At 42.9% G+C, this 482,493-nt stretch overlaps 6 protein-coding genes and 2 non-coding genes across 12 annotated transcripts; 3 read left to right on the forward strand and 5 right to left on the reverse strand.

Annotated features, from left to right (window-relative positions):
• Positions 1 to 14,757: 14,757 nt before the first annotated feature.
• On the reverse strand, positions 14,758 to 18,611 carry LOC116982970 (RNA-binding protein 25-like). The gene is made up of 3 exons (XM_033036503.1): positions 18,529 to 18,611; positions 15,427 to 15,717; positions 14,758 to 15,226 (listed from the first exon to the last, which is right to left on the reverse strand). The coding sequence occupies exons 1-3, from the start codon at positions 18,609 to 18,611 to the stop codon at positions 14,758 to 14,760; spliced, it is 843 nt and encodes a 280-aa protein (XP_032892394.1).
• Positions 18,612 to 88,793: 70,182 nt separating this feature from the next.
• On the reverse strand, positions 88,794 to 96,554 carry rpl13 (ribosomal protein L13). The gene is made up of 6 exons (XM_033035667.1): positions 96,473 to 96,554; positions 94,867 to 94,996; positions 92,081 to 92,222; positions 91,552 to 91,725; positions 89,308 to 89,364; positions 88,794 to 89,038 (listed from the first exon to the last, which is right to left on the reverse strand). The coding sequence occupies exons 2-6, from the start codon at positions 94,968 to 94,970 to the stop codon at positions 88,880 to 88,882; spliced, it is 636 nt and encodes a 211-aa protein (XP_032891558.1). The 5' UTR covers positions 94,971 to 94,996; positions 96,473 to 96,554; the 3' UTR covers positions 88,794 to 88,879.
• Positions 89,424 to 89,497, reverse strand: LOC116983006. The gene has a single exon (XR_004414587.1). It is a non-coding gene; the product is annotated as a small nucleolar RNA MBII-202 (small nucleolar RNA).
• On the reverse strand, positions 92,841 to 92,915 carry LOC116983005. The gene has a single exon (XR_004414586.1). It is a non-coding gene; the product is annotated as a small nucleolar RNA MBII-202 (small nucleolar RNA).
• An 11,672-nt stretch (positions 96,555 to 108,226) lies between the features above and the next one.
• spg7 (SPG7 matrix AAA peptidase subunit, paraplegin) lies at positions 108,227 to 157,475 on the reverse strand. The gene is made up of 18 exons (XM_033035668.1): positions 157,213 to 157,475; positions 139,874 to 139,976; positions 139,700 to 139,789; positions 137,686 to 137,927; positions 133,492 to 133,631; positions 132,326 to 132,428; positions 131,108 to 131,233; positions 127,748 to 127,910; positions 125,189 to 125,362; positions 124,470 to 124,594; positions 123,452 to 123,554; positions 122,179 to 122,289; positions 116,996 to 117,111; positions 115,970 to 116,126; positions 114,267 to 114,430; positions 112,809 to 112,886; positions 110,238 to 110,545; positions 108,227 to 109,558 (listed from the first exon to the last, which is right to left on the reverse strand). The coding sequence occupies exons 1-17, from the start codon at positions 157,441 to 157,443 to the stop codon at positions 110,345 to 110,347; spliced, it is 2,427 nt and encodes an 808-aa protein (XP_032891559.1). The 5' UTR covers positions 157,444 to 157,475; the 3' UTR covers positions 108,227 to 109,558; positions 110,238 to 110,344.
• Positions 157,476 to 167,185: 9,710 nt separating this feature from the next.
• On the forward strand, positions 167,186 to 333,374 carry ankrd11 (ankyrin repeat domain 11). 5 transcript variants are annotated; one of them, XM_033035670.1, is made up of 14 exons: positions 167,186 to 167,587; positions 179,909 to 180,061; positions 207,709 to 207,780; positions 253,456 to 253,599; positions 268,011 to 268,152; positions 291,113 to 291,271; positions 295,670 to 295,870; positions 296,770 to 296,912; positions 305,893 to 306,040; positions 307,316 to 313,935; positions 323,185 to 323,283; positions 327,164 to 327,307; positions 327,737 to 327,832; positions 329,497 to 333,374. In XM_033035670.1, exons 4-14 carry the CDS (start codon positions 253,516 to 253,518, stop codon positions 329,680 to 329,682), a joined length of 8,022 nt encoding a protein of 2,673 aa, XP_032891561.1. In that variant the 5' UTR covers positions 167,186 to 167,587; positions 179,909 to 180,061; positions 207,709 to 207,780; positions 253,456 to 253,515; the 3' UTR covers positions 329,683 to 333,374. The 5 variants fall into 5 exon arrangements, with proteins under 5 accessions (XP_032891561.1, XP_032891560.1, XP_032891563.1 ...); XM_033035669.1 differs by lacking the exon at positions 179,909 to 180,061; XM_033035672.1 differs by lacking the exon at positions 179,909 to 180,061 and having other exon boundaries at positions 307,325 to 313,935.
• A 12,408-nt stretch (positions 333,375 to 345,782) lies between these two features.
• slc22a31 (solute carrier family 22 member 31) lies at positions 345,783 to 377,125 on the forward strand. Its single transcript, XM_033035674.1, has 9 exons — positions 345,783 to 346,204; positions 353,480 to 353,583; positions 355,064 to 355,218; positions 359,629 to 359,797; positions 362,937 to 363,082; positions 364,362 to 364,470; positions 365,890 to 366,104; positions 370,555 to 370,666; positions 376,319 to 377,125. The coding sequence occupies exons 1-9, from the start codon at positions 345,800 to 345,802 to the stop codon at positions 376,722 to 376,724; spliced, it is 1,821 nt and encodes a 606-aa protein (XP_032891565.1). The 5' UTR covers positions 345,783 to 345,799; the 3' UTR covers positions 376,725 to 377,125.
• Positions 377,126 to 428,930: 51,805 nt separating this feature from the next.
• mc1r (melanocortin 1 receptor) lies at positions 428,931 to 431,208 on the forward strand. Its single transcript, XM_033035676.1, has one exon. The coding sequence runs from the start codon at positions 429,420 to 429,422 to the stop codon at positions 430,371 to 430,373; it is 954 nt and encodes a 317-aa protein (XP_032891567.1). The 5' UTR covers positions 428,931 to 429,419; the 3' UTR covers positions 430,374 to 431,208.
• The last annotated feature ends 51,285 nt before the right edge of the window (positions 431,209 to 482,493 follow it).

Genomic DNA, 482,493 nt, shown 5'->3' on the forward strand with positions numbered 1-482,493 from the left:
TTCAGGAACGAGACCTGTTTTTAATGTAAGGAATATCTCAGAAGCACTCGCTCACTGTCTACAATCAGGACAGTTTCTATCTAAAACTAATAAAAATCTAATATTCACAAGCAACATTCTATTAAGGTATGTAAACATTTCACTGATTACTTTTTCCGTATGCCTCACGCTTAGCACAATGCAGACTTCCAATTATGTCTTTGATTTTATCTTATGGTTTTTTTTAATGCACTAATAGACCATTTTTATGACCTTGCCACCACCTAAAGTGTTTGAAAATGTTTTACAATCAATGAAATATTTGCTCAAGTAAATTCACTATTTCAATGCAGGAAATACTGCAGCAAATTGCAAGATAGAAAGCTCCTGTTAATAACGAAGAGATAATGATTGAGTAAGCTGATTTATTTCATTGGTTGAGGGACAATCATAACCCAAACATTGGAAATAAACCCTCTGCTTTTCTTCAGAATTGAGCTATGCGATGTTTTACTTTGTCACAATATGGAGTTATAAATTGAATAGTGAAACATTCCACCAAGGCATTCCGCCAAGATCATTTAGTGTCATAGAATGATGCAGTGTGGAAACAGGCCCTTCAGCCCAACTTGCCCACACCGATCAACATGTCCCAGCTACACTAGTTCCACCTGCCCATGTTTGGTCCATATCCCTCCAAACCTGTCCTATCCATGTACTTGTTGAACAGTTGAATATTGGGATAGTCCCAGCCTCAACTACCTCCTCTGGCATCTTGTTCCATACATCCACCACTCTTTGCGTGAAAAAGATATCCCTCAGATTCCTATTAAATCTTTTCCCCTTCACCTTAAACCTATGTCCTCTGGTTCCCGATTCCCCTACTCTGGGCAAGAGACTCTCTGCATCTATTCCTCTCACGTTATTTGAACTGGGACTTGAACGCACAACTATGACTCACAAATACGGATGCTGCCATTAGTCTACTGCTGACACATTAGCTCTTCAGCTTCACGCCAAAGCCTGAAGTTGTAGCAACATTTCCTCACAACCAAATGATACAGCCACATCCATTGCCACCTCCTCTGTCCCAAAGAGAACAACCTCAGCCTTTCCAACCCATTTCCCGGTGTACTAAGGCGTCAAATGCACGTAGTTCAGGTCTTGGAAAAATACGCAAAGGCAGACATTACAGTTGTATTTCGCTTGGGTAGCTTACAACACCGTGGTATGAACATTGATTTATCTAACTTCAAGTAAACCTGGCCTCCTCTCCATCTCTTCCCCACCCAAGTCCTACCAGCTTCAAAGTCATCTTGTTGAGTCTTATTGTCTATATTCATTTTCACCTCGCACGTAGCTACGTGTAATGTAATGTTGAGGCTCTATAAGGTGCTGGTCAGGCCGCATTTGGAATATTGTGTGACATTTTGGGCACCATATCTGAAGAAGGATGTGTTGGCTCTGGAGAAGGTTCAGAGGAGGTTTACAAAAATGATCCCAGCAATGAGAAGGTTAACCTATGATGAGCGTTTGTCAGCACGGCCGTTACTCGCTGGAGTTTAGAAGAATGAGGGGGGACCTCAGTGAAACATACATAATAGTGAAAGGCTTGGATAGAGTGGACGTGGAGAGGATGTTTCCACTAGTGGGACAGTCTAGGACTAGAGGTCGTAGCCTCAGAATTAAAGGACGATAGAAACATAGAAACATAGAAAATAGGTGCAGGAGGAGGCCATTCGGCCCTTTGAGACAGCACCGCCATTCATTGTGATCATGGCTGATCGTCCGCTATCAATAACCCGTTCTTATAGGAAGGAGGTAAGGAGAATTTTCTTTAGTCCGAGGGTGGTGAATCTGTGGGATTATTTGCGATAAAAGGCTGTGGAGGCCAAGTCAGTGAATATTTTTAAAGGAGAGATCGATAGATTCTTGAATAGTACAGGTCAGAGGTTATGGGGAGAAGACAGGAGAATGATGTTAGGAGGAAGAGATAGATCAGCCATATTTGAATGGTGGAATAAACTTGATGGGCCGAATGGCCTAATTCTAATCCTATTCCTTATGACCTTATGACGCGGAAGCAGTTATTGCATAGTAGTCAAATCGGTAGAAGATGTTTGACGTGAATATTGGAGTAAAGGGCCTGTCCAATTTACGCAACCTTTACAGGCGACTGCCGGCACCCGTGATAGATCGTGAGATGGTGAAAATTCAGCGGCGAGCAGAAAGACGCTATGACTCTTTGGAGACCTCTCACGACCATAGGAGACATCTCACGACCATACAGGCTGTTTGGTCATGAGAGGTCTCCTATGGTCATGAGAGGTCACCTGTGACATGTCGCCAGGGGTCGCCTGTATGGTCGTGAGAGGTCTCCAAAGCGTTGTAGCGTCTTTCTGGTCACCGCTGAATTTTCAACATGTTGAAAATTTCAGTGACCTATCACAGGTGCCGGCAATGGCCTGTAAAGGTCGCGTAAGTGGGTCAGGCCCTTAACATACCTTCTCTTTTGTTTCTTTTTTTTTTTTTAATAAATTTTTATTAGAGGAATTTGCATATCATAGTCCAAACCAATACAGGCTTTGTTTAACAGTCACATATTAAATATCCAGGTTTCCAGGGACCCAGTTACCAAAGTAGCTGGAATCCTCCTTTATCGGTTACATATTAACATTGCCTCTAATTATTTATTTATATTTATAGATAGGAAAAATATAGAAAGAAAGAAAGAAAGAAAGAAAGAAAGAAAGAAAGAAAGAAAGAAAGAAAGAAAGAAAGAAAGAAAGAAAGAAAGAAAGAAAGAAAGAAATTAGAAAAATAGGATAAACTATCAATAATACAACTTGGGAGATAGATCCGTAGGTCAGAGAACATAACTATTCATCTAGTCCTGGGTTCAGGCTTCAGTCCGGCCTCAGTGCAGGTCCGATCTACCCCTTCAAATAATCTATAAATGGAGACCATATTCTAATAAATAATTCTGGTTTGTCAATTAAGCCAAATCTAATTTTTTCCAAATGTAAGTTCTCCGACATCTCTTTAATCCACATTTGATTGTGGGGGTTGTTGGGTTTTTCCAAAAATTTAATATCATTTTTTTCCCAATTATTATACTGTAATCAAGGACATTTCTTTGGTTTATTGTGAGTTTTCAGTATTGTTCTGATATGCCCAATATTATTAATTTAGGGTCGGGATCCAGTTGGATATTAACGACTACAGAGATTATTTTTAAAATATCCATCCAGTAATTTTTAATTTTTATACAATTTACAAAAGTATGGGTTAAATTAGCCACGTGGTATTGACATTTATCACAGATAGGAGAGATATTAGGAAAATTTTTATTTAATTTTGTTTTAGACCTTCTCTTTTGTTTCCATGAACAAATTAACAATGATTACTATCTGAACGCATGCAAATAGTCTGTCACCATAGCTCAGCTACCAAAGTTGGGATGGTATTGCCTCTGGAATTATCAATCTGTGGACCTGTTACCCATTAATTCTACAGACTAGCTCACTCCAGGAGATAGCAGGTTGGAGGTAAAGTCCAATCTTGCTGAGGGAAACATTGACAATGTATCAGGGCAATGATGCTGCCTTGCTTGACCCCAGTCTTATCTGAGATTGTTTGTTGGTTCGGATCATGCCCTCATGAAGGAAATGCAAAATGGAAACAACTTTTTGTTAGTAGATAATATTGGACTGCTGAGACAATTCCGGCTTAAAGCTGTCATGTCATTGATCCATCACACAGAGAACTGCTCAATGCTAATGGATATCTTAATACAATTAAATAATAAAATCTGTATTCTGTGGAAATCAATGCTAATACTTTGGTCATTACCAATGCAAGTCAACATTTATTCTGGCAAAGTAAACTGCATTAAAATGGAAGAAAGGATTTAAATATCTTAACATTTTTAATCAGTTTTAAAATCAATTAACAGCGACCTTTTACATTGCACTTGCTGTTCATTGTACAGGATCATGATCCCTTTAATATCTTCATTATTAGTCCTTTTTCAACTGTTAGTCTTGACCACTATCTTTGGTGATATCATGGATCCCACTGAAAGTTCCCTTCACTTAAAAATTATAGATGCTGGAAATCCAAACTAGAAACCGAAAATGCAAGAAATGCAAGAATGGGCCAGGTAGTGTTTGCCATGGGCGGAAAAGCGCGGGGGGGGGGGGGGGGGGCGTTCCCTCCATGTTTTGAGAGGTGGGGTACAATCTCCCCCATGTTTTGTGAAACATGTGGCGGCAAAACCGAAGCCTCCGAAGTCGGGTTGCAGCCGCAACGCCACCACCGCCTCTGAAGTCAGCCCGTTCCGTGATGGTCAGTCCACAGGCTCTGCCATTGGAGCCCTCAAGGTCCATTCCAGTTGGAGGCCACCAGCTCCGAGAATCTAGCAGCCTGGGTATGGCTGCAGTTCCCAGATTAGCTCGCCTGCCCCAGGTCTGGCTGTAGCACCCAGGTCGCCTGTGTGCCCCGGGACTGGCTGCAGCTCCCAGGTCGCAAAAACTAATTGAAAAAAATATATATGCCTGTGGGCCGGATGATTTCAGGGTTATGGGCCCGATTCGGCCCGTGGGCCGTAGGTTGCCGACCCCTGTCCTAGATGTCAGGCCACATTGTGTGTCCCCCCGCCATGTTTTAAAAACGATTTCTGTCCTTAAATTAATTTAGCATTTCAAGTTGGAAACCATCCAACAGAACTAGGAAAGAAAACTGAAAAAATATCACTTTAAATTGCAGGGACGTCAGAGTGGGGAGGGAGGAGGGGTGGGGGGGGGGGGGTGTGTGTGTGTGTGTGTGTGTGGGGGGGGGGGGGGGGTGGATGCATCAAAATGGAATATTTAATGTGATGAGGTCAGGTTTGCCACGGAGATGAGTTTTCCGGAAAATATTGTAAATGGGGGAGGGGGGATCGGTAGCGGTTAACGACTGATGTACTTTGTGTTATGTGTTGCTAATAGCAGGCCTATGAAAAATGCTCAGTCTACACTAATGGAGAGAATAAAATGGAGCCAATAGTTAAGTGCATGAAGCCACAGACCACTGAGTCAGAGTGGGAGTCAACAGTGATTCTGCTGTGACTAGAGTTGGGGGTCATGTCTTAAAGTAAGTGGCTGGATGTTCAAGGCACAGATGAGAAGAAATATCTTCACCCAGAGAGTAATGAATCATTGGAATTCTCTGAATAGGAAGCCAGTGAACATTCAGTTTCTCTATATGTTCACGACAGAGATCAAGAGTCAAGAGGGTTTAGTGTCATATGTCGTGAAACGGGCAATAGATTTTTGTGTATCAAGGAAATGAAAGGATACTGCATGCAAATGGCCCAGAGGTAAAATATAGGCCATGATTGTATTGTATGATGGGCTGAATGGCCTACTGCCGCTTCTATTTCTTATGTTCTCAAATTTCTAAGAATTGCACAGCGATGATTATTGTTATTTTGTTTGTGATATTTCAGTTTCTACCTTAATCTCATGTGTTATATCCAATCTTTATTTCCTTGATCTCAGCTGTCTATACCTGTCCCATGCATCCTTCTATTTGCTGACCAGATTTCTCTCATCATCCAGGCTTCCTTACGCCCACCTGCCTTGCTCTTCACTCTAACAAGAATATACATGCCTTGAACTCTTGTCATCACACTTTTGAAAGCATCCCACACTACGGACGTTCCTGCCCGTGAACAACCCACACCAATCAACGAGCAAGTTCCTGTCTAAATACCATCAAAGTTAGCTTTGCTGCAGTTCAGAATTGTAACTTGTGGGCCAGCTCTGTCTTTATACATAACTATTTGAAATCTAATAGAACCATGGTCGCTGGTTCCTAAAGGCTCGCCCACAGGCACTTCAGTCACTAGCCCTTCCCGATTTCCTTAGAGTAAATCAAGCTTTGCCCTCTACTTTACAGCTCCCTCTGGAGAAGTTTTGGTAACTCAGGAGCAAGGAGAAATAAAGTAGGTGGGCAAAAAGAAAGCAAAATACAGCTCTGGTAGATAATATTTTTAAAAATCCAAAGAGATACATTAAGAGAAAGAGGGTAACGGGAGAAGGAATGGGGGCCCTTGGAGACCAAAGTGGTCATCTCCATGTGCTGCCATAGGAAATAGGCAAGATCCTCAATGAGTATTTCTCCTGTTTTTACCATGGAGAAAGACATGAAATTTAGTTTAGTTTAATTTAGAGATACAGCATGGAAACAGGCCCTTCGGCCCACTGAGTCCGCATCGACCAGCAATCCACTCACATTAACACTATCCTACACATACTCGGGACAATTTACACATACACCAAGCCAATTAACCTACATACCTGTACGTCTTTGGAGTGTGGGAGGAAACAGAGATCTTGGAGAAAACCCACGCGGTCACGGGGAGAACGTACAAACTCCGTACAGAGATAACCGTCTGTGCACTGCAAGCGCTGTAAGGCAGCAACACTACCGCTGTGCCACTGTGGCTGTGAAGACTGGGGAATTCGAGACAGTCAATGGAGAAGTCGAGAAAAAATCCATATTATGATCAGGGAGATTCTTGAGTCCTAAGGCATATTAAGGTAGATAAATCTCCTGGACCTGATCAGATATGCCCGAGGACACCATGTGGAGTAGAAATTGCTGGAACCCTGGCCTCAGTAGGCATGGGTGAGGTGCCAGAAGACTGGAGGGTAGCCAATATTGTGCTTCTCTTTAAGAAAGGCTGCAATGAAAAGCCTGGGAAGTATAGACCAATGAGCCTAACATCTGTTGTGGGCAAGTTAATGGAGAGGATTCTGATTTGTGAGATATTTGGATAGATAAGGGCTGATTAGGGATAGTCAGCATGGCTTGTACATGTTAGATCATGGCTGACAAATTTGATTGAGTTTTTGAAGTAATCAAAAACATTGTACATGTTAGATCATGGTTGACGAGGGCAAATCTATAAACATTGGCTGGATGGACTTCAGAAAGCTAGGTGATAAGCATCTGCATGATAGGCTGCTCTGGAAGGTTAGATTGCATGGGATCCAGGAAGAGCTAGCCAACTGGATAGAGAATTGGCTTCATGAAAGAAAGCAGAGGGTGATGGTGGAGGTTTGTTTATCAGACTGGAGGCCTGGGACTAGTGATGTGCCTCATGGACCAGTGCTGGGCCCATTGCTGTTTGTAGTTCATATCAATGATCTAGGTGAGAATGTACAAGACATGTTTAGTAAGTTTGCAGATTTCACTAAAGTGGGTGGTATCATTGATAATGAAGATGGTTATCAAAAATTACAGTGGGATCTTAATCAGCTGGCCAATGAGGGTTGAGGAATGGTTAATGGAGTTTAATGCAGATAAGTGCTAGGTGTTGCATTTTGGGAAGTCAAATCAGGGCAGGACTTTCACAGTATATGGCAAGGCCCTGATGAGTATTGTAGAGCAGAGGGATCGTGAGGGACCCGACAAGACTAAGGAGTTAGTGGTGGACTTTAGGAGGAGAGGAACAACCCTGTCCCCTGTCTTCATCGATGGTGTGGATGTGCAGTTTACCAGGGAGTACAAATACCTTGGAGTGTACCTGGAGTGTACCACGTTAAAATTAACGTAGATGGGGCATTTTGGTCGGCATTTTTGTTGGGCCGAAGAGTTTGTTTCTGTGCTGTATGACTCTATGACTATAACTACCAATTAAAGGCAAGCTCAGCTTTCACTGTTGTTGTTTGAGGGCTGAGATGCCTTATGAAAACACAGAAAATACATTTGAGACTTTCTGGGTGAGCTCTACCAGCACAGAATTACAGGATAGACACAGCAAGAAGGTAACGTTGGACCTGTTGAGTCCGTAACATCTCATTGTAAGTGATACCTTCGCCCTGCCTTGTCCCACAGCCCTACAACTTCATTCCTTACAGAAAGATAACTTTTATGCTTGAAAACCACAATTGAATATGCCTCCACTGCTGTGACCAGGGGTGCCTGTCATATCTCAACCTTTCACTTTCCAAAAATATCCTTCCTCATATTAGCTGGTTCTTTTGGTTCATTTACCAATAAACTCCCTTCTGACTGCGCTAGATTTTGACCGATCAATCAGTGAGATAATTCTCTCGTGTTCACTGTGTCTCTGTTCACAATGTTCAAGTTTTATGATTATCAATATCTCTATCAGATCTCCCAACTACCTCATCTACCCCAAAGAGAACAACTTCACCCAGTCATCCCTGGGTTCATTTTGGGAAATCTTTTTAGGCTGTGGGCCGATGAGCTTTTTCGTTCAGGTTCGTGACTCAATTCACAGAACTACCTAAACTTTTAACATATTGTGTAAAAATATTACATAAATCATACCTGAAACTCGTCAAGACCAAAACCTGCACATTTTTAAGAAATATGAGAAAAACTTCAAATTTTCTGAGTAGTAATTGCCCAATCAATGCTGTTTGACATTGAGGTCGGGCGCAAATTGACCAATTGCTTTGTTTTTTAATTTTTTTATTATTATTTATTTTTATTAGAAGCAATTGAACAAAGAGAAAATAATCGACATAACAGTTATACAATTTTCGTACTGCTTCAGTTTTAACATTTTATGAACTAATAACTAGATCGGAAAAAAAGAAAAAGGAAAAAAGGGAGAGAAAGAAGAAAAGAAAAAGAAAAGAAAAAATTTCAAGAAAAACACGAAAAAGAAAAAAGGAAAGCCCCAGAACTAACGAAGGAGTGAAAGAAGCGGAGATATATCCCACTACCCTTCACTACGCCCGCTCACCAGACCCTACCATAGGTTTTGAGTTTATGTTCAACCATTATGTTGTTGAAGAAATTCAATAAAAGGAGACCATACTTTTTAAAATTGATCTGGTTTGTCAATCAAGACAAGCCTTATTTTTTCTAGATGTAGTGTCTCGGTCATTTCTGTGATCCACATCTTCACTGTGGGGATTGTTATCTTTTTCCAGAATTTAAGTATAAGGCGCTTTGTTTTATGGTCACTAGGCAGCGAGGACCCTGGAATCATGGCTGCCTCCTCTGTACATCAATAGCAATAACAAGGTTTCCAGGGAATAATGGTAATGCTCACCTTGCTGTTCATTTTGTTTTTCAATTGATTTATCTTTATAAAGTTATAATGTGAACTGTTAAATAAAAATGATAAATAACAAATGTACAGCTAGGGTTAGGGTCAGTGTCAGTCAGTCGGCCGGTCAGTAAATCAGTCGGTCGAGCTTGTCGGTATGCCGATGAATGCTGTGGAGGATCGGTCGGGCTGTCGGGCTGTCGGGCCGCAGGTGGGTGGTGAGAGTCGGGCCGCCGGGTTGGTGAGCGTTAGGCCGCTGGGTTGGTGAGCGTCGGGCTGGGCCTCCAGCGGGTGGTAAGCATTGGGCCGGGCCTCCGGTGGGTGCGGCGAGGAGTCGGTCGGGCTGTCAGGCTGCCGGTGTTGCAGCAAGCGAGCGGGCGGTATGAGGAAGCCGGCGCTATGGGGGTGCTGAAGGCGGCCCGGGTGGCGTGCAGGGCAGTGCTGTTCCCCACCATCATCACCACCAGAAGGGCATGCTGGCCGAGGTGGACGCGCTGCTGGGCCTCAAGTACGGAGCCCGCAGCCGGTCCTCAAGTACTGAGACCATAGCCAGTCCCAAAGCGGCACAAGCCCAAGCTGTGGGCAGCTCTGGAAGGGGGGCGAGTTAGGGTTAGGCATTTTCCTGCCTTAGCCTTCCCCCAGCCTGGCACTGCCCCAGTCCCACTATGGCCATGACCCCCACTTTGCACACTGGCAGTCAGTGGGGTTCAGTAAACAGGGAACCCACAGGAACTGCCCTCACCCATTAATGAGGCTGGTTCAGGAAGACCTCTGCGGCACTCATTCAAAAAAAATCTCACAATTATATTAATTATATTATTGTATTTATTATATTTATATAACATAATTATACATCAATATATGTGATTACAGTCATAGTCACGTCATATATATATATATATATGGTATAATAATATATGGATTAAAGAGACTGCAACACGGAAATAGGCTTCCCATGGTGTAATATGGGCATTGGACATTAGATGGCGCTTACTTTTTCTATCTCATTTTCTAATTAGTTTAATTAATTAATGTGCAACTTTTGGAACTGACTAGTTATGACTTCCTTTTCAATTATATTTTATCTAAATCTGTGCAAAATTTCATGTAGTTCCGAGACAAGGGTCACGAAAATTGATTTCTAGACACATTTTTGATGCTCAGCCCACAGCCTATTTCTGCAATCTCTTCCTAATGGTCCCAGAACTGGACAAAACACTCCACTGGTGGCAGAAATAGTGCTTTATAAAGGTTCTTCACGGCATCCTTGTTCTTGTGGCAATTATAAAACCACAACCGGTCTGCCACAACAGTCTGTGAATTTGCTGAGCATTGCACCAGTGAAGAATGAGGACTAACCTGTGGACATCTTGTGTGAGTCACCTATAGAGGATGATTGCACAGTCTTGGACAACTTACTGGGAATGCTCTTTGGTGCACAGGTAGAATATAACATGAGTCTAAACAGAGGAAGATATCCTACTGCTTATAGACAGAAAAAGTTGGCGTAACTCAGCGGGACAGGCAGCATCTCTGGAGAGAAGGAATGGGTGTCATTTCGGGTCGAGACCCTTCTTCAGACTAGTCAGGGAAAAGGGAAATGAGAGATATAGACGATGATGTAGAGAGATATAGAACTATGAATGAAAGGAAACTGGTCATTGTTAGCTGTTTGTTGGGTGAAAATGAGAAACTGGTGCGACTTGGGTGGGGGAGGGATAGAGAGAGGGGGAATGCCGGGGTTACTTGAAGTTAGAGAACTAAAAAATCATATCACTGGGCTGTAAGCTGCCCAAGCGAAATATGAGATGCTGTTCCTCCAATTTGCGTTTAGCCTCACTCTGACAATGGAGGAGGCCTCGGACAGAGAGGTCAGTGTGGGAATGGAAAAGGGAATTCAAGTGTTTGGCAACCGGGAGATCAGGTAGGACCAGGTGGACTGAGTGTCCTACTGCTTGATGGAGAGAGAGAGAAAAAAAGAGAGGGAGAGGGAGAAAGGGAGAGGGATACAGGATCCCTCCTCCATATCAGGAACAATGTACCATTTCCTTTTGTTTCTGAAATATGCCACTGGGTATGAAACAGCAGTCTTCTTATCGTGTCCACTTCACAAGATTAGAAGTTGTTCAGCCAGAGCTGAACACGCGTCTCGGCATCTGCATACAATCGCGTCTTGCGCTTCTTATGCGTGATGGTGGAAAGAGTGGTGGGAACAGGTCCGCGAAGTGAACACTCTTTCCTTGACCCCATCAGTAGAAGTGGGCATGTGGATACCATATCACACAGTGAAAGTGATTTGAATCACCATGGGACAGTCAAAGATATCAAGTCTTTCTTTCCTTCTATTTAATGGTCAATGAAACTTCTTTCAATTAGCCGCAGTGTGATAAACCTGTTAAAACTGGTATCTATTTAAGTATCTCCAGCAAAATCAAGTTACGAAAATGAGCAATTAGGCCCAGAATTTCATGTTATGTCTGAACATTGCCGTATTAGCACAGCACCCTTTCAGCACTTCGTTTCACCAGTTCCTCAGCTGACTTTGCATTGAAGAACATGCGGGTCGAGACCCTTCTTCAGAGTTCTGTCCAGAGATGCTGCCTGTCACGCTGAGTTACTCCAGCATTTTGTGTCTATCTTCAGTGTAAACCAGCATCTGCAGTTCCTCCATCACATGAGCCAGGACATTCCAAAGAAAGTGCCTATTGTAGTGATGTTTAAGAAAGAACTGCAGATGCTGGAAAATTCGACGGTAGACAAAAATGCTGGAGAATCTCAGCGGGTGAGGCAGCATCTAAAGAGCGAAGGAATAGGTGACATTTTGGGTCGAGACCCTTCTTCAGACTGATGTGGGAGTGGGGGGTGGGCGGGAAGAAGAAAGGAAGAGGTGGAGACAGTAGACTGTGGGAGAGCTGAGAAGGGGAGGGGAAGCAGGGAGAATGCAAGGACTACCTGAAATTGGAGGTTAATGTTCATACCGCTGGGGTGTAAACTACCCAAGCGAAATATGAGGTGCTGCTCCTCCAATTTACGGTGGGACTCACTCTGGCCATGGAGGAGGCCCAGGACAGAAAGGTCGGATTCGGAATGGGAGGGGAAGTGCTAAAGTACTTTGAGGCATGTTTTAAGATGTAAATTAAAACTATGGAGATGTCTTTCTATCATCCTCTTTTTAGGCTTTTAAACCGCAAGTCTGACTCATCTAATCACTATATCCTGCTAACCCTGACTTTCCTACCTCCACCTTAGCCTCTCATATACAGAAGCAACATTGCATCATTCCATCACAGCGTTTGTGCAATGTGTCATGAGTAGATTTTGTCTTTCATCAATGAAAATAGGATGACTTATAATATCACTTCCGACCTTCTAATTCAGGAATACGATGATGTGTGTAATGTGACAATTTATCACTTTTGTGCCCACACTGTGCCTATTTATTCTGTTTTGCTGGGACTGAGATTGAGATTTATCTCTGTAGTCAGTCACTTCCCGGTACTGAATCATGAGAACATGCATCCTATTGTCTGTGCTACCCAGCCTAGTCTCACCCTGTACCACTTGGTTCAAAGCCCTGCAGGTCACAGCTCTTTAAGTATGAATCCAAGAACGTTTTATATGTGACATGAGTTTCTACCTCAATCATTCTTTCAGGCCCCTCTGGGTGAAAAATTCCCTTCTATTCACACTGATTATTTTAAAACTATGCCTCCAGGTTTTTGATGCTCTTGTAATTCATATTTACATTATCTAAGTCCCTCATAATATTATACATCTCAATCAGGTCTCTCCCAGCCTCATCTTTTCTAAAGAGCACAATTCTAACATAGAAGGAATGAGTGATGTTGCGAGTCGAGACCCTTCTTCAGAGTTCTGTCCAGAGATGCTGCCTGTCACGCTGAGTTACTCCAGCATTTTGTGTCTATCTTCAGTGTAAACCAGCATCTGCAGTTCCTTCCTTCACAATTCTAACGTATCTTTGTCATTGTCTGTATTGTTGTACTTACTGTTTTCCCTTTGGGAACTAGGAACTTAATTGTACCCTGGTGTACATGACAACAAACTCATCTGAATCTGAACCTACATCTAAAATAATAAGAGAAAATGTTGGAAATGCTCAGAAAGTCAGCTAGAATCTTGGACCTGAAATATTAACTCATTTTCACTTCCACAGACACTGACTGACCTGATGAGTTTTTCCACCATCTTCTGTTTTTATTTCAATTCACAATTGTAAGTAGTTTTTAGATTTTCAATTCTCAATGTTTCATCCTAGAACATAGAAGTACAACCCAGGAACAGGCCCTTCTGGCCACAATATCCATGTCAAACAAGATGCCAAGTTAAACTAATCTCCTCTACATGCATGTGATCCATATCCCCCTCCTTTCCTCCACATCCATGTGCCTATCCAAAAGCTTCTTAAATGCTACTATTGCATCTACCTCCACCACCACTTCTGACAGCACCTTGCAGGCACCCATCCTTCTCTGTGTAAAAAACGTGCCCCCACACTTCTTCTTTAAACTTTCCCCCTCTCACTTGAAAACAATGCCCTCTGGTCTTTAACATTTCCACCCAGTGGGAAAAAAGGTTCTGATTGTCTACCCCATCTATACCACTCATCATTTTATATATCAGATCTACAATCAGAACTACGATTTTCTTGTTTTAGCAATCCCTCTCAATCTCCTCCCCATCCAGTGCAATCAAGTCTTATGTGCGATGTGCTGAACAGTGAAGGGTGGCACGGTGGCGCAGCGGTAGAGTTGCTGCCTTACAGCGCTTGCAGCGCCAGAAACCCCGGTTCAACCCGAGTACGGGTGCTGTCTGTATGGAGTTTGTACGTTCTCCCTGTGACCGCATGGGTTTTCTCCGAGTTCTTCGGTTTCCTCCCATGCTCCAAAGACGTGCAGATTTGAAGGTTAATTGGCTTTGATTATAAATGTAAATTGTCTCTAGTGTGTGTAGGATAGTGTTAATGTGCAGGGATCGCTGGTTGGTGCAGACTCTGGGGGCTGTTTCCGTGCTGTATCTCTAAACTAAACTAAACTAAGATCTCTCCGTGGTGCTTGTGCTGTTGATAACTAATGCTGTGGGGCTCCAGCATAACCTTCTTATTCTTATAACCCGTGCCTCAGCTAATCAAGGAAACCTTTCTATATGCCTTTAAACCCTCTCATGATATATTTAAAGATCTGTGTACATTTCACCCTAGGCCCCTTTGTTCCCCCATACCACTCAATAGCCTACAGTTTATTGTACATTCTGTTCCCTTGTTGCAATAGGCATAATATCCCATTAGTGTCAATTTCCTGCTGTTACTCATTTGGAGTTGTTGATGCCATCCATCATCTCCAAGTGGAAAGAAAAGGATGTATTGAAAACTGTCATATGACCTATGAATCTCTGAAATCTCCTTCTGCTCCTCTTCCTCTTATTCTCATGAAAATATGGCGTGATGTTGCCGCAGGCTCATTATTGTTTGGTATTAGGATGGCAAATTCATTGGCAGTTTGCTTGTTAAACCTCCATTTATGTTCCAAAGGAGGCCGATAATTTGGATCAATAACGATTGATGCCTGTGGTAAATCTCTAATTCTCTCCATTGCCATCACGTGAATCAATGTAAGGGTTGTTTAGTCTTATCCTGTTTTCAAGCATTTCAACAATGTCCCTTTGAATACCAGCATCTTGCAGTATAGTCATTCAAACTCAATGCTATCTTGGGGGTCCATGAAATAGATTTGCAAGAATTTACTTTGTTGGTCTAGGTCAGGCATCAATGAACTAATGAAATGATGAATCTGGCTTTGAATGATCACTGAAGGATTCCATCCATGTGCCACCACTTCCTTGGCACCGAATGACGTCAGTTGAAAGAGGCAATTGTATTGTCTAATATCCTTTCTGAACTCATGTGCTTGTGGTGTGTCACCTGTATACAAATTAATGAGTGCATTAGGGAGTGTCTTCAGAGGAGCAATGATGACCTTACCCTTCATGCAGCAAAAGTTGGTCGTTTCTCTTGAGAAGTGGTACGCTCGACACTGAGGGTAAACACTGGTCATTTCACCAACATCAGCAGAAAGATTTCTCCTTGTGAGTCGTGCATTTCGTTGTCTTATATCTCTGTCTCGCTGTTCATCCAGCCTTTCAGTTCTTTCATCTCCCATCTCTTCATCCCTTCTCCTTTGTATTCTTTCTCGATGTTCCTCAAGACGTTGAGTTGTATATTGCTGTGTCTCTTGTGCCCTTCTCTCCCGCTGTCTCGTTGATCTCTGAGATGTTGAGTTGTTTCTTGCTGCGTCTCTTGAGCCCTTCTCTCCTGCTCTCTCTCTCGTTGATTTCTGAGATTGACTTCTTCCTGCTGCGTCTCTTGAGCCCTTCTCTCCCGCTGTCTCTCTCGTTGATCTCTGAGACGTTGAGTTCTTTCTTGCTGCTTCTCTTGAGCCCTTCTCCCGCAATCTCTCTCCTTGATCTCTGAGATGTTGAGTTGTTTCTTGCTGTGTCTCTTGAGCCCTTCTCTCCTGATCTCTATCTCTTGTTGATCTATGAGATGTTGAGTTGTTTCTTGCTGAGTCTCTTGTGCCCTTCTCTCCCGCTGTCTCTCTCTATTATCGCTGAGACATTTAGTTTTTTCTTGCTGCGTCTCTTGTTCCCTTCTGCTCAATACTGCTTCTCGCTATCTCTTTTTGTCATCTCTTGTCCATCCTGCACCTCTTTTCCTCCCTCATCTTGGCATGATTTTAAAAAGATAGCCTTAACACATTCTCAGTTGTCAATGAGCACAGATTAATTAGTTCAAAATGGAGTCTTCCTGTGGAATGAAATCAATCACAATGAAATTTATTCTTAATTGCAACTGTAAATGAAAAAGTGCATTTTGTTTAAAATATGTGTCTTTTTTAGTCTTTCCTGTGGAATGAAATAAATGTGAAGAAATGTTATTTAATAACGATTTGGCAGTTGATCCCCTCAATCAATCAGCAGCTTGGAACAGCGAGCAATCGGGTGTCGAGCTGTGCTCCCCCACGTGGGGACCCGCAGCAATCGGGTGTCAATCAATCAGCAGCCTGGAAAAATCGCAAAGTATTTTAAAATGTATAGAAAATAAGAGGGGGTAGGACCAGAAAAGTTTTCGAACATCTTCTTACCCCTTTTGAACATGAACGATATTATTTGTATTATTTGAGTTACTTATTTGTTTGTTTTCCTTTGTGTTTTATTTTCTTCTTTTTTTATTGCTTACAAGTTTATTTGTGTTTGTATTTTTTAACATGTTCAATAAATTAATAAAGTAAGTAAAGTAAAATAAATGTTATCTTTAAGAATTCGTGCAATTAAGTGCAAAAACGGTAAGTCTTTTAAGAACAATAAAAGCAATGATAATGTATTAAAATTTTCGAAGTATTAATGAAACAGTGAACACAAAAATAATTCAACAGCGAAAAGCTGGCAAAAATCATGAAGTAAAAAACTGCGAAGTTAAACTTTTAATATTGTAAAGAAATTAGTACAAGTGAATAACCGGGAAGTCTTTTAATAAATGTAATCTTGAAGTGAAAAATGGGGAATTCATGTAACAACAATAAAACTGACGTAAGGAAATAGCGAGGTATTTTAAAAATAAATAAATAACGCGAAAATCGCGAAGTAAAATACCGCTAAGTTTTTGAAAATATATGTTTTCTGTAAGAATGAGTACAATTAAGTGAATAACCGGGAAGTCTTTTAAGAACAATAAAAGCAATGTTAAAGTATTAAAATGTTCAAAGTTAAAAAAAAAGGTAAAAAAACTGCGAAGTCTCATCTTTAAAGAAGTGGAAGTCAGCATGAAACATCATTCATCAAAGTGAGAATGACCATTGGGGAGGTCGTGAAGCATTTGAAGAATGTTCTGGAAATGCTGCCCTCCCCCTGACCTCACTGGTAGCTCGTGGAATATTCTGTGTGTGGAACGTCACTTGAAGCGTGTGGAAGATTCTGTGTGTGAAACGTCACTTGAAGCGTGTGGAAGATTCTGTGTGTGAAACGTCACTTGAAGCGTGTGGAAGATTCTGTGAGACCTATTGTGACGTCATCAGCGAAAGCCAGTCTTTTAAATTCAAAGTCATTTGAGGATTTTCAACTTTAATCTGTAATAAGTCAAGAAATATAGGATGAAATGGTCAGATAATGTGATCCCGGCCTCGACGGGAAAAATATCAACCGGAATATGTAAAAATGTTATCGTTACCTCATATTTTTTTCACAAAGATTTAAAGACACACACATATACTCATATTCATAGACACATTTATATGTATGATGATCATCATATTGAATGACGGTGCTGGCTCGAAGGGCCATATGACCTACTCCTGGACCTATTTTTCTATGTTTCTATGTAGTTATATATGTAATTGGCATTTTATCAAGATACAATGATAATCCAGCTCTCTGCCCCTACTCCACAGCCAGAGCTTTGAACAATTGTGGCCTTCACAATTCCTTCACTTTGTTTTTATTGAACAACCTGGTCTGGCAACTTATCTATCCTCATAGTTGATAAACTCTCAGTACTTGCTCTTCCACTTTGTTCATCCCATCCAAAATTTGCCTAAACTAGAATGTCAGTATCATCACCCTCCTTTGTAAAGACAGCTGTCTACTACTCATTAAGAACCTTACCGGCATCCTCTGCCTCCACATTCAGTAACTTTTTGATCCCTAATAAGCCCTACTCTTTCCTATGTACTTCCAAAAGAACTTCGGATTTTCGTTGATTTTACAGGCCAATATTTTATTATTTCTGTTCTTTGCTGCCCTAATTGTGTTTTTAATTTCACTCATACTTTCTATACTCTTTCTGCTATTTTAAGCTCTTACTGACTAACTTTAATGTCCTTCTATGAATTATGTTATCCTTGCAGTTCCTTGTCATGCTGGGGGGCTTAGAATTTGTATGGGAAGATGTTGGCTTTGAACACCTTGGATTTCTTTAAATGTCTTACATTGCTATGAGAGTATTTATCTTAAAGTTGCTGTTCCCCACCTGCTTTTTACTAAATAATTTCTCAGTCTTGGTCAAAAATGAGCCTTACCACAATTTGGAACAATTACTCCAATTATATCTTAGCCCTTTCCCAATATTATGTGAAATCTATCCATATTATTTTCAGAACCAGAAAAATACACATACTCCTGTTCAGCTTTCCAGCAACTAACTAAAAACATTCTGGTATCTGTGCCCTTTGTAATTTATCAGTCAGGATGGATATTGAAATATCCAACTATTATTACTCTTATGTTGGTGTTATAAATGTGCATAACAACATCCAAACAAAGAATATTAAGCTTCCAGCCTTGGCCATGTTTCTGCTATAATTATAATTTCACAGTGTGTCTATTAGTGCTCTCAATTCTCTACACACTTCACATTTAGGTATATATATTTAACCACAGCCAGACTTTATTATTGTTTATTTTCCAACTTCTGTTTTATCTGCTTTTCAATCTCTCTCGTTAGTGCTCTGCCTCCAATGTCATACTTTGCTTCTCCTGCTTCCAGATCCATGCTAAACTGTCCATCCCCTGCCGAGCTCATTTAAACTCTGTCTCTTATGTACTGGTCCCAGCCCTAAAAAAAAGTATAACTCATCCGGTCAGTACGGGCTCTACCTAGACCAGGTAGGTATTAATATCCCTGGAATCTAAAGCTGTGCCTCCTACACCAATCCCCCCCACCCTGCATCTTGCCTCCCGTTCCAGCTCCTTCTCGCCACCCATGTATTCATCTGAGCTATCCATTTAATAACCACTGACACAGGGCACTGTGAGTTAGCTGAGGAGTACGAGCTTAGATGTGACCTGCTTCTTGCCTTTTTCTGAAAATGTCCTGTTTCATATCCTTCCTTCCTGTTCCTTCAAACCTCCCTGTAAGACAACTTTCCTTTTTCTCTCAATGTTATTGGCACGGCTATGGACCATGATCGCTAGCTGTTCATCCTCCCTCCCAGCCTTACAACCTGACTCCGGGTGGCAATAAACCACCGAGGCATTATATCTGTAACCACAGAAATGTCAGATCCCCCCCTTGCAGACTCTATGATGGCCATTGTTTTGTGACCTTTCCCTTTCCTCCCTGTTTCACTCCGGTACTGAGACACTGGCTCTGTTTTGTGCCTTCCACTACAGTGATTAATGCTGTGGTGGATGTTTATGTTAAATTTTTATTGTGTTCTTTTTCATTGTACCGCTGCTGGCAAATTCATTTCACTTGCACTTTATGTGCGTGACGAATAAAACTGATTGCGGTTGTGAAAATAATTCTGGACATACTTAGCAAATGTCATGTCACATATGAGCTCTTTTTTGTCTGGGCACCACTCTCTAACTCTGGTGAGGTGCAAGGTTACAATGGTTGCAGCCTCAATATTGTCCACTCTGCAAGTAGTGGGCACTGTATACCATACTGAAATATGCTCGAAGATCATAAGATATAGGATCAGAGTTAGGCCACTCAGCCCATCGAGTCTGCTCTGCTATTCAATTATGGCTGATCTATATTTCCCTCTCAACCCCGTTCTCGTGCCTTCTAACCATATCTTTTCTCGCGGTTCACAGACTCGCCAGCCGCCTGCCACTTTTGCGGGCTGGAAGTGTCTGTGTACCACGTGTACATGGAGTGCGTGAGGCTGCAGCCACTGTTTGAATATCTAAAGGGGCTGCTCCTTGCCTTCTGGCTGCATTTTTCACCCACCATCCTCATCTTTGGACACCCTGTGCGTAGGGGAGAGGGTAGGGCGGAAGATGTCCTGGTTGGGTTGCTCCTGGGCCTGGCCAAGCTGGCCATCCGCGAGTCACGGCGCCAGACGGTGGAGGGCTCTACCCGAGCCAGCTGCCTGCCCCTTTTCCGGGGTTACGTCCGTGCCCGGGTGGGATTAGAAAGGGAATACGCCCTGTCTGCGGGCACCCTGAAGGAGTTCCGGGACCGCTGGGCTCCGCAGGGTGTTGAATGTATCCTCAATAAGGATTGTATCATAGTTGTATAGTAGTTTATTACATGCTTGTATTGTATTATGGTGGTGGGTTCTGGCTTGTTTTATTGTAGTGTAATATTATTTTTTTAATAATTGAATAAATTAAAAAAAAAAAAAAAAAAAAAAACATATCTTTGGTGCGCTTATTAAAACTATCAATCTTCACTTTAAAAATACCCAATGTCTTGTCCTTCACAGCCATCTGTGGCAACGGATTTCATAGATTCACCATCCTCTGGCTAAAGAAATGTCTCCACATCTCCATTATAAAGGTACGTCCTTTTATTCTGAGCCTGTGCCCCTTAATATTCCCTTAATCCCTTATTCCCATCACATTATTCCCTTTATCATGTACCTGTTCACTGTGAATGGCTCGATTGTAATCATGTACTGTCTTTCCGCTGACTGGTTCGTGTTGAAGGTGGACCACACGACCTGCAACTCCATCTCTGCTCTCGCAGAACAAATAGATTTATAATCCCAACCACAAAGGTTCTGAAGCAGCTGATAATAACTTCAGACAACTAGTTCCCCTGCTGACCTCAGTGTGTGGGAGAACGGCAGGCTATCCACGTCCTTCCGCTTACTATGTGCTTACCAGTATGAATGAAAATGACAAGATTAAGAACGGTAAAAATAACTTCAACAAATAAATAACTAAAATGAAATCACTGCCTTACAAAAGTCTGACTGTAGACACTTCACTGCACTCAGCGGGAACTGTATTCTGTGTGAAGAAGGAATTGACAACTTACTTCGATTTTAAAAGTTCACACTTGATTTTTATGCTGTGCTGATGTCTAATTAATTTCCCTCATGGTCCATCAGCTTGTCTGACTGAGATTGGGAGACAGAAGAGAATAATCTGTCTGAACTGGTAAGTAAGTAAATTTAATTTATATAGCACGTTTAAATCAACTCGTGTTGAAACCAAACTGCTTTACATAAAATAAATAATTAAGTTTCCGTACATCCATAGAAAAAATTAAAAATAAGAAAAAATGACACGACACTTTATAGAATTCAACATGAACGTCCCCCCACAACAGAAACAAAAATTTCCACTGTGGAGAAAGGCATCAAAAAGTTAAGTCCTCTTCCCCTGTGAATCACCCGAGGTCGGGGCCTATTTGTGGCCTCCGCAGCCAGCGATGTTTTCAGGCCCTCTTGCCGGGAAGATGGAACTCCGGCGTCGGGTGAACACTCCTCAGCGGCTTGGAAGTGTCTGGTGCGGCTGCACCCTCCCCGGAGACTGCAGCATCCGAAGTCGACAGGCCGCGCTGGCCGGAGCTCCGACTCTGGACGCTCCGCAGGCACGGCTCCTCGGATGTTGGATTCGGCGGTCACAGCACTCCGAAGCTTACCGCCCGGCGACCCGGTAAGGCATCGCCCGCTCCATGATGGTATCCCAGCGCTGTGCCGCCACCGAAGCTGTAGTCCCGGCCGGTCTCGACAGGAAACGCCATTCCAGTCCGATGGTAGGCCGCGAGGAAGGCACGAAGAAGCAGCTCGGAGGGAAGCCGCCTCTCCGACCAGGTAGGGACTAGGAAATAAAGTTTCCCCCTTCCCCTCCCCCACCCCCTACATAAAAGAAGACCTCCAACTAACATTTTGTTTTTTAACAGGACAAAAAATAAAAATAAAAAAGGGTGAAAGGGCGGACTGCAGGGAGAACTGCCATACACAACAGCGCTCCACTCCTGCAGTCCGCCCTGGCAGTTTGTAAGACTGGCTCTCCCGATTTGTCTGATCTTCACCAGTCGGCAGTCTGGACCTGTCCACTGACTGTACTCTGAAGACACAGTTCAGTTCAGTTTAGTTTACTGTCACGTGTACCGAGAAACAGTGAAATGTGTGTACCGACATACAGTGTGATGATGGTCTGGGCTGCGTCCACAATTCGCTGCGATTTCTTGCGATCTTGTTTCCAAACCAAGCTGTGATGCATCCTGATAAAATGCTTTCTACGGTGCATCTGTAGAAGTTGGTGAGAGTTGTAGGGGACTCTTACATGTACATCCCTCCCCTGCAGCAAGTGTCCTCACAGACCTAATACACTACAGGTGTATTTTTGTGAACTGATATTCAATTCTAAATTATAATTTGAAGATGTTTAAAATGTTGTTTTGGGGGAAGTTACAGTACTTGCAGGGCTACATTGCACTGAGTTAGAAAAAGGATAGTTCAGATTGGTGAATATGGTAGGAGAAAACCCTGTAAATCTTTTGTAGCTGATCTGTGATAGTAAGGCTGCAGGTTGTCTTAATCATCAGTAGGACTCTAGATTCATTGTTGTGATGTTTCACATGGAGCCCTCTAGTGTAGCAGCTGAGTAGCAAGTGGGAGATTCCCTTTGTAAGGTTGACCAAGACTAGGCACAGATGCTACAATTATAAATTAATATATGGGAAGTTATACCCATGTTGAGAAGGCCGATTTCTTTAATATTCTAGAAATTGATTTAGAACGTTGAAACGGAATCATAATCAAACATAGGTAATTTTGACTGGAGAAATCAGAACTACTGCAAAAATAGTCAAGAGTGTTTTATTGCATATGGTCCCAGATAGAACAATGAAATTCTTACTTGCAGCAGCACGACAGAATATGTAAACAATATAATAAAGGAGAAAAAAAGTTCAGTGTGCGTATATACACACATACATATACACACATATTTATATATGTACATACATATATATATATATATATATATATATACACACACACACGTACATACACATAAAAAATAAACAAACAATAATAGTGCAAAAAGACAAACCCAATGCCCCCACGTCTATATAGTTCAGAACTTATTTTGAGGTTGTAGTGTTTAACATCTTGATGGTTGTAGGGAAGAAGCTGTTCCTGAACCTGGACATTACAGTTTTCAGGCTCCTGTACCTTCTTCCTGATGGCAGGAGTGAAATGAGAGAGTGGCCAGGGTGGTGTGGGTCTCTGATGATGCTGGCTGCCTTTTTGAGGAGTCAGAGCCGGTGACGGACTGAGCAGTGTTAACAACGTTTTGCAGTCTTCTTCACTCCTGGGCATCCAAGAATCTGTCTGTGATACATCCAGTCAATATGCTCTCTACTGTACACCTGTAGAAGAGAATCCTCTCTGAAATACCGAACCTCCACAATCTTCTCAAGAAGTTATAATTGCATCAGTGTACAGGGTCCAGGAAAGATCTTCAGAAATATGCACACCCAAGAATTTGAAGCTTTTGACTCTCTCCACCATCGTCCCGTCGATATAGACAGGTTTGTGGGTCCTCACCCTTCCTCTTCCAAAGTCCACAATCAGTTCCTGGGTCTTACTGACACCGAGAGCCCAGTTGTTGTGCTAGCACCATTTGGTCAGTTGATTCTTCTCTATTCTTTTCTAGAAATAGAAAAGAAACCATTGGAATATGAACGTGAGAAGTGCAGCAGGTAATTATGGAGAGCTGTGATCTAGAGATGACAATTTGGAGTGCACAAAATGAAATGACATTCTGCTCCTTAGGATATTGCTCGTGTGTTACACGTGATGACTAAAAACTGTTGCTGCCCCACCTGATCACGTTGGCCATCACTCATTACTTAACATGTAAGCACAAATACATTTATTTTATGCTTCACCTTATTTCTGCACTAAATTTAGATTTATCTTTGTCTTCCCTTATCAGTCTATTCCATTGTCATCTACTTCGAGAAAATAAAATGGGGAACCGCTTTCCCTTTAAATAAAACTCTGAAATCCTTGCTATGATCTCGTACGAGTTACTATGGCAATGTCTGTGAGCGTTTCTGCAAGACATTTTTTTTCACAGACATGCACGGAAATACACAAATGGTACACAGCCTAATCTTATCCCTAGACGGTTTCCCCTTAATGCCGCAAATTCATATTTTCCCAGTGTTTCTTGTCCCTGTGAATGAAGGGGTTGTGAGAATGGACGGGTGGATCTTCACCAATGCTCCAATCTTCTGTCATCTATCTGGGCTATTGCCTTTATGTGCAGCTAAAACAATATAGCATAGAAATGCAAATGCTTTTCCGTATGGTTTTAAACGTTACATAATTGATTGCCACAATGTTCATCCCAAATCACAACCAGGAAAAAAGGTGCTCTTTGGGAACAAGTGGGATGTCTGACATCCTCCTGAACACGCCGAACACAGAACTGAAATGAACACTCGCATGCTCTGTAACTGTACTATTTACAGGGGTTGCCAGCAACCTGGTCGGGGAGTCAGTTGGAGCGGAGGACCATTCATTCATCAGCCAGGAGAATGCAGATAAAAGTTGTTGATGGTCTGAGCTTATAGTGTCATAGAATCACAGAGTGATACAGTGTGGAAACAGGCCCTTCGGCCCAACCTTCCCACACCGACCAACACGTCCCAGCTACACTAGTCCCACCTGCTCGCGTTTGGTCCACATCCCTCCAAATCTGTCCTATCCATGGATCTGTCTAACTGTTACTTAAACTTTGGGATAGTCCCGGCCTCAACTCCCTCCTCTGGCAGCTTGTTCCATATACCCACCACCCTTTGTGTGAAAAAGTTACCCCTCAAATTCCTATTCAATCTTTTCCCTTTCACCTTAAACCTATGTCCTCTGGTCCTCGATTCACCTACTCTGGGCAAGAGACTCTGTGCATCTACCCGATCTATTCCTCTCATGATTTTATTGGTGGTTCTTTTATCCCGCTATTTTAAGTAGTGTTTCCACCAGCTGCCTGGCTCAGTCAAGACCAGGAGACGAGAACAATGGATAGGACCGGTTTCGAAGGATATGGACCAAGCGCAGGCAGGTGGGAATAGTGTAGCTGGGACGTGTTGACCGGTTTAGCAAGTTAGGCCGAAGGGCCTGTTTCCACACTGGACCACTCAATGACTCTATGACTCTATAACAAGAAGGCAAGCCAGCCTGGCCAGAGGAGCCTGAAGGAGGAAAGGAAAGGAATACTGGCTCGGGGAAGCTATTCCTCAGACGCTCAAAGAACCAGGCTTCAGTCTTTGACTGCGCAAGGAGTTCTGCCTCCCGAGAGTAAGGTTTACTGAGGCATTGGTGACTGAATTCTGTCAAATAGTTCAGTGTCAGTCCTGAGCTTGGATTGCAATGTAGGGGTGAAGATCATTGGCATCTTTATCTTCCAACAATTCCAGGCAGTGAAGTTGAATTCCAGGCTTTTATTCCCTATTCATGCATCTATACACTGTAATGGCTTGATTGTAATCATGTGTTGTCTTTCTGCTGACACACAACAAAAGCTTTTCACTGTACCTCGGTACACGTGACAACAAACTAGAACTAAACTGATGTATTCCAGTTTGTAGCTAACTGCTGAATACAGGACACTGCAGGCATTCTCCATTCAAGTGGAGGGGAGTTAATCTCTTGCCCTTGAGTAAAGGTCACCAAATATCACACATGTCCAGATCTGCAAGGATTGTTGATTTACTTCAGATTCAAGCAATGATGTAGTGCACTCATGTTTGAATTCGACCCCCTCATGAATCAGAAGGAGTTTCATGCTCTCTACACGCTGATGGGGTACGATCACCAGCAGATAGTACTGCTTTATCCAGGAACTGGGTTAGTCCGCCATCATTCTTAGTCATCCTGCAATGTCCAGTACACATCTGTCAACATGCAGACAGATGTATGGCTCCTGATGCCTATCCCTTCTCTCCTTGTCTCCTGGCTCCAGTGCAGAGTCCAGGTCACGCTACAAACATAGAAACATAGAAAATAGGTACAGGAGTAGGCCATTGGGCCCTTCGAGCCAGCACCACCATTCAATATGAATTCAGTCTGATGAAGGGTCCCGACCCGAAACGTCACCCATTCCTTCTCTCAATTCAATTCAATTCAATTCAATTCAATTCAATTTATTGTCATTTGGACCCCTTGAGGTCCAAACGAAATGCCGTTTCTCCAGAGACGCTGCCTGTCCCGCTGAGTTACTCCAGCATTTTGTGTCTACCTTCGATTCAAACCAGCATCTGCAGTTCTTTCCTACACATTGTGATATATAGAATGGATTTGGCACGGGAGAAGGCCATTTAGCCCATTGTGTCCATACTATCCCTTTTAAATAGCTATCAACAATTCCCAATATGCTTCTATTTTCCCTTGTTCTGCAGCTTTACTGTTTAATATCCTTTAAACAATGTCACTTATTCTGACCACATCTAAGGGAAAATTGCTTGTTAACTGTTGGAATGCATATTAACACAATGTTATTACTAGCTCTCAGATTCCAAAGATCTTAAAACTTGGATTTTCTTTTGATTTTAAAGTCAGATTACATTGATTTTTGTCGAAAACATATGGGAAGAATCTTTACTGTGATTGGTAAAAGCAGATATAAATGTATCAGCAAGTTGATTACACTTCATCTAACCTTCACACATTCTTTACCCTTCTGTCTACCTTCTGTAGACTAACTCCCCTCCCCAATCTTTGCACATTCCCAATCCTTTCCACTCGTCAGTTTAATTTCATGTTTTGTGTATTTTGTTGTGTTTTTCAACTGTTGGAAGACCAATTTCCCTCCTGGGATAAATAAAGTTCTATTGCATTGTATCATATCACGCGACCATGTGATGGCACTGACCTGATTTATCCTATCATTCAGCACATGCACCATTGTGGGACGAAGCCACCAAGGTGGGTGGACATTCCACATTGACCATTTTGACCTCTTACGTTGATCATTAAAACACAATGGCTTTGCTCATTGTCCCAAGAGAGAAAGGGATGAATAGGTGCCTCCAAAATTGTCAGGAATGATCAGTTGCTTGGAGAGCATTAGGGAAAATGAGGATTCTCTTGCGAAGAAAATACTAGGGATCACAGTTTCAAGTAAGCGGTTAGCTGTAAGTCCCAAATTAAAAGAGATATCTTCAGCCACGGAGAAGTGAATAGAGTCGGAGTCATACAGGACAGAAACAGGCCCTCAGCCCAACTCGTGCATACTGAGCAAGATGTCACATCTAAGATAATCCCATTTGCCTGTGCTTGGCCCATATCCTTCCAAACCTTTCCTATCCATGTCCCTGCTCAAGTACCTGTTATAATAATTGCCTCAACCACCTCCTCTGGCAGCTCATTCCGTATACCCACAACCCTCTGAGTGAAAAGGTAGCTCCTCAGATTCCTACTAATTCCACCCCTTTCACATTAAACCCATGTCATTTGGTTCTTGATTCTCCTAGCCTGGATAAAATACTCTGTGCATTCATCCTATCTATTCCCCTCATGATTTTATACACCTCTATAAGATCACCCCTCTGCCTCCTGTGCTCCATCATAGTCTGTCCAACCTTTCCCTATACTTCAGGCTCTCAAGGACTGGCAACAATCTCAGAAATTTTCTCCACACCTTTTCCAGCCTAATGCCATTTTTCCGATAGCATAGTGACCAAAACTGAAAATAATACTCCAAATGCGGCCTCACCAACATCTTGTACAATTGTACAATCTCGACACAACGGTGATTGGGCTGATCACCAACGGTGATGAAACAAACTACAGAGGTGCAGAACCTAGCGGACTGGTGCTCACGTAACAACTTGTCACTAAACACCTCCAAGACCAAGGAGCTGATTATTGACTTCAGGAGGTCACATAATGGAGAATACGCCCCAATCTCCATCTACAGGGACAGTGTGGAGAGAGTGTCCAGTTTTAAGTTTCTGGGCACTCACATTTCAGAGGACCTCACATGGTCCACCAACACTGCTGCGCTGTTCAAGAAGGCACAGCAACAACTGTTCCTTCCGTCAGCATCCATAAAGACTCCTCACACCCTTATAATGGACTGTTCGAACTACTTCCCTCCGGCAGACGTTACAAGGCCTTCTACACCCGCACCTCCAGACTTAGTTAGTGGCGGCGCCTAACGGCAGTGGCTCGACTACAGTCGTCTGTCTTTTATTATTTTTGTCTTGTTAAATGTATGTCTTGAGTTAGTTTTTATTTATTTTTTTAGCTGTGTATATGTGGGGGGGGGCTGTTGGGGAAACCGTTTTAAATCTCTTCCCTGTGCGGGGACCCGACTATTCCCTGTCGGGTCTCGGATGTCGTTGGGCTTAACATCGTGGAGCCGGCGGCGACCTCCGGCCGGGACTAACCTGGGGGCTCCAGTTGCAGAGCCTGCGGAACTGACATTGTGGAGCTGGCCAACTTCGGAGCGGGAAGAGCTGTGGTGGCGTGCGGCTGCGACCCGACTTTGGGAGTTCGGATGCACCGGCCGCAGACCCGGTGGACGGGAACATCGGGAGCTCCAAGTCCCTGGTGGGAGACCGCTTTTCCGAGCTCCGCAACGGCGACTTCTCCCGCTGGAATCGCGGGTTTAAGGACATGGAGCCGGGGCCTAACATCGCCCGGCGTGGCTTAAACGGCCTCAGGACTTACCATCGCCCGCCGGGGGCTTTAACATCGGAGCCCCATTTCGCCTTGACACTGCAGTTGGACTGCTGGACCACGGGAGAAGGAACAAAGGGAAGAGATAAAGACTTTGCCTTCCATCACAGTGAGGAGATGTTGGAGACTCACTGTGATGGATGTTTATGTAAACTGTGTTAAGTGTGGGTCTTGGATTGTTTTGTGATGTAAAATAAAAAACTGTAGAAATGATATTTCGTTCAAACCTAGGTTTGAATGACAATAAATTGCATTCTATTCTATTAGGAACAGCTTCATTCCCAGAGCTATAGCGGCTCTGAACCGGCCCTGCTGAGTGTCCCCCAACCCCCATGGACTGTCTCCCTCGGATGGTCACGTCGCACAGACACATCTGCACTTTAGTCGGTTTGAACTGTTTTGACTATTTTACTGTTGTAATGTTCTTTTTACAAACCATGTTCTCGGGGTATCTAAATCTAAATTTTATTAGTTATTTAAGTTATGACATCGGATGGAAGCTGCATACCAAATCTTGTTGCGCTTATGTGCAATGAGGATTTGAGTTTAGGAGCAAGGAGATCCTACCGCAGTACAGGGCCCTGGTGAGACCGCACCTGGAGTACCTTGTGCAATTTTGGTCTCCTAATTTGAGGAAGGACATTTTTGCTATTGAGGGATTGCAGCATCGGTTCACCAGGTTAATTCCCAGGATGGCGAAATTGACATATGATGGAAGAATGGGTCGACTGGGGTTGTATTCACTGGAATTTAGAAGGATGAGAGAGGATCTTATAGAAACATATAAAATTCTTAAAGGATTGGACAGACTAGATACAGGAAAAATGCTTCCGATGTTGGTGGAATCCAGAACCAGGTGTCACAGTTTAAGAATGAGGGGTAGGCCATTTAGGACTGAGATGAGGAAAAACTTTTTCACCCAGAGAGTTGTGAATCTGTGGAATTTTCTGCCACATAAGGCAGTGGAAGCCAATTCACTGGATGTTTTCAAGAGAGAGTTAGATTTAGCTCTTAGGGCTAAAGGAATCAAGGCAAAAAAGCAGGAATGGGGTACTGATTTTCGATGAACAGCCATGATCATATTGAATGGCGCTTTTGGCTCGAAGGGCCGAATGGCCTTCTCATGCACCTATTTTTCTATGTTTCTATGTTTCTATAATGTAACAAAAGCCTTCTTTACCACCGTATCTACCTATGACATCACTTTCAGCAAAGTTTGGCAGGTAATAAGGTGAACACAGGCAAGGAAGATTATTACGTTTTGTCATCAGATTGTTATTAGTCTCCTAATATCAAAATATGAATGAGTCAGACCCAAAATTTCTGGCAATTGAAGGGCCCCAACAAGCATTGATTTAGTTTTGTGTAGGAAGGATGCTGGTTTAAACCGAAGATTGCCACCCGAGTCGTTGTACTAATTTGAAAGACGTCTTGTTGAGTCTCATTGTCTGCAACTCACTTTCTCCTAGCACACAGCTAACAATGGCTAGTTCCCTTTATCATCGTTACTTATTTGCATATTTTGAGTGCCGTCAAACGCTCATCATATATTAGTTGACTCATTCCTGGGATAATCTTGCAAACCTCCTCTGGAACCTCTCCAGAGCCAGCACATCCTTCCTCAAATATGGTGCCCAAAATTGTTCACAATACTCTAAATGCAGCCTGACCAGCGCCTTATAGAGCCTCAGCATTACATCCCTGTTTTTGTATTCTAGCCCTCTTGAAATAAATGCTAGTAATGGCTAATATCATCAAACAGATTTGTAGACAGGATAATTCAACATCTAATGTTTAATCTATTATGAATTTGATCATATTCAATAGTTTTAAGCTAGTTTGGTCCTTGACAAATATGGTTAAGGATTAGCCGGATATAAATGGCATAAAGATTAACGAGTAACCATGGAAACTATTTTGCTACAGTGCCAGCTACTGTTGGCTATTATCTGCTTTGGTCTTATGAAGTAAAGCAGGTGTTTTTTAATGATCACAAACGAGCAACGTTTAATACATTATGTGGTCAATAATAGCAGGCTGGGAGTTAATACAAGTCACAGAGAATTCCACAGACCCACAACTCTCTGTGAGAAAAAGTGTTTCCTCGTCTCCGTTCTGCCTGTCCCACTGACCTACTCCAGCATTTTGTGTCTAACTTTAGTTTGCTGCTCTTTTTCCTATCAAAAGGGTTATTCTGATGGCATCAAGAGATCTAACTTGTCACCTCCAGAAGTGACAGAAACCTGCTGAGACAGATTCCGAAATCTACACAGAGTGCTAAAATAACCAGTGACTTAGCCCAGCAGTTAGCCACAGCAATATTCATTCATTGGGTACCTCTGAAAAAGGGTGTCAACCCAAAACGTCACCTATTCCTTCTCTCCAGAGATGCTGCTTGACCCGCTGAATTACTCCAGCTTTTTGTGTCTATCGTTAGTGGTGACACTTCCGCTGGTCATCCATTACCCACAGAATGTCAGAATGGCCATGTATGGGGCAGGGACCTTGACCATAACCTAAGAACATGGAAAAATCAGGAGTTGAGTTACCCACTCAGTCCCTCAAGCCTGCCCTGCCATTCATGGCTTATCTGGTCCAGACAACACAGACAGGGAGAATTGCATTGAGACCTTTGGTTGCTCCTCAGCTCCCAGGGAAGCAATCTATTAAGCCCACTTTCCCTCTCCTTATTTCCTTGGACTCCTGTAACTTATTTTCTCTTGCACAAGAACATCAAGGGGCGGCACTGTGGCGTAACGGTAGAGCTATTGCCTTACAGCGCCAGAGGCCTGGGCTTGATCCTGACTATGGGTGCTATCTGGACAGAGTTTGTATGTTCTCCCCGTGACCTGCGTGGGTTTTCTCCAGGATCTTCGGTTTCCTCCCACACTCCAAAGGCGTACAGGTTTGTAGGTTAATTGGCATGGTATAATTGTAAAGTAGTGTGTGCAGGATAGTGTTAGTGTGCAGGGATTGCTGTTCCGGGGCCTGTCTCTGTGTTGTATCTCTAAACTAAACTAAATTAAACTGAACCCCTTTTCATTTATTTTTTTCATTAACCTAAACTGTGGCGTAGTTTATATCAGCCAATTAACCTCCAAGCATGTCTTTAGGATGTGGGGAAAAGCATTGTGCAGTCACAGCGAGAACTTGCAAACACTGCAGTCAGCACCCAAGGCCAGGATTGAACCTGTGGGGCCACTGCACAAAATGCTCTGCCATTGTGCTGATGTGTAAAGTATACTCCACACAGACAAGAGGAAAGGGCAAAATCATGGGGTTCCCATGACTTTGGGAGTGGTAACTGAATACTATGAAAAGTTACTATCCAGCTATTAAAGTTATTTTTTGTTTTTCCCACTGGCTTATAATAATTTAACTCATTGAACACTAAAAGCAATAATGCAATTGAGCCAGTTGCCGTTTCCTTCTGAACTGTGAATTTGGTTCAGCACATGGCATATGTAAGATCATTGCAAAGCCTCTATACTTTGTGTCATAATTCAATAAATACGGGCAAAAAACAGCCAGCAGGTCGAGCGGCATCTGAGGGAAAGGAATTGTTGGTATTTTATGTTGAAACGTCAACAATTCCTTTGACCCACAGATGTTGCTCAACCTGTTTTCTCACAATTTTAGTAGGAAGGAACTACAGATGCCGGTTTAAATCAAAGATAGACACAAAAAGCTGGAGTAACTCAGCGGGTCAGACAGCATCTCTGGAGAAAAGGAATAGGTGATGTTTTGGGCCGGATCCTTTGTTCTAAATCTTTCTCTATCACCGTCTGTAACTCTCGTTTCCCTTTCTACTGACTCTCAGTCTCACCCCAAAAGGCCTCGACCTGAAACGTCACCTATTCCTTTTCTCCAGGGATGCTGTCTGAGCCGCTGAGTTACTGCAGCTTTTTGTGCCTGTCTCATCATTGTTATTACTTCGATCATGTCACAGCTCAGCCTCCTTAAACTGAGCATTTCCAGCATCTTCTGGTTTTAAACTTAGATTTCTCCCATGTGCTGTTGTTTGCCTTTCAATTTATAATGAATATCCCGCTCTATATCGCTCAGAAATATGGCTGAACATTTATCTCACCTCATGTAAAATATCAAAGGTGAGACTGAACAGTCAGTTGTACGAGTCTGAACTAATTGTTATGTCAACTTTTGGAATAACCTATGTGAAAATTCACAATTGCCAATCTGTATTCTATTGAATGATACACCAAAAGTAACTGCACTAACAAGTTAACATTGAATTCCCTTGTAATATTGTACATTATTCATCCTCGTAATTCAGGAATGATGTGCAATCACATTTTCACAAGGGTGAAATAAAGAATGGCTTATCAAAATAGGGTTTTACCAACATTCATTGCAAAGGCCAGGAAGGTTGTTATCATACTGCAATGGAATACTTTTAAAATGAAATTCACATCTGTGTTCATTAAATCTGACCCGTTTTAATCATCTTAGTCTGCATGAATGATCAGGCAATCCTGTATGTTATGGGGCCTGGAATCATTGTGAAACTGGATCCTATGAAGATGAGGACCAAAACTAAGAGTACTCTCACGTTGGATACATATAATAGATGTCAGTTGATAGTCTATCTTCTGTGACGGAGATGGTGAGATCTAGAAACGGTAGTGAGATGTCAGAGATAGTCCAAGTAAATTTGAGGGATGGAAATTAGTAGCGATGGGCTTTTTGTGTCTATCTAAGAGTTCTTCCTTTGCCCACTTAATTATTCATTCACTTACTCTCTCACTCACTATGTTAAAGTCTTCGGAACTTGTATTTTAATTCTGTCCATCATAAAGCAATAAATGGGAAGTGACATTCATGGAGTTTTATATAAGAATACTCTGGTATTCCTCAGGGATACAATCTGGATGGAGCACTTTGAATATGTAAAGCACTCCCTGCAGTGGCTACAGCACTCAGTGAGGCAACCGATTGCAATGCCATTTACACAGAGCTGGTGGAGCGATATGTGGATGGAATAACTAACATACAGTCAGCATCAACAGAAGTACACAACCTGATGTACAGTGGAATCACATTGTTGCTTTCATTTACTTGCATGTTATCTGTGAGAAGGCACGCATTTTGTCAAGCAATGTTGGACCACACTTCACAGAGGTCATGTTCCAAAATAGATTCAGATAGGATCCAAATCAGATTGAAAATTTATAAGTCAGCGTCTCGACTTGATACGGAATGACAGCCACAAGCCAAAATATTATTAATGGCTGTACATAGAACTTTTATTATTAAACACTGTAAACAGAGTGAATGTGCTTTAGCGAGTAACTATTAAAAATTTAATGCAGATCCTTAAGCACCCCCATTGAGGCATAATATAACTGCAAATAAATGTAAGCAATATTTTTCTAATCACTTAAGAACATTTTTTTCAATTGATGCTTATTTTAAAATTCATCAAACTAATGACTATAAGTAATTATCCTTTTTGAACAAATCCGGTTGGCATTAAGAATATTTGATTTCAAACAATATACATAGATAAAAGAATGACTGGCTTGGGGTGTAACTGAGTCCCAGTCTGTGAGATGAACGGAGCAATATACAGCGTGAACATGTTTCCTGAAAACCCATTGGATTTATGCCATTGTGTGTACTTAATAAAAAATCTAGCAGCCTCCGCCAGGTTGTTCAATAAAACTGTCAGCACTCAGTGAAGAGTATTCAAAGATAAGCAGAGCAGAACAAAAGGAATATTACATTCATAATTGTTGCCTTTAATTTAAAGTTATTTTTAACACCATGAGATTGTCAGTGCTAATGGGAGGCAGTCAATTGTTCTGGAAGCAAACTGCAAGGAGGTAATGTAGAGTCATTCTCCTAGTTATTGATATTTGTCCGGCAACTAGTGCCAGCACCCACAGGATGATTTGAAGATGTAACTAGAAAAATGGACAAGGGAGAGCCAGTGGATGTAGTGTACCTGGACTTTCAGAAAGCATTTGATAAGGTCCCACATAGGAGATTAATGGGCAAAATTAGGCCACATGGTATTGGGGGTAGAGTGCTGACATTGATAGAGAAGTGGTTGGCAGACAGGAAACAAAGAGTAGGGATTAACGGGTCCCTTTCAGAATGGCAGGCAGTGACTAGTGGGATACCGCAAGGCTCCGTGCTGGGACTGCAGCTATTTACAATATATATCAATGATTTGGATGAAGGGATTCAAAGTAACATTAGCAAATTTGCAGATGACACAAAGTTGTGTGGCAGTGTGAACTGTGAGGAGGATGCTATGAGAATGCAGGGTGACTTGGACAGGTTGGGGGAGTGAGCAGATGCAAGTTTAATGCGGATAAATGTGAGGTTATCCACTTTGGTAGCAAAAACAGGAAGGCAGATTACTATCTAAATTGTGTCAAGTCGTGAAAAGGGGAATCTGGGGGTCCTTGTACATCAGTCTATGAAAGTAAGCATGCAGGTACAGCAGGCAGTGAAGAAAGCGAATGGCATGTTGGCCTTTATAACAAGAGGAATCGAATATAGGAGCAAAGAGGTCCTTCTGCAGTTGTACAGAGCCCTAGTGAGACCACACCTAGAGTATTGTGTGCAGTTTTGGTCCCCTAATTTGAGGAAGGACATTCTTGCTATGAAGGGAGTGCAGCATAGGTTTAGAAGGTTAATTCCCGGGATGGCGGGACTGTCATGTGCTGAGAGAATGGAGCAGCTGGGCTTGTACACTCTGGAGTTTAGAAGGATGAGAGGCGATCTCATTGAAACATATAAGAATGTTAAGGGTTTGGACACGTTAGAGGCAGGAAACATGTTCCCGATGTTGGGAGAGTCCAGAACCAGGGGGCACAGTTTAAGGGGGGTGGGGTGTCAAATGGGATAGTCGAGGATGGAGTTAAAGGGAAAGGGTTCCTTAAATGTGTGAGCGGAGCGACAGAAGGGTGTAAAATGAGGGTAGAAGCAATAGGTAGCAAGGTGAAAAGTAAAAGTGGCAGGCAGACAAAACCAGGGCAAAAATCAAAAAGGGCCACTTTTCAACATAATTGTATAAGGGGTAAGGGTGTTGTAAAAACAAGCCTGAAGGCTTTGTGTCTCAATGCAAGGAGCATTCGTAATAAGGTGGATGAGTTGAATGTGCAGATAGCTGTTAATGACTATGTTGGGATCACGGAGACATGGCTCCAGGGTGACCAAGGCTTGGAGCTGAACATCCAGGGATATTCAATATTCAGGAGGGATAGACAGAAAGTAAAAGGAGGTGCGGTAGCGTTGCTGGTTAGAGAGGAGATTAACGCAATAGAAAGGAAGGACATTAGCTTGGAGGATGTGGAATCGATATGGGTAGAGCTGCGAAACATTAAGGGGCAGAAAACGCTAGTGGGAGTTGTGTACAGGCCACCTAGCAGTAGTAGTGGAGTTGGGGATGGCATCAAACAGGAAATTAGAAATGCGTGCAACAAAAGTAACACAGTTATAATGGGTGACTTCAATCTACATATAGATTGGGTGAATCAAATTGGCAGGGGTGCTGAGGAAGAGGATTTCTTGGAATGTATGCGGGATAGTTTTCTAAATCAACATGTAGAGGAACCAACGAGAGAGCAGGCTATGCCAGACTGGGTATTAAGTAATGAGGAAGGGTTAGTAAGCAGTCTTGTTGTGCGTGGCCCCTTGGGCAAGAGTGACCATATGGTTGAGTTCTTCATTAGGATGGAGAGTGACATTGTTAATTCAGAAACAAGGGTCCTGAACTTAAAGAAAGGTAACTTTGAGGGTATGAGACGTGAATTGCCCAAGATAGACTGGCAATTGATCCTTAAAGGGTTGACGGTGGATATGCAATGGAAGGCATTTAAAGACTGCATGGATGAACTACAACAATTGTTCATCCCAGTTTGGCAAAAGAATAAATCAGGGAAGGTAGTGCATCCGTGGATAACAAGGGAAATCAGGGATAGTATCAAAACAAAAGATGAAGCATACAAATTAGCCAGAAAAAGCAGCCTACCAGAGGACTGGGAGAAATTCAGTCCAGCAGAGGAGGACAAAGGGCTTAATTCGGAAAAGGAAAATAGATTATGAAAGAAAACTGGCAGGGAACATAAAAACTGACTGCAAAAGTTTTTATAGATATGTGAAGAGAAAAAGATTAGTTAAAACAAATGTATTTTTGCAGTCAGAAACAGGTGAATTGATCATGGGGAACAAGGACATGGCAGACCAATTGAATAACTACTTTGGTTCTGTCTTCACTAAGGAAGACATAAATAATCTGCTGGAAATAGCAGGGGTCAGGGGGTCAAATGAGATGGAGGAACTGAGTGAAATCCAGGTTAGCCGGGAAGTGGTGTTAGGTAAATTGAATGGATTAAAGGCCGATAAATCCCCAGGGCCAGATAGGCTGCATCCCAGAGTACTTAAGGAAGTAGCCCCAGAAATTGTGGATGCATTAGTGATAATTTTTCAAAACTCTTTAGATTCTGGAGTAGTTCCTGAGGATTGGAGGGTAGCTAATGTAACCCCACTTTTTAAAAAGGGAGGGAGAGAGAAAATGGAGAATTACAGACCACTTAGTCTAACATCGGTAGTGGGGAAACTGCTAGAATCATTTATTAAAGATGGGATAGCAGCACATTTGGAAAGTGGTGAAATCATTGGACAGTCAGCATGGATTTATGAAAGATAAATCATGTCTGACGAATCTTATAGAATTTTTCGAGGATGTAACTAGCAGAGTGGATAAGGGAGAACCAGTGGATGTGTTATATCTGGACTTTCAGAAGGCTTTCGACAAGGTCCCACATAAGAGATTAGTATACAAACTTAAAGCACACGGTATTGGGAGTTCAGTATTGATGTGGATAGAGAACTGGCTGGCAGACAGGAAGCAAAGAGTAGGAGTAAACGGGTCCTTTTCATAATGGCAGGCAGTGACTAGTGGGGTACCACAAGGCTCAGTGCTGGGACCCCAGCTATTTACAATATATAATAATGATTTGGACGAGGGAATTGAATGCAACATCTCGAACTTTGTGGATGACAAAAAGCAGGGGGGCAGTGTTAGCTGTGAGGAGGATGCTAGGAGGCTGCAAGGTGACTTGGATAGGCTGGGTGAGTGGGCAAATGCATGGCAGATGCAGTATAATGTGGATGCTCCGGGGGCTGGGACGGCAGTTCTGGTGGCGGTGGCCTGAGACCGGGGGTTCGGCCGCGGGCCAGCGGCTGCGTCAGCAGGTCTGGTGAGCGGCAGCTTCGACCACCCCGGGCAGCAGTGTTTGAGCCGCAAGGACAGGTTTTAACATCGCCCGGGGGGTATCGCCTCAGCGCAGAAGGAGAAGAGGAGGGAAGAGACTGCAGCCCTAAGACTTTTGCCTCCATCACAGTGAGGAGATGTTGGGTGGACTCACTGTGGTGGATGTTAATATGTGTTTATTGTTGTTTTTTATTGTATTGTATTATATTATATGTATGACTGCTTAAATTTCGTTCAGACTTCGGTCTGGATGACAATAAAAGGCTATTCTATTCTATTCTATTCTATTCTATAAATGTGAGGCTATCCACTTTGGTGGCAAAAACAGGAAAGTAGACTATTATCTGAATGGTAGCCGATTAGGAAAAGGGGAGATGCAACGAGACCTGGGTGTCATGGTACACCAGTCATTGAAAGTAGGCATGCAGGTGCAGCAGGCAGTGAAGAAAGCGAATGGTATGTTAGCATTCATAGCAAAAGGATTTGAGTATAGGAGCAGGGAGGTTCTACTGCAGTTGTACAGGGTCTTGGTGAGACCACACCTGGAGTATTGTGTACAGTTTTGGTCTCCTAATCTGAGGAAATACATTCTTGCCATACAGGGAGTACAGAAAAGGTTCACCAGACTGATTCCTGGGATGTCAGGACTTTCATATGAAGAAAGACTAGATAGACTCGGCTTGTACTCGCTAGAATTTAGAAGATTGAGGGGGGATCTTATAGAAACTTACAAAATTCTTAAGGGGTTGGACAGGCTAGATGCAGGAAGATTGTTCCCGATGTTGGGGAAGTCCAGAACATGGGGTCACAGTTTAAGGATAAGGGGGAAATCTTTTAGGACCGAGATGAGGAAAACATTTTTCACACAGAGAGTGGTGAATCTCTGGAATTCTCTGCCACAGAAGGTAGTTGAGGCCAGTTCATTGGCTATATTTAAGAGGGAGTTAGATGTGGCCCTTGTGGCTAAAGGGATCAGGGGGTATGGAGAGAAGGCAGGTACAGGATACTGAGTTGGATGATCAGCCATGATCATATTGAATGGCGGTGCAAGCTCGAAGGGCCGAATGGCCTACTCCTTTTCTATGTTTCTATGTCTCTAAGAATAAGGAGTAAGCCATTTAGAACGGAGATGAGGAAACATTTTTTCTCACAGAGAGTGGTGAGTGTGGAATTCTCTGCCTCAGAGGGCGGTGGAGGCATGTTCTCTGGATGCTTTCAAGAGAGAGCAAGATAGGGCTCTTAAAAATAGCGGAGTCAGGGGATATGGGGAGAAGGCAGGTACGGGGTACAGATTGGGGATGATCAGCCATGATCACATTGAATGGTAGTGCTGGCTCGAAGGGCCGAATGGCCTACTCCTGCACCTATTGTCTATTGTCTATTGACATTTCTGCCCCAGTCCTTAAATAGGAGAGAAGAATTCAGCAGGGTTTGCATTCGGTTCAGTTCAATGTAGTTTATTGTCACATGTACCGAGGTGCAGTGAAAAGCTTTTGTTGTGTGCTATCTTGTCAGCGGAAAGGAAATACATGATTCCAATTGTGCCATTTACAGTGTATAGATACTTGATAAGGGAATAAAGTTTAGTGCAAGGTAAGTATGTGGGTCACCAATGAGGTAGATAGTAGTTCAGCACTGCTCTATGGTTGTGGTAAGATGATTCAGTTGCCTGATAACAGCTGAAAAGCAACTGTTCCTGAATCTGGAGGTGTGCGTTTTCACAACATACATGTTGCCTGATGGGTGAGGGCAGAAGAGGGAGTGGCCAGGTGCAACTCGTCCTTGATTATGCTGCTGGCCTTGCCGAGGCAGCAATATTGCACAGCTCTAGCCTTGTTAGATTTCCCAGATACAATTCTACTTGAATTCCTGGAAGAAAATGGGGCAAGAGACAGTTAATATAGTCCAAGGCAAAGGTGGTAGATAGGTTATGTGCAACGTCAGAACGTTTGAAGAGCTCATTGCAAGTGCAGGGTAAGAAGAACAACAAAGGAAAAGGATATGACATCAATGTTTACTATAGATGGAGAGCCCCAATGACCCCTCAAGAGAATAATGAACAACCGATACACCTACACAAAATGCACAGCTATTAGTGTTTTCCCCAGGATCTCCCAAAGACGCAAAGGTTTGTAGATTAATTGGCTTGGTATAATCGTAAACTGTCCCTAGTGTGTGCAGGATAGTGTTAGTGTGCGGGGATCGCTGGTCGGCACGGACTCGGTGGGCCGAAGGGCCTGTTTCTGCGCTGTATCTCTAAACTAAACTCAACAGTAATTGTCCATTACGGACAGCAGGCAGGAAATATTTACCTCATCAATCCTGTAGCATTTTGTTTCCAGTCCTATAACAAAATCAACAAGACAGGTTTTTTTGAAGCTGTCCTTTGCTTCACTACTCGTTCCACATCCTTTCACCTTACATTGTTTGGTCGTTTAATCAGCCCAGGTCAGCTCACTATTGGCAGAATTTCCATTTTGTTCTTTTCTCCCTGCTCCATCCCCCATCTGCACTTGCTTATCTCTGTGTCCATCCTTTCCTAGCTCTGAGGAACTTAAAACGTTAAATGTTTCCCTCTGACCTGACAACCTGCCTTGCTGAGAATTTTCTTTTCTTTTTAACTGAATTTTAACATCAAAATGGATATTATTTGTAATATGATAGTAAATGCATGTTTTGCAAACAGGCCAGTTTGTAAATTTGAAGCTTTAGTCAACACAGTTCAGGTGCAGAAAAAATCAAAAATAAATCTGATTAGTCAAAAATAATTGCTTTCCTGCACTTTAATTATGGGTCCACTTGGAAATGACAGCTAATGCCATTTGAGGCTTGAATTGTTAATGACAATATATTGGTTTGTTTTCCATATCAGCTACTTAACTTCAAGCGAAAGCTTGATGCAGAAATTTTTCAGAATTAGTCACAAAGTGTAATTGCTTGACATTTGTTGACAGGTTCATTATAGTGTCCAAAATTCTACTTGTTATATTTGTCAATTAAAGTGACAAGACAACATGAAGTGTATCTGGTAGAACTACTTCACTTGACAAATTCAGAATCATTAATGTATAGAGCCCTACCAGAATGGTTGAATCAATGAGAGCAGTCCCTAAGGCTTGGCTGAGAGTAGCATCAAGGCTATTAGACATAGACAAGGGATTTTGTCTTCCGTTATCCTTTATAAATTGTGTAGCACAAATTCTATTATTTTAGATTTTTTTTTTCTGCATTGCCAATCTTGAAATAGTTTTCACGATTCATTTAATGATATAAGTGTGGTATAGAGAAGGAAAATACAATATAACATTAAGCACAAATGCAGTGTAAATTGAGCTTATGAATTAAATTTTGAGAGCTGTTTCCAAATTGCTTTAATACATTCTAAAATTATAATCTCCCACTCAGAAAGATGTAAATGTGAAGGGTAGCTATATGCCTGAGTGAATTTTGTTTGGCTATTAATATTACAATTATTTTCAGTAGAAGTGAAAAAAATTTAGTTTAGTTTAGTTTCGAGATACAGTGCGGAAATAGGCCCTTCGGCCCACCGAGTCCGCACAACCAGCGATCCCCGCACGTTAACACTATCCGACACACATTAGGGACAATTTACACATACACAAAGCCAAATAACTTACAAATCTGTATATCTTTGGAGTGTGGAAACCGAAGATCACGGAGAAAACCCACACGGTCACAGGGAGAACGTACAAACTCAGTAAGACAGCAACTGTAGTCGGGATTGAACCCATCTCCGGTGCTGCAAGGCAGCAACTCTTACCGCTGTGCCACATCTTTGTGAGCCATCATGAAAATAGGATGAAAGAGTCATTACTGAAAATATTTGAAAATTACATTTGAGACTCAAAACTCTCCATGAGAGTAATTCTTTGAGAAAAAGTTAGCCAATGTTCTGATATTGAATATATATCTGAGTTGGGATGGGGTCTGTCGGAATCCATCAGCTTACCTCCACTCGACGAGAACAAAGCATTTAATTCAATCCCTAAATGGATCACGATTTCACCAAAAAATGAGCCATCTACCTCATTGAGAAATGTAAGTTTTTATGGATCAGATATAAAAGATGTCTGATAGATCAGAATTATTTCCAAAATTCAACATTATCTTTCCAATAGATATTTCTCACGTATAAATGCATCTTTGGCAAGTCAGTATATTTTATATATTGTATTCTGAAATATCACAACATAAGCATCTCAGTGTTTTATCCAGGAATGGAATTGGTACAATATATAGAGATGAGAAATGGCCATGATAATGAGATTTTTCTTCTTCATGGAGATGCAACCAAAATTGCATTTTACAACTTGCTGTAACTTGAATCTAGTTTTCCCAGGATTGCAGGTCAATGGTGACTCAAGGTGGGATCTCCACCATTGGTTTGGAACTTGCTACTGCAGACCACTTCACAACTGCGATACTCTGGTGATGCACTGAAATGAAGAGCTGTCCTGATATGATTGATCAACTGAGTGGAACCTCACGATATCCGTGCTTACTTCCACACAGTTATATGGAAAAAGGCAGGAAGAGGTCCATGGAGCTTTAGACTTTTATATATATATTACGTCCAGGCTATTGTCAGCATTTGTGATAAGATGCTGCATCGATCCTATATGGCTCTGTCTTCATCACTTTGTTCAGAGTATATTGCAGTTCAGTGTCCCTATGACAACTAATCAGATGCATAATGGGTCTCGGAATCTGCATCTGTTCAGTGGCCTGCAAGGTTTGAAGTGTTATAACGCATTTATGAATCAGAAATGCAAATCCCACAGCAAGCTATTAGCCACTGCATTCAAGCTCTATAATTAGCTCAACATGATAATTACATTCTATTCCATTTAACAGAAGATCTGATAAAAACCTATTCATTCATGTGGATTTTTTCTTGATTTGTATCTTGGTTTCACGATCTCCCTGCAAAGTCGATTGTTTCCCTTGCCTGAGTGCGCTAACGACAGTGATGTTTTGATCATAACATGTACTGCTCAAACTGGATTTCTTAATTTATGACTTCTTCAGAATTCAGTCGGCAGCAGAATTGTGGGCTCAGCTGGAGTCAGGGTCAGCAAGTATTTCTGGCCCTGAAGTGGACCTCTGATTAATGGGTCTCCATGTTGGAGCTTGACGTTTGCTTTGCAATTTGAAAGACAAAATTAGATCCAAAAAAGAATGCCCTTTCCACATCACCTTTCACATTCATTTCAGGATGTGGCTTACAGCAAAATAAACACCATGAAAGTGCACCCACCGGTGTAATGTAGGAGATGCAGTAGATGATTTTACACAGCGAGCTCCCACAAACTGTAATAATGACCAACTAATAGGTTTCTAGAAATGCCAATTGAGGGATAACACTGGTTAAGGAGTGAGAATAATACCCACCACTGCTGGAGATAAGCATCATCATATATCTCAAATCCATTTGAGAATGCAACACTGGTTCAATGGTACTTTATTGTCACAAGTACCTAAATACAGTCACATTCTTTGATTTGCATACAATTCAGTAAAATCATATTATACTTAAGCACAATCACTAATAAGTACAAAAGTTGCAGCAATTGTAATATGAGAATAGTCGGCTTATCCGAGGCAATACACAAAGAGTTGTCACGTTTCCAGCACCATCTTATGCCTTCAAGTTTCAAGGTCTTATCTTGGCCTTCAAGGCCTGTTGTCCTGTCCTTGATCTAACATTTATCCAAAAAGGTACTTCTGATTGACAGTAGCGTTCTCCCAGTCAAGGTGTATTTGTCCAGATTATCTCCCTTTTCACTGAAAATTGTGTTTGTTTATTTACTTATACGACACGATAGAACTTTATTTTTCCCAGGATGGAAATTGGTCTGCCAACAGTGATAAAACATAACAAGATGCATGAAACATGAAAAGGGAGGGGGGGAGAGGGGAGTCAGTCTAACCCACGACAATTTGGTAGCCAAAGGGAAGAAGGATCTCCTGTGGCGTTCTGTACTGCATCTTGGTGGAACCAGTCTGTTGCTGAAGGTACTCCTCAGGTTGACCAGTGTGTCATGGAGGGGGTGAGCTGTATTGTCCAGGATACTCCGCCGTTTGAGGAGCATCCTCCCCTTCAAGACCACCTCCCATAAAACACTTTTAGCTATTTACAAAACCATGAAGATTAGTTCAGGATTGAAAACATTTCTGTAATTTATTGTAGAAAAGGCTGGGAGGAAATATTTTTTCTTACGCTCTTTCCGTTCAGTGCAGGAACAGATGCCGCACAGGGCCTGAACAAAGTCTGAGTTTCCAGAAATGGAAACAAAGCTGAAGACGGATCTGAATATAGACTTGGAACTATAGATGAATAGGGATGCCTGTTCCCTTGTGTCAAAAGCAGCCTGTCATACATCAGATGGTGATCTTGAAACATTGTCCCCAGATATACATTCTGTTGCACATCTGTGGTACTATCTTTGCAATGACAGCTCTACAACATCACCGCCTTCTTTGGACGTCTACAATTATGTTTGTAATTAAGTTTCCACACAATCCTTTTACCTTAATGATATCAGTAAGGGCCCCAGAGGTAGAGTGTGTTGTTTAAGGTGTGATACAATTTCTACAGGATTTCACCTCATCTTCTTACGCCTGGCTTATCATCAACACAACATCAAAGGTTCAAAGGTTCATTAATTGTCACATACACCAATTGGTGCAGTGAAATTTGAGTTGCCATTGCAGCACATTAATAAGAATACAACATAACATTATAAAGGAATTTAACATTAAACATAAAAACATCCCCCCACAATGGTTCCCACTGTGAGGAGAGGCACAAAGTCCAGTCCCCATCCCTTGTCCACCCATAGTCGGGCCTATTGAGGCCTCCGCAGTCACCGCTACAACGGCCTGATGTTTTAGGCCCTCTCGCCGGGTGATGGTGCTCCAGCGTCGGGAGAACCCTCTCAGCGGCTTGGGATACCTGGAACGGTCGCTTCCTTACCGGAGATCACGACTTTTCCTGAGGTCCCCTCAGGAAAAGCCGCTCCAGACCCGATGGTTGGCTGCGAGGACGGGTCGAAGATGCTGCTCGGAGGAAAGCCGCCTCTCCAACGAGGTAAGGACTAGGAAACGCATTCCAACTCCCCCCCCCCACCCCCACCATAAAAAGAATAGACCTCCAAAACAAAACACAATTTTAACGTACTAAAAAAAAAAAAATAAGTGAAAAGACGGACAGCTGCAGGCGGGGCAGCAATACCCAACTGGACGGCGCCCCCTTTCAACCCATTCATGAGAGATTCATCCTCAAAATTAGCTTATTCTTCACCTGGTAAATCAGATCTTAATCAAAGCAGCAATGAAATGCAATGGGGAGCAACTCAAATTCAACCATGGTTGATCTATCTCTTCCTCCTAACCCCATTCTCCTGCCTTGTCCCCATAATCCCTGACACCTGTACTAATCAAAAATCTATCCATCTCTGCCTTAAAAATATCCACTGACTTGGCCTCTACAGCCTTCTGTGGCAAAGAATTCCACAGATTCACCACCCTCCGACTAAAGAAATTTATCCTCATCTCCTTCCTAAAGGAACGTCCTTTAATACTGAGGCTGCGACTTCTAGCCCTGGACTCTCCCACGAGTGGAAACATCCTCTCCACATCCACTCTATCCAAGCCTTTCACTATTCTGTATGTTTCAATGAGGTCTCCTCTCATTTTACTAAACTCCAGCGACCACAGGCCCAGTCCGGTCAAACGCTCATCATAGGTTAACCTACTCATTCCTAGGATCATTCTTGCAAACCTCCTCTGGATCCTCTCCAGAGCCAGCACATCCTTCATCAGATATGGTACCCTTTCTACATTTCAAGTTGATCTAACTATGTCTATATTTTTCTGTTTTCTTTCTCCTTACTTTCTGAAATGGGGTTACATGATATGGGGAGGCACAGGGGTGCAGTTGGTAGAGCTACTGCCTCACGGTGCCAGAGTCCCAGGTTCAATCTTGATTTTGGGTGTTGCCCATGTGAAGTTGGCATGTTTTCCCTCTGAGTTTAGTTTAGTTTAATTTAAATAAATCAATCAATCAATCAGATTTATGCATCACATACACAATAATGTGCAGTGAAATGAACTTATACCAAGGTACAGTGTTTCAGACCCATCGGCCCACTGAGTCCACACCGACCAGCGATCCCTGCACATTAACACTATCCTACACACACTAAGGACAATTTACATTTATACCAAGCCAATTAACCTACAAACCTGTACCTCTTTGGAGTGTGGGATGAAACCGAAGAACCCGGAGAAAACCCACGCAGGTCACAGGGAGAATATACAAACTCCGTATAGACAAGCACCCGTAGTCAGGATTGAACCCGGGTCTCTGGTGCTGTAAGATAGTAGCTCCGCTGTGCCACCGTGCCGCCCACTTTAAGAAGCTTTAAGACTGGAGAAACTCAGCCATATTAAAGGTAGACAAAAATGCTGGGGAAACTCAGCGGGTGAGGCAGCATCTATGGACGTAGGAATAGGTGACGTTTCGGGTTGAGACCCTTCTTCAGTCAAATTAAACATCTGTGCAACAAGATTTTCTCAATCTATCCAGATGTTTCTATAATCTAGGTATAACGACTGGTTGGTATTCGACTTAATTCTTGTTATAGAAAACTGCACCAATGGCACAATTTCCATTCCTTTCCTTGAGCAGAGAAGGAAAGATACAGATAATTTAAAAAACAAGTTAATAAAATGTGTGAATCTCACATTTGAAGATACTATTTTTGTATAGTTTTCATACACAGGTCTTTTAGGCTCTCTGCATATAGGTAGTTGCATTTATTCTAGCAACTACAAAAGTATCTGCTGCCTGAAATGGCCGCTACATTTTGGATACCTTCAGAAAGACTGATGTTACGGGGTGACTACTGTGATGTCTATTCTGATTTTCAGGTGGTGAAATGTAACTAAATAAATAACTGATGAAGGCCCAGGGAATTAAAGTTGTCTAAAATATACACTTCACCAACTGAGAAAGAGGGCTATTAAGAAAAGTAATTTGCTGGCATAAACAAAGCCAGGATAGATGAAATATAGAGATCAGAAAATACAGTCTATAAAGAATCTGCTGAATGACATCAGAAAGGTGTGAAGAACAAAGCAGACAAAAGGACAATAACATAACACTAGGATAGGAGGAAGTTACTGTCGCTGTGCCACGAGACTGAGAGCTGGATGAAAGAACAAAAACAAAAACAACAAGGTGTTTGAGAAAGAACTGCAGATGCTGGAAAATCGAAGGTAGACAAAAATGCTGGAGAAACTCAGCGGGTGCAGCAGCATCTATGGAGCGATGGAAATAGGCAACGTTTCGGGCCGAAACCCTTCTTCAGACTGATGTGAGGGTGAGGGGGGGGGGGGGTGTGTGTGAAGAAGAAAGGAAGAGGGGGAGCCAGAGGGCTGATTGAGAGCTGAGAAGGGGAGGAGAAAGTAAGGACTATCCGAAATTAGAGAAGTCAATGTTCATACCGCTGGGGTGCAAACTGCCCAAGCAAAATATGAGGTGCTGCTCCTCCAATTTATGGTGGGCTTCACTCTGGCCATGGAGGAGGCCGAGGACAGAAAGGTCGGATTCGGAATGGGAAGGGGAGTTGAAGTGCTGAACCACCGGGAGATCAGGTTGGTTAATGCGAACCGAGCGGAGGTGTCCGGCGAAGCGATCGCCAAGCCTACGCTTGGTCTCACCGATGTAGAGCAGCTGACATCTAGAGCAGTGGATGCAATAGATGAGGTTGGAGGAGGTGCAGGTGAACCTCTGCCACACCTGGAACGATTGCTTGGGTCCTTGAATGGAGTCAAGGGGGGAGGTAAAGCGACAAGTGTAGCATTTCTTGCAAGGGAACGTGCCCGGAGAGGGGGTGGGATGAATTGACCAGGGAGTTACGGAGGGAGCGGTCTCTGCGGAAAGCAGACAGAGGGAGGAGATGTGAAGATGTGGCGAGTGGTGGGGTCACGTTGGAGGTGACGAAAATGACGGAGGATTATCTGTTGTATGTGACGGCTGGTGGGGTGGAAGGTGAGGACAAGGGGGGCTCTGCCCTTGTTACGATGGGGGGAATGGGGAGTGTGAGTAGTCATGGGGTATAGAAGAGGCCCTGGTGAGAGCCTCATCTATGGTAGAAGAGGGGAACCCTTCACCAAAACATTCAAGGGAGAAGTTCATTCAGTAATTGTGGAAACATAGAAACATAGAAAATAGGTGCAGGTGTAGGCCATTCGGCCCTTTGAGCCAGCACCGTCATTCAATATGACCATGGCTGACAGTAGCGGCCTGGGTCTAAAAATATTGGTTGCCAGGAGACAAAGGGGGCCCACTTCATCAGGGGCCCACTTGATATAAGGGGCCCACTTCATCAGGGGCCCACTTGCCATCGGGCAAGCTGACACCCTGGCCAGTCCGCCACTGATGGCTGATCATCCAAGATCTTTCCTCAAGAAGCAAGAATCTTTCCTGCTCAAATGTTCCCGAAAATAATTTTACAGCACTTACATTAACTTAAATGGATGTTTTGTCATCTAGGAAACTGACTCATAAACACGACCATAACATATGTCATGTACGGCAGCCAGTAACGTTGTCGCTGACTAATTCAAAATAGTGTTTTTCCCATTAACATCAGTCATGCTCTCAGAAATGCTCTCGGGGGTGAAGAGATGCCATTTCACCAAGCTATAACTTTAGTTTACAGATACAGCGTGGAAACAGGCCCTTCGGCCCACCGAGTCCGCACCGACCAGTGATCCCCGCACATTAACACTACCCTACACACACTAGGGAAATTTTTACATTTACACCAAGCCATTTAATCTACAAACCTGTACGTCTTTGGAGTGTGGGAGGAAACCGAAGATCTTGGAGAAAACCCACGCAGGTCACGGGGAGAACGTACAAACTTTGCCGTAAGGCAGTAACTCTACTGCTACGCCACCATGCTGCCTGCTTTAAGAAGCTTTAAGAATTGAGAACCTTAGTCAAATGAGACATCTGAGCAACAAGATGTAAAAGTCTATTTAAGTACTATTTAAGTAAAAGCCCTTGACCTGAATTTAAAATGAATGTTCTTTGCGGAAAACTTGGGCAAAAAGAAATTCAGGTTTCAACTAAGAAAATATTGTGGTTAGAATAAGAAATTAAGATTAATTTATCATGGAAATACTTAACATAAAGATCCATAGGATGAGCTGGCTAAAGCGTTTGTGCTATAGGTTATAGAAATTATGCAATTTACTTTGATCAGATTGATATTGCTTGTACAACATGGAACGGAACATTCACAGTGATTTAATCCTCATCAATAGTTACAAATACATTTGTAAATTTATTATTTTTCCTTGTATTAGAAAATATGGAAGAAATTCCCCCAAGACTAAGTTACAAAGGATCCAGAGTGAAAGCTTGTACCTAAGTGGTCCACTTAAGTTTTAAATAATAAATCTCTCATATTTTAGTCTTTTTACAACCCTGCTTGCAAGACTGGAAGCGGTGGACATGTGTGAAATAGAATTGTCAATGGGCATGGTGCTAGTAGTACATTAGCAGCATGTCATCACACAAACGGCAGCCTCCCGTCACAACTCAACAGAGGCATGCATATAAAAAGCCGAGTTTAAAGACTCGAATATACCATTAAACTCATTTTATTATAGACGTGGGAAATTAGTGCCCTGGTGTCTTACAGGCTAGCAGTGAATTTCCTCTTCATCATCTGATTGGAAGTGAAAGTAGTAAATCCATTACCCTGCAGAAACAGTGCTTCCACCACATTGTGGTGCCTGTGGAAAAGGCTACACATCCCACATGAGCCTCATCAGCCGTCTCAGAACCCACAACGCAAGTCATCTCGACTGGGACTTCCTAAAAAGAAGGTGATAAAATATTAATGGCTTTAGGAGAAGCGGTGTGAGAAAGCACACGTGGTCTAGTACTGGGTAAAAGAGTGTGTGGCACGGTGGCACAGGGGTAGAGTTGCTGCCTTATAGCACTTGCAGCGCCAGAGACCCGGGTTCCATCCCGTCTATGGGCGCTGTCTGTACATAGTTTGTACATTCTCCCGTGACCTACATGGATTTTTAAATTTTTAAAAAATTTTATTTTATTAGAAGTAAGTACAATCATATGGCACCAAAGTGCCTAATATATATTTTCATAATACATTTTATGTACAGCTTCTTATTTTTTTTTAATTATAATAAAGAAGAATAAGAATAAGAAAAAGAAATTAGATAGTAAAGGATAGAAAAACGTGAGATATATAGTGTGTGAAAAAGAAGAAAAAAGAAGAATGAATGAAGAAAGTTGAAGAAAAGAAAATAGGAAAAAGAGAGTAAGAAATAAAAAAAGAAGTAAGGAGATCATTGTTTATAATCTTGACCATCCCTCGTCCAGTCCTGAAACAGTTAGCTTTTACAATTGTGTTGCACCATATGATTCCAAAAAGACGACAAATGGAGACCAACTCGTTATGAATTGGTCTGATTTATCTATTAGGAGGAATCGCATTTCCTCAAGATGTGCGGTGTCCAACATGCTTGCGATCCACATTTTAAGCTTTGGTATTGATGTATGACCTACATGGATTTTCTCAGGGATCTTCGGTTTCCTCCTGCACTCCAAAGACGTACATCCATAATGTATACTGCAAAAAGAGGGCCATAAGGATAGTTAATAATATAGGATTTCGTGAACACCAACTCTCTGTTTTTAAAGTCAAATGCCTTGAAGTTTATGGATCTTGTAAAATGTAATACAGCACAAATAATGTATAAAGCAAGAAATAATTTACTACCAGGTAATATACAAAAAATGTTCTTTAACAGGTGTAGATTAACCCTTATTAATTCATGCCATTTATAATCTCCACTACACATATGTGCATGCCACCCGTTACATGGTATTACGGTATTACACAGCTTTACACTGGCAAGGTCAGCCAGCTCGCCCTCTCTCTCTCACAAGCCAGCGGAGCTAGATGAGAATGGCTGAATGTTCCTGTTTGCCTGTGGAATACAGATTGATCTTGACTATGTGTGTGTTACTGTGGATCATTCATAAACATGGTGTCAGAGTCTTGAGCCACCTCTCCAACTCTTTTGCCTGAATTTATTTTAGTTTCTTTTTTTAACATCGAACCATGGCAGGTTCTTTCCGTCCTTTGGTGTTCGACAGTGAACTTGCCGAACGTTGGCGCATCTTCAAAGTGGAATTCGGAATTTTCATAGATGCTGCCCACCCTGGGGCTGCCCCCCACACCGTTGCATAAATTCTCCTCAATGTAACGGGCACAGAGGCTGCCCTGCGGACACAGGATTTCTACTACGCCCCAGAACATACCGATGCGGTAACACATGTTGTGACCCCGGAGGAGTCCATCAGAGATCCCGCCTGCCTTCTCCGAAAGTTCAGAGACCTGTGCCAACTTCGCACTAACGTTATCAAGTTTTTTTCCTGTAGCCAACAAGAGGGCGAGACGGTCGAATCCTACATTGGCGCCCTCAAGAGCATTGCGGCCAGATGCCACTTCCAAGACCGCGACGTACTCATCCGCGGCAGACTCGTACATGGCATCCTGAATGACAAGGTGAGAAATGAATTACTCTGGGATGAGGAGTTTACACCAGATCAGGTTGAACGCGCCTGTCGGGTTGCAGAGTACACTGACACCCATACCAAAGCCCTGGGACCGGGACCACACTCTGCCTACAATATCTATAGTTCCCCATAACAAACATTAACAACCCCTCGACAACCGCCTACAGCCCCAGGGAGGGTAACCGATCCTCTAGTCCATGACTGTGGTAATTGCGGTGGCTCACACCCGAAATTTCGTGAGCAATGCCTCACTTATGGCAAAACATGTCATTATTGTAAAAAGAAAGGCCACTTTATCCGGTGCTGCCGTGCCTGTGCCAACAGGGCCCAGTCACAACAATCTCTCTATGTGCTTGAGCCCTCACTTTTCCATGAGGCACTGCCTGAAACAGCAGTACCAGCAGAACCATGACTGCAGCACCTGCATGAAGACTGCCAAAACATACATTCTTGTATACCCGATTCACCGTCTACAAACAGTGATCCCATGACAATGCTCAGTATCAACCCCTCGACAACCGACAACCAGAGTTGCTGCAGAGATAGATACCGGAGCGAGATGTAATGTCGTCCCTCTATCAGTCTTCCAAAGAATTCACAACAACAAAACTGTCATGAAAACAAACTCAAAGTTGCATCCATTTGGTGGGGGGAGTTGCAACCAGTTAGTATGGTCACCTTACAATGCCATCTAGCGTCTCAGGTTTACAATCTGGATTTTTTTCATTGATGCATGCCATGATATGAACCTAGTCTTCTTCGGCAAAACTGTGTACCAGCTGTCAGCCTCTCAAAGTCCTACCCAACAACTACTCGAACAATACAAAGACCTTTTTGATAACCAGCTGGGCAAGCTTCCCACACAATACAGCATTGTAACCGACAAGGACATCATACCTGTCGTTCGTTCTCCTCACCGAATCCCGCACGCAATGAAGGACCACGTCAAAGCTTAACTTGACAGAATGGAAACACTGGGCATGATAGCCCCTGTCAACGACCCGTCTTCCTGGGTCTCCACTATGGCCGCAGCAGTCAAGAAGAACAAAGACGAAATAAGGATCTGCATCAACCCCAAAGATATAAACACTGCCATCAAACGGCCACACCACCCGATGCGGACGGTGGAAGAAGTCGCAGCCAACCTGGGTAAAGCAACAATCTTCTCTGTCCTAGATGCAAGGAACTCATTTTGGCACGTACCGCTAGACCATGCATCCTCCATGTTAACCACATTCGCGATGCCCTTTGAACGCTACCGATTCTTACGAATGCCATTTGGCATCAATTCAGCCAGCAAAGTTTTCCAGTGTACTATGGAACATCTCTTTGCTGGCTACCCATGCGACATAATCATGGACGACATCCTGATCGCCAGGCGCAACGCCAAAGAACATGACTCAAACCTGAAGCAGGTCCTGGATCGTGCCAGGGAGGTAAATCTCAAACTCAACCCCCTCAAGTGCTGGTTTCGTGTCGACAAAATGACTTATGTGGGCCACGTGTTCACCAACAACGGACTCAGGCCAGACCAGTCTAAAACCATTGCCATCAACAAAATGCCAGCTCCTATGGACGTGACTGCTCTACAACGATTTCTAGGCACGGTAAACTACCTGGGAAAATTCATCCCAAACATCAGCGAGCTGTCAGCCCTGCTGCGACAACTGACCCACGAGGATACACACAGGTCCTGGCACCAACACCAGCAGAGGGCATTTGAAACCCTCAAACAACGAATGTCTTGCGCTCCAACCCTCGCATACTTTGATGCCAAATTACCCGTCACCCTCACCTGTGATGCCTCCCAGTATGGACTGGGCGCTGCTTGCCTACAAGATGACGGGAAGGGTCCCAGACCAGTTGCTTATGCCTCCCACACCATTACCGACACTGAACAGCGCTACACACAAATCCAAGTAGAAGTGAAAATAGGGGTGTAGGAAAGAACTGCAGTTGCTGGTTTACACCGAAGATAGACACAAAATGCTGGAGTAACTCAGCGGGACAGGCAGCATCCCTGGAGAGAAGGAATGGGTGACGTTTTGGGTCGAGAAGGGTCCTGAGATGCTGCCTGCCCCTCTGAGTTACTACAGCATTTTGTGAAAATATGGTTGTTGACCCATGAATATGCTACAAGGATTCAGTCATGCACTTTCCACAAAGCAGAATACAACAGCTACTGGAAAATGGGAGGGGGGGGGGGACAGAATGCCCTGGAAATATGTAGCAATTTGTTTAGTGTCTCTGCATAGAAACATCTGTTAATGGGCCAGATCTGGCCCCTTGCCCCACAATCACTGCCCATGGTTATTTACATCTAAATTAACTTGTTCAGAAGTAATGGGCCATCTGGCTGTGCTGAAATGATATGCTTCTTCCAGTAGCTTTGTTTCAATGCTTCACTACAATTCAATGATACATTATTTCCAGGGGTTACTATTTAAGGAAGGCACAAAATGCTGGACTAACTCAGCGGGACAGGCAGCATCTCTGACGAGAAGGACCAGGTGGCTTGTCGGGTCAGGACCCTTGGGTCAGGTCAGACTGAAGAAGGTTCTCGACCCGAAACGTCGCCCAGTCCTTCTCTCCATAGACGCTGCCTGTCCCGCTGAGTTACTCCAGCATTTTGTGTCTATCTTCGGTGTAAACTTGCACCTGCAGTTCCTTCCCACACACCTTAGCATATGAGGTATCTGGGTCTAGACCCTTGTTGCGACACGTCACAATATAACTATTTTGAGTTTTTCCTTATAATAGTGCAATTCAAAACCCTTCCCAATCAATTGCATTAAGGCAAATTGAGGTTTCAAAATTCTGAAATAATATAATCTACACCTCTTTATAATGTAAATTCTCTGTGTATGGAACTGCCCTGATTGTAATTACCAACGATTCTATTCAAAAGCAAATGTCCCCTCTTTCTAATCTAAAATCTGATAAAAATCATACTTTTCAGCATGAAAACTGGTAGTCTGAACTACCAACTAAACTTTCAAAGAGTAGTTATACAGTCATAGAGTGATACAGTGTGGAAACAGGCAATTTTGCCCAATTTGCCCACACCGCCAACATGTCCCAGCTAAACTTGTCCCACCTCTCAGCGCTTGGTCCATATCCTTCCAAACTTGTCCTATCCATGTATCCATCTTACTGTTTCTTCAATGTTGGGATAGTCCCTGCCTGAACTACCTCCTCTGGCAGCTTGTTCCATACACCCACCACCCTCTGTGTGGAAAGGTTACCCCTCAGACTCCTATTAAAGTAGATTAGTTTAGTTTAGTTGAATTTAGAGCTACAACGTGGAAACAGGCCCTTCGGCCCGCTGGGTCCGCGCCGACCAGCGATCCCCGCACATTAACACTATCCTACACCCACTGGGGATAATTTTTACCAAGCCAATTAACCTACAAACCTGTACGTCTTTGGAGTGTGGGAGGAAACCGAAGATCTCGGAGAAAATCCAAGCAGGTCACGGGTAGAACGTACAAACTCCGTGCAGACAGCACCCGTTGTTGGGATCGAACCCGGTTCTCCGGCGCTTCATTCGCTGTAAGGCAGCAACTCTACCGCTGCGCCACTGTGACCGTTGATGTAATTGAGGCCTTTTTCATCAGTCAGTCAGCTTATTACTATAACATTTAGGAAGGGCTGAATTAGTTTTTTCAGAACGCCTGAGGACATCTGCCTTTTACAATTTCCACCTGACCCCCGTTATTGTTGCATGATTGTATCTCTATTTTTGGCCACAGCTCCACCTAGAATCCAGCCCCAAGGTTCAGGAGGGTGAAGCTGACAATGTTGCCATGCATGGTCTACTCTCTCTGATTGTTTAATCACTGGAATAACAGCTGCCCAAAACAAAGCAGGCTCTTGTACTTCATTGTTTGTTTGCTGGGAAGTGTTGCAGGGTCATGACAAATATTTACCATATACCTGGAGCATTCCTTTTTGAAAAGGTTATGAAATAAAAACCTTAGAGGAAAGGCAGCAGGAAATGTTATGCTGCCGAACTGATGTCCTACCTACCACTGCCTGAGGCTCAGTCACCGCCCACAGTGAGCAGGTACAGGATCCACTAAAGTAAACTTAAAATTGGGAATGGTTTCTCCTCACTGTTCCTTGCATTACTCAATGTTTTCTTTGGGATTTAAGGAATAATAGACCAAGTGCAGACCTGTTCCCGCAACGCACGGTTGCAAGGGGAGGGGGCGGCCTGACGTCATCGCGCAACGCCACGCGCTAGGCGTACGCCGTCAAGACGCTGCGTACGACGTCAAGACGCTGCATACGACGTCAAGACGCTGTGTACGCTCGTCGAGATGCTGCGTCAATGCGCCTGCGGGCCGACAGGCCGTTGACGCGCGGGATTTTCGGAGAGTGCAAGCCAGCGAGGACGGCGAAAAGCAGCTGGGGAGCAGGCGATGTTTGGCTTCGGCCAGCGTGACAAAGCCGGGCTGGGGGTGGGGGGAAGTGGAGGAAGTCAAATCGTTAGCGAAATGGGAAAAATGTTGGTCGCTAGCGAAATGGGAAAAATTTCGGCGTTTTTGGAGGAGAGCCGGGTGGCAGCAGCCGTTATGGTCGCTGGCCAGCAGGAGGCGACAAAATGTGTGAGTGGGGAAGGATTGAATGACTAAATTTAAAAATGACTAAATTTAATGAAGAGTGGATGAGCGAATGTAAAAGTGAAATCGCTAGCGAAATGGTAAAAATCTCGGCATGTTAGCGTCTGGTTTTGGCGGAGTAACGAATCAAAGGTTAAAAAAAAAGACATACACACACACAGAGAGTTTTAAAAGTATATAGATGCATAAAAATAAGGAAGGACAGAACAAATTTAACAATGGAACTTAATAAAATTAGTAGTCAACCATTCTTAAGTCACTATTAGAAAATAAGTTTTCTTAGGAATTAAAGTTCCCTGAATGCGGAAGGTTTAGTGAAAGGTGCGTTGGCAGATAGACCACAACCAACATTTAAGGAGTAAAAGCAGGAACTACCACAGATACACATTCCTTTCTTGCATAAAGGGAAAATAATGCATTTGTTAATAGGAGAGTCATATAAGAACCAAAACATTGGACTAAATGCTTGAGGAACTCAATGGGTCAGGCAGCATCTGTGGAGGGAATGAACAGCTGTTTTCGGGTCGGGACCCTTCTTCAGAACGAGTCATTTAGAGTTGCCAGAAAAGGAGTAGCAGTCCAAAGGAACAGTTTGGAGCAGTTTAGAATTGGGCAAAAATGCATTGTGGTTCTGCTGTACCACTCCACTGCCTGGGGAGAGCAGGCCCAGGATCCACTGTCCACAGTGAGTAGGCCCTGGGATCCACTGACCCGGTCCAGGATCTGTTGCCTTTGGTGAGCAAGCCCCAGGATCCACTGCCTGAGATGAGCAGGCCCAGGATCCACTGCCTGAGGTGAGCAGGCCCAGAATCCACTGCCAGAGCAAGCCCGGGATCTCTGCCAGAGCAGGCCCAGGATCTACTGCCTGAGATGAGCAGGCCCAGAATCCACTGCCAGAGCAAGCCCGGGATCTCTGCCAGAGCAGGCCCAGAATCCACTGCCTGAGATGAGCAGGCCCAGGATCCACTGCCTGAGATGAGCAGGCCCGGAATCCACTGTAACCAAGACCTGAGATCCACTGCCTAAGGTCCAGTCATTGCTGCCCTCGCCTCACCTTACTTCTCAGGGTGCCTTTGACAGCCAGGGCTCCATGTCAGTGGTACAGCAGAATCATAAAAGGTGGAAAAATACTCAGAGGGGATGAGTGTGAGAAACTAATCAAGCACGGACAGGGGTGTTAAAGCTTGATAATATCCAGGTCCACTTCTTCCCATGCTCGTAGTCTCTAGAGAAATGAAGGGAGAGTGGAAATTTAATTGCAAGATTACGACCAGCTTAAATGTTGTTAATAGAGAAATGTTGTCTCATTAGTGGATGGTTCAACAAAGCAGGAGAAACAGATTTTAACATTTTAGGCAGAAATTTCAGGGAGAATCATTTTTACTCAGACAGCAGTTATGATCTAGACCTCGCTCTTTGTAAAGGTGGTAAAAACAGACTTAATTAGTGGCTTCCAAAGGGTGAAGAAAATCTGTAGGGCTTTTGGAAAGGAGCAGGGAACAGGACTAATAGGATTGTTTTATGAGGAACCTGATGAGCCAAATGAACTCCATGCCATAACAATGCTATGGTTCTTTGATTCCCAATAAAATCCGTATATATATTCCAACAAGATCCTATTTGTCATCTGTTATTAGCTGGGTTTATAGCAGTAAGAGGGCACGGTGGTGCAGCGGTAGAGTTGCTGCTTACAGCGCTTGTAGCGCCGGAGACCCGGGTTCAATTCTGACTACGGGTGCTGTCTGTACAGAGTTTGTACGTTTTCCCTGTGACCGCATGGGTTTTCTCAGAGATCTTCTGTTTCCTCCCACACTCCAAAGACGTACAGGTTTGTAGATTAATTAGCTTTGTATATTTGTCCCTAATGTGTGTAGGATAATGTTAGTTTGCGGGGATTACTGGTCAATGTGGACTCGGTGGGCCGAAGGGCCTGTTTCCACGCTGTATTTCTAAACTAAGCTAAACTCAAGCACTGTGAATGGTTTCTCTTCACTGTTTCTTGCATTACTCAATGTTTTCTTTGGGATTTAAGGAATATGCATAAAAATATGAAGGACTGAACAATTTTAACAACGGAACTTAACAAAATTAGTAGTCAATGTTTCTTAAGTCATTATTCGAAAACAAATGTTCTTTGGAATTAAAGTTCCCTGGATGTAGAAGGTTTATTGAAAGGTGTGATGGCAGATAGACCACGACTAACATTTAAGGAGTGAAAACAGGAACTACCCTTTCTGGCACAAAGGGAAAATAAAGCAGTCGTTAAAAATGGTATTAGATACAAATGGGAGTCATATAAGAACCAAAACGCTGGACTAAATTCTGGTGGAACTCAGTGGGTCAAACAGCTGATTTTTGGTGAATGAAGAGCTGAGTTTTCAGGTTGGGACCCTTCTTCAAAGGTCAAAGGTCTTTTATTGTCACGTGTTCGATAAAAAAATTAAGGTACAGTGATATTCGATTTACCATATAGCCATACTAAAAAAAAAGCAATAAGACACACAACTACATAAAAGTTAACATAAACATCCACCACAGTGGATTCCCCACATTCCTCACTCTGATGGAAGGCAATAAAGTCTAATCTTCAGCCTCTTTGAGTCATTTAGAGTTGCCAGAAAATATAGTAACAATTCTCCCAATTTGGCTAGCCCTTGCTGTCTCCTCCCCTTCCTTAACCCTCTAGCTGTCTCCTCCCACCCTCCCATCCGCCCGCCCTCGGGCTCCTCCTCCTCCTCCCCTTTTCCTTCTTTCTTTCCCCCCCCCACCCCCCATCAGTCTGAAGAACGGTTTCGGCCCGAAACGTCGCCTATTTCCTTCGCTCCATAGATGCTGCTGCACCCGCTGAGTTTCCCCAGCAATTTTGTGTACCGTCCAAATGAACAGTTTGGAGCAGTTTAGAATTTAGCAAAAATGCACCGAGGTTTAATGAGAGAAAAATAGAGTACGAGCCCTTGCAAGGATCATAATAAAAGACTGTGAAACTTTCTGCAATACTTAACAAGGAGAAAGACGAGTGAAGGCAAATGACATTTCCTTTCAGCCAGAAGTGGGGAAATGTACAGTGGGAAACAAAGGAATAACGGAACAGCTAAACAGATATGTTGGTCCTTTCTCCACCGAAAAGAGCACGTGCCGGAAATACCAGGAAACCAAGCATTGAATGAGAAAAGGAGTTTGAGGAACCTAGTCTTAGTAAAACAAAATGCTGCAAAGGTTGATGGAACTGCAAACCCAGGGCCAGATAATCTATATCCCAGGCTAATGAAAAGATAGCTATGGAGATAATAAATGTACTGGCTGTCAGCTTCCAAAATTCTATATGTTATGGAGCGGTTCCTGCAGATTAGACGGCGGCAGGATGGCAGGTTGCTGAATATATTTAAGGACATGGACACATTTCCTGATACAAAGGTTATCATGGGTTATTGGAGGAGAGTTGGAATATGGTATTGAGGCAGAGGATTCAGCACAATTCCACTCAATGCGTTGGTATCTTCAAAGAACTGAATGGTCTACCTCTGCCCCAATTTCTCTGAGGTTCTGTTTCTGGAGGTTTACGATTATCTGTCCAATTTTAGCATCTGGGGAATTTATTAATCATGCCTTAATAACACACCCCTGCTTTGTCAGAAGTGTAATCATCAAAGAAGAAGTCCATCAGCTGTTTCATCTGCATGAAACAGAGTCTGCACCCAAGTTGAAGGATGAGGACATTATTTTGATATACAGGCCAACATTTGTTCCTGAATTAACAACTTAAATCGCAAAGCTATTGGGCGATCAGTCTTGCTTACTCCTTACAGGTACAGGTTTGTACAAATCAGCTGCAGCATTTTCCGACAATATCATAGTGGCTGTACCGAAATACAATTAATTGGCTGTACAATAGAAACATAGAAAAAATAGGTGCAGGAGTAGGCCATTCAGCCCTTCGAGCCAGCACTGCCATTCAATATGATCATGGCTGATCATCTAAAATCAGTACCCCATTCCTGCTCTTTCCCCATATCCCCTGATTCCTTTAGCTGTAAGAGCTAAATCTACCTCCCACTTGAAAACATCCAGTGAATTGGCCTCCACTGCCTTTTGTGGCAGATAACAGATCCACAGATTCACAACTCTCTGGGTAAAAAAAGATTTTCCTTATCTCAGTCCTAAATGGTCTTATTCTTATTCTTATTCTTTATTCTTATTCTTAAACTGTGACCCCTGGTTCTGGACTCCCCCAACATGGGGAACATTTTTCCTGCATCTAGCCTATCCAATCCTTTAAAAATTGTATATGTTTCTATAAGATCCTCTCTCATCCTTCCAAACTCCAGTGACTACAAGCCCAGTCGATCCATTATTTGGGAAATTAGATAATTTCAAATTCTTTAAAATACTTCTTTCTGATTCCATTTTGTGTTTTTAATTGTTCGGTTTTACTCTGTCATTGTATTGAAGATATTTGGGTTTTTTTAAATAAAATGCTGACAACCTAATACAAAATATGAATCTGTAGGGAGGAACTGCAGATGCTGGTTTACATCGAAGTTAGACACAAAGTGCTGGAGTAAGTCAGCGGGACTGGCAGCATCTCTGGAGTGAAGGAATGGGTGACATTTTGGGTTGAGTCTGATGGGCCTTAACCCGAAACATCACCCATTCCTTCTCTCCAGAGATGTTGCCTGTCCTGCTGAGTTACTCCAGCATTTTGTGTCTATCTACAAAATATGAATCTAATAGATTTGGACCATTTAATAAAAATATCTAACATTTTCAAGACACTAGCAAACCATTCATCTCAAAAATAACAGATTAGCAGAGTTCTTGAGTCATTTTATAATAAGTAATTGCTATAGAGAAGCCTGAATAGAAACAAGGAGGAGTGCAGTGGTTGGAGAACGTTACTACAGACTCTGAAGGGGCTATGGAGCTGGCATGAAAATTCCTGATGGTAACAAACTGAAATATAATCAAAAGCCTCGAGAGAATTTGATGAATTACATGGGTTAGTATTGATAAATGACCAATATGTTTTGGGACCCAGAACTAACTGTAGGCCTAACTCAATGAAACACCTGTGAAGGGAGGTACCCACTTGATCAACAACTCATCAGGAAGGCTGGCTCTGTCCTGGGGGTGGAGTTAGATTCATGGGAGGTGGTCTTGGAGGGGAGGATCCTCCTCAAACTGCAGGACATCCTGGATAATACAGCTCACCTCCTCCATGATACACTGGTCAACCCGAGGAGCACCTTCAACACCAGACTGCTTCCACCAAGATGCAGGACAGAACTCCACAGGAGGTCCTTCCTCCCTGTGGCTATCAAACAGTACAACTCCTCCCCCTTCTGTCATGGGGTAGACTGAGACCGACTCTCCTCTCCCCTCTCCTCCCCCCCCCCCCCCCCCCCCCCCCCTCCAATCTTTGCACATCCCCAATCCTTTCCACTCGTCACTTTAATTTCATGTATTTTGTGTTTTATGACTGTTGGCAGATCAATTTCCCTCCTGAGATAAATAAAGTTCTATCGTATTGTATTGTTTCGTATAACCCCAATGATATAATGGCATCTACACGATGATTTTTATGTGCTTGTTAACATGTAGATAGCTTATTATTGCATATGGAGTTAGTTATTGTCCTTAGCATACGTGCGTATAAGTTGTTTAGATACTACTTTGGCAATGGGCTTGGGTTTCTTGGTGTAGCGCTTATGCTGATGTTATGCCACAAGTACTTTATGTTTTAATAGTAATAGGTATATTCAATTTAGATGTGTCAATCTGTAATATTTCTCCAGTTCAACAAAACATAATTTGTCTTAATGATGTCAGAGTCCATATCTTTGGTGTGACATTATTGTTATTTTTCCATTTTCATAGTACAATTCAAACCATTATTGTTTACAATAGCATGTGGCAGAATTATGGTATTAAACTCTGAAGTAATAAGTAAACATAGTTAGTAAAAAGTCAATATGCTTATTTTTCTTTCAATTACTTAATTGCTCTGACTCATCAGCTAATGACAAACTGACAAAAGAACAAAGGAAATAGAAGTCCCCTCTTGCCCCTTTCCAAACTAAAACCAGATCATCTTTTTTCCTGCCAGCATGAATTAACTTATGATGCATAAAATAAAGTTTTGGTGTTTACTGAACTTTATGTAATATATAATGTGGCAATCTAACTAATCTAAGTCTTTTCTGCATTCAGTCAATGTGTTACTGTAATGTGACAAGCACGAGTTACCTTTAGGAACAGTTGAATTATCTTCCTCATGATGCCAGAGGATATCCTACTTTTCATAGATCCCACCTGACCCTTATTAGCATTGCATGAAAGAGCCTCCTCTATTTTTGGCCACAATTTTACACTCACCTGAGAGAGCAGATGGGGATTTGGTTCAAAGTCTCCAAGGACAAGACAAGACACGGCAGAACTACACTTCCAAAGTTAGGCACAAAATGCTGGAGTAACTCAGCGGGGCAGGGTCGAGACCCTGAAGTGTGAAGAAGGGTCTCGACCCGAAACATCACCCACTCCTTCTCCCCAGAGATGCTGCCTGTCCCGCTGAGTTACTCCAGCATATTGTGTCTATCTTCAGTTTAAACCAGCATCTGCAGTTCCTTCCTGCACTTGCAAAGTTACAAACAGAAGTGTCAATATTTTTTGGGCCATTATTCTCCAGCGTAGGTCTTGTACTCACATCATTCTGATTCAGTAATGAGAGTGATACCATTTAATAGTGGGTTGGTTATTTGAAATGTCTGAGGCTGGAAAGCGTATGGTATTTCTTGATTGGTAAACATATTCTCCATAGTGTGGAGAAACAAACTCTATCAGTGAACAAGGACAGAATTTATTTTTAGTCAAGAAACAAAAAAGAGTGAGGCCACACTGCTGGAGAAATCCAATATGCCAAATGATGAGAGACAGAGAAGAGCTAAGAACAAAGCTACAGGAGATTAGAGAGCTGCACAAGAACAATCTTAGGAAGAGATCTAACTTCCAGAGGGTGAGCAGGGATCTAACCATGGTGAAAATGAATACAAGATTGACAGGAACATGTTAACCAATGTTATAAATACAGACGATGGGCATTCACACAAAAATGAAAGTCTGGGTGTCCTTAGTTGGTGAAGAAGATAGGGAATATGATGAAACAAACATACCAGCTGTGTGATACATGCAAGTGAATTATTCAAGAAAGAAACAAGCTGAATCCAGCAAGCTGTGAGGAGAACTGACAAGAAAAATAAAATTGGCAAAGAGAGAGGATGAGAATAGAACAGAACATAACTGAAAACATTGTCTACCAGCATGTAAATAAGGAGTGGTCAGTAAGAGGCAGAATGGGATCTATTAGGGACAAAAGTGTAACATGTTCCAAGGTGCAGGGCAAGGTTAGGACAGTTAACATGTTCTTTCTATTGGGGCTAACTGAGGAGGAAGATGCTCACCAAATATTGGTAGAAGTGGATGAAATTGCTTGATGTTTGAAGTCAATTGAATTTAAAACTTTGCTTTTCAAATATTACTTTATCATTCCAATGCCAAGATTTAAAATTAATGATCCCTCCGGACATCTGTAATTTAATTAAATCCACCGAAGCAAGAGAAATAAAGTGATTGCAGATCATGCAACTTTGGCCCTGTGGCAATAACAGCATTATCTAGTAGGACAGATCAACCACATGACATGGTGCCTTCCAAGTAACACCAGGGCACGTCTTCTCTTTTATATGTATGCAAAGGGATTGAGAGAAAGTCTGCCCAGCTTCACAAGAATCTGAGATCAACACAGTTATTTACACACCACAAATGCTATTCCCTCATCTGAGTTTATTCACCTTTAAACTTTTCCATACATTGGAATATTTGATTGTTGCTTAAATGATTCCAGACTTGTGTTTCCAATTACCTGTCTGCAAATTTGTTCCACATAATGATGCTCCTTTATATGAGGAAATGTTCCTGATATCAGTCCTAGAGTTAACATTTACAGGTCGGATTATCCAGTATCACTAATGTTGTATACATGGATTTCACAAGGCATGTTAGGCTGCTCTGGAAGGTTAGATCGAATGGGATCCAAGGAGAAATGCTGAATAGCAAATTGTCCTCATGAAAGGATGCAGAGGATGATGGTGGGAGGTTGCTTCTCAGGCCGGTGACTAGTGATGTGCCTCAGGGGTTGTGCTGGGACCTTTACTGTTTGTCATCTATATCAATGATTTGGATGAGAATGGACATGGTAAGATTAGCAAGTTTGCAGATGATACAGAAGTGTGTGACATTGCAGATAATGAAGATGGTTGTCAACAATTGCAGCAGGATCTTGATTGATTTGCCAGGTGGGCTGAGGAATAGTTGATGGAATTTAATACAGAGAAATGTGAGGTGTTGCATTTTGGGACGTCTAACATGGGCAGAACCTACACAGTGAATGGTGGGTGACTGGGGAGTGTTGAATAGCAGGGGGATCTAGGAATATAGGTGCATAGTTCCTTGAAGGTGGCCTCACAGGTAGATAAGGTGGTCAAAAAGGCTTTTGGCACATTGGCCTTCATCGGTCACAGTATTGAGTATAGAAGTTGGGAGGTCATGTTGCAGTTACATAAGATATTGGTGAGGCCGCATTTAGAATGTTGTGTTCAGTTTTGGGCACCATGTTAGAGGAAAGATATTGTCCAGTTGGAATGGGTACACAGAAGATTTACAAGGATGTTGCCAGGTCTGAGTTATAGGGAGAGATTGAGCAGGCTGGGACTCTATTCCCTAGAGCGCAGGAAGAGGAGGAGTGTTCTATAAGATCTTTTACACTTCTATGTGTAAAAATCAAGAGAGGAATAGATCGGGTAGATGCACAGAGTAGGGGAACCAAGAACCAGAGGGCATAGGTTTAAGGTGGAGGCGGAAAGATTTTATAGGAATTTGTGGGGTAACATTTTCACGTATGCAATGAGCTATCGGAGGTGGTTGAGGCAGGGACAATCGCAATTTTTAAGAAGGTATTGGATAGGATAGGTTTGAAGGAATATGGGCCAATCACTGGCAGGTGTGACTAGTGTAGGTGGGACGTGTTGGCTGGTGTGGGCAAGTTGGGCAGAAAGGCTTGATTCCACGCTGTATCACTCTATGAATCCAATACTGCAGCCAATGTGTGATTGTAAGTAAACATTCTCTACAATACTGTAGGTAAAGAGATTCACTCAGCACGGAACTCCCCGAGCTTATCCATTTATTCTTTAGAACTGTGACACCTAACATTCAGAAAAATCCTTTACATTCTTCTCTGCATTCCTTTGAGCCCTTGAATGTGAATCTCATTTCTCAGCAACTAGAACTGGAAATGGAATAATTGATTAGAAGACTAAAGGCAAATCGCTGCCTCCTCTATTTTTTCTTCCACTGTTTTGTCCATATCGATCAACGTCTTTGGTTGGTCACTGGTTTACACTGGTTAAACATCTTTAGTGCTGACTTCAGTAACTCCATTACCTCTCCTGTTGGCTGTTGGCTTCGGAAGCCGCGGTCTCCGGTAAGGAAGTGGCCGTTCCAGGTATTCCAAGCCACTGAGAGGGTTCTCCCGACACTGGAGCACCATCACCCGGCAAGAAGGGCCTGAAACATCGGGCCGCCATAGCGGCGACTGCGGAGGCCTCAATAGGCCCGACTATGGGTGGACAAGGGGATGGGGACTGGACTTTGTGTCTTCCCTCACAGTGGGAACCATTGTGGGGGGATGTTTTTTATGTTTAATGTTAAATTCCTTTATAATGTTATGTTGTATTCTTATTAATGTGCTGCAATGGCAACTCAAATTTCACTACACCAATTGGTGTATGTGACAATAAATGAACCTTTGTACCTTTGAACCTTTGACATTCTTCCAAACCATTTCTTTCCATGAACCTGTATAAGTGGCTTTTAAAGGTTGTATATGCACCTGCATCCAACATTTCCTTTGGCAGCTCATTCCATGGATCAGCCTCTGCACGAGAAAGTTGCCACTCAGGTCCCTTTTAAATATGTTTCCTACTCACCTTAATGTCAGAGCTGAATGTCTGGCCTCTTAGTTGAATTGATTGACAATATGGCATCATAAATCATCAGAAGCATCGGCAAGTGAAGGTTGTTCTGGCCATTTAATGACCAATAGAAATAAATTAATATATCCCCCTATATATTTATCTTCAAAAATGTTAAGGGCTTTAGAAATGTAATTCAATCGGAACAATTTCTGTGAATGCTGCATTTTAATTACTAAGTAAAATTACATCGGCAGTGATGATAATCATCCATTACAATTATTCCTCCTCTCCTTTCATTTTAGACCACTGTGTCAGCCAACACAAAGGGAAGCAAACTCATTCATTTCCAAAGACAGAAATAAAAATATTTAAAAGCAGGACATGGATAAGCTGCAGAATTTGCCAGACAATGTTTAATCTGAACAAGTGTGAGGCGTTGTCACTTTGGGAGGTCAAATGTAAGGGGAAAGGATACAGTTAATGGCAAGACCCCTAACTGCACAATGTACAGAGGGATCTTGATGTCCAGGTCCATAGCTCCAAAAGGATAAAACAAGATGGAGTGTTAAAGAATGGTCTGTTTCCCTTCATAGGGCCGGGCATTGAGTGTAAGAGTCAGGAAGGCAATGATGTAGCTTTATAGGACTGTGGATAGGCCACATTTGGAGTATTGCACAGGCTCGGCGATCGTATCACTGTACACCTTCGCTCAGTCCACCTAGTCCTTTGCGATCTCCCGGTTGCTAAACACTTTAACTCATCCTCCCATTCCCATATTGACCTTTCTGTCCTGGGCCTCCTCCACTGCCAGAGTGAGGCCCAATGCATATTGGAGGAACAGCACCTCATATTTCGCTTGGGCAGCCCAGTGGCATGATGATTGATTTCTCGAACTTCAAGCACCCTTGCTTTCCCTCTCTCTCTCTGTCCCTACCGCACCCTAGTTTTCTGACTAATTTCACTGCCCCCATGATTAATTGTTCTGACTGTGTACTTTGTTATCACCTTCCTCAGCTAACATTGAACCATTCTCTACATTTCCTTTATCATCAGAATTCAGCTCTTTGTTTCAAACAAGAAGAAAAAAATAGAATTACCTTCTAAAGAAATACAAAATTACACCACTTAGTTAATTTTTAAATCGCTATATTCAACACACAATGAACTGTTTTAAGAAGTGCAAACTTAGTGCCTCCAAACAGGAAAAAAAATAATAGATTCTTGACTCAGAGACAGGTTTCGATAGAGATATCGCAAACACCTTGGATAAAACGAACATGCACATGTAAGAAAACATTGATATTCTGAGAGTCTGGGGACGTTAATGCAATGGGAGCAATCCCGTGTGGAAGGTGACCGGTAGCACCGAAACGCTGAGCTGTACCATCTGTGTCTGCCTGCCCATTCCATGTAACTCCATGTTATTGATCAGGCAGCATTTGCCTCACTGTGTGGACTCTAGAACTCAGAGACTGGTTCAGCGATATGAATATTGATTTCTCTAACTTCAAGTAACCCTTGCCTCCCCTCTCTGCATGTCCCTCCCCACCCTAGTCGTACTAGTTTCAATGTCGTCCTGGTGAGTTTCATTGTCTGTAACTAGCTTTCACCTAGCTCACAGCTAACAATGGCCTGTTTTCTTTATCATCGTAATTTCTTTGCATATCTTTCATTCATTTCTTCTATACCTCTCTACATCAGTCTGTGTCTCTCATTTCCCTTTCTCCTGACTCAGTCTGAAGAAGGGTCTCGACCTGAAACATCACCTATTCCTTCTCTCCAGCTTTTTGTGACTATGACTCAGCTATTTGTTTCACATTGTTTTGACAAATTAGTAGATATCTTTATTGAAAACATTTTTCTTTTTAAATCGAAGAAAATTCTCTACGATTTGCAACTGATGTTTTACATGTTTCTGCCTAAATATATCTCTTTCTCCTAGGTGTTTGCTTGGTTGCGTTTTGTGCACCTCAAGTGTTAGCAGTGAGAGTGCAGCTTGTGAAGGAAGTAAATACATCCACTCCCACAGTGAGAAACTGTGAACCAGGGTGCATAGATAATAGATTACCACCGACTGATGCAATGCTTTGAAAGCCTTGCACCTTCTGTCAGCTTTGTGCAGACATATTGGATTCTGTTACGGTTTTGTGAATGTGGGTTTTCAATTGTCACCACCACAAATGTGTCATCGATAGGAGTCTTTTTCCCCAAATATATAATTGAGCATTCTATATGGTAGATCAGGGGTCTCCAGGCTATGTATAGAAAGTGTAGGAAAGAACTGCAGATGCTGGTTTAAACCGAAGGTAGACACAAAATGCTGGAGTAACTCAGCGGGACAGACAGCATCTCTGGAGAGAAGGAATGGGCGACATTTCTGAAGAAGGGTCTCGACCCGAAACGTCACCCATTCCTTCTCCCCAGGCTATGCATACTGTAGATATCATTCTGATCTGGATTTTCGAAATGTTTAATCATGCCACATGCAGTATGGTCTCTGGCCATGAATAATGCCACCAATGCCAAGATATAGCAGCTGCAACTAGTTAAACTAAATGCAGACTGCATATGTATTCCCATCCAAGCAATGGATTCAACAACCTTTTCTGACAAATTTAAGTTTATCTTATTTAAGTTCCAATGGCCTGCACACAACTGTTTATATTCAATTCCACTGTGGCCTATATCAGGGGTTCCCAACCATTTTCACCTCGTTTACCCCCGGCTACTTTAATAGCACATAACAATGTTATTTCACTTATTTATGAACAATTAATGAACAGATACCAAACAGTCAGTCAATGAGAAAAAATATGTACAAATCCAGAATCAAATTTACCCCCTGGCTGGGCAAAATCTACCCCTGGGGGTAAATTTACCCCAGGTTGGGAACCCTTGGCCTAGAAGGATATCAAGGCAGAATAATAGAGAACCAAGGAACTGCAGATGCAGGTTTACAAAGAAGAACACATTCTAAACGTTATTCCCTTTTCATGTATTCCCTTATCACTGTATTGATTGTAATCATGTATTGTCTTTCTGCTGACTGGTTAGCACACAACAAAAAAAGAGTTTCACTGTACCTACCAAGGTACACGAGACCATGAACTGAATTGAAACAAAGTGCTGGAGTAACTTAGCGGGTCAGGCAGCATCCCTGGAGAACATGGGACATGGGAGAGGTTTTGGGTTGGGACCCTCCATCAGACTAATTGTAAAGGGGTAGTAAAATAAGCTGGAAGAGAGGAGGGGCAACACAGAGCATGGTAAACAGGGGGGTTGGTTAATAGACAGATGGTTGGACAAAGGCCAGAGATGCAAAAACAGATGGTGTGAGACAAAAGGATGGACGCCTATGTATCTCTTGCCTAGAATCATCACTCATTCTCCGCACTTACCTTGTCTGGTCTCACTGGGTTTACATAAGCAAGCGTCCCACAACAAACAGAGCCAAAGGTGGTGCATTGACAAGGTCTACCCTGGAGATGACTCTGATGGCCTTTGTTAGTTGGGGGCGGGACGTTAGTGCCTGCAAAAGCTGCATTTGAATTTTGAACATTTTTGAAGAATCCTAAAATTCAGAAACTATTAAAAACTATTAACATTAAACTAAATAATTTAAATGATAGTAAAATTAAGAAGTACAAAATGAATAAAGATAAGCAAAAGTGCTGGAAAATAATTGTTTTAATTAAATAAAACAAAATAATGTTGAAATGTAATATAATACTTGAATCGGGCACGGGGCTTGTTCTCACAGAGACCCAGGACCGTTGGAGACAGTGGAGGAGGGTCAGGGCGGTGAGTACTTGAATCGGGCACGGGGCTTGTTCTCACAGAGACCCAGGACCGTTGGAGACAGTGGAGGAGGGTCAGGGCGGTGAGTACTTGAATCGGGCACGGGGCTTGTTCTCACAGAGACCCAGGACCGTTGGAGACAGTGGAGGAGGGTCAGGGCGGTGAGTACTTGAATCGGGCACGGGGCTTGTTCTCACAGAGACCCAGGACCGTTGGAGACAGTGGTGGAGGGTCAGGGCGGTGAGTACTTGAATCGGGCACGGGGCTTGTTCTCACAGAGACCCAGGACCGTTGGAGACAGTGGTGGAGGGTCAGGGCGGTGAGTACTTGAATCGGGCACGGGGCTTGTTCTCACAGAGACCCAGGACCGTTGGAGACAGTGGAGGAGGGTCAGGGCGGTGAGTACTTGAATCGGGCACGGGGCTTGTTCTCACAGAGACCCAGGACCGTTGGAGACAGTGGTGGAGGGTCAGGGCTTACCAAATCCCGTAACGTTCCACACTCCATAGGGAGGGTTTCTGGGGAAGCCGCTGATTGGTGGGAGCAGACTAGAGGAAGCAGCTGATTGGGTGCAACCTCAGGTTAGCATTTCTGCTTTCTGGTTAAAGGTACAGTGCTTTAGTAAAGGTACAGTGAGCTAAGGGTACAGTGGGCTGAAGGTACAGTGGGCTGAAGGTACAGTGGGCTGAAGGTACAGTGGGCTGAAGGTACAGTGGGCTGAAGGTACAGTGGGCTGAAGGTACAGTGGGCTGAAGGTACAGTGGGCTGAAGGTACAGTGGGCTGAAGGTACAGTGGGCTGAAAGTACTGTGGGCTGAAGGTACAGTGCTTTTTGTTTATATAATAAAGGTACAGTTTAAAGGGCAAGAGGGAGCAGTTGTTGTGAGTCAGATACCTGCTGATTTCTCCCAGCAGTTTCTATTGTATTGTACTGGTATCGGATCCAGGGTAAGGCGAGAGAATGACAGTCAGAGCAGTGTACTGTTCTGGATGTCAGATGTGGGAGGTCATGGTGTCGGATGTCCCTCCAGACGTCCACATCTGCACCAGGTGCAGAGAGATGGGGCTCCTAAGGGACCGTATTAGGTTCCTGGAGCAGCAGCTCGATGACCTCTGTCTTGTCAGGGGGAGTGACGAGGTCATAGAGGGGAGTTATAGGGAGGTGGTCACTCCAAAACCACGGGAGGGAGACATGTGGGTCACGCTAAGGAAGGGCAAGGGGCAGAGGCAGGAACGAGGGAGTACTCCAATGTCGGTACACCTTGCAAATAAGTACTCCTGTTTGAGTACGGATGAGGATGACAGCCTGCCCGGGAGTAGCAACAGCGGACGGGCCTCCAGCACAGAGACCGGCCCTGTTGCTCCGAAAGGTAGGGAAAAAAAGAAGAGGGCAATAGTAATTGGGGACTCTATTGTTAGGGGGTCGGATAGGCGTTTCTGTGGCCGCAGTCGGGAGACCAGGATGGTGGTCTGCCTCCCTGGTGCCAAGGTCTCGGACGTGTCTCAACGCATCCAAGATATCCTGAAATCAGAGAGAGAGGAGCCTGAGGTCGTGGTACATATTGGTACAAATGACATAGGTAAAAAGAGTGAAGGGGTCTTGAAGGGAGGATTTAGGGTGTTGGGAGGAGAGTTAAGGAAAAGGACCAAAAAGGTAACAATCTCAGGATTACTGCCTGTACCACGCGACAGTGAGAGTAAGAATAGAGCGAGGTGGAGGATAAATGAGTGGCTGAAAGACTGGTGCAGAGGGCAGGGATTCAAGTTTCTGGATCATTGGGACTTCTTTTGGGGAAGGTGGGACCTGTACAGAGAGGATGGGTTGCACTTGAACCCGAGGGGGACCAACATCCTGGCGGGGAAATTTGCAAAGGTCACTGGGGGGACTTTAAACTAGAATGGTTGGGGCGAGGGACTCAAATAGAGAAAGCTAGTAGACCAAATGGGAGGCAGGAAGCAGAAAAGGGAAGCACTCGGACACAAGAGGAGAAAGAAAAAAAAAGGAAATAAACAGAGAAGAAGAGACGGGGGGTTTCTCAGAATGTGTGAAGATAAAGCTCTAGATGTAAAAGGGGCAAAAACGGAAAGGAAGGGTAGTAAAAATCATCTGAAAGTGCTTTATCTAAATGCGCGGAGTATTCGAAATAAGATAAATGAATTAACGGTGCAATTAAGTATATATAGTTATGATATCGTGGCCATTACGGAGACATGGCTGCAAGGGGATCAGGACTGGGAGTTAAATATAGAGGGGTACTCGGCAATTAGAAAAGATAGACAGGAAAGAAAGGGAGGAGGGGTGGCCCTTTTAATAAGGGAGGGAATAACGGCAATGGAGAGGAAGGATATTGCGTTGAAGGATCAGGATAGTGAAACAGCTTGGGTACAGATAGAGAATAACAAGGGGAAAAAAACACTAGTGGGTGTAATTTATAGACCTCCAAATAGCTGTGACGCTGTTAGTCAGAACATAAATCTGCAAATAGTTGACGCATGTAAAAAGGGAACTGCTGTAATCATGGGGGACTTCAATTTTCATATTAATTGGGCAAGCCAAACTGGGCAGGGTAGACTAGAGGAAGAGTTTATAGAATGTATTAGAGACGGGTTCCTAGAACAGTATGTCACGGAACCGACAAGGGGGGAGGCAATCTTAGATCTGGTCCTGTGTAATGAAGCAGGATTAATTAAAAATGTCATAGTTAGGGACTCGTTGGGAACAAGTGACCACAATATGGTCGAATTCCATATTCAAATAGAAGGGGAGCAGGTTGAAACTCAGGCTAAGGTGCTTAGTCTAAATAAGGGGGATTATGAAGGTATGAGGACTGAGCTGATCAAAGTTGACTGGGATAGCAGACTCAAGAATAAGACGGTACATGAGCAGTGGTGTACGTTTAAGGATCTACTGTATAACCTTCAAGAAAAATTTATTCCTATGAAGAAAAAAAGGGGTAAGGGTAAGAACAGTCAGCCATGGCTCAGTAAAACTATAAAGGATAGTATTCGGCTGAAGGCAAGGGCATATAAGGTAGCCCGAGATAGTGGGAGGGCAGAGGATTGGGAAGCATTTAAAGGTCAGCAAAAAATAACTAAGAGATTAATTAAGACGGGGAAAATAGGCTATGAGAGGAATTTAGCGAACAACATAAGAACTAATAGTAAGAGTTTTTATAGCTATATAAGAAGAAAAAGGGTGGCTAAGGTGAACGTTGGTCCATTGGAGGGTGAGACTGGAGAGTTGTTGGTGGGGAACATGGAAATGGCAAAGGCATTAAACGAGTATTTTGTATCAGTCTTCACCATAGAAGACACAAAAAATATTCCAACGCTGGATAAACAGGAGGCGGTAGGAATGGAGGAGCTAAATACTATTAAGATCACCAAGGAGGTGGTATTAGGGAAATTAATGAGACTGAAGGAGGATAAATCCCCTGGGCCTGATGGATTACATCCAAGGGTCTTGAGGGAGATAGCAGTGGGGATTGTGGATGCATTGGTGATAATTTTCCAAAACTCCCTGGAGGCAGGAACGGTCCCAGTGGATTGGAAAATGGCCAATGTAACACCTATATTTAAAAAAGGAAGTAAACAGAAGGCGGGTAACTATAGACCGGTTAGTCTAACATCGGTGGTGGGTAAAATGTTGGAGACAATTATTAAAGAAACACTAACGGGCCACTTGGATAAACATGACTTCATCAGACAGAACCAGCATGGTTTTGTGAAGGGGAAATCGTGTTTAACGAATCTGCTCGAATTCTTTGAGGAAGTAACAACTCGGGTGGATAAAGGGGAACCGGTGGATGTGGTATACTTGGACTTCCAAAAGGCTTTTGACAAGGTGCCACATAAGAGACTCGTGCTAAAAATAAAAAATTATGGGATTGGGGGTAATATATTAGCATGGGTAGAGGATTGGCTAACGAATAGGAAGCAGAGAGTGGGGATAAATGGTTCATACTCGGGATGGCAACCGGTAACTAGCGGGGTTCCGCAAGGGTCGGTGCTGGGACCCCAGTTGTTCACAATTTATATAAATGATTTGGAGGAGGGAACCAAGTGTAATATATCAATATTTGCGGACGATACGAAAATGGGAGGGAAAGTAGGGGATGAGGAGGATAGGAAGAGTCTGCAAAAGGATATAGATAAGCTAGGTGAGTGGGCAACAACTTGGCAGATGAAATTTAATACTAATAAATGTGAAGTCATTCACTTTGGGGAAAAAAATGATAGGGCAAGTTATTTTCTAAATGAGGAGGAGCTGCGTTGTAATGCAACGCAAAGGGATCTAGGGGTATTAGTACATGAATCACTAAAAGTCAGTATGCAGGTGCAGCAAGCAATCAGGAAGGCCAATGGAGTTTTGGCCTTTATTGCTAGGGGGATTGAGTATAAGAACACGGAGGTCTTGCTGCAGCTGTACACGGTATTAGTGAGACCACATTTGGAATACTGTGTACAGTTCTGGGGTCCATACTTAAGAAAGGATGTACTAGCCCTGGAGGCAGTGCAGCGAAGGTTTACAAGATTGATTCCTGCAATGAGGGGATTGACATATGAGGAAAGGTTAAGTAAGCTGGGACTCTACTCTTTGGAGTTTAGAAGAATGAGAGGCGATCTCATTGAAACGTATAAGATCGTGAGGGGCCTTGATCGGGTGGATGCACCGAGGATGTTCCCAATGATCGGGGAGGCTAGAACTACGGGACATAGTTGCAGAGTGAGGGGGGGCTCTTTTAAAACTGAGATGAGGAAGAACTTCTTCACCCAGAGGGTGGTTAGTTTGTGGAATTCACTGCCCCAGGGAGCAGTGGAAGCAGAAACGTTAAATATATTTAAGTCAAGAATAGATGGTTTTTTAGCTGCCAAGGGGATAAGGGGCTACGGGGAGAGGGCAGGGATATGGACCTAGGTATGGTTAGTATAGTAGACCTGAGTGATCTCCTGGACAAGTGTCGATCGCCTGGATTGGGGTCGGAGAGGAATTTCCCGGATTTTTTTCCCGAATTGGACCTGGGTTTTTATCCGGTTTTTTGCCTCCCCCAGGAGATCACGCGGTTCTTGGGGTGGAGAGGGGTGATAGCGGTATAAAGGGGAGGGTAGTGTCTTGTGTTCTGTGTCTTGTGTCTACTGTTTGTGGGTAAGTGTGTCTGTTTGGTGTTCAGCCATGAGTGAATGGCGGTGCGGGCTCGACGGACCTGGTGGTCTACTCTCGCACCTACTTTCTATGATTCTATGATTCTATGAACCACTTTTATCCTCTAAATGTTTCTCCTGTAATCTCTATTTCGATATTATCCATAAATAATCAGAAACATCTAACCTGGTAAAAGATCCAAAAGACACCCCACATAATGCGACGGATTTCATAAGGTCATAAGTGATAGGAGCAGAATTAGGCCATTCGGCCCATCAACCGCCATTCAACCATGACTGATCTTGACTGAATGTGAATGCAGTCTGAAGGCTGAATCACAGCCTGGCTGGGCTCTGCTGCTCAATATAGTGTGGAACTTAGCAGCAGACCGAGCGAGATTCAGCCTCCTGAACTTGTTGCCAAATCCTAACTTCTGTGCTTGATGATGTGTGGACATCCATAACTCCCTGCAGTCCTGTAGCCGAACACAAGCAATTTCCATCAGGATTCGTGGCAATAGCTCATGAATCAATCCTGCTATTCTGTCTTCTATAATCTTCTTTGTCTTTACTGAAGACCTTGAATGTAGGAACATTTAGTGTTGGGTATTGGCCTTGTACAGAGAAAATTTACATGTATGCTGCCAGGACTCAAGATGAAGTGTTTCAACCCAAAACATTCACCTATTCCTTTTCTCCAGAGATGCTGCCTGACCTGCTCAGTTACTCCAGCTTTTTGTGTCTATCTTCAGACTCATTTTGGGGGAAGTCAGAACCCGTGATGGACTAAGCAGTGTTCACCACTTTTTGCAGTCTTTTTCGCTCCTGAGTATTCAAGTTGCCAAACCAGGCTGTGATACAACCAGTCCCGTTGCTCTGAGTGAGACCCACAGATCTGGAGAAGGGCAACTGAAGGAAGAACAAGGTCAATACACCTTTTTGTGGAAAGGACTTAATCCTAAACAACTGAGGATCCACCGAGTAGGTTTTGCCATCCGAAACAGCCTACTTCAGAAGCTTGGTGAACTTGGTGAAACAACCCTGGAAAATATGGATCACTTTCTGTAACTTCGTCTTAAGTGTGCTGGAACAGCTTTTGGATGTCTTTGAACGAGACTCTTTCAAAATCGTGACATCCGAACAGACACCAAAATGTTAGTGTAATGATTCCAACGCTCCTGTATGCATCAGAAACCTGGACAACATACCAACGCCATCTGAAAACACTTGAAAAGTTCCATCAATGATGTCTTCAAAGCAGCTTAAATATCAGTTGGGATGACAGAAGAACCAACGTCAGCGTGCTGAATGAAGCGAAAACATCTAGCATCGAAGCCTTCGTCATCAAGAACAAACTAAGATGGGTCGGTCATGTTGTTTGAATGGAAGACGGGCTTCTACCAAAGCAAACCTTCTACTCCCAGCTTATAGAAGGCAAACGTAAATGAGGCGGACAAAAGAAGGGATTCAAAAACGCCTTAAAAGCCAGCATGAAGAAATGTGAAATCGACATCGACAATTGGGAAACCAATGCCAAGGACAGGAAACTCTGGTGAACCATCCTCCAAGAAGGAACAGCGACCTTCGAAGCCAAGAGATGCGCAGAATTGGAAGAAAATATAAGAAAATGGAAAGAGAGGCAGCAACAACCAAAGCACGATCTGCCATCTGGAATTACCTGTCCTGAATGTTGAAGAACTTTCAAAGCCAGGATTGGACTCAGAAGCCACCTGAGAGTCCATAAAAACAACAGAACATAGACCATCATCCTCGACTCCGAGGGATAGCCACAATGATGACAACCAGTCAATATACTCTCTGCTGTACATTACTGTATTGTAGGTTTTCAGCAAAGGAGAATTCTTAATGCAAAACAGATGTATAAGCAGCAAGAGGTCTCATAATATCCGCACATCTCCTGTTAATCATGTAACTCAGCAGCATCTCTCACTTGTTGTGCCACAGACATTTCAAAGCACCAACTGGACTGATCAGCCACTGACGTCCTCCCGTCAACAGTCTGCTAAGTACGAACTGGAAGGACATCAAACAAATAAGGAGGTATGTGTGGTAAGGAACTGCAGATGCTGGTGATGGGGGCTTAATTTAGAGATACAGATGCAGGCGCCGTAGACACAAAATGCTGAGTATCTCAGTGTGACAGGCAACATCTCTGGATAGAATGAATAGGTCAAAGTTATAGGAATAGGGGTAGTAGAATTAGGCCATTCAGCCCATCGTCTACACCGCCATTCAATCATGGCTGATCTATCTCTCCCTCCTAACCCCATTCTCCTGCCTTCTCCTCATAACCCCTGACACCAGTAATCAAGAATCTATGCATCTCTACCTTAAAAATATCCAGACTTAAGGGCCTGTCCCACTGTACGAGGTAATTCAAGAGCTCCCCGAGTTTAAAAAAAAATCAAACTCATGGTAAGCACGTAGAATGTATGTAGCAGGTACGTCGGAGCTCAGGATATCTCATAGCGGCTCGTAACGCTAACGGCAGGTACTCGGAAAACGCGGTAAGCTCGTGAAGATTTTTCAACATGTTGAAAAATGTCCACGAGAGCCCCGGAGCGGCTATTACCGTAATTCTCCGAGTTCGAATCAGGGGAAACGCGGGAGAACTCTTGAATTAGCCCAAACAGTGGGACAGCCCCATATGCCTCTACAGCCTTCTATGGCAAAGAATTCCACAGATTCAGCACCCTCTGACGAAACTCTGACTAATATGTGATGTTTCCGGTCGAGACCCTTCTTCGGTATAATTGGAGGGACCCAAATCTTCATCTATGGGAGCTCCAGAAATGATCTTGCAGTCTGAGGAAGAGAAACCATTCCAAGTATTACTTAGCTGAAATTACATACTTAAGATTAGAACCAGATAAGAGAGAACTATAGGGGTAGAGGAGACCTGTTAGAGGTTTATAAAGTTATGAGATGGATAGGTAGCATGGATAGTAACAATGATTATCCCATGATGGGGTTTAATTTAGAGATACAACGTGGAAACAGGCCCTTTGGCCCATCGGGTCAGCACCGACCAATGACCACCCGTACACTTGTCCTATCCCACACACCAGGGGGAATTTTACAGAAGCCAATTAACGTACAAACCAATGCACGTCTTTGGGATGTGGGAAGAACTCCTATTCCTTATGACCTATTCCTTCTATCCAGTGATGCTGCCTGTCCCACTGAGATACTTCAGCATTTTGAGTCTATCTTCGGTGTAAACCAGCATCTGCAGTTCCTTCCTACGCAATGAAGGAAAGAATGTGGGCTTTGATAAGGAAAGCGAACATTAACAGTGGGATAAAGGCCTGTTTGAGGGTTAATTAAAGGGACTGTAATGACTGGGGGTACATTTGGGAATTCCACTGCTAACCATGGTTGTCCTTTGGATCTAATGCATCGTCACATTGCAACAAGCCTTTCATCAGGTAGTGCTCCTGTCCTCACCCTCATTGGCCTCATTTACTGCCATGAAGTTCAGTCATGCATGTGAAGATAAGCCACCTGTTCCCATATCCATCTCAACTCTGTGGTCAACTCAAATATCTTTCCCTCTCCGTGACAGGCCAGCTACGTCAGGTAGATTGATAGTACTGGCAGTCATGTTGTAAAGTGCTATTTTAATATCTCTCACCACAGAAGGGGATTACACAAGTAACTTGGCACTTCTTCTGCGTCTCTTTAAATTACACGTGGTTCTGTGCATAATTGCACTTAAAGTCTGGGGTCACGCTGGGGTCATGCTGAGTACATGGATCATTATTTACATCTTCTTTCCTGTTGTCCAGGATGCAGCTGATATAGATTCTCCACACTGCACTAGCTCAGTACCTTCTATGCACGTTGCAATACTTTGTACCATTAATCAAAGACAATTGAAATGGCCAGCTTTAAAAACTGCCCTTGTAAGGATGGAGTTTCCTAAGCAATATTTATGACTTAGTATGCCTGTTAAAAGTAATTTAAAGCTCATACATTGTAGACAACAATTCCAGTAGACAGTAACCTATTTTGGGAACTGGCATTGGTATAACCTCAGCATTCAGGCCATATATATCATTTATTCTTCACATAATGGAATGATATTTCTGGCATTATGCATCATAATTCAGTGTTGACAAGTAAAGCTTCTAATGCCAAAATGTTAGGCTGCATATACAAGTCATCCCAGGTTCGATCCCGAGTACAGGTGCCTTTGTACTGAGTTTGGATGTTCTCCCTGTGACTGCTTGGCCCAGGGGCTCCGGTTTCCTTCCACACTCCAAAGACGTGCAGGTTAGTAGGTTAATTGGCTTCTGTAAATTGTCCCTAGTGTGTAGGAAATACAATGCAATACAATAATACTTTATTAGCCAAGTATGTTTTGCAACATATGAGGAATTTCATTTGCCAAGTTAGTCATACAAATAAAAAGCAACACACAAAATAAATTTTAACATAAACATCCACCACAGTGACTCCTCCACATTCCTCACTGTGATGGAAGGTGAAAAAAAAAGTTCAATCTCTTCCCTTCTTTGTCCTCCAGCAGTCGGGGGCCTCGAGCCTTCCGTTGACGGGACGATCTTACTCCCGTGGCCAGCAGCAGCAGAGCTCTCCGCGCCGGGCAATCTGACCTCGGGTCGGGGCTTGTCGTACGTCGTGCGGTTTCCGCAGCTTCCAGACTGTCTCTCCTGAGACTGCGACCCCTTGATGTTAAAGTCCGCAAGCCGCGGTTGGAGCGTCGATCCCAGGCAAGAAATCGGCTTCGATAATAAGTCCACGCCCCGCGGTGGGGCTCAAAGTCAGTCCCGAGGCCTCCAGGTCCGTGATGTTAGGCTGCAGAGCGACCAGGGATAAGATCCGGAAAACAATCGTGTCTCCGGCAAGTAAGAGATTGAAAAAAAAAAGTATAAGGTGGTTTTATACCTAGCGTACAGGGATCATTGGTCAGCATAGACTCAGTGGGCCGAAGGGTCTGTTTCAACGCTGTATGTCTAAACTATACTAATCGCTGGAGAATATGGATAGGTAACATTTCAGGATCGAAACCATAGTTTAGTTTAGTTTAGTTTAAAAGCCCAAAGGCTCAACAGTGGCCAGATGAGGAGAGGGACAGTTCGCTGGCCAATCCGGACCGAGGCGATGGCTGGAGGCCCTACAGCAGCCTGGGGCTTGACTGGATCAGGTGCTGCTCCAAGAGACCGAGCGTGCGGCCTGCAACGGCACGGAGTGGTGGAGGAAGCCTACAGATTTGCTTGGCCAAACTGAACCTGCAACGCCATCTGTACAAAGGGCCTTTACGGCCCGCTGCACTTAAAGCAAGTTGGACTTTACATATGGCAAAAAAAAACTGGCAACTCTTGTATATGGTCTCATCTACGATTGTGCTTATGTATAGTAATACTTTAGTGAACTGTATGCAAAAAAATAAATGTCACTGTACCTCTATACATGTGATAATAAAGAACCATTGAACTTCATATGACCAAGCATAAAGCAAGAAAATACATTATTTTGTGAGGATATAAAGTATATATAAAGTCTGGTGGTTTTAAAAAAAAATTATTTTATTAGAAGCAATTGTACAAGGAGAAAGTAATCGACATAACAATTATACAATTTTCGTACAGCTTCAATTTTAACATTTTATAAACTAATAACTAAATCGGAAAAAAAGAAAAAGGAAAACAGGGAAAGAAAAAAGAAAAGAACGAATTTAGAAAAAGACACGAAAGAGAAAAAAGAAAAACCCCTGAACTAACGAAGAAGTGAAAGAAGCGGAGATGTATCCCGCTACCCTTCCCTACGCCCGCTCACCTGACCCTAGCGTCGGGTTTTGAATTTGTGTTCAACCATTATATTGTTGAAGAAATTCAATGAAAGGAGACCATATTTTGGAAAATTGATCTGGTTTGTCAAATAAGACAAGCCTTATTTTTTCTAGATGTAGTGTCTCGGTCATTTCTGTGATCCACATCTTCACTGTTATCTTTTTCCAGAATTTAAGTATACGTTTTTTCGCTGTGATTAAACCACAGTCAAGGAAGCATCTTTGGGATATCGTTAAATTAGGGGCAGCCATCTGACATTCCTAATATTATTAATTTTGAATCTGACTCCAATTGAATTTAAATGTTTTAGAAATGATATTGAATATTCCCGTCCAGAAGTTTTGTAATTTTAACTGGTGTTATTATACTAAAGTGGAATATATCTTCGCTTCTTTCACTTCTTCGTTAGTTCAGGGGTTTTTCTTTTTTCTCTTTCGTGTCTTTTTCAAAATTCTTTATTTTCTTTTTTCTTTCCCTTCTTTCCTTTTTCTGATTTAGTTATTAGTTTATAAAATGTTAAAATTGAAGCTGTACGAAAATTGTATAATTGCTATGTTGATTACTTTCAGGTTCCTGGGGGTCAACATCTCCGATGACCTCTCTTGGACCCACAATACCTCAACTCTGGTCAAGAAGGCTCACCAGCGTCTCTTCTTCCTGAGGAGACTGAAGAAGGTCCATCTGTCTCCTCAGATTCTGGTGAACTTCTACCGCTGCACCATCGAGAGCATCCTTACCAACTGTATCACAGTATGGTATGGCAACTGCTCTGTCTCCGACCGGAAAGCATTGCAGAGGGTGGTGAAAATTGCCCAACGCATCACCGGTTCCTCGCTCCCCTCCATTGAGTCTGTTCAAAGCAAGCGTTGTCTGCGGAGGGCGCTCAGCATCGCCAAGGACTGCTCTCACCCCAACCATGGACTGTTTACCCTCCTACCATCCGGGTGGCGCTACAGGTCTCTCCGTTGCCGGACCAGCAGGTCCAGGAACAGCTTCTTCCCTGCGGCTGTCACACTACTCAACAATGTACCTTAATGACTGCCAATCACCCCCCCCCACCCCCGGACACTCCTCCCACAGGAAAAACACTATGACTGTATGCATGTAAATAGATTTATTTATTGAAATCATATTCTATGTCGCTCTTCCAGGGAGATGCTAACTGCATTTCGTTGTCTCTGTACTGTACACTGACAATGACAATTAAAGTTGAATCTGAATCGGAATCTAAAGACCAATAATAAACTAGATGCTCACATGCAATAAAGCTTGTGACTTTACATTGTCACAATAATAGATAGTCAGATACACAAAGAGTCGGCACATTTATCACTCACTTTTTGTTCAATTTAAATCTCAATTAATTATTTTGAATTTTTATTTTGTAAATTATTTGTCGCTTAAATTTAAATGCAAATGCTATATGACAATTCTTCATTTTAACTAATGTCATATTTAATTTTAAATTTAATTCGTTATTCACAGCTATTAGGATTTGTATTCATACAGAACTTAATACATCCTCACTGACATTAATGTGACAACTAAATTGTGCAGTGGAAGGCTCCACAGGGGGCAGAGAGAGGCAGAGGAAATGTATTTACAAACCCAATAGTCCAACACATCGTACAGAGATGGTAGACTAGATTTCGTAGAAAAGCTTTGATCTCTAATCTCTGGTTACAAGTGACAAGTTACAAGAAGTTGAGAGAGGATTATTTTCAAAATAAGTGGAGAAAGATATGAAGGACAAAAATTAAATGAAAATATGTTCTCCCATATATCCCGTTACTAGAGCAGCGTCTAGTACGGGAAATTCTAAAAATTCTATATCAATGATTTAGATGAGAACATAGACGGTAAGATTAGCAAGTTTGCAAATGATACAAAAGTGGGTGGTTTTGTCGTAGTGAAGATAGTTGTTAAAAATTGCAGCAGGATCTTGATCAATTGGCCAAGTGGGCTGAGGAATAGTTGATGGAATTTAATGCAGAAAAATGTGAGGTGTTGCATTTTGGGAAGTCTAACATGGGCAGGACCTACACAGTGAATCAAATGGCTCTGGGGAGTGTTGTAGAGCAGAGGGATCTAGGAATGCAGATGCATAGCTCCCTGAAGGTGGAGTCGTAGGTAGATTGGGTGGTCAAAAAGGCTTTGGCACATTTGCCTTCATCAGCCAGAGTATTAGGAGGTCATGTTGCAGTTGTATAAGATGTTGGTGAGGCCACATTTAGAGCATTGTGTTCAGTTCTCGACACCGTTATATAGGAAAAATATTGTCAAGCTGGAATGGGTCCAGAGATAATCTACAAGGATGTTGCCAGGGCTAGAGGGTCTGAGCTATAGGCAGAGGTTGAGTAAGCTGGGACTATTCCTTGGAGCTCAGGAGGATGCGGGGGTGACCTTATAGAGGTCCACATACAATGTGGAAACAAGCCCTTAGACCTAACATGCCCACACCGTCCAACATGTCCCAGTTACACTAGCCCCACCTCCTAGTATTTGGTCCATATCCCTCCAAACCTATCCTATCCATGTACCTGTTATCAGTTTCTTAAATGTTGGGATAGTCCCTGCCTCAACTACCTCCTCTGGCAGCTTCAAGTCAAGTATCATTTATTGTCATTCAGACTTTTCCGTCTGAACGAAATTTCGTGCCTTGCAGTCATAACATAAAATAAAATAACAAAACACACAATAAACACAGATTTAACATCCACCACAGTGAGTCCACCAGGCCCTCCTCACTGTGATGGAAGGCAAGTCTTAAAGTCCTTGTCTCTTCCCTCCTTGTTCTCCCTCTGCGTTGAGGCAATCCAGGCTTCCGATGTTGTGACCCCGCCGGGTGATGGTAAGACCCACGGCTGAATCCGAGCTACACAAACGGGCCGGTTCAAACTCCGCGGCCCGGGGCGGTCGAAGCTGCCACCCTCCAGTCCAGCGGACGAAGGTGTTGTTGTGGGAACTCCGGAGAACAGGTCAACAACCTGTGACCTGCGAGCTCCAGACGTTGTCATCCACTGGACCCGCGGCCGAGCCTCCGAAGTCGGGTCGCTGCCGCTGCAACAGCCCCGAAGTCGGCCAACCCCGGGACTTGGTAAGTCCTGGCTGGCTCGGTCTCCGGAGCCACGAGGTCGGTCCCAGTTGGAGGCCGCCAGCCTCAGCGCAGACGGAGACGGGGGATACGACAAGAAAAGTTTGCATCCCCCCCCCGAAGGAAGAGACTAAAACAGTTTCTCGCCCCCACACATACACAACTAAAATAAAACTGAAACAAACTGACAACGGGACGAGAAAACAAAAAAAAGAAAAAAAGAAACGGACTGCAGGCGAGCCGTAGCTGCTAGGGCAGCGCCGCCACTTCTGGAATTCTTGTTCCATACATCCATCATCCTTTGTGTGAATAGGTTACCCCTCAGATTCCTATTAAATATTTTCCCCTTCACCTGAAACGTATGTCCTCTGGTCCTCGATTCACCTACTCTGGGCAAGAGACTCTGTGCATCCACCTAATCTATTCCTCTCATGATCTTATACACCTCTATAAGATCACCCCTCATCCTCCTGCACTCCAACGAATAGAGTCCTAACCGACTCAACCTTTGCCAATAGCTCAGACCAGCTAGTCCTGGCAACATCCTCGTAAATCATCTCTGTACCCTTCCCAGCTTGACATCTTTCCTATAAAGATACACAATATTCTAAATGTGGCCTCACCAACATCTTATATAACTGCAACATATATACTCAAAACTCTGGATGATGAAGTCCAATGTGCCAAAAGCCTTTTTGACCACCCAATCTACATGCGACTACACCTTCAGGGAACTATGCACCTGCACTCTTAGATCCTTCTGCTCTATAACACTACCGGAGCACTACCAATCACTGTATAGGTCCTGTCGATATATAAGATCATGCAAGGAATAGATCGGGTAGATGCAGTCTCTTGCCCAGAGTAGGTGAATCGAAGACCAGAGGCCATAGGTTTAAGGTGAAGGGGAAAAGATTTGATAGGAATCTGAGGGGTAACTTTTTCACAGTGGTGGATGTATGGAACAAGCTGCCAGAGGAGGTAGTTGAGGCGGGGACTATCCCAACAATTAAGAAACAGTTAGACAGGTACATGGATGGGACAGGCTTGTAGGAATATGGACCAAATGGGGGCAGGTGGGACTAGTGTAGCTGGGACATATGGCCAATGTGGTCAAGTTGGGCAAAACGGCCTGTTTCCACACTATCACCCTAAATGAGCAAGTTTTACTTATCAATTTATATGGGATGCAAATTTAGTTTAGGCCAAAATATAGAATAAGGTATGGTACAACTCATGGGAAATCAATCAGCACAATTTCAAAGGAGTTAAGGTTTAGGGGATTAATCTCTTCCTCAGAAAAGTAGAATGCTATATTTTTAATCAAAACTTTTCCTTGATTTCCAATAGTTGGACTGCCATCTAGTGGTGCCAAAGATTATGTTTGAAATAAGTTTACACCATGTTTCTGTGAATGTCCGGCAACCCTGTCATTAAGCCTCTGAGAATGTCTTGTATTGGGCAGCAATCTGCAAAGGAATTATACTTTTAACAAATTCCTAGTCAGTATATTGGCGCCATGTTATGTAAAAAACACAAATATCCCAAATTTAAACCTTATGTTAATGGATGGGTTTATATTTATCTCCCCAGCCTAGAAACAGAGACCATGCAGCCCTCCATGCCTTTTAAAGTGCTATCCAAATATACATGCTCTTTTGCTTCGCGAAGGTTGTATTTATTTCAATAATTCATCTGATAAGAATTAGCAAAGAATCTACTTCCATCATGTACTCACCCAGTTAGTTGCACACAACCGGCAGTGGCTTGTGCTGTCTCACATCATTGGGCCAGGTTCAGTGCTGACCTCTCTACTTGCAGTTTGTAGTCAACATATTGGTGCTCTGCCTCTCACACATTGTTTGTTTACAAGTTTAACTGACTTCTTTAAAATTGCTCTAACTTTATAGATGAGTAGCAGAATCTAGATTTGATAGGAATGTGGGGAGAAGTGTAGGGCGCTTAAAGGGTTGGACAATGGTTAGAGTGGACATTGGGAATTGAATGAGCGTGTAACTGTGCAACCCATTGCATTAGCTTTAAAGCAAACTTTTACTGTTACCCAACAGGCAGAATTTGAAAATGCAGCTGCACCAGTAGCAGAAATTTAAGATGCAAGTGTGTAAATAAAACATTCTCTAGACACAAGGTAAAGATGCTGGTTTACAAAACATTCTCTACTTGCATTATTTTGCAACTGAAAGCAGGAAAGCTTTTCAGTACATGTTAGGCCCCCCTATTCCCTATCACATCTTCTGCTAGAATGGTGTCAAAAGAGGTTCATCTTAGCCAACTCAAGTCTGGAAAGTCACGACAGAAAGAGGTAGACCTTAGGCTTTTTGGATTACATCTATTTTACATCTGAAAAAGGCTAAAAAGACATTTACTAAACAGATGGCGATCATATAATCTGCAGGCATAAGTAAAATTTCCCTTTCCTCAGTGTCATTTCTCAAGCAATTAAATATTATTTGCCTTAATATCCAATACTTTAAAAACAATAAAAGGTATTATTAATAAATAGAAACTAGTTTTAAAGTACATCTTTGCAAGGTAGGGCAGGATTCCGTTCCTATGAACTGTTTATAACCTGGCTGTTTCATAATGCAGCCACAAACTAAGTTTCCAGGAGGCAGATGACGACAAATCCAGCAGCAGCCAGCAATTACATATCGTTGGTCTCTAAAAACTTGTATGTTTGTATGGGTTGTATAAAAATTGCATTCGTAACAGGAGTCTAAGCTATATTTTATTTTCGTTAACATTATGGGTCGACTTGGTAATTTATCCCATGTACTGCTTTTATCAGAATAGCCATTTGGCTTCTTTTTTTTAAGCCTTTGAATCCCATGTAGTTACAACTTACTCATATTGGAACTCATTGCCCGAACTTGTGGCATTACATTTATTTATCAATTACCAGCTAATGGCTGAAGGTTTTTTAGATCTTCCAAATGGCCTACTTCATTTACTGAGTTTCCATTCTGACCTTATAATGGAAAGGACACTGACATAGCAGTTGAAGGCAGTCATCAGTAACAGTGCTAGTTTGATAAAAGTGAGTAAAAATGGGGAAGGACAGCATGGGAAAACATACCATCTTTACAGAACAGGTAGATCAGCATTGTCCTCGAATAACAAGTAGATTAAAATTTTTTTTAAAAAGGAACCTTGTGGGCAAGGCACATAAATTACTGAAAACTAATCACAAATATAAAAATTAATTGAAAAAAATCTTCACGGTCAGATTAATGAATATAATGGAAAACAGGACACTCAGCCCCTTCAGCTTCTCCACGATGCAAAATCAGTAGTATTCCAGGTATAACCCCTAATTACACAACTCTTCAAATCGTCTAAACTTTCACCCACTTGCTTATCAAGGACATATCTACCTGTGCCTAAAGATTTTTCAAAGATTCTGCAACCACTGCCCTTTCGAGAGTTCCAGTCAAAACCCTTTAACCAAAAAAAAAAACACAATTCACCATAAATGTTGACCCCTTTACTCAGTGATGTGCTATTTCTAGATTGTCCTACAAACGGTTAGAACGTCTTCACATCCATAGCTTCCCCAAGATAGGAACATTTAAAACTAGATGGCATAAATCTAGATGAGATATTTAAAGGTCCCAAGGGGCAACTTCTCAGAGGGTGATGTTTTTATTAAAAATGTTGCCAAAGTAGTTGAGGCAGGTACAATGACATTTAAGACATTTGGACAGAATAAGAAAGGTTTAGAGATATGGGCGAAGCATACTATCTTAAATGGGTATTTTGATCACTTGGATATGTTGGGGAAAAGGACCCGAAAAATAGTGGGATTAAATGTAGGATCAATGAAAATGGGTGGTTGATGGTCAGTGTGGACTCCCTGGGCCTAAGGGCCCATTCCAATGCTTTATCTCAATGTTCCCTCTCATTTTACTTGGTCATCAAGAATTCTGCTGCCAATATCACACCAAGTTTTGTTCATATATCACACCTGTGCTCACCGATCTAAACTGCATTGCTTAACTTGAATTAAAATCTCGCAATTACCATCTTTAATTTCAAATTAAAACTAAGATTGTGTATTGCTCCAATCCTTATCTTTTGTAACATGAAGGCATATCAACAGTTAACGAACTAAGAGCTTGGACACTTGTAACCCAATGTCTAATTTGACTAGCAGCCCACACTCCAGGAGCCGAATAGCCTCCCCCTGCTGAAAATTAACATGTAGGATTCAATAGAAGATTTGGCACACAGCAAGAAACTACTCACACTTTTCCATAGCTTTACAACATGACAAAAGATTGCCTCCAGGCTTGCTGATTCCCCTTGTTTAAATCCAGGAACATTTTTCATCGGTTTCACAAACTACACATGAAGCACTTCATCTCAGAACTAGATTCAAATTAAATCCAGACTTTAAATTCCCTGCCACAAACATGGTGAGAATTAACTTTCAGCATTCTTAAATCAATCTGACTTTTTGGAGTGTTGCTGAGTGCACGAGAATTTGATTAGAACAGCAATATAACAACACCACTGACCCTTTTATGCCCATTCTTTTCAACTTCTCATTTAAAATAAAAATCAGTACAAGTATCAATTAAAGGTTTGTGCTCAAAGTTTCAGACTGGGCCAAAGACGACAAGTGCTAACACCAAGCGTGGTGCCAATGATTAATGATAATCCTATTTGGTCGAAAGAATTAAAGTGCTTGCCATTTTTTTGGTTTCATAGACATTTCCCACTACTCCAGTAAACATCTGTTAAGAGCACCAGCAGTCATTATTTTAAATATTAAATCAACGTTAAACACTGAATTACTAATGATGAGTGAGCCACAAGTTGAGACAGGTCCATCAAACATAAATCAAATATCCTTCAACAGAAATTGAATGTCATTTTACAAAGAATGACAATTTATTTTCATTTAGAAATGTTTATATTTAATAGTTCAATTTCTTGCATTTTTATTTCTTTTTCTCAATATCTTGATCAGCTGCCTCCTTTGCTCGTTTGGCACGAATTCCAAATAAACGTGCATTTGCTCGGGCCATACGAAGACTTGCAAAGGCCTTGAAATTCTTCTCGTCCTCCGAGATTACCCGGGCTCTCTCCTTTTTATATACCTGAAACAAAAACAGTTGAAGTTGTAAATACAAGCTTGCAATTAAACAAGCAGCAAATAGATAAATCAACAATGTGCCCAAGTCCACAGCCAAGTAGAGTAATGACACTACTATAATAGATCTAAATTCCTACACAAAAAAAGATGAGCTGCCTCCTCTACATTTTTTCTTCATCCATTCAAACAATACAGCATGCACCCTGACAGCACTACCTCTGTCTGTTTAACCGCTTATCTAAACCAAACAATTTTTCAAAAAAAGATACTCACATTCTTGATTGGCATGACTGCTCCTGTCAACTGAGTTGCCACTTTAATTTCTTCAGCCTGTGGAAAATAAATCTGCGTTAATAAATGCCAATAAACATACCCAAGAACTGAAATCACATGACACCTCACAGTCATCAGGGTTCAAATGTAATCCATCAAAGATATTCAGAGATTCCGGAGAAAATAACATCATTTGACTGTGACAAAGCAAAACAAGGTCAAGCACTTATAGAGGCATAAAGATTTTTTTTTAATAATTGCCTTTTTTTAAATCACATCAGTATATTCAATTTCTTATCTTCCAAATTAATTTCAGATCCAAAGACAAGTTTCAAAAAGGAATAGACATCAGCTCATTTTTTTCCCCGTTTCATTGCGTAAAAAAAATTGGAACTTATTCCACATTCCCTGTAATAGATTTTCTCAAGGAAAACTGTTTCAATACTGGAATCATTTTAACCTTTAAATGGATAGAAAATTGGTTGGCAGACAGGAAGCAAAGAGTAGGAGTGAACTTTTCAGAATGGCAGGCAGTGGCGAGTGGAGTGCCGCAAGGCTCGGTGTTGGGGCCGCAACTCTTTACCACATATATTAATGATTTGGAAGAGGGAATTAGGAGCAACACTAGCAGGTTTGCGAATGACAAAGCTAGGTGGCAGTGTGGACTGTGAAGAGGATGTTAGGAGGATGCAGGGTGACCTGGACAGGTTGAACAAGTGGGCAGATGCAGTATAATATAGATAAATGTGAGGTTATCCACTTTCGCGGCAAATACAAGGGGGCAGATTATTATCTCAATGGGGTTAGGTTAGGCAAGGGGGAGGTGCAGCGAGACCTGGCCGTCCTTGCACTGAAAGTTGACTTACAGGTATAGCAGGCAATGAAGAAAGCTAATGGAATGTTGGCCTTCATAATTAGAGGATTACAGTATAACAGTAAAGAGGTTCTTCTGCAGTTGTATAGGACTCTGGGGAGACCACATCTGGAATATTGTGTACAGTTTTGGTCTCCTAATTTGAGGAAGGTAATCCTTGTGATTGAGGCAGTGCAGCATAGGTTCACGAGATTGATCCCTGGGATGGCGGGACTGTCATATGAGGAAAGATTGAAAAGACTAGGCTTGTATTCACTGGAGTTTAGAAGGATGAGAGGGAATCTTATAGAAACATATAAAATTATTAAAGGACTGGACAAGCTAGATGTAGGAAAAATGTTCCCAATGTTGGGCGAGTCCAGAACCAGGGGCCAGTCTTAGAATAAAGGGGAGGTCATTTAAGACTGAGGTGAGGAAAAACGGTTTTCACCCACAGTTGTGAATTTATGGAATTCCCTGCCACAGAGGGTAGTGGATGGATTTAAGAGTTAGATAGAGCTCTAGGGGCTAGTGGAGTCACGGGATATGGGGAGAAGGCAGGCACGGGTTATTGATAGGGGACGATCAGCCATGATCACAATGAATGGCAGTGCTGGCTCCTGCACCTATTTTCCTATGTTTCTAACCTTGATGACACTCACTCTCTATGACCCTCAGTGTATAGGTAAATTTGCACTCCAGTTCTGACTGTTGTGAAAATTATTTTCTATCCTTGTCTATTTATTCTGCCAATAAACAACCCAGAGTTAGGACTGCCTCATTTCTTCCGATTACAGCTCAGCAAACTATTTCATAATATAGTACTCTAAATCTATCATTAATCACCTTCAAGCAAGGGATTAACTACTGTGCACAGAGCTCAATTAATTACATTAACATTTGTGATTAACAAAGCATATTGTTGTAGTACATCTAGAAACACACATTTTTGCTTTCAACACAAGGTCAGGATGCCATAGTAATAATGCATTTACAATACCCCTAAAATATGCATGTGAATATTGTATACTAATAAGCAAATTTATACATGACACTGTCGGAATCAGAAAGTTTACATTTTTGCAGCACTAGAAATATCCAGAACATGGTCATATTTGCTAGACAGCCTACCTTGCTGAATGTGCCCAAGCATACACCCAACCACATGAGCAGATCAACATTTCAAAAGTAAAACTCAATGTTTTAAGAATAATCTAAATTAGATGCCTTCTATTCCACTTGAAATGGATTAGAATTAGTATAAATTGAACAGTCTGTATTTGACAAATACTTATTTCAGAAATACAAATCAGTAACGTCGTAATCCGTTCCAGTAAAACTTTAATAACATCAGAGCTACAAGTCAAATATGTTTTAATATGCACACTTACTGTGGAATCTCCCTTCTTGGGTGCAGAAGCCTTTCTTGGGAAGATGATCAGCTTAGAACGATATTCTTTCAGACGCTGAACATTACACTGAATGGATTCAGTGGACTTGTTGCGACGTCGGTTATCAACTGCAATGCCAATAGTACGTGCCACCCTCTTGTTCATGCCTGCTGTCTATTATGGCCAAAAATTGGGGAGCAAAGCTGATATGAATGAGTAAAGGTAGACAGAAAAGTTAAAAAGAACCCCATCATATGACTACATAAACTATTTTAAACACTATTAACCTAATTTTCTGAGATGTCCAGCCACATGAACCACCAACAGTATTTCCCATTACTCCTCTATAATCCATCCTAATTTGCATAAACAATGCATTTACTGCACCTCTACCCCTTCAAGCACTCTCAATCAATACCCACAAACAAAAAAACTGATGGTGGAAATTCTCCCCCCTTTTATTAGGAGTTATTTCACATTCAAATCAGCTTTAATCATCTATAACAATACTGGTTTTGAAAAAAGCTACCTTTAACTCTTCCAGGCTGAAGCCCCGACCAGCACGTACTTTAGTGTGATATCTGACAGTGGGACACCTAACAACTGGTCGAAGTGGCCCAGCAACGGGGCGTGGAGCAATGCGGCGTGCTTTAGCTTGCCGTGTCTTCCGCCTGATAACAGATAACGTTAGAACATTAACTAAAATTCAATAAAGTTAATGCATACTCAGTCATTTTAAATAAGTGGTGAATTCATATACCAATGCTTATGTGATGTGATTTTCCTTCCTCCCACAATATGTAATATGTAAAAGAATATGTGATTCTGTTCCATTCTGTTTGTAGTTTGTTTGTTTTTTGCACAACGTCCGCGAGCATTGCCACTTTTCATTTCACTGCACATCTCGTATGTGTATGTGACAAATAAACTTGACTTGACTTAGTGAATTAAATGAAAAAGTGTAACAGAAAATAATCAACAGCATCATTACCTTTATCTGTCATGACTCTGGTTTAAAGATAGAATCTTCTAACCTGCTGATAACAATGTTTACATCTCCGTATTACGGTGAAGCAGAAATAACATATCTGAAGAATTCCAATTCTTTGTAGCAAACATAATTTAATTAAAACCAGTTGGGGACAAGGGCACTGGACAGCTGTACATCAGCTACTTTTATAACCAAATCTTTTGTGGTATGTAGAACTTTTTTTCTGAATTGTAAGCTTAGTAAGTTTTCTTTACAAAGAAAGATTTTAATCATTTTTAAAGATTTTTTTTTAAATCTGGGCAAACACAGTCATCAGCATAAAGGGTTCAACTGTATTCATCAATGAGGTACAGAGATTCCGGAGAAATTGTCATCATCTGACTGGAAATATCACCCAGTGGCACAAAATAAGTGAATTTACTGCTTTTGTTCCAATCCTTTCAGCTGCCTTCAATATCACTACCTTCTTTCCAACTGTCCTGGTATGGCCCATCTGGGCATGACCACATTCAAATGGGTTCCATTTTTATGCACGGACTCAAAATTTCCTGGCTATCAATTCACTCGCCAGTCCTGCACAGAAATCCAAAGGCTCCTATTTCAGACTTATATGTTGCCTTACACCTCAAAGTTTGAGTAATATTAGTCGATTCAACATCCCAGGATATCTTTGAAACAAATTACTTTTAATACTGGCACAGATTTGAAGCCTATCTTCTAAATTAGTATCTGGGCAGCATGGACTTAAGACACCATTAACTTCAGGGCCAGCATACTGTAAAAGGCAGTATGACCACTGGAATAGTCGAGTCCAGCGTTATTTCTACAAATGGCACAGCGATAAGTCAATGCGTTGGAGGAGTCAGGCAAAGATGATGTGGAGGAAACAGGTATTCTAGAGATAAGGTGGGTATGAGAACTTAAGGGAAACCACACCTTGTAGCCCAAATATGCCATTGGAGGAAAAGGGATGAAGACCATGGCCCCTCACTTGTGGGCTCCCTCCCTAAGTCACCATCCACAGCATCATCTACCCCACTTCCACAAGTCCCACCATATCACCCAGTTTTTCAAGCTTGCTTGCTTCCATACTACATCTCAACTCCACAGGATTCACACTGGCAGCTAGTCAGCACAAATGGGATCTTTACAATCTGTATGAACTGGAGCAGAATTCAAGCCAAAGATTGGATCAATGATGTAGCACACAAAGAATACGAGCATTAAAAAAATGAGTTCCAATCATCACCTTAATCACTACAGCTTGATAGAAACTGCCTTGCAGCACTCAAAACCTCAAAAAGAAACTGTTAATCTGCTCCACAGCAATCCCAGGGGGAGGGGGAATTCCACAAGACCCCAGAGTGTGGATGTGGAGAGTAAAATTAGCCACTGCTTTCAATGTGCCTTTTAGGACAAAGATAAGAAGAAACAATTTCTTATCAAGGCAGGTACGGGATACTGAGTTGGATGATCAGCCATGATCATATTGAATGGTGGTGCAGGCTCGAAGGGCTGAATGGCTTACTCCTGCACCTATTTTCTATGTTTCTAATTTCATCCATTTGGAATTCACTGCAAGGAATACTGTAGAGGTTCAGTTACTGAGTAGATGGTCGACAAATTTCATTTTAAAGAAATCAAGGAAGATGTGACATTGCAGTATCAACATTAGCTATCAAATTGAATGGAGCCAGTAAAATGGGCTGAATGGCTTACTCCTGCTTCCATTATGTGCACTGATATCCTTGCAAATCAATGCCTTATATCAGCCAACCAAGCAGCAGTGATCCCCGCACCTGGTATGTCAAGTTTTGGATTATCAATAACAAGCATCTCAAAGGACTAAAGAGGTAGCACCAGAAGCACGTCTAGCATTAAGACCCATCTACTCACCCACCCAACATACTGCCCATTGTGTCTCATACCAGCTCCATCAGGCACCAGTTCTCAACCTCCAACTGCCTGGAAAGTTGTATACCCTACAGGTATGTCATAGTCAATCACTCTTGAAAGAAACCTTTGATTTAGATTCTGCCTTCTGCAAATCCCATCTGGGACCTCTCAAAATTCAAAAGTAACCAAGGGCAGTCTGCACAAGTTCCAAGAAATATGGGCATGAACCTCCTACATTCAATTGCCATCAACACAACAGAACATTTCTGCACTCCTCCATTTCTAATCTCAAGTTCAAATGTGTTCCAACATTTGATGGACAGGCCTATAGCCCCCAAATCATCAAGCTCTGAATGCCCTTGTTGTCTGTGCTACTTCACTCTTCCTTTTTAAAAACTTTGCCTTTTATGGATTGGTGTTAAAAATACCTGCGGTTTTTTCTGGCTGGCTGATTGAACCAAGTCCGGACTCTCCTCTGCCAATCCTTATGGAAGTGAGGGTTCAGAATCATCCCATTCCGACTTGGCGCCATGGTTGCTTACTGAGTGGTGAAAACACCTAAAATAAGATAAGCAAAACGCAAATAAAAACTATGTAATAGATCAAATATGACAAAAGCCTGTACAATATTGATTTAACTTAAAGGGCCGGTAGAAAAACAGTAAAACACCTTTCATCAGGTGATTGGATATCCAAATAGTGAAAGATGTGCTGAAACATTTAATGTTCACCCTTTCAGTAATCACATTGTGCCACCTGAAAGAGCATCAATGAATCTCTATTTTAAAGGTATTTTGCTCAACACAGAAACAAACCCCCAAATACAAGACAATGAAAAATAACTTAAGCACTTCAATTGCACCAAAGTTTTCCCCCAAAAGTAAAATAAAAACCTTAAACTTTTTTCTCTGGACTGTTTTCTGTGGAGCATGAGGTGAGACTGGATAGAAGAATACAAAATTGAGAAGGTAGACACAAAATGCTGGAGTAACAGTGGGGCAGGCAGCATCTCTGGAGAGAAGGAACGGGTGACATTTCGGGTCGAGACCCTTCTTCATGAAGACTTTCAATAAAATTGAGACATATAGATGGGACCTTTTACCCACAGGTGGAAATGTCAAAGACCAGAGGGCAAAGTTTAACGGTGTGCAGGGCAAGTCATTGTTTTAGAATTTGGGCATGTTTTCGATGCAAATGGAACAAACGCAGGCAGGTGGGACCAGTGTAGCTCGGACATATTGGCCGGTGTGGGCAAGTCAGGCCGAAGGTACACAAAAAATGCTGGAGAAACTCAGCGGGTGCAGCAGCATCTATGGAGCGAAGGAAATAGGCAACGTTTCGGGCCGAAACCCTTCTTCAGACCCGAAGGGCCTGTTTCCACACTGGCCGGTCAGGCCGAAGGGCACACTGTATCACTCCATGACTAGTAGTGGGCACCTGGAACATCATCACCAGGGATGGTGGTGGAAGCAGGTATGAGATTGGCATCGAGTTTTTTTTTTTAAAGATATGCACACAAATATGCAGAGAATAGATAGGAATCAATGCGCCAGCAGAGATTAGTTTCTCGGCACAAAGAGGTTTCGGTGCTGCACCGGTTCTGTTGACCCGTTGCTGTGCTGAGCTGTTACAATGCTCCAGATTGCTGCCCGACTTACTGACCATTCCCAGCGTGTATGAGGGAACACGCACTCATCTGCAACTCCCCGCCACGACAACGCAGCCGCCAACCTGCCGCCCACCAACCCGCACTCCGCGGCCACGCAAGTGGGAGGAACGAGCGCGGCTCGGCTCACTTTGAGGTCCCCGGGGCGAAGCAGCGATCGCTCCGCACAAGCCGCCCCGCCGCCCTGCCTTAGGCCTCCGTGCACAGAAAGCCCCGACATCCAGCTTTAGCTACAGTTTTCGCCCGGAATAGTCACGGGTATTGAGATTCCGCCCTTCCCCGCTTCACTGCGTGTCGACACATCGCGGGTTTACTCGGCTAAACACGAGGATGGGCTCGGATTCTCTTTGCGCTCTCACCAAACGTACCGTCAGCAGCAAAATGGCGGCGGGAAAAGAAGGAGGTGGTGCCGGGGATGCTGGGATATGTTGGCCGCACCAGGAGTGGGCATGCGCACAGAGAAGCTGCATCCAGCTTCATTGCCATGTGTACCTTGTACCATCCGAAGAGTCCACCAGGGACTGACTATACTGGAAGTTGGACACTTTTTATACTGGACAATTTTTACATTCAACAAGACAATTACAAACTACAAACCTGTACGTCTTTGGAATGTGGGGGGAAACCGAAGATCTCGGAGAAAACCCACGCAGGTCACGGGGAGAACGTACAAACTCCGTACAGACAGCGCCCATAGTCGGGATCGAACCCGGGTCCTCTGGCGCTGCATTTTGCTGTAAGGCAGCAACTCTACCGCTGCGCTACTGTGACACAGCAAACATAGAAAATAGGTGGTGGGAGGAGGCCATTTGGCCCTTCGAACCTGCACCATCATTCATTGATATCATGGTTGATCATCCAGAATCAGTAACCCGTGCCTGCCTTCTCCCCATATTCATTGATTCCGCTGCCCGCAGAGCTCTATCTAACTCCCTTTTAATTTCATCCAGTGAATTGTTCTCTACTGCCTTCTGTGGCAGAGAATTCCTCAAATGCACAACTCTCTGGGTGAAAAAGTTTTTTTTCATCTCAGTGTTAAATAGCTCTCCCTTTATTCTTAGACTGTGGCCCATGGTTCTGGACTCCCCCAACATTGGGAACATTTTTCCTGCTTCTAGCTGGTCCAGTCCTTTTATAATTTTATACGTTTCTATAAGATCCCCTCTCATCCATCTAAATTCCAGTGAATACAAGCCCAGTCTTTCCAATCTTTACTCATATGACAGTCCCACCATCCCGGGGATTAACCTCGTGAACCTACGCTGCACCTCCTCAATAGCAAGGATGTCCTTCCGCAAATTAGGAGACCAAAACTGCACACAATACTTCAGATGTGGTCTCACCAGGTCCCTGTACAACTGCAGAAGGATCTCTTTACTCCTATACTCAAATCCTATTGTTATGACGGCCAACATGCCATTAGCTTTCTTCACTACCTGCTGTACCTGCATGTTTACTTCCAGTGACTGGTGTACAAGAACACCCAGCTCTCGCTGCACTTCCCTTTTTCCTAATCTGCCACCATTGAGATAATAATCTGCCTCCTTGTTCTTGCCACCAAAGTGGATAACCTCACATTTATCTACATTATACTGCATCTGGCATGTATCTTCCAACTCACTCAACCTATCCAAGTCACCCTGCAACTTCCTAGCATCCTTTTCGCAATTCACACTGCCACCCAGCTTTGTATCATCTGAAAATTTGCTGGTGTTACTTTTAATTCCATCATCTAAATCATTAATATATATTGTAAATAGTTGCGGCCCCAGCACCATACATTGCAGCACTCCACTTGCCACTGCCTGCCATTCTGGCTTTCTGAAAGTACAGATACACTACATCCACGGGATCATGTTTCCTGCCTCTACCATGTCCAAACCCTTAACAATCTTATATGTTTCAATGAGATTGCCTCTCATCCTTCTAAACTCCAGAGTGTACAAGCCCAGCCGTTCCATTCTCTCAGCATATGACAGTCCCGCCATCCCGGGAATTAACCTTGTAAACCTACGCTGCTGTCACTCAATAGCAAAAAACATACGCTGCACTCCCTCAAAATCACGCCCTGGACCCTGAGACCAGGGAATTAACACATCATCCTTGGATCCCGCCTGTTGCCGCAGAAACCTGTCTGTACCTCTCACTATGGGGTCCCCTACTACCACGGCTGTGCCTGACTTGTCCGTCACTTCGCCTTTGCCTCAGCACCACGTTTTGACTCGCAGCCCTGTCCGCTGCTCAGACTGGCAGTGTCTTCTGCCCCAACGCCTTCCAAGAGGGTGTACCTGTTTTCTAGAGGTACATCCCCCGGGGTCTCCTGTGCTCCAAGCTTTCTTCCCTACACCATCGTCTCCCACCTTCTCTCTACTGAGGTACAGTGAAGATCTTTGTTTCCAAGCTCTTCAATCAAAGCTGATAATCCTACACTTAAATAAAGCCAAATTCAAAGTACAATTAAAAAAAGACAACGTGTGTAGGAAGGAACTGCAGATTCTGGTTTAAACCAAAGATAGACATAAAAAATCTGGAGTAACTCATTCAGCGGGTCAGGCAGCATCTCTGGAGAAAAGGAATTGGTGACGTTTCGGGTCGAGACCCTTCTCCAGGCTCAAAGTACAATAAAAAAAACCGGCATGTACAGGAAGGAACTGCAGCTGTTGGTTTAAACCGAAGGTGGACACAAAACACTGGAGTAACTCAGCATCACTGGAGAATATGGATGTGACATTTTGGGTCAGGATCCATAGGCTTATCCCAGTCCGAAACATCACCTATCCATGCTCTCCAGAGATACTGCCTGACTCGCTGAATTACTCCAGCACTTTGTGTCTGTTTTGTAAACCGTCTGCACCAGTGTGCCTTGCTTTTGTTGGCTGCTAGCCGAAGGCAGCATGAAGTGTGGAGTAATTGGTGGGGAGTCTGTGTGGTGGATTGAACTATATCCACAACTCTCTTGTGGTCTTTGACAGAGCTGTTCCCAAACTGAGTTGTCAGGCATCCCAACAGTTTGCTTTCTATGGTGTATCTGGAGAAGATTGTAACAATGATAAGAGACATAAGGTCATAAGTGATAGAATTAGGGCATTCAGCCCATCAAGTCCACCATTCATTCATGGCTGATCTATCTCTCCCATTCTCCTGTCTTCTCCCCACAACCTCTGACACCCGTACTAATCAAGAAACATGCCAGATTTCCTCAGTCTCCTACAGAAGTAGAGGCAATGATGTGCGCCTTGGCTGTTGCCTCAATGTGGTTGGTCCATGAAAGATCGCTGGTAATATTAATGCCAAGCAACTTGAACCTTTCACCCATTTCCAGTTTGGCATCATTAATTCTAATTGGGGCATTACTCCATTAGGCTACCTGAAGTTGATAACTAGCTCTTTTGTCTTGATGACATTGAGGGAAAGATTGTTGTCCTGACACCATGATACTGAGACACAATTTACTGGATTAACTCAGTGAGTCAGGCAGCATCACTGAAGAACATGGATAGGTAATGTTTTGGGTTGGGACCCTTCTTCAGACTGATTATAGCAGGGGGTGGGGATAAAGCTGGAAGAGAGGAGCGGAAGGACAAAGCCTGGCACGTAACAGATTGATACAGGTGAGGAGGGTTCCCGATAGGCAGATGGCAAGACAAGTGTCAGAGATGAAATGACAGAAGGTGTGAGACAGAAGGATTGCAGAGATGAGAATTGTGAAGCTAGAGGAAGGAATGTCAGAGGAATGGAAGAAAAAGGTGCAAATCCAGGTGGGGCACAAGGGGGGGGGGGGGGGGTAGAAGGAAGGGAGGGGATTATGTGGGGGAAGAAGGGAAAATGGGAGGGTTATGTAGTTCACTAAAATTGGAAAACTCAATATTCATACTACTCGATTTTAGGCTATCCAAGCGTCACGTGGGGTGTTGTTGCCGACTGTGCAGCCTAATTCTGCTCTATCTCAATGCACATGTTTGCAGATGACATGCTAGTGGGCCAGATCTTGAACAATGACAATCCATTACACAGAACAGCCTCCCCACCATTGACCATCTGCACTCCACATCGCATTTTTTTCCTCCTCTCCCATCTGGCAGTAGATACAAAACTTTGAAAGCACATACCACCAGATTCAGGAATTGCTTCTTCCCCACTGTTACACCATTAAATGTCCCTCTTATAAGCTAAGGGCGTAGTTCCAAACTACCAACCTACCTCATTGTGGCCCTTACACTTGTTTTTAATCTGCGCTTTCTCTGTAATTGTAACACTATAATGCTGTAAGCCGATATTCAGCACTCTGGTATTTATCTCTTTGCACCTGCTGTCCTTGTGTCTGGCCTGATTGTACTCATGCATTGTATGATTTAACTGAATAGCATGCAAGCAACGTTTTTAATTGTATAGTTGACAACAACAAACCAATACCAATACCTAATGCCAGCTCCTTAAGTTCCTGGTAGAATAAATGAACCAACACTAGCATCCTTTCACAGGCCAACAACTTCAGCAGTGAAGCACTACAATCCCATTCCTATATATTTTTTTTTTCCATGCTCGCTCTCATCACCAGATAACCAGAAGAATCGTTTCAAGGATGTTTTCAAAATCTCCTTGAAAAAGTGCAGCATCCTCAGTGATTCATGGAAATCTCTGGTCCAGGACTAATTAAAGTCATGTTTGAGATACAAGGAACTATAGATGTTGGAATCTTAAGTAAAACACAAAGTGCTGGAGTAATTCAGTAGGTCAGGCAGCAGGGCCGGCCTTAAGCCAATTGGACCAATTGCTTCCAATTAGGCCCCGAGCCTGAGGGGGCTCCGCGCTAGAGTAATCTACTCCCGGCTCGCATTGTTAAAAAACGTTTTCTTTGGCATGGTGACTGACGAAAGTTTCTAGAGGCCGTCTGATTTACATTTGTTTCCATCTCCGGGTGTGAAACTCCCTTCCGTCGAGTGTGAACACAGCTGACTGGACATTACTACTAGCTGATTAATTTTGTGTCACAGACCCATAAATTAGGTAAGTTTTAGTGACCAGGATATAAACCATATATCTGAAATATGAAGTCACTAATTTTCAGAAGATTACTGTAAAGAGCAGTACAAAATGTTCCTAAAACATCAAGTAAAAGATAAGGATAAGGATAAAATAAGGATAAGCATAAGGATAAAATTAGCTATAATACGTGGGATGGGATACGACTTTTCAAACTCTGTGTGGAGGAACGGAGGGAGGTTAGATGCAGAGAAAAGTAAGCCATAATGAAAGAGAACCTAAGGATCAAAATAGCTGTAAATCACAGGAGGGAATACGTCTTTTCTACGTGTGTGCGTCCATACTGACCGTCAGTCTCTGTCTCTTTCTCTCACGCGTGTCGGGGCAGGTCAGGTGTGTCAGATCGGGTTGGTTGGAGTTTTTTTGAGATCCCCACATGACACTTGCTATCCATGCCAAGTTTGGTCCAGATCGGTAAAGTAGTTTCCGAGATTCTCGTGCGGACACACAGACATATTATAGATATAGATGTAGCTTAGATCTGTTTGGTCCATTAACTCACATGCAGTCTTAAAGCGCACATTTTGATTACTTTCCATTCTACCATAGAGATATAAAGTCTATAATAGACTTTATTTGTATTTCTATGATTCTACAGACCTTGGCTGGGAACCTGGGGCTCACCAAAATTGTTCCCAATTGGGCCCGGCACCTCCTAAGACCGGCACTGTCAGGCAGTATTTGGGGATGAGACTGAGATCCTCAAGTTGCTTCGCATGACTACACGCAGAAGTCCATCTGAAACCGCAGTGGAGCACAATATCCAATATTGGCCACCCATTCAGTCACCCGCCTGTGGCAAAGTCTGCAGATCCCACGTTAGCTTCAAAGAAATTAGAGAGGAAGTGGGGAAGTAAATTATCCTTGATCCAGAGGGATTGATAATGACTGAATAGTTATCAGATGGCTGACATCCAAGTCACAAAAAATATTTTTGTCCTAATGAGCCTTCAGAATGTCAGAACTTTACTTTGTAAAGCAAAGTTAAACACACCCTTCTGTACTCTTAGATGAACATAAAAGCTCTTGTGTCCTGAAAACTATTTATCTCAGTCAGCATCACAGTGGCAACACTTCAATAAAATGTATTTAATTGACCGTTATGCATTTTACGGTATCCTGAGGTTCCAAAGGTGTTGTTGACATTTAATTTCCGACTGCAGAAAAGTAAGTGAAGCCCTTATTCCTCCTAATATTGTATATTTGATGTATTTGAACTTTGTATAATAATCTACTGACTTTAAATTTGCCAGATGAACAGAATATTTTTTTTTTGAAGTTTGTGGGATGAAGCAATTTATTTGGGAAAAACTCAAATTTCAATACAATTATCATTGTAATATTTGTATTTACACAAAATGTTAATTTTCAGGTAAATGAAAAACAAATGTCTCCCCCTTCCAAAGTTGGCTCATTAAACTGCACTGTCCAACAGATCCAGTCTTATTTACAAAAATTGTAATGAAAATGAAAAATGCATATGTTACATCTGTTGACTGGATTAGTTGTATCATACAATTATGCTATTTCATATTTATTCAGTTGATAATTCATGCAATTTCATATTTGTTCAATTTTGTTGTTCATCACTCATTCTCAAGTAAGGCCATGACATCTAGCCTAGTTTTACACAGAGATGGCTGTTTAAAATAATCTGGATTTGACATAGTCTGAAGAGGAGTCTCGACCTGAAATGTCACCTAACCATCTTCTCCAGAGATGCTGCCTGACCTGCTGAGTTACTCCAGCACTTTGTGTCGTTTTGTAGACTCGAAAGTTCCTTCCACACAGATGACAGAGACGTAGGGATGCTGTAGTGGTTCTCGATTTTCAAACTTTTCTTTTCCTCCATGCTTCCTCCATTCCACCTTCCTCCTCTAAACCAACACCGCTTTTTAAGCGGGTTCTGCAAACAGGCGATCCAATGCTTGTTGTTCCCAGAGGTGTGTGTCACTGTGGAAACTCTTCACGGATGTTCCAGGAGAATTTTAAAATCTCTTTTACTGACCACCACAAGATTGCTTGTCCTCGGTCAGGAGTCCATAAAGTAACTGCATTGTACTGGTATTGGCATTCTGGCAATGTACTGAGGTGCAGTTGAGAAGCTTTTGTTTGCACGCTGTCCAAACAAATCAGATGAAGCTGTACGTGAAGGGTGATGGGTATGTGGAATGAGCTGCCAGAGGAGGTAGGTGAGGCAAGTATTATAACAACATTCAAAAGTACATGGAGGAGAAAGGTTTTGAGGGGTATGGGCCTAACATGAGTAGACTACCTAGATGGGGCATTTGGTTGGCATAGCAAAGCTGAGCCAAAGGGCCTATTCCTGCCTCTATGACAATAATCCTATCATGCCAAACACAAGTACAAAAGGTAGAGCTAAAATAACATTACCATGGTGCAGAACATTGTTTCCCAGCATCGCATAAACTTCAGTTAAAAAGAACACCATCAGTCCTACATCTATGGTTGATTCCTTCTTCTTGATCAAGGTAAGCTCAACAGTATTGTAGAGAACATCATACGAGACAGTGTGTGGGCAAGCACATAGCCTTTATACCATTGGCAAACCGGAATGGGTCTGAAGACTGTCTTCCATCCATTACTCTGACCATAGTACTTTCATGGAGTTGTTGGAGAATTGTGATTATCTTTTTGGTTTTGCCATTATCTTCCTTATAAGGGCTATTCATGATGTGCTGCCATCACCGCAGAACCTCAAACAATGAGTAGGTGGGGAACCGGCATGTCGCGTGTTCAGAGGTGGCAACGTTGAGCATATTTTGTCAGGATGTAGGACTAGCCTTTCTCAGGGTCGGTATACTTGGCAGCTTAACCGGGTCTTGAAGTGTATAGCTGCAGCAATTGAGAGGAGGAGAGCACAAGTGAATTCAGGTATCAGGACAGAGAGTGTGGCTAATCAATTTATCCATGAGGGAGAAAAAGGTAGAGGAGGGACGTTTTCAGACAGGTACGAGTTCGGCCGGTTACGGGAAGCCAATGATTGGGAGATGCGAGTAGATAAAGGAGTCAGGGGCGTTTCCTTGCAATTTAATTCAATGTTCATGCTAAAGATATGTACAAGGTGCTGGAGTAACTCAGCGGGTCAGGCAGCATCCCTGGAGAAAAAGGATGGATGACATTTCGGGTCGGGATCCTTCTTCAAATTGAAAGTAGGACATGGAGGAGCTGGAGATGAGAAAGTACCAGGGCCCATCAGGGCTGGCCACAAACAACCTCAGGTACAGTAATGTTCAAAAGGGAACTGCAGATGCTGGAATATCGAAGGTACACAAAATTGCTGGGGAAACTCAGCGGGTGCAGCAGCATCTATGGAGCGAAGGAAATAGGCGACGTTTCGGGCCGAAACCCTTCTTCAGACGGGTACAGTAATGCCTGGTAAGCCCGTCGTTGGTTCGGGAAGGTGTGATCTCACAAGGGCAACAATGTGGATAATGGTGGAACTGGTAAAACGGCAGGGGTGGAGGAGGGGTAGGGGGGAAGGGGAGGGAAGAGTAAGTAGTAGATACTTAAAATTAGAGAATTCAATGTTCATACTGCTGGCTTGTAAGCCACCGAAGCGAAATATGAAGTGATGTTCCTCCAATTTGTGTGTGGCCTCACTGGCAATGGAGGAGGCCCAAGTGTGGGAGTGGGAAGTGGAGTTGAAATGGTTGGTAACCAAGAGATCCCGTAGGCCTTCGGAGAAAGAGTCAAAGAGTCTACGTTTGGTCACGCCCGGCGTACAGAAGCCCACATCGGGAACAGTAGATGAGGTTAGAGGAGGTACATGTGAGACTCTATCTAAACTGAAAGGGGTCCCTGGATGGAGTCAAGGGAGGAGGTATAAGGACAATGGGATCTCCCAGTTGCTAAATACCTCCCCTCCCCTCCTCCAGTTGTTTTACCAGTTCCACAGTTCTCCATTGTTTTCCTCTTGAGATCACACCTTCCCCGGCCAACAATGTGCTTACCAGGCACTGCCCCGCCTGAGGTCATTTGTGGCCAGCCCTGATTGTTCCTGGTATATTCTTGCCTCCAGCTCTCAATCCCCCCCCCCCCCTTCCCCCGCCTCTACTTTCACTCTGATGAAGGGTCCCAACCCATCCTTCTTTCTCCAGAGATGCTACCTAACCCACGGAGTTACTGCAGCACATTGCATCTATCTTTGGTATATACAAACACCTGCAGTTCCTTGTTTCTTCTCAATGTTCATGCTGCTGAACGGAAGGGTCCCCAAACAGAATATGAGATGTTGTTCTCCCAATTTGCGTGTAGCCTCACTCTGGCAGTGGAAGAGGTTGAGGACAGAAAGGTCGTGGAAGGCTGTACACTCACAGGAAGAACACGTAACCTCCATCTGGATGGGGGGGGGGGAGGTTAAAAAGACGAGAATCTCCAGCAGACGTTGGCAGACAGAGTGCGAATGTTAACAATCTCTTGTGGTTGCAGTGGGAAGTGCATGGGAATGGGTTTGGGTGGGGAGGGAAAAGCGAAGCAAAGAGTTCCAGAGTGGTCTCTGTCGAAAGGCAAGATGTGACTAGTGGTGGGATCATATTGAAAGTGGTGGAAATGGCAGAGAATGACGTGTTTGATGGAGAGGTTAGCGAGGAGATTGGGGAATGAGAGCAGGACTGCAGGAGCCGCGGGTGAGGGCAGGGATGAAGCCACATTTCCTGATGAAAGAGGGCATCTCAGATGGAAATCCTGAAATGGAAAGCCTTAAGGGCCTGTCCCACTGTACGAGGTAATTCAAGAGCTCTCCCGAGTTTAAAACGTGGTAAGCACGTAGAATGTACGTAGCGGGTACATCGGAGCTCGGGATGTCTCTTAGCGGCTCGTAACGCTAACGGCAGGTACTCAGGAAAGGCGGTAAGCTCGTTAAGATTTTTCAACATGTTGAAAAATGTCCACGAGAGCCCCGAGAACCCACGAGCGGCTATTACCGTAATTCTCCGAGTTCGAATCTGGGGAAACTCGGGAGAACTCTTGAATTAGCTCGTACAGTGGGACGGGCCCTTTATCTTGGGAGCTGACGTGGCGGAGATTGATAAATTGAGAGTAAGGGGTGGTTTTCTTGCAAGAGGGTGGGAGGAAGGAAGTCAAGGTAGATGTGGGAGGCAGTTGGTTTGTAGATGTCAGTAGATAGTTTGTCCCCTATTTTGAAGACAGGGAGGTTGAAAAAGGGGAGACGTGTTTGCGATAACCCAAATTAATTTGAGAGCAGGGTGGAAGTTAGTGGTGAAGTTGGTGAAATTCTGCATAGTTGCGGAATTAAAATGGCAAACTGTCATCTACTTTAGATGGGATTTCCACTCGGGGCCTTCAATCTACTGAGGGCTGTAACGTAAGTTTCCTTATTCCTTCGTCGTGAAAAACAAGACCCTGTTTTTCCTCATCACCAAGTATTTGTGCTGTATGATTCTATGTTTTCAAAGTGCCTGCATTTATAAAATGTCTTCCATAAATGATCAGGAGTCTGAGTCTTCTACAGCCAATGAGGTGTATTCGCTGTGGTAATCTACAGAATGGTCAACTATTATGGGTGTACTACTTCTGTCTTTTGAAAAAGTGCACTCAAGAGTTCTACTCTGGAAGTGGCATAATGGAATATTTGGCATGAAACTGATAATTTAAAAAAAGCTCCCACTGCAATGCCACATTGTAAATAGCAGACCCAATGTGATGTTCAATTGTAGTTCAGTCTGCCTATTAGTGGTACTGTTGTTATGGTACCAGGCACAAGGGGGACAGGTTTTAACGGTCTGTATAAATTGTTATCACCAATCCCACAGCCAACAATGAACCATTGTGGGCTCCACATTTCCTTATCATCATTACAGTTTGCATATCTTTCATTCATTTGTTCTATGTGCCGTCTAGATCTTGCATTCCCCATTCCCCTGGCTCTTCAGTCTGAAGAAGGGTCTCGACCCGGAACGTCACCTATTCCTTTTCTCCACAGATGCTGCCTGACCTGCTGAGTTACTCCATTTTTTGTGTGTATATCTTTGATTTATACAAGCATCTGCAGTTCTTTCCTACAGGTTTTCATAATAGCCTGGTAAGCATCCCTCTTTCAATCACAATAATAATTTGTGGGACCTGGCAGAGCGATACAGTTCCTATAGTAGCTGATGAAGAGTTCCAGCAGTCTGGGCTTAGCCCTGACCTGTGGTGTGGTCTATATGGTGGTTTTATGTTCTTACTGTAACAATGCGTTTTCCTCAGATGCACTTGTTCTCCCGCCATCCCAAAGGTGCACAACTTGGTAGGTTGATTGGCTATTATATTAGCCAAATTATTTGTAAGTTAGTATTAGAATCTGGGGTAAATTAATGATAATGTAGGGGGAAATGAGTGGAGAATTGGATAACCCTGTGAGCCACCATAGACTCAATGACCAAAATCACCTTAGACATCATAAGAAAATAGAGAAAGTGTTGGTCTATTCGACTGCATAAGAAGTAACTAAGTGTATAGGATAGCTTTTGTCGATGTACAATGAGCACGCACACACACTAAAATATTTAAGATGCTACTCTTATGAAAAACAGCTGGAAACAGGCACGATTTTGGATTCATCCATGTTAACAGATTGCTGGTTGCAATGCATGAATACATACAGTGCTATATATTGCTTTGTTGTTCTAAAGAAAATCCAAGAGTGATCTTAGTTCAGATGAGTAACCAAGTTTAGGATCTTTCATAAGTGGATGAACTTATAGGACAAGATATTTTATCGTTGTAATGCATGCTTCAAGAGGTTGGTTATACAGTAAGTAACGATAATCAACCCCTCCTTCTGAAATGACTTGGATCTGCTTCAATTTACCATAACCCATAACAGATCAACAGCAGATCTTGCACTTTAACTAAAACGAACGTAGCCTGCATTTATACCTGTGTTTTCAAAGAACCAAAACAGCCCCGAGTAATTAGTAGCGAATAGAATATTCTGAAATGTAGTAATTGTTGCATTTGTGGGAAATCCCTGTTGCTAATTTGTCCTGAACAAGGTTGAACGAGGATTGATTAACATTAGCATAACTTGGTTGTATTTATGGAGAAGCATTGAACAGGGTACCGGATTTACCTTTATTCTTGAAATTGGGCAATGGAATCTTTTTACATCTGTTTAGGACACAGCTTGATATTTCTTTTGAAGGTACAACCCACCATTTTTTGATAAATATATACCTATGTTACTAATCTAACAGTTATACAAAATATATTTATACATAAATTTAAAGTATCAGAAATTATCTTAATTGGGTTGTTGAAATGCCCCATCAACAATATGTTCAAAATCGGTTTAATAAACTTGGACAAGGTTTTAGATCAATTAACAATTTTCAATGAAATTGGAAGAATTGGTGCAATAGCACATTTTGCATAACAAATATTAAATGTATTATTTTACTGTACAAATACTATGACCCATTTGGGTATAATGTACCCATTACAACCCTTTTTTTTGTTAAGACTACAAGAAGTAATTTCCAAAAGCAATTTTAATCATCATCCATTTACTGGTGGAGTAATTAATAAACAAGTCCATGTCCTAGTGCAAAGAAAATATGAAAACTTGTTCCTGAATGAGAGGTAACAAACATATTAATGGAATATTACTGAAAGTATTTCTGTTATAAATGACCTTCCAATAAAAAGCCAATGGTCGGCAAATCTGACAATGGAAAACTCACTGAAGTGCATGCATCATTTTCCCTTAGAGGAAACAAAATTCCCTTGTGGGGTCAATGCAAAGTGCCAGTGAAACATAAAGCAAGGCTTTACATATTTCATGTGTTGATATAACCAAAGATACTGGACAGAAGAGGGGATGATTTTGGTCTATGTGACAATTAATCATTGTGCCTATCCACTCTGGCACATGACCATATTTAGGTTCTGAAGTTAAAAAGTATAGATAAAGGATCTTTGACGTAAAACATTAAACCACTTCTCTTTCTACAGATGATGCCTGGCCCACTGAGTATTTCCAGCATTTTCTGTTTTTATTTCAACATTCCAGCATCGGTATGTTTTTTGTTTTTGTTTCCCATTTTTGTTCCATTTACTTAAATCAATGTTTAAAGTTGTCGTATTTATTGATTGTACTTCATGGCTCAAGTCATCCTAGAGACTCTTGTGGGAAACGCCGCAGCCAATATTTGTACAAATATCCCACAATAGCAAGATAATCTGCTTTTGTAGAATAAATACCAGGTTGTAAACGGGGATAATTAATTACCTCATCCCCATTAAATGAGTACAATGAGATCTTATGTCCAGCTAAGAGAGAAAATAGTATCTTGGTTTATTTCCACATCTGAAAGATGGCATCTGATGGTGTATTGAGCTGTCAGCTGAGGTTTTCTATGCCCCAGTCATTAGAAATGCCCAGTACTGGGCAGTGGTTTTTAAAACCATCAGTGAAGTCCTTGGGATGACAGTGAGACCTTGCCCGCTTGTAGCTGTATTTGGTGTAACAGATAAAACCTTGGGTTTAAATACAACCCAGTCTGATATCATTACATTTACATCACTTTTGGCCCGTAGGAGAATCATGCTGGTCTGGAAATCTACTACTCCTCCATCTGCCGCTGCTTGGCTGGAAGACGTCATGTTTTTTTTAAGGTTAGAAAAGATTAAATTCACATTGAGGGGGTCTGTGAAAAAGTTTTATTTGAAATGGGAACCCTTTTTATCATACTTTGAGGATAGGGTCTTTCTCAGCTCCTATCCATACTTTGAGGGTCTAAAGGAACTACCTATTGACTGAGGACACTTGACAGTAAGTGGGGATCCGCCTTTATTCTGTTTTGTTACTTTATTATTGTTAAAAAGTGCATTTGATTTTGTGATATATTTGGATTGTGAAAAAATAAGCTGCCAAGGGGTGTTTAGGGAGGGTGGGTTAGGGTTATTTTGTTTATATTATTATTATTATTATTTATAAAAAACAAAATGGAGGAAAATGTAATGCCATACATCAGATGTACTGTGAATTTTTTAATTTATTTTTTCCCTCCAATAAAAAACTATTAATTAAAAAAAAAATAAATAAATAAAAAAATGCCCAGTACTTAATTCCAATCAAATCATAACTCCATCCTTTTGCTTCCTTCAATCTTAGTTCTGCCGACATTCTTGTCATCCTTCAAAATGCAAGATAGCAGCAATCACCAGACAAGTTAAATGGGATGTATGTTTATTTCACGGTCTGGTAGATGTTTTGCAGGAGGCTCATTCTCTCCCGTATCTTGTTTCTCTTTCTCAGCTCCTATCCAACTCAGGGGTGATATTCTCTTCTTTGGGCCAAGGGGTGGAGGCCCAATAAGTGTCTCAATGTCATCGTAATTTAGAACTTCCCTCTCCACAAGGGCATTTGCAAGCTGAAAATGAATTAATAAGCTGTAATCATTATTTAAGTCATGACACAAACCAAATTACCACCCCAACATCAGAAATTAGATTGAAACGATGCTCTCATTGTATTTTCAGCTTTGGCAGAATTTGAACAGATAAACTAAAGAGAAAAAGTTTAAATTTGGAGATAAATGAGAAGCAACTTATCTAGACTTGAGAGAATGCAGATCTGTGTATGATCTGCAGGAGCATGTAATTAGGAGAGCTACAGAATGTTATCATTTATTGCTAATAAAATTGAATACAAAAATAGACAGGTCTTGCTTCAGTTATGCGAGACAATGGTGAGATCTCATCCAGAATCATCTCATCTGTTTCTACCCACTTTCTGCAAGATCACTCACTGGAATAATAGTCTCCACTATTCTCCCAATCTTGTTTGTAATTTGTAATATGAAGACAAATTCCAACCTGCAATATTGTTATCATCTCTTAATTCCATTTATCAAGTATATTCCTGGATACAAACATATTATGGAAATGGAAAGCTTTTTGCACAATTTACCCATGGAATATCACCCATGACATTCAGCCAAATTCATAATCATAAAATTATATTGTAAATGCAGCTCTAGTTTCAGCAAGTTCTGTACTTGGGGCTGACAGAATGGACAATGACTAGAGATTAAAGTTTAGGTGCAAACCAGCTTTCTGAAACCCTGAGGACATTTAATGCTTTTTAGCCAGCACCCTAGTAAACACCTGTGGCTGCCCTGGATAAACAGGGAGAGTGTAAATGGGAGCACATAGCAATGAGGGTCAAACCTTCTAAGGAGGTAACTCAGGGAGAAAAAAAAAAGACTAACATGCACATTCCTACTTTTGGTATCTAAAATGGGCAAATGTTACTTCCTGCAGGTGTAGCTTTTGAAGTTGAATACAATAGCCAGGTGATTTCTCTTCTCAGAAATCAGAGGACTTCAAAAGCTGCACCTGGTTAAATAAAATTAACTAAGGAAATGATTTGCAGAAACGAACCGCTTCATTTCTCAACTCCAAAAAATATTTTTTAAGATATCACTTTCATCCAAACCGATCTTACTAGGTAAACACAGATGACATTAGCATTTTCTCTATATAATTGTTATGAAACTGATACAAATATAATTTTTTTTTAATGTGTTTAAGTTTTCTCTGTGTTGGAATAGCAATACGTAAGTGAAATAACTAAGATTCAGATTCCCTGCAGGAAAAGGGAGTTAAATTAGAATATTTAAACTAATGCATAATACAAAATACATAAACTGATTCTGTCCCTGCAAAAACTAAAGTTGGAAATCTGCACGTTTTCTACTAGGAAGAGATACAAAAAATATTTTCAGATTGTTCTTGAGCTAGACAGTACAAAGTACCTAGATCCCCATATTTCATGGGCATTGGATGCCAAATATGGCAGAAAGAACATTGGTTAGACATTAGAGATACATCGTGGAAACAGGCCCTTAGGCCCACCGAGTCCATGCCAACCGGCGATCACCCCGTACACTAGCACGATCCTACATATCAAGGACAAATTACAATTTTACAAAAGCCAATTAACATACAAACCTGTACATCTTTGGAGTGTGGTAGGAAACCGGAGCACCCAGTCATAGGAAGAACGTACAAACTCTGTACAGACAGCATCCATAGTCAGATCAAACCCGGGTTTCTGGCGCTGTAAGGCAGCAACTTTATCGCTGTGCCGCTGTGCCGCTTTTGATTCAGTATGGATCAAAAAGAGCTTAAAGTCTATATTTTCTTATAATGTAGATGGGGGACATTCGGACCATCTATTCTTTATTGGCTCACAGAGCTAACCGAATAGGCCACTAATTTTCTCTACAAACTCTTCTTACTATATTTTTTATCAATTTCCACATATTCTACTACTTACCTATACACACGGGGCAATTTAGAGTGGCCAGTTAACGCACATCTCTGGAATGTTGCAGGAAACCAGAGAACCCTCACAGTCACAGGGAGAATGTGCAAACTCCACACAGACAGAGATAAGGACTGAACCTGGCTCTTTGGTGCTGCAAAACAGCAGCACTACTAGTTACGCAACTGGATCTGTACCCTGGATGTCAATTATCACCATTACTCAAGATAAACTACAGCATTTAAAGGAATCCTATCAGGTATTGTGACTGAATATTTTGTCTTTAGTAGTACCTTACTAAAGACAAAATATTCATTCAATTCTCTTTATTTTTCGGTTCAATTGCACAATAAGCAGTAACTTACTTTATTAAGTTTGTCCCTGTTATCCATGATCAGTTTCTCTGTGTGTCTGTATGCACGAGCCACCAACAAATTGACTTCCTATAGAATTAAGAAAAAAATAAATCATGGAGCATAATTGAAGTTATGACAAAGGTGTAAACTAACAATTATGAAACACCTACTCAACTTTTTTTGTTTTGTTTGTTTGTAATAATAGCACTATGATGGAAAACTAAGTTCATAGTACTTGCAAAAGATTCAACCAAATAGTCAACCTAAAGGATAATAAAGTGAAAAATTTCCATAATCCGGTCCATAATACAGCATTAGTAAAAATACACGTTACATCTCTAGATCTACAAATATAGAAACATATCTGCTACCATACCAGACTAAGAACACTCATGAGAGAAGCAGGTGTGGACTCCTTGTGCATACTCCGCTAATCAACACAAATTATGGCTGATCTTTCATATCAACGCTCTCATTTCTAATGCCCTTTCCCTGGATTTCCTAGAGCTAGATCTAATAATCTATATATTGAATATATTCAGCAACTGAAGTTCCACAACCCTCAAGTCCCCGAGTAGCTGATCCCTTGCTTTGTGATCTAGATTTCATAATCAGAGGAAACATTGACTCCATATCTACCCTGTCTTGCCCCTTAATAATTCTGTACATTTCTATGACATCACCTCATTTTTTAAACTCTTTGGAGACCTCTCACGACCATACAGGCGACCCCTGGCGACATGTCGCAGGTGACCTCTCACGACCATAGGAGACCTCTCACGACCATACAGCCTGTATGGTCGTGAGAGGTCTCCAAAGAGTCGTAGCGTCTTTCTGGTTGCCGCTGAATTTTCAACATGTTGAAAATTTTGGAGACCTATCACGAGTGCTGGCAGTCGCCTGTAAAGGTCGCGTAAGTGGGACAGGCCCTTTATTCTTTTGATGAAGTGCTATTTGTGCTATTATTTCACCTACCTTCTTACAATTACACCATTTCATCCAGGTCAAGCACCTAAAACTTTGTCTTTGTATCATTTTTCTCCATTAGGACGCTTGTGTTTATTTGCACAGTCGCTTCTTGACAGATTCTGGTTATTTTGCCAACCTGCATTACTATTACTGTCTTTTAACTTTAAAAAATAAATTCTCTCAATAGAACTGATAGTCCCATTAGTTAACTTAAAGCCATATCTACTGCAGCCATAGTTATCTAATTCACGAGGACATTTGTCCCAGTCCAATTCAAGTGAAGCCTGGTCACAAAAACTTACAACACAAAGGTCAAGTGGCTTTCAAAAGTGAAACTGTATGAAAAAGAATACATATCCATTATTCAGATTTATTCTTAGTTAACTTTAATACCTCATTCCTGATTTCCTCAATTTCACTTCTCATTACAACCAAACATCCTCTATACAAGATGGCAAAAAAGGAAACTTTGGGAGTGCTCAATTATTTTATACTTACATGATCCATGTGCGCCTGAAGTCCTTGGCTGAAAGGCCGTCGACCCATTACGCCCTTCTCCTCTGTATCGGGGAATGAAACATGACCAATTGCTTCAACCATTCCATAGCATTTTACCATGGAATAAGCCACTTTCGTAACCTTTTGTAAATCATCCTGAGCACCTGCAGAATAAACATTATTGCATTTGTTCAGTAGGTCACTGTCTGTATTCTTTTTCTGGCTTCTAAGCATATCAGATTAATTTTATGGACATAAAATATAATCAAAATATGGGGGGGGGTAGAATAACTTGCAGCATGAAAGCAGTTATACTTTAGTTCAGTATGTGAAGTTAACTGGGGTTAGCTTCCCAGATACTAAAGTAAACAAGCAATATTGTAGCCTATTCGCACACCCATTCAGCTTGCACCTGTTGTCTCTAAATGTTATAATAACTTTATAATAACTTTATTTATAAAGCACTTTAAACAACTGCAGTTGCCACAAAGTGCTGTACATGAGAACTCATGAACAAAAAGCTATTACAAACAATTAAAAACCATTAAAAACCGTAAAACGAAGGACTATAAAAAACACACTAAAAATTAAAAGACATTAAAAGCACTAAAAACAGGAGCAATGCCTCAGCCAGTGTCGAAAGCCAAAGAATAAAAATGTGTTTTTAGGGAGGATTTGAAGATGGACAGTGAGGGGGCCTGTCTGATGTGCAGCGGCAAGGTGTTCCAGAGTGCCGGAGCAGCAACAGAAAAGGCTCTATCCCCTCTGAGCTTCCGCTTAGACCTCGGTACCTCAAGGAGCAGCTGATCAGCTGACCGGAGGCACCGGGCAGGAGCATATAGGTGGAGCAGCTCAGAGACTAAAGTAGCTTATAGAGTTTTAAAAGGGGCAGTATAGTGGCACATGGCTATTGCTGCTGCCTCTCAGCTTCAGGGGTCTGGGCTCAGTTTTGACTGTATCTGCAATGTATGGTCTGCACATTCTCCCTGAGACTGCACGAGATGCCCACGGCCTCTCTGTCCTGGGTCTCCTCCATGGCCAGAGCGAGCAACACCGGAAATTGGAGGAACAGCACCTCATATTCCGCTTGGGGAATCTGCATCCTGCGGGCATGAACATTGAATTCTCTCAATTTTGTTAGCCCTTGCTGTCTCCTCCCCTTCCTCAGCCCTCGGGCTGTCTCCTCCCATCCCTCAGCCCTCGGGCTCCTCCTCCTCCTTTTTCCTTTCCCCCCCCCCCCCCCCCCATGTATAAACACAGCTGTAATTTCTACCTGGTGAAACTAAGATGTATAAAAATGGCCTTTATTAAAATCTGACAATGTGCACTTTAACCATATGTGATTTTTTTTTTTCTAGTACAAATCTCAAATTGTGGAGTACAGAGGCAAATAAATATATGACAGGTCTTTGTCCCAAACATTATGGAGGGTGCTGTAAGACAAGAGGAAACATTGTCCTGATTTATGCCCTTCCACACGCCAGTTTCAGTGCCTTAAGTACCAAGGTGGTGGTCTCCAATACTCTCAGCCAGAGGGGATGAAAAATTACCGAAGACACAAAGAGATAGCCAATAAAAGTAATTGGCCAGAGAACTTGGATAACCAGAATGGTGAATATGCAGAACGTTAGTCTGTCAGAACACAGTACAGATGGGAAAGAACCATGAAAATATGAACAAATCTGGGATTATTCAAATTATACCTGTTGTGACTTTATTGAAGGTAATAGCTTCTGCAACACGTCCTCCTAAAGCCATACACATGCGTTCAAATAGCTGCTCTTTGGTAAAAAGGAACTGCTCTTGTGGCAGGATCTGTGTAAATCCAAGTGCAGCATTTGTTCTTGGTGTTATAGAAACCTACAGAAAAACATTCTCAGATCAGGATTTACTTCCACTGCACCTTTGTCATTTAAAACATTAATTGAATTGTTCAAAACAAGTTTAAAAAATCTATACTTCATCATGTTTTATAAAGTTAAACATAATAAAGGAGGTTCATATTTATTTTCCCACGGGCTAATTGGTCTGTTATATGTCAAGGATCAGCTCCACTTTATTAGCCCCAACTGGGATGGAGGAGATGGGGGGGAGGGGGGTTAACAGATAACATTACTTCTGCTCTCAAGTTCTATGCTATGGTTTCTACTCATTGCCATTGGGCGTAAAAAGGAATGGACTTGACTAAATGGCCTACCACAAGTAGATAGTTTGCTTCCTTGAGCCGAATATGTTAACAATTTTTAATTTAAACCTCAGCACTTTCTTCACCATTGTAATATCTAGTGTTGTTATCTCCACCAGCCTGCCTGTATTTGCACATTAACACTTCACTAAATACTAATCTTTTCATCCTACTTTTCACTCTTGCTTTGAAATAGTAATTTTCTTCATCCATCCCATTGTTAATTGATATCAACAAATTAAATGGTAAAGATTCAACTTCACTAGGACACGATGCCAACCTCATATACATAAAACCACTACGCATTCGTGCCAGTTAAATACTTTTTAGTAATCGGCTTACAAGCAAGTACAATGTGACAGTGTCATTATTCCCAGGAGACAGACCAGTTTACTACAAGATAGTAATTCAACTAAGCCATTCAGGAAGACGCTTATGGTGTTTGTGATATTCATTAGCTATTTCAAATAGCAACATTATTTATACGTCTATAAAAACCTGTATTAATGTGAATCATATTTATGTTTTAAAAAAATGGCAAAACCTTCAAAACAGCGTCTGTATGCTCAAGAAGCCAGCCCACAAGGACATGTCCAGACTCATGGAAAGCTACTATTCTCCTTTCTTCTTTGGAGAGTATTTTGCTCTTCTTGGCAGTGCCTCAGACAAAAATGAAATAAAAATGTGAACAAAAGGAAGCAAAGGTTCCCAAACAATCAAGTACTGTTACGAACTGGATCAATACTTGACATTCACTAATCACTGGACAATGATTTTGGTACATTAGAATAGGAGCTATTGTACATTTCTCAGAAAATGGTAAATCGAGGTATATTAATGTTGTATTATAAAAAATATTACACCAGAAGTAGCCAATTCTACATTAGGTCACTTTGTAAAAGTGCTATGTTATAATAATAATAATAATAATGGATGGGATTTATATAGCGCCTTTCTAATACTCAAGGCGCTTTACATCGCATTATTCATTCACTCCTCAGTCACACTCGGTGGTGGTAAGCTACCTCTGTAGCCACAGCTGCCCTGGGGCAGACTGACGGAAGCGTGGCTGCCAATCTGCACCTACGGCCCCTCCGACCACCACCAATCACTCACACACATTCACACACAGGCAAAGGTGGGTGAAGTGTCTTGCCCAAGGACACAACGACAGTATGCACTCCAAGCGGGATTCGAACCGGCTACCTGACGGTTGCCAGCCGAACACTTAGCCCATTGTGCCATCTGTCGTCCGCATAGCATTGCAAATTTATCTTTTGGCCAGTTGTACTGTATCTTTCGACAAAAGATGCGCGATCATGAGATTACATTGATTATAGAGTCTGAAGAAGTGTCTCGACACGAAACGTCGCCTATTTCCTTCGCTACATAGATGCTGCCTCACCTGCTGAGTTTCTCCAGCATTTTTGCCTACAATGAGATTACATTGAAGGTACACAAAAATGCTGGAGAAACTCAGCGGGTGCAACAGCATCTATGGAGCGAAGGAAATAGGTAACGTTTCGGGCCGAAACCTTTCTTCAGACTGATAGGGGGCGGTGGGGAGAAGGAAGGAAAAAGGAGGAGGAGGAGCCCGAGGGCTGGAGGATGGGAGGAGACAGCTCGAGGGCTAAGGAAGGGGAGGAGACAGCAAGGGCTAACAAAATTGGGAGAATTCAATGTTCATGCCCTCCGGATGCAGCCTCCCCAAGCGGAATATGAGGTGCTGTTCCTCCAATTTCCGATGTTGCTCACTCTGGCAATGGAGGAGACCCAGGACAGAGAGGTCGGATTGGGAATGGGAGGGGGAGTTGAAGTGCTGAGCCACCGGGAGGTCAGGTAGGTTCTTGCGGTCCGAGCGGAGGTGATCGGCGAAACGATCGCCCAACCTCCACTTAGCCTCACCGATGTAGATCAGCTGACATCTAGAGCAGCGGATGCAGTAGATGAGGTTGGAGGAGATACAGGTGAACCTCTGTCGCACCTGGAACGACTGCTTGGGTCCTTGAATGGAGTCGAGGAGGGAGGTAAAGGGACAGGTGTTGCATTTCTTGCGGTTGCAACGGAAAGTGCCCGGGGAGGGGGTGGTACGGGAGGGAAGGGAAGAATTGACAAAGGAGTTGCGGAGGGAGCGGTCTTTGCGGAAGGCAGACATAGGGGGAGATGGGAAGATGTGGCGAGTGGTGGGGTCACGTTGGAGGTGGCGAAAATGACGTAGGATTATTTGTTGTATTTGCCGGCTGGTGGGGTGAAAGGAGAGGACTAGGGGGACTCTGCCCTTGTTGCGAGTGCGGGGATGGGGAGAGAGAGCAGTGTTGCAGGGTATGGAAGAGACCCTGGTGCGAGCCTCATCTATGGTGGAGAAGGGGAATCCCCGTTCCCTGAAGAATGAGGACATTTCAGATGCCCTGGTGTGGATGTTTCTGGAAGGTCTAAGGTGCGCCTTTGAATGAAGAGGATAATCAGTGAGCTACCTCTTTAATATTCGTCAGTGCCACTTAATTATCTTTCAATAGTTGACATAGTTTAGCTTTGAAAAAGCTGCAATTGTAAGGCATAGGTTTAAGGAAAGGGGAAAAAGATTTATTAGGAACTTGAGGGGCAATTTTTTCAGAGGGCGGTGTGTCTATGGAACGAGCTGCTCGGGGAAGTAGTTGAGGCAGGTACAATAATACTAGTAGTTATTTGATCATAAATGTTGTTATAATTGTTACATAATACTAACTGAATTAGAAGGGTTCCGACAGGATCATTAAATTTAAATAAATGATTTGAATCTCAGTTTAGGTTTTGATCCTGACGTGACAAATACTACGAATGTTTCAATTTTAGAAAGATTAAGCATTTCATTCAGCTTTAAAGATGTCAACTGCATGGAGGTAACACAAATCACCACCACAAATCCATGGAGGCACAAGAAACTGCAGATGTTGGTTTACAAACAAAATAACTCAGCAGGTCAGCATCTCTGGAGAACATCGATAGGCGACATTTCAGGTTAGGACACTTCTTTAGACTGCTTGCAGTAGGGGGGAGAAAACTGAAACAGAGTTGATGGCGGGATAAAGCCTTCTAGGTGAATACAGGTGAGGGGGGGGGGAATGATTGGCAGATGGTTGGACAAACAGCAGAGATGAAAATATATAAAGTGTCAGACAAGGATATAAGATGCATGACTTGTGAAGCCAGAGGAAAGAATAGGTGGAAGGGGACAGGAAGAAGGGGAAGGGGGAAAGGAAGAAATGGATATTCATCCAGGAGGGGCACAGGGAAGAGAGATGGAATAAAGTGGGAACCGGGGGGGGGGGGGGGAAGGAAAAAGTGGGGTGTTTGCAGATTAGTTATGTAAAATTGGAACATTCAAATATATATATATAACCGTTGGGGTGTAGTCCACCGAAGCTTAATACGAGATGCTTTTCCTCTAGTTTGCATATGGCCTCAAATAGGGACAGCCCAGGACAGGGAGGTTAGTATTGGAATGGGAAGGGGAGTTAAAATGGTTAGCAACCAGGAGATCCAAAAGGCCTTGGCGAACTGAGTAGTGTTTGGAAAAATGGTCGCCTAGTCTATGTTTGGTCTCACCCATGTAAAGAAGACTGCATTGGGAGCACTGAAGGCAGTAGATGAGGTTAAAAGAGGTATACGTGAACCTCTGTCTAACTGGAAGGACTAGAGGACGTCTAGGACTGGTATTACATCTCCTGTGACTGAAGCAAGGAGTCGTGGAGGGAACAGCCTCTGTGGAAAGTGAAAAGGGGTCGGGATGGGAAGATGTGGAAGGTCGTGGGATCGAGTGGAAGGTGGCAGAATTACGTGGCTGGAATATAAATGGCTGTGATATCCAGCAGGTCTTCAGTATGACAGATGGATGATGTCTCATTCCAAGGACTTTGTTGTAATCAGCTCTCAATCATAGTGAATGCCGGGTATATGCTAATGAGTGATATTCATGCCACCAAAAAGCCAGGCGATCCACTTCGACCCCATTGAGGACATTGGACTTTGTATATGGAACTGATATGCTACAATGCTGAAACTATATTCTGCACTCTATATCCTACCCTTTGCTCTATCTATTGTACTTGATTTTGACTCGATTGGATGTATGGATTGTATGTATGATACATCTGATCAGTTTGGATAGCATGCAAGACAAAGCTTTTCACTGTACCTTGGTATACATGACAATAATAAATCTAAACCTACATGGATGAGTGCAACTCTACCAATTCTCAAGAAGCTTAACACCATCCAGGACAAAGAGGCCCAATTGATTGGCACCACAGGATATTAATTTCTTCCACCACTGGTACATTGTAGTACATTGTATATAGAAAAGGACATCAGTTGGTCAGCCGGGCTTCTCCAACTCCCAACCCGCCAACCTCTACACCAAACAGGACAAGGGCAGCAGGGATATGGCAGCATCACTAGACTGCAGGTTCTGGTGCAAGTTGAGCATTCACCCAATTTGGTAATATACCCCTGGTCCATCATAATTACTGGGTTTAACTTCTGAAAACTCTTCCCAACAACACTCTGGGAGTATCTTCACCAGAAGGATTGCCTTGGTTCAAGTAGGTGGCTCACTATCATCTCCAAGGGGGAATTGGGGGAGGGAATAAAACTGGTCACCACCGACACTAAATCCCTGAAAATGACTAAATCCAAAAAAAGGGAAATTTGAGAGTAACTCTTCGAGTACTCATGTGGAAATTCAGAAAGTGTTATCTAAAAATTCCCTCGTCCTTTCCTACGTGCTTGTTGCCTTTGTTGTTGTACCCAGCAGAAATCAGCGAGAAGCAAATTTCACAGAAACAATGCAGCATATTAAGAGTCCCGATCAGCCTATACAAGTGCAATACAACTAGCCCTGTAATTCTTACAGCACTTCATAACTCCACTATGGAGAAGATAAGAACATTGTACCACTCACACTTAAAACAACAAGGTCTTGTTGAATGAAGTGAATCTGGAGATTTAGTGTTTTTCAGCATTTTCAGTGTGACAGAGTTTTTGTTTTACGATGTACTACCGTTTAACAACTTCCTTGATAATATAGAGAAGTTAATTCTTGTCAAGGGAATTTAAAATTCTATTGTTTTGTCAGATTAAAATCAACTTTTTGTTGTATACTTATGGTTGATTATAAGATTTAAGCTTAACATTGTCTATTGGTCACGATCCTTTTTTAATCCTCTCTAAATGTTTAAATAATTATATTCAAAAAAAGTTCCTAATTTGTTGTGCAAAGAAATTTTCAATGTCAATATCCAGTGAACACGCAAGATTACATCATCTGCTGGATAACATATTTGACAAAGTTGACAAAATGAAGTTAACATAGGGAAAGGATAAAACCACACCAGGGATTGTTGGATCTCTGAATGGAGCTTTCTTCAAGATTACCGCTAGCAACATCATTTTATTATGCATTGGAAAATCTATGCATTTTAATCCATTGTACTCAAAGTATAATTAACTATATTATTCCTGTATTATTGAGAGGTAACTATCAGCCTCAGAGTGGACTAATTGCATAAGGATTCACAATCAATCAACCCGTAACACCCTATTCATCCTCATATATCCCATGCTGTACTCATTGCACACAGAATGAAAATCACTACCAGGCACTTTTTGATATTATGCTTCCCCAAATTGCAAAACATTCTGTTCACCACAAGGAAACGTTATCGATATATTCTCAGTGAATGGACATACCTGCTATGACCTTCTCTACTGCATATTCAAAATTGAAGGTGTCAACAGATTTCTCTCCTTCCCTGGCTGCATGTAATGCTGCTTCATTGCAAATGTTAGCTATGTCAGCACCTAAAATAAAGTCAGAGAAGTACACAATTAAACCCAGACTCAAGTGTAACAATTATTGTGTTGCACATTTCTAATGCAATTTTAGATACGACACATACAACATACACTATATACAGACAAACAGAATGATAAAGATTACAACACTGAAGGCAGCAGAGATGTCCTTTGAATCTGTGCCAGTTCCACACTGCAGCCAGCTGGTCTCATTCCTCCATACTGGAAGAGATTGGCATGTTATTTTTGTCTCTTTCTATCCTCTCCCTGCAAACAATCCCTTTTCTCACAAATTCTGTTGCCAATCACCTATATTCCAAGTTCTCTGCTTTTTCTGTCAATAGGAAGTATCTTACATCTATTGTGTCCAGACCACCCAAATTTAAGTAATGTGATCAGATCACTTTGTAATCTCCTCTGTTCCAAGGAGAACGCATGAACAGAAATTTGCTCCTGTATTCAACGAGATTATGAATGTTTTGTATCTCATACACCATTTTACTTTCATTGTTCTCACATCTTGAAGAGTTTTTTTTTACCATCCTGGAACTTATGGAATAAGTCTCCACAGCTCTTTGGGATAGAGAAGTTGAAAGATTCACCATACTCATTAGAAATTCTTCCTCATCTCCATCCTAAACAGCCTACTTATCTTGATAACGTGACTCCGAGCTGTGGACTTTTCAGCCAGGGAACAATTCTTTCTGCACCTATACTGTCAACAGAGTACAAATCAAACTTGTCCAGTGTATCCATGTAACTGAAGTGCCTTGTTCCTGGAATCACGTAAAGAAATATTTTCTGCACCCACTTCCAGGCCATAATATTTTTACTGGACAGACCACTTCAGATGATGTTTAAGTAGTTTTATGGTCATTCCTCACAGCTTCCTTGCCCTTGTACTCTCTTCCTCCATTTATAAAGCCCTGGAATCACATTTGGTTTTTTTATCTGCCACTAGTAACTATTTACTCACACATACTCACAAATTCCTATCGTCTTGCAATTCTCTAAGAATCCTGCCTTCGAATTTATATTGCCTCATTTCATTCTTCCCAACTGAATTGTAACACTTTCCATCTTTCCGCAATAAATATCATCTGCCAGATGTCTGCTCAAACGAAACCAACATGTCAAATCTTGACAATTGTAAATGTTGAAGCCTTACCACTGAACCCTGGAGTGAGTTCAGCCAGTCGTTGCGAATAAAAGCTAGCTTGGCTTGATAACTTCAGACCTTTCAAATGCTGCTCAAAAATCTCCTTCCTCTCCTAAAAATATGAATGGAATAAACAAGTTAGAATTCCAGGTAGACACAAAAGACTGAACAACTCCCAAACCAATGATTTCTCTTGTCAATAAAGTAGAAAATGGAGAAGGCACAAAGAAACAATATCAAGTCACACAAACAGTCCTGAGCTGAAAATACAAATCGCCTTGTCTTCGTTACTGCAAGGTCGAAATTCTGGAAATTACAACCTTACCACACAGACAAAATACCTTCAATATATTAACCCTAGTGATTTAAGGAGGAAGACGACAAACCTATCCTTCATAATCAGGCAAAAACAATAAATGTTGACCTTGGCAGCAACCTGCAAATAATAAAGACAAATGCAAGTACTCCTGATGTTTATGATTTCGTCTTTTTTTTTTAAATAGGTTGAGCTGAAATGCAGTCAAAGTTCTTCAATAAATATTTTTAACCATTAGCCCACCAACCATAGCTTTAATTTTAAGAGTTTTAAATGTGAGAAACACCTCTTTATGATGTGCATCGATTTATTTTAAAACCAACACATCCTCAGCTGTGCTGCAACATATTTCCCCTCATTTCCATTCACTTGGTTTAAAGTAGAAACCAATTAAATGACAGCATTTTACAAAATTATTCCCACTTCAATCAAAATAAAAAATTATTGCTTGGGTAAATTAAATTGGAAATAACAGATTACAGACCACCTTTCTAATCAAAAGTATTGAGTGAGAAAGAGTAAATGTAGGTAAGATGGAGTAGCTTTGCACACGTATAATATTTCCCAATATTAGCTAAGGTCTGGATGAACTTATGCTTTAGTTGAATTATTAAAATGCAGCTTCAAAAGGATAGCAAAAATAGTTTAAGAGTAAGTTGGTGAGATAGTAAACTAATAATAATAATATTTTCTGCTCATATACATCTGTACCTGCAATGTAGGAAAGTCAATAAATATGTGTCTGTCCAACCGACCAGGTCGCATCAAGGCATTGTCTAAAATGTCAGCACGGTTGGTTGAAGCCAGAACTATTACATGATCTGTTGTGCCAATTCCTGTTCAAAATAAGACAGTGTGCAATGTTTCAATTAGGCCAGATGGTTCTACTACAGGAAAGTGGCAGTGTTTCAAATATTTAAATATATACTGCATTAGATGTACATAAGCCATGCGTTTAACGTTCTGTGATATACAGTGTATCAAATATTTCAATCAACAAACTTTTGGAATTCATGCTTTATATGCCATGTGTGGAAATAATCCCAGACAGCATTAGTATTTAAACAGTTAAAATCTATCAAGGTTGTCAAATCCTTCGAAGTTCTCACAAATATGTGATTGAGGCTACATTGGTTCTCTTAGTTTCGGATGTACTTTCAATAAGAATAAGCTCAATAACTCATGCTCTTCACCCTCAGAACAGAAGCACCATTATTCCAGAATCTTAAGGACTACCAAGAAGGACACAAACATAACCATACAAACCAATCACTATTTGATTTAATTTGCATTCAACACCAATTATTTATCATGCAATAGACTGCACATTTCTAACAATTCTCAGCAACAGAACATAATATTTAAAATAAAATAATGAATATATTACCACACAAGTTTGCAGCTCAATTGTACCAATTTGTAATACGAACCATCCATTTCGACCAATAGTTGATTCAATGTTTGTTCTTCTTCAGTATTAGCAAAACCAGACATGTTATTTGATCGTCTTTTGCCCACTGCATCAATTTCATCAATGTACACAATGCATGGGGCACGAGCTCGAGCTTCCTTAAACAAACTTCGTACTCTTGCTGCACCCAGACCTGCGATGAAACATTTTGAAATAATATTTTCCAGAGAGATAGTTAGAAACCTGTGTTTAAAAGGATAGTGATTCATGATATAACCATAAGTGCTTTCATTGGTGAGAAATAAGGTCCCAAATTATCATTTTTCATATAAGCAGAGCTGTCAGCACCAAAAAATATTGAGTAACCAATCACAAAATTTGAGTCTGAAGAAGGGTTTCGGCCCGAAACGTTGCCCATTTCCTTCGCTCCATAGATGCTGCTGCACCCGCTGAGTTTCTCCAGCACTTTTGTCTACCCACAAAATTGAAATCCCATATTCATAATATTATTTCTGCAGGAAAACATAGAGCATACTGGGAAACCAGCATGAGATAGTACTAATACATTTACTTTAGTTTATTATTGTCATGTGTACAGTAAAAAGCTTTTACTTTCTTTCAAAAAGACTAGACATGATTACAATCAAGCCATCCACAGTGTACAGATAAAGGGTAAAACATATAGTGCAAGAAGAAGTCCGATAAAATGTGTAGGAAGGAACTGCAGATGTTGTTTTAAAAATTGAAGATAGCTGAAAGGTTTCCAATGAGGTAGATGGTATTTGTTCATGTTCTTGCATTTATACTCAATGGGTCACTTTAGTTACGAAAACTTCAAAATTAAAGTTGTTGGCTCAAATATTAATCATCTTCCTTCTGATTGCAAGGATGTGTATTAAAATCTATATTTACCCACCGCAACGCATACTCCAGGAAGATACGGCAAAATGGGGTGGAGGGAATGTTACATTATTGCAAATGCCACTGTTTAAATGAGGCATTAATCAAAGATCACCAACTGCCTGTAGATTTTTAGATTGAATGGACATTGTTATCGCATTGCCATTGGTAGAATCTCAGTGAATTTGCAAAATAAAGGCCTCAGAAAAAAATAATTGGTGCTGAAACAATTTGAGACTTGCAAAGCATGTAAAATGCCCTATTCAAATGCAAATTATTTCTAACATCTGGTAGCACTTTTGTAAAGAAAACGTTTCTGAACATTATCTCCATTTTGTAATTATGGTCCGTTATGGTCTGACTTTTTGAAGTCTGTACAGCAAATATACTTGCTTTAAAATATTGCAATGGAACCCACCTTCAAGCCATTATTATCCCAGCCTTTTTAAACGCTAGTTACAACGCTTAAAGACTATCTGAAGATTATTGTAGCATTCCATTTATGTTTGGAATTTATTTTCAGTACTCTTTCGGCTAAACATTAGCCAACTATAATCACTGCCACACATTCTGAGAGCACTTATTCATGCAAGCAGCTGCAAGTTTTGGGAGTTCCAAGCAAATCCAAAAATCCCAATCCTAATGGTCAAACTGCACTGGTACTTTCCCAGCTGTGCTCTGGTGCTGGACTCTGCATGGAGTACAACAATGAATCAATTATGTGATTTCTCAGGATTTACAATAGGGAACATGTTCTTGGATCTTCACTAGAGTTATAGAGTGATAGTGTGGAAACAGGCCTTTCAGCCCAACTTGCCCACACTGGTCAACATGTCCCAGCTACACTAGTCCCAGCTGCCTGCGCTTGGTCCATATCCCGCCAAACCTGTCACATACCTGTCTAACCGTTTCCTAAACGTTGGGATAGTCCCAGCCTTAACTACCTTATCTGGCAGCTTGTTCCATACATGTGAAAAAGTTACCCCCCAGATTCCTATTAAATCTTTTCCCCTTCACCATGAACCTACTGTATGTCCTCTGGTCCTACTCTGGGCAAGAGACTCTCTGCATCTACCCAATCTATTCTTCTCATGATTTTATACATCTCCATAAGATCACCCCTCATCCTCCTGCGCTCCAAGGAATAAAGACGCAGCCTACTCAACCTCTCCCTATAGCTCACACCCTCTAGTCCTAGCAACATGCTCGTAAATCTTCTCTGAACCCTTTCAAGCTTGACAATATATTTCCAATAAAATGGTACCCAGAACTGAACATAATATTCTAAATGCAGTCTCACCAACTGCAACATGGCCTCCCAACTAGATTGAACCCATAACAGGAATGCAAGTCTGTTCATCAGAATGTGAATTTTATAGCTCAGAGTAATAATAAAGGATATAAAAAGGCAAGCAACACTTCTAAAAATGTGATAATTTAAAAAGTAAAAAAATCTTTACTCTTTTTATTTTTTAAATTGAATTGTTTATTTTTAAATGATTAGGAATGCCCAGCAGATTTACAGCCATTGAAAAGACAGTTTAGAAAGAAGGCAAAGCTAGTGCATGTTGAGCTGTCCATTGAACATTTTCCATTAAATTTTATGGACAAGGCATAAGCAATAAATATCTTTAATTTAATAACTCTGCATCTTTCTTTGGAACTAATTTCTCCTCACCTCCAATCACTTCCACAAACTCTGACCCAGCCATAGCTAAGAAAGGAGCCTGGGCTTCAGTTGCCACAGCTTTTGCCAGAAGTGTTTTTCCACATCCAGGTGGTCCCAGCAATAAAGCTCCCTTTGGAACCTTGGCACCCAGTTGCAAGTAACGGTCCGGGCTCTGAAACAAAGCAATATACAACTTCACTTTCTTTCCTTTCCAAGTGATACATCACCAGTTTTTTCTTCTGCTTATGCCTCCAAAAGTGCTATTCCAACAGTGAAATGTAATAAGAAACCAATGAACTGTTGGTAGAATGAACTCATATTTGAGCTGATAGAAATACTACAGGAACTTCTATATTTAAGGAATGCCCTGGTTTAATTTGTCCAATATTTGTTTTCTGTTAATCATCATGATTTGGCATGTCTACCAGGACCGTAAACCTAAGCCAACATAAAAGGAAGAACAGAAGGAGACTGCATATGCTGGAATCTGGAGCAAAAGACAAACTGTTGGAGGAACTTGGCAGTCAAGCAGCATCAGTGAAGACAAAGGGGTAATTGACATTTCAGGTCATGACACTCGTAATTGTTATTTTCTAAAAAGAAAAGGCTGAAAGGCAGTCTGAAGTAGGAAGAGATCAGTATTTTAAAGATATTTTGACTGCACAAACCAAAACATCAGAAGGTATAGTTTACTTAAAAATAAACCTTTATGCAGAAAATGGCAAGTTGATTCACATTAACCTGATTTTTCAATGAAGGCACATTTTTGTTACGATGAAATGCCATAGAACTTTTCTCCCCGTCACCTGCCACCTCCATCTGGTTTCACATTTCACTCCTCGTCTCTCCTTATCTGACATTCTTTTGTCTCCTTTTCATCTCTTGCTTTTCAACATCCATCTTACAATTAAATCCCCCTTACCTCCACTCATCTATCACTTGCCAGGCTTTGTCCTGCTCCCACCTCTTTTCCAGCTTTCTTCCCCCTATTACAAGCAGTCTGAAGAAGGATCCTGACCCAAAATGTTGCTGGTTCATGTCCTTCAGATGTGCTGCCCGACCCACTGAGTTATTCCAGCACTTTGTGGTTTTACACAAGATTTCAGCAGCTAACGTTCCTTGTGTTGCATTAGGATTTATTCTTAATATCACATAAACATATTTTCATTGGGAAAGAACCAGATTTTTGAAAATAAACTTCAGTCCAAAAAAAGAGAACGTTATATTTTCCTTAAATATCTTTTCACAAGGTGGAAAATTCAAAATGTCTAAGAGATATTTAAATACTCCCAGTATCAAAAGTTTTTTGAATCAGAACATTTGTTCAGTTTACTTTACAGATACAGCATGGAAACAGGCCCTTAGGCCCACTGTGTCCCATCGATCACCTGTTCACACATGTTCCATGTTATCCCACTGTCTGATCCTCTCCTTACTTGATCGGGGCAATTTACAGAGGCTAATTTTCCTACAAACGCTCAGGTCTTTGGGATACTGCAGGAAACTGGAGCACCCAGAGCAACCCACATGTTCACAGGAAAAAAGTGCAAACTCCACACAAAAGCACCCGAGGTCAGGATCAAACCCAGGTCTCTGGCACAGTTTGGCAGCAGCTCAACCTAGATGAACGTTTTTATACTGATAAGATATCCAAGCATTTTTTTTTTACAATAGTGTTTTTGCCAAAGATTATCAGAAAAAAAGACGCACTTGCTCATGACCACAAATTCCACCACCATGAATGACATCCTTCCTATAGCAGGGTGACCAAAGCTGAACACACTACTCCAAATATGGCCTTACTAACGCTTTGTGCAACTGTAACATGCCATTTTAACTTTTATACTCAACAAGCTGACTGAAAGCGGCCAATGTACCAAAAGCCTTCTTCACTACCTCATCTACCAATTATGCCGCTTCCAGGGAACTGTACACCTATACTTCTAGATCCCTCCGTTCTACAACACTCACACAAACACAATAAGCCACAAACAGCAATGGACCCAGCAACGATCCCTAAAGCATACCATTTGTCACTGGGGTCCATTCCTCTAGTCCAAAATAAACTTTCACAAAAACCTTTATGCTTCCTTCCATGAAGCTAATCCCGTATCCATTCAGCCAGCTCTCCCTGAATAATATAATAATAATATAATAATATATAATAATATATCTTTTATTGTCATTGCACGTCAGTGCAACGAGATTTAGTGTACAGCTCCACTGATGTACAAGAAAGGTAAATAAATACAATACATAAATAAACAAGCTGAATTGAATGCCATGTGATCCAACCTTCCAGAGCAGCCTATGGCCTTGACCTATGGCCTTGCCTTCATCAACTGTCTTGGTTACTTCAAGATACTAAATCCAATTTGTGGAACGCAATATCCCACATAGGAAACCATGGAAATAGCTGAGGCAGATACAATAAAAACATTTAAAAGTTATTTGGACAGGTACATGGAAAGGAAAGGTTTAGAGGGATATGGGCCAAACACAGGCAAATGGAATTACTTGGATGGGACATCTTGGTTGGCATGGACAAGTTGGACTGAAGGGACTGTTTCCATACTGTTAGACATTATAACTGTGGACCACCTCTTGCACCATCATGTACTGTTGTTTTCTAGGTGTGTTTTTACATTAATGTATTTTTATTTTGGCTGTCTTGGATAATTTATGTATAATTCATGTTATTGTGTATTGTATGTCTCTATGTCACCCATTCTGTAATGGTCTGCATGAAGGAATCTATTTTTCGTTTTTTCTTTTGCATTATTCCCTCACGGCAGAATTAGCAGAGCAGCATATGAAATATATATTGAGCTAGACCTCTAAATCTTCCACCAGTTAGTCAAAGACAAGGCACATCTGCACAATGCATTTACCATGCTGCAATAAGTTGTATCTTAACAGTTGGTTATTTCTAGAATCACATTGAAATTTAATCTGACACGAAGTTAAGTTATCACTGATCAATAAAAGGGCAACACAGTCCAGTTTGTTGTGTTATCCACTGAAAACTATGCATTTGTACCATCTTCTCGCTTTTGTTATCTTCAATTCTTCTTAATTTGCTGATTTTCAAGCAGAGGAGGAAAACATTATTTCCAATCTGCAAATTATGTTATTATGTAAATACAGCATCATGAAAAATTGTTGTATACTTAAATGATATTTCAAAATATAACTCCCAACTCATTCATGCAGCTGGCAATGAACAATTGTTTCATAGGGAACGGCAGGTGAAATTGGAACTTTACTGGAAATTGGAACTAAACATGGAAAAGGATTGTCATTTCAGATCTAAGTCAAAAGCAAGCTGCTTTTCAAATCGAATTTAATTTTAAAAATGAGTTTCCAAACCTTCAGGTAATCGACAAACTCGTTAACCTCCAGCTTGGCCTCATGCATTCCTGCCACATCCTTAAATGAAACTCCTTTCCCAGACTTTCCATCCACAATTGTGAAACGAGCCATTTTTAGCTGATTCTATGCATTTGTTGAAAAACATAACATTGATCAAAGGACATAAGCACCGTATAGTTCTACATAATAATCTTTATCAACAACAGGTACATTTTCTCCACAAGTGTTTTTGCAAATTGATTGGAAAATGTAGCTTTTATTAAAAACATATTTGAGTAAATCCACAGGTATGGTGAAAACTGGATATTTTATAATAACAATAATACACATCTACTCCATAAAGTCAGAATTTAGATAACATTAATGTCAGAGTTACATCAGAATTACATCTTCAATATTTCAAGAAACAATGATTTAAATGAGTTTAAATGATTTGAATAACGAGGTAGAGCTCTACTGGCTAGCAGAATAAAGGGATATGGGGTGAAGGCAGGCACGGGTTACCGATTGTGGATGATCAGCCATGATCACAATGAATGGCGGCGCAGGCTCGACGGGCCAAATGGCCTCCTCCTGCACTTATTTTCTATGTTTCTAAATCCCAACATTATAAAATGAAGCAAAAAATGAAAGTAGCTTCTAGATTGCTGGGGCAGTGGGGTGAGGAAAGAGATGGAGATCAGCTCTTGATAAAAGAAATAAACAAGTCACATCCAACTCATCCAGCAGCAACATGTGTCCTGCAGATGAAGAAACAGGATTATGAATTTCAGGATAATTTTCATAGCACATTTAAAAAATCCTCACAGCTAGAAGATTAAAATCAAAGATGTTTAAATCCTTGAGGCAATCTGTAGAACTGATGTTTGTATAGCAAACAGGTAACTCTCAGGTATGTATCAAGAAATATTGCACCGTTCAAGGGTCAAAATTCCAAAATGTTTTTCTACGGGGATTATGGCCACTCGTCCAAAACGTCCAAAACATAATTCAGAACACATAAATGACATTTAACAAAACAAAATGCATGGTTGCAAACATTACGGCATCTCAATAATGAAAAAGATTCATATTCCACATTAAATGGTAGTTGCAAAAACCAAATAACACTAAAATACAAACTTTGACTGGACACCCTAAATTAATGTATGTTATATAAGCATATGGATGATTCAAAGAAACTAAAGTTAACTTTATATTATTAAGCATACTTACAAATGCGCTAAATCCACCATCTCTTCCAGCCATTCCTGCAAGCCGAAATATGTACCACAGAATTGCCACTCCCACCGCAGCCATCCCCAGGGCATACAGTGCACTTTGGAGGAAAAAAGCTAATTATGAGTCCATTAATTACAATTTGACTAAAATCAGCCTTGCAGCAATTTCAATTACAAGCATGATAGCTACATCTTATTGAAGTTCATTAGAAACATAGAAAAGCAACAGAGTGCAGTCATCTGGCTCTAGGAGCCTACTTTGCAATTCAATACTGTCATGGCTGTTCCTCTTTGGCAATATTATTGTTGTGTGCTCTCTTCTTACCCTTGATATTCTTTATCTTGAGCAAACTACCCTCCTTAAATATATTCAGTAACTTGGCCACCCCCACTTTCAGAGGTTCAAACATCTGTGGAGCCCCAATTATCTTCCCACATTCTCCAAACCAATAGTTTTGTCTATTTTTGCTGAATCCTCCAGCCTGCTACTTTTTCTGTCAATTTGATGCAACTTCCTTTTGGATCTAACTTAACTTTTTATCCTTGACTTTCTGTAAATAAAAGAAGTAATTTACACTAAAAATGTGTTAAACTGTTCTGTATTACAATTCTAAAATCTGATCCAATGTTTCCACATCTCATTTTGTCCTCTACTTTGACTCTCTATACCTATCACCCTTACCCATTTGTATCCATGACCTAACATGCACAATAGACAAAGGGTAATGAAATCAAGGGCATAATTGTTAATATACATCTCCTGTGAAATACTCAAAAATATTTTCACTCCTTTGCCAACAGATGTCAAATGCAGAATCATTACATTTCCTATTTAATCAATCTGAACCCGACTCGCAATGCAAAAAACATTTGATTTTGATGGACAAAATTGAAGAAACAATAGTAACATTTAGTTCAATCTTCCAAGATGCAGAACGTCAAGCTCAGAATGCTACTCTCAAAGCAGCAACATCTAATTCCATGAATGAGTTAAAAGTTTATCTTTCCTTACTTTAGAAATACATGTCCTCTTTCTTCAGCATGGGTATATCACTAATATGTGACCTATTGTGCCAATGTTTCTGTAAATTTCTACTTAGACCATGGAAATTATTCTGTTTCATTCCCCCCAGAACCTTTAATAATAAAAGATAAACTCACTTTCCAAAGAAACCTGTGCGTTTGTATGATACTGGGATCCTGTCCTTTCCGTCAATCCCAAGCTCATTTTCAACAGACCGTAACTTCTCTTCAAACTTATCGATGTTTGCTACCTGCATTCGATACATCAAGGCTAATCGCTACAAAATAAGTTACAAAAGTTAAATGTCATCAACAAATATAAATAAACCATTGGTGATGCAACTTAATCTCTTTCCATCATTATTTTGTAGCTGTATTTTCTGAGATAACTTCAGTCTAATTGCAATCAAATAAGTTACAGATTTCAAAAGAAGAACAAACAAGTGGAAAAGCAAGCAGAGCAAAACATATGGATCAAGGCACTTAGTCATAATTATTCAACATCAACCCTCAACTAAAAATAAAGATGAGAGCAGAATCAGATCACACTGTTTTCTACATTGGAACAAATGTGAGGCATTTCACGTTGGGAGGTCTAATGCAAGGGGAAAATGTACGTTTAATGGCATAACTGCATTGACGCAGAGGGTTCTTGGGTTCCCTTAAAGTGGCAATACAAGTAGATAGAGTGGTAAAGAAAGCAAATGGCATTCTTGCCTTCATTGGTTGGAGCATTGATTATTAGAATCATGAAACATGGTGCTGCTTTATAAGATTTGGTTAGGCCACATCTGGAGTATTGTATGCAGTTGTAGTCGCCCCAGTATATGAAGGATGTGGAGGTTTTAGAAAGGGTGAAGAAGTGGTTTACCAGAATAATGTCTGGCTTAGAGGGTACAGGAAGAGGGAAAAGATTTGGATTATTTTCTTTGGAACATCGTTGTTTGAGTGGAGATTTGATAGAAGTATGTAAAATTATTAGAGGCATAGATAGGGTAGACAGTCGGAATCTTTCCCAGGACAGAAATATCAAATATTACATCATTTTAAGGTGAGAAGGACAAAGTTTAAATGTGTGGAGGCAAGTTTTTTTGTTTTTTTCTACATAGAAGCGGTGAGTGCCAAGAACGTGCTGCTAGGGGGGCTGATGGAGGTAGATATGATAGAAAGAGACTTTTGGATAGGCACATGGATATGCAGTGAATGGAGGGATATGTATTATGTGCAGGCAGATTGGCATTAGTCTTTCCATCATGTTCAGCACAGACATTGTGGGCCAAATGGCTTGTGAACTATATCCTATGAACAATCTGCCAGCATGTTTCATCAATTCTTTCATGTTAACATCTTGGCAGCGTACAAAAGATATCTTCTGATTGTTCTGATATTGCTGAAGAAGGGTCTTGACCCGAAACGTTGCCTATTCCTTCTCTTCATAGATGCTGCCTCACCCGCTGAGTTTTTCCAGCACTTTTGTCTATCTTCTGATTATGAGATCATATGCATGACAAAAGTTAGTTATTTTGTAGTTGGGGAAAATATTGATTATCTTTGAATAGACTTCAGTAGCATCGTTTTAGTTTAGAGATACAGCATGGATTTGGCCCACCAAATGCAAGCAGACCATCAATCACCAATTCACATTAGTTCCATGTTAGCCCCTTTCTCATCCACTCCGTACACCTTAGGAGCAATTTAGAGAGGTCAATTAACCTACTAACCTGCATGTCTTTGAGATGTGGGAGGAAACCAGAGTACCCATAGGAAACCTACACTGTCAAAGGGAGAACATGCAATTTCCACACGGACAGCTCCCAAGGTCAGGGTCAAACCCCTGTCTCTGGTGCTGTGATGCTGTGAAGCAGCAGCTCTACCAGTTGCATTGTGTATTTCAAATCTCTCCAAAAACTAATTTGCATTTTACAGACTATGAGAGTTTTGGTGTAGAAACAAGGAACTGCAGATGCTGGTTTACAAAAGAGACACAAAGTGCTGCAGTAACACAGTACTGTCAGACAGCATCTCCGGAGAACATGGATAGGTGACATTTCAGGTTGGGACTCTTCTTCAGACTGATTATGGTCGGGGGGGGGGGTTAAGAAAGCTGGAAGAGAGGAGTTTTGCTGTTGCCTGGTGATTCTGTGAGTTACTTGAACTGGAAATAGTTTAAACCTTACAAGGAACAGGCCATTTAAAGTACTTTTCTAAAATCACTAGATTATTACAAAGTAGATATTTTCCTTCCAATTAAAAATAAAATGCACATAATTTCACAAATGTACAAGTTTTAACATTTAAATTTAATTTCAATAAAGCTCTAACGAAACAACGAAAGACAAAAATTATTTAGCTCTGCCACTTGTGTAAGCAAATAATAGGTACAGTTATTCAGCATTGGGATACAGAGATTGAATGCAACACTCAAGTTGTGAACGCACTGCTTCCCATTTATGTCAACGATAGTGTGAGGCTCTTTGCCATTACAGGGGCTCCTCGACCTAAGATGCGGTTACATTCAGATAAACCATCGTAAACCGAAAATATCGCGTCGAAACGCATTTAATACATTTCGATCATGTGACCGGAAGTGACGTGTGGCTCGCTGCCGTCGCCGAGCGTTTGCCAATCGTAAAATTGAAATATTGCAAGTCGAAGCATCGTAAATCGGGGAGCACCTGTACACATCCTAGAGTGCACAGAACATGACAATAACTGTAAACAGAAAATGCCTGAAGCAATGGATTTGGAATTTGGAAATAATGCCAATAAGCAACTATTAATATAGCACTAAAAAATTGATGAGTGAAGCTTGCAAAAATAATATATTTTGTCATTATTATGAATAATTCTCATAAATGTACCAGAACTGCACAAATAGTTTCAGTGAGCAATTTAATTCTTCCAAATGCTTTTGAACGGACTTAAAAACCAAAATTGAGTGGAAATAACCTTTTTTAATGTCCATTTCATCTTGCCTTACTGCCAAGAAATATTCAAGTACTTTATAGTTCATTTCCAATATCCTGACATTATTTGTTGCCCATCCCGAACTGGTGGACTCACATTCTTGAACTGCTGCATCTGATGACAGTATTGGGAAGGTCCAGGATTCAAACATGAAGACAAATGAATGGTCTGTCATCGGGTCAGGGTGTGTTTGATATTTGGGAGGTGCTGCTGACCGCGTATTGCTCGATAGAAATAGTCGTGAGTTGCAAATGTGCTGTTGTAGCTGTAGGTGAATATGGTACACACAGCTGCTGTTATGCATTTGGAGGGAGTACATACTTTGGATAGTGGGTAAGGTTCACTTAAGCAAATTATTTTGTCCTAAACAGCATCAAGTTTTTTTTGAGTGCTGCTATATCTGTGCTCATCTAAGCAAACTGAGACTCTGCACTTTCCTGATTTGTGCTTTGTAAATAATGGAAATACTGGTCCGTATTTGCTGGGGAGGGGGGGCCTGAACTCACTTACATGATACCCGGTCTAATTTCCATTTTATCCAGAATAGACCCAAAATATTGGAGTAACAAGCACAATCTCTGGATACAAGGAATGGGCCGAGACTCTTCTTCCAGCACCTGCAGTTCCTTCCTGCACACTTTCCATTTTATCCATGCTATTTACAGTGAAATTCTGATAATCTGCTATTTAATTTTTCAGAAATCACAGTGATTTGTCATCTGGCTCACTGGGTTTGTTTCCAATGTACCCTTTAAACTTGGTTCATGAGAAATGTATTACATTTTACTATAATACTGCGTAACATCTAAACCCATTCCTTCTCTTCAGAGTCGCTGCCTGTCCTGCTGAGTGACTCCAGCATTATGTATCTACCTTCGATTTAAACCAGCATCTGCAGTTCTTTCTTACACAAATTAATAAGTGTGTTGGGCGACACACTTATTATTTAACACGACAAACAATTTTCTGGTAGCACCCAGCGGGCCAAGTAGCATCTGTGGGGGGGAATTAAATTGTTGAAATTTCAGCATGAAAGCCAGATTTATGACATGTTGTTTAAGACTAGCACAATAAACTTCCTGTGCATGTCTCACTTAGGCAGCAAAAAACAAAATCTTGTTCAGTGAATTCACAAAATAAGAAAATCTTGTTTTTAAAAATCATTCTTACTCTTGTCCAACCTAATTCTATCTTGAAAGTTATTCCCAATCCTCCCTGTCACTACATGAGACTTTGGAACATGAAACCAGCTCCAATAAGTATGGTAAAGTGACAATTTAAGCATACATTCTTCAAACCATTTTGAAGAGTGATAGTACACAACAAACATTGCAATATATCCAAAGAAAATGTTTAACAGCTTACCGGTCTACCAAATACTACAGCTCCTGGGTGAAGGTAGATTTCTACAATATCACTCTCTGGAACAACCTGGACCCTGGCCACTTCACCCTTTGCCAACATCTCCTGAACAAAATCATTCCAGGAGATATTTCCTCCACTGCTGTTAATGGAGTTCAACAAGCTCATTATAACAGCTATTATAAATAAGGTCCTCAGTCGTTCTCTGTACATTTGATCCTCCCTCTCCCGTCTCCTTTTCTCTTCTGTTTGGAAAAGAAAAAGAATCATACCATGAAACCGGAAAGATGCAAGAAGGAGAAAATGTGTTACCAGTTCACTGGGTTCAATATCATTCACAGAATTTGTCTATCATCAGAACAAATGCTTTGATGGATTTAGAATGAAAATAAAATTATGATGTTTCATAAGAACATTAAAGATATATCCGGAAGTGGCGGCGCTGTGATACAGCTGCGGCTCGCCTGCAGTCTGTCTGTTTTTACTTTTTGTGTTGTTTTTTTTGTCTAGTTTAGTAATTTTTTTGGTTATTAGGTGGTGTTATGTGTGTGGGGGGAGGGTGAAACAGAGCTTTCTGTCTCTCCCTTCGGGGGAATGCGACGTTTTTGTCGTATCCCCCTTCTCTTCCCCCGTCTCTTCCCCCGTCTGCGCTGAGGCCTAATGGCGGAGCTGGCGGCCTCCAACCTGCGACCGACCTCGAGGCTCCGGAGGTAGAGCCAGCCAGGACTCACCAACGCGAGGCTGGCCGTCTTCGAGCTGTGGCGACGTCCGGGTAGCGGCACGACTCGGCGCTCCGGGGAGGGCGGCCCGGCTACCGGCTGGAAGGTGCTCCCGTGGGGGCAGCCCGGTGCGGGGCTGAGCCGCTGCCGTGTGGGTGGCCTGGCTATCGGCTGGAAGGCGCTCCGGTGAGGGCGGACCGGCTCCCGGCTGGAAGGTGCTCCGGTGGGGGCAGCCCGGTGCGGGGCTGAGACGCTGCCTTGTGGGCGGCCCGGTGCGGGGCGGAGACGGTGCTCCGGCGGCTGAGGCGGCGGCGACCTGGATCCGGGGCTCGGCCGCGGGCCAGTGGAGGACAATGTCGGGAGCTCGCAGGTCACAGGCTGGTGCCTGTTTTCCGGAGCTCCTGTTGCAACAGCTGCGTCCGCTGGACTGGAGGGCGGCAGCTTCGTCTACCCCCGGGCCGCGGAGCTTGAACCGCGGGACTGATACCATCGCCCAGTGGGGTATTACCTCGGCGCAGAGGGAGAAGAGGAGGGAAGAGACAGTAACTCTAAGACTTTTGCCTCCATCACAGTGAGGAGGTGTTTGGTGAACTCACTGTGGTGGATGTTAATTTGTGTTTATTGTGTTTTGTTATTATTACATGTATGGCTGCAGGCAACAGCATTTCGTTCAGACCGAAAGGTCTGAATGACAAATAAAGGATTCAATTCAATTCAATTCAATATTTACTAATACAGAAGTAAAAGCTACATTGTGAAAATGTTCATCCTTAATCATTTTTATTACACTATATTGTATATATGGATCTCAGCTATTCTTGCTATGCTACTTTGGTTTAGAGTTCTGTTGCTCTAAATTAGAAAGGTGAAGACATGAGTTTCATTTCTTCGCAGTCTACAATTCTCCACTTGTGCCACTGGATATTCATTTTCTCGAAGCCGTATTATCCGATTTGCCTTCAATCCTATCAATGGCTGCATTTTAAGCCCAGATTCTACTCAATGGAACCCCTACACACCTGGAATCCTACATTACAACAGTGACTACTCTTCAGATCTATTTTGCTAATGACAAAGTACTTTGAAATGTCGGATTGTGAAATGTGATCAAGACTTTTGCCCTCCATAGCCGACTCATTCTACCAATTTACAAAATACATCTATCTCATTATCCTTTCTCCCATTCCCAGTCCTAAAACAGTTTTCTTTTTACTTTTCAATGGAACATGTTAGGAATTTATTTTTGTCACCTTTAAATAAAACATTTATTTTCAAAAATAAACGGAATATTTAACTACCTTCATCTTCTTCTGGACTTCTCCCTTTGGATTTCTCATTCGGTTTCTGATCTCGAGATGATTTTGATGTGCTGAAGTGGTATATGCCACCTATGAAATCGAATATTTTAATCTTATAATGATGACAATCTCTCCAAACTCTCCAATTAATACCAAAAAATCTTTCTCACTCACCTAAAAACTGCCAAATCTTTGTTGGATCTTGGGTCAACAGCTTTAAAATCTGTATTCTATTAAATCCTTCGAAATGGTGAGTTAGTGGGCGAGACAAGAAGCTCTGTGAAAATAAGCAATAAAGCATAAAATAAATGCATTTTCTAGTACAACAAGATCTTCACAGTGATGTCGGGAGGAAATTACAGGTTCGTCAATGAAAAAATGGCTTCAACATTGTAGAAATACCTTGCCAATATCTGGACATGTTCCTGAATTCCTCCTTAAAATAAATACTTTTATGAGGTCCCACAGTAGACTAAGATAAAATTAATTTATAAAATCTAGTGGATTTTTTTATTTATAATAACATTTCTTAAAATAACAAAAAGTTATAATGATAAAATCTAGTGCATTTGAATAACTGCATTACAACTGGTCTGCGGAATTATTGTAGTGATTATGGTACTGGACAAGTAAAGCAGAGATACAAGTTTAAGTCTCAATACAGTTAGTCATGAAGGCAATATTAATAAAACTAATCGTGTTTTAGTATCAGAAAATTATTACTTCTTCAAAATTATTGGAAAATCCCTCACACTTGGAGGGAATCATCACTGCTACCCGAAGTAACAGTCTCACAGTTAATACCTTTAGGAGGATTAGGCGAACAGTGGGCTGACTATGCTGGACATGGCCTTCTGTCCACAATCACGAACTACAGTCCTGGTCTACCTGTTCCAAATGCAAAAAGTGAACAACAGAACTTACTACATCCAAGAGATTGTCCTGCAAAGCAAAGTGCGTTTGGAGTGGCAGGTAATCTTCAGGTAGTATACTGTTGATATTCCACTGTTGATAATCACCAAAAGCCTTTCGGAGTTTAGTGTCTGCAATCTAGCTTACCCTACTGTCAATACTACCTGCCCCTCCACCTATTTTTGTATCGTCCGCAGACTTGGCCACAAAGCCTTCAATCCCCTCGTCCTAATCATTAATATACAACGTGAAGAGTAGCGGTCCCGGCACCGACCCCTGCGGAACTCCGCTAGTCACTGGCAGCCAACCAGAAATAACAACTTTTATTGCCACTCTTTGTCTTCTGCCATCCAGCCAACCTGCTTGGCACAATTCTTTGCACAAAGTATGATTATACCCTGCAGCAATTAAAGTAAAGTAAAAAACATTAACATTCACCTCATGAAGGCAGAAATCAAGAATCATTAAAAAAAATTCACATAGCATCTGGCATTTCAACAATTTCTCATACGAACGCGAGAATTAGCAGGAGTACCCATACAACACTGCTGAACTGCTTCTTCATTCAAGCTGGAAAGGGTACAGAGAAGATTTATGAGGGTGTTGCCAGAACTAGAGGGTCTGAGCTGTAGGGAGAGGTTGAGTAGGCTGGGACTCAGGAGCTCAGGAGGATGAGGGATAATCTTATAGAGGTGTATAAAATCATGAGAGGAATAGATCGGGTTGATGCCCAGAATAGGTGAATTGAGAACCAGAGGATATAGGTTTAAGGTGAAGGGGATAAGATTTAATAGGAATCTGATGGGTAACTTTTTCCCACAATGGTGGTGGGCATATGGAACAAGCTGCCAGAGGTGGTAGTTGAGGCTGGGACTATCCCAACGTTGAAGAAACAGTTAGACAGGTACACAAATAGGACAGGTTTGGAGGGATATGGACCAAACGCAAGCAAGTGGTACTAGTGCAGCTGGGACATTGTTGGCCAGTGTGGGCAAGTTGGGCCAAAGGGCCTGTTTCCACTGTATCATTCTATGACTCTATTCAATATCATGGCTGATTTTTTTTCCATCAATCCCACAGACTCACTACAAGCCTTGATTCCATTATTACCAAAAACTCCATTAATCCATGTATGTTCAACAGTATGTTCAACAACCAAGCAAGCATAACCTTTTGGAGTGGAGATTAGCAAGCCTTGATGAAAATGTTCTAAATGGTCAAATCTCAAAGTACATTTTCTAAATGGGCAATCTGCATATCCAATCCTATCAAAAATACAGGCAGGTGGGCAGAGGGGATGGGGTGGCTCTGTTGGTAAGGAATCCAATCTTTAGCACAAAAAAGAGATATTATCAAAAGATGTAGAATCCTTGAAGGTAGAGTTAAGAAACTGCAAGGGTAAAAAGATTCTGATCGGAGTTATATACAGGTCTCCGAATTGTAGTCAGGATGTTTGGCACAAATTGCATCAGGAAATAGAAATGGAATGCAAGAAAGACAATATTACAGTGGTCAATGGGGATTTCAATATGCAAGTAGACTGGGAAAATCAGGTTGGTACTGGATCGGAAGAGACATATGCAAGTAGACATTCGTAGAATGTCTATGAGATGGCTTTTTAGAGCAGCTTGTGGTTGAGCCCATGAGAGAATAGGCAATTCTGGATTTGGTATTGTGCAAGGAACAATTGATTAGGGAGCTTAAGGTGAAGAAACTCCTAGGGGGCAGTGATCATAATATGAATGAATTCAACCTGCAGTTTGAGAGGAAGAAGCTGAAATTGGATATATCAGTATTATTGTTGAGTAAAGGTAACTGCACAGGCATGAGGGAGATGCTGACTACAGTTGATTGGAATGGAATCCTAGCAGGAATGACAGTGGAGTTTCTGAGGGTAATTCGAAAGAGGCAGGATCTTTTCATCCCAAGAGGAAGAACATACCAAGGGAACAATGAGGCCAGCGTGGCTGACAAAGGAAGTCAAAGAGCATAAAAGCAAAAGAGAAGGCATATAACATAGCAAAGATTAGTGGGAAGCTAGAGGATTGGAAAGATTTTAAAAACCAACAGAAGGCAACTAAAAAAGCAGCAAGGGTAGAAAAGAAATATGACGGATAATTAGCCAATAATATAAGAGTGGATACCAAACGTTTTTACAGGTATATAAACAGTAAAAGAGAGGCAAGTGTGGACATTGGTCTGCTGGAAAATGATACTGGAGAAACAGTAATAGGGAAGAAAGAAAACACAGATGAACTGAATAAGTTTTTGCGTCATTCTTCACAGTGGATTACATCAGCAATGTGCCAGAAATTTAAGAGAGTCAGGGGCAGATGTGAGTGCAGTCACTATTACTAAGATGAAGGTGCCGGGGAAGCTGTATGGTCTGAAGTCACCTGGACCAGATGGACCACACCCCAGGGTTCCGAAAGAAGTTGGTGTCGAGATTGAGGAGGCATTAGTAATGATCTTTCTAGAATTTTTGAATCTTTAGTCAGGAATTTGCCCAAGTTAATTGCTGGCAAAGGAACGTGGGATGCTTTTAAAAGTATGGTGACAAGAGTTCAGGGCTGGTGATAGAGAGAGAGAAGAGCAAGGCAGGTAGGAGTAAGGAAGCTTGGATGACAACAGGAATTGAGGCTCTTGTCAGGAAAAAGGAGGCATGGGACATGTCTAGGAAGAGTGCGTCTAGATCAAGTGCATCCAGGGAGGAGTTTCAGGAACTGAGGAGCATACATAAGAAGGAAAATAGGAGGGCAAAAAGGGGCAGGAGGTGACTGGCAGATAATATTAAGGGAAATAAAGAGAGATTTTACATACATTAAGGGAAAGAGAGTGACTAGAGAGAGAACAGATCCTCTTAGAAACCAAAGCGGTCATCTCAGTGTGGAGCTGAAGGAGATAGGCAAGGTCCTTAATGTATATTTTGCTTCCGAGTTTACTGTGGCGATTGATGTAAAGGCTGGGAAACATGGGACAGTGAATGTGTCTCGTGGACAGTCAGTATTACAGTCGAGGAGGTGCTGAATGTCTGAAGGTGGATAAATCTCCTGGGGCAGATCAGATATATCCTAGGACATTGTAGGAAGCTCGAGAAGAAATTGAATGTGCCCTGGCTGTGATATGCGAATCATTAGATACGCGTGAGATGCCAGAAGACTGGAGGGTGGCTAATGTTGTTCCTTTATTTAAGAAGACTTGCAAGGAAAAGACTGGGACCAGTGAGCCTAATGTTTGTGGTTAGCGAGTTGATAAGAATATTCTAAGGGAAAAGATATATGTGCATTTGGATAAAGGGGCTGATTAGGGATAGTCAGCATGGTTTTACTATGTGGGTGATTGTGTCTCACAAATATGATTTGAGTCTTTTGAGGAAGTAACTAAAAAGGTTGATGAAACGCACACCTCCAGATTCAGGGACAGTTTCTTCCCAGCTGTTATCAGGCAACTGAATCATTCTACCACAACCAGAGAGCAGTGCCGATATATTATCCACCTCTTTAGTGACCCTTGGACTATCCTTGATCGGACTTTGCTGGCTTTACCTTGCACTGAATGTTATTCCCTTATTATGTATCTACCACTGTAAATGGATCGATTGTCATGTATTGACTTTCTGCTGACTGGTTAGCACACAAAAACTTATCACTGTACCTCGGTACACGTGATAATAAACTAAACTGAACTGAGGGCAAAGCCATAGTCGTTGTCCATATCGACTTCAGCACGGCATTTGATAAGGTTTCGCATGGTGGGCTGCTCTGGAAAGTTAGATCGCATGGGATCTAGGGGGAGCTAATCGACTAGATCGAGAATCATGGTAGGAAGCAGAGGGCGACGGTGGAAGGTTGTTTTTCAATTGGAGGCCTGTGACTAGTGGTGTGCTTCAGGGATCGATGCTGAGCCCTTTGCTGTTTGTGGTTTATATCAGTGAATTGGATGAGAATGTTCATGGCATGATTAGCAAGTTTGCATATCACACGAAAGTGGGTGGCATCCTAGATAGCAGGATTGTAGCAGGATCTTAAAATCGGTTGGGCAGGTGGGCTGAGGGATGGATAATGGAATTTAATACAGACAAGCACGAGGTGTTGCATTTTGTTAAGTCAAACCAGGGCAGAACTACAGTGAATGGCAGGGCTCTGGGGAGTATGGAGAATAGAGGAGTCCAGGTACATAGTTCCTTGAAAGTGACATCACAGGTATAAGGGTGGTCAAGAGGCTTTTGGTACATTGGCCTTCATCAGTCAGGCCAATAAAAAAGGTTGTGAGGTTATGTTACAGTTGTACAAGACATTGATGAGGCCACATTTGGAGTAATCAGTTCTGGTCACCATGTTATAGGAAAGATGTCTGAAGAGGGGTCTCGACCCGAAACATCGCCTATTCTTTTTCTCCAGAGATGCTGTCTGACCCGCTGAGTTATTCCAACTTTTTGTATCTATCATAGAAAAGATGTTGTTAAGCTGGCAAGGGTGCAGGAAACGATTAGGAAGATGTTGCCAGGACTTGAGGGCCTGAGCTATAGCGAGAGGTTGATTAAGCTAGGATTTTATTCCTTGGACTGCAGGAGGATGAGGGGTGAGAGGAATAGATAGGGTAAATGCACAGAGTCTTTTATCTAGAGTAGGAGAATCAAGAACCAGAGGACATAGGTTTAAGGTGAGGGAGGAAAGATTTAATAGGAACCCGAGGGACAACCTTTACACCAAGGGTAGTGGGTATATGGACCGAGCTGATAGAGGAGGTAATTAAGGCAGGTACTATCACAATGTTTAAAAAACATTTGGACATGGATAGGATAGGATTAGAAGGATATGGGCTAAACACAGACATGTGGGACGAGTGAAGATGGGGCATATTGGTTATGTGGGCAAGTTTGGCTGAAGGGCCTGTTTCCACTCTGGATGACTCTAATAACTAGAGTTAGGAATGGTTCCAAAGGACAGGAAAATCACAAATGTAACTCCACTGTTTAAGTAGGGAGCGAGGCTCGTACAGCAGAATCTCCCGGAAATGCAAAAAACTAATTTCAGTGTACTTTGGTACAACTGATAATAAGAGAACCATTGAGGCAAAAGAAAATAAGTTATAGGCCAGTTAGTCTGATTTCTGTGGTTACAGGTGCACAACCTTTTATCCGAAAGCCTTGGGACCAGACACTTTTCGTAATTCAGAATTTGTCGGTCTTCGGAATGGAATTTGTTTAGCGTAGATTTTAATGGCTGGCTCAGTGGTAGAGTGCTCGGCTCATATCCGCAAGGTCGCGAGTTTGCGCCTTGATCCCGGCAGTAAACTCGGTCGCGTGTTTGAGTCTTCAATGTAGTTTTTTCTTGCAGAATAAATGTCTGTATGAAATGCAGTGTAGGAGAGGTGTACTGACTGTGTGGGCAGAACTTTGGAAGTGATTGCCCACCAGTCTAAAAAGCCGCTGTGTCTCCCTGTCCCTGGGATAGCAGGGGGCGATCAAACAGCACAATACCCCCCTCCCCCTCCAACTCCAGAGGAATCCGCTCCCCGATGGGCCGCTACGGCGACAAGTGGCAGTTTGCCCACAGCCTGAGCTGCGCCCCCTCATCCGCCACCCCAAGAACAAGACGTACCTTGCACACCATCAGCTTCTGCCCCTACGTGTTCCTCTGGAGTTGGAGCGGGGCTGGGCTGGAGTTGCTGCTGGCTGTGGGTCTCTGGGATCTCCGTGCTTGCAGTGGGCCTGGGGGTCGGTGTCCCGTTGGTCCTGACGTCTCCGGCCACCCCCACGCCCTTGCCCCCTCCCTCTGCAACTGCAAACAACCCCACTCTCCTGCAAGGGCGGTACAGTTCCCGGAGGATGGCAGGTGGCCGGAGACGTCAGGACCAACAGGAACCCGCTCCCCGATGGGCCCCTACGACGCCCCGAGCTGTGCCCCGTCATCCGCAACCCAGGTTCCTCTGTAGTTGGAACCAAAGATCTTTGGTTGGAACGGGGCTGGGCTGGGCTGCTGTTGGCTGTGGGTCTCTGGGATCTCAGTGCTTGCAGTGGGCCTGGGGGTCGGTGTCCCGTTGGTCCTGACGTCTCCGGTGACTGCCACGGTCCTGCTGCAATCACCGACGTGAAGACAGTGCAAAGCCCCCGCGCCGGTGCAATGGGCGGGGAGCTGGAGAGGGGAGGGAAGGGGTCACACACATGGCCGGGAAGCAGAGGGGTGTAGGTGGGGTGAAACTGAAGCGAGCGACAATCTGCTGCTGCCTGCCCCGCTGAGTTAAAAAGTTCCCACGCAAGACTCACGAAACACTGTGTATCGTGAGTCTACCGTGGGAACTTTTTAACTCAGTGGGCAGGCAGCAGCATATTGTCAATTATTAACCCTCCCGCGCAATATACCCTCACCTTCTCTTTTATGAATGGGGATTTAGTTCCCCTTTCTTCGAGGACCGACCGGAGGTTCCGCTGTCACCTCTGCGGGCCGCCCTCGGTGAACGTTTTCAAGGACCTTTCTTCAAGGACCGAAAAAATGGCCGCTATTCGGAGGTTTTCGTTATTTGGAGCTTCGGATAAAAGGTTGTGCACCTGTAGTAAAGTTTTAAAGTCCATTATTAAGGATGGGGTTTCGGGGTACTTGGAAGCACATGATGAAATAGGACAAAGTCAGCATGGTTTTGTTTCTCAGGGTAGATCTTGCCTAACAAAACTGTTGGGAGTTCTTTGAGGTGTTTACAATCAGGACAGACAAAAGAGAATCAGTGAATGACGTTTACATGGATTTTCAGAAAGCCTTTGATAAGGTGCCGCATGTGAGGCTGCAAAACAAGGTCGGAGCTAATAGTATTAGAATCAAAGTAATAGTATGGACAGAAGATTGGCTGATTGGCAGAATGCAGAGTGGGAATAAAGAGGGCCTTGTCTGGATGGCTGTCGGTGACTAGTGGTGTTCTATAGGGGTCGGTGTTGGGTCTGCTACTTCTTGCATTATATGTTAATGATCTGGTTGATGGAATGATGGTTTTATAGCCAGGTTTGCGGATGATACAAAGAAAGGTTGATGGGCAATTCGTGCTGAGGAAGGAGGGAGTCTGCAGAAGGATTTGGACAGGTTGGGAGAGTGGGCAAAGAAGTGGTAAATGAAACACAGTGTAGCAAAGTCTATGGTCATGCACTTTGCAGCAGAAGTAAAGGCATAGATTACTTTCTAAATGAGGAGAAGATTCAGAAAGTGGAGGTGCAATGGAACTTCAGGGCGCTGGTGCAGGATTCCCAAAACGTTAACTTGCAGGTTGAGTCGGCGGCAAGAAAGGAAATGTAAAAAAGGCACTGGCGAGGCCACATTTGGAATATTGTGTGCAATTGTGGGCCCCATATCACAGGCTGGTTTTGGAAAGGATCCAAGGGAGGTTTCTCATTGCCACAAATGGCTGTGGACGGCAAGACGTTGGGTATTTTTCAAGCAGAAATTCTTAGGTTCTTGATTAGGAAGGGCGTCAAAGGCTATGGAGAGAAAGCAGGAGAATGGGAATAAGGGGAAAAAATAGAACAGTCACAATTGAATGGCAGAGTAGACTCGATGGGCTGAATGGCTTAATTGTACTCCTATGTCTTATGGTCAAGTTGGCTGTTCACATTTATTATTCTATCATGAATTCTATACATTTCAGCAACATCAACTTTTATAAATTTAAGTGCCATTGAGCATCAACCTGAATAAATCGCTCCTCAGAAACCAACACTTTTCAATCCAGAGATTAATCTGGAGATACATCTTTGCACCTTCTCTTCTACACATCACACTCAAACATAGCACTATATGTCATAGTGAATATATTCTTGGAACTCTCCAAAACTCTTCTTCCAATTGATTTTTGTCAAGCCTATAATTGAAATGTAGAACAGTTTTGGACCGCAAATCAACTTTATGTTTAAAATGTTTAGTACCAGCTCTATTGCTTTGATCAACGTTGCCTCTGTTCATCTTTGGAGAATAAATTACTGTAATACAGATCACTGGCTGATTAACTGGGCACTGTTAATCATGTACAAAAATCAAATGGATGGCCAAGTCAGGTCACAGCTGTGGAGGCAGTGGGAGAGTTGACATTCACGTTGTGACCAGGAACCATCGGTTGTTAATTTTGTAACTGTTTCCACATAATTCATGCAATATGGGGTTTTTTTACAATTCATAAAGGACAAAGTAATCCTTTGTGATCTGCAAAATCTTAAAATGTTGTACTCTCAAGCACAAAAAACATAATCGATCAGAAAAAGAATGGAAGTGTGTGGCGTTGTTTCAACCAGATGATAAATGGAATGAAGAGTAACATTATGAAAGGATTTGAAAACTTTTGGCCATTTTACATGAGCACTGAATTTTGAGGAGTAACCTCAGGAGGTCTTCAGGATCGGTGAAACTGATGTTCCAATAACTTTAAGAACGACAGATTGTCTCCATGAATTAAAACAAACATTTAAGCTAATTGTTAAAATCAAAAGAATGTATTCAGACAATTACATGTAATTTGTTACGTCTTTGATTTCTTTCCACAAAAAAAAATCAAAACATAAAATACTATCACTCGTCTGGCAGCATCCGTGAAAGAATCATTTTTTCAGGTTGGTGACATTTCACCTGAAAGAGCCAAATTGAGAAAACAGACATGTTTTCAGTTACAGAGAAGGGAAAGGAGGAGGGGAACAAAGGGAATGTCTGTGATAGGATGGAGACCAAGAGATAGATAATATCAGAAAGTGAAGGCAGCAGATTTGCTTGAAGGTATAAATAGTGGAAGAATAAAAGGGGAAAGAAACTTGTAAGAGACGAATGGTGAATTTATATTGCATTTTACTCATTATTTTTCAAGTTCAATACTTTTCCTCAATACTTTTTTTTTGTGTTTGAACATATAACATTTTTTCCTCTAATTCCACTACTTGGGATGCTACGATCAAAGGCATATTCCCATTCCATCAGTCCTCAGGAATAGTTCCCTCTGTAACACCCTGGTGTACACATCCAACTTCACACCACACACTGCCTTTCTCACAGCACTTGCCCTTGCATGTGGAGATGCACCACCTCGCAGGGAGCCAAACTCCCCTTCCAGATTAACCTGTGATTCACATGCTTTTCTTCACAATTTAGTGTTGGGTCCCAGCTGGTCCTCCAACGCAATATTCTACCTCTCCACCAATTCCAATATTGCTGGCCAGTGGGGGGGGGGGGCTTTCTGGAGTGCTAGCTTATGTTGTGGGCCGAAGGAACTGGTTTCCAGAGGGCTGGTATGGACATTGTGAGCCGAATGGATTCTTGGGCTGGCAGCTCAGTCACTGAAACCACATACACTCACACACGAACGCGCACGCACACATTCACAAACACATACACACATACTCACTGACTCACACACCATATATATGGCAGTAAACTTTCTTGAATACTCACACGGCTGAGTGCGGCCTCTCCACTTCGGGGCTTCCGCAGTCAGTGGCACTTCCGCAATCAGCGTGACCTCTGCACTTACCGTAAATTACGCAATCAGCGCAACACCTGCACTCACCGGAAATTACGCAATCAGCGCGACACCTGTCCACTAAGCGGAAGTCACGAAATGAGCGGGACTTTTGAACCAAACACAGTCAGACCTAATAAAGCATTTATTCCTTCCAAACACAGTCCAACCTAATAAAGCTTTGCAGTTTCAAGCACAGGCAGGGCAGCAGGCCAAACAACTCATGGCATTGTCATTAAGGGCTAACAAATCTTTTATTGCAAGCACATTGCAGACTCACAGTTCAGTTGATTCACAGCTTAGAATGAGAGTCGTGGCCTCTCCCTCGCGATCTTGCAGAGTGACTGAGTCACGTCCAGGCATCCGGGGTTTTATAGTCCTGCCCCCCCCCCCCCCAGAAGGGGCGTTACCTTAATCGCGGTGATTGACAGGCGAGATGATCTCAAGGTTTTTTTTAAACACTCATAACTTTTTTTTTTCCATCGATGGGAAAAATCCTCTGGGCCTACTCAGCGGAGGAGGACTGTGAGTAAGATGGCCAAAGATCATAGCAATATATGGTAGCATTTTTTTCAAAAATCAATATACAGCGCAGCCAGGAAGTGATCAAGATGAGACTTTTAATTATATAGATATTCAATGCTCATATGAGATATTTGTAACGCTAGAAAATTCAACAACTGTTTTTGCAGAATTCCTCCATATAATCCACATGGGTGACACTGAACTTTCAGATGCCCCATCAGTCTTCTCCATTCCACTCACCCTCTTACATTATTTCAATGAAAGCTTGAGGTCCATCTCAATGCCTGTTTAACCTTTGGAACACAACACCCAATGTAACAATTTCAAATAACAAGCCTTCCAGTTTGCATTGAAACTGGTGAGTTCTAATTTAGGAGCAGGCAGCAAATTACAGACCCAACATTTTTGGGGGGCGGTGGGGGAGAGGAGGGGGAGAGAGGGTATGTCCACGTTTCTAAGCTTTTTACCATAAATCTACAAGATTTAGTTATTGAATTCTCTGATAAAGTTTCATTCCCTCTTCTTTCATTTATCTGTAGTCCTGCAATTGATTCTCTTTCACATATTGATCCAGTCCCCTTCAATTTTAGTATAACTTACTACACAACAGAATAATAAAGAGCCAATTAATCAGGATTTCGAATAAACCAGCGCAGTGGGCAAAAACCAACCCAGTCACTGGGAGTTCCACCCGAGGTCAGGATTGAACTTGTGCCTCTGGAGCTATATGGCAACAGTACGGCTTCATCACCATGCTACCTCAATCACATGTACCCCTAAACACTTCAATCCTCAATTTTTGACTATTTATCCATTTACCGTTGCATTTTTTCACCAATAATACAAAGCCTTCATCTGCCTCTTCAGTCCCATTTCATCCAAGCTTTTAGTCATCTGTTAGATGAGCATCTGCTTATTTTGATCACTGTGTGACAACAGCAATCCATTTGGACATGTCAAAGTCCCTTATCAATGTGACAATGAATAGTGCACTTGGCTCAAAGGTGAACATTGACCATGGATCCTAATCTATACTGTATGTTGCAACAAAAACAGAAAACACTGGAACGTCTCAACAGGTCAGCCTCAACTATGGGAAGAGAAACAAAGTCAACGGTTCAGATCAGAGACTCTTTGTGAGTTCAGTCGAAAGGTCTCTGAACTTTCAACTGTTTGTCTTCCCATGGATATGGCCTGACATGCTGGGTAGATCCAGCATTTTCTGCTTTATTTTAGATTTCCAGCATCTGTAGTTTATTTTGAATTTTACTGCACTGTGTGTGTGCCCATGCAACCATTTTAACACTCACAAAAGAGAACGTACTGTGCTGGATCTCAGTAAGAAAATTAAATGCAGAACCAGAACTGATTACATTTCATTTATTTAATTCCAGTATATTTTCAAACAGAGGCTTGCAGTTAAGTACAGTGACAGAATCATGCACAAGGTACAATGTACTTTGTTGTCAAATTTAGTGACCTGTTAAGAAAAAACTATACTGATTGGACCAATTTGCAATTGCTGCATGGGTGAAAAAAAATAAAACTGGGAAGGCGGCTCAACCGTGGCTGACGAGGGAAGTCAAGGATAGTGTTAAAGCTAAGGAAGAGGCATATAAATTGGCCAGAGGAAGCGGCTAACCAGAGGACTGGGAGAAATTTAGAACTGAACAGAGGAGGACAAAGGGGTTAATTAAGAGGGGTAAAAAGAGCATGAAAGAAAGATTGTGAGGTATATAAAAAGTGATTGTAAAATTTTCTACAGGTATGTAAAACAGAAAAGATTAGTGAAGGCGAATGTAGGTTCCCTTACAGTCAGACAGGTGAATTTATAATGGGAAACAGGAAATGACAGAACAATTAAATGAGTACTTTGGTTCCGTCTTTACTAAGGAAGACACAAACAATCTTCCGGAAATACTCGGGGATCGAGGATCTAGTATTGAACTCCTGTTCTCCACACCTTGAACATCTGGTGGTGAAGTGCCATCCCTTCTACCTACCGAGGGAATTCGCCTCCATCATCCTGACCGCGGTCTACATCCCACCCCAGGCAGACGTCCGTCTGGCACTGGAGGAGACGGCTTACCCCGAGGCATTTACCACTGTAGCCGGGGACTTCAACAAAGCCAACCTGAAGAAATCGCTCCCTAACTTCCACCAACATGTCTCCTGCAGCACCAGAGGATCAAACACCCTTGACCACTGCTACACAACCATCAAAGCCACCTATCGCTCTATCCCTCGCCTTCACTTCGAAAATCCGACCATTCAGCAGTGCTGCTTCTTCCTGCATACAGGCAACAACTGAAGAAAGCACCCCAGAGATGAGGACTGTACAGAATGTACAGAGATGGTCGGGGGGGGGGGGGGGGGGGGGGGGTGTGGGTGCAGAGGAACAACTCCAGGACTGCTAGGAGCCTGTGGACTGGGCAATGTTCAAGGACTCAGCAACGGACCTGAATGAATATGCCGCAGTCCTTACAGACTTCATAAGGAAATGTGTGGAGGACTGCGTTCCAATAAAAAAAACTTCAGAGTGTTTCCTAACCAGAAGCCTTGAATGAACTATGAGATCCGCATTCTTCAAAAGGCAAGATGCCGGGCATTCAGGTCTGGCGATGCTAAGGTCTATAAGAAGTGCAGATATGACCTTGGTAAAGCCATCAAAAAGGCCAAAAGGGACCTGCTCTAAGCTGGAGGATGAGACGGATGTACGGCAACTGTGGCTTGAATGCCATCACCTCCTACAAGGTGAAATCAGGAGGCGGCTCAAACGACAGTGAAGTATCACTCCCTGACGAGCTCAATACGTTCTACGCACGGTTCGATAGGGAGAACATTGATGTGCCTTCCCGAGCCCCTATTCGCCCTGACGGTGTTACAGTCATAGTCACAGAGGCGGATGTCAGAAGATCCTTCAGGGGGTGAACCCTCGGAAAGCGCCTGGACCTGATGGTATACCCGGCCGTGTTCTAAAAACCTGTGCGGACCAACTGGCTGGAGTTTTTACGGACATTTTCAACCTCTCACTTCTGAGGTCTGAGGTTCCCACCTGCTTTAAGAGGGCATCAATAATACTGGTGCCCAAGAAGAGTAAGGTGACGTGCCTCAATGACTATCGGCCAGTGACACTAACGTCTGTGGTGATGAAGTGCTTTGAGAGGTTGGTTATGGTGCCCATCAACTCCTACCTCGATAAGAACCTCGACCGACTACAGTTCGCATACCGCCACAACAGGTCAACGGTAGATGCAATTTCACTGGCTCTCCACTCTGCACTGGACCACTTGGACAATAAAAACACCTACGTCAGGCTGTTGTTTATAGACTACAGATTGGCGTTTAATACCATCATCACTTCCAAGCTGGTTACCATGCTCACGGAACTGAGCCTCTGCGCATCCCCCTGCAATTGGATCCCCGACTTCCTCATCAACAGTCTGTTCAAATCGGAAGAACCACTTCATCCTCAGTAACAATTAGTGCGGGAGCACCTCAAGGCTGCGTGCTCAGCCCCCTGCTTTACTCTTTACCCATGACTGCGTAGCCGGTCACAGTGCGAACTCCATTATTAAGTTCACCGATGACACCACTGTGGTTGGACGAATCACAGATGGGGACGAGTCAGAGTATAGAGAGAAGTGAGATCGACTGACTGACCAAATGGTGCCAGCACAACAACCTGGCTCTCAACATCAGTAAGACCAAGGAACTGATTGTGAACTTTAGTAGGGGAAGGATGAGGACCCACAATCCTGTTTATATCAATGGGACGATGGTGGAGAGGTTCAATAACTTCAAATTCCTGGGCGTGCATATATCAGAAGATCTTTCCTGGACCCAGCACACCGACGCAATTGTAAAGAATGCACATTAGCTACTCTACTTCCTGAGATGATTACGGAGATTCGGCATGTCGAAGAGGATTCTCCTAAACTTCTACAGGTGCATGGTAGAGAGCATTCTGACTGGTTGCATCGTGGCCTGGTTCGGTAACTTGATCGTCCAGGAGTGAAAAAGACTACAAAAAGTTGTGACCACTGCCCAGTCCATCCACTGGCTTTGACCTCCCCACCGTCGAAGGAATCTATCGTAGTCGCTGCCTCAAAAGGGCAGCCAAAATCATTAAGGACCCACACCATCCTGGCCGCACACTTATCTCACCACTGCCATCAGGAAGAAGGTACTGGAGCCTGAAGACTGTAACGTCCAGGTTCAGAAACAGCTTCTTCCCCACAGCCATCAGGCTGTTAAACACAACAAATAAGCTGAGGGTAGACAAAAGTGCTGAAGAAACTCAGTGGGTGCACCAGCATCCAAGGAGCGAAGGAAATAAACGTTGCCTATTTCCTTCGCTCCTTAGATGCTGCTGCACTCGCTGAGTTTCTCCAGCACTTTTGTCTACCTTCGATTTTCCAGCATCTGCAGTTCCTTCTTAAACAAATTAGCTATGAGCTAAGAACAGCAAAAGACTATATTATTATTTGTTATTTGCACTATATTTGTTATTTATTAAACTTTTTTTCTTTTTTTCCCCCCGTTATATACAATGTTTACATATTCACATATTCTGTTGTGCTGCAGCAAGTAAGAATGTCATATGTCCCGTCCGGGACATATGATAATTAAACACTCTTGACTTGACTCCAGTGGGAGGGAGGAACTGAAGGGAATCCACATTAGTCAGAAAATGGTGTTAGGTAAACTTTTGGGACTGAAGGCAGATAAATCCCCAGGGCCTGATGGTCTGCATCCCAGAGTACTCAAGGAGATGGCACTAGAAATCGTGGATGCATTCATGATCATTTTCCTGGACTGGAGGGTAGCCAATGTAACCCCACTTTTTAAGAAAGGAGGGAAAGAAAACAGGGAATTATAGAACAGTTGCATCGGTAGTGGGGAAGATGCTGGAGTCGATTATTAAAGATGTTATAGCAGCCAGTGATGTGGTGTATCTGGAATTTCAAAAAGCCTTTGACAAGGTCCCACACAAGAGATTAGTGTGCAAAATTAGAGCACATGGTATTGGGGGTAGGGTACTGACATGGATAGAGAACTGGTTTGCAGACAGGAAGCAAAGAATAGGTATTAATAGGTCCTTTTCAAAATGGCTGGCAGTGACTAGTGGGGTCCTGCAAGGCTCGGTGCTGGGATCCCAGTTGTTTACAACATATATTAACGATTTAGATGAGGATGCTATGAGGCTGCAGGGTGATTTGGATAGGTTGGGTGAGTGGGCAGAAGCATAGCAGATGCAGTATAATGTGGATAAATGTGTGGTTATCCACTTTGGTGGTAAGAACAGGAAGGCAAATTATTATCTGAATGGTGTCAGATTAGGAGAAGGGGAGGTGCAACAGGACCTGGATGTGCTTGTACATTAGTCACTGAAAGTAAGCATGCAGGTACACCAGGCAGTGAAGAAAGCTAATGGCATGATGGCCTTCATTGCGAGAGGATTTGAGGTCCTACTGCAGTTGTACAGGGCCCTGGTGAGACCGCACCTGGAGTATTGTGTGTAATTTTGGTCTCCTAATTTGAGGAAGGACATTATTGCTATTGAGGGAGTGCAGCGTAGGTTCACAGGTTATTTCCTGGGGTCGCGGAACTGTCATATGATGACAGAATGGGTCGACTGAGCTTGTATTCGCTGGAATTTAGAAGGGTGAGAGGGGATCTTTCGAAACATATAGAATTCTTAGAAGATTAGACAGGGTAGATGCAGGAAAAATGTTCCTGATGTTGGAGTCCAGAACCAGGGGTCGCAGTTTAAGAATAAGGGGTAGGCCATTTAAGACAGAGATGAGGAAAAACTTTTGCATGGCCGAGTCGTGGGTTTGTGGAAGGCAGTGGAGGCCAATTCACTGGATGTTTTCAAGAGAGTTAGATTTAGCTCCTAGGCCTAACGGAATCAAGGGATATGGGGAAAACGCCAGAACGGAGTACTGATTTTAGATGATCAGCCATGATCATATTGAATGGCGGTGCAGGCTCGAAGGGCAGAATGGCCTACTCCTGCACCTATTTTCTATGCCTATGTTTCTATGGTAGACACAAAATGCTGGAGTAACTCAGCGGGACAGGCAGCATCTCTGGAGAGAAGGAATGGGTGACGTTTCGGGTCGAGACCCTTCTTCACCCATTCCTTCTCTCCATGCCTCTCCTGCTGTTACTCCAGCATTTTGTGTCTATCTTCGATTTAAACCAACATCTGCAGTTCTTTCCTACACATTTTGTCCTATGCAATTGCTCCATTATTGAATTTTGCTCTTTAAATATCTAAACATTTGTGTTGGGCTTAAACCTACCGTGAATCCCGCTTTACTATTGAGTACATGAAATTTGTAGGAAGTAACTGGAGATGCTGGTTTCCACCGAAGATAGACGCAAAATGCTGGAGTAACTCAGTGCACCACTGAGGGCGTTACATTAATGGCTATCAGTGAGTATTGACCTTGAAATACTGCGCAGCCAATAACAAAGAAATATTAAGAGAGTCGCCATTTCAGACTTTCATCGATAAAACGATATTCTAAAACATATAGATTTGCCAATTTCGCTAATAACAAACCCGGATCGCGACCACTCACCTTGAAAATGGGATCTTTGCTTTGGTGACGGGCGCTGCTGGAAACATAACGCAGTCTTTTCAATTCACAACCACGGCAGACAAAACCCAGCTTCAGGGACCCTCCCCCCGGAGAAACAGTTTTCAAACAGAAGGGCCGATGGTGAAAAAGCTCACGACGACAAGACGGCCACACCGATGGAAGGTTCTTGACGCAGCCCAGCTGCCGTTGCAACGCCAACCAGGCCGCCATCTTTCCCCAATCCACGCCCCTACTCTCACACACAACAAACAGCACGGCGCAGGTGCAGCACTCCACCAGCAATGAGCCTTTGGCCACCACACTCAGCTCCCATCAAGGGGACGTGTAGGAAGGAACTGCAGATGCAGCACTACACCAGCAAGGAGCCACCACACTCAGCTCCCATCAACGGGACGTGTAGGAAGGAACTGCAGATGCTGGTTTACACCGAAGATAGACTCTAAATGCTGGAGTAACTCCTGGAGTAAATGCTGGAGTGATTGGAATAAAATTAAGTTTACTCCACCATTAAATCATGGCTGATCTATCTCTCCCTCCTAACCCCATTCTCCTGCCTTCTCCCCATAACCCCTGAAACCTGTACTAATCAAGAATCTATCTATCTCTGCTTTAAAAATATCCATTGACTTGGCCTCCATGGCTTTCTGTGGCAAAGGATTCCACAGATTCAAGAACCTCAGACTAAAAAAAAAAAAAATCCTCCTCCTAGAGGCTATGACCTCTAGTCCTAGACTCTCCCGCTAGTGAAAACATCCTCTCCACATCTACGCCTTTCATTATACGGTAAGTTCAATGAGATCCTCCCTCTAAACTCTAGCCGGTATAAGGCCAGTGCCGTCAAATGCTCAGTGGGACATGCAGCATCTCTGGAGAGAATGAATGGGTGATGTTTCAGGTAAAGAGTCGGGAGAGGGAGTATAGAGATATGTAAGGGTAAGGTGTGAAAACAACAGATCAAAGCAGATGTTGATCAAGGAAATGTAGAATAGTTCATTGTTATCTGAAGGGAAGATGGCATACAATCAGTAAAATTAATCAGGTGGACAGTGAAACTAGTCGGAGAACAAGGGTGGGGGAGGGACCGCGGGAGAAGGAAAGCAAGGGTTATTCCCATTAAGGGAATGTCTGCTTTGTAATTTATTTGCGATTGCTAAAATCAATTTGCTTTTCAGCTGAAACTTTACTTCAGGCTCATAGTTATGCCAGACTCGGTAAAACTATGTTCATCACTAAAAGTAATTCCAAATGTACAGTAAGCTTCAGTACACAAATTGGTTCATTATTGAGAACGAAACTGCTTTAAGTGCTGAAGAACAGAATGTATGTCAGCACCAAGGTAAAAAGAGTAGAAGGAGAGCTTTTTTTCATTTGAAAAATGTAATCTATTTTACCTAATTTTGCACCTCTCCCTTCTGATGCAGAAACCAAGGGAAAGCAGAAAAATATAAACCTTGCCTTGTTTAAGGGAGTATTGGCATTATTTATTTAAAGGACAATATCTTCCTGGGAAGTTGGTTTGACAAATTATGTGGCAAATCTCAATGAACTTTCCCTAATTAACCTCTGAATGCAATCATGGATATGGTTGGATAAAAGCACCATACCATGGAAGCTAAGACCCACAAAATGTATGCATGCCCTACAAAAGGATATAGCTGAAACAATGGGTGCTGCTCATCAACTACTGGAACTCATTTGTAGTACTGAGGATGTTCAACTTCCATACTAATAATAATATATATTTTATTGTCATTGCACGTCAGTGCAACGAGATTTAGTGTGCAGCTCCACTGATGTACAAGAAAGGTAAATAAATACAATACATAAATAAGCAAGCTGAATTGATTGACGTGACCATCTGAGGGAGACTGTCCAAAGGGAGTGGGTGGGGGGGCACTCATTAGGGCCGGTTCAGAGCCGCTATAGCTCTTGGGATAAAACTGTTCCTGAGTCTAGAGGTTCGGGCGTAGAAGGCCTTGTAACGTCTGCCGGAGGGAAGTAGTTGAAACAGACCGTGGCAGGGGTGTGATGAGTCCTTATGGATGCTGAGGGCCTTCCTGAGGCACCGCGTGTGGTAGATGCCCTCCAAGGCTGGTAGCTCTGTCCCCAGCTTTGTCCCCAACTTTTGTAGCTTTGTCTGCTACAAAAGCTAAGTAGCATTTCTCCCAAACAAACTCACTTGCAGAACCTTTAAGGTAGAAAAAAGTGCTGGAGAAACTCAGCGGGCGAGGCAACATCTATGGAGCGAAGGAAATAAGCAACGTTTCGGGCCGAAACCCTTCTTCAGACTGATGTAGGGTGGGGGGAAGAAGAAAGGAAGAGGAGGTTCCAGAGGGCTGAGGGAGAGCTGAGAAGGGGAAGAGACAGTGAGGACTACATTGGAGGTCAATGTTCATGCCGCTGGGGTATAAACTGCCCAAGCGAAATATGAGGTGCTGCTCCTCCAATTTCCGGTGGTCCTCACTCTGGCCATGGAGGAGGCCCAGGACAGAAAGGTCGGATTCGGAATGGGAGGGGGAGTTCAAGTGCAGAGCCACCAGGAGATCAGTTTGGTTATTGCGGACCGAGCGGAGGTGTTTGGCGAAGCGATCGCCAAGCCTACGCTTGGTCTCACTGATGTAGATCAGCTGACATCTAGAGCAGCTGATGCAATAAATGAGGTTGGAGGAGGTGCAGGTGAACCTCTGTCGCACCTGGAACGATTGCTTGGGTCCTTGAATGGAGTCAAGGGGGGAGGTAAAGCGACAAGTGTAGCATTTCTTGCGGTTGCAAGGAAAAGTGCCCTGGGAGGGGGTGGTACGGGTGGGAAGGGACAAATTGACCAGAGGGTTACGGAGGGAGCGGTCTTTGCGGAAAGCAGACAGAGGGGGAGATGGGAAGATGTGGCTAGTGGTGGGGTCACGTTGGAATTAATCTCACTTTTCCAGGTTCTGCCTGACCAGCTGAGATACTCCAGCACTTTATATTTTCCCTCTAGTTTTACACTCCCCTGCCCTGGGGAAATGACTAAGGCTATTAATGTTATTTATGTCCCTCTTAATTTTATAAACCTCCATAAGGCCACCTCCATGGAAAAAAAGTCCTAGACTATTGAGCAAATAGTCTCCTTATTACTCAAGCTCTCTAGACCCGGGAAAATCCTTATAAATCGTTTTTGTACCTTTTCCAGTTTATTGGTATTGATATATAATTGTCACATATAATGAGATACAATTGTTTACGTGCTATCCAATCAAATCATGTTATATATAAATACAATCAAGCTATACATAAGTGCAACAGGTAGTGCAAAGAGATAAATACCAGAGTGCATTGTTATACTATTACAGCACTACAGATGGCACAATGGGCTAAGTGTTCGGCTGGCAACCGGAAGGTAGCCGGTTTGAATCCCGCTTGGAGTGCATACTGTCGTTGTGTCCTTGGGCAAGACACTTCACCCACCTTTGCCTGTGTGTGAATGTGTGTGAGTGATTGGTGGTGGTCGGAGGGGCCGTAGGCGCAGATTGGCAGCCACGCTTCCGTCAGTCTGCCCCAGGGCAGCTGTGGCTACAGAAGTAGCTTACCACCACCGAGTGTGACTGAGGAGTGAATGAATAATGCGATGTAAAGTGCCTTGAGTATTAGAAAGGCGCTATATAAATCCCATCCATTATTATTATTATTACAGCATTATAGCTGTAGAGAAAGTACAGATTAAATAAAAAAGGCTAAGCCACAATGAGGTAGTGGGGAGATCGGGAGTACACCCTTAACTTATGAGGGGACTGGTAGGTGCTTTCAAGCTTTTGTATCTTCTACCCTATGGGAGGGGAGAAAAGTCAATGACTGGGGTGTAAATGGTCTTAGATAAGGCAGCGTGAAGTGTAGATGGAGTCCATCGTGGTGGGCGTGGGGGAGAAGGCTGGTTTGTGTGATGGACTTAATTACATCCTTCCTATGGCTAAGCGATCAGAGCTAAACATAGTACTCCAAATATGTCCTTACCATAGCCTATTTCAGCTGTTATACGACATCCCAATTCCTGTATTCAATACACTGAGTGACGAAGGCCTTCTTCATTATTCTGTTCACCCGTGTCGCCACTTTCATAGACCAATGTACATGCACCTCTCAATCTCTCTGTTCCACAACACCCTCCAGGGCCTTATCGTTTATTGTGCCTGCCTTGGTTTGTATTTCCCAAAATGCAACACCTCGTAATATGTATTTGTGAATTCAGTTTAATCTGTCATTCACAGGCCATTGGGGCAGTTGATCAAGATTCCATTGTAACTGTTTTCACTGTCCACGATACCACCAATTGTAGTGTGACCTGCAAATTTACTAACTATGCCACCTACATTCTCATCCAAATCATTAATATAAATAATGAACGGCAGTGATCCCAACACCAATTTCATTACCAATGCAATGAGTGGCCCAGCACTCATTACAGGCCTCCAGCCTGAAAAACAACCCTCTTCCATCACAAACTACAGTCAATTTTGTATCCAATTGGCAGGCTTGCCCTGGAGGTCATTTGAACAAGCCTTTCAGACCAGCCTATCATGCAATATCTTGTCAAAGACCTTACTAAAGTCCATGTAAACAATGTATAATTATAACAATGCCCTCATTAATCTTCTTGGTCCAAAAATGCAATTACATTTCCTATGCCTAATCAGTCCTTGGCTTTCCAAATTCACCTAGATCCTGTCTCAGAACCTCCTCCAATAATGTAGCCACCACTGACAATCTGCTCTGTGGTTCTCAGTCTTTTTTTAAATAAAGGCACAGCAATAGACAAGTTCCAGTCTTCTGGCATTGATGACACAAATATCTCTGCCAGAATCCCTGTAATTTCTTCCCTCTTCTCCCACAATGTCCTAGGATACACTTGATCAGGTATTAGCGATTTGTCCACCATTGTGATTTAGTACTCAAACTATTGAGCTGACAAAAGTTGTTTCGAAATCTGTTATATTTACTGAGGATGGAAGGAAAGACATATGGGATTATTAAACGTCATCGGGTGGCAGCCTCGCCAGCAGTTTGTCCGTCCTTTCACCCTTTTTGTTATTTTTAGTCTGTCTAAAAGTGTGTTTTTGGAGGTTTCTTAATCATTTTTATGTGGGGGGTCGATTCATGTGGCTGATTCGGAAACTCCAAGTCGCTGAGTATGTTCTTCCTTTCCGACGCCGGAGCTCTGATCATCCCAGCGAGAGGGCCTGTACATCGGGCTGCTGTAGCGGCGACTGCGGAGGGCTCAAAGGCCCCGACCACGGGTGAACAATGATGAAGATGACTGAACAATTATTGCCTTCCCTCACCGTGGGAACGTTGATTCCGCTATGTGGGGATGTTTATGTTAAACTATCGTGTATTGTGTTCTTTTTTATTCGTTTGGCTGTATGGTAATTAAATCTCACTGTACTAATTGGTGCGTGTGACAATAAATGTAACTTGAACTTGAAACAACCGATTAGACTACAGTAAATCCTTGTTATAACAGACAATGGGGGGGGGGGGGGGAATGGTGTCCATTATTGCTGATTATCCGCTGTAACCAAGTAAGGGATGGCCGAGTAATAGAGTATCATTGCACAAGTGATAGACACAAAATGCTGGAGTAATTTTGCGGGACAGGCAGTATCTCTGGAGAGAAGGAATGGGTGATGATTCCGATTGAGACCCTTCTTCAGACTCATTGCACAAGTAGTGGAAACAATGAACTGTACATGCTTGTTAACACACAAAAGGATACAAAGTGCTGAAACAACTCGGCAGGTCAGACAGCATCTTTGGATAGGTGACATTTTGAGTGGAGACACTTCTTCCCTCTCTAGGTCTGGAACTGGGCCTGAAATCCAGGTGAGTTGATGACCCTAACCTGCCAGTGGTCGGAGGAGAGGCGAGGATAATTCAGAATTTAAAAGCTTTTCGAAATTTGGAGTTTAATCCATCATACTGAATCATTCAGTAGCTAATTTTCTTAGGCTATTGATTAAATTTCTTAAGGTGTAAAGCCTTTGCAGCAGTCCAAACAACTACTCAAAGAGAGATTATCAGAACATAAAAATTACGTATCATGCATTGAGACTGAGACCTCTTGTTCATCACCATTTGCTCATTGTCTTTGCTGCAACTTCCTGCTGAATCCAAAATTAACAAGGATAAGTGAGTTTTGGTGCTGCCAAAACTAATTGACACACAAATCCGGAAGAATGCTGTTGGCATTACATACCATTGCACATTCATCGAGTACAAGTGTTTTCTGTTCATGTAGACTTACATATTCTTGGCAGGTGCACAGATGTGTGTATAAAGAGGAACTGAACACAACGAGACTTCAGCAATGGTAAAGAATGATAATTCTGTTGTTAATAGGATGCATGATCACTGATACAGAGATGCATCCTCCCGTGTAAATCAACAGACGAAAAAAATAAATTTGTGCATTGATTACTGATCAGTTCCTGTTGTTTCACATTGTAGCAATTACATGGTGTGCAAAAGCCATGTTACAAAAGCAATACACTGCAGTTCTTAGATATCTGAAATGAAAAGAGAAATTGCTGCAGCAGATAACCCATCACTGAGAAGTCTTAAATTGTAACAGCAGAGCAAAATTTGCTGCATCGACTCAAAATTCAATTATTACGTGAGACAAAACAGTCACCCTTAAAATTCCTCCATCCCCTCTCCACCTGGCTCGATCTGCCCCTTGGCCCCACCTGATTTCACCTCTCATCTGCTTGCCCCTGACTCACCTCTTTATTGTGCCTATCTTTCATCTACATTCCCAGTCCTGATGCAGGGTCTTTACAAAATGTCGACAACCGCTTTGCCCCACAGATACTGCGAGACCTGTTGTGCTCCTCCAGTAATTTGTTTCTTGCTTAATAATATTTTTGTCCTGTTTATTGAAGAGGCATACTGTATAACTTAAATTCACAAAAAGCCACATATAGAACAAGATTACACGCATGTCTTTGTTACAAGTCAAATGAATGTTAAAAGAAATGACACCATGAATCATCTTCACATAATTTACCTGTAAACAGTATATCATCACAACACTGAATTCCAGTTTACGGCTCAATAGTAATATGTGATTCATTGGTTGATCACCAATTTGTTTAGTGTTTTATATACGTATGGTAATTGAAAGAGGTATTCAGTCTCCAGGGATTTTATCTTCTGTTGCTTTTTAGATATCTGCAGAGTATATGACAGTTAATTTCTCCTGTTAGAGTAATTAATAAACTGGATATTCTCCACATGTATGTTTTAAATTTAATTAAATGTAGCCAAGTTAAATGTTTTGTCACTGAGAATCACCATAACATACTTTTTCTACTTTGGGTCTATCCACTTATTGTTAAGTGCCAGATGTCAGTCAGATGATATTGAATGTGTAAGGGCATTGAAAGCAAAAATGACTATTTCCATGATTCATCTCTAACGCAAAAACATTTTGCATGCAAACTAGATTTAACATCTCAAGTACAAGTAACCATATTATTACTTTTAATGAAGAAAAGTGACAAGAAGAGTGAATGTGGAGCAGATATTTACACGTGAGCAAATCTAGGGCCAGAATAATAGGGTGTACCTATAGAAAGGAGATGAGGAGGAATTTCTTTGGTCAGAGGGTGGTGAATCTGTGGAATTCATTGCCACATATGGCTGTGGAGGTTGTGTCAATGGATATTTTAAGGCTTGACAGATTCTTAATTAGTACGAGTGTCAGGAGTTATGGGGGGAAGGTAGGAGGTTGAGAAGGAAAGATTGATCAACCATGATTGAATGGCGGAGTATTCTTGATGTGCCGAATGGCCTATTTCTGCTCTTTGAGTTTCGGAAATATAGAGAGATGTTTCAGCATCTTTGTATTTTATTTTCTGTAGCATTATTCGTCTTTCCAAAATAAATGCATTGCATCGGTGGGATTAAACCGTTTTCACTGTTAGTTTTGCCTTTCCCTTTACATCACTCTTCTCACAAGTGAAAGAGCAGGCAACTTCAATTATAAATATTGCTTAAGAGATTGCAATATTTATTATAGGTAATAGCCAATTGGATAGACAATCCACAAACACAAAATACATTGATTGAGCTATCATTATATAGTGTTGCCAAATTGAATTCAATTAACTATTTGAACTCATCAATTTAACAATTTTATTTTATTGTCATTAGCTTCGCCAACAGTCCGTCTGTCCCTTTGTTTTTAATATGTGTTAAATGTACGTTTTTAGTGTTCTTGAGCTTGTTTTTAAGTGGGGGGAGGGGGTTGTGGGAAATGTTTTCTAATCTCTTAACTCGATGGAGATGCAATTTTTTCCCATATCATATCTCTCCGCACTGCGGCCTAACATTGAGGAGTTAGCGGCCTTTGCTGGTGACCGACTTTGAGAGCTCTGCGGGCTTTAATATTGTGGAGCTCGCGGTCTCTGGTTGGAGAATGACCTCGGGAACTCCAAGCCGCAAGAGCTTCGACCACCGGAGCTTCAATCGCCCCGACAGATGGTTCGACTGCCCTGACCGCGGGAGAAAAATGAGGGAAGAAGATTAGACTTTATTGCCTTCCATCACAGTGAGGAATGTGGGGAATCCGCTGAGGTGGATGTTTATGTTAACTTTTATGTAGTTGTGTGTCTTGTTGCTTTTTTAGTATGGCTGAATGGTAATTCGCATATCACTTAATTGGTACACGTGACAATAAAAGACCTTTGAAACGTTTCACTAATATCCTGAAAGGAAAACTTGCCTTTATTGGCCGATCTGACTCCAGTGAGTCATGAATGACTCTGATAGCTTTGAAGCTAATTAGGGAAAGTAATACATACAATTATAATCTGTTATTGCCACGTGTGCATATCACAAAAATGGTAAGAGCATTTTAAATTGAAGCAATATTTCTCTACTTTATCACTTTCTAGAAATTAATAATAATTTCCTTTGAAAATATAATTGTGAGCAAGAGATCATCACTGAAAAGTCTTAAAATGTTAGTAATGCTACTGGTTACTTGATGAAAATTAACGACGGAACTGCTGTAGTTGATTTTGAACTAATTCCCATTGTACTGTTTCCATTATTTCCCGTCTGCAACACATTTTTACTTTTTCTTTTCACTTCCCGACGGAAGCTTTCACATTATTATTTGTCTAAAGGCAAAACCGCAGTTGTTGAAACTATTTCCGTATAGTGGCATTATAATTAACATGTTCTGCAGTTTTTCGAGCAGTTTTGAAAAAGGACATCGTGAAATCTACCAAAAGGAGTCAAATAAATGCCGTTACGCTCGGGAGCATTTCGATGCATAACTAACAGAAAATATGCATTTAATCCGATGGATACGAACTTTCAATGAAACTAAATCAAAAGAGTTCGAAAAATAGCAAAGCGACAGCATAAAATCTACCAACAGAAGTCGAATACATTATAAGATACTGCCACGGGGAACATTTTAATCATGCATACCTAACCGAAAATGTGCATCTAATCAGATGGACACGAAATTTCACATCAAAAGAGTTGGAAAAAAAGTGCATAGTATTCGGTGCAAAGCCCTTTGCAAATGTTGGAAAACATTGTGGGAGAACAAAAAGGAAACATAATCCGAGCAAGCAGGGGGGGATGAGGCATCAACAGAGGGCTCGGCACTTCCTTCCTTCCTTCCCTCACGTGATTCCATGCCCGGGGGGGGGGTCAAAGTGCGGAAAATAAGTTGTTGCCATTAAAAGATAAATCAGTGCACAAGCACTGGGAGCTTCAGCGATATCTAATCTTTGAATCAAAGATCTTCAAGCTCTGCTATTGCTCTGCTCTAAGATCTTTGCTTTGAATTGCTTTAAATGTTGGCCTTAAAAAAAAAGGCAAACACTTCCGGTAGGCCGCGCAACCAACCGGGCGCCCCGTTACAGGCGACCTTGGCCGCGTCGCCACGTGACGGCGCGCCGGCCAATGGGATGCGCGCTTTCATCCGTGCCCGCGGAAAGTCAAAGGCCGTTTGGAAACGTTTTTTTTCCCCTTCCTAATGTTTCGAAATCATTCCCCTCAGATTAAAGTGGCGGTTTTCCTTCGTGTCGTGGTGCTAGAGTGGAGTTGGTGGCATTTAGAACTCTAACGCCGAGAGAGAGAGAGTTGTGCGTGTTCTTATGACCGGTTTTATTTATTCCGAAGGAGGTTGAAAAGGGGGAGGGAGGGAGGGAAGGGAGGGAGAAAATTTCCGGCCAGGATCGGAGTGGTGCGGATTGAGTCTGAAAACATTCGGCTGGGCCCCGGAGTGGGACAGTGAATGGGAGCACGCAATCCTGGGCTCGCCTGAGGAGAGAGGGGTCGGGATCCCGGCCACACTGGAGCTGTAAGTACAACGCGACTGCGGCAAAAGGCAAGACTCAAATAAACTGCACGCACTGGACTGTGTTGTGTGTAGCACAGTGATTGTGTTGGGAACGTGTGTTTGCATTCCTGTGCTCATGGTCCTGAGCCATGCGCCATGTAATTAACAAAGTCTTTGGTTCATGTGCTCAAATTAAACATGGAATCATTTTTTTCCCCAAACACGTAATCAAATGTGCATCAAGATTTGCTAAAACTTGGAAGGTTTGCAGTTATGTGAAGTATGCGATTGATTAAATTATTCGATTATTTCTGGTACTTTGTTCTTGTTCGGGTATAATTTGGGGGTTTATTGTTCTGCAGTGATGTGATCAGACCAATTAAAGATTTTGATAAACTAAGGAAACACCTAAACAATGAATAATTTGGGAGGAAATTGCGTGCAATTAATTATTACCCAGTGTTTGTAAATAACCCTTTGTTATAACGTACAACCAAAATGTAAGTGATTAGCTTTCATATCAGTACCTGTTTTTGTCAAGAATGTAAAGAGAATATGAGTGGAAGCAAAGATTTCTAATATTTATCAAAGTATTACTTTTTATGAGAAAAGTTTGCAGGAAATAAAAACAAATACTGTAAATGATCAGTCAAGAAGCAGTTAACATTTGGGGTCAATTACCTTTTCAATAGATTAAACTGAATATTATATTATGTTGAGTTGTTCACAGATTTTAACAAAGTGGGTGATATTTGTAACACAATGAAGATCATCACATTAAGGAAGAGAGTACCTGCAAGTAGAGTGGAAGAGTTTTTTGATATTTGGAAGTTTTTGGTATATTGTAATGTGTAACAAAATTCAGTGAAAACATTTAGTATGCTATTCGGCCAAATCGTACCATACATGCGCACATCAACTAGGGTAAAATAATAAATAAATGCAGTGCAAAATGTGGTGTTACATCTACAGACAAAATGCAAGGGCTGCGCAAGGTCGATTGGACAATCAGGTATTCATCCTTGGCTTAAGAGAGGTTGATTCAAGAGTCTTTTTACAGTGGGAAGAAGCTGTTCTTGAATCTCGTGGTACGTGCTTTCAAGCTTTTGTATCATCTGCCTGATGGGAGAGGGAAGAATGAATGACTGACATGAGAATTGTCCTTAATTATGTTGGCTGCTTTCCTGAGGCAGCAGGAAGTGTTGATGGAGTCAGCTGGGGAGGGGAGGTTGATTTGCACGATCAACTGGGAATCATTCACAACTCTGCATTTTGGGGCAGAGCAGGTACCATACCAAGTTGTAATGCATCTGAAAACAATGTTTTCTGTGGTACATAAAGAGAAATTGGTAAGAGGCAGTGGGGACACGCTGAATTATGGCACACGATTAGGCCATTTGACCTATTGAGTCTATGCTGCCTCTGTGCATGCCAATCCCTTCAGTCTAACTTTACTAGCCTATTGTAGTGATGGCGTATTTATTACATTACAGTGCCTATCCTATTTTTCCTTTGATGTGATATTCAGTGCTGCCATCAGTATTTTAGACAGCATGTTCCAAGTCATTAACATGTACTGTTTAATGTGTTTTTTAAATTTTTCTTTTTGAATTTGTGGTTTTTCTAGACTGATTTTGTTTTTGTCCTTTCCTTCCTCAGTCCTCCTCCTGTTTTATTACGTTCTGTGAATAATGCAGTTCAGTGTTACAGGTGGTAGCGGTTGTAAAAGTTCAAGTAAAAACTAATTATTTAAGGGGCCAGGATGGTTTGTGCATATTAACATTATTAAAGGATTGAAGATGAGTTTTATTTTCCTCACTCCATTGACTTTTTAGCAGAGTGGTCTGAGATGACGAGCGTTATTGTTCCAGCAAATCGCTAATTGCAATTGAATATCTTTCTACATTTGGGGCCTCATGATGTTTGTCTTCATATGCTGAGACCCATTGCTTCTATCAGTCTGAAGTGTCTCAACCCGAAACGTCACCCATTCCTTCTATCCAGAAATGCTGCCTGTCCCGCTGAGTTACGCCAGCATTTTGTGTCTAGCTTTTATCCACAGTTGACACCAGGCAAGGCTTGCGTATTACCCCTTTCTTACCCGTCCAAATACCTCCACCTTTTTATCATGCTATTGTGTATCTCTCCATATTAAAAAATCAATTATTGCTATTTTTTCACAGTTTAAATAAATAATCCTTGATATGAAACTAACTCATTTTCTTTTTGTACAGATACTGCCCAGCCTGCTGAGTGTTCCACCATTTTCTGTTTGTTTTTAATATTTCTAGATCAGCAGTTTATTTTAGACAAACAGTTCTATCTTGAGACAAACCCCTCCATTTCAGGACAAACATTTTGTTTTGCAATCTATGGAACTGCTTTCCTGAAGTAGTGTTGGGATTGCATTTCTTGGCAGTATGTTTAGATTTATCTGTCTTGTTAATAACCGAGATAATCTTTGATACTATTGATGCTATTACTATATTTGTAATCATCTCACCAAGTGGCATATGAAATCTAGTTGGCCTCTATGATTTAGATTCCTGCATTTACACCCTGTATCACTGGGGAAAATGTGAATATGATTTGTTTCCTTTCCTGATGCCTTGGCCAGTTAATAATAAAACGAGTCTTTCCTGGTCATCTTAACAGTTGTTTACTTATTTATCTAATCTCAGTTGGAGTAGCAGTAGGGATATTACAGTTTATATTAAAGTACATGGATTAGAGACTCTTGCCAGAATTGAGGTGTTGGCTGAAGGTTGGATTGTGCTTGACTCAAGTTAAATTTCCTACTGATGTGCAGAGATGAAAGTTTACGATTTTGATCAGGTTCTGAAGAGCAACTAATGTTGTATTACACCCTAGCAAAGACTTCAAAATGAGGGAGAGACCTGGCGTGCTTAAAGCAAAAGGAATTAATCTGTTTGTTATCGGACAGTGTCGTCTTTCTTCCATCTGTCTCAGGGTCAGCTGATATGGCAGATATGATGGAGAACTGGTTGTATCTGTCACAATATCACCTTCTGTCTGGGAAACTGGATCAAGTTTCAGCCGTGCAGTAATCCACAATAAGAGTCTGTTTAGTTCATCTAAATGCAGAACTGACTGGAATTATAGCTTTAAAATGAAACATTGTTTTCATGTTGTTGGCAGTAGACCTCAAGTTTGAAATACAACAAATACAATTTCAGGTGAAAACGTAACTATGTAATGCAGGAAATGGGGGAGGAATTTGCTGTTGCATTATTTTAAATTGTCAAATGTTGTCTGCCTATTTTAAACTTTCATTAATATTGGAAATATTGTCAACATAGCATTTGAGAACCAGAAAGAAAATTGAAGTAATTATAAATGTTTTCTATTTTGCTCCATGAAGGAGTAACTCATCTGTGTGGCCGTGATTTTGTTTGATAGTGGTGGGTTACCTTCCAGTAGTGGTGATGCTCCTCAAACAGATTGCCCAAATAGGCTTGATTGACTTAAAAATCTCATTATACTCCAAAAATGAAAACCCTACATCATTCCATTAAGTTATGTGACATAGAGCCCTGTAAATTGATAACTGACTGCATATTTGGAAAAAAATCTTTTAGTTCATTGTTTCTTTGTACATTTTCCTGGCCTGGGTAATGTTTTTTATTTCAAAGAAAACACACACTGGTGCAGTAGTCACTACTGCCTCCTGTTTCCTTGTGTTTGTTCGAGTGATGCTTATGTGCAGTTCGCACATTTTCTCTGTCTGGGTGTCATCTGGATGCTGCTGTTTCCTCTCTCAACGAAAGAAGCGGCCATTGGTTAATTGGCTATCAGAATTTACCCTGAGAGTTGGTATGTGGCAGGAGAATCTGGTTGGAGTTGATAGGCATGAGGGGGATAAACAAATTTTTGGAAAATAAATAGGATATTGGAATTAATGAAGAATGTTCTAAGAGGCATTGCAGACTCAATGGGTGAATGCTCTCCACTTATGTCCAATGAAAATAGGGAATTGATTGCCAATTTGGAAAGTGGTACTGCCTTAATCACTCCAGGTGAGACAGACTCGCATACACCTCCTCTAACCACGACTATTGCATCCAGTGTCCCTGATGTGGACAACTGTGCATCGGCAAAACAAAGGATGGACTCGCGATCGTTCCGCTGAACACTTACGCTGGGTCTGCCAAGGCTCACTGGATCTCCCAGTTGCTAACCACTTTAACTCCCCTTCCCATTTCCATACTAACCTTTCTGTCCTGGTCTGCCTCCATTGCCAGAGTGAGGCCACACACAAATTGGAGGAACAGTGGCGTGTATTTTACTTGGGTAGTTCCAATCCAGCGATGTGAATATTGAATTCTCTAATTTTAAGTAACTTCTACAAACACTCCCTTGCCTCCTCCCCTCCCTCCTCGTGACACTTCATCATAATAATCATAATCATACTTTAATAGCCAAGTATGTTTTGCAACATATATGAGGAATTTCATTTGCCGTGGAATCGTACCAATAAAAAGCAACAGAACACACAAAATACATTTTAACATAAACTTCCACTACAGTGACTCCTCCTCATTCCTCACTGTGATGGAAGGCAAAAAAAAGTTAAATCTCTTCCCTTCTTTGTCCTTCTGCTGTTGGCGGCCTCGAACCTTCTGTTGACTGGACGATCTTGGCTCCCGTAGCGGGCGGTCGAGCCCTCCGCATCGGGGCGATCAAGCTCCTGCATGGGGGGGGGGGGGGGGGGGATCTCAGCACCCCCGCGCCAGGCGATCTGACCCTGGGTCGGGGCTGGTCGAAACTTTCTGAGTCGTTTGGAGCTCCCGACATCGGTCTCTACCCGAGACTGCGAGCTCCTTGATGGTGAAATCCGCAGGCCGTAGTTGGAGTGTCAATCCCAGGCAAGGGATCGCAGGCTCCAATGGTAAGTCCACAGCCCCACGGAGGGGTTCAAAGTCAGTCCCAAGCAAGGCCGCCAGCTCCATGATGTTAGGCCGCAGAACGACCGGAGATACGATCCGGAAAACAATCGCATCTCCGGCAAGGTAAGAGATTGAAATAACGTTTTCCCCTTCCCCCCACCCCCCACATAAAACAAACTAGAGAACATTAACACATACTTTTAAAACACACTAAAAATAATAGACGAAAGCACAGACAGAATGTTGGCGAGGCTGCCATTGTGCGACGCCCCCTTTCCCCATGCCTCCTTTCCACCACTAATAGCCTGTTAACCAGTTCCACGGTTCGCAACAATATTGCTTTTTTGGCACACACCATTTGTAGCCAACAATTTGCCCTTCTCCCTTCTTCTCCCCCCCTACACACATACACAATCAGTCCGAAGAAGGGTCCTGACCCAAAACATCACTCGTCCATGTTCTCCAGAGATGCTGCCTGCCCCGCTGAGTTACTCCCGCACTTTGTATTCACCTTTGGTATAAACTGGCATCTGCGGCTGAACTTGGCTTCTGCTTTGTGAAGGCTGTGCAGTTCCATCCTTAATATTGCCTGAACCTTTTTTAGTCTGTCCCTTTAAACCTTTCTTGGTTTCAGAGCTTGTGGTCATTTGCCCTAATATTTTCATTTTCCGTGTTAATTCTTTTACAGATATTGCTGCAAGAGTCTTGGAATGTTTTGGCAGTTTTACAAATTGTTTTGTAAATACAAGTCACTTTTTCAGCAAGAGTTCTTGTGACCTGTGATGCATGTGAAGTGTGTGTGGTTTTGTGTGTGTGCTTGCGCGCTATCTTTTACCTCCTAAGGTATTTCTAGGATGTTAAAATCAGGCTGATCTAATAACTTCTCATTGTGGTTATTAGTGCAAAATTCCAATTGCTTTTTGGAAATCATCTTATGAATACTTTCAGGCCTCAATCACAACCCTTTTGTTGTGGCAAACTGAACTGCTCCAGATATAGTTGTCCTGCCTAACCTTTCTTAAAGCCTGGTATGTAGTGAAATTATAAAGTAGATATTTAAAAAAATAAAGACAAACTTGGAGTATCTCAGTGGGTCAGGCAGAATCTCTGGAGAACATAGATAGGTGATGTTTTGAGTCTGGACCTTTCTTCAGACTGATCTTTAAATGTCTACTTTGAAATAGATCTCCTCTGTTCCACTGCAAAATCTCATCAAGGTTTTCGTAGTTTGAAAAAGTTCTCATCAGTCTTAAGATGTATGCCGACCTGAAACGTTACTTATCCATGTTCTCCAGCCATTGTGCCTGACCTGCTGAGTTCCTCCAGCACTTGGTGTCTTTTATTTTGTAAACCAGCCTCTGCAGTTTCTTGTAGCTGACAAACCTGTATCTTGTCTTGCAAGGTATTGCAGTAACTTATGCTGAGGCAGAATAACTGAAGAAGAGGCATGGTATATGGATATGTATTTCCTCTTTGGTTATAGAGCAAGGAAGAAAATACATTAAAGAATCTGGTTGATATTTATCCTCTGAAATGGCAGACCAAGCCACTCTGGTCAAGGGCAATTAAAGATGGGCAAGTAATGCTGGCGTCAGCAATGGCCAGATCCTGAGAAATGAATAAGTAATAACAAAAGCATAGCAGGAGACTGTTCTCTCCAACATCCATGTGCAAATTGTTCAATAGTGCTATTAATTCCACTTTCCTTTTTCTGTCATAGAAACAGACACCTTGGCAAGAGTCCATGCCGACCATCAAGCACTCATCTACACTAATTCCATTTAACTTTTGGCATCCCAATCAGTTCTGGCCCCACCTGCCATCCAACTAAACTAAAATCTGTTTATTGTACCTAATTGACCTGTCAGTCAGCATATCTTTGGCATGTGGGATGAAACCTGAGCAACCAGGGGAAACTCCAGTAATCACAATGAGAAGGTGCAAACTTCACACTGACAGCGCCCAAGGTCAGAATCAAATCCTGGTCTCCAGATCTGCAAAGCAGCAGCACTCACTGCTACAGTACTGCACCACACATTGTTTTTCTTTAAGTATTTCCTGATTTCCATTTAGAAAATTAATCCCCTTCCTTTAATACAAATTGGGCAGTGCTTTACAGAGCAGTTGAAAATAATTGTTGCATTTTTTTTTACAATCTAAGAAACTGCAATTAGAATAGAAAATCCTTCCAACTACATTAATCAGACAGCATGTTTTCCACAGAAGTAACCTTATTTCCAGTATTCTATTTTTTTTCCTTTCAGATTTCCAATATCTGCAGTATTTTGATTTTGTATAAAATTATGTTACTTTCTGTGAATGGAAATAAATTGCTCTTTGAATGCTTTATCAAAGCTAATGATAGTAAACATCCGTTAAGTCTTTTATCTCCTGATTTATGGGAGAAAAACCCAGCTTTCGCCTATTATCCTAGGTACCTTTCTAATGTGTTTTGTGCTGCTTCTTCAAGGTTTTTGCGTGCTGCTTCTTCAAGGTTTTTGCGTGCTGCATAGAGTATGCTGATCAGAATTGTACACATCTCAGTTGCAACATGATTGTTGTTGCATAAAGGGTTGGCATGATTTATGTGTTTTTCTATTGGAAAAGCTAAAGATCTTGATTTTTAAAATAACCTTCTTTACTTACCTTGCCACTCCCAAAGATTTGTGGGCAAATCACCCTCTGGTCTTTGTGCCTGCATTATTTTTTTAAAGCCTTCATTTAGTTCATATTGCTTCTGTTTCTTTCTATCTCAATGTGTGCCTCAGTCATCTGTTGTTTTTCCATTCAGATTAAGGTCCTACAGGGAAGATATTTGATTCCAAGCAAGCTATTAAATCAGTTTTCTGTGGGAAGTTGACTACGACATTACTGGGGATTGAGAAAGGAAAGGACATGTTCTGAAAGAATTAACTGGAGCTCACCATGATTTCTCCCAGTGAATGAAGAAATGATGGAAATGGCATTCAACAGCCTAATGTATTAGTAAATAAAAGGGCAAAGGTTCTATTGGTGACTAACATTTTTATGTTCAAATACACATTTTTCAGTATTTTCTTCTGAATTATGTTATGGGGATGATTTGTTTCAACTTTGGTTCTGTTAGTTCTGACATGTCTGAGGTCGGCATGGGAAACGCAGATTCTCTTATAGATGTGGCAAGACGTACCTGAATGGGGCAGGTGGATGGGTCGTTTATGATATAGCACACTCCTTATGCAGTTTATGCTTGGCCTCTATATGCTTCCATCACATCAACCGCAGGTTGTCAGAACTACCTGGAATGCCTTTTTTCTTCTTTGGTCATGGTCCAGGGATTTATAGGATATTTATGGCATTCCATGTGCCTGAAGGAAGGACTTGCAACCTCTGAGCATGGACAAATACCAGCATCACCCGCATACTGCAGTTTGACAATGAAGTGTACGTGACCTTTGTTTTTGGGTATGGTTATGATGGGTTGAACAGTTTCCTCAACAGAAGGAGCAACAAAGGATGATAAGTGAATTGAACTAGGTGTGATTAGGATGTGAAAAATTGTTTAGATTTTCCTCAGATTTGGAGGAAGGTCCACCAGGAGTGTGCTAGAATAATCAAGTCAAGGGATTGATGTTGAGATGTTGTCGAGACTTTTGATGTGTGTTCTGCAGAATATGAGTGAAGTATTGAGTGGCGTATTATGATGACAGTAATAGGTGGTTTTTGTGTTAGAATCTAAGAATTATTACATCACTGGCGGGGAAAAAAAATATCTGGCTCTTTACACCGAACAGCAAATTATTTTCACTTGAGTGCTAATCTAATTTTCTCCTGCAAATGCCAATTAATTCTGTTTTACCATGCTTGTGGGTTGCAGGTTCCAGATCGTGACTACCCTCTGAACAATCTTTTCATTACTTTTTGTATCTTTTGCCCAATAATTTAAATCTGTGCCCTGTTCCTTGAACCCTCCACTAATGGGATCAACCTGTATTTACATCATCAAAATTGGTTGTCATTTTGTATGCTTCTTTCAAATTTATTTTGCTCCAAAGAAAATAACTCTGCCTGTCCTGTCTAATGTCATACAGTGCCCTCCATAATGTTTGGGACAAAGACCCATCATTTATTTATTTGCCTCTGTACTCCAAAATTTGAGATTTACAATTGGGAAAAAAAACATGTGGTTAAAGTGCACATTGTCAGATTTTATTAAAGGGTATTTTTATACATTTTGGTTTCACCATGTAGAAATTATAGCTATGTTTATACATAGACCCCCCCATTTCAGGGCACCATAATGTTTGGGACACATGGCTTCACAGGTGTGTTTAAATGCCTCCTTAATGCAGGTATAAGAGAGCTCTCAGCACCTAGTCTTTCCTCCAGTCTTTCCATCACCTTTGGAAACTTATTACTGTTTATCAACATGAGGACCAAAGTTGTGCCAATGGAAGTCAAATAAGCCATTATGAGACTAAGAAACAAGAAGAAAACTGTTAGAGACATCAGCCAAACCTTAGGCTTACCAAAATCAACTGTTTGGAACATTATTAAGAAGAAAGAGACCACTGGTGAGCAAAATAATTGCAGAGGGACTGGCAGGCCAAGGAAGACCTCCACAGCTAATGGCAGAAGAATTCTCTCTTTAATAAAGAAAAAAATCCCCAAACACCTGTCCGACAGATCAGAAACACTCTTCAGGAGTCGGGTGTGGATTTGTCATTGACCACTGTCCGCAGAAGACTTCATGAACACTGCAAGATGCAAACCACTGGTTAGCTGCAAAAATAGGATGGCCAGGTTACAGTTTGCCAAGAAGTACTTAAAAGAGCACCCACAGTTCTGGAAAAAAAGTTTTGTATGCGGATGAGACGAAGATGAACTTATATCAGAGATATGGCAAGAGCAAAGTTTGGACGAGAGAAGGAACTGCCCAAGATCCAAAGCATACCACCTCATCTGTGAAACACGGGTGTTATGGCCTGGGCATGTATGGCTGCTGAAGGTACTGGCTCACTTCTCTTTATTGACGATACAACTGTGGATGGTAGTAGCATAATGAATTCCGAAGTGTATAGACATAGAAACATAAAAACATAGAAAATAGGTGCAGGAGTAGGCCATTCGAGCCTGCACCGCCATTCAATATGATGATGGCTGATTATCCAACTCGGTATCCTGTACCTGCCTTCTCTCCATACCCCCTGATCCTTTTAGCCACAAGGGCCACATCTAACTCCCTTAAATATAGCCAATGAACTGGCCTCAACTACCTTCTGTGGCAGAGAATTCCACAGATTCACCACTCTCTGTGAAAAATGTTTTTCTCATCTCGGTCCTAAAAGACTTCCCCCTATCCTTAAACTGTGGCCCCTTGTTCTGGACTTCCCCAACATCGGGAACAATCTTCCTGCATCTAGCATTTCCAGCCCCTTAAGAATTTTGTAAGTTTCTATAAGACCCCCCCTCAATCTTCTAAATTCTAGCGAGTACAAGCCGAGTCTATCCAGTCTTTCTTCATATGAAAGTCCTGCCATCCCAGGAATCAGTCTGGTGAACATTCTCTGTACTCCCTCTATGGCAAGAATGTCTTTCCTCAGATTAGGAGATCAAAACTGTACACAATACTCCAGGTGTGGTCTCACCAAGGCCCTGTACAACTGCAGTAGAACTTCCCTGCTCCTATACTCAAATCCTTTTGCTATGAATGCTAACGAACCACTTGCTTTCTTCACTGCCTGCTGCACCTGCATGCCTACTTTCAATGACTGGTGTACCATGACACCCAGGTCTCGTTGCATCTCCCCTTTTCCTAATCGGCCACCATTCAGATAATAGATATAGGATAATAGACACATCCTATCTGCTCAAGTTCAAACAAATGCCTCAAAACTCATTGGCCGGCGATTCATTCTACAGCAAGACAATGATCCCAAACATATTGCTAAAGCAACAAAGGTGTTTTTCAAAGCTACAAAATGGTAAATTCTTGAGTAGCCGTGTCGTCAATCACCCGATCTGAACCCAATTGAGCAGGCCATTTATATGCTGAAGTGAAAACTGAAGGGGACTTGCCCCCAAAACAAGCATAAGCTAAAGATGACTGCAATACAGGCCTGGCAGAGCATCACCAGAGAAGACACCCAGCAACTGGTGATGTCCATGAATCGCAGACTTCAAGCAGTCATTGCATGCAAAGGATATGCAACGAAATACTAAACATGACTACTTTCATTTCCATGACATTGCTGTCCCAAAGATAATGGTGTCCTGAAATGGGGGGGGGGACTATGTATCAACACTGCTGTAATTTCTACATGGTGAAACCAAAATGTATAAAAATACTCTATTAAAATCTGACTGTGCACTTTAACCACATGTGATTTTTTTTCTCTATTACAAATCTCATTTGTGGAGTACAGAGGCAAATAAATAAATGAAGGGTCTTTGTCCCAAACATTATGGAGGGCGCTAACTGAAACTTCCATTTTTTCCATTGTTTCTAGTATGATTAGAATTATATACATTGTTAAATAGCTATATGTTTTAGAAGGATTAACATAATTTTGCTGCTATTGTACTGTATCATATGTTCATTTACCCATGCACGACATGTCCGATTGGATAAATATTGGGCAGTTTGCTTGGGCTGACTCGCCTATGTTGCTTTCAAATATTATGTGGCAAACAAGTCTGCTCTTTTCATTTTGGGATTTGGATGTTACTGGAAAGGCTGGCATTGATAAAGTCATGAAGTCATTCAACGTGAAAACAGGTCCTTCAGCCCAATTTACCCACGCCGACCACATTCCTCATCTACAGTAGTCCCACCTGCCTGTGTATGGCCCATGTGCTTCTGAACCTATTCTAACAATGTACTTGTCTAAATGTTTCTTAAACATTGTGATAGTACCTGCTTCAACATGTACCACCCTATGTGTGTAAAAATGAAAACAGATTGTACAACATTGTGTGCTGGTGTTGGGGGAAATGTACATTTAGGTTGATGGATTGGTGCTAATTGAGTGGGCTGCTTTGTCCTGGGTGGTATTGACTTGTTTGATTGACTTTGGAACGGCATCCACCAAATCAAGGGGAAAGGCCTTGGGGATCAAGTTGAATCACTTGCTGATATTTATCTGGCTTCTGTCTGCTCATGTAGCCATGGTGATTTTGCTGCTTGTCTTGTTGAGGTTTTGGTCAGATTTGACCCCAGATATTGATGGTGAGGGAGGGATCTGTTGGTGACAATCGGTGAATATCACATATAGATAATTTTGATCCCCTTGTTGGATATGACCATTGCAACACTTTTGCGGTATGAACGTTACCGCCATTCTTCTGCCCATGTCTGAAAATTATATTGGTCTTGCTGCATGCAGGTGAAGATTTCTTCATTTGCTTAAAATTCAATGTATCACAGTGTAATCAGTAACCTTCCTTCCATTATAAGGTCAAATGTGAACATTCCCACTCTGACTTTGGAAGAAAGGTTATTGATGAGGAAGATGAAGACCGTTGCACGTAGGACACTGACTTGAGAATCTACTGCAGTGATGTCCTGGGATGAGGAAAAAGACCTTCAACCAAATTTCTTATTTGCAAGGTATGACAGCAACTTTACCCAGTGTGTTTTCCCTTTGTGCATTGATTAAAGTTTTACTCGGGTACCTTGATTCTACATCTGGTTAAATGCTAACTTGACTGGTAGAGTAACGCAGCTGCTTTGCAGCTCTAACTATCTGGGTTCAATATTAATGTTTGGTACTGTATTTGCTTGTTCTGAAAATTTTAGGTACTGAGTTTTTGAATGTTCTTCCTATTAATACGTGGCTTTCTCTCAGATACTCGGGCTTGTTTCCAGATACCAAAAGATGTGTTGGTTGATAGGTGGATTGACTACAATAAATTACCAGACAATTGTGTAGGAAGGTTACATACAAACATAGACAATAGGTGCAGGAGGAGGCCATTCGGCCCTTTGGCTGCCTTCTCCCCATATCCCTTGATTCCACTAGCCACTGGAGCTCTACCTAACTCTCTCTTAAATCCATCCAGTGATTTAACCTCCACTGCCCTCTGTGGCAGGGAATTCCACAAATTCACAACTCTCGGGGTGAAAAAGTTTTTTTCTCACCTCAGTCTTAAATGGCCTCCCCTTTATTCTAAGACTGTGGCCCCTGGTTCTGGACTCGCCCAACATTGAGAACATTTTCCTGCATCTAATTTGTCCAGTCTTTTTATAATTTTATATGTTTCTATAAGATTCCCCCTCATCCTTCTAAACTCAGTGAATACAAGCCTACTCTCTTCAATGATGGTTTAAACTGGTTAGACACAAAATGCTGGAGTAACTCAGCAGGACAGGCAGCGTCTCTGGAGAAAAGGAATGGGTGACGTTTCGGCATAAGACCCTTCCTTGACCCAAAATGTCACCTATTCTTTCTCTCCAGAGGTGTTGCCTGTCCCGCTGAGTTACTCCAGCATTTTGTTTCTATCTTTACTATAAATGATCTACAATGTAGGTGATTGGTAGGGAGGTCAGAGAGGAGTTAATCGGTACTTGAGAGCGAATGGGTTACAGATAAATGGGGAATTAGATTGCTTAGTGGGCTGAATAAGGGAATATTTCAACAAATGCAGTCACTTTCACTTTAAATGTGGAATTCAGCTCTTTTATCCATTTTGGACCAAGGTTGTGATGAGGTCTGGAGTCGAGTCGCCCTGGCAATTCCCAAACTGGTTGTCGGCAAGCAAGTTGTTGGTGAATAAATGCTGAGTGGCAATATGGTCAATAACACTTCCACAGCTTTCATAGTTTTTCTAATGATCGAGAGTTGACTAATTGAAAAGCCACTAGCCAAGTTGGATGTGTCCAGATGTTACATGCTGAATCAGTTGTAAATATTGTCGAGTAGGTGCCATTGATATGACTATTGAAATAGCTTGGCTAGAGTCACTGCTAGTTCTGCTTCTAAAATCTTTGCGGTATGCTGTGCTCTCAGGAATTTGATATTGTATTTTAGAAGCGTATAGTATAGAAACTTCATTTTGGCCCAGCTGTTCCATGGTGGCGAACTATATTCCTTTACGTCTTTCCTATCCAAGTACTTAACTTAATGCGTTTTAATCATTTTAATTGCATCTGCCTCCACCTCTGGCAAAGCATTACTGCCCTCTTTGTGAAAAATGTCCATCCCAGATCTCTTGTCTTGCCTTGATTCATGTTATGTGGTTCTAGAAACCTCACCCTGGCAGGGATAACAACTTCAGTATGCTATCCATGCACCTCATAATTTTATAAACCTCCTCGGGTCATCACTCAGTCTCGCATTCCAGTGTGAATAAACCTAGCCCATCCAATCTTCTCTTATAACTACAATCCTCTATTCCAGGCACCGCCCTGGTGAATCTTTTCGCACGCTCTATTGCGATCAGATCTTTCCTGTTCAGGACAGGACAACAAGGAAATGCCATGTTGCCATTTCTTATTATCTATTTTCATTCTCTTCACCATTCACATTTTCAAACTTTTGAATGATATTGCTATGCTTTGAAATGCTTGCAGGAGCTAAGTGTAGGTTGTATACAATCTAACTGAGATTAAAACGGATGTCCAAGAGAAGAATGGAATTGCTGCCTTGCTGTAAAGGCAGTCACTCCTACCTTGCCTGCAGCTCAATTTACTGCTGCTTGTTTGACCCAGGCTGTGATGACGTCAGGAACTGAGTGGTCCTGGAAAATCCATACCATATAATTGAACAGATTATTGCTGAGTAAGTGTGTGGGAAGGAACTGCAGATGCTGGTTTACACTGAAGAAAGATACAAAATGCTGGCGTAACTCAGCGGGACATGCAGCATCTCTGGATAGAAGGAATTGATGGTGTTTCAGGTCGAGACCCTGCCGATTGATAGTCGGGAGAGGGAGATACAGAGATAAGGAAGTGTAAAGTGTGAAAATGAGATATCAAAGGGGATGACAATGAAGCATACAGAGATAAAATCGGGGGACAGTCAGAATGGTCGGAGAGCGAGGAAGGTGGAGGGATGGAGAGAGGGAAAGCAAGGATTATGTGAAATTAGAGAAGTCAATATTTATACCGCTGGAGTGTAAGATGCCCAAGTGAAATATGCAGTGCTGGGCTTCACTGACAGTGGACGAGGCCCAGGACAGAAAGGTCAGTATGGGAGGGGTAGTTAACGCGTTTGGCAACTGGGAGATCAAGTAGGTTTAGGCGGGCTGAGCGGAGGTGTTCAGCGAAATGATCGCCGAGCCTGTGCTTTGACTCGCCAATATATATATGTATATGTGTATGTGTGTGTATATATATATATATATGTGTATGTGTATATATATATATATATACTAGACCAAGTGCAGACCCGTTGGGTCTGTTCCCTCAACGTGCGGTTGTGGGGGGGGGGGAGGCGGCATGCAGCGTCACACACACTAACTATCTCCCCCGCACTCACGCTAATTACCCCCCTTGATATTATATTAATATTATTAATTTGCTCCTTTTACCCCATAACCACCCTATCTACTGACGCATAGCCCCCAACTTGCAGTCACATCTAGAGAGGGAGGGGGGGGGGGTGCGGGGCGGGGGTAGAGAGTGTGGGCAGAGAGAGAAGGGGCAGAGACACAGAGAGTGGCAAGAGGGAGAGGGGGGTGGAGAGGAGGAGAAGAGGGAGGGTGGGTGATGGGGAAAGGTGGGGTAGGAGAGAGGGGGGAGAGAGGAGAGGGGGGGAGACGAGGAGAAGAGGGGGGGGAAGGAGGGGAGGAGAGAGAGAGAGGGTGGGAGTGAGGGGGTGCAGAGAGGGGGGTTAGGGGGAGAGGTGGGGGCAGGGAGGGGAGGAAGAGGGTAGGGGGTGTGGAGGGGAGGGGATGGAGGAGAGAGAGAGGGGGGGAGGGTGTGCTGAGGGGGGGGTGAGGGGAGGTGGGGAGCAGGGAGGGTGGAGGGAAGGGGGTAGGGGTGTGGGGAGGGGGGTTTAGGGGAGGGACGGTGGGGGAGGGGAAGAGGGGAGAGAGAGAGGGGGGGGAGGAGAGGAGGGAGGAGAGTAGGGGGAAAGGAGAGGGGAGAGGAGAGTAGGGGGAAAGGAGAGGGGAGAGGGGGGGAAGAGAGAGAGAGGAAGGGGGGAGAGAGAGAGAGTGCCTTTTTACTTCAACCCAAACCCCCCAAACAACCATTTGCAGGCAGTGCTTTTTTACTTCAAACTAACCATATTTTCATTTTCAAACCACATTAAGGGTACTCACATTTGTGTAGACATTTGTTCAGTGTCATTCAGAGCTCAGAGTGACCTCCATCATGCAGAGACTGATTGAGGCACACCACTTCTTGGTTTTATAGTCCCTCCCCCTCCCTCCAGCAGGGGCAGCAGAGAGAATGGTGAACTTTTTAAAAACATTAATTTCTCTCTGATTTTTCATCGATGGGAAAAATACTCTGGTCCAGGGCGGCAGACGTGGGCTCTGATTCAGGTGGCCAAAAATGACGGCCGTAGGTGGCGGCGTTCTCTCGTAAATCGCAGCACAGTGGGCCAAAAGCGGTCAGGATCAGACTTTTAGTAATATAGATAGATAGAGATAGAGATAGAGATAGAGATAGAGATAGAGATAGAGATAGAGATAGAGATATATAGATATAGATATATATTTTTTTAAAGAGTCCACACCTGGAACAGCCGATACAGTAGTTGAGGTTGGAGGAAGTGCAAGTGAACCTCTGCCACACCTGAAAAGACTGAGGTCCTTGGACAGAGTTGAGGGAGGAGGTATAGGGACAGGTGTTGCATCTCCTGTGGTTGCAGAGGAATGTACCTGGAGAGGGGGTGGTTTGGGTGGGAAGGGATGTTAACCGGGGAGCTGAGGAGGGATTGGTCTCTGCGCAATGGGATGGAGATGGGAAGATGTGGGTAGTGGTGTGACGTGGCGAGAATGTTGGCCATATGCGACGGCTGATGGGGTGAAAGGTGAGGACGAGCGGGAATCTGTCTCTACTGTGACGGAGGGGAAGGGGAGCAAGAGCAGAGCTGTGGGATATTGAGGAGACCCATGTGAGGACCTCATCTATGATGGAAAAGGGAAACCCATGTTCCTTGAAGAATAGGACATCTTGGATGTCCTGGAATTGGAACACATCATCTTGGGCTCAGATGCAGAATAGACTAATTAAGTCCAGTTTGATAGCATGGTCAAATATTTTATTAATTTGGTAATTGAAAGCAGGTTGATTTAGGTCAGGTTGGTCAGATTAGATTTGTTGTGCTATTTGCAAATAGGACATACCTGGAGAATTTTTTACACAATCAAGTTGATGTTAGTATTGGAACTGTAGAAAAATAACTTGTCAAGAGGCACGGTTTGTTTTGGAGGACAGGTCTTCACCTGTACAGCTCAGATTTTGTCTGGTCACGTTGTTGTATCCGATGTCCTTCACTTTTTTGATTCCAAGTGGAATGAATCAAATTTGCTGGACAAGTCCTCTGATGCTGAATATCACGGATGGAAGCTGAACAACCTGTCCTGGGTATAAATAATTCAGTCTTGACTTTGCATACATGCTGAGCACCTTAATTATTGGAGATAGACACAAAGCTGGGGTGCTCAGCGGGATAATTATTGGAGAAGTGGTTCTTCTTGAAGCTGTCTCCTCCCATAGCCATTTAATTGTTCTTCACTATTCACAACCAAGTTACAGTAGGAATTTTGAAGTTTTGATCTGATAAGTTGATTGTGCGATCATGTAACTCTGATTATTCTGTTTTCTTTTGCTGCTTTTCATGTCTGTAATCCAGTTTTGCAGCTTCAGTAGATGGGCACCTCATTAAGTGTACCAGCTGCTGTTTCCAGCATGCCCTTGCTACACATTAAAATGAAGATTATACCTGAGCTTGATAGTCATGGTAGAGTGAAGGATTCATCAGAGTTTGAGGTGACTATTTGTGGAGAGACAAGAAGCTGCAGATGCTGGAGTTTTGAGCAGAAAGCAAAATGGTGGAGGAACTATTTTGGAGGATGTCTGAAGAAGGGTTTCGGCCCGAAATGTTGCCTATTTCCTTCGCTCCATAGATGCTGCTGCACCCGCTGAGTTTCTCCAGCGTTTTTGTGTACCTGGTGGAGGAACTAAGTGGGTCAGGCAGTGACTGGGCAGACAATGTTTCAGGAGGGGTCCCTTTTCAGATGTCAAAGTGGGGAGGGTGGGGGGTGAGAGAGATAAAGCTGGGAAACAGAAGTGGGGGTTGGGCACAGACTGGTAGGTGATAGATGGTCAGAGGTGGAGGTGGATGGAGTAGCTGGTAATCTGGAGGTGAAAATGAGACGGATGTGAAATATAAAGCTGGAGGGAGGGATATGGGTGGCAGTGGAGAAGGGATAGAAGGGAAATGAGAGTATGGAAGAGGAAAAAGGAGCATGAGAAAAGATCCTCTAACCCCCCTGCTCGCTCCCTCTCCCTACTGTTGGCATCTGCCCAGCATCTCTCCCTCCCCCATATCCAGTTTCACTCACCACCTTCCTTTCTTATCAGACTGCATAATCTGCAGCCCTTTGTTTTCTTACTAAGCACTTCCTGGCCTCTGTTGCTATTTACACATCTCTTCCCCTCCCCCCACCTCTCACCTCAAAACCTGCCCCCATTTGCCCTTCAACCCGTTGTCGCTTGAAATATATTTCCACCTTGCACTCAATTCAGATGTAGGTCTCAACCTGAAAATGCCCAGATGCAGGATCTTGACTCCCCATATCTCCACATTGTTGCTGACTTGCTGAGTTCCTCCATCAGTTTGGTTTTGTTCTCTAGTGCAAGCACTGGTTTCAGTTCTGATGATATTGAGATTTGGGGAAATCACAGCTGAAGACTGAGATTGTTTCAATCATTTCCCTCTTGGTTGTGTTACTGCTAGGCTCTGTGCAGTATAATTGTTCTAAATTTTCATAATAAAGTTACTTGGTAATTTCTAGCCTACACTGGAATCTGCTAACAATTTGTTTGAACCTGTAAGGCAGCATTTCCTGCAAGGTTTGAATATCATTTCTCCCTACCGTTTTAAACGTAAAGATTTTGCTCAGTCTTTAGGTTGTCACTGAAAAACTCTTGCCAGTGCCTATGGCCTGCAAAAAAATTGCCGTGGAATTCTCCATTCTTTGCTTTGAACAGGCATTTACTGCAAGTAAAATTATTTAAGAATATTCTGAAATTCCTTGCTGTTTATTTCTCAGATATAATTCATCCTGCACCACTTTATTTTTGTAGTTCTCCGCTACCACTCTTTCCCACCCCTGCCCCCCACCCCTCGCCCACTTTCGGTGATTTGTATTTCCTCTCTTTAATGATCACCTTCTCTGATTTAAGAGCTTTGATGCCTTTTTTTGCCAGACACTGGTGAGCATTGATTGGCAATTCTATGATTGAGTGTTTATGTACACAGTGTAGTTTCTGTTCAATGCATGCCACAAGATCATGCTACAGTTTATCAAGATATTAAGATCCTTTCCATACAGATACATTTTCCTTTCTTCCTCCCGCCCCCACCCTCCCCCCAACCTGCATCAGTCTGAAGAAGGGTTTCAGCTCGAAACGTTGCCTATTTTCTTCGCTCCATTGATGCTGCCACACCCGCTGAGTTTCTCTAGCATTTTTGTCTACCTTCGATTTTCCAGCATTTGCAGTTCCTTCTTGAACAAGGTACAGTTTAGTTTGGACATACAGCATGGAAACGGGTCCTTCTGTGCTGACCAAGAATTACCCATTCACTGATTCTATCTTAAACACCAGGGACAATTTACAGAAGCCAAACAACCTACAAACCTGCTCGTCTTTGGAATGTGGGAGGAATCCAGAGCACCCGGAGAAAACCCACGCAGTCACAGGGAGAATGTGCAAACACCGTACAGACAAGACCTGTAGTTAGGATTGAACTCACGTCGCTGGTGTTGCAAGGCACTAACTCTACCACTGAGCCACTGTGTCTCCCCTTTTGGAATAACAGTGCTGTTTAGTAATGTTAAGCGTAGATCAACCGTAACTTAAACCAGAGCAGGAAGAAGATTAAAAGCACCTTTGAATATTCGATAATTTGCTTTTGTAACCGAAACTGTTTGCAAGTTGGCAATGACACCTAGCAATATATTTAAATAAAAACACAAGGCAACCAAGAGCCACACACATTTAAAGCAGGGCGCTTAACTAAACCATTCAGAAATTGTGAGCAACTGTGTTCCCATGCGACAGTAAATGCCTACAGCCAGCAAATCTATCCCGCCAGCCTCTCAAACATTCATATTTACAGGTTATACATGTCCGATGTTCATGACCTAGGAAGCACCTATATGTATATTTGGATCATTAGCTATTTAATTTACCCTTTGGTGTATTATGTTAATTTATTGTGTAAACATGGGTTAAAAATATGCTCTTTAAATGTGTTAGTCATAAACCAAAATCTTTCTTGGAAAGCAGTTGAGAGTTATTTTCTATTCAAAGAGGAATCTTGACATTTGTTTGCCTATCCCTCCCCTCCTAACCATAGCATTGAACAGGCATAGGTCCCTTGAATTAAATTTGGTTTAATAAGGGAATGCTACATTGTTTCTGGTTCAAATAAACATAGCACCAGTAGATGGTTTGTGGGGGGGGGGGGGGGGACGAGACAACTGGGATTTCATATTGGATAGCGCAAGAAGAAATCAGTGCCCAAGTTGCTAAGAAGATGAGTAAGCCAGGGTTATCAAACTGCATGTTCAATGCCAGTCAGAATAAGTTGGGGGGGGGGGGGGGGAGGGTGGAGGAGTTACTTTGGGCCTTCTGCCATCTGCAGTTATGTAGCATCATTAGTAGTCTTTCAGAATTTTGCCATCTTGTACTATCCCCATATTCCTTGAAATGGCAAGAACTTATGAATCTCTCAAAATATTCATCTGCACCCCAATGGGATAGAAAAATTATCAAAAATCAACAACCCTTGTCAAGAAGAACTAACTGTTTCTTAAATATGATTGGTTAACCCGTGGCGTGATTTACACTTTGTCTCATCTGCCATGGTCTTCAAGTCCCTTCAAATTAATCAATTTCAACAAAACTTCATCTCCATTTGTGCTTGCTCCATGTCTATCATACAAGCTGTGATATTAACCAACGTGTTTACAACAAACCTGTCGGTGAAGATTGATACCAAACAAAGATGCTTTGTTTTCCCCAACACTTCTCTCAATTTTTCTTGCTGCAATGTCACCTCCAGGAAATTTCCCACAGGAATGAAACTAATCTTCAGAACCAAAAGTAAATCTGGGAAGAGGTACAGGAGCATTAGCTGCAAAACCAGCAGGATGCTCCTCAGCTTCTTCCCGCAGGCTATAAGACTGATAAACGGACTTTGCCCCCTGCCAAAGTATCGCGCACCAACCACCAACCTGGACACACTGCAGCAGAGCCACTGTCGTGCCGCTGCAGTTCGGAACGCCTGTTGATGTTTCGTAGAGAGTAGAGTGTTTAATTTGTTCATGATATATGTATTTTTATTTCTATTTATTTTTTACTGCACACTGAATGGACACTGGTTGAGCAATGTTTTTTTGTTTCCTCTGGGAATGTGAGTACTCAGGAAAATGACAATAAAGATATACTATACTATACTATACTAAATCCAAATTACAGCATCTGTACTCCTGAACCATGGTTAACAAATCTTCAGTCACAAAGCTGCATTAGGCAGTTGATGCTAGCATTTGTCCACCCACAGAAGGTGAGCTCCAACATAATTTTCACTGAGATATGCAAGAGGATCTGGATTAATGCCAGTGCGAAATTGGTCCTACACTAAACTACCCCTGCTGCATCATGCCGATCTCTGCAATACCCTGGAAAACATCGACCACTTCCCATATCTCAGGTGCCATTTCTTGGCAAATGTAGCCATGGCCAGTGAAATTCACCACTGTCTTCCACTTGCTGGAACAAACTTGGGTCAATTGAGGAAGAGGCTATTTTAATATTAAGACTTCGGAACTGGCGTTAACCTCATTGCCAGGCAGTGGTGATCTTGTCCTGCTAAATGCTTCCAAGACCCAAACCTGATACAGTGCACATATCAAGGCATTGCAAAATCCTTCACATTTACTGAAGACAAGTAAAATAACATTTGTGTCCTCTCCTGAGCTAATATCCTAAGAATTATGTCCCTAGTTGCATTCAGTTGGCAAGCCAGATTGTTCATGTGCCCAGTTTTAGATTACCATAATGTTCAATCTATTGAATTATATCATGGGAAGGATGCACTCAAAGCATTCGCGAAGAAATAAAATGTCACAATTTGTTTCTTGAATCTTTGTTGCATAATTATTCAAAGTAGAAATGAAGCTTTGGGGATTGCATAGAAAATATTGCCCATGCATCAGGAACACAGATTCCATGCAGAAGCCAAAAAAGAGTGCATCAAATTGTCCACCTGCTAGACCATGAGGTACCACTAGCACCAGTTGTCTTCTCTTCTCCAACTATTTACCTCATTAAATACCTCAGAACCCAACAAAAAGCCAACATTAAATCATCCTTAATCTTGAGGAGCTGCCGAAGAAATAGAGGATTGATTTCCAGAATGTTTTTGCCTCAAAACTGGATGAAGGCTAAATCTGAAAAATATCAAACATTGTTGCAGATACATGCAAATCAACATGGTAGTGCAAAAGTATTTAGTAGATCTTTCCCAGCATCCTCTCCAACTGTAGCAGGTAGAGATGGTGAATTGGTTGGCACATTGCATTCAACTCAAATCCTGATGCTTGGGTAGGGTAAGTTTTTGTACAAGCCAACCCAAGCACAGCTGACATCCAGCCCAATATCAAATGAAATATTAACATCGACAAGAATAATCAATGATGCTGCACACGGAATGAACTAAGATGTTGGTTTTCCAGCTTTGCTGATGACTAATGCCATTAGAAGATTAATTTTAGGGCTTGTTGTCTTGGCTCATAATAGAACACAGAACATCATGACAAACTAAGTGCACAATTTCATCTCTTTGTGTAATTGATTTGCTTCATGATACTATTCCTGATCTGGTTTTGTTGTTTTCGATTAATATGGTACGGTTGAATTCACTTTGAATGTAACTTTTCTTACATTTCTAACAAATGTTTCTGTCATGGTTATCTTGCCTCTTATTTCTGCTGTGATTTCTGTGAGGATATCCATATCTCCCTGTTAACTTCAGTGGTTTCTGCCTTGGCGTAACTGAATCAACTGTTACCTCTTAATTATAGTAGGAAGGAACTGCAGATGCTGGTTTAAACTGAAGATGGACACAAAAATCCCTCTGATGGGGATTAGTCTGTGCATCCCACTGCAATTGGATCCTCGACTTCCTCATTCACAGACCACAGTCTGTTCGTATTGGTGGAAATGTGTCAGCCTCGATAACAATCAGCACGGGAGCACCTCAAGGCTGTGTGCTCAGCCCCCTGCTGTACTCACTCTATACTCATGACTGCGTAGCCAGTCATAGTGCGAACTCCATCATCAAGTTCCCTAACAACACCACTATTGTGGGACGTATCACTGATGGGGATGAGTTGGAGTATAGAAGAGAGATCGAGCGACTGTCCATATGGTGCCAGCACAATAACCTGGCCCTCAACACCAGTAAAACCAAGGAACTGATTGTGGACTTTTGAAGGAGGTGGATGGGGACCCACAGTCCCGTTTATATCAATGGGTCGATGGTTGAAAGGGTCAAGAGCTTCATATTTCTGGGTGTGCATATCTCTGAAGATCTTTCCTGGTCCGAGAACACTGATGCAATTATTAAGAAAGCACATCAGCGCCTCTACTTCCTGAAAAGATTACGGAGAGTCGTTATGTCAAGGCGGACTCTCTCTAACTTCTACAGGTGCACAGTAGAGAGCATGCTGACCGGTTGCATTGTGGCTTGGTTCGGCAACTTGAGCACACTGGAGAGGAAGAGATTACAAAAGGTAGTAAACACTGCCCAGTCCATCATCGGCACTGACCTCCCATCCATCGAGGGGATCTATCGCAGTCGCTGCCTCAAAAAGGCTGGCACTATCATCACCTTCAGGTAGAAAGTACAGGAGTCTGAAAACTGCAACGACCAGGTTCAGGAATATCTAATTCCCCACAGCCATCTGGCTATTAAACGTGGCTTGGACAAAACTCTGACCATTAATAGCCCATTATCTGTTTATTTGCACTTTGTCAGTTTATTTATTCATGTGTGTATATATTTATATAATGGTATATTGACACACTGATCTGTTCTGTAGTCATGCCTGCTATGTTCTGTTGTGCTGAAGCAAGGCAAGAATTTCATTGTCCTATCAGGGCCACATGACAATAAACTCTTGAATTTTGAAATCTTGAATCTTGAAAAGGCTGGAGTAACTCAGCGGGACAGGCAGCATCTCTGGAGAGAAGGAATGGGTGACGTTTCAGGTCGAGACCCTTCTTCAGACTGGTTATGGATAAGAGAAACGAGAGATATGGACGTTGATGTAGCGAGATAAAGAACAATGATTGAACGATGTGCAAAAAAGTAACTGATAAAGGAAACGGGCCATTGTTAGCTGTTTGTAGGGTGGAGACGAGAAACTAGTGTGATTTGGGTGGGGGAGTGATAGAGAGAGAGCGAATACCAGTTTGCGTTTAGCCTCACTCTGACAATGGAGGAGACCTAGGACAGAAAGGTCTGTGTGGGAATGGGAAGGAGAATTAAAGTGTTTAGTAACTGGGAGATCAGGTAGGTTCAGGCAGACTGGACGAAGGTGTTCAGCGAAACGATCGCCCAGTCACTTATACATTGGCGAGACCAAACAGACAGGTCGATCATTTCGCTGAGTTACTCAAGCCTTTTGTATCTAACCTCTTAATTATAGTACTGTTACCAGCTATTAACCAACAGGTGTGATTAATTAGACAAATTTTATTTTTGCTAATTTTAAACTAATTTTTAATCTTCATATTTTACTGAAAGTTCTTGTAGTTTTTCAGCAATGCTATCTGAGGCATTATGAATTGGCCATTATGCAGTCATGGGTGCATATCCTTTGATATTTATTAATTATCAACTGTTCTTGGGTTTTCGATTGATGTGTAGTGTATTGAGACAGTGAATATTAGTATCTGATGGGAAGTCTCTAGGAAGAGATGAGATGATTCATTTATTTGACATTTCTGGTTGATAGCTATAAACAATGCAAGTTTTTTTAAAGCATCTGATTGTCCGCCAAGGGTAAAGTGTTTGCCTTTTGTTCACATGCGCTTTGCATTAATTTTAGACATTTAATATTGGATGTAACCTTTTCAGTGTATGATTAACAGAAATCCATTATTTTGCCATTAAGATTAGCTGTGGTACCATTTGATGTTAAGGTGCCTTTTGACACGAGTCATATTTCTGCTTTTTTTCCCCCATTCTCTACAAAAAAAGCAGTATATTTGTTAATTGATGCCTATAACAGTGTTAGTGAAAGTGACTCATTACCAGTTTATTGCACACGAGAGTTGAGTTGTTTGCCATCGGGCCTCCCACCTGGCTCAGACATGATTGCCTGTTGGATCTAAAGCCCCAAGAGTGGGACTGATGAGAGATCAACCACCGTGGTTTTGGTATTGGAATACAGAGTTCATAAGAGTCTGAACAATAAACATTCACTGTTATAACCTGCAGCAATATCACAATTGTTAATCCTCATAGTAAAATGTCGAACAGCTTTGGTGCATATTGAGACGTTAATCAACCATTCATTTTAATTGTGAAGGAATTCTGGGCAATCAAGCTATATCAAAGATTGTTTAACTATACTCATCAGGCAAATGCAAAGGTTCCTGATCAATGCCAAGTATATGGACTGGGGGGATCAGAATTGCAGCTCTTTGTAACAAATGCACTCTTTGATGGTAATTCCCATGAGTATCAAGGCTAGGTTTAGACTCTTGATGGCGATGGGTGTTGCCTGGCTCTCTTATGGCACAAATGTAACTTGCCACTTAACAGCTCATGTGAATAAGTCTGAGGAATTGTGAATGACATTGGGCGTCATCTAATCTTTAGCAAAGATTCACTTTTTGTCCTTTGATGGAGGGGACAATGAATGAAGCAGCTGGTAGACACAATGCTGGAGTAACTCAGTGGGGCAGGCAGCATCTCTGGAGAGAAGGAATGAAACAGCTGATTATGTCTGGGCCTGGAACACAACCCTGAGCTCGAACTGAGTTCCTTGGTTAATGTTTAGATCAAGACTCTGGTAGTCTGGAGCCAAGTGAACCTGAAGAATGCCATACTCTGCTTTGTGGTTGTGGCTGAATAAATGCAGCCTGATGGCACTGTTGATTTCAACTTCTATCACTTTGCGGATGACTGGTGGTAATTAGCCAGATTGATTTTGTCCAAGCTGATAGACATAAGCATTTTCTCAAATTATTGGCTGGATGACTGTAGCTAAGCCATGACCGCGTGGCTAGAGGCACAATTAGATATGAAGTTCAGACCTTGAATACAGTGTTAATTGTCTGGTCCTATTGTGTTTACTCCACTGTTCTCAGCTGTATCCTGATACCACTTGGTGTGAATCAAATTGGCTAAAGATTGGCATCACTGGTGGTGGGAATTTCAAGAAGAAGCTGAAATCACCTATTTGATTCTACTGGCTGAAAATAGTTGTCAATGCTTCAGTTTGGCATTCACATGATAGATTCCATTATCACTGACGATGGAGATGATCTTGAAACTGGATACGATACTGCAGATATTGGTTTACAAAAAAAAGTGCTTGAGTAACTCAGCAGGTCAGGCAGCATCTCTGGAAGAGCTGACGGGTGACGTTTTGGGTCGGACCATTCTTCAGACTGAATGTATTGGTGGGGAAACTGGAAAAGAGGTGGGGGTGGGACGGGAACAAAGCTTGGCAAGTGAGAGATGGAAACAGGCCTGATGGTTGGACAACATATCATAATAGATGGATCCCTGTCCTGTGTCTCCTTTGTCCCATAGTCCGCTTTTGCTCCTGTCCCCCTGGATAAAACAAGGATAGAATAACACGTCAATCTCCAATATTCCCTCTTCAGCGTGATCTTGCATCTTTCCAACCCTACCCCTTTCCACTGTCCTCAGAGACTGCTCCCTCTGCAACTCTTTGGTTCATTCGTCCCTTCGCACCCAAACCACCTCCTCCCCGGGTACTTTCTACTGCAACCGCAGGAGATTTAACACTTGTTCCTATATCTATTCCCTCGCATCATTCCAGGGACCGGAGCAGTCTTTGCATATGAGAGAGATTCACATGTGTCTTCTCCAACCTCATCTACTGCATTTGTTTCTCCTGATGTGGCCTCTTATGTTGGCGAGACCAAGTGTACATGGGTGACTGTTTCGCCGAACACCTGTGCTCAGTCCACCAAGGCCTGCTGGATCTCCCAGTTGCTTACCATTTTAATGCCCCTTGCCATACCCCTAGTAATCTTTTTGTCCTGGGTTGCCTCGATTGCCGAAGTGAAGCCATAGAACAATTGGAGGAACACCACCTGATATTCTATTTGGGTAGCCCCCTCCCCTTCCATCCCTGCGCATCACATGGATATGTACCCATTTCTCCCTTTAACCCCGTCCACTATAGTCCTTCCCCTGGCTTCACAATTCATGCCTCTTCGATCCTTATCTCATCTCGCTTTTTAAAATATCTTTTCATCTCTGTCCTCTGTCCAACCATCTGCCAATAAAATAATCGCACCTCACCTGTATCCACTTAACACGTGCCTGGTTTTGCTCTGCCCTTAACTCTCTTGCAGCTTGCTTAATTCTCACTACGAAAGGGTCCCGACCCGCAACGTTGCCTATCCATGTTCTTCAAAAATGCTGCCTGACCCGCTGAATTGCTCCAGCACTTTTCTTTTTGTAAACTAGCATCTGTAGTTCCTTTGTCCTTATGAATAGTTTCTGCATGCTCTAGTTTAATCATTTTGTACACAGAGTAGCGATCAGATATTCCAGGTGCAGCATAGATTATCCCTTTGTACAATAATATAACATCACAACTCTCCATAATTAAACCGATCAAGGCCATAGGCCTTCCTCGCTATGCTGACTCGCTGTACTGTCATTTTAAAGGGAACTAAATTTGTGTCCCATGGCCTCTCTGTTACTCCCCAGGGCGCTGCCATTAACAGTGTATGTATTAACCTTGCTTAACTTCCCAAAATGCATCACTTTCCACTTCTGAATGAAATTCCTTCATTCACCCCCTTGTCTACTTTTATATCTTTTTGTAATCTTAAAACAATCTTTTTCATGGGCTGGAATGTATGGGAAGGAACTGTAGATGCTGGTTTAAACCGAAGTTAGAAAGAAAATGCTGGTGTAACTCAGCGGGACAGGTCGCTTCTCTGGAATGGGTGACTTTCTGAGTCGAGACCCTTCTTCAGACTGACGTCAAGATAGAGATAGAACGACATTTCGTTCAGACCGAAAGGTCTGAATGACAAATAAAGGATCTAAGTCTAAGTCTAGATAAGGATGTGTGAAGGTGTGAAAAAACAGAATGGAGATCAAGGAAATGTAGAATAGATCATTGTTAGCTGGGAGAAAGGACCAACAAAGCAAACCGATAAAATGTAGCTGGAGACAGTAAGACTGGACGGAGACCTGGGAAGGGGAGGGGATGGAGAGAGAGGAAAAGTAAGGGTTACTTAAGTTAGAGAAGTCAACGTTCATACTGCTGGGGTGTAAGTTGCCCAAGTGAAATATAAGGTGATGGTCCTCCAATTTGCGCTGGGCCTCACACTGACTGGAGGAGGCCCATGACAGAAAGGTCAGTGTGGGAATGGGAGGGGGAGTTGAATTGTCCAGTAGAAGGGAGATCAGGTGGGTTTAGGCAGACTGAGTGGAGGTATTCAGCAAAACGATCGCCGAGCCTGTGCTTGGTGTTACCGATATACAGGAGTCCACACCTGGAACAGCGGCTACAGTAGATGAGGTTGGAGGAGATGCAGGTGAACCTCTGCTTCACCTGAAAAGACTGTTGAGGTCCTTGGATGGAGTTGAGGGGGGAAGTATAGGGACAGGCGTTGCATCTCCTGCAGTTTCAGAGTACAGTGCCTGGGGAGCGGGTGGTTTGGGTGGGAAGGGATGTGTTGACCAGGGAGTTAGTTGCGGGGAGGGATCCTTCAGCAGTTTGTTCCATATGCCCACCACCCTCTGTCCTTGGGGCATTGTCATGGGCCTGCACAGCATAGGAACAGGCCCTTTGATTCACCATGTCAATGCCGTCCCTGATGCCTATCTGTATTAAACTTATTTGTGTGCAGTTTCACATTTCTCTATGCCTTACTTGTTCAGGTGCATATTAAAGGTCCTCTTAAACATTGGTATTGTTCCTGCCTGTATCTGTTCCACACACAGCTCATTCAGGTACCAACTATGGGAGAAAAGAAATATCACTCAAAATCTGTGACCATTCAACATATCTATGCCCCTCATGGTTTTAAATACAGGCGTAGGGCCGCCCCTCGCTCTCCTACTTTTCGAGGAAATAAGCCGCAGCGTATACAGTCTTTCCCGAAAAAGTGACCCTCCTGGAGCCGGTAACATACTTGTGAATCTTTTCGTCACCCTTTCTAGCCCAATGACATCCCTCCTATAGCTAGGCAACCGGATCCTATGAAATGCTTAAGTCGTAGAGTCAAAGTCATACAACATGGAAAGAGGACCTTCGGCCAAACTTGTCCATGCCAACCAAGAACCCCCGTCTCCACTCATTCTGTTTGCCACTTACTGGCCCAGTGAACCTTTCCAACCTGTGTACCTGTCCAAATATATTTTAAATGTTATATCTGGCTCAACAATTTAATCTGGCAGCTTGTTCCCAATGCCCACCACTAGGGATGCAGTGCTGCCGGAGCTCACAGGAGCACCTCTGGCACCTCTGTAAAAAATACCTGGAGTATTGCGTACAGTTTTGGTCTCCAAATCTGAGGAAGGACATTATTGCCATAGAGGGAGTGCAGAGAAGGTTCACCAGACTGATTCCTGGGATTTCAGGACTGTCTTATGAAGAAAGACTGGATAGACTTGGTTTATACTCTCTAGAATTTAGGAGATTGAGAGGGGATCTTATAGAAACTTACAAAATTCTTAAGGGGTTGGACAGGCTAGATGCAGGAAGATTGCTCCCGATGTTGGGGAAGTCCAGGACAAGGGGTCACAGCTTAAGGATAAGGGGGAAATCCTTTAAAATCCTGCTGCTCACCTATAAATCACTACATGGTTTAGGGCCAAAGTATATCACTGACATGCTTCCACTATATAAGCCTTCTAGACCGCTAAGATCTTCTGAAACCAATCTGCTAGTGATTCCCAGAGTAAATACAAAACATGGGAAAGCAGGATTTAGTTACTATGCAACAAATAGCTGGAATAAACTTCCTGAAGATTTAAGACTTGCCTCAACTTTGACCACTTTTAAAACAAGACTGAAAACTTTTATGTTTACTTTAGCTTTCAGCTAAATCTTAACTACATTGCACTTTTAACTTTTGCACTTTTTATAATGCATTTTTAATTTTGTTTTTCTTTTCTTTTAGTTCTTCTATTTTATTTCATTTTATTATTTCATTTATTGTATGACATGTTTTTATGTGAAGCACTTTGAGTCTGCCTCGTGTATGAAATGTGCTATATAAATAAAGTTGCCTTGCCTTGCCTTGCCTTTAAAACCGAGATGAGAAGAACTTTTTTCACACAGAGAGTGGTGAATCTCTGGAACTCCCTGCCACAGAGGGTAGTCGAGGCCAGTTCATTGGCTATATTTAAGAGGGAGTTAGATGTGGCCCTTGCGGCTAAGGGGATCAGAGGGTATGGAGAGAAGGCAGGTACGGGATACTGAGTTGGATGATCAGCCATGATCATATTGAATGGCGGTGCAGGCTCGAAGGGCCGAATGGCCTACTCCTGCACCTAATTTCTATGTTTCTATGTTTCTAATACACAGCGGGGAATTTTAACTAGCGGGTGTGTGGTTGGGGGTGGGGGAAGCAGTAGGACCCAGCAGAGTCAGGCCACATGCTGTCTGCATCTTGGCGGTTGTGGGCCTGGTGTTCTGATGAGGTGATGCCTCCGGCCTGCTAGTGGCCGGTGGAGAGGCGAGGTTCGGCGGAGTCGCTGGCGGAGGCCCATGGGGGAGACAGTGAAGGTCGGCTACAGCAGCCGTGGCCCCAGGGAGGCGGTGAGAGTCGGCAGCCGCGGCAGTTTCGGTGGTCTGGGCCTGGGTTTAGTTGGGAAGGCAGTGAAGGTCAGAGAGGCGGTGGATGTTGTTGCTGCTCCTTGTGGTGGTCGGGCATGCTGCGCCGCGGTCCAGCGGTGGAGCTCTGGGCCTGCGGGCGGGCAGTGGAGTCAAGGAGTGGCGCTGGAGGGACCTGTCTGGAGCGGGCCTGGTTGTGTCCAGGTAGGCGAGGAAGCGTTTGTTGAAGGTGTTGATCTGGCGTCCAATGAAGTAGAGTTGTGGTCCATTTCGCGCGTGCATGTGTCCCGTTCGTTAGCCTCCTGTGCTCTAAGGAATAAAGCTCTAGCCTAATGAGACTCTTTCTGCAGCTGGAGTGCAAGAGTTCAGGCAACATTTTCTCAGCACACTTTCCAACCTAATGACATCTTTCCTCTCGGAGGATGACCAAAACTGAATTCCATCGACCAATCATTTGCCCACTTTCCCAGTTGATCTTGATTCTTTTTAATTTTGAATATGCTTCACAGTTTACTGTACAGCCCATTTTTGTGACGTCTGAAAACGTTCTAACCATGGCCGACTGCATTCTCGTCCAAATCGTTAATATGGATGACTAACAAGAGTGGATCCTGCACCGATGTGGAAAAACAACCTGTTGTTCCATCCTCTTATTTCTAACTCCATGCCAATTTTGTACCCGATCCCAAGTCATCTAACCTTCTGGACCAACCTATGCAGGACAAAGGCTGTACGAAAGTGCATACGGACAACATCTGTCACCCTGCTCTCATCTGTCCAGCAGTGAATAGTATTAATGTGGGAGAAATTCAAGCTGTTCCCACATTAAAACATTTTATCTATAACCAGGGTAGGCTTTATTCTAGGTATAACTTGTGCTGTTTTGTTTCAGACCTTGGGACATTGTGTTTCGTTCAAGAAGATATGGAGGAGCAAATGCTACTAGTGTTCCAGTATTTTACAATTCTCACTGCACATTTCGATCTGCAACCATAATTATTAGATTGAAATAATCAGTGCATCTGAGACATTGGGGTTGCATTAGGGAAATGTCATTCAAGGGATGAAGCAAAAATCTCTTTCTTTCTCCATGCCGCTTGACCTGTTGAGTATTTACAGCATTTTCTCTTGCACTAGATTGACTAAATTATAGTTGGAAGGGTCTATAGAAACAATGATACAATAATCACTAAAATTATGTAGATTCTACATCTTAATCATAGAATCATACAGCAGGAAGCAAGCTCATTTGGCCTAACATGTCCATGCCAACCAATGATGCTCCTCAAAGCTAATCCTATATGATCGTATTTGACCCATATATCTATCTAAAACGTTCATATCCATGTACCTGTCCAACCTATTAAATGTTATTGTATCTGACTCGAGCACTTATTATGGCAGTTTGTTTCATATTCATACCACTCTGTGTGGAAAAAGTTGCCCCTCAGGTTTGTATTTACATATTTTCCCTCTCGCATTAACCCGATTCCTCAACGCTAAGACTGCATTCTTCTTAACTATAATCCTCATGATTTTATACAGCATAAGAACACCCTGGGGTCTCCTACACTTGAAAGAAAAGAGTCTTCGCCTGACCCACCAGTCACTTTAACTTTGTCTCCAGAGTCCTTTTATTGGTGTAAATCTATTCTGCACTCTTTACAGCTAAATGACATCTTTGATTTATCAGGGTGGTCAAAACTGAACACCATATTCCCAAATGTGGCCTAACCAATTTCGTGCACCACAACAGCATAACGTCCCAACTTCTATACTCAATTCCCTATCACGCTGTCTACCTATCATGCCACTTTCAGGGAACTATGCTTGTACTCATAGATCCTCTGTGCTCCAACACTCTCCAGGGCCCTACTTTTCGTTGTGAAATCCCAGAATGGAACACCTTGCATTTATCTAAATTAATTCGATTTGCAATTCCTCTGCCCACTTTCCCAGCAGATCTAGATCCTGCAGATTCTGGATACCCATCTTCACTTTCCACGATACCACCTACTTTAACGTCATCTACAAACTTACTAACCACGTCTTGTACATTGTCATGGACCCTGCACCAACTCCTCACAGGCACACCACTCCTCACAGGTTTCCAGTCTGAAAACAATATTCCACATTGCCTTCTGCTTTTTCTACCATCATGCCATTTAGTTAGCTTTCCCTGCATCCCATGCAATCTAGCCTTCCAGAATTATGTACCATGTGGAAACTTATCTAAGCCTTGCTGATATCCACATAGACTACGTCTACCACCTTGTCCTCGGCGATCATCTTAAGTTACTTCAAAAAAACTCAATCATAGTTGTGAGCTACTATCTCCCATATCCAAAACCATGTTGATGATCCTTAATAAACTTTTGTTTTTTTTAAATGCATGTCTATCTTATCCCTCAAAACCTCCTCTGGTTATTTGCCTATTGCTTACTGAATAGTTCCCAGGATTTTCTTAGCAGATAATGGCACAGATTAGCCATTCTCCAGTCCTCTGGCACCTCGGCTGTGGCTAACGATGATGCAGTTACCTCTTCTCCCAGTTTTCTTCGATGTACCTGATCAAGCCGCAGAGATTTAGATACCATCATGTGATTTAAGATGTCCAACACGTGCTCTATTGTAAATCGGGCTACCCCAATACATTTTCAATAACTTCCCCAAGTTCCCTAGTCGTCTTGTCTTTCTCCATGGCAAAAAAACCCCGCAAAGTATCTATTGAGCGCTTTGCCAATCTCTTGTAGCTACAAACCTAAATGTTCACTTTGAGAGCACCATTCTTTCCCGAGTTACTCTTTTTCCTTTGTTTATAATATCTCTTTGGATTCAGCTTTGGTAGAGATTAAGATGTCTCATGCACCCTTTCTGCCCTACTGATTTTCTCAAGTATACTGCTGCGTCCTCTGTACGCCTGGGATTCATTTGATCTTCACTTCCTGTACCTGACCCATGAACAAAATAATTTGAATTAAGTTCTGTAAATGAGCCATTTGGAAAAAAATGGCCTCATTAGCAATAATTGGTGCTGACTTGCATAATTTCTATACATCAAATTCACCAGAGAGGTAGATGCTTTGATTTCAGTGGAGCATCCTGTGGTTGGTCTGGACAGTAACCCTATGAAATAAACCTGTCTTTCATAGACGTTGCAAGACGAAATTCCAGAAACAAAAATATATTATCCTTCTAATATTCTATCTATGTTTGCTTTGTGAATATTTGTGCATACTCAGCAATTTACAGAAACAAGATTCTATGTTTCAAGTCCAATTTCTCCAAGGAAAGTTATTGATCAGATGCAGTTTTTTCACCACAAATGCTGGTTAATGTACATATCTAGGTACATTTGTGTCTTTTGGGGTGAGGTTATTTGTTCCTTTTTCCATTTAAACTATATAATTTAAACCAACTGGCTGGAACTTTTGTGGATATCTTCAACCTCTCACTATGATGGTGTGCGTTGCCCTCCTGCTTTAAAAGGACATACATAATTCTGGCACTTAAGAAGAGCAAGGTTATATGCCTCAATGACTTCTGGCCCAGTGGCAACTCTCGTCCATTGCTTTGACAGGTTGACTATGAAGCACATATGCCGCCTTTCAAATAAGACAGTGTGTTGTGACATTATAATATTGGCTGAGGCCTCAAAATATACCTCTCATTAGTTGTTTCAAGATACTCTTTTATAGGATTGGGAGTTTTTAGTGAGAAGGTAAATAACAATAATGCCCAATTCCATTTTAAGTTAATTGCAGTAAAAAAAAAACAAAGGGCCATTCTTAGGTGACCAACATCTCAGACGGAGTCACTAAGATTTTCAGTATTTGTAGATGTTCCTGGCTGAATTTGTAGGTGTTCCGAGATGATTCTGCAAAGTGCCTTTGGGATAGCAGCTCCTGTCAGCATGATGTGTTTCTGGATGTTAACTGAAATACCCATTGTATTCAGTGTATAGGGAAAATATTAGGGAAAACATTACAGGTCCTTCAGAGCTTACGAATGCCTGACTTATGTACAGCCTATGTATGAATGAGAGGTTGGGAGGCCGATAGAGTGAATTTGCTGTCCTTTGTGGGGCTGCAGACATCTGCCTTACGGAATCTTTCATTCTGAGAGGTTGCGTTAAAATGCCCTGGTCTAACTACTTGTTGCCCTTGGTCGGCCTATGTTTTTATTTAAGTATATTGGTGAATGTCTGCGTTTCCAATGTTAATGGTTTGGGATATGAACAGACGTCAGAAACAGAACCTTGTCATATTTGGGGAGGATTTATGTTAGCATTATTTCTTGACTTTGGTGCAATTTTGCAATGTTCATTTGTCTGCCTGTTATACAGGGTTACAGGGTTTCCTTTATTGTCATTCAGACCGAAGTCTGAACGAAATTTTCAATATAATTTTCAATGGGGAATTTAACCATTTCTGTTTGCTATCTAATTACCTTTGCTGGTAAGAATTGAGAGCAACTGTGCTGATATCAGTATTTGCCCACATGTCCAGTTTTTGCAAGGAACTGTTGAAGTGAAGTGCTGTGTGAAGGTGGAGTGTGAGTCTTGGCTCAAGAGTTTTTGGTGATGAGGTTGAGGCTAAGTGAGGCAGATGGCTAGTGGTCAGAGGTGACAGTACTGATGGTTTGTCCAGTGAGGCTAAACGATGGGGCTGAGAGACAAGAAAGGGATGGTCACTCTGTTGGGAGTGTACTAAGGGCCCCCAAATAGTCAACAGGAATTAGAAGGGCAAACATGCCAGGAGATTGCATGCAGATGCAGGACTAATACATTTGTCGAAGTAGGGGATTTTAACTTTAAATTCTAAATTGGGGCAAGGCGGACTTTGAAGGTATTAGACAGGAACTTACTCACGTTGATTGAAGCAGATCGTTTGAAGGAAAAGGAACATCAGGAAAGTGGGATGTTTATAAGTACATAAGGGGGAAAAAAGGGTAACCAGCAAGAGAATGGTACTGCTCAGGAATCAGTTCTGTGGAGTCGCAGGAGATGGGCAAGGTTCTCGGTGAGTATTTTTCCTCTGATTTTACTGTGGAGAAAGATCTGAAGACTGGGGAACTTGGGGCAGTCAATGGAAGTGCCTTGAAGGCAGTCAGTATTACAGTCGAGGAGGTGCTGAGGGTCCTGACGTGCGTGAAGATAGACAAATCTCCCGGGCTTGATCAGATATATCCGAGGACATTGTGGAAAGCAAGAGAGGAAATTGCAAGTGCCTTCTGAGATTTATGAGTAGTCGTTAAATACCGGTGAGGTGCCAGGATATTGTTGGGTGTGCCCCTATTTATAGCAATGTCACAACATTTTGAGATTTTAAAAATCAAGTCTGCAATTTATTCCTTCAGATAAAGCATAAAAAGACACCTGATTCACTTTCATATCTTCAGTATTAAAAAGGTTATGGCCATTTTCATACTCTGAAATTAGCATCTTGTTCCCTATTGCTTTTCCATTGACTTAACACAAAAGCTGTGATCGAGGACAGTCAAAAGCCCATAACTTTCTTAAAAATTAAGAGAACTGAATACAATTTTCAGTTATTAGAGATTGAAGCATTCTGAAACAAATATAAAACATCTTACTTGGATGACCTGAAATTAAAGCATATAATTACCTAATTGTAGCTAATTACAAAATTGACCGTTGTGAAGGAAATAGTAAGAAACACCCAGACTGCCTTGAAAATTCAAAAATGTGGTATTCTCAAGATCAGAACTTTAATATTATTGTATTATATGCTGTAAGTCCGTAACAGATAGGTAAATAAATTACAATTTCTAGCAATAGACCAAGTCTTTATGGAGAAGATCAGTTGCTAGCATTGGCATATCATAATCAGTAGCATCATCATACTCCTCAGATTGTAACCAATAAGCAACTCTGTACACCTTGTTTTTCCTCGACTTTTCAATTTTAGCATTGTAACCTACGTTTTTGCTCTTCAAACCACGCATGACATGCCTTTCTGCCCACTACTTTCCCATTAACAATGTCCTGTAGATTCAATTTCTTAAGAAAAGGATATATTTTTAAAATAGCCTAAGTATCCAAATAACAAACTAATCCCATTCACACAAGAATTCACAATATAATATGATTTTTAAATCTCACTGTCATTAATGTATATGCCAGATGGAAGGAATTTAATGTTTAATTCCCATAAATTAATCCAGAAACATCCTCCCAAAATATAATCAAAATTATTGATTTTTGCACAATACATGTGACTCAAACTGGTGTGAATATTTAGTTTAAAAATAATGATCATGGAGAGAGAATAACACAATTTAGATGACTTATGACATTGTCCAAAAAAAATGGGCATTTTAATCACCTGGCTTCTGGAACGCAATCGATTGGAATGTTTGCATTTGCAGTGAATTTGAACTCCATATCGGCAGGAAAAACACTGCCGGTTCTTATGGAGCCCAAACAACATTTTCGCGACATAAAATTAGATTAAAGCCATCCCATGAAGCAAGATTATATGTTTTGTCCCGTTCTTGCGATCTATCACGTTGAGGGCGTTAGAAGTTGCCTTTTATTTTAATCTAATTATTAAATTGTCTAGCGATTATTTAAAACGAAACAAACGGGAACGGAAGTCCTATCGATTTTTCTTCAGCAGCTAGCAGCCCGAGGAAATCCCTCTCCGACAGGCAGTACAAAACTGGATTTTAATTCCCCCCCCCCCCCCCCCAAAGGGGCCAAAGTTGCGCACACAGCCAGTGGCAGAATGACAGCGCAGCTGACGGTAAGTTTTGCAACGTCGCTACTATTTAAGAAGTGCTGCAGGGAAAGCCTGATGGGCCTGTCCCACTTACGCGACTTCTTCGGCGACTGCGGCACCTGTTATAGGCAATTGAAAATCTTGCAAATCCAGCGGCGACCAGAACATGGTACGACTATGGTGCCTGTATGGTAGTCTCCTCAGTCGCCCAAAAAGTCGTGGCGTCTTTCTCGTCGCTGCTGGATTTTCAAAGCTGAAAATTTTCAGTGACCTGCAACGACCTATAATGGGTACCGGCTGAAAAAGTCGTTTAAGTGGGACATGCCCATGAGAACTACAGGCCAATGAGCCTAACATCTGTGGTTGGAAAGTTACTAGAGAGTAGTCTCAGGGATAAGCTATACATGCATTTAGATGGACAAGGGCTGATTAAGGACACTCAGCAGTTTTGTATGTGGAACATTGCCTCATGAATCTGAATTTTTTTGAAGATGTAACCAAAAAGGTTGATGAGGGCAGAGCTGTAAATGTTGTTTATATTAATTTCAGCAAGGCATTTGAAACGGTTCTGCATGGTAGACTGCTCTGAAAATTTAGATTGCACAGGATCCAAGGAGAGATAGCTGACTGGATGGAAAGCTGGCGCATGGAAAGAAGCAAAGGGTGATGGTAAAAGGTTGCTTTTCAGACTGATAGCCTATGACTAGTGGTGTACCTCGGTGTTCAACACTGGACCCATTGGTGCTTGTCTTCTGTACTATAATTTGGATGAGAACCTACAAGGCAAATGACACAAACATGAGTGGTACTGTGGTTAGTGCAGATGGTTATCAAAAATTGCAGCAGGATCTTCATCCGTTGGGCTGAACAATGTTTAATGGAATTTAATACCGAGAAATGCGAGGTGTTGCATTTTGGAAAGTCCAACAAAGGCAGGACCTACATAATAAAGGGCATGGTTCATGAGAGCGTTGTAGAGCAATCAGATCTAGGAGTGCAGGTACATAATTCCTTGAAAGTAGCATCACAAAAGACTTTTGGCACATTGGCCTTCATCAGTCAGTATTAAGTGTAGAACTTGAGAGGTAATAGGACAGTTGTATAAAGACATTGATGAGACTACATTTAGAGTATTGTGTGCAGTTTTGGTCGCCATGTTATTGGAAAGATGTTGTGTAGCTGGAAAGGTCACAGAGAAGATTTACGAGGATGTTGCCAGGACTTGAGAGCCTGAGGTATAGGAAGAGGTAGAGCAGACTTGAACTTTATAGAACCCGAAGGGTAACCTTCTTTACACACTTGGTGGTAGGTGCATGGAATTACCTGCCAGAGGAGGTAGTTGAGGCAGGTATTATCATATGTTTAAGAGGCATTTTAGGTACCTGGATAGGATAGGTTTAGAGGGTTATGGGCTAAGCGTAGGCAGGTGGGCCCAGTGTAGATTGGACATGTTGGTCAATGCGTGCAAGTTGTGCCGAACGGCTTGTTTCCACGTTGTAAGACTAATCGTACGTATTAGAAGCTGATTTTATTGTTGAGGAATCCAATTTAGCAAAGAAAACCATTTGAAAAGTAAAAGGGTTTCAAGGTCAGTTTATTGTCACATGTACCGATTAAGGTACAGTGAAATTCGAATTCCCATTCGAACTTGACATCGAGAAGAAATGTTAAGGGCCTGTCCCACTTTCACGACCTAATTCACAATCATTTTTACTTGTGGACAATTTTCATAATGTTGAAAAAAACGCCCCGACCTACTTGATGCCACGAGTACCTACGACTAACATCGCGACCTACCTATGACCTCCTACGACCTCGTGACGACCATGCTGCGAGTATGAGTCAAGGGCAAACTCGGCAGAGGTCGTGAATTAGGTTGTGAACGTGGGACAGTCCCTTAAGTGTTCAGCCTGTTTGGAAGCTTGTAGAACAAAAGTGTCCACTAAACAGCATCGGTTGTAGAGATTCTTGTAATCCTGAGAGATGGCACACTTTCGACTGTTTTGTAGTTTATTAGATCAAGCTATAACAGTCCATGCTCTCTGAAGATAGTTGAGATAAATTTCTAAAATTCCTTGCTCTGCATGCAATTTTAAGCTTGAACTTGGGTGTACAGATTCTGATTCGCACAAATGGCAATAGTGAATAATGTTTATGTTTTTGAAACTTGCGCTGAGGTGCACACACCATTTCATTTGGTTGGATTTAATAATTTTGCCTTTGCTTCTAATTAATTACGTCCCAAATATCATTTCAGAGCACTGACATCAAAGCTGGTGCATTCCTTTATTGGAACAAATACATGCCTCGGTGGAGAACTATGGATTCAGTAAGTACTATATTTTATTTTTAATATTATGCTAAGCTGTGACCTTCCATAGTTTTCAAGCATATGATTGTACATTCCATGATGTTGATTAGAAACTTGGATGGAAAATCTCCTGGGTTTATTAAAGAAAGATTGGTGCTCCAACTATCTATCTATACATAACTAAAACTCTGATCTTGTTATCTTCCGGTTTGTGCAGTTTTTCTAATTGAGCAAAAATGGTATGTGATAGCGCTACGATATTTCACCAGCTCACTCACCGTTCTCCTGTGCTGCGAGTGCAACAAATCGGTGGCATATTGTAAAAGTTAGTGAAGTTTAAAAAATCCTAAAAAGCATGTGCACAGATCCATCTCCTCTCCTGCCAGTCAGCGGCGTGCGGATTAGTCTCTTCTCCTGTCCCTCCCCGGGACGGTCCGCCCTTCCTTTACTGGAGCTGAGGGACGCTCTGGATGGCTGGTGGAAGTCTCCAACTGGACACAATTTTCGGACGGGCCAGAAGAAGCCCGGCGCAGAGTAGGAGATGTCGTCAATGTCACCAAACGGAAAAAGTCCGATGTGAGTCCCCATCACACCGCCAGCTCCAGCCCTTCCGCTCTGGTCCCCCTGGCTGGCTTCTGCCCCCCTCCCCCACAACCCCCATCCCCCCCCCACTCATTACAAGGACAGGGTCCCCCTTGTCCTCACCTTCCACCCTACCAGCCGTCACATACAACAGATAATCCTCTGACATTTTCGCCACCTCCAACGGGATCCCACCACTGGCCACATCTTCCCATCTCCTCCCCTTTCGGCTTTCCGCAGAGACCGTTCCCTCTGTAACTCCCTGGTCAATTTGTCCCCTCCCACCCAAACCGCCCCCTCATCTGGTACTTTCCCTTGCAACCGCAGGAAATGCTACACTTGTCGCTTTACCTCCCTCCTCGACTCCAACCAAGGACCCAAGCAGTCTTTCCAGGTGAGGCAGAGGTTCACCTGCACCTCCTCCAACCTCATCTATTGCATCCGCTGCTCTAGGTGTCAACTGCTCTACATCAGTGAGACCAAGCGCAGGCTTGGCGATAGCTTTGCCCAACACCTCCGCACAGTCCGCATTAACCAACCCGATCTCCCGGTGGCTTAGCAATTCAACTCCCACTCCCATTCCGAATCCGACCTTTCTGTCCTGGGCCTCCTCCATGGCCAGAGTGAGTCCCACCGCAAATTGGACGAGCAGCACTTCATATTTCGCTTGGGCAGTTTACACCCCAGTGGTATGACATTGACCTACAATTTCTGGGAGCCCTTGTTTTCTCCCGCCTTCCCCTTCCCAGCTCTCCCACAGCTTATTGTCTCCGCCTCTTCCTTTCTTCTTCCCACCCACATCAGTCTGAAAAAGGGTCTCGACCCGAAAGGTCGCCTATTCCTTCGCTCCATAGATGCTGCCTCACCCGCTGAGTTTCTCCAGCATTTTTGTCTACCTTTAATTTTTCTAGCATCTGCACTTCTTTCTAAAAAATTCGTCTCGAGGTAACTTTATCAGAATTCTGTTTCTTTTACATGTCCCGGACACCATTACTGATATCTTCTTATGCTAGATTCCTTTTTCTTCCCTGAATAACAGATTATTTCATTGCAATACTATGGTTCACTCCTCTATGTTTCTGCACCTGGTGATGACTCTCACCTTCATAGAGGCCCCGTTTTGAGCTGCTGGGTCTGTTCCATCTCTCAAATTTAGCATGATTGTAGTGCCATACAATTGGGAAAAAAAAGTTAGTGTTCTCTATTTGAAGGCAGAATTTTGTCTTCACAATGATGAAGTAGTGGTCACTTCTACCAATGCTGTCCTGAACCTTTGTACCTGTGCCAGGTTGATTGGTGAGGGCAAGATCTTAATGGTGAACTTAATGGATGGTGATTTTTTTTTTTTTTAATGTCATTCATAAAATACATGGCAGAACATTAGAATTAATCTTCATTCTTCACTATTGAATTATTCCTGATCATTAACAAGAGTAGGAATTATTTGTTTCGTATTCTGGGGATAAGATTTACATGCATTTGGAGAAACGGGTTGATTAGGGATAGTCGGCATAATTTTGTGTGTGGGAGATCGTGTGACGAATTTGATTCCATTTATTGAAGAAGTAACCAAGAAGATGCTTGAGAGCAGGGCCGTAGATATAGTTTATTTGGATTATCAGTAAAGCCTTTAAGGTTCTGCATGGACTCATGCTCTGGGAGTTTAGATTGCATGGGATCGAGGGAGAGATAAATGGATACTGAATTGGCTTGATGGTAAGAAGCAGAGGGTGATGGTGGAAGCTTATTTATCGGACTGGAGGCCTGTGACTAATGGTGTCAGTGGATCGGTGCTGGGACCATTGCTGTTTGTCTTCTATATCTACAATTTGGATGGGAATATACAAGGCCCAATTGGTAAGTGTGCAGATTACACTCAAATAGGGAGTATCAGAGACAGTGAAGATGGTTATCAAGAATTACTGGGATATTTTTTGATCAGCTGGGCAGGTGGGTCGAGGAATTGTGACTGGAGTTTAACAAATTCAGTCAAGTATGAGGTGTTATATTTTGGGAAATCGAACCGGGGCAGACCATTCGTGGTGAACAGTGGAGCCCTGTTGACCTTTGTCAAGCAGAGGAATCTAGGAGTACAAGTACATATTTCCTTGAAAGTGGTGTCATAGGTAAATAGGTTGGTGAAAAGGGCTTTTGGTTTGTTTTTTCATGTTGGAAAAAAAGGATGGTGCTGGACTATGGCAGCATATTGCAAGTGTTTTGAGCTTAAGTGAAAAGAAAAAGTAGTCCATTTTAATGAATTAGCACTGTTGTGATCTACCGATGGCAAGGGAATCCCCTGCAGCAATGGAAATCCTTACTGCCTGCACAAACGCTGAGTTCAGTTTCTGGAACAGCCACGGAGAGCTCCATTGCGCCAGGAAATGTGGTCATTGGGGTGGCCTCCAAGTAAGAAGGAAACGCAGGAGATTACGAGCTCCCCTCCCCAGAATCTTATGTATAGTCCTAGGGAAATAAGATTGAGGACAAGGGCAAGATTGCATTACCAGAGGGACATGAGAGAATGCTTTTACATTTAATTATTATTGCATGTATCACAATTTAAGGGTGTGCTAGCCGCCACAAGTAAGAATTTAATTGTTATGTCAGTATATATGACAATTAAACACTTGAATTGAGCATAGAAGTTGGGACGTTACATTAGTGGTACAAGACATTGGTGAGGCTGCACTTGGAGTATTGTGTTCGCTATAGGAAAGAGGCCATTAAGCTGGAAAGGGTGCATAGAAGATTATTGAGAATCTTGCCAGAGCTTGAGGACCTGAACTATAGGGAGAGGTTGGGCAGGCTGGGACTTCATTCCTTGGAGCGTAAGAGGTTGAGGGGTAATCTTATAGATGTGTATAAAATCTTAAGGAGAATAGATAGGGTACAGAGGATGTGTAGAATGTTTTCCCTGGGAAGGGGAATCGAGATTTATGGAGAATAGGGCAAAAATGTAATAGGAACATGAGGGGCAACTTTTTCACACACAAGCTGGTGGACATATGGAACAAGCTACCAGAGGAGGTGGTTGAACTGGGCACTATCATGTCATTTAAAATACATTTGGATAGGAAAGGATTGAGGCCAAATGTGAGAAAATTGAATTAGCTTAGATGGGGCATCTTGGTCAGCATGGATGAATTGGGCCATAGAGCCTGTTTCTGCATTGTATGATTCTAAGCATTAATTTAAATTATACTTTGCGTAGAACTTAAAACAGTGGCACAGCTCAAAGCCATTGACCTTGGGTCTGTCTGTGTGGACTGTGCACGTTTCCCTGTATCCTGCGTTTTCACGAGGTTCTTTCACAAGCAGCAAGTGTTGGCTGCTCCGTCTGTACACGGCACCATCGACGTTGACACGGTAGGAGCGGGTTCCTTAGACGGGCCGACAACGAAACCTAGACGGAATGTCCCACAGCAGTCTGCAAACGGACGACGTGGCCCTGCAATAGCGGTTTCAGCGGTTTGCTGGACTTGTCATAGGATCGTTTCTGGATGTTGTGTTTCTCCTGGATGCGCTTCTGGACCGCGGCTGGCTTAAACACCTGTGGCACCAGCTTCCGCTGGGCAAATTGGTATCATAGGTTGTGTTGTCCTCGACATCAGACATTAGGCTGATGAGCCTAGGACCCCGTCTCTGGAGATGTTTCTGAGGTTTAAAAGGTCCAGATACACATCTGACTTGGCAAGGTGGGAGCGTTCCATTAGTTGTTTTGCGCTCCTTACGGCCCGTTCAGCGAGCCCGTTACTTTGAGGGTATTCAGGGCTGCTTGTGACATGGTGGAAGTTCCATTGGTTGGCAAAGTGTTTGAATGCGTGACTGGTAAATTGTCTTCCGTTGTCAGTTTGCAGGCGGACTGGTGCGCCGAATGTGGAAAAGTGTCTCTGTAGCTTTTGAATGACCATTTCAGATGTGATGGTGGGCAGTAAATCGAGTTTGAACCAGTTAGAGTAGGAGTCAACTAGGACTAGGTAGTGTTTACCGTGCCATTCGAAAATGTCTGCTGCCAGCGACGTCCAAGTGGGGGTTGTTGTAGCAGAGGCTGCTTCTGTTGCTGTGGTGCCAAACTGTTGCAGATGGGACAGGAAGCTGTTCTGTCCCGTATGTAGTTGGCCATAGCGGGCCAGTAGAACGTGCTCTGTGTGTGGGCCAATGTGGCATCGGTCCCTGGGTGACCGTTGTGTGCCTCTTTGTAGTATTCATCTTGTAAGGATGAAGGAATCACGACTTTGTGACCTTTAACTATGACACCGTCCTGTATTACCAACTCATCGCGGACTAGGAAGAACGGCTGCACCTCCAGTGGTGGTGCTGAATTGTCTGTCTGCGATAAAAAGCCGGCGCAGCTCATCGTCGATTCTGACATCGGGGAACGATGAAGGCGTTAGTTCGAATCCCACTTCTGACACCATGTAAATTATTATGTTACACAGGTCTGGAGTTTAAAGTCATCTTTAATTGTAACACATAGTATAGCGGTACAGCAGGTTGTTAGTTGTAATTCATCACTACCGCTTCCAAGACTACTTAATGTAGGAAGTGGGTGTTAATATAAAGCATACAGTAAGGTGGGGTTAGTGATGCTACTCTACTATCAGACTGGGGTTAGTGATGCTACTCTACTACCAGAGTGGTGAATCTGTGGAATTCTCTGCCACAGAAGGTAGTTGAGGCCAGTTCATTGGCTATATTTAAGAGTGAGTTAGATGTGGCCCTTGTGGCTAAAGGGATCAGGGGGTATGGAGAGAAGGCAGGGATTGGATACTGAGTTGGATGATCAGCCATGATCATATTGAATGGCGGTGCCGGCTCGAAGGGCCGAATGGCCTACTCCTGCATCTATTGTCTATGTTTCTATGTTTACTATGATTGGTTCACATGCAATAACCAATCTACAATTGCTACAACATTAATAACAGAAAAAAAAAAAGACAGTTCACCTGTCTTTGATCTTAGCATGACATTTTGATTAGAGTCATTCACACGCAGAAACAGGCCTTTCAGCCGTCCATGGCCGTCCATGCCAACCCAAACCGTCACCTATTCCTTTTCTCCGGAGATGCTGCCTGACTTGCTGATTTACTTCAGTATTTTGTCTACCTTCAGTGTAAACCAGCATATGGAGTTCCTTCATACAAAATATCAAAATGATAATGGGTCAAAAGAAAATATTATTAGAGGCCTCTGTGGGCCTCTGTGGTGCACAAGAAAGATCTCTATTCCTCTTGATTAATTATCAATAAATAAGGAACAGCAATAATTATTAATTAAGGAACTGAACTATATGGAATTTGAGGGAGAACCCGGTCAGGAGCTTATCCACTTTTAAATTGCATGAAAGATATGGTATAAAGCGGTGGATGTGGATCTCAAATGGTGTAAAGTTAAGTAGTTCGGAGGCACATGGTCAGATTCGTTCCAAGGTTAAAGAATTTACACCAAGTCACATTGCTATTTTCCTTGATGTTGCAATTGAAGCTCAATTTTTGCTACCTGACATCTTGCTGATATTTTTTGTACAATAATGTGTGTTAGAGGCAAAATGGATGCAGACTTAATTGTTAAGCAGTTGGTGTCAACAATTCTGACATGGTGACAACATAAACATGAAAGACACCTGAAAGCCCAACCTATTCATGATGTCATTTGACAGAATTCAGGACAAGAGAGTATGGTTCTAAGCTTGTTCTTGAAAGTTGAAGATAAGGAGGTGATAACATTTTCTAGTAAGTCAGTAGCTTTAACAGTCTACAATGTTTGTGAATATATGATTCTGACATTTACTTGAAATATTTTTGGTACTGTCTTATAGAACATACAACAGTACAGCAGAGGGGACCCTTGAAAACACAATCCCTGTGATAAACGATGATAGTTTACACTAATCTCAAATGTTTGCACAAGGTCTTTATCCCTCCATCCCGTACCAGTGTGTGTGCTTGCCAGGGTCCCTTTCTGAAGCCCCTGTCCCACTTACGCTCGCGTCTTCATGCGACCGCACAGCCGTCTGGAGCGCGTGACGTCATTTGAAGATGGACACAAAATGCTGGAGTAACTCAGTGGGACCGGCAGCATCTCTGGAGTGAAGGAATGGGTGATGTTTCGGGTCAAGACTCTTCTTCAGTCTGAAAGACTGAATTAAGGTTAGGTCGGTGGATATTAGGGCAGGTGGATTGTGGCTTTTAAGAGGCTTTTGGGTAGGCACATGCATATGCATGGAATAGAGGGACAGATCGTGCGGACAGATGCGACTGGTTTATCATGTTTGGCAATGACATCATGAGCCGAAAGCTCCTGCACTGTACTAACCCTCTATGAGGTAATTATTGACTACCACTGAGGCATGAATGCCACTTGTCTGAATGTTAAGTAGGTTTTGCTGCATGCAGGCATGGTTGCTTCTTATGACGAGTTAGAAATTGAATTAAACATAACGTAATCTTCAGCAAACGTCCTTACTTCTGATCTTGTGGCTGTTTCTTCCCACATCCAAAAGACATCCAGTTGGCTACTGTTCATAGCCCCTCTGTGTGGCAGAAGAAAGTGGACTTGATGGGCATGCAAGGATGAATGTTGCAAAGTTACTGGGGAAAGGGAAGGGCAAAGATGAATGGGACTGGTGTGATTAAGTGAGCTGGCAAAATGTAGGAAAAAGGAATTGCAGATGTTGGTTTATACCAGAGATAGACACACAATGCGCTGGAGTAACATAGCATCATCTTGGGAGAAAATGGAAGATGATGTTTTGGGTCGAGACCCTCCTTCAGACTGATTGTAGGGGAGAGAACCTCCTCCATTAAATGTTGATTAACCAGTTCCACAGTTTGTAATGATCACACCATCCCCAGCCAATAATCGGCCTATCGGAACCACCCTGCCAGAGGTCATTTGTTGCCGGCCCTAATTGATCCTGGTCTTTTCTTGCTTTCAGTCTCTTGCTTTCAGTCTCTGCATTTCTCCAGAGAGGCTGCCCAATCCGCTGAGTAACTCTAGCATTTTGTGCCTATCTTGAGTGAGCTGATATGGGCCCATTGAGCAAAAAAGTCTCCTTCGATACTGTAATGTCAGAATCAGTCTTAAAAGCCTTTGTTAGATTCAAAATGTTGGCCCGCCTAGACCCTTGTAATTAGATCTGAACATCTGAAGATGAGTCCTGAAACAAAACGATACGTATGTCCTCCAGCGTTGTCTGACCCACTGAGTTACACCAACATTTTGTGTTTTGTGAAGATTCCAGCATATACAGTTCCTTGTATCTGCTTCAATTAATTACTGGTTACTTTTGTCACGTACTGAGATACCGTGGAAAACTAATTGTTTTAATTGATCAAAATCTCATTCATAGAAGGCCAACATATCATTGCCTTTTTAGCTGCTTGTTACACATACATATTTGCTTTCATTGAAAAACAGACCCGATATTTTTAATTGTCAAAAAGCCTTGATCTGTCGCCATTTAAATAATATACCATTTTTTCACCATGGTGGTTGACTTTATACTTATCCATATGTATTTTCCTATTCATTCAACTGACAAAAAAATACTTAAATCAATTGGATGTCCACCACAACTCTCAATCCCATTTGAGTTTTGTGTCATTCACATATTTTCAGTTCCCTCATCCAAATTGGTTGGATTATTCAGTGTATGATCAACCTGTGTCAATAAATCTTGGACCATGGTAACATATATGCGTACGTATAGTTGTGAATGTTGTTCATTAAATAACTACAGTATTGATACTCCATATTAAGAGCATTGATTTGCCGTTAAAATGAATTCTGTAATAACGTGTCAACGGCAGCAGTGACAATCGAACACTGCAGTTTTAATGTTTCACGTGTTCACAATTTAATTAATCCATCTTTATGGATTAAAACAAATAATGGGAATTAAAACACATTTGATTGCATTCCGTTATCAAACATAGTCAATGTTCGCTCTGAAGACATTTCCAGGACAATAGGGTCAGGGAGGGGGTTGTGTGTTTATCAGTGCGGGGTGGATAGATGGCGGGTGAGGGTGGGGGGGGGGGGGGGGGGGTGTTAGAAGGCAGTCGGTGCAGAATGGATGGATTGAGGCAGGTGAATTAGTACGTGTTGAGTGGAGTAGGTAAAATTGTGAGGGGAGAGCACGGGGGATGTCAGTGGTGATGAATGGTGGGGGTTCAGTACGGGATGGATGGGGGTAGACAAAAGTGCTGGAGAAACTCAGCGGGTGAGACAGCATCTATGGAGCGAAGGAAATAGGCAATGTTTCGGGTCGAGACTTTTCTTCAGACTGTTCCCCCCCATTCTTCTTGAATGGGAGGATCAGTACAGGATGGATGGGGGGGGGGGGGGGAGGTCAGCGCAGGATGAATTGGGGGAGGGGGGGGGGTCAGTTCAGTGTGGATCGGAGAGTCTGTGCAGGATGAATGGGGGATCACTACTGGATGAATGAGGGGAAGGTGCAGGGTAAATGGAGGATGGGTCAGTACGGGATGAATGCGTGGATCAGTACAGGATGGATGGCGGATCAGTGCAGGATGGATGGAGGAGAAGTGCAGGATGGATGGGAAAGGGGTAAGTACAGGATGATTTGGGGGACCAGTGTAGGAAGGATGGGGGGGGTGGCAGGAGAATCAATGCGAAGTGGATAGGGTGATCAGCGCAGGATGAATAGATTGGGGGGGGGGGGTGATGGGGAGGGGAGCACAGGGGATGTCTGTGAGGACTGAATAGAGGCGGGAATGGGGATCAGTGCGGGATGGAGAGGAGGAGTCCCAGGATAAGGGCGGGCGGGGTGGAGGGGGCGTACGAGAGAGGGAGAGAGAGAGAGAGAAGGGGGGCGAGGTGGGGAGGAAGGAGGGTCAGCGCTCCTCGTACAACATCGCCCCGCTGCCTTGGCCGTTGGGATTTCCGCGCCACCGCCTCCCTCCTCCTCCAGTCAACAGCAAGGTGCGGGGCCGAGCGGTGCAGCTCAAAGATCCTATAGCTATAGTATCTTTGGTGCAGCTGTTTCGGAAGGGTCGGAGCGAATGACGGGTCCTGCACAGTGGCAGCAGCGGCCGCGATAGCGGCTCCATCACCTCCTCCTCCCGCACCTCGCCCGCCCTGATAAGGACCGCCGCTTTCAATACAAACCCTCCCGCAAGCCGAGGCCTCCCCCTCCCTCCCTCCTCTCGGCGTGCGGGAGGGTTTGTATTGAAAGCGCCGTTAACGGATTTGCAAGTGGCGGCCGCTATCAGGGCGGGCGGGGGGGCAGGAGGAGGAGGGGATGGAGCCTGTCATTTGCTCCGACCCTTCCTCACCCCGCACCTAGTATCTTTCCCACGCAACACAGCCGTCAATGCCGACACAAAACGTCGCGTTCCTTTTCTCCAGAGATGCTGCCTGGCCCGCAGAGTTACTCCAGTTTTTTGTGTCTTTCTTCGGTACAAACCAGTATCTGGTTGCTAAGCCGGGCAAAATGACTCGGTGTTTAGGTTGCCCGGCGGCGCTTTGAGTGGTCAGTGGCACCCGGGTAACCGTTAATTTCGAGCCCTGATTTAGTCCTTTGGTCACGAATTGAAGACGGGATCAGAAGATAATAGAGGTATGTTACAATACTTACCTTCAGCGACGCTGCAATTCTGCCACTAGCCGTGTGCGCGATTTTGGCGCCTTTGAGGGGGGGGGGGGGCTAAAATGCGTTTTTTTCCTACCTTGTCCTGGATTATATTTGGTTGGAGTGCAAGCTTTTGCTGAAGAATCGTTCCGACGGGCGTTCTGTGTATTTATTTTAAAAGTTCAGCGCTGGAGTAATTTAAAAATCAGCTTCTAAAGCTGTCAACGCCGACAACAGGGATGGATTTCACGTACGGGACAGGTAAACGAAAGCCGTTTATTTTATGTATAAAAATGCTCCTTAAGATGCCTTTAATTCACATTTTAAGTTGCGAAACGGTGATTTTTTTCCCCCATACGAACCGGCAGTATTTTTCATGCCGATACGGGTTTAAATTCACCGCAACTGCAGCGTTCCAAATGATCGCGTTCCAGAAAAACCCACTCGCGATGATTTAAATGGCCATTAATTTACAGGTATTAAACATTAAATTCCTTCCATTTGGCCTATAAATCCATGACAATGAGATTTTAAAAATATGTTATTGTGAATTCTTGTGTGAATGTTATTTGGACACTTAGGCTATTTAAAAATGTTAATCTATTCTTAAGAAATTGATAGATGTTTAGATCTAGTAATTGAATTTTGTATTAGCTACAATTAGGTAACTAACTAATTATATGCTTTAATTTCAAGTCATCTAAGTAAGATTGTTTCATATTTGTTTCAGAATGCTTCAATCTATAATAACTGAAAATTTCTTTCAGTTCTCTTAATTTTTAAGAAAGTTATGGGCTTTTGACTGTCCTCGATCACAACTTTTTTAATACTGAAGATATGAAAGTGAATTGGGTGTCAAATTAAACTTATTTTTATGCTTTATCTGATGGGATAAATTACAGACTTGATTTTTTAAATCTTAAAATGTTGTAACATCGCTAGATAATCGATACACACCCATGAATCACCACGAGACATTCAATGCCGTCGAAAGATAAATCTTCCAAACACAGTCTCTTGATTAACAGCTTTTTTATTGTAGTAGTAAAAACAGTAAGATATTCATCCAAACTTCTTGTATACAGTGGCTTGCAAAAGTATTCATACCCCTTGAACTTTTCCACATTTTGTCACGTTACAACCACAAACGTAAATGTATTTTATTGGGATTTTATGTGATAGACCAACACAAAGTGGCGCATAATTGTGAAGTGGAAGGAAAATGATACATGGTTTTCAATTTTTTTTACAAATAAAAAACTGAAGCCACTGTAAGTACATTTTAATTCAATTGTGGTCATGTTCGTGCAAGGTTGAAATCTGTGACCTCTCCCCCATGCTTCTTCAAGCTAGACTAACTACTAGGGAGTCTGCGCGAGTATCCCAACCGCAAACACACTACGTAAAAATCCCACCCACAGGCAGATAAAATTTAAAGGTAACGAGTTATAGTTAAAACATACTGAGTTAAGCTATATGGCTACTACTACAACTGGCTCTCTCATCTATTCTGCTACTTTCACCCTCAGTAATTTCATAGATCCAAGTTGTGGTTGTCTAATCGCATCGATATTTTCTTGTATCCTGTTATCACATCCTATATAAGGGAGTCAGAGTCATATGGCAAGGAAAAACACCTTTCGCCCCAACCAGTTTGTGCCGATCAAGATGCCTATCTAAGCTAGTCTCATTTGCTTGCATTTGACCCATATCCCTCTAAACCTTTCCTATCCATGTACTTGCCCAAATGTCTTTTAAATGCGGTAATTGCACCTGCCTCGACTATTTCCATTGACAGCTTGTTCCATATGCCACCACCGTGTGTTCGTGTGTTAAATGGAGACACTTTTTTGAGGGTAATGGAATTTGATAAGAAAGGAAAATAAAGAGAAACCAATTGGTTGACAGATTGCAACGTTTTGTGAGATGGGGAAGAGGACTCGGTGGGAGGAGTTTACCTACCGGAGTTTACTTACCAAGCAGCTGCGGCTCGCCTGCAGTCCGTCTGTCTTTTTTTGTTTTCATTTGTCTTGTTGGACGTATGTTTTAGTTTATTTTTAGTTGTGTATGTGTGGGGGGCGGGGGAAACTTGTTTTAGTCTCTTCCTTTCGGGTGGGGGGGGATGCGACCTTTTCTTTGTCGTGTCTCCGTCTGCGTTGAGGCCTAATCGCGGAGTTGGCGGCCTCCAACTTGAACCGACCTCGAGGCTCCGAAGGCAGAGCCAGGACTCACCATCGCGAGGCTGGCCGACTTCGGGGCTGCGGTGGCGGTCCGACCGGAGCCTCTGAAGCTTCGGCCGCGGGCCCAGTGGACGACAACATCGGGAGCTCGCAGGTCCCAGGTTGGTGACCGATTCTCCGGAGCCGCCGCAACAACAGCTTAGTCCGCTGGACTGAAGGGTGGCAGCTTCGTCCACCCCGGACAGCGGAGTTTGAACCGGCCCGTTCGCGGAGCTCGGATTCGGCCGCGGGACTTGCCATCACCCGGCGGGGTCCCAGCGTCGAAAGCCTGGATCGCCTCAACGCAGAGGGAGAACAAGGAAGGAAGAGACAAGGACTTTAAGACTTTTGCCTTCCATCACAGTGAGGAGGTTCCTGATAGACTCACTGTGGTGGATGTTAAACTGTGTTCAATGTGTGTTCTGTTATTCTCTGTCATGACTGCAAGGTATGTAATTTCGTTCAAACTAACAAGTTTGAATGACAATATAGGATACTTTATACTTTATACTTTTTTTGGTGTTGAGCACATGGAGAGGGAATAAAATTGGGTAATGGAGAGCTGGAGGCGAGGTCTAGGAAGGAAATATGTGTGCTAGAAGTCTTAGGTAGATCAGAAGGGGAGAGAGGGAGAGAGAGAGGGGGGGGGGGGGGGGGGGGGGAGTAGTTGACCTGACAAACGAAGCAACATGTGAGGCTGGGAAAACAGATCTTGGACCCGCAGACTCTCAGCATAGGAGCACCGCAAGGCTGCGTACTTTCCCCTCTCCTTTGCTCTCTCTACACCAACAACTGCACCTCTGTCAAGCCTCTCAATTTTGCGGACGACACAACCCTGATTGGACTGATCCAGGAAGGAGAGGAATCCACCAACACAAAGGAAGTGGCACAGCTAGCGTTCTGGTGCTTTCGTAACAACCTGGAGCTCAATGCTCTTAAGACAGTGGAATTGATAGTAGACTTTAGGAGAGCTCCCTCCCCCCACACCATCAACACCAGTCACATCTATGGAGCCCTTTAAGTTCCTTGGAACCATCATCTCCAAGGACCTTAAATGGGGTGCCACCATTGACTCCACAGTCAAAAAGGCTCTTCAGAGGATGTACCTCCTGCGGCAGCTGAGGAAGCACAATCTGCCACAGGCAATGATGGTCCAATTCCATATGGCCATCGTAGAGTCTGTCCTCGCCTTCTCCATCATGGTCTGGTTTGGCTCAGCCACCAAGCACGACATCCAGAGGTTGCAGCGAATCATTCGATCGACTGAGAAGGTTGTCGGCTGCAACCTTATTTCCCCCCCCCCCCCCCCCCCCCATTGACAAACTCTACACGGCAAGGGCCAGGAAACGAGCGAGTAAGAGTCACTTCCCTCTGGAAGGCAACTCCGGACCGTCAAAGCCGCCACAGCCAGACATAAAAACAGCTTTTTTCCCCGAGCAGTCGCTCTACTCAATAACCAAAAGTCTGTAGCCTCCTTTTGCTCTGGTATTTTATTTAATTCATATGTTTAAATTATAATATTTTATTCTTAATGTTTTATGTTTTATTCTTAATGGTTTACTATATGTCGTGTTGTTACTTGCGAGCGGAGCACCAAGGCAAATTCCTTGTATGGATACATACTTGGCCAATAAACTTATTCATTCGTTCATTCATTCATTCAGCAAATTGGAGAACTGAATGTTCATGTCGAAGATGGACACAAAGTGCTGGAGTAACTCAGTGGGTCAGGCCGCATCTCTGGAGAAAAAGATGTATTGGGTCGAAACCCTTCTACAGACTGCTTTCTGACTATCGCAGCACTTTGTGTCTATCTTCGGTATAAATCAGCATTTGCAGTTCCTTCCTACATGGAATGCTCATGTTGATGATATTAGACTACTGAGGCAAAGGCCAAATGAAGGGACCTGTTCATTTTGGGTGTCAGAGTTTAAATGGAGAAGGGGATTAGGAGGGAGGGATAGATCAGCCATGATTGAATGGCGGAATAGACCTGATGAGCCACAAGGCCATATTCTGCTCCTATCTCTTATGATGATTTCCTCTGCAGCTGCTGCTAAACTTGCTGTTTCTCCAGCAGATTCTTTGTTCCTCCAGTTTCCAGCATCTAGTATTTTATGTCTGCATGAACCAAAGTATTTGTTTAATTGCACTGACATTTCCTTGTTCTGCTTGATAATTCTCCTGTTTCTGACAGTAAGGGACACGCATTCTTTCAGTTTTCTTTTTACATGAAGTTTTTATAGTCCTGTTTTTATGTTCTGCGAAAGTTTACTCTTGTATTCTATTTTCGCTCTGAATTAATTTCTGTCTTTTTTTGTCTATTTTTGACTGAATTCTAAACAACGCCCAGTTATCAGACTTGCTACTTTTACTGGAATCTTTGAGTCTTTTTGAAATCAAATACTCTCCTTTACTCTGCTAGCCATAGTTGTCTTTATTTCCTCTGTGTTGTGCCAGGAAGGTTTGTGAAACTATGACAGTTCCTGAATTAATTCCTTAAACTTTGGACCCATGGTATTGACTTTATAAAGCTGCAAACTTAATTTAGTGATGAAAACATTGCAATAGATCTTGGAGATTGAATTGATAAAATTTTACATATTGGTTCACATTTATGTCTGTGTTAGGTAATTTGCATTGTATGGGACTTTAAAAAAAAAATAATATTCAGACGTATGTCATTCTGATTAAATATTTACTCACTGTTGTGGCTAATTGATTCATCCCTTTTTGCTTCTGTTCAGTTTTTTCAAATGAAAGGAACTTCTCTATTGCCTTTGACTTTTTTGTTACTTGCACTTTTTAATAATTTGTACATTCTATTTTGAACTTTCTAATCCCATGATCACTTCTTTTTCTTTTTTATTAAAGGAGGGGCACCATATTATTATTTATCATTCCATTAAATGAAATTCCACTTCATTGGACTTTTGTTAGGTTAAATTTGGAATATTGTATGCAGTTCTGCTCGCCCTATTATAAAAAGGATGTTGAGGCTTTGGAAAGGGTGCATGGGAGGTTTACCAGAGGTTGGGGATATTAGTTACAGGGAGAGTTTGGACAGACTTGACTTGTTTTCTCAGGAAATCCAATCCAATCCAATCCAACTTTATTTGTTAAGCACTTTAAAACAACCAATGTTGACCAAAGTGCTGTACAGAAGAATAAACAAGACATCATAAACAGACAACATAACAGCAAAGTGCTTTACATAAATTAAATAATAAGTTCCATTACAAACGATAGAAAAAGGTTAACATTTTTTTTTTTAAATGCCCTATGTTACGAGGGACCTAATAGGGATAGTATCAAAGCGAAGGATGATGCGTACAAATTAGTCAGAAAAAGCAGCATACCGGAGGACTGGGAGAAATTCAGAGACCAGCAGAGGAGGACAAAGGGCTTAATTAGGAAAGGAAAAATAGATTATGAAAGAAAACTGGCAGGGAACATAAAAACTGACTGCAAAAGTTTTTATAGATATGTGAAAAGAAAGAGATTAGTTAAAACAAATGTAGGTCCCTTGCAGTCAGAAACAGGTGAGTTGATCATGGGGAACAAGGATATGGCGGACCAATTGAATAACTACTTTGGTTCCGTCTTCACTAAGGAAGACATAAATAATCTGCCGGAAACAGCAGGGGACCGCGGGTCAAAGGAGTTGGAGGAATTGAGTGAAATCCAGGTTAGCCGGGAAGTGGTGTTGGGTAAATTAAATGGATTAAAGGCCGATATATCCCCAGGGCCAGATGGGCTACATCCCAGAGTACTTAAGGAAGTAGCTCCAGAAATAGTGGATGCATTAGTAATAATCTTTCAAAACTCTTTAGATTCTGGAGTAGTTCCTGAGGATTGGCGGGTAGCAAACGTAACCCCACTTTTTAAGAAGGGAGGGAGAGAGAAAACGGGGAATTACAGACCAGTTAGTCTAACATCGGTAGTGGGGAAACTGCTAGAGTCAGTTATTAAAGATGGGATAGCAGTACATTTGGAAAGTGGTGAAATCATTGGACAAAGTCAGCATGGATTTACAAAAGGTAAATCATGTCTGACGAATCTTATAGAATTTTTCGAGGATGTAACTAGTAGCGTGGATAGGGGAGAACCAGTGGATGTGGTGTATCTGGACTTCCAGAAGGCTTTCGACAAGGTCCCACATAAGAGATTAGTTTACAAACTTAAAGCACACGGCATTGGGGGTTCAGTATTGATGTGGATAGAGAACTGGCTGGCAAACAGGAAGCAAAGAGTAGGAGTAAACGGGTCCTTTTCACAATGGCAGGCAGTGACTAGTGGGGTACCGCAAGGCTCAGTGCTGGGACCCCAGCTATTTACAATATATATTAATGATCTGGATGAGGGAATTGAAGGCAACATCTCCAAGTTTGCGGATGACACTAAGCTGGGGGGCAGTGTTAGCTGTGAGGAGGATGCTAGGAGACTGCAAGGTGACTTGGATAGGCTGGGTGAGTGGGCAAATGTTTGGCAGATGCAGTATAATGTGGATAAATGTGAGGTTATCCATTTTGGTGGCAAAAACAGGAAAGCAGACTATTATCTAAATGGTGGCCGACTAGGAAAAGGGGAGATGCAGCGAGACCTGGGAGTCATGGTACACCAGTCATTGAAAGTGGGCATGCAGGTGCAGCAGGCAGTGAAGAAAGCGAATGGTATGTTAGCTTTCATAGCAAAAGGATTTGAGTATAGGAGCAGGGAGGTTCTACTGCAGTTGTACAGGGTCTTGGTGAGACCACACCTGGAGTATTGCGTACAGTTTTGGTCTCCAAATCTGAGGAAGGACATTATTGCCATAGAGGGAGTGCAGAGAAGGTTCACCAGACTGATTCCTGGGATGTCAGGACTGTCTTATGAAGAAAGACTGGATAGACTTGGTTTATACTCTCTAGAATTTAGGAGATTGAGAGGGGATCTTATAGAAACTTACAAAATTCTTAAGGGGTTGGACAGGCTAGATGCAGGAAGATTGCTCCCGATGTTGGGGAAGTCCAGGACAAGGGGTCACAGCTTAAGGATAAGGGGGAAATCCTTTAAAACCGAGATGAGAAGAACTTTTTTCACACAGAGAGTGGTGAATCTCTGGAACTCCCTGCCACAAAGGGTAGTCGAGGCCAGTTCATTGGCTATATTTAAGAGGGAGTTAGATGTGGCCCTTGTGGCTAAGGGGATCAGAGGGTATGGAGAGAAGGCAGGTACGGGATACTGAGTTGGATGATCAGCCATGATCATATTGAATGGCGGTGCAGGCTCGAAGGGCCGAATGGCCTACTCCTGCACCTAATTTCTATGTTTCTATGTTTCTATAGAAGTATATAAAATTATGAGAGGCAAAAGTCAAGTCAAGAGTTTTATTGTCATGTGTCCCAGATAGGACAATGAAATTCTTACTTGCTGCAGCACAACAGAATATGTAAACATAATACAAAACAGAAGATAAAAGGTCAGTGTGTCTGTAGAACATATATACACAATAAATAAACAGATATAGTGCAATAGTAATAATAGACTGTTATTATTCAGAGCTTATTTGATGTTGTGTGTAATAGCCTGATGGCTGTTGGGAAGAAGCTGTTCCTGAACCTGGATGTTACAGATTTCAGGCTCCTGTACCTTCTTCCTGATTGCAACGGTGAGATGAGTGTGTGACCAGGATGGTGTGGGTCTTTGATGATGTTGGCTGCCTTTTTGTGGCAGCGACTGCGATAGATCCCTTCGATGGTGGGGAGGTCAGAGCCGGTGATGGACTGGCCAGTGGTCACAACTTTCCGCGGCCTTTTCGGCTCCTGGATGTTCAAGTTCCGTACCAGGCCACGATGTAGCCAGTCAGTATGCTCTCTACTGTGCACCTGTAGAAGTTCGACAGAGCCCACCTTGACAAACCGACTCTCTGTAATCTTCTCGGGAAGTAGAGGCGCTGATGTGCCTTCTTTATAATTGCATCAGTGTGCTGGGACCAGGAAAAATCTTCGGAAATATGCACGCCCAGGAATTTGAAGTTTTTGACCCTTTCCACCATTGTCCTGTTGATATCAACGGGATTGTGGGTCCCTATCCTACCCCTTCCAAAGTCCACAATTAGTTCCTTGGTTTTGCTGATGTTGAGAGCCAGGTTATGCTGGCACCATTTGGTCAATCGGTCGATCTCACTTCTGTACTGTGACTTATCACCATCTGTGATTCGTCCCACAACAGTGGTGTCGTCAGCGAACACAGGAAGAAGCAGCACCACAGTATGGTCGGATTTACCGAAGTGAGGGCGAGGGATAGAGCGAAAGGCATCCTTGATGGCCGTGTAGCAGTGGTCGAAGGTGTTTGGTCCTCTGGTGCTGCAGGAGACATGTTAGTGGAAGTTAGGGAGAGATTTCTTCAGGTCTGCTTTGTTGAAGTCCCCGGCAATGGTGGTAAATGCTTCAGGGTAGGCCGTCTGGTGTTTGTTGACCATGGCGTACAGCTCCCCCAGTGCCAGACGGATGTCAGCCTGGGGTGGGATGTAGACTGCGGTCAGGATGATGGTGGTAAATTCCCCCGGTAGGTAGAAGGGGCGGCACTTCACTGCCAGATGTTCGAGGTGTGGAGAGCAGGTGTTAGATAGGACTGCCATGTCTGAGCACCACGCAGAGATGACCATGAGGCATACGCCCCCTCCTCTCCCTTTCCCAGATGCCAGTGTACGGTCCATGCGATGGATGGAGAAACCTCCAGGCTGGACTGTTGAGTCTGGGGAGCTGGAGGTGAGCCATGTCTCTGTGAAACAGAACACAGAGCATTCCCTCAGCTCCCTTTGGTAAAGCAGCCTTGCCCTTAAGTCCTCCATTTTATTTTCAAGGGACTGTACATTGGGCAGTAGGATGGTAGGGAGAGGGGGTCGAAGTCCCTTGCTCTTCAGTCTGACCTGAAGTCCTGCCTGTCGGCCATGTTTCCGGACACAATGGAGATCTCCCCGTTGTTTCCAGGTACTGTACTTACTGTACCTGCTGTTTCTGCGAAACTGCGCTGGAACGGGGATTCCCTTGCAGACGGCAGCTCCAGCTCTTTTGCGATCAGGGATTCCTTCACAATCAGCAGCTCCAGCTCCGTTGCTCCTGGAAGATCCTGCCCGTCGGCTCCGGAGGTCTCCCCGGTGATTGCAGGTACAGTACCTGTGATCCTCAGCCGGGTCGCGTGTTCTCCAGTGATCGAGGGATCGCTTACAGTAGGGGGCTCCCGCAGCTGCGGGAGATCGCGATATCGCTAGTGCCTTCAAGTGCACTAGCAGTTTGTCAGTTACAACGCTGATTTCTGCTGTTTCTCTGATCCAGGTAAGTTGTATGAAACTATAATTGATTCTCTGCTGTTGAGCTGCTGGCAAAATGTCACCACAGGCAGGCCCCATCTTCATTCTCCACATAGGGTAGAAGGATGGAATTCCCAGGATAGAAACACTGAACACTAAAGGGCGTTGCCTTCAGTTTAATGGTGATGTGTGGGGCAAGTGTTGTTTATACGCAGAGGGTGGTAAGTGCCTGGAATGTGCTGAGCGGGGTGATAGAAACATAGAAACATAGAAATTAGGTGCAGGAGTAGGCCATTCGGCCCTTCGAGCCTGCACCGCCATTCAATATGATCATGGCTGATCATCCAACTCAGTATCCCGTACCTGCCTTCTCTCCATACCCTCTGATCCCCTTAGCCACAAGGGCCACATCTAACTCCCTCTTAAATATAGCCAATGAACTGGCCTCGACTACCCTCTGTGGCAGAGAGTTCCAGAGATTCACCACTCTCTGTGTGAAAAAAGTTCTTCTCATCTCGGTTTTAAAGGATTTCCCCCTTATCCTTAAGCTGTGACCCCTTGTCCTGGACTTCCCCAACATCGGGAGCAATCTTCCTGCATCTAGCCTGTCCAACCCCTTAAGAATTTTGTAAGTTTCTATAAGATCCCCTCTCAATCTCCTAAATTCTAGAGAGTATAAACCAAGTCTATCCAGTCTTTCTTCATAAGACAGTCCTGACATCCCAGGAATCAGTCTGGTGAACCTTCTCTGCACTCCCTCTATGGCAATAATGTCCTTCCTCAGATTTGGAGACCAAAACTGTACGCAATACTCCAGGTGTGGTCTCACCAAGACCCTGTACAACTGCAGTAGAACCTCCCTGCTCCTATACTCAAATCCTTTTGCTATGAAAGCTAACATACCATTCGCTTTCTTCACTGCCTGCTGCACCTGCATGCCCACTTTCAATGACTGGTGTACCATGACACCCAGGTCTCGCTGCATCTCCCCTTTTCCTAGTCGGCCACCATTTAGATAATAGTCTGCTTTCCTGTTTTTGCCACCAAAATGGATAACCTCACATATAGTGATAGTGGAGACAGATACTAATGTGGGATTTAAAAGATTTTTGGATAGGCAAATGGATTTGCAGGGAATGGGGTGGATATGGATTATGTGGATAGGAGTTTGTCTTGACATCATGTACTGTACTGTACTATGATCTGTGGAATAATGGATGGCACAAGAATCGGAGGCATGCATATCAGGATAGAGGAGTCTCTTTTTATTTTGAAAAAAACAAAAGAACAGAAGCAAAATCCCAAAAGTGGTCCAAAAATTACATTTGGACCACTGCAAAAGGCTCATGGATAGTTGGGCTCTGGAGAACTGAAAAAGTTGTAAGCAGGAGCAGAAAATTTCCTGGCTGTCTTGATTCCGATATCAAAAAGTAATGACTGCATTGTTTTATTAGCTTGTTACTTGTTTGGATCTATGATCAATTATCAGATTGTTAACTCCGTTTTGAAAGTTAACTGGTTTCAATTTTGTTTTTCCAAATAATTCCTCTAGTTTTTGACATATTTGTATTCACATATTGTGCTCAATTCTTGTATTGGAGATATTATTTGAAACAAAAGAATTGTGTGGCAGAAAGAAGCTGCAAACGGTTGATGGTTAAGAGTGCTATTTATGGTACAATCTGTAACAAAACTGGATTTTGTGAACAGGTTGTAGATGAGGATCGGCTGCAGGCATGAATTACTTATTTGCGCTGGCATAGAATTTAGTCCATTGGCGGTGTTAGATGAGCATATCACCATTGTTCTTGGCCATCTGTCAGGCAGTCGTTGAAGGTGACAATTTAATGGTCATTTATTACAAAATGTGAAATTGGCTTTTTGTAAAATGAAATTGCTAATTCAATCTTTCTGTTGACAAGTTGGAGCAAAATTTGAAAACTATTCTTTAAAAGTTAGTTTTTAATACGTTAGCAATTGGTGGTTTCCTTTGAGTGCAATTGTAAAGGAAGTTGGAAATTATAGTTCATTAACATGCACAAATAGAATAACATCTGCCTGAAAGGACCAGGTGCCCACATTTAATTGCTTTTGCCATATTGTTAATGATTTTATCATTTGTGCTCATCCAATTTGTATTGCATTGATCCAAAAAGTACTTTGTCTTTGAGAAGAAAAAAAATGATGGACAGAGGTAAGTGCATATACTTCATTTTAATGAAAACAATTCTATATTTGCGAAGGTTTCACTGGATTTAGACTCTCCACGACATTTCATCGTTGGCATGCCCTTTTATATACATGTACAATTTCATGACATGCATTGTAGAGATCTTACAAAATTTGATAATTATTGTACTAATCGAGTTATACTATCTGCACCTCATGCTGCCTTACGAAAGCAGCCAAATGTAATCAAGGAACATTTACACCCCAATCACCTATATCCCCTCTCTCATCATGCAGAAGACTCAAAAGCTTATAAGCATGTACCTTCTGATTTAGGAACAGCTTCTACCCTGATGTGATCAGATTGCTGAACGGTCTTCTCATAGAGGATGTAGTTCTGACCTCCCAACCATCCTCATTGCAGACGTTGCCCTTTTAAAGTCTCTACTTCCTCTGTCGCTGCATTGCTGCAAACTTATATTCTATGCTATGATATTTTTCTCTTTTGCTACCTGTTGTACTTGTATATGGCGTGATTGTAATCATGAATAGCATGATTTGATTAAATAACATACAATGTTTTTCAGTATCTTGGTACATGTGACAATAAACAAATGCCAATACGAGAAACAGATTTTTGCAGCACCATTACAACTTGATAGAATGTAATACAATAGAATATTTATGGGTTAGGAGGTTTATTAATTGAACAACTAGAACAAGTGTGGAACCGTTGGGCCCGGTCCTCCAAGGCAATATTCCACCACTCACCCATCGCCCCCAACTGCACAAGTGCGGCTGACAGGTTCCCGTTGTGATGGGAGTCACGGCAACCCTCCCCCAACTGCGTAGGCGTGGCCAGCAAGTGGGAGCATAACTGCGACTTTTTTAATGTTTAAAATGGCAATAACTTGTAAAATATAAGATCAATGTGAACGCATCTCACTCTCCCTCTTCAGTCCCCTATTCCCCATCTCCATTATCCTCCCTCTCCCCACCCTCCTCCAACCATCCTCCCCTCACCCCCTTCTCTTTCTTCCCCCTCCCCATCTTCATTACCTTGCCATCCCTCTTCCTACCCCAATCCTCCTCCATCCCCCTCATCCTCCAGCACTCCCTCCCCCTCTTCACCATCACTCTTCTTTCCCCTCTCCTACCCTCCCCGACTCCCTCCATCACCTCTCCCTCCCTCTCCTTTCCCCTACCCTGAGTCACTCCCTCCCTCCCTCCATAACCACTCCCCCACTCCTCACCTCCCCAACTGCCCTCCTCTACCTTAATTCCCCACCTTCCCCACTCCCTCCCTCCTCTCCCTCTATTCCCCCCCTCCCCTTCATCTCCCTCTATCCTCCCCCTCCCCACGCTCCCTCCTCACCTCTCCCACTTTCCCTTTCCTTCCCTCTCCCTCCCTACCCCCCTCCTCTCCCTTCCCCTCCCTCTATTTCCCCCTCCTCCCACTATCCCACCCCCTCCGCTCCCTCTATTTCCCCCCACCCCTCCTCTCCCCTCTATTTCCCCCCCCTCTATTTCCCTCCCCTCTATTCCCCCCCCCCCCCCCCCCAATAAAAGAAATTCTCAATGAAAATCGAGTTTTTTCTTTAAAATAACCCAAAAAATGTTAGCTAATGAAAACGGACAAATTTTGATTAAGAAGGGTTCTTCTTTGGAATAAAATCAATGTCAATGAAAATGGCGATTTGAAAAATACTAACATTTGGGATCCCATTGTGACGTTGAATGCGGCTGACTGGCAGGATAGTGGAAAAGTGTTTTGAAAAGTGATTTTTTTAAAGTTTAACGTATAAACGTTTAAAGTTTAACAATAACTTGTAAAATATAACATCAATCCGAACGGAACTTGTTTCATTTACATCAAAGGACAATGGTGAGTAAGGTGGGCCAAACATTGTAGTGCTCTTGTGTACCGTTTTGGTGAGGTTTCAGAATCCCACTCGTGCGTGCAGGCATACAAACAATTTTCGATATATATCCCCCGCACTCTACCCCCTCCCCCGCACTCTACCCCCTCCCCCGCACTCTAGCCCTCCCCCGCACTCTAGCCCCCCCCCGCACTCTAGCCCCCCCCGCACTCTAGCCCCCCCCGCACTCTACCCCCCCCCCGCACTCTAGCCCTCCCCCGCACTCTAGCCCCCCCCGCACTCTAGCCCCCCCCCGCACTCTACCCCCCCCCCGCACTCTAGCCCCCCCCGCACTCTACCCCCTCCCCCGCACTCTACTACCCCCTCCCCCGCACTCTAGCCCTCCCCCGCACTCTAGCCCCCCCCGCACTCTAGCCCCCCCCCGCACTCTAGCCCCCCCCCGCACTCTAGCCCCCCCCGCACTCTAGCCCCCCCCGCACTGTAGCCCCCCCCGCACTGTAGCCCCCCCCGCACTGTAGCCCCCCCCCGCACTGTAGCCCCCCCCCACTCTAGCCCCCCCCCCGCACTCTAGCCCCCCCCCGCACTCTAGCCCCTCCCCGCACTCTAGCCCCTCCCCGCACTCTAGCCCCCCCCCCCTCTCTCCTCCCCCCCCTCCCTCTCTCTCCCCCCCTCCCTCCCTCTCTCTCCCCCCCTCCCTCCCTCTCTCTCCCCCCCTCCCTCCCTCTCTCTCCCCCCCCTCCCTCCCTCTCTCTCCCCCCCCCTCCCTCTCTACCTGTTAAACTGAGTTATTTTGTCAATCTACAGTCAACTTGACTCAAACACTTGTAGCTGTTGAAATCGATTCTTCATTCAGCTGAGACTAGTCTCTGAACCTTCCAACACAGAGCTGATGCTCTGGGGCGGGTCCAGAAAGAAGTAACTTTGATAGAACTCATGGCATTTATATAGGTATTAGATATTTCAGATACAGAGGGTATGACAAGCTAGTAACCAATCATCTGAGTCCTTCTGGTGATTTACAACATCAGTCACATGATGTACCCCTTCCCTGGCCACACAACCTTCGTTTGCCTGTGGTATAACTGCTTATTTTATTTCAACACATCAAAACCCTAGTAGGCTCAATTATCAAAGACCACTCCTCAAAATATAAGATACATATGTAATACAATGATCACACAAGTCATACACACTTTCCATACCAAGAAGAAAGATATTTCTATAAATCTAAACAAAGTCTAATGTTTACAGTCCTACCAAGCCAATACATTTCATAATTTGTTTCACTACAATTTTACACAGTTTACAATACTATTATCTCAATCTCATTATAATTTAACTTGGCCAAAGCTAAATTAGAGACTATTATCTCTAAGCCTTGAATTCTATCTCAAACTCAGCATAAACCTCACAGCTCAAGAATGCCATAGAGAAAGAACAGTTGACCTCTGGCCTAAGAAGAGGCCCCTATTCAGCTATCCATTCTTCAACACAAAGTCATATCAAATACAATTTCCTCCAGTGTTATAATTGCCTCAAAGCAATAAACTAAGCTAAGCAGGTTCAGATTCAGGCCTCCATTTTTTGATTCATCGTTCCCTGTGTGTATGTTTCATTGTACTTTATTTCGTTAGGAGACATATTTCTGAAAACCTTAAGCTTTTCTTTTGGAAATTACCTAGCTTATATAAAAGTCAATATCCGAGCGGTTCTATTATATAATATTTCCTCATACCCCCCCTCCCTCTCTACCCCTCTCACTCTCTCTCTCCCCCCCCCTCCCTCTCTACCCCCCTCCCTCTCTACCCCCCTCCCTCTCTACCCCCCTCCCTCTCTACCCCCCCTCCCTCTCTACCCCCCTCCCTCTCTACCCCCCCTCCCTCTCTACCCCCCTCCCTCTCTACCCCCCTCCCTCTCTACCCCCCTCCCTCTCTACCCCCCTCCCTCTCTACCCCCCTCCCTCTCTACCCCCCCTCCCTCTCTACCCCCCCTCCCTCTCTACCCCCCCCTCCCTCTCTACCCCCCTCTCTACCCCCCCTCCTTCTACCCCCCCCTCCCTTCTACCCCCCTCCCTCTCTACCCCCCTCCCTCTCTACCCCCCTCCCTCTCTACCCCCCTCCCTCTCTCCCCCCCTCCCTCTCTACCCCCCCTCTCTCTCTACCCCCCTCTCTCTCTACCCCCCTCCCTCTCTACCCCCCTCCCTCTCTACCCCCCTCCCTCTCTACCCCCCTCCCTCTCTACCCCCCTCCCTCTCTACCCCCCTCCCTCTCTACCCCCCTCCCTCTCTACCCCCCTCCCTCTCTACCCCCCTCCCTCTCTACCCCCCTCTCTCTCTACCCCCTCCCTCTCCCCCCCTCCCTCTCTACCCCCCTCCCTCTCTACCCCCCTCCCTCTCTACCCCCCTCCCTCTCTACCCCCCTCCCTCTCTACCCCCCTCTCTCTCTACCCCCTCCCTCTCCCCCCCTCCCTCTCTAACCCCCCTCCCTCTCTGCCCCCTCCCTCTCTAACCCCCCTCCCTCTCTACCCCCTCCCCCTCTCCCCCCCTCTCTCTCTACCCCCCTCCCTCTCTACCCCCTCCCTCTCCCCCCTCCCTCTCTACCCCCTCCCTCTCTACCCCCTCCCTCTCTACCCCCTCTCTCTCTACCCCCTCCCTCTCCCCCCCTCCCTCTCTACCCCCCTCCCTCTCTACCCCCCTCCCTCTCTACCCCCCCTCCCTCTCTACCCCCCTCCCTCTCTACCCCCTCCCTCTCTACCCCCCTCTCTCTCTACCCCCTCCCTCTCTACCCCCTCCCTCTCTACCCCCCTCCCTCTCTACCCCCCTCCCTCTCTACCCCCCTCTCTCTCTAACCCCCTCCCTCGCCCCCCTCCCTCTCTACCACTCACCCCCCCTCCCTCTCTACCCCCCTCTCTCTCTACCCCCTCCCTCTCTACCACTCCCTCTCTACCACTCCCCCCCCTCCCTCTCTACCACTCCCTCTCTAACCACTCCCCCCCCTCCCTCTCTACCACTCCCTCTCTACCACTCCCCCCCCCCTCTCTACCACTCCCCCCCCCTCTCTACCACTCCCCCCCTCTCTACCTCTCCCCCCTCCCTCTCTACCTCCCCCCACCCCTCCCTCTCTACCCCCCTCCCTCTCTACCCCCCCTTCCTCTCTACCCCCCTCCCTCTCTACCACTCCCCCCCTCCCTCTCTACCACTCCCCCCCTCTCTACCTCTCCCCCTCTACCTCCCCCCCACCCCTCCCTCTCTACCCCCCCTCCCTCTCTACCCGGATCTACCCCCCTCCATCTTCCCTCTCTACCACTCCCCCCCCCTCCCTCTCTCCCCTCCCCCCCCCTCTCTACCACTCTCTACCTCTCCCCCCTCCCTCTCTACCTACCCCCCCACCCCTCCCTCTCTACACCCCCCACCCCTCCCTCTCTACCCCCCCACCCCACCCCTCCCTCTCTACCCCCCTCCCTCTCTACCCCCCCCTCCCTCTCTACCCCCATCCCTCTCTCTCTCTCTCTCTCTCTCTACCCCCTCCTCTCTCTCTCTACCCCCCTCTCTACCCCCCTCTCTCTCTCTCTACCCCCCTCCCTCTCTGCCCCCTCTCTCCCTCTCTACCTACCCCCTCCCTCTACAAGCACACACACGCAGACACACGCACACACAGCAACCTGTTTCCCCCAACGCAGTATTCCACCACTCACGCATAGCCCCCACGGCAGGCGTGGTCCCCCAACTCAACGGATTCCCCAATGTAAGATTCTACCACTCCCCTGCCTCCCCCAGCACTGGACCAATAAAAAATCCAATTGGACTTCCCCTGCCTGCCGCAGCACTTCCAATTGCAATACCAATTCACCCTCCCCCTCCCCCTCCTGTTGAGCTGGAGTAAGTGTAAATGATGGCAACGTTGTTACAAATGTCGGGTGGAGGACTGTGATGGTGAAAGTACAGTGTGTTCCTGTATTGCAACTTTGTGTAGAAGTTTGTTGGAAGCTACCAGCAAGGTAACAGGAAAAATCTTGAAAGTTGGCTTTTTTATACCTCTAACAGAGCCTCCAAGTAGTACGGGTTTTCCGTATTTTGTACGTAAATGCGATTCTGATGTACGATACTGATGTACGATTTTGCGTTGTTAAGTACGGATTTAAAAAAAAATCCAACCATAGATAATCGTAACAATGAGTCACCACTGTACTCGGCCGAGGTGCAGCGGGCAGGTGGGAACAATCGAGATCGGCCCGATATCGTTTCATTAACATACCACTCGCTAATGGAAAAGTAATAACCTGGTGAAATTGACAAGATCTTGCTGCTTAAAAAATGCAAAATCATACTGTACCTCTAAAAATTATAGCTGATTTAATATATTAGTATTTTAAATTTCAAGATCTGGATGATTATTTTTGTAAGCGTTGATCTACCACGGTGCTTGGGGGTTAAGAGGCTGGAATCTCTATCTCTCGTCCTTCCCCTCCCCCTCCCTTTAGCAATATGCCCATTTTCTAAGTAATTGTCTTTAATTTAATGTGTATAATGTTGTTTTTTTTTTTCATGAATGTTATAGGAACTAAATCCTTGGACTAAGTTGAGAAAGTTGGCAAGCCACCAATGTTTGTCGTGAATGTGCAAGCCTTTGACACTTGGGCATTTGACCTCATTGGCAAGGACATGCATTGTGATGGCATCATTATGTGCATGTGATGTCTTCCTGATGAAATTTTATCAAACTGACCGACAGAACCTCGACATCTGGCTAAGCTCTAAGCTGTGCTGTGAAATACTTTAAGGATTTTTGTTCATAATATTTGAAATGTTTATCACCAGTTTGATTTTTTTTAATGTAACATTGAAAGTAATAATATAAAAACATTTTTTAACTACATTCTCCGCCTTGATACTTGGTGGGTAAATTTAAAAGACCGACTGATGACTTTTGTCAATGACAATTGGCTGTTCTATGATAGTTGGCCTGTGCACACACTATGCCATCACCAAGCATTAGACTAGCATATGAGGGTGATCCAAAAGAGGGTTCCTGGCCAGATAATATAAAGTTTGTAAGAGATCTGATCCATCGTTTTCCTTGCTGCAGAAAAGCTAAGAATAGCCCAAGGTCTCGTCAAGATCAGTATGCAATCAAATTAATGTTTCCATAAACTGCTGGTACGATGCCATCCATCCATGATCTCCACTTTCTCTTGGCATGATGTCCATGACAAGAGGAAAAGAGAACTCTGCAATTTATAGGAAGCAATGAAGAATGCAGCTGTAGAGAAAGATAAATCTGCGTGAAGTTGTCCAATAAAATACATTTTCAAAATTTAAAAAACATGTATGCGATTAATGGAAAATATTTATGGAGTTTAATGGAAAATAAGTAGTATGTTATACAGTTTGAAAATCAATGGTGAAGCTTGGCTAGCAAGATTAGAACTTCCGTATCCCTTAGCACTTATGAGGCAGGGGGAAGATATTTAATATTAAGTAAGCGCTTGCCTCGTGTGCCTTTTGCCCTTGTGCATTTTGGTGGCAATGGTTTGGGAGATGCTGTCGATAAACCTTTGTAAATGGCAGTATAATTTGTGGATAGTACCTACTGCAATTGGACACATTAACTATTTAGGCATGAGTTGCAAATTACATTAGCTGGTTTGTTTTGGAATGCTGCCAAGTTTCTTGTGTTGTTAGAGCTGCACTCATCCAGAGGACATAGAGTATCACGCTTCTGTCTTATACACAGCCTTGACATGCTCTTGCAAATCTATATTTAGAGGGCAGGTCAAGTTAAGTTTCTGGTTACCATTCCAGGGCATAGATTGGTGTCTGTATGCTCAAAATTCTATTTATTGTCAAGATAAAAGCAACTCTTTGTGGAGTTGCTCAGTCACTTGCACTTGGGCAGAACAAATGTGTTGACGTATGAACGAGTCTGGGTCTGAGTATTGCAAGACCTGCTCTGTTTTCTGAGGAGATGCAGATGAAGATGAGCATATCACGTATGAACAAACATACCCACTTTTGACCTTTCTTTGTAGTTCATAAGTCAAAGGAACAGAATTAGGCCATACGGCCCATTTGAGTCTACTGCGCCATTCAATTGTGGCTGATCTATCTTTCCCTCTCAATACCATTCTCCCGCTTTCTCCCCTTGACACCCTTACTGATCAATCATCTGTCAATGTCAGTCTGAAGAAGGGTTTCGGCCCGAAACGTTGCCTATTTCCTTCGCTCCATAGATGCTGCTGCACCCGCTGAGTTTCTCCAACTTTTTTGTGTACCTTCAATCATCTGTCAATGTCAACCTTAAAATACCCTATAACTGCCTCCACGGCTCTCTGTGGCAATGAATTCCACAAATTCACCGCCCTCTGTCTAAAGAAATTCCTCCATCTCCATTCTAAATGTATGTCTTTTTATTCTGAGGCTATGCCCTCAGGTTCTGGACTCTCTCTCTAATGCAAGCATACTTTTTATCCAGGCCTTTCACTGAGGTGTCCCCTCATCCATCTAGACTCCAGCGAGTGCAGGGCTAGTGCCATCAAATGTTCATTGTATGTTGACCCAATCATCCCTGGGATCATTACCTTAAACCACCTCTGGACACTCTCTGACATCAGCACATCCGTCCTCAGATATGAGGCCAAAGGCGGCTCTCATTACTCCAAAGGTGGTCTGACCAGTTCCTTTATAAAGCCGGAGAGCATTAAATCCCTGTTTTCATATTCTAGTTCACTTGCAATAAATGCTACTATGGCATTTGCCTTCCTTATTACCAAATCCACTTGCAAATTAACTCATTGGGAATCCTGCACCAGCACTCCCAAGTCCATTTGCACCTCGAAATAGTCTATGGATTTATTTCTACTACCAAAATGCAAGACTCCATACTTTTTGACAATGTATTCCACCTGCCACTTAGCCCACTCTCCCAATCTGTCCAAGTCCTTCTGCAGGGATTCTACTTTCTCTAGACTACCTGCCCCTCCACCTATCATCCACAAACTTGGCTTTGGAGCCTTCTAGTCCCTCATCCAAATGAGTGGCAGCCCTAGCACTGACCCTTGCAGAACACTGCTGGTCACTGGCAGCCAACCAGAAAAAGCCCCCTTTATTGCCACACTTTGCCTTCTGCCGTTCAGCCATCCCTCTATCCATACTAATACCATGGACTCTCATCCTCTTTAGCAGCCTCACAAAGGCCTTCTGAAAATCCTGCTATTTACTTCCTCGAAGAATTCCAACGGATACGTCAGGTAATATCACCCCTTAACGAAAATATGTTGACTTGAGCCTATTTTAACATGTGTTTCTAAGTACCTGTACTCTAAAATATTACCAACAGTAGAGGAAACGGGGCAGCTGGACTTGGATCTGGGACATTGACCTGCTGAATTCTTGAGGTAGTATAATACTGACACGACCAACAACCTTGGTGTAGGGAGTTCTGCAATAACTCATGTTTTTAGGGAATAATAGTTGTGTTACGTGGGTCTAATTGGTTTTAAGCAATTTTGATTGGCAACTAAAGAACCACTAAAAATGTACTTGGAAATCTGTCAGTGCCAGGGTAGTGTTAATGTGTGGGGATTGCTGGTCAGTGTCGACTTGGTGGGCCGAAGAGCCTTTTCATCGTGCTCTAAACTAAATTTAAAAGCCGTTCGATGCTGCACTCAGTTAAGCGCTACTTTGTCTGAGACAGTCACTTTCATTGCCACTTAATGTGGACAACATGAAATGTTTAAACCACGATGTCCTGTTTTGTGTGCTTTCTTCAACTAGTCTTTGGAATACTTTCTAACAACTAAATGCATCTGTCTGATCATTTAGAATGGAAAATTTTTGCTATAACATTTTATACCAAGAATTATTACTTATAACTGCAGATGGTTAAAGAGTACATAGAAAAATGTGCTCAACCCAAATGATTCATTCTCTTTAATTTGTCTGAAGAAGGGTTTCGACCCGAAACAGTGCCTATATCCTTTGCTCCATAGATGCTGCCTCACCTGCTGAGTTTCTCCAGCATTTTTGGAAAATACACCAGTTATAGTTTATTCAAATCAGAATAAAATGGCAATTGTATTTTTTTAATTAACAACACAAGGTCTATTTTCAGAATGCACAGCAAATGCTGAAATCTGGAGAGACACGTGGACAAAATCTGATAGTAAAGCTGCAGACAATAAAATTATGCTTCACCATACAGCATTTTAGGTAAAGAGCAAATGAGTTGCCTTGCATTATGAATGATGCATTCCATTTATTTATATAACTGAAAATGTGTTGTTAAGCAAATTGCTGGCAGAGCGAGAGCGCAATAAATTATTTTGCATTCATCTCATTTCTTGAGAATGTTAATTGGGGAAATTTTGAGAAAATGCTAAATTGCAGAAGTACAGAAAATAAAGTGAGGAGGACTGGACAGCAGGGATTGTTGTGCGAGGTTCATTGTGCAAAATAGCCCACTGGTGGTACTTCCTAGTTTATTGAATCAACAGAGTAGAGCATTTTTAGCAGACTATGACTAGTCCTGGTTTTAGAGAATGTGCTAGAAAATGAATTAAAATTGAATAGCAAAATATAGAAGATAAGTCATAACTTTGACACCCGTAAATTGTAACCATGACAACAATTGGCAAAGGCACATGTTAAAGCAGGTGGGGAAAATACAAAAAGATCTGGATTGTGAGATCAATTTAGATTTGAAAATGAGAATTCTTATAAGAAATTAATACACTGAGAATGTAATATACATCATTCACCCTGTTATGACCTGCAATTGTAGCAAGGTAATTTATACATACAAATTGTGCTAATGTAATCCAGATCTGAAAATCACTGAAAGCAGCAAACTATTTTCAAAAAATATGAATAATAGAGAGCAAATGTCCAACCTATGTTGCAAGCAAAACTTCAATCACCAGAATGGTGATTTATTGTCCTTTCAAATTTGGGTTGTGTTTGAAGAGAATTAATATTGTGCATGTAAGGGTAGGTAGGGGTAGGACAGTCAGGGTGAATGCATTTTGGGGGGGGGGGGGGGAACCAGAGCAAAAGTCAGTAAATTGGAGGACTGATGGGAAGGTAGATGTTATGACCAGTAAGTCTTAAAAGAAGGAAAGGCAGGGAGAGATTAAGGAATATGCTGAAACTGATGTGCTGAGTGTTTATTTCAATCTGATTAATTTAGAGCTTTGGTCAATGCTTGGAATTACAGCGCCCTCCATAATGTTTGGGACAAAGATCCATCATTCATTTATTTGCCTCTGTACTCCACAATTTGAGATTTGTAATAGAAAAAAACATATGTGGTTAAAGTGCACATTGTCAGATTTCAATAAAGGCCATTTTTATACATTTTGGTTTCACCATGTCGAAATTACAGCAGTATATAGTCCCCCCATTTCAGGGCACCATAATGTTTGGTACAGAGCAATGTCATGTAAATGGAAGTAGTCATGTTTAGTATTTTGTTGCATATCCTTTGCATGCAATGACTGTTTGAAGTCTGTGATTGATGGACATCACCAGTTGCTGGGTGTCTTCTCTGGTGATGCTCTGCCAGGCCTGTACGACAGTCATCTTCAGCTTATGCTTGTTTTGGGTGTAGTTCCCTTCAGTTTTCTCTTCCGCATATTAAAAGGTTGGGTCAATTGGGTTCAGATCGGGTGATTGACTTGGCCACTCAAGAATTGACCATTTGTTAGCTTTGAAAAACACCGTTATTTCTTTAGCAGTATGTTTAGGATCATTGTCTTGCTGTAGAATGAACATGCCAGCCAATGAGTTTTAAGGTATTTGTTTGAACTTGAGCAGATAGGATGTGTCTATACACTTCAGAATTCATTATGCTGCTACCATCAGCCGGATCAGGCCCATAACCCAAAATCATTGGCCATGCAGGCGTTTTTCTTTTCAATTAGTTATCGCGACCTGGGAAATGCAGCCAGTGCCGGGGCACGCCATCCGCTCACAAATAGTTGTGGATCTATCTATGCGGTGGCGCCATCTATCTGTGAGCGGATGGAACGTCCCGCCATCCACTCTCAGACATGGGTCCTGGCCCCTATTCAGAACAAGGTTGCCGACCCCTGGAGTAACAGATACAGTGCCTTCCATAATGTTTGGGACAAAGACCCATCGTTTATTTGCATCTTTACTCCGCAATTTGATATTTGTATTAGAAAAAATCATATAGCTGAAGTGCACTTTGTCAGATTTTTATAGACCATTTTTATGCATTTTGGTTTCACCATGTAGAAGTTACAGCTGTATTGATACATAGTCCCTCCATTTCAGGGCACCATAATGTTTGGGACACAGCAATGTCATGTGAATGAAAGTAGTCGTGTTTAGTATTTTGTTGCAAATCCTTTGCATGCAATGACTGCTTGAAGTCTGTGATTCATGATCATCACCAGTTGCTGGGTGTCTTCTCTGGTGATGCTCTGCCAGGCCTGTATTGCAGCCATCTTTAGCTTATGCTTGTTTTGGGAGCTAGTCCCCTTCAGTTTTCTCTTCAGCATATAAAAGGCATGCTTATTTGGGTTTAGATTTGGTGATTGACTTGGCTCGGGGACTAACTGCAAAGCTACTTCGGGTGCTGCTAGACAGGCGCATGGTACGCTACATCATCGAGCTGATATGAAACCGCAGCTTTGTGCTTTGGACCAGTGATGGACAGCAGCGTAGGCTACGTAGACTGAAGAATGGCGTCCCACAGGGATCCGTCTTGGCTCTGCTACTTTTCAACGTGTACATCCATGACCTCCCAGAGACCATCGCTAGAAAATATGGGTATGCTGATGATCTAGCCATCCTGATGAGACACAAAGAGTGGAAGACAATCGAAAGCTCCTTGAGTCAAGACATGGGCACTTTGGCAGTATACCTACGACAGTGGCGTCTAAAACTGAGCGAAGGCAAAACGGTGTCAACAGCATTCCATCTAAACAACAAGGAAGCTAAGCGAGAGCTTGCTGTCTTTGTTAACAACAGGCACTCTACCCGCTCTACCACACACCAAATGGAGCTCGGGGCCTGGCAGACATTGACACAGAGACAACAACCTGACTGCTCAACTCCCGGCTTGAGATCTAACTATTCCTTTGGTTTATTAACACCACCACCACCGTGTTTCACAGATGAGGTGGTATGCTTTGGATCTTAGGCAGCTCCTTCTCTCGTCCATGCTTTGCTCTTGCCATCATTCTGATATGTTAATCTTCATCTCATCTTTCCACAAGACCTATTTCCAGAACTGTGGTTGCTCTTTTAAGTACTTCTTGACAATGTAACCTGGCCATCCTATTTTTGCGGTTAACAAGTGGTACGTATCTTGCAGTGTAGCCTCTGTATTTCTGTTCATAAAGTCTTCTGCGGACAGTGGTCATTGTCAAATCCACACCTGATTCCTGAAGAGTGTTTCTGATCTGTCGGACAGGTGTTTGGGGATTTTTTCTTTAATATAGTGGTATATTAATATACTAGGATAATTGGAGATCGGAAGGAGAGTGTTGGGGCTTTTGACTGGCATTAAGGTGGATACATTTCCAGGGCCTGATGGGATCTATCCCAGGTTATTGTGAGATGCAAGAAAGGAGATTGAATAAAGGTCTTTGCAACTTCTCTAACTGCAGATGAGTTCCTGGAGGACTGGAGAGTTGCCAACGTTGTATGGAGATAGACACAAAATGCTGGAGTAACTCAGCGGGACAGGCAGCATCTCTAGAGAAGGAATAGGTGCTGTTTCGGGTCGAGTCCCTTCTTCCCTTGTTGTACATTTGCTTTAGAAGGAAATTAGAGACCGAGATAATCCAGAAGACCCAAAATGTTCCAGTTTATCTTTGTCCATTTCCTCAAAAACTAAATCAATCTGAAATATTTTCATTCCCTTCACTTTATTCTTCCACTGACCCCCTTTTCATTTGTACAGGTTTATTTCCAAATATCGTCTGGCTTTTAGAAAGGGAAATCGGCTTTGACTAATCCATTGAGGTTCTTTGATATATCTGAGTGGTTGAGGGGGAACCATTGGATTTTTGATGTTGAGGTGGTTTTCACTGAAGAACCATGTAGGAAATTGATCAACAATATTATAGCACATGGAACGGGGATGAGATATTAGCATGGATTGAGGCTTGATTAACAAATGGATACAGATTTGGAATAAAACAAATCCTTTTTGGGGTGGAAGGCTGAGTCAAGTGGGAAACTGCAGGAGTTGATACTTTGGGCCCTAACTGTTCATAATCGATATCAGCAATTAGCAGAGGGGGTCGAATATAATTTTTCCAGGTTTGCTGATGACACAGGGTATGTTAGAAGCGTTGAATAGACATGGATATAGACATGCTGAGTGAGTAGGAAACAGCTTGTCAGATCACATGCAGTGTGGAAGAAAGTGGGCGACACATTGGCTCAGCGGTAGAGTTGCTGCCTTGTAGCACTTGCAGCGCTGGAGACCCGAGTCCGCCCCCGACTACGGTTGCTAACTGTACGGAGTTTGTATGTTCTCCCCGTGACCGTGTGGGTCTTCTCCAAGATCTTCTGTTTCCTCCCATACTCCAAAGATGTACAAGTTTGTAGGTTAATTGGCTTGGTGTGTGTGTAAATTGTCCCCAGTGTGTGTAGGATAGTGTTAATGTGCAGGGATCGCTGGTCAGCGCGGACTCAGTGGGCCGAAGGGCCTGTCTCCGTGCTGTAACACTATTATTTAAAAAAAAAAAAAATCCAAATTGCTTGAAAAATCAGGAACTCTGTATATTTTTTTTTTTTAAAGCGAGATTGCGAAGTGTTCATGTTTAAAGAAGCCCGGGAATCCTTTCACATTTCCTGAAAGCAGGTGCAGCGGTCAATTAGGAAGGCAAGTGGTAATTTGGACTTTGGTGCAAGAGGAGTCTCATACAAGAATAAAGTTGTTTTCATACAATTTTTTTTTTTGAATCTGTATCTTGAATATTTTGTAAAATTTTATCCTACCAGTATAGAAGAATTCTGCTATAAGAGCAAGGGCCGTGGAGATTTGCCAGTCTTGATAGAGATGGGGTCTTGCTGTCTCGTTCTTCTCAATTCAAGAAAATAGAGGTATTTACCCTGGAGAAGGAGACTGGATCTTGACGTTAGTCTCAAAAAAGCCCCTCGTCATTTAATACTGATCCAGTAGTTTTTCACTGTGGATGATGAATCTTCTGAATTTGCTGCCCAGAAGTACCGGTCATCAATTGCATTCAAAACAGAGATTGATAAAACTCTGGATGTTTGAGGAATTTGTATATTTTCCTTTATTACAGAGAAGACTATCATCTACAGTGCCCTCCATAATGTTTGGGGGCAAAGACCCATTTATTTATTTGCCCCTGTACTCCACAATTTGAGATTTATTATATGTTAAAAAAAAATTACATGTGGTTAAAGTGCATATTGTCAGATTTTATTAAATGGTATTTTTATACATTTTGGTTTCACCATGTGAAAATTACAGCTGTGTTTATACATAGTCCCCCCCATTTCAGGGCACCATATTGTTTGGGCGACATGGCTTCACAGGCGTTTGTAACTGCTCAGGTGTGTTCATCGCCTCCTTAATGTAGGTATAAGAGAGCTCTCAGAACCTAGTCTTTCCTCCAGTCTTTCCATTGCCTTTGGAAACTTTTATTGCTGTTTATCAACATGGGGACCAAAGTTGTGCCTATGGAAGTCATAGAACCATTATGAGACTTAGAAACAAGAATAAAACTGTTAGAGACATCACCCAAATCTTAGGCTTACCAAAATCAACTGTTTGGAACATTATTAAGAAGAAAGAGAGCACTGATCGCAAAGGGACTGGCAGGCCAAATAAGACCTCCACAGCTGATGACAGAAGAATTCTCTCTATAATTTAAAAAAAACCCTGTCACCTGTCAATTACCACTGTTTGCAGAAGACTTCATGAACAGAAATACAGAGGCTACACTGCAAAATGCAAACAGCTGTTTAGTCCCAAAAATAGGATGGCTGGGTTACAGTTTGCCAAGAAGTAATTAAAAGAGCAACCACAGTTCTGGAAAAAGGTCGTGTGGACAGATGAGACAAAGATTAACTTGTATCAGAGTGATGGCAAGAGCAAAGTATGGAGGAGAGAAGGAACTGCCCAAGGTCCAAAGCATACCACCTCATCTGTGAAACACAGTGGTGGGGATGTTATGGCCTGGGCATGTATGGCTGCTGATGGAACTGGCTCACTTATCTTCATTAATAATACAACTGCTGATGGTAATACAGGGCTCTCGCTTAACTTTTTTTCCCTGTTGCCAGCCGGGCAAGCTTGGCAGCTTTTTAGGTTGCCAAATGACAGCTTAGGTGGTCATTTAAGACGGTTTGCATGACTCGTGCGATAATGTGCTCGGACGAAGTGAGTAGTTACCAGTCGGAATTATACTCAATGAAGCATTCACATATTATTTCTGCTTCAAATAAAGTCACAAACTAAACATATTCACCAATCAAGACATGATATATCCCACAATGACATGCAGCAAAATTATAATACAGTATCACAACTCTTTATACACATTGCAATTAATGCAATTTCTATTAGTTCTTTCCACTTCCAAACTAAAATGTGGTTGGATTATTCAGCGTATGATGAACCTGTGTCAATAAATCCTGGACCATGGTAACATATATGCTTGACCATGCACACTACAGATTGATGCAAGCATGTTTTCTGTGAAGGACCGAAAATTACCATAACATGGCCATAGCATGGGTCAAGACGCCACATTACCAGACATTCAGATTAGATGTACGTGTTGTGAACAGCAATGAAGCTACCCAGTTTGTAAGCACCAGATTTAAATAAAATTATTGATAAACGCTTTTTCCATCATTCCCACTTCAGAATTAACGTTAAAATTTCAACTGAAATATCTCCTGACCAAATTTGTGATGTATATGATCGTCTGTGGAAGTAAAACCTGGATGAATCCAACGTATGGTTGTGAATGTTGCTCATTAAATAACTACATTACTGATACTCCATATTAAGAGCATTGATTTTCCGTTAAAATGAATTCTGTAATAATGTGTCAACGGCAACAGTGACAATCGAACACTGCGGTTTTAATGTTTCACGTGTTCACAATATAATTAATCCATCTTTATGGACTAAAACAAAATTTCCAGCACAATAGGGTCAGGGAGGTGTGTGTGTGTGAATCAGTGCGGGGTGGATAGATGGCGGGGGTGGGGGGTTACAAGGCAGTCGGTGAGAATGGATGGATTGAGGCAGGTGAATTAGTACGAGTTGGTTGGAGTAGGTAAAATTATGAGGGGAGAGCACGGGGGATGTCAGTGGTGTTGAATGGGGGGTTCAGTACGGGATGGATGGGGGTAGACAAAAGTGCTGGAGTAACTCAGCGGGTGAGGCAGCATCTATGAAGCGAAGGAAATAGGCAACTTTTCGGCTTGAGACCCTTCTTCAGACTGTTCCCCCTCATTCTTTTTGAATGGGAGGATCAGTACAGGATGCATGGGGGGAGGTGGGTCTGCGCAGGATGAATGGGGGATCACTACAGGATGAATGAGGGGAAGGTGCATAAATGGAGGGTGGGTCAGTACGGGATGAATGCGTGGATTAGTACAGGATGGATGTGGGATCAGTACAGGATGGATGGGAAGGGGGATAAGTACAGGATGAATTGGGGGAGCAGTGTAGGATGGATGGGGGGGTGGCAGGAGAATCAATGCGAGGTGGATAGGGTGATCAGCGCAGGATGAATAGAGGGGGGGGGGGAGCACAGGGGATGTCAGTGAGGACGGAATAGAGGCGGGAATGGGGATCAGTGCAGGACGGAGAGGAGGGGTCTCAGGATAAGGGGGGGGTGGAGTGGGCGTACGAGAGAGAGGGGGGCAAGGTGGGGAGGAAGGAAGGTCAGCGCTCCTCGGACAACATCGCCCACTGCCTTGGCCGTTGGGATTTCCTCGCCACCGCCTCCCTCCTCTGCCAGCCAACAGCAAGGTGCGGGGCCGAACGGTGCAGCTCAAAGATCCTATAGCTATAAGATCTATGGTGCAGCTGCTTCAGAAGGGTCGGAGCGAATGAAGGGACCCGCACAGCGGCAGCAGGGGCCGCGATAGCGGCTTCATCTCCTCCTCACTGATAGCGGCCGCTGCTTGCAAACCCGCTAACGGCCCTTTCAAAACAAACCCTCCCGCACGCCGAGGCAGGGAGGAGGGAGGGAGGGGAGGCCTCGGCGCGCGGGAGGGTTTGTTTTGAAAACGCCGTTAGCGGGTTTGCAAGCAGCGGCCCTTATCAGGGTGAGCGGGGTGCGGGAGGAGGAGGAGATGGAGCCACTGTCGCGGCCGCTGCTGCCGCTGTTCGGGGCCCGTCAGTTGCTCCGACCCTTCGTCACCCCGACACGAAACGTCGCGTTCCTTTTCTCCAAAGATGCTGCCTGACCCGCGGAGTTACTCCAATTTTTTGTGTCTATCTTCGGTATAAACCAAGTTGCCAAGCCGGGCAAAATGACTCGCCGTTTAGGTTGCCCGGCGGCACTTTGGGTGGTCAGTGGCACCCGGGCAACCGCTAATTTCGAGCCCTGTAGTAGCATAATTAATTCTGAAGTGTATAGACACATCCTATCTGCTCAAGTTCAAACAAATGCCTCAAAACTCATTGTCAGTGGTTTATTCTACAGCAAGACAATGATCCAAACATACTGCTAAAGCAACAAAGGAGTTTTTCAGCTAAAAAATGGTGAATTCTTGAGTGGCCACATCAATCACCTGATCTGAACCCATTTGACCATGCTGAAGAGAAAACTGAAGAGGACTAGCTCCCCAAAAAAGCATAAGCTAAAGATGGCTGCAATACAGGTCTGGCAGAGCATCACCAGATTTGACACCCAGGAACTGGTGATGTCCATGAATTGCAAACTTCAAGCAGTCATTGCATGCAAAGGACATGCAACAAAATACTAAACATTTACATGAAATTACTGACCCAAACATTATGGTGCCCTGAAATGGGGGGGGACTATGTATAAACACTACTGTAATTTCTCAATGGTGAAACAAAATGTATAAAAAAGGCCTTTATTAAAAAATCTGACAATGTGCACTTCAACCACATGTGATTTTTTTCTATTACAAATCTCAAATTGTGGAGTACAGAGGCAAATAAATAAATGATGCGTCTTTGTCCCAAACATTATGGATGGCACTGTATTTGGCATCAATATCATCAAGTCGCACCAACTCTCATGAACATGGCCACATTGCCATTAATTCTATAATCCAAATCATTAATATTCAACGTTAAAAAGTAGAAGACCTAACACTGACCCCTGAAGAACACTACTAGTCACCGGTAGCTGACCAGAAATATCCCCATTTATTCTCACTCTTTGCATTCTGCCCCTCAGCCAATCTTCTGTCCATGCTAGTATCTGACATCTACACCATGGGCTCTCATCTTCTTTAGCACCCTTACGTGCAGCACCTTATCAAAGGCCTGTAAATGCAAGTAAACATAATCACTGACTCCTTTGTCTATCCTGCTGTTTACTTCCTCAAAGAATTACAACAGATTTGTGCAGGAATCAAAGATAGACACAGAATACTGGAGTAACTCAGCGGGACAGGCAGCATCTCTGGAGAGAAGGAATGGATGACGGGAAAGGGAAACGAGGGATATAGGCGATGATGTGGAGAAATATAGAACAAATGAATGAAAGATATGCAAAAATATAACAATGATAATGGAAACGGGCCGTTGTTAGCTGTGGCTAGGTGAGAACAAAAGCTGGCGTGACGGGTGGAGGAGGGATGGAGAGAGGGAATGCAGAGGTTACTTGAATTAGGAGAAATTAATATTCATACCCCTGGTTTGTAAGCTGCTCAAGCGAAATGAGATGCTGTTCCTCCAACTTGCATTATGTTTTGAATGCGATGGGGTGAAAGGGAAGGATTGGGGGACTCTCTCCCAGTTGCGACTAGGGGGAGGGGGAGCAAGGTCGGAGCTACGGGGTATCGAGGAGACCCGTGTGAGGGCCTATGATGAAAGAGGGGATTTGCCAACAGATTTGTCAGGCAATATCTCCCCTTCACAAAACCATGCTGACTTCAGCCTATTTTATCATGTGCTTGCAAGTACAGGTGCACAACCTTTTATCCGAAAGCCTTGGGACCAGACACTTGTCGGATTTCGGAATTTTTCGGATTTCCGAATGGAAGATTTTTAGCGTAGATTAGGTAGGCAGCTTGAAAAGTCTGGAGTGGCTGCCTCCTCCCCGGAGACCGGGGAATCATTGTAAATCATTGCTTAAATGTTAGTCAGTTAGTTTGGAGGGATTTTATGTGGGGGGGGTGGGGGTGAAGGGGGAAACTTTAATTCTTAGTCCCCTACCTGGTCGGAGAGGCGGGGAGCGGGCAATGCCTTACTGGGTCGCCGTGCAGTAAGCTCCGGAGCGCTGTGGCCGCCGACTCCCAACATCGCGGAGCTGGGGGCTCCGTCCGGTCGCGGGCGGCGCCGGTTGGAGCTCCGACCCCGGCAACTATACTCCTGGCTGCGCGGCACTCCAAATTCATCGCGGCCCGCGACTGGATGCCCGCAGCCCCAGCTCCGCGATGTTGGGAGTCGGCGGCGTCGCAGCGCTGGGATACCAGCGGGGAGCGGGCAATGCCTTACCGGGTGGCCGTGCGGTAAGCTCCGGAGCGCTGTGGCCGCCGACACACAACATGTTGGCGGCCACAGCGTGCTGGGTCTGCGGGCGTCCGGCCTCGGGTCGCGGGCCGCGATGGATTTGGAGCGCCGCGCAGTCTGTACTACTGTAGCGGCTGCCTCCTCCCTGGAGACCGGATAGACACTTAAACATCTGTAAATCTGTAGTGGGTCGTTTCGGGTCAAGTTTGGCGCCAAACGCGAGCTTTGGCGTGCAGACGACATCCTGGAAAAAATGGCCGGTTTTCGGAGTTTTTCGGTTTCCGGAACTCCGGATAAAAGGTTGTGCACCTGTACTCCGAAATCTCATACTTAATAATGGACTCCAGAAGAAAAATGTGCCTTTCAGTCCATAGAACCCATTCTTGAGGTTTAGTGCAAGCCTCTTTTTGCTTTTCTTCATCAAACTGTGACTCTTTTTCTCCCCCATATATTTAGCTCCTCCTTAAATACATCTACACTGTTTGTATCAGTTACTTGTGCTGCTTGTGAATTCCACACTTCTTTCGTGTGGCGTGCACAGCCTAAAGATGTTGGACAACCTGTTCTATTAGATCTTCCATTTGTGCACGTCGAGTTGATTGCATTAGTCGAAACAGGGCGGACCACGTGAAGGTTGCAATCTTCCACCCCAGCTCCACACTTCACTGCAAGAGATTACTTATTGGATTTAATTTGATAGTGCTAATTTATAATATGATTGACGACTTTTAGAAAACAGGTGAAATCATTTGACTGAAATGTGGACATACTTTTGAGATAAAAATAAATGGTTTACAAGATAGTGGCTCTTAATTTTAAGTTGTTTATAAAATAAAATACTAGTTCCCTCCATATTTGTTCCCACCAAGTCCACTTTAAATTTCACACCCATTTCTTGTTTAAAAAAAAATACTAGACTAAGTGGGACCCGTCGGGTTCCAGCATCACACGGGAGGGCTGGTCCCCGACGCAATATTCCACCTCTTCACCAATTCCAATATTGGTGGCTAGTGCGGGGGGGGGGGGCTTTCTGGAGCGCTAGTATGGGTGTTGTGCACTGAAGGGACTGGTTTCCAGAGGGCTAGTATGGATATTGTGGGCTGAATGGATTCTTGGGCTGGGGGCTCAGTTACTCAAGCCTGTTGTGCTGTCAGCTCACTCACTCATGGCTGGTGGGCTCGCAGTTGACTCACGGCTATTCCTTGAAATTCCATTTCAAGCAGGGTTCAAGGCCACCAAATTCAAGTGCAGTTTCATACCATTTCAAGCAGGGTGCAAGGCCACTAAAGACAGCAAGTCGTGACCTCTCCCGCCCCCATCTTGCAGAGACTGAGCCACGCCCACACTTCCGGGTTTTATAGTCCCTCCCACCAGAAGAGGCGTGGCCTTCATGGCTTGATTGACAGGAGAAAGAATCTCATCAGTTTTTAAACACTAATAACTCTTATTCTTCATTGATGGGAAAAATCCTCGGCACCTGATGGGTGGAGGGGGACTCTGAGTAAGATTGCCAAAAATCACAGCTGTACGTGGTAGCGTATTTACTAAAATCAATATAAAGCGCAAAGAGGAAGTGGTCAAGATTAGACTTTTAATTATATAGAAGGCAAGGCAGCTTTAATTAGGCAAAGCAGCTTTAATTAGGCAAGGCAGCTTTAATTAGACAAGGCAGCTTTAATTAGGCAAGGCAGCTTTAATTAGGCAAGGCAGCTTTAATTAGGCACGGCAGCTTTAGCACTTTCAAACCAAAGGCAAGGCAGCTTGAGCACTTTCAAACCAAAGGCAAGGCAACTTTAGCACTTTCAAACTACATTTTCAAACCACATTAAGGGCACTGACAGGTCAGGAAAACTGTTAGTAGACATGTGTTCAGTGTTATTCACAGCTCAGAGTGAGAATTGTGACCTCGCTCCCCCATCTTGCAGAGAACTGAGGCACCTCCACACTTCCGGGTTTTATAGTCCCTCCGGAAGGGGCATGGCCTTCAGGAGAGAGAATCAACATTTTTTAAACACTAATAACTCTTTTAATTTTAATCGATGGGAAAAATCCACTTGTCCTGCACAGCGGAGGGGGACTCTGAGTAATGGCTCTGCCCCACGGTACGAGTTCATTCCAAGAGCTCTCCCGAGTTTGCCCTGATTCGAACTCTGAGATTTACGGTAATGGCCGCTCATCGGTACTTGGGGCTCTCGTGGAAGATTTTTCAACATGTTGAAAAATCTTTACGAGGCTTCCCGAGCGTACCTGCCGTTAGCGAGTCTTCCCGAGTACCTGCCGTTAGCGTTACGAGCCGCTAAGAGATGTCCCCGAGCTCCGACGTACCCGCTACGTTCGTTCTCCTTGCTTACCACGAGTTTAATTTTTTTTAAACTCTGGAGAGCTCTTGGAATGAACTCGTACCATAGGACAGAGCCATTAGATGGACAAAAATCACAGCCGTAAGTGGCAGAGCTTTTTCTAAAATCAATATACAGAGCAACAGGAAGTGGTCAAGATGAGACTTTTAGTAATATAGATATTTATTTGTGGCACAGTTTGGTGTCTGCTGCAGCCTTTGGTCAATGCTGTTTGGAAAAATGATCAGGTAGATTTTGAGCCATTTATTCACGTTCACATGTTGACTGAAGTTAAAAGATTTGGAACATTTATATGATATTAATTGGAAGGATTAATTTAGTGATGACATTAATGTTTTCACATGTATTTGGTATGTTTCAGCAATTGTAATACTTTTACGGATTTCAATCCTCATGAAAAGTGTTAAACATTTTGAAACCAGTAAGATAAGCTTAACATTGACTGCTCCCATTAGTCTAATCTCTAGAATTATTAAAATATACGTGATCAAGTAGACCTGTATTTGAAATCAGAGCAGATTTTCTGATGGGCTCTACTATTGTAGGCTTATCTCTAAACAAAAGCTATTATTTCACCTCCAAACCACTTTGTGCACCCCTCTTTTCCTAAAGTAAGGAGGGAAAAGATCAGTGAATTCACATTTTAATTTCCAGAGTAAAGAGTTTTTTCAGACAAGAATAGTTTTTCCCCCCATAAGAGTAAACAGTTTTAAAGGTGAAAGTTTAATACAGTAATGAACACCTTAAATGTTGCAATTAGAAGTATTTTAATTACTTGTGCAGAGATAAAATAAAAAGTAGGTAAGCCACCTTTCCCCATTTCAATTTATCTGCACCCTTGCCAGAATTGATGAAATTTTTGATGTTACTTAAATTGAAATTATATGCTCTAATTTGTATTTTATTTGCAATAGACTGTCGATGATGATGCAATAGATGCTTGAATGAGGTGACAGCCGAAGGAAGAAGGAACGATGCCCAAGGGTGGGTGTTCTAAAACACCACAATCGGAAGACTCGCTCAACATCGATATGGTGGAGAAACAATCGGGGAAGAAGGTTAGAGCACACAATCTTTGAGTTTGAGATTATTATTTTTCCTTTGCTTTTCATTAATATCTAGGAGTGTGTATCTTAGTGCCATTATCTAACTGTCTTATTGAAAGTGGTTATGGTACCGAATATTATAAAGATGAGAGCATAGAACCTATCGAGAAGAAAGGGAGCTAATGTTTTTTTAGCATCTTTTACAAAGTTCATTTTTTTAGGCTATGATGGGAATATTAACATTTGTATTTAGTGTGTACAATTTTTGATGAGGTAACTCCCACTGTTAAAAGAAACAAGAGAAGTAATTGAGCAAATTTTGACTGATTTTGCCATGATATTTGGCTGCAGAAGTGACAAAGGATGGAGAATTGCTAATAGAGTCATGCAGCGCCAAAACATGCCAGTCAGATAATCATGCAGCATACGTAGGCCATTTGATCTACCATGACCATGCCGACCAGTGGGAATCCATCCACACTAATCCAATATTTCAGCATTTTACTCATAACCATGCTTAGGTGGTACAAATGCTCATCTGGACATCTAAATGCTGTCAGCGATTCTGCTTCCACCACTCTCTCAAGTAGTGTATTCCAAGTTCTTGGCACTCTGGGTGGAAAAAGTCCCTGTCAGATCCTCACTGTCTAAATCTATGGTCTCTAGCTTTATCTAATTCCAATATGGATATAAGATAGTTGTAGTCTACCCTATCTGCACCTCATAATTTTGCTTCAGGGCAAAAAGAATTAGCCTCTCCCATCTCTAATAAGTGGAACTCTCCATCCCAGGCAACGTTTTGGCAAATTTCTTCCTCTTACTCTAGCTCCACTATCACTTTCCTATAGTGTGGTGATCAGATCTATAAGTAGTACAGGGCCGCCCGCATTTGGTTATGAGTGATCTCACTTATGGACCCGCACTTATCAGACCACGCACATTCTGCTGTAAATTTAAAATATATATTTGTAAGATAAGAAAGTTAGATACAGAAATGCAAACGTCTTCAGGAATTATGAAATAGCTGTAGCAGCTAATTAATTCGAAATACAACCATCCTTCAAAAAGATTTATGTATCACCTCCCGGCACTAATTAGATGCTAATGTCTTTAAGAACACAGCCTCTGGTTCACAGTGAGGGGCCACTTAAAAGATTTGCTCTGGAAACTGACAAGGCAATCTCTTCTACTGATGCTTGTGAAATACCTATCAAATAATGTAAAGTGCATTGAAGCCATTGAAACTATCCATTGGATTTTGATTCTGTACCATTGTAACTACACAGAAAATGATAAATAAATGTTCATGATAACTGTCGTTGTTGAAATTGATTATTTCTGACATGAGGAACTCTGATGGTCAATTCTCAGGAATGGACATCCTGTGTAATCCAGGGGCCTCCTGCACCACCTAATGTCTGACCAATGTTTTATAAGGTTGGAGCATAACCCCTCTGGTCTTGTATTGAACCCCTGAGTATTGGAGGCCAGTATTCCATATGCTTTCTTAATTATGCTCTCCACCTGTGTTGCTGCCTTCAATGATCTTTGGATTTGTACATTAAGATCCCTTTGTTCCTCGATACTCCTACGGACATAGTGGGTTAACATATGATGGGCATTTGACAGCACTGGGCCTCCACTCGCTGAAGTTTAGAAGGTTGAGGGGGGACTTCATTGAAACTTACAGAATATGGAAAGGCAAAGATAAAGTAGATGTGGAAAGGATGTTTCCACTGGTCGGAGAGTCTTGGACCAGAGGTTATAGCCTCAGAATTAAAGGGCGCTCTTTTAGAAAGGAAGTGAGGAACAACTTCATTTGTCAGAGGGTAGTTAATCTGTGGAATTTATTGCCACAAAGGCCTGTGGAGGCGTCTGTGGATATTTTAAAGGTAGAGATGGACACATTATTGATTAGAACGAGTGTCAAGGGTTATGGAAAGTTGACTGGAATGGGACCCTAGCAGGAATGATGATGGAACAGCAATGGCAGGAATTTCTGAGAATAATTTGGAAAACACAGGATCTTTTCATTCCGAAGAGGAATGAAGTGACCGTGGCTGACAAGGAAAGTCAAAGACTTAATACGAAAAGAGAAGGCATGTTACAATGCAAAGATTAGCGGGAAGTTATTTATAAAATAAATAAATAAATAAACAATCAGAGGTTAACTAAATAGGCAATACAAGGGAAAAAGATGAAATATGATAGTATACCTGCTAATAATATGAGGATAGCAAGTTTCTTAAGAGTAAGAAAGAGGCAAGAGTGGATGTTGGACAGCTGGAAAATGATGCTGGAGAAGTGATGATGGGGAATTTAAAAAAATGGTAGAGGAATTAAATAACTTTTTTGAATCCGTCTTCATCGTGGAAGACACCAGCAACGTGCCTGAAATTCAGAGGGTGGAAGTCAGTGGCTATTACTAGGTGCTTGAGTAGCTGAAAGGTCTGAAGTTGGATATGTTGCTTGGACTGGATGGACTGCACCCCAAGGTTATGAAAAAGGTGGCGAGAGATTGTGGAGGAATTGGTTGTGATCTTTCAAGAATCACTAGAGTCAGGAGGGGTTTCTAGATGATTGGAATATTGCCAATATTACTCCGCAAAGCAGAATGGTGGAAACTATAGACCGGTTAGCTTGACTTCAGTGGTCGGTCAGATTTTAGAGTCCATTATAAAGACGAGGTTTCTAAGTACTGAGAAGCTTATGATTAAATAGGCCAGTCAGCATGGTTTTGTGAAAGGGAGATCCAGCCTGATGAACCTTGTAGTTCTTGGAAGAAGGAAATAGCAGGATAGACAAAAGAGAGTCGGTGGATGAGGTTTACGTGGATTTTCAGAAGTCCTTTGATAAGGTGCCACACATGAGGCTGTTAAAGAAGATGAGAGCCGATGGTATCAGAAGGAAAATACTAGCATGGATAGCAGGATAGCATGGATAGCAGGTTGGCTGGATCGCAGAAGGCGTCGGGTGGCAATAAAGGGGGCTTTTTCTGGTTGGCTGCCAGTGACTAGCGGAGTTCTGCAGGGGTCGGCTACTCTTCACGTTGTATATCAATGAGGGATTTGAAGGTTTGTGGCCAGGTACGATACCAGGAGGGAGATTGATCTGCCAACAGTCATAAAACACAAAATACACCAGTCTGTTGCTGAAGGTACTCCTCAGGTTGACCACTGTGTCATGGAGGGGGTGAGCTGTATTGTCCAGGATGCTCTGCAGTTTGAGCTCTCCAAGACCACCTCCCATGAATCAACTCCGCCCTCAGGATGGAGCCAGCCTTCCTGGTAAGTTTGTTGATCCTATTGGCATCCGCAGCCTTCGCCCTGCTGCCCCAGCACACGGCAGCGAAGAAGATGGCACTGGCTACCACCGATTGGTAGAACATCTGCAGCATCTCACTGCAGACGTTGAAGGAGCGGAGCCTTCTCAAAAAGTACAGCCGGCTCGGTCACTTCTTGTACAGGGGCTTAACATTCCTGGACCAGTCCAGTTTACTGTCCAGGTACACTCCCAGGTATTTATACTCCCTGGTAAAAACTGCACATCCACACCATTGGCAAGGGACATGGGTGTTCCTCTCCTCCCAAAGTCCACCACTGTAGTGACAGATTTTTATATCTTTCAAGGAATCTTTCCTCTAGCCACTATGATTGAAGACAGGGGTTCAGGAGATTAATCGATACGCATTTACGAGCTCTCCACGAGACATTCAATGCTATCCAAAGATAAATCTTCAAAACACAGTCTCTTAATTAATAGATTATTTATTGTTGTAGTAAAAACAGTAAGATATTCATCCAAACTTCTTCTTGTTTAAGTACATTTTGATCTTACTTGTAGTCATACTCGTGCATGTTCGAAAGCTATGACCTCTCCCCCGTGCTTCTTCAAACTAAACTAAACTAAGGCGTCTGCATGAGAATCCCAGCCGCAAACATGCCTCCGACTACGTATAAATTCCACCCACATAATTACAGGCAGATACAATTTAACGGTAACTGGTTATAGTTATAACATACTGAGTTAATCTAAATGGCTACTACTCTAACTCCTTAGTCTTGTCTGACTGAGCTGCGGGTGATTCAGCCCACACCACTCAACAAAGTCGCTGACTACACCTCTGTATTCAGCTTCCCTCCCCTCACTGATGCAGCCCACAATTGCAGAGTCATCTGAAAACTTCTGCTGGTAGCAGGAGTCCGAGTTATATCTGAAGGTGTAGATGGTGAAACAGGAAGGGAGAGAGGACCGCCCCCTGTGGGGCCCTTGTGTTGCTCACCACCACGTTCCAGACACAGTTCTGTAGCCTGACATATTGTGTCAAAGGTATTGATTTTGGAATATTGAAGGTAGGTGGAGGGGCAGGTAGTGTAGAGAAAGCAGGGACTCTGAAGAAGGACTTGGACTGGTTGGGAGAGTGGGCTGAGAAGTGGCAGATGGAACGCAGCGTAGCAAAGTGGAGCCATTCATTTTGATTTAGTACCTCATATCTCGCTTAGGCAGCTTACACCTCAGGTGTATGAATATTGACTTCGCTAACTTCAAGTAACCCTTGCTTTCCCTCTCTCCATCCTTCCCAGTTCTCTGACCAGTCTTACTGTCTGAAACTACATTTTATCTCTGTTTGTTTTGTTGTTACCTTCTCCCAGCTAACAATGCTTCTATGTTTTCTTTGATCCTCATCCCCTTTGTCTCGTTTTTACTTCTTGTACTTCATTATCTCTGTATCTCCCTCTCCCCAGACCTCAATCTGAAGAAGGGTCTCGACCCGAAACGTCTTCCATTCTTTCTATCCAGAGATGCTGCCTGCATTTTGTGTCTTTTTTTAGGAATAAAGGCTTGGTCTATTTTCTAAATGGGGAGAGAAATTAGAGGTGCAAAGGGACTTGGGAGTGCTGGTACAGGATTCACAAAAAATTAACTTGCAAGTCGAATCGGCAGTAAGGAAGGCAAATGCCTTTTGAGGACGAGAATATAAAAACAGGGATGTAATGAATGAATAAATTTATTGGCCAAGTATGTACACATTACAAAAAGTTTTGTCTTGGTGCTCCTCTTGCAAGTAACAACACAATATACAGTAAACAATTCACAATAAAACTTAAAACATTAAGAATTAAACATTATAGTTTAAACATGTGAATGAAATCAAATACCAGAGCAAAAGGAGGCTACAGACTTTTGATTATTGAGTAGAGCTACTGCTCGTGGGGAAAAAAAGCTGTTTTTATGTCTGGCTGTGGCGGCTTTGACGTTACAGCTGTGTTTATACATAGTCCCCCCTTATTTCAAGGCACCATAATGTTTGGGACACATGACTTCACAGTTTTTAATTGCTCAGGTGTGTTTAATTGTCTCCTTAATGCAGCTATACGAGTGTGCTCAGCACCTAGTCTTTCCTCCAGTTTTTCCATCATCTTTGGAAACATATTTATCAACATGAGGACCAAAGTTATGCCAATGAAAATCAAAGAAGCCATTATGAGAAACAAGAATAAAACTGTTAGAGACATCAGCCAAACCTCAGGCTTACCAAAATCAACTGTTTGGACATCATTAAGAACAAAGAGAGGACTGGTGAGCTTATTAATCGCAGATCAGAAACACTCTTCAGGAATTAGGTGTGAATTTGTCAATGACCGCTGTCCGCAGAAAACTTCATGAACAGAAATACAGAGGCTACACTGCAAGATGCAAACCACTGGTTAGCCGCAAAAAAATGGGATGGCCGGGTTACAGTTTGCACTTAAAAGAGCAACCACAGTTCTGGAAAAAGGTCTTGTGGACAGATGAGGTGATGAGGTGAAGATTAACTTATATCAAAGTGATGGCAAGAGCAAAGTATGGAAGGGAGAAGGAACTGCCCAAGATCCAAAGCATACCACCTCATCTGTGAAACACAGTGGTGGGAGTGTAATGGCCTGGGCATATATGGCTGCTGAAGATACTAGCTTACTTATCTTCATTGATGATACAATTACTGATGGTTGTAACATAATGAATTCTGAAGTGTATAGACACATCTATCTGGTCAGGTTCAAACAAATGCCTCCAAACTCATTGGCTAGCGGTTCATTCTACTGCAAGGCAATGATCTCAAACATACTGCTAAAGCAATAAAAGAGTTTTTCAAAGCTAAAGAATGGTCAATTCTTGAGTGGCTAAGTCAATCACCCAATCTGAACCCAATTGAGAATGCCTTTTATATGCTGAAGGGTAAACTGAAGGGGACTAGCCCTCAAAACAAGCATAAGCTGAAGATGGCTGTAATACCACGCCTGGCAGAGCATCACCAGAGAAGACACCCAGCAACTGGTGATGTCCATGAATCACAGACTTTAAGCAGTCATTGCGTGCAAAGGATATGCAACAAAATACTAAACATTACATGACATTGCTGTGTCCCAAACATTATGGTGCCCTGAAATGGTGGATTTAGGTACCGTAGTGGGGAGTTTGTCCCTCATCACTATCTGTTGCACCTGTAATTGTTTCTTTCATTTCAGATTTTTCTGCTAATTTTTCCGATTTCTGCTTTGCAGTTGTTTATGCATTGTTCTATTGTTCCTTAGCACTTTTAAATCTTCCAAAGACCGTTGTCCTTTGGAAGCACCATATCTTTGTTCGATCTTTCTACAGGTTTTTTCCCCCAGTTCAAATTGTTGCTCTACTTTTCATTTGTCAAGGATTTTATCTTCTGCAATATCAGATGGGGACCACCTACCCTTCACTGTTGATGGTAATTCTTTGGGGGCCATTGTTATCCAAGAATAAAGGGGTGTCTCGAGTCGGGTTTTGGGGGAGCTGGGATATTCAGCAGGGGCGGTTGATTGTTATAGTTAATGCTGATTACTGACAGTCAAAATGAGGGGTTCTTGAGCCAATTATCAAACCAGAGAGAGAGGTCTCGAGCCGTGGAGCTTTCAGCCGAGTCGGTTAATTATTACAATCACTACTTAAGCCAACAAGCAACCTATTGTACAGGATTGTGTGAAGAAAATATGCACATTGGACATCAACCAAGGCATTCTAATAAAGAGGTGTCCCCACCCCCTGGGGCATGATGTGGGTTCGATGTACGGGTTTTCCTTCCAGCGATCATACCGATTACGTCAACTGTTAGAACATACTTTTTAATTGCACTCGGAGTCTGGTGGTTTCCAAGGTTTCTTTATTCACTGCTTGTTCTTGTTGTTACATATCCAAGGAGAAGACAAATCCTCCAAGGCAAACTATAAAAGATCTGCAGAACACAGCTAAAAATCTACAGAATAAAGCTGAACAGGCTTTATTATCTATAGAATATAATTATACTATCAATCACTGCAGTGCTTCTTACTGCTTTAAAACTAATCACCTGGATTGTGTTCCCTTGTTATTAGTCCTGATCCCAAGGGGTTGGTTGGCATTATCTCACTTCTTCTCGATTCTGCCTTGGTTTTATCAAGTTTACCAGTTCAGAGTGATTGCTGGACCTGGGTTACCCGAGGTCACGGCCCCTTCTTTGTCCCTGGGCTCAAATTCACAGACTGTCCTTTTCAATATGTCACCAGTTTAGAACAAACTCACTCCAGCAATTCTCTGCAACCCCCTACACTCCTTAAGGAAATACAATATCCCACATTTTTGGAAATCCATATCCTGTGAAGACTATTTGCATGTTATTGAGCCCAGGAATCAGGACCACACAGAAACCTTTCATTAACTACAGAATGAGTGTATCTCCTCTGAACATTTGAACTGCCTGCTCATTCATCCACCTATCTTTTGAAGAGTCTGCAGTTCCCACACTGCCCAACCTTATCAGTCACCTCAGAACCGATAAAACAAGTGAAATATATTACATATGTATCGTGATTACAATCAAGAAATAGAATATAAGAGTAGGATAATAATGCTTGAACTATTTGCAGCAGTAGATTGGCCACAAGTTGAGTATCGAGTATACTTCGTCACCACAGAAAAGATATGATTGCACGTGCAGGAGAGATTTACGAGGATGTGGTATATTTCCAAGACTAGAATATTGTAATAACGAAGAACCTCCAAGGAGTTACCAATTTGAAGTGTAAAAATTGAGGGGCAAGATACAGTAAACAAATGGCTTTAGTAAATGGGAATGGCATTTTTCACCTCAGGAATGGTTCAAAAACTATAGAATTTTATTTAAATTAAGTGGTAGTAAGTAAGTAAGTAAGTAAACTTTATTTATATAGCGCATTTTAAGCCAATTTGCATTGACCCCAAAGCGCTTTACATAATTTAAATAATAATAAGTTCCATTACAAACCATAGAAAAAGGTTTTTAAAAAAAATGAATAAAAATGGACACAACATATTACAGGGTTCAACACAAACATCCCCCCACAGCAGAATCAAAACATTTCCACTGCGGGGGAAAGGCACCAGAAAGTTAAGTACTAGGTAGAAGGACTAGAGGAGAGATGAGAGGCTATCTTTTCTCCATGTGCATTGTGGAGGCCTCAAATTCACTGCTTAATAGTATGGAAATGGAAGAAACCTTTATTCCACATAGAAAGTATTTGTGTAGGAAGAAACTGCGGATACTGGTTTAGACAAAAAGTTGGAGTAACTCCGTGGGACAGGCAGCATTTCTGGAGAGAAGGAATTGGCGACGTTTCTGGTCGAGACCCTTCAGACTACTTAGGGATAAGGGAAACGGAAGATATAGATGATAATGTAGAGCAATAAAGAACAATGAATGAAAGATATAGGACAGGTATAGGAAGCTGGGATCAAGTGCATCCTCAGAGGAGTTTCGGAAACTAAAGAGTTAACTGAAAAAGGAGATCAGAAGGGCAAAGGGGCCAGGAGATAGCTCTGGCGGGTAGTATTAAGGACAATCCCAAAAGATTTTATAAATACACTAGACCAAGTGGGACCCGTTGGGCCCCGTCCCCAACACAATAATCCACCACTCACCTGTTCCCTCAACGCAACCCGTTTTCATCACTCACCCGTTCCCCCAATGTAACCTGTTCCCCCAACACAACATTCCACCACTCACCCATAGCCCCCAACTGTGATGTAGGTTCCACCGACAAGGCTATCTTTTGTTATCCAAATCTAATCATTAAACTTTGCTATGCTGTGTTAGACTGGCAGATTCTTTCCCTGGAGGACATTTGCAGTGAAGGACTCCAGTGTTCTGGGATAGAAACATTGTAGCCGGTAGGGCATTGTGATGTCATAACTACCTAACTGCCAGTGCAGATTTGAAGAAATCCAACTTTTAAATGTCACTTTAAAACTTTTAAATCTCCCACACTACGTCCCTCTCCTTACAACAGAGGGCAGCAGCAGAGATCACATTGTGATGTGATTTTTGGTTTTCATAATCTTCACGGCAGCTTGTGTAAATCAGATCCCATTGTGATTGGACGACTGTGAGATGGCATTGTGACATAATCACTGGAAGCTGCTGGAAGAGTCTCCCTGTCAGATGTCGTTTTTTTTTCAAAGTTGGCTTTTTTTAAACTTTAAATATCAATGATTTGAAATATAACATCGAATCTGAAGGAAACTTGATCAGATCGACACATCTGATCTTGCACGAGAAAAATCTGAGTAAGATTCTGCAAAAATTTCAGCGCTATCGCGTACCATTTTGTCAAAGATACAATAACACATAAACACACAATCATACAAGACAAGACTTTTAATAATATATAGAGATAAGCGGGAAAAGGGTAACTAGAGAGAGAGTGGGACCTCTCAGGGATCAAAGCGGTCACCTCTGTGTGGAGCCACAGTAAATGGGCAAGGTCCTCAATGAGTATTTCTCCTCTGTATTTGCTCTGAAAGGTTAGATCACGTGGGATCCAAGGAGAGATGGCTGAATGGATAGCAAATTGGCTCCATGGAAGGAAGCAGAGAGTGATGGTGGAAGGTTGCTTCTTGGACTAGAGACCTGTGACTAGTGGTGTGCCTCAGGGTTCGGTGCTGGGCCCGTTACTGTTTGTCATCTACATCAATGATTTGGATGAGAACATACAGGCAAGATTAGAAATTTGCTGATGATACAAAAGTTAGTGGTTTTGCAAATAGTGAAGATGGTTGTGAATGACTGCAGCAGGATCTGAATCGATTGGCCAAGTGGGCGGAGGAACGGTTGATGGAATTTAATACAGAGGAGTGTGAGGTGTTGCATTTTGGGACGTCAAACAAGGGCAGGACCTACATAGTAAATAGTAGGCCTCTGGGTAGTGTTGTAGAGCAGAAGGTTCTAAGAGTACAGGTGCATGGTGCCTTGAAGGTCGAGTTGCAGGTAGATAAGGTGGTCAAAAAGGCTTTTGGCATTTTGGCCTTCATCAGTCAGAGAATTAAATACACAGGACAAGATGTTAAGAAGTCCTATTGAGTATAGAAGTTGGGAGGTCATGTTGCAGTTGTATTAGACGTTGGTGAGAGCGCATTTAGAATATTGTGTTCAGTTCTGGGCACCATGATATAGGAAAGATAGTTTCAAGGTTGAAAGGGTTCAGAAAAGATTTACGAGGACTAGAGAGCGAGCTATAGGGAGAGGTTGAGTAGGCTGGGACTATTCCATGGAGCACCGGAGGATGAGGGGAGATCTTTATAGAGGTGTACAAAATCATGAGAGGAATAGATTGGGTAGATGCACAGAGTCCCTTGCCCAGAGTAGGGGAATCGAGGACCAGAGGACATAGGTTCAAGGTGGAGGGGAAAATATTTAATAGGAATCCAAGAGGTACCTTTTTCACACAAAAGGTGGTGAGTGTATGGAACACGCTGCCAGAGGAGGTAGTTGAGGCTGGGACTATCCCATCGTTTAAGAGACAGTTAGACTGGTACATGGATAGGACAGGTTTGGAGGGATATGGACCAAGCGCAGGCAAGTGGGACTAGTGTAGCTGGGACATTGTTGGCCGGTGTGGGCAAGTTGGGCCGAAAGTCCTGTTTCCACACTATAACTCTATGACTCAATATGCACAAAAAAACGATGATAAAGGAAACAGGCCATGGTTAACTGTTTGTTGGGTGAAAACGAGAAGCTGGTGTGACTTGGGTGGGGGAGGGATAGAGAGAGAGAGTGAATGCTGGGGTTACTTGTAGTTAGAGAAATCAAAATTCATGCCTCTGGGCCGTAAGGTGCCCAATCAAAATATGAGATGCTGCTCCTCCAATTTGCGTTTAGCTTTACTCGGGCAATGGAGGAGACCTAGGACAGAAAGGTCTGTGTGGGAAGGAGGAGGAAAATTAAAGTGTTTAGCAACCGGGAGATCAGGTAGGTTCTGGCGGACTGAGCGAAGGTGTTCAGTGAAACGATCGCCCAGTCTACGTTTGGTCTCGCCGATGTCCACATCTTGAACAATAGATACAGTCAACGAGGTTGGAGGAGGTGAAAATGAACCTCTGCCTAACCTGAAAGGACTATCGGGGTCCCTGGACAGTCGAGGGAGGAGGGTATCGGGACAGGTGTTGCATCTTCTGCGGTTGCAGGGGAAGGTACCTGGGTTTAGGTGGGAATGGTTGAGTTAACCAGGGAGTTACGATGGGAACGGTCAGGGGTGGAGATGGGAAGATGTGACTATTGTTGGGATCCCGTTAGTGGTGGCAACATTTTTTGGAGGATAGTGTGTTGTGTGCGACGGCTGATGGCTGATGAAGGTAAGAACTAGGGAGACTTCGCCTCTGTTGCGACTAGGGGGAGGGGGAGCAAGGACAGAGCTGTGGGGTACCGTGGAGACACGAGTTAGGGCCTCATCTATGATGGGAGATGGGAACCCCCGTTTCCTAAAGAATGAGGACATCTCGGATGTCTTGGTATGGAACAGCTCATCTTGGGAGTAGAAGGAAGAATTGGGAGTAGGGGATAGGGTCTTTGCAGGAAGCATGGTGGGAAGAAATGTAGTCGAGATAGTTGTGGGTGTCAGTGGGTTTGTAATAGATGTCAGTCGATAGTCTATTTCTTGTGATGGGGACTGGGAGATCAATGAAGGGGAGAGAGATGTCGGAGATGGACCAAGTAAATTTAAGTACAGGTTGTTGATGAAGTCCATGAGTTCTGCATGGGTGCAGGAGGTAGCACCGATGCAGTCATCAATGTAACGGAGATAGAGTTCGGGGATAGGGCCGGTGTATGCCTGGAACAGGGATCGTTCAACGTACCCTACAAAGAGGCAGGCATAGCAGGGGCCCATGCAGGTGTAGGTGTAGAAGGACTGAAGGTCCATAGTAAAGATGAGGGAGTGGGGACCCGGAAAGTGGAAGTCATTAAAGAGACGAAGGGCATGTGAGGTATCTTGGACATAGATTGGAGCAGATTCACATTTATTGTCACATGCAACAATTAAGGTACAGTGATATTTGAGTTACCATGCAGCCATACAATTAAAGGAACACAACAAAATTAAAAGAACAATAGAACTTAACATAAACATCCACCACAGTGATCGTTGTATTGGAAGGCAATAAAGTTCAGTCAGTCTTTCTCCTTTTGTTCACCCGTGTTTGGGGCCTTGACCCTCCGCAGTTGCCGCTACGGACGGCCCGATGTGCAAGCCCTTTCGACGGGGTGATCGAAGCTCCGACGTCCGGACGGATGAAACACACTTGGAGTGTCCGAATTGTCTCTTTCTTACCGGAGACTGCGGTTTCTCGATGTTATATGCCGCAGGCAGGCCAGCGGTCGGAGCCCTTCTCCGGCGATCCCCGGCAAGGGATCCCTGGCTCCAGGATGGTAAAGTCCGCTCCACGCCTGCTGCTAGAAGCTCCGCAGACCGGCGCTTCATGATGTTAAAGTCAGCAGGCCGGCGGTCGGAGCCTTTCTTCTGGCTCCGTGCTGGAAGTCCGCACTGCACCCGCTGCTGAAACTCTGGACCGTCTCCGGGAAAGGCAGCACCAATCCAAGTTGTTAGGCCGCGGGAGGAGGCGATAAATGCGACTAGGAGAAAAGTTGCATCTCCACCGAGGTAAGTGACTGGAAACGGTTTCCCCTATTCCCCCCCCCCCCCCCCCACCACCCCCACATAAAAACATACCGAGAGATATTAATACATACATTTAGTCATACTAAAAAAAACAAAAAAAGTCGAAATGACAGACCCACTGCTGGCGAGGCTGCCGCGCGCAGTGCCACACGATGACGGGGGGGATAAAATAGAGTCGAGGTAAGTGGAAATCATTTCAGTGGTACCGGAGCAGGCAGAAACAATGGGTCTGCCAAGGCTGTTGTATTTATGGATTATGGGGAGACGGTAAACCGGGCTTGTATTTGTATTTAAACTATTTGTATGCATACTTACATGATGGGCTTCTGGGCCTGGCATTGTAAGACTCACAGCTGACGCCATTGGAAAATAAAACGATGAGGGGAAATTTGATAGAAGTACATAAAATGATGAGAATGACAATAGACAATAGGTGCAGGAGTAGGCCATTCGGCCCTTCTTGCCAGTACCGCCATTCAATGTGATCATGGCTGATTATCCCCAATCAGTACCCCGTTCCTTCCTGCCTTCTCCCCATATCCCCTGACTCCGCTATTTTTAAGTCCCATCTAGCTCTCTCTTGAAAGTATCCAGAGAACCTGCCTCCACAGCCCTCTGAGGCAGAGAATTCCACAGACTCACCACTCTCTGAGAAAATGTGAGAGAATGAGTAGTGTTGCTGGAGGTGATCGAGGACTAGAGATCATTTATTAAATAAAGAGGGATAGAATTAGAAATTACATGAGGCAACATTTCTTTATGCATTTTGTGTTTGGATTCTGGGGTGGATTGCCCACAAACGTGGTGTTGGTTGGTTCAGCTATAGCCTTCATGAACATCCGATGATGCAAAATAACTGAACGATTAAGGAAAAAGTTTGGTGGCGTAGAACTCGTTGCTCTGCTAGATACCTAGCATGGAAATGACAGGCCAAATGGCATCTTGCTGTGCTGTAACAATGTATGTTCTGTTCTGTAAAGTTAGGATTAAGCAATGTAACTTTTTTCAACCTGCAGGGACATGATAGGCTGTATCATCAATACCCATCCTATGTCATAATATTTTAACCGTCTCTTTAGTAAAGCAATCATTTCCTCTCTACCACCCAATAGACATACCTGCAATTGTTCAGAACTAACTGTCTTTTATGTAGATACATTGCATCTGCTTTGTTTTTATACTTGGCACTATCATTTATTCAATAAGTTTGTTAATTTATTTGAACTTTTTTTTCATTACCATACTTTTATTAGGTGGCATTTGGATTGATTGGTTGATTCATGGTAGACATAAGGGAAAATAAATAACGAATAAAAGTCTTGAAATGCGATTTATGTAAACTTTATAGTTGTGATTTAAAAAAAACTTCAGTGTTGTATATTTTGCAATAACAGATAAATAAAGCTTCCTTCAAATGACTTTTGAGTGCGCCTCTTTCTAATCCAGGATAAGGAAAAAATCTCATGTAACAAGACTCCAAAGCTGGACAGATGTGAAGGAGGGAAGGAGGTGAAAGAGAAGGCATCGAAGCGGAAACTGCCTTTTACTATTGGGGTTAACAGCGGTGATCAGAAAGACTCAGACACTGGTAAGACGGAAGTTTTGCCAAAGCTTTATATAATTGTATTAATATTAAATGCTCCATATCCTGCAACAGAATGTTTAGTAATTAGGAGATAATGGCGAGAAAGATTACAAGACATTACCGAAAAAATGTTTTTGGTAATTGCGCTGTAAGGTTCTGGAACGTTCTACCTCAAATAAATATCAAAAAAAAAATTGGTGTTGAGAGTTGAACAAGGGTTGCTAAACAGAATTACAGCGTGGTCCCAATAGGTGAAAGTGCTTTCTAAAGTGTTGTGAATTTTAATTTTGTTATAAACTTCATGAACAGATTCAACAGCCATGAACTATTCAAATGAGATTTGTATTTAATTTTCATTTTGTTTTATATCAATTCTTATCAAGGAGTCTCCTCATTTGTGGCCCTGCCTTGAAGCAAATTGCTTGTAACGGAGTTTAATATTTTACCAGTGGAAACCTGCTAATGTCCTTTTCAAATAGTCTCGTGTCAAATTATTTCATTTTCTATTTATAAATATACTAGACCAAGGGGGACCCTGTTGGGTCCCGTCCCCTCAACGTGCGGTTGCGGGGAGGGGGGGGGGGGGGCCTTCGGCGTCATCCCCCGCCCTATCCACTCACGCATAACCCCCAACTGCTCAGGCACGGCTAGAGAGGGGGATGGGTGGAGAGGGAGGGGGAGGGGGTTGGAGAGAGAGAGTGAGGGGGGTAGAGATTGAGGGGTGGGGAGGGCGAGGTGTCACAGGGGAGGGCTGGTTCCCGAACGCAATACTCCACCACTCACCCATAGGTCGCAATATTCACCACTCCCTAGAGAGGGAGGGGGGGGGGGGCAGAGAGGGAGGAAGGGAAGAGAGGAAGGGGGGATAGAGAAGAAGGAGGGGATAGAGAGGAAGGGGGGGATAGAGAGGAAGGGGGGGATAGAGAGGGAGGGGGGGCAGAGAGGGGGGGGGCAGAGAGTGAGGGCTCCCTCCCTCTCCTCACCCCCCTTTCCCTCCATCTCCCCCCCACTTTGCTGCCCCCCTCTTCTCGCTCCCCTCTCCTCCAACCCTCCTCCCCCCCTCTCCTCCCCCTTTCCACCCCCCTCCTACTACACCCCCCCTCTCTCCCTCCACGCCCCTTCCCTCCATCCCATCTTCCTCCTCCATCCCCCTCTCTCCCTCTCGTTCTCCCACCCTCTGCCCCCCCCCTCTCTCTCCCCCCCCCCACTCTCTCCTCTCCCCCCTCTTGCTCTCTTCTCCCCCCTCTCTCTTCTCCCCCCTCTCTCCCCCCCCTCTCTCTCCCCACTCTCTTCGCCCCCCTCTCTCTTCTCCCCCCTCTCTCCCCCCCTCTCTCTCTGCCCCGGGGAGGGGTAGAGGCAGCACCTACCCAGGTCGTAGAACAGAAGCCTCCCCACCAGACGCTGGGCCCCAGCTAGGCTGCGGTCGGCGTGGACCAGAGCGAGGTCCGGAGCGATCTGAGGATGGTCAAAAGCAGCGGAGGGCCGGACGATCGTGGCTTCTGCGAGGGGAAGCACACCCACCAGCATGGCAGACGATCGGGTGGGGGAGACGGAGAGGCGTTTGTCCCCTGTGACGGCCGCTACGGCCACTTTTCCACTGCGCTTGTCCAAGCCCGCGTTGCGATAATGACCGCCGCCGCCATGTTGTAGAACTTGAAGGAGCCCAGCGGAGCTCGCAGCACGATTTGAGCACGTGTTCAACAGCTTTAATCCAGAGCCCGGGAGGGGGATGGGAGAGGGCGGCTAGGCCACGTAACTCCCAGCTCGTGGATGCGCGTTGATAATTCTGCGCTGCTTGCCGCGAGGAGCAGAGGCATTGTGACGTCATCCAACTCACTTCAGCTCGTTAACTTCAAAAATGATCTCAGATTGGTGAACAATTTTAGTAAAAAACTCTGGAAATAATGAATTAAATTTACAGATATGGGGATTTCTGAAATCATGAGGTAAATCTCTACCGGAATATGTAAACATTTCACCGTTACCGCGTCGGGTTTTCGAGGAGATGTGAATCAAAGAAAAAATTCAAGCAAGCAAACCCACAAGTAAACATCCAAGATCAGAATTTTCTATTCTAATAGATTTATAAACATCATTTGAATATAATGCTCATTATATTCCTTCACTTTTCTACTTGGTGCCTATTTATCTGTAAATTAGGAAAATATTTTGATATATAGTATAATAACATATATAACTTACAGAATATATAGTGTAGTATTTCACTATTGTAAAATATTAAATTATTTGTGAAATTGAACAACAAAATATGCAATTTTGGGGTGCTGTTCATGCTGAGAGGGAAGTACTATCATCTAAAGTAAAGGAACAGTAGCAACTAACCTTTTACTTAAAATATCTCGCAAGATATGTGTAATGATGTTTAAGCATTTATTTCTGATTACCAATCAGATTACCACTTCTACAGAGTGGTAGGTCACTTTTTTACAATAGGGTATCTTGCAGTGTAAAAATTGAAAATCATGCTGAGGAGCAAACAATTCTCTTAGAAGGATATTAATAAATCAAATTGACTTTTGTCACGATTTCCCAGAGGTAGTTTACTAACTGCCAGATTTTCTGAATCTTCTTTCAGACATCAAATATTTAACCTCTGATCTTTTGCCTTATTGTGACAATTGTCTTTGAATCTCTGCACATATTATCTACCAAAATGAATTGTTACAGTCAATGTGTGTTAAACATGGAGATAGATAGAGATTGAAACTAAATTTGTGTGGAAAGTTAGCGGAGGCATTTTTACATTAACAGTTACACCAATTTTATTTGTGAGTGATATTGATTATTAAGAGTATAAGAATTTTCAAATCAGAGAATCATTTATTAGAATCGGTTCTTCTATTTCATCTTGACCATCATGATTTGCATTTCATCTTTTATTAACGGTCAATTGCTTAAATACAATGGGTATTTATTGCATTTAGATGACCAATGTATTAAACATTATAAATACAGTCCATGCTAGGTAAATGTGAGTTTGAGTAACATAAAAATTGACCATCTTAAGAGAAATGTGAAGCAATCAATACCATGTGAGGTGTATGTACTGAGCTCATATCACTAGGCGGAATGTTTAAGAAAGAACTGCAGATGCTGGAAAAATCGAAGATAGACAAAAATGTTCGAGAAACTCAGCGGGTGTTTCACCTATTCCTTCGCTCCATAGATGCTGCCTCACCAGCATTTTTATCTACCTTCACTAGTTTCTCCAGCATTTTTGTCTACCTTCACTAGGTGGAATGCAGGCTTTAGTATCTTAAAATCAGTGTCAAAAAATTGTTTAATGTAGCTTTTTATATTTACTTCATGAGAATTCCTGAAATTTGGGTTACCTATGGATTGTCAAATAATGTTTACCTAATACAGTAAAACTCTAATAATCCAGCACTCTTGTGAGTTTGGGGTTAAACAGGCAATTTTTCTGCATTATTAGACAATACAATTAATATCTCCATATGTCTAATTCATTCTTTGTATCGATGTAACAAAGTGGTGGAATTGTCCACGGTGAGTTTAAAGGAAGAGCGGGAAACAGGTTTAAACGGAGCACTGCAAATGGCACCTGGTAAGCCAGGCACTTGCCATCTAATTGCCATCTAATTTTCAAATTATCGGACAGTGAATTATATTATTCATTGGTGATACCTTTTGGGTGAATTCCATTAATATTCAAACCATTGACACTTCAAATCTCTATTATGTATATACAATGTATTAGTAAGTAATAACAGCACGACTGATGCTTCCAATTTTGTCTCGGGAATGTTGATTTGGAAAGCCCTTTTTGCACTTGTGAAATTAGGATAAAATATTTCATTTGGAACGGCATGTGGTGAATTGACTATCCAGGGAATTCTTGCATTGAATGTCTGGATCACATTTCTTTATAAATTTATAATTTCTTTATAAATTTTTGATGCACAACTGTAAATTTGTAGAAACTATTCAACTTTAAGAGGCTCGAAAATGAATGGGGCATTGCTGAATGTTATTGTCCGGAAAAAGAGTTATCTGTGTTTAATGTTGAAATATAAATTGCTATTTGTAAAAATGAGTGCTAAATGTTTTGTCTAAGTTATATTGCACCTTTTGTTAACTGTATCATAATCTCCAAACAGATGTTGAAATTCTGACGGTAACAGCCATAAGTCTGCTTAATGTCAAAGATCAAAGCTATTTGGAATGATCCAGAGAGGCTTTAATATTCAATTTTTTAGTCATTTTATAGAAGTGCGCAAGATTATCACATTTTTATATACATTGGGCCCAGATACGAGTTGCTTGATCAGGACTTTGCCAGATCTAGGCAGATTTATTAATTGCAAGACTGTGAATGGATTTTAAAAGTGATGTTTTAAAATAAAAGATTAAAAACTTTGCCCGTTAGTTAGTCATGCAATTATGAAGATCTTTAGTTCCACATTGACTAACAAACCTCATTGATCTTATTAACTGCTAAGAGAATATTAACTATCAAAACAGAACCCAGGTTTCAGCCATTCTCACAATGTCTGCAGAAAAATGGAAGATTGCAACCAAAGACAAGATGGCAGAAGGGAGGCAAGGGAGAAATAATCTGAGTGCCCTTTACAAAATGATTAATGATGAAGTCTGGCTTTCAGCCTTCAAGAAGAATTATGTAGAAATATCAACATTTCTTGATTTCTCAATGCTCATCAGTTTTCCATCTCCCATCCTTCATAAAATTTGAGTTTATCCAAACTGCTTCTGGTGTTCAAACTTGCCGTAAGTTCTGTTCACACACCATTAAGCCGACATGGCGCTTGCTTCAGTCAAAGCAACGAGTGTCTTAAATTTCACAAATGTTTTTGAAAACTCCTCTGGCTTTGCTCTCACGTTCTCTTTAATGTCCTCTAAAATTGTATCCCTTAGATTGCAGAACTGGATCTCTTGTGGAGCCTGATTTCATTGATCACTATTGGCAGCTGTATCGTTAGCCAGCTAGGTCTTCAACTCTGGAATGACCTATCTGAAACTCTCCACATCTTAATCTTTTCCTTCAAAATGCTCCTGAAAATGTATCTTTGTTACTAAGCTTTTAATAATCCCCTTTAATGTCTCAGAATGCTAACTGATGGTAAGTGTCCCAGAAAAGCAGACTTTGAAAGTTCAAAATATTAATTGAAACATTTCAAACAATTCTAGGCCTAATATTCTCTGCGGCAATTGGTAGATTTAGTTTGAATTGCAAAAAATGATTTATGTAGCTCTCATCAAATTAGTTATTTCCTTTTACATCTGTATTGTATGGCATAGCTACAGTTGTACCCTGAACTTTGCTATATTTACTCTGTAGCCAGCAACACGTGACATTGTTCACAGTTATGGTTATACAAAAGTTACCCGTGGTTATTCCACTAATTTATGATCCTGGTGACTCTGATAGCGGTGGTTACAGGGCCTAATCTTTATCACCTCTGTAAACAGCTCAATCACCAGTGTATTGCTTCAACTGTTAAGCTTGTAGAACTTGTACTGGGGCAAGCTTGGGCAGCTGACAACCCAGTGGTATGAACGTTGATTTCTCTCATTTTAAAGTGCCCCCTGCATTCCCTCTCTACTCCCCCCCCTCCACCCTAGACATCCTACTAGTTCCACTGTTCACGTCCTTGTATCCCTTTGTTATCACAGAGCTGCCAAGTAGTACGGATTTTCCGTATTTTGTACGGAAATGCGATCAGAATACGGATGTACGGATTTGCTTTGTAAAATACGTATTTTTTATAAATCAGCCTGACCCTGTTTCATCTTGCTGCTTAAAAAATGCTAGGATATAAAAAGTCATACTGTACCTCTAAAAATTATAGCAGATTAAATCAATTTGTATTTTAAATTTCAAGATCTGGACGGTTATTTTTGTAAGCTTTGATCTCCCTGTCCCGCTCCAGGTATGGGCTTTACACATAGCGCTATGGCCACAGACTGTTAGGGGAGGGAGGAGGGAGAGAAGGAGAGAGGGAGTGGGAGGGAGGGAGGGAATAAGAGAGCGAGGGAGGAAAAAAGGAAGGAGAGAGGGAGGGTGGGAGGGAAAGGGGGAGGATGAGAGAGAGGGGGGGGAGAGAGAGAGGGAGGATGGGAGGGAGAAGGAGGGAAAGGGAGGGAGGGAGAGAGAGGCTTCCAAAATGGCTTCTACATCATCATCTGGTGCTAAAAGCAGGAAGCAGCCGTTCAAACAGCAGTGTACAAGGAGATGGCAACGAATGCACTGTCACGTAAGGTGCGTAGAAGACATGCCAATTGGTAGCAATGTTATGCATTCTTGTACTCTTACTATGTACTCTTACTTGTTCTATGACCGCACATAGAAAATAACACTTTTTTCAGCGAAATGGCACCGCATAAAAATACTGATTTCCTCAGCAAAATACTGATTTTTTAGGTACAAGAATACTGAAATGCTCTGACAAAACTCGGCAACTGTGTAATCACCTCTTCCGCAGCCAACAATGGGGCGTTATAAACTCCACGTTTCCTTGATACTGTTACTGGCCCTGATTTGTTCTGTCCTTTTCCTACCTCCAATTTTTTTCCCTCTACTTTCAGACACAAAACGTCACCCATCCTTTTTCTCGGGAGATGCTGCCTGACCAGTTGACTTGCTCCAGCACTTTGTGTCTATCTTCTTGTACTGGGGCAAGCTGAATCTAAGAAAATGTTACATTTTCAGTGTAATTTCATGTTCTTGAAGTAAAATATGAAACAAGAAAGATGAAGAGAAAGAAAGACAGTATAATTTTTTCAATCACTAGCAAAAATCAAGTAATGAGACCAACAATAACTAATCAGTCTGAAGGAGGGTCCCAATCTGAACTGTCATCTAACCATGTTCTCCATGGATGTACCTGCTGAGTTACTCCAGTGTTTTGGGTCTTTCTTTGGTAAAACAGCATCTGCAGTTCATTGTTTCTACAACAATAATTTCTATTTATTTATACCCTTGACGATAATATAACATAAAACACCATTTAACAGCAAGTAGAACATCAAAGGGCAGGTGTAATAGCTTGGTCAAAGTCATCAATAGTGAATGCCTTAAAGGAGAAAAAAATGAGTAGGAGGAGATGTTGCCATCTGAAGACAAAGCCATGATCATTGAAACAATCAAATTCAGGAACAGTCTGGAAGCCAGAACTGGAGAAAGACAAATGTCTTCATGGTGTACAATTGGATGAAATTAGAGTGAAGACTATGTTTTGTTTCAAGAAAAACCTAAGCAATTTAAATTGAGGCAATGCTTAATGTGCCACAAATGTGGATCATGGAGTGGGGTGTGATGGGTAAACTGGGCAAATTAGTTGGGGAAGAGTGGCAGAGTTCTGGAGAAGTTTATGGAGGGCAGAAAAAGAGAGATCAGCCTATAATGTGTTGGAATAGTCACATTTAGAGTAATGCAAGCATAGCTGAGGATCATCCGCAGCCACCAAGCTGCATTGGGTTGATTTTGGCATTGTTAATGAGGTGAAAATGGGCAATTGTGCCGTTTGCAGGGCTGCTTAAAATTTACTTGCAGATGGACAATTCTAGGAACCGGCCTTTTTTTTGCCCAGGATGTCAAGTTAGTATCAAGTAAAACATGCCATAATCTCATGAGCTTTCATATGTTTAAATTGCACATATTTTAGTGGTTTTCTGATGCAGCTTAGATTGTGGAAAAGCTGATGTAATTGGGCAACAACATTGATTTCCACATTTAGTTGTTCACGTGCAGGCATTGGATAAACTTGCCTTTCATTGGTTAGTGGCGGCACCTAACGGCAGCGGCTCGACTACAGTCGTCTGTCTTTTTTTTAATTTTTGTCTTGTTAAATGTATGTCTTGAGTTAGTTTTTATTATTTTTTAGCTGTGTATATGTGGGGGGCTGTGGGGGAAACCGTTTAAATCTCTTCCCTGTGCGGGGACCCGACTATTCCCTGTCGGGTCTCGGATGTCGTTGGGCCTAACATCGTGGAGCCGGCGGCGACCTCCGGCCGGGACTAACTTGGGGACTCCAGTTGCAGAGCCTGCGGAACTGACATCGTGGAGCTGGCCAACTTTGGAGCGGGAAGAGCTGTGGTGGCGTGCGGCTGCGACCCGACTTTTGGAGTTCGGAGGCACCGGCCGCAGACCCGGTGGACGGGAACATCGGGAGCTCCAAGTCCCTGGTGGGAGACTGCTTTTCCGAGCTCCGCAACGGCGACTTCTCCCGCTGGAATCGCGGGTTTAAGGACATGGAGCCGGGGTCTAACATCGCCCGGCGTGGCTTAAACAGCCTCAGGACTTACCATCGCCCGCCGGGGGCTTTAACATCGGAGCCCCAGTTCGCCTCGACACTGCAGTTGGACTGCTGGACCACGGGAGAAGGAACAAAGGGAAGAGATAAAGACTTTGCCTTCCATCACAGTGAGGAGATGTTGGAGACTCACTGTGATGGATGTTTATGTGAACTGTGTTAAGTGTGGGTCTTGGATTGTTTTGTAATGTGAAAAACTGTAGAAATGATATTTCGTTCAAACCTAGGTTTGAATGACAATAAATTGCATTCTATTCTATTCATTCTATTCTGAGTACCACATTAGGACTACAAGCATTTGTGTGCTTGTTGTAACAGATCAAGAATCTATGCAGATATTGGAATTGTTCTCTGTTGGTGAAGTAATAATATTATTTGTGTCTGGCATATAGTTCAAAAGATTGTTACCACTTGTAAATAAACCAATAAATCTAAGAATAGTACTAAATGTTGTTACTTGGCATTGCATCATAAAGAACATGGTCAATCTGAACTGTTTAGTATATTTTGCTGTTTTTTTGTCAACCCTATATCTTCTATATCATGCCCGTGTCTGTGTTTGAGGGATTGGGTGGGTTTAAGTAAAGATCGAGAAAGCTATTTATGCAAGGTACAAAGTTACACAGCCTTATTTCCACAAAACCAATAATGGAATCTTCTCTTTTACTTCTCTATAGTTGATCTTCACCAGAAAGAGTTGAAACACAGGAGAAAAATGGTTTTAGTGGGTTTGTTCTCGTGCCCCCATTAACTAATATCTTGAAGGCAGAAATGTGTAGTGTGAAACAGTCAACAACTTTCTGGGTAGAACATTTTTAAAAATCGTAATTTTATTTTGCAGTTTTGAAATCAAAAACTTAATTGAAAATTAAAGTGTATCAGAATGAGCTATATATCCATTTATCCGAGACAAAAGCACCATAAAAAGATGATAAGAATTACAGTTGCAGCTACCATAATAACTCATTCAGCTGAACTAGCTGCAAACTTGGATTAAAAATACATTTCGAAGATGGATCATAGTAAATTTGAATCTTAATTCGTAAAGATACTGGTGACACTCACTTGCATGTATAAATTCTTACTGGCTGGATAATACCATAAATTTGTCAACAAGACAGTTGCTGCTTTTGAGATGGGATCAAGCTTTCTGCTTGATTTACAGTGCAGTTCTCGCCCTGTTGTGAATGGAATGTCTACTCTGTTCCTCAGTGTATACTTTCTCCAACAGGTTTTTGCAGGCTGCATTGGGAAGCAAATCATCAGGTAAGAAAAAGGCAATTAAAGTTCATTGTGTTCATTTTTAACATAAGACCTGCTAAACATAGCCTCGAAATATGTTGATGGCATCTCCATGTTCCGAATGATTACTTTCAGTATATGAAATTTTGGTAGCTGCCCTAATGGGCATAGTTTGGGGAGATCAAATGCATCTAAAAAGTGAAATTTAATAGTAAAGTTTTATTTTGTACAATAAGTATGATAAATGAAGTTTAAAATGTATCCTTTCAGTACTTGAAGCAATTTAAAACTGTGGTTGGGTACAGTTTAGGATATTGAACGTGAGAGCCTTTGGAGACCAGAATAGGTCCATCAGATCCATCAGTCGTGTAATTCTGAATCAAACTTCAAATTTATTTGGGCATTATCCCAACAGATTCTCATAATGCTCCTCATAATGCACAAACTGGGAATTATGATTGTGAGAGATTTTCACCAGATGAAAATATTTTTATTGCATTTTTGTCTCCCGAAATGTGCATTGAAATATAGTCTGTCCATAGTTTATAGCTATTTATATAGTTCTGAAATTTGCTTATGTTTTTGAAACGTTCATTGACTCAGCAGTTAACCATTCATTACTAGGTTTAGTGATGCTGAGCGGTACGCAATGAATAACTGGTACATGAGTAATTTTTGCAGCACAACTGAATCAAGATATCTTCTATGCAATTGTGTAACTGTAAATATGAAGCATAGAAGAATTCAGCAAGTTTGTAGAGCAGTAAAATAGTTAATTGATGCAGAAAGATCGCCATGGGCTAATTATACATATGATCTTGTGCTCTTCTAGTTTGCGTGGTTTTTCTATTTGCGCAAAAACGGTATGCGATTTTTCCGCCAGCTCACTCACTGTTCTGTGCTGTGCTGCGAGTGCAACAAGTTTCCCTGTGCTGCGATTGCAAGTTTCGTTTTGATCGGTGGTATATTGTAGAAGTTAGCGAGGTTAAAAAATCTTAAAAAACGCACGTGCGCAGATTGGTCTCCTCTCCTGTCAGGAGATTGGTCTCCTCTCCTGTCAGGAGATTGGTCTCCTCTCCTGTCAGTCACCCAGGATGGCGACGCCCAGGCTGGGACAGCGACGCCCCTTCCAGCGCACTATCGCCGCACTGATTGGCTGGCTCCTCTGTTTGGGGATTTTTCTTTAATATAGAGAGAATTCTTCTGTCATCAGCTGTGGAGATCTTCCTTGGCCTGCCAGTCCCTTTGCGATTAGTAAGCTCAACATTGCGCTCTTATTAATTATGTTCCAAACAGTTGATTTTGGTAAGCCTAAGGTTTGGCTGAAGTCTCTAACAGGCCTGAGCAACTACAAACACCTGTGAAGCCATGTGCCCCAAACATTATGGTGCCCTGAAATAGGGGGACTATGTATAAACACTGCTGTAATTTCTATATGGTGAAACCAAAATGTGTAAAAATACCCAATAAAATCTGACAATGTGCACTTTAACCACATGTGATTTTTTTCTATTACAAATCTCAAATTGTGAAGTACAGAGGCAAATAAATAAATGATGGGTCTTTGTCCCAAACATTATGGATGGCACTGTAAGTTAGATGTTTTACCACCAAAGTGGGAGGAAGTGGAAGTCGTAATAAGGCTTCTTCGGCCTCAGGGCCGAATGGAGTTCCTTACCGGGTATGCTGTATAAAAATGCACCTGATGTGCTTTGATTCTTGTGGAGGCTCTTGCATATAGTTTGGGAGAAGCAGGGCATACCAAGGGTTTGGCGTAGAGCAGGGGGAATTTTCATTCCCAAGGAGAAAGAGTCTTCAGAGTTAAGTCAGATTAGGCCTATATGTCTCCGAAATGTAGAAGGCAAGATTTTCTTTAGCATCGTAGCACCCAGGCTGGCAAGTTATTTAGAAAGGAATAGGTTAATAGATACCACAGTGCAGAAAGCAGGAATCCTAGGTTTCCCAGGTTGCTTAGAACACATTAGTGTACTATGGCACCAGACTGTGGAGTATTTTAAGTTCCTGGGAACCATCATCTCCAAGGACCTTAAATGGGTGGCCACCATGGACACCGCAGTCAGAAAGGCACAACAGAGGATGTACTTCCTGCGGCAGCTGAGGAAGCACAATCTGCCACAGGCAATGATGGTCAAATTCTAAACGGCCATCGTAGAGTCTGTTCTTATCTTCTCCATCATGATCTGGCTTGGCTCAGCCACCAAGCATGACATCCAGAGGCTGCAGCGAATCGTTCGATCAGCTGAGAAGGTTATTGGCTGCAACCTTCCCTCCATTGACGAACTGTACACTGCAAGAGCTAGGAAGCGAGCGGGTAAGATCATCTCTGACCCCTCTCACCCTAGCCACAAACTCTTTGAATCACTTCCCTCTGGAAGGCGACTCCGGACTGTCAAAGCTCCCGCAGCCAGACATAAAAACTGCTTTTTTTCATGAGTAGTAGCTCCACTCAATAACCAAAAATATGTAGCCTCCTTTTGTTCTGGTATTTTATTTAATTCACATGTTTAATCAATAATGTTTTATTATTAATGTTTTATGTGTCATTCCTGACTGTCACTATATTTCATGTCACTTGTGGGCGGAGCAACGAGGCAAATTCCTTGTATGTGAATACTTGGCCAACGAACTAACTGATCAATTAATTAATTAATTCAGGCAGCCAAGCTCGAGAGTATGTAGTGTTTTTGGACCTGGCAAATGCATTTGGATCTGTGCCACATAGTCTTATTTGGAATGTTTTTTGATTTATTTCGAGTTCCAGGATCAATAGTAAATTTAGTGAAAGCATATTCCCAAGATGTCCGAATGTATTTTAGTGCAGCAGACTTTATGACAGCATGGCAGAGACTAGAGATGGGCATTATGTACGGTGTTTACAATGGCGATGATGGAGCAGGTGATTAGAGCATCACGGTGGGTTGCGGCGGGGAGAGACGGCAGGACGGACTGCGCCTCCCTCCAATCAGGGCCTATATGGATGATATGACCTTGGTGACCCCAACAGTAGCTTGTACAAGAAGGATATTAGAGAAGTTAAATTATAATCTTAAATGGTCTAGATTGAAGATTAAGCCTAGTAAAGGGCCTGTCCCACATGGACGACCTAATCTACGAGTTTAGAAGACCCTAGACGAGTTGAAAAAAATGTCAAGGTCGTGTCGACTCGCCGAAGTAAAAGACCTCCTACGACTATGTCTACAACCCCCTTCGACCTCAGTCTTCCACACCTAAGACCAACTACGGCTAGCTACGAGTGGAAAATTATCACATGATAAAATTATGTCATGTTTGCATTTTTTTTCTCGGGCCAGTTACCGACCTACAGTCGACTACCTACGACTATCTACGACTACCATCACGACCTACTACGACCTTTCTCTACTACAAAGTCGCAGGATTTTGTGATGTACAAAATCTTTGCGCGCCATCTGCGTGACGCACAAATGATGGCCATGTGGGACAGGCCCTTTAGAAAGGATAGGGTAGTCAGGCACGTTGAAGTTGTGGTGTTTGCAGTTTGGGTTATTCCCAAGGTTGATGTGGACAGTATGTGAGGTGCCAATTTCTATGGTGGAAAGGTTAGAGAGATTAGTTAGTCATATATTAGGAAATGGTTAGTAGTCTTAGTTTTGTGGCTTTATATGGGAAAAGTATTCTCCAATAACCATTATCTAGCCTAACAGAGGAGTTTAAGTGTGCTAAGGTGAGGTGCAATTATCAGGGAGTAAGGATACCTTACTTAGTAATCTGCTGCCAAGTGTAACTAGAGGGAGGAAGTGGAACTTAAAGCAGGCAGTAGAAGAAGCACAAGCAGCTCTGAGGCAGACACATTGTTGGTAGGGTGCAGCAAGGGAAAGGAGGCTTAGGGCTCAGCACAGGGAAACCAGTGTGGAGTAAGGCAGGTTCCACAGAGAGGAGGAAATTTGTTGTAGAGCAGGTACGTTGTCAAGAGGAAGCCGTGAGGTGTGTATGGGCAGTAGCTCAAGTTAAGCAGGGACAGTGGATAAACTGGGGAAGTAGAAAAGAGGAGGTTTAGCTGGAGGGAGCTGAGGTGCATGGAGGTGGGTCATGTAAGTTTCCTTATAAAGGCTATTTATGATGTGCTGCCATCACCGCAGAACCTCAAACAATGGACAATTCAGTGGGCATCAGGGCTAGGAGTAGCGATTCATTTTGTCAGTGAGGGAGAGAAAGGTGGAGGAGGGAAGTTTGCAGATAGGTACGAGTCAAGCTAGTTACGGGGAGCCAATGATTGGGAGATGCGAGTAGATTTAGGAGGAAAGCGTGTAGTTCCGCAGGAAATATACTAGTTTGAGGCCTGATATAGTGTTCTGGTCAGTTAGTCAGCGGATAGTGTATTTTATAGAACTGACGGTGCCTTGGGGGAACTAAGTGGATGAGGCTTATGAAAGGAAAAGGCTGAGATATGTAGAGTTGGCAGCAGAAGTTGAGCAGCGAGGATGGAGAGCAAGAGTATGTCCAGTAGAGGTGGGTTGTAGAGGTTTCATAGCGAGATCCACCACCTCGCTATTTGGAGAGCTAGGAATTCGCAGACAGAGTTTGCGTTGTGCTGTAAAGCAAATGTCAGAGGCAGCAGAGCAAGGCAGTAGGTGGATTTGGTGGAGAAGAAATAGTGTCAGTTGGGGGCATGCAGTATGTGTGTTTCTTTGTAATTGTAGTCTGTGCAAGTGTATCCCGGTGTTGTGCAAGGGTAATATTTGTGATGTTACAAGCTTAATTATGGGCTAGGATTAGTGGAAGATAGGATGCTGGTTAGCATTTATTAGACGGAGCTAAATGGCTGCAGCTTCCTTTATTTAGTAGATACGGGTAGCATAGGTGGTGAGAGCAGGTATTGAGGGGGGGGGGGGGGTGGTTCTGGGACGCCAGCACCAACTGCTGAGCCTTCCCGAGATGTCGTTGGCGTAACTCAACGAAACACCAATGAAGGGAGGTGTCCACTTGATATACTTGAACCTACAGGATCAGTTTGATTTAAAGAGCTAATTAATATGTGGGTAGCTGTTTTTTATTGCATATGCTCATTTATTGTAAGTTGGTGTATTTAGTTAGATAATACTTTTATCATGGGCTTGGTTTTCTTAGTTGAGTGTTTATCTTGCAGTTATAGCATAAGTAGTTTGTGTTTTAATTGTAAGGCTGCTACAATAAAACTGCTGATGGAGGCGATGAATGATAGATCTATTGTCTAAATAATCGAGTAAACCTCTTGGTCTTTAATTTGGTTTGAAGCTACATGCATCCAGGCAAGTGGTGAGTATTCAATTGCACTTGTATCTTGAGCTTGTATCAGCTGAAGAAACGGCAGAATATTCGGGTGCTCTGCAGAACTTGCAGCATCATTTACAGAAGAATTATCCCCACATAAGATTTTTTTTTAATTTTACCTCAAGTTTGTTGCTGTAAATATCCATCTGCTTTTGAAAAGATCTGTTTGGGTGGTAAATCTTTGGAACTTTCTGCCTTCGAGGGTGATGGAGGCCAGATCATTTGATATATATCAGATGGCAATGAATAAATATTTTAAAGATTGAGTAATTAAATGCTATGGAGAACTGGCACAGAGGAGTTGACGCCAATATGAACAAGACGTGATCATATGAAATGATGTGGAGACTTGTGGGTCCTGGTTGCCTGCTACACGTCCTACATATACAATTATAAAAGGACTGGACAAACTCGATGCAGGAAAAAAAATCCCAATGTTGGGGGAGTCCAGAACCAGGGGCCACAGTCTAAGAATAAAGGGGAGGCCATTTAAAACTGAGATGAGAAAAAACGTTTTCACCCAGAGAATTGTGGATTTGTGGAATTCTCTGCCACAGAAGGCAGTAGAAGCCAATTCACCGGATTAATTTAAAAGTTAGATCGAGCTCTAGGGGCTAGCGGAATCAAAGGATATGGGAGAATGCAGGCACGGGTTACCGATTGTGGATGATTAGCCATGATCACAATGAATGGTGGTGCTGGCTCGAAGGGCCAAATGGCTTCCTCCTACACCCATTTTGTATGTTTCTATATACTTGTGTTCTGCTGAGCATTACATGGCTGGCGTTCTGATTTGGTGTACGCTTAAGAAATTACAACGTCAGCACTGCTGTCTAATCACCTAATAACAATGCAAAATTGAAAAATAACAGGCAAGGGTCTGAGGAAAAAAAACATGAATTTTGTGGCACTTTCTAATCAAAGATGATTGGATGCCAAGCATGACTTTGCAGCATTGATATCAAATAAAAAATCTATTGTATGCAGTTGGTTAGTCAAGTCAAGTCAAGTTTATTCGTCACATACACATACGAGATGTGCAGTGAAATGAAAAGTGGCAATGCTCGTAGACTTTGTGCAAAAAGACAAACAACAAACAACCAAACAAACTACAAACAGAATGGAACAGAATCACATATTCTTTTACATATTAAATATTGTGGGCGGAAGGAAAAAGGGAAAAAAACAGCAATTAAAAAAAAAGCAGTAGAGTGGTACAGTAAAGTTAGTCCCTGGTGAGATAGGAGTTTACAGTCCTAATGGCCTCTGGGAAGAAACTCCTTCTCAACCTCTCCGTTCTCACAGCATGGCAACGGAGGCGTTTGCCTGAACGTAGTAGCTGGAACAGTCCGTTGCAGGGGTGGAAGGGGTCTCCCATGATCTTATTGGCTCTGGAGTTGCACCTCCTGATGTATAGTTCCTGCAGAAGGCGAGTGAAGTTCCCATAGTGCGTTCGGCCGAACGCACCACTCTCTGCAGAGCCTTCTTGTCCTGGGCAGAGCAATTCCCAAACCAGATTGTAATATTTCCGGACAAGATGCTTTCCACAGCCGCTGAGTAGAAGCACTGGAGGATCCTCGGAGACACTCTGAATTTCCTCAATTGCCTAAGGTTGTAAAGGCGCTGCCTTGCCTTACTCACGAGTGCTGCGGCGTGTGATGTCCATGTCATATCCTCAGAGATGTGGACTCCCAGGTATTTAAAACAGCTCACCCTCTCCACAGTATCCCCATTTATCCTCAATGGTGTGTACGTCCTCGGATGATATGCCCTCCTAAAGTCCACGATCAGCTCCTTAGTTTTTTTGATGTTCAAGAGGAGGCTGTTGTCCTGACACCAGAGTGCCAGATTAGCCACCTCCTCCCGGTAGGCCTTCTCATCGTTGTCTGAGATCAGGCCCACCACTACAGTGTCATCAGCAAACTTGATGCATTAGGTTAGGTGCATAATATGCAAATAATTGTAGTGGGGCAATCTGATTTTGGTATGAGAACAATTTATAGTTATTGCATTCTTATATTCAAAATAAATTAGTTAAAAAAATTATAATTGGGTGATGGTAAGAAATTTTAGGGAAGTAAAAGTAAATAAGAAATCTTTGAACAATTTCACAAAGTTATTTAATACAGATGACAGACAAATAAGACTAATTTTCATTGTTTAATTGTGTAACAGTTTTAGTTTAGTCATAATGAACAATGTTTTAGGGAGATTGTATTTAAAATATGACCTTTTGTTAAAACTTGAAACTGTATTGTAAACTACAGTATGCACAAAGCAAAATAATGACAGTTTGATTCATGTATTGCCTTATTCTAAATAAAATTATATTTAAATTGTAGTTGACCAGTTGCATTTGTTTTTTTGTGTGTTTTGCTTTGTAATATGCATTAATGCACACCATTCACTGTACCTAATTAGTGTTGGTGTCATGTCCACTTAATTGTATTGGATTTTTCCATTAATCAATGGTTTTCACCTCACAGTGACATTAAAGGTTTTACCACTATCCCCAAGTTAATCATTCCATTTTGGGTTGTCCATATAATAACCTGTCTTCATAATAATCTATGTTTCCATATAATATGTCCATATAATAATCTATGTTTCCAGCATCCAGCCTATTTTGCTCTTGCACCCAAGATGTTTTTTGCAATGACTTAGAGGTAACCTCAATACCATTCTGCTGTCGTAGCTACTTATCTTGGTTATTACCCTCTGCTGTGCTTCAATATTTGATTTCATAATGGACACATTTAACTGGCAGATGAGGAAGGGTTTAGTGGTGATGGTGCATTTATCATGGAGGATAATGTTTATTTGTAAATGACATCTTTGTTTTCCCCCAATGTCTTGTGCTAAAAATCAAGCATCCTAACATTCTTATTTATAATGTGACAAGTGAAATGTAATCATCTTGACACATTTATTTGAAGTATTTTTTGAGGTAACATGCTAGTCTACTCTAGTAGTTCAATATTTAGACTGAACTTGTACATTATGAAAGATTTATTTTTTTATACCTGGAAACCAGGCGCCCAGAAAAACTCCTAAAACACTACTCACTTCATTGAACTGTGGTGGCGGGGAATGTGGAAAGAGTATGTATCACAATGGCGCAGAAGTTTGTACCTTTGTACCTAAGCTTCACGGATTCAGCGATCCAGGTTTGGTATGGATTCTCTCCATGTAGAGTTTTTGCAAGTGATAGAAAAATCAAAGTGAAGCTGTTCTCACTCTACGTATGAGAAAGAATGTTATAGAGCCAGTGACTGAAATTATGGGACTGATAAGTATGTTCTGTTGGGTCTGGCATGGTTCCGAAGAGCCCAATGTGTAAATATAACAGCATCTCAAGCAGAACAATTGTTTATACGTGCAATATAATCCCTAAAAAGTCTTTTGCGGTTGCTTTAGTTTAACAACAATCTCATCCGTCTTGGCTGGGTGCACAAGATCCTGTGGATCTAACTTGGTTCCTGGCACATTGCAGTAAGTGCAGGAAACTTGTGAACTATTTAGTCTAGATCTTGAATAACTCCATGGAAACAACTTAAATAGCAGTTTCTCTCAACTTTGGGCTATCGCAGTTCTCTAAAATTGTTGTCGTAATTGCATACAAATTCTTCATTGTGCTTTGAAGTATCCAGAAGCTCTTTGCCCCAGTTAGTTCTCACAAGGGTCCTCACACTCCTTCATTTATAAATACGATACTAATTCTATGAATATTCTATTATGATTGGTGTGATTAAAAAAAAAATTCTCATGTTGAGGTTTTAACTTTTCCTTTACTGATGTGTGGCTTGTTCATTCCACTGTACATTCAGGTGACTGCAGTTTAGCATCTGCTGGAATTGCAGGAGGCGTAATATTAATGCCCATTTTACTAAACTTGGTTAATGCAGTGAGGTGTAAGATGCCTTGGAGATTGGAAATGGGTAGTTGGGCCAAGATGATCCTTGATGACAAACAGTTGTGCATCTGGTGCACTATCGATACCAGTTTATTTTTGGTATGGACTTGTTTGTAACAAACTCTTTGTCATGACATAATGAATAACCAAGAGAAGCCTGGAAGACTAAATATATGGGAAGATCTTAAGCTTTCATGAGCAATTTATAGAGAATGATGAATGAAAGCATTGTTGAAGAATTCATCTCAGTACAATTGTAATACAGTTTCATTCAACTTGGAATTTGTGCATTTATTTCTCAAAATGTTGGAGGCATTCAGAAACAACTGGAATTTTTACAAATTTGATTGGTGGCTAAATATGACCAAGTACGTAATTTTTTTTCTCTTCAGCTTAATCTACTCAGTCTTCGTACATAACACCCTCTCAAAAATCAAATTTTCACTCTCCAATGCAACTATATCCTTCCTTGCTTAATGAGCACAAAATTCTGTACATTGCTCTATCTAACGTCCTGTATAAATAAAGCAAATGTTCCTTAATCTTGTGGCCCAATCTCCTTGCATTAACTGCCAAAATAATTGTATACTGTATCTAAATTCTAACCATGTACTTCATATATGATGTCTCTTTAAACACCATTTAATACTTGCTCACTGTTTTAAGAAATAAAATATTTATTCTTTGTGCCAAGTAATATAACTTAATTTTATTTCCCAATATACTTCATCTGTTGTCCCAAAAAAATCTCCTACTTAGCATATTATTGCCCTAATTATTGTTGATAATAATAATGGTATAGGAAAAATCCACAGAGGAGGTTGGTCAATAAATTGTGCGTAACATAGTAATGCAGATTGAGAATTGGTTATCAGACTGAAAGTAAAGGAGTGGGAATAAACTGAGCCTTAAGGTTGGCATGCTGTGACAACAGGGTGGCTGCAGATCACAGCCATTGCTGCAGATCACAGGGATCTGCAGCCATTCACAATCAGTAGCAACCATTTGTTCAAGGATACCAAATGGGTAAGTTTGCTGACTAAATTAAACTAGGTTATTATTGCTATACAGAGAAGATGTAAACAGGCTTCCAGGGAAATCGACAGGCTGAGTGAGTGGGGCATAGCAGATAGAATATATTGTGAAAAATCTGAGGTCATCCACTTTGGTGCATATAACGGCAAAGTAGAATACTTATTAAATGGCGAGAAATTGGTCTTTTATTTTCAAAGAGACCCAGGTGTGCTACTACGCAGGTCACTGAAGACCAACTTGCAGGGTGCAGCAAGTGATTCGGAAGGTAAATGATACATCAGCTTGCCTTTTGAGAGAATTTGAATACAAGACGTCCTTGGTTTTATTGCCTTATATAGGGCCTTGGTGAAACAATATCTGGATTACACTATGCTGTTCTGATTTTCCAATCAAAGAGATGATGCATTTGTTATGGAGTAAAGATTTGCCAGCCTGGTTCCAGGGATGGTCGGTTTGTTGTGTGTGAGTGGGATAAGAGGTAATCTCCTTAAAGCTAGGAAGGATGTTTCCCCAGATGGAGGAGTCAAGGATGAGGAAGCACAGACACAGAATAAATCCTACACCATTTAGGACTGAGACGAGAAGAAATTTCTTCAGAAAATAGAAATCTTTACCCTGGAGTCGCTGTGTTCATTCAAAACAGACATTGATAAATTTCTGGACATAATGGGGTTGAGGAATAATGGGATAATGTAATAAAATAATGCTGGTGAATGATGGAAGGGGGTCAAATGGCTTACTCTTACTCGTTATTCCTTTTGGTAAATAAATGTTACAATTTCAAAAATTGCTTCAAAATATTGAATTAAAAAACTGGTTTTAGATTATTATAAATGTTCTATATTACTTTTAATGGAAAATGATTATGTCAGATCATTACTAACATTAGGATTTCAGGTTATGTTCTTCTATTGCCATAGCTGGCAAGTAGTACGGATTTTCCGTATTTCGTATGGAAATGCTATACGAATATGGAAATTCGAATTTGCGTTGTTAAATACGGATTTATTTTTAAATGACGACCGCTGCACCGGCCATGTTGCAACAAAATCGCCTTGGAATTTTACATTTTTAAAAAGCTAGAGTATAATGAGTACTGCAGAAAGATTGGAGTAGTTTATCACTTGATTCAACTGAAACGAAAACGATTTGTTGACTGCCATGTTAGCATTTGTTAACAGCCAGTAGTTATACAATGTGTCACCAATACATCTATCTGCATTCCTCAGTAAATATAATTGTGTTTTGACCAAGTATTAATGACGCTGCGTTCCTTTGAATAAAATTCATGGGAGAATTTCTTAAAACTCACTGTCATTAAGGGATCCGGACCGCGAGCACGGGCTTCTTCCTGGTGTGCAGGTACAGTCATTCACCCACGTTATTTTTAAGAAGGAACTGCAGATGCTGGAACAATCGAAGGTAGACAAAAATGCTGGAGAAACTCAGCAGGTGAGGCAGCATCGACAAAAATGCTGCAGAAACTCAGCGGGTGAGACACAAATGCTGGAGAAACTCAGCGGGTGAGGCAGCATCTCACCCGCTGAGTTTCTCCAGCATTTTTGTGTCACCCGCTGAGCTTCTCCTGCATTTTCGTCTTACCCACTGAGTTTCTCCAGCATTTTTTTCTCACCCACTGAGTTTCTCCAGCATTTTTTTCTCACCCACTGAGTTTCTCCAGCATTTTTTTCTCACCCACTGAGTTTCTCCAGCATTTTTGTCCACCCACGTTATTTAGTAATTTGTACCCGTCATTTAGGGATGTTATATGAATTTTTTTTAATTACGTTTATGTGTATTGTTTTCTCTCTCTCCTTCAAGGTTAGTTCTTCTGTTTGCCTTTATTTGCTTCAGTTTTATTTAGTGTTATTTATCACGTTGTGGTTGTAGCTTTTGTACGATTTATATATATCCGGCCGGCTATCTTTCACTACTTGACTCGTGCTCATGAGATATGATTTCAGGATGCTGATATGATCTACTAATGCGGTCATTGTACCGAGCGCTAAATCCCTTCAGCTGTACCTGCAACTGAATTCCGATTTTTTTGTTTTCCTATTTGTCAAATTTTTTATTGCCCGATTATTTGGTGGCCAATCAACCGCTGTCTCTAAGGGGGTTGTGTCCAATCACCGACCAGCTTCCCTTAAAATTCCCGTCCAATCAACAAATCGGTCTCCTCCCATCCAATCAGCTGCTGTCTCCAAGGGCATTGTGTCCAATCACATAATGCGCTGGTCACTCGGTGGCCAATCAAACGGAGTCTCCGAGGGGCGTTGCGACCAATCACCGACCAGCTTCCCTTACTGAAACAGACGATGGCTGCAGCCAACAAAGAGAAAGAGAGAGAGATGCAAGAAAGCAGCTATGACATATAATACACAATCTCTGTATTACAAATATAAATTAAACAAGTTATGCATTCTTGTACTCTTACATGGGTATGACCGTACATGAAAAAAAAAAAAAAATTCAGCCCATAGCGTAAAAATACTGATTTCCTCAGCAAAATACTGATTTTCAGGTACTAGAATACTGAAATGCTCTGAGAAAACTTGGCAGCTCTGTATTGCAATAGGACTTTAATACTTGAAGTTAATTTTGCAATCTATTTTATTTTATTAGTATAGGTGGCATGTTGGCGACTTTGCTTGTTGTGATTATTTCATTTTTGGATAAATGCGATGAAAAAAATCATATTTTTTTCTTGTATTATGGGATTCTTAGACCACTTTACATTTAAAGTTGTTTTTGAAAGCAAAAAAAAGAAGTGATTATGCCGAGTGACCATCGATTCTGGCAAAATTCCAAATTTATTCTCTAGCCTAGCAAGTGCAAATTAGAATCGTACAGAATCCTGATGTCATACTGTTAGCGATTCTGAAAGAAATGGGCAAATGCGCGACTATTACACAAGGGTTAATTTTGTTCCACAATGTCAGATTGTTTTTCAGATGCTTGGCTTCCCCAGGCTCATAGATGAAGAACATTGTTGTTGTGAGATACCAGTCTGTTCACACCGTTAGAAGGTGCATAAAGGGGATAAAACCAAAGAAGGTGGAAAAATATGCCAAGACTTTAAAATAGTACGTGCAACACAAAATGTCTTGCTCCTCACAAAACAAAAATTCTTTGTCATCTTTGCTTACAGAAAAGCAAGGTCCAGAACGGAAAAGAGTGAAGAAAGAGGCTGGAACCAGAAGGTCTGGATTGTTTGGGGCAGGAATAAGGGCAGGCTGTCCACTCTCAGAACGACAACAAGTTGCTTTGCTGATGCAAATGACGGCAGAAGAATCAGCAAATAGTCCAGGTCAGCTGTAAGAATAATTGAAAATCTGGAACGTATGCATGCGGTGGTGATGAAAGTGAAATATTTTAAGTTTTTACAATTGTTTTGATTTACTTGCGGTACTTTTTTTCATGCAATGTCACAATCAAGGTAATGGTTATGTAATAATTGAATTCTTATAAATTGACAAAATGCACTTACCTTGTAAAAAACAAAATGCTGAAAATCTACCAGAGAAAATACTGCAAATATCCAGCAAATTGTGCCAGTGTTGATAAAGAGATGTTAAATTTGGTTTTCACCATAATCATTCTTCATTATTCACATACAAACACAGCTACTGCCAAGTGACCTGTTAAATTCTTCCTATGCTGTTTTCAGAAACACAAACATGTCTTCCAAGTGACACAGTGATCTGCTTGTGCTATTTCCAATGCAGTATATTGTACTTGTTGAGCATTGTAATGCCTCATTTACATCTCGAGACCAGTTTGAGATTTGCTGAGTCATTTGTTGACACCTTCATTACATCAACCCTGAGCTTCTTGTTAATTGTCACCTTATTTGTCGCCTTCATACTCCATCCTTAGTTTGGTCTGGACAAAGTTTCAGTGAACCACAAAGCAATCTCATGTGATGCTGCATTTCATCTTAAGTGCATAAGCTGCCATCCAACCTAAACTCTCCTGAGATGGTAAATAGATTAGGCGCATTAGCGCCTAATTTGTGGGGGGTTCAGGCCAGAGCAGAGGGAAGTTATTGCCCAGTATGGTGAGTTCCAGTTGATACTTCACCCGATTACTAGTTCTAGTTGGCAAGGTTTTAGCATCTTAGATTTTGTGGGCGCTCCCCTGTCAAATTTCCTTTGTGTTTCCTGACGGCTGTGTTAATGCCGTCAGCTCACCACCTCGATTTCTTTGCCTAATTGCTTTACAGTTCATAGATTCATCCTTGCATAAATATTCTTCACAGTTTTTTTTTCGAATGTCTCGGGATACTTTGTAGTAATCTTGGGTAGAAACAAAATGCTGGAGTAACTCAGCGGGTGAGGCAGCATCTCTGGAGAGAAGGAATGGGCGACGTTTCGGGTCGAGACCCTTCTCTTGATTCTGGACATGCAATGCCTTCAGGTTGAACCTCCGAATTCCTTGTAGCCCAGACCGTCCAATGTCTTTACAAAGTTTAACCAACCTCAAGAAACCCATTGCATCTCTGTCCGTATCTTTGTAAGGATCTGTCTCAAATGTAAAGGTTCACATTTGAGCATTGCCAATTTGTAATTTTGCAGTTAATTTTAAATTGCTTAAATCTTTAAATTCTTAACCCCTGCCTGAAATCGGCGTTCCTCACTCACATGTTCCCTCAGCAAATGGGATTAGCATTTCTTCACAATCTAACTAAACTGCGGTATTCGTGTAGCTATTAATCAACTTGCACACATACTATTTTGCTTCAAGGAGAATGACACTAGTTTCACCGGTTCTCTCTAAGATCCTTCATGCCTTAAACCTTTCTGATAAATATTTTCTATACCTCTTGAAGACCTTCATGACCTTTTTTTTGCTCTAATGAAAAGGTTCTGTGTTCTTTTGTCTACTAAACTGTGAGATCTGCTCACCTTTGCCCTTGAAATATAGAGTCGAAGCACATCTGATTATGGTCCATTATTTATATTTTATTATTGGCACGCTGCGATTTCCTCCCATATAGACTGAAGGACAAAAGGGACAGCGGCGTTTATGTTGTGAATTTGTTTGGCATAAATAGACCAAGAAAAAAAGTAACGTGCTGTATAGAGAACTCCTCTATAACAAATAGACATGGAGTATAGTAACTGACTTAAGTCAGTGACACCAAAGTGAATCTATATCAAGGTTAATATTATTGCAACTATTCAACTATCAGAAAAGCAGTCCTGCAAATGATGTGATTCTGAAATCAAAAACTAAAAATGCTGGAAGTAATCAGGACAGTTGGTATTTGTGAAAGGTCGTACATTGACCTGGAAGATTAACTTAGGCCCTCTCTAGAGATAAGGTTTTGCCTGAATATTTCCATTTTCTGCATTAATTTCAACTATATTTAATCAAGCTGGCAATGGCAGCATTATGGTACCACAAAGAAAGACAACATAACCGTGTATAATTAAAAATACCATCACCATCAATAATTAATTGGTTGTAGCTACATGTCCAAAGTAATGTATTAATTGTGTCGCACTTGGGATTGTGAACAGACTTACTAAAGTTCTTCAAATATTGGCTGAAATTCTTACAAATGAGAAGCTCAACGATTCCATTGTTCCTTAAAAGAGCAGCTTGCATTGATTTCTTGCTGTTGAAATATTTGTGGCGACCATAATGAGGCCACGACTAGTTCCCAGAATGCGGGAACTCCTCACGACCATGAAGACGACTCCCCAGCAAACACCCGCGAACATGTGCCGACCATGTGGCGACTGCATAGTCCCCTGCCGTCGCCTAAAAAGTCACCAAAGTGGAACAGGCCCATTAATCTTTGTTTTAACAAGGCCATGTGGCCATTGCCTTTTAGGGAAATATTTCATATTTTCTTTATATTTGGTTTGATCTCAATATACGAATAAAAATACATAGAATTTGACAAAGAACGTTTCAATTATTACTATTTGATTATGCTCTTTCTCAATAAGAGAGTTTGGTATTCGGAAAAACGCAAGGAATCATGGGATTTGTCAAAGGTCACTCGCTATAACAAAGTGCTGACTGTATAAACTGTATAAATTCTTATCATTATTCATGATTTATGTGTAGAAACATTTTAAATCTGAGGAACGGGGATGCCAGGTAGCGGGAGAGCGGGGTGTAACAGCAAGATATGGGGGGCAGATTGGGAGTGGGGGGGGTGTGGGGGAGGGAGGAGGGGGACTGGACTGGCGGAGAGACAGTCTCGGCTGTTGCATGCACACAGAACCGCACCTCATCCGCAGCCAGGATCGAACCCGGGTCCCCGGCGCCGCAACGCTGCCGGCTGCAAGTCCGTGGCCACCACCGCTCCAGGCCTGCTCCCCGGCTGCCGGCCAACCCGGCTGGACAGGCAAAGCCGAGCTGGAGCCAGGGCCCCCACGCCGGCTGCAAATCTGGGGCCACCACTGCTCCAGGCCTGTGTCCCGGCTGCCGGCCAACCCGGCTGGACAGGCAGAGCTGAGCTGGAGCCAGTGCCCCCCTCCGTGCCGGCTGCAAGCCCAGGGCCACCCCCGGACAGGGACGGGACACCCAGGAGGAGACGGGGACGGCCCAGCAGCAACTCAACAGCGCCTGGAGACCTGGGCCCGACCCCGACCACGGACAAGATGCAGGCCTGCACACAACGCAGCACCACAGCTGCCGAGAATGTTTATAGCGAGTGACTTATGGCCTGGGCATGCGCAGTCGGAATACTGAACTCGCTTATTGTAGGAGGGAAGCAGCACCTCATATTTTGCCTGTGCAGTTTACAGCTCGATGACATAAGCATTGAATTTTCCAACTTATGATATGATCTACATCCCCTCTGTCCCTTTCTCTCTTTCTAAAACATTTGGATTATTTCCTCAGATTGCTACGATTTATTTTCACTCAAAAAGCTAGTTTTAGAATGTTTATATATAGAGGGAGAGATTCGTACATTAGAATTGTGGCAAAAAGTTTGGAGAAATGTACAATTGTTCGTGTGTGATAACAAAACAGAAATATTGGCAAATATGCATTATCCCACAAGAGGGCCTCGGATCTCAACATTTGGACTGTTGCACTTCCATTTGAAATCACAAGACGACTCGCTTCCTCTCTGCTATGCTCCTTAACCAGGATTGCCTGTGAACGTATGCATGTCCAATTATCTGCCACAATGAACCTTAATCTATTACTTTCATCTCTGTTATGTTCTCAATGCTTTCTCTCTCCTTTCTTTGCCTCTTTCCACTTATTTTCTCCCAATACATTATCCCCGTTGCGAAGCCATCTTGTGTACACATTTCCAGTTCTCAGTCTCTCATCCACTGGATGTTTTGTTTATGTGTAATGCTGTTCTGTAACTCAATTGGGTACCATCCACCCAGCTTTATTTCTTGTTCTGATAGCAGTTAATCTGGAAATTATTCCTTCTCCAGTTATTTTTATCCCACTTTTTTTTCAAGGTTTCTGCATCATTCAAACTTAGTTTTGTTCTTGTAAGTAAATTCAGCCAAAAATTAACTTGGTCAAGCTGCCAAATGTTGTTGAAAGATGACTAAGTGCATCTAAACAAAGTATACACAAGGTGCTTTAAACTGAAGAGATCGCAAAAATTTCAGATGAACGAATTAAAGAACTATATTTTTTGTTGTTATATAAGAAATCAAATGTGTCTAACTTTAAGGCAACCAATGTGCAGTTAAACACAAAGTTATGTTGTGTACAGATCGTACCCCAAATCACCCCTCACAGTCGATTTTTGGACAAAAGAGAACACCGAGTTCTGCTTCCAAAACCAAAGACAAAGTAAATAAGAGGAATGAACGTGGAGAGACTCGACTTCACCGTGCTGCCATTCGAGGAGAAGCACGTCGCATAAAAGAACTCATCAGTGAAGGTGCAGATGTGAATGTGAAAGATTTTGCAGGTAATATAATCATCAACAAGCAGGTTTTTGTTTGGAAAATTAGTATGAGAGATGCAGCAATTTGCTTGTCTGTTACCCATCTGTACAAGCAGGAGGAGAAAATTGAGCAAGGGAGAAAAATGTGCTATTGAATCACATACTTCTCAGAAAAAAAGAAATCTGGTTTATTTGTACTATTACAATTTCAGCTACATAAATGTTTGCCCTGTACTTAGCTGGTTTTGATTTGTACACTGGATAAACTTAAGGCGATCTATGCTAAAGACATCTTTGAGGGCATAAAAATCTGTTTCGATCATGAAAATGCAAATGCATTCATTCAGGCTAGGAATTTGACAGCTGTGGTACAAAGAAGTTGCCTTTCGTTATTGTTTAAACTTTCATATTAACCCCAGAACCCTGAGGTGCTAAATTCAATACCTAACTAGTAATCTGTAATAAGCCATAAACTCCCCCTCACACCAACTGGCACTTCAAAAGAAACTGTACCATTATGGTCCTTGATAATTCTGGGCACTTATGTTCTTTCATCCTTTTGGGAAACTAAATCCTGCCATAGAACATCACTGGATAGATGATGGAAAGTAACATGAGATAATTAGTGATAAAGAATGTATGGCAAATAAAAGTAACAAATAACTGTGAAAATGAGAATGTCAGGAGATGTTAAAAACAGACCCTGCTAATTCTGCTGCCCACAAACGTGACCCCTAATTCTAATCTGTTGAGTATTGTACGTCTGCTGAAATTAGACTGATTGTGTAAGGAACCTTTTTTGTTTTGAAAAATCTGCATACTAAAACTACTGTGCATACTTGTTAAAATAAAATATACTGAGTCACAAAATAAACAAGTAATGTTTATCAGGATATTTAAGCATTGTATTGATTTATTTTCAGGTTGGACTGCTCTGCATGAAGCTTGCAATAGGGGTTACTATGACGTGGCTAAGCAACTCCTTGCAGCAGGCGCTGAGGTCAATACAAAAGGCTTGGATGATGATGCACCTCTCCATGATGCAGCTAACAATGGTCACCGCAAGGTCTGTTCAGTTCGATAGTCTGTATGTTGAAGGTTTTATTATTTGAGTTAGATAAATTTAATATCTGAAGATTTAAATAACAAAGGAAAGTGTAGGAAGGAACTGCAGGTGCTGGTTTAAACCAAAGGTAGACACAAAAAGCTGGAGTAGCTCAGCGGGGCTGGCAGCATCTCTGGAGAGAAGGAATGGGCGACGTTTCGGGTCGAGACCCTTCCTCTGACGAAACTGAAGGTGTCAGATAGAATATCTTCATTTCTGAACTGATCGGAATTTTATTTAATTCGCATTTTTTCCACCTTGTCCAAATCTTCCATTAAAATGTCCTCTGCAATTAACACCTTAGTTTTAAAACTTTTTGTTTTGTGATTTGCCAATCACATATCTCAAAAACTCGTCCATTCATAATTTCGCATTGTTTTCAACAAAAACGCTATTGCAAATAAGACATTGTTAGAATTTGAGTTATACTATTAGCCAAGATTCAGTTTCTCTCCCATGTCTCAAATTTGCAGATGCAAGTTTCTCTCTGGAAGCACAAGCACAAAATCCTTTGTGATGCCAGAGTGACTCGTTAGTAATAAATCTAACATCATATGATAAATCTTAGATATTGTGTTAAAAGGAAAAAGGGGGATTGTAGTGGCCAGATCATTGGGAGTAGTTAAAGACGAGGTAGCTATACTTTTGAAAGATTGGTAAATTATGCACCATGTTGCTATGTTTGAGGATTTAAGACCTGGTGTAGATCAATAATGATCGTATAGAATGGCCAGGCTTGAGGAGGGTGGGGGTCCTCCTCCTGTTTCCTTGTGCAATAGCAGTGAATAATCTGATATGATTTTGAAAGGCTCTGAGAATGCTTATGGTAGGGTTAACTATATTTTATGCGCATTATTGGTGTGTAAAATTACTTGACCAACTTTAAAAACTGCTAGTGATGAGAAAATTCTGCTGCAGGGTGAGATGCAGCTATAGATAACCATTTTTTGCCTAGAGCTTGAATGTACAGTCGGTAGAATATTGATTTGATTTATTCTACATAGAATGACATCCTTTTGTTCCAGTAAAGATTCTGAAAATTAACCTTTTTGATGCACTGATGTTTAACAGTTCCGAATAAAGTATTTAATATTGATCCAGTCGATTGAATATTGATGCATGTGTAAACAAAGACATGAGAAACTGCAGTTGCTGGTTTACAAAATGGGCATAAAGTGATGGAGTAACTCAGTGGGTCAGGCAGCATCTCTGAAGAACATGAATAGGTGACATTTTGGGTCAGGATCCTTCTTCAAACTGATTTTGATGTGAGGGGGAGGGGTGGAGAAAGCTGGCAGCAATGATGGACAGAACAAAGCCTAGCAGGTAATGTGGACATAGGTGAGGGGCAGGGCCGGATTTACGTGTAAGCTTCACAAGTTTAAGCTTAGGGCCTCGAGATCTAGGGGGGCCTTGCAGAGCCGGATTTACCACTAGGCCCATAGCTAAGGCCTCAAAATCTACGGGACCTCCGGCCAAGGCAGGACACCTGCCGTTCAACTCTGGCCGGGCCCCCCTCTTTATCTCTTTCTCTGTCACTCTCCGTCTCCGCCCGCCATCCGTATCCACGTCCGGGCCGCCGGGTCTCCGCTCTCCGCTTGCTCCTCATCCGCCGGCATGGCAGGCCACCTTGCACATGCGCACTGCTACGGCCAGCACATCCTCCCACTGCACTTGCGCACAACCACGGCCAGCACATCATCGGCCGCCCTGCACATGCGCACTGCCACGGCAACTGGTCGGCGCAGGGCACTTTCTCCCTCGCTTTGAATTGTGGGAGATCTGGCCGCCATTGCTGTCTGGTCGCCGCCTCACTGCAACCGCTGAAAACCAACACAGAATCACTCCCTGACCCTGGATCTGGAGGAACTCCCTGGAGTAACTCTTGCTTCTGGTTTCCAGGTCCTCCATAAATATTCTAAATGGAATTTAAACTGGAGGTGGAGGAGGGCTGAACAATAACAGCCTATTGCATTTTATCTTATTTATTGTGTATATATATGGTCTATGGTATATAAACACACTGAACTTTTATCTCCTGTTCTGTATTATGTTTACATATTCTGTTGTGCTGCAGCAAGCAAGAATTTCATTGGCCTATCTGGGACACATGACAATAAAACTCTCTTGACTCTTGACTTGGACTTAAGCAAAAAAGGGTACTTGGGGGAAAAAAGAGGTACCTTAAATTTAGTTGCGTCTGGTTGGGTATCTATGGTAGGTGAAGATTTTTCCATGCTTTAATTGTGCGGGGGAACTCCACGAAGCAGCCAACAACTCTGGATAGAAGAAATTGGGTGACGTTTCGGGTAGAGACCCTTCTTCTTTAGACTCCCTCTGGTTTTAGTGATTTTAGTTTAATTTAATGATACAGCATGGAAACAGGCCCTTCGGCCCATCGAGTGCACACCAACCACCGATCACCCGTACACTAGTTCTATCCCACACATTAGTGACATGAGTCAAGAGTGTTTTATTCTCTCACGTCCCAGTTAGAACAATGAAATCCTTACTTGCAGCAGCACAACAGAATATGTAAGCATTGTTATATAGATAGATAGATAGCCTTTTATTGTCATTCAGACCGAAGTCTGAACGAAATTGAAGCAGTCATACATACAATACAATACAATACAATAAAAAACAACAATAAACACATATTAACATCCACCACAGTGAGTCCACCCAACATCTCCTCACTGTGATGGAGGCAAAAGTCTTAGGTCTCCAGTCTCTTCCCTCCTCTTCTCCTTCTGCGCTGAGGCGATACCCCCCGGGCGATGTTACGACTGTCCCGCGGCTCAAACACCGCGGCCCGGGGGGTCGAAGCTGCCGCTCACAGCAGTCTGCTGACCAGCCGGCTGGCCCGCGGCCGAAACCCCGGACTCAGGTCACCACCGCCAGACCACCGTGCAAGCCCACCGGAGCATTCGTTCCAGCCCCGAGCCCGGATCGCCCTCGACGTGAGTGCCGTTACCAGTCTCAGCCTCGGCTGGGCCGCCCGACCGGGCGCCGCTCCTCTCCTCGGGCTGGGCCTGGCCCCGACCGGCACCGCTCCTCCTCGTGCTGGGCGCCCGGACCGGTCGCCGCTCCTCCCTCTTGCTGGGCCGCCCCGACCGGGCACCCTCCTCCCTCGGCGGTGGCCACCCCCGCCGGGCACCGCTCCTCCCTCGGGCGGGCCGCCCCAACTGGGCGCCGCTCGGCCCTCGGGCTGGGCCGCCCAGACAGGCGCCGCCCTCCTCTGGCGGGGCAACAGCCCCGACCGAGCGCCGCGCCTCCCTCGGTCTGTGCCGCCCGACCGGGCGCCGCTTCTCCCTCGGGCTGGGAACGCCGTACCTCCCCGAGCTCGGCCACTCCGACGGGAGCACCGTTCCTTCCTCGGGCCGGCTGTCCTCACGGTAGCGTCACAGCCCCTCACGGAAGCCCTGTTCCAGCCCCGAGCCGGGCCGCCCTCACGGGAGCGAGCTCAGTGCGAGTCCTGGCGGGCTCTGCCTCCTGAGCCTCGAGGTCGCCAGCTCCGCCATTAGGCCTCAGCGCAGACGGAGGCAGAGAAGGGGAATACGACATAAAAGTCGCATTCCCCCGCAGTGTACTCTGTAAACAATGTTACAAACGAGAAAACAAAACAGTGTATATTTATATATGAATATATAACTATATAAATATATATATGTGTGTGTGTATATAATATATATACCCACACACACACAGACACAATTTCCCTCCTGGTATTAATAACGTTCTATCGTATAGTATCGTGTGTGTAGGAAGGAACTGCAGATGCTGGTTTAAACTGACGATAGAAACAAAAAGCTGGAGTAACTCAACAGGTCAGACAGAATCTCTGGACAAAATAAAAATATTACGTTTTTGGTTGGGTCTGAAATAGGTTCCTGCACACCTTTGGAATGTGGAAGGAAACAAGAGCACCCGGAGAAAACCCATCCGATCAAAGGGAAAAGGAGCAAACTCCATACAGACAGCACCCATATTCAGGATCAATTCCGGGTCTCTGGCACTTTTAGGCAGCAACTTTATGGCCAATGTACTGCCCCATAGTCTTGAACTTAATTAAAACATACAGTAGCTGTAATGGGGAACATAGCGTCACTTGGAGATTTAAAACTGAAAATTGATATTTTCATTTTATTTAGTAACCAAAATTATCAACGTATCATTTTTTGTGTGTAGGAAAACAAAATATAGTGGCACAGCTGGTAGACTTGCTGCCTCACACGCCTATGTTCGATCCCGTCCTCGGGCATTGTCTGTGTTGAATTTGCATGCGTGTGGGTTTCCTCCCACATCCCAAAGACGCATTGGCTTTGTAGGTTAACTTGTCTCTGTAAAATTGCCGCTAATGTGTAGGAAGTGGGTGAGGAAAGTGGGATAACAGAACTTGTGTGAATGGGTAGACAAAAATGCTGGAGAAACTCAGCGGGTGAGGCAGCATCTACGGAGCGAAGGAAATAAGCGTCGTTTCGGGTTGAGACCCTTCTTCAGACTGATGTGAGGGTGGGGGGGACAGGAAGAAGAAAGGAAGAGGCGGAGACAGTGGGCTGAGGGAGAGCTGGGAAGGGGAGGAGAAACAGGGATTACCTGAAATTGAAGAAGTCAATGTTCATACCGTTGGGGTGTAAACTGCCCAGGCGAATTATGAGGTGCTGCTCCTCCAATTTACGGTGGGCCTCACTCTGGCCATGGAAGAGGCCCAGGACAGAAAGGTCGGATTCGGAATGGGAAAGGGAGTTGAAGTGCTGAGCCACCGGGAGATCATGTTGGTTATTGCAGACCGAGTGGAGGTGTTGGGCGAAGCGATCGCCAAGCCTACGCTTGGTCTCACCGATGTAGAGCAGCTGACACCTAGAGCAGTGGATGCAATAGATGAGGTTGGAGGAGGTGCAGGTGAACCTCTGCCGTACCTGGAAAGACTGCTTGGGTCCTTGAATGGAGTCAAGGTGGGAGGTAAAGCGACAAGTTTAGCATTTCCTGCGGTTGCAAGGGAAAGTGCCAGGAGAGGGGGTGCTTTGGGTGGGAAGAGATGAATTGACCAGGGAGTTACGGAGGGAGCAGTCTCTGCGGAAAGCCAACAGGGGAGGAGATGGGAAGATGTGGCCAGTAGTGGGATCCCATTGGTAGACAAAAAAGCTGGAGAAAATCAGCGGGTAAGGCAGCATCTATGGTCGAGACCCAACTTCAGATTCATGTCGGGGGGGGGGGGGGGGACACGAAAAGGAAAGGAAGAGGCGGAGATAGTAGGCTATGGGAGAGCTGGGAATGGGAGGGGAAGTAGGGAGAAAGCAAGGACTACCTGACATTAGAGAAGCCAATGTTCATACCACTGGGGTGTAAACTACCCAAGCAAATATGTGGTGCTGCTCCTCCAATATGCGGTGGGCCTCACTCTGGCCATGGAGGAGGCCCAGGACAGAAAGGTCGGATTCGGAATGGGAAGGGGAGTTGAAGTGTTGAGCCACCGGGAGATCAGGTTGGTTATTGCGAATTGAGTGGAGGTGTTGTGCGAAGCAATCGCCAAGCCTGCGTTTGGTCTCACCAAGGTTGACCATACGCTGAATAATTCAACCACATTTTTGTTTGGAAGTGGAAAGAAATAATAGAAATTGGATTCATTGCAATGTGTAACAAGAGTTGAGATACTGTATTATAATTTTGCTGCATGTCATTGTGGCATATATCATGTCTTGATTGGTGAATATGTTTAGTTTGTGACTTTATTTGAAGCAGAAATAATATGTGAATGCTTCATTGAGCATAATTCCGACTGGTAACTACGCACTTCGTCCGAGCACATTATCGCACGTGTCATGCAAGCCGTCTTAAATGACCACCTAAACTGTCATTTGGCAACTTAAAAAGCTGCCAAGGTTGCCTGGCTGACAACAGAGAAATAAAAATAATTGAGAGCCCTGCAAGGTGTATAATATTTTTGACACTGTCATAGGCCTTTCTTACATATGCTGTCTCAACGCACTGTAGTCTCTAAACAACCCTTCAGTAATTTTCCTTGCCCTCCATTTCAGAATAATAGTGTTTTAAGCCAATAACTCGACACTAGCACTGGCAATAAATAAAAAGCGCAGCTTTCCAGCCCCTTATCTCATTGGCCAAGCTCGGCTGCAAATCGGTGTCAATCTGGTGGACCATCTTCCTCTAGTCGTAGGGGTGGGGGATTGGGAGGGGCCTCACAAGTGGAACAGTTTAGGGCCTCTCTTCATCTAAATCCGGCCCTGGCAAGGGGGAGATTTCGACAGGCAGATGTTTGGATGAAAAGGCAGAAGGTGTAAGATAAGGATAGAAGAGGTGCAAATTGTCAAGTCAGAGAAAGGAAAATAGGTAGAAGGGGTGAAATGGTTATGTCCAGGTGGGGCTTTGTCCTTCCCCGCTTCACTTTTGGCCTTCTCTTTCCTCACTCCCCCACACAATCAGTCCGAAGAAGGATCCGGCCAAGACATCACCTGCCCATGTTTTCCAGAGATGCTGCCTGATCCGCTGAGTTACTACAGATCTTTCCTCTTTCGATGCCTAACTGAACATACTTTAAAAAATCAAACTGCTGAAGGGACTCAGTGGGTCAGGCAGTATCTGTGGAGGGAAATGGCTAGTCAGGACTCTTCACACTGAAGAAGCTTTTCGAACTGAGACATCATCTATCTATTTCCCTTCACAGATGCTGTCCAATGGGTTCCTCCAGCAGTTTTTTTTTTCTGCTCCATCAACAGCAACCCCTTGTGTCTCCATACTTAAAATGTTTTTGTCTGTGTAATACTTTTGCTTATTCATTCACGGTGCAGTGAATTCAGAAAGTATTCAGACTCCTTCACGTTTTCCACATTTTGTTACGTTACAGCCTTATTTTAAAATGGATTAAAAAATTTTTTTATCATCAATCTACACACAATACCCCAGAATGAAGAAGCGAAAACAGGTGTTTAGAAATTTTTGCAAAGTAATTAAAAATAAATAACTGAAATATCACATTTACATACGTATTCAGACCCTTTGCTATGACACTCAAAATTAAGCTTAGGTTCATCCTGTTTCCATTGATTATCCTTGAGATGTTTCAACAACTTGATTGGAGTCCATCAGTGGTAAATTTAATTGATTGGACATGATTTGGAAAGGCACACACCTGTCTATACAAGGTCCCACAGTTGACAGTGCATGTCAGAGCAAAAACCAAGTCATGAAGATGAAGGAATTGTCCGTAGACCTCCAAGACAGGATTGTGTCAAGACACAGATCTGGGGATGGGTATAAAACAATTTCTGCAGCATTGCAGGTCCCGAAGAGCACAGTGGCCTCTGTCATTCTTAAATGGAAGAACTTTGGAACCTTCAGAGCTGGCCGCCCAGCCAAACTGAGCAATCGGGGGAGAAGGGCCTTGGTCAGGGAGGTGACCGAGAACCAGATGGTCACTCTGACGGAGCTCCAGAGTTCCTCTGTGGAGATGGGAGAACCTTCCAGAAGGACAACAATAGCTGCAGCACTCCATCAATCAGGCCTTTATGGTAGAGTGGCCAGACGGAAGCCACTCCTCAGTAAAACGCACATGACAGCCCGCTTGGAGTTTGCCAAAAGGCACCTTGCCAAACAAGATTCTCTGGTCTGATGAAACCAAGATTGAACTCTGGCCTGAATGCCGAGCGTCACGCCTGGAGGAAACCAGGCACCGCTCATCACCTGGCCAATACCATACCTACGGTGAAGCATGGTGGTGGCAGCATCATGCTGTGGGGATTTTTCAGCGGCAGGAATTGGGAGACTAGTCAGGATCGAGGGAAAGATGAATGGAGAAAAGTGCAGAGAGATCCTTGATGAAAATCTGCCTCGGAGCGTTCTGGACCTCAAACAGGGGCGGAGGTTCACCTTCCAACAGGACAACAACCCTAATCACACAGCCAAGACAACACAGGAGTGGCTTCGTGACAAGTCTGTGAATATCCTTGAATGGCCTGGACATGAACCCGATCGAACATCTCTGGAGGGACCTGAAAATAGCTGTGCATCGATGCTCCCCATCCAACCTGACAGAGATTGAGAGGATATGCAGAGAAGAATGGGAGATATTACCCAAATACAGGTGTGCCAAGATTGTAGCGTCATACCCAAGGAGACGTGAGGCTGTAATCGCTGCCAAAGGTGCCTCAACTGAGTAAAGGGTCTGAATACTTATGCAGATGTGATATTTCAGTAATTTCCTTTTAATTACTTTGCAAAAATTTCTTTTTTTATTATGGAGTATTGTGTGTAGATTGATGCTAAAAAAAAGAATTTAATCCATTTTAGAATAAGGCTGTAACGTAACAAAATGTGGTCTGAATACTTTCTGAATGCACTGTATATGGAAGGTAGACAAAAATGCTGGAGAAACTCAGTGGGTGAGGTAGCATCTATGGAGCAAAGGAATAGGTGATGTTTCGGGTCGAGACCCTTCTTCACTGTATATGGATGTCACTGGCAAAACATATTGGCCATTCATTCACTGCGCCCTGAACTCTGTAGTCTCAAGCACTTCAGAGGACTGATGTACACCAACCACACTTGTGGATCTGGAGCAAACTATATATAATGTTGCCTTGAATATAGTTGCCATTAATAAATCAGATCTGTTTGAAGACTCTCTAATAATTTCATGGTTAATGTTACAAAGATTTGCTTCTCTCTTCAGATTTCATAAAATTAAATCTGCAAGCTGCTGTGTTGAAGTTCAAACTCATGATTCTGGTTCAACAGTTTAGACTTCTGAATGCTGGTTCATAAAATTTATCGCCATGCTCTCAAATGAAGCACAAAGATTTGTTTAACTTAAGTAGTTGCAACTCATCAATGCCGTTACAAGATTATCGACTGATTTGCAGTCAAGTTATATTTTTGTTATCTGAACTCAATTTTCTTTTTGGGGGGAACACTTTTTCAGGTTGTAAAGTTGCTGTTGAAATACGGAGGGAATCCCCATCAGAGTAACAGAAAAGGAGAGACGCCGCTCAAAGTTGCCAATTCCCCCACCATGGTGAACCTGTTACTGCGAAAGGGTTCTTGCAGCTCCAGTGATGAGAGTTCAACAGGTGAAAATAGCAAGAGTTTATTAATGGATATAAGTGTAAACTATTTACTTGATTGTAACTTAGAATATTAGTACCCATGATTGTGCCAAATGTATTGTCATGAGCAAGTCTTAATACTGAAATCCTAAATGTTATAAGTATTAGATGTGTGTTCATTTTGTAAATGCAGAAATGAACTGATTACAATTTAATGCATTAGGTCCTTTGATCTGGAAAAATCTAATTTTCTAATCTTTGATTCTGCACAAAGTTACATCGGGTGCAAATTTGCGACGGCTGAGAATCTGAATTGTATGGCTTTAATTCAGAGAAGAGATACATTTTAATAATATAAGTACGAAGATTATTGGGGTTGTGGGGTAACACCAGCAGAGCGGTACAAATTAGATAAATTCTGCAAACAGCTGGTGCAAACATTGCAAGCACATTGAGTTCCTTCTGGTTCCAATGATCTCAAAAATACATTCTTTATACAGTTAATTGTATTTCGATCCACAATGTTTAAACCTGGGGTTCATTAGCCATTATCTCATTTGCCAGTCCTTGAGGTTCGGGTTTCCAAAATATTTGATTGCACATTGTCCATCAAATGACTAATGCACCTCGGATCCCGTTAGAAATTTAGAATTCTCAAATTAGAATACTGAAACTAAATTGCTGGTTTATTTTCTGACCATTTGCTTTCCAGTCACAGATATGTTTGCTGTTATTATGTAGAAAATTACAGCATAAAACAGACCATTTGATGCTAATGAACTGTGTGATCTGCATAACTCTCCCCTCTATTTCAGTAAATCTTAAAGACATCTTTCTCTCTTGTAAACTATTTTGTTTTCTTGTAAATAAATGTATACTATTTGCTTTAAATGTTCTGACTGAGTAAAGATGTTGGCTATCTGGCATTCATGACTCATGGTTTTCTGTAGATCATAATGTGTTTCTGCATCTATATCTAAAATGTCAATGTTTTGGTAAAGAGATAAAAAGAACAGGATTATGGCATGCATTCATTCCTGATGCAAACTATGTTGTCTAATTATTCTAACAATAGGCTTAATTTTGCAATGATTCTTTAATTCCTTTTTGATTTGAACAGTATGCATACAATTGGAATACTTTACATGAGAAAACCACTGCATGAAAGCAATTTACGCTGTACTCTGGCAGTATACTGATATATAGAACTTAGAGGCTGATGTCATTTTAAACTGGTACTTAAAAATGATTTGCTTGCACATTCTCATTAATTATTTTCTCCGCTTTATTGTCACATAGAAAGTTCAGAAGATGAAGATGCCCCCTCAGTTGCTCCCTCCAGTTCAATTGATGGTAATAACACAGACTCTGAATGTGAGAAAGGCCTGAGACACAAAATCAAGCGACAACAGTTATCTAAAACAGTTACATCAATGAAAGATGAGTATGAATTTGATGAGGATGATGAGGAAGATAGAGTACCACCCGCTGACGATAAGCATTTGCTGAAAAAAGATCATAAAAAAGACTTAAAAACGAACAGTTGTATTTATATTCCTAAATTAGAGACAAAATCTTCTAAAAATTCCCTTCTAACACCAAAGAAAACCCCACGACGTATTTTATCTGACACCAACAGTTCCGATGAAGAGGATAGCTTAATACGCTTCTCTCCTCCTCTAACCAGGCCTTCGGTGCTCTCCAGTCTGCCTGCTGCAAACTCGAAACAAAGACAGTCACCAGTAAAAATACAGCACAAAGAGAAAGCTAAAGTGAACAGAAAATGGAAAAAAGATGTGAAAAACAAGGAAGGCAGATTGAGTAAGGATGAAGACCATTTCCATTCATCTGCAACAGAAAGTAACGATTCAGAAAGTGAGGAGGAGGAGGAGGATAAGGGTTCAATACAGAGTGGACTTAGCATGAAGGACTCTTATGTGAGCTTGAAAGAATCAACAATGTTCTCTTCACTGTCTGCATCCTGTTCTTCCTCCCAAGGAAGCTATGCATCGTCAAAGCATATTCCCAGTCTTGCACGTCAACATTCTAAACCCTGGCGAGCTGATGGTTGGAAATCAAATATGTCACCGGTGTGGTCTGATGTGAGTTCTTTGTCGGATTCAGTAAGAACACGACTGACAAGTGAATCAGACTATTCTTCTGAGGACTCCAATTTAGAAACTGTTAAACAAGTGAAAGAAAAAAGAGATAATAAAAAGAAAAGTCTTGTTGATGGAGATGAAACTGCAAAGAAAATGGCTGAAGATATCTTCCAGCTTTTGAATGCTGATGAAATAGTTCAGAAATGTGATAAGCAGGGCAAAGTTGTTAAAAAGCATAAAATGAAACACAAGCACAAAATAAAAAACAAAGAAAAGGGGAGGTCTCAGAATACCTTGACAGGCAGTGATAAGTTTTCAAGAAGTTTGAGTAGAGAAACGGACAAACTTAAGCAAAGAGTAGAAAGATCTTTAAGTGCAGCAACTGAAAGTTTTTCAATTGATCGAATAAAAATATTAAAACACAATAAAGACCAGTTGAAGAAGGAAGATAAAGAAAAACTGAAAGACAAATCTGAAGAAAAAGACTGGGTGCCAAAAGATGAAATAGGGAAAACCTGTAAACAAGAAAAGTTAAAGAAAATCAAAGATCTCTCCAAAGATAATCACAAGTCTTTAAAGGAGGAGAAAGACAAAATGTTCAAAGTAGATAAAGAAAAACTCTTTAAAGAGAAATCTTCTAAAGAAGAAAAGTTTAAAACCCACAAAGATGATAAGAAAGAGGCAAAAGACAAATCTTCAAAGGGAGAGAAACATTTGAAACAAGACAAAGAAAAATCTGTAAAGGATGACAAAAAACTTAAAAAAGATAAAGTTCGCAAAGAGGAATCTGATTATGATGATCCAAAGACTAAAAGTCATTTTCTAGACAGTGACGATAGGTTTAGTATGTCTGACCATGAAGAAAATTGGTTTTCAGATTTGTCCTCCAATTCTTCTTCGTATGATGTAAAAGGGGTAGCTAATTGGGTTATTCCAATGAAAGACTTCAAGGAATTAAAAGATGGCACAACAGGGAAACTAACTGCTGAAACAATGAAAGAAGAATGCAAGGAGAAGAAGAAAGAATCCAAGGTAAAAGATAAGCGAGAACTAAATGAAAAACGCTCTGACAAAGACTGCATAAGAAAGAAAGATCGTGAGTATGTGGAGAAAAGTGCAGAGAAGAAAAAAGAACAACTTGATAAATATAAATTGGGGCAGAGCTGTTTTCTGGAAAAAGAGAAAAGAAGTAAAGACCTTATTGAAAGTATTAAAGACAGAAAAGATAAAGAAGCTATTGAAAGCATTAAAGAGCGAAAAACCCCGATTGCTGAATTCTGCAAGGAAAGAAAAGACTTTAAGGGAAAGACTGACGATGCAACTAAAACAGATTCAAAAGAATGTGGAAATGAAACTTTCTTCAAGGACAAGTATGAAAGTGACTTCAGCGGAAGGACAATGGAAGCAAGGGAGAGGCATTATTCAGGAAAAGAGGAAAGAAAGGATGGAACTGAAAAGAGGGAAAAGATAAAAACTGAAAAATACAAGGAAAAGTCTAAGGATAGAACTTCAATTGAAATTGAAAAGGAAAAAGAGAAGAGCTTGACTGATAAAGTCTTAAAGGACAAAGATGTGGATAAAGAAAAGCTATTCAAAGAATTGAGCGGTTTCAAAGAAAAAAAGGAACAAAAGGAAAAGAACAAAGATATCTTTAGCCGAGACAAGGACAGAAAAACATTGTCAGATCTCGGTAAAGAAAAGCGGGACAAAAATATAGTGGAAAAACATGCAGAAAAAGATAAAGACTTTATCGAAAGAAAGGAGAAAGAAAAAACAGATAAGCATAAAGGAATTGATACAGAACTTGGAAAGGAAAAGATTTGGCATAGCATAGCAAATGACATCTTCACAGATGAAAGTGGGGATGAGTTAGAGTATTGTGACACGGAACTTGGGATTAATGAAATGTGCAGAAGTGACTTACTGCCTGATAAAGAGGAGGCAAAAACAGAGAAGGAACTATTTCCTCATGAGAAACACCGAAAATACTCGACTGATAAACAACATTTAGCAGAGAAACCAAGAGTAAAAGAACTTAAAGATAAGAAAAAGGATAAAATATTAATAGATTGTGGGAAAGATAAGAGAGAAAAGTGTTTGCCTGAAAAACATAAAGAAAAGAAAGATAAGGAATCAGTTGATAAATTTAAAGAGAAAAAGGACAGAGTATCAGCAGATTCAATTCTAGAAAAGAAACTCAAGCCAAAACTTCCAGAAAAGTTAGAAAAGCAGCACTCCATTGATGAAAAGTCAAAAGGTAAGCTAAAAGAAAAATCTGACAAAGAACTTTTGATAAAGGAAAGGAGGCTTTCAAAGGGAATTCCAATAGAAGAAAATAAATGCTCAGAAAAGCTGCAGAGTTCAAGCTTTAATGAATTTAAAGAAGATTCCAATGACAAGATCAGTGAAGTTTCATCTGACAGCTTAATAGAACGACTACATGATTCCACAATGTGTACCTTAAGTGATGTTCTGAATGTTGGTCAAGACAATGTGGAGGAAAAGTTAAAGGATTCACTTAATGTTTTGTTTTCACAAGAAAAATGCAAAGAAAAGGAAAGAAACAGACATCTGTCGTCATCATCAAGAAAAAATGAACGAGACAAGGTGAAGAAAGAAAAGCGGGATAAATCTGAGGAATTCAAAGAAGTTGTTGGTAAACGAGAAGGCCCAGTGCTTGAACAAGAGCTCTTGATGGGAGATTGTGATTGCATGAGCCATTTTTTAAAAGCTGAAAAGGATGATGAATTAGACAAAAGTGGAGATGTTGTTTACAGTGAGAAGAAAGATAAAAATGAATCTGAAAAGGAATTGTCTAAAAAAGTAGAGAAGGTGCCAAGTGTTTTCATTGGTGTCAAGGAGAGGGAAAAAGACAAAAAAAAGAAAGACAAACATAAGGATAAATCAAAAGATGATAAAGAAAAGCACAAGGAAAAACACGGAGAATCGGTCATAGTATTCAAGCAGTCTAAAGAAGAACATAAGTTGAGCCTTAAAGAGTCTTTTTCTATAGTTAGAGAGTCAGGTGGAAACAAAGAAAGAGCAAAAGATGACGGTTCAAAAAATATTGAAATCAAACAAAAGGAAAAAATCAAAGAGAGTTCAGAAAAGGACAAAAATGAATCCTTTAAGTTTAGAATCACTGAAAATGAAAAACTAAATCAAGCTAAAGAAGTCTTGCGCAAAGACAGCAGACCTAAGGAAAAACTTTTAGGTGATGGAGACCTGATGATGACCAGTTTCGAACGAATGCTGAGCCAGAGAGATCTAGAAATTGAAGAACGTCATAAAAGGCATAAAGAGCGGATGAAACTGAAGGAGAAAATGAGGCATAGGTCAGGAGATCCCAAGTTGAGAGAGAAAACCCGAAGTACTGAAGAAATACGCAGGAAAACGGTTGATATGTTAACAAAACAAAGTTCACTCGATTCTCAACAAAAGGACAAAAAGCTTAAAGATCAAGGACCAGGGCAGATTATGCCTTTGGATGCAAATGTTCAGCTTGTTGCTTGCCCTGATGTGAAAGACTGGCTTTCAACTCCTGGACTAAAGGCAAATTTACCTGCTTCACCAAGATCTGAGCAGGATCGGCCAACAGGTGTTCCAAAGATGACTGCAATGGTTTCTTGTCCAAGTTATGAAGATTTACTGCCCACAGCCCATATGCCTAACTGTGTGAATGAAGATTTTACCGATCTGTTTGAAGGAATAGAGTCCCAGAATTCCATGACCATGTCAGCAATATCCATGAATGCCTATTCTCCTACTTTTTTCGATAGATACATTAGCATCCCCACTGGCAATCAAGGCAATCCAAATCAGACACCAACCAGCACTGTTCACATATCCAGCCTCTTTCGATCTGTGTCAATGGATACCAGAAGGCCACAAGAAGTATTTGATAATTCTGAAAAGTTCTTTAGACAGCAAAGTGTGCCTACTTCATCAGATTATGAAATTTCTATTGCACAGCCAATGGAGGAAAAATCATTTGTTCATCCTGAGAGATTCTCTGGTTTATCGCCGTGCGTTTCACCTGAGCATAGCATTTCCTCACCGCAGGTAGAACAGTCGCATTCTAGAGCTGCAAAGTCGTTCACTGAAAATCTTGCCCCTCCCCCTGAAAGTGTTCTTAATCATTTGCATGCAAAATCATTGCCATCGCAAAATCCAGAACCACTGGAGCCATCTCTAGATAGCTTAGTCACTGATTTGGCCTTGCCATTAGATTCTTCAGAGCTGCAACCAAATACTCCTTTGATTTCTCCTAATTCAGCTTTAAATGCCAGTCTTGTGCCTATACCTGGAGCGCCATTTACTTCCAATGATTCAGCCCAGAATAAATTAAGCTATCCATCTTCTCCACACAGCCAAAATGAGCAGTTACCCCTCAGCCCAATGAGTAATTCAATGAATTGGTCAATGGGTTCTGAATTGCACCTAAAGTCACCTCATCAATCTTTTGGTGAAATTACCAGGCTACAGTGTCCTCCAGACACTATACATAATACAGAATTGCCATTTGATTCATCTATTTTATCTCACTTTCCTGAATCCCCTGTCCAGTGCCCAATATCAGGATCTGACACGGAGCAAGATGGAAACAGAGATGAAATGTCAGGACTGGACCAAGTGGAACAGTCAGTAGCATTGGATAATGCTTTACCATACATGTCTCCGATTAAAGCAAATTCACCATTTGATACCTGTAAGTCACTTCCTGATGAGTGCTGTACTGCAGCTTCAGAAATGCACAACATAGTCGTGGAAAACCAGCAGGAACAAATTAAAGTTTCAGAAAAATGTGATGAGCCACAGCAGAATGTTACTGCTGGACAACAAGAAGAACACTTGCCATGGGGTGATTCTTTTGCAGATTCAATTGATGATCTTGATCTGGGACCATTTTCACTTCCAATCCTACCATTACCTGACAGAGAAGACCCAGACATAGAAATGACAGAACCAGAATCTGAAGAGAGTGCTCAGATAACTGAAGCTAATGATCCTGTAGTTAGTAGTACACATACTGAAGGTACAGATCATACTGCTATATCATTAGGGGAAGAGCATGGAGCTATCAATGAGATTCTAAAAACAGTTACTCTGCCAGTGGAGGATAAAATTGAGGATACTATGGAAAAAAACTCATTATGTGCTGAAGAGATTGGAGAAAAGGATAGTCAGCCGATTACACCGCAGCATACTGAAATAAATACAGAATTCGAAGATGAAGCTATGACAGTTACTTCTAATGCATTGGTTGATGATGCCATCGTCAAAGTGCTTGAAACTACTGAAGCAATATCTAAACCAGTGACTGAGGCAACAAAGCCAACGAAAGGAGAAGAGATTCCTCAACGAATCACAAGGAACCGAGCACAAATGTTGGCTAATCTGAACAAGCAAAATAATACTGTCCCCTTGGAGAAGGAAACTGCTTCAGTTCAATTAGGAAAACCAAAAGGGCGTATCGTGGAGGAGGACGATTTGCAGCATCCGCGCAAAAGAAAAATCCCCCGTGGTAATCATCAACCAATAATTCTCAACCCGTCAACACAGCAGACTCGAGAAATGATCCAGCAAACATTGGCAGCTATTGTTGATGCGATTAAATTAGATGTCATTGAACCATATCATAGTGACAGATCAAACCCATACTTTGAGTATCTTCAAATTCGTAAAAAGATTGAGGAAAAACGTAAAATATTGTGCTGTATAATTCCACAAGCACCTCAGTGCTATGCTGAATATGTCACCTACACTGGTTCCTATTTATTGGATGGAAAACCACTCAGCAAACTCCACATCCCCGTGGTAAGTGGAAATCTCTTCATACATTTCCCAATTTCCTTCTCATGCTGCGATGCAATCTTTTGGATGCAATCTTGTCCATTCAGTTAATTATCAGTGGCTAGTCCAAATTATGATCATGCATGAGCATATAGTTTTGATTTTCATATTCTTGCCCAATGTCCAAAGACTTGCATATCAGACTCGGTCACTGAATTGCAGATAACAGAATTTCTGCAAAAGCTTAAAAAATATATTTTAATATAAAAGTTGTATGATTGCTTTGGCAAACTAGTTAACCTGTTGAAAATGAAGGGGTATCTGCAAAATGATGTGCATGCAATTAACCCTGTGTTCTCTGCACCTTTAGGGTACTCAGGCATGAGATTTCTCCGCGGACCTGCGGATTTTTAAATTCGTTAAAAAATAAATTATGTCTAAATCTCTATAAACCTAGAAAATGACTTTCAGCGAGATAGTGGGGCGATGATTGGACGAGAGAAACGTCGGTCAGCAAGCAGTGGGGGGGCGGGACATGATGATTCAGCACGATGATTGGAGGAGGGAGGCGTCGGTCAGAGGAGGAAGTGGGTGGGGGGGGCGGGACTGAGGATAGAGCATGGTGATTGGAGGAGGGAGCCGTCCGGGGGCAGGACAAGGCGAGGCCTGGTGGAGCGGTTGCAGCGGGAGAGTGCGCACTGGGCTGAGAAAGGCCGGGGCATGGCTGCAGGGCCGGGGCCTTGTCTGTGTCATTAAGCGTTTTAAAACAAGTAGAGGGAGTGTGTGTGAGCTCTGGTGAGCAGAGGTGGGAGGCCTGTGTGTGAGTAAAGGTGAGGGGATGTCCCTGTGAGTGTGAGCAAAGGCTAGGGAGTTCCCTGTGAGTGTAAGTAGTGAGGGGGTCCCTGTGAGTGGGCAATGGTGAGGGGTTTCCTGTGAGTGTGAGCAGTGAGGAGTCCCTGTGAGTGAGCAAAGGTGCAGGGTTTCCTGTAAGTGTGAGCAGTGAGGGGGTCCGTGTGAGCAGTGAGGGGTTGCGTGTGAGTGGGGAAGACTCTGAGAGAAAATAAGGGTAAACAGGCAAGAAAACTAATTTCAAGGTACAATTATCAAAAAAAATTGGTATAAAGGGGGAGCTCCCCCTTTTACCCCCACCGGGACGTTGCCTCTTGGACCCCTACCAGAGGGCAATACCCCTGGACCCCATCTCACTTCCTCTTTTTTCAGTTTTTTCCTGTCTTATGCCTGGGTGCTGTATTTGCGTGAGCTTTGGCCATCTGCAATACTGATTCGACTATTTAAAATAGGTGGTATCGTAGACAATGAAGGCAGTTATTAACAATTACAGCAGGATCTTGATCAGCAAGACAAATAGGCCGATGAATTGCAAATGCATTTGAATTCAGATAAGTGTGATATGTTGTATTTTGGGAAGCTTCAATCCTGAATATCCTAGGTGCCCAGATGCATTAGAAATGTATCTACGGCATTATAAAAGTTCATGTACTACTAATGTGGTTCATGGCTTCTGTGCATAGCTGTAGTCTGAGTTCATGAAATTGAGTGAGAACATGTTGTCTTGATCATAGTCCTCTAGTTTCTCTACAGCCAGATCAAGTTGCTGAGTTTTGATATCCAAAATCAAAATGGACTTGAATAAGTTTGCTTTGCAAGAACAATGGGAGAAAATAAAAGTCCATGCTTGTAATATTTGCAGCTTGTAGATCGTAGAGAGCGAGAAATCTGATATTGGACAATTAGATAGAGAGTCATGCAGGCTGCAGTGTGCTTGAAATTATTCAAGGAAACCTGAGGTCTTGTTTCTCCAACCTGCATTAAACTTGTCTTATAATAGTGCCAAAGGCCACAGACAGATTCAGGGTGGGAGTGGGGATGTGAAAGTGGCAGGAAACCGGAAGCTCAAACTAGAGCTTTAACCGGTGCTCACCACCAATCATTTTTAGTGAAATACTAGACGTTGAGTCCCCGTTGTGACGCCAGAGATCCCCGTTGTGACGCCAGTCAAAATAGCGATCTGAAAATGGCGGCGGGTCCGTCAACCCTCCCCCAATTGCACACACGCGGATAGCGGCCCGGTAAACCTCACTCCAACTGCGCAGGCGTAGCTGACAGGCCCGGCAAGTGGGAGCGCAGTGCCGCTCATGGTATAAAGTAAATTAAGGTTTATTAAGGGAAATATTTTGTAAAATCGAACAAAACTTGCTACTGCACACCCCAGGCGAATGGCAAGTGAGGTGGGCCTAAAATTGTTGCGCTATCGTGTACTGTTTTGGCTGTATTTCGGGTGCATGCATACATACAAACAAATATATATACATACAAGATGAGACGTAGTTATATATATACTAGACCAAGTGGGACCCATTGGGCCAACGTAATATTCTCCCAACACAATATTCCACCACTCACCCATTCCCCCAAAGCAACCCGTTCCCCAAGACAATATGCCACCACTCAACCATAGCCCCCAACTGCGCAGGCGTGGCTCATTTCCCCTTATCCTCCAACCCTCTCTCTCTCCCTCCCCTCCTCTTCACCCTCCCTCTTCTCTCCCCCTCCCCTCCACCACTCCCTCACCTCCTTTCCCCTACCCTGTCACTCCCTCCCTCCATAACCCCTCTCCCCTACCCCCCTCCTCTCCCTTTATCACCCTGCTCCCCCACTCCTCACCTCTCCCCTATCCTACTCCCCCACTAAACACAATGATTAAATAACATTTCTACCCCACTCCCTCCCTCTCCTTACAACAATGTAACAAATCTCTCATTGCACTGGGTGGAACACTGTTGACGAGCAGTTTATGTAAGTTAGATCCCATTGTGACATCATAAGCTGCTAACTGCCAGTGGAAGACTGGTGAGCGGCAGTTTATATAAATAAGATCCCATTGTGACGTCATAGCTGCTAACTGCCACTGCAGGTGAAAGATTTTTTCTCCAAGCGGGACTTTGTAAAGTTAAAAATGTGAATAACTTGTAACTTATAACACCATTCTGAACTAAACTTGATAAAAACACCCCATGACAAATGTGAGGAAGGTGGTCCAAAAATTGTAGCGCTACCGAGTACCGTTTTGGCGTAGATCCGGGCATCCCTGAATCATAGACATATGAGAGTTTTAGTAATATAATATATAATGTATGTATAGATATGCACCGGGAACGGAACGATGGAATTCATAGCATGTACAGGGCCTCGTTGTAACGCTAGTCAAAATGGCGATCTGTAAATGGTGGCGGACCCGGCAACCCCCCCCCAACTGCGCACACGCGGATAGCGCGTCCGGCAACCCTCCCACAACTGCGCAGGCACGGCTGACGGGCCTGGGAAGTGGGAGTGCACTGCGCAGCTGCGACTGATGCATTCAAACATGCCGTTGACAGTAGAAAGTTAATTATGTGACGTTTAATTTTATATATATACCGTATTTCCCGGCAATGAAGACGCACCTGCGACGAAGACGCATCCCCATTTTGAGTTGCTAAATTTTGAAACAAGGCTGGCGGGACAGGATCAAGGGTTTGGTTTAGTCAGTAGAAAGGAAGATGTGAAACACCTTCAAGGAGGCAATGAGGACCGGGGAGCATCTTCGCCTGTCCCACAATGCACTGTGCGGTTCAGGTCTATGGGACGGGGACTTCCCGGCTCAGAGAGCTCACAGAATGGGGGGTGAGAGAGAGAGAGAGAGAGAGAAAGAGCGAGCTCGGGGTGCAGCAGCCAGCCTTCTGCCTAATAGAAACCCGCCAACCACCACCTCCACCAGTTGCGCCTGTGCCAAAGTACACCGTGGCTGGCTGGCAGGCGGGCCGGCAGATGGCGCTGAGGTGGCGGCTGATTCCGCTGCCTGATCCCAGCGGCCGCTCGCAGCCACTCGAGCTACTTCCCTCCTTGGCCACAATGCGGTGGCTCAGCGCTCGGAGCGCCGTGGCAGCAGTGAGTGAGTGAGTTGCTGGCATGATCCCCCACACCCTCCTTCTCAACGTTCCTGCCCTCCCCAGAACATTACCCCTGGCGGCCAAGCCAAGTTTACTACTTTGTGCAGCCCAGGCTGTGCTGACCCAGGCCAGACTCCCCACACGCTGTGAAAGGAACTCGTCCCCCCCCCCCCCCCCCCAAGCAGCGCTGTCCTTTTACAGCTGCTTCCCACTTTACAGCCGCTTCCCATCAGCTGCCAGCAATAATAATAATAATAATAAATTTTATTTGTTGGGCGCCTTTCAGACATCTCAAGGACACCTTACAGAGATTAACAGGAATATAAACATATAATCAGAGTAAAATAAGTAATAAAGACATCACAGAGACACAAACTAAAAACAGAATTCAGTCCAAAAACAAAATCAAAAACACAATGTGAAGAGAGAGCAGCGGCAGCCAAAGCGCGCCAGCGTCCACTCTCCCTCCACGGCAGCCATCTTGGACAAAGACTAACAGGATTACATTACAGACAAAAAAATAAATAATCCCCCCACAGTGGATACCACTGTGGGGGAAGGCACAATGTCCAGTCCCTACCCCAAGTTCACCCCAAAGTCAGGCCTATTGAGGCCACCGCAATTGCCTCTACGGAGGCCCGATGTTCCTGGCCATTCTCACCGGGTGGTGTTGACCCGGCGTCGGGAGAGTCCTCTCAGCGGCTGGGCCACCTGGAACGGCCGCTTTCTAGTTGGAGACCGCGGCTTCCGAAGCCGACAAGGCCGCGCCGGTTTGGAGCTCCCAGGCTCCCGATGATGAAGTCGGCGCCACCCGCTCCGCTCCGCAGACCCGCAGCCCGGAGGTGTTGAACACGGCGGTCTCAGCTCACCGGAGCTCCAGCGCGTCGATCCTGCGCGGCGACCCAGGCAAGGCATCGCCCACTCCGCTCCACGATAGCGCTCCAGCGCTGTGCCGCCACCGAGGCCGAGGTGCTAGGCGGTCCCCGCCAGGAAACGGCGTTCCGAGCCCGCTGGTAGGCCACGAGGACGGGTCGACGGGCAGCCCGGAGAAAAAGCTGCCTCACCGACCAGGTAGGGACCTAGAAGTAGAGTTGACGCCTACCCCCAACATTAAAAAGTCCATATCCCCTACGAACGAAAAACAGGACTCACTAAAAACTCTAAAAAAAGCGAATTAAAACGGACGGCTGCTGGCTAGCAGCCGTTCCTCAAGATGGCTCCTCCTCCACCTGAGGGATAGACTTGGCTATCTTGATGTTGCTGTACTGAGGGATAGCCAAGTCTATCTTTCTTGGCTAACAACCTAACCTTCGGCCTCCAAGACACAGGTAAATTTTCGTGCCTTATTTTTGGGTCAAAAATAGTGTCTTAATTGCCGAGAAATACGATATACTATACCAAGTGGGACCCGTTGGGCCCCGTTCCCCCAACGCAATAATACAGCACTCACCCGTTCCCCCAACGTAACCCGTTCCCCCAATGCAATATTCCACCACTCACCCATAGCTCCCAGGGGAGGCCTGGTCCCCCAACGCAACCCGTTCCCCAACCTAAGATTCCACTACTCACCCGTTCCCCAAACGCAACTCATTCCCCTAATGCAATATTCCACCACTCACCCATAGCCCCCATCAGTGCAGGTCGGCTCATTTTTTCACCCTCCCTCATTTTAAACTTTAATAAAAATGTAATTGCACTAAGATGTGATCTGGGTGCCCGACAAGGCCACCTTTTCTTATCGAAATCTAATCATTAAACTTTACTGTGCTGGGTTAGGCTGGCAGATTCTATCCTATTTGCTGTGAAGGACTCAGTGTTCTGGGATAGCAACATTGTAGCCGGTAGAGCATTGTGACGTCATAACTGGTAACTGCCCAACTGCCAGTGCAGATTTGAAGAAATCCTTCTCAAAGTGGGGTTTTGGAAACTTTTAAATATCAATAAGTGGGACCCATTGGGTCCCTGTATCCACAGGAGGCCTAGTGTCCCAACGCAACCTGTACCCCAACGCAATATTCCACCACTCGCCCGTTCCACCAAAGCAAACCCGTTCCACCAACGCAATATTCCACCACTCACCCATAGCCCCAACTGTGCAGGGGCTGCTAATTTCGCCTAATTCACCCTCCCTTAATTTAAAAGCTTCAGTGTACTGTGACATTAAGAAAAATGCACTTGCACCTGCTAGAGCAGGGGTCGGCAACCTATGGCCCCCGGGCCGAATGCGGCCAGTAACCCAAAATCATCTGGCCCGCAGGCATATTTTCTTTTCCGTAATTATCCGGCCCACAGATTTCCATAATCTGCAGTACCTCCCAGGCCCGAGGCTGCGGGTCGCAAAGAGGCCTGCGCTGGCGGCCACAATGGCGGAGTCGCCGAGTGCGGCCGAGCGCTGAGCTCTGGCTGTACCACATCCTGCGCAAAGTCGCCGGAACGGCCGCCCACCTTCTGTGTCTGGGCTTCACTGTCGGGATCAAAGATCAGCTCTATGATCTTTGGTCGGGATCGGGGTTGTCAATAGGCCGGGGACGAGTATGAGTGGCATCCTCAAAGGGGCGGGATCCATGTGTACATGTGATAGATGTGGCTCGCCATCCACTCACACACATGTGTCCTGGCCCCTGTGCAGAACAAGGTTGCCGACCCCTGTGCTAAAGCTAGCAGGACTCGGTGTACTTGGATAACAACAATGTTGCGAGCAGGGCTACAATCACATTGTGACGTCATAGCTGTAAGCACAGGGAAATTGGGCTTTTGTAAATCTAAAAATGTCAATAATTTGTGAAATACAATATCAATCTGAACGAAACTTGACACAAAAGAACCACAGAACAATTGTGATTAAGGTGTTGCAAAATCATGTCATCGATTTAGCGCCATCGTGTACCGTTTTGGCATAGATCCAGGATCACATGGGCAAACACGCACAGATAGATGGATAGAAACAAACTAACAAGATAAGAGTTTAAGTTATTTTTACACACACACACACACACAACTTAATTAGACCCACGACGGGAAAAATCAAGAGTAAGGTTCTGCAAAAAGTTAACCACTACTGTGTACCGTTTTGGCCAAAATACAATCACGCCATCAACACACACATGTATAGAAACAAGACGAGACTTTTAATAGTACACTAGACCAAGTGTAGATCCGTTGGGTCTGTCCCCCCAACGCGGGGGGGGGGGGGGGGGCAGCATGCGGCGTCACACACACTAACCACCCCCACACACATACTAACAACCCCCCCACACACGTTAACCGCTCCCTCTATTCCCTATCTCCCCCACTCCTCTCTCTCTATTCCCCTCTTCCTCCACTCTCCCCGTCACCTCCCCCATTCCCCCCCCCCCCTCTCTCTCCCTACCCCCTCCTCTCCCTCAATCTCGCCACTCTCCCTCCCCAGGACCTCCCTGGCCCCAGGGAGCCCGCCGTGCAGGTCCAGAGCAGCAGCCGTCGGCCTCAGAGTCAGCCTCAGCTCCTAGGCCTCACATCCTCGGCGCGTCCGCTAATCCACAGCAAAGATCCTATAGCAAGGATAGCCGCTCCGCTATAGGATCTTTGCTCACAGCCGCTCGCTCACAGCCGCAGGCCACCGGCTTGCTTCTGAATCCTCTCAGTCTCTACATTGGGGGAACGGTGATGGGGATGATTAGCTCCGGGGGGGCGCTTGTCTCCGGGGTGAGCGCCAACGCTACGTTCAGGGACCATCTCTTCCGTTGGCGCTCACCCCGGAGACAAGCGCCCCCCCCGGAGCTAATCATCCCCATCACCCTTTCCCCCAATGTACGTTCGCCAACGCAATATTCCACCACTCACCTATAGCCCCCAACTGCACAGGCACTGCTCATTTCCCCTCATCCCCCAACAATCCCTCCCCCTCCTCTTCACCCTCCCTCTTTCCCCTCACCTCCTCCCCTCTTTCACACCCTCCTTCACCTCTCCCTCTTCCTTTCCCCTAAACTCAGTCACTCACTCCATCACTCCATAATCCCTCTCTCCTCCCTACCCCCCTGACCCATTAGGCCCCGTTTCCCCAACGCAACCTGTTTCCACCACTCACCCGTTCCCCCAACAGTCGGCGCTTTCCAGAGTCAATGAATGGACTCGATGTTTGGGTCGGCGTCGGCGCTCCCTTGAGCCAATCAATCCTTCCCACGTGGGGGGGGAGGGGGGCAAAAATCTCACTCTCTCCTCACACCCCTTGAAGCTGCTGATCCCATTGATCTCTGCCACCTCTCCCTCCCTCTCTTTTTCCCTACCCTCACTCACTGCCTCCCTCACCCCTCCTCTTTCGGACTTCCCCACTAAAGAAAATATTTAAATAACATTTCTTCTCGTCCCATTCCCCACTCGGTCAACTTTCATAGCTTGTGTACTGGCAGCAGAGATCATATTGTGATGTCATTGTCGGTTTTCTGGATCTTCACGGCAGCTTGTGTAAATGAGATGCCACTGTGATTGGAGGACTTTGAGATGCCATTGTGACATCATCACTGGAAACTGCCGGAATCGTCTCCCACTCACAGGCAGTTATTATTTTCAAAGTTGGCTCTTTTTAACCTTTGAATATCAATAACTTGTGAAATATAACATCAAATGTGAAGAAACCTGATATGAACGACCATGGGAGAAAGCTGAGTAGAGTTCTTCAAAAGAAATTGCGCTATTTGTACCGTTTTAGCGTAGCTCCTGAGATCACAGACAAGTATAGATTGAACAGAACTGGATTTGCTACTTTGTTATTACGCTGGAGTTTACAGGAAAACTGAATGTTAAGTTATGGTAAATAAGCTACATAATTCGATATTAGGCATTTGATAGACATTTGCCGAATTACCTGTAATTGCTATTGTTGTGATTTAGATGTAGAATAAATTTATCTGATAAATCTTTTAATCTTTTTCTAAATAACACCATTTAGAGAAACAAAAATTATACATGATGTATGGCATTTGGTGTGATACAGTTCCATTTTTCCGCATAGCTGGAGCAAACATTTAGGTAGACACAAAATGCTGGATTAACTCAGCGGGACAGGCAGCATTTCTGGAGAGAAGGAATGGGTGACGTTTCGGGTCGAGACCCTCCTTCCATTCCTTCTCTCCAGAGATGCTGCCTGTCGCACAGAGTTACGCCAGGATTTTGTGTCTACCTTTGATTTAAACCAGCATCTGCAGTTCTTTCCTACGCAAATATTTAGGTTATATTTGAAAACATTTGTTAATATTTGTGGACTACGTTTTAGAAAAATCTATAGTTTTAGTACTTGGATGTAGAAGTTCTGAATTTTAAATAACTCATTGTTTCAATTTCTTAGATTGCACCACCACCATCCTTGTGTGAGCCTTTGAAGGAGCTTTTCAGGCAGCAAGAAGCTGTGCGTGGCAAATTGCGTCTTCAGCATAGCATTGAAAGGGTAAATTATATTCTATTATATGCTGTATGTGTATAGGCCATCACTACCAATTTTGCATGCTGAAGAACAGAATTAACCCATTTCACAAACCATATTCTCTGTTTCTGAACTGATCAGTTCATCATATTGCCTTCTATATGTTTCTCAACGGTGGCACAGTGATAGAGTTGCTGCTTTACAGCACTAGAGGGGGGTCAAGGAAAGAGCGTTCACGTCGCGGCCCTGTTTCAACCAATCTTTCCACCACCACGCACAAGAAGCACAAGACAGACACCATTGTGCAGATGCCGAGAAGTGTGTTCAGCTCTGGCTGAACAACTTCTAATCTTGTGTGTGGACTCGATAAGAAGAAGAAGAAGCACTAGAGGCCGGGTTCTATCCTGACCATGGGTGCTGTCTGTACATAGTTTATAGGTTCTTTCCTTGACTTGTGTGGGTTTTCTCTGGGTGTTCCAGTTTATTCTCACATTCCAAAGATGTACAGGTTTGTAGGTTAATTGGCTTTGGTAAGATTGCAAAATTGTCCCTAGTGTGTGGAGGATAGTGTTAATGTGCGGGGATCATTGGTCGGCACGGACTCAGTGGGCCAGAGGGCCTGTTTCTGTGCTGTATCTCAAAACTAAACTTAATCCATCTTACTTCTTTTCCTCCCGCAACTTGCCATTCGAGCCTACTCCCCATCCTACTTAAATTAGTGTGTTCCCAACAATTTTGTGGGCTCAAAGAGGTGCAAGAATTGGACCAGATTCGTTCCTGTTTTAGCTACACATTTAGAAGTTACTTCCTACCTGAAAACAGAACTTGTATAGCAAGTGGATAAATGCTGCATTCTTAACCTTGAAAGAAGGAAGAGTTGTATGGGTTCTATTGCATTGCTTCTTCAGCGTTATGGAGAATTGGTCCTTTAAGTTATTTTTATTACTCTTCACACTCGCCTTGGTTCATTTGGAAAAAACGTTCTCCTCTTCTGAAGGTTGTGCTTTGAAGCTCTATTCTGGAACAAAGAGCACACAATTTAATATGTTGCTGAGCTTTCTGCAAATGAGAGATTAAATTTAAAAACTAGTACGTAATCCAAAAGTTCTAACCTACAGTGCCCCCAATAATGTTTGGGACAAAGACCCATCATTTATTTATTTGCCTCTGTACACAATTTGAGATTTGTAATAGAAAAAAATCACATGTGGTTAAAGTGCACATTGTCAGATTTAATTAAAAGGTATTTTTATGCATTTTGGTTCACCATGTGAAAATTACAGCTGTGTTTATATATAGTCCCCCCATTTCAGGGCACCATAATGTTTGGAACACATGGCTTCACAGGTGTTTGTAATTGCTCAGGTGTGTTTAAATGCCTCCTTAATGCAGGTGTAAATAGAGCTCTCAGCACTTAGTCTTTCCTCTAGTCTTTCCATTATCTTTGGAAACTTTTATTGCTGTTTATCAACATGAGGACCAAAGTTGTGCCAATTAAAATGAAAGAAGCCATTGTGAGATTGAGAAACAAGATTAAAACTGTTAGAGACATCAGCCAAACCTTAGGCTTACCAAAATCAACTGTTTGGAACATCATTTAGTGAGCTTACTAATCGCAAAGGGACTGGCAGGCCAAGGAATACCTCCACAGCTGATGACAGAAGAATTCTCTCTATAATAAAGATAAATCCCCAAACACCTGTCCGACAGATCAGAAACACTCTTCATGAGTCTGGTGTGGATTTGTCAATGGCCACTGTCCGCAGAAGACTTCATGAACAGAAATACAGAGATAATACTGCAAGATGCAAACCATTGGTTAGCTGCAAAAATAGGATGGCCAGGTTAGTTTGCCAAGTAGTGCGTAAAAGAGCAACCAAAGTTCTGGAAAAAGGTCATGGACAGATGAGACGGAGATTAACTTATATCAGAGTGATGGCAAGAGCAAAGTATGGAGGAGAGAAGGAACTGCCCAAGATCCAAAGCATGGGACGGGCCCACCTCATCTGTCAAACACGGTGGTGGGGGTGTTATGGCCTGGACATGTATGGCTGCCAAAGGCACTGGTTCACTTATCTTCATTGATGATACAACTGCTGATGGTAGTAGCATAATTAATTCTGAAGTGTATAGATGCATCCTATCTGCTCGAGTTCAAACAAATGCCTCAAAACTAATTGGCCTGCAGTTCATTCTACAGCAAGACAATGATCCCAACCATACTATTAAAGCAACAAAGGTGTTTTTCAAAGCTAAAAAATGGTCAATTCTTGAGTGGCCGTCAATCACCCGATCTGAACCCAATTGAGCATGCCTTTTATATGCTGAAGAGAAAACTGAAGGGGACTAGCTCCCAAAACAAGCATAAGCTAAAGATGGCTGCAATACAGGCCTGGCAGAGCATCACCAGAGAAGACACCCAGCAACTGGTGATGTCCATGAATCGCAGACTTCAAACAGTCATTGCATGCACAGGATATGCACCAAAATACTAAACATGACTACTTTCATTTACATGACATTGCTGTGTCCCAAACATTATGGTGCCCCGAAATGGGGGGGAACTATGTATAAACACTGCTCTAATATCTACATGGCAACACCAAAATGTACAAAAATGGCCTTTAATAAAATCTAACAATGTGCACTTTAACCACGTGAGATTTTTTTTCTATTACAAATCTCAAATTGTGGAGTACAGAGGCAAATAAATAAACGATGGGTCTTTGTCCAAAACATTATGGAGAGCATGGTATGTGCAATTGCACCACCAAAATGGTGTATCTGAAATGTAAAATTCTCTGTTGTTCTGAGATCAGCAGAGAAGATTATTGGCTGCAACCTTCCCTCCATTGATGAACTGTACACTGCAAGGGTCAGGAAGCGAGCGGGCAAGATCATCTCTGACCCCTCTCATCCTGGCCACAAACTCTTTGAATCACTTCCCTCTGGAAGGCGACTCCAGATTGTCAAAGCTGCCACAGCCATACATAAAAACAGTTTTTATCCACGAGTAGTTGCTCTACTCAACAGTCAAAAATCTGTAGCCTCCCTTTGATCTGGTATTTTGTTGGTTCACATGCTTGATCAATGGTGTTTTATCATTAATGTCTTATTATTATTAATGTTTAGTGTTTCTGTCACTGTATGTCATGTTGTTACTTGTGATTGGAGCACCAAGGCAAATTCCTTGATTGGGAATACTTGGCCAATAAACTTGCTTACTTACCTGCTTACTTACTTACTTGTTTGTGCACTATCGCTACCAATTTTGCATGTTCAAGTACAGAAGAAATTATATAATTTTAGATGTGTTCTTTTTGTGTTCCTGCTATTTTTCATTGTCAATGTTATTTTTTTGTTTACAATTCATTCATTTGGCCTCTTTCCACAACCTACCAACAATGCATTTTATTAAATGTAAAATATCTGTTTATTCAGGTGAGGTTTTTTTAATATTCTGTTCAGATACATAGTACCAGCATCAAAAACTGAGGTCCAGAGAAAAGATAAAATGCAAAATTATGATTCCATGTTTCCTGCTATCTGTGTGCCTCAGTGCACATTTACTCACCGTGCTGAGAGCTTCAACGAATGACTTTCCCCTTGGACAGCCAGCACACTACATGTGTGATGCATTTACCATTGCACGGAAGTTGAACGTTTAATGATTTGTTTTAACGACTTTAATTGAAGGCGTTGAGATCTACAAATCAGTATCTATAAAAATAAATTAGTCCCAGGGATTAAATAAGGATTTTCGGTTACATTTGTTGTTAACTGTATTAATTAATTTTTCTTCACATTTTTGCAGCTAGAATCTTTAGGTTAGCTATTACCAGATTATTTGATAAATTGTTGTGTTAAAGAGTTTGAGGTAAAAAATATTTTCCTTCATTATCAGGAAAAGCTAATAGTTTCATGTGAACAAGAAATTCTACGAGTGCATTGTCGAGCAGCAAGAACAATAGCAAACCAAGCTGTGCCATTCAGTGCTTGCACAATGTTGCTTGATTCTGAGGTGTACAACATGCCATCAGAAAATCAGGTCAGTGAACAAAATACAGACTATTACTCTTTTTTAAATTTCTCTTTTGTGACATTCTACTTATTGAAATTTCACTTTATAAATTGATATGTCTTCTCACTTGAGTGCAGCATTTTGCATTATGAGCAAAAACTGAAATAATACTTTATATCCATACCAGTGTACTTTTGATCTTAATGGTTTATTTCTACTGGAACAATTGGCAGTTTAAATCATTAGGTATAACTGAATATTGAGGTACAAGGATCTCAGTCTGAAGGGTCTCGACACGAAACATCACCAATCCATCTTCTCCAGAGATGCTGCCTGACCCGCTGAGTTACACCAGCACTTTGTATCTAACAGAGCATTGTCTATTGGATTTTTTATCATTAATTTATGAACTAAATATTCTCTGGCTTCTGTAATTTTTCTGGTGCTTTCATCTAGGGGGATGAAAATAAGACATCAGTGAGGGATCGATTTAATGCCCGACAGTTTATTTCATGGCTACAGGATGTTGATGATAAATATGACCGAATGAAGGTAACTATTTTTGTGCTGTATAATATACCATGATTTTTGGAAATAAGTACTAAAACATTACAAAATTAGTTGGACCATATGATTTCAAATACTGATTTCTACAAATGTACCTTTGGTATTTTCTACCTTTATAATGTAAAACCGTCAGTAAAATCTGCGAAAATTTATGCAAAAATGAACCCGTTCTATGCTTTTTAAGTCCGCAAATCTACAGCTGGTCCTGTGAACATTTAACATTTTAAGCACACTACGATTTGACGTGGGGCTTTAGCTTGTTGAACAAAGAAAATTGATTTGATTAAGATTTGTGCTCAATGACCATCAGAATAAGGTATGGTGCACAATGCTGGCATTCAATTGCAAATGTTTCATTTATTTATTAGGCTCTGAATTTTAAGGTTGCTAATATAGCATTAACTGCAAAATGAAAAATTGAATTTATGCAACATATAATGTAACTTTCTACTCCCTTCAATGAGTAAATCTCATGTTATTTACACTAGTAGGTTTCTCTGACTTTAGAAATTCTTAATACACCAGTCGATTAGATGGTACAGAATAATCATTTTGGAATTAAGAATTCTAAACTCAATTCTAACTTCTGCACAATAGCTAGGATGATTGGAGAAATTAAATGCATACCTGTTTAAATTAACACAATAAAGAAAATTAAGTGGTGTTAAATATATAAATAAAGAATGGTTAATTTGTGATAATCCTTTTTAAATATTCAGCATTCTATGGGTGATGGGGGTTATTTCTTTATTATCTCAGATTCTTTATTACAACCTTTAATCTGGACCACCCTAATCACCTAGTCCGATCTTGATAAATTCATCAAATCAACTGAACAAATGAAAATTTGATTCACATGCATTGGTTATTTTATGTCCTGATGTACTAACTCAGTTCCACAACTGTGCTGCAACCAATCCCTGCATCAGTGGGTCATAAGCTCGCTCTTGAAAGCTAGTGACTACTAAACAAAATACTTTTAAACAAAAGACATTGATATGAGAAATATATTTGCATTAGTGAAGGCAACCATACATATTATACAGAATTTGTGATTGACGTCCCAAAATGAGGGTAAATATTGAAAAAACTTTTTTTTCCAGCATTGATTTTGGGAAGAGTTGTATTTTTAAAGGTGTTCAATTTATAAAGAACATAGAGGACAGCATTGCTATGGCATTATTAATTTGGAAGGGGGCAAGTTTGATCCTCGCTTCACTCACATTTCCAGAATGAACTGGGAAGCATACAGAATGAAGTTTGGTATTTCTCTGAAAGATGAAAGGAGGAATACAAAAGCATTGCAAGTGAAATGTTGATGGTATGTTTCCTTGCAGATGACCCAAAAGATCATTCTGATTGTTTGGGGAACCCGTCGGGGAAACCTCCCATGTTTACAGAGCAAACATGTGAAATTCAGCTGGACAAAAATATGTTGAAAGCAAGCTAATAAAATACTTCCTTGGAGGTTGAAAGTCCACCACAAAATAACTTACCAGGAAAATAATGCAGTTATGATTGAACGATTAATTCAAATCCAATTTACTATAGCCGAGATTCTATTTTGAAATAATGAGAAGATGGGATGAACTTCCTTTTGCTGAAAAATATTTAATTACTAATACTTTGAATATTTTTTTCCTTGACAGACCTGTTTGTTAATGCGGCAGCAGCATGAAGCAGCTGCATTAAATGCAGTACAACGAATGGAATGGCAGCTAAAAGTACAGGAGCTTGACCCAGCTGGACACAAGTCCCTGTGTGTCACTGAGGTCCCTTCCTTCTATGTGCCAATGGTTGATGTGAATGATGACTTTGTGCTTCTGCCAGCATGACGGTGATAGCATGTGGTTGATAACCGTTTGTGGCACAAGTGGGATACTTCCCAAAGGAACATTAGTTTAAGGTTTTTTTTCTTTAAAATCCTTAAGTGCTGCTTGCTAATGATTCCCTGTTTCATGAGGAGGAAGCATCATTGAAACTATAATTGCACTTTTCACAGATTTTAGATATCACTTCTGCAGGGAAGAAGGATGTCATGACAGGTCAGTGGTTCAGATATAATGAAACTTAAGCAATTACAGCCTGCACACCAACTGCAGGCCAAAGGTTGTATGCCCGCATTGAAGTGCAGAACAGTAGGACTCAGCATAACTGGTAACTGCCATCACAATGCCCTTGATCATGTTTTTTTTTTTTTTTGCGATAGGAAGGCAATGACAATTTAGTGATGTATGTTGGCATTAACAATAATTTTAGCTTCACTTTAAAGATTTGTTGGAAAATGAGTAACAGTATTGCATATATCTGTTTATTAACAGACAAGTTGAATTGGGTGATCAAATGTGTATTGTGTGGTCAAACTTCATTGATCAGGGTCATCCGGTCACAAGTTGAACTTTCAAGTACATTCTTAATTATTATAAGACAAACTGGTAAGATTTTGGAGCTTGAAGTCGTTTTATTTTAGGAAAAAATAATATCCAGCCTATTATACCCATATGGCTTTTACATGAACTGTGAACACAACAGTGATCATGAGACTCAGACTCTACTGCAATATGTTACTGTTGCAAACATGTAACTCAAGACAAACCCTGCTGAAGCAGTTTTATTTTGGTAGGGCCACTGAGTGTGTTTTTCTTTTCTCTTTCCCCACCCATCCCTTTATGTTTTTGGGGCATTCATTGCTTCTCAAGTAGAGAGCACCACTTGACACTACAGAGCCAATACTAAATGGGTTTTTTAAAGAATCCCTTAAATTCTGTACAGTTTTTTATACACATTAACCAGTGTACTGTGATGGCAATGGCTGCCTTTAGATAATTTATGTTGCCACTCATTACTGCACAGTTGTAAATAAGTACTCGTACTGTAATATCATTCTTCAGAGCTAAATGTAAAAAAATCCTCAAATGTACAGTTTTTTTTAGATGGCACTTTCATTTCAATTTGGGAAATGGGCCAAATAATTTGAAATGCTCATTGTTTTATTGCTTAACCTTGGAAAGTCACATTTTCGCAGTGGAATCAAGTTTTGTTATGGCTGCAGAAAAATGTATTCAGTTACTTAAAATTTTATACCTATTTGTTAGTGTGGAGTAGCTTCTTCAACTTTTTATTATTCAACTGTGTAGTTTATTTGCTAAATCTTTTCATGTTTACATAAACTACTGCACAGTAAATTTAAAAGGAAGCACTGATTCTGATTCAGTATACAAATTACTTTGAGGACAAATGCCATGTTAGTTTACTTGTGAAAAGTAGGCATTGGGCAATTGTAATGCCACTTCTGCCTTTTGAGACATGTGGAATATTTGGTTTGTATTCATACCCAATAGTAAATTTGTCACTATTTAGGCCATTTACACTTGTTTATTGCTATTTACAGAATAAAAATTGAGAAATCAGAATACCAGTCCTAGTTAAAATGCTCTCTAAAACAATGGCAAATAGTCTTTTTTTCCCTTGCAAATTTTATTGACACAAAACTGTATCATCAAGAAGCATGATTTAAAAAAAGAAATAGAACAAGTGTGCAGTTATTTTGGTAAATTACTATAAGCATTCTTCAAATACATATCTCTATTTACTGATGTCAACAGGAATTCAAACATTAAAGTGGGGCACAATTTTAAACAGCAAAGTAAAATTCTTCAGATTTTTGGCTTTCATTGGGTACACACTCATCTTCTGACTCAGGTTAAATGACTTGTTCCCATCCAAATCTAAAAAAAATCTTGCATTCTTCATACCTGTGAATTCTTAAATGGAATTATAACAGCCAGATCGTAAATCTTAATCTTACAAACAGGTAAAAGGCAAGTTTAGGATGAAAATAAAAAAGCACTTTGATACAAAAAGCGATCAATAGCTGGAGTGTTTTAATGGTTAAAACAGTAGAGGCAAATTCCATAGATGCTGGTCAGTGAAGAATATGTTTCTATGAAGCACAAGCTAGGTTGAACCCTCTCATCTATAGTCACGTAATCATTAAATATCTAAATATAAGATTTCACAGAATACTGTGTTGTATAAAATCACCAGGCCTACTTCTCAAATTCTGACCCCACTGAATCCACAATTGAGTGGGCTCTCTTTTGCAATTAAACTAAATATTTACGATGGAAATTAAAATGTGTATCTAATAAGAAGTTTGAAGAACAGCGTAATGTTCACTCATAAGTACTCGACAACTGTATAAAATAGCAAAGCAACTATCAGATATATGTTGTCCTCCATTAAGTTCATCACTGCTGCTACTGCACTGTTATACAATAGCTATAGGCTGTTTTATTACAGTTGCATTTTAATTATCGTAATTGTTTTTAAATAGGTGGGCTAACATTATAATCAGTGGGTTCATGACTATTTTTGAACTGTTGCAAAAGTGTACCAAGACACCAATTATCCTTCACATATTTAAATTGCATTTATTCTTTTAAAAATCTGTTTGATATTTTGCAGATTTCAAGACTGGCCAATTATTTCAGTTTATTCAAAGTGAAGAGTAGTACATTGAAACATTATCTATGGCGTTTTGTTAATGTTTTAAGTCATAGCAGTTTAATCATTCAGTTTTGTAGAAGACAGAATCCTCAAAGGTGCTCACATTATGGTAACTTAATAGGGATCTGGTTATTTCTATCAAAAGATCCTTTAATGGAAAGCTGCATTGAGCGCTGTGCACATTGGCTTTTTGGTATTGCGGTATTGTAAATTCCAACCTTTTTAGGTTTAGCAAGGGCATTATTTTATTTCTTACTATGAAAATAGTACAATTATGTGTTTTGAACTACCTGATTACTATGATGGCTCATTGGTAAGTTTTCAGAAACCAACGTATGCAGAATGTCCTTCAGTTGGTGCCTGGAAATTGTTGACATTTTATCTGGGTAATTATTGTTGAATAGAAAAATGAATATAAAAGTTCAGCAAAAAAATCTGATTGTTTACACTAACTTCAGAGTCCGGTTCCTGTTCTGTACTGTATTTTGATTAGTTGTACTATTTTTGGAAAGTAAATGTATTGTAAATCAGGCACATGTTTTCTTTGTAATGTTAGCAGTTGAACTGCGTGCATTGTATACCATTTTTGTCAACTGGATCTTTGAAGGTAGGGCTCAAACAGTGGAGATATTATATCCATATTTAAATACTAACAAACAGATGAATGATACTCAATAGACTGATGATTTATTAAAATATATTTTATAGCCATGAGATGCAGTGCAACTAAACTGAGGGTTGCAGGACTTCAGTAAATATTGGTCTGATTGTGACATTTCCATAATTTGAGATATTCCCATACCAGTCCCAGAAAAATGCACCTGATGAATGATTCCAGATTGTGGTCAATCCCGCAGTGTTTAATTTAGCAGTGTTTAGATTTATGTATGCTTCACTACTTGCCTTTTTTCCAAATAATCTTTCCCTTTTTGAGGAGTTGAGTGTGTGTAAAAGATTTAATAGCTCACAGTGCCTAAAATTTAGCACTTTTGCATCATGCCATTACAAATCACCTTTTTAAAAAAAACAACACCATTTTATTGCTTGCTTGCTTGCAAACTGACAGAATTTGCAGGAATCTGGCAAATTAATTCACATAACAGCCACTACATTGCAGAAACCTGAAATAGCTCCTTTAGTATTCCTTCCTGTTTCCCTATACAGTTGAACATTCCAAAGAAGAGTGTGTGTGTGTGTGTGTGTGTGTGTGTGTGTGTGTGTGTGTGTGTGTGTGTGTGTGTATGTGTGTGTGTGTGTGTGTGTGTGTGTGTGTGTGTGTGTGTGTGTGTGTGTGTGTGTGTGTGTGTCCCACCCCCCCCTCTCCCTCCTTCCATCTCTAGAGTAACTGGTGTGCACTGTATTCCATTTTTGAATCATCTAACAATTTGTGGCATTCTTAAATCTGAAGTCTTTTGTACCATTGATCTGTGAATATTGCATGCAGTGTCACAGTGCTTTTAGGGAATGTATAATGTCACTATCACAATAATATATTTAAGGTTGGGCACAGAATGAGAATGATGCAAGGTAACAAAGAATACAAAAATTTATGCTAATTATGAAAATTGTTTGAGCCCTACTATATCACTAAAATGATACCTGTTCATAAAGAATGGAAAATTGTTCCTTGCAGAGATGTGCAAAAAGCTTGTATTTCCTGTCATGGTCACTCAGTTTTAAACAATGGGTCTCTGTCACGGTACTGCCATTTTCCTATTACAAAAGGCAATATTCAAATGGATTTTACTATTTTATCTTGATTCAAGAAAGGTAAAGTGAGAAATACCACTATCATATTTGACTAAGCTGAAGTATTACTTTCTTTATTCATTACCTTAATTTTCCCATAATTATTAGATATTCCCCTTATAATACAGTATATAAGCTTAAGTAAAATTTCAAGTCACATTTATATCCTTGCCTATAGTTGCAAGAGCACATTTAAAACAACGATTTTTGACATTTAAAGACAAAATAAACATGCATTCTCTTGCAGTGATTTATTGTGAATTGGTCAAATCCTAGCCGTTGCATTAACGTGGGTAATAGACTGAAGAATGGCATTAATTATTTTATGTTGCAGGAAGTTTGACGTCAGTTTGGTATAAAATTAAAAAGCAAGGTGGAAAGAATTTTGGTTGTTTTAATGTTACCACTTTCTGTGGTATGTCATGATCGCTTTTGTGATTTACTGAATCATTACAGAAAGAAATAATAAATCTTCTGTGATATTACAAAACACTAATATTTTTGTCTGTATTTATATAAGCAAGCTTAAGTTTTGTAAATGTGTGGATTGCAGAGCCATATGTGTATGTATCCTTCAAAACCAGCAAATGTCACAAAGTTGTTAATATCACCTATAGACAATGGATAAACAGCTTTAGAAATATTTTAAAAAATGTAAAATTAGAATATTATATTCTTTACTTCGCCACTCAAAGTTAGGACCTGGTTCCAAGCTTAAAGAACACTACTAGAGTACTGTGAAATTTAAAAAAGCCCAGCACTGTGTCAATTACCCAGACTAATATTTTAAGGTGACCAACAATGATAGTCCAAAAATTTTGCACACCTCGAAGCAAAGGGCGATAAACCTTTTTTTTTCCTTATTCTGACACCTGTGGTATATGGAGTGAAGTCTCAGATGTGTAAATATTCTTGCATCTATATGAGACCTTGTACATAACTGTAAATAATATTAAGTTCACACTCTCCTCTTTGTAATAGTAAACTGCGTAGAATGTTTTTTTTTAAAGGAAAGCAGTGGCAAACATGCCATCGGTGATGTAACGATGTAATTTTTTTGTACAATTTAGGTTACGTGTACATATTGTTTGGCAGTGCGCCGCTGCAGTACTGTCACTAGCTGTATGAGTTCTTGCAAAACAAATGTTATTTTCTACAGTTGCATGTACAGAGAGAAGAGAGATACTGTTGTCCCTCAAAAATTATGTTCGTAAATAAATGAAAATAAATCAGTGTTGTGACTATTTTCTTTTAATCTGCCTTTCCCATCTTTTTCACTTAACTTTTTTTTCTCCTTTGCCCTGTATTAACCAGTCCATTTAAAAAAAAAGAATTAACTCAAAATACTTGAATGCCTAAGGGTTTCCAATCTGCAAGCTGCTTATTAGATTGATAAATCTTGAAACTGATACTTGGTAGACTACTTAAATTCTTCAAGTGCAAACACAATATGCTGGAGGTACTTGGCAGGTCAGGCAGCTTCAAGGGGAAAGTGATTGAAAGTGTTGCATCTATTTACCTCCCCACAGATACAACCTTTACTGAGTAACTCCAGCTTTATCTTTTCATTTCAAATTATCAACAACTATTATTATTTGATTTTAAATGTATTACATTTTGCAGCCCTTTTATTGGTAACAACCTTGTAAATGTACAGTACTCACAGAGACTACAAATGCTGGAGCCTTGAACAAAAATAAACTGCTGGAAGGAACTCAGTGGGGTTGGCAGCATCTGTGGAAAGATGAACAGACCATGTTTTGAGACCTGAAACATCACCTGTCCATTTCCTTCCACAGATGCTGCCCAATCTGCTGAGTTTGTCCAGCAGTTTGATTTTTGTATATGTACAATCGGAGCACTGGTAATTGAAATTGTAAATGGGTTGTGTAAGGAATGATGTACGTGCAACTTCTTTTAGTATAATATTTCTGCTTTCAATGGAAGTTCCATCAAAATGTGTTATAATTATCTTTTTTGAATTTGTAGTTTGCATTAGAAACAAGTTAAAGTTGACAGACTTAAGAATTAACAAAATAATTGTAGTTTAATAACAAAAGAGCTTATTGATTTTAATACCCAATTAGGATTATTTAACAACTTCCTAGAAAATCTTAGGCAGATTTCATATCGTGAAATTAAATTTAGAGTATAACTCTTGGAATGGAGAGAGTTGTTTCTATGTTGAGGAGTTTTTGCTGTTGGTGATTGCCCTGATTACAAAAATAAATAAATTCATGATGTATTCTGATCCTTTAAAATTGCTTAGCCAAAATGTTGACAAATGATGATGAGGAGTGGAGATTAGAATTGGTGGTGCCAAGATTACAGATGCAGCTAACTTTTTTAACTGACAAATTACAAATCATTGTTCAATTAAATTTAACTCACCCGTTGCTTCAATTCTATAATGTTGTGTTAGGGGGTGTGAAAGCTATTGAAATACAACCTGGATTAAATTATGGCCAGGAAGATGTTCCCCTCTCTATTTGGACCAAATAGTCTTAACCATGGGGTGACCTCAGGTGGTAATTGCAGGCATAAGACCTATAGCTCCATGAAAAAGTTTATATTTATGACTGACTCAACTGGGGTTGTGGCAACATGTCTCAAAATAAAATGAAATTGAGCGTGTGAAGGTTTTTTGATTATTGAGCAGGTTTGAAATAACACCATGCCTGAAGAACAATAAGTAATTTCTTCACAAAACAACAGAAAATCCAATCTTCATCTTAATCAGAGAATAAAAAAAGATCAGCAATTTTTTTTGTTTTTGTTTTAATATAATGCTATGAGAAATCCAGGTTATATTTGTAATACATTCCATACAGAATTTTGAAAGCCTTTGCTGCTCAAAGTTGACTCAACCATAGTAACCATTACAGTGCAAAGATTTGAGGTGAAACCACAGCAACAGATGAGCTGAAATAGGTGGAGTTAGGTAATAATGTGATGGTTTAGAATTGGGGCAGTTATGTGAGTTGACACAGATCGCAAAATATTGTTTTGGTATCAGATATGTTGCAAAGGAGAGGGAGGGAGTACTCATCTGAAATAGAATGGAACTTGCAAAATATTGCAAAACTAGAATTATGATAATGGTTTTGGGCCTCATGGGGTTTAATCAGGAAATCTCTGCTCATCCAGTACTGAAGATGGGACAAACAGTCTAACAGAAGCAGTAAAGGGTTGATAGACACAAAATGATGGAGTAATCAGCGGGTCAGGCAGCATCTCGGGAGAAAACGAATAAGTGATGTTTTAGGTCGAACCCTTCTTCAGAAAGGATGGATTGAGCTGCTTATTATCAATGCCTATAAAATGAAGCATTTAAGCAGGTGCAGAAAAAAGCCACTATTACTCACTGAATTGCTACGATTAGAGCCAAACTAAGTACAGTCCCACCCAGCAAACACTCGGGAAAGATATTAATATAAGGAATGGTAAATATGCAGAAGGCTAATGTTTGGCAGAGAACTATAAGGAGAGATTTACTCATGGTCACATAACACGTAAGTAATGATTTTGAAAAGTGGGTCTTGGTTCTTGGTTACTTGGTCCTCCAAAATATTCCAACTGGAATTTAAACTGGAGGTGGTGAAGGGAGGGATTAAGCCAGAAAGGGTTATTGGGAAGAAAGTGCTACTTTAAATTTAGTTGCATCTGGTTAGGTAACTATAGTTTGGTGGAGATTATTCTATGCTTTAATTGTGCGTGGGAAGAACGAATTGCTGTACACATCTGTCTTTGTAGCTGGGATCACAAATTGGATCGAATGCCCTCGTCTGCTCCTAATTGGTTTGGGGTTGGTGTAGGTCTTGTGATCTATGTCTAGCTGACCATTTAACATTTTGTAAAAACAGGTCAAATGGTGAGCTTCACGCCTGTCTTGGAGAGGGTTCCACCCCAGAGAATTCAGAAATTTGGTCACACTCGCTTCTCTCTCATAGGTGTTAGTAACAAATCGAGCGGCCTGTCTTTGGACACGTTCGATGGATGAAATGTTTTTATCTGTGTATGGGTCCCAAGCTGCAATTGCGTAGTCCAAATGAGGTCGAACGAGGGTGAAATACAGCTTCTCCTTGACAGAAGCTGAACAATGATGAAAGTTGCACCTCAGGAAGTTTAGGACACCTGTTGCTTTCACTGTTGCATGATGAGTCTGACCATTCCAACGCAGATCATTCTGCAATTTGATTCTTCAAGGGTGACACCAAGTATGTTGTAGGATGTGACGCCTGGATTCCTCTTTCTGGTGACACGCATGGTTTCACATTTGGAAGGGTTGAACTGCATGCCCCATTGTTGTGACCACTCGACCATAGTATCGAGATCCTTTTGGAGAGCATCTTCATCATCAGTTGACTTAATTGGGCGGTACAGCAAACAATCATCAGCGAATAGTCTGGTCGTACTTGCGACTTTTTCATACCGTTACAGTGGGAACATGAGGACTACACCTGTGGAAAGTGCACATAGCAGCAGCTCCTGTCAGAATGCATGAAAGAATTGGAGCTCCAGGGAAATGACCTCATGGATGTCAGGGAGAATAGAGGCATTATACCCCAGTGTGTTGGCAGAAGGTAGATGGGTGACCATTTGGAAAAGGAAAGGGACTAGGCAGGGAGTGCAGTAATCACCCGTGACCATTGCTCTCAGACAGGAGTATACCCTTTTAGATATTGTTGCAGGGAGTGGCTGACTGATTAGAGGAGAGCAGAGCAGCAGCCAGATTTGTGGCACGAGGCCTGGTTCTGTCAGATAGAGCCATTGTAATATGAGTCTCATTAGTTAGGGGAATGACAAGAGATTCTTTGGCAGCAAATAGGATTCCAGGATACTGTGTTACCTCCCCGGTTCCAGTGTCCAGGATATCTCCAAACGGCTTTGCAAATGATTTGGGGAGAGTTTAAACTAGTTTGTTAGGGGGACAAGTGGTGAAGCAGATGGGAGGCTGGAAGTCAATGACAGCAAGCTCATTAGGCAGGACAGGCATGAGCATGGCAAGGAGCAAGGAAAAACTATTGGATTAAACCTGCCAAAGGGAGGGTCAGGACTGGCAGCTTAATGTTACAGGGTTCTGGTGCTGCAGGTGATTCTGGAAGTGGGGCTAAAATTGGAGAGTTGCTTTATTGATAAAGGAGGACATTACTGAAGGATTGTCCAATGAGGCTGTAGGAATGGAGCTGGCAAATAAAAAGGACGATCACTTTGTTGGGATTACACTATAGGCACTCAAATTCAAGGACCAAATATGTTGGGAGATTGCAGACAGTTTCTTCTTATGGAGTCCACACACAAGATTAGAAGTGTGTTCAGCCAGAGCTGAACACACTTCTTGGCATCTGCATACAATGGTATCTGTCTTGTTGCTTCTTGTGCTTGTGCGTGGTGGTGGAAAGATTGTTGGAAACAGGGCCGCGATGTGAACACTCTTTCCTTGACCCCTGCAGACAGCTCGAAGAATAATAATGTCATAGGGGATTTTACCATTCCAAATATAGACCAAGACTGTCATAATGCCAAAGGCGCAATGTGTGGAATTTGTCAAGTATGTTCAGGAAAGTCTCCTCAGACGTTATGTAATGTGCACTGCAAGGGTCATAATAAATAGTTGAATTAGGCCATTCGGCCCATCAAGTCTACCCCACCATTCAATCATGGCTGATCTATCTCTCCCTCCTCACCCCATTCTCCTGCTTTCACCACATAACGTCTGACACCCGTACTAATCTAGAATTTATGTATCTCTTGTCTTAAAAATATCCACTGACTTGGCTTCCAGCCTTTTGTGGCAAAGAATTACACAGATTCATCACCCTGACTAAAGAAATTTCTCATCTCTTTCCTAAAAGAACGTGCTTTAATTCTTAGGCTATGACCTCTAGTCCTAGACTCTACCACTAGTGGAAACACCCTTTCCGCATCCACTCTATCGAAGCCTTTCACTATTCTGTATGTTTCAATGAGGTCCCCCCTCATTGTTCTAAACTCCAGTGAGTACAGGCCCAGTGCCGTCAAAAGCTCATTATTGGTTAAACTACTTATTCCTGGGATCATTCTTGGAAACCTCCTCTGGACCCTGTCCAGAGCCAGCACATCCTCAGATATGGTGCCCAAAATAGCTCACAATATTCCAAATACGTCCTTACCAGCGCCTTATAGAGCCTCAACATTACATCCTTGTTTTTTATACAAGCCCTCTTGAAATAAATGCTAGTATTGAGTTTGCTTTCTTTACTACTGATTTGACTTGCAGATTAACTTTTTGGGAATCCTGCACCAGCACTCCCAAGACCATTTGCACCTCCGATTTCTGGATTCTCACCACATTTAGAAAATAGTCTACACCTTTATTCCTACTATCAAAATGCAGGACTCCGCAGTTTGCTACACTATATTCCATCCGCCACTTTTCTGCCCACTCTCCCAAACTGTCCAAGTCCTTCTGCAGAGTCCCTGCTTTCTCTACACCACCTGCCCCTCCACCTATTTTCGTATCATCCGCAAACGTTGCCACAAAGCCATCAATCCCCTCATCCAAATCATTAATATACAACGTGAAGAGTAGCGGCCCCAGCACTGACCCTTGCGGAACGCCACTAGTCACTGGCAGCCAACCAGAAAAAGTCCCCTTATTACCACTCTTTGTGTTCTGCCATCCAGCCAATCTGCTATCCATGCTCGTATCTGCCCTTTGATACCGTGGACTCTCATCTTCCTTAGCAGCCTAACATGTGGCACCTTATCAAAGGCTATCTGAAAATCTAAGTAAACAACATCTACTACCTCTCCTTTGCCCTGCTATTCTTCACAGAATTCCAGCAAATTTGTCAAGCAAGACCTCCCCTTCACAAAGCCATGCTGACTTCAGCCTATTTTTATTGTGAACTGCTAAGTACTCCGTAACCTCATCCTTTATAGTGGACTCTAAAATCTTTTCAATCACCGAAGTCAGAATAGTTCCCACTATTCTGCCTTGGTCCCTTTTTGTACAGCGGGGTAATATTGGCAATTTTCTAATCATCTTCTGACTAGTAATTCCTGAAATAACATTATCAATGCCTCCACAATCTCTAAAGCCATCTCTTTCAGAAACCTAGGGTGCAGTCCATCCAGTCCAAGGTAGAGAGCAAGGCTTCCTTTAGGTAACTGAGCAGGGCAAATTACTATCAACAACAGTTCTATTAACTTTAAAATAGTTATGGATATGGACAGAGCTAGTTAAAGTTCTAAATTGGGGCAAGGTCAACTTTGGTATTAGGCAGGTACCTATAAAAGTTGATTGAGTAGGTTGTGGCCAAAGGGACATCCAGAAGGTAGGATGCTTTTCAAAATCAAATAAGAGAGTTCAAGTTGTGCAGGCGTCCCTTTTAGAGTGAAGGACAAAGCAGGTAGGAGTAATGAACCTTGGATAATGAGAGAAATTGAGGTTCAGGAAGAAAATAAATGGGTCAGGTACAGGTATAGGCAGCTGAGATCAGGTGTATCTCTGAAGGAGTTGAAGGGACTGAGGAGCATATAGTCCAGAAGGAGGGCAAAAGGGGCATTAAGGAGAATACAACAAGATTATATTAGTATTTTAAGGGAAAGGGTAACTAGAGAGAATAAGGCATCTCAGAAACCCAAGTGGTCATCTATATGTGGATCTGCAGGTGATAGGCATCCATGAATATTTCAGTTTTTATCATGGACAAAGAAATGAAGACAGGAGAACGAGAAAGTTAATGAAGGTGACTTAAGGACGACAGATGGCACAATGGGCTAAGTGTTCGGCTGGCAACTGGAAGGTAGCCGGTTCGAATCCCGCTTGGAGTGCATACTGTCGTGTCCCTGGGCAAGACGCGTCACCCACCTTTGCCTGTGTGTGAATGTGTGTGAGTGATTGGTGGTGGTCGGAGGGGCCGTAGGCGCAGATTAGCAGCCACGCTTCCGTCAGTCTGCCCCAGGGCAGCTGTGGCTACAGAAGTAGCTCACCACCACCGAGTGTGACTGAGGAGTGTATGAATAATGCGATGTAAAGCGCCTTGAATATTCTAGAAAGGCGCTATATAAATCCCATCCATTATTATTATTATTATTAAGGACAGTCTATTACAGTTCATGAGGTAGTGAATGTTCTAAAGCCTATGAAAGTAGACAAATCTAAGGCTGATCAGGTAAGAAATTGCAAGAGCCCTGGCTGAAATGTATGAGTCATTGTTGGACATCGGAGATGCTGGAAGACTGGAGGGTGGCTAATGTGCTTCAGTTTGAAAAACAACATGAGAACTAGATCAAAAAGCCTAACATCTGTGGCAGCAAAGTTGCTGGAGAGGATTCTGAGACCTAAGATATACATGTATTTGGAAGGATAGGAGTTGATTAAGGATAGGCAGCATAGTTTTGTGCATTGTCTCACAAATGTATGACTTTTCAAGAAGTAACCAATAAATGTAATGAGGGCGGGTCCAGAGTAGCTTGGCAAATGATTGGTGAATACAGGTGAGGGGGAAGGGGGGTTGATTGGCAGATGAGTGAATAAAGACTAGAGATGTAGAGGAGACTAAAGGGCCTGTCCCACTTGGCGATTTTATTCGGCGACTGCCAGTGTAGTGGCCTGGATGAGGTCAGGAAAAGGCCAGATGCCAGGCAGCTTCAGAAGTCGTTTAATGAATCATGGCAAACACACCGAACGCCCACGAGCAGGCCCCCGGGAAACCCCGTCAAGTCAAGTTTATTCGTCACATGCACATACGAGATGTGCAGTGAAATGAAAAGTGGCAATGCTCGCGGACTTTGTGCAAAAAGACAAACAAACTAACAACCAAACTAAGTACAAACAGAATGGAACAGAATCACATATTCTTTTACATATTAAATATTGTGGGCGGAAGGAAAAAGGGAAAAAGACAGCAATTTAAAAATAAGCAGTAGAGTGGTACAGTAAAAGTTACTCCCTGGTGAGATAGGAGTTTACAGTCCTAATGGCCTCTGGGAAGAAACTCCTTCTCAACCTCTCCTTTCTCACAGCATGGCAACGGAGGCGTTTGCCTGACCATAGCAGCTGGAACAGTCCGTTGCAGGGGTGGAAGGGGTCTCCCATGATTTTACTGGCTCTGGAGTTGTACCTCCTGATGTATAGTTCCTGCTGGGGGGGGGCGAGTGAAGTTCCCATAGTGCGTTCAGCCGAACGCACTACTCTCTGCAGAGCCTTCTTGTCCTGGGCAAAGCAATTCCCAAACCAGATGGTAATATTTCCGGACAAGATGCTTTCCACAGCCGCTGAATAGAAGCACTGGAGGATCCTCGGAGACACTCTAAATTTCCTCAATTGCCTGAGGTGGTAAAGACAATCGTCCCTGTCTATCAAGAGCCGAAGGGGATGACCCAAGGAGTAATCTAATCCCCAGGGACCGCCACACCAGCGTCATATCAGTGCCGCCAAAAGATTTTGAACATTTCAAAATCCCTCGGCGACAAAAAAAATGTTGCGACACTTGTCATACATCGTCACGCCGCTTCACCGCAGCGTCATGCCGCAAATTTTTCGGTGACCTGATACGTCAGTCAATTATGCCGGCAGTTGCCGAAAAAAATCGCCAAGTGGGACAGGCCCTTAAAGGACAGAATGGTATTGATAAGAGTAAAATGTGAATGGGTGCTCACCAGTGTTCGGATAGAGACGGGGGTGAGGGAGGGGAAGAAGAGGGTGAAAGGAAAAGCGATGTAACCATCTGCCCCTACACTACCTCCCTTGCCTCCCTCAAGAGACCCAGCTGTCCATTCAGGTAAGACAGGTTCATCTGCACATTCTCACACCTCATCTGCATTTTATGCTCCTGATGTAGTCTCCTTGCCATCAGGAAGACTAAGTGACCATTTTGACGAATATTTACGCTCAGTCCACCCAGGCCTGCTGGATCTGGACCTTCTTAAACATTTTGTCTACTCCATTGCAAGATGCTGCCTCACCCGCTGAGTTTCTCCAGCATTTTTGTCTCCCTTCGATTTTCCAGCATCTGCAGTTCCGTCTTAAACAAACTGCTGGATCTCCTCGTTGCCAACCATTATAACTCCCCTCCCATATGAATACCAAACTTTCAGTATTATCAACTTGGCAGTTGGATAAATGACAAAGATTAAAAAGAGAAAAGGTGTGAGATAAGAATGGAGGAGGTATGAGTTGTGAACACAGAGAAGAGAAGAGACAGAGACTTTTGCCTCCATCACAGTGAGGAGGTGCTTGGTGAACTCACTGTGGTGGATGTTCATTTGTATTTATTGTATGTTTTGTTATTTGTTATTATTGTGTATGACTGCAGGCAGGGAGAGGGAGAGGGGTGAGGAGAGGGAGATGGAGAGGGGGAGGAGAGAGGAGTGGGATACGGGAGGAGAGAGGGATGGGGGAGAGGTGTGGGGGAGGAGGGAGATGGGGTAGGGGAGGGAGGGGGACGAGTGTTGAGGGAGGGGGAGAGGGGTGGGGGGAGAGAGTGGGGAGGGAGAGTGGGAGGGGGAAGGGGGAGAAGTGGTAGAGTGGGTAGGGAGGGAGGGGTAGAGGGGTAGGGGGAGTGGTGGAAGAGGGACAGAGGGGTAGGGGAAGGGGCGGGGGGTGAGAGGTGGGGGAGGGAGAAGGGTGGGGTAAGTGGGAGAGAAGTGGAAGAGTGGGGAGGGAGGGGTAGGGGGAGTGGTGGAAGAGGGACAGAGGGGTAGGGGAAGGGGGCGGAGGGAGAGGGAAGGGAGTGGGGTAGAGAGAGAATGGGTGGGGGAGAGAGGGATGGGGGTGGGAGGAGGAGGGGGAGGAGAGGGAGATGGGGAGGAGAGAGGGGTGGGGGAGGGGAGGGGAGAGGTGTGGGGGAGAGGGGAGATGGGGTACCACCTCCAGTTTAAATTCCATTTGGAATATTTTGGAAGACCAAGAAACCAAGAACCAAGAAAGGGAATATAGGCGGAAGAGAAGAAATGGGTGCGAGTATAGGTGGGGGACTTAGCAATGAAAAAGGCAAGATTCTGTTTTATCCTACTATTTTATTATTATTTTTATTATTATTATTACTGTATATTATTAATCCCACTATCGTCAGTCTGAAGAAGGGTCTCGACCCGAAACGTCACCTATTCCTTCGCTCCATAGATGCCGCCTCACCCGCCGAGTTTCGCCAGCATTTTGTAGCTAACGACATTTATTGGCTTCGGCCAGTATCAAAAGGTGATGTTGGTCCAGCACTTCAACCGATTCAGAGGATCTTTGTAACCAAGGGAGACTGACGAAATCTAAAGGAGAGCTGGTGGAGTAAATCACATGGTCGGGCAGCCTCTGTGGAGGGAAATAGACAGTCGATCTTTCGGGCCGGGGACCAGTGAAAGTGTGGAGAAGTCAGTACAACACTAACCCTGCGGTCATCACTCTGGTGCTCACTAGAAAATACCACTTTGACCTAGGGTGGGGCAGAGGTGTCGAGGAGGGGTCGCTGCTGAGGAAATCCCGTTTGATCTGTTTTTGTTTTCAGGCGACAATGAGCTGGAATGCGGGCGCTAACAGACATTGCAACGGTCTACAAACGTCCCTGTGTTTACTGTGAAGGATTCTAAACCGTTACGTTTCCGCCTCACTTTAAAAGACAAACGACTCGTCACCGCCAATGACTCACCGACTTTGCGCATAAATCTCCTTTGCACAGAAACTCGTGAGAAAAGGAATAATCCGCGGAAGGAATGGAGTTCGACAAGATCATCCCCCACGTCGGAGGCTTCGGCCGTTGTCACAAAACGCTGGCCGCCCTCGCCTGCCTCCCCAACCTGCTGGTGGCTCTGAGTTTCTTCAGCAGCGTGTTTTTCACGCTCACTCCGGACCACCATTGTCGGCCCGACCGGCAGCTCCTCCCCGAAATACTAAGGAACGTGTCGGAAATACAACTGCTCAACTACAGCTTGCCTCTGCCGACGGACGACGACGACGACGGCGATGATGGCGGCGGCGACGGGCAGGCCGCGGCCTGGAGCCGTTGCCGCCTCCTCCGTTATGGCGCGAGCCAGCTGCTCCCCAACGGCAGCGTCGCGTGCACCCGGGGCTGGCACTTCGAGCCGTCCGCCGGCCTGCAGACCAACGTCGTCGTGCAGGTGAGTGAGCGGCCGCTGGCGGGCTGGCGCCAGGCTCAGGGGTTATGCAGAGTCTAGGCCCCGAGCTCGTCGTGTATTCCACAGATTCACCAAGCGATTCCTCCTCGTCCCCTTCATACAGGAACACCCCTTTGATGTTCCTTAACTAAGAAGACGAGGAGGAATTTATTTAGTCAGAGGGTGGTGAATCTGTGGAATACTTTGCCACAGAAGGCTGTGGAGGTCAAGTCATTGAATAGTTTTTTTTAAGGCAGAGATAGATTCTTGATTATCTCGGGGGTTATGGGGAGAAGGCATGAGAATGGGGTTAGGAGGGAGAGATCGATCAGCCACGATTGAGTGGACTGAATGGCCCCGTTCTGCATCTCTCACTTGTGAATTTATGAGCTCCACCTGTAGTCTTAAACAACTCTCCGTGCTCGCTCATTCAGCGGCTGTAGCTGCACAATCATGATTTCCCGAAATGCCTTCAATCCCCCACCCTTCTATATATTTTTACGTTGTAGCATGAACTTCAAACGATGCAAGCAACCGAGGTGATGGAAAGGAAACGAAGTTTGAAGGAAGCAACTGCAGGTGCTGGTTTACACCGAAGATAGACACAAAATGCTGGAGCAACTCGGGGGACAGACAACATTTCTGGAGAGAAAGAATAGGTGACGTTTTGGGTCGCGACCCGAAACGTCACCCATTCCCTTCCCTCCAGAGATTCTGCGTGTCCCGCTGAGTTACAGTGCCCTCCATAATGCTTGGGACAAAGACCCATCATTTATTTATTTGCCTCTTTACTCCACAATTTGAGATTTGTAATAGAAAAAAAATCACATGAGGTTAAATTGTATATTGTCAGATTTTATTAAAGGCCATTTTTGTATAATTTGGTTTCAACATGTAAAAATTGCAGCTGTGTTTATACATAGTCCCCCCCCCCCCTCCCCATTTCAGGGCACCATAATGTTTGGGACACATGGCTTCACAGGCGTTTGTGATTGCTCAGGTGTGCCTCCTTAATGCAGGTATAAGAGAGCTCTCAGTACCTAGTCTTTCCTCCAGTCTTTCCATCACCTTTGGAAACTTTTATTGCTGTTTATCAACATGAGGACCAAAGTTGTGCAAATGAAAGTCAAAGAAGTCATTATGAGACGGAGAAACAAGAATAAAACTGTTAGAGACATCACCCAACCCTAGGCTTACCAAAATCAACTGTTTGGAACATCATTAAGGAGATAGAGAGCACTGGTGAGCTTACTAATCACAAAAGGACTGGCAGGCCAAGTAAGACCTCCACAGCTGATGACACAAGAATTCTCTATAATAAAAAAACATTCCCAAACACCTGGTGTGGATTTATCATAATCACTGTCTGCAGAAGACTTCACAAACAGAAATACAGAGGCTACATTGCAAGATGCTAACCAATGGTTAGTCGCAAAAATAGGTTGGCCACGTTACAGTTTTCCAAGAAGTACTTAAAAGAGCAACCACAGTTGTGTAAAAAGGTCTTGTGGACAGGTGAGATGAAGATTAACTTATATCAGAGTGATGGCAAGAGCAATGTATGGAGGAGAAAAGGAACTGCCCAAGACCCAAAGCATACCACCTCATCTGTGAAACATGGTGGTGGGGGTGTTATGGCCTGGGCATGCATGGCTGTTGAAGGTACTGGCTCACTTATCGTCATTGATGATACAACTGCTGATGGTAGTAGCATAATGAATTCTGAAGTGTATAAGACACATCCTGTCTGCTCAAGTTCAAACAAATGCCTCAAAACTCATTCACTGGCAGTTCATTCTACAGCAAGACAATGATCCTAAACATATTACTATAGCAATAAAGGAGTTTTTCAATGCTAAAATATGGTAATTTCTTGAGTGGCCAAGACAATCACCTGATCTGAACCCAATTGAGCATGCCTTTTATATGCTGAAGAGAAAAATGAAGGGGACGAGCCCCCAAAACAAGCATAAGTTGAAGCCCCTGTCCCACGATGCGAGTTTACTCAAGAGCTCTCCCGAGTTTAAAAACAAATCGAACTCGTAAGTACGTAGAATGTACGTAGCGGGTACGTCGGAGCTCGTGGATGTCTCTTAGCGGCTTGTAATGCTAACGGCAGGTACTCGGGAAATGCGGTAACTCGTGAAGTTTTTTCAACACTGAAAAATGTCCAAGAGTAAAAAATACTCGTGATGAAGTACCGCGAGTTTGATTTTTTTTTTAAACTCGGGAGAGCTCTTGGGTAAACTCGCATCGTGGGACGGGCTTAAAGATGGCTGTAATACAGGCCTGGCCGAGCATAACCAGGAAAGACACCCAGCAACTGGTAATGTCTATGAAACGCAGACTTCAAGCAATCATTGCATGCAAAGGAAATGTAACAAAATACTAAATATGACTACATTCATTTACATGACATTGCTGTGTCCCGAACATTATGGTGCCCTGAAATGGGGGGGACTGTGTAAACACAGCTGTAATTTCTACATGGTGAAACCAAAATGTATAAAGATGGCCTTTATTATAATCTGACAATGTGCACTTTAACCACATGTGATTTATTTTTTTTCTATTACAAATCTCAAATTGTGGAGTACAGAGGCAAATAAATAAATGATGGGTCTTTGTCCCAACCATTATGGAAGGCACCGTACTTCAGCATTTTTTGTCTTATTTGAAGTTTGTTTTCTTTATTGCTGAGTTTCAAGTGGTCAATGTATCGCCTCGAGTTTTAAATGGTGCAAGTGGTGGTGCATTTATTCTCAATAAATGTTTCTGACCCGTTTTGCAATGAAAGCATAATTTGCTTCAAGATGCGATCATGAAAGGACTCTAAACATAGCCTGTTACTGGCACGCTGTTTCATGCAACTGCAATTTAATTCAATACCTAACCCGATCCCAATGCTGCACTGTCAAGTGCATTTTGGGGATATTGTGGGTTTGGCTACGTCGATAAGCTCATTGTTTAATGCTAATGTGTAAATATCCATCAAACGGTTTATTTATTTTTGAGCGGCAGCACTTTTATCCAGATTTATTAATTCTACACTGTCTGCGTCAATGCCTTTTACATTGCTTTGCCTTCGATTTATAAACTACGACCCAATGGCGAAAGGCCTCTGCGATTGTTATTACATTTTGCAGAGTTGTCCAGCGAGTTTTTGGGTATGCAAATTTTGAACATTTCTTGCGTTATTTGCGTATAAATTTCACACCAGGATGTAGACATCCTTGTTTACACCAGCACCTTGACTACTATGCAAAATAGTTGGAATACTGAATCCAAGTTTATATCACAGAAGATACATGTGCAGTAATAAACCTGGAGTTACACCAACTCCTCACCAGCAACAATGTGTTTTTACTCAACACTTTAACGTCTAGAAATAATGTGCTAAATACAGTGCCCTCCATAATGTTTGTGACGAAGACCCATCATTTATTTATTTGCCTCTGTACTCCACAATTTCAGATTTGTAATAGGAAAAAAAATCATATGTGGTTAAAGTGCACATTGTCAGATTTTATTAAAGGGTATTTTATACATTTTAGTTTCACCATGTAGAAATTACAGCTGTGTTTATTCATAATCCCCCAATTTCGGGGCACCATAATGTTTGGGACACATGGCTTCACAGGTGTTTGCAATTGCTCAGGTGTGTTTAAATGCCTCCTTAATGCAGGTATAAGAGAGCTCTCAGCTCTGAGTCTTTCCTCCAGTCCATCACCTTTGGAAACTTTTATTGCTGTTTATCAACACGAGGACCAAAGTTGTGCCAATGACAGTCAAAGAAGGCATTATGAGACTGAGAAACAAGAATAAAACTGTTGGAGACATCAGCCGAATCTTGGACTTACCAAAATCAACTGTTTGGAACATCATTAAGAAGAGAGAGAGAACTGGGGAGCTTACAAATCGCAAAGGGACTGGCAGGCCACGGAAGACCTCCACAGCTGATGACAGAAGAATTCTCTCCATAATAAAGAAAAATCCCCAACACCTGTCTGACAGATCAGAAGCACTCTTCAGGAGTCGGGTGTGGATTTGTCAATGATTGGTTATTTCATATTAACCAATTGTAGTGCTTGTTAGTAGTAGCTCCGCCTAATATGCGTTTTATATTACCAAGAACTTGTTTACGTAATTCAGTCTGAGTAACTGCTAGTTACTGTAACGTCCTGCAGACCAATGCTGTGTGGACTTTAATAAATATGTGTTGTATCTTGACGTGCGTATGACTCGACTCATTACATGGTGTCAAGAAATGATCCTTACCTACTCCGCTCAAGTTTATCTAGTTTTGTTCTTTTTATATTTGTTTTATGTGCCTGTTATCTCTCTCATGGCAAACTCGTCTCGCCGTCCTGGTCCTCTGATCTTTGACTCTGACATTGCTGAACCCTGGCGTCTTTTCAAGCGCGACTACATTCGCATCGTTCATCGCAACGATCCTCCAGATGTACGTGCTTCCATGCTATTACAAATCTCAAATTGTGGAGTACAGAGGCAAATAAATAAATGATGGGTCTTTGTCCCAAACATTATGCAGGGCACTGTATATAGAACTCAGGCAATATTTTTGTTGGCAACTGAAGGTATACCTTTGGCTTTTATCTAGTTTTCTCATCATTCATTCATAATTACCTCCCTCTGCGATCTAACACCCAGGATATCTTATCCTGACACTATCAAATGCAAAGGCCCATTTAGTCATGTGTGTGACCAAAAAGATGAAGAATTGTGGAATACATCTCTTCTAATTCTGAAAGCATTACAGGGTATATTGTTTTGTACTGTATAAGATTCATTTTTTTTTTTGGTTTATCAAATGAAATTGTTATATGTTACTAGACCAAGTGGGACCCGTTGGCCCCTGTTTCCCCCAACACACAATTCCACCACTCACCCGTTCACTCAACGCAACCCCATTCCACCACTCACCCATAGCCCCCAACTATGCAGGTGCGGCTCATTTCCCCTTATCCTCCCCCTCTTCACTCTCCCTCTTTCTCCTCTCCTACTCGCCTCCCCCACTCCCTCCCTATCCTTCACTGTGCGGTGGAAGCTGTCGTGTTGTTTATTTTATGTAAAGAGATCCCATTGTGATGTCATGGTGGAACGTTGCTGTGTTTTTAAAAACGGAGTTTTTAAAAACGTAAATGAATTCCATTGTGATGTAATTGTGGGGTGGAACACTGCTGACAGGCAGTTTATGTAAATGAGATCCCATTGTGACGTCATACGCTGCTAATTGCCAGTGCAGATGGAAGAGGTTTTTCTCAAACTCGTTCTTGTAAAGTTTAAAATGTGAATAACTTGTAAAATATGAAAAAAACTTATGTTTTGTACATCACAGGACAATGCTGAGTAAGGTGGTGCAAAATGGTAGCATGACCGTGGATAGGGAGTGGAGGGGCGGGGCTTCACGAGCTGCGCCGGCAGTGAGGAGAAAACTTCTTCAGCGCGTGAGGTCCCTCTGAGCTTGAGATTGAGCAGAACAAAGATCCTATAGCAGAGCTGAGCTCTAGGGTCTTTGCTGCAGAACGTTCTCGATCTTTCTGCGCCTTTTGAAGAACGGGGGGTGTGGGTGCGCTAACGTACCTTGTGGAAAACTGCGCATGCGCGTTGACAGCAGCTGCATTAATTCAAAGCGGCAGGGGGGGGGGCACGAGGAAAGGCATTGCCAGGTCAACAAATGGGCAACCTTAATATTTAAAAAAAATGTCAGTTTGGTTATAAATTTTAGCAAATATCTCAGGAAATTATTGACAAAATTAGTTCACAAGGAAAATCTCTACTGAAATATGTAAAGATTTCCCCGTTTCGACAACTATTTTTCAAGGAGACATGTTTCAAAGGCAAAATTAGACCCACAGACCCATCTCCCCCCCCCCCTCCCCCCCGTTGTGTCTGTTCCCCCAACGCGGGTTTGAGGGCGGCCCCCCCCGAGAGGAAGGGGGGAAGAGGGAGAGAGAGAGGGGGGGAGAAAGAGAGGAGAGGGGCGGGGCGGCAGCTTGCATGGGACTGAGCGAGGCACGGGGCAATCTGAGGACGGTGAAAAGCAGTGGGGGGACCAGCCGATCGTGGCTTCCACAAAGAGAAGCGCACCCACCAGCGTGACAGAGCCGGGCCGGGGGTGTGGGGGGGGGGGGGGGGGGGGGAGTCAGACGATCGGGCCTCCCCGGACAGGAAGTTGTTCCCTTTGATGGGTAGAGAGAGGGAGGGAGGTGGTTAGAAGAGGAGGGGGGTGGGCGGGTGGAGGCGAGCCGGGCGAGTGAGTGGGCTGCGAAATGCGGAGAGAGACAGAAGCGGCTTCTGACTATGGAAACCCACAGCTGGAATGAGCGGGCGGGGGAGGGGAGGTGCGGGGCTTCACGAGCTGCGCCGGCAACAAGGAGAAAACTTCTTCAGCGCGTGAGGCGTCGCTGACCCCGCGATCTGCAGAACAAAGATCCTATGGCGGAGCTGAGCTGTAGGATCTTTGCTGCAGAACGTTCTCATTCTTTCTGCACCTTTTGAAGAACGTGGGGGTGGGTGGAGTAATGTACCTCGTGGAAAACTGCACATACGCATTGACAGCATTAATCCACAGCGGGGGGCGGGGCCAGGAGGCAGGTGGGCGTCGATTGGTGGGCATTGTGACGTCAGCAGCTGGCAAGCGGCGATTATTTTTTTTTAAATTAGTTTTGTGAACAATATTATTGAAAATCTGGGGAAATAATTGACCAGATTTAGGATTTCTGAAATCATAAATTAAATCCCGACCGAAATATGTAATTATCTCTGCGTTTTTGAGTCTGGTTTTCGAGGAGAAAAGTTTTCAAAGGCATAATCTCACAGACACACAGACACACACAAAAAGTATACGAGACCAAGTGCAGACCCCATTTGGTCTGTTCCCCGAACGTGCTTCAGACCCCGAGTACGGGGGGGGGGGTAAAAAGATATGTACGTACCAAGTCCAATGCAACGTAACCACTCCATCAATGAACACCTGCCCCACTGGTGGCAATGTCTTTGGATCTCCCATTGGCCTTTTCAGCCATCTTGGAATCCACAGAACTGAAGTGGAAACAGCTCATCTTCAACCCCATAGATTAGAGGAAAGAGAGAGACAGAGGGAACTGAGCTTATTCTGAGTATTGGTAAAGGTAATCCCATCAGATTTGGTAAAATGAAGATTATCAATGTTTGAGCTTTTGAGCAAAAGAGAGAAGCTGACAAAATATATGCTAAGAATTCCTGTGATGAGATATATTTAACTTTCTTTTAAAGTGGAATTTGGTTTGCAAAAACTACTGGAAAATTCCCTTGGAGCAAGTGGGCTACTCCATTGGATGGACTGTTGGATTCTTGACCCTTGGAACTGTTGTAGATGGGTAAGGTTTTTTAATTCATGGTCTTGAAACCATTCAGTAATTTGTGTTTTTTTAAATATAATTATACATTTCAAAAATGTTTTAATTGTATCACTTAAAACTTTGTATTTTTTATTCTGGCATAACTTGATTATATGGATGAAAATGCTTTTTTATTCTTCCCAGCATAGAGCAATTTAGCAATGAAAAATCTAGCAGTAACAGAGTAATGATTTGCAAAAGGCAAAAATATTTTTGTTTTCTCATTACACATACCTGGAGACATGAAGAACTGCAGATGCTGGAGTATTGAGTAAAATACAACATGCTGGAGTAACTCAGCAGGTCAAGCAACATCTCTGGAGGATGTGGATAGGTGAAATTTCTGGGGTTGTAACATTTCTTCAAACTCATTTTAATTAAATACGTTTTGGGCCTATCCATGTTGACCACAGATGCTGACTGGCCTGCTGAGTTACTCCAGCACTTTGTTTTATATAGAAACATAGAAAATAGGTGCTGGAGTAGGCCATTCGGTCCTTTGAGCCTGCACCGCCATTCAATATGATCATGGCTGATCATCCAACTCGGTATCCCATCCCTGCCTTCTCTCCAATACCCCCTAATCCCTTTAGCCAGAAGGGCCACATCTAACTCCCTCTTAAATATAGCCAATGAACTGGCCTCAACTATCTTCTGTGGCAGAGAAACCACTCCACTCGAAACCAGATTCACCACTCTCTGTGTAAAAAATGATTTTCTCATCTCAGTCCTAAAAGACTTCCCTCTTATCCTTAAACTGTGATACCTGTCTGTTTTTGTGATGCTGTAATTCAAGTATTTTCAGAATCTGGGAATACCTTCACTGCTTCATGCCAGCATTCAAATTGTCCTCTGCCAAGACACTTATAAACCAAATTTGTTCACCTAACTATATTTTGGATGAAAATTCTATTTTAAGTTGAAAAGTAAATTTTGCTGGATTTTCTTAATTGCTGGGACAAAAGAATATATATTTTAAAAAGGACACTGCTGGAGCAATTTAGGCAGCACCTCTGGAGAACATGGATAGGTGACAATTCAGGTCAGGAATCTTCTTCAGTCTAATTGTGATAGAGGGTTGGAGAGAGAAAAGAGAGGAGGTACAGGGCCAACCCTGGTGAGTGATAGGAGGATACAAAAGGATTTTATTTGATAACAGGATTGCAAAGGCCAAATATGAAAATACAAAAGGTGTGAGATAAGGATGGAAATGGTGAGAATTGTGAAGCCAGAGAAAGGAATATACGGGGAGGGGAGAAATGGGTGCAAGTCCAGCTAGGGCACAGGGAGGAGAGGAGGGTTACATTTTGTTATGTTACCTAAAATTGGAGATTTCTATGTCTGTACCATATCTTGTATCTACAATTAATTATTAACACTTTATACATACTGTATTTTTCCATGCAGGTTATTTCAGCATTGTAAATAATGAGACATTAATTTTCATTTTCATTTTTAGACTGGGCCGTCGAAATACATTCATTCTTTCTGTAGTTGGAGTAATTATTCTGCACGTTGGAATCTCAGTCTCTGTGGATTTCATCATGTTTCTTGTATTTCGAATGTTCAGTGGGATAGCATTGGCAGGACTCTTCCTGTCTGCATATGTTGCAAGTAAGTACAGATCAACTTAGAAGATGGGCAGATCAAAAACACCAAATGGATATATGCCTGTCTTAATACACAAATTTTGCATTTTTCATGTGCAAACTATTTCATTATGTAACTGCTTTATTGAAATTATATCGGAAGCACCGATTATTTTGCAATTTTTTAATCAGCCTTTTAAATTCTTCAGTGGATTCTTATCAAATTATGGGCGATAAGCATCTAGGCTGTCTTGTTATGTAAAACGTAACATTTAATTATGAGTTGATATTGAATAATTTTAAAATAACTCTTAATACCCAATTGTGGAGTATTGTGAACAGTTTTGGGCTCCATATCTGAGGAAGGATGTGCTGGCATTCCAGAGGAGGTTTACGAGAATAATCCCATGGATGATTGAGTTAGAAACATAGAAATTAGGTGCAGGCCATTCGGCCCTTCGAGCCTGCACCGCCATTCAATATGATCATGGCTGATCATCCAACTCAGTATCCCGTACCTGCCTTCTCTCCATACCCTCTGATCCCCTTAGCCACAAGGGCCACATCTAACTCCCTCTTAAATATAGCCAATGAACTGGCCTCGACTACCCTCTGTGGCAGAGAGTTCCAGAGATTCACCACTCTCTGTGTGAAAAAAGTTCTTCTCATCTCGGTTTTAAAGGATTTCCCCCTTATCCTTAAGCTGTGACCCCTTGTCCTGGACTTCCCCAACATCGGGAGCAATCTTCCTGCATCTAGCCTGTCCAATCCCTTAAGAATTTTATAAGTTTCTATAAGATCCCCTCTCAATCTCCTAAATTCTAGAGAGTATAAACCAAGTCTATCCAGTCTTTCTTCATAAGACAGTCCTGACATCCCAGGAATCAGTCTGGTGAACCTACACAAAATTGCTGGGGAAACTCAGCGGGTGCAGCAGCATCTATGGAGCGAAGGAAATAGGCGACGTTTCGGGCAGAAACCCTTCTTCAGACTGATAGGGGGTGGGGAAAGAAAGAAGGACAAAGGGAGGAGGAGGAGGAGCCCGAGTTTCCCCAGCAATTTTGTGTACCTTCGATATTCCAGCATCTGCAGTTCCCTTTTGAACAGTCTGGTGAACCTTCTCTGCACTCCCTCTATGGCAATAATGTCCTTCCTCAGATTTGGAGACCAAAACTGTACGCAATACTCCAGGTGTGGTCTCACCAAGACTCTGTACAACTGCAGTAGAACCTCCCTGCTCCTACACTCAAATCCTTTTGCTATGAAAGCTAACATACCATTCGCTTTCTTCACTGCTTGCTGCACCTGCATGCCTACTTTCAATGACTGGTGTACCATGACACCCAGGACTCGCTGCATCTCCCCTTTTCCTAGTCGGCCACCATTTAGATAATAGTCTGCTTTCCTGTTTTTGCCATCCAGATCATTAATATATATTGTAAATAGCTGGGGTCCCAGCACTGAGCCTTGCGGTACCCCACTAGTCACTGCCTGCCATTGTGAAAAGGACCCGTTTACTCCTACTCTTTGCTTCCTGTTTGCCAGACAGTTCTCTATCCACATCAATACTGAACCCCCAATGCCGTGTGCTTTAAGTTTGTATACTAATCTCTTATGTGGGACCTTGTCGAAAGCCTTCTGGAAGTCCAGATACACCACATCCACTGGTTCTCCCCTATCCACGCTACTAGTTACATCCTCGAAAAATTCTATAAGATTCGTCAGACATGATTTACCTTTTGTAAATCCATGCTGACTTTGTCCAATGATTTCACCACTTTCCAAATGTGTTGCTATCCCATCTTTAATAACTGACTCTAGCAATTTCCCCACTACCGATGTTAGACTAACTGGTCTGTAATTCCCCGTTTTCTCTCTCCTTAAAAAGTGGGGTTACGTTTGCTACCCGCCAATCCTTAGGAACTACTCCAGAATCTAAAGAGTTTTGAAAGATTATTACTAATGCATCCACTATTTCTGGAGCTACTTCCTTAAGTACTCTGGGATGCAGCCTATCTGGCCCTGGGGATTTATCGGCCTTTAATGTATGTTAATGTATGATGAGTGTTTGACAGCACTAGGCAGTACTCGCTGGAGTTTAGATGGATGAGGAGGGACCTCATTGAAACCTACTGAAGAGTGAAAGACCTGGAAAGCATGTTTCCACTAGTGGGAGATTCTAGGACCAGAAGGAACTACCTCAGAATAAAAGGACATACCTTTAGAAAGAAGATGAGGAGGAATTTCTTTACTCAGAGGGTAGTGAATCTGGAATTCATTGCCACAGATGCTGTGGTGGCCTAGTTATTGGGTGTTTTTAAAGTGGAGATTGACAGATTCTTAATTAGTAAGGGTGTTAAAGGTTATGAGGTGAAGGCAGGAGAATGGGGTTGAGAGGGAAAGATAGATCAGCATGATTGAATGCCAGAGTAGACTTGATGGGCCGAATAGACTAATTCTAATCCTATGACATGAACATGTGTATATCTTTGATGTCGATCAGTGCTCTTCAACCTGGGCGGTACTGCCCATTAGAGGGTGATTTAAGCTTTCAGGTGGACGGCAGAATAATTACATGCTGTATTAAAAACATCCAAAATATACAAACTCAAATCAGTGAGGGGGTGTATGTGGAAAGAAAAAGTTACTATAATTTTTGAGAAATGTGTTTGAATTTGAATTATGTATTTTAAACGTGTCTGAAACACAGGGGTGGTTGTGGAGGGAGATGCGATAGTGGCATTTAAGAGACTTTTAAAAAGGCGCAGAAATATGGAGGGACATGGATTATGTGCATGCAGATATGAGTTGGTTTAGGCATAGGCATAGACATTGTGGAACAAGCCTTCTATGTTGTTCTCTGATCCATGGTCTGATAACCCTTTTACCCAAGCTATGTCATGTAGTCATATAGTGTAGAAACAGGACCTTTGGCCCTACTTGCCCATGCGGACTAACGTCTGCAACAGTCCCACCTGCCTGCGTTTGGCCCCTATCCTTCTAAACCTATCCTATCCATGTACCTGTCCAAATGTCTTTTAAACTTTGCAATAGCACCTGTCTCAACTACCACCTCTGGCAGCTCGTTCCATATCCCCTCCACCCTATGTGTATATATGTTTTTAAAGTTGAATCTCTGGTTCCTATTAAATCTTCTCGCCACCCATGTCCTCTGGCTCTTGATTCCCCAACTCTGGGTAAACAACTGTTTATTTACCCTATCTATTCCCCTCATGATCTTATACACCTCTATACAATCACCCCTCTCCCTCCTGCACTACAAGTAATAAAGTACTAGCCTGCTCAACCTCTCCCTATAGTTCAGGCCCTCGAGTCCTGGTAAATCTTCCCTACAGTTTTTTCAGCTTAACAGCATTTATCCTATAACAGGGTGGCCAAAACTGAACACAAACCTCCAAATGTGACTTTACCAATGTCATGTAAAACTGTAACATAACCTCAAATCGTCTATACTCAAGACTCTGACAGATGGCCAATGTGCTGAATGTCTCCTTGACCACCCTATCTTCCTGTGATGCCACTTTCAAGAAACTATGTACCTACTCTCCTAGATCCCTCTGCTCTACAATACTCACCAGAGCCATGCCATTCATTCTAAAATTCCTGCCCTGGTTTGACTTCCCAAAATGCTACACCTTGCACTTCGCTGTATTATACTCCGTTAACCAAATCGTTGATGCTGACCAAGATACCTAAGCTAGTCCCACTTGCCCATGCCCATATCCCTCCAAACACTTCCTATCCTTATCCCTGTCCAAGAGTAATTTAAGTGTCGTAATTGTACTCTGTTCTACCACTTGCTCTGGCAGCTTGTTCCATATATCCACCATCCTGTGTGAAACGGATGCCCTTCAGGTCTCTGTAAAATCGTTCCTCTCTCATCTCAAACCTATGCCCTCGAGCTTTAGACTCCCCTTCCCTGGGATAATGATTATGTTATCCATACTACTCATATTGTCATTTTGTAAACCTCTAAGATCCCCCTTCACTCTCCTATGTTCCAGGGAAAAAAGACGGCCTCTCCTAATAATTAACATCCTCACAAATCTTTTTTTGCATTCTTTCCAGTTTAATTACATCCTTCCTATATCGGGGCTGCCAGAACTGTAAACAATACTCCAAATGTGGTCTTACCAATGCCTTGTACAGCTAGATGTCCCAAGCCCTGTATTTTATATTAATGCTCCCTCTTCTGGCCACATGTAGTCTCTCTAAGGCATTAATTATCCTCCCATTGGAATTCCTTTGCAATGTCACACTACTCACTAGGCTTGCCACTTCCCTCATATAATTTTGACAAGGATTAACATGCAGAAAAGAATAGGCAGTGCCAAGCAAATCCATTTCAGAATTATGTTTCAATTACTAATGTTTTTTCTATCTTCCTCCCCATTTTTATCTATCATTACTACAGGGTTGGAAATGTGTGACCCGCCACACCGACTGGTGATCATGATAACTGCATCGATCTGCACAGTGGTTGGAGAGATGCTGCTGCCAGGTTTAGCTGAACTATGCAGAAACTGGAGAATTTTGCAAGGTGTTGTCACTACCCCTTTCCTAATACTACTCATCTATTGGTGGTGAGTGTTCTGAACAATATGATCACCATCTGACTATTTTTATGTAAACATACCAAACACAAAATCTTTGCAATAGTGTCAAATCTTCATTTATGTGAACATGGCATTGACATAAATAAATGGAGGAAATAGGTTGATAGGTTTCTGAAGTCTTTTGTTTTGGAAACATGAAGTTATTTGTTTTTTCTTTTCAATGTGATGGAGATATATTCAACAATAACCTTTAAGCTATGCCCTTTAATCTAGAAAAAAAACCCCATCTCTTGTGCTTTAGAGATGTGATCAGTGGAACAGTTGCAAAGAAAATGTCTGGAAACCAAATAGCTCAATCAAAAAAAACCGAAGACCTTAATGTAAAAAGAGGCGCCTTCATGGAATCACACAATTGTTGCAGTACAGAAGAGTACCATTTGACCTTAATATACTTCTGGCAGCTCCTTGTACAGCAATTCTTAATCCAGATATTTGAAAAGGCCAAACACTGGAAATCAGTGGTCTGAAATGTACGTACATTTTCAGCAAAGCAGTTATAACTCAGTTACGCAATGGGCAAGCAGTCAAGCCTTTTTTTTGTAATTGCAGCTGACTCTCAGACCTGCACTTGTGCTGGGATAAGAAGGGATCAGGAGAGGTTGTGATGCAGAGGAGGCAATGAATATATTACATTGGCATTGGGATAGTTGAGGACCAGCTGAGATGTCAGCACAATTTTGGGGCCTATGTTTCTCATTCTTTCAAAATCTATCACTTTACATGACTCTGTATTAGATTTCACCTGCTGCTTGTTTGGCCATTTTGTCAGCAGATCTGTTTTATAGTATGAAGCCTTAAAAGTTTACCACACTTTCAGGCTTCATTATCCGCAGCACTCAAAACATTGCCCTGCTTATTGAAGTAAAATACCAACATTCCAAGCAGACCTCCACCTGCCATTCTCCAGTCTGAAAATGGTTGTTCACCAGTGCTCTATGTACATTTATGCCAAATTCATATCCATACTGTTTCTCACCAAATTCATATCCATACTTCCTGACCAATCTCCAGCCTCTCACCTGCCTCACTCCTGCATTGGATCCTGGACACATTTTTTCAACAAAATTGCAGCAGTTGCTATTTTCTAACCTCGACAACTCTCCAGTATCTGGGGAAGTTTGGAAGATTATTGCGAGCCTTTTGACAACCTAGATTACATTTTATTATTTGGAAACATGCTACACTAAACCATTCCCTTATTAAGATAAATACTTGAGGAATTATTCTCCAGTCACTGTTTCAGAAATGATGTAGTAGGTTATTTTACTTTTGACCCACATAAAATAATGGTCAGGTCGGGGGGACATCCCCCCCGGCCACAGGTACCATGTAATCCCATGCTACCTGCTCCATGGTCGGATAGTCGGCGACTAAACCGTCTCCCCCACCTGCCAGGTTGGGAGGGGGCTGTGGACCCCCAGCAGGACCAAAAACAAGACCTGTCAAAGGGCGGATGAGCTCCTAGCGAGCCAACGGCCATCCACACTTCCAATGCTCTATGTACCTGCTTCAATCAATGGTGCTTTATTGTCACGTGTGCAAATTCTTTTTGCATAGATCACACATGCACGTGTTGCCATATTTTGAAAACATTTACAAAAAGTCCAAAGTCTGGTCCACATGCTCGCTGTACTGTTCAATTAAAGCACCTGGAGCTCCCGATCCAGGTAAGCTCCAGGCTGCTGCAACGAATCAACGTTCCTCTCCTCACTCAACTGACTTTGAGTCCCGGTGGCCTCCTGTAGCCGACCTTGAATGCACTGGAGTGAATATGGTCCTTCTCCAACCAGCCCACTCCTCTCGTCAGTCATCGCCAGTGTCTCCCTTCTACTTGGCTCTCCGGTCTTCGGGGCTGAGCTCGGTAGCTTCCGACCTTCCCACCTGAAGGCCGCAGCCCGCTGCTCTTTCTTTGTCTGGGTACCAGATTTCCTGGGAGCCTTCTGCCGCCGCACGGCATCTGGGGAGGGGGTTGGTTTAGGTGGAAATGAGTTGCAGTGGTCTCTGCAGAAGCAGAAAGGGTTGGAGATGGGAAGATTTGACTGGTGGTGCGATCATGTTGAAGGTAGCAGAAATATTGGGGAATGATGTGTTGTATATGGACTTTGGTGGGGTGAAAGGCTCTGTTATTAAAGCAGAATATTATTTTTCAAAGCTGATCATTTCTGTGATGTATCATTTTGATAATATTTTTAATCGAACAATATACACTTTACAACGCTTGTGAATTTATGTAGAACCTTAATCTTATTATGGAGCACTGTCCAATTTGAGAATTGTGTTTTATATAAATGCATGGAAAACTGAATTTAATTTGACCTCTGATATTTTATCTAATTCAGGGTTGCAGAAGCTACCATGATTTGAAATTGCCTTCTATGCAAGTAGCTGACGAAGAATTATTTAATTTAATTTGTGTTTTTCTGGCCATTGATGCTTTTGTGAAAGCCCAATAATTTACACTTAAATATGGGACTTGAATGGCTGTTCTTTGCTAATCCATTCAAGGACACAAGAGGGCACCATAATTCTAAACATGTGTTCAAAAAGGAACTGCAGATGCTGGAATATCGAAGGTACACGAAACCCAAGGGTTTCGGCCCGAAACGTCGCCTATTTCCTTCGCTCCATAGATGCTGCTGCACCCGCTGAATTTCCCCAGCAATTTTGTGTACCTTATAATTCTAAACATCATGTGTTGAAAGCCTCGATCTAAAAGTGGGAAGATGAAATGTGTCAGCTCAGCATAATTTATTTAAATCGAGTAGAAACAAGGATCTGCAAATGATGATTTACAAAAAATTACACACAATCTTGGAATAACTCAGTGGCTCAAGCAGCATCTCTGGGGAATAGGTGATATTTTGGATTGGGGCCCTTCTTTAGACTGCCCGAAGAAGGGTCCCAAAATGAAATATCCATGTTCTTCAGAGATACTTCCTGACTGCTGACTTACTCCAACTCTCTGTGTTTATAATTTATTTTTAAATGTACATATATTAATATTTATTTTATTATAATTCCCTTTGGTAGAAAGTATGTGTATCCAGTATTTCTCCAATGGGTATGCAACATTCTTCTTAAACTAACTTGTTTTTGAAATTTTCAGCATTCCATCCATGTTCCCAGAATCGCCACGTTGGCTCCTTGCAACCAGACAGATTGGGAAGTGTAAGCAAATACTACAAGGCATAGCAATTGGTAATGGTGTCAATGTGGAAGATGAATTATACACCCAATGCAATTTGTTTAATGGTATGTAGATGATGTAGAAAACAGTCTGTTGATCAGTGTGTTTAGTGACAGTGAAAGCAAAATAAATCATCTCATACATCAACTTTGTTCCTCCCTGGAACTTGTAATCCTTTTCCCATTTAATCTGTGGACAAATTTTCTACATAACTAAATATAAAGGATCTCCAACTATTTGACATCTTCGCATTCACTATTCAATCCATGGACATACTTGCACATCTACTCTTTGAAACACAGGAGCAAGTTTTGTGTAATATTTATTTTTATATTATTTTTGTAACCATTGATCAGGTAAATTGATCTTTCCACAAAAAAACCCAAAATAGCAAGCATTGAATAAAATTTCCTGAGGTTCTGTAACTGCACATCAAAGCAGAAACATGGGTACAAAGATTGGGAGCATAAACGGCAGGAGGTGCTCACCACCTCATGTACTGCCCACTTATGTGCCCTATTTGGACCTCTAGTTTGATCTGTGAAGGATCTGGCATTATCAGTCCGCTCATAACTCACAAAGTTGGAGTGGAAGGAAATCCTCCTCAATCCCAAACCACAACTCCAGAGGAAGAAAATATATTAAAACATTTAGTCATGTAGGCTTGGGAGATTCCATGCAATTCATTTCTTCAATTCTACAGAAGGATCAACTTTACCTGTCATCAAATTGTAGAAGTAATCTGAAAATCAAGTAGCCTCCTGATCCATCAAAGATTAATTCTTTGAAATGCATATGACTTTTTCCATTTAATCTTTTGAGGGCTTGTTTTGCATAATTTAGCACCCTCGTATTCGCTGTTCAATCCCAGACTAAAACTTTCCATAGACATGTGAGCCGTTGAATCATATATAATATCTGATTGCGAGGTTATTTTCTATCATATAGACAGGTTATCGTGATCCTTCCACGGAACTAAAGAAACAAGGACTCATTGAATACAAACTCTTGTGCTTAGTATACAGCACTTTCAAGTAACTCATGGCTGAAAAGTATTTTAGAAGCTTGAAAGACACAAACTTCAATATAAATAAAAAAATTAGTTCACATCTGTACAATCATCTTAAAGTTACTAATATCCCATTTAAAATTTGAAATGTATTTTCTTTAAAGTTCTGCCCTTCAGTAAAAACAAATTACTCTGCAAATCTGTCATAGTCACTGCCACAAAATGGTGCTGTTTTTATTAAAATTTGAGCATGCATATTATGCCATACAGTGTATTCAATATAATTGAAACCTTTGCCTTCAACCCCATGTATCCCATTTCCAAAATTCCTGCAGAGACGAATTCTGTGTTTGAAAAGCCTACACAATTTCGTTCATATACATTTTGTGATATGACCACTGCACGAACTACTTGGAAGAACATCTTGATATTAGGATTCACCACGTAAGTTATTCGTTAATGTGTTCTAATTTTTTTCTGCAATGGTTTGCCTGATATCTCAGGTGGAAATTAAATACATCTTTTCAATATTGAGAGACGAAAAAATCTCATAACACCAGGTAGTTTTCATCAAGATGATGAAATGCCAGAAAAACAGCTATGTGGATAAATGACCAAAGAAGTAGATTTTAAATTGTATAAAGGAGAGTATTTCAGAATTTCCACTGGGATTTAGGAAAGAAATGCTAGCTAAGTGAAATGGAGGCAAATTAAAATGTTGATGAGATGCTAGTAATAAATATTTCAGATGTAACTCATTGATATAAGGCTGGCACCTAATGTGCATTTGCAGTTACCTTGAATGACTAAGTGGTTTAGTACACAAAAATGCTGGAGAAACTCAGCGGGTGCAGCAGCATCTATGGAGTGAAGGAAATAGGCAACGTTTTGGGCCGAAACCCTTCATCAGTCTGAAGAAGGGTTTCGGCCCGAAATGTTGCCTATTTCCTTCGCTCCATAGATGCTGCTGCACCCGCTGAGTTTCTCCAGCATTGTTGTGTACCTTCGATTTTCCAGCATCTGCAGTTCCTTCTTAAACACTAAGTGGCTTAGTAGTTTATTAGATTCATATATATCCAATTGCCATATCTCTCTACTTTTCTAAACTGCTTATTGATCTCTTGCACTTTCCCTTGGTTTGTCGAGCTCATAAAGACTGGGTTCCCCGGTTCGAATCCCGCTTGGAGTGCATTCTGTCGTTGTGTCCTTGGGCAAGACACTTCACCCACCTTTGCCTGTGTGTGAATGTGTGTGAGTGATTGGTGGTGGTCGGAGGGGCCGTAGGCGCAGATTAGCAGCCACGCTTCCGTCAGTCTGCCCCAGGGCAGCTGTGGCTACAGAAGTAGCTCACCACCACCGAGTGTGACTGAGGAGAATAATGCGATGTAAAGCGCCTTGAGTATTCTAGAAAGGCGCTATATAAATCCCATCCATTATTATTATTATTATAAAACTGAAAATTGACATTTAAAGCCAGATGTCAAAAGGGGTGGCTACAACACCGTCCATGAGGAATGGCACCAAAGAGATCTTATTCATTAACAAAACATCAATTTCTCTTTGCTTTTCATCCACCAGTTATCATTCTATAGATGGTGCCATTGAATCTTTTGTTCCAGAAATTGCGCTTTTAATGAAAAATCTGGATATATTTTAATCGTTTACGGTGTAACTTTTCATTGCCTTTTGTGTTTCCGTTATTAATTGATTTCATTATCCTGAACGCTACTTTTATAGACAATTGTCATCCAACCATATTTTTTGTAATTTACGAGAGATTTGAAGTTATCTGGTTTGTGCTATGAAAATGCTTATATATTGTCTAATCATCCACTTATTATCTTGCATTTACTTTTCTTTTAGGTTCATTGGCAATGGAATTCAACATTGCTTTTCCCAAAATCTTGTTGGTTATAGCCCCAAGTTCTACTTGAAGTATTTTGTCATTGCTGGTGCTGAAGGTGTAGCCCTGTTTTTCCTATATTTTACTGTGAACAAGTTTGGGCGACGTGGCATTCTGCTCTTCTCGACAATCTTCACTGGGTTGTCATCGTTATTATTGCTTGCTCTTATACAGTGTAAGTATGGATAATTGTCTTTGCACTGGGAAAAATTGCAGTCAGAACTGAGCTACATTATATGCCATAGGGTTACGTTGCTGAACCATCAGCCAGAGGTTGATTTCCACCATGGCAGCTAGGGAAAATGAATGGCATGACGCTAAGCAATAAATTAAGTTATGGAATGTAATGGGAAAAAAAATTGATTCACTTAAGGGAAAGAAATCTGGCATCCTTGCCCCATCTGGAAATGTGACTCTACACCCACAATGGGTTGATTCCTTAACTGCCTCTCACTTCAGGGGCTATTTAGGATGGCTAGTAAATTCACTATTCCTCTGTGAAAGGTCTTGTAATAACTACAGAAAATTCTACTGAAAATAGCCTGGTCATTTTCATGAAATCCCAGTAAAATAATAAAGAAAAGGTGTATAATGATTCTTGATTTGGGTTAAGATTGCTATTAGTGAAGATGGAAGTAGTGTTGCTTAGATTGTAGAAAATACATACTCTGCAATGCTACATATAACTTTCAACATGTTAACTATTCTGGAATCTTTGCATTGTATTGGCTTAGATGACATATGGTTATTGGTTACCAAACTAAGGCAGTAAAGGATTTGGCAAATAAGGCAACAAATGAAAATACGGACCCAGGGCAGGGCCTTACATCGCCCGGTGCGGCTTTGAATGGCTGCGGGACTTGATAGCGCCTGCCGGGGGCTTTGACTTTGACTTTGGCATCCGGAAAAGAATGGAGAGCAGGGGAGAGACAAGACTTTGCCTTCCATCACAGTGAGGACGAGATTCACTGTGATGGATGTTTGTGTAAATTGTGTTGGCGTGTGTCTTAGTTCTTTTCTTGTTGTATGGCTGCAGAAACCAAATTTCGTTTGAACTTCATGTGAGGTTCAAATAACAAATAAACGGTATTGTATTGTAACAACAGCAGCTTGGAAGTAGTGATTGAGATATGCAAAATGTTAATTATTTTGAAGTTCTATTTGGTGAATGCATTGCATGATACATTATTGTCTTCTATAGATTTGAGGAGCTTGTCTTTCCTTCCTGGTCATTAATGTCTTCACAAATCTCATTTGGTTACTGAAAATGTAGTCAATCAGTTAGTTGTTCTTGTTCCTAAACATCAGTCCTATGATAGTCCATGGAAAATGCATGTGGTGAATATTTCTTATGGTTGTATGTTATCAGTAGCCTGCAAGCAGGATAAAATTGGTAGTAAATTGGAAAACAAATGAAAATTATCAATAACTTATTAAGATACAAACTTGTAACCCTCATTGCATGGAGATCAAATTAAGAGTTTAAAGATTCTAATTGGGTTTCTATCTTAAAAGAAAATAAGATCGAGAAACCCATTAAAACCTGCATGTAACTTTCAAATAATTTAAATATAAAGACTCCTCCAGGTCTTTCTGAATACAAATATTTTTCAATCCCCTATCATTGAATAAATACTTCACTTTTCTATTTTTTTCTAACATCAGCATTATTCTTATTTATATAATTGCCCATTCATTTAGCCAGTCCATATCACGAGAAGCCCTTGTGCATCCACTTCAAACATAACACTGTCTCCTTGTTTTATATCAAACTTGAATACAATGCACTTGATTCACTCATCCATGTCAATGATATAGATTGAACAGATTCTAGAACTGTTTCAGTTTATTTTATTGTCACGTGTACCGAGGTACAATGAAAAGCTTTTTGTTGTGTGCTATCCAGTCAGAGGAAAGACAATACATGATTACAATCGAGCCATTTACAGTGTATACATACATAATACAGTGAATACATACATAATAAGGGAATAATGTGTAAGGCAAAGTCTGATCAAAGATAGTCCAGGGGTCCCCGATGAAGTAGATAGTAGTTGTGGTAGGATGATTTAGTTACCTGACAACAGCTGGGAAGAAACTGTTCCTAAACCTGGAGGTGTGCTTATTCACACTTCTATATCTTTTGCCCAATAGGAGAGGGGAGAAGAGGGAGTGGCTAAGATGCGAGCCTTGCTGAGGCAGCATGAAGTATAAATGGAGTCAATGGAAGGGAAGTTGGTTTGTGTGATGGTCTCAGCTGCGTCCACAATGGAGCTCAAAAACGAATCTGCAATGTGCTGGAGTAACTCACTTAGTTAGGCAGCATTTCTGGAGGACATGGATAGGTATATGGACAAAGGCTAGAAACGAAAAGGAAACAAAAGGGTGTAAAATAAATAAAGGGGAAAGTGAAATGTGAAGCCAGAGGATGGTATATTGGGGGGTAGGGGAGACGTCGGGTGGGAGAAATGGGTGTGCATCGTTGACTATGGTAGAAGATTGCTGAAATGCGGGAGAATGATGTGTTGGATACGGAGACTGATGGGGTGAAAGGTGAGAATCAGGCTAACTATCCTTGCTCCATCTGGAGAGAGGGGGAGCAAGAATAGAACTACAGGAGATATGGGTGAGAGATCCATCTACAACACTAGGGGGGTAATCACATTTACTAAAGAAAATAAATCCCTGATGTCCTAGAGTGAAAAGTCTCATCTTGGGAGCAGATGCAGAGACTTGAGAAATTAAGAGCAGGGAATGGCATCTTTGCAAGAGGCTGGGTAGGAAGAAGTGATCTATATAACTTTGGGAGTCCGAGAATGTATAGAGACATCAGTCAATGGTCTGCCTCCTGTAGTGGCGATAGAGCAGAGATGGAAGCAGAGAAGTGTCAGAGATAGTCCGGGTGAATTTGAGGGCAGGGTGGAAGTTGGTAGTAAAGTTGTTCAAATCATTAAGGTTCAGGAGGCTGTCCTCTATCGATGATGCAGAGAAATGGTTGGATGGTGCCAGTGTATATTTGGATCATTGAATAAAGTGAGGGGAGTCAAAAAGAGAAGTTGGTGAGGTTCTGCCAGATGGTGGAGAGAATTAGAAGAATTGTTTGGGTCTCTCTTCAACGAAGAACAGGAGGGCCTGAGATCTTCCTGGTGGGGGATGGAGGCGTAAGAGATTGTAATGCAGTTTACTAGTCACATACTTCTAACTAAAGAATGACTACTATTTCCTGTCCAGTAGCCAAACCTCCAATCTACACACATATTATTTTTATTAATCTCCTGAAGTACTTTATTGAAAGCATTCTGAGAGTCTAATTTAGTCACATCTATTGGTTAGCCTTTCTCTACTCTGCTGGTAACAACACCTAAAATTCCCAACAGATTTATCAAGCATGATTTCCCTTTCCTAAATCTATGTTGATTCCTCGATTCTTTAATAATAAATTTCAGCATTTTTCCTTCTATCAGGCTAACTGATCTGTAAGTCCCTGATTCACTTTTCCTCTCTTAAATAATGGAGCTGCATTTACTTCTCTAAGCCACGGGAAAATAGTTATAGTATTGTAGAATCTATGCCTGAATCTACAGAATTCTAGGATTACTAATTGATTTTCTATGTCCATGACAGCTACTGTATCTTTAAAATGCTATAATACAGGTCGCTAGGTCTGCAGAATTATCATCTTAGGTCCATAATTATTTCTTTAAGCTTAATGTGAAAATGAACATAAACATTAAAAAAAAAAAAAATCTGACTATTTCCTTAATATTTCTCTTAGAATTTGTAAGAGACTCCATGTCACATTGCTACCTTCAGGCATTTCATTTTATTTCAAATGCAGGACAGCATCAGTATAACAAGTTGATTGCTTCATGATTACTTTCAACCTCATGTTGCCTCGGCAAGGCCAGCAGCATAATCAAGAATGAGTCGCACCCTGGTCACTCCCTCTTCTCCGCTTTCTCATCAGGCAAAAGGTATAGAAGTGTGAAAACACGCACTTCCAGATTCAGGGACAGTTTCTTCCCAGCGGTTATCAGGTAACTGAACCATCCTATCCCAACTAGAGAACAGTCCTGAACTACTATCTACCTCATTGAAGACTCTTGGACTATCTTCAATTAGACTTTACTGGCTTTATCTTGCACTAAACATTATTAACGTTATTCCCTTTTAATGTATCTGTACACTGAATAGCTCTATTGTAATCATGTATTGTCTTTCCGCTGACTGGTTAGCATGCAATTTAAGCTTTTCACGTACCTCTGTACACTAAACTAATTTAATAAACTAAACTAATTTAATCTGATTCAGACAGAAATGATAAATTCTTCATCAAGTAGGTTGTGGATGTTCAGTGACTTGAGTACATTCAGGAATTAATGCAACACATCTACGAGGCACTATGAGACACGGGGACTGCCTGGAGAGTTTTGGGAAATAGAAAGGTTTATTCATGCTTCCACTGAATGGTGACTCAGACACAGATGCTGTGGATTGTTTAATACAGACCATGCAAGGAAAAAAATAAAATTGATTGAGAATAAAATTGTTAATAAGGTTACTACATTAAGATACTTTCGTATTTGAATTTATTTGGCATTATACTAACAAATTATTTTCTTCAGATTTGCATAAAGGTGTTCATCTGACTCTTTCCATCCTGGGCCTTGTTTCAGCTTGTTCCGTTAGTATATTGAGCATATTTTTTGCCAGTGAGGTTGTCCCAACAGTTGTTAGGTATGTATGACAATTTTACATTGTTAATTTTATTATACAGGTTGAACACTGATTTTCTGACAGCTGATGGTCCGCCCACCTGGACAATATTACAAGAGCTCAATTGAAATTTCCTAAGCTGCCGCTGGTGGCATTGTAAACTGAATGTGAATGTAATGACCAGCCGACCCATCACAGCCGTTTAGAGCCTCTGCTGTTGACCCCACTCCCAACTCGCAAGGTGCACCAGCGAAGCCCTTTCATGCCGCTCTGTTCAGCCTCTTCTTGTCCCTCCCACCCCCCGTCCACTATGGTCCATTACAACAAGGGTTTACTGTGAACAGACGGACCATTGCGGAGGTAATTGTCTCTGCAATTGCTGATGACCACAGATGATGGTTAATGGACAAAAGGACACAAAGTGCTGAAGTAATTCAGCATGTCTTGACCTCTGCAGAACAAGGAAAGATGACATCGGCTTGGATATCGGATATTGGATATCGAATAGATGAACTTCATTAGTCTGATTCAGTCGGCCGAGTTACTCCAGCACTTTGTGTCATTTCATTTTAAACAAGGCTAGGTTACCGTGGAGGTCCCTCTCCTCTCACCTGCTGTCGCTTCCACGGTGGAGTCTGCCAGAGGCGGCGGCAATGGGAGGAGGTGGAAGAGACCGATTGGACAGAGTACCAGAAGCGGGTGGCAGTAGTTGAGCGGGGAGCAGATAAAGCCATTGCTGACAGCAGCGGGAGAGGGGCTCACTGGTGTATTTTGCAGGTCAGGACTCTATACGGGCAGGGAGACCGTGGGAGCTGGGGATGGGTCGGCAGGTCATTCCATTCGCATTCAGTTTACATTTTATATTTGTTTTATTTAAGCATCTGGCACTCCGTGGTGCTTTAGAGACACGGGAGGGGTGTCATTAGCGAGCCAGGGGTATATTGTCATTTCCTTATCACCCTCAACTGCCCCACGAGCAGGCAAGTTTCCGCCAAGGTCGATCTACTGCGGACCAGGTAACCTCCTCATCTAAGACATCGAGGACTGCTTTGAGGCAAATGAGAAGGCAGGAGTTGTTCTTATAGATCTGACAGCTACCTATGACACCGTGCGGCACCAGGGACTAACTGCAAAGCTACTTCGGGTGCTGCTAGACAGGCGCATGGTACGCTACATGATGGAGCTGATATCAAACCGCAGCTTTGTGCTTAAGACCAGTGATGGACAGTAGAGTAGGCTACGTAGACTGAAGAATGGCGAACTACAGGGATCCGCTGTTTTTCAACGTGTACATCCATGACCTCCCAGAGACCATCGCTGGAAAATATGGGTATGCTGACGATCTAGTCATCCTGATGAGACACAAAGAGTGGAAGACAATCGAAAGCTCCTTGAGTCAAGACGTGAGCACTTTGGCAGTATACCTATGACAGTGGCGTCTAAAGCTGAGTGAAAGCAAAACAGTGTCAACACCATTCCATCTAAACAACAAGGAAGCAAAGCGAGAGCTAGCTGTCTTTGTTAACAACAGGCACTTGGACTTCCAACGAACACCCACTTACCTCGGCGTAAAGCTGGACAGGTCGCTTACATTCCATCAACACGTGACTGATCTCCGCAACAAGGTCATGGCACATAGCGGCCTCATCCGACACCTGGCAGGAACAAGTTGGGGAGCCAGTCCATCCACTGTTTGCACCTCTGCCTTAGCTATTGTGTATGCCCCAGCTGAGTACAGTGCACCCGTATGGAGTAGAAGCAGTGACATACTAGCCTGGTAGACACGAGCCTGAACAGCACCTTGTGAACCATCACTGGGTGCCTTCAACCTACTCCAGTCGAGCAGCTCCCAATACTTGCAGGCATTCCACCTGCAGGGATCCGAAGGCAAACAGCAACTCTGGCACTATCTCGTCGTGCCATCGACCCAGATCACCTCCTCCATCAGGCTATCAGCAGAGAGCAGAGGCCACCCCGACTGAAGTCTCGTCACCCCTTTGCTCCACATGGAAAACAACTCCTAGCATCAATCCAGCCAACTGAGACAAAAGCACGCTGGATAGCCAGCAATTGGTCGCAGGAGTGGAAGGCAACCTCATCTCCATTACACAGCTACATCTCTTCACCAGATAAAAGCTGTCCAGGGTCTGACCTCCCCAGAGGAGCATGGGTGAAGCTCAACAGACTTGGTACTGGAGTTGGGCGTTTCAATGCCAGCATGTGGAGATGGGGGCTCCTCCAGAGCCCAGTCTGTGAATGCGGAGCAGAACAACAGACAGCCAACCATGTCATCTCTGAGTGCCCACTGTACCACCCACCAAATGGAGCTCAGGGCCTGGCAGACATTGACGCAGAGACAACCTGGCTGCTCAACACCCGACTTGAGATCTAACTATTCCTTTGGTTTATGTTTCATTCGCAAGAAGAACTTGATTATCGCGTGACCTCAGGTGGTCTGGAAAACGGATAATCTAGAAAGGCTCTGGAACCGAGGGTGTCGGAAAATCAGTGTTCAATCTGTATTATATTATTGTTTTATGATTTTAGTTATGAGCTTTCACAAGCAAGTTACCAAATTTGAGACCCTGAATTTGTAGCAACTGTTCTAACATAGTAATTTGTTTGTATCACAAATATATTGAATGTCACGATAAAAATGCATAATGTAAGCATCTTTATGCGGAATATTTTTAATTTGGTGCTGACAATTTTATTTTTACTAATGCTATAGGTTTGAATTCTTAAGATTATGAAAATTGTTGCAATTGTTGCTTAAATGTTTGCTGACGTGTTCCTCTCCTTTATGGAAAAAATTGCGACTTCCAAGTAATAAAGCCAATACTTGTCCCTGCTTGTCCCAGAATCATATGCCAATGGTTTGTAGTAGAAATCGGAAGATATTAGTATCTTTCTCAGTTGTTATTTTAATTGTAGCATATGCCACAGACTGGAAGGACTTTTCTTCCCTGATGTCACCATTAGTGTATTCACACCCCTCACATAATTTACTATATTAATGAATATAGTAAAGGTTGAATTTAGTTTTTAGCTTGATTGACAATATTGATATTGTGATAGTAAAAATAGTAAAAATAATCTTTCCAACCTTTCTATCCTTTAAAAAAAAAAAATGACTTTGCAGTATGTAACTAGACAGATGACTAGGATTATTTAACCAAATAACTGTATTCAGGTCTCTGTTTCACCTCTGACAAATACCATAATACTTTTACCACTATTATAAATCACTTATTCTGCTTTCAAATCATGTTAGTGAATCTAGTCTAAGTAATTACCATTTATGGATGTTCTTCAATAAATGTAGCCAAATGCACTTGCTTAAATTCTACTGACTAGGCAGACTCCGTACTCGTGTTGAAATCTCGTGCTCTTTATTTTCTTTTTCAACGTGATTAGCTGATAATTAGTTCCTGGTTAGCGATCAAGGCAGTGTCATTCCTAATGGCCATCTGTACTCTTGTCAGTTTCCACCTTGTTACTTTATTAGGTAAGCGTATACTGCTGGCTTGCAAAGTGAACATTTCATTTAGATGGCAAGGTTTAGAAACATAGAAAATAGGTGCAGGATTAGCCATTCGGCCCTTCAAGCCTGCACCGCCATTCAATATGATCATGGCTGATCATCCAACTCAGTATCCTGTACCTGCCTTCTCTCCATACCCCCTGATCCCTTTAGCCACAAGGGCCACATCTAACTCCCTCTAAAATATAGCCAATGAACTGGCCTCAACTACCTTCTGTGGCAGAGAATTCCACTGATTCACCACTCTCTGTGTAAAAAATGATTTTCTCATCTCGGTCCTAAAAGACTTTGCCCTTATCCTTAAACTGTGACCCCTTGTTCTGGACTTCCCCAACATCGGGAATAATCTTCCTGCATCTAGCCTGTCCAACCCCTTAAGAATTTTGTAAGTTTCTATGATCCCCCCTCAATCTTCTAAATTCTAGCGAGTACAAGCCAAGTCTATCCAGTCTTTCTTCATATGAAAGTCCTGCCATCCAAGGAATCAGTCTGGTGAACCTTCTCTGTACTCCCTCTATGGCAAGAATGTCTTTCCTCAGATTAGGAGACCAAAACTGTACGCAATACTCCAGGTGTGGTCTCACCAAGACCCTGTACAACTGCAGTAGAACCTCCCTGCTCTTATACTCAAATCCTTTTGCTATGATCCTTTTACCTGATCTCTTGTAAATGTCCTGATCTCCCGACAGTCCTTCAACTATCTTGAAAGAGACCAATATAGTCCAAGGTTCTCTTCTCATAATTTTCCACATATGTATGTTTTATTTAAATTAAAAAAAAATGTTTAACCACTTTTGATCATTAGAATTTGGGTGTTTTTTCTGAGCCTTGTTTGTACCATTTGTTGAGCCGATGAGTTATTCTTTTGAAAATATTTTAATCCATCAGGGTCACTGTGAATATTCCAGACAGGTCTGGCAGTGGAATCTTAAAGAATAAGAGAAATGATTGTATGAATTTATTGGGGATAATAGAGGAAATTAAAGGATTTTATTCTGAATATTGTTTTATTTAAATGTATAGAATTTCATAAAATGTGACTTTGTTTGGTCATTGTAAATTAATGGTCGTAGTTTCAAGCATAAATAAACAGAAAAGACTCTGTTATCCAAAACTACAATTATCGACAGATATTTATTATCTAATCTGAACAGTAAATTCTGGTGATTAATAATGTCTTAACAAAAATATGCTACGTTACTAATAATTGTAGTTTTGGATAACAGAGTCTTTTCTATTTATGCTTGAATCTACAACCATTAATTTACATTGACCATACAAAGTCACATTTTATGAAATTCTATACATTTGAACAGCAATGAACTTCAGGATGTGGAAATCTGAAATGAAAACAGAAAAAGCAGCACTCCGAGGCCAGACAGCATCTGAGGAGAGAATCATTAATATTTCAAGTTGGTGTAATATAATGAAAGATCACCAACCTGAAATCTTACTTTTGTTTCCTCTACAAGTGCTACCTAACCTACTGAAATATTTCCAGTATTTTGTTGTCATTCCAGCATCTGCCATTGATTAGAGTTGGCCTTCTTCATTTCAAAATATTTTCTGCCCATAACTCATTGTAAGCATGGGATAAATCAAAATCAACAACATAAGTGATCAGTTATTAGGTTGAGCCAAAACAAAGGGTGGAAAAAGACCAAGGAAAATACTTAGCTAAACATTGACGATTTAATACTTCCTAAAAAATATGAGGCTCTAATTGTCATTTAGAGAGATTGATTAGCAGCCAATTACACTAAATGTCACATTTCTAATACCGGATGATATTAATTCCTTTATTGATTAGAAAAATAAGGACTAGAATGCAAATGTTGTTTTGGAGAAGCGAATGGCAAAGAGGTGCAACTCTAGTGACAACTTCAGCACTGTCATATTTTATGTGTATATTTCTTCCTTACCTGAAAAAACTGTACCATTTGGCCATAATTAACAGCAATGACTATCAGCTTTCATGTTATAAAGATTCTGGGCCAATATTAGCCAGGTTATTTATATTTCTTAATAATCAACTCTACAACATTTTCAAGAAGCACTTATAGCCTAGATGCATATTGTGCTGCCTATATTTCATGAATTTATTTCTCCTTTTAAAAATGTGTTCACAGAGGTGCCACTTTAGGCCTCATCATGGCAACAGGTTGCATTGGCAAAGCAACATCCCCAATCATGGATCTCCATAATAAACATGGCTACTTTCTTCATCATGTAGTTTTTGCCTCTTTTGCTGTCCTCTCAGTGTTGTGCATCATGTTGCTTCCAGAAAGCAAACGGAAACCACTGCCAGATTCTATAAAAGATGGTGAAAATCAGAGACGTCCTCCGATGCTATTGTTCAGAAACAAGGATAGAGTTCCTTTGCTGCATTCAAAACAGAATGGCGATTATAATCCGGAAAGCTATTCCAAGCTTGTTACATCTACTAAGAAAGTGTTGGCCAATAACATTCCTATTCAGTCACAAGATCCCACAAGAGGAAGTGTGATCAAGAAGACCCAAGAATCAGCAATCTAGCCAGTCTTCAGGGTACATGAGGAAATATAAAAAATACTCTTGCTGTTTCATATTCTGCACCACAGTAACCAGTATTTTATCAATTGCTGCATTTGTATGTTCTAAGATCTGATTGGGATAGTTTTGCAAACTGTTTAACATGGTTACTTTCCTCTGAAGTTTAATTTTCAAGCACAAGTATAGTTTCAAAAGATGTATAATTATGTTGATAGATTGTAAATTGAGATTTGGGGTTAATAGCATAAATATTGAATGCATTTTGAGTTATGTACATCAGTAGTCAATTATGAAAAAAACCATGTTTGTGCCATATTGCTTTTTGCAAATATTTACAATGCAGTTTTGATTATTGCTCTTTTTTTTCTCTAGTCTACCTAGTCATAAAATTTATTTTATATCAACTATGGTGTCAGATTGCTAAGTGTGTTACCATTTTAGTATATCAGCCTGGGCCGAATAATGTTTGAAATTCTTTTGGTTTGCTGAGATCTAATTTCTTGCTCCTTTATAATACAAGACCAAATGTTTTTGTGGACTTTTACTGATAGCAAGCAAAACGGTTTAACTTATCTAATTGCTTATTGTATGCCAACTTATTGGCCCATTTTATTAATTAGTTTAGTTTAGAGATACAGGGTGGAAACAGGCCCTTCGGCCCACTGAGTCCATGCCAACGATCACCCATACACTAGTTCTATGATATCCTAGTTTCACATCCTACATACTAGGGACAATTTTACAGAAGCCACTTAACTTTCAAACCTGTACATCTTTGGAATGTGGGAGGAAATCTGAACACCCGGAGAAAACCCACGCGGTCACAGGGAGAATGTACAAACTTCATACCGACAGCACCTGTCGTCAGAATCAAATTCAGGTCTTTGGCGTTGTTAGGCAGTAACCCTACCTCTGTGTCACTGTGGCACCGCCAAATGTAGATTTAAATTAGATTAACAACTAAAGACTATGGCATAAATTCAGACAAAAATGCAACACAGGTTTTTTGGGTTAATTTTATAGAGTCATGCAGCAAGGATCAAGAAAGTATTGGCCAATAACATTCCTATTCAGTCACAAGATCCCACAAAAGAAAATGTGATCAAGGAGACCCAAGAATCAGCTACCTAGCCAGTCTTCCCCATCCAACCTATTCTTATTTGCACCCACCAGTCAAGTCAAGTTTATTCGTCACATACACATACGAGGTGCAGTGAAATGAAAAGTGGCAAAGCTCGCGGACTAGAATGTGTGAAAATGGGAAGGCTGTGGCCTAGTGTTTGGAAGGAAATGAGAATCAAGCAGATTGTGCCCAGATGACACACACACACACACTTACACACACACACACACACACACACACAACAGACCTACACACACACACACACACATCTACACACACACACACATATTCACATATTAGTAGGCCCCCCTTGGTCATGATCATGGGTGATGCATCCTGGTCGGATGCAACCTGGGCAATGTCATATGGAGGACAGGCTGTTGCCCATGCAGCACATCCCCCCTCTCCACGTCGCTGATCGATCCAAAGAAACAGCAGGGCCGTTACAGTTTGGCACCAGCGCCGTCGCAGGAGCTGCCAGAGTGAGGTTGTGTACACAAAGACAAACTTGTGATTTTCTTGAGGTTTACTCCTGAAGCCTTTTCCATGACTGGATAAGGCCACAAGACAGTGGAGGTTTATATTCTGCACTATCCCAAACTTTTGATTGCAGAACTACGGACTATTAGTTTTGACTTTAAAATGGCTTAATTGAATTTTTTAAAAGTTTCAAAGTAATAATTAACTTTGGCTGAAGGAATATATAGCAAAATCTTCAAGATCTAATTAAAGATGTAGAATAACTGAAAGGAATAGGTGAGTGTGCAAAATAGCATATGAAATTCAACATGAGCAAATGTTGAGACAATAGACAATAGGTGCAGTATGCCATTCAGCCCTGAACCAGCACCGCCATTCACTGATCATGGCTGATCATCCACAATTAGTACCCTGTTTCTGCCTTATACCCATATCACATGATTCCGCTATCTTTAAGAGCTCTAACTTGAAAGCATCCAGAAAATCAGCCTCCACTGCCTTCTGAGGCACAGAATTTCACAGATTCACAACTCTCTGGGTGAAAACGTTTTTCCTCATCTCCGTTCTAAATGGCCTACCCCTTATTCTTAAACTGTGGCTCCTGATTCTGGACTGCCCCAAACATCGGGAACATGTTTCCTGCCTCTAGTGTGTCCAATCCCTTAATAATCTTGTTTCAATAACATCCCCTCTCATCCTTTTAAATTCCAGTGTATACAAGCCCAGTCGCTCCATTATTTCAACATATGACAGTCCCGCCATCCTGGGAATTAACATTGTGAACCTAAGCTGCACTCCCTCAATAGCAAGAATGTCCTTCAAATCTGGAGACCAAATCTGCACACAATACTCCGTGTGGTCTCACCAGGGCCCTGTAGAAATGCAGATCTACCTCTTTGCTCCTATACTCACCTCTTGTCATGACCAACATGCCATTAGCTTTCTTCACTGCCTGCTGGGCCTGCATGCTTACTTTCAGTGACTGATATACAAGGACACCCAGATCTCCTTGTACTTCCTCTTTTCCTCACTTGACACCATTCAGATAATAATCTGCCTTCCTGTTCTTGCCACCAAAGTAACTTCACATTTATCCACATTAAACTTCATCTGCCACGCATCTGCCCCCTCACCCAACCTGTCCAATTCACCCTGCATCCTCGTAGCATCCTCCTCACAATTCACACTGCCCCCCAGCTTTGTGTTATCTGCAAATTTGCTAGTTACTTGTAATTCCTTCATCTAAATCATTAATGTATATTGTAAGTAGCTGCAGTCCCAGCACTGAGCCTTGTGGTACCCCACTAGTCACTGCTCGCAATTCGTAAACAGTCCCGTTAATCTTTACCCTTTGTTTCCTGTCTGCCAACCAATTTTCTATCCATGTCAGTACCCTACTCCCAATACCATGTGGTCTAATTCTGCCCACTATTCTCCTATGTGGGACCTTATCAAAGGCTTTCTGAAAGTCCAGGTACACTAATAATAATAATAATAATATATTTTATTGTCATTGCACATCAGTGCAACGAGATTTAGTATGCAGCTTCCAACCGATGTAAAAGAAAAGTAAAATAAATAAATAAGCTGTGTGACGTGACCATCCGAGGGAGACAGTCCAGGGGGGATGGGGGGCACTCAGCAGGGCCGGTTCAGAGCCGCTATAGCTCTGGGAATAAAGCTGTTTCTGAGTCTGGAGGTTCGGGTGTAGAAGGCCTTGTAACGTCTGCCGGAGGGAAGTAGTTCGAACAGTCCATTACAAGGGTGTGAGGAGTCTTTATGGATGCTGACGGCCTTCCTGAGGCACCGTGTGTGGTAGATGCCCTCCAAGGCTGGTAGCTGTGTCCCAATAATCCTCTGCGCTCTGTGGACGACGCGCTGAAGAGCTCTCCTCTCCGCCTCCGTGCAGCTGAGATACCACACAGAGATGCCATAAGTTAATATGCTCTCTGTGGTGCAGTGGTAGAACGTTGTCAGCAGCTGTTGGGGCAGACCAGTCTTTTTTAATGTCCTCAGGAAGAACAGTCGTTGCTGTGCCTTCTTGACCAGTGCAGCGGTGTTTGTGGACCATGTGAGGTCCTCTGAAATGTGAGTGCCCAGAAACTTAAAGCTGGACACTCTCTCCACACTTTCCACTACATCCACTGGCTCTCCTTTGTCCATTTTCCTAGTTACATCCTCAAAAAATACCAGAAGATTAGTCAAGCATGATTTCCCCTTTGTAAATCCACGCTGGCTCGGACTGGTCCTGTTACTGCTATCCAAATGTGCCGCTGTTTCGTCTTTTATAATTGATTCCAGCATCCACCGATGTCAGGCTAACTGGTCTATAATTCCGTTTTCTCTCTTCCTCCTTTCTTAAAAAGTGGGATAACATTAGTGCCCAACAATCCACAGGAACGGATCCTGAATCTTATAGAACATTGGAAAATGATCACCAATGCGTCCACAATTTCTAGAGCCACCTCCTTAATTACCCTGGGATGCAGACCATCAGGCCCTGGGGATTTATCAGCCTTCAGTCCCATCAGTCTACCCAACACCATTTCCTGCCTAATGTGAATTTCCTTCAGTTCCTCCGTCATCTTAGGTCCTCTGGCCACTAGTACATCTGGGCGATTATGCCTTCCTTAGTGAAGACAGATCCAAAGTACCTGTTCAACTCATCTGCCATTTCGTTGTTCCCCATAATAAATTCACCTGTTTCTGTCTTCAAGGGACCCACATTTGTCTTAACTAATTTTTTTCCTCTTTACATACCTAAAGAAGCTTTTACTATCTATCATCTTTTATATTCTTGGCTAGCTTACCTTCGTACCTCATCTTTTCTCCCCATTTTGCCTTTTTAGTTATCGTCTGTTGCTCTTTAAAAGTTTCCCAATCGTCAGGCTTCCCGCTCATCTTTGCTCTGTTATACTTCCCTTTTATTTTTATACTGTTCTTGACTTCCCTTGTCAACCACGGTCGCCTCTTCAACCCCTTAGAATCTTTCTTGCTCTTTGGAATGAACTGATCCTGCACCTTCTGTATTATTCCCAGAAATACCTGCCATTGTTGTTCGACTGTCATCCTTGCTAGGGTCTCTTTCCAGTCAACTTTGGCCAGCTCCTCCCTCATGCCTCCATAGTCCCCTTTGCTCAACTGTAATACTGACACTTCCGATTTTCCCTCCCCCCCCCCCCCCCCCTCATATTGTAGATTAAAACATATCATATTATAGTCACTACCTCCTAATGGCTCCTTTATCTTGAGTTGCGCCAGAGCTACTACATTCCAAACTCTCCAAGTTGACTGTGCCTGAACGACTCTGTCAGTGGATCACCAACTTCCTGACAGACAGGATGCAGCACGCGAGGCTGGGAAAGCACATCTCAGACCTGCAGACCATCAGCATAGGAGCACCGCAAGGCTGCATATTCTCTCCTTTCCTTTACTCTCTCTACACCAATGACTGCACCTCCACAGACCCCTCTGTCAAGCTTCTCAAGTTTGTGGCCAGAGTGAGAGGGGTCAGAGATGATCTTACCCGCTCGCTCCCTGGCCCTTGCAGTGTACAGTTCGTCAATGGTTGCAGTCAATAACCTTCTCAACTGATCGAGCGATTCGCTGCAGCCTCCGGATGTCGTGCTTGGTGGCTGAGCCAAACCAGACCATGGTGGAGAAGGCGAGGACAGACTCTACGATGGCAGTAAGAATTGGACCATCATTGCCTGTGGCAGATTGTGTTTCCTCAGCTTCTGCAGGAAGTACATCCTCTGTTGGACCTTTTTGAATGTGGAGTCGATGGTGGCCTCCCATTTAAGGTCCTTGGAGATGATGGTTCCAAGGAACTTAAAGGACTCCACAGCTGTAACTGTGGTGTTGTTGATGGTGAGTGGGGGAAGGGGCGGGGGAGCTCTCCTAAAGTCTACTATCAATTTCCCCGTCTTAAGAGCATTGAGCTTCAGGTTGTTACGAAGGCACCAGGATGCCAGCTGTGTCACTTATTGTCTGTATGTAGATTCCTCCCCACCCTGGATCAGTCCTATCAGGGTTGTGTCGTCCGCAAACTTGAAGAGGAGTCTGTGGAGGTGCAGTCAATGGTGTAGATAGAGTAGAGGAGAGGGGAGAGTACACAGCCTTGCGGTGCTCCTATGCTGAGGGTCTGCGGGTCCAAGATGTGCTTTCCCAGTCTCACATGCTGCTTCCTGTCTGTCAGGAAGTTGGTGATCCACTGACAGAGGGGATCAGGCACAGTCAACTGGGAGAGTATGGAGTGTAGTAGCACTGGCACAATGGTGTTGAATGCAGAGCTAAAATCCACAAACAAAATCCTTGCATAGATCCCCTGGCGGTCTAGGTGCTGGAGGATGAAGTGCAGGCCCAGGTTGACTGCGTCATCCAATGAGCTATTGGCCCGGTATGCAAACTGTGATATTTTTCAGCTGGGCCAGCACAAGTCTTTCAAGGGTCTTCATGACTACAGAGGTCAGTGCGACAGGCCTGTAGTCATTAAGGCCACTAATCCTTGTATTTTTGGGAACAGGGACAATAGTGGAGACTTGTTGGCTGGGGAAGAGGTGATAATGAAAGGACACAAGGATGCAAACAGTGGAACTAGTAGGACTACTAGGGAGGGGAGGGAATTTAAAGATTACTTGCAATTAGAGACATCACCATTCATATGGCTGGATTGTAAGTTGCCCAGGCAAAATATGAGGTGCTGTTCCTCCAATTTGCCTGTCAGTATGGGAAAAGGAGTTGGCAATGATTGGCAACTGGGAGATCGCGTAAACCAAGGCAGATTGAGCGTGTGTTCAGCGTAACAAGCAAATGTTGGTTCTTCGGCCCACCGAGTCCGCATCGACCAACAATCACCCATACACTAGTTCTATCCTACACACTAGGGACAATTTACAGAAGCCAATTAACCTACAAACCTGCACGTCTTTGGAATGTGGAAAGAAATGGAGCACCCGGAGAAAACCCACACTGTCACAGGGAGAATGTACAAACTCAGCACAGACAGCACCTATAGTCAGGATTAAACTCTGGTCTCTGTGCCACTCTAGTTCTTATGTACTTACTTGTACTTGAACCCATCCACTTGGGCCGTGTGCTGCTGCTGTTGAACCTGCTGGTGCTCCCACTACACAATATCACCTGAGACTCTGTAGAAAGCTTCTCGTTCAGTGTTACCGCAGGCCTGAGTGAACTGTGCTCAATGTTGGCTGTCCCCAGTAATGGCCCACAAGTGCTGACCAGGTGTATCTCTGAGACCAACATCTCAACATTGAGCTCATTCAGGCCAGCCTTGCACCTAACAAGCAGCTTTTTACAAATCCTTCAAATCAAGAATCTGTCAAACCCAATTAAAAAACATACACAATGGCTTGGTCTCCACAGCCGTCTGTGGCAATGAATTCCACAGATTCACACCTTCTGACTAATGAAATTTCACCTCATCTCCTTTCTAAAGATATATTCTTTTGTTCTGAGGCTGTGTCCTCTGTTCCTAGACTCTCTGACTAGTGGAAATATCATTCCCACGTCCACTCTCCAGGCCTTACACTATTCGGTAAGTTTGAATGAGGTTCTTCCACATCCTTCTAAACTCCAGCGAGTACAAGCCCAGTGCTCCTCGAACGCTCCTCAATCTCCTCCATCTCCTCGGGATAAACTACCTCTGGACCCTCTCCAATGTCAGTACAGCCCTCCTTGGAAATGGGCCCAAAACTGCTCACAATACTCCAAATGTGGTCTGGCCAGTGTCTTATAAAATTTCAGCAATACATCCTTGCTTTTATGTTCTAGTCCTTTTGAAATATATGTTAACATTGCATTTGACTTCTTCCTACTGGCTCATCCTGCAAATTAACCTTTTGGGAATCCTGCACCAACACCACCACCTACCAAGTTCCTTTCAGAATTCCGAAAACCTCTGATTTCTGAATCATCTACCCATTTAGAAAATAGACCACGCCTTTATCCCTTCTACCAAAGTGCATAACCATACACTTTACTATTCCATCGGACACTTCTTTGCCCACTCTCCCAACCTGTCCAACTCCTGCGGGCTCCCTGCTTCCACTATACTACCTGCCCTTCCACCTATCTTTGTATCATCACCAAACTTGGCCACAAAGCCATCAATTCCATCATACAGATCATTAACAAATAATGCCAAAAGTTGTGGACCCAACACCAATCCCTGTGGAACGTTGCTGGTGACTGGCAGTGAACCAGAAAACCTACATTTAATCCCACCCTTTTCCTTCTGCCAGTGAGCCAATCTTCTATCCATGCTAGTACCTTTCTCAATATAATTGGTTACGAATTCCAACAGATTTGACACATTAACAAAACGATGCTGACTTTTGTATATGTTATGAGATTCAAAGTACCTCATCCTTTATAATAGACTCTAAAATCGTACCAAACACTGAAGTCAAGCTAAAGGGCCTGTCCCACTTTCACCACCTAATTCACGATCTTTTTTACTCGTGGACATTTTTCATCATATTGTAAAAACGCCCCGACCTACTTGATGCCACGAGTATCTACAACAAGCATCACAACCTGCTACGACCTACCTACGACCTCGTGACGACCATGCTGCGAGTATGAGTCAAGGGCAAACTCGGCAGAGGTCGTGAATTAGGTCGTGAAAGTGGGACCAGCCCTTAAGGGCCAGTCACAATTTCCCGAGTTATTCACAAATTCTCCTGAGAATTTGAGCCGTAGGTACTTGGGGCATCAGGTAAGTCGGGACGTTTTTTTCAGCTTGATGAAAAAAGTCCACAAGTAAAAAAGTAGCCCCGAGTACCTACGGCTGGCATAACGAGCACGTACGATATATACACGGACTCCTACGGCGTCCTACGGACTCGTTACGAACATTCTGCGAGTTTGAAAACTCGGGAGAATTCGTGAATAACTCAGGAAAGTGGGACAGGCCCTTTAACTGGCCTATAATTTCCTTTCTTTAGCCTCACTTTCTTCTTAACAGTGGAGTTTCCTACATCAGGACTAGTGTGTCAAATCAAATGGATCCTTTACAGTTTGCATATCAGCCTAACATCAGTGTCGATGATGCCCTCATTTACATGCTGCAGAGGGTGTACACACATTTGGACACTACTGATGCATCTGTAAGGATTACATTTTTTGACTTCTCAAGCGCCTTCAACACAATTCAGCCCCGACTGCTAGGGGAGAAGATGGAGAAGATGAAAGTGGATCCATCACTGGTACTGTGGTGTTTGGATTACCTTTCCCTCAGACCACAGTACGTGCGCCTACAGAACAGTGTCTCGGGCACCATCTTGAGCAGCACAGGGGCTCCACAAGGAACTGTGCTGGCTCCATTCCTGTTTACCATCTACACAGCGGATCTCCAATATAACACCAACAGCTGCTTTTTGCAGAAGTTTTCGGATGACACAGCTGTTGTCGGCCTCATTAAAGGGGGCAATGAGGAGGAGTATAGAGACATAATAAGCAACTTTGTGGAGTGGAGTGCACACATTAACCTCCATCTTAACACCAGAAAGACCAAGGAGATATTTGTGGACTTCAGGAGGGGGAGGAGGAGGACTCAAGCAACACCCATCACCATTAAGGGCACTGAGGTGGAGGTGGTCGCTAACCACAGGTACCTTGGGGTGCAGCTTGACAGTGAGCTGAACTGGAAGTGTCATATGGAGGCGGTGTACAGGAAGGGACAAAGCCGACTGTATTTTTTAAGGAGGCTGAGGTCATTCAACATCTGCCAACCCCTGCTGTGCAGTGTCTACCATTCAGTGGTGGCCAGTGCTCTGTTTTTTGCTGTGGCCTGTTGGGGAGATGGCGCCGGCATAGCGGACAAAAACAGACTGGACAAGCTAATCAGGAAGGCCGGCTCAGTGGTCGGGGCTGAGCAACGAACGGTCCAGCAGGTGGCAGAGGCCAGAACTCTGAACAAACTGGGTTCAATAATGACCAACCCCACTCACCCACTCCATGCCCTGAAGGTGATCAAGAGCAGCATCTTCAGTCAGAGGCTGATTGCACCAATGTGCAAAACTGAGAGACATAGGAAGTCCTGTTTACCAGCTGCTATAAGGTTACATAATGCGCATAAATAACTGCACTTTTTTTAAAATTAATTGTATTTTAACTTGTATTTTAACTTGTATTTTAACTTGTTAAGTATGGAAGCCATTTGAGGAAATGTGTGGTGTTATGTCTGTCTTGAAGCTGTCGTGGCACTGTAATTTCCTGTAAAGGATTATTAAAGGTATAATCAATCAATCAATCAATCAAGTTACATGTACCAATTTTCTTGTTAGCTGGAACCAGGTGATTCTAGATAGATTAGCAACAACTTGTCCACAATCTCATCAGTTACCTCTTTCAGAACCCTGGGGTGTAGTCCATTTGGTCCAGGTGACTTATCCACCTTCAGACCTCACAAGCATTTTCTCCTCAGTAATAACGACTGCACTCACTTCTGCCCCCTGACACGTTTGGATTTGTGGCTTATTGCTGGTGTCTTCCATGGTGAAGACTGACGCAGTAAACCTATTCCGTTTGTCCGCCATTTCTTTGCTCCCCATTATTATTCCTCTAGCGTTATTTTCCAGGTCCAATGTCCACTCCTGTCTCTGTTTTACTCGTTATATATCTGAAAAAAAAGTATGGTATCATAGAGTGATACAGTGTGGAAACAGGCCCTTCAGCCCAACATGCCCAACCTGGCCCAACTACACTAGACCCACTTGCCTGCGTTTGGTTCATATCCCTCCAAACCTGTCCTATCCATGCACCTGTCTAACTGTTTCTTAAATGTTGGGATAGTCCCCGCCTCAACCACCTCCTCATGCAGCTTGATCCATACACCCACCACCCTTTGTGTGAAAAAGTTACCCCTCAGTTTCCTATTAAATATTTTCTCCTTCACCTTAAACCTATGTCCTCTGGTCTTCGATTCACCTACTCTGGGCAAGAGACTGTGCATCTACCCGATCTATTCCTCTCATGATTTTATACAGCTCTATAAGATCACCCCTCATCATCCTGCTCTCCAAGGAATAGAGTCACAGCCTTCTTAACCTCTCCCTATAGCTCAGACCCTCTAGTACTGGCAACATATAACCATATAACCATATAACCATATAACAATTACAGCACGGAAACAGGCCATCTCGACCCTTCTAGTCCGTGCCGAACACATAATCTCCCCTAGTCCCATATACCTGCGCTCAGACCATAACCCTCCATTCCTTTCCCATCCATATAACTATCCAATTTATTTTTAATATCCAATTTATTTTTCCTCGTAAATCTTCTCTGTACCTGTTTCACCTTGACAATATCTTTCCTATAACATGGTGCCCAGAACTCGACACAATACTTCAAATGCAGTCTCACCAATGTCTTATACAACTGCAACATGACCTCCCAACTTCTATACTCAATACTCTGACTGATGACCAACATGCCAAAAGCCTTTTTGACCACCTTATCTACCTGTGACTCAACCTTCAAGGAACCATGCACCTGCATTCCTAGATCACTCTGCTCTATAACACTCCCCAGAGCCCTACCAATCTCTAACTGAGCCTCAAGCTCATCCACTTTACTTCTTATACTTCGTGCATTCATATATAATACTTTTAATCCATTACTCACCTCACCTTTCACATCGATTCCTATTTCACTTGGCCATACTCTCCTATCCCCTAATTTGATGAAGGACATTCTTGCTATTGAGGAAGTTCAGGGTAGGTGTATAGGTTAATTCCCGGGATGGCAGGACTGTCATATGCTGAGAGAATGGAGCAGCTGAGCTTGTACACTCTGGAGTTTAGAAGGATGAGGGGTTCTCATTGAAACATATAAGATTGTTAAGGGTTTGGACACAATAGAGGCAGAAAAAACATGATGTTGGGGGAGTCCAGAACCAGGGGCCACAGTTTAAGAATAAGGAGTAAACCATTTAGAAGAGACGAGGAAACACTTTTTCTCACAGAGAGTGGTGAGTGTGGAATTCTCTGCCTCAGAGGACGGTGGGCGGGTTCTCTGGATACTTTCAAGAGAGAGCTAGATAGGGCTCTTAAAAATAGCGTCATCAGGGGATATGGGGAGAAGGCAGGAACGGGGTACTAATTGGGGATGATCCGCCATGATCACATTGAATGGCGATGCTGGCTCGAAAGGCCGAATGGCCTACTCCTGCACCTATTGTCTATTGTCTATTGTCTATTGTCTATCCCTTCATGAGCTTTCTGCCCCATTATTGGGATTGAAGATTGTGCTGGCGTGGAGTGACTTGATGGAAGTAAAAATCCAGCAAACATAGTCAAGGCTTTTAGCTTGACATAACAGCACTGTCCCTTCTGGTGGTCACATCCTTGATTTTACTTCGGAGTCACGTGAGTGACTACGTGAAGAACCCGCTCAGTGCGCAGGCGCGGCATTACGCCAGCAGTGCAACAGCGGCTGCATCGGGACTTAGGCGCTCCCGCTACAGAATGAACCGGACCGTCAGGTGAGTACCCTGAGGTCGGGTTTCTTTTACAGGTGAGCCTTTTTCTGCTTGTCTTTTTTACAGGCAGAGAAAAAGGCTCTGGAACAAAACTGTCCCCCGTTCAAGGAGGAACGTTTCCCGTCGGGGAGGGGGGCAGCAACAGGCGGAGGAGCGTTACCCGGTGTTCCTCTATTCCCCGACACCGTGCCGAGCCCAGCCTGCTAGCACCTGAGCAGCGGGCTGGATGCATAGCCACCCGAAGAGGCATCCGGCAGGTGTTCCCGATTTCGGACGGGACGTCTCTCCACCCGCACGGGGGGAGAGAGAGCCGCCTGAGCTGCTGGAGCGGCTCACGGAGCAGGTGCCTGCGAGACGCGCTGCTTGAGGGGCGCTCTCGCTACTACAAGGCACAAAAGCTCCAGAAGAAGGCGGTAGGAACAATTACCGGGCCCTCCGCTATCCCCATCGCCGCGCCGAGCCCAGTCCCGCTAGTGCCTGAACTGCGGGCTGGATGTCTAGCCATCCGAACAGGCATCCGGCCGGTGGCGTCCGATTCGTCGGACGGGGACATGTCTCCACCTAAATGGAGGAGAGACAGCCGCCTGAGCTGCATCCAACAGCTATTGGAGCAGCTCCAGCGAGATGCGCAGAAAGAGCGCTCTCGCGGAGGGAGGTCAGGCACCCCCTCCACAGTGTTTCATGCACTGCCCTCTGCTCCCTCATTACTGGAGGCTAGCATTGGTGACCAGGGCTGGGCTGGTCTGGAACAGGGGCAGGCGGACGAATTCGGGAGTATGCCAGGAGTGCAGGAACAGGAAGAGCTGTTGGGTGTGATGGACCGCTTTGTAGCAACCCCACGGGCTGGAGCACCGCTGGAACCAAGAATGGCGGCCAGCATCAACCATCTATCCAATAAACCATTACTGGAAAAGGTGCTCGCTGAGGTGCTGAAACAACACACAGCACCAGAAAACAGTGAGGCCCTCAAAGTAAAAAGTGTCAACAGCCAAATCTGGGGGCATGTGGGGTCACACATCCGGACCCAAGAACTCAAGCTACAGCGGATCCTAAGGCTCCTGACGTCGGCAATCACAGCCTTTGCTCGTTCCGTGGAGACCACGGAGATGGATACCTGCCAGCAGGATGTGCTGGCATTAATGTGTACCACACAATTTGAGATCAACAATCTCCAGAAGGAAACATAAGACCTGCCCTCAATCCCAAATTTGATGGCTTGTGTAAAGCCCCAGCTGCGGAGACGGACGCGCTGCTATTTGGGAAAGATCTTAATAAAAAACTGAAGGAGATGGAGGAAGCATCAAAAACCTTCGGCCTAATGAGGGCAGGCCCCGGGACGAGCAAACCAAGACCTCCGATACCCAAGCGGCAGCACCCCACGGCATCCACCAGTCGACGTCCGCAATATGGGACTGGTGAACGCTTGGGGTCCGCACATTATCCCCTAAGATCTTTTTAGATCAGGGCCCGCAGCGGACCCTCTGGAAAATGCGCCTCCCCCCAACATCGCCAGCACGTCAGAACAAAATCTTCAGGAAAATGAAGAAACAGAATCGCCAATAACCATGGAGGTAGGTGGGTCTGGTCCCTACCAGCATATAGAGAATAAGGGTGCTTTATTAACAGGGGCTAGATTACACTTGTTTAAAGAAGCATGGGGTATGGTCACGAGTGACAAGTATATACTCAACAGCATTAGTGGATATAAAATACAATTCATGTCAGAAAAAACGCCGCCAGTTCAACATTGGCCCCAAAGGGTATTTCTCCCTCCGCCAAAGAGAAACGTGAGGGACAAGCTGAACTGGTGAGACTTATCACAAAGGGGGTCATCGAAAAGACCAAACATGAACCTTTGGAATTGGTATTGAATATATTCACTAAAACCAAAAAAGATGGTGGCTGTCGCATCATCATTGACTTAACATCACTAAACAAATTTGTTAAGTATATACATTTCAAAATGGAGACATATGTTACTGCCAAACAACTGAATTCCAAAGGTCACTTCATGGCAAGCATTTATCTTAAAGACGCTTACTATCTAGTACCCATATACAAGGATCATCGCAGATACCTAAAATTTATCTGGATGGTACAAAGCATTGCCCTATGGGCTAACTTCAGCCCCAAGATTATTCACCAAAATATTGAACCCAGCCATGGCAATACTAAGAAAACAAAAACATATTGTCATGGCATATCTGGATGATATTCTGATAGTAGGGAAAACGATGGAATTGGCTGTGGCAGCAGTATCAGCTACAAAACAGCTCCTCGAAACTCTGGGGTTTGTCCTACATCCAGATAAATCTAAGTTGAAGCCATCCACTATCATGGACTACCTGGGCTTCACAATTAACTCAGTCCATATGACTGTTACCTTGCCAAAGGCAAAAATGGTTGAATTAGCACAATCATGCAACAATTTAATGGTCAACGAGCGACCAACTATTCGACAAGTAGCAAGAGTAATTGGGGAAAAGGTAGCAGCATTTCCGGCTACACAATTCGGACCTTTGCACTATCAAAAAATTACAGAGAGCAAACGTACAGGCAATAAAACGACATACAGGTCACTATGATCGTGTCATGAACTTACCCACTGAAGCAATATCAGAGCTACAGTGGAGGGCAGAAAACGTTTGGCATAGTTTCAGCCCTATCTTTATCACTAACCCTACTTTAGTTACTCAAACAGATGCCAGTGCTCAAGGCTGGGGAGCGACTAACTCCATATCCAGCACAGGTGGTAGATGGACTAACCTAGAGTCATCATTACTACTTACACTGGGCATTAACTATCTAGAGATGTTGGTCGCCTTTTATGCTTTAAAAGCATATGTATCTAATATGCAGCACTTGCATGTTCGGTTACAAATTGATAAATACTACGGTGATGGCTTATATTAACCATATGGGTGGCATAAAATCATTATCATGCGACAAATTGGTCAACATGATTTGGCAATGGTGTGTCGAAAGACATATTTGGCTATCAGCTACTTACCTACCAGGTAAGCTAAACACCCATGCCATGAGTAAATTAAACGCCTGGGTTGCAAGTTTGAACAGACCTTACCTGGAACTGGGATTGTCCAAACAAACCATCACCACCATGTCGGCATCCCTTCGAACATCCACCAAGAGGCAGTACTTAACCAGCATCAAAAAAGGGAGAAGTACTGCCAGGAAACAGGGACAACATACGCAACAGCTACAGCCACCAACATACTGGAGTTCCTGGCCTATCTACACCACGATGTAGGGATCAGCTACAGTGCCATCAACACAGCGCAGAGTGCTCTTTCTGCTTATCTCAAACCAGCGCCAGGACAACAGGCGATGGGATCCCATCCACTGGTGGTAAAACTGATGAAGGGCATTTACAATATCAAGCCCTAAGCCCAGGTATACCCATATTTGGGATATCAGTGTGGTCCTGACAACCATTGCGAGATGGCTCAAGCAGGTGCTAGAAACTGCTGGGATAAACACTAACATGTACAAATTTTATTCCACCAGGGCAGCATCCATGTCGACGGCTAAAGAATGGACATGCCTATAGACCACATCCTGGCTACAGCAGGATGGTGGGGGGGGGAAAGACCGTTCAGAAATTTTATAATAAGCCGTTGGCAAAACCTGGTTTATTTGCAGTAAAGATTTACGAACTGCAAATATTTAATTTAAGCCCAGGGGAGCAACTTAATTCTTTGTTGTTATTGTTTAAAAAATACCATTGTGTTTTTCTACAAATAGACTCATTGGTTGATTACGATAACACTTCTTCCCTCAAGAACTTCGGCAGTGAGTGAAATGAAACTGTTACACGGTTTGAAATCACAGAGCTTTGAAATCTTCACGTAGTCACTCACGTGACTCCGAAGTAAAATAGTAAGATTAAACGAGAACTTACCAGTTTGAAGTTTGATCTGTATTTTATGAGGAGTTACGATGAGGGATTACGTGCCCTCCGCTCCCACCCTCATTATATGGATCAAACTAATAAATTGATGTCTCCTTATCTTTACTATGTTTACTTCAAAATAACTGTGTCTATCTGTGATTCCACACCGCTGCTTGGAAGTATGCCGCGCCTGCGCACTGAGCGGGTTCTTCACGTAATCCCTCATCGTAAGTCCTCATAAAATACAGATCAAACTTCAAACTGGTAAGTTCTCGTTTAATCTTACTATTATAGAGCACTCGATAATGACCAAGAGGAAACATTAAACAGCGAGTTCATTCTTCATAGCTTTCAAATGTATTTCTGAAAGGACAATGGCCGTAATCGGCAGTGATACTGATTTACCTATCACCAAGTACAGCATACTGTATATATTACATGATATTTCCATAATATCCAAATTCTTCCTCACTGCTTAACCATTATCTTAGGTATACGTAGCATCTATGGATAAAAACACATTTAGAGATAGCGGTTTTGGCACACTGCTTATGCAGATGTTTTGCATTGTAGTTTATGGCTCAATATTAATTTTTACATGCACCTTATTCACGCAAACTGACCTGGTTCAATGTGCCAAAGACCAGTGTCTCCAATACGTGACTTTTGTAGACTTTGGTCCATTAAAACCTACTTTTATCTTTGATAGTGTTCAATGGCTAATAAGATCTCTGTACTTAAACCTGTCTCCCCAAAGATCCATAGATCATGGGAGCACTGTTCTGAAGGGTCTTCAATCTGAAACACTCTTTCTCTTTCTACAGATGCTACCTGACTTGCTGAATGTTTCAAGCATTTTCTGTTTTTAATACATCTACCTACCCACCCAGATGGATCAGCCACAGCAGTTGATGGTCACAGGACAATGGCATTCTCTAAAATAGTCTTGCTGCAACTTATACCTAATCATGTAAACTGTTTAAGAAGGAACTGCAGATGCTGGAAAATCGAAGGTACACAAAAATGCTGGGGAAACTCAGCGGGTGCAGCAGCACCTATGGAGCGAAGGAAATAGGCAACGTTTCGGGCTGAACCCCTTCTTCAGACTGTTTAGGTATTTCTATTCAAATAATATTCTGTGCAAACTCCCTTATCACGGTAAAGATGCTCTTACAGGGAATGGTTGCGTATGGGACAAACAGATTACAAATAAAGCAGATAAAAGACTTCAGCATCAGTCAAATAGCAGCTGCTTGAAATCTGAAATATGGTCATAAAATAGGGAAATATGAATATGCAGAGAATGGAGGGATATGGATGGTGTGTGCAGGCAGATGAGGTTAGTTTACCTTGGCAACCTGTTTGGCACAGACATGTTGGGACAAACGAGCTGTTTCTGTGGTGTACTGTTCAATGATCTATAGGGTGACCATGGGACATCTGCAAATCATTGCTTATTTTTGCAGGAAGCTTGTGAATAAGATTGCGAGGATAGATAGCATTTCATACTTAGACAATCTGTATTTTTATTCATGTTCCTGTCATGCTGAATTTACGCTTGTATTAGAATCATACCAATGACAATTAGTGGAAGCGTTTTGATCTTGTTGAAATTGCAAAGACAAGGCTCAGGCATTCACAAGGTGCACAGTACGCTGCCTGTGAAACAAGTGGTCAGTTTTGCTTGGACGTGGGTATCTTTGTGGATATCGTCCACTCCCACACATAGCAATGTCGCCTTGCAAGTATTGGTCCGAGATCTTCTCTGTAATCCCAGGTTCAGTAAATGTTATCAAAACCCTTCTCCCATCTGCTCTCTCTGTTCTCCAATGAGATAGTATTGCATTAATAGCTCTGTACGGGTCTGCTCAATTTCAGCTACCTTCATCCTTCCACAGCTGGATAATTGATTGCCACAGCATCTTTATTCCTCTTCACCAATTGTGTAGCATCCTAGATATTGGTACCAAACTAATCTGTTACAAAGGAATTGACTGTTCATACAAGTACCTTGTTCTCTATACATGTCGCATGTCCAAGCTTCTGACTCTACTAGCTCTCTAGTTATTTATTCTCACCATAACAATGGTAGCCACAGGCAAACTGGAGAGTAGCTAATGTAGCTCTTTGTTTAAGAAGGAAAATAGAGAGCGTCCAGGGCATTTACTGGTGGAGTTCTGGACTGAGGAAAGCTGTCAAAGTATACAGTTGGTATAGATCAGCTACAGAAAAAGGGAAATGGCAGAGGTAGTTCAATCCAGCAAAGGTGAGGTGTTGGGATGTTGAATGGGAGGTTTGAATAGCGTTGGATGGATCTTGGAGTCTAAATCCATTCAATCCTGGAGATCCCCTCTTTTGATTGATTAAGTTATTAACTTGGTTGTACCTTTCTACTGTCTCTGTATCCAATCTAACACATTTAATTTGTACTAAATATTCTAATAATGGAGATATTAAGGAGGAACATGGATTTAATTAATCCCTAGACTCTTCCACATCGTCTCCAACATTAAATACTATCTCCTCTTGTCAGTGAATGTCAACCAGTTCCATTGATCTTGTTCTTGAAGAAAGTAATGAGCTAACACCTACGGTATTATTGTCCGGAGGACATTACATTCCTCCATGCAGAAGTAGCTACACAATATTTTCCCTGTTCCACATATGTTGACCTTGTTAATCCCATGATTTCTATAGTACAATTGTTGCTGCATTTAAACCACACAATGTCTCCTCTGTGATACGGGTGGGATGAAGTTATGCTCTAGCTGCTAGCTTCTGGCCAACTTACATCCTGTCATTAATGTTTTCACCAATGTGTCACGGTGGAATCTACGTTTAGATACACAACATAATTTCCTCCCTTATTACCCCATCTAGTAAATATAGTAAACTGCCTAGATTTATTCTCGAACATACCTCTTTATAATCCCAAAGAAACACACCAATGTTGATTGATGCAAACCTCTTGCATTGTGGTTGTCTAGCTTATCCATATAAAGCAGGTCCTTGCTTCCGAGTCAAATTCATTTAAGCAAAGGCTCCGTGGCTATTTTAATCTGTACTTCAACTTTAACTAAATTAATATTATATATAAATATCCTAATGTGTTCTTCCATGATTAGTTTAGAGATACAGTGTGGAAACAGGCTGTTCGGCCCACCGAGTCCGCACTGACCAGCGATCCCCGCACATTAACATCACACTACAGACAATGTACAATTTACACTTTTACCAGCCAATTAACCTACAAATCTGTACATCTCTGGAGTGTGGGAGGAAACCAAAGATCTCGGAGAAAACCCACGCGGTCACAGGGGGAACGTACAAACTCCGTACAGACATAGTCAGGACCAAACACAAGTCTCGGGCGCTGCAAGTACAGTAAAGGGCCTGTCCTACTTGCGTGTCCTTGGCACGCAAATTACGCGACCTCGTGGTCGCGTTGAGGCGCGACGGTCCCGCGAAGGTCGGGCACGATTACATGCGTACGCACAGCCGTCTGGAGCGCGTGACGTAATTTGAAGATGGACACAAAGCTGGAGTAACTCAACGGGACCGGCAGCATCTCTAGAGAGAAGCAATGGGTGATGTTCATGTCGAGACCCTTCTTCAGTCTGAAAAGAAGGGTCTTGACCCGAAACGTCACCATTCCTTCTCTCCAGAGATGCTGCTGGTACCGTTGAGTTACTCCTGCATTTTGTGTCTATCTTCAATTTTCTTGGCCCCGCTCTGGGAGTAGAAGTGGGTGCGGTTCCGGACCGCAACGGCCGTGAGCCCCAGGCCGAGTTCGGTGATCGTTTGCCTGCTTCTGCTGCTGCTGTTGGAGGTGAGACGTTGCGTCGCGCCAGGGTCTTGGGCCTGTCCCACTTTGGCCATCAGTTCCGCGACAGGCCGTTGGCGAGCAAAGATTTCGTTCACTACAAAAATTTCGGAGCTCCGCGCGAAGTCGCGCACAACTCCATACCCCTCCGCGCTTCTAAGTGGGACTGGCCCCGCGTGGCCATACGATGCCCGTGCGCCTCAACGCAACCACGAGGTCACTTAATTTGCGTGCCAAGGACACATAAGTGGGACAGGCCCTTAAGGCAGCAACGCTACCACTGCGCCACTGTGACAACCCTTTGATTAAATTGGATCAAATAATGTTTCCATTGTTGTACAGTGTCCCCATTTAGCATATGTTCTTGAATCCAAGTCCCCTCTCATTCTACTGCAATTGTGCTTATGAGTTTCTTGGACTAATTCATATGTTGATGCATTCATTGGCTGGAACATCCCAGTCACACCCTATAACATGTGCCGCTTGGAACAGGATGCAGTTGGGTGCCCTGCAAGTTTAAAAACCTACCTCTTGCCCTGGCTCTCTCTCCTGTATCCTGCCAACAAACCTTGACAATGCTTCCCTCAGGTCTGATCTCCTACCTACTTTGACAGGTCTCCCTACTCTCCCCTCACTCCATCACAGGCCCCTTTATGCAGCCAGTACCCCTCACAACATACCACTTACTCCTTTGATGCTTGGCAAAACTAGCAGAGGAAAGACTGGGCGTGTAATCTATTCTATAGAACACAAACCCCTGGGCTTATGCTAGAACATTTTGAATTAGTTCAACTATTACCACATTTTGTAACATCATTCCTGCCGCCAGAGAACTTCCAGGCCTTTATGTCCCACCACCGGCTGACTCTCTAACAAGCTGACGTTTTAGTTAGAAAGTCGATTGCAATACACGCCATTCTTTAATCTACGTCAATAATGCAGATTGTAAATAATTGAGTCACAATGGTGATGCTTGTAGGACCTCCGTTGTAACAGCCTTCTGACATGAAAATTAACTGCTACTTCCTACTCTTTTTTATTGTTCTTCATCCACTTGCTCCTCTCCCCTAATCCCCAAACTGTAAGCGGGACAAACATTTCTGACTCTAACATTCCACCATATTAGAGGTTTAGGAAAGCATCTCGTGCTTGAGAAACAAACACTATCTCTCTGTACATCAAGGATGTTACCAGGACTAGAGGGTCTGAGCTGCGGGGAGAGGTTGAGTAGACTGAGACTCTATTCCTTGGAGTGCAAGAGCATGAGGGATGATCTTATAGAGATATATAAAATACTAGACTAAGTGGGACGCGTTGAATCCCAGCTTCACATGGGAGGACTGGTCCCCCAACGCAATATTCCACCTCTCCACCAATTCCAATATTGGTGGCCAGTGGGGGGGGGGGGGGGGGGGGGGGGGGGCTTTCTGGAGCGCTAGTATGGGTGTTGTGGGCTGAAGGGACGGGTTTCCAGAGGGCTAGTATGGACATTGTGGGCCGAATGGATTCTTGGGCTGGCGGTTCAGTCACTCAAGCCTGATTTTCTGGCAGCACTCACTCAAGGCTGGTGGGCTGGCAGTGGACTCATGGCTATTCCTTGAAATGCCACTTCAAGCACAGTGCAAGGCCACCAAATTCAAGTGCCGTTTCATACCACTTCAAGCAGGGTGCAAGGCCACCAAATGCGAGTGCAGTGTCATACCACTTCAAGCAGGGTGCAAGGCCACTATAGACAGAGAGTCGTGATCTATCCTTTCCCCTTCTTGTAGAGACTGAGCCACGCCCACACGTCCAGATTTTATAGTCCCTCCCACCAGAAGGGGCGTGGTCTGCATGGCGTGATTGACAGGAGAGAGAATCTGAACAGTTTTTAAACACTAATAACTCTTTTATTTTTAATCGATGGGAAAATCCTTGGCACCTGATGAGCGGAGGGGGACTCTGACTAAGATGGCCAAAAATCACAGCCGTATGTGCTAGCGTTTTTCCTGAAATCAATATACAGCGTAAACAGGAAGTGGTCAAGATTAGACTTTTAATTATATAGATGGCAAGGCAACTTTAGCATTCTCAAACCAACTTTTAAATTAGGCAAGGCATTCTCAAATCAACTTTTCAATTAGGCAAGGCAACTTTTGCATTCTCAAACTAACTTTACAATTAGGCAAGGCAACTTTTGCAATCTCAAACCAAAAAACACTTTAGCAATTTCAAACCAAAAAACACTTTTGAATTTTTAAACTACATTTTCAAACCACATTAAGGGCACTGACAGGTCAGCAAAATCACTCACAGTTTAGTATGCATGTGTTCAGTGTTATTCACAGATCAGACTGAGAATTACAACTTCTCACTCCCCCATCTTGCAAAGAACTGAGGCACCTCCACAATTCCGGGTTTTATGGTCCATCCGGAAGGGGCGTGGCCTTCAGGAGAGAGAATCTCAACATTTTTAAAACATTAATAAGTCTTTTATTTTTCATCGATGGGAAAAATCCTCTTGTCCTGACCAGTGGAGAGGGACTCTGAGTAAGATGGCCAGACATCACAGCCGTAAGTGACAGCGTTTTTTCTAAAATCAATATACAGTGCAACAGGAAGTGGTCAAGATGAGACTTTTAGTAATAGAGATAAGAGATATATATTTTGCCCAGAACAGGTTAAGAGGATTAAGAGGATTAAGGTGAAGGAGAAAAGATTTAATAGGAATCTGAGAGGTAACCTTTTCACACAAAGGTGGTGGGTGTATGGAACAAGCCACCAGAGGACAGGTTTGGAGGAATATGGACCAAACGCAGGCAAGTAGGACTACTGTACCTGGGCCACGTTGGGAAAGTTGGGCCGAAGGGCCTGTTTCCACACTGTATCACTCTATGATACCAAACATTTTTTTTCAGATATATAACGAGTAAAAGGGAGGCAAGAGTGAACATTGGACTTCTGGAAAATAATGCCAGAGAAGTAATAATGGGGAGCAAAGAAATGGCGGACAAACGGAATAGGTTTACTGCGTCTGTCTTCACCATGGAAGACACCAGCAATAAGCTACAAATCCAAACGTGTCAGGGGGCAGAAGTGAGAGCAGTCATTATTACTGAGGAGAAAATGCTTGGGAGGTCTGAAGGTGGATAAGTCACCTGGACCAAACATTTAGACAGGTACATGGATAGGACAGGGTTGAAGAAATATGGACCAAATGTGGGCAGGTAAGACTAGTGTAGCTGGGATATGTGTGGGCAAGTTAGGCCGAAGGGCCTGTTTCTACACTGTATCACTCTATGACTCTATCTGGGCTGGAATTTATAATTTTTGTTCGTATAGGTATCGATATAAAGCTGATAAATCTCTACACTGAATCTTTCAAGATTGCCCTAGCAACTGTAATTTTTTTTCTTAGGTGGATAAAAATGCTGGAGAAACTCAGCGGGTGAGGCAGCATCTATGGATATTCATAGATGCTGCCTCACCTGCTGAGTTTCGCCAGCATTTTTATCTTCCTTCGATTTTTCCAGCATTTGCAGTTCCTTCTTGAACATTTATTTTTTCTTATGCCTTCATACATGTAGTGAAAGTGTCAATAAGCACCTCTGAGGTTGACTTGGCCTAGTTACCCACAAAGAAACAACACTGAAGAACTAAATCAATTTCTGCAGAAAGAAACCAAGGACATGCTAGTGCAAATATTGGCATTTTGATATTCATAATTGACCTCTAAATACTTCATTAAATAAATGAAAACCCAACAAATGTACATTATGCAATGGGATTGTTTAGAAATTGAGTATCAACCATAAGACCCAAGTTCCTGTACTCTGTTCTTGTACCTAAAATCAGTTTGAGCCATGGACTCAAGAGTTATATAGCACAGAAACAGGTCCTGAAGCCCCACGTCCATGAGACTAAGATGTTCCATCCAAGCTCACCACATTTGCCAATCCCTGGCCTAAATCCTTGTATTTTCCCTTTCCATGTACCTATAGAAATGTCTTTTAAATGTTGTTATTGCATCTGCCTCAACTACTTCTTCTGGCAGTTTATTCCATATACATACCACCCTCTGTGTGGCAAAGTTGTCCCTTTGTTTCCTATCAAACCTCTCCCCTCTCAGCTTAAACCTCATCCCTCTAGTTTTTGATTTCCCTATCCTGGTAAAAAGCTGCTGCCTTCATCCTATCCATTTGCCTCATGATTTTATATACTTTATAAGATAGCCCCTCATCCTATTGTACTCCAAGGAATAAACTCTTAGACCGCCCAATCCCTCTTTATTGCTCAGGCCCTCGAGTCCTGGCAACATCATTGCAAATCTTATCTGCATTCTTTCCAGCTTAATGGCACCTTCCTGATATCAGGGTGACTGAACACAAAACTCCAAGTGTGGCCTCACCAACATCTCATACATACTACTATAATATCATATCTCTAATTCAGTACTCAATTCCCAGACCGATGAGGGCTAGCGTACCAAAAGTCAAAGCCTTCACCTAATCTACCTGCGATACCACTGTCAGGGAATTACGTACTGGTACTACATAATTCTATTGTTCACTGTGAATGTCTGGTTTGACTTCCAAAAATGCAACACCTTACACCTATCTGAATTAAACTGCATTAGCCATTCCTCAGCCCACTTTCCCAGCTGATCAAGATCCCACTGTATTTCTTGATCACCACCTTCACGATACCATCTATTTTAGTGTCATCAGCAAACTTATTAAGCATGCTCTGTACATTCACATCCACACCATTGATAAAGATGACAAACAGCAATAGACCCAGCACCAATCCCTGATCACTAGTCACAAGCCTCCACTCTGAAAAGCAACCTTCCACCATCACGCTCTGCTTTCTACCATGGAGTCAATTCCAGTTAGCTAACCTTCTCTGGACCCCATGTTCACGTCCTCCAGAACAGTCTGCCGTGTCTTGGATTAGAAAAAAATGTGCAAGTAAAAAGTTCTAATTGGTGCTTTACATGGCTAGTTTATTAAGGTCAATTAGAAATGCCTGCTGTGTTACATTTAAATATAGTTTGATTAGTACAGATATAGTTAGATAGATCAGTGTATTCTACCTTAATGGACATTTTGCTAATTATTACCTAAGTTGCACATCTCAATGTTAAATTAACTGAGATACAGGACATAGGGTACAAGAAGTCTCATTTATCATTCACAGTCATGCTAATTATCTATTGTTGTAGGCAAATAAAAACACTAAAATATAAGAGAATTAAAATATGCTGCATTTTGAAAAATTATTTGTAGAAAACTTGCAGAATAATATAGAAATTAATTTAGCATTTTACATTAATACCTCACGTTAAATTGTATTTAAAGTTGATATTATATTCAGTCTGAAGAAGGGTTTCGGCCCGAAACATTGCCTATTTCCTTCGCTCCATAGATGCTGCTGCACCCGCTGAGTTTCTCCAGAATTTCTTTTTGTGTACCTTAGATTTTCCAGCATCTGTAGTTCCTTCTTAAACATTCTATTCTAACTTAATTTGCCGCCCAACATAATGAATAAAACAAATATTATGTGGGATAAGAAGTGACTGACTTTGGTGTCTGTAAGCTTCAGTGATTATTGCATGTAGACACAAAATGCTGGAGTAGCTCAACGGGACAGGCAGCATCTCGCTGAGTTACTCCAGCATTTTGTGTCTACCTTTGATTAAAACCAGCATCTGCAGTTCTTTCTTACACAGTAATTATTGCATCACAGATAGAAAGGGTGGTCAAGAAAGCTTTTGGCACATTGGCTTTCATCAGTGTGAGTATTGAGTATAAAGCTGGAAGGGCCTGTCCCACTTAGGAGACCTCCACAGCAACCTCTGGTGACCTTGCCCGCCACCCATGGTCGCTGCAAGGTCGCCACGAGGTCACAGGAGGTTTTGGTCACTCTCCCTAATGGTCGAAACTGGTTTCCACGTGGTCGAGGCTTCATCTAGGTTGCTGTTTTTTAAAAATCATGATTAAAACCAGCCTCGACTAAAAATAGGTCGCTGTTTGGTCGAAAGGCAGTGGAGTGGGGTCGCTCTTTACTTACAGGCAGTCGAAGGCAGCCGTAGGCAATCTCCTTCACTGACCAGCCATTTTGATTGGCTCATTGGAGTTTCACGACCTAGAAGACCCACCGGTAGGTAAAATGCCTGCCTACTTTTTATCTATAGTACTAAAAGTCTGATCTTGGCCACTTCCTGTTCTGTATATTGATTTTAGAAAATACGCTGCCACTTATGGCTGTGATTTTTGCCCATCCTACTCAGAGTCCCCCTCCACTGTGCAGGGCAAGAGGGATTTTCCCATTGATATTAGTGTTTAAAAAATGTTGAGATTCTCTCTCCTGAAGGCCACGCCCCTTCTGGAGGGACTATAAAACCCGGAAGTGTTGAGTGCCTCAGTCAGTCTCTGCAAGATGGGGAAGCGAGAGGGTCACGTCTCTCAGTCTGAGCTGTGAATAACACGGAACACATTTCTACTAAACAGTGAGTGTGGTTTTACTGACATTGAGTGCCCTTAATGTGGTTTGAAAATGAAAATGTGGTTGGTTTGAAATAAAGCACAGCAAATTGTTGTTGGTGATGGATGATTTGAAATAAAGCACAGCACATGGGTGTTGGTGGTGGTTGGTTTGAAATAAAGCACAACAAATGGTTGTTGGTGGTGGTTGGTTTGAAATAACGCACAGCAAATGGTTGTTGGTGGTGGTTGGTTTGAAATAACGCACAGCAAATTGTTGTTGGTGGTGGTTGCTTTCAAATGGCAAATGATTAAAAGTCTAAACTTGACAACTTCCTGTTTGCACTGTATATAGATTTTAGATAATACGCTACCAATTATGGCTGTGATTTTTGGCCATCTTACTCAGTCCCCGTCTGCTCATCAGGTGCCGAGGATTCTTCCCATCAATGAAAAATAAAAGTGTTATTGGTGTTTAGAAAATGTTGAAAATCTCTCTCCTGTCAATCAAGCCATGAAGGCCACGCCCCTTCCAGTGGGAGGGGGAAGGGATTCTAAAACCCGGATGTGTGGATGTGGCTCAGTCTCTGCAAGATAGGAGGGGGAGAGGTCACGGCTCTGTCTGAGCTGTGACTCAACTGAACACACTGAATATCTACTGAACTGTGAGTGTGGTGTTTTGTGGTGTTTTGTGTGGTTTTATGTTTTTTTGGTGGTGGTTTCACCCTGCTTGAAATGGTATGAAACTGCACTTGAATGTGGTGGCCTTGCACCCTGCTTGAAGTGGTATGAAACTGCACTTGAATTTGGTGGCCCTGCACCCTGCTTGAAGTGGTAGGAAACTGCATGGGTTTGGTGCCTTGGACCCTGCTTGAAGTGGCATGAAACTGCACTTGAATTTGGTGGCCTTGCACCCTGCTTGAAATGGAATTTCAAGGAACAGCCGTGAGCCAACTGCCAGCCCACCAGCCGTGAGTGAGCTGCCAGCACATCAGGCTTGAGTGACTGAGCTGCCACTCCAATAATTCATTTGGCCCACAATTTGCATACTAGCCCTCTGGAAACCTGTCTCTTCAGCCCACAACACCCATACTAGCACTCCAGAAAGCCCCCTCCACTAGCCACCAACTTGGTAGAGAGGTGGAATATTGCGTTGGGGGACTAGCCCTTCTGTGTGAACTTGGTCTAGTACTTCTTAAAACTGTCTCCACTCCTTTCTCCCCCCCCCCCCACATTCTCTGCCCTTCTCCCCCCTCCTTCTCTCCCCCTTCTCTCCCCTTCCCTCTCCCTTCTCTCTCCTTCTCTCCCCCCCTCCCCACCGCGCTCTTTAAAGGACTTACCGTACTCTGTGGCAGTCGTTTACCTTCATCTTCATCACGCAGACAGCGCTACTACGCATGGCCCCCACCTCCGCGATGTGTTTGTGTGTGTGCGGTGTGTAGATGCAACTCGCGCATCGGTCGATCCAGCTCGAGGCTTTCCAGGCGAATGACCTCGAGCTTGAAGACAGGGGCTTTACTGTTGTACAAGACATTGGTGATGCCACATTTAGAGTATTGTGTTTAGTTTTGGTCACCCTATTATACAAAAGATGTTAACCTGAAAAAGATGCAGAGAAGATATACAAGGATGTTGCCAGGACACAAGGGCCTGAGCTGTAGGGAGATGTTGAGCAGGCTAGGACTTTATTCCTTGGTGCGTAGGATGATGATGGGTGATCTTATAAAGGTGTAGAAAATCATGAGAGGAATTGTTCGGGTAGATGCACAGAGTCTCTTGCCCAGAGTTTCGAAATCGAGAACCAAAGGACATAGGTTTATGGTTAGGGGGAAATGATTTAATAGGAACCTGTTTTACCCAATGGATGGTAGATATACACAACAAGCTGTCAGAGGAAGTAGTTGAAGCAAGTTTAAAAAACATTTGGACAGGTACATGGATAGGACAGGTTTAGAAAGATATGGGCCAAACGTGGGCAGGTGGGCCTAGAGTAGATTAGAGTAGAGTTGGTTGGCATGGGCATGATGGGCCGAGGGGCCTGTTTCTATACTGTATGACTCTACTGCAAAGGGAGTGTGCAGCGTTACAATTCTAGTTGACCTCTAAAGGTTGATATTTTTTTCTCTCTGTAAAGAAACAACACTACATTTTCAGGCTCAGCCACAGTCTCTTAAACTGGATAGTGAACTCAGCATTTTTTACAATAAATAGTCCCAATATTTTAATTTCAGTCCCAGCAATTGTTTTGTTTGTAACTTTAGCTAATTATTGGGCATCTTTTATTTACGTCACGATTGTTCTATTACTACCCTCTTTCTTTGCACTATACATTTGAATTCATCCTCTTCCACAATTCTTTAGTTCTCTCCTCCTCTCCTCCTCTCTCCCTTTCTCTGCATTTTAAATGTCCATGGGTGAAAGTAGTGTTCTGGCAAATGTGTGTAAACTAATCAGATGTTTTATCATAGGTACACAAAATTGCTGGGGAAACTCAGCGGGTGCAGCAGCATCTATGGAGCGAAGGAAATAGGCGACGTTTCGGGCCGAAACCCATCTTCAGATGTTTTATCATTACCATTTTATTATTCAAGTAAATATATGCCTATCTTTTCCTACTTTGGGAGCTATATCCTTAATACACAGCAAGTCTATGCTATAGGGCTTTTACCTGGGCCTGAGTGGTCCATCAGACTTTCTTGAAAAGTGCAATGCATGCAAAGAAGAGGAAGAATTCTAGATAAGATGACTCAGTACCAGCAGCAATAATTGACATGATGGAACAGTTCTGAAGAAGGGCCCCCCCCAAAACGGTAGCTATCCATGTTCTCCAGAGTTGCTACCTGACCCGCCGAGTTACTCCAGCCATTGTGTCCTATTGAGATGAAGAAAGTAGATGGGTTGTGCCAAGCACTTGTTGAAATTGTGTTGAGCATTCATCTTCACAGTCCTCACTGTTAAAGATCAAATGATCACCTTGGTCATGTATGATGCAAACACGGACAAGATCCAGAGATTACTTTCCGCTTGGAAAGTAAATCCCAAACATTACAGAAACCAAGCTGCAATCTGTTAAAGGGGACTGAGGATCTCGGGCCCAGTATTTTTAAATCTGCCGATGCTAAAAATCTGAAACTGCTGGAAACACACGGTAGATTAGGCAGCATCTGTGGAAAGAGTAAACAGCATTCATATTTCATCAGACTAAGGAAGTGTCTTCAACCTGAAACATTAACAGTTTCTTTTTCCACAAATACAACCTGACCTGCTGAGTGTTTCCAGCTTTTTCTCTTTTATTGTAGAAGAACCAAACTGTACCCCTCATTTTAAAGGATGTGAAAGTTTGTTGGTATTGTGTTCAAAGAGAAATCATTAAAAATAAAACTAGGCTTCAGAAATCTACCCATTTTGACTGGATTGGAGGTGAAGGTTAAAGAGAACATGGTCTATTTGCTGTAAAAATTGATGCAAGGCCTGCCAAATTGAGTTGTGCCATTGAACACAAAATGATGGGCGGATTGGTGGCGCAGCGGTAGAGTTGCTGCCTTACAGTGCTTGCAGCGCCGGAGACCCGGGTTCGATCCCGACTACGGGTGCTGTCAGTACGGAGTTTGTACGTTCTCTCCGTGACCGCATGGGTTTTAGACAATAGACAATAGACAATATGTGCAGGAGTAGGCCATTCGGCCCTTCGAGCCAGCACCGCCATTCAATGTGATCATGGCTGATCATATCTAATCAGTGCCTCGTTCCTACCTTCTCCCCATATCCCCTGACTCCGCTATCTTTAAGAGCCCTATCTAGCTCTCTCTTGAAAGTATCCAGAGAACCGGCCTCCACCGCCATCTGAGGCAGATAATTCCACAGACTCACAACTCTCTGTGTGAAGAAGTGTTTCTTTGTCTCTGTTCTAAATAGCTTACCCCTTATTCTTAATCTGTGGCCCCTGGTTCTGGACTCCCCCAACATCGGGAACATGTTTCCTGCCTCTAGTGTGTCCAAATCCTTAATAATCTTATATGTTTCAATAAGATTCCCTCTCATCCTTCGAAACTCCAGAGTATACAAGCCCAGCCGCTCCATTCTCTCAGCATATGACAGTCTCGCCATCCCTTGTAAACCTACGCTGCACTCCCTCAATAGCAAGAATGTCCTTCCTCAAATTAGGGGAACAAAACTGCACACAATACTCCAGGTGTGGTCTCACTGGGGCCCTATACAACTGCAGAAGGACCTCTTTGCTACTATACTCAACTCCTCGCGTTATGAAGGCCAACATGCCATTCGCTTTCTTCACTGTACCTGCATGCTTACTTTCATTGGCTGATGACCAAGGAGCCCCAGATCCCATTGTACTTCCCCTTTTCCCAACTTGACACTATTTAGATAATAATCTGCCTTCCTGTTTTTGCTACCAAAGTGGATAACCTCACATCTATCCACATTCAACTGCATCTGCCATCCATCTGCCCACTCCCCCAACCTGTCCAAGTCACACTGCATTCTCATAGCATCCTCCTCACAGTTCACACTGTCACCCAGCTTTGCGTCATCTGCAAATTTGCTAATGTTACTTTTAATCCCTTCATCTAAATCATGAATGTATATTGTAAATAGCTGCTGTCCCAGCACCGAGCCTTGCAGTACCCCACTAGTCACTGCCTGCCATTCTGAAAGGGACCCGTTAATTCCTACCCTTTGTTTCCTGTCTGCCAACCAATTTTCTATCCATGTCAGCACCCTACCCCCAATACCATGTGCCCTAATTTTGCCCACTAATCTCCGATGTGGGACCTTATCAAATGCTTCCTGAAAGTCCAAGTACACTACATCCACTGGCTCTCCCTTGTCCATTTTCCTAGTTACATCCTCAAAAAAATTCCAGAAATTCAAGCATGATTTCCCCTTCGTATATCCATGCTGACTCGGACCGATCCTGTTACTGCTAGCCAAATGTGCCGCTATTTCATCTCTTATAATTGACTCCAGCATCTTCCCCACCACCGATGTCAGGCTAACTGGTCCGTAATTCCCTGTTTTCTCTCTTCCGCATTTCTTAAAAGGTGGGATAACATTAGCTACCCTCCATTCCACAGAAACTGATCCTGAATCTATAGAACATTGAAAAATTATCACCAATGCATCCATGATTTCTAGAGCCACTTCCTTAAGTACCTTGGGATGCAGACCATCAGGCCCTGGGGATTTATCAGCCTTCAGTCCCATCAGTCTAACCAACACCATTTCCTGCCTAATGTGTATTTCCTTCAGTTCCTCCGTCACCCCAGGTCCTCTGGCCACTAGTACATCAGGAAGATTGTTTGTGTCCTCCTTAATGAAGACGGATCCAAAGTAGCTGTTCAATTCATCTGCCATTTCCATGTTCCCCATAATAAATTCACCTTTTTCAGTCTTCAAAGGTCCAACTTTGGGCTTAACTATTTTTTTCCTCTTCACATACCTAAAGAAGCTTTTACTATTCTGCTTTATATTCATGGCTAGCTTAACTTCGTATCTCATCTTTTCTCCCCGTATTGTCCTTTTGGTTATCTTCTGTTGTTCTTTAAACATTACCCAATCCTCTTGCTTCCCGCTCATCTTTGCTACGTTGTATTTCTTCTCTTTTATTTTTATACTGTCCCTGACGTCCCTTGTCAGCCATGGTCGCCCCTTACTCCCCTTGGAATCTTTCTTCCTCTTTGGAATAAACTGATCCTGAACCTTCTGTATTCTTCCCAGAAATACCTGCCATTGTAGTTCCACTGTCATCCCTGCTAGTGTATCTTTCCAGTCAACTTTGGCCAACTCCTCCCTCATGGCCCCATAGTCCCCTTTATTCAACTGTAACACTGACACCTCCGATTTACCCTTCTCCCTCTCCAAGTGTAGATTAAACTTGACCATGTTATGGTCACTACCTCCTAATGGCTCCTTAACCTCAAGTTCCTTTATCAAATCCGGTTCATTACATAACACTCAGAAATCTTCAGTTTGTAGGTTAATTGACATAAAGGTTTGTAGGTTAATTGGCTTGGTATGTGTAAATTGTCCCTAATGTGTGTCGGGTAGTGTTAATGTGCGGGGATCGTTGGTCGGGGTGGACTCGATGGGCCAAAGGGCCTGTTTTTGTGCTGTATCTCTAAACTAAACTAAACTAAACTAAACTAAACTAAACTAAACTAAACTAAACTAAACTAAACTAAACTAAACTAAAAGTATTTTTAAAATCTTCACAATGGAAGTGCGATGATAGAAAGTCAGCCAGTTGGCAGCAATGTGAGAGCAACATGTTGTGTGAGCAGCATATTTTGCTAGAGGCAAGATGGCAAATGGAGCGCACTTTGCCTGTGGGCTCTGGTGATGCTTCAGTGACTGCAACCACCCTTGACTGAGTGGTCATGAGCAGGATTCTCCCAGCTGCCAATGGAAATGCTGAATTTCTTGAGAACTTGTTCAACTTTATCGACCTGTGACCTTCCTTTCTCCCAGCCAGTAAAGCTTCCCCAATCATTGGCTGGTTTCTTAATGATCTCAACAGACAATAGACAATAGGTGCAGGAGTAGGCCATTCGGCCCTTCGAGCCAGCACCACTCGTCCCATATTATTCTGAAGTGATTAGCCTTGATTTTCTTTCTGAGGCATTGAAGTGGAAGTTGATGTATAGCCCAGCTTTCACAAAAGTAAACACCAATACAACACAATCATCCCCCCAAACTCATCACCAATCTCCAAGAAATGGGCCTCTGTACCTTCATTGGCTGATGGATCTTCAACTTCTTCATTGGCAGAATACGAGCAGTGTAGATCTGTACCAACATTTCCTTCTCACTGGTCATCAACACAGGTGCACCTCAAGGCAACATGCATGGCCCCTGCTAGACTCTATAACAACATGATTATGTGACCAGGCACAACTTCAATGCCGTCTATAAATGTGGTGATGACAGCACTGATATTAGCTAACTCAGGGCTGGTGATGGGGTGGGAGATTGCAACCGTCACGTGGTCCGCCCTGTTTCGACGGATGCAATCAACCTGGCGTGCACAATCAAAGAAGATTAAATAGAAAAAGTTGTCCTACAACTTTAAGCTGTGCACGCCATACGCAAGAAGAAGAAGAAGGGCTGGTGATGAGTAAAGGGCCTGTCCCACGAGCGTGCGACTCCATGCGGCAAGCGCGACCAAACCGGAAGCGGGGGCCGCCGGAGGTCGTGAGTGACATGAAGTTCGAGCGAAGTCCGCGGGAAGATTGCGTGTGATGTACGGCGTTGAGGTGGCTGCTGGTCAGTTTTTCGGAGCCCCGCGCGATGTCGGGACCAGCTCCGCACAACTCCATACGGCTCCGGTGATCAAAGTTGGACCGGTCCCGCGAGGCCGTACGGCTCAAGCGACCATGTTAGGTCGTGCTTGCCGCATGAAGTCGCATGCTCGTGGGACAGGCCCTTTAGCATATAGGAGAAAGATACAAGACCTGGCTGAATGGGTGCTCCAACAACAACTCACTAAACATCAACAAAACCAAGAGACTAATTGTTGACCAGAGAGGGGGAATCAGGAGACCACACACTAATTTTTCATTGATGGGTTGTCAGTGGAGAAGTTAGCAGCTTCAAATTCCTGGAAGTTAACAATGTGAATGACTTGCTCTGGCCTGCACTTTTACGTTTTTAGAAGTTTAAAGATATACAGCATGACACTGAATGTCCTAACAATCTTCTACTGACATTCCATTGCATGTGTTTTGACTGTTTGTATTGTGGCTTGGTCTGGCAATTCCGACGAACCAGAAGGCAAGAGGCTACAGATTGGTGGACTCGGCCTGATCCACCATGGGGACAGCTCTCCCCACCATTGTACGCATTTACATGATACATTACCTCCAAGAGCGGAACTCGCTATCAAAACATGGAGGGGACGTGTCCCCTCTGGCCCCCCCCCGGTTTTCCGCCCCTGATTAGCTCAAGGCAGCAGCATCCATCATGAAAGATCTTCACCATCCGGGTAAGGGTTTTCGCTCACTTGCGTTATCAGGAAGGAGGCACCGAAGCCTGATGTTGCACAGCTAAAGATTCAGGAACAATGACTTACCCTAAAACATGTCAGATTAGATTAGATGAATACATTTATTGTCACAGTGAGATGCTTTGATTTGCACATGTAGGCATACAAAGAGTTGCCATGTAAAGGACACCAACAAATTAACAAATACCCCTTTGTTTTGCCCCAATGGTCCTCCCCTCCCCCCCTTTGTTCTCGACAGCCCTCCACTCCGGGTCCTCCCTTGTCCTCGGTGATCTCCCTATACGACCTCCGACCTCCAGACTCTGACCTCCGCCCTTGGGACTCCAACCTTCTCCACAACTCTAATTCCACCTGGTCAATGGAAGACCATGGACCACCTCCAGCAATGTTAGTCTTATTTTTATTCCCTAATTATATTTAGTTTTTTTTTTTGCAGCCTACTTTATTTTCTTTGTTTTGCAGAATTAATATGTAATTTATGGTTTTATGAGTTGACAATAGGTGCAAGAGTAGGCCATTCGGCCCTTCGAGCCAGCACCGCCATTCAATGTGATCATGGTTGAAACATAGAAATTAGGTGCAGGAGTAGGCCATTCGGCCCTTCGAGCCAGCACCGCCATTCAATATGATCATGGCTGATCATCCAACTCAGTATCCTGTACTTGCCTTCCCTCCATACCCCCTGATCCCTTTAGCCACAAGGGCCACATCTAACTCCTTCTTAAATATAGCCAATGAACTGGCCTCAACTATCTTCTGTGGCAGAGAATTCCAGAGATTCACCACTCTCTGTGTGAAAAATGTTTTTCTCATCTCGGTCCTAAAAGATTTCCCCCTTATCCTTAAACTGTGACCCCTTGTTCTGGACTTCCCCAACATCGGGAATAATCTTCCTGCATCTAGCCTGTCCAACCCCTTAAGAATTTTGTAAGTTTCTATAAGATGCCCCCTCAATCTTCTAAATTCTAGCGAGTACAAGCCGAGTCTATCCAGTCTTTCTTCATATGAAAGTCCTGACATCCCAGGAATCAGTCTGGTGAACCTTCTCTGTACTCACTCTATGGCAAGAATGTTTTTTCTCAGATTAGGAGACCAAAACTGTACGCAATACTCCAGGTGGGGTCTCACCAAGACCCTGTACAACTGCAGTAGAACCTCCCTGCTCCTATACTCAAATCCTTTTGCTATGAATGCTAACATACCATTCGCTTTCTTCACTGCCTGCTGCACCTGCATGCCTACCTTTGCCTACTTTCAATGACTGGTGTACCATGACACCCAGGTCTCGTTGTATCTCCCCTTTTCCTAATCGGCCACCATTCAGATAATAGTCTAGTTTCCTGTTTTTGCCACCAAAGTGGATAACCTCACATTTGTCCACATTATACTGCATCTGCCATGCATTTGCCCACTCACCCAGCCTATCCAAGTTACCTTGCAGCCTCCTAGCATCCTCCTCACAGCTAACGCTGCCCCCCAGCTTCGTGTCATCCGCAAACCTGGAGATGTTGCATTCAATTCTCTCGTCTAAATCATTAATATATATTGTAAATAGCTGGGGTCCCAGCACTGAGCCTTGCGGTACCCCACTAGTCACCGCCTGCCATTGTGAAAAGGACCCGTTTACTCCTACTCTTTGCTTCCTGTCTGCCAGCCAGTTCTCTATCCACATCAATACTGAACCCCCAATACCGTGTGCTTTAAGTTTGTATACTAATCTCTTATGTGGGACCTTGTCGAAAGCCTTCTGAAAGTCCAGATATAACACATCCACTGGTTCTCCCTTATCCACTCTACTAGTTACATCCTCGAAAAACTCTATAAGATTCGTCAGACATGATTTACCTTTCATAAATCTATGCTGACTTTGCCCTATGATTTCACCACTTTCCAAATGTGCTGCTATCCCATCTTTAATAACTGACTCTAACAGTTTCCCCACTACCGATGTTAGACTAACTGGTCTGTAATTCCCCGTTTTCTCTCTCCCTCCCTTTTTAAAAAGTGGGGTTACATTAGCTACCCTCCAATCCTCAGGAACTACTCCAGAATCTAAAGAGTTTTGAAAAATTATCACTAATGCATCCACTATTTCTGCGGCTACTTCCTTAAGTACTCTGGGATGCAGCCTATCTGGCCCTGGGGATTTATCGGCCTTTAATCCATTCAATTTACCTAACACCACTTCCCGTCTAACCTGGATTTCACTCAGTTCCTCCATCTCATTTGACCCCCGGTCCCCTGTTATTTCCGGCAGATTATTTATGTCTTCCTTAGTGAAGACAGAACCAAAGTAGTTATTCAATTGGTATGCCATGTCTTTGTTCCCCATGATCAATTCACCTGTTTCTGACTGCAAGGGACCTACATTTGTTTTAACTAATCTTTTTCTCTTCACATATCTATAAAAACTTTTGCAGTCAGTTTTCTTTCATAATCTATTTTCCCTTTCCTCATTAAGCCCTTTGTCCTCTTCTGCTGGACTGAATTTCTCCCAGTCCTCTGGTAGGCTGCTTTTTCTGGCCAATTTTATGCTTCATCTTTTGTTTTGATACTATCCCTGATTTCCCTTGTTATCCACGGATGCACTACCTTCCCTGATTTATTCTTTTGCCAAACTGGGATGAACAATTTTTGTAGTTCATCCATGCAGTCTTTAAATGCCTTCCATTGCATATCCACCGTCAACCTTTTAATAATCAATTGCCAGTCTATCTTGGCCAATTCACGTCTCATACCCTCAAAGTTACCTTTCTTTACGTTCAGGACCCTTGTTTCTGAATTAACAATGTCACTCTCCATCCTAATGAAGAACTCAACCATATTATGGTCATTCTTGCCCAAGGGGCCACGCACAACAAGACTGCTAACTAATCCTTTCTCATTACTCAATACCCAATCTAGAATAGCCTGCTCTCTCATTGGTTCCTCTACATGTTGGTTTATCCCGCATACATTCCAAGAAATCCAGCACCCCTGCCAAATTGATTCACCCAATCTATACACAGATTGAAGTCACCCATTATAATTGTTTTACCTTTGTTGCTCGCATTTCTAATTTCCTGTTTGATACCATCCCCAACTCCACTACTACTGTTAGGTGGCCTGTACACAACTCCCACCAGCGTTTTCTGCCCCTTAGTGTTTCGCAGCTCTACCCATATCGATTCCACGTCCCCCAAGCTAATGTCCTTCCTTTCTATTGTGTTAATCTCCTCTCTAACCAGCAACGCTACCCCACCTCCTTTTCCTTTCTGTCTATCCCTCCTGAATATTGAATATCCCTGGATGTTCAGCTCCCAGCCTTGGTCACCCTGGAGCCATGTCTCCGCGATCCCAACTATATCATAGTCATTAATAGCTATCTGCACATTCAATTCATCCACCTTATTACGAATGCTCCTTGCATTGAGACACAAAGCCTTCAGGCTTGTTTTTACAACACTCTTACCCCTTATACAATTATGTTGAAAAGTGGCCCTTTTTGATTTTTGCCCTGGATTTGTCTGCCTGCCACTTTTACTTTTCACCTTGCTACCTATTGCTTTTACCCTCATTTTACACCCCTCTGTCTCTCCGCTCACCCATTTAATAAACCCTTTCCCTTTAACTCCATCCTCGACTATTCCATTTGACACCTGTGTGTCCGTGTTGAACGTGTGTCCGTGATGCTGCAAGACTTTCATTATATCTATACCTCTCTGCACTTGAGCATTTGACAATAGAATCAAATTGACTTGATTTAATACACAACGTTTACAAACAGATGCCTTTGTGTTCATAATCGGCGGCTGGTTGCAGGAACATGAGGATGATTTGCCAAAGGTGACATAGCTGTGTTAACTTTGGCACCAGATTACTGTCAAGGCTAAAAAGGAGAATGGAGATGGAGTTGTAATAAAGGTATGAGATCACTGCAGTGGTAAAGTATGGTTTCAAATTCTAAAGCTCAAAGATACTGAATCAGTTTTGGTGGAATGGAGGGCGAGAGGTCATGCACGGCATTTATATAAAGATCGCCAAAAGCTGTAAATATTCTCTATGATAGAATACGTCAAGAAATAATAGGGGCTTGTTCGACAGTTACTGCAATGAAATTGGGCAACTTTAATAAACCATACCAATACTTATGATTAATATCATGAAAAGGCACAAAGTGCTGGAATAACTCAGCAGATCAAGCAGCATCTCTGGAGAACATCGACAGATGACCTTTTGGTTTGGTGCCCTTCTTCAGACAGATTCTTGTTATGTATACTGAGTGTGGCATTGGGGACAACACGGTCTCCACACCAACACTCGCAATAGGGTGAACTCACATGGTTTATTCCATTTACAGTGCAGGCCCGTACGAAGCTTTTCAAAAAGGGGGGTGGCATGACAGGATTACAAAAAACTTAATGTGAAATAATGTGTGTGCTGCAGGACCCACACTTAAGGGCCCTGGAAGCTCTGGGATTTTAGATGCTCTCTGATCCATTCTGAGCCTTGTTTTGGAGCATTTTTGCACCAAATATATGACCAATATTTCAGAAATTAACAGGAATCTGAGAGGTAGCTTTTTCACATAAAGGGTGCTGGGTGTATGTAACGAGCTGCCAGAGGAGGTAGTTAAGACTGGGACTATCCTAATGTTTAAGAGACATTTGGACACGTACACGGATAGGACAGATTTAGATGGATATGGGCCAAACGCGTGTGAGTGGGACTAGTGTAGATGGGACATGTCGGTCGGTGTGGGCAAGTTGGGCTGAAGGGCCTGTTTCCACACTGCATCATTCTATGACTAATAAGTGAAGAAGAAAAATGCATGTAGATAAGTAGAGCAGATTTGAAAGTGGAGTGAAATGTAAAGGCAGAGAGAGGTTTATGGGTGGAAAGGAACATAGGAAAGGAGGGGGGAGAGTGGGCTTGGGCAGATGGGTGAAGGGAAAATAGTCACAAAGTGCTGGAGTAACTCAGTGGGTCAGGCAGCATCTGCGGAGAATATGAATAAGCGACGTTTCACAGAATGCTGGAGTAACTCAGCGAGTCAGGCAGCATCTGTGGAGAACATGAATAGGTGACATATCACAGAGTGCTGGAGTAGCTCAGTGAGTCAGGCAGCATCTGTGGAGAACATGGATAGGTGACATGTCACAGAGTGCTGGAGTAACTCAGTGGGTCAGGCAGCATCTCTGGAGAAAAGGTATAGATTATAGTTCGGGTCAAGACCGTTCTTCAGTAATATTCATGATGCGGCATGCATAGACATTCCTGAATGTTACCCAAACCATCGTGAGCTACTTTGTTACGGTGCTTGCCCTCTCCTATAACGTCTCTGCTGCCTTGGGTGATGCAGGACAGGACACAAGCTTTGGGATACGATGTGAAGCTGTTGCCATCTGTCCCAGCCTGGTAAAAACCTGGATGGAGTGGATTTGGAGAGGATGGTTCCACTAGTGGGAGAGTCTAGGACCAGTGGCCACAGCCTCAGAATTAAAAGACATTCCTTTAGGAAGGAGATGAGCAGGAATTTCTTAAGTCAGAGGGTGGTGAACTGTGGAATTCATTGCCACAGACAGCTGTGGAGGTCAAGTCAATGGACATTTTTCAGGAGGAGATTGATAGATTCTTGATTGATACGGATGTCAGAGGTAATGGGGAGAAGGCAGGAGAATGAGTTTGAGAGGGAACGATAGAGTCATAGAGTGATACAGTGTGGAAACAGGCCCTTCGGCCCAGCATGTCCCATCTGCAGTAGTCCCACCTGCCCACGTTTGATCCATATCCCTCCGAACCGGTCCTATCCATGTACCTGTCTAACTGTTTCTTAAATGTTGCGATAGTCCCTGCCACAACTACCTCCTCTGGCAGCTTGTTCCATACACCTACCACCCTTTGTGTGGAAAACATACCCCACAGATTCCTATTAAATCTTTTGCCCTTCACCTTAAACTTATGTCCTCTGCTCCTCGATTCACTTACTCTGGGCAAAAGACTCAACTATATCTATCCAAATCATGATTTTATACACCTCTATTAAATCATCCCTCATCCTCCTGTGCTCCATGAAATAGAGTCCCAGCCTACTCAACCTCTCCCTATAGCTCTGGCCCTCTAGTCCTGGCAACATCCTCGTAAATCTTCACTGTACCCTTTCCAGTTTGATGACATCTTTCCTATAACATGGTGCCCAGAACTGAATACAATACTCTGAATGCGGCCTCACCAACTTCTTATGCAACTGCAACATGACCTCCCAACTTCTAAACTCAGCCTGACCCTGAAGAATCACTAGCTGAGAACTTGCTCCTCAACCTCTCAGAGTACCTTTCCTTGGCAGCTCCTCTTCTCAGCGCTTTATCGATTAGGCTATCTTTTAACTCTTTAACGATTAGGCTATCGGCTTGACGCATATTTGCCCCCACCCCCCCCCCCCCCCCCCCCCCCCCCCCCCCCCCCCCGATCTCAAAATGGAAATGTTACATCTGTATATAATGATCCCATTAAAATGTGTATTTATGTCACAAACTATGAATTCATATTTTTCAGTATTGTTATCAAGGAAAAGAAAGCAGTTTCAATTGTTTGATATTATTTGATATTGTTTAATATTATTCATATGGAGGAGAAAATATAATTGCTCTAAAACCTACCTTAATTTTGCAATCTCACTCAAGATAATCCCCCTCTCTCTCTCCCCTCCCCCCTCTCACATCCCCCCTCTTTCTTGCGGGGGGGGGGGCGGCGAAGATGAAGGTGGCACGGGCCCAGCGGGCGGGGGAAATGAAGGTGGGGTGGGCCCCGTGGGGGTGGCGGGGACCCAGCGGGTGTCAGTGGGGGTGCCGTGGGCCCAGCGGGAGTGGCGTGTGCCCAGCGGGGGTCAGCGAGGGTGGCGTGGGCCCAGCAGGGGTGGCGTGAGCCCAGCGGGGGTGGCGTGGGCCCAGCGGGGGTGCGTGGATGCAGCAGGGGTCCTCGAGGGTGGCGTGGACCCAGCAGTGGTGGCTTGGGCCCAGCAGGGGTGGCCTGAGCCCAGCGGGGGTGGCGTGTGCCCAGCGGGGGTCAGCAGGGGTGGCTTGGGCCCAGCGGGGGTAGCGTGGGCTCAGCGGGGGTGGCCTGAGCCCAGCGGGGGTGGCGTGGGCCCAGCGGGGGTGGCCTGAGCCCAGCGGGGGTGGCGTGTGCCCAGCGGGGGTCAGCAGGGGTGGCTTGGGCCCAGCGGGGGTAGCGTGGGCTCAGCGGGGGTGGCCTGAGCCCAGCGGGGGTGGCGTGGGCCCAGCGGGGGTCAGTGGGGGGAAGATCGCTTGGGCCCCGGCGGCAGGGGGAGGCGAGGGGAGCGGGCTCCGCAGCAGCGGCGACTGGTGTTGGGGTTACAGCCGTTGGGTTCAGATTCAGCCACTCGTGCCCGGGGACGAGAGAACAGAGAACTAGTCGTTTCCAAAGTGGAAACGTTGATTTTTTAAATTTCTTATCCTCGATTTTTTTTTTTTTGGGGTGACTTTTTTCTTAAGGGGAAAAAAGGGCGGTGCGGTCGCACCCAACGCACCCCCCCTTCGGACGGCCATGTAGTGGTAAGAAAATCCAGGACCACATGGGGGGGGGGGGGGACTGTCTCTCAGCAACAGGGCACCTGTGCATTGTCGTTGGCAATCTCACACTTGTCCAGGTAAATTTGTCCTCCTTAGTCCAAATGGGGAGGCATGGCGATCTCAGGTTTCTTTCTGTAGTTCACCCTTGCCTCAAGGAGCAGAGGACAGCACAGGGTTCTTCCTGACAGCTCATCTTTGGGTTTGGAGAGACAATGCTGGCCGTCTCTAGATTATAGTGTTCGTGTGCGTGTGTGGTCCCTAGTTGTCTGTGGGAAGGAAGAGGTTCTGGCATCCAGGCTTGCCGCAACCACTCAGTCTTATCCTCAGGTAGAGACACTGGCTGTCTAGGGCTTCTTTCCCACAGTCCAGCCTTGGCCACACGGTGGTGCTGGTGGTCTCAGCTCTGACCCAGTAGCTCAGTCTTCCTCAAACCTGCAACTTGGGGAACGTAACCAGGAGAGAGCCAGCCCACTTTGTCTCTCATCTTCACTCTCTTCTTCCTTACACTTTCTCTCCTGCATCTTCCAGTCTCCCTCTTTGGCTAGAATGCCTGGGTTTTATAGAGAGTAGGCTGGCAAGGTTCAAGTGGCCAACCAATGGCAATAATGCTGGGGATTGGCCTCTCCTGGTTCATCAGCCAGTTAAAGGGATCAGAGCAACACTCAAGTGGAGAGGTTGCTGTCACACAGGATACGGGGAAAAGCTTGGTTAGTGAGCTATCGAAGCAGATCAGACTATACATAAAAACATCAAGTGATGCAAGAGAGAAAAAAGAAGCAGGGTGTAGAATATAGTGTTACAGATAAAATGAAGGTGAAGATGACAGAAATAGAGTAAAGGCTGCAACAAGGTAGATTGGATGATCATATGACATATGAGAGCTCCATTGAAGAGTCTGATAACAGTGGGAAAGAAACTGATTTTGGATCCAGTGACTTGTGCTTTCAAACTTTTATATTGACCAGATTACTTATATCCTGAGGCAATGTGAAATGTAAACCTAGTCACGGGGGAAGGAGGAAGGGGAGATAGACCGAGCTGAGTTCACAGCTTTCTGCAAGTTTGCAACTCTGTGAATCGCCCTACAAAGCTGTGATGTATGAGGACAGGATGCTTTCTATGGTGTATGTATAAATCAGAGCCATTGGAGATATGCCACATTTCCACAGCTTTTTCAGGAAGTCGAGACATCGGTGTCCTTTCGTGGCCATAATGTCATTGTGGTTGGACTGGGATAAATTGTTGATATTTACATCTAGGAAGCTCTCGACCATCCGTCCTTTAGCACCATTGATATAGACAGGAGTTTGTACTCCATTGTTTGGCCGACACCGAGGGAGATGTTGTTTTGGTACCATGCAACCAGGCTCTCTATCTCCTTTTTATACTCCATTTTGTTGTTTGAGATCCGATCCACTAAAGTGGTGTCATCTGAAAACTTGCAAATAGTGTAAGAGCAGAATTTGACTGCACAATCGAGAGTCTATAGGGAATAGAGTAAGGGGCTGAGTATGCAGTCCTGCAGGGCGCTGCTGTAGACAATTATCATAGATATACATTAACATGTCATATAGTTTGGACAAGACAAATCGGCAAGGATAACCTTGAAGAATTCATGGAATGTATTTGCGATAGTTTCTTGGAGCAATTCATTTAGGAACACAACCTTGGAAAAGTTATTTTAGATTTGGTATTGTGTTTTGAGAAAGGATTAATTATTTCTCTCATAATAAAGAATGCCCCAGGAAACTGTGATTTAGCATTGCAGAATTTCAACTTTCTCACTCTCAAACTGTGCTTGAGTCTGAAACTGACCTCCTTAAATGAAGGCAAATACAATGGTTTAAGGGCGGGCGGGGTTGAACAAATGGACAGGAAAGCAAGTAAATCAGCAGTGCCGGACATTTGAAGAGGTATGTATATCATAAACGCCAGCACGGGCATATCCTACAAGAAAGAAAGGCTCTTCTTGAAGAATGCATCATCCACGGCTAGCTGAGGAATGAAAAGAAGAGCAAAATAATATTGCAATTATTAGTGGTATCCCTGAGTATTGGAAATGTGTTTCAAACCAATAAAGAATTACTTAGAATAAAGAGGATGTAGCTATAGTATGACAGTAAAATAGCTTATAATATACAAACAGACTGTAAGAGCTTCTAAATGTATATACCGGTAGCTAACATACAGTAAATGTTGGACCTTTGGAAGATGAGGCTGGGGAATTAATAGGAAATAGGAAAATGGCAGAGATTCTAGGTCATAATTTTGGATGGTTCTTCACAGGAGAGCACAAGAATAATGGATGACCACGGGTCTGTAAAGAGGGAGTTAATCTTTCTGCGCCTGTGGCTAGAGAAGAAGCAAAGATCTTCATCAGGCCCCCCCGCAATCTCTTCTCTTGCCTCATTCAATAACCTGGGATAGTTCCCATCAGAGCCTGGGAACTTATCCACCTTTATGTTCTTCAAGAGCCTCAGTAACTCCTCGATCTCAAACTGCCCTAACATATTCGTGTTCTCCACACTGATCTCACTGGCAATTCAAATTTCACTACACCAAAAATGGTGTATGTGACAATATATGTCCTTTGTCCTTGTCCTATCCTCCAAGTCCTTCTCCTTGGTGAATGCAGAAACAAAGTACTCATTTGGTACCTACCTACATCCTCTGACTCCAAGCATAGATTTCCTCTTTTATCTTTGAGCAGTCCTGCCTTCTCCCTGGTTACACTCTTATTTTTAACATATGTATAAAAAACCTTGGGATGTTCCTTAATTTGACTCGCCAATGACATTTCATTACCCTTTTGGTTCTTCTAATCGCATGTTTCGGCCCTTCTAATCTCCTGTTGGCTACTGGGTGCCCTAAAATATAATTCCATTAAAGTAATTGTTCCTTTCTTAATTTTTTAGCTCAACCCATAAAGCCTCTGTAGATGTACCTTCCAAAGTCAGTCAAAGTCAATTTTATTCATCACATGCACTCGAAGGTGCAGTGAAATGAATTTGCCAGCAGCGATACACTTAAAAAGAACACACAATTCACAATAAGATTTAACACAAACATCCACCACAGCATTCTTCACTGTGATGGAAGGCACAAAGTTCAGCCAGTCCTCCTCCTTTGTTCACCCGTGGTCGGGGCCATGAAGCCTCCATAGTCGCCGCTACGGACGGCCCTCTCGTCGGGATGATCCAAACTCCGACGTCGGGACGGTCGAATACACTCCGCGGCTTGGAGTGCCTGAATCGGCACTTTCTTACCAGAGACCGCGGCTTCAGGATGCTACAGGCCGAAGGCCGGCGGTCAGAGCTCCTCTCCGGTGATCCCCGGCAAGGGATCCCAGACTCCGGATGGCAAGTCCACGCCACGCCCGCAGCCAGAAGCTCCAATATGTCCTTTCAGACTTTCAGAGTACCGCCAAGACATTTCATCCTGATTAGTAAAGCAACTCCCCCACCTCTTTTACCACCCCCCTCCTCTATCTCATCTGAAACATGGAAACTTAGGCACATTGAGCTGTTAGTTGTGTCCCTCTCACAACTAAGCTTTCATAATGGCCACAACATCCTAAGTCCTAAGCTCTGATCTAGGCTCTAGTTTCATCAGCCTTACCCACAGTATTCCTTAAATTGAAGTAAACACACTTCAGCCGTTCATTATCCACGTATCCACAAACCTCTCCCTGCCTGTACTTCCTTTGATGAAGGAATTTAGTGTATTTTGCCTACTTTGTTGAGGATACAATGATAGTTCAGTTAGCAATTTGTGAGAATGTAACTCCAGCTTTTTGTGTCTATCTTCGGTTTAAACAAATTATGAGAATGAAACAAAGAGCCTTGCAAAGCGATATGGACAGGTTAATAAGCAAGCGTAATGTTGGCAGATGGAGATCCATGTCAAAATCATTAAATAGCAAAAGGTTACTTAAATTGAGTGAGATATTTCACTTCTATGGAATCTGTGGACCACTTTTCATGAAACCAAAAGTTAGAAAGGCTAAAGGAATGTTAGCCTTTATTTTAAGAATTATGGATTTCTATGCAGGGGTGTTTAATGTGGCTTTACAGGGTTTTGGTGAAGATGTAGCTGGAGTACTACATACAGGTTGGTCTCCTATTTAAGGAATTATGTATTTGCGTCGTCAGGGATAAAGAAGTTTCACAGGGCTCATTCCTGGAATGAAAGGGTTAAACTTCAAAGTAACGTTGAGCAGGTTGGATACACACTTATTGGACGCTAGAAATTTGAGTGGTAAGCTTATTGAAACATAAAGGGGAGTGACAAGATGGGTGCTGAGTGGATGTTTGCAGGAGTATCTAGAACTAGGGGATATAGTTTTGGAATTAATGGACCCTTTGCAAATGGTGATGAGGAAGAATTCCTTCTTTCAGAGAGTAATGCCCCTGTCCCACTTAGGAAACCTGAACGGAAACCTCTGGAGACTTTGCGCCCCACCCAAGGTTTCCATGCGGTTCCCGGAGGTTGCAGGTGGTTGCCGGAGGTTGCAGGTAGTGGAAGCAGGTAGGGAGACTGACAAAAACCTCCGGGAACCGCACGGAAACCTTGGGTGGGGCCGCCAGCTTGATCACCAAACTCAGCGGGCTTGGCATCTCCACCTCCCTCTGCAACTGGACACTGGATTTCCTCACCAACAGACCACAGTCTGTTAGGGTCAACAACCTCACCTCCACCACTATAACACTGAACACCAGCGTGCCACAGGGCTGTGTGCTCAGCCCTCTCCTCTACTCCCTCTTCACCCACGACTGCATCCCTAAGTACGGATCCAACGCCATCATTAAGTTTGCTGACGACACCACGGTGGTAGGACTGATCAGTGACAACGATGAGTCAGCCTACAGAGAGGAGGTCCAGCACCTGACAACCTGGTGTGCCAATAATAACCTCGTCCTCAACTCCAAGAAGACGAAGGAACTTATTGTCGACTTCAGGAAGGTCAGAGGGGGCAGACATACCCCCATCCACATAAACAGGACTGAGGTGGAGCGCGTCTCCAGCTACAAATTCCTCGGGGTACACATCTTGGAGGATTTGTCCTGGTCCCTCAACACCTCCAAGCTGATCAAAAAGGTACAGCAGCGCCTTTACTTCCTGAGGAGGCTCAAGAAAGCCCACCTGTCCCCCCAGATCCTGACCAACTTCTACCGGTGTACCATCGAGAGCATCATGACCGCCTGCTTCACGGTATGGTACAGCAGCTGCACTGTTGCGGACAGGAAGGCACTACAACGGGTGGTGAAAACCGCGCAGCACATCATCGGTGCCCCGCTCCCTGCCATGGATGCCCTCCACCGAAAGCGGTGTCTGAAACGGGCTGGGAAGATCATTAAAGATCCCTCCCACCCCAACCATGGACTGTTTGCCCTCCTCCCATCAGGGAGGCGGTACAGGAGCCTCAGGTCTCGTACCAGTAGGATGAGGAACAGCTTCTACAATTATACCGTCGCACTGCTGAACTCGGAGTCCCGCCGATAGATTCCTCCGGTCCCTCCGTCCCCATTGTTTAATTATTCTGTATTTTTTATTATTCTGTATCCTCTTTTTTTTTTTTTTTTTTTTAAATTTCTATATTACACTACTACGGACTGACGCAAAACTGCATTTCGTTGTACCCATACTCAGTATTTGTGCAATGACATTAAAGTTGAATTGAATTGAATTGAATTGAATTGAATTGAATTGAAAGTCTCCAGAGGTTTCCGTTCAGGTTTCCTAAGTGGGACAGGGGCATTAACTTCTCTCGCTCCAAAAGCTTTGGGGGTGGGAGGCATTGAACAAATTCAAAGTAGAGACTGATAAGTATTTAAACTCCAGGGGACTCAAGAGGTATGGAAAGAGGAAGAGAAGGAAAGTGCAAGTTTGAAGCACTCGGGGTGGGAATAATTTATTGGCATTGATTACAATTTGGTTGACGGTCAGGAAGAAGAGATTAGGAATAAATGGGACCTGCACAGCAGACAGTAGTGACCAGCAGGGTACCACAGGGCTCAGTGCTTCACAATATATGTCCATGATATGGATGAGGGAAGTTAATGTAAAACATTTTAATCGGCCCGTGACATGCAATTAGATGGGATTGTCTAGTGTGAGAAGGATCCAAATAGACTTCAAGATAATCTAAATGAGTTGAAAGAGAGGGAATGCAAAGTGGATGCAGTATAATGGGGATTAAAGGGAAGCAATTTTACCAGAAAAATGGAAAAGGCCACAATCTATATAAAAGGTGATAGATTGGGAAATGTTAAAATACAATGGGATTTGGATGACTTTGTACACCAGTCACTGATAGTAAATATGCTGACACAGCAAACGTTTTTGAAAGCAAATGGAATGGTGGCCTTCATTGCAACAGTTTTTGAGAACTTGAGAAGTTCTCCAATTATTCCAGGCTTTGATGAGGGCACATCTGTAAAACAGAAAGGAGGAGATGCACAGTTTCAGCAAACAGACTGGAGTCTGTTTGCCACCCAGGCCACCTTTGACTCCCAAGTGGACATTAACCCATACACCTCATCCGTTTTGGACTACATCAAATTCTGCACCGACAACGTCACAACCCACAAACAAATAAAGACCTTCCCTAATCAGAAGCCGTGGATGAGCAGAGAGGTCAGACACTTGCTGAAGGCTCGCGATGCCGCTTTTAGATCCGGCGACGCTGAGGGATACAGCTCATCCAGGGCCAACCTGAAAAAGGGAATCAGGAGCGCAAAACTCAAATACAAACGGCAGATCGAGGAGCATTTTCAAAACAACTCCGACCCCAGACGCATGTGGCAAGGCATCAAGTCCATTGCCGACTACAATAAAGTTAACCCCCCCCCCCCAGACAACGCCTCCCTTCCTGATGAGCTAAACTACTTCTATGCTCGTTTTGACCGGGACAACGAAACACCAGCCATCAAAGCTGCCCCACCCCCGAATGAACAACCCCTCAGTCTCTCCACCTCTGCTGTACAAGGCACACTGAGCAAGGTGAATGAGCACAAAGCTGCCGGCCCCGACGGCATCCCCGGGCGGGTGCTCAGGGCATGTGCTGGACAACTATCCCTGGTCTTCACTGACATTTTCAATCTGTCACTGGCCCAGTGTGTCGTCCCTACTTGCCTCAAGACATCAACCATCGTGCCAGTGCCCAAACAATCAGCTACAGGGAGTCTCAACGACTTCCGCCCAGTGGCACTCACCCCCGTCATCGCGAAGTGCTTTGAGCGGCTGATCTTGGCTCACCTCAAAGCCAGCCTCCCCCCCAACACTGGACCCCCATCAGTTTGCCTACCGGCCCAACAGGTCTACAGAGGATGCCATATCTGCGGCCCTACACTCTGCCCTGACCCACCTGGACAACAACAACTCCTACATCAGGTTGTTGTTCATCGACTTCAGCTCCGCATTTAATACTGTCATCCCCGCCAGCTTGATCACCAAACTCAGCGGACTTGGCATCACCACCTCCCTCTGCAATTGGACACTGGATTTCCTCACCAACAGACCACAGTCTGTTAGGATCAACAACCTCACCTCCTCCACTCTAACACTGAACACCGGCGTGCCACAGGGCTGTGTGATCAGCCCTCTCCTCTACTCCCTCTTCACCCATGACTGCGTCCCTAAGTATGGCTCCAACACCATCATAAAATGTGCCGATGACACCAAGGTGGTAGGACTGATCAGCGACAACAATGAATCAGCCTATAGGGAGGAGGTCCAGAACCTGGCAGCCTGGTGTACCAATAATAACCTCGTCCTCAACTCTAAGAAGATGAAGGAAATCATCGTTGACTTCAGGAAGACCAGAGGTGGCAGACATACCCCCATCCACATAAATGGGACTGAGGTGGAGCGCGTCTCCAACTACAAATTCCTCGGGGTACACATCTCGGAGGATCTGACCTGGTCCCTCAATACCACCACACTGATCAAAAAGGCGCAGCAGCGCCTCTACTTTCTGAGGAGGCTTAAGAAAGCTCACCTGTCCCCCCAGATCCTGTCCAACTTCTACCGCTGTACCATCGAAAGCATCCTGACCACCTGCTTCACGGTATGGTACAGCAGCTGCACCACAGCTGACAGGAAGGCACTACAACGGGTGGTGAAAACCGCTCAGCACATCATCGGTGCCCCACTCCCTGCCATGGATGCCCTCCACCGAAAACAGTGTCTGAGACGGGCCGGGAAAATCATCAAGGACCCCTCTCACCCTAACCATGGACTATTTGCCCTCCTCCCATCAGGGAGGCGGTACAGGAGCCTCGGGTCTCGCACAAGCAGGCTGAGGAACAGCTTTTTCAATAACACCATTACACTGCTGAACTCACAGCCCCGACGCTAGCTATCTTTTATACTCTCCCATCTGTATATATTTATTTGCCCATGTACCAGTTTAATTCATCCACAGTGCACATATTGTTAACCAGTATTTTTTATTTCTACTATCTTGCACTCTGACCAGACGCTAAACTGCATTTTGTTGTACCTGTACTTGTATTTGTGCAATGACAATAAAGTTGAATCAAATCAAATCAAAACCAAAGGTTCACGTGTTTAGTTTAGTTTAGAATACAGCACGGAAACAGGCCCTTCGGCCCAGCGAGTCCGTGCCGACCTGCAATCCCGCACACTAATATTATCCTCCACACACTACGAACAATTTACATTTTTACCAAGTCAATTAGCTTGCAAAACTGTACGTTTTTGGAGTGTGAGAGGAAACCGGAGCACGCGGAGAAAACCCACGCAGGACACAGGGAGAACGGGCAAACTCTGTACAGACAGCACCCGTAGTCAGGATTGATTCTAGGACTCTGGTGCTGTAAGAAAGCAACTCTACCGCTGCGCCACCGTGTCTTGTACATACAGTGGCTTGCAAAAGTATTCATACCCCTTGAACTTTTCCACATTTTGTCACGTTACAACCAAATACTTTTGCACGCCACACTTTTCAGTTTTTTATTTGTAAAAAAATTTGAAAACCATGTATCATTTTCCTTCCACTTCACAATTATGCACCATTTTGTGTTGGTCTATCACATAAAATCCCAATAAAATACATTTACGTTTGTGGTTGTAACGTGACAAAATGTGGAAAAGTTCAAGGGGTATGAATACTTTTGCAAGCCACTGTATTTTCCAGTCATATGCTTAGATCATTGTCTTTTCCTCATCTTTGCTAGCCACAGATAGAGAATCTGAGACCATATCATACAGATAGAGTGTATGTGGAACCTGTGAGAAAGGTTGCTCATTTGCAAAGCTACACTGCAACTATGGCCTATTACGTTAATATTCAGAACAGCAATATTTAATATGTTTAAGAAGGAACTGCAGATGCTGGAAAATCAAAGGTACACAAAAATGCTGGAGAAACTCAGCGGGTGCAGCAGCATCTATGGAGTGAAGGAAATAGGCAACGTTGCCTATTTCCTTCGCTCCATAGATGCTGCTGCACCCGCTGAGTTTCTCCAGCAGTATTTAATAGTTTCCCAAGCTCAAAACTGACGCTTTTTCTAGTAAAGTAGGGGAAGAATGATGATCAGTTTCTAATTTTATCTTTTGCATATATTTTTCACTCTTGCCACTCAAAGATGAGCCCCAGTGTCAATTAATGGCACAGTTAGTTCTCTGCTAAAGATGATGTCTTATTGAAATGAAGAAATGAAAGGAGGAATATGTGCTCACCAAATTCTTAACACATCCTCAAAAGATTCTACTGAATTACAAATAATGTACAAGACTCTTTCTTCAGCAAAACAACGTAAGCCCTGTGAAAGCATGAATGACTTGGTTTTCCGTATCAACTATTTTAAGACTTAAAGAAACGATCTATTGCCATAAGAGTTAAAGACATTATCCAAGGGTGCGGGTAGGGGGTGATGCAGGAATGGGAATCTGGGGATGGATTAGTTGTTTCACTTGCATAAACAGTGTCACGTTTACAACCACCCCAGCGATCTGTGACACCAAGCACCCCTTTGCTACTGACATGCGTGCCATATGCCACAAGGACACATACTGATGAGTAGTGTCTCTGTGCAGTTTGAAAAGAAACAATTTGCTCTCGTTGTGTAATCCGAATTTCATGGTTGTGCTCACAGTCAGATAAACATCAAGAAAACAGATGATCCTTGTTAAATTTTCCATTTATCTATTCCTTTGTAAATATCAATCAATTAATAGCATGCAATGGCTGACCATTTGATTGGCTACTGCTCGGTTATGGTCCGATGGAAGAGCTGGGTTATAAATGCCTCGGCTTGCAAGAGGATTTAACAAACAGGCTTTGCACACTCAACGCCTGCTTTACCCGGCAGCACTTCTTTTGAAGCCAATTCCAAAGATGATCAAGGAAGTAAATCTGAAACCAAAAGAAATTCATCCTTAAGAAAGAGAACTTTGGAGTGTTACTTTTATGCTTCTAAATGTATCAACTGAAAGAGCTACAGCAGCAAATGCATATGAAAACAACACTGCAACGAGAACTTGTACTAGATGTGGCAGAAAAGGTATGGTCATTTTCTGCAAAAGGCTGATGAACACCAAAGAGGCTCCTAGCCTTCAAGCACGGGTAACTTCTTTGATATCTTTGGTGTACCTAACTTTATTAATGATACATTAACAACCGTAACGCTGAAAATTAATTCCAAGTGTTTGAAAACTTTCCAGTTGGTAGTCTTCCCTTTCAGCGGGCAAGAGACTGATTGCTGAAAACTCCCTAACCATCTTTCCTTCAAAGTGCCAACATTTCGTTTTTGCATTATTGTTTAACATTTGCTGAATATGGATACCACGACGTTAGCTCCACATGGATCCGTACAAAAGGATCTTTCGTCTCACTGGTTGCCGAAGAATGCCAACAATTCTTACAATATTTCCTCTTTGCAATGTAGAGAAATCGATATTCCAGAGGAGATCTTCTTAACACTTGGTCTTCTCAGTTTTTTGGAAAATATGCTGGTTATCATAGCTATTATTAGAAACCGGAATTTGCATTCTCCGATGTATTATTTCATTTGCTGCCTGGCTGTGGCAGATATGTTGGTCAGTGTGAGTAATACAATAGAAACAATTGTTATTATTCTAATGGAGAAACAAGCGATGATTGTGCAGAACTACACCCTTAAACACATAGACAATCTAATAGATCTGATGATCTGTACCTCAATGGTATCGTCACTCTCCTTCTTGGCTGCCATTGCAGCTGACAGGTACATCACTATATTTTACGCCTTACGATATCATGTCATTATGACCACTCGGAATGCTGCCATCATCATTGTTGGAATCTGGATAGTCAGCAGTGTCTCGAGCATCTTATTCATCGTCTACTCGGAGAGTGGTGCGGTCATTATCTGCCTCATTTCCTTCTTCTTTGCGATGTTGTTGATCATGGGTGGCTTGTACTTCCACATGTTTACTCTTGCTCAAAGTCACACCAAGAAGATGATGATGCAACGGAAGAAGAGAACTGCTCACCAAGCTGCCAACATGAAAGGAGCCATCACACTGACAATATTGCTGGGACTCTTTCTCATTTGCTGGAGTCCCTTCTTCCTCCATCTTCTGCTCATCATCAGTTGTCCTAACAACCCCTATTGTCTGTGCTTCACTTCCCACTTCAACATGTTCCTGATTCTCATCATTTGCAATTCGGTCTTTGATCCCATCATCTATGCATTAAGAAGCCAGGAACTACGCAAAACCGTAAAGGAAATTGCTTTCTGCTCTTGGTAGTGGTAATTTTTGTAAATTTAGATTTAAAAAAAAATCAGTAATACCAGCCATCGATGAGATAAATTAACTTCCTCAGGAATCCTTAACTCTAAAGTTTCCACAAATGCCTATTTCCCTACTTCCCCAAGCAGAATATTTTCCAAGATCAGAAATTCTTCATCTGTTTTGGTGCTTGCAGAAGATTGAAATTATGTTTTAGTAGATTAATGGGATCAGTGTTCATCCAACCAGCACTATCATAGCCTTTGGTCGGTTATGAATAATTGCAATAGGAAACACAAGATATTTAGGTGATGATCATACATATTATTATCCATTATGCAGTCGATTAATTAAATATGAAAAAAATGGCAAGTGCAATTTATAGGAGAAAATAATCAAGATAACAAAAATTGTACTTGCAATTTAATTTATTTTAGGCCTTCAAGTGTCTTTGAGAAACAGAGCAGCAGCAAACAGTTTTAAATTTACTGCTTATTTGTCCTCCCCTCGCAATGAGTTAAATTTGCATTCCACTAGTCACCACAAAACACCACAAGTCAGAAGAAAATATTTCAATGACATGCAAAATAAATCGTCTGTGAGTTATTTAAGTACTCCTGGGATTAAATAAAGAACAACATGTATGAATATTCTCACAGCGCATTAGGCTAAATCAGATTTTTTAAATCCAATTCGCTGGTTTAGAATATGTGTTTTTCCCGTTACGTTCTCTGACTTAATTGATGAGGTGTCCCAGTGTTCCAGTATACTACGCTAGCAAACCTTGGCTTTTTCCTAACGCAGCTAAACTTCATTTGTATTTCACTAAGTATGCAGTTACTTTGGGTTATGAGAAGCATTATATGTTCAAGCCATCGGCTACATTTTCATGATGCATAGCCTCTGATCGAAACCCAACTGTATCTTGTTTATAATTAGGGATATAGGGAACTAATTATTTGAGAATCGGAATCCATCATCAAAAACTTGGAAAACTATCTCAGCCATCTTAAGTAGTATTGATATTTACGGGGTTTTTTTCATTTTGGGGATATGGGAATATAAGTTTATATTTCTTACAGATTCTACTTGTTTCTGCAGATTACTCACGAGGCTCCTTCTTCTAATAGTGAATGAATTGCAGGATTTTGACCCAGTTATAGTATTAGGAAATAACATTGGTCTGAATGGTTGATTCGGTGGGATGGGACATTGTTTTGAGTGTGCAGGGAGGAACTGCAGATGCTGGTTTACACCAAAGATAGACGAAACATGTCTGAATAATTGAATTGGTAGGACAGGGAAAGTGAAGCTGGTCCCTTTAAAGTGATCTTGGTGAGCTGAAACAGTGTAGCCTCCAGGTAGTGTTTATTGTTACAAACGGCAGTGGCTAATGGGCTGCACAAATCCGACTGCAGGGATATTTGCTGAGTGTTGGCAAATAATGAACATTATGTATGTGGCCAGTACATATGTACAAAGTAAATGAACTTTGTTCATAGGCAACAACAAATATTTTCAGCATTGACTATGATTTAATTTGTAGATGTTGAAGTGAATCTTCCAGACCAATAATGATACATTTAAATATTTAAAGACATTTGCAGTTACTTCAGAATCCAATTAGAAACAATTATTTTAGTCACTAAATTAAAACTAAAGTGATTATCTCAAACAAAAAGTATTTTACATTGCACCATCACAAATTTATTACAATTTAAAAAGCATTCCATCCAATTTATTAATTTATACATCAAGGCAGATAACAAAAAGATAAATAATGTAATTGTCTTTACTGAGGTTGCAAATGCTATTTCAAGACATGTTACTGTGATTTAATTTAATAAGTTCCCATCATAAAAATACAAATTTGGATATTTAAATATACAAAGAATCATCCAGCAGAATTTGTTCACTACTTTATTCCATGCAACATCTTCATATTAGGTCAGTTTGGTTGCACTGGGTATCAGTGAGGTTGCATTTGGTATCAGTGAGGACTTCAAAATCAATGGAATTAAGACTTTCCATTGAGTCCCTAAAGGCCTCTCGTCCACAATACAGAAAAGCCCATTATTTTCCAACAATTGATTCGTAGCTGGATTCAACTATTCAATGTACCATTGGTATATTTTCCTATGTCAACCACGGCATGCAACTAACTTTAAAAGCAGGTCTTCGCCCCATAGACTTTACCGTGGAGTCAATGTCACATCCAACGTCCCCGGCTGGTCAGACACTGTTTTGCTAATATTTATTTTCCCACAACTGGGCCAAAAGCCTGGCATTCTCTGATTATTTGTAGAAGGATGCTTACCTGTAATGCTGTGACACCAGAACTAAAATTGGATAGCTTTCTTAACAATCCTTCGAAGAAATTAGAAATAATAACTAAAACAGCACGCTGTTTAAAATGTTAAAAAAATTAAAATATTAAAATATTTGTGGTGATCACTTTACAATATTTCTAACCTAATAACTTAGTTTTAAGGAAAATAATATAATACAATATATTTTGAGTTAGACATTAATTTCTAAAATGTCAATATATCAATATTGATTAGAAAATTATGCTGTTTCTCTTTGGTTTATTATGATACAGATCCACTATAAAAGCAATATTTGCTGTTTTCCGTTTCAGTAAATGTGTTTAAAATGACATATTAACCATGATTTCATAATTTTCCTTCTGTTCTTTGCTTGTTATGTATATACAAAAATATTTACAAAATATTGATTTACGTGTGTGACAATATAAACAATACATGTTCAATTTATGATTTTAGAAATTACTTTATTTCAATGTCTTTATTTTTAATCTCTGCTCACTTCTTTTCTAATCATCAAAATATGCTAAAAACAGAAGAGATCCTTTTCCCCAAAGCTCCCCTGAAGATGTCACAGCTTGATGGGCCATTTCAGTTTTTCTCCTTATCTTTTCAGTGGGAACCTACTGAACCTATTGTGTTATCTGTGTGACACTTAGATAGCACAATATGAAATATTTCTATCATCCCATCATGTTACTTGTTGCTTGTCTACTGTACCACACCATCAATCTGTCAGGAAAGGTGAATAGATGAACAAATCAGGATAGCATGTCTGAATTCAATAAAGTAGGTGTAAACTATGTAATGCAAAAACGCATTGGATTTTATTGACTTGCAACAGTCAGTTTTAAGCCGTGAAGAACAATGGGGCCCCGCCGTGGGGTGGACTGGTGTGAGGGACCGTGGGGGAACAAAGGGGGACCCGGTGTGGGGGGGGGGGGGACTCTAGTTCAGAATCCTCTGTCCAGGGCATAAGTCAGTGTTTGTTTGTTTGCCCATTTGTTCCGGTGAAGGCGCTGTGCACACGGCAGGCAGCCAACAGTCGCTTGTCTTTTTCTTTTTGGTTTCACTTTTAATTTCAAGTTTTTGTGTACCTAGTGTGTTGTGACTGTCGGCAGACCAATTACCCTCCGGGGATGAATAAAGTTTTATCATCTCGTAAAGTCACATTCTAAGGACTTCTTGCTTGTGATAATTCTTTCTGTTGTAATCTTGTTTCGACTCTACATTACTCCCTTTTAGTTGCAAATAGTTAAAACATCACCGAGCTGTCATATTACTATGATCTGTTTTTATACTTGGCATATAAACAGTATCATTTGAAAGTTTTTTCACCTTAAAAATCATGCTTTTGTGAGTTTCTAACTTTGTATTTGGTAAAAAATGACTGAAATTGCTTAAGCTCTGTTATACATCATGAATGGTAGATATCACTTGAACTTGCTAGGGCGTGGCACTGTTAAATATTCCTCTGCATCCTCCAGCTCAATATAGTGTTTATTTTTGTAACCTGCAAAGTGTAGAAGACTCCTGAAGTGGATAGAAGCGGAAGAATCATTGAGAAACAGAATGATTCAAAGCCAAATTGGACCGAAAGAAAAAAAGAAACTCACGTTTAGAAAAGTACCCTTTCTAAGCTCAGCATTTCACACACACTTTACAACCAATGTATTACATCTTCAGCCATGCAGAAAACTTGGAACAGAGGTGAAAGGAAAAACAGGAAAAAGGAGAAATAATAAGAGACAGAACAAATAATTATAAATTAAGATATAACATTTTATAATTTAAAAATGTCTAATTAATTTAACATCTGAAGGAATAAATGACATAATTTGTATTATTCAATTTCTGGGCCTGAAAGGTTGATTGGCAATGCATTAGCGTAGGTTCCGACACTATTAGTTGTCACACTTAATTATCTGTGGTGAGATCAATTAGCAACTAAGGTGGAAATCCAGTAAATCCTTCAAAATATAGAAAAATATCAGAACAAATATAGGATAAGATGTTATTTGTAAAAAACGCACGCTGGAGCAGTGTAATAGCAATTTCTGACAATATACTATTCAAGATGTATCACTTAATTCAATAAATGTGCTGGCTAATTTCATTATCAATGAGTGTGTCAATCAGACACTGTTAGCTTTCCAGCAAGACCTGGCTCAATGGACATTATAAATGTTGTCTAATATCATTGTAACATATAATGTTAAATAACATTAAATGAATGGATACAGACATATTTTCACTACTCTATTAAAATCAACCATTGTAATTGCATAATTTTGTATGTAAGCATTGTAATCTAGCCAGGCAAGTGTTCAGCTTTAATTTTAAAGGCAAACAACAGGGACTATTGCCAATACGGTTCTATCCAATTTTTCTTGACAGTCAATGGTATTATCAATGTCAAATACTTCAATGTTATCATCCCAAGAGACATTGTATACCATAAATTTAACTGGAGCAGTCATATTAACACAATGGTTACAAGTGCAGGTCAGAAACTGTACCCTGTGGTGAAAGACTCTTCTAACACATCCCAAAGATAAAGTCAGAAGTGCAAATTAATTGTTTTCACAAATGCCTGATTGAGTGTAGCTCCAGCAACAAGCAAGGAGCTTGATACAACCGAGCACACAACCGATGGAGTTAAACAATCACGGCCTCTGTCGCAGGCATTCCATACAACGTGTGCCATCTACAGGAATCACTTCAACCACTCACCAAGATTAAACTAAAACGTGCAACTTCTACTACCTGGAGCAGCAACCACACGTGAACACAAACATCTCCAAAATGCCTCCCACCAAATCATACAGCACCCTGACGTGGAAATGATTCACTGTTCATCATTCTTACTGGTCACAATCCTGCAAACTCCTTTCGACTCAGCACTAACATGAACTCCAGTCTTTAGCACCACAGCCTTCTCATGGACAGTTACGAAAGAGACGTCCAAATTCTGCAGAAACATCCTTCAAAAATCAACGCGCTTTTCCCAGCAATTTACAGAATAGGTGACACGTGTACAAGGAAATATTTAGAATTGTCACTGCACAGTGTTGTTATAAAGAATGCCCAAAACATCATATTTTACATTGGAACAGTTGCTGTGATTACAGTGAAAGCAAGATATTTTACTTATTCATTAATGTTTTTAAGTAATATGAAAACTCCATATAGTTTATGAATTAATTATGCCAAATGCTTTAGTCAATATTAAGCTAACATGAAAGGCAGCATAAAACTGACAGCAGCAAATCAGCAGTCTATTTTATATTTTGTCCAATTGTATCTTTCCATTGAAATTAATAGGCTGCTATTTTGCAGCTGTTCACTTGGCAATCCACTTAAGATTAATTTATACCCCATACTTTTGAAAAATCTAATTTTGTAATAACAGAAAATTAAAAACAAGTGATGATTATATAAATAATTTGCCGGACTTCTGTTGTTACTTTGCTTTTGGTACATCGGCAGTTGACATGTTAAACTGTTTTGACTAAACAAATGAACTGACTCAATGTATTATATAAAACGTCCTGTTTTTCACTAATCATGAATAGTCATCCATGAAAAAATAATTCACCATAAACAAGTGATGTTGATTTCATGCCTCGATGCTTATTTAGATGTACTATTTTTAAATAAAAGGTTGAACCTCACATAGATGTTTCTTAGTTAAATATATCTTATTCAATAGACCTTCTCTCCTATATGTCTGCTATCCATATCATGTCTGAAACTTCAAAACCGTGGAACGTTAAGCTGCCAGCCCTGTTCTTCTTACAACTAAGTTTCTGCCACATCATAGTTCCAAGCTCTGATCCAGGCTCGAAGTTCATCTGCTTTACCCACGATATTCCCTGCATTGAAATAAACACACTTCAACACATCAGTTTCACCATCTTCCTTCATCCCTCCCTGCCTGTCCTTCCTTTGAGATTCCTCGGGGTAACCTCTAACTACCCATCATTTCTTCTAACTGCTGATCTCTAGTTCTCATCCCCCTGCCGCTCTAGTTTAAACCCTCCAACGCAGCATAAATGATCTTCCCTGCAAGGATAAACATAAAAAGCTGGATTAAAGGGCCTGTCCAACTGCGGCGACCTAATCTGCGAGTTTAGACGAGTTTGCCCTCGACTCAAACTCGCAGCATGGTCGACACTGTGAGGTCACTGGAACTCTCCTTCATGCTCGAGGGAAGTTCCCGAATACTCGCGGCCTCAGAAAATTTATCAGCATGCTGAAAATTTTTCCGCGAGTAAAATTTGGTTGGCATGGTTCTTTTTAACTCGTAGTGCAGTGGAGTGGGGTCGCTATTTAGTTACAGGCAGTCGAGGGCAGCCGTAGGCAATCTCCTTTGCTGACCGGGCATTTTGATTGGCTCATTGGAGTTTTCAGGACCAGGGAAAACTGACCGGTAGGTAAAGTGCCCGTTAAACTTTATTATACCTCTTAAAAGTGTCTCCACTCCTTCTCCCCCCCTTCTCTCTCCTTCTCCCCCCCCCCCCCCCAAGCGCTCTCTAAAGGACTTACCGTACACTGTGGCAGCCGTTTACCTTCCTCTTCATCGCGGGTGTGAATTTCAGACAGCGCTCCCCCGCTTTCCCTGGCCCCCGCCTTTGCGATGTGTTTGTGTGTGTGCGGTTGGTCGATCCAGCTCGCGGTTTCAACGCGGACGGTCGATCCAGCTCGCAGTTTCAACGCGGACGGTCGATCCAGCTCGCGGTTTCAACGCGGACGGTCGATCCAGCTCGAGGTTTTCGAGGCGAGTGCCCTTGAAGGTCGAAGACACTCTTCTTAACTCGCATATTAGGTAGCCGCAGTGGGACAGCCCCTTAACTCAGTGGGACAGGCAGCATCTCTGGATAGAAGGAATGGGCGGCGTTTCGGGTCGAGACCCTTCTTCAGACTAAATTCCACCAGCATTATTCTGCTCATTATGCCAACTGATCAATGTCATCCTGTTGTCGGGCTTCTGAATGGTCCTTCCATAAGCGAGGGTACTGCCTGACACCGCTACCCCCTTGCGGACATTAGACTTTGTCTGTGGAACAGATGCTCTCCAATACGTAGAACTACTGTATATAGTGCACTCTGAATCTTGCACTTTGTCCTATCTATTGTACATGAGTTTGATTTTATTGTATTTATGTGTAGTATTATCTGATCTGATTTGATAGTTTGGAAAACAAGGCTTTTCACTGTACCTTGGTAAATGTTACAATAATAAGTTCATGTCATAGGAGCAGAATTAGGCTATTCGGCCCATCGAGTCTACTCTGCTATTCAGTCATTGCTGGTCTATATTTCCCTCTCAACCCCATTCTCCTACCTTTTCCTACCATTGGCATCCTTACTAATCAAAAACCTGTCAATCTCCGCTTTAAAAATATCAAATAACTTGGCCTCCACAACCTTGTGTGGCAAAGAATTCCACAGATTCACCACCGTCTGACTAAAGATATTCCTCCTCATCTCCTTCCCAAAGGTACGGCCTTTTACCTGTTGTGCCCTCTGGCCCAAGACGTTCCCATTAGTGGAAACAACCACTCCACATCCACTCTATCCAGGCCTTTCACTATTTGGTAAGTCTCAATGAGGCCCAGAACCATCAAACTCTCATGATACGTTAACCCAATGATGCCCAGGACCATTCTCGTAAACCTCCGCTGAACCCTCTCCAACAGCAGCAGATCCCTCCTCGGGTATGGGGCCTAACATTGCTGACAATACTCCAAATACGGTCTGACCAGTGTCTTATAAAGCCTCAGCTTTACATCCGTGCTTTTATAGAAACAAGAGGTGCAACAGTAGGCCATTCGGCCCTTTGAGTCAGCACCGTCATTCAATATGAGCATGGCTGATCATCCAAAATCAGTATCCCTGTTCCAGCTTTTCCCCCATATCCCTTGATTCCCTTAGCCCTAAATCTAACTCTCCCTTAAATCTATTACTTAAGAAAGAATTGCAGATGCTGGAAAAATCGAAGGTAGACAAAAATGCTGGAGAAACTCAGCGGGTGAGGCAGCATCTATGGAGCAAAGGAATAGGTGACATTTCGGGTCGAGACCCTTCTTCAGACTGATGTGGAGGTGGGGGAGGGGGGGGGGCGGGAAGAAGAAAGGAAGAAGCGGAGACAGTAGGCTGTGGGAGAGCTGGGAAGGGGAGAGGAAGGAGGGAGAACGCAGGGACTACCTGAAATTGGAGAAGTCAATGTTCATACCGCTGGGGTATATTCCTTCGCTCCATACATACACATATTCCTTCGCTCCATTGATGCTGCCTCACGCTCTGAGTTTCTACAGCATTTTTGTCTACCTCCCTTTAATCTAACCTTCTGTTGAAAACATCCAGTGAATTGGCCTCCGCTGCCTTCTGTGGCAGACAATTCCACAGTTTCACAACTCTCTGGGTGAAAACATTTTCCTCATCTCAGTCCTAAATGGCCTACCCCTTATTCTTAAACTGTGACCCTTGGTTCTGGACTCCCCCAACATCGGGAACATTTTTCCTGCATCTATGCTGTCTAATCCTCTAAGAATTTTACACGATTCTATAAGATTCCCTCTCATCCTTCTAAATTCCAGTGAATACAAGCCCAGTCGACGCATTCTTTCATCATATGTCAGTCCCGCCATCCCGGGAATTAACCTGGTGAACCTACGCTGCACTCCCTCAATAGCAATAATGTCCTTCCTCAAATTAGACCAAAATTGCACACAATACTCCTTGGTGGGCAGGAGGATGATGGGTGATCTTATAGAGGTGTTAAAATCATGAGAGGGATAAATCAGGTCTTGCCCAGAGTAGGGGAACCAAGAGCCAGAGGGCATAGGTTTAAGGTGAAGGGGGGAATGATTTAACAGGAACCTGAGGGATTACCTTTTTACACATAAAGGTGGTGGGTGTATGGAATGAGCTGCTGGAGGAGGTAGTTGAGGTAGGTACTATCGCAATGTTTAAGAACATTTAGACAGATACATGATAGAATAGGTTTAGAGAAATATGGGTCAAATCCAGGCAGGTGAAACTAGGACCTGTTGGCCAGTGTGGGTATGTTGGGCCGAAGGGTCTGTTTCCACGCTGTCTAACTCTATGACTTTATGATTACCGATTCCACTTGCAAATTAATCTTTTGGGAATTCTGCAGCAACATTTCCAAGTATCTTTGCACCTCAGATTTCTGAATCCTCTCCCCATTTAGGAAATAGCCCACGCCTTTATTCCTACTACCAAAGTGCAAGACCTCACACTTTGCTATGCTGTATTCCATCTGCCACTTCGTTGCGCACTCTCCCAATCTGTTCGTCCTTCTGCAGACACCTTGCTTCCTCTACACTACATGGCCTTCAACCTATCTTTGTATCATCAGCAAACTTCATCATCCGCAAATTCCATCATCCAAATCATTGATGTGAAGAGTAGCGATCCCAGCACCGACCTCTGCGAACACCACTAGTCACTGGCAGCCAACCAGAAAAAGCTCTCTTTATTCCCACTCTTTGCCTTCTGCCATTTAGCCAATTTCTATCCATGCAGTTATCTTCCCACTAATACCATAGGCTCTCATTGTGTTTAGCAGCCTCACATGTGGCACCTTATCAAAGATCTTCTTGAAAATCCCAGTGAACAACATCCACTGACTCCTAAACCTAAACCTGTTGCCTACATCATTCCTTTTCACTCTCAATAACAACTCCAATTTAGTGTATTTTATGAACTTACTGAACACATCTCCTATATTCATCTCCAAATCATTCATGAATCTAACAAATCCATGGTTCATCACACATCACATGCTTCCAATCACAACGATCATCCACCATCACCATCCGATTTCCATTTCTAACACAACTTTGGATCAAAGAAGTCAATAAACACATTTTATTTTTATTTATTTTTTAGAGATACAGCGTGGAAACCAGCCCTTCGGCCCATCATGTCCATGCCGACCAGCAATCACCCCGTACATTAGCACTATCCTACACACTGGGGACAATTTACAATTTAGAAAGCCAATTAACCCACAAATCTGTACGTCTTTGGAGTGTGGGAGGAAACCTGAGCACCTGGAGAAAACCCACGCCATCACATGAAGAACGTACAAGTTCTGTATAGACAGTATCCATTGTCAGCATCGAACCCGGGTCTCAGGCGCTGTTAGGTTGAAACTGCACCACTGTGCCGCCATTTAAAGCTGTTAACTCTCACATTTGTTTAGTTTAGTTTAGAGACACAGCGTGAAAATGGGTCCACCGTTAGCGACACCCGTGCACTAATTGTATCCTCCAAGCTAGGGGCAATTTACAGAAGTCAATTAACATCCAAATCTGCAAGTCTTTGGAATGTGGAAGGAAACAGGAACACCCGGGGAAAACCCGTGCAGTCGCAGGAAGAACATACAAACTTCGCACAGGCCGCACCCGTAGTCAGGATCGAACTAGGTCTCTGGCGATGTGAGGCAGCAACTCTACCACTGCACCATGGTGTCGCAGTACAATGGACACCAACTATTTTGATCCACTTTCCATATGGGATCTTGACAAGGGGCCTTACTGAAATCCATGTGGAAACATTAACGCATTGCACTCATCTATATATTTCAAGTTACCTTCAAAAATTTAAATCAAATTGTTCAGACAGGCTTTCCCCCTAATAAATCCTTGCCTTGTCCAAGTATGGATTACGCTTTCCCTCAGATCCTTTTCCCCATACATTTCCTCCCACTGACTTCAGACCTATCCCTGTTAACTGTCTTGAGTAGTGGTCCTACTGCTGCTCATCTCCAGTAATCTGGCCTCTCATCTGGCAGCCAGCATCACCAAGGACCCACACCACCTCATTGCACTCCTGCCTACAGGAGGAAGATACAGGAGTCTGAAACCGTGACCTCCACGTACAAGAACAATCTCTTCCTGACAACCACCAGGCTTGTGAACACGACCAGCGTCAACTAAACTATCAACTACAAACTTTCTTGGTTGCACTAAGGACTTTGGGCTTTTTGTAATAACATCAGGTTTTTTTTTAATCATTTATTGATTTTTTTTGTTTATTATGTTGTGTGTGACTACTGTGTTTACAGGCCTGATAGACTGCTGCAGGTAGCAATTTCATTGTTACGTTTTTGGTACATGTAACGTTTAAACACTCTTGACTTTTGACTCCCTCGTACCAAGTGAGACTTTAAAAATCTATGTCAGACCCTAATAATTTCCACCCTTGCCTCAGATGCACCTTATGTATAGGAAAGAACTGGTTTAAATCAAAGATGGATTCAAAATGCTGGAATAATGCCCCTGTCCCACTTAGGAAACCTGATCGGAAACCTCTGGAGACTTTGCGCCCCACCCAAGGTTTCCGTGCGGTTCCCGGAGGTTGCAGGTGATTGCCGGAGGTTGCAGGTATTGTAGGCAGGTAGGGAGACTGACAAAAACCTCCAGGAACCGCACGGGTGGGGCGCAAAGTCTCCAGAAGTTTCCGTTCAGGTTTCCTAAGTGGGACAGGGGCATAACTCAGCGAGACAGGCAGCATCTGTGGAGAGAAGGAATGGATCCAGTCTCTTCAATCTGAAAAAGGGTCTTGACCTGAAATGTATTCAGATACACCTCATCTCCCTTTAAGTCTGGTCAGACTTTTAACACCTCCCTATTTTCAGTACCAACCATATACTTCCTATTTTTCTTTAACTACCTTTGATTCCCCCTTATATATGGAATTCCTTGGATTTGCTATCCGTTTTTCTTTCATCCTTATACAAAATGTTGCCCTGAAAGCTAAATATTTCACTTTGTATGTACATCACTCTTTGGTTAAAAGATTTCTCAGGGTGGCACAGTGGCGCAGCGGGTGGAGCTGCTGCCTCACGGCACTAGAGACCCAGGTTTGAACCTGTCCTCGAGTGCTGTCTGTGTGGAGTTTGCAGGTTTTCCCTGTAACCTCATGGGTTTACTCCAGGTGCTCTGGTTTCCTCCCACAGCTTAAAGACGTATGTGTTTGTACGTTAATTGGCCTTTGTAAATTGCCCCTGGTAGGGAGTGAATGCGAAAGTGAGATAGCATGGAGCTAATGTCAACAGGTCAATGTGGTCTTGGTGGGCCGAAGGGCCTGTTTCCATGCTGTATTTCTAAACTCCTCTATTAGCCCTATTCATCATACCGTCAAAATTTCCATAAAGATCTTGATACTTCAGCTTGGCACGTGCTTATCTAATAAACTTGCTCTCCATTTGAGAGGATACCCCTGCATAAACTTTCACAAAGAAAGGTGGTTATACACAGCTGGTGAGCACGTGTTTAGTGTACGCTTGTCACTCCTCTCTTGCTAACATCTAACATGTCCATTAGCTCCAGTACAGGACTGAATGGATAAGTGGTATCCTGCAACATGGCCTGGTACAGCAACTCGAACAAAGGAGATGACAAAAAGTGGTGAAAACAGCCTGATCCATGACCGGTACCAACCTCCCCACCATCAAAGAGATCAATGGGAGGCACTGCCTCAAAGAGGCAGCCAGCATCATCAGACACACCCACACCACCCTGGCCACACTCTCATTTCACCCCTGCCAAGAGGAAGAAGGTACAAAGCCTGAAAACTGTAACGTCCAGGTCCAGGTTCAGGAACACCTTCTTCCCACCAACTATCAAGTGCCTTCCCCCACAGTGGTATCCATTGTGGGGGGATGATTTTTTTGTCTAATTTGTAGTCCTGTAGGTCTGTGTCCAAGATGGCTGCCGTGAAGAGAGAGTGAACGCTGGCGCGCTTTGGCTGCCGCTGCTCTCTCTTCACACTGTGTTTTTGATTTTCTGTTTTTGGATTGAATTCTGTTTTTAATTTGTGTCTCTGTGATGTCTTTATTACTTGTTATATTCCGATTATATGTTATTCCGATTACTATGTAAGGTGTCCTTGAGATGTCTGAAAGGCGCCCATTAAATAAAATTTATTATTATTATTATTATCAAGCTACTGAACACCACAAATTCCAGCTAACTCCTGACTATTAACTGCCTTGATTGCAGTAGGGATTTGGGGCCTTGCTTCTGTCTTCGCACTATTGATTGTTTATTTTTATACATTGAGCTTCTTTTTGTTGTTTATGATGATGTCTATTGAGTACTGTGTTACCAAATGTAGACAAAAATGTTGGAGAAACTCAGCGGGTGAGGCAGCATCTATGGAGCGAAGGAATAGGTGACGTTTCGGGTTGAGACCTTTCTTCAGACTGAAGAAGGGTCTCGACCCGAAACGTCACCTATTCCTTCTCTCCATAGATGCTGCCTCACCTGCTGAGATTCTCCAGCATTTTTGTCTACCTTCGATTTTTCCGGCATCTGCAGTTCTTTCTTAAACATGTTTACAATCTCTGTGCATCAGTACTACAGCCATGTGGTGAAAATCTACCATAATTTTAAAATACAAATCAATAGGTAGATAAACAAGTACATTTAGATTGAAAATTGCCCAGTTTATTATTACTTGATTCCATAGCTTCAACGAATGAGTGAGATGCCATGACTGAGTCTTGTAATGACTTGAATGTAGAAACTTGGGTGTTACTTGATTGAGGTTATTAAGATTCTGAAAGGAATTGAAGGAATACATTTATCTCCACCAGTGTAGAGTTTATCTAGCAATGTTACAACATTTTGAGATTTAAAAAATCAAGTCTGCAATTTATCCCATCAGATAAAGCATAAAAGGAAGTTTAATTTGACACCTAATTCACTTTCATATCTTCAGTATTAAAAAGGTTATGGCCATTTTCATACTCGGAAATTAGCATTTTGTTCCCTATTGCTTTTCCATTGACTTAACACAAAAGCTGTGATCGAGGACAGTCAAAAGCCCATAACTTTCTTAAAAATTAAGAGAACTGAATGAAATTTTCAGTTATTATAGATTGAAGCATTTCGAAACAAATATAAAACATCTTACTTGGATGACCTGAAATTAAAGCATATAATTAGTTAATTACCTAATTGTAGCTAATTACAAAATTGACCGTTGTGACGGAAATAGTAATAAACACCCAGACTGCCTTGAAAATTCAAAAATGTGATATTCTCAAGATCAGAACTTTAATATTATTGTATTATATGCTGTAAGTCCGTAACAGACAGGTAAATAAATTACAATTTCTAGCAATAGACTAAGTCTTTATGGAGAAGATCAGTGGCTAGCTGGTACATTGGCATATCATAATCAGTAGCATAGAAAACATAGAAAACATAGAAAATAGGTGCAGGAGTAGGCCATTCGGCCCTTCGAGCCTGCACCGCCATTCAATATGATCATGGCTGATCATCCAACTCAGTTTCCCATCCCTGCCTTCTCTCCATACCCCCTGATCCCTTTAGCCACAAGGGCCACATCTAACTCCCTCTTAAATATAGCCAATGAACTGGCCTCAACTACCTTCTGTGGCAGAGAATTCCACAGATTCACCACTCTCTGTGTAAAAAATGATTTTCTCATCTCGGTCCTAAAAGACTTTCCTCTTATCCTTAAACTGTGACCCCATAGCTCTGGACTTCCCCAACATTGGGTATAATCTTCCTGCATCTAGCCTGTCCAACCCCTTAAGAATTTTGTAAGTTTCTATAAGATCCCCCCTCAATCTTCTAAATTCTAGCGAGTACAAGCCGAGTCTATCCAGTCTTTCTTCATATGAAATTCCTGCCATCCCAGGAATCAGTCTGGTGAACCTTCTCTGTACTCCCTCTATGGCAAGAATGTCTTTCCTCAGATTAGGAGACCAAAACTGTACGCAATACTCCAGGTGTGGTCTCACCAAGACCCTGTACAACTGCATTAGAACCTCCCTGCTCTTATACTCAAATCCTTTTGCTATGAATGCTAACATACCATTTGCTTTCTTCACTGCCTGCTGCACCTGCATGCCTACTTTCAATGACTGGTGTACCATGACACCCAGGTCTCGTTGCATCTCCCCTTTTCCTAATCGGCCACCATTCAGATAATAGTCTACTTTCCTGTTTTTGCCACCAAAGTGGATAACCTCACATTTATCCACATTATACTGCATCTGCCATGCATTTGCCCACTCACCCAGCCTATCCAAGTCACCTTGCAGCCTCCGAGCATCCTCCTCACATCATCATACTCCTCAGATTGTAACCAATAAGCAACTCTGTACACCTTGTTTTTCCACAACTTTTCAATTTTGGCATTGTAAACTACAAGTTTTTGCTCTTCAAACCACACACGACATGCCTTTCTGTCCACTACTTTCCCATTAAGAAGTACTGTAGATTCAATTTCTTAAGAAAAGGATAATTTAAAAAAATAGCCTAAGTATCCAAATAACAAACTAATCCCATTCATACAAGAATTCACAATATAACATGATTTTTAAATTGCACTGTCATGAACATATGCCAGATGGAAGGAATTTGATGTTTAATTCCCATAAATTAATCTAGAAACATCCACTCAATATAATCAAAATTATTATTTTTTTGAACAATCCATGGGACTAAAACTGATATTTAGTATAAAAATATTGACAATGGATGGACAATAACACAAAATATAGACGATTTATCTTATGACATGATTGTCCAAAAAAAAGAGCATTTTAATCATCTTGCTTCTGGAACGCGATCGATTGGAACATTGCATTTGCGGTGAATTTGAAGCCCATATCGGCAGGAAAGACACTGCCGAATCGTATGGGGCCCAAATAACATTTTTGCAAAGTAAAATTAGATTAAAGCCATCCCAAGAAGCAAGATTATATGTAAAATAAATGACCCCCTTTGTTTTGTCCTGTTCTTGCGATCCGTCACGTTGCAGGCGTTGAGAGTGTTAGAAGTTGCTTTTTATTTTAATTCACTTATTAAACTGTCTCGCGATTAAAAATAAAAAATCTGGAACGGAAGTCCGATCGATTTTTCTTCAGCAGCTAGCAGCCCAAGGAAATCCGCCTCCGACAGGCAGTATAAAACTGGATTTTAATCCCCCCCCCCCTCAAATGCGCAAAATCGCACACACGACCAGTGGCAGAACTGCAGCGCCACTGAAGGTAAGTTTTGTAACATCGCTAGTTTAAGAGGACATAATCTTACAATCAGATCTTGATCATTCAGTGGAGAATTAGGGAATTGTACCATAAAGAAGCATTATAATAATAATAATAATAATCAAGGTCCAGACAAGGGACAACATTACATAAAAATACATTGCATATAAAAAAACACCATAAAATACCTTTAAAATCTTAGTAAAAGCATCATAAATTACATACAAAAAAAAACACAATTCATGATTTAAAATTCAGAATAAAAAAGAAAGATCAGTGTCCTACAACGAGACAGCGATACCAGTGTCTCCACAACTGGGAATCGTAGCGTGTAGTGCTAAACCTTATGTTTGACAAAGCCGCGTTAATTACATTTTTAGAGTCATTTATCCTGCAAATTAATTTATACATATGATTTCTTAGGATAGCTTCTAAACATACAACATAGGAGGCCATTCGGCCCTTCGAGCCAGCACCGAAAGTACTGACTCTTGCTGCCACAAATATGTTACTAGCACTAACCCATCCAAATTTCCTTAGCAGTGTTCTGATGGCATTGAACTATTTCCTTTTAAATACTCTTCAATTAATTATTTTAAATCTGAGAGACATTTTAGCTAAGTAAGAGTATAAAAGAATGTTGTGGCTCAGTGGAGTTAAGATACAGATTAACCATTGAACAATGAGGCTGAATGGCCTATATTTCAAAAGAAAAATATTCATAAGCACCATCCAGAAATCTGATTTTACTTCGGAGTCACGTGAGTGACTACGTGAAGAACCCGCTCAGTGCGCAGGCGCGGCCATTACGCCAGCAGTGCAACAGCGGCTGCAGCGGGAGTTAGGCGCTCCCGCTACAGAATGAAACGGACCGTCAGGTGAGTACCCTGAGGTCGGGTTTCTATTACAGGGGAGCCTTTTTCTGCTTGTGTTTTACAGGCAGAGAAAAAGGCTCTGGAACAAAACTGTCCCCCGTTCGAGGAGGAACGTTTTCCGTCGGGGAGGGGGGCAGTAACAGGCGGTAGGACAGTCTACCCGGTGTTCCGCTATTCCCCGACACCGTGCCGAGCCCAGCCCGCTAGTACCTGAGCAGCGGGCTGGATGCATAGCCACTCGAAGAGGCATCCGGCAGGTGTTTTTCCTGATTTGGGACGGGACGTCTCTCCACCCGCACGGGGGGAGAGAGAGCCGCCTGAGCCACTGGAGCGGCTCTCGGTGCAGGTGCCTGCGAGACGCGCTGCTTGAGGGGCGCTCTCGCTTCTACAAGGCACAAAAGCTCTAGAAGAACCTGTCCCCCGCTCGACTCCAGCGGAGGAGCGTTCCATTGCAGGGGGGGCAGCAACAGGCAGTAGGAACAATTACCGGGCGCTCCGCTATCCCCATCACCGCGCCGAGCCCAGTCCCGCTAATGCCTGAGCTGCGGGCTGGATGTTCAGCCATCCGAAGAGGCATCCGGCCGGTGGCTTCCGACTTATCGGAGGGGACGTCTCTCCACCCGCATGGGAGAGAGGCAGCCGCCTGAGCCGCTGGAGCGGCTCCTGGAGCAGGAGCTCCTGCGAGACACGCTACGTGAGGGGCAGTCTCGCTGGAGGGTTCAGGCATACCCTCCACAGTGCCTAGGCACTGCCCATCGCTTCTTCCTTAGTGTGGTTAGCTTTGGGGGGACCAGGGGCTGGGCTGGTCATGAAGAGGGGTCACTGGCTGAACAACATCGGGAGTATGCTTGAGGTACAGGATCAGGAAGAGCTGCTGGGTGTGGCCGCTATGTGGCTCCACCACTAGCGAGATGGCTTTTCAGCCTCAACTGATGGCCAGCTTACTACCTGTTCTTTCAAAAATCTCCAAGACAGGTAGTCATGAGGCGTTGGAGTTCATCACGCTTCCCCTAAATTGCATTTACTCAAAGTGGCCACCATTATTGGAGAGTACATTGAGCATCGCTTTAAAAAAAGCCAAAATATCAAAAAATGAATTTGATATCCCTGACGCCGGCTATCATTTTCGCATGCTCTTCCAGAGGGTCACGGTAGTGTGGCAAAACACCTGACCTACTGTTCGCAGTGCCCCGCAACTTCTCAGGAAGTTACAAAACCTGCCCTCAAAGAACGCCGACCTCACAAAAACTGGACGAAGTGTCCAAAATATCGGCGCAAGAGGGCAGGGTCTGGTTCCTACCAACGTATACAAAATAGTGGCTTAATACTAACAGGGGAGATTACACCTGTTTTAAGAAGCACGGGAGTCTATCACAAGTGATCAGTATATACTCAATGGCTTAGTGGATACAAAATACAATTCATACTAGAAAAATTGCCACCAGTTCAACATTTACCCCAGAGGGTATTTTCCCTCTCCGTTAAAGAAACGAGAGGGACAAGCTGTACTGGTGAGACTAATTACAAAGGGTATCATGGGAAACATGAACCCTTGGAATTCGCATCAAATATTCGTCACTAAACCGAAAAAGATGGTGGATGTCGCATCATCATTGACTTAACTTCACTAAATATGGTTGTTAAGTATATACATTTCAAAATGGAAACGGTTGTTACTGCCAAACAACTAATTTCCAAAGGATACTTCATGGCAAGCATTGATCTTAAAGATGTTTACTATTTTAGTACCATTCACAAGGATCATCGCAGATACCTGAAATTTACCTGAATGGGGCAGCTATGACAATTTAAAGCGTTACCCAATGGGAAAATAGGCAAGACCATGGAATTGACTATGTTAGCTGTAGCAGCTACCAAACAGTTATTCGAAACCCTGGGATTGTCTTACATCCAGATAAATCTAGGTTGAAGCCATCCACAATCATGGACTACTTGGGCTTCACAATTGATTCAGTCTACGTGACTGTAACTTTGCCAGGAGACAAAACAGTTGAATTGGCACAATCATGCAACAATTAATGGTCCACGTACTCCCAACTATTCGACAAGTAACAGAGTAATTGGGAATATGGTAGCAGCATTTCCGGCTACACAATTCAGACCTTTGCACTGTCAAAACTTACAAAGAGCAAAGGTACAGGCACCAAAACGACATATAGGTCATTATGATCGTGTCATTGAAGTCACCCACTGAAGCAATATCATAACTACAGTGGTGGGCAAAAAATGTTTGGCATAATTTTATGGTTTAAAAGCATATGCACAAATATGCATCACTTGCATGTACGGTCACAAATAGATAATACTACGGTGGTAGCCTACATTAACCATATGGTCGGCATAAAATCGGTATCATGCGACAAGTTGGTCAACACAATTTGGCAATGGTGTGTTGAAAGACATATTTGGCTATCAGTAACTTACCTGCCAGGTAAGCTAAATACAGTGGCAGACACCAGGTCACGTAAATTTAATGACATTGGATGTTAAACCCCAAATAATTTGCAAAGTTATCAAGCAATATGGCACGCCACATATCGATTTATTTGCATCAAGGCTAAATCACCAGATACCTATGTATGTCGCTTGGGAACCAGACCCTGAGGCAGCAGCGGTAGATGCGTTCGCACTGGTTTGGGGAAATTCTTCTTCTATGCATTTCCTCCCTTCTGCCTCATCAGTTGGGGACTACGCACAATACAAATGGACTCTGCTTCAGGTATTTTGATAGTACCCGACTGGCCTACACAGCCATGGTTCCCAAAACTCCATGACATGGTTGTTGAAACTCCGATGGTATTCCCCAGTGACCCAAAGTTATTTACACCCAGTGTCGGGCACAAGCCACCCGTGCCATGAAAATCAAACTCCTGGGTTGCAGATTCTGCACAAACCACTTCTGGGACTGGGATTATCAGAACAAACCATCGACACCATGTCAGCATCCCTTCGAACATCCACTGAAAAACAGCACTTGTCCAGCATCAAGAAATGGGAGAAGTACTGCTTGGATAAAGGGACCACCTACTCAACCGCTACAGTTACCAACGTACTGGAATTCCTGGCGATCCTTCACCACGATGAAGGACTCGGCTACAGAGCCATCAACACGGCTAGAAGAGCCATGCCTGTCTATTTAAAACCAGCTCCAGGACAACAGGCAATGGGGTCCCATCTGCTGGTGGTCAAACTAATGAAGGGTATTTACAACTCTAGCCCCCTAGACCACGGTACACCCATACATGGGATGTCAGTGTGGTCCTGACATACCTCAGGGGATGGCCACCAGCCAGACCCCTTAACCTGGAACAATCTATGCTCAAAACACTCATGTTGATGGCACTTGTATCTGCACAGAGGGTCCAGTCACTACACCTATTGCGACTGGACAACATGATCACAGCTCCAGACCAGATCTGTCGTTATCCAGCGACTGATCAAACAGAGCAGCCCAGGAACACCTAATCCAGTCGTGGAATTCCGGGCTTACCCACCAGAACCACGCTTATGTGCCATGACCCACCTACTATCCTACATAGACACAACCAAAATATTCGTGGGAGATGAAAAGCCTTGTGGGTCAGTCATAAAAACCTTATGGTCGGGTGACGAGCCAAACCATTGCGAGATGGCTCAAGCAGGTGCCAAAAACTGCTGGGATAAACACTAACATGTACAAATTTTATTCCACCAGGGCAGCATCCATGTCGACGGCTAAAAGAATGGACATGCCTATAGACCACATCCTGGCTACAGCAGGATGGTGGGGGGGAAAAGACCGTTCAGAAATTTTATAATAAGCCGTTGGCAAAACCTGTTTTATTTGCAGTAAAGATTACGGACTGCAAATATTTAATTTAAGCCCAGGGGAGCAATTCTTTGTTGATATTGTTTAAAAAATATCATTGTGTTTTTTCTACAAATAGATTAACTGGTTGATTACGATAACACTTCCTCCCTCAAGAACTTCGGCAGTGAGTGAAATAAAACTGTTACACGGTTTGAAATCACAGAGCTTTGAAGTCTTCACTTAATCACTCACGTGACTCCGAAGTAAAATAGTAAGATTAAACGAGAACTTACCAGTTTGAAGTTTGATCTGTATTTTATGAGGAGTTACGATGAGGGATTACGTGCCCTCCGCTCCCACCCTCATTATATGGATCAAACTAATAAATTGATGTCTCCTTATCTTTACTATGTTTACTTCAAATAACTGTGTCTATCTGTGATTCCACATCGCTGCTTGGAAGTATGCCGCGCCTGCGCACTGAGCGGGTTCTTCACGTAATCCCTCATCGTAACTCCTCATAAAATACAGATCAAACTTCAAACTGGTAAGTTCTCGTTTAATCTTACTATTATATGGTGTTGAACCTATCCATTATTCAACCTAATGTAATGAGTCATTTTAATCTAACTCGGCAGAAAGAAATTCAAAGAGTTGGAATAACATAAAGCTTAACTCTTTATGATCGTGTCATTTAAGTCACCCACTGAAGCAATATCATAACTACAGTGGTGGGCAAAACATGTTTGGCATAATTTTATGGTTTAAAAGCATATGCACAAATATGCATCACTTGCATGTACGGTCACAAATAGATAATACTACGGTGGCAGCCTATGTTAACCATATGGGCGGCATAAAATCGGTATCATGCGACAAGTTGGTCAACACAATTTGGCAATGGTGTGTCGAAAGACATATTTGGCTATCAGTAACTTACCTGCCAGGTAAGCTAAATACAGTGGCAGACACCAGGTCACGTAAATTTTATGACAATGGATGTTAAACCACAAATAATTTGCAAAAGTTATCATGCAATATGGCACGCCACATATCGATTTATTTGCATCAAGGCTAAATCACCAGATACCTATGTATGTATCCAAGCGAAGGTGGGTGACTCATGATCTTGCATCGAGTTCAGCAGTGGAGGATTTATGCCTGATACAGGGGGTTCTTTGACAGGAGAGCAAGGTTAAAATGATCTCTATGCAGTCTGAGAAATGAAGGGGACTAAAGGGAATGTAAAGAGAAAAACAAAAGGGCTTGGATGCACATTGCTTGGGAGGGGATGCTTTAGGGTTGCTGATACAAGTTTCCCCAGTTTATGAATATTGACTTCTCTAACTTCAAGTAATCCTTGTTTTCCCTCTCTCTCCATCCCTCCCCTCCCACTGTAACCCAGAGAGGACTCAAATGCAGGGACAGCTATAAGTGAAAGCCAAGTCCGTGCTTGTAAGATTCTTTTTCAAAGGAAATCTCGAGAGGAACCATAGAAACATAGAACCATTGGTGCAGGTGTAGACCATTCGGCCCTTTGAGCCAACACCGCCATTCAATATGATCATGGCTGATCATCCAGAATCAGTACCCTGTTTCTGCTTTTTCCCCATACCCCTTGATTCCGTTAGCCCTAAGAGCTAAATAAAACTCTTTCTTAAATACATCCAGTGAATTGGCCTCCACTGCCTTCGGTGGCAGAGAATTCCACAGATTCACAACTCTCTGGGTGAAGAAGTTTTTCCTCATCTCAGTTCCAAATGGCCTACCCCTTATTCTTCAACTGTGACCCCTGGTTCTGGATTCCCGCAACTCCAGGAACAATTTTACTGTATCCAGCCTGTCCAATCCCTTAAGAATTTGATATGTTTCTATAAGACATCCTTCACAATTCCAGTGAATATAAGCCCATTCTTTCATCATTGTTTCTCTCAGTGAAGGTCGGAGAGAAACAGCAGCCAGGAACAGTGAGAGTGAGTATTGGCTGGAAGTAGGTGAGTCAGAGGGAAAGAAGATTAAAAAGAGCGCCAAAGGCCCAGGTTCGAATAATTTACAAATGAGCCCTAAAGTAGTTGATTAGGTAACAGATAAAGAAGTGCAGCTGTAGTGGAGCGGCCTTGTTGTGGTGAAGTGCCTTGGAGAGTAAAGTGTGAGTGTTTGGCTCGAGAGTCTTTGGCTCGAGAGTGAGGCTGACGAAAGGAGGCTACACTTGATTCAAAATTTGTGATTTTTTTTGTCCACTGAAGAAATGGCAGGCAAGTTGGTACAATGTGTTGCCTGCAGGATGTGGAAAGTCAGGGACACCGCTGGTGCTTCTGGAAACTACACCGGCAGAAATTGTGTCCGGGTGCAGCTCCTGAATGAACGTGTTGGGGAACTGGAGCAGCAGTTGGATGACCTCAGGAATAACGAGAGTTTCCTGGACAAGCCCTTCAGTGAGGTTGTCACACCAAGGATACAGGAAGAGCAAAGGTGGGTGACTGTGAGAAAGAGGAGTAAACGTAGAGTGCAGGAGACCCCGATGGATGTATCTACTGAAAACAGGTACACCCTCTTGGGAACGGATGACACGACAAGATTGACTGTAGCCAGGGCTGTGATTCCAACCCTGGTGCCAATAGACAATAGACAATAGACAATAGGTGCAGGAGTAGGCCATTCAGCCCTTCGAGCCAGCACCGCCATTTAATGTGATCATGGCTGATCATCCCCAATCAGTACCCCGTTCCTGCCTTCTCCCCATATCCCCTAACTCCGCTATCTTTAAGAACCCTATCTAGCTCTCTCTTGAAAGTATCCAGAGAACCAGCCTCCACCGCCCTCTGAGGCAGAGAATTCCACACACTCACAACTCTCTGTGAGAAAACATGTTTCCTCGTCACCGTTCTAAATGACTTACGCCTTATTCTTAAACTGTGGTCCTTGGTTCTGGACTGCCCCAACATCGGGAACATGTTTCCTGCCTCTAGCGTGTCCAAACCCTTAATAATCTTATATGTTTCAATAAGATCCCCTCAATAAGATTAAAGAATGTTTCAATAAGATACAAGCCCAGCTGCTCCATTTTCTCAGCATATAACAGTCCCGCCATCCCGGGAATTAACCTTGTAAACCTACACTGCACTATCTCAATAGCAAGAATGTCCTTCCTAAAATTAGGGGACCAAAACTGCACACAATACTCCAGGTGTGATCTCACTAGGGCCCTATACAACTGCAGAAGGACCTCTTTGCTCCAGTACGCAACTCCTCTTGTTATAAAGGCCAACATGCCATTCGCTTTCTTCACTGCCTGCTGTACCTGCATGCGTACTTTCATTGACTGATGAAAACTGACCCCCAGATCCCGTTATACTTCCCCAGGGCCTGATCTGATATATCCGAGGGCATTGTGGGAAATTAGAGAGAAAATTGCGGGAGCCCTGGTTGAAATTTGCGAGTTGTCCTTAAATACGGGAGGGGTGCCGGAAGACTGGAGGGTGGCAAATGTTGTACCTCTTACAAAGAAGGGCAGCAGGGAAAATGCTGTGAACTATCCAGGAGCCGTGGCGCATTTTGAAAGTGGGGCGGGGGGAGGGCTGAGCGATCAATGAACACCGGCCTCGGGGGGAGGGTATGGGATGGGGCCCCCCCCCCCCCCCCCCCTCCCACGGCATGGACTTTTTGAAATTTGATGTATTAAAATCATGTTTTAGTGCATTGTAGAAGTATTTTTAAGATAATGTAGGGCCTACATGAGAGATAGGAGCAAGTGATTATTATTTTTGTTATTGCTTGACCTCCAAAAACTGGGGGATAATAATAGACCATCCCCCACCTCAAAAAGTAGGGGAATTTATCCCCCTCCCCCCCCCTCCCCCCCGAGATCGACGGCAGTGCCTTCCACGGTACAGAGTGTGGGGTACACCGTGGTGGGGGGGGGGGGGGGGGGGTAGAGAGGGGTGTTGGGGCGGGAGGGTGGTGTCGGGCAAGAGAGGTTGTGTTGCGCTGGAGATGTTGGCATGCATGGAGTTGGCACCAACATTACTGCTGGAGTCGATGGGTGCAGTGGATGGCATCCATTTGGCCCACTGAGCCTAACCCGTCTCTTTGAACGAGCACCCTCCTAGGTCCCCTTTTACCTTGTGTAGGAAGGAACTGCAGATGCTGGTTTATACCGAAAATAGAAACAAAATGCTGGAGTAACTCAGTGGATCAGGCAGCATCTCTGAAGAAGGGTCCCGACCCGAAACGATACGTCATTTTCTCCAGAGATGCTGCCTTACTGAGTTACTCCAGCATTTTGTGTCTATCTCCCATATTGCCTTGCTCTTCCTCACAGACTTTTACAAAGTTTCCCCTTCAGTGCTCGGCCCAGCCCTCTTTGTGAAGGGTCTCCTGAAGCGCTGTCTCTCCACTCTCTATCGAGTTTGTCGTCTGCCGTTGCCTCTGGTGTGATCACCCAATTCCCGAAATCCATGTTGTACGTTTCTTGGAACAACTTCTCCTTGTTTGTTCCACCACAGGATTGTGAACATGCTCTCAGTCTCCTACCCCCCTCCCCAGCAACGTAAATGGCCCGGGAGTCTACGCATGACTGAGACCTTTCATTGCTCACCCATTCTGGCTTCCCTACGAACTCTTGACATCCTTCCTGGTGTGAGACCAGAGCTGGTCCTGGAATCTATCTGGGGTTAGCCAGTGTTTGGCATGGCAGCTCTCCGTGTTTTTTTTGTCCCCGATTCCTCTATAAATAGGAGCAGGAAGGTTGGGTTGTTCTGCAGCGTTCTCCATTAGTCCGACCTCCTGACCTCGTGCCCTCAGACCCTCCTCCCGTCATTCGCTTCTACACGGCTCTGTGTGTGAGTGTGGGAAGCCTCCACTCTCCCTCCCTCCACCCCACCACCCCCTGTTCACGTTCACTAGCTTGCCAGGCCGCCCCGACCGCAGTGAGTTGCTGACCCCCCCCCCCCCCTGTTGGGTGTTACGGGTGAGGTTGGTGCTTCCTGCAGACACTGAACAGCCCGTGTCGGTCATTAAAGTACATCCGCTGGGCTGCCCGCTAACTCCCGGGGGAAATATTGCTAAAAAAGTGGGGGGGCTGCAGCCCCCTCAGCCCCCCCTGGTTCCGCGGCCCATGCTATAGGCTGGTGAGCTTAACATCTGTCGTTGGTAAGTTACTGGACAGTATTGTGAGGGATAGGATATACAGGCATTTGGATGGGCAAGGTCTGATTAGGGACAGTCAGCATGGTTTTGTACGTGGGAGGTCGTGTCTCACAAATCTGATTGATTCTTTTGAAGACATGACCAAAAAGGTTGATGAGGGCAGAGCTGTAGATGTTGTGTACATGGACTACAGTAAGGCATTCGACAAGGTTCCGCATGGTAGTCTGCTCTGGAAGGTTAGATCGCATGGGATCCAAGGAGAGATTGCTGAATGGATAGCAAATTGGCTCCATGGAAGGAAGCAGAAGGTGATGGTGTTGTACAATTTTGGTCGCCCAATTATAGGAAGGATGTCAACAAAATAGAGAGAGTACAAAGGAGATTTACTAGAATGTTGCCTGGGTTTCAACAACTAAGTTACAGAGAAAGGTTGAATAAGTTAGGTCTTTATTCTCTGGAGCGCAGAAGGTTAAGGGGGGACTTGATAGAGGTCTTTAAAATGATGAGAGGGATAGACAGAGTTGATGTGGACAAGCTTTTCCCTTTGAGAATAGGGAAGATTCAAACAAGAGGACATGACTTCAGAATTAAGGGACAGAAGTTTAGGGGTAACATGAGGGGGAACTTCTTTACTCAGAGAGTGGTAGCGGTGTGGAATGAGCTTCCAGTGGAAGTGGTGGAGGCAGGTTCGTTGGTATCATTTAAAAATAAATTGGATAGGCATATGGATGAGAAGAGAATGGAGGGTTATGGTATGAGTGCAGGCAGGTGGGACTAAGGGAAAAAAGTTGTTCGGCACGGACTTGTAGGGCCGAGATGGTCTGTTTCCGTGCTGTAATTGTTATATGGTTATATGGTTATATATGGAAGGTTGCTTCTCAGACTGGATGCCTGTGACTAGTGGTGTGCCTCACGGTTCAGTGCTGGGCCAGTTATTGTTTGTCACCTACATCAATGATTTAGATGAGAACATGCAGGGCAAGATTAGCAAGTTTGTAGCTGATACAAAAGTTCGTGGTTTTGCAGATGGTGAAGATGGTTGTGAAATGTTGCGGCAGGATCTGGATCAATTGGCTAGGTGAGCGGAGGAATGGTTGATGGAATTTAATACAGAGAAGTGCAATTTGGGATGTCGAACAAGGGCAGGACGTACACAGTAAATGGTAGGCATCTGAGTAGTGTTGTAGAGCAGGTGCATGGTTCCTTGAAGGTCGAGTCGCAGGTAGTTAAGGTGGTCAAAAAGGCTTTTGACACTTTGGCTTTCATCAGTCAGATTATTGAGTATAGAAGTTGAGAGGTCATGTTGCAGTTGTCTAAGACGTTGATGAGACCACATTTAGCATATTGTGTTCACCATGTTATAGGAAAGATATTGTCAAACTTGAAAGGGTTCAGGAAAAATTTACGAGGATGTTGCCAGGACTACAGGGTATGAGCTATAGGGAGAGGTTAAGTAAGCTGGGTCTGTATTCCATGGAGCGCAGGAGGATGAGGGGAGATCTTATAGAGGTATACAAAATCATGAGATGAACAGGTTGGGTAGATGCACAGAGTCTTTTGCCCAGAGTAGGGGAATCGAGGACCAGAGGACATAGGTTCAGGGTGAAGGGGAAAATATTTAAAAGGAATCTGAGGGGTAACATTTCACTCAAAGGGTGGTGGGTGTATGGGACAAGCTGCCAGAGGAGGTAGTTGAGGCTGGGACAATCCCATCGTTTAAGAAACAGTTAGACAGGTACATGGATAGGACAGGTTTGGAGGGATATGGACCAAACGCTGGCAAGTGGTACAAGTGTAACTGGGACATTGCTGGCTGCTGTGGGCAAGTTGGGCCGAAGGGCCTGTTTCCACACTGTATCATTCTATGACTCTATATGTCAGCCCTGCCATCCCGGGAATTAACCTGGTGAACCTACGCTGCATCCACTCAATAGCAAGAATGTCCTTCCTCAAATTAGGAGACCAAAACTGCACACACTGTTTTCAACATCAGACAGTATCTCAGCGTGTCACTGAAAGTAGAAGGAAAAGCATCTTACAATTCAAATGTAAAACATGACAGCGAGTTTGGAGTTTGAATGAAACTTTGAATGAAAATCAATTAAAAAATGATATAAATACCTAGCGGGTAAAAATAATTTTCATCGACAACTTTTTCGATTATGTCATTTGAACTGAATATGAATGTCTAATTTGAAAGCAGTCTTTGAGCTACTTACAACCTGGAAGTCCTTCTATAAATCTAAAGGTTAAAATAAATCCTTGCGCATGTCTGCTAAGCACTGCTTCAATTGCAAATTATTTCCCTCTGATTTAAATATGTATTTTTATGTATAATCAAATTATATATCACTATAAAGTGATGTTTATGATAACCATATAACCATATAACAATTACAGCACGGAAACAGGCCATCTCGACCCTTCTAGTCCGTGCCAAACACATAATCTCCCCTAGTACCATATACCTGCGCTCAGACCATAACCCTCCATTCCTTTCCCATCCATATAACTATCCAATTTATTTTTAAATGATAAAAACGAACCTGCCTCCACCACCTTCACTGGAAGCTCATTCCACACAGCCACCACTCTCTGAGTAAAGAAGTTCCCCCTCATGTTACCCCTAAACTTCAGTCCCTTAATTCTCAAGTCATGTCCCCTTGTTTGAATCTTCCCTACTCTCAGTGGGAATAGCTTTTCCACGTCAACTCTGTCTATCCCTCTCATCATTTTAAAAACCTCTATCAAGTCCCCCCTTAACCTTCTGCGCTCCAAAGAATAAAGCCCTAACTTGTTCAACCTTTCTCTGTAACTTAGTTGCTGAAACCCAGGCAACATTCTAGTAAATCTCCTCTGTACTCTCTCTATTTTGTTGACATCCTTCCTATAATTAGGCGACCAAAATTGTACACCATACCATACCATAACATGCTGTTTTATTTAGCCACAGTTATGTGTAGAGCATTTTGTAAGTTTTCCCTTTCTGTGCAGCATGAATTATCAACGGGGATAAAGTGGGAGATTTTTGTGCAGATGACTCCAGTGTTTTTGGCTTGTCAACAATGAGTCTTTTTGTTGCTAATGATAGTCTGAGCCATCATATGACTCTAATGGCACTTAAAACCTAATTTATTTTTCCCCATGGCATGAAAGCTTCCTTAAATCACAAATAAAGCTATTCTAGGCAATCAAAGCACAAAATCAAGGGTATGAATGGCATAATCTGCACTAATATATCAGTGAACGGTCTGCAATTTCTAGGCTTTTTAAAGGGACTCGATTGTGGTTATTTCAAGACAAGTATTCTCAGTTAAAGTTATATAACAATTTTTGCTCTTTGATTTCGTCAAATGTAAAAATACCCTCTCATGTACAAAATGTAATTATACCTAAAGAATGGTATTTGTTAGGGATTATTTGGAGGTTATAAAGTTACGTGGAAGTAGCAGCCATTAATTCAAAACACAGAACCAGTCTTCAGATATATCTCTTCTAATGTATGTTGAAAACAGTCATCAGATTGAAATCAAATGGATAACTGCAAACAGACGGGCTGTCTATGAGGACAATTGAATACGGTAATTTGGCCAACATCAAAACAGAATGTTAAGATTATTCTGCATCAGTATGACAGAGATGAAGGAAGCTTTCAGACTAGACTCATTTGTTATGTGGCATGGTCAAGCTTGGTCACAGGCATATTTATTTGTCTGTGAATAATTGGCGTATTTGGGTACTCAAAGAGTCAACTCTCACAACACCAACTTTGGACATCCAGGTTCTCTATTTTCAGAAGCTTTTTGACCATCCATATGAATTACTTTGTCCCAGCAACCGTGATTGGGCAGCAACAATATGCTCACATTGCAAATATGTAATTTTGCAAAGTTGCTTGTCCACACTCAAAATGTAAAAGCTTAGTAGATTAAACTATTCAAAGTGTAGTTAATCAGTTATTATTGTCTTTGTGTGCCATTGAAATGGAGCTAATTATTCCTTGGTTTCTTTGTGTTTAAAATGTATATAAACTCAATGGATTATTATTGTGTTTGTGTGTCATTGAAGCATATACTTCGAGTTTGGAGATTGTACTGAGAGGGTCTCCAAGAGAATGTCTGTTTCTCTTGATAAATAAAGACTTTTATATCAACCATCTCAGCCTCTGAGTGACTCAGTTCATAGGGTCACAATATTTGGGGGGTTATCTAGAATACACTTGTCACCCATTATGTGGCCAGCAACATCTAAGAGGGTGAGGATTTTTAAGTGTAGCACCCAATGCTTTGATCCGCTCAAGTCAGCAAACCACGGGATCGAGAAGAATCAAAGAACACAGCGGAGAGCTGAAGAAATTAATGAATGAATGAATGAATAAGAAACATAGAAACATAGAAAATAGGTGCAGGAGGAGGCCATTCAGCCCTTCGAGTCAGACATGATCATTCATTGTGATCATGGCTGATCGTCCCCTATCAATAACCCGTGCCTGCCTTCTTCCCATATCCCTTGATTCCACTAGCCCCTAGAGCTCTATATAACTCTCTCTTAAATCCATCCAGTGATTTGGCCTCCACTGCCCTCTGTGGCAGGGAATTCCACAAATTCACAACTCTCTGGGTGAAAACGTTTTTTCTCACCTCAGTCTTAAATGGCCTCCCCTTTATTCTAAGACTGTGGCCCCTGGTTCTGGATTCGCCCAACATTGGGAACATTTTTCCTGCATCTAGCTTGTCCAGTCCTTTTATCATTTTATGTTTCTATAAGACCTCCCCTCATCCTTCTAAACTCCAGTGAATACAAGCCTAGTCTTTTCAATCTTTCCTCATATGACAGTCCCGCCATCCCAGGGATCAATCTCGTGAACCTATGCTGCACTGCTTCAATCACAAGGATGTCCTTCCTCAAATTAGGAGACCAAAACTGTACACAATACTCCAGATGTGGCCTCACCAGAGCCCTATACAACTGCAGAAGACCCTCTTTACTCCTATACTGAAATCCTCTTGATATGAAGGCCAACATTCCATTAGCTTTCTTCACTGCCTGCTGTACCTGTAAGCCAGCTTTCAGTGACCGGTGTACAAGGACACCCAGGTCTTGCTGCACCTCCCCCTTACCTAACCTAACCCCATTGAGATAATAATCCGCCCCCTTGTTTTTGCCGCCAAAGTGGATAACCTCACATTTATCTATATAATACTGCATCTGCCATACATCTGCCCAACCTCCTAACATCCTCTTCACAGTTCACGCTGCCACCCAGCTTTGTGTCATCCGCAAACTTGCTAGTGTTGCTCCTAATTCCCTCTTCCAAATCATTAATATATATGGTAAACAGTTGCGGCTCCAACACCGAGCCTTGCGGCACTCCACTCGCCACTGCCTGCCATTCTGAAAAGGACCCGTTCACTCCTACTCTTTGCTTCCTGTCTGCCAACCAATTTTCTATCCATGTCTACACCCTACCCCCAATACCATGTGCTCTAATTTTAGTCACCAGTCTCCCGTACGGGTCCTTATCAAAGGCTTTCTGAAAGTCTAGATACACTACATCCACTGGCACCCTTATCCATTTTACTTGTCACATCCTCATAAAATTCCAGAAGATTAGTCAAGCATGATTTCCCTTTCATAAATCCATGTTGACTTGGACTAATCCTTTTACTGCTATCCAAATGCCCCATTATTACCTCTTTAATAATTGACTCCAGCATCTTTCCCACCACCGAAGTCAGGCTAACTGGTCTGTAATTCCCCGTTTTCTCTCTCGCTCCTTTCTTGGTGGGATAACATTAGCTATCCTCCAATCCACAGGAACTGATCCTGAATCTATTGAACATTGGAAAATGATCATCAATGCGTCCACTATTTCTAGAGCCACCTCCCTGAGGACCCTGGGATGCAGACCATCAGGCCCAGGGGATTTATCATCCTTCAGTCCCATTAGCCTACCTGATACTATTTCTCACCTAATGAAAATTTCTTTCACTTCCTCTACCCCTTTAGATCCTCTGTCCTCCCGTACATCTGGGAGATTGTTTGTGTCTTCCTTAGTGAAGACAGATTCGAAGTACCAGTTCAACTCTTCTGACATTTCCTTGTTACCCATAATAATTTCACCCGTGTCTGCCTTCAAGGGACCCACATTTGACTTTGCTATTCTTTTTCCCTTAACATATCTAAAGAAGCTTTTATTGTCCTTTATATTCCTGGCCAGCTTCCCTTCGTACTTTATCTTTTCAGCCCGTATTGCCCATTTTCTTTCCTTATGTTGTCCTATGAAAGTTTCCCAATCCTCTGGCATGCGGCTACTCTTTGCTGTGTTATACATCTTTTCTTTTAGTTTTATTCCATCCCTAACTTCTCTTGTCGGCCACGGTTGCCTCCTACTCCCCTTAGAATCTTTCTTCCTTTTTGGAAAGAAATGATCCTGCGTCTTCCGGATTATGCCCAGAAATTCCTGCCATTACTGTTCCACCGTCATTCCTGCTAGGATCCCTTTCCAGTCTACCTTGGCCAGCTCCTCCCTCATGCCTTCATAGTCCCCTTTGTTCAACTGCATCACTGACACTTCCGATTTAACCTTCTCCTTCTCACATTGCAGATTAAAACTAATCATATTACGATTAGAATGAATGAATAAGTTTATTGGCCAAGTATTCACATACAAGGAATTTGCCTTGGTGCTTCGCCCGCAAGTAACAACGACATACAGTGACAGTTAGGAATGACACATAAAACATTAAACATTAGTAATAAAACATTATTGATTAAACATGTGAATTAAGTAAAATTCCAGAGCAAAAGGAGGCTATAGATTTTTGGTTATTGAGTAGAGCTACTCGTGGAAAAAAAACTGTTTTTATGTCTGGCTGTGGCAGCTTTCACATAAATATAAAAGTGTGCGTGTGCATGTGTGTGAATGCATGTGTGTGTGCATGTACATGTGCATGTATGCACGTGTATGTCTGCATCTATGTCTGTGTCTGTCTGTTTCAGGGACTAGCTAGGTGGTTACTATCCACTCGGCAAAGGAGTGCATTTAGACTTGATCAAGAGACAGTATAATAGTACACTTTTATGAGTGTGTTTCTGTGTTTGCAGAAGAAAACTTTGCGATGACACAAAGGAGAGAATTTATGGATATACTCCTTTATTTATTTCCCATCCTTGACTTCTGCTTGGTACTGGAGTTGCCGTGGTCATACTTGCAGGAGGGGACTAGGTGTCAGGCAAGGCAAGAGGCACATATTGCACAAATAGCAGAATTATGGAGGCTAAGTGATGTCACTTTGATAGGTCGGATGCCAGTAGAGGAGGGAGAGAGAAAGAGAGAGGGAGAAGGAGAAGGAGAAGGAGAGGGAGAGGGAGAGGGAGAGGGAGAGGGAGAGGGAGAGGGAGAGGGAGAGGGAGAGGGAGAGGGAGAGGGAGAGGGAGAGGGAGAGGGAGAGGGAGAGGGAGAGAGATATTATATATATATATAAGAGGGGAATAGAGGAATTAGACCAATACGAAGTTCTAATTAGCCAGCTTCCTGGAAAGACTGAGCGTTAAATGGGGAAGCGCCCAACAGTTCTGTTTGGACATAGAAAGATCCACCAGTTTAAATTCCATTTGGAATATTTTGGAGGACCAAGAAACCAAGAACCAAGAACCAAATAAAACAGAACGGGAGATGCTTAAATGACAAAAATGTACTCCATAACGGCTGATGTACTGGTAGCTGCCCATAGTATAGTGAAGGGGTTAAAACAGAAGGGAATATTAAGAGAGATCTCGCAAAGCACCACCTTGCCTGTGTGGCTGGTAAAAAAATCGGATGGTTCATATAGGTTAATGATTAACTACACTGCTCTCAGTAAAGGGCCTGTCCCACTTGGGCGTCATTTGCGCGTAAATTACGCGACATCATTTACACGTCACGATTTGGGACGTACAAAATTTTCGCGCGCCATCTGCACGACGCGCAAATGACAGCCAAGTGGGACGGGCCCTTAAGAGCGTGCTGGATAAATAGCCCATCGTGGCAAACTTAGCCACAATCCTTGATGGCCTGCACCAAAACATAAAATCTTCACAGTCCTAGACATTGTTCATGCCCTTAGCCCCTGCTGTGCCAAGAATGACTTGCTTTCTCCCTAGATGAGCAGCAATAAGCATTAATCGTTTATTATTGTCATTGAAACTGTTATTATCTTTGTTTTTAAAACATATACATTTGATTAGTTTAGTTTAGAGATACAGCGCGGAAACAGGCCCTTCGGCCCACCAGGTCCGCGCCGACCCAGCGATCCCCGCACACTATCACTATCCTACACCCACTAGGGACAATTTTTACATTTACCAAGCCAATTAACCTACAAACCTGTACACCTTTGGAGTGTGGGAGGAAACGGAAGATCTCGGAGAAAACCCACGCAGGTCATAGGGAGAACGTACACACTCTGTACAGACAGCACCCGTAGTCAGGATTTAAAACATAATAGTTTGGAGATTGTACTGAGAGGGTCTCCAACAGAATGTCTGTTTCTCTTGAAAAATAAAAACTTTTATATAAATCATCTCAAGTTCAAGTTCAAGTGAGTTTATTGTCATGTGTCCCTGTATAGGACAATGAAATTCTTGCTTTGCTTAAGCACACAGAAAATAGTAGGCATTTACTACAAAACAGATAAATGTGTCCATATACCATGATATAAATATATACACACATGAATAAATAAACTGGTAAAGTGCAAATAACAGAAAGTGGTTATTAATAATCAGAGTTTTGTCCGAGCCAGGTTTAATAGCCTGATGGCTGTGGGGAAGTAGCTATTCCTGAACCTGGTTGTTGCAGTCTTCAGGCTCCTGTACCTTCTACCTGAAGGTAGCAGGGAGATGAGTGTGTGGCCAGGATGGTGTGGGTCTTTGATGATACTGCCAGCCTTTTTGAGGCAGCGACTGCGATAAATCCCCTCGATGGAAGGAAGGTCAGAGCCGATGATGGACTGGGCAGTGTTTACTACTTTTTGTAGTCTTTTCCTCTCCTGGGCGCTCAAATTGCCGAACCAAGCCACGATGCAACCGGTCAGTATGCTCTCTACTGTGCACCTGTAGAAGTTAGAGAGAGTCTTCCTTGACAATCCGACTCTCCGTAATCTTCTCAGGAAGTAGAGGCGCAGATGAGCTTTTTTGATAATTGCGTTAGTGTTCTCGGACCAGGAAAGATCTTCAGAGATGTGCACGCCCAGGAATTTGAAGTTCTTGACCCTTTCAACCATCCTTGATATAAATGGTTCCTTGGTTTTGCTGGTGTTGAGGGCCAGGTTATTGCGCTGGCACCATATGGACAGTTGCTCGATCTCTCTTCTATATTCTGACTCATCCCCATCAGTGATACGCCTCACAATAGTAGTGTCGTCAGCGAACTTGATGATGGAGTTCGCACTGTGGTTCGCTACGCAGTCATGGGTATAGAGTGAGTACAGCAGAGGGCTGAGCACGCAGCCTTGAGGTGCTCCCGTGCTGATTGTTATCGAGGCTGACACATTTCCACCAATACGAACAGACTGTGGTCTGTGGATGAGGAAGTCGAGGATCCAGTTGCAGAGGGATGCGCAGAGACCCAGTTCTGCGAGTTTGGTAACCAGTTTGGAGGGGATGATTGTGTTAAATGCCGAGCTGTAATCAATGAATAACAGCCTGACATATGAGTTTTTGTTGTCCAAGTGGTCCAGTGCGGAGTGGAGGGCCAGCGAGATCGCATCCACCGTTGATCTGTTGTGGCGGTACGCGAACTGCAGTGGGTCCAGGTTTTTGTCGAGGTAGGAGTTGATTTGCTCCATGATCAGCCTCTCAAAGCACTTCATCACCACCGGCGTTAGTGCCACTGGTCGATAGTCATTGAGGCACGTCACCTTACTCTTCTTGGGCACCGGTATAATTGATGCCCTTTTAAAGCAGGTGGGGACCTCAGACCTCAGAAGTGAGAGGTTGAAAATGTCCGTAAAAACTCCCTCTGAGTGATTCAGTTCAAATGTTCACAACAATAATTTGCTAGTTTCTTCAAGTTACTATATAATTTGCACTCAAGATGTACTAAAAGCAGATAGAGGAAAGCAGCATACTCATGCTCATTGATCAGAGGTGAATCTTAATCATGTGTGGGAAGGAACTGCAGATACAGGTTTGCACCGAAGATAGACACAAAATTCTTCAGTCTAGAAGGATCTCGACCCGAAACATCACCAATTCCTTCTCTCCAGAGATGCTGCCTGTCCCGCTGAGTTACTCCAGCATTTTGTGTCTATGTTCTGAATCTCAATCATTATGTTCAGTTTATTTAAGTGACCGTTCCTTTGTTCTGGCCCTGTTTCCCATGCTCCTGCCCTGAAGGTGTTGTATGGTGATGGCATGGGTTTATATTATATGTACTTCTTGAACATGGGATTATATCGTTTGAATTGATATCAGTCCTCCTGTCCAGGTGCACTTTCTTGAAATGTAAATATGGGAAGATTGGCCTTGGCTGATGGTTTGGTTGAATTACTCCAGCTTTTTTAATATATCTGCCACATTAACTAAAGTTCCGCAAAATATAAGAGACCATTATAATAGGCAGCTAAGCCCTAGTGAGACCACACCTGGAGTATTGTGTGCAGTTTTGGTCCCCTAATTTGAGGAAGGACATTCTTGCTATTGAGGGAGTGCAGCTTAGGTTTACAAGGTTAATTCCCGGGATGGCGGGACTGTCATATGTTGAGAGAATGGTGCAGCTGGGCTTGTACACTTTGGAGTTTAGAAGGATGAGAGGTTATCTTATTGAAACATATAAGATTGTTCAGAGTTTGGACACGCTGGAGGCAGGAAACATGTTCCCTATGTTGGGGGAGTCCAGAACCAGGGGCCACAGTTTAAGAAAAAGGGGTAGGCCATTTAGAACGGAGACGAGGAAGCACTTTTTCTCACAGAGAGTTGTGTGTGGAATTCTCTGCCTCAGAGGGCGGTGGAGGCTGGTTCTCTGGATGCTTTCAAGAGAGAGCTGGATAGGGCTCCTAAAGATAGCGGAGTCAGGGGATATGGGGAAAAGCAAGGAACAGGGTACTGATTGGGGATGATCAGCCATGATCACATTGAATGGCGGTGCTGGCTCGAAGGGCCGAATGGCCTATTCCTGCACCTGTTGTTTATTGTCTAACAGCTATGAGTATGGCATTGTGATAGACGGGAGCATTGTTTGGGACCAACGGCTGATTAACAGAAAGAAAAATGCACCCACTTCATGTCCACATACATCTGCCATGTGCTGTACTCGGAGTCAATGCCAAAATAGTAAAGGCATACGCACAACAAACATCAACTGGAACCATGTGTAGGAAGTTATTGCAGATGCAGGTCTAAACCGAAGATAGTCTGAAGAAGGGTCTCGACCTGAAACGTCACCTATTCCTTTTCTCCAGAGATGCTGCCTGACCTGCTGAGTTACTCCAGATTTTTGTGTCTATCAACTGAAACAAGGCAGGTAGAACAAGATATTTCACAGAAGCATTACAATTTTTAAGGTGGTGAGAAGCTGTGCCTTTTCATAATTTTTCAGGCCTGAGCATTGGTTTAGCAGCAACAGATACTTCCTCTGGATGTTCCTTGACGACTCTGACATTCACTGCCTTCCTGGCTGCTTCCCGAGCCCACTGAAGCTACCGCTGCCCCCAGACCTCACCAAGTACCCAACCACTCACCAGCCAGGGCTACCGAAGCTGCTGCCGACAGTCCTCACCAAGTACCTCATGGGCCGGCCCTACCCTATCTGAACTTTGCCCCATCCCTGGCCACTTGCCTGCCGACTCCAGTCCTCACAGCCGCCCCAACTGCTTCCAGCCCAGACCCACTGATGCCAATGCCACGGCCGACCCCTAAATGCACCGCGTTCGGTCGCAGGCCGGAGTCGTGGACTCGAGTGTTCCAGGCCTACATGCTACCAGCTTCAGGTGCACTGGGAACCCCAATAATTGCACCATTGGGCTCTGCTACCCTTCCTCTATTCCAACCATGCCACCTCTCCAGCCCCCTTAGTCCTACACTGCCCCTCAAACCCCTCCCCTCCGAGCCCCCATCATCCCCCCACAGTACCTCCCCGATCCTCCCTCCACCCCTCTCTGCCCCCCTTATGACCCTAGCCCTCACTCCTGTTTTCACCAACCGCCCTGACCTCCCTCTTTCCAATGCTGAATGACTAGTCCTCAGCAGAGGCCTTACCTTTGACTCCTATGCCCGCACCTCAATGAGTTCCGAGCCTGCCATGATGTTGAGCTCGCTTTCTGTTGCCTCCGCCTCCAGGCTTTTCTTTCTGGTGAAGAGTCCTTGCCGCCCAGTGACAACTTCTCCTGCCAGCCTTCTACACTGATTGGATATTTCCATTTCCAACTGCGGTGGAGACATCAGCTGTCCTGTCCTCTCCGTTCCCCTTACTTACTTCAATCTCACTCCTGTCCAACAGAACTCACCGCCAAATACTTTAGATGTTAAAGTGAACATCCTGATCATTTTATACACCTGGCTCCTTTTGGGTTTGGCACTAGGGATATTTGCAATTCATAGTTTATCAATTTTCAACATATAAGAACAATCGAGGGTGGTACAGTGACGCAGCTGATAGAGCTGCTATTTCGCAGCACCAGAAACCCAGGATCAATCGTGACCTTGGGTGGTGTCTGCGTGGAGTTTGCACGTTCTTCCTGTGATCGTATGAGTTTTCTCCAGATGCTCCTGTTTCCTGCCACATCCCAATGATGTGTGGGTTTGTAGGTTTAATTGGCCTCTGTAAATTTCCTCTTGTGCGTAGAGAGTGGATGAGAAAGTGGGAAACACTAGTGTAAATGGATAATCAATGGTTGGTATGGGCTCTGAAGGGCCTGCTTCCATGCTGTCTCTCTAAATTAGATCTCTAAGGCTCACTATCTAAATAACTAGAAGATAGAAATGTTACTACGCTTATCCCAGATTGAGGATGAATGCACTTATACTGTTTAACAATCACCAGGTGCCAAAATTTGCCAAGTGTCCACTGAAGAAGGGTCTCGACCCGAAACGTCACCCATTCCTTCTCTCCAAAGATGCTGCCTGTCCCGCTGAGTTACTCCAGCATTTTGTGTCCATCTGAAAATAACTTCAATCCTTTAGCAACCAGCTTAAGTGTGATCAAAGGAGTAAATCATTCAAGCAAATGCCAAAAGTCATGAAACGGAAACTAAACTGCGGCTACTTGATGACAAGGTAAAGGATTTTGGCTTCACTACATAACCTGTATCCATGTAGGTGGCATGCATAAAGTGAGTCATACTACATACATAATGTGTAGAGCATAAAAGCCCCTGTCCCACTTAGGAGACCTAAACAGCAACGTCTGGTGACCTTGCCCGCCACCCAAAAAAAAATCAAGGTCGAGGTGACCTGCAACCTCCTACCACCTCCCATGCATATGTTGAAAACCTTCCTCGACTATGAAGAAAACTGACTTCGACTAGACCTGCGACAAAAAAATTATCGATTTTTAAAATGGCAACCTATTTTTAATCGAGGCCGGTTTTAAACATGATGAAAACATAGCAGCAACCTAGATGAAGCCTCGACCACGCGGAAACCACTTTCGGCCATTAGGGAGAGTGACCAAAACCTCCGGTGACTTAATGGAAACCTTGGGTGGTGGGCAAGGTCACCAGAGGTTGCTGTTTAGGTCTCCTAAGTGGGACAGGGGCTTAGCTTACTTTATACTTTGAAACCTCGGCTTCACGAGTGACCAGATCGGGTCACCAGTGAGCAGTGGGAGGTCATGAAGTGGGAGTGTGAATGAAAGCAGGAAGGGGTGGATGCAACCATGTCAGCTTCTTTGTGTCTGGGCTGTCTTTGAAGAATTAGGTTGTATGGCACCCAATAACACAGTCCCACTGAGTTCCTCCAGCGATTTGCTTTTTGATTTAAGAATTTCACTGTGCACATCTTTAATTTCTGCTGTATGAAGCTCCATCAAAATCCTCATCAAAGTCGCCCAGTAGCACTCACAGTTTCTCACCTGTTGGAATGCTACTGGTGACTAAATGCATGCCCATTGGTTTAATTGTATTTAATGCTCCTTCTTAGGCCCCTTCTTTGGTTGTGACTGACCATGAATGTCTCCTGGGTGTTATTCCCTATATGGAGGATGCCTGTGCGTGACTTTGTTTAACGTGGGGAGACTGGTGCACAGACAGCCACCCTACGGTCCTTGACCGATCTGGGTCAGGATCCAGTGGCATGGAGTCCAAGACGACCGGAGACCCTTTTCTGCTGCAGCCTTCATCCGCCTTCCCAGCCGTTGAGACGCTCCACTAAGGACAGCCATCGTCCTCCGCCTGTTCCACCGTTGAGGTCTTGGTTGGATTGCTCTTTACCAGAGACCGCCCCCTCGACCTTACCGCCATGGGTGGCCCTACCAGGAGCATAGCTCCAGAAGGCATCGCGCTCATGATCTCAGGTGCACACGAGCTTCTCCACCACGACAAGTTGTCAATCCATGCTCCACTGCATTGTTAGATACCTGCAGCTTTTTCTGTAGAGCACTAGAGATGCTCATGGTCATCAATGGCAATTGGTTGTCTAAATATAAATTGGTTGTCTTGGCCTAAATATTCATTGTAATCACATGGACCACATCACGAGAAACAAAAATGCCAAAATACAGAAGAGTTTGTTTCAGTGGCTAATTGAATAATGTCTTGGTGCTTGAATCATGGGATGAATCCAACAATGTTTGTTTGATAATTTTTCAGAATATTTATCTCCAGCTGGGAATTAGAAGCTGGCGTACAGTTTATTTGATTTTAAACAGATCAACCACACAGTCTATGATCACCCATGGCCAGCTAAGTTATTTTGAGAAAATAGCTTTTTTTGTGGAAAGTAAACTGAACAGCCTTGTGTTTAAAGGAACAGACTCTTTTTATGTTGTGCTTAATTAACTTAACAGCAAACATAATGCCATGCATAGACTATTATATAAGCAATAGCTACCATATTATGCCACAGTCAGACCAAATTATATATAGAACACATCCTCTTGACTGAAGCTAGTGCAATTCTCATGTATTCATAAAAAATATAAGATTTTACAGTAAATGTATATAGAAATAGGCAGTTTATTGGCATATTTGCTTTCCATTAACCCCAAGTAGGTGGAGGGGCCTAACACAACATTTCCACCCTTTGATTCCCTTCCTCTGCATTTGGTAGGTAATCCGCCACTCACTCTCTCCCCCACCTACTATGTTTAAGTGGAGGCCGGACCAATGCCCGAGTTACCAATGCAGTCTCCCGCAAAGCCAGCAACAGCCAGGAGAAAGATGACAGTGGACCCTGCAGTATCACCGATAATCATCCTAATCAACTGCATGGAGGTGAAAAAGCCAAGTTATGTTTTAGTTTAGTTTAGAGATGCAGCGAGGAAACAGGCCCTTCGGCCCACCGAGTCCACACCGACCAGCGATCCCCGCACGCTGACACTATCCTACACTCACTAGGGACAATTACATTTATAGCAAGCCAATTAAGCTACAAACCTGTAGGTCTTTGGAGTGTGGGAGGAGACCGAAGATCTTGGAGAAAACCCATGCAGGTCACGGGGAGAACGTACTAACTCCATACAGACAGCAACCATAGTCAGGATCGAACCTGGGTCTCCGGCGCTGGGTCTCCGGCGCTTTACAAAACACAACATGGTGTCAGAATGACTGGACTCAAGCCACCGCGACCACTCTCCATGCAAGAAGAAGATGAAGAATGAGAATGAGCAACTGCAGGCTGAAAAAGAAGAAAAAGAAGAAGAAAGCTCGGAGCCATTAAAAAAGAAGAAAAAGACGCAAAAGAAGAAGAGCAAGACTCGAAAGCAACGGATGGTGGCTTCAGCGAGGGGAAGCCCACCCACCCACCCACATGCCAGACGATCGGGCGGGGGAAATGGAGAAGAGGTCGCCCCTCCCACCCCCCCGTGATGGCCAGAGATCGCCAGGTGAGATTGGGATCACCAGCGAGGAAATGACGTCACGGTTCCCAAAGTCCCCGTGATCAGCGGAGGAATCGCAGGTCTCCATAGACGGCCTCTCCCAGAGGGAGTAATGGCCGCCAGGGCCACCTTCCTACTACGCTGCCCCACACCCTCACCCGGCCACGTGCGCCGATAACGACCGCCGCCACCGCCGCCATGTTCGAGAACATCAAGGAGTCCTGCGGAGCACGCAGCACGACCTGAGCAGCAGTTGGGAAACACTGAGTGACAAATTCGGGGAGGTGGAGGTTGCGAAGTCAAGAAGTACAGATGATTTGCCGAGGTTTCTGCAGGAGCTGAGTTGTTGTGCAGGAAACAAAAGAGTAAAAACATTGCTTTGAAGGTTGAGTTGGATGAAGTACATGCCAGCAACAGAAATCAAAAGCAATAAAAATGTTTTTTTTGAAGTGGGAGTCCGCCTCCCAGATGGAGCAAGTCTCCTAGACGAGGCAGAGAGTCAGCCCAGGATAGAGACCTGGCTGTAGCCAAGGTAAACCCCTGTAGCCCAGGTAAAGCCCTGTAGCCCAGGAGAGACCCCTGTAGCCGAGGATATGCCACTTGTAGCCAGACACGGCGAGAAACCTAGATGGAGGAGCCAGTCTCCCAGACGCAGCGAGAGGCAATGAGTTTCTAGGTTATGAGGTTAAAGTGGAAATCAGCAGCACTCTTTATGGATTCTAATGTAAGACTTTATGTGGATATTAAAGTTCATAAGTAGAATGGAAATCGAATGCGAAAGAGTATTGAAGGAAAATATATGGGAAATGTACAAGTGTTCTGCTGAATTAAATGAAGCCAAATCTAAATGGCTTCAATAGTACTGTATTTTCATGTATACGCCGTGGATGTACACGGAAATGAAACCCCAAAGTTGAAGGGGGAGATGTAACGTTAGTATTCGTCATCAATATTAGTATTCAAAATAGTTTGATATCCACATAAAAGTAATTAAAAGTTAAATTTATTTGTATTGAAAAAATTGTGACCCCAAAGGGGGAGATGTAATGTAAATGCCAGCGCCCCTTGAGGCCAGGAGTGCAAGCTGGCAAGTTGGTCAGTGCCTCGTGACTGAGGTCAAGTGACCTTCTAGAAGTTTCTGTTAGTGTTGGAAATAAAGGCTTCTTACAAGATGGTGTCGGTGTCAGATGTGCATTCATTGGGCTAACCACAACAGGGACTTTACAAAACACAACACACCCACCACCCTTTGTGTGAAAAGGTTACCCTTCAGATTCCTATTAAATCTTTTCCCCTTCACCTTGAACCTATGTCCTCTGGTCCTCGATTCCCCTACTCTGGGCAAGAGGCTCTGTGCATCTACCAAACCTATTCCTCGCATGATTTTATACACCTCTATAAGATCACTCCTCATCATCCTGCGCTCCAAGGATAGGAAACCCAGCTTACTCAACCTCTCCCTATAGTTCACACCCTCTAGTCCTGGCAACATCTGTGTAAACCTTTTTGACCACCTTATCTACCAACGACTCGACCTTCAAGGATCCCACTCCTAGATCCCCCTGCTCTACAACACTCCCCATCTACACTTCAAGGTGCCTCAGCCGGGGTGCTAGCATAATCAAGAAATAGTCTCATCCCAGTTACTCTGTCTTCTCCCCTTTTCCATCAGGTCAGAGGTACAGAAGTTTGAAAGCACACACATTCAGGGACAGTTTCTTCCCAACTGTTGTCAGGCAACTGAACGGTCCTCTCATCAGCTAGAGTGCGGTCCTGACCTCCCATCTACCTCATTGGAGACCGAACTGATGTGAGGGTGGGGGGAAGAAGAAAGGAAAAGGTGGAGCCAGTGGGCTGAGGGAGAGCTGAGGAGAAAGTAAGGACTACCTGAAATTAGAGAAGTCAATGTTCATACCGCTGGGGTGCAAACTGCCCAAGCGAAATATGAGGTGCTGCTCCTCCAATTTATGGTGGTCCTCACTCTGGCCATGGAGAAGGCCCAGGACAGAAAGGTCGGATTCGGAATGGGAGGGGGAGTTAAAGTGCTAAGCCACTGGGAGATCAGGCTGGTTATTGCGAACCGAGCAGAGGTGTTCGGCGAAGCGATCGCCAAGCCTATGCTTGGTCTCACCGATGTAGAGCAGCTGACATCCATAGATAGATAGATAGATAGATAGCCTTTTATTGTCATCCAGACCGAAGTCTGAACGAAATTGAAGCAGTCATACATACAATACAATACAATAAAAAAACAACAATAAACACATATTAACATCCACCACAGTGAGTCCACCCAACATCTCCTCACTGTGATGGAGGCAAAAGTCTTAGGGCTGCAGTCTCTTCCCTCCTCTTCTCCTTCTGCGCTGAGGCGATACCCCCCGGGCGATGTTAAAACCTGTCCCGCGGCTCAAACACCGCGGCCCGGGGTAGTCGAAGCTGCCGCTCACCAGACCTGCTGACGCAGCCGCTGGCCCGCGGCTGAACCCCGGTCTCAGGCCACCGCCACCAGAACTGCCGTCCCAGCCCCCGGAGCATCGTTCCAGCCCCGAGCCGGATCGCCCTCACGTGAGTACTGCCACCGTCTCAGCCTCGCGCCAGGCCGCCGCTCCTCCCTCGGGCTGGGCCGCCCCGACCGGGCACCGCTCCTCCCTCGGGCTGGGCCGCCCCGACCGGGCGCCGCTCCTCCCTCGGGCTGGGCCGCCCCGACCTGGTCGCCGTCTCCTCCCTCTGGCTGGGCCGCCCCGACCGGGCACCGCTCCTCCCTCGGGCTGGGCCGCCCCGACCGGGCACCGCTCCTCCCTCGGGCTGGGCCGCCCCGACCGGGCACCGCTCCTCCCTCGGGCTGGGAACGCCGTACCTCCCCGAGCTCGGCCACTCCGACGGGAGCACCGTTCCTTCCTCGGGCCGGCCGTCCTCACGGTAGCGTCACAGCCCCTCACGAAAGCCCTGTTCCAGCCCCGAGCCGGGCCGTCCTCACGGGAGCGAGCTCAGTGCGAGTCCTGGCGGGCTCTGCCTCCTGAGCCTCGAGGTCGCCAGCTCCGCCATTAGGCCTCAGCGCAGACGGAGGCAGAGAAGGGGAATACGACAAAAAAGTCGCATTCCCCCGCAACGGGCATTCCAGAGCAGCGGATGCAATAGATGAGGTTGGAGGAGGTGCAGGTGAACCTCTGCCGCACCTGGAAAGACTGCTTGGGTCCTTGGATGGAGTCAAGGGGGGAGGCAAAGCGACAAATGTAGCATTTCTTGCGGTTGCAAGAGAAAGTGCCCAGAGAGGGGGTGGTATGGGTGGGAAGGGACGAATTGACAAGGGAGTGCCGGAGGGAGCGGTCTCTGCGGAAAGCAATCAGGGGAGGATATGGGAAGATGTGGCAAGTGGTGGAATCATGTTGGAGGTGGCGAAAATGTCGGAGGATTATTTGTTGCATGTGACGGCTGGTAGGGTGGAAGGTGCGGACAAGGGGGAATCGGCACTTGTTGCGAGTGGGGGAATGGGGAGTGAGAGCAGAGTCACGGGGTATAGAAGAGACCCTGGTGAGTGCCTCGTCTATAGTAGAAGAGAGGAACCCCCGTTCCCTGAAGAATGAGGACATCTCCGATGCTACACTTGTCGCTTTACCTCCCCCCTTGACTCCATCCAAGGACCCAAGCAGTCTTTCCAGGTGCGGCAGAGGTTCACCTGCACCTCCTCCAACCTCATCTATTGCATCCACTGCTCTAAATGTCAGCTGCTCTACATCGGTGAGACCAAGCGTATGCTTGGCGATCGCTTCGCCGAACACCTCCGCTCGGTTCGCAATAACCAACCTGATCTCCTGGTGGCTCAGCACTTCAACTCCCCCTCCCATTCCAAATCCGCCCTTTTGCACCCCAGCAGTATGAACATTGACTTCTCCAATTTCAGATAGTCCCTACTTTCGCCTCCCCTTCTCAGCTCTCCATCAGCCCACTGGCTCCACCTCTTCCTTTCTTCTTCCCGCCCCCTCCCCCCCTTCCCCCCACCCTCACATCAGTCTAAAGAAGGGTTTCGACCCGAAACGTTGCCTATTTCCTTTGCTCCATAGATGCTGCCTCACCCGCTGAGTTTCTCCAGCATTTTTCTCTACCCACCATTCTCCTGTGTTCTTTGTTTATGATATGTAGAACATAGGTTTCGTGGAAACCTGATAATTAAAATATATTCCATTCTTTTGTCATATATTACAGTAGAGTGGAGCCAAAGTTGTCCTTCACTGAACAAACAATTTCTATGTTCACCCTTAACAGAAACAATATTCATAGCATGAACGGGGATGCGAATAAAGATAAAGGCAAAGGTTAGATCTGGGAAAGTCTGAAACTGCCTGACAGGACACAAGAGAGAAATAAACCTGGAGCAGATAGATGAGCATTGGAGTGGTCCGAATATGAGAGAAAGGGGAACTAGAGCCACAAAAAATAATGTTTAGTGGTATGTAATTGGTACATTCATTAAAATATCAGATTAGATATGAAACCATAATCATGCTTCTACGAATTGACTGATGAGGTTAAGAGATATGGTTTGTTCAGTGGTCTCTCATTGAGAAAGACAAGAAATGGCATAGTACTATATTTTGACATTCATCTGCCCCTTCTATGCCATGGAATTTTTTAATGATTTATCTATGCGTTAATGTATGTAACTAGCTAACTAGCTATAACTATAAAGGATAAATCCACCAATCCTGCATAGAATTGTGGCCACATTTGGTCATTAGCCAATTTATGGTGTTTTCAAGATTTCAGGTACATATGCTTATTGAGATATTTGCCAGCAATAAATTTACAGTTAAAGCCTTTTGCCATCAGCTATTTCTTGTAATAAATTACCAACATTATTTTTTCTGACGTGTTTTGTTGTTATTCAGCTAAACACAATTAATCCACGTGTATTCGTTGTGTTTAGCTCAATAATCCGATAATTTTATGCTATCACTATTTCAGAATAGCCACTTTCCCCACATAATCTATACCACCAGCTCTTCCATTTCCTCATTTGTGCCTGATATCGTGCTTCTGTTAACATTTTGCCGTTATGAGAAAATGGAAGCAGCATTCAGGAAGTTGACTTGAGTAGGATTGGAAGGACATTGTTCCGTATTACCACTCCAGTGCCATCTCCTGCATTAAACTACTGTAAAAGGAAAAGGGTACAAAAAGGTTATTGTTAAAGGGCCTTTTCACGGGGCGAGTTGACGCAAGATGTCACCAGAGTGAAGAGGTCGTGGTCCAGCACGAGTCTCGCACGATATAACGGCAGTAGATAAAGAGTTCCCACGGTACTCGGCATTTATGTTATTCGTGCGAGTGACTTGGCCGTTTCCCGAGCTGTCGCGTTAAATCTTGAATGAACATCGTGAACTACACGTGACACAAATGATGTAACTTTTTTTTTCACACACTATATATATCCTCCCTTGGTTGAATCGGCTCATTTGGAGACATGCCTTTACGAAATAATTTCGAGTACAGGATGTTGGTTTTTTTCATTGACGCGCTGCATGCAGCTGCCCACTATGTGCATCGAAAACGCTTGCTTGAAGGCAGAAGGGAGAGATTAATTAAAAAGAGAATTAAGAGGAAGTCTCAAGCATTACAAGTGAGAATTGCCTGCCCTCATGCATAATTCTTTTTATGGCTCTTTTTTTTTTTAGAGATATGATTCAAACTTCAAACACAGAGGGTGTAAAAGCTGTCTGCGACTTTTTTACTTTGCAGCTGCAGGGCAGACAGACAGACTTATAAGAGAAGTTTAAGTTAACTGCAAACACAGCACTTTTACATCAATAGCAATGTATGTTTTTAAATCTTGGATAACATTAAATGGTTCTCCTCTTGATGAACTTATATATCGTTATATAAACTCACATGAGCACTCGGGAAACTCGGCAGCCTTCGTCTCCAGCAGGTTCCTTTTTCTCTCCCTGTTTCTATAATCCTCTCTGGATTTATCGTAGAGAATCTCGTTAAATTGGAACCATTCTACAAGTTCCCCCTCTTGTTCCCTGGTGAAGTTATATGACTTTACCTTCTGCCATCTTCCCTTTACATAAGCGTCTGTAGAGGCTATTCCTACAACGGCTACTGGGGAGGCAATCTGAATTGCACCTTGCTCACCCTCTCCCTGCTCCAAGGAGCCCACAGGCAGTGTTATCTGTGGCATCTCCTGTTGCCTCTCCACCTGTCTCTCTTGCTGCGTCTCCTCCTCATTCTCCTGCATGGCAAAAACATCTCTGACCCGCTTTACCCCCTTCCTTTGAGATTTTCTGGGAGCCATCTCTGCAAGTGTTCCTGTTAAAAAGATTATCCAACAATGACAATTAGGTGGGACGTCCTCGAAGGACACATGTTCCCATGTGTCCTTTTGAGACCACCTTTTTTAGTCACCCTCTGTCCCCTCTGTCCAGCTTCCGGGTTTACCGTTCGCAGGAGTTCCCACGCGCTATATCTCTAAAATCTGAAGTTATGTAATGTCTAAAGGAACTGCAGACGCTGGTTAATGCTGGTTAATATGCACAGAAGGACACAAAATGTTGGTGTAACTCAGCAGGTAAGTCAGATCTGGGAAGAAAAGCATAAAAAGCTGGAGTAAGTCAGCGGGTCAGGCATCATCTCTGGAGAAAAAGAATAGGTGACGATTCGAATCGGAGCCCTTCTTCAGACATCCTAATCGGAATTGAGTCTGAAGATGTGTCTCGTCCCGAAACATCAGCTTTTTTTCTCCAGAGATGCTGCTTGACTCGCTGAGTTACTCCAGCTTTTGTGTCTGTCTTCGGTTTAAACCAGCATGTGCAGTTCACTCCTTACACGGGTCTCTGCACAACATTGATTGGTAGCGTTCCGGACCCCTGGACCCGAGGACTCCGACCTGTATCTCTCAAAGAAGTACATGTGAAAAATATCTCACGGACCATAAAAATGCGTAACCTTTCAGTAAAGTCCCTTTTAAAGTCCCTTTTAAAGATTATAGTTATTTTCTTGAATCTCATTAACATAACTCATGAATAAGTTGATGTCCATATGCGGATGTAAATCTTTATTTTTATTTATTTTTTAAATTCAATCCCACTGAAGATAATTTTTAATCACCTTCTGTCCCCTCTGTCCAGCTTCCGGGTTCACCGTTCGCAGGAGTTCCCACGGTACCCGCAAGAGTTATTACGGATATCGCACGGATATCGCACTGGCCACTGCGTTCATATAATGTTGCAATACTCAACCACAAGTGTACAAGTCACTCTTGGAGAAATTCAAACTTTCGTGAATTTTCTCCCGAGTGACCAAGTTACACGATGACCTGCCGTTAGCGCTACGGTGGTCCACGGTGGTCCACGAATGCCGTACTGTTATCGCACGAGGTTCCCACGATGTTGAACTCTGGTTAACTCTTGCGTCAAGTCGCCCCGTGTAAAAGCCGCATTACAATACAGAATCTTCCAATACAAGACAGAAAATGCAGACAGTAAATCACAAACAAAACTCCTTGTAATTCACATCAAGTCTGGCAATATCTATGGCGTGAGAAACATGGTAAACAGATGGATTTTTTGCACAGTGGAAAACATACAGTTCTTCTGTTAAGTAAAATGACCCTAACTTGTGTTCCTCAAGTGACAGCTTGTGAAAAATGCAGGGCATCATGTGAGGCAGCCAAAACTGTCACTGTTCACAAAATGAGAAACCATTGAAACTGTCAGCTAGGTCATAACTCCAGAATTAGCTGGAATATATTAAAGATATTAAAGAGGGAGTTAGATGTGGCCCTTGTGGCGAAAGGGATCAGGGGGTATGGAGAGAAGGCAGGTATGGGGTATTGATTTGAATGATCAGCCATGATCATAATGAATGGCGGTGCAGGCTCGAAGGGCCGAATGGCATACTCTTGCACCTATTTTCTATGTTTCTATGTTTCTATATTAAAGATATAAATATTTCAAATAACCTGTCCCTTGGACATGCAAAGATATTTGAAAACTTTAATAAATAATTGAATGTTTAAAATACTTTTTATAAATCTCCAATTAAAAAAAAACTTCCAACATTTTAAAATATCCAAAACAATATAAAGACAGGATATTGTGACCATTCCTGAACGGTTAGCCATCAAATATTCAAAATGTTTGCCGTAACACAGTGAATTGCTGGCAGTGACTTCGAGATTTGTCACTCATACTTGCATGTACAGAAATCCTGAAATTGTCACCAATTTTGCAGGCCAATGATGACAAGCATCATCTTTAATATCATTCCCTTAGATAACAAAACTATTGTGCCAGGTTAATGCCACTCAATAGACAATAGAATATAGACAATAGGTGCAGGAGTAGGCCATTCGGCCCTTCGAGCCAGCACCGCCATACAATGTGATCATGGCTGATCATCGCCAATCAGTACCCCGTTCCTGCCTTCTCCCCACATCCCCTGACTCCGCTATCTTTAAGAGCCCTATCTAGCTCTCTCTTGAAAGCATCCAGAGAACCTGCCTCCACCGCCCTCTGAGGCAGAAAATTCCACACACTCACCACTCTTTGCGAGAAAAAGTATTTCCTTGTCTCCATTCTAAATGGCTTACTCCTTATTCTTAAACTGTGGCCCCTGGTTCTGGACTTCCCCGACATCGGGAACATGTTTCCTGCCTCTAGCATGTCCAAACCCTTAACAATCTTATATGCTTCAATGAGATATCCTCTCATCCTTCTAAACTCCAGAGTGTACAAGCCCAGCCACTCCATTCTCTCAGCATATGACAGTCCCGCGATCCCGGGAATTAACCTTGTAAACTTACGCTGCACTCCCTCAATAGCAAGAATGTCCTTCCTCAAATGAGGGGTCCAAAACTGCACACAATAATCCAGCTGTGGTCTCACTAGGGCTCTGTACAACTGCAGAAGGACCTCTTTGCTCCTATATTCGATTCCTCTTGTTGTAAAGGCCATCTTGCCATTCGCTTTCTTCACTGCCTGCTGTACCTGCATGCTTATGAACAAGGACCCTCAGAAACCCCGTTGTACCTCCCCTTTTCCAACTTGACACCATTTAGATAGTAATCTGCCTTCCACTCGTTCTAATGAAAGACAATTAAACCAAATTATTAGATGTGCTTTCCTATCCACAATCACTGCTAGGCCCGTTGAACTACTGGTCCACTGAAGCCACTCCCAGCATTTAACCTCTAACCAGTCCCCTTATCTATTTTCCTTAAAAGTAAATACTTTAAATTTAGTGGCTCTTTCATTTGGCTTTAAAAGGTTTAAAATACTTTTAAGGTCTTTAAGTGGTTACAGAGGAAACTCAATGGGGATAAAGAACTTCACTCAGTAGAAATATTGGATTTTTGTTATTATTTCAGATTTTCAATATGCATAGTATTGTGAGAATTTGTGAAAATGCCTTTTGATTTGATTTCAGATCGCTAGGCTAATTTAGAGATTCGTATAATCCCGTAAATAACAATCAAATCTGGCACTTGCGCCTTATAACTTCAAAATGATTCACTACCAAACAGGATGATAGAATGTTTGTACACAGTTCTGCCCTCCTGAACAGTCCCATGCAATATGCACTAGTTTAGATAAATACAACATACTGGAGCCAATAGCAGTTTCTAGTAAATAAAGAGACTGATCTGAGTTTACTATGGAATGAATTGTTTAATTCAGGCCCAGAGTGACTGATCCCCGGCCAAATTTATTTGAATAATATTTTTTCATGTTGCTTTCAAAGTGCTTCTGGCTTTATTTATCAGCTAATCCCCATGAACCTTCATGTGGAACATCACCATCCTGTGCTGTTGTGCTGTGATCAAATATTCTGTTCTACTGTATTCTACTGTGATCAAATATATTTGAGCACACAACGAGAGAAGGGGGAGGGGGA

Source organism: Amblyraja radiata, chromosome 17 (genome assembly GCF_010909765.2).
Source record: "Amblyraja radiata isolate CabotCenter1 chromosome 17, sAmbRad1.1.pri, whole genome shotgun sequence".
NCBI classification, from domain to species: Eukaryota; Metazoa; Chordata; class Chondrichthyes; order Rajiformes; family Rajidae; genus Amblyraja; species Amblyraja radiata.

What these genes read in the sequence shown, in the direction of transcription:
- LOC116982970 (XM_033036503.1), bottom strand. Translation starts at nt 18,611, where the DNA reads ATGGATCTGGAAGCAGGAGAAGCAAAGTATGACATTGGAGGCAGAGCA. An exon ending in GAAAAGCAGATAAAACAGAA is followed by an intron (nt 15,718 to 18,528) that starts GTTGGAAAATAA and finishes AGTATTGAGCAG; the next exon opens with AAGGGAACAAGAGACGCAGC. An exon ending in GAGAGAAGGGCTCAAGAGAC is followed by an intron (nt 15,227 to 15,426) that starts GCAGCAGGAAGA and finishes GGATGAAGAGAT; the next exon opens with GGGAGATGAAAGAACTGAAA.
- rpl13 (XM_033035667.1), bottom strand. Translation starts at nt 94,970, where the DNA reads ATGGCGCCAAGTCGGAATGGGATGATTCTGAACCCTCACTTCCATAAG. An exon ending in CCAGCCAGAAAAAACCGCAG is followed by an intron (nt 92,223 to 94,866) that starts GTATTTTTAACA and finishes ATCTGTTATCAG; the next exon opens with GCGGAAGACACGGCAAGCTA. An exon ending in CCAAGAAGGGAGATTCCACA is followed by an intron (nt 89,365 to 91,551) that starts GTAAGTGTGCAT and finishes TATTTTCCACAG; the next exon opens with GCTGAAGAAATTAAAGTGGC.
- spg7 (XM_033035668.1), bottom strand. Translation starts at nt 157,443, where the DNA reads ATGGCGGCCTGGTTGGCGTTGCAACGGCAGCTGGGCTGCGTCAAGAAC. An exon ending in ACTATTGGTCGAAATGGATG is followed by an intron (nt 124,595 to 125,188) that starts GTTCGTATTACA and finishes TATTTTGAACAG; the next exon opens with GAATTGGCACAACAGATCAT. An exon ending in CTTCAATAAAGTCACAACAG is followed by an intron (nt 114,431 to 115,969) that starts GTATAATTTGAA and finishes TTTATTCTGCAG; the next exon opens with GTGCTCAGGATGATTTACAA.
- ankrd11 (XM_033035670.1), top strand. Translation starts at nt 253,516, where the DNA reads ATGCCCAAGGGTGGGTGTTCTAAAACACCACAATCGGAAGACTCGCTC. An exon ending in TCAGAAAGACTCAGACACTG is followed by an intron (nt 268,153 to 291,112) that starts GTAAGACGGAAG and finishes CTTTGCTTACAG; the next exon opens with AAAAGCAAGGTCCAGAACGG. An exon ending in GCAAACTCCACATCCCCGTG is followed by an intron (nt 313,936 to 323,184) that starts GTAAGTGGAAAT and finishes TCAATTTCTTAG; the next exon opens with ATTGCACCACCACCATCCTT.
- slc22a31 (XM_033035674.1), top strand. Translation starts at nt 345,800, where the DNA reads ATGGAGTTCGACAAGATCATCCCCCACGTCGGAGGCTTCGGCCGTTGT. An exon ending in ATACTACTCATCTATTGGTG is followed by an intron (nt 359,798 to 362,936) that starts GTGAGTGTTCTG and finishes TGAAATTTTCAG; the next exon opens with CATTCCATCCATGTTCCCAG. An exon ending in ATTGCTTGCTCTTATACAGT is followed by an intron (nt 366,105 to 370,554) that starts GTAAGTATGGAT and finishes TATTTTCTTCAG; the next exon opens with ATTTGCATAAAGGTGTTCAT.
- mc1r (XM_033035676.1), top strand. Translation starts at nt 429,420, where the DNA reads ATGGATACCACGACGTTAGCTCCACATGGATCCGTACAAAAGGATCTT.